General features: G+C 37.6%; 14 protein-coding genes and 1 long non-coding RNA gene across 33 annotated transcripts; 5 read left to right on the plus strand and 10 right to left on the minus strand.

Annotated features, from left to right (window-relative positions):
- Positions 1-3,913: 3,913 nt before the first annotated feature.
- On the plus strand, positions 3,914-72,706 carry LOC139133573 (short transient receptor potential channel 7-like). 6 transcript variants are annotated; one of them, XM_070700303.1, is made up of 12 exons: positions 3,927-4,075; positions 32,837-33,107; positions 54,662-54,792; positions 55,316-55,840; positions 56,703-57,096; positions 57,882-58,024; positions 58,838-59,472; positions 60,635-60,830; positions 61,688-61,849; positions 62,767-62,838; positions 67,345-67,386; positions 68,051-72,706. In XM_070700303.1, the coding sequence occupies exons 2-12, from the start codon at positions 32,933-32,935 to the stop codon at positions 68,636-68,638; spliced, it is 3,063 nt and encodes a 1,020-aa protein (XP_070556404.1). In that variant the 5' UTR covers positions 3,927-4,075; positions 32,837-32,932; the 3' UTR covers positions 68,639-72,706. The 6 variants fall into 6 exon arrangements, with proteins under 6 accessions (XP_070556408.1, XP_070556404.1, XP_070556405.1 ...); XM_070700304.1 differs by lacking the exon at positions 3,927-4,075 and adding an exon at positions 6,723-6,826; XM_070700305.1 differs by lacking the exon at positions 3,927-4,075 and adding an exon at positions 29,237-29,330.
- A 12,968-nt stretch (positions 72,707-85,674) lies between these two features.
- LOC139133592 (uncharacterized) lies at positions 85,675-101,717 on the minus strand. 2 transcript variants are annotated; one of them, XM_070700327.1, is made up of 9 exons: positions 101,376-101,717; positions 96,354-96,515; positions 95,542-95,653; positions 95,174-95,347; positions 92,815-92,898; positions 91,358-91,465; positions 90,742-90,878; positions 89,712-89,804; positions 85,675-88,729 (listed from the first exon to the last, which is right to left on the minus strand). In XM_070700327.1, exons 1-9 carry the CDS (start codon positions 101,463-101,465, stop codon positions 88,448-88,450), a joined length of 1,242 nt encoding a protein of 413 aa, XP_070556428.1. In that variant the 5' UTR covers positions 101,466-101,717; the 3' UTR covers positions 85,675-88,447. The 2 variants fall into 2 exon arrangements, with proteins under 2 accessions (XP_070556428.1, XP_070556427.1); XM_070700326.1 differs by having other exon boundaries at positions 85,841-88,729; positions 90,736-90,878; positions 101,376-101,650.
- A 168-nt stretch (positions 101,718-101,885) lies between these two features.
- Positions 101,886-130,664, plus strand: LOC139133591 (mediator of DNA damage checkpoint protein 1-like). 2 transcript variants are annotated; one of them, XM_070700324.1, is made up of 26 exons: positions 101,886-102,021; positions 104,453-104,630; positions 105,748-105,811; positions 106,112-106,164; positions 109,005-109,097; positions 109,519-109,617; positions 110,893-110,979; positions 111,097-111,301; positions 111,946-112,005; positions 112,553-112,729; positions 113,295-113,438; positions 114,153-114,274; positions 115,037-115,280; positions 116,315-116,478; positions 117,363-118,898; positions 119,552-119,710; positions 120,027-120,101; positions 120,840-121,211; positions 122,715-122,789; positions 123,374-123,871; positions 124,906-125,028; positions 125,526-125,594; positions 125,872-125,971; positions 126,885-127,066; positions 129,342-129,501; positions 130,415-130,664. In XM_070700324.1, the coding sequence occupies exons 2-26, from the start codon at positions 104,526-104,528 to the stop codon at positions 130,522-130,524; spliced, it is 5,076 nt and encodes a 1,691-aa protein (XP_070556425.1). In that variant the 5' UTR covers positions 101,886-102,021; positions 104,453-104,525; the 3' UTR covers positions 130,525-130,664. The 2 variants fall into 2 exon arrangements, with proteins under 2 accessions (XP_070556425.1, XP_070556426.1); XM_070700325.1 differs by lacking the exon at positions 120,840-121,211.
- A 6,467-nt stretch (positions 130,665-137,131) lies between these two features.
- LOC139133593 (zinc finger protein ZFP2-like) lies at positions 137,132-185,140 on the minus strand. Of its 4 annotated transcripts, none has more exons than XM_070700328.1 (6): positions 184,549-185,140; positions 172,465-172,522; positions 153,706-153,970; positions 149,169-149,359; positions 145,629-145,674; positions 137,132-144,771 (listed from the first exon to the last, which is right to left on the minus strand). In XM_070700328.1, exons 1-6 carry the CDS (start codon positions 185,118-185,120, stop codon positions 142,703-142,705), a joined length of 3,201 nt encoding a protein of 1,066 aa, XP_070556429.1. In that variant the 5' UTR covers positions 185,121-185,140; the 3' UTR covers positions 137,132-142,702. The 4 variants fall into 4 exon arrangements, with proteins under 4 accessions (XP_070556429.1, XP_070556432.1, XP_070556431.1 ...); XM_070700331.1 differs by lacking the exons at positions 172,465-172,522; positions 184,549-185,140 and adding exons at positions 155,278-155,317; positions 162,329-162,650; XM_070700330.1 differs by lacking the exons at positions 172,465-172,522; positions 184,549-185,140 and adding an exon at positions 162,329-162,650.
- On the minus strand, positions 166,630-169,979 carry LOC139133594 (uncharacterized). The gene is made up of 2 exons (XR_011552623.1): positions 169,673-169,979; positions 166,630-167,866 (listed from the first exon to the last, which is right to left on the minus strand). It is a non-coding gene; the product is annotated as an uncharacterized lncRNA (long non-coding RNA).
- Positions 185,141-203,930: 18,790 nt separating the features above from the next.
- On the minus strand, positions 203,931-245,692 carry LOC139133602 (nuclear receptor-binding protein-like). Its single transcript, XM_070700339.1, has 13 exons — positions 245,440-245,692; positions 236,472-236,594; positions 233,205-233,306; positions 231,842-231,972; positions 227,397-227,491; positions 218,811-218,894; positions 217,507-217,667; positions 216,656-216,788; positions 215,911-216,022; positions 213,427-213,477; positions 212,589-212,772; positions 211,161-211,283; positions 203,931-210,804 (listed from the first exon to the last, which is right to left on the minus strand). The coding sequence occupies exons 1-13, from the start codon at positions 245,551-245,553 to the stop codon at positions 210,721-210,723; spliced, it is 1,497 nt and encodes a 498-aa protein (XP_070556440.1). The 5' UTR covers positions 245,554-245,692; the 3' UTR covers positions 203,931-210,720.
- Positions 245,693-247,556: 1,864 nt separating this feature from the next.
- On the plus strand, positions 247,557-264,621 carry LOC139133605 (nuclear receptor coactivator 6-like). Its single transcript, XM_070700343.1, has 4 exons — positions 247,557-247,686; positions 253,186-253,340; positions 254,573-260,872; positions 261,772-264,621. The coding sequence occupies exons 2-4, from the start codon at positions 253,217-253,219 to the stop codon at positions 261,831-261,833; spliced, it is 6,486 nt and encodes a 2,161-aa protein (XP_070556444.1). The 5' UTR covers positions 247,557-247,686; positions 253,186-253,216; the 3' UTR covers positions 261,834-264,621.
- Positions 264,622-268,763: 4,142 nt separating this feature from the next.
- On the minus strand, positions 268,764-280,187 carry LOC139133608 (uncharacterized). Its single transcript, XM_070700347.1, has 4 exons — positions 280,049-280,187; positions 277,193-277,406; positions 274,680-274,765; positions 268,764-269,009 (listed from the first exon to the last, which is right to left on the minus strand). Exons 2-4 carry the CDS (start codon positions 277,357-277,359, stop codon positions 268,864-268,866), a joined length of 399 nt encoding a protein of 132 aa, XP_070556448.1. The 5' UTR covers positions 277,360-277,406; positions 280,049-280,187; the 3' UTR covers positions 268,764-268,863.
- A 396-nt stretch (positions 280,188-280,583) lies between these two features.
- LOC139133651 (malignant fibrous histiocytoma-amplified sequence 1-like) lies at positions 280,584-287,465 on the minus strand. The gene is made up of 4 exons (XM_070700400.1): positions 287,230-287,465; positions 282,270-283,754; positions 281,810-282,002; positions 280,584-280,986 (listed from the first exon to the last, which is right to left on the minus strand). The coding sequence occupies exons 2-4, from the start codon at positions 283,311-283,313 to the stop codon at positions 280,727-280,729; spliced, it is 1,497 nt and encodes a 498-aa protein (XP_070556501.1). The 5' UTR covers positions 283,314-283,754; positions 287,230-287,465; the 3' UTR covers positions 280,584-280,726.
- A 5,810-nt stretch (positions 287,466-293,275) lies between these two features.
- On the minus strand, positions 293,276-362,522 carry LOC139133612 (probable serine/threonine-protein kinase roco5). Of its 2 annotated transcripts, none has more exons than XM_070700353.1 (7): positions 362,393-362,522; positions 304,954-306,460; positions 303,496-303,703; positions 301,061-302,536; positions 299,498-299,684; positions 298,111-298,202; positions 293,276-296,470 (listed from the first exon to the last, which is right to left on the minus strand). In XM_070700353.1, the coding sequence occupies exons 2-7, from the start codon at positions 306,430-306,432 to the stop codon at positions 296,325-296,327; spliced, it is 3,588 nt and encodes a 1,195-aa protein (XP_070556454.1). In that variant the 5' UTR covers positions 306,433-306,460; positions 362,393-362,522; the 3' UTR covers positions 293,276-296,324. The 2 variants fall into 2 exon arrangements, with proteins under 2 accessions (XP_070556454.1, XP_070556453.1); XM_070700352.1 differs by lacking the exon at positions 362,393-362,522 and adding an exon at positions 307,750-308,292.
- On the plus strand, positions 308,398-420,551 carry LOC139133613 (high affinity 3',5'-cyclic-AMP phosphodiesterase 7A-like). Of its 7 annotated transcripts, XM_070700360.1 has the most exons (16): positions 362,690-362,960; positions 363,279-363,451; positions 375,321-375,381; positions 379,469-379,555; positions 385,269-385,414; positions 401,934-401,997; positions 402,995-403,090; positions 403,725-403,825; positions 404,543-404,674; positions 405,314-405,487; positions 406,323-406,385; positions 407,245-407,341; positions 408,359-408,439; positions 409,632-410,711; positions 412,921-412,997; positions 414,995-418,352. In XM_070700360.1, the coding sequence occupies exons 2-16, from the start codon at positions 363,398-363,400 to the stop codon at positions 415,007-415,009; spliced, it is 2,328 nt and encodes a 775-aa protein (XP_070556461.1). In that variant the 5' UTR covers positions 362,690-362,960; positions 363,279-363,397; the 3' UTR covers positions 415,010-418,352. The 7 variants fall into 7 exon arrangements, with proteins under 7 accessions (XP_070556455.1, XP_070556460.1, XP_070556462.1 ...); XM_070700359.1 differs by lacking the exons at positions 362,690-362,960; positions 363,279-363,451 and adding an exon at positions 308,569-308,878 and having other exon boundaries at positions 414,995-415,205; XM_070700361.1 differs by lacking the exons at positions 362,690-362,960; positions 363,279-363,451 and adding an exon at positions 348,630-348,840.
- Positions 420,552-423,262: 2,711 nt separating this feature from the next.
- Positions 423,263-431,027, minus strand: LOC139133615 (ethylmalonyl-CoA decarboxylase-like). Its single transcript, XM_070700363.1, has 3 exons — positions 430,871-431,027; positions 426,478-426,898; positions 423,263-424,999 (listed from the first exon to the last, which is right to left on the minus strand). The coding sequence occupies exons 2-3, from the start codon at positions 426,800-426,802 to the stop codon at positions 424,314-424,316; spliced, it is 1,011 nt and encodes a 336-aa protein (XP_070556464.1). The 5' UTR covers positions 426,803-426,898; positions 430,871-431,027; the 3' UTR covers positions 423,263-424,313.
- LOC139133616 (replication protein A 32 kDa subunit-like) lies at positions 430,995-439,476 on the plus strand. Of its 2 annotated transcripts, XR_011552624.1 has the most exons (9): positions 430,995-431,444; positions 433,484-433,584; positions 433,717-433,812; positions 434,575-434,688; positions 435,468-435,674; positions 436,572-436,679; positions 436,961-437,055; positions 437,866-438,322; positions 438,413-439,476. XR_011552624.1 is itself a non-coding variant. In XM_070700364.1 (8 exons), the coding sequence occupies exons 1-8, from the start codon at positions 431,426-431,428 to the stop codon at positions 437,945-437,947; spliced, it is 822 nt and encodes a 273-aa protein (XP_070556465.1). In that variant the 5' UTR covers positions 431,000-431,425; the 3' UTR covers positions 437,948-439,476. The 2 variants fall into 2 exon arrangements, 1 of the variants encoding a protein (XP_070556465.1); XM_070700364.1 differs by having other exon boundaries at positions 431,000-431,444; positions 437,866-439,476.
- A 3,031-nt stretch (positions 439,477-442,507) lies between these two features.
- On the minus strand, positions 442,508-447,002 carry LOC139133614 (uncharacterized). The gene is made up of 2 exons (XM_070700362.1): positions 446,852-447,002; positions 442,508-444,109 (listed from the first exon to the last, which is right to left on the minus strand). The coding sequence occupies exon 2, from the start codon at positions 444,074-444,076 to the stop codon at positions 442,667-442,669; it is 1,410 nt and encodes a 469-aa protein (XP_070556463.1). The 5' UTR covers positions 444,077-444,109; positions 446,852-447,002; the 3' UTR covers positions 442,508-442,666.
- A 17,908-nt stretch (positions 447,003-464,910) lies between these two features.
- On the minus strand, positions 464,911-470,867 carry LOC139133617 (uncharacterized). The gene is made up of 3 exons (XM_070700365.1): positions 470,741-470,867; positions 469,036-469,243; positions 464,911-466,599 (listed from the first exon to the last, which is right to left on the minus strand). The coding sequence occupies exon 3, from the start codon at positions 466,566-466,568 to the stop codon at positions 465,159-465,161; it is 1,410 nt and encodes a 469-aa protein (XP_070556466.1). The 5' UTR covers positions 466,569-466,599; positions 469,036-469,243; positions 470,741-470,867; the 3' UTR covers positions 464,911-465,158.
- Positions 470,868-501,622: the final 30,755 nt, after the last annotated feature.

A 501,622-nucleotide genomic window follows, 5' to 3' on the forward strand; every position in this document is an offset into this window, starting at 1 on the left:
TGCACCTGTGTGTGAGGGGGTTGGCCGAGTGAATTTGGGAGGGGGTCATTTTTAATTTTTTTTTAATTTTACAAATCTACCCCTTAGGGAGAGGGTCTCATTTTCCAAATTTAGCCTTTGGTTGGGAGGCACATTTCACGTATGCTAATTTTCTGATGAATGTAAATTCTCAATTTGTTTTGTACGGTATAAAGACACTTTCCACAACAATTCTATGACAATTGCAGTGGCTGTCTGGCAGTACATAAATTAAACGGACAAGGTCGCCTATATTTTCAAATTATTTCAATTATTTTTTATTTCACGTGAGAAGTTATATTTCTTTTTCTGCTTCAGCTGCTTCATGGAACATGGTGAATTATCCATCATCAGGACCTTACTCAAACCTTGCACTTACTCATACATATCTTAAAGCTCCACCAGCTGTAACTCTTGAAATATTGTTGACCTCGAAATAGCTTCCTATTCTCTCCTGGTTTTCTCTGAATTCTACCCTCTGAAGGGATATGGACTTTTACTGCATTAGGAAACCATTCCTTTGTGAAACATTTGACAAGTAAATTCAAATTTTGGCACTCATTTTGATTTCCCGCCATTTTCAAAAGTTGGTAATATTACAAAGGAAACAGAACACACAATGTCACAGTTAAACATTCACCTCTATGCATGACATTGGATTACTAAGTCCACTTTATGTGAAGATGTCAGTGCAGATATGCACAGTATCCACAGATTTTGCTTTTCTGCATGGGGCTGCGATTTCATGTTTGGGCAAATATTTAATCGCAGTGTAATCTTATGTTGTTCAAAATTGCATATACAGTCCCGGCTGGTAGTTAATAATAAGTTTATTTGTTATTTTTAATAAAATAACAGCGAAAAGCTGTTGTGTTATTGTTTGTCTAACCCTAACCCTAACCCTAACTTAAGCCTAACCCTAAGCCTAACCCTTACCCTAACTTAAGCCTAACCCTAACCCTAACCATCGGAAATACGTATCGACAAACAAACAAACAAAACAAACAAACAAATATATAAACAAACAAACAAACAAATAAACTTCTCTTTATTGACAAATATTAACAAAACAGCTTTTCGCTGTTATTTTATTAAAAAAACAAATAAATAAACACAAACACATACACACAAACAAACAGACACAAATAAACAACAAGTACGAGTCCCCTATGGTTTTACAAATTAGAAAAGTCGAAGGGTCACATTTTAGAAATGGAAATGGGGTGAGGGTAACTTCTTACATGATGGACCACCTCCGATTCCATCTGTTCACCCCCTCACAACTGAAATTCCCTGACTGCCACCTTGGCATTATAACTCTGTAAGCTGGAAACTCCATATCATTCTCTTTACTCTTGCAAAGTCTCGCGAGGGAAATTTCCTGGTTTTAAATTTCGAACTTCAAACGCAACTTTCAATGAGAAGGGCAGTTTAACGGCGAACGAAAAGTGCGAGTCATGGAGAGAGAGAGAGAGAGAGAGAGAGAGAGAGAGAGAGAGAGAGAGAGAGAGAGAGAGAGAGAGAGAGAGAGAGAGAGAGAGAGAGAGACAGACAGACAGACAGACAGACAGACAGTGAGACAGACAGACAGAGACAGAGACAGAGAGAGACAGAGAGACAGAGAGAGTAACCATTCAAGATTGAAAATTCTGACTCCGATGATTGGTTTTGCCTGTGTCACGGTCCCCCACGGTCTTGTGTCGCATATGTGGCAAGTCGACCATCTGTAACGAGTCAAAGAAGCCGATGAGAATATGTAATGTTACACCGTGAGTCAGAATTCCGAAAAATAAAGCGAATGCATAAATGACAAAACAGCTTGTTTTTATTGCACAATATTGTCATTTCCAAAATTAGACACCTAGATGGAAATTCAAATGGAATCTGAAAATGTGCCAAGTATTTACAATTTACGATAGGATTATGTAAAACAGTCAATTGTGCAAAACACGAGCAACAGCTGTAAGACATATGTCTAAATTTTACTACTTGTATCGAAAGATGACACTGTTTGACACAGCGTAAATTTATGGAACATATCTATAATGAGTGACAGTTATGAAAACTCATGAACCGTGAAGCGTCATCGTTTTTATCCTATTTCGCCATTCTTAAAATAATACTCGTTCTTAACACTTCTTTTATACATATCTGATTCGATTCTCTTCCGTTTTGATATTGAAGGATGTTTTAATTTACAACTTGTTGTTGCTGTTCAATTTATCATATATTCAAAACTAGAATCTGTACGTGAGCTGGCCAGTTTAGCAGATTATCCTGTCAAGTGATCAAAATTCGGTAATTCTCGGTCGGATAAAAAAGGGAAATATGAGGCGGGACAAAGCTTTTCCTTTTGAAAAACGGAGTTATTTTTATTTTATTCATGATTGCATGTGTGAGTAATATTTCGTTCAAAAACACGGACCTTACAATAAAAGTGCTAAGTTGAGAAACAGATGTAAAGTTACTATTATGACGTGGATGGCAGATGTTTTTGGTTATAATTTTATAATAAAAACTTGCGTGTTTCTTGTGAGAACCCTTCAGAAATGGGGTTGGTAGGTCCGAATGCATTTCTTCTGCATTTTTAAATATTTAACTCGGCCGGTAGAACTTCGCATTACAGTTACCATACGGTGAAAATATTATGAATATTGAAGTTCCATAAAAGTGAACTTTTAATTTTTCATATTTTTTTTATATTTTCCTACACTTTTTTTACCCTGCACCCCCCTTCAATTTTGATCATTGCGTTATGGAAGTAAAATAAGCCGTGTAGATGATGGAGGGGCTGCATAACTGAAAGGAAAATTGAAATATTTTCTTTTCACAGTTGCAATTGGATTAAAGAAATATTATGATATGTTTGAGCTAATAGCAGTCTATGTGATACCGTGAGTCGATTTTGAAATGATCAAAATTACACATTAAATTGCAGGGTAATCAAAACATCTTAAACGAACTCAAACCCCCATCCTCTCAATGAAATGAGTGACATTTACCGTGTTTTCATTGTTCCACAGAAAACACCTGCAAAGAAGCACACCATTTGACCCTGGCTTTTTATGCACTTGTTGACTTTGGTTCACATACTGACCATGGATGTGCCAAGGTCAGTATGGTGGTCCGTATGGTGTTAGCGTTTAACATGGCCGAGACCACATCCTCGTAAGGCTCCGCCCAACACAAATATCTGCAGGTAACCTGTGGTCCTATTGGAACAGCATATAGACGAACACATTTCCAGTAGCCGACATGATGCAATATTTGATATAAACCTTTTGTCTGTCTAGATTTCCCACCTAAAACGTCTCTACAAATGATTTATTAATCTCTTTCAATGTGCATACAGCTCTATTTCTGCTGGTATGTAACCTTGCCCCTATGTGAGTTATTAATTTTACGTATGGTAATATACTGGATCCAAATATAGCCGAAGGTTTAACGCCTCCCGTGTTCTCTGTTAACGTTAGACTACGAATTACATGACGAGTAAATTGTGTTTCCTTTTTCTGTTGCATTTCTATAATTGTATAAAACTAAAGCACAGACTTAACATTTGATGGAATTCGTTTGTTTCCGAACCTCAAAGTTTTACCCGTATGAACACTTTGATGCGGTTAAAACCCTGCAATGGGCGCATTTTAAAAACAGTCTTCATTTCACGAAAAATTTGATTCATGTTATGAAAAGCGAGACCCGCGTATGACGATATAAATTCATCCGGGGTTAACACACTGAACAAGAGTTTTTGATTTGTGTGTTTGATGTTGTAAATATGGTGTTGTCATTTTTTCGATGTCATATGGAAACCCAGTTTGCTCTGACCTTCAACTACAACTGATTAATCATATTCATGTGAAGTTTTATACTGAGGTTATGATGTAACACGGTCACTGGATTATAATTGATGGTGGAGTATCAGGTATTTACATACTATAGGCACACTCTCAACGTCGTAATTTCCTATACCGGGACGGTTGTCTTCTTTGCCGGCAGACGGAAAACCCACCCCGCCTCTGCTGGACAAACGGCGTCACGGTGGACTCTGCCGCAGGTAATACCACAATAATAAGTTTATTCGATTTATTGTTGAGTAGAAACAACAATTTGGATGAAGGCGAAAATCTCACTGTCGTCCATATGTAAAAGTCTTCAATTATGAATACTGTGACTGTGAAGTTTTGAAATTCATGGATCCTATGTGTTGTGCGAAAGATAGTATGGTGCTTCCTACACTGTTCACAGCCGATGATCGAAACAGTTGGTGAAGATACAGTCTTTGATAAAAACAAATATTAAAGCAATTTATAAGGTAGAACGCGCCTTGGGGACAGATATTCGGACTCTGAAACTTTAACAATTCTTTTTAGATATACCACTTGTGGAGGTCCATTTTAAAGCTTTTGGTTTAAGAAAACTTTTCATCGGCTTGGTTTTTCGAAAGATTTATTTTTCTCCATAGATTTAACATAGGAATGGCGGCCATTTTGAAATTAAAATGTCGCAAAATGTTGGGTAATTTGTTGGCGGCCATTTTGAATTTCAAATATCGGTAAATCTTGAGTTATTTGTTTGTCTACTACCAAAATTTGCACGGTGACCCCTGATTTTTATTCTTAATGTTGAAAAAAAATGGTAGATTCCTTAAGGAAAGTTTGAGCAAACGTTTAAGTTTTTCACTTACGAGGCGCATACTACCTTAGATGAATGTTTTCTCGTTGCAAACCAAATAGCGAAATAATTTTACTTGCACAATAACAAAGAGTATACAGCCGCTTACAAGAAGTGTAAATGCATAGATTTTAGAGAAAAAAAAACTAGGGTCTATGGTGAATGTCACTTCATTTTATACATTATCTACTCTGTTTTACAGGTATTGCATGGAATGTGTTTACTGTCTTCATCGATTTAGGATCTGTCGATAATTAACGCCAAATCGCATGTACACTTCGCAAACCATCGTCACTTGGCACCTTGAACATGACCTCCACTATGTCACTACCTGTAGGCTCCATAAAACTAAAATAACTTTAAACTGTTAGCCTATGGTCTCAAGGAAGAATGTTCCCCGCGGACAGATATTCGGACTCTCAAAAATTTACAATATTATTTGGCCTAACGCTTGTTGGAGCTTATTTTAAAGTTTAAGTATGAAATTAAGTTTTTACTGGTTTAGTTTTGTGAAAATTGGGAATTTTATCTTCCCTCCATGGAGATAAAATAGGGGTGACAGTCATTTTGAATTTCAAATATCGGTAACTATTTGGCGATTTGTTTCTTTACTATACCTAAATTTGCATATTGAATCCAGATCTTTGGTCTTGATCTTGAGAGAGAATAGTTGAAAGTTTACTCGAGAGAGTTTAAGAAAAAGTTTATGTCTTTCGTTTTCGACGTGCAAATTAGTATGTGCCTCGAAAATGAAAGACTTAAACTTTTGCCCCAACTTTTCTGAATGATACTTTCAACCATTCTCTTACCAAATCAATATAAAAAGCGGGCGTCACCATACAAAGTTTGGAACCAGCGAAACAAATTACCCAACATTTTGCGATATTTGAATTTCAAAAATTTCAAAATGGCCGCCATTCTGTGTTAACTCTATGAGGGGAATTAAATTTTTGATTTTCGAAAAACTAAGATGGTGAAATTTTTTCTTTCTCCAAGAGCTATATGACAAGCCCCAACAATTAGTGGTAGATCAGAAAATAATTGTAGAAATTGAGAGTCGGACTATCTGTCCACAAGGCGCGTTTTACCTTCATTGCATCTAACGGAGAAGAAAACCGTGGTCACCAGTTATTTGTTCCAATATTTGAGATAAACCTTTTGTACTTTGTATGTCTACATTTCTAACCAAACCGCCTTTTCGCACGATTTATTAATTACATTCAACGTTCAAGCAGCTCTTTCAGCTAATTCAGAAATACAGCGCTTAGAAAACACATCTAAATGGTCATGTGCACCGATGAAATAATGAAATTTGCCCATACTAGTATTTTCGAATTTCATTCTTTGAGTTCTGGGTGAAAAAATATAGTCGGCCGAATAATGTCACGGATTATTGTCATGGATTGTAACACCTTATGTGAATTACGCATGGAGCGTACGGACATGACCAAATTTAGACAAACGTTGGAGGCTTCCATATGTTCTGTACTAAAGTTAGAAAATATGAAGTCAACCTTTCTAATGGTAAACGATTGACAAGTAAATTTGTTTTATTTACTGTCTCAAACATTTTATTGTTCAGACAATAGTCCAGATGAAAGACACATTTATTTAGTGACCCACTTGTTCGCAGCATAAAAATTCCTGTCCGTATGAATTGAATATTTATGATTTAAGTAGGGTCGAAAACCTAGCAATGCGCACTTTTAAGAATCTGTCACTTTTAAATTAGTATCCTCATTTTATGAAAATCCAATTCTTGAACAGCGTCACTCAAATACTGGCGATGTAAATTCTTTCGAAAACAAGTAAAACAAAGTCATTTGTTTGTAGGATTGATTACATAAATGGGATATTGCATTTTTTTTCGGTGTCGTCGGGAAACTTCGCTTTTTCTATATCCTTCATCTACGACTGATTAATGATATTCACGTAAATGTTTTGGCTGTTGGTGCAATGCGATACGTTCGCACATTTCTCGCAGGATCTCGCGGGATCCTAATTGATGCTGTTGTGGCAGGCAGTTGCTCATGACATAGTTTTCTGCCAGGACGGTTCTGTGCTGTGCCCGCAGACGGAGGGTCCATCCCGCATGTACTCTGGCACAGCGCCGTTACAGTGGACTCTGTCACAGGTAATACAAAAATAATTACTTTTAAATCGAATTATTGCTGGGCAGAAAAATGACTTGGATGAAATCAAGACTCCAAGTGTTGTTTATATTTAAAATTCTTCATTTCTACCACGATTACTCTACCCAACGAATACTTTGATGCACTTGAATAACAAGGTAAACATGTTTGTTTAATTGTTTCTTTGTTTCTTTGTATGTTTAATCAACGACAACGTACCGTTGTAATATTTTTTTTGATGACACGGAGGAATTCTTATCAGTTTGTGCTATAGCCTTCAATTACGGTCGATCAACAATAATCGCATGAACGTTGATCCTAGGGCACCGCGTTCGCGCAGCTCTTATACCCTAGGGATAGCGTACATGTACGTCCCCCGGGGTGGGGGTTGGGGCGGGGTTAGGGTGTCTTGGTCGCGATACAGGTTTCTTGTTGCAATTGTTTTTTGTATTTTACTGTTACACACTAGACCATATTGCCAATAAAGATTTATACTGCCAATTAACCTTCGTCTTGTCTTAGCACTGGTTTTGTAAAGAGTAAATTCTGCAAACCGGGAAATGATTTTGACACATAAAATTACATTTGGTATCACCTTCATAAGTGCAATTGTCACGTCATTATAAAATTAATTCCCCGCGCTGCGACCTTCTCCTTTGATTTCTGTATATTGTGAAATACGTCGTACTAAAAGAATAAGTAGGGTGACCAGCTACGGATACAATACAACCTCGGACCTACACGTGTGTGGCGTATACTAACAGGGTCTGCCATCGACCTTGCGTTATTGACATGAACGTTAGGACACCGAAATGTACTGGCAGTAAGAGAATAATCCGTTTATGCTGATATGGTGGCACAACTTGGTCATGGTGAATTTCGAGATCAAGGTGAAAAACGGTAAAAGAATCAGTAATTTGACGTCATTTATATTCACAGCAGTATTACTAAATAGTCATTCATGTTCTTGCCAATTGAAGTTTCTTGGGTGCATCAGCCAATTGTTTAGCCATGGGTCCACAGCTGTGATCTTTTCAGACAGGATTCCTGCCTTTTACGGGCTGGTTTTGACTTTTACGGTTAAAAATCGTAAAAGTCAAAACCAGCCCGTAAAAGGCAGGAATCCCGTCTGAAAACACCACAGCTATGGACCCACAGCTACCAATTGTTGAATCCCACAGTACAGCAGGCCTAGGTAGGAAAATATGCAAATATTTCAACGACACAATTTGTACAGATAAAGAATAATAAATATGGATATTTTCGAAGTGGTCGGAAAATGAATTCTCATGTACGGCTTACAGTAGTATACACCTCAATCTGATTAAAATCAGATGTAGAGTACGGTAACGTCTATATACTTACGCGGTATTCTCTTGCTGTCGCCTCTCACTACAGCAAGAGAATACCGCGCAAGTATAGACGTCGCCGTACCCTGTAACCTCCACAAATGTAATAATCTCCACAAATGTAATATCAACCACAATTGTAATAAAATGCACCCATAAATGTAATATCGCCCATAAATGTAACAAAAATCAACCATAAATGTAATAAAAACACCAACCACAAATGTAATAAATGGTAACCATAAATGTAATAAAAAAATCACCCATAAATGTAATACTTGTCAACCATAAATGTAATAAATCTATTTTGTCGTTGCAATTGAGGAATTAGCCCTTAAATATTGATCTATGTAATAAGGAAAGCAACTCCACACATTATTCATTTCTTAATTGTTTGCGTTCAGTGTGTTTTGCATATTTGAAAGTGTGTTTTACGTTTCCCTGTTTCGTGTACAGAACTGACTGGCCATGGCTAGACACAGCTGTAATCTGCAGTCTCTACTCCAGAGTGGGGAAGACTGTGTAACACTACGATCCTTTAACGCCGTTTTTTCGAAAATTGCCTTACTTTCTTAATCAATCTCCTCAAATTCGTCTTCAGTGGATAAATTGTGTGGAATAATCGATAGATTGTCTGTATTCCTATGTTGTCCCACTTGAAGTTTGTTCCTTCACTAGGGATGCCAGGATGTCTAATTTTGTTCTACTGTGTTCAAGGTAGTGTTCGTATTGTTTTTTACTAGATTGAAATATATGTTCTCGTTCTCGTCAACATGTTTTGTGTCATAAGTTTCTGTTATAAGGTTTTATATTTCTCTGTTATTTGTTCTTAGTCATCTGTCAACAACTTTGTGTGGTATCACTGGTTGACGAGTTATTTTGACGCTTCCTTATTATGTAATTATCAGTGTCTAGAACTGCTGTTCCACTTTCATTATCTAACGGTTTGATCAGTACCTCGCCGTTTTCTGATAGCGTTCTCAAAGTATTCTATTCTGTGTTTCGGAAAGGAAACCTAGTTTCAGGAAAGTATGCAATAACATTACACTAGTCTTATTAAAGTTATTATTTACTCAGGGCATTGATAAACAAATGATCACATATGCAAGTTCAAGTTTATTACATTTATGGTTGAGTTTTATTACATTTATGGTTAATTTGTTTATTACATTGTGGTTGCGGGGTTGTTACATTAATGTTTGACTATTTTATTACATTTGTGGTTGATTTTATTACAATTGTGGTTGATATTACATTTGTGGAGATTATTACATTTGTGGAGGTTACGTACTCTACATCTGATTTTAATCAGATTGTATACACCTCGAAAGTGAAAGACTTCAACTTTTATTCAGACTTGTGACATTTACCAAATCCAGAACAATCAGGAGTCACCATGCAAATTTCGGGTTTAAAGATACCATTACCTAACATTTACCGATATTTAAATTTCTAAAATGGCCGCTATCCTTTTCCACGGGAAAATTAAAAATTTCACTGTTTAACAAACTAAGACGGTTAAAGCTTTCCTTACCCCAAGGGCCGTACAATAGTACCGAAGCCTGTAAACATTGTTAAACTTTGAGATTCCTCAAGTGCTTTCACGTCAAAGTTATAAAACGACTTAAATTCCGAAAGGCGTGTCACAGTCTCTCCACTTGAGAGAATGTGGCATGGAAATAATTACTTTGTGTATATGTTTTGCCTTAGGTTTCTGTGATTTGCACAGTTCTTTTGTGACAAACGTGAGTTGGACTCCATGGATGATTACAGCCCTTCTGGTATTTACCACATAGGTTTCTAAAAACGACCATCCTTTGACGTAAACAAATGCATGGAAGTCGAAGGGAAACGGAAGTAAGCAGCTTCTATAAGTCCATAATTTACGATTTCTGAAAGGATGTAAACGATACATTTCAAAACAGGAACGGGAAATCCACATTATTTGGGAAGGTTTATCCTGATAACTGGGAAATTCCGTTTTCTTGATGCGCCAGTAACCAGCAAAATACAGGACTACACAAGGAAATACGTTGAATACGTGACAATTAATGAGACTTCGTATCCATGCATAGTTTAGCGCTGATGAAGCCTGAGGAAGTACGGCACTTTGTATTTATAGCACAGTATAGAGATGATCCCTTAAAGTATGACATGAAGCGTGGGGAAGTACGACACTTTGTATTTATGCACAGTATAGAGATGATTCCTTAAAGTATGACATGAAGCCTGGGGAAGTACGACACTGTGTATCCATGCAGAGTATAGAGATGATCCCTTAAAGTGTGACGTGCTGTTCAATAAAAAAATCTCGTGCAATACCTAATTATCATCAAAGCTATTTTCTTAGAGACCGACATTGCGATTTTAAAGCCCCGTTTTATGGAAACAACAGTACATACATCAGCGATGGAATGGTTTTCTAATGAACGTGAGTTTCCTGATCAGCGGGCATCTGCGCATAATACCGGCCGGTGCTCAACAGGTTGTGCGTTTTCCAGGGCGGTGAAATTCATACGTTTTGTTTTGTAAGTGATATTGCAGCAGATGTTTATGACAATGCACATTTCAAAGCTCGGTGTGATAAAGCTGGTTGTGGATGGAGATTTTTTTTCTGAAACCAAACGGTATACTATTTGAGGTCAATATTACAGTCGGCTTTCAAATCAGCCGTTATCGTTTGTTGCTAAAATAGTAGCAAACACCACCAAGCGACAACAGGTAGTTCATAAAATTGTTGACCTGATGAAATATACCACATACATAAATATTCAAGAATATTACGAGATTTCGTATTTTCACTTGTTAATTCTACAAACAATAATCTTTTGGGGCAAATCTGTGAGATATATGAAATTCTTTAATCCTAGAGCAACGGACTTGTGAGGGAAAGAAAAAAAAAACATTGAGAATTAAATTATGTGGCAGATAAACTAAAATTCTCATAGATTCAGTCAAAGTGTTCTTGACACATTGTGTCACTGACTTTGGTTAAGAGTTTTTCGCAGGACTGAGTTGACCTCTAAAGGTCATTCCTGTCAAAAATATTCTTATATTTCCCAAATGCTCGAATCAGTAGAGTTAGCAGTGATCTCGGCAGGGGCACGAACCTCTTCCTATTTGCCATACTTTATGGTTCTGCAGCTGAGTGTTTGGAGACAACGATATGATATGTGAGAAAAAACAAAACAAAACAACGTTTATTATATATGTGTTTGTTTTTTTGTTTGTTTGATCGATTGCTTTCATGTTATTCGGAAATTAGAAATTCCATCGTTTTCAAAATTTTGCCACTTTAAAATATTTTTGAACATATATTACCTGTTCATGACCTGTGTTTGCGTCCGCAAGAAAGTACTGCCGAGGCCGAAAACGACACTAAACCTCTTCAGTTTGTAATTTCGTCGTTGTTTTGATCTGCGCTCTTCAGTTCTTAATTTCGTCCTTCTGTTTGACCTGCGTCGTTCTTTTTGACCTACGTCGTTCTGTTTGATTTGCGCTCTTCACATTGTAGTTTCCTCGTTCTGTCACTGGAACTCCGTTGTTCTGAATTGATAGTCTACATAAACTACTGCATGATAATACGAACTTTGATGTTGACATAACTTTGTAACTAAATTGAGAACTGAATGCCGTTCAGATTGAAATGTCAACGACAGAATGTATTGAAAAGCTACCTCACCAGATCTTAGTCGGACTGTGGCTACATGAACGTCACAATGCAAGTGGCCACATCGACAGCATTCTTTCATTACTAACACGGAACAACATTCACGTATGTACGTACCACACGACTTCAAAAAGTTTAGAGTCGGTAAAAAAAGTACATCATTCTCACGCCCAGTGGTGACTTTAATTAACCTGAGTGCGTTAAACCGATGATTCAGTACTGTTTGCTATCAACATTCTAATTTGCATCACAAAAAATGCCGGCTCCGGTAATTCATCACACAAATTTTTCCAATATTGTCGCTTGATGCGTGCTTCATTTTGTTCTTAACTTCGTGATCCGAGATCTAACAATATACTCTTCCAGCTACTTGATTTGACAATCATCACGACAGGCTGTCACGTGGTTTGAATTTAAATATATTTTATTCTAATTTGCATCTCAAGAACTGGCGCTGGTAATTCATCACACAATTTTTTTTCCTTCATCTCCAATATTGTCGCTTGATGCGTGTTTCATTTTGTCCTTTACTTCGTGATCAGAGATCTAAGAATACACTCTTCAAGATGCTTACGTTTACGATCATCACGACGGGCGTTCACGTGGTTTGGATTTAAATACATTCATAACTGAGACAATGGCAAGCATTTCGTTAGTTCTAAGTAGCGATATGTCTCCAAGAGTTTCAACACATCATATTACTACTTAAGGTAGTATTGAAAGACAAACTTTTTCTAAAACTTTCCTCAATGAAACTTTCGACCGTTCTCTCACCAAATTGAAAATAAAAACCGGGGGTCACGGTGCAAATTTTGGTACTAGAGAAACAAATTACAACAAACAATAGACATATACCGATATTGAAAATTCAAAATGGCCGCCATCACTGTGTTAACGCTATGAGGAAAAACAAATTTTCGAAAAACTGACAGAGTGAAAATGTCTCTTACACCAAGAGCTTTAAACTGCGTCCCCACAAGTGGTAGATCAGAAAAATTTGTGAATCAAAATATCTGTCCCCGAGGTGCATTCTACCTTAACCACTCTCGCTTTTACTCAATGAAATCTCATAGAAAAGTGAAGTACTTAAACTTTGCTTACTATTACCCCTCAAACGTCCGAAAAAGGTAGCCTATTTTTTTTTATTTCATATGAAACTCACTGACGATATAATGTACATTACATTATCACGCCCTGTCAGTCGCATTTTAATTGGTCGAGCTGAACCACGTGACTAACCCCAAATACACAGTTTTGTTAACATGCACGTTATTATTATTATTATTATTAAAATTGTTTAAAATGCACTACACATACGTCTCAGCACATTGTACATAGCTGTATAAAATAATTTAAAAATACAACCACACTAAAAAATTAAAACAGAAAATTACAAATAAAACTGAGTAAAAGGGTAGGTTTTCAAATTGCGCTTAAAACTATCTACACTTCTGGCGGTCTTAATTCAAATGGCAAATCATTCCATAGTAAGGTGAACATACTGAAAATGCTCTCTGTCCATATGTCTTGTTAAAGCTTGAATATGAATATGAACTTGAATATGAATAATATCACGGACATCGTAACTTTTACAGCTAAAACGTAAATTGTGTTTTGTACAAAGATCATAATCGATCATGAATTAAAATGGAGCACCTGAGGGAAAAGTTTAGACACTTTTTTCAAAGAAAACTCCAAGTTTGCATAATGTTTACAATGCTCGTGACAGTGCGTCGAGCTCACTGACAAGTTCAGGGGCCCCACTGTCTTTCGCGGGGGAAATTTGCGTAAATTTTGACTGTTTTCTTCGGTTCGTCGATAATATAATGGAAATAACAGACCCTGCCAGGTCCCTTAACGTCTATTTATGGGCGCGGGCTCGAGGAAAGCCAAAAAAGTGCGTATATCTGTCCCCGAGGTATGTTCTACCTTAATGGCAGGCAGATCTCTTTTTTGGTATATTTGATGGCCCTGAAAAGTGCCGTTTGGTTTTGTGAGTCATCAATATGATGATTCAGAATCAGAACTTGGAGCCTCTTCTAAGTGTTCCAGTTCGGTACGGGCAAACAAACGTTGCTGCATTTTCGAAGTAGGCTTATATTAATGCAGCAACAGTACCGTAAGCATATTCAAATATTTTCCTGAACTCCGTGTTTAACTGGAGGCGAAATAGCTGATTATGAAGCTTACTCGGAATTTTGGTGTTCCCATAGGGAATCAAGAAATCTGGTTGTTGTTGTTGTTGTTGTCATTTGTATTGTTGTTTATGTTGATATTAGGAATGTTGTTGTTGACCAATAAAATTCAACGAACAACACTATTGTGTTGTTGTTGTTCAAACTTATTGTACAAGGATGCTATCATTATTTGACCCAATGCAACTCTCTCACAACGTACTCTCTCTACCTATACTATAGGTAGAGAGTATGTTGGGAGAAGAATTTAAAATTTACTTATCACTAAGTCCTAATCAGAATTGAAAAGAAAGAAACAAAAATTATAATGAACATGAATATAATCATGATAGCCGTATAGAGGAAGACGCCAGATCAAAGTCATTGAAGTGTGATTTTTATAAACTTTGGCCAAAAATGTTGAACTCGAAATGTTTTTTTATTTGGTATCAGGCGCTTACTTTACATCACACACATAAACTATATCATTGTTATAGTTTAGTTTTCGCAAATGACCAGAACGTATATCGAGCGGATGCGTAGACATAATACTTGCTACATTCAGTGTTGTTGGCTACTTAAAGGGGGTGGTCGTCGGAACTCTGCTCAAAGATTGCCAGGGACCCCTACGACCGATGTAAATACAGTAGCTTGGGTATGTTGGCGATTGATGAAAGTTGAAACATGCTTGTTAATAATAAATATCGTAAAACTTCAATGTTGCAGCTATGTTGAAGTGATGCATATAGATATCATGTATGAAATACATTGTTTGTAAACAAGAAAGTCGCACACGCGCAGCTCCGACGACCACCCCCTTTAAATGCAAATAATATGCAAAATATGTAAATGTATGTAAATTACCCAAATCCAAGCTGAGCTAGGTTCTGCTGTCTTGGCAATTTGGTCAGGCTATGGCCATATTGAGAAAAGTTTTAGCAAAAGTTTAAGTGTTTCACTTTTGAGGCGCATACTGTCTTAAGTAGTAATAAGGTGTGATGAAACTCTTGATACATACAGCTACTCAGAACGAATGAAATTGCCATCGTCTCGGTTATGAATATATTTAAATTTAAACCATGAGACAGCCTGTAGTGATGATCGTAAACGCACGTATAGCATATCGTGTACAACTGTCAGTCTCTTTCTCTCTGTGGCTCAGCACTGATTTGTACTCCGAGTGTAAATCCAGAGACATTTATGCCATCATGATGCCATATGAAACTCACATGCAAACTGGATCTCTGTAGTACGCGATTTCAGTCATCGGCGTTTCTTCCGTGTGCGAAATGTCTCTGCCGTTTCACAAACAAGGAGACATTAAACGCTACATCTGATTAACTGAAATGGCTTCTCGTACCAAAGGTTCGGCAGAGATTGACCCTCCATTCTAACTGTCATCAATTTACTCTTCTGTATTTGCAATTTGGCTGGAAAACACCACTGTGCACAGTGAAACAAGTGTATTCAGTTTAATTATTTCTACTGACTGTCAGTCAACCATCATTCCTTGTTCCACCATAGGGAACCCAGAAGTCTGGTTGTTGTTGTTGTTGTTTGTATTGTTGTTTATGTGTTCATGTTGTTGTTGACCAATAAAATTTGACGAACATAACTGTTGTGTTGTTGTTAATGTTTCAAACGTAACGTAGATGTCATACGAAACGCTACAAGAACACTACCATTACTTGCCGATACAACTCTCTGCTAACGTACACTCGTTTAAGTGTATGAACGACCCAGATGTCGGGCCAAGTAATGGTAGTGTTCTTGTAGCGTTTCTTATGACATCTACGTTACGTTTGAAACATTAACAACAACACAACAGTTATGTTCGTCGAATTTTATTGGTCAACAACAACAACAACAACAACAACAACAACAACACGACTATAAACATGAATAACAATACAAACAACAACAACAACAACCAGATGTCGGGCCAAGTAATTACTTGCCCTTTAAAACTAAGTTCGCAAAATTTCTCTCAGGTTCATCTGAACACGCATGTAAGGCATGAGATTAAGTTGTAAAGGGTATAGGTGTCTGATAACTGTAGTCGTAGGAGCGATATACGAATGCACATCGCAATTACCCCGAGTTTGAACAATAACAATAGGTTGCAGTACGTCAGCAGTAAATTGAAACTTTGAGTTGTTAATTTTAGCTATGGGGCAGATCTGCCAGCAAAAAATCGAGTTATTTGCATATTGAGATTTTGCAAGCAAGTATAGCGGAGGCATAGCGGTAAAGCCAGACGAAATATGCAGATTGTTCCTCGGGATCGCTGCTTCAACTTTTGCTGATTTGAACTCTTCCGCGTTATTTTTATTGATTATTACAGATACATTTTATTGAGCCTCTTTCCCAGGATTCCATAGTGACACTGTTCTACAACAAGATTTGACCTGCACGGGTACAATGGAGATTAGTCGACTAAATACGGTGAAACAATTGTACCATTTAAAGAATGCTGTTTCTATTTTAGAGTGCAAGGGAACCTGGGCCCTTGATAATTACGATATCAAACTAGTCAGGTCATAGTACATCATATTGTCAGGCTAGTGTGTAAAGTGTGTCGGGACACAGGCCATGAGACCAAAATAAGGAGTCGAAGTAAAATGGAAAAAATAAATATTAGGAAGTTTAAAGGACAAAAAGCGTTTACTTAAACGTTAAAAGTACTGTCGTTCACCACGATACCAGGCCCGAAATAAAGTTCTGAAATATTAATATATAAAATTGCATCTAATTATCCTTCTTGATTAAACACGTCATCAGCAACTGTATTCTTTTGTCAACACAGAGTGAATAAATTGCAAACGGCACTTATCGTTTGCTGCTGTCCGTCGATATACATTTACTAAAATGAGGTACAGTCGTTGATCTTGACTTTGGAGGACGTTGTGGCTTCGGCGGCAGCACACTTCTTGGAATTTGACATGAGCTTTCAAAGTGAACAGTCTCCTTCATCAGATATGCATCAGTGGAATTGACAAAGAAGCGAAGTCACGCTGATATACTTTAGCGTGAATAAAAAGAAGCCAAAAGGATGTGTCGAAATTGAAACAAAAAGGCTAGAAATAGGTGTGAAATTGGCGGAAAGTGGATAAAGCACAAGCAAAGGACTGAAGACGTTTTTCTTTGACCCATTTTCTTCATGCCTTGTTTTTCCATCACCCATTTCTGGTCTCTCTTTTCAACTGTAATTTGACGCCATGTGGACATTGTGCTTCCGCTGGACAGGTGCATCTGTGGGGGGAGAATGTTGTCTTCCAAGACCCATGCTTTTGCCCATGCTCAAAGCTCCCAATAAGTTGATCCAAGTGTGCTGCCGAAACCACATGTATTTAATATGTGCATCTAGCATTCATTGTCAAAAATTATTCGAGAAAAAAATCGTTGTCGCCTCTGCTGCTTTGCCAGAAATATCCGAAAAACAATACTTTCTGTATGACATAACCGACGAATAGTCTGCCAGGAAGTGCTACCATCAGTAAATTCGCTAAAACGAACAAACGTACAACAAAGCGCGTCATAATTATGGTGTGGTAATCATATTGTCAAATTTCAGCCCGCATAAATATGAAGCTGTCGCGACTAATTGCAAATGTTCATCAAGACTTCAAAATAAATACCCGACATGTCAAATGTAAATGTGCTGGGTGATCCCAATGGACTATAAATAAGCTGACAAAGGCCTTCCATTGTGAACAAACTGTTCTACTAATGGATTATTGTATGATGCCTCAAGAGTTACTCAGAAAATCACGTGATCAAGCTTTGTCGAAGTGAAGTGTCTACTATGTCTATCAAAGTGCCCATGCTCAGAGAACATCAGCATTGAAATTTAAAGGTGCAATCGCAGTGGTAAAGAAACCTAAAAAAATTGCTTGTGTATAGGTCACTTATAGAGGCGAGATGACGTCATTCGACCCATTGCATTCTTACCTGCGCAGTTGAAAACAACCTGAAAACAAGCTCCATTGTGTCAATATTTGATCAGAAACATTATCCTAAAACAAGATATGTGGCATTAACGACACGGACCATACATCAATCTATTTAAAAGCCTTCCTTTATAAATTTATATTATGAACGGTATGCCATCTATTCCAGTGCATCGACCACTGCCTGCTCACAGATGTCAGGACAAACAGTGTAAACCGCAGAAAGGCTGTTGACAATGGGAAAAATGGATAAAAACAAAACTACATAAGAGAACACATTTATTACTTTGCCTATAGGTCTAGCCTCACCATCGGAGGCATCTGCTCAACCACAGCATACAGTTGAAGATATCCCGTATTTAAGTCCCATTTTGGTCTTCCTAAATATAAATACGACTTGCTTCACTGGGTGGCGGACTCCTTTATTCCTATCCATTTTAGACAGTTGTAAGAAAACTACGATGGCATAAAATACGTCTTCATCCAATCTACAAGTATAAAGGTTCGACTCAAACACAACACCGTGCTTATCAGAGGATCGATTAATGTCCTGGGTGTTGGGGGAAGCCCATTTTGGAAATATACACATTACAAACAAACTCCTAAGGGTAGATCCCGACTCAGATTAAGGTCACAACAGGATGCGATTAACCTTTCAAAACAATTGACATCAATTTTTGTTTTATTTACAGGCTGTCCATATATCTTTCTATCACGACTTTGACTAACTATGTCATATGTACCGGTACTTTATTTACAGTCTAAGCTGTGCTGTACCGTGTTTGTCCTAGACAACAAATGACTGATACGACTTTTGACCTATGATGAGTATGACCGCCATAAATTTAGAAATTAAAGCAAAATGGTAATTATCAATAGCTCTGTCGATTGAATTTAGTAACAGCCTTTTATGGTACAGACAGTGTCATGTGGTCCCAACGTTGTTTCTGAATATTTGAGAATGGAATTGTTTTGCAAGCTATAGTTTGGGAACCATTCTGTTCTTGTTCAGGACCGATAGCAAATTTGCACGTTTTGTGATATTTGCTATCAAACGAGAGTAACTCGTACATGTGGCAATGGAGGTATCTTCACTTTCTCTTGAAAAGGTAATCGTTTTAGCTCTTATCACGTAAGTTTGTAGATCTTAAAATAAAAGAGGAGAAAATGCGTTAAGATTCGTAAGCAAAATTGTAACACTTGAACTCGGTAAATGGCCCCAAATCTATGATCATAATGGCATTTAATCCTGGTCCAGGGCCATGCCTGGTGCTTTGATGTGAGAAAATTGTCACGATTTTCGAGATATCTTTTCGCTGGAAGAAAAAAAAATAGCAAATTTTGACCAAAGACTAGATGGAGAAGACGGACTCCGGAAAAACCAGCTTAAAGCGTGACCAAACTAACCCTCTACCACGTATAGTAAACCATAGACTTAGTAGGGAAATTTTGGGGTAATAAATAACTAATAAATAAATAAATAAATAAATAAATAAATTAATTAATTAATTAATAAAAATAATAAATAAATAAATAAATGGTTAATTTAATAATTAGCATTTTGCAAACACAGGTGTAGACTTTTTCATCCTCGTTTTAAAAATACCTCACTGTACTTTTGGCACTTTGCAATACTTGCACTGTCACTTTTTGTCGTCTGCTCAATGTGTACGTGTGTTGTCGACGTAATCCAAACGTTAAAAAATGCTCGCTCCCGGGCACTGAATTCCCTCTGTTCGATCTCTCGGTCGTTTCCTACATTTTTGGCTTAAAGTGACGAGAGAGCCCCAATAAAACGACAGTGACACTCAACAATAATCCCCTCCGCAGTCGGTTATCCACTCGATTTTAGTACAATTCGCTCTATATAGCACTCGTCTATAAACTCTCGTGTACATCCGCCTTTGGCGGGGGTTAATGCTGAAGTATAATATACTAATACGACGTATGTTCACTTCGGGCCATGAGAGTTGTCCGTAAGCACCTTCCCTGTACACTGAGAATATAGTTTAATATATGTCAAAACGTCACTCTTATTAAATGATTTTTGACTTTACAGGTAATGCTTAAAATGGACCCTCAAATTAAAATGTACTAAAATCTTGTTAGCTTCTGAGAAATTATGAAAAATTACCAAAAAAAACCCGAAAAATCTTAATTGCCATAAAACCATCATCTTAGCCCCCATCTTAAATTGTAACTTCCCTTAAAACTCGAACTCATGGTCACGGAAAATTGTATATGCTAATTCTGTGTTCGACCTCTTTACAAAAAGGGACGACAAATACTCATTGGATGACCCGATTTCCAATACATGTTGTTATAAATTCCACAAGTGCTTGATAGAGTGATAGAGCATCGTTTGGTATGGCAATTGAAACTATTTTTAGCTGTGTAAATTTGACAACAATAGCTTTGATTAAAAGACGTTAAATTTGCATATATAATTTGACCGGATAACTGAGCATTGACTTTCGCTATTTGCTGTGTGGAATTACGACCTCCTTTTTACAGAACTTTGTAATTTTAATTTTACACAGCTGCAGAAGGGGATGAACTCGTTACATTTACACAGAATAAGGTTGACCGCTGAAACTAGAACGTAGTTTTATGGCGATATTTATTGACTGTCAGTCAACAGATGGTCTTCGTAAAGCGAATCATGATTAGAGGATAATTTTCAAAGGCTTAGAGAGCCAATTGTCATCATTTTCAGCGTGGTCATAAGTGATTTTTTTGTAAATTTCGACTAGAAAAGAGTATCACGTTTTCCTTTCTGTAAATTCGATGAGTTATTTTCATGGAGAATTGACAAATTGAGCCAATTTATTCACATATGTGATATTTGATATTTGTCACTTTGTTTCTCTGATAACACGATTGGAACTAATTTGGGATAATTGAATCGTCGTATTTTTTCAAAAGTGTTAGGTGCCATATAGCTGAATATTGCAATATTACAAATTACTTATAAAATCAAGTTGTAACGTAAAAAGTAAAGCAGATGAGCTTACATTTGAGGGCTAAAACGACCTTACTTTACCATCAAATTATCCCAAATTACGGTTCCAATAGTGTTTGATGCAACTATTTGTACACGTTGCTATTTTCTTGGGCTTTGGATGCGAGATGCAAAAGTATCTCTTGCATCTTGATATGAGGATCAAAAGTCTAAGTAGACCCCCTTGAAGTACACTACTTCCTGACTTGACGAAACTTTTCTCAAAAGATGGTGATTAAACACCTTTGACCGCAAGACTTAGGCTTTAGCATTGATGGTATAGTGGTAGAAACAAGGGTCAAAGGTCAGGTTATGGCACGTCCCGTCACATTTAGATATAGTAATGAAGGGAACACAGGAAAATGTAGTACAACCCGACCTACCCTATTTCACAGCCATCGGCCTTGAATTTGACGCTTTTTTCAATTACAAGCAAATCCCGCGAGAATCACGAAAATTATCCAAATCCACGTGTGATTTCATTTCCATTATTGCAATCGGACTGACCTCTTTCCACTGAATGTTGTCACTTTCCCAAGCAACACTCTTTTAAATATCACAGCAAACGAAGTTACAAAGACTAATTTTTGAAATGTAACCCGCGATTAAGACAGAACAAAAAGATTGCATACGGAGCCAATTTGTAAAATGCTTATTGTTAGAACACTATTTATATGTTATCGTGGTCGTCTGCGTGACCTCATATGCCCTGAACTCAATTATAAGTAGTTAAGAATCATTTAACAGTAAAATCCGAGGAATGGCATTAAACATCATTGGAAATAATTAGTCCCTACTTTATCGTTTAATAAATTAGCAAGAAAAATGACATTATTTAACAGCTGCGAATGCGTTCACTTGTCTGAAAACACCATCATCTCGTTAAAAAGACACAGGTATGCGGGCGAATTCTTCGTGACATACCGGCTCCTAAACAGGAAGAACGTACTGAGATGCCGCTAACCCTGTACTGCGTTGAAACTCTAAAGCCCTACTCATACAACTCGTAAGAGTGTATACGGTATTTTTTCATACAAAGAGTTCAATTTTGTTAAAGGGAGACTTTGCCTCTTGGACAGATATTTGGACTCACGATAATTTAAAATACCGTCCTCGTCTATCGCGTGTCGGGGTTCATTTTAAAGCTGTTGGTGTAAGAAAAGTGGTTTTTCGAAAATCGAAAATTTTAATTTTCTCCATAGAGTTACGGTTCCATGACAAGAAATTGACCTTTTTAATCTAACAATTCTCTGGTGGTTAATAAACTCAAAACCCCCGTTAATTATATATATTTTTGAAGGCCTAGATATAGGGGAACATTTTGGTAACAACAGTGTCACCATTATGTACATAACTATCACGTGACAGGTAATTTGCATAACCTTTCAAAAATTGTTTTTTCCTATATTTGTCTCAATATTTCAAAATATCAAATCTTGCTGGAATGCAAGCTCTCACAACGCTCTTCCAAAGCATGTCTCAGATTTTTTATATCTTGCTTAGTTTTTTTGTAGCACAATTTTAAAGAAATTAACTAGGGTTAAATTCACCGCTCTAGAACTTTTTCTGGCATAAAAATTGTTTAAAAAGGTTTACAAAAAATCTGAGACACACTTTGGAAAATCCTTAGGACAGCTTGCACACAAATAAATTTCAGCCACATATCTCGAAGCATTGATACACAACATAGGGAAAACAGATGTTTGAAAGGTTTTGCAAATGACCTATCATGTGATAGTTATGTAAACAATGGTGACTCTGTGGTTACAAAAATGTTTCCCAATATCTAGGCTCTCCGAAAATATATAATTTACGGGGGTTCTGAGCTTATTAACTACTAGAGAATCATTAGATTAAAAAGGTCAATTTCTTATCTTGGAACATTAAGACAGGGATGGCGGCCATTTTGAATATCAAATATCGGTTAATGTCAGGCAATTTGTTTCTCTGGTTCCAAACTCAACCGTGAAACTTTGCACCGTGAAACCTGATTTTTATTCTTGATTAGGTAAGTGAATAGTTGAAAGTTGATCAAAGAAAGTTTGATCAAAAGTTTAAATCTTTCAGTTTGGAGGCGCACACTAAATTTACCAAATTCGTTTAAGTCACGGAGAAGAATAAAATTTTCCTGTTAGAGTGACAATCTGGGTTTACAATAACGCCATTTCAATTATTGACCAATACTCTCCGTGTCTGTCAAGCGCATTGCCAAAAGTTGGTGCTATATAATGTAATCGTGTAACATGACCCCGATGATGACATTGAAAACAACAAAAGCATTATCTTCGTCATTAGCATTGCCGTCCTCTTTCGTCATCATTATCATTATTGTCGTCACCACCACCACCGCCATTATCATCATCATCATCATCATCATCATCATCTGCATCGTCGTAGCACTTAGCATCCATCGGGAGGATTAACTAGCATTTCGAAAGGAATGAATGAATAAATGAAATTTTATTTAAAAAAACACTAAATCAGATTAAGGATAAACGAAAGCTTCAAGTGGAGACATCGTATGACTAATGATATGTTATCCTGTTTCGAAGACGAGAAACTGACCTCTGACCTACTCTGGTTCTATCTTAGTTTTGAATTGCTGCACTTCGAAACTATCATCTCGATTATGGTATTTTCATCGCCGAACCTGTCATATTAGATCTTTAAAAACCCAGAAAAGCAGTACACAGTACAGCGATACAGTGCTCGCACAGCAGTATCCCATTATACTTACCAATTGTAACGCATTGCCAAATCTCGAGTAACAGTCACAATAAATTAGATGCAAACATAGACCCTCGTTTTGTGCCCTAAAGGTTTTATATCGATTTCAGCTTAGGGTTTTGGTCTTGATCACTAAGAACTTGTTAAGTTCAAGAAACACAGCGAATATTCTTTCTCGCTAGGTAGATATCTATCCGGTTACTTAAAAGTTTATATTATTTCAGGTAGGATGATATCGTTTCACAAACAAACTGGTAACCTGACACGGTCATTTGATCAAACTAAATAGTAAAGCTGGTCCATTATGTATAGAGAATTACAGAAAGTTGATGATGAGAATATTTCAAACATTTGACAGTTGATCACATAATCAAACTATTACGTTGATTTAAATTTGCAAAAGCGAAATTGCCACCAGAAAGGCATCTAGTCTTCATAATTTATTTTTTTTCCACGGGAAATCCCCCCCCCCCCAAAGTCCCAAAATCTTTCAGTTATTATCGGGCACGATATTGGTGTATTCTTGGCCCAACAGCTTTTCAAGAAACCTAATTTCAATTGAGACCGACAGGATATTTTTGATTTAATAACCTTTCAACAAGATAGGAGTTCACTAGACATGTGCCGAGGACAAAAATTGTTTTCTACAACCTTATCCCATCTAATCTAGGTCAAAGCTAACACTCAACGACTCCAAGCGTCTTTTCTCTCAAGGTGGCAATCCCGCGAGATTACAGAAAACGTCACGCGTTATTTTAATGACGTCATGAAATCCAAAATGGCTACTGTTACTCACAGTTCGGCGTCGGCAAGCATGTTCCCGGTAAGGTGCGGGAAAAACAGTGTGGGTGCTCGCCATTATACCAGAATATCGAAATACTGTAGGCAAAGAGCAGGAAGAAAACTACCCAGGGTTCACGACTTGCATGGAACGTCAATTTTACATACAACGTCATATAACCACATGCATATATCCAACTCCCCCTACGACCTTTCTCTGTAAGCCTTATATAGCAGAGCAGTACTCACCTTCAAGTTTGATGCGAAAAGTTTTCACCGTTTTGTTTGTGTGGAAATCGTCAGTGTTAGGGAGCGTTCAGTTTTTACGGCCTGGGGGGGCGGCAAAATCTTGTCGCCGCTGTTCAAAAAAAATATGGACCCTCCTGCATTTTTTCGTGAAAAAAAGATGACCCCCCCCCTTTGTCAGAACGAAAAAAATTAATGACCCCCCCCCCCCCCGCCGCTGAAAAATAACCAATACCCATATGTCAAATTTACCCGCATGGTTTGGATTTGAACTTCTTTAGGCAGCGCACTTTACAGAGATGCCAGTGCACAAACTTCTCAGCCACATCCATTGAAACGTCTGTTAATTAGGACGACTGTAAGGCAATTTTAACTTCATTTCCATAGACAACTCATGTCCATGGACATTGTATAAAGTAAACTTTATTGGAGTGGTTCGCCAAAGGCAGCCCTCCGGTTAAGAGGGTCATGGGCCATTACGTAAAGTCAACTTTATTCTAGTGGGCCACCAAAGGTGGCCAGCCGGTAAAGAGGGTCGATCATGGCTATTGCATAAAGTAGACTTTACTGGACAGGGCCGCTGAAGGCGCGCGGCCATTAAGATTGCCGTGGGGTATTACATAAAGTCAATTTATTGTAGTGGGCCGCCGCAGGCGGCCCGCCGGTAAAGAGGGTCGATCATGGCCATTGCATGAAGTAAACCTAATTGGAGTGGGCCGCCAAAGGCGTCTGCCCGTTAAGAGGGTCATGAGTAATGCATAAAGTATATTTATTGTAGTGGGCCGCCGAAGGCGGCCCGCCGGTAAAGAGGGTCGATCATGGCCATGGCATAAAGTGAACTTTATTGTTGGTATTATGTTTTTGAAAATGTGGTGACCCCCCCTTTCCTACCAGTGAAAAAGCGATGACCCCCCTTTGCGGATTCCAAAATTACGATGACCCCCCCCCTGGATTTTGCCGCCCCCCGGCCGTAAAAACTGAACGGTCCCTTATTTCCCTCGTGAAATTAACACAGGGTATACAGCTGCCATTTTGAATTTATCATATTTGTTCTTGTGACCCCGAACTTTGCAGGCACTATGACTTCTAAATCATGAAAGCAAGCTGGGTTCAGTTTCTTTGAAAGAAGTTCGGGAAAAGTTTCGAGGATGTATCTTCTTCATCAGCATATCTTAGATAGATCGTGTAGATCAGGTTTACACATCATAGCCAAGATGTAGCTGTACGTAAATCGTGATAAACAAGTAAACGGCACATAATTCATGGTTTCATATCAGCATTTAATCTCTTAAGGTAGTATGCGTCTCGAAAATAAAAGACATACTTTTTGCTCAAACTTTCTTCGAGCAAACTTGCAACCATTCTCTATCAAATTATAGTATAATAATAAATATCGATGGTCCCCGCTCAAAGTTTGGTACTAGAGAAACTAATTACTCAATATTTACTGATGATAATGAAATTCAAAATGGCTGCTCCGCCATCCCTGTGTTATCTCACCGGGGGGGGGGGGTTAAATTTTGAACTTTCACAAAACTAAGCTGATGAAAACACAATTTACTCCAAAAGCTTCAAAATGAGCCCCCACAAGTGATAGGCCAAAAGAATATTTTAAATGTTCGAGAGTCCAAATATCTGTCCTCGGGCTCGATGCGTATTCAGTCATCGCTGTTTAATCTTTGCCACTGAGACGCTGACCCACAGTAACGGGCATATTCTGCTTCAAACAACTTTGTATGTTTCATATTCCCCAGTATGTCAAACATAACATGTTTATACTCTCTAGTAATTCTTCCTTCCAATTTTATTGCGCAGCTATTTTGGGAAGCTCAATTAAACTCGTATAGCTGTGGTATATTATAGTTGTTTTTCACTTTTTAACATGCCGTTTCTTGTCTTACTCCCAGTTGTCAACGCTTGTCGAAATGCCTGGTGTTTAACCCTTCTAGTGCTGTAATTTTTCCCACTAAAATTTTAGTGCAACATTTTGCCAGCTTTTATGATTTTTTTCTATGATTTTAAAAAATAATTTTGGACCAAATGAATATCACAATTTTTCATCAAAGTTTTGGCAAAAATCTGAAAAAAATTGACTGCGGTACATTTTAGAAAGACAACAAAAACTGACTTTGGCGCTCAGAGGGTTAATTAGTCAACACAGTCGGTGTTTTGTCCAATGTTAGCCTATTTTGATAACTGCATTTTAGTCCGTACAAGAATACATTTCTCAACATATACATTGCATCCTGGGTTCAATGCGTCGCGTTTTCACAACTAATACTCTGTATTTGAACAAAATTTTACGGAAAAGAAGGAGAATGTGTACTTGTTTTCCGGAACGAAAATAAATGATGTAAATTTTAACAAAATAACAGCCATTATCCCTTTTTTAAATTGTATTCCTACAGAGGTAATCTGACCTATGCGAATGTTAATGTATTATAATCGGCCACCACATGGGACATTAAATTCATTGTTGCGTATGACACTATCATTTAACTGTTTAACGTTGTTAAAGATAAATATATCAGTGACTACCCAGAACTTTAATATTTACAGCTATTTTAAGATTATATAGTACATATTGTGTCATTGAAACTCGGATGTCCCTGAGAAAGGGAATCCACTCTGGCACGTTACCGATCCAGCCTTGAACTCTGTGACATGACATAACAAATGAATTCCGCGAGGACTTTAAGTCAAATCGACTTTTGGGGCAAAATACAGTGGATGTATTTGTATCCGAAATGTTAGAACTCTTGCCACAAAGAGAGCATGTTTTTATCGTCAGTGTGAAAGCCAATGCTGGGGCATAAGGAACAAACTTTTCGGGAGACATTTTTGCACTGTTGTCGAGTACAGTGGTAAAATCTCTGGGCTGACCACTCCTCCGAGTCCAGCTTTGGTACATCCGGGTAACATGTACTCTGTGTTTGTCTATGCGTGGTGGAAAGACAATTTGCAGGTGACCTCTACATCCAAAATCTTTCAATTTATGGTCGTGTGGCGTGCGTAGTGTTAACGTCGGTACATGCAAAGAGTGTGGGAAGGGATCTGACCGTATAATCGTCCGCTTATCGAAATTAAATCTTTATAAAGTGGCACCTACTCGTGCGCACTGCCCAGAAAACGCTACCGAATTAGATAGTGGTGTTGCAGCATTGTACATGATAGGGGAGAAATTTCTCTGTTTGTCAGTGAGAAAGTGGATGAAGCGTGTGACCGTATTGACCTTCAGGTCTGTGAGTCGCCCCAAATAGTCTGTTTGACCCGGCCTATGACCCTGTGGTGAAACAGAGGGCGACTAATTTCTGACGAAACAAATGTATGCTGGTGGCCAGTTGCCGTCAGGGCAGGTCAATATCTGTGTAGTGTTAACGGCAAGGTTTCAGCTCCCAAGGAGAAGTGACGCGAAGAGCTCTCGAGAATGCTAATTTGAAAGACCCAATTGAAATACGCGACTCATATTTGAAAAAATGTCGTTGCGTGAAATTAAATAGGTTCATAAATAGTTCAACCATAGTGACAGCAGCCTAAATCAAGATAGAGAGAGACCAGTGTGACGTCATGAGGAAATGGACATGTAAATATCCTAAGACTCAATCTGTAGGATGAGAATGCATTGCAGTCCACCGGTCGGGTCTGTAGGACACTGGAGGAAACAATCTATAGTACAACTTACGCTTCGTCAGATGTGCCTTTGAGTGATCATTGTTTGATTGATGTTTTGCCTATTTGTCAGTTTGTTTGTTATCTGTTTTTGAATGTCCTATTGTCTGAGTTCCGAAGACGTTTGCACGACAAACTACAATGAATCCTGATTTGGATGGTGAAGTAATGTCTTTAAAATCAGCAAATGTAAACTCATCTGCTTTTCTTTTTACGTTACACGCTTGTTTTTATGAGTAATTTGTGATATTGAGACATTCAGCTATAGGGCACCTAAGAGTTTTGAGAAATTTGGAAAATATGAATATCCAATCATCCCAAATCAGTTTCAATCGTGTTCGCGGCAAAGCCCGCTCCCATGGCAACATTGAGGAAGACTCGGCTAACAAAGAGCAATTTGTAAAAATCAACGAAATCCTTGTGAATCAAGTTGCTTTAAAGCAAGGGAGGCCCCTATACACAATTGTTTTTGTTTTCGAAATGGAGGTTGGCCCCAGTTTCTTTACTTGCCCAAATGAAAACCTGAACATCTCAATATATTTCGTATATTTCAATCGCCATAAAATTTTAATGAAGTTTGATGTCTGTGTGAGTTTTAACACCCAGAAGTGGGTTAACTCCACTCTTAGAACTTTTAATCAGAATATTTGGTTTCTATTGAATAATTAAATGATCACTGAAGGGTTGACCAAATATAAAAAAACTAAGGACATTCCGGCGCTTTTCACGACGAAGATAATAAAGATCGTTATTTGTTGGCTCATTTGACTATAAATAGAATATTTGCTTTAAAAACCCACTAACTTCCTGGGAAATGTTACTTTAATGAGGAGAAACAAAATTAATATCGTTATTACTCGTTCAAAGCCTGGATGTTATATTTTGAATAATCGGTAGCTGTTCTTTAGATCCCGTTTGAACACTCTTGCATCGATTTAAGGTGAGTGTTTCTAATGTTTATTTTTATTAACGGAGCAATAGCAAGCTGATGGAGTATTAAACAGTCTTTTACGCGCTCAGTGCGTTAGGAATTACCGGCGAGAACAACTGTATATTTTTTAAGTGAACGTCGTTTAAGTCGCCTTTTGTGGTTATGTTCTGCCACACATAAGCTTAATAAGCAATAACTAGCCGGGTGCGTTTTTCAGGTAGATCGATGAAAACTGAAGGGTCATATGAAATACACAGTTGCCGAACAAAGTGACAAAGGGTGATGACACTTGAAGTTGGGACGATCGTATTGAGCGATGGTACCTGTCCGGGCGTGTGCGTTGGGTTTATTGTTTCGCTTGATATTTTTGACGTCACCCGCCCTCAACTAATTTAGTTTGTGGGAGAGTAATGTATTGTCCCGCGCCGTGACGCAGAAAACTAGCCTGCTTCAAACGGATGTCGTTTACCGTTTCGCCAGTACCGCTGAAGGCTGAATTGAACACAGGCTCCATTTCCAAAGTAAGTGACTGGCATCTTGCTCTACTTGCAAATTTCAAAACCTATTTTCAGTTTTGTGACTTCGCTATTCCGACGCAATGACCTCGTCTGCGCTGTACAGGACATCGGTTTAGTCTGAACACGACCTCGTGCGAATCGGTTCACATTGCCAACCTCTATATGGATCATTAGGCTTTCAAGCGAGTACAATCGAACATACTAACCCCAATCAAACAGCTTTCGAAACAGCAAATTTCCCGATTGTTGATTTAGTCTTACTAAACAACTATTTGCAGCGTTCCTTGCCAAAATAAAAACGGCTTAGGTGCTGAAAAATAGACGTCAATTTGACAATCAAACCATGGTACATTCACAGGAGAGACCGTGTTCATAAAGCTTTGTGGGCTTAATTTTGTATTTGTATCGTAAAATGTATCTCTGAAGTACCATTCTTAGCCTGCAATATGAATTTTCTTATCGTTCGTTATTATCAACATTATGGTCAGTTTTTTACAACGATAAATTTACAATTTTGGCATCGGGCTGGTCAAAAATATCATTACATCTTCTCTCGACGGGGACCACGATTATGAATTTAATTAATTTAATTTGAGTTCAGCTTTGCTATTAAATTAACCATTGTTAATTAGACAAGGGTTCTTTAATACTGTTCGCTGGCATTAGTTTTCACGTTTTAATTTCCTGGAAAGAATACGTTTTATGAGGAAATTCTCAAAAACTCACATCGGCCGAGGTGAGCCTTAAAATATATTTACCTTCAAAACTTTAAAATCATTCACTTGATTGGTGATAATTTGCATGAAATGTTAAGGCATTCACCTTGACCAGCTGTCACCCCTGGTGACGAGGGCGAATATCCTTCAAAGCGAACGCAGAGTCACGTGAGACCTGGTAGCCAATCTCCTCATGTCATATTATTATAACGTCCCAAAAGACAGCGACATATAATTGGTGTAAAGAGTGGGAGTTGAGTTTGCCAGTACGAATGCTGTTCATTGAAGATAATTATTGTCCTCTGTCCTGTCACGTCACTACAGTGATTAAAGCAGTGACTACCTTGCTGAGACAGTTTTAGCAGTGACTTTTCACCCTGCCCGAGACTTTCAGCCGACTTCTTCGTGTATATTACATGGCAATTGTCCACCTTCCGACTCCTGCATCAGAATAAAGTTATCGGATCGTGCGCATGTTCAGAAAGTACTGAACATATAAATTGATGCACGGTGTTTCCGAAGTTTGTTGTGAAGAGTCATGGCGGCCACCAGTTTAGGTCACCGACTATAATTGTCATAATTTCAAGTAAAACTTTCAGAAATTTCAAGTAAAAATGTAATATGTCCAACCGTCTGAACGGATGTGATAATTCTGCAATTAATCGTTGATTTCATACATACACAAATTGGTATAGGACACTGCTCTATATGTTTACTGCACTCGCACAAGGAGAGCCATTTTGAATACACCGTGAGTACATTTACGAGGTGAATGTTTAATGATGTTATTTCCATGTGGATTGACAATATCTCAATTTCAACGATCATTTAACGAAAGTTATCGACTTGGGTGAAGGTAAGCCAATTGAAACTCGATGTTTCTTCTCGCCTAAGACCCCGTCACCACGCTATGACGAACTCCATCGATGTTCAAGTTTAACTCAAGTTTTATACACAACCACAAAGTACCTCCCCGTATCGTATTCGACGAGAAAACAAAAGAACCTCCTTGAAGCAAATCGTGTTAAATGCGCCAGATGACGACAAACCTACAAAGGAGATATTGCAATAAAGATCGGCATCATTATCTACAGATTTCTGCATCAAACGGGTATAACTCGGTACATTTCAACTCATGTCAAAGACTCAAAATCATAAAAATGGCGCCAGATAAGAATCATGAATATGAACGTATGCACACATCGACCCTTTTATTATGTTGGGTGAGAGGAGCTTACCTACATTTTTCTTCGTAATTAAATACATACCTTTGATCTTAGGCGTTCAACATGAATTCAAGCACGTTGTCCGAGTTTAGAATCAAAATAGTCGCCAGCTTCGCAATGAAATTTGCAAAATTAGTGTGATTTTAGTAGAAAAATATGAAATTCTCAAAAATGTCAATTTGCATGAATTTTTGGTGATTTTAGCACCGTTTGGTGAAAATGTTTGCACGGGGACCCTATATTTTTTTCGTGCAAAGAGGGCACCTAGGCAAAACAAATGAAAAACATTTTATGAATATCCGAAAATTATTTTGAATGGCAGCGTACCTCCTTAATGATGTTTTTTTGTTTTCGTTTGCCGAGTTCAATTATCTTGATTAAGACAAGTCTCGGTGTCGACGACACGGTGGGTGAACACATGACAGGCAATACCGTCCGTTACACAGACATATATCACACTTTCCTACATATCTTTAATTCGCTAATACATGTACGATTCAATGCACCGACACTTAATCAGATATAATAGCATTGTTGTTTTGAACCGAGCAGTTCAGAAATTGTACCCTCGAGTTAGATATAGTTTTATGTTGATTTACAATTCTTCTTTTTCCATGATATTTTAAGGATTGCTCATTTTTAACGTTTTTTTTGGTTATTTTTCAATCTGCTGCTCTTAAAGTGTTATAATCTACTAGCGACTAGCAGAGTCTACGGATCTGAAACTGCCCTGTCCTTGGGCGTTCGGCTCAGTTCGTTTTGAATTCACTGCACCGGTGGAGCTCGGCTGTGCTCTCACTAGAGAACACCGTACAGTGTGAACGGTCAACACAACACTCCTCATCTTCATTACAGTTTGGATTTTAAAAATAGGAATGACTGCATATGTTGCACAGTTGAAAACACAAAAACGTTTCTTGTATTTCCACAATTTTAAGGCAGCGTCCATACACATTTGGTCATGTTCGTGATCGCGTAACGTCATCCGCTTTTAGCCGCTTGTTATGAATGTCAGTCACGTGACGGTTCTCAATTGTTCGTCATTGATCACACAGGTTGGAAGATCGGCCCCTATTGACACACCATCGCGGAATCCAGACGGACGCGCCGCGTTTCCCCAGTCCGTCATTGTCTGAAGGGAATCTACGAACATGGCACTTTATAAGGAATCGCTCCAGCTTGAGGAGATGTTTCTGGAAGCAGCGGAAACAGGTGACAAGAAGACGATTTTTGCAGCTTTAGAGAAGCACCACCTATTTAATGTGAATTGTGTGGATCCGGAGGGAAAATCGGCGTTGGTAATTGCCGTGGAAAATGCGCAAACAGGTAGGGTGCTATCTTCAAACTATTTTTTATTACTCTTCCATGCTGCCAGCTGTCCCTCCTTTCCTATTGTTGAATGACCGATACCACTTTTGGATCAAATAGGTCGGGCCAGCCCGAACTTGGGTACCGATTACCATCTTGTATTAAAAGATTGGGATTTCTTAGATCTTGTCAAAGTTATGCGTGTTGCGGCAATTCTATGCGGCTACACACACCGCACGGCATCGTCAATACCAGTGAATACACTACGGGTTAGCTGTAGTGTACAGATCATACCAGTAGACTAAGTGTAAAACCCTTTGATTCGATTTCGTTGCAATATTGATTAACTTTTACAAAAGTCTGGGGCGAATGGAGAGAATTTTTACATTTGGCTGAGTTGCGTTTCAACGTTTGTATGAAAAAATGCACAGCGTCCCCTACATGGAAAATAGTTTACGTTGGATGAACTTACCCCGTTTTAAAAGAACGAACCTTGCCGAAGCCAAGCGCCAAAGGGTATACAAGAAATGTATAAATTAAAAAAAGACATGTGTGAAAGGGAGAATGACCTGGAGTTCTACAGGGAATGGAAAAGATTGTGGAAAGACCTAGATATACGACGTAGATCTGAAGTGTTAATTTACCACCGACAGTTACTATGCTGCGGTATATTAATCCTCAGATATCTAAATAGCAGGTGTAATAAATATACATAGAGATCACGTCTTTACTTAACCGTTAGAGCCATATGGTATCTAAATAATATAAAGATGTTCTCTGCTTTATTTTTACGTCCTCATTGTTAATTCTTTCATCGGAAGGCATTTAGTTCTTTGACCAGAAAATGTAATGTCCATGCCGAGGCCTCGCTTTTATTCGGAACCGCTTTTGGGAGTGTTTTGTTGGCAATGGAGACATGCGACACAGTTGCATTTCCTATAAACAGAATACAATGGGTTTTTTAAATTCCAACTCTGTTTTATGTTCTTTTTTGCCAAACAAACCCGAAATATCCCATGATAAATGTGTAGGACAATTGAGACACCCGTTCACAATAATCCGTTTAACGAAAATAGACTTTGGAACCATCTCAACCGCTGTGTGTGTTTGCGTTTCTGGCGAAACCCTTGCAAAATGTTGGTAAAACCGCTAAGCAACTTATAACTTACTCATTAAAAGTGTTGTGTTGTCATTTTTTCGAATGCAGAAACTCTCTTTCCCATGGGTCTCGGCGGCAAAAATCAATTACTATAAAAACAATTCATGACGGGATGGTGGCACGGATATACCACACTTAACTGGTCGTCGGCCCGGAAACATTGGGGCAGGCTCTCCTTCTCGGCAATGGTGTTCATTCGAAAGATGCGTTCTCACCGCATACTGGAATGTCTCTGTTTACTCTATCTAAATTATGTACTACTAAACCTAGCATTTAATCATTGTTTCACGAATTCCAATGATTAATTCCCAGAAAACGGTCTTTTCATCGCTGATTAAATCAACTCCGTACAAGCCAAAAAGAATGATAACATAATTGGGTGAAAAAACACGATTATAGGTGTTTCAAGATCTTATTAATTACATCGCGCGATATCTGCGAACGGAACAGTGCACATATGCTAGATTTGACCATTTGTGTAAATAACAGGTTCTTTTGCGACGAAGGACAATCGTGAAGTCGGTGTTTTTTTCTAGACGTCATTCCGGAGGTCAAATTCCATTCTAAACGTCTGCTTGGATAATTAAAATAATGTATTCATAACACGATATTTTCATCTCATCATTTAGCGGAGAATTCGTATTTTTTTCCTATCTCTCGTCCGTATAACTGCTAAAAGTATCTGTACCATGCATTAAGGTAGAATGCGCCTCGGGGACAGATATTTGAACTCTAACACTTTGGCAAATCCTTTTCTGATCTATCACTTGCTGGGGGGTTTCATTTTAAAGATCTTGGTTTGAGACGTTTCATCGCCTTAGTTCTGCGAAAATCGAAAATTTTATTTTTCGTCATAGACTTAACACAACATGGCGGCCATTTTGAATATCAAATATCAGTAAATCTAGGGCAATTTGTTTCTCTTGTACCAAATTTTGCATGTTTACCCATGATTTTTATTTTTATTTGGTATGAGAATGGTCGAAAGCTTTTTTGTGGAAAGATTTAAGTTTTTCACTTTCGAGGCGCATACTACCTCAAGTCATAAACGCGGAAATGAGAGGTCTTCTCGTTGTTGTGGCATTAACGACCCAATTTCACGGATAATCTTGTATTCACAACTGATGAGATCATGGATTATGTATCCTACCTTATTTTAGATTTTGGACAAAGAAGCAACTCCAGCTTCTCTACATAAAACATGGATTGGTCGATAAATTTTCAAAACATTGCAGAGTTATCTATTTTTGTTATTAGACTGATGTAACACTTGTGGGTCACAACTACCCGCAGATTTGTATGGAGAAAAACTATCTATACGGACACAGATATTACATATCAGAGACGCAGGGAATTGGGGTAAAGCAAAAAACGACCAACAGACAAATGACGAGAACATTCTCCAGCCACAGTCTCCGCTTATGTCCTTTCATTGGTTGATTGAATTGGTTATGTAAAACTACCGTCAGGGCAAACAGAGGGCTTTTGTTTGTGATGAGCTATTCAAAGAATAAAAACGTAAAACGTAAAATTCTGCGATTATTAATAAGTAACTTTTCATTCATTGTTATGCAGATGATAATATCTGGACACGGCTGCACAACCGGGAATATAATTCTGTGGCTAACAGCTATAAGTACTTATAATGAGGGGCCACTGCATAGATTAGAGAACGACATGTTTTGTTTCAAGGATTCTTCCCTCAGTTAAAGGTTCTCAGTTTTATATATAGTAGTCGATCATCCTTTTCACTAAATGGTCACTTTTGATCATGTTTACGTTGAAGTACGTGTCTGCACAAGTATATAGTTTTCACACCAATAAGCATACAATAGGTCTTTAGGCAAGTATTGTGAATAACAAAAATAGGAAATTGTTTTCATTAAATTGTCACGCGAGAATCAAGAGAATGTCGAGATTTTTTGAAAAATATGTTTCATGGTTCAACTCTGTTTCGGTATTCGTTGGGGAGACCTAGTTTCTTGTCACAAACAGGGTGGCTTACCAAATGAAACTGTGTAGTCTGCGCCCCTTCATGTATGAATGAATGCATGTGTCCATACACGTGAAACTGTTTAAGAAACGTGAATTGAACAGGATATAGAACAGAAACCGGCCTTCACGCTTTTGTATCGGTCGGCTATCAATTCAAAGGCTTCTTTGGTAATCAGGTTATTGTGAGGCTGCGGGCCGGTGTGATGGAGGACGGATGTCATTTTTCACAAACCTGACCTCGGGAGACGGTCATATTTGCAAACTTAGCCAAGGACATTATATTTGGCAAATTGTATGATGAATACCGTTTCTCAACGAGATTTTTACAATGTTGAGAAACTTTTCACGGAAAATCATATGAGAATATAATAGATGTCCTACGGTACATAAATGACATCCCATATTCATAAATGTGTTCACTACATGAATTTCACACTGACAGACAACAGCAAACAAAGGACACGCCTACATGTATCTGATCTATTACAACCATATCAAAGACAGAATAAAATATATCTTTGTTGCGAGAGTCAGTTTCACATATACTGCATTTTACCATGGAGGTAGTAGCATGATTTTACAAAAACACTGTGCTCTATAGTGTGCCATAACCGTGTATACATATAAGGTAGATAGATAGATAGATAGATAGATAGATAGATAGATAGATAGATAGATAGATAGATAGATAGATAGATAGATAGATAGATAGATAGATAGATAGATAGATAGATAGATAGATAGATAGATAGATAGAAAGATAGATAGAAAGATAGATAGATAGATAGATAGATAGATAGATAGAGATAGATAGATAGATAGATAGATAGATAGATAGATAGATAGATAGATAGATAGATAGATAGATAGATAGATGTTGGCCATGATAACGGTTGTGATGATTTTAAATGAGCTGAGTGAAGGTGATTCTGACTGTACTAATGTACAAACAATAATGGTTGCGATAAAGACACTGATATCATAAGTATTTTTTGACTTTGATTTCCAAAGTGAGAGAGAGAGAGAGAGAGAGAGAGAGAGAGAGAGAGAGAGAGAGAGAGAGAGAGAGAGAGAGAGAAATGCATGATCTATGAAATAAATTAATGTTCAATTTTAAATCAGTCTGAATATCCGTACATATTTGTAACAAAGTCAACAGTTTTATCAAAGTTATACAGCATTTAAAACTTTCAAATTTGGGGCAGGGGACCACTTCTGATTTCCTCTGGCCACGCCCCCTCATATACTAACTGAACATTCCCTTACAATATTTTAGATTCAAGGTTCAGAATTTTAAATTAAGATTCCAGGGTATGTAATAGATGCCGACATGCGGTTCTATAAAAAATTCTTATTCTCCCAAGGTTGCTCGATTTCGAATTATTATCATTCCTTACATAAAAAGATTTAAGATCCATTGCAGCATACCTGGCTTGCTGAGTATTAATGCTCCCCAGGGCCCTCTACAATATTTTAGACGGTACAAATACATGAAAATCGGCTGTGGAAACATGGCAGCAAAGAAATGGTATACATGCATGGCGCAGTGTGTCGTTGTCGTCTTCGAATTCACGTGCAGGGTTTAGGATTCCACGTTTGCTTTAGGTGCCTTCATGCAATGACATGAATCATCGCCATGGCCACAGCTATGACAGGTTTGTGCAAGCTTATCGACAAAATTCATATATTCATATTCATACAGCAGCAGGGAGGAAGCATGCGCGGCAAAAATTGAGATTACCAAGTCAGACAATAGAATTCACAGGCACCAGACGCTGAAACACTTGTAAACATACGGCCGGATTTATTATTCAGTGAATAAATTTGAATCACAGGACGACATCTCTGTACAGAGACGACGCTGTATTTTGCTAGAGGCTTTCAAAGCAGATATTATTTTGACTTGAAGACAAAAACCTTAGGTCGTTTGAAAAAGAGATGGACTTCGTATTTGCCACTATCGATCTACAGGACCAGGTGTACAGCTGCAACAATTTTTGGCATACCATAGTTACTGCATGAGACGTAACACTGGAAATCTGAAATAGTGTACATTCCGATCCGATCGGAGGGGAAAATAAATTGTGTCGCAGTAATTGCGAAAAGCTCTGATGATTTCAATTTTATGTTGAAATAGATTTTTGTGATCCAGAGTGCGAATGCTATTAACAATAGGCTTCAGGATCCACGGTGTTAGTGATACGAACAAGTAATCATGAACTGTTGTTTGGCTCGCACTACTTTGTAGGCAAAACAATAGGATGTAGACAAACGAATGTCTCCTTGGGCAAGTAGGACTAAAGAACGTTAGGTTATATTTGTTTCTGGCACTCTTAAAACTTATGGCATTTGATGGCCCAGTCTGCCTACGATTTTCAAAAAACTAAGACGGTGAGAGTTTTTCTTACTCAACGGATTTCAAAATGAGACTCTGTAAGTGGTAGATCAGAAAATAATTCGAAAAAGTTTGCAGTGAGAGTCCAAACATCTGTCCTCGAGCCGCATTCTACCTTAAAGAGGATCCACATCTTGATGATTATGAACGTTACGAAATAGAGAACCTTACCAGCGGCGATGTAATGTTAGCACTATTAAATAAGCATCGACTGCCTATAGAGATTCACTGCCAGCTGAAAACGCACAATTTTTTTTTTCAAGCCCACCCCCGCAGGTGTGCCTGCTTATATAGGAATGTATCACAGCATTTGCAGCCGTCATTGTGTGCTAAAAGTACATTTATCTCAGTTTCCAGTTTCATTTTCTCTTTGGAAAACAACAGTAGACACTGAAATACAATTGTTGGAAACGGCCTCTCTGGACAGAATGGACCCTGTTCTGTAGAATGCTTTTATTTGTCCCAAAATGAAGATGAATATGTCAAAGGGGCAGAATTCAATTACTCATAGACTTTAGTTGGTTGCTGTATTGTTCAGACATATGCCATATATGCAATATGCCTAGCATCGAGCTGAGCGTATATGCGTGACACAGTACTATAACCAACCGTCCATCTGGCGTCTTTCCAGTGTTGGTAATCAGCCACTGTTTTGATCATTGCAATTCCATTGGGCATTCACAACAAGGACGGCAATGTATGTCATGTTAAGTTTTCACTGGGTCACCAATTTAGAAAAACATGTGTAATTGTATCGTTTGACTTTTCAACATTCAAGGTCTGAACCGACGATGAAAGTAGGCACTGTATGGCAACGCCTTATGAATTGGCCGCTGATACGTGACCGATGGTCAAATTGCTGACATCTGGCCGTGACGATCATAGCAGATCGTTAATGCCAGCACTCTTGTAACAGCATTGGGTAGATGGACAGCAAATCGGCGAGTGAAAAGGTTTGACAACGGTTAGAACAAACGACCTGAGAAATAAAATGAAAAGAAAGACAATTAAACGCACAAGTTAGTCCGGGTACTCTCTAACTTTGAAAAGTTACACCGTATGGATATTCATGCTGGCATCGCGGTCAAACTTAGCTATTTTGGTATAAATTGAAAAAAAAACCAATAGCTTTGTCTTTTTTCCATCCGGCAATAGTCAGTCAATGACCCCTTTAGTAAAACTAGATTGTTGTATTCATATTTAACATTCTTCATCGACTGAGCATGAATTTACGACGTCATCCGGGTCTTCTGTCGATTTTGAACAAAGAATGTTCTTAAGGAAGTGCAATTAGGCTGTAAATGAATTTTTTTAGTATGTTTTCAATCAGAAAGAGGAAATGATGGCACAGTACAGACACACATCAAGTTGAGTACTTGAGCGGTTGAGCTGATCAGCTGAGAGCCCTTTATTTCGTCATCAGAGAACGTATCTCCGATGTTTGATGAACTGGATACATCGATAGTTGTATCACTAACTGTATGTTCATGTATGTATGTCTGTAGGTAGGGCTGTAGGTAGGGCTGTAGGTAGGGCTGTAGGTAGGGTTGTAGGTAGGGCTGTAGGTAGGGTTGTAGGTAGGGTTGTAGGTAGGATTGTAGGTAGGGCTATAGGTAGAGCTGTAGGTAGGTAGATGGGTAGGAAGGATCGTTACTAATTATTTAATAAACTTATGGCCAATCAATTCCTTCATATGCGATCTGCGAACGAGCAATCTGTTGAACGTTAATATTTCATGATAATTATAAACTCCAAAAGCCATTTTCTTGGCCGTAAGAAAAGCAGTAAAATAAATTGCGAAATATCAAGATAATTTTTTCCGTTTGTTTGCGTTTTCATATTCCATCCATTATCGTCAATTGCAATCATGAAATTAGGTAAGGAAGAGATTAACACTCTCCAGTAATGATGTACAACGCGTGTGCAGGGCGATGTAGGTAGCGCGAAAGCGCAAAGATGAACATTTCCCGCCAAAAGTATATCAGGTAAATACCGATTGAATAAAATATTGTGCAGTCTGCAATCAAAATCTTGTGGCAAACAATGGCAAACGTTGTAAGTGATGTCCGTTGAAGGACTATTAATTGATTTCATTATTCTTTATCGGGATGTGCTTGAAAAATATGTCAACATGGCATGGGTTACAAATAAAACAGAGCGTCAGATGGTCAAAGGTCGCCCGTCAAATATTGAACAATAGCTAATATTTAATACAACACTGAACATTCATAAGGATCTTAAAGTAGTTTAATTTGGAACTACGACATGACATTTCGTAAGATACAACTATCCTTTTTGAGTATGATTTATTGCATGGTAGCAGTAAAGAAGGAATACAGTGCTTGTCACGAAGGAGTGATATATAGTACAGTTTTCAATTAACCTTTAGTCGTTTGAAGTATTTTAATCCATTTACAACAATGCTTGTGTAACTTGCCATGTTCCAGAGCAATTTTGTACTCTTTCATTCTTGAATTTAAGTAAATACAGAGCAAATTGTGTTTTCCTGTCCAAAAGAACATCACAAAGGTGAGATCTCTCGTAGGAATTAAAAACTCGTCCCGGAAGGTGTCAGGGTGTTCTGGTATATGGCGCTCGGGTCAGTTTTAGATGTGTATAGATTGCGCTAAAAAGTCCTCATTTCTGCAAAAGTCTCGCTGTATAATGACCTACAGTAAACTGATTGTTACTGCTAATACTTTTGTTAATATGTAATTCTCTGTTACGTTTGTTCTCCAGTCTTAGGAAGTACTCGGTTTTTTCCCGCTCTTTTTCATGCCATTTAAGGTAGAACGCACGTCGGGGACAGATATTCGCGCTCTAAAACTTTATCAATTCTTTTCTCATCTATCATTAAAGCTCTTGGTGTAAGAAAACTTTTCACCGTAGTTTTTCAAAATCGAAAATATTATTTTGCGCCGTAGAGTTAACACAGGGATGGCGGCCATGGTGAATAACGGCTGCGGTCTAGGATCCGTCCACTCAAGACGACATAGTCAAACAATCATGGTATGCTTCGACATAAAACAATGGACATGACATTTTAAGAGACGGGCGAGAGAATCGTGTTAACCTTTTCTAAGATATGGGTCAACACATTATTTGTTCGATCTCACTTACACAAGCTCTAGCCCTTTTTGTTCCCCATTTCAAGATTTATTCATATTGATTCACTCATTTGTAAATTAAAACAAAGACATTAGAATACCAATGTCTTCATAAAGTGCAACTTTAAATGTGGCAGATGTCTAAAGTACCACTGACTTTCAACAAAGGCATATTTACAAAACTATGTACTGGGTCAGGAATAATTAAAAACAAAGGACATAGGAAATTGTGTAAACGTGCTGGAAATACCAACTAGAGATTCAACGCAAGCATGTTTATACGTAAATATGTAAAGGGTTGAAAATATTTTCTGCAGAACAGAAGGGGGACGCCCGTTCCAGCCTCCCCAGTCCGCCAGTGGTCATTGCTTCAAAAGCTACCTGCTTAAATTAAATACGTTTAAGATATTTTCATGCTATGCCAATAAGTAATCAGTAATAAAATATTTATGATAACAACTAACAATAGTTTATTATTTTTTGAGTTTTAGAGTGATATAAAGAAAATCTGATAGAGTACGCGTAAAATTTGCAAGTTTACTGCAAAACTGATTTGCACAAACTATGAGGTTTGATAGCCCCTTTGATTGATACCTACCTACCTACTCAATATTTTATATATTCATCCCCCTGGCGGTAAAAAACGGCTGCAGTCTAGATGGCGTCCATCCACTCAGTGCGACATAGTCAAATAATCATGGTATGCTTCGACATAAAACAATGGACATGACATTTGAAGTGACGGGCAAAAGAATCGTTTAACCTTTTCTAAGATATGGGTCAACACATTATTTGTCCTATTTCACTTACACAAGCTCAAGCCCTTTTTGTTTCCCATTTCAAGATCTATTCATATTGATTCACTCATTTGTAAATTAAAACAAAGACATTAGAATATCAATGTCTTCATAAAGTGCAACTTTAAATGGGGCAGGATCTAAAATACCATATACTTTCAACAAAGGCATATTTACAAAACTATGTACTGGGTCAAGAACAAATAACAACAAAGAACAGGATATTGTGGTTTCAAGAGTCGGTACGTGTTCAGTAATTTGTCTCTTTAGTACCAAATTTTGGACTGTGATCACTGATTTGTATTCTTTGTTTCGCAAGGGAATAGTTTTAAGTCCCCTCGCTGAAAGTTTTAAGCAAAAGCTTAAGCTTTTCGATTCAGAGGCGCGCACTACCTTAAAAAAACAGATATTAAAATATCTTTTCATCGATAGGGAATCATAATGCAAACATGATCAAAGGTACCTCTGAGCCTAATATTTTGAACACAGCACGTTACAAAATTAATTATGAAGGGTTGGGATACTGCTTTTGATAGGAAAAGGTCAAGAACGTTCAGGATTCAGGCTTGTTCACTTTTGATATGTGGATGGCGAAAACATATGTTAGCAATATTCTGGAAAATACCAGACATGATAAGGCCTATAGATAGGCCCGATACTCTACATCCAATCGGTTCAGGATAATAGTGTGTATTACTGCGCGGAGTTCAAGAGATGAACTGCATCTTAAACAGTATCGTATTTCAAGAATGCTTGTAAATAAGCCATAGAAATCGTGCTGTATGAGTGAAAGCCAATATTTAATAAAAACTAACAATAGTCACTTTTGTTGATCTTTTCCCCGTCCACTGCCCTCTGAAATAAATTGCTGCAATAAATAGAATTTAATTATGAGTATGTCCTTGAAATATAAAAGATGTGAATGCTATAGTAAGTTACCGTTTACCCTTTAAAGGGGCAGTACTCAATCCCTTGTTCTCGCATTAGTGGTTGTTGACATTGACTGTTTATGTGACTTTAGTATTTTGTTCTCTTTTGAAAGTGGTGCACAGTCAGTCACTTTGCTTAGAGAAAAAGCTGATAATAAACCTGCCCCTTTAAGCATTGCCAATAGAAACTATTTACTATGTAATACAGCCCCTTAAAAGTCATTCAGTAAACATATAACAGCTTTATCCGGACTGCCCTGCAATCTTAAAGTAAATCCAAAAGAGCAACCGAAGCCCTTTTCCTGAAGATTTTTTTTTACGTTTGACTTTCCGGCTGAAACTTGTGTTCACAAATATTCGATTCTTTACCTTCAAAAATAAGCGAGTAAAGCTTTAGTGGCGGAAACTATGCTCCTGGGCATGATTCCGACGTATCGATCAAATGCATGTTGATCACATGAATGTCACAACAAAGGGTTAAAAATGATGAATAAACTTTAAAAGCGAAAACGAGATATCAATGTGTACAGTATATTTTATGTCAAATGCATTCAATCTATTTGTGACAGTTGTGACGGTGACACGCGTACGAAATTCGAATAAATACTTCTAATGAAGGTTTCCTACGTGACAGTAATCTTCGAAATTTAAAGGACATGTTTTTTATTCGCTTTTTCTGTGAAAAAAATTGACTGAACTCAACTTTCAAAGAAGAACAAAGGACTAACATCACGTGACCAGTCAATGTCAACTGCAGCACTATGCGACAACCGGGATTGAGGAGTCATATCTTACTACTATTAAGTGTGTGTTTCTATACTTCTGTCTCGCTGACATGCTGATAGAAAGATGACACAGCGGACTGCCGCTTTTACACATTATGTTACCATGATTTGAATTCAAAAGTTATCGTTTGTGAGACTTAGCATTAATTTACATACAATTTTAATGATTAAACGCTGAGTATGTCTGAAATTTACGGGAGTGGTCGAGCAATTTCTGGCCATTCGGGAATACCGTTGGCGCAGATTGTGTCTGGAATGAATTTTGAATATAGTTTTAGGAGGCGAAAATCGCATATTCGTATTCTTGAGTGTCTTGATACCGCAAGAAAAGCCACAAACAGACAAAATTGGTTCCTTTTAGTGCATGTAGATTCAACTTTTGTTATTATTTCTATTTTTATGTCTACGCTATGGTCCGCTACTTTAGCTGTGCAATAAAAAATCAATAGTTTGTAATTAAGTGAACTGCAAAAGGAAAACCTGACTTTAGAGACAATAGGAGTTTGAACTCGTGGACCACATATTAATAACTGTCAATACTCAACACAAAAGAACTGCGAGTATAACCAGTAGCAAGGCTAAACATGCATTATGTGCCTTAATGCATGGAATGGCGCTTTATTTACCCGTGTTTTTCTGTATGGCGTGTTTTATTATTTGCCGACATTAATTTCAGTGTGATAAGTCAGACATAATGGAGCGGATTCTTTTTTCAGAAAAGCCAGATTCAATGCTATTGTTCATTGAAACGACAGACATCAAAAGGGGAGTTGGTTGTTTGCGTTTGCATAAAGGTTCCATGCCAAAAAGGGTTATATAATTAATCTCTCGTACCATGAAGGTTTTACTCCTTCCAAGTTCTCCTTGCTCTTAATCAGTCACTGCTTCCGCCAATAATATCTCACCATGAAAACCCACCATCACGCATCGGGAGACGCTGATCTCCTGGAATGTCCATTAGATAAGCAACAGTCTGGCAAAACTACCATATTTACGTTTGGTTCTAAAACTTTGTCGAAGATAATGCAAGTGCATACGTTGATTTTCCATATTTCTGAAGAAATGAGGCATCGCCAAACACCAGACTTTGACAGAACCCCGAGGCAATATGCTCATGCAGGGACGGTCGCTGAATACACCGCATGCTCTCGTGCAGGGACGGTCGCTGAATACACCGCTTGCTCTCGTGCAGGGACGGTCGCTGAATACACCGCATGCTCTCGTGCAGGGACGGTCGCTGAATACACCGCAAGCTCTCGTGCAAATAGCACGAGTACGGTGTGCTGCTATTATATATGCTACAAGTGAAAAAATAACTGTCATAAAACATTTACTTGATCTGGAGTCTGCCATATTTTTGCTTTATTAGCATCTATAAGAAGATTCATAAGATATGGTGTCGCACTGAGAATATCTAATTTCTGGATGAATAATAATGCACATTAGTACCATTATGCAAGCTACATCCATCAAACACTATTCATCTCATGCCATTTCCAAATACAATCTATGTACCGAATTTAATTCTGATCTGATAAGTCGTTCTTGAGATATCGCGCCAACAGACAGGCAGACAGACCGACAGAATAGTATAGAACAGACAGCAGACAAACAGACAGAAATGCACACAAACAGATAGACATTGGTACAGCAATAGTTCACGTGTGTGAACACGTGAGCTAAAAAGGACTTTGTCGAAAATACGAAGGAACACACAATAACAGAGTGCGTGTTTCTTTAACAAAGGAGTGACCTTACTCTGTAATATGCCAACAACAGCTTGCACGTACGTAATGTGCATTGTTATTGTAACAGATGAATTTACTGTCTCTTTTACATTCAAAATGGAGGTTTAATGATAAAAGATGCGACCTCATGCTCCATGTCGAAACTGAAATAATGAATTTACTGCCTAGGCGTGTCCAAGCATACACTCTGGAAAGTTACAGATAACGGGATCAGAAACGGCTGCTGTAGGAATCCAGGCCATAAACATATGTTAACAATTATACTTTGCCTCCAACCTTACACCTTTAACACTGCAGAATGCTGTATATTCGCTAAACGAAATCGAATTCAACTATTGTAGCATGAAATTAAGGACTGCATGTGTCTGTAAGCGTAACTCAAGCTTGAACGATGGCCCTAAACAAGCGCGACCTAGAGGCCGATATAGCCCGCTCCCGCTGTCACTGTGATATTTAAAGGTATACTGTCATCTGTTCCAATTTTGCCACAGTTACCATGGAAAGAGAAAATCTAACCAATCACAGATTTTAAGCGGGTGGCCGCTTTTTAAAAACAGTGCCCTCACATTGGCATTTTGAATACCAAGGAACGCCCCTTTGACCATATATGGGCATATTTAGATTACAGGTGATTGTGTACCTTTAATGTAAGATAATAAGGATGGTTGGTTTGTCAATTAAGGAAATGTACTGATGAATTAACATGGGGCATATTTGAATATCTGAAGCAAATTTCTTAATACTAGTATGCTGTAGATTTTTTTTTTGTGGGAAAGTCCAACCTGTGACCATTTGCATACATCTGTGCCAGCTGTTACTGCTAGCGTACATTGCTGGAATACTAACATAACATAGCTCAACTGTCCGGAAAAACGTTTCCTTTAAACAAAAATTGGTTTTCTTTAACCAAAACCGGCAAGTTTCCCCAGAAATATAAGTATGCAAGTTTTATGATTTCAACAAATCTTAATTAGGTCCGATCATCCCTACAAACCCGCTTACAAAGAACAATAGGACACGGAGATTCTAAAATTCTAATGATGTTTTGAATTTTTTTGACCAGAAACAGCAAACATCGCCCAAAACCGAAAAACCCCAAGCCGCAAACACCGACCTTCACATTAAATTTCAAAGCAATCTTATCAGCGGTTTCAGAGAAGATTTTTACAAAAAAACCGGAAAACTGCCCAAAAACTACAAATATGCAAATTCAAGCATGATTACTAGAAAATTTGAACAAACCTTACTGAAGTCAATCCGAGGGTCCAGAATGCCCAGTTTCAATGCAATCGGATAAGTGGCTAGAGAGAAGAAGACTTTTTGACCAAAAAGACGAAAAATTACCCTACAAATACAAATATGCAAATTACCGCATGCTTTGAAGAAACCTGACTTACGTCCCCCTTTTCAACCTGCATATTAAATTTCAAACCAACCGGACAAGCGGTATAAGAAGAGATTTTTTTGACCCAAAAATACAAATATGCAAATTTCACTACAATTTGAATAAAACTGACTAAGATCACCCCTTGTAACAAGCATACCAAATTTCAAACCATTTTGACAAGTGGTTTCAGAGAAAAAGCTTGGAATGCAGAAAGTTGACGGGCGCTGGACGACAGACGCCGGGCGACAGACACCGGACGACAGACGACGACGGACAACCACTCGTCCAATTTGATGAGCTCCAGATAAATTTTAAAATTGTTGCAAAGAATGCTATTATATATTTCTGTTTAACTTTTGTTGTGACCGACGACTCTGCTTAACTTGTATAACAATAGTATACATCAATGAAAGGGAGGGGTCGTTGGAACTGCATGATGCGCTCTAAGGTAGTATGGGATCCATACGACCAATACGACCACTATAATGTTAACATTGTACACATTCGGCAATTGATGAAAGTTAAATCTTTTTGTCATAACGTTCATCGTAAAAGTTAAATGTTACAGTTATGTTGAGGTGAAGCACCAAGATATCGTGCACGAAATGCATTGTTTGTAAACAAGAAGGTCCCACAGGCGCAGTCCGACGATCCTATCCCTTTAAGGTATAGCTCCTTGACTCTGAAAAACTCTAACCTGTGACAAATCTTTCCTCAAGAAAACTTTCAACCGTTCCCTTCGAAATCAAGAATAAAAATCATTCGTCGCCGTTCAAAATTTGGTACCAGAGAAACGCGATATTTATCGCCATTTAACATTATATTGGCCACAATCTCTGTCTTACTCTATGGGGGAAAGTAGACACTTCGATTTTCTCAAAAATGGCCAGTGAAAATTTAATTTACTCATAAACTTTAAATTGAGCCCCCACAAGGGGTAGGCCTAAAAGGTACTGTAAAAGTTTGACAGTCCGAATATCTGTACCCGAGGCGCGTTTTATGCCAACGCCACCCTCGATCGAGGTGTACTCGACTTGCTACCATTCACTATCTTTCCAAAATTGATGATATTTAGATGACTGCAGAGGACAAATAACACCATATTTCTGCTTGCGTTGCGTTTATTATAGGTGAAAGTTTATTTTCTTGTTGGATCACTCGTTCCAAAATCACGCCATCAAGAAACAAGATTGGAATTTCAATATTTGTCTCGTAGCACAAGCCTCCATGTTCCGAATTAAACGTGCAAGGATACGTCTTTCGGCAGTCTGTTGTACACGCACAATCGTTACTGTTTATTAATATATCAGAAATAGAAGTAATACATGTATTTTGGTCAAACAAACCTGACAAATAGGATTCACGCAGGTCAGTCCGTTGTTGACTCGCCTCACGGGCGCCGTGTGGTTCATTCTGGGAAATGACAGCATGAGGCCATGCTATTCCTGTGACCTGCATAATTAACATCGAATGAACTATAAATATACTCTTTTAGGCCTTTTTATTTTCTATTTATCCCTGCCACGTCCGTCACGTTTGCAATCCGTCCTTGAGTCTGGGGGAAAGAAAATATCGGACAGACTTACTTCAAACTGGCAATGTATTTGTACAAGAATTAAGTACATACACAGGGCAGGGTGTTAAACGATTTGAAACATCGACACTTTCCCCATTGTATAAATTACAAAACTGTCGATTACATGTGACCATATGCTTGCCTAAAAGTGTATCAGCCTAGGAAAGACCAGCAACTTTAGTGTTTCGATCGTACAAATATACTTTCACAAAAAATATTTACCGAGATTAATATCGATTTGCAGATGATTTTTCATCTGAGTAATATTGCTCCAATTTTGTACACTTTACGCTCCGTTACGAAATAACATTATCGGATTAGTGATATTATATCGCTTGGGACCAACCGTTACAATATTGGCGACAGCTGCATGGCTTGTCCGTCTGACGGACGACCAGCAAGATTAATGAAGCCAAACTATTTGTATCTCATCTGTCCTGCACTATGCCTCACAAGTATGTATCGAACGTCGCGCGCCCCATATTAAACACCTATACCTAGTCATGAGGGCTATGTTACCAGAAACACATCGCTATTCCCGGAGGGCGCTCGGTCGGCGATGTGTTTCTGGTAGCGCATGGCCACGAGGGGTAATGAACAGGCGCTATTGCCAGAATAAAGACCAGGTTATAGGTTTTTTACAGCACGTGACATGCTCAGTATATGTTTTACGTTATAGTTTTAATGTGTTTTGATTTTATGCACTGCAAAATTCCGGTCCATTGTGACAAGTTCACTTGGCGATTTTCTTCACAGCGGTAACAATACATTTTTTCACAAAAATATCCTAAGCATACCTAGCAACTTCCTTGGTTGCACATGAATCTTTGTTGTCGATGAGCTATTCAAGTTCCTCCTCTGTTTGAACGGAAAATCTCGCTGTTTTAGCGAGAGAAGCAGCGCTCACCCGGGGCGATCATCATTTTCTAGTCATCCGCCATTTTTTCAAAGCTGCAGACGACACTGAACGCATGGTCACGTGACCGGACACTTTTCCAAATTTGGCAAAAAACTATTTCCCCGGGGAAGTAGTCTTTAAAGATACCCTCTGACGTCACTTTTGGCGATACAGTGGGGACTAGACATACATATTTTCTCGTCATTAAGCATATTATGAAGACATCTATAAGTAGGTCTATTTGACGGCAAATCTTTGCACCGTTGTCCAACCCTCATCACATTGCATTACAAAATGATGAGCTCAAAGTTTTTAGAAATTGAAAAAAAGTAGTTCTAGAAACTTTCAGTATTGGGGTAAGTGCGGAAACCACTTCAAGTACGCTAGTTTTGTTGACAAGTCATGATAAGTCTGGCGCAGGTTATGTGGGAGTATTCAAGATATTTTCAGGTTTAAGGATGGGAAACTGTAGTCGAGGTAAAACAAATGAATTATGAATTATGTTTCAAAATGTAACACTGGGTAGTTAAGTGAATTTTACTTCTTCAGAAATATATAGACATAATACATGTGTGAAAGAGAAGACAAAAGTAATTTCAGATATGATGAGGGTCACAGAAATAGTTCTTGGAACTAGTGGGGTCCATGTCCCTAACAAAAGACAGATACGTAACTGTGTTAGGCCTACATGTAGGCCTACATAGTGGAAACGTAAAATTCGCTGTGCAAGAGGGAAGCGCTGGAGTGAAATCCTAGGCTCCTTTACATGTTTACAATAACGGCATAAATAATAATAAGTTCAAGAAAATCGTCCATATATTGGTCAGTTATCCAGAAGGGTAGTTTTCAGCTTTTTTGGAATACATTTCTATTAGAAATACTTTTGATGTTGCGTGGGAGCGAATTCCAGTGGTAGATATAGCTGCGTGTTTCACGCCATGCAAAACAACAGCAAAGGCTTAAGTTAAAATATTAATCCCATAAGGGCATTAACGAAGTGAAATGCAGGGTGCACCGAAATAAATGATGTTTTGAAAAAAGGCGCCCCGACATTGAAAGATAGTATAAAAATTGCGCGCCTGAAGGGCACGTACATCGAAAATTAAAAGTGTGTATAAAATGGGACTCCGGGCAGCGCATAAAATGAAAAAACTGTCAGTGCATTTTGTTTATTTCATATCTGCTGGCATTTTTTTTGCCTTCCTTGACTGGATTTTTTTTCCAAAGGCAAACCTCTCGGAATCTTTTTTCCCCAAATCTTCCAAGCTCCCCCCCCCATATCGAATGTCTCCCCGCGATATCGAATGGTCCACCCTTCAGATGAAAACCGACTCGAAAAATTGGAATTTGAAAGAGGACAGGTTGTTCTGCGTCATTAAAGGAATGTCACACAACAACACAAATATCGCTCACAGTGCTTTTAGTGGTAGTAGAAATGAGTGTTGAATGGTAGGCGGTATGTTGTGAAAAGTAAGTAGGCCTCTATATGCCTAAACATAGAACAATTGTAGTGGAAAGTCTATTAGCGTTACAGTCGAGAAAGCGAGCGACCGACATTACAGCGCCCTGGATCTGATGTGCCGATTGCACGGGAAGAACATTAGCCGATAAGCTGTGTATACAGGGGGAGACACTTTAACTGGTAATGGTCAGCCCACATGATCGTCATGACTGATGGTATGGTCGAAATAGTAGCTCACAAAAACGTGCAAAAATATGGAGAAAATTTTTTTTCGATCTTCAAGGATAGGAAGAACACACAATGTCTACCTCCATCAGAACAGCACAAATAAACAGCTTTTTATTGGTCGAGTTCTGGAATGCACATATTGACCGGCCATGAGGGTAACAGCTTACGTTTATTGCCCGAGCGCCTCCCCAACACAGTCTGTTTCACAAGGACGTAGGGCGGCAGAAGCAGACTGCTTTGGGGCCCGAGGCCCGAGGGACAGCAAATAGATAATGTCACTCTAATATAGCCAGTCGATGTCGAGAAGTTCATTAGCTATCATCTCTCGCTTCGGTCGCAGACGACACCTGTAACTTCTTTGCGCACGTTGTACAATGTGCGCGTGCGAAGACGGCACTTTTCAAATTTCCCTCGTTAACAATTGTTCCGAACTGTTAACCAATTAACTGTTCGGACACTGTGATATGCTAATTTGCTCCTTGCTTGGATGTATCAGCGTCAATCTGAAACAAACCACGTGAGCGTAAAATCATGAGTCGCAACGCCAGATCGCTACAGAACGTTTGGACGAGATGAGTGACAACATAGGATGTAGGCGCTATTTTACAGTCAGAATGAAAAATTACCGCCTCGAGGACAAATATTCGGACTCCAAAATTTTTACAATTCTTTTCTGATATACCACTTGGGTGTCTTCATTTTACAGCGCACCGTCTTACTTATTCGACAATTGTATTTTTCTTCATAGAGTTAACATAGGGATGGCGGTCATTTGGAATTTCGAATATCGGTTAATGTCAGGTAATTTGTTTCTCAACCACCAAAATTTGCACGGTGACCCCAGATATTTTGTTCTTTATTTGGAAAAAGAATGGTTCGAAGATTCCTTGAGTAAAGTTTGAGCAAAAGTTCAAGTCTTTCACTTTCGAGGCGCATATTACCTTATCGACAATTCTCACAATGCTCACGACACCAACACTGAAGTCTGATTCATATCAAATTATTACCGAAGGCGGCGCTATTGAAATGATGACAGGCACTATACTAGGCTGTCACTGAAAAACGTCAGAAAACAAACGTCATAAAAGTCAACGCTTTGTTTCATCTGTATTTCTCTTGATAGAAGCAGCAGAAAATTATATTTTTTCCATAAACTAATTTGCAGCGTCAGATGTTGATACCAATAAGCAGGCGTCCTTCACTGTCTGCAGGAACATACGTCCATTGAGACTGCGTCGTTGTCGTCATAATGTACGCGTTGCTATTTTTCGACATAAATGCCCATACATTTGAAGATAAACGAAATCCATTGTTTTCTTGTTAAAAGAAACCAATTTTTAGCTACTATAGACTATAGTCTATAGAAGCTATTGGGATGGGTATCCGTCCGGCGTCCGTCGTCAGTCTGTATGTATGTATGTATGTATGTATGTATGTATGTATGTATGTATGTATGTATGTATGTATGTATGTATGTATGTATGTATGTATGTATGTCCGTTTGTGAGGCGTCCGTCCACTCAAATATCTTGAGAACCGCAGTACTTACTGATTTGATATTTGTTGTGTAGATGAAAAATATGATTTTGAGAAACTCTTTTTTTTAATTTTTTGATATTGTTGAAAATAGGCAAATTAATGCCAAAAAAGGTGTTTTTGGTAAAAATCTTCTTCTTCATAACCGCTGGTCAGATAGCTTTGTTATTTGGTATACAGGTCCCTAGGGGTAACCCAACTTAGATTTGTTCAAATTGTGATGAAATATGCAAATGTGTATTTTTAAGGAATTTTTTTGTCATTTTTGGTCATAATTTGACTTACATTGTATGTAATTCTTGTACTGTATAAACCCTATCAATTCACCCAGAAAAAAATAATTAATATGATTTTAAATAATTGAATTAATTAGGAAATCATCAAAGCCAAAATAATTTTAGTGTAGAATTATCAGAAAGCTCAACTTGTTTTGACAGTTCATAATGAAATGCTTACCATCTTGGAGGATTAAAACATGTAAAGGCAACTTTCCTGAATCCCAACTTTGACATATTCTGAACCGTCATTTATTGTGCCCTGTATGTTATCTAAAAGAAATTGCTCAAAATAGTCAATAGAGATAGAGATAGAGAAAGTTCTAATTTCCATTTATGGTTGACTTGGTAAGGATAAAATAAAATCACTTTTTGAGGAAAAAAAATAGAGTGGTCAATTAAAAGAGTGGTCAAAGTGATAGGGTTTTTATGGTAAAGCTGGGCTGTAAAATTCCTCATGTGCTATTTATAGCAATTATGCAATCTGTGTAAACAGTGCAATGAAAGTTACATGCTTTTGATGACCTTGAACTTCTTAAGTTTCAAACATTTGTCTCTTAGTGTGCTTTCTCTGAGTATGTACAGTCTCAACTTATTCAACAGAACTCACTTACAATGTTAATCAAAGATATCCACCTTCTTCATCAATACATGTGTCACAAAAGGTTATTCTCTACATAACACAGCAGAGCTCTGTCAACTGTTCTTTCAAAACCGCTGGTCAGACAGCTTTAATATTTGGTTTACAAGTCCCTAGGATGACCTTAGTGAGATAATTTCATACAGTCAGGAAATACTTAATTTTGTATCTATGTCTATAGTAGCTTCAGGGACTTTGGCCCTATGTTTTGTTTATGAGATTGTTTACTTGTCCTGTTTCCTGTTTTCTTTGGAAGCAGAAATTGCCAACATTTACAAGACAGTGTTGGAGTCCTTGCAGACGATTCACTGACCCCGCGAAATACCAGACGTGTCGTATTTACTTGTATACCCGAATAACGTATAAAATTATTCATGATGGGTTACCGTGACTTTTCAAAGTGGCAAAAGAAAAATATAACATGTTTATTTGACGAAGAAGATATGAAATGATTTCTAATATCTGTCCGGAATGACACAGGGGATTGTGGTGAGGAGTATGCAGGTCAAAGTGTATTCGAATTATTCATAATGGTCTCAGTTGAATTATTTCAATGGTCATCCGTCCCTTCACGATTTATGGCTGAGGTTAATGCAGAAGAAAAGGCGTTTGATTAGTGATGTATTTCGTTATGTCTTCTTCTCCTTTTCCTCAGACATCGTTGAAATCTTGGCTCTCAATGAAAATATAGAGCTTGGTGATGCGCTGCTTCGAGCTGTCAGTCACAACTTCATAATCGAGACCAGAGTGCTGTGTGAAAGCCTCGAATGCAAAAACCTGTTGCCTGTAAGTTGTATAACAGTCTTATTCCACCCCTGAAATTAAATAGAATGTTCTTTATTATGGCTACAGGGGAAAAATGAATAGTAAGTTAAATGACTTTAATTGCCTGTGGGAATAGTTCAGCCATTCTCATACCTTTCGAAGGCCATTCAACAACTGATGTTGTAATGTCAGTTTCTGTAGGGCGGAGCTCCAACGATGAGCGACCTTTCGCGCCATGTAAAGGTGATTTGAAATGACATTGAAGTAACGATTATCAATTTTCAGTTTCATGATGTGTGTACGGATAAATTTTTGAAGTTTAAAGAAGTCTTTGATTAGACCAATTTGATCATATACATCTTGCGAAACGAATAACCCAGTCTTGAAACTCTAATTATGTTGCATATTTATTGGTTAAAAGGTATCAATCATTAAATACATTATTGTTGTTGTTGTTGTTGTTGTTGTTGTTGTTGTTGTTGTTGTTGTTATTATTATTATTATTATTATTATTATTATTATTATTATTACTTTTATTTTACAGTTTGGTCTGTATTGCCGCGCAAGGAACAGCGATTTCCATCCCTACGTTACGCCTGTAGTTTTAGCCGCTCAGAACAATCAATATGACATTCTCAAACTCTTGGTGGTTGAATATGGAGCGAAGGTGGAGGACCCATCTGCTGTTCATGGAGAAGATGAGGACTCACTGGAGCACTCCGTTGGCGCCCTCAACTTATACCGCGCACTCACCAGTGAAGCGTACATTACTTTGACAGCAGACGACCCGATCGAGCGCGCATTCAAACTCAGCCGCAGAATGAGAGACTTTAGCATCAAGCATTTTGAATTCCGATTCGAGTTTGACGAACTTGCCACAAAATGTGAGGAGCTAGCGGCGGATCTTCTCGAACTTGTCCAATCGACGGAAGAGCAAACGATCACACTCACGCACAGGGCGCAGGAGAACGGCACCATCGCTGGAAAACATCAGCCAGAATGCGCACTGAGTGAAGAGCTGTTTGTACCTCATAAGATCAAGACTGCCATCGACTATGATCAAAAGAAAGTAAGTGTTACACCCGGATGTCAGACGTCATAGCAAACAAAAGAATAGATAGCCAATGTTTAAGAAACAATATAAACTTAAATTTCAAGCTAAAAGTAGGATGTTGCCAAAACTTTAAATACGTTTTCAGATTTTTAATTGCGCCAGATGAAGTTATGGGTGTTTTATAACACACAACATGCTCATGCTCTTTGATCTTGTTTTAGATGTACTTTGATGTAGGGCCTATTGGCACTGAAAAAATAATTTACTGGGCTACCCTAAGCAGCAGTAATGGCAGGGCCAATTTCACAAAAAGAAGTACAACATCTTAAGCATACCGTATAACGTCCTTGGTTGCACTTGAATTTTTGTTGTCAATGAGCTCTTCTAGTTCCCACGCTGTTGAAATAGAAAATCTGGATGTTGTAGTCAGAGGCTCGTCGCTCATTATAATCTAATTTTTTTTTCGATTTTCACAGAAATGAGAAGGTTAAAACTTTTGTCACATTTTCTTCTGCTTTCTCTCCTTCTTTGAAATATGACTGAAAGTGGCGGGGCGAGCAAAACGCTTTCGTACGAAGTGTTATAACGGTGGTGACGAATGAATTCTAGTCCGAACCTAACAATAATATCTAACATTTTATCGAATACATGTTGCCAAGATAAGCACTAGGCATTTCAAACGATTTTGGGATTGAAAGTTGCAAATAATTATATTTTAAAATACACGTGCACTCTTTGTGGCGATCATCCTACCCAACATTTGATTTGTTTATATATAACCGCAGTAGTCAATTTTTTTAAAGTCTAGGCATCTGTTGCAAGTTTGAACGTTCAAGGAACATTATTCCATAATTCATGACCAACTTCTGTCCTACAGTTCGTGGCCCATGCGCACTGTCAGCATCGGCTTGTAGAGATGTGGTACCGAGGACTTCCAAACTGGCGAAGACAGAGCAGCTTTAAGACACTCTCCAAGTCTCTACTCATGATGTTATCCTTCCCCATTCTCTCAATTTTTTACATCTTCGCGCCATACCAACGCCCAGGCAAGCTGCTGAAAATCCCCTATGTCAAGTTCCTTTGTAGCGTCGCTTCCATGTTGACATTTTTGGTACTGCTGTGTGCACAGAGCTTTGAACTGCAATACACCCTACACGAGCTCTATATGCATCTGTCCGGAGCCATTGTTATGCTTCCGGGACAGAAGTACAACGCCTTTGCCAAGTTGTCGTTTTCGACTGTCGAAGTCTTGATCGTCCTATGGGTAGCAGGTAAGGTTATCTTGGTTTGAAAAAAAGCACAATTTTAACTACTGAACGACTATAATGACGTTTGAGAAACTTATTGCCCCTGTTTGACCGACCGTATTCATATTTAGCGAGTATTTAGGCAATATCGCCTGTTCCTGTGTCGTATCAGCATGAGTTAACATCAATGCTGCGTCAGACACGAGACGAAGTATCTAGCGTCTGACGCATCACAGATGTTAGTGCGCAGGGGGCTGGCGATGCTGGGTAATAACCGATTTATCATATCCCGTTCCCACAATGTTTAAAATGATAGGAAATTTAGGAAAACCTTCAACTTTTATCCCGCCTTTCGCATAAGTATGGAAATATTTATGTAAACCAGCTTCAGGCTTCATTTAATTCATAAACTTGGCCTAAGATGTTTTCGCGCGCAACAATACTCAATGAACACCACAAGAAACGATACCGGGACTTAAAATCGTCGCACGAGAACTTTGTATGGTGCAATATTTTATTACCACAGTTACTTGTTGGCTGCAAGTCATCTTCGCTCGCCAAGGTCTCTTGTCCGGGCAGCCTGATGCTCCCTGAAATCAGGTGGACAGTGGGAGACTGTAGTCGAACAAACGACCCGTGCGAGCGGACGATGGCTGAAAGTCTGCTCTACGTCTATACGCGGCCCATAAACGTGTGTTGCTCTGCGCCGATATGCGGCCTATACACATGTTACATTCGCCTATGGGTCGCTGGATGGTGTATGCAAATTAAACATCTTTAATAAATGTATTTCTCACTTATATTGTCAGCTTTAACGTGGTCAAATGTCCGTGAGCTCTGGACGAAAGGTGTCAAAACGCTGTCGTATGAAATGCAAGGAAAGATGTATGATTACTTCAATCTCCTGCTCTTCTGGATCTGGGTTATACTCAGAATAAGTGTTATCTTTAAGGTAAGTAAATGTTCGTCACTTTTCAAAGCTCATTTTCCTTCACTTCCAACGTATTAGTTTGGTGAGTTTCGACCATCTAAATGCCAAAGACGCCATGTTTCACCACGTCTGTCAGAAATTTTTGGCTTCTTCGGCTGGCTTTATTCTCAGGTGCGAGGAAAACCCTATTATTGAAACAAGTCCTTCATGACCTTGAAGGCAGCAGATTTTACTGTTACTTCAATTAACTATAACACAATTGCGATGTTTATATTTATTTTGAATAGGTTATAACAAATTTCCCCTTTTTGGTTGCAGTAGATGAAGCAAAGAGTGACTTAAGGTAGAACGCGCCTCGGGGATCGATATTTGGACTCGCAAACTTTTACAATTCTTTTCTGATACACCACTTGTGCATGTGGGGGTTCATTTTTAAAGCTCTTGGTGTAAGAAAACTTTTCACCGGCTTAGTTTTTTGAAAATCGAAAATTTTATTTTTCTCGATAGACTTAACACAGTTATGGCGGCCATTTTGAATTTCAAATATCTGTAAATCTTGGGTTATTTATTTCTCTAGTACCAAAATTTGCACGGTGACCCCCATTTTTTATAAAGTTTCATTTAGGAAATTTTGAGGAAAAGTTTAAGTCTTTCACTTTTGAGGCGCATACTACCTTAATTCATTGGGTGAGACAAACATTAGGCATGACTTAAAACTTCGTCTTTCATTTAAGTATGTGAATTCTACATCCTAATTAAAATCCGACTCTAAATCAAAGTGTTAGTGTTACTGCTGTTAGATGTGTTTCAGTCAACTCGACCATCATCTTACAGTTTGCCAATGCGAATATGAATCCTGAACTCCAGAGCTCCGTAGGAAACAGCAGTTACGCCACTGAGAGCTACACTGATGAAGTTTGTCCAGCTGCATCATGGGAAAGCCAAGAATTGGATTGTCTGAATTCAAAGCTGGACTCACTGTTGAAGCACCAAGAGGACTTTCAAGTCAATATAACCTCTCTCATTAAACAACTTGAGGAGGTATTGAACCAAGCCAGAGATGCCCCAAAGACGAGGAAAAAACGCTCACCCTCACCACTGAAAATAGTTAATCGAGGACCAGGCAGTAACGAGCCAGAACCTACCTCTGAAGGTGCAGGTTTTGACGAGATGCATGGAGCTGAGATAATTCGGATTTCACTCTTTGCAGAAGGAGTTATCGCTCTGGCAAAGACGCTGAGTTTCCTGAGCCTCATCAAAATAACTGTGGTACATTTACTAATCGGGCCGATGCAAATCTCATTTGGTCGTATGGGAGAAGACATAATGAAGTTCATGGCTATTTTTATTCTGGTGTTAATTGCGTTTTCTGTTGGACTTCACCAGCTGTACCACTTCAGTACCTATTTGCTGAAGCTACAAGAATGCGCAGCCGCCGGGAGTGTAGCTTGTTCTGATTCACCAATGAGGTAACATCTTCTTTGATAATATCCAAAGCTGTGCATCATCCTCTAATTGATCTCCTGATCGGCAGAAATCATTGAGAGCAATCTCTTGAGCTTTGTGCAAAGTGCACAAAGAGATTAGAGATATATCTTGATTCAGGCAGGATTAAAGTTGACGAAACTTGCTATGTATACATGAGATACACTAATATAACAATCATAAAGTTGTTTTAGCAGTTTTAGATAAACATATTACTAATTTGCATATTTGACGAACTTTCCTCATTTGGGATATATATCTGGATTGACATGACCAAAGTTGACAATACTTGCTATTTGCATATTTAACGAATTTTCCCAATTAGGTATGTAAGACTGGAAGGACCCTGAAGAAAGTTTACGAAACTTGCTATGTATATTGATGAGATAATTATGTCATATAGGTGAAAGATAGTTTGCATTTTCGTATCAGCTAATTTGTAATTTGACATCTAATGACCTTCGCAATTTGGCATATACAGCTTGAAAAACTTGACCAACGGCAATACGCTTGCTAGAAATTTAGTATTTGTATTTCAGCTAATTACATAATGATCTTGGAATTAATCTGTGGTGAATATTGTTCACGATGTTGATCATAACACTTTCATCACGATGTTGACCATAACACTTTCAGTGAAGTTGAAAATATGTAGCAAAAGTTTAAATTCACAGACAACTGCAATATATACTGAAACACGTGAGCATTTTCAGTTCATACCTGATTATGAAGTGAATGCGTATGTTCAGTCAAGCAATGCATATATACGAAGTGAATTAAAGATGATGTGGAAAGAAACTGACGCGCAACATAGAAATTCCAGTTTTGCAGATGTACCATGTAAGCAATAGTCAATATATCACAAGTGGGCTTAAAGGTGCACGGTCACCGTAAATTTGCATATTCCATATATGGTAAAGGGGCGGGGCTTGGCGTTCTACCCCGTAACATCTGTAGGTGTCAGTCGCATATTTGATACGTCATGCAGATAACGCTACTAAATATGCCATGGCATGACAAATGCCGTGGGGCGCCCTTTTAAAAAGCGGCCACCCGCGTAAAATCTGATTGCCTATTAAAAAACAGGTGACCGAATATCTTTAAAGAGTTCCTTGAATATTGTATTTGGCTTCTTCTTTTTTACAGTTTATTCAAGGCGATAATGGCCCTATTTTGGACCTTGTTTGGCCTATCAGATATGAATGCGTTCAAAACAGACAACGACCATTGGTTCACAGATATGTTGGGATTCTCCTTGTATGCAGCGTACAACCTAGTTGCCATTGTCGTGCTCCTGAACATCTTAATTGCCATGATGAGCAACACGTACACAAGAATTGAGGTAATTGACCAATTCCAGATCAAGTCATTCAAAATCTGAATGTAGGTCATGACATTCGGAAGATCACTGTGACAAAGACCCCTGCAGTGGACACCAACACAATCATCCTGGTCACTGAAATTCATGTTTCTGTAGGAGTAGGGAAATAATTCCCGGTCTGGGATAGAAAACGGTCAAGTTGCATTCACATAATTTGCTATCCCAGACCGGTCATGTGACAGCAGTGTAATCGGCTATCCAAGTTCGTCTGACAGTCACGCGAGTGCCTATCCGAGACCTTTCTCAGACTTGAACATGACCGTCTATTTGTATGTCTTAGCGCCAGAAATCCACGGAAATTTCTGTCTTTTAAAGCGAGTCGTAAGGCCAAACCTGTTACAGGGTGAAAAGGTAACTCAATGGCATAATTTTAGATGAAACATGAACAGCACGTGGCATATAATCTAATAGTGTCATGTCATATTTTAGAAAAAATTCTTGATTCTTAACCATTTGATCTAATATATTTTTACGCTTGCGCACAAACTCTATATAGTGATACAGTGAAACCCTCAAAATGCCTCAGTTGTCACACTAAAAGGTATACAGTCACCTGTAATTTAAATATGCCCATATATGGTCAAAGGAGCATTCCTTTGTATTCAAAATGCTCTTGTGAGGGCGCTTTTTTAAAAATCTGTGATTGGTTAGATTTTCTTTTTCCATGGTAACTGTGGCAAAATTGGAACAGGTATCAGTATACCTTTAATTTATCCCAACGTGCACAACAAAAATTGAAATTTCCTTTTTTAATGTGTTACTTTTTGTTTTGATGTGACTAAGTTCAACAAACACTTTCGCTGTTTTTGTTTCAACAGGAGGACGCAGACACACATTGGAAATTCTCTCGTGCTAGACTCTGGATAAGTTTCTATGACACCAGTACGGCTCTGTCCGCTCCATTCAACCTCCTACCATCAATGAGTTCCTTGTCTAAGTTATGCAAGTGCCACGCCATGGACTGTCTGGAAGATCAAAAGGTAAGGTTCAAAGATAACTGTTCCCATTTTGATTTTCCTCCATGTTGACATGACTTTCGTATATACCCGATTTAAGTGATATTTGCTTTTTGCTTAATATCCCAAGAATGTCAATTTGCGTGCCTTTTTACAGCGATTTAACTCTTAAGATGTCTAAGTTGTGACATTTAACTTATCCCAAGGTGCACAAGAGAAATGAAAATTTAGTGTTTAATCATGATTATGTTATTTTCTTTGTTTTGATGTGGTTAATTTCATCAAATACTGGCGCTGTTTCCCACAACAAGTTTATAAAATAAAGATACCGGTTTGACAGCATGCGCGCGGTAAATATAATTCTTCTGGGCAGAATACGGGAAATAATAAGTCTTTTTACTTTTGCAAACATTGTGTCCAGTGAAACAATAAAATCTAACCTTTGTTTCCATTATTCAACGATGTTTCAGGAAAACAAACAAATGACAAGCTTGATACATTTTACTTTAGAAGGTATACCTTACTATGATGATGGTTCTATAATAGTGTTAACTGGCAATACCTTCTCCATATTTATCGCCGCATCTTTAATGATAAATCACCCAAAATTCACAAAGTAGCATTTTCTCGATTGGACTCTTACCCCACATACTGGTTGAGTATATCACTCCATTTTTTCATCATTTTGAAATCTGTCAAAGATGCTAGCAACATCTAAAACTGGAGATATGTAGTTGACTGTTTGACATAAGAAACAGTCTAAACGTCACACTTATCCATCAATATGCCTGAAAGTACATATATTCATACACATTTTTTGCGCCCCAAAACATTTAGACTCTGTCCATTTTCTAAAATGATTACCTTCCTACCCCTCGGATTGTTTCAAAACGATTAAAATAACACCTTCGACTGTCATTCTTCATGACATTGAATTCCAGCCAATCCCACTTCAGTTCAGGAGATCCAGTGCACCTAGTGCTAAACTTAGGGGCATATTGCGGAAATGGACAGTAAGTATACACTACTGGGCCGCTGCGTTCAGTAACAAGCTGATGATTGGCCGTAACCAAAGGGTGACAGGTTTAACCATGTGGTGATTGCACTGGGCGGATAAATAATTCACTTTGTGTCATGTCCACCAACTAAACCATGTTTTCGCGAATGCGAAGTCTGTCAAGTCGATATTTTTACTTTCACGCTGGTCGTTGGCACACTTATCACGATTGTCTCATCATTTGTTTGTGTTGTTTGTGTTGGAGTCATCTTACTAATCAACATCCCCACAGTCAATAATCCAATGCTTCTGTCTTAAAGCCCCAGTAATGCTAACTTTTGATGATAATTTCAACATTTTTATTTTGAATATGAACCATAATTCCTTGTTCTTCTCCCCAAAGAATGTTAATATACACAGCATCCAGCTTGTCAACCCAGCCCCTATGGTTGTAAACTGCATTGTTAATGTTGAAAACTGACTTCTGGTCCGGACGAGAATTCAAATGTAAACAATAACCATGCATTTTACACATATAGACGCCAAGTTGACAAGCTAAATAGTGGGTGTTTCAACATTCTTTGGGAAGTAGAATAAGAAGTTGCAATTGATTTATAAAATAAAAATGAAAAAGTCATCGAAAGTAAGCATCACTGGGGCTTAACTAACACATCACAGGGCACAAGTGGTGATGGTATAAAGGGCACAGCCGTACTGTTTGTATATGCTTGTTGCCAATGTGAGCGAGGATTGTCTTGAACCCTTGAGTAATGATAGACTTTTGAAAGTTAGAGTTGAAACCTTTCGGTAGTTTATGAAAATCACCATCTGATCTACATCAAGGAAATCGAAACGCATAAAAGGGCAGTAGGCGCTTTAATCACAGAATCATCGTCACACAAAGTCGTGGCAATACTTTGAGATAATTAAAAAGGAGTAACTTCATATTGGCATCCTTTGTGGTGTCGTTATTTAGCCTTTGTTGATTGACATAGTCATTTCTTACTGAGGAAAGTTGACAAACTTTACTTAGGTGTGATCACATCGTTTACTGTATCACCGATCTCAGTTCCGGAAGACCGTTTGTATATGCATAGTATATAATATCATACCAGTATAATTGGTGACGCAAATACTGTGATCTGTTTGTTGGAGACGTGGAAATAAACGTGCTATATTCGCAATATAGAACGGTTGAGCAGTCACGAGTTTTCAACTACAGAAAATTCCTTTCGAACGTTTCACGCCGAAATTAAAATTTAATTATGATATAATAGCGACAAACCACCTCACCAAGTGGTATACCATTCGATTTTGACCAGTTCATTCCATGTATGCAATCGCTATCGTTCGCGCACATGTGTCGTGAACTCTTCAAAATTTCGTGGCATAACAACGCTGGCTGTGGTTTATTGCTTAATATCACAACGATTTTACCATGATTTACGTTAGATTGAGTCTACCGACCTTGAAGTATTGAAAGTTTGAAATACTTGTCCAGCAATATTTCATCTGCTCCAGCTTATGGTGTATACAGTTCACAACCAAGACACTGTAGAGCTTGTATTTCATTTAACGACTTTCCAGTAAGACCATATATCATTGGCAATACTGTCAGTGAGGCAGGGCTTCTCGGAACGTAGGCTTGAAAGATCGTTTAAGAAGTTTTATGGTAGATATGGAGACATAGTTTCCAAATACGACACATTACACGAATGAGCCTTGACACCAATCCTAACTTTTTCTAATGACGTGATTCAGTAGCTTCGCTGGATTACTATCGTTTACTGTCGACTTCGACACTTTTAGACCATTCTTGACGGGGTGTAGCATGCTAGCAGGGTACGCTTACCCATTCCGGACGCCTTGTACCACCACTAATTACTTATATTCGTAGTTCATGATGGTCCTTCCTGAAATTGTAAATATTAGTGATTATGCCATCTGGTACTTTTATTACCTTGTATTATTTGGATTATTGGGTTTATTCTGACGTCATATTTCCTCCCTATTGCGATTTTAACATTTCAGGTTGTAAAAATTTCATGTTTGCACATCTTCTGAACTGGCTAGAAGGCTTCGGAAATGCATGCACATACAATATCCAACACTCTCTTCAGAACCCATGACAAAAAGAGTATACAAATGCCCTTGCAAACTTGTGGAAACATAGGTACGATAGATTTATGTAAGCCAAGAATTTGATTCAACTTGTAGATGAACACATCGCACGACCTCAAGACTACAAAAGATGACAGTTTACTGTTCAGTTGTTGGTAATTTGCAAGTGAAAAGTAATTTTCAATTTTGATATTGCAAGGCAAATCATCATACAAGAGCGTACACAGTATATTCAGAAATGTGTGCTCAACAAGATTTTTATAAGCGCTTGCAGTTTAAAATAACTTGTTTACATGGACTTCACTGATCTGCAAAAATACATACTAGCTATTTAAGAGTTCCATGAAACATTTTCTGAATAGTGAAAAGAGCACACAGATTTATGTCCTACAAGAGCTGTACAGCAGCTTGTAAGCTTGATTATTATTGGTTGGCTGAATCTTATCGATATGTATTGATCATTTCTAATCAGCCAATCAGCTGCACGATAGCTTTTGTTGACGCCCGCCATGAATAATTACTACGTACCAGTCAGCTGTAACATGGCCATCTGAGTCGCTGCTCATCTGTCCCAAGTTTGGCATGCAAGTGTAAATGCAGGAACAAGTTGCATATTTAAAAAATTCTAATTGGGCAAATAACCGTTGAAGAAGGTTTACAAGTAGTTTACTTATAGGTGCATATAACTGTCAACGTGAGAAGTGGGCAGGATGTATTTTCTGCAGCGTTTAAACGTGTAAATTACTCATTAAAGTTAATATGTACTAATTGTGATTATTAAACTAATATAGGTGGAAAACTGTAACAAATCACATACTAACTTGTCGGTAGCGTTGTTATTTTTCAGCGTTAGATTTACTTCAGTCTGCATTTGCAATGAAATCGGTCTGTAAATGGGGCACATAATGTGACACTCTCTGGAAATATCGGGTCAACTATCATATAGATCCCTATGTAAGAATCTTCTAAATAAGAGTTACACTTGATAAGGATTTAATCAAACTTACGCACTGAATTTTGCACAAACCTTGCATTCATACTAAATGAACTTTTCCATAAGAATACTGCTCCAAATGTCATTCAACTTGAGGTCGGTACTTCGGGCTTTAAGTTGTCAAGGTGGTATGCTTTGGTAAATGCATGTTGATAAGTCACTAATTCGCTTTATATGAAATTATTTTTCCGACTAGACATACCTTTTAAAACAATTCCTTTGCTAAAGAGTTGGTAAGCACTTAGATCTCTTCTCAAGGTTAGACAATACTTGTCAGTTTTATCTCTTCTCAAGGTTAGACAACGCTGGTCAGTTTTTTGTTAATGTGGCTTGCACAGGTGGGATCAATTTTCACGTTGACTAAATATTTCTGTTCAGTTAAATCTTAAATATGCACATGACATTTTGCTCACATAGCCACATGCGGGCTATATAAGCTTACAGTGACTCATAAGATAGCACTCATATACCTCGGAACTCCAGCATATAATGAAATGGCTGACAACGCAAAAGCAAAAATGCTGTCGTTCTCTTTATAATTGTATCTTTAGGTAACAATTAATCGATTAAGAGAGCGCCGATGAAATGAGTGTTTCCATCTAGTTATTGAGATATATCTCGCAGAATGTCGTACCGTTGAAAATTCCTTTTATCATATTGCTAAAATGATAACGTTCAGCATTCAAAATTGTACAGAGCTAATGAAGAATGAAGCACTACCATTTTCTTTCAATGTATATTTCTGAGCCATCATTTACAAATAACATTCAGATAGAGGATAAACTAAAAGAAGTGGGCTGTTGGTCAAACAATACTTATGCAGAATAACATATTTATTAAAAGCGCTAAGAATAACTGCTTACTAAAAATTTCTCATAAGTTCTTCTGCAAAAATACATTAAATTTTGCGTTGTTACACCATGTTTTGAATATGTTTTTCCCAATGGATTCTCATACCAAAAGCTTATGTGAAGGCTTCAAGACAATGACAATACTACCATATTTTCTGCATTTCAACGCGCAAGGCAATGGTATTGCCAAACACTGCACTATCCCCTGTTCACATATAATCGCGATAGAAATCGCATATGCTTCGAAATTTAAATTGCACCGATTAAGTTGGAAATGTGACGTCATAAATTGGTTGGACACTGTTACTGTACATTCAGTTTCATAATGAGAAACAATTCACTGCATTGACTACTAAAGGAAGGATGTTACTCAAAATAATGATATTCATCAAATCCATCGTGGTTTCGCCGGACCACAGTGTAAGTACTGCAACAGCGCACATTTCACATGTTATTCTGTGAAACACTAGAACAAGGGTTGTTAATCCCATAAACTATGGCACTTGTAACAGTTCAGACGATAAATATTAACAATATTCTTGTGTTCATTTTGCAGGGAAAGAAACCCACGGGCGAGAAGAAAGTACAATCTTATTATGTGAGTTTACATCAAAATTCGTCCAACCTCTCTGAACAGATGTTAAATTGTACCTCTGCAATATTTCCCATTCAAGTTTGGGTCTAGAGATGCAGAATGTGTGAAATTTTTCACCCCTGCACTGAATCGGTGACTATAAAACACAATTGAGTTTGAAATCTGCATGACTGTTGTTGTAAAGTAAGGCCTCATTTGATGATTTTTGATAACTAAAGAATATACGTAAAAACAGAGTGATGTTTTGTTGGATTCGAACTTGCAACAAGATGCTCTACAAACTTTCCTGGCACTGCAGTCAGCGTCAAGTCAATTATGCCATGATACCCATAACAGATGAGATTTTCTTCATGTTTTTAGAGATTATTCAAATTATCTGTCACATGATTGTTGTGTAAACAATGATTGCAAAATACAAATCACAGCGTTTACCAATACAAAGGTTTTCAAAAAATATATATTTTAACAATGATTGCAAAATACAAATCACAGCGTTTACCAATACAAAGGTTTTCAAAAAATATATATTTTAATAGGGTTGCGGCCTGCGTTTTTGCAGAAATTCGGAAAGGCCCAATGCTTGTCCCGAAACTCTGTTTAAATATCTTAAATGGTATAACCATTCATCGACCTAAATGAAAAATCTTCAACATACCAACATTTGCAGGAACTAATGAAGGAGATGGGTCAGCGTTACGCATTTGCTAAGTTGAAGAAAGATGAAGAGAAGAAAGACCCTCTGATCATGCAGCTCAAACGGGATTTGTCCGGTCTCAGATCCGAGACAAAGGAAACGCTAGACACAATGGGCAACACCATGAAAGAAATAGCCGGTGAAGAGGTTGTTGAAGAAGATAACGAGATAAACCGTGCACTTGATCATGTCGAGATGATTGCCAATCAAGGGCCCGTCGGTGTTGAGTCATTCCGCGATCCAGTTTACCGAACGATGAAAGAGGTAGACTTACCTTTCGCGGATGATATCTCACTCAAATCTGATGACGAACCAGTTCGTCGGTCTGAACTTATGAGGCCCAACAGCAAGTGGGCAGGACTTCGAAAGGCTGTATACGCGGGGAGAAGGCGTCGTTCACAGAATATTCTCCCATCGTTATTACCGTTTGCAGCGCAGAATAACCGACCGACGATTCCCCCTTCAGTCTCAAATCCACTTGATACAGAACTTGTACTCGGCAGCATGCGGTCTGAGGACAAAAATAACAGCACTGACAAGAAACATGTCTCCAGTGTGTAAGTTGAAAGCAGCAATTTTGTAGTTGAAAAACGAGATCTGGGGAGTGGAGATAGTTGTTGAAAATACAATTAATTTTCAAATCGTATGCAGCACCTGTGACTTAGACTTAGACTGCATTCACTTCGAAACCAAACTCTTACAATTTACAGACTCGCTTCCTTTTTTCCCGAGCAAGAGAAGGAGTTCTTCGTAAGGTTTGCCTCGATAGGATGCGGGAAAACAGGACCGAACATTGCCTGCTTCTAAACACCAGCCTTGGAGATTTCTCCGTCGTTTGATGAAGGTTTAGGAATTAAATATTACTACCTACTTTGTTTAGCAAATCTGGTACAAAAGGCAAATCGGAGGAGGAAGTGCACATATCCGTTCACTTTTTCTGTGGTACCTCTCCACAAGAAAGACAGCCTGTTAAAGCGTTTCCTCAACGTATTCATGGTTAAAGTTTGGTCAAATCTTGTGAAAGGGCAGGGTCAAAGTTTTTACAGTTTTGGTGTCCCATGATGCAAGTACTGCAGAGATGTTGTTGTTTTCTTGAATGGAATATCTTTGGGATAACAAAACTTTGTTTGTCTACATATGGATTATAGTTATCTCAGATGACAAAAAGCGAAAATAGACAGTAATTATAAAGTATTATGGATAAAGCAGCTGAACTGTGTAAAATCGCAAATATTTGGCCTTCAATGAACAAGAAAACGACGAATCAACACAAGGGGAAGGCGTATATCCAGTTCGTTATTGTAAAGATGGTTCGAGCAAAATGAATAGACAGGCATTGGCCGGAGCGGAGAGTGGTGTAGTGCCTAGTACAAATATCCTTAAACAATTACTGTTTAATATATATGAAAATTCTTTGCACATTTCAAAGTTTTTAAAATTTACTTGTCTATAAGGTTGGTAGTGATAAAGTAAATTATTTTTAATGTATGGTAATTTACGTTTATCATAGTCTGTTTTTGAAAAAGAGCTTGAGGCCTGAAGGTGGACATTTCGGCCAAGACATAAATTTTGGTTAATATATCACATTCTCCCCTTTATGCACAGTCGCAGTACACTTGATTGATTCAGTATATTTTTATGAGATGCATTTACGTTCATCAATGAATAATAGTAGAGCTTTCGGGTTGAGATATTTGCATGGATAAACGACAGTCTGCTTTAGATAGGTTACAGGGCTTGGGTACATAATTTGCATGCGATGGCACGTATTTTTTGATAGACTGTATATAAACATAGTAAACAAGGAGAGCAAATTTGTCACTCTTTTGTGTTTTTGTTTTCACTTAAATTGAACATAATTTCTAACTCAGTGGCACACTTTAAGATCGTCACAGTATAGATGATGAGAGTTGTTTATCATTCATTATCCCTCTCCTGAAATAAATGGATCAAGCCTCGATTATATCAGTCAAGGAATGCGACTTTAGAATCATTGTTTTTTAAGTAATAGAGGAAGTATCGGGCGTTTATGTATTTTTTTGTGATTCTGGGTGATCCCTTGTGTGCCTAAACCGCCTCCAAGTTATAAACTAAGACAACAGAACCTATAAAGTTCGATTCATGCTCTTTCAAAATTAAATTTGATAATTTCACTTGGCCCAAATCGGTAGCTAACTTTGGTGATTTTGGACGTCTCAAGTGGTATTTGAGGTGTGTGTGTATAAATATAAATATATATATATATATATATATATATATATATATATATATATATATATATATATATATATATATATATATATATAATGATAACCGCTAAGGGGCATTTAAACATACAAAACACTGTTTGTGCGAGCGATGTCGATGTTTACATTTACCAAAAGATATGCGATCGGTCGTCAGTAAAATAACCATTTCATACGGCAAGGAATAAATTTAAAGTTTGAGAAAGGGGTATTCTACATATTTTTCACTCGTGTACTTTACCTTAAATCGACAAAAATTAATAAAGGTCAACAAAAAAATTCGCGTGTCATGAACAAAGAAAGATAGAATCGAGTTATATTGTAAACACCTACAGTTGACGTCATGGGTACATCGTAGCAGATTTTCATTCCTCATGTGACATAAAATGTCGCTCCCCAGTAGCTTCGAAATGTTAGATTACACTGGCAAAAAACATTCCATCGACATTTTGAAATAAATATATTGTAAGGGACATTTTGTTGTGCGTAGATTGATAGTTGTTGACACTCCGGGGTTTCCACGGCGGCGCCTGGCGTCCATTCTAGCTCTGCAATCCGCTTCCTTGCATGCAACGACAGCGAGGCAAAGTTGCAATTGACAACAGTATTTTTTATCAAATTTCGTTTTGCAAACATTAAAAGTTTTTTAAAATTTTCCCTGATCATAATAGTACCACCGTGTTTATTAAGATTTTTCTGTTTCCATCATTTTTTGCGTTGCCATCATCTTTATGAAATACTTTTGTATATATTTTTAAACAAACATGTAAAATTTACTGCGTAATCATTGTACAAACTGTGTTTATCCTACATATCATCAGTAAATGTTAAACAAATTGAAGGAAAGCAATCAAGTTGATTTACATGAGAAATTTATTGTGGCTTTTACATTTCATGGAGTTTGAGAAACTGATAAATTATACCATCAAATAGAGCAAATACGTGCGACTAGTCAAACAATAAACAGCAATCTTGATGTTATATAAACGAATGGCACATAAGAAGTATGCTTCACTGTGAAAACTCAGAAAGAAATTCATTTTCTCGTTAGTTGTACGATTAAAATTTATAAAACCAGTAGTTTGGATTTTTTAGTATTGCATGTTTTTGATCGCATGTTACGAGAGGTACTTCTTATACCTCATGTGAAACTCTTTTGTTCACTAGCAGGAATTAAGAATTGTTACTATAAGGCCCATGTGCATGCGTAGCTCACACAATTGGTGTGAAATATAGGTCATGTGAGGAGCAAAATAAAAAATTATATTTCCAAAAGGGGTCTTCTTCCATAATTTGACAACAGAAAAAATCCCACAAATAGCCTTTTCTACCTGTTTTATCTGAAAAAAAATATTAAGATCTTTGTGATTATCACGGTTCCATACAATTTTTACTGAACACACTGCATCGGATAGTTACTTTGCATATTATATCATCGTATTTTACTGGTATTGTTATCTTGGTAAAGTCTCTGAGATAAACGTTATCATAAAAAGAATTTAATCAATTGTAAATACAAGAGCATCCATGCTTATGTCATGTATGTGCATAAATAATTCTTGGTTCCTTTTCCCCCTAGGTATATGTGTCACATATATTATATAAAGCAAACCGGAGACAAATTAAGACTGATTATTTTACTTATTTGTCCCCAAACTGTTATGACAAGGAACATAATATCAATTTTGTAATTTATATCTGTTCAAGTGTTGGACATTCTTTAACCATGTGTTGCAATGGCCAGTTATTAATGTTACGTCAAGGTATAGAATCTTACAAATAAAATAATTGAATGAAAAATGAACTCTACCAACTTTGCTTAATATCGGGCTGATTTATCTGCAAAATCTATTGCATGTCCAAAGTGAAGACAGAGAACAAACAGAAGTCAATAATAACTATACTAGAATGATTTGGATGTATTTTTGAAGAAATTTCATAAAATTTCAAAATCAGTTGTATAAATGGAACCCTTCGAAGAACTTTACACTTTATGATCTTGTCTTTATCTTCCAACAACTTTGAAATTATACCTGTAATGTATTGCGAATTTGAATGTCTGCTTTTTAATTGAAAAAAAATTATTTGAAAGTGCCTTTCAGATGTTTATGTTGTGAACTTCATTTTTACTTTTCTGTTATGCCAATACATATTTTCAAAATAGTGTCTCATTCGTGATTTATGAAATAAGTCAGCAAGGATTAAGAATATCACTGAAAAAGACACAAAATTTAGAATTACACTTCTTGCACAATATAGAAACCTTTCATTCATGTCATTTGCTTTCAGTATTAGTTTTGGAAGTATGGGCACATTATTAAGCTGATAATTGTCAATCATTTTTTTCCACAAATCTTTTTGTAATAAAGTATTTAATTTGTAATTGTTGGTGATGTTGACTTATTTAATGATTTATCTAAATGCTGACTTGATGTCAACACTCAATACATTTTAAGTCGGCATCACTCACAACCAAAATTTGCTCTCCTCCGCAAGCTCTTGTCTTGAGGGTGGCAATTAGTAGACATTAACCCCTTGAGCGCCAAAGTCAATTTTTGTAGCCTTTATAAAATATACCTCAGTCAATTTTTGTCAGATTTTTGCCAAAATTTTTATAGAAAACTGTGACGTAAAAGTATATGAAGAGAGTGTACGTTGGCAGAGAGGTAAAATAAGGATAGTGCCCTTGTAGCGTTTCTTATGATATCTACATTACGTTTGACCAACAGCAACACAACAGTCATTTTCGTTGAATTTTATTGGCCAACAATAACACCAACACGACTAGTAAACATAAACGACAATACAAACAACAACAAAGTTGGCATAGAACTGCATTGGTTTAAATAATGATAGTGTCCTTGTAGCGTTCCTTATGATATCCACATTACGTTTGAACCAACAACAACACAACAGTTATATTCGTTGAATTTTATTGGTCAACAAAAACATGACTAATAAGCATAAGCAACAATACAAACAACAACAATCAGATGTCTGGGTACCCTGTTCTATATATATCAGCAAAAAAGACAAGCAAGCGCAGAAACTCAGCCATCTCTACATTTCACGTTCATCAGATTCACACAAAACAGAGAAAATGCGTTAAACAGAGAAAATGGTTCACATATTTTACAAGATGGGAGCCCAAGTTGAACATGCGTGCAGTAACGATGTATCTTTCTGATTGAATTGAATTGAATTGAATTTTAAAAAGGCGAAACACAACAGTGAAGCCAAGTAGTTGCAGTGCAATTGGTTTGATGATTATTCACGGGTGCTATGTCCTAGGCCTTGTTGACTTAGGGGGTATGGTCATCCCTGACTCATCATGGGTTTTCATGTTTGCCGTTTTTTATTTCCTTTTTTGAGTTAGCAAGATACAATTGTAAATATTAAACCCATGAACAGGTACCCAGATATGTACAAATGAGAAGTCTATGAGACTGGAGAAGACTAGGCTGACACTACGCAAGTTAAAATAAAAAATGCAGGGGGGGGGGGTCTATATTTTTTTGAACATCGGCGACAAGATTTTGCTGGCCCCCCCAGGCCATAAAAACTGAACGCCCCCTTAGGTCGGCACGTTATACGATATGTCTCATGATTGCCATGATACAATTCTACTTATCTTGAACCCTAAAATGATGTACACTTTTGACGTTTATAGACACAATGTCTAACGGGTATGTCATTTTAGGTTCTCAACATGAGTCAAAATCTATCATGCCAATCGTTCAAACCTATCATGTATCGTGGAAACCTAACGTGTACGTGTACGGACCTAACGTGTCTAAAATGTCTAACGTGTATGTCATTTTAGGTTCTCAACATGAGTCAAAATCTATTATGCCAATTTAGTCTGGTGCCGAAACCCTGATTTTTGGTCGAACCCAAAAATTTCGGCCCCACAATGGTTCTTGGTGGTTTCTGTATCTTCAAAGCCTACTGAATCAGGATCTGCATGATGCCACCCTGGCATCCTTGGGCATTTTAATATATTCAAGATGGCCGCCAAGATGGCCGCCAAAGCATGTAAATGGTAATATCTCAGCTCTATGAAATGTTATCAAAGTGATTTTGGTGTCATTTGCCAGGTAAACAGGGTCAAGGAATTCATTTCTTTCATTGCCCAACATGTGTAACTCTTAATTTGCATAAAAATCCAAGATGGCTGCCAAAATCACCTCCAAAACAGGTAAAATGCCATATCTCAGCTCCATGAGAAGCTGTTGGAGTCATTGTGGCCTCCTTTGCCAGGTAAATGGGGTTAAGGAACTCATATCTTTCATTGCCATATATGTACAGCCCTTAATTTGCATAAAAAGCCAAGATGGCTGCCAAAACGACATCCAAAAACAGATAAAATATCATATCTCAGCTCAATGAGAAGCTGTTGGAGTCATTTTGGTCTACTTTGCTAGGTATATTCGGTCAAGCAATTCATATCTTTCATTGGCTGACATGTACAACCCTTAATTTGCATAAAAATTTGCATACAAAGCCAAATACCTGTTTCAGTGTGTAAGGAGTCATATCTCAATACACTATGCCACTGATTTGGGTGTCTTTCGGCATTTTTTACGGGTCTTTTGTTATATTTGCTATAAAATCAACCATAAGAATCTGAAATTGATGCTTACAACCCAAGATAGTTGCTAAGCTTGTTTCCACAACATATATCAAGGTATATCTTAGCTGAGATTGCATACTAGAGACTAATACATTAAGGGTACAAGGCTGAAGGATAAGTTTCTTTCGTTACATATTATATGTAAAGTATTTCATTGAAAGCCAAAATGACCACCCAATATCAACTATAGCCACACAAATGGATGCCATAAAAACATTGAGTCGTATCTTAATCCACCATGCATTCTTGAGATCTATTTTGTTGTGTTTGGTCAGGTTTTATTGGTCGCGGGGTTTTCATTGCTTGCATTTCTGAACTGGAAAAAATCTTACTTATCATGGAAGGATTTTATCCTACATTGCCGCTATATAATGGTTTCGTAAAACATTACACCGTATCTTAATTTATCCAGCATCTTTGACACAAAGTTGTGTGTGTTTTGGTCTGTTTGAGAGGTCATGGAATTCACATTTCCATCCACATAAATTGTCAAACCATCCATTTAAATTAAATGATAATGAACCGTATCTTTCCATATAACATTAATGGTCATTTTATCTTTTTCCAATCAACCAAAATAAATGAGCTTCAATTATTCAAGGCGAATTTTCCGATAATGCATTCGCACTTGCATAAATGTGACTTATTTGGTCATCTTTGAGCCAACCTGAGTCATCTGTCTTGTTTATCTTTGCACCAACTTAGTCACTCAGATGACCGCAAGTGGGTGTAGCAGAGGCCTTCTATGGATACCTTTATCATTGCAGGCATGGTTTTCTGATTTGACAATGAAGATACTTGTCTTTTGCCACTTTTGACAACCAGTTTTAATGTCATCCGTCAGACGTTGTACCTTAAGCTTCACAACCGTCTCTAGTTTCAAACAAGTCTCTAGTTTCAGCTATAATGTCATTCATAGGCAGCAGAAATACGAACTTCTTGAGTTTGACACTATTCAGAGCACTTTGAGCAGTTTAATTGCATTACAAACACCAATATTAGTAAGGTGTGAGTTGCATCTTCATCAATCAAGCATTCTTAAGACCTATTTTGATGTGTATGGTCATGTTTTATCCAGTTGCAGGATTTGAATCTCCAGTTATCTGACCTGAAAAAACTTCCAAGAACATTACAAAAGAGGGAGTTTATCTGATAATGCTAATAATGGTGTCAAAATATTACATCATGTCTCTATTTACTGAGTAGCTCATAAGACCAACTTTTGTGTCTTTTGATACATTTGAAGGGTCAATTGCATGTAAACTGTACAATCCAACATATATCAAAAGTGAAGTCAAAACATCATCGATGCCCTAAATAGAGTCGCACAACAGGCATGTAGCCTTAACATTATCATTGATCATCTTTTAGATTGATTCTTAATCTTTGGCCGCATTTTAGGTATCAAGGAACACACTTTTCCTATTACATGAACTGTTTACGTGCGATTTATCATTTGGTGGCACGTTTTATAATACTTATCTGTAACAATATACCAAAATACTCATTTACAAGTTTTCGACCCGAACTGTGAGATTCGGTAAGATTCTTGCACAACATCATCTTAATCGCTTTTGTTATTAGCAGGGCCATTTATATTGGCAGTTGCTTGCTATACTATACTGCCAGAAAACACAAATGTCACAGCCAGTTGAGTTAAAGAGCGCCTGTAACTTCCTGTGGAATATGGAGGGTCACCTGTACATCCATTAGGAATGAATGTATGCACATCTGAAGGAGCTGGTTAGCCTTGACTAAAAGTTAAAGTGAAAAGCGATTTGACTGATTCATTTTTCAGCCTACCAAAGTCACTAAAATCCGTTTGACACCTTGGATCTTTGTTCACTATACCGTTCCTTATATATATATATATATATATATATATAAAGTTAAGTGAAGTAAAGTAAGTCTTTATTTAAGTCGTATCCCAATTGGGATCTTGATCATAAAGTACAATATAAAGGTTTTGCAAAATCAAGAACAAACGAGTATTAAAAAAGATATATATATATATATGTATAAATCTGAATATCTATATGCGTATATTACATGTTCATCAATAGTTTACTTTTTTCATTTTTTCTTTTCTAAGTTATATATGTGTGTGTGCTAGTTGTTATGCTCGTTATTTTTAGAAGCTGTTTTAGTGTGTTGCGGCTCAAATGGCTAGCATTTAGCCCACTGCACCATAACAAGACAAAACATGAGCACCCAGCAGTTGTAGCTCTTTGTCTGCATACATTTTTGGTTGTTGGTATGTTTTTTTTCATGGTCCTATAAAAGCTTGCACAAATCAACAAAACAGTACAGGTTAGTCTGCAATGTACTTTTGGTTTCATTCCCAGACACAAGGAAAAATGCACATGCTCATCAGTATAGAACTTTTATGTCAGTTAGTGGATTTGAACTAGTGAAAAAGATTGCTTTTGGAGGAGCGAGGTGTATATATGATTAATTATAAAAACAACAACAATCCAATTAAATATTGGGTATACGTAATTGTACTGCAATTAAACTGTTCAATGTGCTTTGGATGGGTGTCAAGCGCAAACATTGGTATTCTTGATGCCCCTACGGATGACCGTATTGCAGAAACTATACATTTTTTTGCAGCATGACGGTTGCGAAGCTAAGGGTAGAACTTCAGAGGGATAACATGAAAGTATCTATACTGTCAAAAAAGAATAATATAATTAATATAAACGGATGGTTTGACAATTTATATGAGTGGAAATGTGAAATCCATGACCTCTCAGACGGACCCAAACACATACAACCTTGTGTCAAAGATGCTGGATATATTAAGATACGGTGAGATGTTTTAGGAAACCATTATAGCTACAATGCGGGATTAAATCCCTCCATTAGAAGTAAGACTTTTCAAGTGCAGAAAACAAGCAATGAAAACCCCGCGACCAATAAAACCTGACCAAACACAACAAAAAAGGTCTCAAGAATGCTTGGTGGGTTGAGATACGACTCAATATTTTTGTTACATCCATTTGTATGGCCATAGTTGAGATTAGGTGGTAATTTTGGCTTTCAATGAAATACTTTACATTTAATATAACGAAAGAAACTTATCCATCAGCCTTGAACCCTTAATGTATTAATCTCTAGGATGCAATTTCAGCTAAGATATACCTTGATATCTGTTGTGGAAACAAGCTTAGCAACTATATATCTTGGATTGTAAGCATCAATTTCAGATTCTTATGGTTGATTTTATGGCAAATATAACAAAAGACCCGTAAAAAATGCCGAAAGACACCAAAATCAGTGGCATAGTGTATTGAGATATGACTCCTTACACACTGAAACAGGTAAACACCAAAATCACTTTGATAACATTTCATAGAGCTGAGATATTACCATGCTTTGGCGGCCATCTTGGCGGCCATCTTGAATATATTAAAATGCCCAAGGATGCCAGGGTGGCATCATGCAGATCCTGATTCAGTAGGCTTTGAAGATACAGAAACCACCGAGAACCATTGTGGGGGCCGAAATTTTTGAGTTTTGTACGTGTTTCGGCACCAGACTAATTGTGCAAACCTATCGTGTATCGTGCAAACCTAACGTGTACGGACCTAACGTGTCTAAAATGTCTAACGTGTATCTCATTTTAGGTTCTCCACATCGGTCAAAACCTATCATGCCAATCGTGCAAACCTGTCGTGTATCGTGCACACCTAACGTGTACGTGTACGGACCTAACGTGTCTAAAATGTCTAACGTGTAGGGTGTCATTTAAGGTTCTCCACATGAGTCAAAATCTATCATGCCAATTCACAGGTGTACGGAACGTTTCGTAGATCGTCGTCGGATGGGAAGTGACTGACACTGTGAGGCCGAAGGCCGAACCTTGGTACTGTATTAAACACCTATTGCCTGGTCATGAGGGCTATAGCGCCCGTCTATTACCCCGAGGGGCCGTGTGTTACCAGAAACACATCGCTATTCCCCGAGGCCGTAGGCCGAGGGGTGTAGCGATGTGTTTCTGGTAACACACGGCCACGAGGGGTTATAGACGAGCGCTATAGCCCGAATAAAGACCAGGCGATAGGTGTTTTATAACACACCACATGCTCATGTTGTATTGTTATATAGTTTTTAATGTGTTTTGATATTTTGCACCACAACAATCCATTGTAACAAGTTTACTGGGCGATGTTTCCTCAGCGGTTTCAGTTGTACGTGGTAGTACCACTTTCTTTCAAAAAATATTCTAAGCATACCTAGCGACATCCTTAGTTGCACTTTAATCTTTTCCATCGATGAGCTGTTCAAGTTCCTACGCTGTTGGAATGTTGGAAAATGTTGGAAAATCTGTTTTAGAGAATGTGTCGTCATGTATCCCGCGGACGCACATCACGTTCCAGTCGCCCGCCATAGTTGCAAAGCTGCAGACGACACTATGGTCACGTGACCAGACACTTTTCCAAATTTGGTCAGGACTATTTCCCTAGGGAAATAGCTCTTCAAAAAATACCCTCTGACGTCACTTTTGTCGATCCGATGGGGACTAGACGTATCTATTTTCTCGTCACGTGACGTGTTCTAGCGAATCGCGACACGGAATGAGCATGTGGCGTGTTATAAAACGTTATACAGTACCGAGGTTCGGCCTTCGGCCTCACAGTGTCAGTCACTTCCCATCCGACGACGATCTACGAAACGTTCCGTACACCTGTGTGCCAATTGTGCAAACCTATCGTGTATCGTGCAAACCTAACGTGTACGGACCTAATGTGTCTAAAATGTCTAACGTGTATGTCATGGTAGGTTCTCAACGTGAGTCAAAATCTATCATGCCAATCGTGCAAACCTAACGTGTACGGACCTAACGTGTCTAAAATGTCTAATGTGTATGTCATTTTAGGTTCTCAACATGAGTCAAAATTTACGGACCTAACCACAGTCGTTTGGTGGGCTATTCAGCTCTGGGACTATTCCACCCATAGACGAGTGTACAGAAGCGAGAAACACCTCGTTTCTCGCTTCTGTACACTCGTCTATGGGGCGAATAGTCCCGGAGCTGAATAGCCCACGAGGGACTGTGATAGACGAGTGTACAGAAGCGAGGCGTTTCTCGCTTCTGTACACTCGTCTATGGGTGGAATAGTCCCAGAGCTGAATAGCCCACCAAACGACTGTGGTCAAAATCTACCATGCCAATCATGCTAACCTATCGTGTATCTAGCTCTGCATAGCAGGGCTGTGTGTTACCACAGGCGACCCAAGTATTACTGAGTTTTTCACACTGTTTTCTCTATCATTTTCTCTTCTTTCTTCATGCTCTGAATGATCGGAATAAATAAAATAAACGGTTATATAACCTAACCTAACCTAACCTGTGACTCTTTATTTATTTTACACTCCATTACAAGGACGTATATCTCTCATACACACATGCTGTAATTAATTAGTCAACACAACTAATTATGCTAATCCGTGGACTTATCAGGGATTTTACGGGTTTGTCAACATCGCGAAAGATAGGAATGGTTACTAAAACGGGAAGGTAAGAAGCTCTCCTGAAATGTGTTCAGAAATTACCAAATTGCGGCCAGTCATGACCTTTTATCCACAATCTACTGCAGCCAATGTATTTCGATGGCCGAGGAGAGTCAGCTACTCTAATTTCAAACGTTTAAATGGTCGCGAACAGTGCAAACCCTGCCAGTGCCTTGCCTGCAGTTCATGGCATGAGGACGTCCGTAAAGCAGGAAGTCGGAAGTTGAAACCTTTGACCTTTACGTTGTTTATATGTGGGCAAACTTGTAAACATATTTCCCAGGGACAAGTCTGATTTTGACTAGGGTCAAAGTTCGTGTGGTTTAGCGTGGTTCTCTCAATCGGGTGGTGTTGCTAAGGTTTTGTCTGCCCACCGTCCGTGGGTGGAGGAACGGCCATCTGCCTTTCAGTTTAGCTGTGCGTTCTCGATAATTTTGCTGTATTTTTTCTCACAAACATTGGAAATTCGTTTAACTTTTAAGAAACATTGATTTTTATATGAGGAATATTCTAGCTCGTATCCTCGAATTAAATCAACCGATACAGTTTTTTATATGGTTTGGAGAACTCTTTGGGGCGGCGTCAGATAACAAGTGGAATGAGACAACAACATTTCGTTCATGCATGGATGTAAAAAATAGACCCATGGTTCATGTAAGGAAATCATATAGCAAGTACTTCTTGCGCTGGTGCAAACTATACGAAATATTATGATATCAAAGATGTTTTCCGTGATAGTTTACAAGGTTTCTTGTCTAAATTCACAGAAATCATCAAGAATATCTAAAAAATACTACACGTAATTATGACTACATTTTGTATGTGTAGAGGTGTTGTTTGCCGTTCCGAACGTATGTTCTATACGTACGCGACATATGGTTATCACTGATCAGCTGATGATGGAACGTAATTTCGTGTAACTAAACTTCTCCATAACGATATGTTACCGGCAGACATGGAGATAATAGCGAGTGAATAGAAATGATGGTGACTGGTTTAAAGTGTTGGCAATTTTGGAGGAAAATTTTCGAAATATCGACAAACAAAGTTGCGACAAGCGTGCTGTCGGGCAGAACATGGACGTTCCCATGGCTGTGGTGGTGACGTTAAAGTCAAAACCATGATCCCAACACCACAGCTATGGACCAAAAGCTAGCCTAACAGTACAAACGAAGTTTTATAGCCCGTGCGCTGCTTCTTTCGGGAATTTTGTGCACTAACAGCATAAGGCACGATTGAAAATCGATCAGACTAGTAGCGACCATGGAGCTAGAAACTAGCTCCATGTAGCGACCAACTCTCTTTTATTATGCGAAAAAAGTAACCGGCGAGCTTAACTCTTTGACGCCGTACAGTCTTTCTAGTCATGAGCTTGGTTGCTACCGTATACCAGAAAACAACCGACTTTGAGGTCAAAGGCCTGTTGCTGGTACATACTTTGAGACAGAAAATAACGATTTGTTACCGGTAGACATGGAGTTAATAGCGAGTGCAGAGAAATGAAGGTGACTGGTTTAAAAAAATTCACAGTGCTGGCCAAAATTCTCCAGTGTGTGCTCCTGCTAATGTGTCACCATTGTGCCTTGAATCACGACACGGTTTGTAAATTATACTTGGTATATGCACTCCCAGAAAACGACGACGTGAAACATACATCTATATAATTTTGTTGAAAAACTCATGAAACGGCAACTCCGGCGATCTTTTTCTGCTTGGTCGGTCGATACTTTCTGAGTGGCATTTGTTACATGGAGCAGGACCATGTCTTCTTAGTTATGTTAGAATTCGGCACTTGGCAACGAAAAGCATGCGCGTTTCCAGCGTTCCTTTCGATCTAACTTCCCGTTTATTTTTGAATAATGAGCAGTGTTTGTTTGTGCATATCATGAATATATAAGCATCCACTAGGTTTACGGACGTCCTCGGGACATGTTTCCCAAGATCTTCATACCTTCTCCTTTTTCATGAACATCACTATCTTTTCGATGTTGACCAACTACTGATAAGTTCACGGATTAGCATAATTAGTTGTGTTGACTAATTAATTACAGCATGTGTGTATGAGAGATATACGTCCCTGTAATGGAGTGTAAAATAAATAAAGAGTCACAGGTTAGGTTAGGTTAGGTTAGGTTATATAAACCATTTATTTTATTTTTTTCCGATCATTCAGAGCATGAAGAAAGAAGAGAAAATGATAGAGAAAACAGTGTGAAAAACTCAGTAATACTTGGGTCGCCTGTGGTGTTACCGGCGTTATACGTCGACTTTAGAAGCTGTATATCGCGCGATGCTCTTTTGTTAGCAAGGCTGGTTTTCGCCCGAGTGCTCATGGGTTGAATGACAGTAACAATGGCGGCGGTTACGAATGCTTCCCTCGCATAGAGAGAGAAAATTAGGCTTTGCGTAAGTTTACAAGCGCGGCTGGGCACATCGTGTACCCAGGCGAGGTGGGTGTGCTCGATAACGAAGATCAATGCAAGTTTTGGATTCAAAATCGGCTGTTTTCGGCGGATAAACTGCCCGCCGTGTTTCTGCAGGTGGACCATCGGTTCTTTCTATATCAGTCTGCAGGGCTAGTGGTGGGAGGCCGTGTAACGCTGGTAACACACAGCCCTGCCATGCAGAGCTATCGTGTATCGTGCAAACCTAACGTGTACGGACCTAACGTGTCTAAATTGTCTAACGTGTATGTCATTTTAGGTTCTCAACATGAGTCAAAATCTATCATGCCAATCGTGCAAACCTATCGTGTATCGTGCAAACCTAACGTGTACGGACCTAACGTGTCTAAAATGTCTAATGTGTATGTCATTTTAGGTTCTCAACATGAGTCAATATCTATCATGCCAACTGTGCAAACCTATCGTGTATCGTACAGACTTAACGTGTACGGACCTAACCACAGTCGTTTAGTGGGCTATTCAGCTCTGGGACTATTCCACCCATAGACGAGTGTACAGAAGCGAGGTGTTTCTCGCTTCTGTACACTCGTCTATGGGTGGAATAGTCCCAGAGCTGAATAGCCCACCAAACGACTGTGGTCAAAATCTACCATGCCAATCATGCTAACCTATCGTGTATCGTGCAAACCTAACGTGTACTGACCTAACGTGTCTAAAATGTCGAACGTGAAGACTTTTACTGTCTTTAGTCATGCATGTTTGCCTTACACGTTTTGGTTCTGTACTGTACAATGGCATACAATTGCCCATAACACGTTAGCTTCAACAATGTGAAACATGCATTTTCACCAACTACTAGCCATAGCTCGTGGAGGAGGTCCATAAAAACCCAAATGGCTTCCATAAATATTGATTTCTTGCCAAATAAGGTCTGTTACTGGCATGTAACACAATGACCAATCCTATAGTTAGATATCCACACATAATTAAAGGTCTTATCCCGACTCTTATGCAAATAAGAAACGCCAAACTACACACATACTATGGGTGATGCGGTGCTTCCTTACTGACTGCAAGCTCCCGCGTTTATTGAAAAAAAACAGGACTTAAAAAAAGAAACAAGAAAACGGAAGACCAAACAAGGAAACCATGCAAATCGCTCAATAACAAACTACGATGTCGAAAAACCACTCTTGAACTACAAAAAAAGCATATAACCGTCCAGTAAAAACCAGAGATAAAACCCTAAATACAAAACAAAATTAGGAAAAACTCTGGAAACCTGTACCCGAATACTATGCTACATATGCTCGCAACAGATGTCGGGTCTCATCTTGAAAATAAGGACTAAGATCCTAATGGTAATATTGACATGACGGGAAAAAAAAATTTACAAAATGAGAAAATCCAATACTACAGTAGGAAAAAATTAAACCTTACAAAGTCAATGTCGTATATAACTACACTAAACATGCACGGAGAGAAGCACTGCTAGACTGAAATCACAAAGCTCTCAAAACTTTATAAATACACCACAACAACAATACAACACCTGTACTGAACCGCATTCCAATCACTTGATTGGCCCCGCACTGGCATGTGACAATAATTTCCCGCTTTACTGCGAATCGCGGGAAATTCCATGTATACAGTCACCTGTAATCTAAATATGGTCAAAGGGGGCGTTCCTTGGTATTCAAAATACCCATGTGAGGGCGCTGTTTTAAACAAGCGGCCACCCGCTTAAAATCTATGATTGGTTAGATTTCCTCTTTCCATGGTATCTATGGCAAATTGGCAAAATTGAAACAATTTGGAACAGGTGACAGTATACCTTTGATGCGATACCTGAACATGAAGAAACCTTTTTGGGAAAACGTAGTTGTCGTCATGAAGCAGCCTCAGTTTCACCATTCTTAGAGAGATATGTTGACAAATATTCTTTCATAATTTCTACTGATCTTACTGATGAGTTTGTGGGACCATGAAATACATATTATGAATTGGGGAGATGAGATCACAATTGCTTAGCATTAGAAAATCACATAATCATCATAAAATGAACAAATTTCAACTCTACCAAAGGTATCTAAGGTATTTTGACTTTTCATAATAGCTCATTTGCATTTTATTGAGATTCAGCATTCAACTCTACCACAGGTATCTGAGGTATTTTGACTTTTCGCAATATCTCATTTGCATATCATTGAGATTAAACGTTCATTTGGTAAAATCTCATCTATAGCCATGATATATGTTCACATCAAACACCCAGGTGATACATAGGGGTAGTTCTAAAGTTTTTGCTGTGGACAACCATCATCCACCTGATTAAAATCAGACATAGGGAGGTACATAACATTTCCGCATCTGAATATTGCTCTTTTACCAACATTGTTTGACCATTATTGTCAATGCTGATTGTAGACCAGTCTAGACAGAACTATGATGAACAGCTTAGTCAGAATGACAGACAAAGCTACACACAATAGCTTTTGTTCAAATTTGTATCTTAAATTCCTTTAATCTTCAGTCTTATGAAATAAAAATAAGCTATGCAGGATCTACATTGTCCCACACAAAAAAAAACATAAAACCTGTCTAGGCACAATCTGAACATGGTTCCATTGACTCAGACCGACTGTAAAGCAAAGGACTGGGAATGGAATGGGAAAGGGAAGGATTAAATGGGAAGGATTAAGACAGAATTGTACAGCAAAACATAACCATTAATGTTCTTCATATCTTGGAAAACAAGAGGGTTGCAAATTTACATAACAATGCATATTTTGCATATAGTTTTTCATTGTGAAATTTATTCTTTTGTATGGCTATTTACATATGAACAGATAATCACAGACTGGTGGCTCATCTCTAAAAAATTCCCATATGGAGAGCCTTTAAAATGAACAATAACAGAAATACGACCAGAATGGTATAACATTACAGACACAGACTGATCTTTTGAAATTCTAAAACTTTTCAAGTTTTATTGAATCTATGCACTAAAAACATATCTGTGTGTTTGAACTGCCCACCTAAAGAAACACTTGTGGGTTAAAAATGATATGTAACTGATGCTTTACAAGTTTTGTGAGTAATTTCACAAACACTATCGTCAAAAAATGCTAGCAGAATGGAAGTGAATATCAGTAATTATTTCTATTGCTTGATCAAAGTCAGAGTTAAAAATAAGCTAGTGTCAAAACTCTACTATCATAATGTGCAAATTTCAAAAACTGCACACAACTGTACTGCAACATCTTGTAAAATTTTAAGAGCTAAATCTAAAACATCTTTCAAATAAATGGAAATAAATCTGTGAATACTGAAAATGCAATCCCACTACATGATAATCAGTATTTGTTCTATATCATCTAGTTGTTATAGGATTGATACAGTGTGCAGTGTTTTAGGTGACAAATTAAACCGCAGGGATGTAGAAATGTAGCCAGCAAAACCAACTGGCTCTCAGCTAAAATTTGCGGGCAGTGAAAATTGAACATACACTACTTGTAACTGCCTGTACTATTACTTTTGCCAACTGTAACCAAAATTTTCTTCATCCCTGTAATTATAATCAGGATGGTAATGTCATTTTAAAAAATGAGCGGCAAAGAATGTGACAGTTTGCATGATGTTGATGGAGGGGTTTGAATTGAGAAAGTACTTGTCTAATTGTTTTTTTTTCATTTTTTCAAAAAGTCTGGGGCATGAAGCCTTATCATTATCTGCAAATGAACTTTTCAAATTGTAAGACAACCATAACTGTCCTGTATCAAACTTTCATGGTAATGTTGTCTCCATTATAGGGCCATTTCCAAATGACCTCAATGTTCTCTCATTCATATGCAAAAGTAAACATTTGACTGCAGAATAAGATGTTTTTTGAAATTACAAATGCAAGAATGACAAAAATGAATTGTTTTAAGTAACTGCTAATGCTACAATGAACACTAGAAAGACATTCAAGGCTCCGATTACAAGTTGCGACAAGAGTAACACATGCAACAACAACAAAATTGGTCTGAATTTCATGTAACAGTGTCCAATGTAACACATGTGCAGCTATATTTAGCAACAGACCTGTAACAATGTAACCATTGACTATGCATTTACACTCATGTTCTTAGATATTTTGTGGAAATCTTTTGTCAATACCCAGTAAGCTTGACCGAAAACATTAATATTTTTAGTTGTAGACACTGGCAAATTTTGGCCAATTGGATCCTTTTACATGTAGGTTGTCAAATGTTTAGGGTTTTCATATCAGTTTTTGAACACGCTGTAGTATTTTCCATGGCTTGGATAAACAGATGGCAGTCAATTTACATAACAATTCACAATAAGCAAAGCCTTTCCATGTTTTGATGATCAACACAACAAAAGACAGATATATGGTTACTGAAGGGACATAAGCTGTAACTTGTGGCAAGTTTTCAATATTCTGCTTCTGTATATCAACTACCGTGTCTGACCCTAATCCATTTGTCATCCTGAAATTTTGAGTATTCTTTTTGTCAACACAGGCTTGTTGTGTGTAGTGATCATTGTTTATTGTTTACAAAAGAATTTTAGTCCAGACTTGAATACAATTTGCAACAATGACAATGGAGATTATACTCATATAGGTTGTGTTGATATGCTAAATACTTGGCATTAAATTACAGTTTAGGGATTCAATGCAGAAAGTGTAGGGAAACCACAAAAAAAAAGTTCTGAAAAAATAGCCAAAACATACAGCTTATGGAGCTTTAACATATGACTAGATTACTTTAATTATAAACAGAGGGGTGTTCCACCACAAAAAATCCCCATGCGGAGAACCATATATTGCTTTTACTACTTAAATTACTTAAACACTTTGGCCATGATGCTTTGGTACATGCCAAATTATGAATTCAATGACATGGATACATGTCGACCTATGCACAGGAAAATGGCGATAAAAGAATCGACATACAGTTTTCTGGCACAGACTTCAACACAGATGACAGGTTACATTCAAAAGCTAAAAACTGTCACTTCTGTCTATGCGTGTTTTCATAGTATGATACTAACTTAACATTTCTCTAAAAAGATTTAAAATGCAACACTTCTGTACAATACACATGGCAAGTATTCTTGCATTGTGTTGAGACCATTCCCCTATGCCTGAAAGGAAAACCATGAAACTATTATTTGGTAAATTGCGGTGATTTTCTGTTTGGCATGTGATGATAGTTATAAAGTTTGACGTCTATTGTGAAAGTGGCTCTTAATATTTCAGGTCTCTCATAAAAAATAAAAAATAATTCTTTTGTTTTATGGCAGTATTTGAGAGCTGCTTTTGCAAACCTATAAACATCTGGGCATTTCAATGCAAAGCTAAAAGAGTATTTTAAAATTCAGAGCTGCAGCTGCTAGTTGGATGACACTGAATGACCTTTCGTAAGGTCATTACCAGACTCAAATTGTCTCGTTATCATCTTTTGTGGAAATATCATCCGTGACTTGATCTGGTTCTGTGGTAATTTCAAAACCTTGCTTCCTGTTTTAGTTTGATTGTTCCGAATCTTCCTCTGCTTCCTCATTGCAACGCTTTGGCATCGTTACTGGATATCTCTGATTTATCTGTTGCCTCTTTCACCTCTCCATCATCACCATGGTTACCGTTACACAAGTCATCATCTTTCACTGTGTCCCTCGTTCTCTCGGTACTACACAAAGTAGGCAAGCTGTCCTTGCTTGCTTCTTCATAACCACAGCAACTATTTTGCTCTGCTGCATCTCTTTCTTCCTTCACCTTGTTTCCATGGTAACTATCTTGGCTTGATTTACTTTCTTCCTCTTTATCACTGGTTCCTTTACTCTGTTGTATCAAAATGACAAATGACAAAGTCACAAAACCTTTTCCTCTATGTTCAATTACTTGACATGCTTCACATCTGAACCCCTATTTTCCTGTGAACAGATCCATGTTCGGCATTTAGGAAGAATGCGCCTCAGGGACAGATAGTTGGACTCTCAAATTTCTACAATATTTTTCCCGATCTACCACTTGTGGGGGCTCATTTTGAAGCTCTTGGAGGAAGAAAAACTTTCACTGTCTTAGTTTTTGGAAAATCAAACCTTTAATTTTACCCCCATAGAGTTAGCACAGGAATTGCAGCCATTTTGAATTTCAAATATCGCAAAATGTTCGAAAATTTGTTTTGCTAGTTCAAACTTTTGTAAAGTGACGCCTGATTTTTATTGATGATTTGGTAAGAGAATGGTTGAAAGTTTCATTAAGGAAAGTTTAAGCAAAAAATTAAGTCTTTCACTTTTGAGGCGCATACTACCTTAACCAGTTTAGGGCAGAAGTGTGCCTGTGCAAAGTCTAATCCTTTTTCAATGTAAAGATGATCAGGGTTTGCAGGTCACACTCACAAGAGAGAATTCAGAAGTCAGCCCAAAACTGAGAGCCCAAACTGTCCAGTTATAATCCCACTTTCTTTTGTCAATTCTTCAACCAAATACCAATCAGAAGCAGAACCACAAATTCACGCCATCTTGTTACAAAATTTTAGATTTATGGGCTATTGCACTGTTGAAACTGATTTTACCGTACTTGATTCTATATTGGTGTCCTGGTTATGGATAGATGTTCAGATACTAGTACTTCTTACTGATCTAGGAGAACGCTCCTTTCTAAAGAATTTCATGTTTCTGATCATTTTGCTTTTATTGTTCTCTTGTCAATCAATTATCTGAAAGTGACCATGATTTGTTGTACTGTGACCTACTTGGTGAAGTTCAATCAACCAATTATAGCTACAACAATAGGGATAATACAAAAATTCAGATCTTACCGTAACACTTTCTGTATCACTTTTGTCACCATGGCTACCACCATAGGCACTATCAGACTTGTAGTCTTCACTATCGCTCATTATCTCCTTGTCCTGAAACGTAAACAACAGAATCCAACAGTTGTCTTTTTTTCCCTGAGAAGTCAAAGGTCATGTCTCGTGTGTATATGTGATTCTGACAAAGAATGATATTGCACTTGTCAGACTGCTCAGGAAGGTTCCATGTTGTTAAATATTTAGTGCATCCAAATCCCATCCATAATCAGTATCAAGGTCCATTTTGGATTATCAATTGACCCTTTTCATAAGTCTAGCGCCCTCCTGTGGCCACTGTGAATTTGAAGTCAAAGCGAGGCCACTGGGGAAACCCTTGGCTCAGGGGCTGGAGGGTTTTCCCCAGTGGCCTCCCTTTGACTTCAAATTCACAGTGGCCACAGGAGGGCGCTAGACTTATGAAAAGGGTCCATGTAATCCTTTTGCGTCACAATTGTTCAAATTATCAACATCACTACAAGATTCACAAAATCGTTGTGATTTTTATCACAAGTCGAGTAGCTTGAACTTTTTGGATGATGCTCTAAAATATTTTGTATTTTATGTCAAAATTTAAATTCGTATCAGCTCCAGCCAGTGAAAAGTCAGTTTTCTTCTGTCAGTACTTAGGACCTTTGTATTGTGAAATTGGTCAAACATATTGTACAGGAAATACCAGCAAAGTCAGGTAGTAGTACCGGTAGTACAGGACAAGTTACTGCATAAACAGGTCCAAACTATCATTGATGACATTGACAATGGATTTGAAACCAAGGTAGCAAAAGGGCTGACTGTTGTTAACTTTTATACTTAACCTGGTAATGACAGATGAACTTGGCAGGAAGCTCTATGTTACGATGGCTGGATGGTTTTGACCTTGAATTTGTAAGGTTTTTGGAAATATCTTTAGCAAGGAATATTCTCAAGAAGATTGATTTAAAAAATTAAGTTTGTTAACGGAGTATTTTAGATAGAAATCATATACACGCACATGTACCTTAGTGATGCTCTTGTCAAGGTCTAAAATATCCCAGGGTGGTGGAGGCTGGTTGTCGAGACGAACCAGAGCGAATTTGTAGACCCCGAATCCCGACAAACCAATTGTGAACCAAAATTTCTCAACTTTATACAGTCCTGTGGGTGAAAAAATGAATGCACAGGAAGTGACATTGAAAGAAAAACGGATTGGAGCACTTGAACTCACATTATTTAGCAGTAATATACATGTAAGTGTAACTTCTTATTTTTATTACAGGGCCAGCTTTAACTTTTGATGCTGTTTTCACAGTTATATCAACTATAGTTTCTTGCTATTTTCCCAGAGCCATGTCGAAAGACACGGTTTTCAGCTTGTCACCTCAGCCTGTACATGTGTAAACTGCATTGCTATTGTTGACAAGGGAATTCTGGTCAAGGTTAGAATTCAACTGTATTCAATATCAATTCATTTTTCATGTAGGGACTCCATGTTGGCAAGCTAAATGATGGTTGTTTGTATACATACTTTGGGAGAAGAACAAAAACTTGCAATTGACATCAAATACGAAAAAAGACAAAAAAGATCAAACGTTTAAGGCTACTGGTAGCGTTTAATTCGACCATACCACACTCACCATCATATCGATAGCCTTCTTCCGGGGCGAAGGGACTATTTAATTTGTATCCTCTAATAACTCTTACAGGATTACCTGTAGCGACACTCCTGCTCAGAGCTAGATTACCTAAAAAGGGAAAAAGACTTCAAGTTAAAATCATCTTTCACAGAGCATTATTATAATATTCATAATGTTTTGGAAACTGCTGTTACAGAGTCACCTTCAAATCTTGTTTGTTGGCCAGAAAAGCTGAAAAATTAGAATGACCTACAACTTATGGGTATAAATCATGATTTTATAGAGTTTGGGCAGCTACATCCATTCAGCTGTTTGATCAGTTGATCATTACCCTGTCCCTTTCAAGTTGTATGGTAAAGTTGTAGTCTTAACCCTTTTCCTGCCAGACAGTATCAGTTCCCCATCAGCCAAGTCAGTAAAAAGCGGTATTGAGCCAAAACGTGACGTATTTTCACCCACATGGCTTGGTCTGTTATAGCATCTTTAGTCTGATAAAACAAATTTACAGTATTTATGTTTTCAACAGCCATCAAATGTACAGTATTATGTTAAAATACATCATATGGAATATGTTGTGTTTCATTAATTTTAACCATTTTGACCTGATTGTGAAATATGGACTTGGCAGGTTAAGGGTTAAGGTAGTTCGCGCCTCGAAAGTGTAAGACTTAAACTTTTGCCTAAACTTTCCTTGAGGAATCTTTCCATCATTCTTTTTCAAAATCAAGAATATAAGTTTGGGGGTCACCGTGCAAATTTTCTTACTAGGGAAACAAATAACTCAAGATAATACTGAAATTCAAAATGGCCGCCACCCCTGTGTTAACTCTATGGAGAAGAGTAAAATTTTCCAATTCCGAAAAACTAAGCCAGTGAAAAGTTTTCTTACATCAAGAGCTGTAAAATGAACCACCACAAGTGGTATATTAGAATAGAATTGTAAAAGTTTGAGAGGCCAAATTTGTGTCCCAAAGGCGCGTTCTACCTTAAGAATAGCTTTTTGATTCGTTTTTAAGGAAACAAAAAAAATGACCCCCTTGTCCATTTTTAAGTGCTCTTGTGAGATGTTTGGTGTATTTTTCTGGCTTTTTTGGTGATCTCCTCAAGTTGCTTGGTTATTTAATTTCTTCTGAGGTTGGAGTCCTAGCAATCTCTGTTTACGGAGCCTGCTGTGCAGAATCTGTCTCAATAAACTGTCAAAGTGCATCTGCTGCAGGTCAGTGTTGCATGACTAGTTGTACGATGTTTAAGCAGCAAATTTGTTGTGTTGTTGATTCGTTGGGGTGGAAATGATTTAAAATACAACCTTTATTGGCTTCTTCAAAGCATGAGAAATGCACAGGACCTTCTACGGTGGCAAGTGAGATGTAGAGAGTTTACCAACAGTTAATGAGAAATGCAAAAATACAAGGGTGCATGCCGATACACTTGGACAGACTATTTAGCCTTGAACTTACCTCTGGCTAAAACTTGATCTTTTGACTGAGCTGCTGTCCGTAAGTTTTTGGGATTGGCTTTTGTTCCTTTCAAGTCTCTGCCTCCTGAATTACATCAATGATAAAATATTTTACAAAAAGAATACACTACATCACTATTCACAACAGCTAAATTCCTTTCTTGGCTGCTCTGTTATCATTATATTAAGATAACCCAGTGTAAGGATGAATTGAATTCTACTTATTTCAGTTCACTGACTGTCTAGGAGCTGTGTTCGCGCTGCCCATTCGCCACGTTCGCAAATGCGAATTGAAATCAGCAGTGGCGAAGAAAAATCGATCCTAATTCGCCACAGTGGCGAAGATGATTTTTGTTGAAAAAATTCCGCAAAATAAGCAAAAACGTGGGGTTTTTTAGTCTTTTGTTGATCTGCGCTTCTCTTTCGGCGATTCGCGAAAAAACTATATCCACTTCCGTATTGTTCTCTCCGACGTACGCAATCGCAATCGAGCCAAGTCTCGCGAGAGATTTGACGTCAATTTGTATGGTGTACAGCATGCACATAAATGACAATCGCGAGAATTGAAAATGCAGGCAGATGCAATCGAGCCCTAGTCTCGCGATAAATTTGACGTCATTTTGTCTAGTGTACAGCAAGCAAAGCGAACACTCGCGAGAATTGAAACTTTTGCTACAGCAGACACACGCATTTTAATCGTGGTCACAAAGTTCGGTGTTGAAATTTATTTGCATCGTGGTCTAGACGTTCCGTGTTGCGCATTTTAATCGAGGTCTTATTTTAATGGTGGTCGATTTGCATCGCGGTCCTCATGGTCCCCTATTGATGTTAATTAAAATCACCATCCCAGCGACGCATTCCGTGTTGTTGTCGATTTGCATCGCGGTCTCGACGTTCCGTTCCGTTCCGTTCTCGACGTTCCGCGTATCCATGCTCAGTTGTGATTTTTTGGGTTGATTTTGCCGTATTGTTTTTTCAGAAACATACGAAATTCGTCTAAGTTTTAAGAAACAATTAATTTCTCTAGGCGAGGACTATTCAAGCTCATTGTATCCTCGCATTAAATTTACCGATTTTCTGTAATACAGTTATTTATGTGGTTTACGGAAATTTTTGTGACAGCTTCAGGTAAAAAGGTGAATTGGACAACATTTCATTTCTGTCAGGAAATCTTAGCGCGTACGTCTTGTACAGGTGAACTCTACGGAATTTTCTGATATCAAAGATGTTTGCTAATTTACAATGATACTCATACTAGTACTTAACGAGATTTCCTGTCTAAATTCCCGCAAATCACCATGAAAATCTAAAAATTACTACACGGAATTAAGACTACATGTGGAAGTGTCGTTTGATGACGTTCCGAACGTCTGTGCCACATTTAGGCCTACGCGACGTCTTGTATGACGTGACAAAGACGCTACGTGTACTGATGTGGTTCTACTCCGGAATAAAAAGGACGCGATGCGTACGCCGTTCTACATACTCAGTACGCCCAAATAATCACGTGATGCCGGTACAAACAAACCTACATGTGTACTGAACGCGTATGGAAATACACGTACATCTGTGCGCGTTTGCGCACATGGCTTTGTTTGTACCGCGGTCGATTCGAATTCCGGGTTTGGCCTATTACGTGTAACCAAACTTCTATTTTAATCGCAGTCCGAACGTTCAGTGTTGCTGTCATGCTGTTGATTTGCATCGCGGTCCCAACCTTCCGTGTTGCAGTTCATTTTAATCGTGGTCTCAACGTTGCGTGCTGCTTTCGATTTGCATCAGGGTCTAGCCCTGCCTACGATGCTGTGTGTTCCGCTACAGCTAATCGCCCCGCTCACGGGCGATTAGCTGTAACGGAACACACAGCATCGTACGCAGGGCTACATCGGGGTCCAGAATCAAGCAATTTCCAGTGTTAAAATGAAGACAATTGGATACAAGGTTGATGTGTTGATAGTTTATTCTTGTGCATGCAACCGACATTGGAGGTTATAGCATTATAGAAAGCTTTGTTTTCGTAAAAAATGTGTGGCTAATAAAATTTGTCTGTGGCTAATAAAATTTGAAACTATTCGCCACAGTGGCTAACAGCTTTCCAAACCCAGCGCTAACACAGAGGAGTATTACATATTGAACACTGGAATTATTCAAGTAAAATATCTCAAAGGCACAGTATCATGAAAATTCTGACAGCGCATATTGATAGGCTAGGTATGACAGGAGATTGGCAGCCTTAGTAAACAAAAGAAATTTCACTTTATACATTGATGGCACTGTTTCCGTAACAAGTGAACAGTGGCAAGTAAAAGCTCCAAGATGAGAGTACTACAATTCAATATCATCATCAAAATCTAAGTTACCTTCTCCGGTGTAAGTAAAGCTATCACCAAGATCAATGTCATCTTCATAACCGCCAGACAAAGCAATGGAATAGGCGCCGTTCTCTGCTCCATGTATTCCGGCAACAGTGGGACGATGAATTCCGGCATAAGAACATTCCATTCTTGTTTGCCAAATTGTCCCTACCTCAACTCCTTGACAAAGACAAAGAAACACACGTTTACTGTTTTTCGCTTCTTATTTCATGTGAGTACAAACTGCAAGTTGGTGGTCAAAAAGTGTCGTGAGAGATTCACCATTCAGACTACAGTGTTTACTTCAAAACCAAGAAATCTTGCTTAAGGAAGAAACTTTCTATATCATGTTTTATAAACATGTATTATATTACCTTCTATGATGCCATAAGAATTCGGTCTTTTCTCTTTTGTGCGTCTGTAGTCTGTATCTTCAGATTCACATTTACTTAGCTGGTCCTCCATGTCTTGAAGACTCGGTGCTTCCTGTGTGAACAGTACAGTGAAATGCTGAGGCGTCAACTTTTGATTAGTTACACTATAAAGAATTCAATATTGTACTTCAAAATATTCTTTTTGCCTACATTTTTATTACAAACCCTATCAATGCTGCATACCATACATAGCACCTAACTCTTCAGTGAGCATCTGACAGGCATTCATGCTTAAATTGAAATGAAACTTTTTGGGTTAGTTCTGAGGGAAAGTTTTAACTATAGGGTAAAAGTGCTCATGAAATTGGAGATGAGGTGCTATGCAAAGTGTTTTGTTTGTAAGGTGACCTCTTGCTGCTTAAAACTTAAAAACTTAAAACTATACAACTATACAACTGTAGCTTCATTTTTCAATTTGCTAAGAAGGCACCATAATTTGTCAATATTTGAATTTCACTGAAATGTCTAGGACTATTTAAAAATGTGTAATGCATTTTAACAAAGACTTGAATATTTTAAAGCCCTTCAAAGTATATATTAGGTACTGTAAACATAATTGTACTGACTTTTAATTTGCGATAACATACATGTACCATGCAAAGCAGGTGAGAATAAGGATAGGTTTTCACTCAATACCAACTTTTTCTGTGTTGATAGATTGGAGAGTGATACTGTCTGTCAGAATAAGGGTCAATGTAATTTTCCATGTACGTCTTTCGCATAAATGCCAATATAACGTCCAATATTATTACCTGTCCCTTGAGTCTGCTCGATCTTCTGATTCCATAGGCATAACTGCTTCCTTTGCCTTCTGCGCTGTCATCTTCCTTCACGATCACTTTCCGTGGATTTGGAGTACTGGGCGCCCTTTTGCGTTTTGGTGCTTTCTTGATAACCTTCAAACGTGTACTGAACTGGAAATGCAAAAATATTCGGCATAAACTCTTTTTGCAAAAATTTTACCATACCACAAATTACTATATGGGACTGACTTTTGGTGTCACTACTATGTAGTGACATTGTCTTGATTAGAAAAGTACGCATATTCTACTAGTGTTCTCTAGTGTCTATGGTTCTACAAAAATCAAACTAAAAATGTACATTTAGTTTGAGCAAAAGAGTTGGAGCTATGGCAGTGTTTTGCCCAGAGTGCGTTCTTGCGTCTTTTGACGCAAAATTAGCAACAATGTCCCGTAAAAATACCGGACATGGGTCACAGGGACGCACTAAAATCAGGGCTAGAATTGTAAGTCCAGCGTCCACAGAGAGACTACTTAGCTAATAGCTACCAAATTACATACTTGATAGCCCGTACAGTTATTGCTTCTCTATTGAGACAATGAAACATTTAAAATTTACTCTAATTTTTTCGTCACAATGTAAACACTATTGGAAAATCAGTTAGTTTGTTACAGTTTACGATTCAGGGTATGAGCAAGGCGATGTGCGTCCACTGAGCCCTGCAGGCTTGGGGACAGACTCAAATACCAGGCCACGTACGATCCCGATAACCAGGCAATGATTTCGGAAGCGGAAGGCTTGTAAAAAGAACAACAAACTTTTCACAAAGCAAATTTTATTGACCACCAACTTTGAATGAAACTTTAACTTGTAAATACATGTTTATGCTAGTACAGTGAAGTACGGAGAATCAAATTTTCAGTCACTATATACTAGCCCGGGCACATGGCATCAAACGGAATTGACTGTACGTGTATTTTGGTGTACTGGAAGCTCATGACTTCACCTAAAAATATCATCAACCCCACAATTTTGTTGAAAAACTATATCCCTGACTTTCAAAGTAGTAATTTGCCTTAAATTTCCCCAGAAGGAATCTCATACAACTCTCCGATCGTCTGCAGGCCAGAGAGATCGAGGTCACCATGCTGAATTCCTTATATAGTCAAGACCCCCTAGCTCGATTGTAGCTGATCTTAACAAGAACCACCTAGCTTGTCAAAACAGCTTTATGGCAATGTGCTATTGCTATCATGAGGATCAAGGAGTTCTATTTTGTTTTCAAACTTTATTTTTTGCAATTTTCAGGGAAAATTGTCAGTCATTGGAGCAATTATAAAAAAGAAGAGAACTTTATAGCAGTAATGATAAAAACCCAGGTTACAATGTGCATCAAACTATTGTCTTCAACCACTTCTAGTTCTGGAGTCATAAGCGTAATGAAACATCTTCTTTATTTCTGTTAAACACAACCAAGCATTTTTCTACAAAAACGGTTCACGCCGTTACAAATATGTGGTATTAGGGTATAATTCTACATATTTTGTTAAAAATACAACTAACGCTAAAGTGTTTTATACCGAGAAAGACATTATCAGTATGCTTGATTTCCTCATTGACAACATATTTGTTGAATTTGGAGGACACATTTTCCAACAGTGTATAGGAATTCCCATGGGCACTAACTGTGCTCCCTTACTTGCCGACTTATTTCTGTTCTCATACGAGGCAGAATTTATCCAGAACCTTATCAAGCAGAAAAAGGTCTCTGTAGCTCGTACTTTCAACCTTACATTTAGATACATAGACGATGTTATTTCATTGAATAACTCTGAATTCAGTAAATATCTCGCTATGATTTATCCTCCAGAATTGGAGATTAAAGAGACTACAGAAACGGCCTCTTCTGCTTCATATCTGGACATTTTACTTGAATTTGACTCTAATGGTCACCTTTCTACTAAGCTATATGACAAGAGAGATGATTTCAACTTTAGTATAATTAATTTTCCACACCTCATCAGTAATATTCCACTCTCACCTGCTTATGGGGTATACATTTCCCAGCTTATTCGATATGCAAGAGCATGCAGTTCATATGGTGATTTTGTAGAGAGACATGGCCATCTCTCTTTCAAACTGTTAAATCAAGGTTACACCAGAGCAAGACTTGTCTCTACATTCAAACGCTTTTTTGGCAGGTATCGCAAGCTGGTTGATAAATACGATATCTCTCTTCGACAAATGATCACTGATGGCATCGGTGACATGGGGCCTTAGTTAGTGACCACTACCTATCTGACTTACAGATTGATATATGGCGGGTGCCACATGTGGGGCAGGATGCGCTTACTATTTTTGAAACACCTGACATCACTTCTTGGTCTTCTGGCCAGAGGTCCATATATCTTTCTTTCATGAATATGACTTTGTTTGTGTACCGTCTATTTACTGTCTGTTCTGTGCTGTTTTGTGTCTATGTTTACAACTATTGTCTTACAAATTTTGACCTAGTGTTATTGGATTATGGATTGGTATGATTGCGATTATGTAATGCAGTCACTGGCAAGAATCACCAGAAAAGAAAAATGTGCATGAAATTGATTTTATCATGATGATGTTTTTTACAATTCGAAACTGTAAATACAACGACTTTAAAATGACTTTGCCACAAACCATTATAGGAGACGTCCAGCAATATTAATTTTAAAATGAATGTATACCTTTCTGCCTTGGTGACTTGACTTTGCTTTGCGTTCTTCGCTCACACATTGACCCCTATTGTAACTGAGTGTCCCCCTATTTTGACAATCATGGGACACAGTGTCCCACCTTTACAATTCCTGGGCAAAACACTGCTATGGTAAAGAGATCAAGAAATTGCCCAAGTAATTGTTTGATATGTTAAAATGACCAGGTGAGTCACTGACAACAAGTAGATGGTGTTTGTCTAGGTTTACACCAAATAGATGAGAAACTGCAGCAGCTTGACACTGGCCCGGGAACACTGGTAGGTCATTGTGTGAGGTGTGTGAGATTGGGAGCTAAGATTTGTGTAGTCATTACTACTGTATGCCACTGAGTGCCTCTTGTTGTGTGAGGTGAAGGCGTCTTAGGGTCACATGCTCCTGAGGCTGACAAGACTCTGAAACGACCAAACCTGAAGTGGAAGCCAGTTATCACAACGCTGAGAGCTGTTTCAAATTCAATCATCATTTTACATCTTTTTTAACCCTTTTTCTGCCATGTCCATATTTCACTCTCAGGTCAAGATGGTTAAAATTAGTGAAACACAACATATTCTATGTGGTGTATTTTTAACATAATATTGAACATTTGAAGGCTGTTTAAAACATAAATACTGTACAGTTGATTTTTTTGGACTGAACATGCTATAACAGCCCAAGCAAAGTGGGTGAATATACGTCATGTTATGGCTCAATACCGCTTTTTACTGACTTGGCTGATGGGGAAGTGATACTGTCTGACAGGAAAAGGGTTAATATGTACTTACTCAACTTTTATTTTGATCAGTAGAGCATACAGTACGTGTTACAGGTGACTCGATAAGTCAACATAAACACAGAGGCAGTAACCCGGGGGCAGTAAACACTTCTTGTATTGCAAAAATCATCAAGATGTACGGTAAGGTGAAAGTTAACAAGAAAAAGGAAAGTGTCATTAAATTACAAGCATTGTGGATCTTTTCAAGTGTCTTTGTCTAGATCACAGTGTAGGGACTATGGTTACGTCATACATTGACAAGCCTCAGTGACTGTCAGTCTGTGCATGATGGTCTGTGCATGTGCTGCAGAAGAACCAAATCTCTGAGCTGGCTTCTACAATGTACACTGACTGAGTTCAGGTGGGTCACAACCCAGTGACCCGTGTACTATTCAGCGCATACCACCGCGTAGCAGGGCTTTGTATTACTGGCTACGGCCAAGAAGGCGTAGCCAGTAACACACTAACTCCAACCACAACGTCTCTCAAGCAAAATGACAGGCGGTAGATGCATAGGAGCCCGTGGTGTTTCGTCGGCTCGCATGCGCTTATGAGTACATGTACATGTAAACTCCAAACAAACAACATGCAACAAGCCATGCAGATGGAGAGGTAACAGGTCAACTCGACCCCGCGTCAACTCGACCCCGGTCAACTCGACCCCGTACCCAAGACAACTCGACCCCGAACCCAAGACAACTCGACCCCGAACCAAAGTCAACTGGACCTGATATATAACTTGCCCTATCAGTTTAAGTATTTACCTGGCACTGGTCAGTTTCACTTGAAGTTGACGTTTTGGACGTGATGCCGGAACGTGATGTGAACGCGAATCAAAAACCAAAGCGTTCGTTGTACACACTTATGCAAATATATTTGTGTTCTATTGTTTTCATGCATATAAACTTCGTTGCGTCTGTGAATGGACGTACTTCTACCTCTATGGCCTGTCGGTAACCTGTCAATTCTGGCTGAAGTTCGTATCTTGACCCAAACCGCCCTTGAACTATTTACTTTCAGCGCACAGGCTAATAGACTGAAATGAACGTTAAATAGTGAAGCTTATGTCTGCCCGAAAATGTGCTCGAGGGAGCTGGCGTAAAGTGAATATTCATATAGAGGGCTTCAGCGTAAGAGACGCGGTACGCGGTGCGTTGTCGTAGTCAAATAGTTGTCGTACAAGCGTGGGATAGAGTACGTACGTTAATGAAGATTCGTACATGCAGAGAGACGGAATAACTCTCAAAATACGTGGAAAATAATCGCACATGATACGGAGTTAGTGTTGCTCAAGGTTCGGTTCGGGGTCGAGTTGACTTGGGTACGGGGTCGAGTTGACCGGGGACGAGTTGACTCGGGGTCGAGTTGACTGGGGTCGAGTCGGTTTGGGGTCGAGTTGTCCAGAAACCGATGGAGACACCCAGATCATGAACCTACCCCAAGGTGCAATGCAAACAACTATCAAAGCAAAGGATTTGCCTGCGAATCCTTATTCCTACTCCGGGACTATTGTTTAAGTGATAACTTACTGCATTCAAGATGCCCAACTTCGCCAAAATTTTCCGATTTTCTTCAATGTTTTTCAGACGCTGCTTTTCGTACTCTGACTGTTCGGGCATTTTGCTGACAGACGGCTACTTCTTCACAGCAAAGTAGAATCTTCGAAAAGTCGCTGGAACTGCGAAAAATATTTTTGTAGAAAATGCGAACGATCCGACCTTTTGCTTTTCACTGCCGCGAGAAAAAGATACTGATGCGAAGAGTCGATTGCGTCGCAAGCGTGCTATTTTTGTGAATGGCTTCTGTTTAAAGGGACGCGTTAAGAGATCAGCTGATTGAAATTGCGCGGGAAATGCCACCGGGAGAGCGCCGCCATCGGCCACCAAAATATGACAGTCTACCCGAAAGCAAGATCATTTCGAAAGAAATAGATACTGCACCGGATCACATCATCGTAATAGCTCTAAATAAGGCCATACAGGCTGAAAATAGTTGACATAGCTTTCAAAAGATTCAACGATACTCATGATACTGTGTAGAAAAGTTTTGGGTCATAGGTCATTGAGGTGAAAAGTCATCCTAACTACATTTCAGAACGAGGTTTTTGGGGTTGCAGATTCGCGGGAGGGCACGAACTTCGTAAATACAAACAGTGGATGTGAAAATCAAGGAGAGGTAAGGCCTAAGAAACCACACGTGCCTCACAATTATCATTTTGCGCATAGTATCGTATCTGTCAGCGACCGATTTGTTGTTGTTTATGTACACCGTAAGTTCTGTGTCCTCTCTGTTCGCGCGCGACAAGTGACATCGGGTGACTTGAGATTAGCTGCATTGTATGTGGGTCGGAGGGCCGAACTAGACGTCCGACCCACATACCCACGCAAAACCTCGAGCAGCAGCACTGCAGCTAGCGGGGGATGGGCAGGCATACGCTACCAATCGGACCTCACCACCGATAACTTAGCCAACAATCCCTCCATAGATGAACAAATCGATCGTCCAAGTACTTTGAGTTTGAAGTAGTTTCAGAAAGTCAATCCGGGGACGATGGATCCAGGGGTTGCTGCGGTATGTGGTAGCTCGATGTTACGCTCGAGGTTGTGGGTTAGACGGCAAAAACAACCTGCTTTTGTCGTCCCAAACCTTGACAAAACCTCGAGCTACTGTACTGCAGCACGGTCCCTCCACAAAACGGTCACGACACAGCTGAAGGGACGCTGCGTTTCAGTCACAATCACACGTGAATTTTTTTGATCAGCGCATCCATAGCCAGACAAGAAATGTTACATGTCCAGCGGTCGAAAAAGGTCACAGGCTTGGCACGCTTAAACTTCAGCTGTCATACTGTATAAGTATATATATGTATAGAGTATGGCAGTTGCAAAGTCGAACCATACCACTTGGTCGCATACTTTTTCGCACCAAAACAACCTGGTACCAAGGCCCCAAGTGTCACTTTGCCTCAAAACAACCCTACATAGCTTTGTCCCAAACTGTCGCCAACCAATAAAGCTGAAAATAAACCACCAATGCCCACAAAGATTTCACCATCTATCTAACCTGCAACCAAAGTCTTGAAAGTGAACACATTCGGAGAAACTGACATCACGCACCTAGACGCAGGGCACCAGTTGTAACCTCTACTAGCAGTAGGAAGACGGCGTTGTCATAGCCAGCTACTTTCACCACACTATCATTGGGATGTGATGTACATGTTCTTCAATATGTGAATGCAGTTTTGCCATCACGTTTGTCATCATTCTACCATAAAACACTGTTTGTGGTAGCCAATTGTGTCTTGACACTGTAAATGCGTCCAAGCATGTGATGGAGGGATCTTGCTCCAAGTTGCATGTAAAACAAATTGGTGGTTTTGAACCAAGCTGGTATTTAGGATGGAATGGCTTGGCTGTGACGTGTTACCAAGGGACAAAGTGGTTTTGTACGTGGTGGTTTGGGTTGAAAATGTGTCAGGGATGAAGTTGTGCAGGGTTGCCTTATTTTAGTGCAAAGTGTCTGGACACCAGAACAATTGCCAAACTACGGTGGCCCCTACACACCACGGAACTCTATTACTTTTGAATATAAACTCTAATTTTTGTTGATAATATCTTTAATATTTGTAAGAGATTTTATTTCTCCACCGCAAACTTTTAATTTTGTACGGGCAACTTTATCTTAACTTTATCTTCTCTAAAGTATTTTTGTTTTTGTTAAAAGTTTTTAAAAACAGTTTACCCCAAAAATAAAGTTTCCCCGTTCAGAAATAAAAGTTTGCTGTGGAGAAATTAAATTTCTTACAAATATTAAATATATTGCCCAGAAATATGAGTTTATGTTCAAAAGTAATAAATTTCCATGACGTGTAGGGGAGTCTGTTGTCTTGAAAAAAATTTACTTTTGTTTTACAAAATAGAAAATACTTTTGAGAAACATATTTTCTTTAGTGTTAAAATTAAAAATACTTTCGAGAAGTTAAAGTTAAGATAAAATTGAGTTTATTTTTTAAAAGTTAAAGTTTTTTGTTCAAAGTGTTTTAAAACATTTTATTCTAAAACTAAAGTTGCACGTACAAAAATAAAAGTTCGCGGTGGAGAAATAAAATCTCTTACAAATATTAAAGATATTGTCAAGAAAAATTAGAATTTATATTCAAAAGTAATAGAGTTCTGTGGCGTGTAGGGGCCACCGTACCAAACAACCCCTAGCGTACCTGTGAGTAAGACAATGTGTTGTGTCTGAGATTTCACACCACCCGCTAGCTCAACAGTAGTAGGGTGCCCATCTCATCAACCTCAGGACTCCCATATACATATAAAAATCTTTGGAAAAAAATAACTACCGTACCAGGAATCAAATCTGATCTTCTGATTATGAATATCAAAGTCTTAGAAGTGGATCCAAATACACAGATAGCTTTCATCTGCAATTCTTTAATTTTATTGAATGTCAATACCATATGACTTAGAAATAAGTAACTGGGTGCATACCAAGAAATATCCCATTATTTGGTAATAGTTCTGATGTGGAGATAGCACATATGCTACCTCCATGATTCTGACATATACTTCATGTATGTAACAATAGCAATGTGTTCTTTCAGGGTGCCACATTTCACCGTCATAAAGCACTGTTGGTCAAGTACCAAGCAGTAACTCCTACACCAATTTCCAGTGATGGATTTAGATGCAACACAAGCCATCCCTCTAGATGACTGGGAAGACGCCACACAGGCCATAGATCTAGATGATGACAGTGAAGATGAAATACAGAAGAAACCTGTGAGTGAACTGGAACATGTAGAGTATGAAGTAACAGTAACCATGCCTACAAAACTTCCGTCTGATCACCTGTCTTAAGTATTTTATTTCTTGACTTTTTTCAACATTATAAGGTCAAAGACTTCCCATTGATAGGGCAGTGTTAGCCTTTTCCATAGACTTGCACATACTTACGTAGAAATACAAGAAATCCCATTGTGATGTTTTCATTTTCTGAAACTTTCACAAAAGACTCAATACAAGACACCATTTTGAAAAAATTATTCAAAAAAAGTGGTGTCACCATGCTAGTTACTTCTTTCTGTACTAAAGAACTAGAGGAAATAATGCTGACTCAGTATTTTCTCTTTATGCCTTTGATCAACAAAATTTACATCTACATTGCTCGGCCAGAGACACTCTTGTTTCTCTATCTACCTGAAAGGAATTTGTTGAGGATTGTTTTAGATTTCTGACCTGAAATGAAATGGCAGTGTGTCAGTCTTAATTTATAGCTCCCTGCTTTTTGAAATTTGTCAATGAGAAATCAAGAGCTGCATAAATCAAAGGGCATTTTGTATTTCTGTGTGGTGTATTTCAAATGGTAATATCGAAATGCTAATTTCTCTCATTGTATTTGTTATTTACCGACTGTTAAGCTGTGAGTAAAAAAAATTGTGTTTCCTGGTAGCCTGACTTTAATACCCTATTAAAACCCTCCAGACTTTTTCTTTTGCATTTTCAAAACTCAAACATGATTTGCTCTTTTTTGATGGGTCACACAAAAAATAGAAATCAAAAAAGTTCCCATCTGAACCCACTCTATTTCCTGAGGGTTTGTTTATAACGGACACAATATTTTTTTCTTTCCTGCCCTTTACCTATAACTGTACACCTTATCCTAGGATGGAGAAATATTTATACTCTGTTACATTTATATTTTTGTTTCAGAAACAGGCTTTTAGTCTCGCTCACTTGTGGAAAGCATTTCCAGATATTGTGCAGTGCCAACTTTCCAAAATTTCATTCCAGTCCAAAAATTGTGAGGAAATATAGTAAAAAGCAATACCTTCATTAAGTGTGACAGATAATTCGCTATTTCTTCCTACTTGTCATGGTTTTGTTCTCTTTCTTCCAGGTTGCATATTTGAAATTGTTTACACAGAAGGGTGTCAGAGAGACTCTGTATCCAGTGTATGAAGGTAAGTAAGCCTTCAATTCCTTGTTCTAGCATATTAGTGAATGTTTACATCAACTATGTGTGTATTATAGTCTGTTGTTCCTTCCTTGAAAATGGGGCACAGCTAGTCAATGTGCGGAGACATAAAGCTGATACAAACCCTGCCCTTTTATAACACATATCAGAATATCCATGGCATACGTTTAAATTCATGTGAAACTAGAATATACATCTTGTAGGTTTCTACAAAATTACATACAAAAAATGACAGCAGATATATAAGATTGTTTGAACTTTACATGATATCAAATACTTTTTTCAGGCGATAACAAAATAGGAAGGCATGAAAATATTGACATCAGCATTCCAATAAAGGTAAGATTGTATTCAACTGTGTATTCCCAGTTGTTTGTGTTGTGTTTTAGTCCAAATATTTTCACCCCAGAGAAGGCAAGTCAAAGCAAATTCTTTCTATGAAATCAGGGTTTTCTACAAGATTTTTAGGGGAGAGCCACCTATTCATCTATTCATACCGGTATGTTAATAAGTGTACAAAAGAATACATTTTTCACGGCGAAGGAATATAAAAATTATGTATTGTTATGTAAATTGGCCACCCCTCTGTTTTCCCAAGCAGTGGAGAACACTGAAAATGATCTAGGTTGATAAGCATGATCATAACATATCAATATGAGACAGGGCATTCCTCATGTACAGCAATGTGATGTTTGTAGAAAATTATATTTACTGTACTTGAAATTCAAAGATTCATGAAACTTCTTTAAGTCATAGCATCAACAGACATTCCCTTTAAGGAAACTTTCTGCAGTAATTTACAAACAGCTTGAGCGGACGTATAGAAATTTGCATAATTCAATAGTCTGCAGAGCCTCGTTCTGAATGTAAACAAGCAATATGTCGGAATACACGTCGTTCGAGCGACTTGGTCGTGAAAATGGGCTCGAAAGCGCACAAATATGATTATTTAATGCGAAATTGAACATGCTATGAGGTAATGTACACTTTTGAGAGTAATTTCATCGTATCTATGCATGATAGAAATAAATACTAATGATAATTGACAACTGAATTCGTACGTTGCAATGATGGTTTATACCTCTCAGCTGTGTGCTATTTTTAGACTGTGACCCGAAACACACTGATACAGGTCTTGAACAAAACTAATACTTGTTGTGTCAAACCACTTGCTATTGAACAACGCTTGTGACAAGTTTCGTGAATTTCTGACAGTGCGCCTATATTTGCGGCATGATTTCATGATGCCATGTATGCGCTGTTAGTGTTACCGTACAAGGCCGATCGTACAGCCCAGTGTACGCGTGTACAGCGTACAACGCTATGGCACTGAAACTCGCCTTTATGCTATCGGACTTCAGTCAACATTGACGAGTTGAAACATGGTAACTGAACAGTGATATACTACCCATTACCAGTGAAAAGGAAAACTGTGACAAATCACGGTCACTCAAATCCACTCTTACAACGATATTATTATCTTGAAAGGCTGAGGGGTCAGTAAAATCAGGCGTGGGAATGTCCGACCACCACATCCTGCATCGACTCCAAACAGACAGACACTGACAGTTGACAATGACCGAATACAAGAGAAGTCGGCCAGTACAGTATGCACCCTATTAGAATATATGCTCCATATTAGTGTTTCTTTTTTTGAAGTCTCACTTAAGTTTATATACGAAAGCGATCTAAATGTCATTCATAAGATGAGCGTAATGTTTGCAAACTTCACAGATCACAGTTCAACGCACGTATGATATACACACATTGGGTAAAATTAAAGATGGCGGTGTATCGCGATCGTGGTAGCGAGTTTTGCAGTCTTAGTCATAGTTACACTTGAAGTTCGTTAAAAAGTCATAGGAGATGGCGAAGCAACTTAGTTGAGAGTCATCAAGCCATGAATTTTACTGAAGAAATGGCATAATGTTTGCCTGAACTTTAATACGGTACGCGCGCGATCTGCAGAAACACGGAGGCAGACCGTACATGTTTTGCAGGGTGGACGTGGGAGCTCTTCGACTTTGAGTTGTTTTCTGAATGTTCGTAGTACCCGGTAGTATTTAACCGACAAAATAACAAAAACTATGGTAGTAAAAAGTTAAAATTGTTTGGCATTTTCAACTGTGAAGAGAATGCGTATGCAATCATATTGCTTTGTTGCGAGTGGCAGACTTCTCCTGGCCGAGTCCCACTGCACTGGCCGAGTTGCTAGTTGGTCGGCACCATCGGCGCTGGCGATGGCCGAGTTCGCAACTGCCCGACTTCTCCGGTTACCCAATGGAATATTGGTAGCCAATGCCTACGAGGACTACCGCGAAATTGTAACCCAAGCATCAAATATAAATATAACATAAGTTGGATTGACAGCAGTAAAATATGTGATATTGTGCAATCTTTGGGCCTAAACAATTTGTAAACGTGAGCAAGGCGTCAGCGGAGTGCAACACGTTCCTCACTTTAAGCGGCCATCTTGTCTTCTGATGGCGGGACGGTGTACGACCTACGAGGCCAAAGCAGTGATTTGCAGGGCATGAACAAGAATAAAACTAAGTTAGGGGGCTTAAATAATGATTAGTAATAGACTGTCTAACTATGTAAAAATATTCACAAGAATCAGCTGTGCATGTAGTTGCGGCAGCCCAAAAGTAGGCCTATGTTTAGCGAGCCATAGATCGACAATACACACATAGCACCAAAAGTAAGCCGTAGAAGTTGATAAAAATTCATAGGCACAAACTTAACTGCTTTATATGACCATAGAAACGTCTCTGACATCGTTTGTTGGGAAAAAATGGGCTGAAATTGCCCCCCAAAAAACAGGAAAAATCACACTAACGGTCAAGTAGAACAGCGCCCTCATCACTTCCATTTGAACGAAATTCTAATATAAATATGCAAATAGGGGTATCTCCGCTCAAGCTGCAAAGGTATTGATGAAGCTGAATTGCATGTTGCTATCTCCATTTCCGCAATCAGCATTCAGTAGGTTACAAATGGACTTGATCTTTCTCATTTCTTATTTCATATTTTTCAGGAGTATTTTACTGAAAGTGACCCCAAAAATAGTGCAATATAACAAAGAAGTCAGACTTTTAGTTTCATAGCCTACAGCATTGAGTATGTTTTGTCCACATTTCCAGATTTGATATTACTGTAACTTCTTTTTCAACTCACAGGCTTTATCAAAGCAGCATGCATGCATTCAAGTCTCCAGTGATACACATCTCATATATGACATGGACAGTAGAAATAAAACAAAAAGGAATAAGGTAAAAATTGCTTGCGATAATAAGAACTTTAATCTTAAAACTTATGTCTGCAAAACAATATGGAGAAGGAGAAATGATCTCAACAGGGTTGTAAAAAGTATTGACAAAAATCATAAAATGTGATTAAATAATGTATTAATGTAGAATTCAACAAAAACGTGTCTTCAAATCTTTCTCCCAGTTTAGATGTCAAATGGTTATTGCACTTGCTAGGACTGGGTAGTAATTTTTTTCAATAGGGAATTGATCAAACATATACCCTATAAACTTCCAGAATGAGAAATGGTATTTTAAGACGATCTTATCAAAACTAAAAAGTAGTAAATTAGAATATTAAAAAAAAATGGATTTGAGAACCATTACTTTAGACCAAATAAATGTTGCCTCTTTAATATGACATGTGAAATCATTTGAATTGCAGATGTACTTAGCCCCAAGTGTCCGATACGAGCTGAGACATGAAGACAGGTTGTATTTTGCTGATGTCACATGCCAGTATCTTATATCAGCTGAAATGAAGGTAAGAATGATTATGAAATAACGTCTGTACGGTAACATTACATTGTAGCAATCCCCACAAAGATAGTCAACACCATTGAAAGGCACTTAAAAACTCAATTAGGTATTCCTGAAGGCTGTCCAACCTCTTTTAGAGCCAGTTCCAGCCCTCATATTTTTCAGACCCTCTGAAATGTACATCTACTATCATGTTGTATCAGTTCAAATATACCATAAAAATTGTCTCATAACATCATAGTAAATATTACAGAAACATTTCACCTATACAATGTTTTATTTTGTGATAACTTTTCAGTATTTTTTAAATCATTATGCATATACCATTGAGAACAATATAATTTTGCATGCGCTAAGAGAGCCATGCAGAGAATAGGCGTTCCATGACATTGACTGTTTCCAGGCACCCAAAGTACTACGCACACTTCTGTGTGCTTCTGTGCATTCGCTTTTGGATGGCTTCAAGGGTCTCCACTGGATGATTGCCAGAATATGTGTGGTTGCAGAGGCTATCAGAAGAAGCACGTCCAAGATAGCATTCCTTACTTGTGCAATGCACTGATAGAAATATTGTGATATCGCACAAGAATGGTCACTAATATAAATATTATAACAATAAGGTTATTATGAAAGTACTGCAAAGGGTGCACTTTGACATTAGCACCTCCCTTCCGCTTCACGTCATGTGATATGTTACAATAATGTCCTTGTGCATCCCTTGTTGTATGTTTGCAATACATAACTTCATATCAAAAACAGAGAAATTTATTTTTGTGTTGTATTGGACATTATGTCATGATAGATTGGACATGATTGTTACTTAGACAAATTTTCTTTAGAATTAAACTTTTTGAAAATACATCTCATCTCAGTTATAGTGGTTTAGCGTAGATAGTGGATTCAAAACTTAACTCTATAGACTTCTCTCATATCTGCACTGTAACAGTATACCAAAAAAAGTTTTGAGCAGCACATCAATGTTTTCTAGTAGGTTTGATGTCTTCGTATATGTCAATATGTTACCAGTTCATTAAAATAATCTGTTTATTTCCCCAGTGGTCAATAAGCTTGTATTCATTCCTTCTTTGATAATTTTCAAACCATTTCCCTGTTTACTGGTCCAACCACCCTTCAGAAAAGAATAGGGATATTCCATCATCCAATGATGAATGGTTAAATCAGGGTGTTCTGCACCTGATATGCTGAGGAACATCTGGATTTGACTTAGTAAATTCTCGTTTTATGACATTAATGATTTTTTTTCCCCTTTCACTCGCAGACAGATGATTTGAATGATGGTTCAGAGACAGGATCTGAGACAGGATCAGAGTCTATGTTCAATGCAGCTGAGGATAACAAAGATTACGTGAGTATTTTGAACAAGCCTTGATCTTGCATATGACATGCAGCAAATATTTTGTTTCTTTCTCAGCCATTAGTTTTATTTTTTTTCTGTTTTTGTTTTGGAATTTTTTGACTTCAGGAGAATAATCTTAAGAATGATGCCAATGAAGAGGCTTATGATGAGAATGGTGATGAAAACAGCAGTGATATCATAGCGCCAACGCAGAAATCTGAATTCCAAGGAGCAAAGATAGAGCTGAAAACACCAAAACATGTGGCAGCTGAGGCAACTCTATGTTATGCCGAAGACTCTGATGAAGACAAGGAGACAGGCAGTCCTATAGGTGAGCCACTGAATTCTATGGTTATGGTTATATGTAGTGCACCCTCTATGCTGAATAGATGTACTACGGGCTGTATGTGACGGCTCCTCATTGGCTGTGCACTAAAATTGTCTCCTGCCCTTAACTGTTTACGCTTAGTGAAATGATGTCAAAACAAACCCAATAATCCAAATGATACAAGGTAATAAAATTACCAGGTCGCATAAAAACATATTTACAATTTCAGGAATTTTCAGAAAGTACAGCTCTGTGAGAAATATAATCATTAAAAAATTTAACAGCCCGTGTTACCCCATATGATGCCTCAAGCCCTTACTTAGATCAGTTAACTACAGTTTCTTGTTCAATTCTTAAATCATGTTGAAACAAGGTTTACATGTATTTAGCTTGTCAACACAGCATCTGTTGGTGTATAGAAATGCACCGTTATTTACTTTTGAATTCTAGTCTGGTCTTGAATTCTCTTGTCAACAATAACAATGCAGTCTACAAATGTACAGGCCATCTTGACAAGCAGTATAACCTAATATGCTTTAGGGGAGACAACAAGAAACTACCGTCGACAGTACAAAATAGTGGAAAAAATGACCAAAGTTACAGCTACTGGCTCTGTAATAAATGTGATAAAATGATGTATTTTCCAGGTGATAAAGATAAAACTGCTCAGACAATCGTCAAGGAATCTCCGCAGGTGCAACATAAAGGTAATCAACAGGTTTTTTTTTTGGTTCTTTTTGCATCAAATTGTTGGTATTCATGGCTGGTATTTATTGAATGCATCACTAGGCATCTGAAGAGGGAAAAAATAGCGTAAAGTTGATAAATAGCCACAGTGTATTACAAATGCTTATTACCTTGAGGATATAATTTAGTTCTTGGAAGTCTTTGAAATTTGAATAGCCACCCATGATTTTTGAAAATCACAAAATTATGGCTTATATTATATAGTAAAAATGTGTAAAAAAGTCATATATGAAAATAATGTATTGTAAAAGTGGTACATGGAAAATGGTATTTTGGACTTAAAAAGTCCTGAAAATTGCTTGAAAAATCCTAAGGCCTTGAATTTTGAGTTACTTTGAGTGTGCATGATTGTATGAATCCTGATTATTTTCTGATAATCATAGACTTTAATGTCTTTGTGCTTTCTCATACAATCCCACTGTCATGTTATTGTATGATACTGAATCTACCAGTAATGTGATGTTGATTAGATCTGTACGTAAATGTTTATTTTTTCATTTTTCCCAGGAAATCCCACATTTATCCTGCAATCTGATTCTGATACCGACATAGATGACAGTGGTGGAGGAGGTAGGAAAAGCCCAGACTTGGCAAGTAACTCCAGTAAAGAAGTTGATGAGATGGACATCTCAGACTTTGCCAATGCTGCAACTCAGGCTGTTGATGTTGTTGAAGATTCTGAAGGTATAATCTTGTTTTCAAAAACTTGCATTCTGAGCAAATCCAGTGGCCTGGACGATGGGGATATTTTGCATTGACCAGTGTATTCACCATTCCCAAGGGTCCAGTAGACCACTTAATGCTACTGGAGGTGTGTGATAAAATGGCAGGACTGAAGATTAGTGGGACGCAGACGGCATTTCACATCAATCCCCTTCCTGCCAAGCCCATCACCCTCTGCCCGATACCTAGTCATTAAAAAGGACTAAGACACTAAAAATATTTTTAACCACCTTTCCATATTTCATAATACCAGAATACATGTATGACCTGGTTCTGTTCTTCTGAGCAGTTTGTACCTCCTAAAAACTTTGTGGACAGTTTGCTCCCTGAAAGCTCCCTGAGCATCCTGAAAGTCAATGTAATTTCCAAGGATTTTGCTGGAAAAGGAGTCATCACATGTAACCTGAGGAGTCATCAGGATTAGGATTTGGGATAGATTACATACAGGCCGTAATGAAAACCCTTTAAGTTTTATTCAAAGGTTTGTGCTAGCTACAGCAAAACAGTTTTCAAATTTTATTTACAGATGATGATGAAGAAGAAGAAGATAAATCTATTTTTTGTGCAGCAACACAAGCATATGGTGTCGCAGATGATGAGGAAGATGATGAAGATGAGTGTGATGAGGAGAATAATGATGATAAAAAAGATGACAAAGAGAATCAGTCTGGTAATAAAGGATTTTTCAATGAAATAACATGTATTTTCTCTCTGCTATCCAAAACTAAATCAACCAAAATTTGTCAGGAAAGAAATGTAAGTTCAGTTCGATCTTTGTTGCGAAATGATCCTCACAAATTTCTTCAACATTATATTCTGCATATCATTGCAATGAATATCATGGCTATTTCAGTGTGAGTAATATACTATATAGCCTTAGAGACTTGCTTTCATTCATGTATATGGATCATACAAACCTGTCATCTGAATTTTTGATGCTTAGTTGCATATCATGTGTAGAAGAATAGGTGCTCCTAATCACTAAGTGTTTCTGCAATAGACTATACGCTAATCACAAACTCTCACCAGACTTCGATAGTCACTGTCTGTCAATGTCAGTGGCTCCTACACATGTATTAAGTAAAGTGTGTATGAGAAAGTGAAGTGTATGTACGGTGTATTTGAAGTATCAGTGACTTTCATGCAGTTCTCATCTCTGTAGCTGTTGTGCTTTTTGCCTCGTGCTGCAAGACAGCATTCTGTTTTACACAATCACCTAGGATTCCAGAGGGACTAGCATGGAATGGAAAATGGTCCATTCACTACTTCAGACTCTTGTGGCATGTTGTTGTGGAAGGGGCAGTATAAGTGTCTAATTTCACCATTCTTTGAGGAGAGAGCACAAAACTCCAATACTGAATTTCAGAACATTTTCTCTCCAAAGATGGCACAGAAGACAAGACTGCAGATCATGGTGACCAATCAGTCAACATGGCTGAAGCAGCAACTTTAGCATATGGTGGACTGGATGATGATGATGAGGATGATGAAGATGATACAAAACAGGTATCCAGGGTTTTCAGTTGATTTTTGGAGCAATTGTTGTTGACAATTCTGTTAACCATCGCCCATAAGTGTTTAGCCCTTTGTTATTGTGATACTTTGTGAAGTCATTTCCCATGTCTTTGCTGTTCTCAAAAATGTTCTCCCAAAGTCCATCCGACCAAAATTCTGTGTCAGCTGTGCAATGTCGACGGCTGCCAGCTATTTCACTTTATTCTGACATCAGTCTAATTTTTGTTATTCATGTTTCGTTTCATAAGCCATTGTATTTCAAATTTGAACTTAGTAAATTTTTTGGGATTTGTATCTGCAATGGAAAACATTTGCATAATTATCCCTGATTTTTAACTGATGAAAAGAGAATAGTTTGAAGGAAATATTTACAGGTTATATCTTTGAAATGTGCCGTGTTTTCCACTGCTTGGAAAAATCGAGGGGTTGCTAATTTACATAACAATGCACAATTTGCATATTCTTTTTCTGTGAAAATGTATTCTTTTTTATGGTATTTAACATTTTCATAGATTGCTTGAAAAGCAGAGGGGTGGCCTACCCTTCCAAATCCCATTGTTGAGAGCCCAGATGTGTATGGCCCATATCCATCCTCACTTTCAGTATCTTTCTTTTCTTCAACATCATCAGTCTTTCTATTAACCTGCTTACCCCAATTTCCTATGAACAGGTCCACAATCACCACAGATAACAATAGGTTTGAGCTAAACCATGGTGGTGAAAGGGTTAATTAAAAAGCATTTTTCTATTCAGCCTGCAGAAGAAGAAGATGACTTGACTCTGGCGTATAATGACACAAAAGACGATGACAGTGATGCGACTGATGACAATGATGAGATCTATGCAGCAGCTACACAGGCATATGGCATTGAGGCTGACGTAGATGAAGACACTGAAGGGGAGGAGAAAGATCCTGATTTGGAACCAACGCAAGTCTGTGATGGAAACAACGAAGATTTGGAGTCTACACAGGCCATGGATGTCAATACTGCAAAAGGTAAAACTGTGTGAAATAGACAGCAAATAATTTTATGCAAAAAGTACTAAAATACAACGTTTAAAAGTTTTTTATCATGAGTGTCAATGAAATTCATTCCAAAGTGGCAAAACCAACATTTCAAAGTTCTTGAGGCTTGTCTACAAAATTCATTCTAAAATGTTGAAATCAACAGAGAGCCAATAAATCTTTTACACCAGTGCCAGGAGTCGAAACAAATCATAGGGTCACAGTTGAGTGTCAGAAATCATTGTTAATTCAGTACCCCGCACTTCATCAATTTTACAATGAATATGTTTTCTTGTAAGTTCTGCTTCAGAAGTTTAAACTGTTCACCTCATTCAGGAGATTTTAAATATGTATTTTTTGTAAAACACGTAATTCATCACGAGTGTAATCAACTTGACTTGAGAATAACATGAACCTTGCAGGAACAGGGTTCTCATGCAAATTCAGACTTTGCTGTATGCCATTATGAAAGACAGTGAAGGTAGTTTGTCCCCACCCTCAAAATTGAAATAATTCTGCTAAAATTTTCTCTGAGGAAACTGTAAAGTATCCATTCCCTTTTGTAACCTAAGCAAGAACAAAAATCAAGGGTCAATGTGCAAAATTTAGTAGTAGAGAAACAAACTACCCAATACATGTATTAACCAACTCTTCAAATTCAAAATGGCTGCCATCTTTGTGTTAACTCTATTGGGAAAAATTAAATTTTCAATTTTCACAAAATTAGGGGTGAGAACTTTAGTTCTTCCAAGAGCTTAAAAATGAGCCCCATAAGTGGTAGACCAAAAATGTATTGTAAAAGTTTAAAAGTCCAAATATCTGTCTCTGAGGCGTATTCTGCCTTAACTTCCTGTGGATCATAGTGTTTATTGCAGGTGATACTTGATAGCAAAAATTACAGTAAAGCCACTGGAAAATGTAACTAATGTTTGGTATTCTTGACACTAACAGACTTCCTCAGATACACATTTTCATCAAATTTTTCTGTACATGTATGAGAAATGGTATCATTTATTTATCAACAGGAGGAGACAGCAAGACAGCTGTAATGGATGAAGACCTGCAAGCTACCCAGGCAACGGATGGCAATGATGGAGAAACCGTTATGCTTGGAGATGATGACCTAGCAACCCAGGTTACAGCAGAGGATGAAGAGCTAAAAGGATGGGATGAAAACAAGAGACAAAAGGTACTCTGAAGCGGCAAATTCTTGATGTCAGTTTTCATATTTCATCCTGATCTTGCTTGACAGTTTGGTTAATCTACTCACACAGTGTACTCTAAGGTACAAGCACAAATTTGGAATTTTGAGAAAAGTGATAGACAGCTGAAGCCAATAGGTTTCATTCAACTGTTATTTTGCTCTGAACTGCAACTCATGTGAAAGTGACAAAGCAATTGAGTCTAACTTGTGTATCTTAGGGAGATAAAAGAAAGATTGTTTTGCAGTTTTTATTCATCAGAAACGGTTTGCATGTCAGGAAATTATTAAATATTATAAAATGTAGTAAATATCTTCATTTGCTAAATATGGCAAGTTTTTTAAAACAAGACTAAACAGCATATACTAATCTCGCCGTAATTTTGGTGACTACTTTGGTTAAAAAACACTAAATATGGATAAGACACCCACTCATCTTGAGTTCAGAGCATGAATAAACTGAACTGTAGGTATTAAAGAGAAACTACATGTATGAAATTGATTTTGTGATAGAAATCACCAGAAAATCAGATTTAGCGTGGCGGTTGTTCCACACTGACTGCCATATTGATAAGTGATAGTCACTTAGCAACAGCCAAGGTTGAGGTCACAGCAAAGGTGAGAGCCTCTTCTTGATAACTTGATAAAAAATTACCATATATATATATTATATATATATATATATATATATATATATATATATATATATATATATATATATATATATATATATATATATATATATATATATATATATATATATATATATATATTGTGAAGATCTATTCCTCCTTTGCATATTCTATAGTTCATCTTTGCTGTGAGGAAGTTCAGCCACACAGTCATTCATTCACATTTCTTTATGCCTGTAGGAAGGGCAAGACACGCTGATGGTTGGAGACGATGCACTTACACAAGTCATTGAGGATGTTGATGTGTCCAGCACACGCAGGAGTGCAGCAAAGAAAAACAAAGGTGAACAAAAAACAGAGACAGGTAGTAAAGGAGCAAAACATGGAAAGAAAGTCAGAGGACAGCATGGAAAATCTAAACAAGAAGCAATTGCTGATACAAAGGATGAAAGCATGGATGTTGATAGTGATTCTACAGATGTGAATATGGACGAGGCAGAGACACAAGTTGTGGATGAAGACAGGGAGGTACATAAAGAGGATGGAGGTGATGATGAGCCGACCCAAGCAATGGATGATGGGAATGAGTGTGAAAATGAGGAGGCGACGCAAGTGATAGAGGAGGGAAGCAAAGCGGGGCAAGTTTACAGAGATGATGGGGATGATGAGCCAACTCAAGCGATGGATGTTGAGATCCCACAAGATGACAATCAGATTGATACCAAAGGAGTTAAAGCAATTGATGTCGTGAGTCAAGACAAACAATCAAAACAAACCAAGCAAAGTGCAGCACAAAGTCAAAGAAGAAAATCCACACGAAGAATGCGAGAACAGGCAGACATGGCATCTACGAGCAAAGACAAAGCAGCAACACTTGACAAAAGTAAAGATGGGCAGGAAGCTGAAGATGTAAAACCTAGAACTTCTGGAAGAGGACGGAGAGCAAAGACAGGACAGGGAAAAAGTTCTGAATCTACAGTTAGGGATGTTGAAGAATCAAAACATGAAGATGAGAATCAGAGCAAAGCAAAATCTGAGGCTGAAGTGGAACACAAAACAACAAGGAGAGGACAGAGGGGTAAGAGAGGTTCAGTGAAAGATGCAGAATCTACGAGCAAGGATGAGAAACAAAATATTGAACCTGGCAAAGATGAAGGCAGGAAGGGAACTGAAACTGAATGTGAACCTAAGACTGCAGTCAAAGGGCCAAGGGGAAGAGGAAAGACGAAAGGTGAAAGGTCAGCTGGTATTTCAGGTGTTGGTGAAAGTGAATCAAAGAACCAGATTGAGGAGGGAAAAGATGTTTCAGGAAAAAAGGATGAAGGAGAAGAAACTCCTCATCAAAATGATGCAGAGGAGAGAACTGAAAGAGGAACTGTTACTGGAACAAGAAGGTCCGTGAGAGGACAAAAAGGGAAGCTCAAGAGCGGTGAGGATGGTGAAGATGTTCAACGGACAGATGAAAGCAGCAGTAAAGGAGGCAGGAGAAAGTCTACAAGAGGCAGAGGAAGAAAAGCTGAGACGGATACTACTGAGGAGCAAGAGGTAAGAGATGTTGCAGAACCTGGCACAAGTGGAGAGAAAGGTCAAGAAGACTTCATAGAGGAAGAGACCAGAAATAAAGACGATTTACCGAGTCCAGATGAGGATGATCTACTTGCCTGCACACAGGCATATGATGGTGATGATGTGTCCGAGTCAGCTCATGAATATGAACCACCAACATCAGAAGACTTGACAGTGGAAACTCAAGTCTATGGCGCTGACACTGATGAAGTGAGTCATTGCTTTCAACCCCCTTTCATTCATTAATGGTTCAGCCCTGCATGGGAAAACAATGGGCTTGCACCAAAGGAAAAGGTCCAACAGCAATTGTGTACAAGTGTATCAAGGTGTATTCTAAACAATTATTACCTCACTGCAACTACCTTAAACCAATGGTTTGGGTTTTTTGCCTTGGTTATTTTAAAGTTTTGATTGGTTTATTATTAACATGGTGTCCTCCAATGTACATGTAATTGGGCCACTTCTTCAGATAACTACATGTAAAGCTATGCAAGTGATGAGATATTTTTAAGTCGCTTTCAAGAGACACACTTCAAAAATCAGAACCTGTCCTTTTACAAAGGACATCTGACAACAAGATCGTTTTATTTTTAAACTAATCACAATCTACTTGTCAAGTACATTTCAAAGCAACCACAGATTTTAATAAATGGTAGCTTTAACTCTTTTACAGCCATTGTTTCATCTGGACGTACTTTTCCGTAATAGTGAGTGTGTAGCTATGTAAAGTAAGGTGATCAGGTTAAATTTTTACATTAGAAAATATAAAAATTTATAGAAGTTCCCAGAATGGAAAGGTGAGTTGACTAGCTTCTCAGAATTATTAGACATGTTCACATGATTTTGTATCTATGTGTTATCAGATAGTACCAGACAGTGAAGAAGATACCGAAGATGATCAAGACAGGGGACCTCTGAAGATTCCATCAATGTTAAAGAAGGTTCCTTTGAAGTCTGCCATAGCTTCTCCAAAGAAAGAAGGATCTCCAAAGAAAATACAGAAAGTAGCTTTCAATGTCAAGGTAAGATAGTAACCATAGTAGCATGTGTAGAATCTCGTTAAACCCAACCAGTATCAAGAATATATTCAATCCTGTTGTCTGAAAAAGTGACCAAACATTTGTATAATAAATCAGGGTTCTCAGCAAGGGGATTTTCAAGGATTGGCCACCCAGCTGTTCTCAGAGCAATTTATTTCACATGTTAAAAATGGTACAAAAGGAGAGATTTAGACAATGTGTATTTGAAAGTAATGTGAAGCATTCATGTGAAGGCATGGTAGTTTTGAAAAATTCCACAGACATGTATTAAAATTGAATTATTATTCATCTCTGTTAGAGAGACAGCCAGTCTTCAGAGGAATTACTGACAAATCAGACAGTGATGAGAGGAAAACGAAACCTGTCTGAAATGGTGAGTTATCAAATGGGTGACATCTCACTTCATATCTGCATAATTTCATGTTAAAAGCATGTCATTTCATACATCTATCTGCACATATCTCTGCATGAATGTTCATTAACAATGAACAAAAATTATCACATTGTGAGCTAAAAATTTCTTTGCATGAAAATTTTTTATGTGTGTCTCTGTCCTTTCAATGCATTGCCTCCTAAAAATCTGCACCTGTTGCATTTGTTATTGGGAAATTTGTCCTGTGTAAACATGTCGCCAAGCAACAGCTTGTAAGACTTCATGATTAATAAAACTAAACCCTATAGAAAGGAAGTAAAATGAAGGGCTATGTGAAGTCAGATATAGCTCTTAGAGTCAGATTTGTTTTCTTTTTGTGTATTAAGCTTGTCAAAAGCGTGTTTACATGCATTGAAGTTACTTCAATATGCTGCTGGCTGTAGAAACCCTCTGCAATGGACACTATTGGAATGTTGACAAAATGTTTGTTGCAACATATTTTTTTTGTATGACCAGAGACTGAAATAATAAACAACAACTGATTGTGATAACTAATAGGGACCAAATTCCATGAACTTTTTCAGTTACGTTTTGACAAACATGTACATTTACTGAATGACCATTGCCAGCACTGCGCAAGGAAAATGTACCATTGTGCTAAGTCCAAAATGAACAGAAAAGTAATCACTGTTTAGTTCAGCCATGGTGTTGAATTCTGTAATCTCGCCATTTGAATAGATGGATGAAACTGAAGAGGTACCCATGGCAACGCAGAAAAGAAGTAGTACGCGGACGAGAAGGTCTGTTGCCACGGAAAACAAAACTGATGAGGTCAAAGCTGGCGATGGGAATCGTAGAAAAAGCAGCAGAGTTGTGAGAACAAAACATGATAGTAAGGATGATGGTGTTGTGGCTGATAGGAAGGACAGTGTTGGGATGAAACAACAGACACAGGACAAGGTCAAAGACAGACCAGGGCCTTCAACTTCAAATGATGATGCTGAGAAAGATGCAGAGGAGCGTGGAAAAGTAAAGGCAACCAAACAAACTAACCGGAGAACGAGAGGGAGAGGACTGAACACAAATGATGAAAAAGACACGTTGCCCAAGGTGATAAAGAATAATATACCCAATGTGATTGATATGGCTTTGATCCACAAATTTTGTCACGTGCAGATGAAACTTGTCTGCAGCCAAATAACAGATTCCCAAATGTGTTTTGTACAAAGAGTTTAAAAAGGGGTTTTAGGGGTTAGCTTACTTAATCTAAAGTACCTCTGCAAATTAAATAGTAATAAAATGGATAGACAGCAAATTATTTTATTCCACCTATAATGCTTTGATATGCAGATTTGTAATCCATTGTTCCAAATGATAAATAGCGCATACACGATTTGCATGGCTTGTACTATCTGTATGCATTACTATTAAATGTGCTATGCCTGAACCACACATGATTTCCGTGAGAGATCAAATATCTAACAATTATTTTTGCATGCTGTTTTTTTACATTTTGTCCTCAAAGGGCCAGTAGCTGTAACTTTTGGTGATTTTTTCATAATTTTTGTTATACATGCTGTTAGCTTGTATAATCAGCCTTTACATGTGTAGACTGCATTGTCATTGTTGACAAGTAAATTGTAAACAATAACATTGCATTCTACATGAAAACATGCTGTGTTGACAAGCTAAATATAGTTGGTGTTTCAGCATGCCTTTGGGTTGTAGAACAAGAAATTGCAGTTGACATAGAAAACAAAAACAGTAAAAATTTACAGCTGCTAGCCCTTTAACGCAACAAGTAAAAATGAATTCATCAGCCATAATCATAAAATATAACATAAGATATGATTCACTGACCATAATATCAATCACTGTAACCGATATTTATGAAAACTTTGTTTTGGTTAGACATGAAATATTTTACATTCACACACATCATAGTTCGGGGATACTTTCAAGTTTCTTTTCTCAATATTTCACATGTTAATTATTCATTCATCACAATTGATTTCAACAATAAGTCAGTACATTTCAAACAAACATGTTAAATCACTCTCATGCCTTTCTTTACTGCATAAAAGCAAAATGGCAAATTGTAATACATATAAAATGGATTCAGAAGTAAAATATGTATAAATTATAGTAGACTCATTTATTCACTGAAATTTAAAATTACAAATTTCTTTAACAGGTTTTACATTTACAAGCAGTGTATTCCATAGCCTAATGCCTATACTCAAAAGTGTTTCTTTCTTTTTAGGGGCTGGTAACAGGCACCGTTAAATTATATTGATAGCGGATCTTATAAGATGAAGCAATTGATTTTTTGAAATCATTTGACAAATACAGAGGGACCAGATAATCTACATATTTCCAAATCATAACAGCTCACTGTAATGATGTTAGATGCTATTTAAAATGTTAAAAGGCCAAAAATGCCTGCAAAAAATTTCTCCCGCCAATTACTGACTTTAGTGCTTGCTATTCAGTGGTATAGTGAAATTGAGTTGTAAAATTTTTTTATTTAAATGTGAACAAGTTGCATGGTACAAAAGATCTGTAAAACTGAAACCTATTTCTTTTCTACTTTCAATCAAAAACACTGTTCAGGAAGACACTGAATCAAGGAACACCACCAAAGGAAGAAACACAAGAGGAAAAACACAGCCTGTCATCGAAGAGGAGGTGGGTTTATCGTAAACTTGTACATTTGCAATGAAAAGACAAAATTTCAATCCTGTATGCCCTTTTCATTTTGTTCTGAAATACTAAATTGGGAAAAATCCCATATAAAGTGTGAGAGATTAATTATTGATTGGAGCAAAATGTCCACTTTAATTAGTCTGTCCAATTTATATCTTTGCTTATTAGCCTGATTCATATAGTCAGACCAACACAGTCAGCAAAGCACATTGTCAATGCCACTGACACACTAGAGTGGATCTTGATAGTCTTCCAACTTATACACCAGCAGACTCCATGTAATAGAAGCAGTCTCAGCTGTTGGTTGGATGAAATTCACAGACTCCCCAATGAGAGGGATTCAACCCTGTTTCAACTGAGCTGTTTGTATGTATATTATGTTTGTGCGTGTAAAAGAGGATGATAATGTGGGAGTTTTGGCATGTGTATTTGAAAGTGCTTGCTTCTACTACCATGTAGTCAAACTGTAGAGTTAATGGCATAATGACACCACACAACACATCATGTACCATTATCCTACTATTAAATCTGTGTAAAGAAAATTTTTTCCACAACATTCATTGCAGAGCCTCACACCAACTCTTGAAGATTCTCTACAGAGCGAGGAACAAGAATTACCTCCCGTTGTTGCTCCTAAGAGAAGCAGCAGAGGAAGAAAATCCGTTGCCAGGGAAACAACTGAGAATGATGAAGTGAGCACTGTGAGCAAAAAGAAAACTGTCAAACGAGGCAGAGTGTCAACTAAAGGAGAGACAGCAGAAACTGTGCAAGACCAGTTTAAAAAACCCAGTGAGAAGATCACCAGTGGAAGGCTTTCTAAAGCAGTTAATGTGGAGGATAATGGCGAACCAAGTCAAAAAAAGACAGTCAGAAGGGGTAGTAAAAATGCAGTTGATGATTCAGTGAGGCCTTCAACTTCAAAGGATGAGCCTGGTGAAGAAGTTGGAGGAAGTGGGAAAGGCACAGAATCGTCAGAAGAGGGGACAGCTGACACGGGGAGGAAAACTGGAAGAGGCCGGAAAGCCAGCAGTCAGGAAGCAGCAGGGGCAGAGAAAGCTTCCAAGGTGAGGGAAATGTAAAATGTTTAGGGTTGGAGAACCTTTTCCTGGAAAGTTGGAATAATGGAATATGGGAAAGAGACGTTCTGAAATTCACCAGAATGTTCCAATATAGGAAGCAAATTTAATGACAAACACAGTTAATGGTGGTGTACAACAAAAACTTTGTCAGATGAATGAAAGTTGAGGTTTCATTATGATACAGTAAAAAGGCATGCAGAAAGTAGAATTAAAGGGAAGAATGTACTTCTGTATAGTGTTTAGAGATCATAGAAATGATAGTGTTATACATGCATCTCACCACTTGCAGATTCAGGTCTTTTTTGCATCTATAAACAGGCCCCGTATGGTTGTTGAGTCTTAAAAATTTTTAAAACCTCTTTGAAACTCCTGGAACAGAATTTTCAAAAATGACCAAATGATCAACCATGATATTGTAGATGTGATATACAAAAATGAGATACACTGGCATAAAACCAATATCTGGAAAATGGTATTTTTCACCTCAAAAAGACCTTGAAGATTGCTGAAAAAGTCCTTAGAGTAATTTTGAGTGTATGGACCCTGTGTTAAGGTCCAAGCTATTGTGGAAAATATTGTATTAGGGTAGAACGCACCTCGGGGACAGACATTCGGACTCTCAAACTTTTACAATTCTCTTCTGATATACCACATGTGGGGGTTCATTTTAAAGCTCTTGGTGAAAGAAAACTTTTCACCGGCTTAGTTTTTCGAAATTCGAAAATTTGTATTTTCCTCCATAGAGTTAACACAGGGATGGCGGCCATTTTGAATTTCTAATATCGCTAAATCTTGGGTAATTTGTTTCTCTAGTACCAAAATTTGCACGGTGACCCCCTATTTTTATTCTTGATTTTGAAAGAGAATGATTGAAAGATTCCTTGAGGAAAGTTAGAGCAAAAGTTTAAGTCTTTCACTTTCGAGGTGCATACCACCTTAAGCAGAAAACTTTTATACTGGGGTGATAAGTATATTATATTATACTATATTTGACAAGTTTGCCATGTGTAATGTCACAGGTTGTGTCGACTCCGACATCAAGACCAAGGAGGGATACAGCCAGTCCCACAATGCGAAGATTGTCAGGGAGCAATCCACCTAAAGTAATGTTCACTGGTGTTGTAGATAAGGCAGGAGAAAAGGTTAGTCAAATACATGGAATTATCTTCAACATCTGTCATCAATTTTTGATATGGAAATCTGTCTGTGCCAAAGTATACTCTGAACCAAATACATCACTTTTAAAATTTTTATAGCCATTGGTTGGAAGTTTATGAATTTAGCATTTGGGGTAGAAGTTTATAAAGTTAGCATTTTGGATTTGAAGTCAGATATTTTCAAACCTGTCACCCTGGCGTTCTTGTTCAGAAGTCCAACTATATCATTAAAACAATAGGATTGGATCAAACCATAGTGGCTGAGGGGTTAAAATATACTGAAGACAGAGGGTAAGCATTGATATGATAGATGTTTATCTGAGTCGTAGATCTATTCACTTGATAAACCATACAACTTCATAGGTTAGTCATGTAAAGACATAATGTATTCAGTTGCATCCATTTCAGAGTTGTGTATACGCTAAGTATCACGTGATGCCCACTTTTTGTTTTATTGTTGTTTTGTTTTGTTTTGTCAACAGACGGTGAAGAGTCTTGGTGGCAGTCTTGTTGACTCTGTCTACGAGTGTACACACCTTGTCACTGATAAGGTAAGAACTCATTCTGAGACTATGGTTTTGTGGAAGCGATTTATCACCAGTAAATGTCTTCTTTCTTCTTCCATCACATTGCTGAAGCTCTCAATGGTACCAAAGTATTAAACTATGCTTGATTTTTAAAAGAAATACAAGCAATTGGCAATTTTAACCTGTGTATCACTGTAGATTGATACAAGCACCAAAGTTTTGAGAAAGGTAAGTTTAATCAGTATCAGCAGAAGTGAGTTAATTGGTAAGATGTTGAAAATGTTCTTTTTTCCATGACCAGGTGAGAAGGACTGTGAAGTTTTTGTGTGGACTGTCACGTGGTATTCCAATACTGACGCCTGATTGGCTAGACCAGTGTAAACAAGCCAAACGTTTCCTTGGTAAGGGTCGGTCACACTCCTACACCTCTTTTCACAAGTAATTGCCACATGATGTAACAAATCAAGTTCAAATGAAATGTAGCAAATGTATTGTTACATATGTGTATAGTTGCAATATTGCAAATACATTATGACATCAAAGAGGAAATGCAACGTAGCTATTCATTCGTTACACATTGCATATAAGATAAAATGCAATGTACAAATAAATTGATACATGTCGCATATTATGCAAACTGTGACAATGGAGCAAATGTAACAAAGTAACAATTACATGTAACAGATAAATGCAGACAATCGTAATAAACATATACACAACAGATGTAACCACATAGCCTATTAATATGTAGTACATAAAATAGCCACAAAGAGCTGATATATTTCATCATCAAAGAGAGAACTTTCCACTGACTTGCTAATTTGCACTTATATATTCTTATTTCTGTTGCCATGTTTAATTGTATAGTATATCCTTGAGACTGACATAGACATCCATACACATGGAATACAGAATTTGCCATGAGAATTTTTCACCCTTATTCTGCCAAGTTTTCTTTCACAATCAGGTCAAGTTGGTTTAAACTGGTGAAGCATTACATCATATCCTTTATAGTGCATTAAAAAAAAAATTGAACATTTGAAGGCCCCTGAAAATATTTATACTGTACACACAAGTTTTACAGGCTAAAGCTGTTATAACAGACACAGACAAGTGGGTGAAAATACTTATGGTTTTGACCCAATACCACTCTTTACTGACTTGACAGATGGGGAAGTGATGCTGTCTGGCAGGAAAAGGATTGATTAATCATGTTCACTTGAAGGGCAGCAGATTACAACTACATTCAGTGCACAGATAATATTTTTTACCGTAAAACATCAGAAATAATAGCATATCTATTGTCTTTCTCAGATATTGATCAGTACTTACTAAAAGACAAGCAAGGCGAGGATCAGTATAGATTTGATCTAGCTGAATCCAGACAGAAAGCTTTACAAAACAGTGCCTTACAAGGTTATAAAGTACATGTGACAAAAAACGTGGTCCCTCCTGTCGCTGTCCTTAAAGATATAATACAGTGTGCCGGTGGACAGGTGAGTGTGCAAAGTTTCCATTTTCACCTCTGATCCCAGGGGAAAGAAACGGTTATTCAGTCAGACTGTCGTTTTATGAACCAAAATTTTTTCTTGAGCCAATGGTTTTACCTGGTAGATGAACCATCAACTGTTTTTGATAGTGTATGTAGCTCAGTGTGCACTTCTGAGAGAGGGGAATGAATGGTGCACAACCTATTTGTGAAAGTAGAGACAGTAACAAAAGTAGTACTGCTGTTTCAAGGTACGTTGAGGGCAGTGCTACTGTTTAAAAGTTGAAACTGTTAAATCTTAGAAAGATTTATTGGAACAGGATATCATGAATATTGTCTTCAAAACATTACTGGAAAACTTGCATATTGAACAATGTCTGCTCATTTTCATTCCCAACATCTGTATGAGCAAATAGTGCCAACGTACTTGCATATATAGTAAAAATTACCAAATTTGACCACGCAGTTCAACAAGTATTATTAAGCATACCACGGTCCCTCCACAAAACGGTCAAGAAACGCCACCAGTTTCTTTTGTTATAGTCCGGGTTTCGATTGGGCTTTCTGTTGATTTTACTGATGGGGATAATCCCGGATTATCACGCGCGCGGCAGGAGGTGTTAACAGTTACGTGCATAAAATTATCGTAAGCAGAAACTTAATTCTCCCAGAATGCATTCTAATTATTGTCTGCGCATGCGTCTAAAAGTCAAAGTTTGTTTACATCTGCCTGCCATATCTTCAAAGAGAGATCACCGTGGAGTCATGCAGCGTGAACTATGTACAAGTTCGGAGACGATTTCGTCAATTTTGACGACTCTCATGTTGATTGGGACTTCATTTTGGAAGATAAAAATCCTACGTCAACACGTACTGCTGCGAAACCCAAGCCTTGCGTGGTCTTCCAATGTCCACAGTGTAGCAACAGATACAATCAGTTTGTATATATATACCCATCGAGGGGCTGACCACGGTCTCTCGTGGGTAACATACGAAACCCATACACGACATGATTTGTATCTCACTTGATCCTCAATCAGGAAAATCCATGGCAGAGAGTTGGGCGCCCAGGCTTGGGGAGGTCATGTCACCAAAATGTCGCGACACTTGTAGGGTTTCTAGATTCTCTAAATTTGGCGGTCTGAGAATTCGAAAGGTCGACAAAATCAAAACATTGGGTTCGGCAGTAACTTGTGTCTATAAGAAAGAACAGATTCCATCATGAACCTGATTGCCTACTTTTGAGAAGACTGAACGATCGATAGGGACGTACTTGACACCTCTGAACGATCGGTAAAGGAGAAAAAAAGGGGGAAAAAAACGTTGCACTATTACCATAACGCCAACTCTCAATGGGTCGACGCACGGTCGACGGGAGCACCTTGCAAAAACAAGGTCATTGAATTTTGTTGAAAACGATTAAAAATTTCAAATCGAACTCTCAAAGTTTGGAACTGAGGAATTATCATGTTAAATCGATGCCAAAAGGGAGTTAAGGAAGACATTTTAGGATTTTCCCATGTAATGCAGATACGACTCGTCGATCCCAAGCGACGCCATTTTGTTTTCAGTTGAAAATATAAACGCGGCAAAAAAGACTAGTTTTCTTGTCGAATTAGGTTTCAAAATAACAACACAACACGATTCCCTATTTTTTCGAAGTCTTTGCCTTGTTAGGAGGTGCATGACTTACTTTTTAGATGAAAGGTGAAAAAACAAACGGGGGAGTAAAATTCACAGTGTTTCCGAAATGCATGGCGTCGGTCAAGATCACCCCATGGCTGAACTCAGCCATAAAATACCATCCAAGGTTTCTCGATAGTGACCTAGATCTTTAAGAAACTGTTTTACTCATTTTCTCACGTAGCCACAAAAGTCTTCAAATACATGTGAAATAGTGCAGAAAGATGAAAATAAAGTAGCTTGATTGACTGAAAATCGTAGAATACCGGAGCGGGACCGTGTCACAAGACGCCACTGAAAAAAGACGCTAACATGCCTATGACGTCATTCGCTTCCTGCGTCCACCGCAACGCGGACTGTTGCAACTGTGTAGGTGATTAGCACCTTTGAACAAAAGCGTTTCTTGACCGTTTGTGGAGGGACCGTGAGCATACCAATCTTATCAAAGTGGTTTGTAGAATGCCAGCATTGAAAGAGAGACAGTGCTCAATGGTGCGAAAATACAAAAACATCAAAGTAATCAAGCATGAAAGGCGTAGGCCTACTGGCATGATTAGTTTCCAGGGCAACAACTTACTGAACTATTAATTTTCTTTCAGCACATGAAACAAATGCCGAAGAAGTCGGATGAAAACACTTTTGTTGTGTCTTGTGACCAAGACAAAGCTGTCTGCCAGGCTGCAATCAAAGCATCAATACCGATAGTAAACCCAGAATGTCTACTGACCGGTTTACTACGGCAACAAATCGATTTAGATCCATATCCTTTCTATATGTCACTTCAAATAAATCGTTTTATATGATTTGATGGTTGTATGTTTATTCCAATTGTGTTTCAAATTACTATTGCTAGTAGGCAATTTCCTTGTCAGTTTCAAATTTGTTGTGTTGGTTTCTAAGGATGACTTAAATGTAATTTGATTAAACAATATATTGTGAAATGGGTAAAAAATAAATTTTTGTGGCCAACTTTTGTTTAACTTTTAAGTAGCAGACAGCTTTTAAATTCTGCTTGCAGCTGTCTGGGGATGACTTCATTCAGATCTACTTAATGGTGAAATTTGCATTTGTAAAACTTGGGGGGGGGGGGTGAGGCGCCAATTTTTTAAGTTTGGCTCAAAAAGCTTCTATGAAACTGTTTGTCCAAATTTGATACGTCAGACTTTACATAAATTCATATGAAATGAAAACACAATTTGTCTGTTTCATCTAAAAGTTATCTCTGAAGTTGAGACGTGTAATGTCAACCAACTATGATATTTGACAAATACAAACCTTGCTGCACAGAACACATTGGTAAGTTGTTAGAGTGAAAAGACAGTTCATTTGCATATATTTTTGGTACATCTGGTACACAATAACAGAAATTATACCACTATTTTCTTTATTTGTTCAGTATACAGTATGTCAGGAAGACTGATGGTATATTTTGTTGATCACTCCCTAACATGTTTTAGGGTTGTCATCAATATACCTGACGTCTCAAGAATTGCAAAATCAGCAACAATATGCACAAAGGTAGCATTTTTGTTAAACAGTTAGTACAGTATAGGTATGGATGGTCTCCTTCACACTGACAAAGGTTTGTAGTTACAGTAATAATGACTTACCTAGAATTCCAAGAACTTTGTGATCTTGAAGCAATCCATTACAGAGACCTTAACTATTCTTACCTATAGATTATTTACTGACAGCGGCGGGCAGGAAACTACATCCAGTGGTAAGAGAAAGGCATCAGAGACTTCCAGCAAAGGAACAACATCAAAGAGAAGAAAGAAATAAATACATGCTGCAGTCTACCGACAGATGGATTTTAATACAGGGTCATTTTTCATGTGTACAGGGGGTTGTCACGAAAGGGGGATGTGCAAGGCTCTCAGGAAGAGTTATTGTTGCCACACATTGTATTATAACTGAAAGAAAGTCATATTGCTTTTATCTTTTCATTTCATGTTTTGACTGCAATGAAAGCCACCGAGAATGGACGTGAACTTGTTGGGCCTGACCAAGATCTGTCTGAAGATGTTGATGCCCTGTAAGGCCCATGCATGCAATGATGTCGTAATCCATATATACCATGCCCATGAAAATGTTCTGATAACCATTGCTTGATACAATAATAGTAATTTTCAACCTGTTCACACATCGTATCATGTTTTTTACATTCTGTTCAGATGCCCTGTCATCTCAAGCAATGTAAGCATATATTCAGGGCAAAACCAAATGAAGCAGAACATTCAAATGTGCTGTGTTATAGCCTGTTTCTATTTTATTAGTTCAACCCTTTTAGAAAATTTTTAACTATTGTGTGTATGTTGTCATTTCACAGCTCTACTCCTAAAAATTCAGGTGTGTCTGTGATAGGTGTTGTATTTCTGCACAGGTATTCCAGATCTATAGAAACTCTCTTGTCATGATCAGGGGATTCCAAATGTCACATGACTTTCACATGACAGTCAGGTTAAAGTGTGCCAGAGATTTGTTGCCACTTAATCACATGTCAAGTGGCAACTGAGTATATATATTCAGATTTTCACGACAATTTTATTTGAATGCTCCATTTGAAAAATGTATCAAAATACCAATCTTCATCAACTTTGTCGAAAACTTAAATTTTGTGTCTTTATCTTGATGATATCCAGGGTTCATACACTCCCAAGTCTTTGAATTTTAAAGTCTTCAGGAAGTCGTGGAAAAGTCCTTGAAAACAAAATTGAGTCCTGGATAGTACTGAAAAATTGACACTTTTCAAAAAATGACAAACTTATCAGTCATGATATTGTCAAAATGATATATAAAATGATGTATAAAAATATATTTTACAAATGATATTTGGGAATGGTATTTTGGACCTAAAAATTCCTTGATATTGCAGAAGAATTCCTTGAAAATCCATGAATTTCACAGTAGTGCCTTTGAGTATATGGACCTTAGATATCTTTCTAAATGATAAAAATTTGAAGTGAAATCTCAACTGTGTTGTGATATCACTTGATATAAAGTATCCTCACAAAATTTATGATTTGACAATCTTAACTTCCAAGTGATAGAACTAAAAACACTGATACAAATTTTCATACCTTTTGACCATCGTCTTCTATAGTTGACAGCAAAATAAATTAATCCAGTTAAATCCACTTTTTTGGAGATCCTGTCTTCAACAATAAAAAGCACTGTACATTCCAGACTTTCGAAATATGATGTTTTTGGACGTAATGTTTTTCACTAGATTTTTAGCAAACTGTAGTTTACATTGACAAGGTCCACATTCTCTTGGAGTCTTTGAAACGTCCTTGAAAATGAAATTGAATCCTGGAAAGTAATAGAAAATCGATAGACCACCCCAAAATTTGCAAGAATGACAAATATTATCAGCCATGATATCGTCAAAATGATATGTAAGATAATAAGCTAAAATGACATCAGGAAAATGGTAGTTTTGACCTAAAAAGTCCTTGGAAGTCCTTGGATTTTAAGTCAATGTTGAGTTTATGGACCCTGCATTAGAATTAAACATAGGGAAATATCATCGAAGTCCCCTTGTTCTGTGCATTAGGCTATCATTTTAACCACAGCAAACTTCAGCTAGAAAAGATGGACACCATTTATGTGTAGCTTTTAATGTATGTTGTATTTTTGTTCTACTTGTAAAATAAAAACTTCTTTTTGTCCTTTTATCGAAATCAGGTGAAACATGTAATGTTCAGCTTGTGGACACACACACAGTGCATGTATTTAAGCAATAAAGCACACCCAGCAATGGTATACCACAAGATTTTGACCAGTTCATGACATTTATGCACGAGCGATAGCGAGTGCATATATGAAGTGAACTGGTCAAAATCGAATGGTATACCGTCGCTGGGTGTGATTTATTGCTATTATATCATAATTCTGTTGTGGAATGTCATAAACAGTTTTTTTATTCAAGCTTAGAGCTCGCGCGTATGCCAGCTGTAGTGTATTGCCAAAATACCACGGTTCTTTTCACGTCTTGACCAATCAGATCGCTGTATTTTCATCATCAATATAGTGGTATGATATAATAAGTATTATTGTTTAAGTCTACATTCCAGTCCAAGCTTTAACATTTATTTTTGGCACACATACTCAGTTTGGGTGTAGAGCACACACCAGGGAAGATTCATGGCTGCTCAAGTTGCAGAAGATACTAAAAGAGCCCTGTTCAATAAACAGGGTTCGTACGGTCCTGGAAAACCCTGGAAAACTCTTGAATTTTATTTTAGCCCGTGGAAAACCCTGGAAAAATATGATTTAGCCCTGGAAAACCCTGGAAAATGAAGATACTTGAGACTTATGTATTTGAACTTAACAAATCTGATAATAAATATTCCAAGAAAGCTGAATCTACAGGGAAATGTCTTTTGTCGCAAAGTTAAATAGTCTTAGGAGTGCAAATTCTAAGACTGCAAAAGAGAAAAACAAACTGAAATACAATCAGTAGTTATACAGTTAGAAGAAAAAGCTCAGGAATTAAAGCAGTAGATAGGTACGGTGTGTCGATAGAAGTCGAGTATAAATTTGTTTTCATGATCAAGAGCCCTGGAAAATTACTTGATTTTAGTTGAAATAGCCCTGGAAAACTGGTCAAAAAACCCTGGAAAGCCCTGGAATTTTATTTGTCCCAAGGTGCACGAACCCTGAATAAAATAGTCTGCAGATAAATGTGTAGAGAAAATATTACAGGTTGGGAAACACTCGTTCCAGATTGATTACTGTGTTGCAGCCAGGATTTTCAGTCCTGGGGACACTGTGTCCAACTACCGTTTACTTTGGGGGCACATTTTTGCACATTTTAGGAACAATATGCGTAAGTTGTCAATCAAATTTTGTATCATTTTTTTTAACAAATTTGTTTTAAAATACAAATTTCAAGCTACCAGGATCACGTTACTATGCTTGAATTTCAGTCATTGTAGCAGTATATCGTATCTGCCTCCAATCAGAGCTCAGTCAGACTACAGGCAAGTTATGATATCAAGTGCAGCATTCTAATTACTTTTAAACATAGCTCTGAAAGTACGTAAATATAAGCCTCCGAATAATCATGCAAAACAAAGGCCATTGTCAGTATCTGATGTTACTTGTACTACCGGTAAATCCAACACATTTGACTCGTGAGTGTGTCCGAGGTGCCAGACCCTGAGAACGTGAAAATGTGGGACAACGGGTTCCATTTAGGGGACATTGTCGCAAGGGCACGTGCTGGCTGCAGCACTTGATTATAGTTATTAACTGCTTCATTTTTAGCTCATATTTGGTTTTATATATAAATACCAAAAAGAGCTTATATGATGAGTCGGCGGCGTCTGTATGTCTGTATGTTTGTGGGTATGCTACATTAACCAATGTACTTAAAGGAAAACAAATACCTATAAATTTAGTTTTCCAAAGTCCTTCCTAAACATGTCATGGTGTTTCCATGATGGTCAGTACTTTCCGTAGTTGTTTTGAAGGCACAATGACCCAGTTTTGTATAAACATTGCCATTATGTTCTGCATCTCCCCTCAGAGTAGATATATAGGGACAAGAGGAAGGGACTGCATGTAAGAGATATTTCAAATAGTGTCAATAACACTCTGCATCAGGATTCAAATTTAGCAATAATGTACCCCTTCCTGGCCCATGATGGACAAAAGCAAACTGTGCACGATATAATGTACGAGGCAAGGCCAAGTACGTTTGCAAGTTTGCTTTCATCAATTATGGCTCAAGAGGGGGGTACACTATTGCTATTATTTTATAGTTTGGCAATGCCAGTGAATCTTGAAGTGTATCGTTTGAAAGCCCCTCTCAAGAAATCACATATTTAGACCTAATTATCTGCAAAGGTCGTTGGTACAATACAGAGAACATTCTTGACATCAAGACACACACAAAACCAACAGATACATTTCAGTTCCTACAGAGAAACTCATGCTATCCCGCAGCAACATTCAAAGGCTTGGTCAAAGGTGAAACATTACGATACATTAGAACATGCAACAACAAAGCAGATTTTACACAGAAAGTCACACAATTTAGTGAAAAATTACAAGACCGACAATATGAAAAAAATGTAATGGAACACATTATCAGAGAAACAGATCATAAAAGCAGAAAAAGACAACTCGAACAAAAAGAAAAAAATAACACTACCAACAATACTGTAGTCTTCATAACAACATATAGCCCGTACTTGGAAACGACAAAAATCAAGCAAGCCATAACAGAAAACTGGAGTGAACTTGAAGACTAAATACTAAAAAACTTCCAAAAACAACCAATAATCCCATACAGAAGGAACAGAAATATAGGCTATACACTTACAAGTGCCAAACTTTACTAAAGCTACAATAGCTCGAACTCAGATTCACATGAATCTACACAAACACAACAAGACCAACAGTTCTAGTTTCCCTACTTGAGCAACAAATGTAAGTGGAACAACATACTAACACATAAAAACAATCAAGTATTCAACACGTCTCACCAATCAAGAATGAATTTTAAGCGACTAATGAAGAAAAATCTGTTTTCGAAACGCTGCGCCAAAGGATCGCAGTGTCACACTAGTCTCTCCGCTCCAGTGCGGAGTAACATCAAGACACGTAGATTACGGGTACGTCTAGCCATGGCTAATTAACATTATACATAAAACAGCCAAACATGATATACACTTATATTCTACACAAAACGCAAACAACCCAAATACAAATGATGAGTGGAGTGGCTTTCCCTTTACTACTAAATTTCAAAGCTATCAGATGAGTAGTATTGGAGTAAGACATTTTTTGACCAAAAATGACAAAAATTGCCCCCAAAATACAAAATTGTAGATTTCATCATAATTTTGAGTATATCACATTTTGCTCATACCAATGAAAATTGAGAATGTGATTATTAAATATTCAATTTCATTCAGAAGAAATAATATATTGCCAAGGTATCACGTTTATGATATCTCATTTTTACCCATCATTTTTACGATATTATGAGACAAGCATTCTCTGCAGCTAAAAGTTGCTGCTCTTCTCAAAGCAGAAGAAAGCATTTTGTCGACAGTAGCATGCTCTAGTAGATGTTCACATCACCACATCACTTGCTGTAAATTGATTAGGCAATTGCTTGCAGTTTTAGCATACAAAACAGAAAAACACGCGATATATCAATGACAATTTATCACAGAAGTTGAGCAATGCTTGCCTTTTGAAAAGATTTTTGCATAGCAGAATTAAAGTTGCTGTATAAGATTATTTTCAACTCCCTGAAATACAGGACAAGGAAACAACACAAAGGTGTTCAAAAGTACTGACACCATTCACAGTGCTTTGTCCAGATCTCACACACACAGATTAATAGAATCTCACACCCCCAAGGACCTGGGATCAGATTTCTCACACGAGTTGGGGATATTTTGTCTCACATGTTTTGTCTCTCTCGCCGCAGGCGAGTGTGAGACAAAATATCCCCAACTCGTGTGAGAAATCTGATCCCAGGTCCTTTGTGTGTGAGATTCTTTTTCTCACATGACCATGAAATGCATTAAATTCACTTTGGAAACATTGAATGTTTAACTGTATCAGAGACTATCCTACTTTGCGGCCATCTACTATCTAGCACTCCATGTCACTAACGCGATCTCTGTTGTGAGATCCACTGCCGATACTTCAACTACTGCTAAGGACAAGATGTCCAACAGAAAAAAAAAGTACCAAGAGGCCTATGTTCACCAGTTATTTGGAAAATTCGGCCGTCTTTTGTGAGTCTGTCACCAACGACATACAACATTATCCAAAATCGTGGCAACGCTGTCGTCTGTCACCGTACTCTGACCTGCTTACTTTTTAGTTTCGGTCCGTGTGTTACTCATCGTGCCATTGGATAATATTTTGCACATGGAATGAAAGGCTTTTTATCATCCAATCAGAGCTCGTGTAATACATACTGCAGAGTGTGGGACGATTTTTCCCACACAGGTGATCCCACACTCCCAGTGGCCAGGAATGTGAGAATAAGGTAGGACGTGCCTCAGGGACAGATACTTGGTCTTTCAAATTTTATCAAGTCTGTTCTGATCCACCACTTGTGGGGGCTTATTTTCACGCTCTTGGTGTTGGGAAAGTTTACACCATCTTAGTTTTTTCCCATAGACTTCACACACAGGGGTGGTGGCCATTTTGAATTTCAAATATCGGGAAATCTTAGATAATTTGTCTCTCTAGTACCAAATTTTGCATGGTTAACCCTGATTTTTATTCTTGATTTGGTAAGAAAATGGTCAAAAGTTTTGTTGAGGAAAGTTTGAGTAAACGTTTAAGTCTTGCAGTTTTGAGACACTACCCTAAAACTACATTTTTAACAAAAATAGACCAATATACTCATGAATGCAGGAAAAAAAGGAAAAACCATATTTATTCAATATATTACTGTATTTAAATCTACCAAATAAATTGAAATTTCTTCCTCATTCAATTAACGTCATTTGAAAATTTTCATTTCAATTTACAATTTAGCATTTCACAATTTGTGATGCTTTGCAGTTCATAAATTACATTACTGAATAAATAAATATTTTACAATGGAGTCTAGGAATGAAGGAGTCAACCTGCTTACCATAGATTCCTCTCCATACTAAATCTACATTGTGGAGTAACAGAAAACACACCAATCAAAGAAAGCACAGAAAAAGTGGTAAAATTCGTGATATATACAGGAATGTACAAAACTCCTGTAAGATATTTCACAAAAACTAGGCATGGCAATTGAAAAAACTTCATTTTTCCAACTCACTTGGTGCGGCCACAGAGGGACTGTGGTGCGGCATACATCTGAAAAATTCCAGCTCACTTGAGAGAAAACATGGTTAATAGGAAAAGCACTGTTGAAGATATTGACATAATCAGATCCATGGTTTACAAATTTATTGAAATAATGCAAGCTGTACGGTACGATAGCAGCATTTATTTTATAATGCAGACAGATTACAATATCAAATACTATGCATATCAGAATGTAATTTTTTTTAATTTTTATACACTATAATCCTGATTGTATCATTTTAATGGGAAGAGGGGTAAATTTCCATTTTTGCATTACTTCCTATTGACATCTTGTCAAATTGAATGCAGAAAAGTACAAAACGGAGTTACTAAAGTAAACTAAAAGCAATGCAATGTCAAAGCTTTGCTTGGGCCTGGTCTGAAGTTCAAGGTGACTTTTCTCTGTCAACTAGGTGAAGGGTCCTCGGATTCAGAAGCTAATGGAAACCCATTATGCTGAATAAGATGAGAAATCATTGTTTGTTGGAGGAAAGGTTGCATAGAAGGATGAGAAATCTCAGACTGTAAAATGAAATTTGATAATCTGAAAATGTGCAAAATTTAATGCCGGTACTGGTAAACATTCAGTAGTAAACTTGATGTCAACAAACACAAGTAAACATTCTTCAGAGTTTGAATTTTTTTGGTCACACCAGAAAAGAACAGAAGGCCATGAGATATTTTCCATTTTTAGAGAAACAATACCAGTGCAACCTCAACCAACTTTTCTCTTCAAGTATTCACCTATCTGAAAAATTATGAGCTACATCATCACAAAGCAAGACTGTACATTCTGATTACTTTGTTGAAAGGGGGTAAACACAGGAGAGCAATTCTCAAATGATAGATTTCTTTCATCTATATATATCAGACTTTCATTAATTACAGGCACATCGTATGAGACTAAGTAAAGCAGCGATATAAGTAAGTCGCAAAATGACAAAATTTGTCTGAAATTCTTTCAGCAACAGCCAATGTTGTACATGTACTGCCGTTATCAAAACATACCTATCATTATAATCTGTGCTTGGGTAAGAGTCACTGAAATGGGTACATCTCAAATCTTGTCAGTGATTTTTTTGTAAGTGACTACAGTGGGTTATCATTGAAAAAATGTCATATATTCCATACAGAATCTAAATGTATGCATTCTTACAAAATAAATAAGTAGCTGTTAAAAATGCATTCAGAAAAATGTAGAAAAAGATAAAGTTGAAATTCAAAGATTTTCCATGTTACATCCTGTAAAGAATGTATGAATGAGACAATGTCATGATCATACTTCTATATTACAATTTCACTTGGCAAATTAATTTCCAAAAACTCAACCAAATTTTAAATTCGACTCTCTCAAATTCAGTCAACACAGAACACACAAATAGTACACTCCAGAATCTTCGATAGAGCTTTTAGCTTTTGCAGTCACAACAAAAACACACCTATGAATACTTACGGCTGAAAACAGAAATAAGTTATGAATAATTTATATCACTTCTTGGCTACACAAAACAAAAGGTTAAATATCTTATGAAAGGTCAAGGAACAGTCCACTACTTGTGAAGCTTTTCAAGGTTATTTTGTTTACACTACAATAACTGTATGTCTTATACTGATATATTTTCAAGCAAAGGTCATTCAGAGTTCATGACCTCTTGTTCATACAGCACAGTGATGCACACTGGGAAATTGGTTTGATCAATTTAGAATAATCCACCGTCATAAAAATTATTTCAGTATTAAAAGAATATGTCACTTCCATTGAGAAAGTATGATCTATCCAATGCAATTTCAAATGTTGGCAATTTCTATATTTTAGCCACTATCTGTACTAGGTACATACATGTATTGGGATTTTTGGTAAATAGATGTCATGTTTTTTCTTTGTACATCCATGTGTATGCATGTATGTACATATGTACGTACAATTGTACGTATGTATGTATGTATGTATGTATGTATGTATGTATGTACATATGTACGTACAGATGTACATATGTATGTATGTATGTATGTATGTATGTATGTATGTATGTATATATGTATGTATGTACATATGTACGTACAGATGTATGTATGTATGTAAGTATGTATGTATGTATGTAAGTGTGTTTATGTCTGTATGTATATATATACACGTGCATGTATGTATGTATGTATGTATGTATGTATGTATGTATGTATTGATACATGTGCCTGTGTATGTTTGTACAGATATCTCAATCTATCTATGGCTATATGAACATGTATTTATATCTAGGGTACACAGGATAAACTTCTAACGAAGATACAAAATTGGGAAATAAAAATATGAAGTAAACATAGACTAAAATCTGACAGCCCAAAGTCACTGCAATGCAACTTTAAAGTCTCTCCAAACAGGCTTTTTTATAGAATCTATGTAAACATTACTGTCTTTGTGATTTGCACATACATTCAATCATGTTCTCTGAGTTGATGTGAAGGACACAATTATATTATTTATGTACAGCAGCAGAGTGGACTATTGCATCATGGGAAGAATAAAACTGTGCCAAGCAGACAATTGGCAATTGAAGGAAATCAGTTATCTGCAAAGTACTGGGTATATAAAACATACAAAAAAACCAAAAAACAAACAACTGTGAAATGCAGCAAGTTGATGAGTACAAATTCTGATTAACCTTTCATAAATAAAAGTTAGGAATACTATTATAGTTGAATAGTATCTCTGGATAATATCATGAAGTCACCAGATCACAATTTGATTGACTACAATTTTTTTAAATACAAATATTGAAAATATCAGACAATTCAATATTTAGTGTACATTCTGACAAAATTGAGTGGTCAATTTATTTTTGACATCTGTACACTGTGAGTTGCCACTCTCTGGCAAAAAAAAGTCTGCAGTATTCACAATTTTCTACAAGAACACCAAAATTTCCTGTATAAATGTACAATTTATGAACATTCCTAACTGTATATGAATTGACTGTAAAAATGTGCATTCTCTGAGTTGCATGGTTCATGAAGGATGGAAGCATCATATGCAGGGAGTAAAAACTTGAAAAATTCATTTTCATTGCACGGAGAAAAATGACCAGCAGCAAAGATGAATTATTCCTTGGGTGAGAAGAAAGACAAAAAGAGTTTTCTATGCCAAGATTTAACCTCAACAAAATATCCTATAGGATTATCATAGACTATTGTCCTACAGGACTATCATCGGATTTCTTCAAGACGTATATGGGACAGAGTTCAAAATTACCAAAGAGATCCCACACACATCGAACGGTAGTCTTACTGGATTCCTGCAAGACTTTGTCCTTTACAATTCCTGTGGGTTATTTTCGTAAGAATGGAATTCAAGAACAGCTGCAAAATCATTAAAAGAAGAAATGTTGATGAGGTACTTTTACCTGACCAGCGCAGTAGATTCCCAATACACTGGTATTCCAGGTGGCAAGTTTCACATGTAAACATAATTATGTCAGTTGAGCTATCTACAGTAATGTATTACATAAAGCAACCCAGCTCTGCTGTTCTGCTCTCTACCAGCGTCAACAACCTGCCAAGCATTGGAATATTATCCACAGTACATATCTGTGAATTCTCTGATGATAAGAAAGTTGGTGCAATTTTATAAAACAGACCATACTTGGCTGGGGCACAACAACACAAGCCTGATGGTGATATGAACTGCTTTTACCCCTGCTTTCTTGTTGATGGTATGAGCCACATCAGTGCTAGCTATAGGCACTGGTAGAGAACAGGTCAGCTACACTTTTGATAGGTATGAGTACTGATAGAAATCATGTAAGTTACTCCATGTACATGTAAGTGATAGATGTGGGCACTGGTAGATATAGTTAAATTATACAATTGGTGGAAATCTGAGTCAAAAAGGTTATGACACACACCATTGCTATCTAGCATTCTCTGATCTGAAACTTTCCCATGAATTGGTAAATTCAAATATATTTATGAGTATATAACTGGTTCAGTTTGCTTGTATAAATGTTGTACAATGCACACTAATAGTACTAGAATATTCAAAAGAAGACTTGCAGTCAGAGAAAACGAACAAATGAAAACTGATTGCTTTGAAATTTGGCCAGAAAGGCCGTCAAGGATTAAATTATCACTGACACAAGGGTAAGTAAATTCTTTGCTTTGCCTCCACTCAGAATTCCGAAAATTAGGCAGGTAAGTGGTTCAAAACCACAAAAAAATATTCAACACACTCGACCTCCCATTATTTGACTGTTTTTTCGCAAAGCCTGCTTATTGCTGGAACTATATACTTCAAGAGAATATAATTTTACTTCACCACATTGTTCAACCGTTGTCATATGACTGCTTCAAGGAAGTATTTTGTTGCAGTGTATGAGTCACGGCTTTGCCTTACGTTTGAATATTGTTGACAGTGGAAAATTCTGTTATCAAAATTTGTGTATTTCTTACTGGACAATTCTGAAAACCAACACGTGTCTGCAGATGCACGACAAAGAATTCTCTTACTCTGGCCTCACAGAAAAATTTACACATCTGTCTCTCATATAAATAAGTCAAAAGTAAAGTCTGCAACATGCAAAACAATGTAAAAATGGAGAACAAATATTGATGCACTTAAAAGCTGTTTTCTGCATGCAAAAAAAAGATGAAACCAACTACGAGAAAAAATGAAACACAATGTAATAAACTGTATATATATTATCAATAACAATAACAGTAGCATCTTTACAATTTCGTAAATATTTTTTATTTGATCCGCACTTTTGGATATAGTTTCTGACATAAACAGAATGAGGGTATTGTTGTCAGCTTTTTGTTTGTAATTTTTTTTATCCAAATGTGACGGACTGCAGCAGGAAAAAGTACCTTTATAATGGTTGACTTTGCAATTTTCACTTATGTTTCCAAAAATGCACAAACACATTAATAATAATGGCACGCCTGAACTTTTTGAATAAATACAATATTTATTTGAATGTCTTCAAACTCTTTCAATTTTCCCTGGCATGGCACTACATTTATTTCTTTACCAGGTAAAAATGTATTCAGAACAGGAGACCATCATTCCTATTGCTTTACAAGTGCTAATGCATTCTGGGAAAAAAGAATTGCCATGACGGTGAACTTTGACCCCTTACTGGCACTAGGTCGGAACATCCATTGGATAGAGGCTTGGGACGTCTGCTTGTTCCCTGAGTAGGGAATCCCCAGTGCAACTGTGAGAGCGGTAATCTTCCTCATTGAGAAATATGGTCTTACAGTCTTTACAGTCAACAAACTCATGGCACTTTTTATGAAGATTAAGGCCAGTCTTATTCTGGAATACCATACCACATAACTGACACTGAAAATCCGGCAGACCTGTCACTGTTTCTAGTTCATCTTCCTGGTTGGGGGCTACTTTAGGTTTCCGTCCCTTTTTGCTGGGTGTGCCGAGCTCTCCGTTGGGATGCTGTCGCGACTTGTGCCTCTCCATGTGGTCTTTCCGTGTGAACTTGCGATGGCAGATTTCGCACTTATACGGTCTCTCACCAGTGTGTATGACTTCATGCCGAACCAGCCGGTATTTGTTGGTGAAAGACTTGCCACACACCAGACACACATGCTGTTTTGAAAGTCTTGGTGTCATCTGACCCATTAAAGCACTGATATAGCTGTCTTTCACATCATTATCAAAATTATTCTCCTTCTTCACCTCAATGTCCGTCAAGAAGTTCTGAGCTCCTTTTGCATTTCCGACCGAAACATCACCTTCATGGTTTGCTTCTTTGGAAGTTTCCAACTCGTGGTTTTTATCGACACTGCCCTTGTCATTTGAAACATCAGCTTTCATTTCCCTGTCTCGTATCAGATGCTGAACAAAGAAATGTCTGTCGAGGTTATCCTTGCGAGAGAACACCTTGTCACACTGGTCACATTTGAAAGGCTTCTCACCCGTGTGAATTTTCTCGTGTCGCATCAGTCGGTAACGTTCTGAAAACCCCCGGCCGCACACGCCACAAAAATGCACTCTTTCCTTCTCTCTTCCCTCTGTCTCTAGGGGTTCTGCGTCTCCAAGTGAACCTGGTTCCGTGTTGCTAGGGCTCATGGAGCCGACAGCCAAGATCTCCTGTGTATCTAAAACATCATAGTGCTGCGTTATCATGTGATGGTCTAGTGACTGCTTCCACATGAAAACCTCCGCACAGTATTTGCATTTCAGCGGTTCTTTGGAATGGAGCTTTGAGTGACTGATCAGTTTTATCTTTGTGTTGAAACTTTTTCCGCAATCGACACACAGGAACAATGTATGCTGCTCCATGCCTTCGTCAGCAGTTTCGGTTCTTTCTCTGAAAGCTTTCTTACCATCCCTAACAAAACTGTTGAAGGACCATGATAGTCTGTTGATATCATCGTCTATGTATGAGTTAGGTATTGCAACACTCCTCGATTTATTGCCGGCGGTGTCACCGCACTGGTTCTCCAGAGTCAGTGTCTTGCTGATGAGGAGTTTTCTCAGCTGTGTACTGTCAGAAACATCAGAAGAACCCGCCTCTGTACAATGATTACGCGGCACTTCTGTAGACGTTTTGCCTTCACTGACTGTGTGTTTTTCTGTCAGCCCATTCTGAATCTGACTGTTCTCAGTGTCCGCTGCTTCACCGCCGTTCAGAGAGCTGTTTAATGAACTCTGGGAACTGTTTCCTTCATTGCTATCATCTCCATCGTAGACTGCTGCAAGGGTACTTTGGTGTAATCCGTTTCTCCTCGTCCAGTCCTCTGACGCCTCCCCAAAATCGTAACCATTGCTCAACACGACCGGACGATGAGTGAGTTTGTGTTCTCTGTGCCATTTCAGGTATGAATAGCACTCATCCACAAGGGGAAGAATCTGGTAGTGAAATGCAATTTGCATAATGCTTTGAACATTGTTCATAGAGAGGTCTACCTGAGCAGTGTAAGCAAACTCGATCACCATTTCAAAAGCTTGTACAAAGTCCAGACTATATGAATCTTCAGGTGGCAAAATAGCACCCCCAGTGGCGAGTTGCTGGTGAAAGAGGGCGCTGCAGGCAGACAGAACAACTCTGTGTGCTCTGATAGCTCTGCCATTAATCTCCATGTGGACATCACAGAAGAGGCCTTGCTTTCTGAGTTGGTTCATCTTTTCCAGCCATTCAGACTGCAGCTGAAGTTTGTTCATCGTCAAATCACCAGCGACCTGTTGAACTCCTGTGAAAACAAGAATTTATTTCGTAAACATCAGGAGTTTGGCATGTTGAGGTTTACACGACACAAAAAAAGAAGTACAACCAAAAATTTACCAGTACCATATGACTGCACACATCCTTATGGACACCTCATACATAAATATATATATATATATGTGTATTTCGCTCACTGCTTTAATAGTAGTTAGAGCACTCTGAGACTGTTGGGCAGCCTCTTGCGTAATATAAGGGGCGTTCACTGTTGGCACTATGCTTCGCTCATGGTACGTATTGCCGTTAGAGCACTCTGGTGAGTCCATATTTTCAATCCTCAACAATGTGTTTTTGTGTGTATATATATATATATATATATATATATATATATATATATATATATATATATATATATATATATATATATAATATCATAAGCTTATATTCCCAACAGCCTGTTTTTCTCTAACTAGTTTTAAAGCATAAACAACTGTACATATAAAACAACAATTTCCTGAAATTCTTTCTCAACTGCCCTGACTGAGCACATATTAACATGATAATATTTCTTGTCTCAGAGCTATATTCCATTAATGGTGTTCGCCGCTGGTTGCACTAATACGCTGGTAAAACACAATGTTGTTTAACAGACTCTCTCATAATGGGAGATAGCTTGCACGGTCCCAAAGCAAGTGGCCATGACACTATCTTTGCATACGTAAATAGTTTTCAGGACCGAACACTGAAGTGAAAGTATCACTTCTGCCCACATTCCTGATTCAATGCATCTAAACTTTTCAGCAAAAGAACAGCACGGCTGAAACAAGTCGTCACCCATGAAAAACTGAATTTTTGAAGAATTCATAAAAATTTGAAAAGACTAACCTGATGAAGGAGGTGTCAGCTCTGCTTGTTCCTGCTTCTTATTACTCTAGAAAATGAGAGCAGAAAAAAAGTTGGAGTCGGATGTCACTTGAAAAAGGATGACAGTTACAGATAGTCTCTAGCGTTGTAAACATCCCTAAAACTGGTGGTGTGACTTCCAAATCTGGTGTTGTAATTTCAAAATATGATGTTGTAATTTCCTCAATAAAACAAAACACCAGCACCTCTTCAAATTTCCAATGTGAGAGTAGAACTGCCCCCATTTATGGCAGACATGTCTTGTAGGGAGGGGTTGATCACAGCCATAACAGATACTCTTACCATGGCTGTTGTAAAATGACACATTTGCTGACCGTAACAACCTAGGATGGCTCCTAATCGGTTGAGCTCTCAAAATATATACTTGATCCAAGTTCAAGATTCAAACTGTTTGTGTCACACTGAACAATGCAATTATTTATAAAACACTTTTGGAAGGAAAATGATTAGCATTACTTTGTAATATCAGAGGGAATTTGTGTGGATTTTCAAGCAACCTGCAACTTCAGGAACAGTAATACTCTCATTTCTCGAGACTGATTCTGACAAAGCTGTCACAAATATAGTAAGATGAGTAGTACCGGCACTATTGAACCGTAAACCACAAAAATTTTCCAAATTATAAATTTTCACAAATTTGACCAGGACTAAAGTTGTATCATGAATGCTACTTCAGCGTTTGGTCATTCTTTTGCACACATCATCACAACTGAACACCACATATACATGCAAGGGTGACAAGTTGACTATCAACCACTACACATCATGATTTGAGGAATCAAACAAGGAACTGTATTGTACTATCAGAACAAAAACACAGGAAAATATTCAACGGCTAAAATTTAATGGAGAATTCACAAGGTGTGCCATTCTTTTTGTCTTGATTTGTGAAGAAATCACAAAATTTGTGGTCAGAATGTCTACAATGAAATGAATGTCTACAATGAATGTCTACCTTGCCAGTTGGATAAACTGTAATTTTTGAAGCATTTTGATAGTGCGGCCAGACCTGATCATAATCTATAGTCACGGGGATCTTATATCATAATCAATAGAGATCAATTATACTTTAGAAATGTTACTATGTTAAAATATAATGATTTACTGACATAATTATAAATATGATGATGAACTGGAATGCCAAGCATTGTTGGAAAAAAACTGGAAAACAGAGAAATTAGTAACCAGGATAAATTCACGCCTGACAGGAATGCAAAAATTTTTAGCCATAAAAATCTTCCAGCTTACAGTTTGTCACGACAAAAACACAAAATGGGGTATGGGGTAGTTGCCACCTGTGGGCAATATATATAAACTTGAAGGCCTCAGGGGAACCTATCACACTGGTACTAACATGGAACTAAGCTAACATGGAACAGTATGTGGTCATACTTGGAAACACGCCTACCAGAGATCTTGGTGGGCCATAGGGGAACCTTTCACACCGTTACATGGAACTGAATAGAAACTGCAGCACCAGTATGCTGTTATATTTGGAAACACGCCTGCCCAAGATCTCGGTGGGCCTTAGGGGAACCTATCACACTGTTACATGGAACTAAATAGAATCTGCAGTACCAGTATGTGGTCATATTTAAAAACACACATACCAAAGATCTTAGTGGGCCATACGGGAACCTTTCACACCGTTACTTGGAACTAAACAGAATCTGCAGCACCAGTATGACTTTATATTTGGAAACACGCCTACCAAAGATCTCGGTGGGCCTTAGGGGAACCTATCTCACTATTACATGGAACTAAATAGAATCTGGAGCACTAGTATGTGGTCACACTTAGAAACACACCTACCAAAGATCTACATCTACATTGTTCTAATACCTGTGCTAACGGAACCCACACACAATGAGTCAGATAACGCATGATAAAGATAACAACTTTGAGTCATTGTAAATTATTAAATTAAGATTACGACAACTGCACTACCTACAATTTACTGATCCTACACCTAAATAATTGTCTACTACTTTGTGCAGTATTTCCCTTCTGTGGATCAATTTAAATCATTGGTTTTTAGAAGATCAATAAATAAATGATCCTTTCTTTTCTTTTGTGTTTGAACGGGAAATATTCGCTTCTTTGGACATCATTTTTGTAAATTTATAATATATATTAAGGAAGTACATTATTCCGTATCTTGAAACATGGGAAAGATTGGACAACAAAACCTAAATCCGTTCTTTCACAGACAGATCAGATAAAAAAGCATTGACATCAATTCTGCTACCAGTGTATGGGTACGCTGATGACTAAACAACAGATTGTTTTCAGACACTGTTTTCGGGGACTCAAATTTTTAGTGTTTTTCTGGTCTGCTATGTGTGTGTGTGGACTCATTCTGAAATGAAGATTTCACCATTTGAAAATTGAAAATAGTTTTCACCCGTAATGCAGGGTATATTGCCAATTTTGAGTGTACACTATCAGAAAATTTCAGGCAATTTGTTTCTCTAACCCAACAATTTCCACATTGATATTTATTCTTGATTATGAAACAGAATGGTTTAATGTTACCAAAGGAAAAGTTTGAGCAAAAATTTAAACATTTCTGTTTTGAGGGACCTAAACGTTCACCTGAGTGTACAATACACTGTTGTCAATGCTGTTGTCATTGTTGTGTTTAACCCCACTACAACCATGATTTGGCCCACACCTATTGATTTCAATGGTAAATATGGACCTCTATACATGGCGAGGGTAAAAGGGTTAGGAAACGGTTTCATTTTTCTCTAACATGAAATCAACCAAAGACAGAGAAGCTTTATCCGTTACTATAGCAACTCAGCATAAACTGTGCTATGACAACTTTGAGATGTATAGGCCTTTCATTTTTATGTACCAGGTCTTACAGCCATATCCAAAGGTGACTTTTTTCACAAAACTAACCAAATTTGATCACCACATGTAAATTTCTAAAGGAGTTACCATTGTCTGATGATAAAGTACATGTTTTCTTTACAATGAAGTACATTCTCACCTTGTGTAGAATCTCGATGACATTATAAATTTCACTATCAAATTACTTTAAGTTCATTACATTTCACAGACATGAGTTTTCATAAACAACTGACACAAGTCAGGACACAAAGTTATAGTACTGGTAATCAACCTTATGCGACTCAGAACAGTTCAAAAACTTTTATGAGAAGTTTACTCATCTGAATTATTCGTCCTGCAGTAAAATTTTACTTAGGTTTATTATCAAATTGGTCTAGTTTCTTTGAGGGGAGCCAGATTAGGTTGTGAGACTGTATACGTTACTTATGACATCACAGAGATTGGTTTGTGCGACACATATTGTGTGAAACTCACAATCCCTGCTTCCTGTCTCGTTTCTCATGGTGGGTCAAATTTGTGTAAAAAGTTAGGTCGACGTCAACCATTTCCAAATAAGTACATGTACAAGTAATTCACTGTGTTGTGCAAATGAGCTAAAAGAGTTGATGCAGAAGTATGAAAGGAAAGAGTAATATTACACACCAGTTGGGGTTGATGAGGCTCAACATAGAGGGCGCTGCTACGTTCTTTCTCTGCTGGTCTGCCTTTCTTTGGTGGAGATTCATCAGTGCTTTCTTCCAGTTCCTGATACTCTTGGTATCGTTGCGGTTTGGATAATTTTCTTCCTCGCCTTGTCGTCACGATGGGTTCGCTGGTTGCTTGCGGGAAAGCATCTGGAAATGGAGGAAAAGAAAATGATAAATGGTGAGAAAGAGGTCAGGCACATTCTCTATGTCAGTGTCACTGAAAGTATGACAGGATTAAAAGTATCACTGATTTGTTTACCTTTCAGTTGCTCTGAAAGAATAATATTAAATGAACATGATAAAAAATACCTTGTTCCACGTTATAACCTGTCATAACTGTTTAGGCGTTAAAATGGGTTGTTTGGAAATATTTCATCATTTTCCATATTGACATCCAGGCTGTGCACTGAAAAATGGTGGCACAGTCAAGTGCTACAGTAAATGTACATTCAATCCAGAATTCTTAATTCTCCAAAGCTGGTGAAAGTGACGCAAATCATAGGCTGAACAAAACTAATATCCTTTGGTAAGACAGCATTAGATCAGGGATTTCAAGGATACAGGTGGAGGTAGCAAAGTGGACAAATCTTGCTTAATCCGAAATAATATTTCTAAGCTATACCGTGAATCTCTTGAGATTTGCCAGGACCAAGACCCAAAACGTTGAGGACCAGATTATCCAGTGAGAAAACCTCAAATGAGGTAACCGCTTATCAGTATCCTATTCCTCCTTTCCTGTCTTCCGTGGAAATCAGGAAGTTGCCCCTGCTAGTGATTTACTGATGTGGGCACCCACGGATTTCTTGCTCTATAATACAGCCTTTGTAATTAAATAAATATATATTTATGACACTTTCAACTGATTCAACCTTTTAAACCACCAGGCTTTGGTAAAAACCCTACTGTCTGCTATGAGAAGGTTGAACCACCAGATAGGAAGATAGGGGCATACAGGCAAAACAATTAATCTTCAGTAGTCTGGTGAAACGTTAATTACATATGGATACGGATCAGTGGATACAGACCTATGAATACAACTACACAGCTATCCTGGGGGGCCTCTAGCTATATAGTCTGTCGCTACCCTTAATGACTCCCTAGCCTGCTAGTGATTGACACGAAATGCTGTTTTTCATTTATCCATTCTTACTCAGGTCACTTAAAAATCCCAGTTAAATGAGAAATATTCAGGGGAAGACATTTTGTCAAAGAGTATACATAATTGACCAGTCTGACATTTTTTGAAATGTTATATTCAAACAAAGAAATGTCCAAAGTGTTAAACTATTCAATAAGAGAAGGCTACGGGCATGAACTCTTACTATGGATAGAAAATAAAATCTGACCATTTTCAAATTAAAGCTTGGCAGGGTAAACAGTCCTTATTCTAACACTGGAAACAGAAATAAACCTCCCATGTTGCAGGGCGGAACAGATCTAAGAGTTCAGTTGTGTATTCACCATATATCAAACACATGGCAGGCAGCAACTGAATGATCTCATTGTGAGTTGGTCTGATAAAATTTACGTATTACGACGACACAACTCCATGAACAACCAGTTTGTTGTGCACAATGTCACATCCTCTGACGTCACCAGTGATTTCTTGACAAGATTTTAAAATAGCTGAATAATGATTCTCCAGCAAATGGTGATGAAACTACTGTGTAGGAAGTAGAAAAGAAAAGATGACAGCAATAAACAACTATGTCAACTTATTTCCTCTCAGCGGTAAATACATTCTGACTTTTCTTCTGCCATTTCATACCCATAAATCAGTCTTATAAGGTACTTTCTAAAAATACCACACCGGGCAGACATGTTGTTTAGTGGGCGGGCGCATTGTGTAAGTGGGTGCGGTGTCCTGACCTCAAGGGGTTTTGCCTTGACTTTGTTGTGAAAGAATCTGAAGATCTGAGGTCTGCAACCTCTTGACTGCTGCGTTCTCCTGAAACTTGAAAGCTGGTTTCGCTGGAATTATCCATGATTGTTGATATTACACAAAACATGCTGCTTGTGAGAAATTGTTTTACTCATTAAGGAACTATGACACAGAAACAAAAGGGTACATTAAACAGGTTGAACTCATACTGACATTACAAGTGACACAAAACTGAAATAGAGCTCCTTAACTCTGCAAACACTAGCAGGAGTTCCTGTCGAAAATCACTTTGGGGCAAATCTAATCTGCTATTTGTTTTCCAGCCATTACAAAGTTCATCTCACAGTATATGACGAAGCCTCATGGGTTTAAGCTTTTGACATTACTGAAACAGATCAATGTTGATACATCAAAACAAAATGTCATAACAACTCATGAAACTGATGCTCGCTGTCAATCTACACTCTTCCTTCAAATACCTAGTTTCCAAACCACACCTTGAATTACAAGTCAAATATAGAAATAGTCAATAGTGTACATGTACATATCGATGCCCAACTATGGAAATGTTAAGATTTGTTGTTTAACTAGACATATTTTAGCAGGTAGACATGTTTTAGCATCTATTAGCCTGCATTTTCCAGGTTTTTTGGAGAGGTTGTCAAGCTGTTACCTGGTTTTACTATACAGGGGACATACGTTCTGTTGTCCTGTTACTGAAATTCCGCTTGCTGTATCTGACTAATCCAACAGGGAACAACAGAAACAGTACCAGGTGTTTTTAACCCTTTGAGCACCAAAGTCAATTTTTGTCACCCATATGAAATGTACATCAGTCAATTTTCTTGTAGATTTTTGCCAAAATTTTGATAAGCAACAGTAGCCATTGAAATTTTATGTCCATTTGTTCCAAAATAATCAAACAATTACAGAAAAATTCCTAAAAATTTGTCAGATGTTGTACTCAAATTTTGGTGGGAAAAAGTTACAGCACTCAAAGGGTTAAACCTACATCTCCGTACAACAAGTCATCGTTGATGACACAGTCCCCACTTGTTAATGGGTATTTTGATTACAGGTCCTCAGAGAGGATAGAGTCCTCTTCATTAGGTCTGTGATAAAAATACTTTTGAATGAATTCGCTTGATACATGTCTGAGTTATGGTTCAAAATGGTCACACAGTGGCCATATTGGATTGCATCACAAAACAAATTGATGTGCATAGCTATGACATAGGTCAATGTCCTTGTACCAACTTTGAATAAAATCGGTTGAGATATGCCTGAGTTATGGCTCTGTACATGAAAAAATTGTAATAAAATGGCCGCACAGCGGCCATTTTGGATCGTATCACTAAACAAATTGCCGTGCACAGCTATGACATTTGTCAATAAGCTTGTACCAACTTTGAATAAAATCGGTTGAAACGTGCCTGAGTAATGGCTCTTTACATGAAAAAATCGTAAATAAAATGGCCGCCTGGCAGCCATATTGGATCGTATCACAAAACAAATTGACGTGCATATCTATGACATTGGTCAATGTCCTTGAAACAACTCTGAATAAAATCGGTCGAAACATGCCTGAGTAATGGCTCTGTACATGAAAAAATCGTAATAAAATGGCCGCCTGGCGGCCATATTGGATCGTATCACAAAACAAATTGACGTGCATAGCTATGACATTGGTCGATGTCCTTGTACCAACTTTGAATAAAACCGGTTGGAACATGCCTGAGTTATGGCTCTGTACATGAAAAAATCGTAATAAAATGGCCGCCTGGCGGCCATATTGGATCGTATCACAAAACAAATTGACGTGCATATCTATGACATTGGTCGATGTCCTTGTATCAACTTTGAATAAAATCGGTTGGAACATGCCTGAGTTATGGCTCTGTACATGAAAAAATCGTAATAAAATGGCCGCCTGGCGGCCATATTGGATCGTATCACAAAACAAATTGACGTGCATCTGTATGACATATGAAGTAATCCTTGTACCAAGTTTGAATGAAATCACTCCAGGCATCTCAGAGATATCTGAGTGAACGGACGGACGCACGCACGGACGGACGGACGGACGCACGCACGGACGCACGCACGGACATGACCAAACCTATAAGTCCCCCCGGACGGTGTCCGTGGGGACTAAAAACCACAGCAACAAAACTGATATGTACACAAGACGAGTTTGAAATCAATCAGAGAATATGACTCTTTTACTGACTGCTTGTAAGTTATGTGGGCAGCAGCTAGTCGATGATTCTTGGACAGACGCCCCCTGGTCATTTACATACCAGACACTTATCTGCCCCCTATCCATAACTGGTGGGTGGAAGATGACCACGTAGTGAGTTTCCGGTGGGGCAACTGTCCTGATACTGATTTAATAAAACTAGGTCTGAAAGATTTATGAAAAACAAGATAGAGTGATAGATAGATGCAAGTCTAATCAAATTATAAAATATTTAGAAAGAACGATGTGAAGTAAAATTTGATGCTTTTACTTTCAGTTCGATTTTTAGGTTGTTCTGTAGATTTGGGATTGATCAATTTTTGACAACCAAGGGACAGGGCCAAGACCTGACACCTCATAGGACATTCTCACCTTTTTTAAGACTGTATCTATTTGCTCCGTAAGGTGTTCTGCGGATGTCATCTTTCTTAAAGTGGAGTTCACAGAGGACAGAGTTTGCAGTTATTTCGTCTACTTTATCAGAGAGTTTGATCTTCTCACACCACAGAGTTCTCCTGGACTCATCTTGGGGAAAACGGAAAAAGTGAATTCCGGTGGTGTTGCCTTCCTTGTCCAGCTGCATATTGGAACATCCTGGAGCGCAACATTCTCTTCCTTGACTTATCCTTCGTTTAGTCTGCAAAAAAATTGGCCAAATGTCATTCATTACCAGTAACTTAGGGAGTATGCTCATCAATCCACAGGCAGCTAGGGGGAGGCTCATCAATTCGCATGAAGTCGCTGATAGATTAGTTAATTCACATGAAGTTAGGGGGTTGGCTCATCTGTTTATAGGGAGTTAGGGGCTAGTTTAGTTCAATCATAGAACATCAACAGTCCACTTGTCTATCTATAGCGTGTTAGAAGGTCCATTTTGACTTCACTAATAAATAGGAAATTTACATGTACCCCCGGTTAATTAATAAATTGGAGAGTTTACAGAACAACTGAAGATGCAGTATCAACTCAAATGGCTTAAACCAGAATTCGAATAGACTGCAGTACAAACAAACCCACATACACAAACGCTCATAGAAATGCTTGTATTTCCACATGCGTTTGTACATGTGTGTTTGTATGTACTTGCATAACATGATCTCTTGGGCATACTGACGTTGTAGATCGTTGCACGTCTTTTATTTCCAGAATAGAACCATTCAACAATCATTTGTGGAAATCATTGTTACCTGCTCTACTTTAAAAGTTCTTCACATTCCCCCAAGTAATAATATTCACATAAATCCCTTACAATTCCGTGACTTTCTACCTATCTACCGACAGAATCTAGAATGCTCCGGACGTGAAATCACTACATCAGCATGGAACTATGTAGTCAGCCAGTCAACTATACTGAAGATGGAAGTTCATGAAGTTCATCACACTTTATTTTCCCGATAAATGTGAGAATTGAAACCGATGAAAAATTGCTCAGATATACCATTATCAGCATATAAAGGACATCAGTATTCATCCAATACTGATCTGTCAATATGTCAGTACTGGTCCAATACTGATCTGTCAATACATCAGTACTGGTCCAATACTGATCTGTCAATACATCAGTACTGGTCCAATACTGATCTGTCAATACATCAGTACTGGTCCAATACTGATCTGTCAATACATCAGTACTGGTCCAATACTGATCTGTCAATACATCAGTACTGGTCCAATACTGATCTGTCAATACATCAGTACTGGTCCAATACTGATCTGTCAATACATCAGTACTGGTCCAATACTGATCTGTCAATACATCAGTACTGGTCCAATACTGATCTATCAATACAAGTACAAGCCGTAAGAAACACTGCATAATAACCCAAAACAAAATTCATTCTGAACATTAGACATGTGTCTAGACATAATGTTTGACTATGTACATGTCTTGCATATTCCTTCTTATCAAAATTGTGCTTAAATTAGAATCAATTTTAAATTCACCTTTCAGTTCACATGATTAGTCATTATGGCACCCTCCAACCTGACAAATATAACAAAATGTCACAATTATTTCATGATATCACCCCTTCATTAAAATCACACAAATGTAAGATCACATCTTTTAAAGAAAATTGATAATAACACACATATGTTTTTTAACATGATTTTTCAGTTTGAATGTAATTAAACTGTTATTTGATTTGCTTTCTTTGATTTACATATACATACTTGACAAGGCAGCCAACTTTCATTAAAAGCAGTACGAAAAACATTTCAGACGAAACAATTTCTATTTTGACATTGATAAAAATAATTTGCAGCATTACAAACTGAACATTTCATTGGATTAGAAAACCAGAATAATGGGCAGCATTGCAAATTTGTGACAATTGTTACATCATTTGTGACAATTGTTACATCATTTGTGACAATTGTTACATCATTTGTTTCATTCAGGAAGACACATAAGATATGAGTCATTGATAACAAAATGTAGGTCTTCATCAACCTTATCTGCATATGCATAATTTACAAATGAGGTAATTTGAAGCACCATAGACTGCCAGCATTCTGAAAAAAAAAGTCTGATTTTGTTTATTAGTGACCTTTTCATATGAAAAGTACATAGAGTTTTTTGTGCAATGCTTAATGATAATTTTCTACTCAGATAACAGATTGATGCTCTGATGATGTAATTTCCATCATAAATCTAGAATATCCAGAAATCAAAAATAACAACTACTGGTATATTCAATTTTTAGAGTATGTAAAGTGATACAATAATGTGCTACATCACACTATAGTGTGAAATTTGGCCTCACCCAAACCCCCCTCGCGTTTTTTCTTTATGACAGGGGTGAGCGATCGTATTCAAATCCACTGGCCCATGGGAGTAGTCAAATAAGATTACAAGCCCAGCCTAAATTTCCACTAGCCAACCGCAAACATTCTGGTTACCAGCCGAATAATTCGCAAGTCCAGTGGTCAGTACAATGAAAAAAGCCGTCTTCACAAAAATTGCTTGCCCATGAGTTTGGGTTTGTGGATTTTCTCACCCATGTAACTTTCCATCTTTGTGCCATAGACTGTAACTAGAATTTTCTGAGAGAAATCAGCAATAAGAAATACTCGACCTCAGATCATAAACATGGAAGTGATACAAATGAAACTGTCAATGTTTATTATAACTTCCCATGGACTACCCTTCTCATTGCATCACTATGGAAGTAGTGCCCGATATTGCGTGCACCTATTGACATATGGAAGCAGCTTTCAGTCGGGTGTCAGTGACCTCGCCCTTAGTTGCGATAAGGTTTGCTTTTTAGGGAAGTGTGAAATAGGGAAGTTTACAAAGTGTTAACATCAGTATTCAAACTATTTCTTCAATTTTACTCGTCAACTATTATATGTACATATCTTATTGAAAATATACACACTAGACTAGGGGCCAGTACAAAATGTTTGAAAGCCAGACAAAAGCTTACAAACTCTCTCATCAAGTTTGAAATATAATCTGCCTACTTCGTTCACTATTTCAATTAATTGTGTATAAGTATGTGGTTGTTGGGTAGGAATCGCTTTTTGGGTCCAAAGTCCCCACAGAAAGATTGCTATTCTTCATGAAGTCTTTGACACTGTGTCCTTAGGTCAGCTCAGGACCCTCGGGGACAATCTAGTAATATATTCGTTACAGAGACAATGGCTATCTTTTGATATATTCATTGTTTTATTTCTACAAAACCAGTTAAATTTTCATTCATCTCCAAAAGGTATATTGAAGTGCGAAATATTAACATCACTAACACAAACATTATATACACTATATGCTATGTCATTTTTATTATCACGAATGAATTCTCGTCTTGACCAAATTAGTTTTACATTCTGAAATAGAATTGGACAGGTTATTTGACAAGTTGAACATGAGGCATTTAAACAAAAAATCCTTAAAGTTAGATAAAAAGCTACAGCTAACAGAAGTTCAATGAAGTGTGAACAACTAACTACTGGAAAACAGGTTGCAAACTGAAGTTCCACAAATGATCTAGTAATTACCAACAAATAATCTGGTAATTATGAGATCTATAAAGTGAGATTTTGGAAAATAGTAAATAATATTCCAATTGTCCATACACTCAGCTATGTATTGTAACTTTGCTCGTCAACACCTCCCCCCCCCCCCAACAACCTCCCCCTCCCCAAATGGCATTTTGGACACACCACATATTTATTGAACACACTAAAGCTTGACCAAAGTCAACAGTGTAAAAGGTTAGCCTTATCATCCCTGTCAAGATATTGAGTTGATATGACAGCATGTATACATGTTATTTTATTATGAATGGAAATTATTTCTGCAATTAACATCAAATGTGATGTTTATCTTGGTTTTTACGACTCAAAAGACAGCTGTTGATATTTCAATTTCCTCGTCTGGACAAATTTCCGGATATTTTATTTACTTCATTATGAAACATCTGATGAAGTAATTAAACTCCCTCAGTAAGGTCACAAGTGATTTCCAGACCGTGACCTTTCAGTAGCATTGACACAAAATACTGTCTCATTCTCTTGTTTTAACTTTTCATCAAAAACTGAAATATTGGTATCACTGAAATTATTGTCTATTTTCTGGTTCTCTGGAGTAATAATAATTGACAAGATTACTGTTGATAAAGTGAGTATGAAACTCATTTGAAGACGTGCCAGAGATAATATCCTGTATACCATTGCATGACCTTTGACCCTTGCACTACAATTATAAAAGGAAAGTACACTTGTGAGGAAAGGTTATTGAAAGATAAAAAGATCTGTATACTTCTACCATGTAAGAATTTAGAATTTTCATTATACTATATTACAATTTCTACAACATGTATTTAAACCTGTCAGGAAAGCTAGCATTTTGCTGCAAACCTAGCCAACATTAGCACAATGATGAAAAGTTCCAAATTTTCACATATTTCATTTTCACAATCTCTTTTCTCAGTGACTTATCTTTTACTATGTTTTACAGCAACCCAAATTTACTTTTGATAATTTACCTTGATAGGAGATCTATTTTACATATTGTTTGATACTTCATGATTTTTGTATGATATTGGGGTAGATTGTATTGGAGTTACAGAAAATTTACCTTGACATTATTGGACTTGATTCTTCACACGTCACTCCATACTGGTAGCCAGGAATTCAATGACAAAATCAATTGAAATGTTGCCGATGAGGGTATCCAAACAAATTGGCTGGGGCATCTGTGAGGGCAACGGCAACCCCCTATAGGTACGATGACTTAATGAGGCTTTGTAAAATTCAATAGGCTAGTTTCATACTTCCAACTGGGTGTGCCTGAGCTAAACAAATAGCAAAGCCTCTCCCCTGCCATACTTCACCTTACAGAATCATCAATGAGGCTAACTCGCATGGCTTGTTCCACAGAATGCATTAACCCTTTGAGTGTTTTATTTTTCCCACCAAAATTTTAGCACAAAATTTTACCGTTTTTTATGAATTTTTCTGTATATTTTTTGATATTTTTGGACCAAATGAACATTGCATTTTATTGGCTATGATTTTTTATCAAAATTTTGGCAAAAATCTGAAAAATTTTACTGGGCTATTATTTTTAAAGGTGATAAAAATTGACTTTGGTGCTCAAAGGGTTAACCCTCAGTTTAGAGAGAAAATGCAAAATTACAGACGGTACTAGTCATGATCTTGTTAGAACTATTTCCACCACTCCAAGCAGTTTTGGAAATTGTATCACTGTTTCATAATGTGTTTTGAAAGTCATCATTATGTTTTCTCGAATTCCCAGTTACAGAATCTAATATACTTCAAGATGATTTTTCACTCTGCCAACCTAAGGCACATTTATTCATGAGTTTGTTAGTGTTTCGCTATTATAGTATTATTCTAATAAAATAACAATTATAAAATGAAAACTGAATGACTATTAGCGCATTTACATGAAATGGATCTAAATTCTGATGGATACTATTTGCTAAAAATGATCTAAATTTTTTGTCCCATACTACCGATAAAATTCCACATATATTAATATTTTATGTGTTCAAGGGCTATGTAAACGTCTCCTCTAAAATGTTGAATAAATTACCAAATATGATGAAATATAGAATATTTCATGTTTAATGTGTATGAATAGGTCTACAATAATTTTTTCCGTCAATGGATAATCATGGTGTATAATTAGATCTTCAATGTTAATGGGAGATGATCAACTTCTCTCATGAAACGATTTACTGTACAGTTTACTTTTATAAAACCACTCTCAGTTCACTTTTTTCAGAAAAGAACTCATACAACCAACGCTACCCTAAAGTATAGATGTTTAACCCTTTGAGTGCAGCTGTAATTTTTCCCACCGAAATTTTACTGCCGCATTTTACGGATTTTTATGAATTTTTCAGAAATTTTTTGACAATTTTGGACCAAATGGATATCACATTTCATTGCTACAGTTTTTTATCAAAATTTTAGCAAAAATCTGAAAAAATTGACTAAGATGTATACCGGTATTTTATAAAGCGACAAACATCCACTTTGATGCTAAAAGGGTTAACATATTTCAACTGAGCTCATCTTAAAAGATAAATACAATGTGAAATTGCAAGCTATAATTATATCAGTGAAATGAAACTGTACAGTATACCAGCATTTTGTATCGGAAAGAACTGAGATGAACAGGACTTCAGGGAATATCAGTAGGATGTGTGTGAGAAAGTGGGTGGGACCAACAAGCAGTGGTCTTACACAGTTTTTGCAAACATTCAGCATGTTGAAATTTCTTGTCTATCAGATGGGGAGGTAGAGAATATCAGTGGGCTGACAGGCTGGGTAGTGTAGGTTGGTGCTGTGGGTAGGGAAGTTGTTGGTGTAAGATATTCATGGTAAGATCAAGAAGAAAGCAAATTCTTTCAGTTGATTCCATCCTTTCACCACCATGGTTTGGCCTCAAACCATGGTTATGAATAGTGAGTGTGGACCTGGTACAGGACATCAAGGTGAACAGGTTAAAAGTCACCTGAACAAAAAAACATTCGCAAATCATGGACTGGATAACTTCTAAAGTAAAACTGTTCATAAAGCACATAAATGAATGTGCAAATTTGATCAGATATACATTTAGATGGTTATCAGAAACCATATGCAACTGGATTATTAGCCTAATAAACACTCTGTCATAATCAGCAAGAGGTAAGTTGTTGGGTAGCTTTGTTGGTTGGTAGGGAAGATCATTTAGATTAATAAACAGGCAAACAATACCTTGTACTACTTGGTAAGTTGTTAGTAATGTAATACATTGGCTAACAATACCTTGTAGTGCTCGGGAAGTTGGTAGAAATGTGAGTCAATACAAGAAAGACAAGATCAGTATACATGGGCTGCGAGTGTTTCATTCAGTTTTCAAGAATCTGTGGCTGCATGGTACTTTGTATATATTTTTGTAGATATTTTTCTCTCTACCATATTCTTATAAAGGGTCAAACAAAACAGAACTGATAGGTCTGTATCAAAACAATCTGTGTGAACAATATTATTGACAATTTAAACAAAGTCAACTGTTGAATAGCTATTTCAATTTTTGGTTCCACCTTACACTCCTTAAAAACTTACATCCTGAAAATACAGGATGATATGTAAAAATAGTGGTATGGAATTCAAAACTAATGTAGTCATCATTTGTACTCAAAATGTGATTCCTATAGAGGTCGAAAACTTGAGTACTGTTTTTCTGCATTCAGCTTTCCCAAAACCAAACATATGTCATTGTCCCATAAGTGTTGGATTAACCCTTTGAGTGCTGTTATTTTTCCCACCAAAATTTAAGTGCAACATTTTACCAATTTTTATGAATTTTTCTGTATTTATTTTCATAATATTTCATTAACTACAGTTTTTTAACAAAATTTTTGAAAAAATCTGAAAAAAGTTGACTGTGGTATATTTTCTAAAGGTGAAAAAAAATTAATTTGGGGCTCAAAGGTATATATAATATGAAAATGTATATAAAATATTATGGAATTTAATAAAAAGCAAATTTAAAATTTGTCTTCCTGACAATGGAAGAATTGAAGTGTTAAACAAATGCATTTTACCACTGCTTTTTAGTATTCTACTTAAATATTCAAATTACCAGCCTGTTGTAATACACTCTACTTATCATAAAATTAAAAAATTATTCTTCATGACAATCGGACTTCAATTTAACTTTAAACATAAATCAAGATTATATTGGTTTATTTTTTGAACACAAACCTATGAACATTCAAAAAATTGAACCAAACAAATGTTTTCACATGATCTGAAATTTAATATTTATGAATATGTTGAAACAGTTCATTGTATAACATAGTTGTCAATCAGTACTTAAAAGCTGAACGATTTTAAATTTCATTTCTGCCAAGCAGTTGGTTAGCTCCTTAAGAATTGTTAGAAAGAAACTGGTGCTGAGAGACCCTCTTCATTATTCAATTAATTACACGAGTCTCTACAATCTTGCATCCTGTCTTTTAAAACTGAGAAAATATACTTAACTCCTTTTAGGGGAAAAACTGGTAACTTTCAACAGAACGTTTATTTTTACAGCGGCTATTCCATTCAGCGTAGAAAAAAAACACCCCCTCCAAAAGCCACCACATTTTATGATACGAAACGTGCAGACAGGCACAGAACTAAATCCGACAACGATAATAATATTATCCGGAATTCTACTTAATACCTGCGGAACTTCAGTTTCTAGTCGAATAACTTTCTTACTTTAATTAAAATTCTCCCCTGACAACGGTTGAACTGTTGTGGAAATTTGTAAAAACGCGAAGAATTCGAAGGGCGGCCACGATATTGCAATTCCAATGTAGAGGTCAAGGCCGTATCGGCCCAATCATCCTTCCCAACTATAAATACCAACTCCACCGTCCCCGAATTATTATTATTTTATTTTAATTTGAGTAACCGCTTTACAGAAAGTTAGTGCTGGGGAAAAGTTGTGTTCAGAAGTAAAGCTAAAGCTGTATTGAGTTTTCGTTACCTGAAGCTGACCGCCACACCCTTCCCGATCCGTGACGTCGTCAGACTGCGTAGCTTCCATATCACCTCCCCAATATACGCAGTGCCTCTCGCTCGATCTCTCTCTCCACAGTCTTTGAACAAAGCGAATAGTACCTCCCTCTTCATAAAACAGTAGACTTATCAGAAATAATTCCTGTACGAAAGTTGTAAATGTCGAAGTTTTTCGTCCAGGGAGGGTTTCGAATTTAGGCAACCAGAAATTTGTGTTTTTTGTATAGACGGAACTGCTTTGCCCTTCCTGCCTCCTCCGCAGTCTAAGCCTCGCTCCCACGACCGAGGAGAGTTCAAAGGTTACAATAACATAAACGTAAGCGCCCTCAATGGGGAAATCGAGTAATTACAAGTTCTACCTCATTGCCGTCCCTCAAATGTTCGGTACGTATTCTACGAATTTAGTCGATCTTATATTTGCGGTCAAATGTGGAAAAAATGTACAATCTTTGATATTTTGGCACGTGATTCTCGTAAATGTCGCCAGAGACTGCAGTTTCACAGATTCTTTGATGGATATCAGTTCCTTCCGAGGCAGGTACCAGTGCCGAGAAACTATTTTGCTTTTGCCAATTTTGGTCCACTTTTTTTACTATTTATTTATTGGGGCTGTTTGAACTTACTTTTTAGCAATCATCGGTGAAATTGAACCCTATTTCGTACTTGAATGAACGCGCACACTAAAACCTAGTCTGTCTCCGATAAACTAGTGCTCAAGCCTCAAGGTGCGACAGAAGAGGAGGCGTGTACGCACTGAGCAATCAATACTATCGCTCCTGGTCGCGGATCGTTTGCGGCGCGGATCAGCCGATGGGGGCGGGGGGGGGGGGTTAAGACCCCTGTATTTTGTCAAGCTTCTACTCCAGTACCAGGTCAAATTTTAAGGTAATGCCTTCCCACATGGTAAAAAAATAAAATCTTGGCAGTCAACATAAATTATATTCTAAATATATACGCTATAGCAATATATAGGTCAAAGTTCATGTTCAGAACATTTTCGGCTTTGTAAGATAAAAAAGGGTAAATTAGTAACCACAATATATTGCAGTTGTTCTGGAAGGAGTGTATAGGGCGAGATCACCACCAAAATACGATATTTATTGTAAGTTTTGATTATTTATTTATTTTTAAATTAATTTCCACATAAATACCTATTATCAATTATATTATGGCCTTGTCAATACCAGTGAAATTTGCAACATAATCCCAAGACTATTGCTTATAATGTATCTAATTATCCAGAATTGAGGCCCAATATGTTTTCTACATCTACAAATTCCCTGGCATTGCCAAAACAAAAAAAACAATAGCAATAGTGTACCCCTCCCAGCCAATTATGGACTCAAGTAAACTTTACACTGCATAAGGCACAGTTTAACATTCAGAGCAATTCGGGGAGTAAGAAAGCTACTTCAAACTTCTGTAATTTTTTATTTTTGCATCCAGCGCACTATTAAGGTCTAGCTCATGAATGCAGCAAAATTTATAAAGTTAAAGTGAGATATATAATGTACATAATTTTGGACTCAAAGCGATTGACTGTTCTTGTTTGTGGATCACTCTGACAATTTTACCTGGAAAAGGTTACTATATATTTTTTTTGACAGCCATTACAATTGATGTTCAAAAAGCCCACCCAAGGAAAACGTAAACACTACAAAGCCTGACGATGAATAAACATTGGCTGAAAAACAAACCTGTATGGAATGGTTATGGTATGGTTACCTCCATGACCTACAGAAACACAGGAATTGTCTAAGCTTGCTAGTACATTATCCTGTTCACCCCCAATTCCCTGTAAATAGGTCCACAATCACCATTGATAACAAAGGGATTGGGCCAAACCATGGTGGTGAAAGGGTTAAACCACAAACAAAAACCACCACTGACAGTAAAATAATGTTTATGGCCTGACCAATAACAAGCTTGCAATTTCACACTAAAATCTTCTGCAAGCGTTTGTTTGGAAATGGTGAAAGACAGAGAGAAGAGAGAGATGTGTTAGGAGGTAATGGTACCACATCATGGGAAAATTTAATTGATAACATTTATCATTCAGCTGCTGGCATTACAAGATAATAGGCAATAGGATTAAATGGGAAAATATACCTCAAGGCCACATTTCAAATTCTAAAAATTATACATGGTTGTATGAACTCATTTTGCAACTTCGACAAACTTCGCTGGTTTGCTGTGTTGTTAACACTTTTAGAAATCGAAAATTAATGTTTCTCATAGCGTTTACACAGAATGTGCGATAAATATTTCTTAAGTCAACAAACATTTCTTAATTTGTGGCAAAATTGAGGTGGTTTGTTTTCTTGAAAGTTGACTGAATGCATTTTGGCTCATACATGTTCATTGTTATTAACAAAACTTCAAACCACTCTCTTTCAAGATCAAGAATTGAAGTCAGGTGTCACAGTCATGACATGTATTCATGGAGCTTATCAATATCAAATGAACTCTAAAGGTAATGGTGTCACTTTTTTCCGACCATTGCCAGATAAAATCAAGTAGAGAAGAATCCTTAAATTTCACTGTCTTCATGAAAGGGGCGAGTTCACACTCTCCATAAGTGTAGTAGTATCTCTACTACTACTTACAGCCTCTTATCATATCACAGATATTCATTATGTTAAACAGATAAAATGTTTCCTGTTACATAAGATTGTCTGGTGTACAATACACAACCTCACACACAGCTTGCTGCAGTTCACCATGGGAAGCAGTCACAAGGCCAATTTGACAATTTGAGGGCATCCTGTTTTCCTGTCATTGTGACAACAATGATCAGACAACAAAGACAACAGAATGTGTCAATTTTATTAACTCTGATTGTCATCACAGGAACAATGAGTTATTAGTACAGGGCATTTACAATGGTGAACAAAATTGAGAGACAATAAAGTGACAAAACTAATACACTTCTAATCTGATCGAAAATCTACTGGATTTTCTACCTTGGGTTGATAGCTCTGCTGGTGGACAGAATTGTCCTCAAGGCTGTCTTTCATATTGTTGCAGCCAGAATAATTGTAACAACTTAGCTTGGTTATTGAACCACTCTTTATTACGGTAGGTATTTGGCCGAGCAGTTTTGACTGTGATGTCTTCAGTAGATGACTGGATGCTGTACGTTGTGAGTTTGAATCTGATTGAAAATCTACTGAATTTTAAAGATAGGAGGGACAAAAATACAACCAACAAATGACTGTCACTACAATCAAATTCAATTCTGAAAATACAAAATCTGGGTTGTGCTGCAAAACCAGTCTGACGACTCTTTAGTTCAGTTCAGTCTTGGTGGGGGTGTTCAGTATGATGACATGCAAAATGTAAGTGTCCAAAATTTCACCTTTTCAACTGGGAAAAGAATGCATCCTTTTTTTGAAAAAAATTCACTTTATCGACTTTTTATTCAGTCTTTATAATGAAAGTAACTGGGTTGCAATTGTTAACATCTTTTTACTTTGAAGAAATTTCAATTTTGCCATGTCCTTCCAATATCTAATGACTGACCTAAGGGAGATCTTTCATCTGGTGATTGTAGTGGGCTTATAAAATGTCAAATTGACATCTATTAGAATTATAACGTACAAGTAAACTGGATTTATGACTTTCCATACAGGATGCACAAAATGGAGCAACAGAAATTTCTCACAAATAATTGCCTATGAGATTATGACTTACACTTTGACATTTTCTCACCTATTGTCACATTACTGAAAGATACAATGAATTATGGATGTTTGGCAATCCCTGTAATTACAGTGAACAAAGTCCCTGCAAGCATAGATGAGGAAGAGAATGCCTCCTAAATAGTCTGGGGTGAGCAAATCCATAGGTAAAGGACCTGCATCAGCGTCAAGTAATTGGGTGTACAACCAATTTTAATTATCCTACATCTACATTAAGGGGGGGTGTCCCTTCTTGTTCGTAATCATTGCACAGAATTAACTTCAGTAAAACGACGTGCCAGCTTATATTTTATGATTTTATTCTCTGTTTGTTGTTTTTTCTGATGATTTTTCAAGCCCAATTATTTACTGCATACTTTGTCTGACCAAACAAGTGATGTAGCAGCTGATATAGCTCCACTGTGATTTTGACATATAATACAGCACAAATATTTTTGATAAATGTGTATAATTTCAAAGTAGACTGAAAATACCACATTTTGAATCCCATCCAATCAGCTGTTCTTGAAATATTGCACAGACAGAAACTTAGACACACAAAGACATCAGTATGACAGTAGATAAGCTATGCATTTCTAAACAAAGGTACTTTATTTCAACAGTAATTGGATGGTTATCAATGAAAGTTAACATAGCCTAGAAAAAAATATGAGAACAATTTTAAAGAGACACTGGCAGTAACTTTTGCTATGTTTTACGGTATTCTGGTTCTGTGTGTCTACTAAAGTTTCTACTTGCTATAGCATTCTGAAATACCAGGTATTGTGTTTGTCAACACAGCCTATTATGTGTAATGACCATTATGATTGTTAACAAATGAATGTTAGTCCAGACTTGAATTTTCAAAAGCAAGATGCTAACTTATGAACATATAGGCTGTGTTGATCAGCTAACTACTGGGTATTTCATCAGGCCTCAGGGATTGGAAACAAATACTGCAGTTGATACACAGTACAAAAATATTAAAAAGATAGCATAAAGTTACATATACGGGAGCATTAATGAAAAAACAGCAGAAAACGAATAATGCAGACCATTTACCAGAATTGGAACATGGTCACTCTGGGTACATGTAGTTAAGTGTCTTGAAGAAGTATGTTTTGTCAAAATGACAAAAACCTTCCCAAAATACATAAATTTTGATGATTATTTCATATTTTAACAAGTCACTGTGATGAGACAGTCCCTGGTGGATACACTGCTTCAGGATAGATAAGTCAGAAAACCAGATGAAACGACAATTGAGAGACGATAGAAATCTTTTGTGCATATCAGTGTAATGTCAGAGTCATGTTACAAGGATTCTACATGAAAGAAAATTATCAAGTTTTTATCTTCCTCTCTCCACAGATATTCTTTGAATTCTACTCATTAAATCAAGTATACCCTTTGAAAAACTTGTAGGACAGTCTTTAGTGTTGGAAATTAACTGATATGACTTATAAATAACATTGAATTCTCAAAAAAATCCCTTCAAATCAGTCAACCAACAGTGAATAATTCTCAGACTATATGGAGTAGCCTGAACAGACTTTTCTGAAGTTGTTGATTTGATAAAGGGACATGGGATAATACTGGTGCAGCAAAATTTGGAAGATCCATCATTGATACCCTCGCATGTAAATGACTGAGGGTCTATTCTCCAGAAATGAAACATACTGAGATACATGATCCTCAACTCCATGGTAGTTTTGGAAAATCTGCTGCTGTATGCCGTTGATATACTCTTACTTCTTCTTCTTCAATAATACTGTGACTGCAGTGGATGAAACATTTTGGACATCTTTGAACATTTGCCATAGCATCTGCATTGAACGGTAGAATATAGGTAATTATTTCATATCTGGCATGTTGGTGACAAAGATTCAATTAAAGGTAGAATGCACCGTGGGGAAGACATTCAGACTCTCAAAATTTTACAATTCTCTTCTGATATACCACTTGTGGGGATTCATTTTAAAGGTCTTGGTGTGAGAAACTTTTCACGGACTTAGATTTTCAAAATTCGAAAATTTTTATTTTTCTCCATAGAGTTAACACAGGGAGGCAGCCATTCTGAATTTAAAATATCGGTAAATCTTGGGTAATTTGTTTCTCTAGTATCAAATTTGCACAGTGACTCCCGATTTTTATTCTTGATTTCAAAAGAGAATGGTTGAAATATTCCTTAAGGAAAGTTTGAACAAAAGTTTAAGTGTTTCACTTTCGAGGCGCATACAACCTTAAACACACACTCATTGATACATATTGGTAAATATTCCTTCTTCTATTCATGCTTTAAACTCCAACATGTAACTTTTGGTTGTATTGGCTCTATTGTTTCAGTACCTTGTATTTTTTTACCTTTGTCTCAAATACAGTTTCTTGTTTGAAACCTGTCTATACTGAACACCTGAGGAAGTCCTTTTTCACATCAGATAGTGTTTTGAACCTTTATATATCAGATATCTCTGGAAACCGAAGTTTTCCAAGTCCCTTTGGCGTCCAGTTTTGAAAGAGTTTACTGCAACTTTGCACAGATTTTAAATCTGATATTTTAGTCGCGCCAGCGGCTTACTGACTACGCATGCGCTTATTCATAATATACTATGCGAGTAACCGGAAGTGTACCCTTCTTTCATGGGCGCCGCCATGTTTTTTTTTTTGAGTACTCGTAAATAAACAAAAACGAAACAAATACCATTGTATAACATGCCTTTTATAAAATATACCTCTTTTATTAGCCAGTAAATGTTATTATGCACCTTGTCGCTGATACAAAATATCATTAATATAGATAAAGGGAGAAAACTGTCGTGCATATGAACGGGGGCATACGCAAAGAATGCTGGATTGAATTATAGAAGAGCGCCCCCTGTGTCAATAATTAGATTCAAAAATTGCCAGTCTTTAGACGGACCGCTATAGTTTTCAGCTTGCAAGTGGAAGGTGGGCAGTGCGGTTACCATTGCAATGATAATGATTGCATAATACGTCCCTTGTTTATCGCAATAGGCTGTTATCATTGTAAAAATTGCCAATTTTTGTCCAAAATTTTTACACGCTACAGAAAATCTATACCTGCCCTGCTGCAGGGTTTGACGTCGTGTACGTACGTGAACTGCTTTCATCAGAGGGAAACTGGGCATACCGGTAGTTGTCATATAAAAGTTTATGAAGTAACAATTACAGTTTATCATGAATCAATACAAAACATTGCCAATCTTTAATAACCTCTGGCGCGACACCAAGGGCTGAGCCCCATATAATATTATGAGAAAATGGACAAAAGTTTATGCAATTGTACATGTACCACGGTACATATATGGCGAGACATGTAGTAGAGCTAACATTGTATGAATTTATGCAAAGAAATCCACTTTAGCAATATAAACAAAACATGGACATGTGCAAAAATAAACTAACTGCAGTGACACTTCAGTGATCATATTGTACTAACACAAACATCTGAATGATAAAAATGATTCCACCAGGAAATCATCGTACTATGTATCAACTGACTAAGTGCCAATGCACAGTGTGAAAGTTTGGTTTAAAGAATAGGGTCCTATGCTATGCGTATATATTCCAATGGAAAACCTGGTCTTTTTCAGAACAATATCTGTATTTACCTTCATCCTTCTCTCGCTGCCATCACATTCATTTGCAGCATGGCCAAAACTGGTTATGTACTGCATTTGCCCGGCAGATCTTTACAATCTTTGGCAACCTGCATAAAGAATATTCAACACTGAGCTATCATAGAATACTTAAATTTACTTCTATCATGGCCGTGAAAGCGTTTTCCAGCATTTTTTGAACATGCATTTTTTACTTCTTTAAGGCGATACCAAATGATTCAAACTGCTTAGCAATGGTTGCTAAGGGTAATTTCCAAAATCAATCAAAATGAAAAGTTTTCATGGTTTTTTTGCATAATGAAGATTTACAAAACCATACAATTCCAAAAGACGCAGATTTGTGTGATTGGTCAGTGATGTCACACATACACAAATTTTCACAGCTCTACTTTAAAACGTTTCAGCTCCTATAAATTTGCACCAAATTTTCCAAAATTTCACAATGTAACATATGAGATACCTGTTTAGAGCCCCTAGCATGGATTAGGTTATCTGTTCAAGTCCAAATGGTTTTTGAACAGGAAAATATCTACTGTGTCATTTTGTGAAATTTTGAAGGATTTTACGGCGATATCTCATAAACTGTCCGCAATTTTTAGAAACACATGCTTATCTATATTCTCATGTTTGACTTCAATAATCCTACCAAAAGTCGACTAAATTGGTTTACAATTGAGAGAGTTGAAAGATTTTGAGCGTTTTCAAAATACCGGGTGTCGAAAATCCATAGAAAACGGAACGGAACGGTAAGATTTTGCACATGCAAATGTGCACGTTTGGAATGTTGCCAGCGATAGCAACCAATGTGTGCTTTGAATCCTTCGGTATCGCCTTAACCCTTTCACCCCCAGTTCCCTGTGTACAGGTCCAACTTTACCATAGAAAACAATGGATTTGGGACAAACCATGGTGGTGAAAGGGTTAAAGCTCCATTCAGTGAATAAGTGTTGGCTATTTACTCAGTATTTCTATTCTCTGTATCAACTGCAGTTTCTTGTTGGAATCCCTAAAGCAAGATGAAATACCCAGTATTTAGCTTATCAACGCAGCTTGTATTTGTTCCAGTGGCATTGCTTAGGCTGTTGAAAACTGAATGTCAGCCAAGACACGAATCCCTTTATTGAGAAAACAATCAGTGGTCACAGTCACTACACATGTACAGACTGTGACATGCACAATACTGGGCATTTTAGCACGCCATTTTGAGAAGTACAAGAAAATGTAGTTGATAAATTGAGCCAAAATACAGCATAACTGCCGTAGTTACAGCAAAATTCCCTTTACATTTAAGCTGAAAGACTATTCTTTGAATTGTTGTCATTGTCATGCATCAGTAAATGAAAATTGTCTATTCTTCAGGTCATGTTTTACTGTAATTAGCAAATATCACAAATGAATTATAATTGGAGCCATCTTTCACATTTACAGCAAAAATATTTTGATAATAAAACTTGACAGCATTTATATCTGATGAACAATGTTTAGTTGTCAAAATACAGCTAACAGAATGCTACAATACTTGCCGCTAAGATTTTTGCGTGTATATGTTTTCCCTCCATGCCAGATGTCCCATGTTTGATTTCTGCATTTGCTTTTCACAGTTTTCTGGAACAAATAAAAAAGATTGAAGCATGTAACACTAATTTTCACACGACAAGCAATTCAACAGATGAACAAATGTTCTTCTTACGTGTAGCATATGAACTATTCTAAAAGGCCAGTAACAATATGATTTGAAACAAAATTTGTCACAACTTACATATTTCCGCTGCAATTTGCATATGTGCATCAATTACCATTTCATCAATCTCAAGGGTCTTCGGCAACAGGTCCATGGATTGTTCAAACCCTACACGTTCCCTGTGGGGGCTTTTGCCATTAACTTCTCGTACATCAACGGTCTCTGAGCCGAGAATAGCTTGCCTAGTTGTGTTGTCAACATTGTATGAGAAATACTGAGCAAGGTGCATGTCCAAGATAGTCATTACGACCCTCTCTGAGGACAATCCTCTTACCATGACATAGTTACGTTAAATCTACCTGCATGGCTACCAGTGTTTTTGATTGGCAGGCGCTGCATAAAGTTTTTATACCCTGTAAGACATGCATGCCATGGCGGCAAACTTGAACCACAGTTCAATTTCCTTGAAGCTACTTATGGACAATGAGATACAGGGCGGCAGTTTGTAAGCTGGCACCAAGACTTTCCATAGAGACCATTGCTGGTGGTGTCACACACTGCAGCCCTTCCTGGCACTCCAGATTCTATAGCTGGCACAGTGGCAGGCATACTGATGTCGTTGTGGCTTCAGCGTGTATGGGTACTTGACTTCTCATTGCAGCTTGTGATGTCGTAGACTGGAACCCTTTTGCCTCTGCTGGTATTACTTCATGTACTTGAGATTTTGCTGTTTCAGCTGGTGATGGCATCGATTGGAGCCATTCTGCTCGAGTACGCACCGCTATCTGCAGTCTAGACACTGTTTTGTAGCTTTCAAGCCATTGCCAGACTCTGCAAAATAAACTCAGGTTGCGTCCCTTCGTTTATATGCAGCTGCTTTGGCTGTAGCTGCTGGTTTGGTATTGCCGCCAATTTAAACATTTTGGATACAGACAAAGGATGTGGAAATATGTTGTGCATAGCAGCAGACCCCCCATGGGTCTCATATGCACAGCTGCATACAGGACAACCCCCTCCCTTTAATCATTGCTATGATAAAAGTGACTTGTGTGTAAATGATACTGAATGAATTAAGGTTACCAAAATATAGTATTGCCCATACCTCACACTCTGTCCATATGGTTTTAGTTGAGGAGTTGAAGTTGCACGTGGAAGGAAACCTGAAATTTAAATACCATGGCTTTAATACATCATTCAATAAGTAATCTAATCCTATTATGTGCCTATCCGTAGTAATAATGCAATTCTATTTAACCCTTTGAGTGCCGTAATTTTTCCATCAAAATTTAAGTGCAATATTTTACTAATGTTTATGAATTTTTCTATAATTTTCTACAATTTTTTAATACTTGAGACCAAATATGCATAACTGTTCATCGATTACAGTTTTTATCAAAATTGTGGAGAAAATCTGAAAAAAATTTCAAGATCTGAAAAAAAATTCCGGCACTATATTCTATAGGCAACAAGTCATCGTTGATGACACAGTCCCCACTTGTTAATAGGTACTTTGATTACAGGCCCTCAGAGAGGATAGAGTCCTCTTCATTAGGTCTGTGATAAAAATACTTTTGAATAAATTCGCTTGATACATGTCTGAGTTGTAGTTCAGGACATGAAAAAATGGTAATAAAATGGCCACATGGTGGCCATATTGGATCGTATCACAAAACAAATCAATGTGCATATGTATGACTTAGGTCAATGTCCTTGTACCAACTTTGATTAAAATCGGTTGAGATATGCCTGAGTTATGGCTTTGTACATGAAAAAATCATAACAAAATGGCCGCACAGCAGCCATATTGAATCGTATCACAAAACAAATTAACGCGCATATGTATGACATTGGTCAATCTCCTTTTACCAACTTTGAATAAAATCGCTTGTTACATGTCTGAGTTATGGTTCTGGACATGAAAAAACGTAATAAAATGGCCACACGGCGGCCATATTGGATCGTATTACAAAACAAATCAATGTGCATGTGTATGACATAGGTCAATGTCCTTGTACCAACTTTGAATAAAATCGGTTGAGATATGCCTGAGTTATGGCTCTGTATATTAAAAAATCGTAACAAAATGGCCGCACAGCGGCCATATTGGATTGTATCACAAAACAAATTGATGTGCATGGCTATGACATTGATCAATGTCCTTGTACCAACTTTGAATAAAATCTGTTGAAACATGCCTGAGTATGGCTCTGTACATGAAAAAATCGTAATAAAATGGCCGCCTGGCGGCCATATTGGATCGTATCACAAAACAAATCTATGTGTATATGTATGACATAGGTCAATGTCCTTGTACCAACTTTGAATAAAATCAGTTGAGATATGCCTGAGTTATGGCTCTGTACATGAAAAAATCGTAACAAAATGGCCGCACGGCAGCCATATTGGATCGTATCACAAAAAAAATTAAAGTGCATATCTATGACATTGGTCAATGTCCTTGTATCAACTTTGAATAAAATCAGTTGAAACATGCCTGAGTTATTGCTCTGTACATGAAAAAATCGTAATAAAATGGCCGCCTGGCAGCCATATTGGATCGTATCAGGAAACAAATCGACGTGCATCTGTATGACATATGATGTAATCCTTGTACCAAGTTTGAATGAAATCGCTGCAGGCGTCTCTGAGATATCTGCGTGAACGGACGGACGCACGCACGGACGCACGCACGGACGCACGCACGCACGCACGGACATGACCAAACCTATAAGTCCCCTCGGACGATGTCCGTGGGGACTAACAAAAATTGGCTTTGGCACTCAAGGGTAATAATGGACTGATATTCAACTCATGACTTTTAAGTAAAAATTTAACTATTTTCAGAGGGACAGTAAGGCTAACTTTTAATAATTTTTGTCATTATTTTTATTTTGTATGTCAATTGCAAGTTCTTATTCTACATCCATCCCCTATTTAGCTTGTCAGCATAGTGTCTGTATGTGTAAAATGCACTTCAATTGCTGTGTACCTATGAACTGTAGTCTGGGCCAGAATTCACCTGCAAGAAACTGTAGCTGACATTCAAAGAAAACTAATGAAAAAATCATCAACAGTTAGCATTACTGGCCCTTTAATCATATATAACCATGCTCATAATTTGTACAACACTGTATAGTGATAAGTAAACAAAATGTATTGTTGTCATGTCCTAAATTTAAAATCTAAAATTTTAAACTAATTCAATACCTGATTCATTACATAATCTATCTTATCATAATCGTGTCCTATGATTGAAGTAATGCTATTCCATTTAATTAATTGACTGATAAACTGCTTATGCCTCTAAGGCAACAAATTTACATATTTTTAAGTACATAACAATAACTCTAATATATTGATAATTATTAATGTGAAAATAGGGGTACAGCAACATAGAGCGATGTGAAATGAAAAATGTGGTCTGCTTACACCAAATAAAAATATTGCGTAGTGACGATAATCTGACCTACCCAAATTTTTTACCCACTGACCCTAAACCTTTTAGAGTGAAATAAATGCAAATGCAAAAAAAAAGGGCCTTACATAAGAATTAGTCTGAAAGTAAAGTAATAAAATTATGCAAGATCTAGAGACTGACATGTATATCAATGACGGCTTCCTCTTATTTGGTGTTATAAAGGAACTGATCACAGCTATTTTAATATCTAGGATGTACAAACACACCTGAATGCATTTCAAATAATTTAAATGTTTTCCTGGCCTACCTAGCCTATTTTGGTAAAGCATGTTATCGGAACCACATTGGTCTTATCCTAACGTAATATCTAAATAATGTGAATAATAATACTAAAATACTTGTTTTATTGTAGTTTAAATGGGCTGGGTTTAAGGCTAGTAATGTAGGACAGACCTGAGACGAGACCACATTAAATAAAGTTAAACATAACTGGCTTCAACCTTCGAGCGTTCAAAAACACACATACAAATCGGATATATTGCACAATTATACATGCAAATTACTCATAAATCTATGAAGTCAGAAAACGTACAGGATTATCAGTCCCTGCTTGTGAAGGAACAAGTAGACCTGCGATTAAAACTAACTCAAGAACACAAGGGCACAATGTACATTGTGTACACTGAAAAATTAAACTCCTTGCTGAAATGGCAAGCACTAGATTTTCTGTTTACAGGAAACTTCATATATTTATGATTGCACTAAAATAATAAATTAATTATTCCTGTAAATATGTTTTAGTCAATAAAATTATGATTCTTTGAAAATAATCTATGAAGCAAAGCTAGAATAATGTATTCAAGGGCATCATATTAGTACCTAATGTCCCTACACTTTTTCTGAAACTGAAAATTTTCCTTTAACTAAAGATCTTTGCACATATTGATTATTCCAATATCAAAAACTTTCATATCAATAATGTCAGCAGCCAAATCTCTAAATGGAAGCATTTCTCTGACATTAGTGCCACACATTTGCAATTTTACTGAAATTGTTATGATTAAATCGCAAACAATATTCATCGTAGATTGAATTTAAAAATCACGAAGTACACAAAGTAATTAGAAATGAATATACTACATTTCCTTCACTACTGTCATCGTATCATCACTTTATGTAGCAAGTGTAATTGCCTTTGGTAAAGTCATTCATTGACAAACTTTCATATACCAAACTGTGACAGCTCAATATTGACCCTTTGAGTGCTGTAATTTTTCCCCCAATATTTCAGTGCAACATTTTACCAATTTTGATGAATTCTTCAGTAATTTTATTGATATTTTGGACCAAATGGACATCATATTTTATAGGTTCAAGTTTTTAATCAAAATTTAGGCAAAAAATCTGAAAAAATTTGACTGGGGTATATTTTATACATGGCGACAAAGATTGACTTTGGCTCTCAAATTAAGCAAATCATAAATTAGCTGATGTGAAAATGCAAAATGTCTAGCTCTCCTATCGTATAATTTTATCATCAAGATACTGTAACACTTTCATCAATTTTAGTCAAATCCCTCCAGTTATCACTATTTTGAAGAAAACTTCATACAAGACACATATTATGATGTAGTCATGGTGAATCTTCACCCCTTTTTGTCAAAGGCCTAATTTGGAATGTGCATTATTAAAATGCAAATTATTGATAATAGCTGACATAAAATGCAAAATGTCTTTCATTTCAAAACATTATCGTTTCCTAAATATCTGGAGTAAGTTTCAATCTTTAATGAACTTTGGCCGAGTCATTGTAGTCAAGTTTCACAAATTGGTAAATTACTGATTAACTGACATAAAAATGCTACACATCTTTCACTATAGATTATTATAATCAACATGGATTTAACAAATTTCGTCAACTTTAATACGGTATGCAGGCAATGCCTGGTGTACATAGCAATCACCACTCAATGGTGGCAGGGTGGAATGATCATGTGAAAGATCTTCATGCTATTGCTCGCGATACGTTTAAACTCTGGGTTAATTGTGGAAAACCTAAGTGTGGTCCACTTTTTGATTTAAAGCGCCGCTCTCATGCGAGGTTTAAATATGCTCTGCGTGCTTGCCAACGTCATGAAAATCAAATTAAAGCAGACAATGCAGCAAAAAACCTGTATTGTGGAAATCAACGTGATTTTGGCGGTCAGTCGGTAAGATTAATGCTAAAACACCACAAAGACCCAGCAGTGTTATGGTTGCAATGGCGATGCTAATGTGTTGAAATGTGGCGTCAACATTACAGTGGTTTGTTTAATGACGTCCATAACAATAATGATCAAAAGTTTGTTGAAGACATGATAAACAGTTGTAATGGTGTAAATGACTTCATTGTTTCACCCAGTGACATTCGATGTGCAATAAGAAAATTACAGATGGGCAAATCAGCTGGTTCAGATTTACTTTCAGCAGAGCATTATATCTATGCCGCTGACAAAGTGTTTGTACTGCTTAGTATGTGCTTTACTGCAATGTTAGTTCATGGAGTTTGTCCAAACAAAATCTCAGAAACTGTCCTTGTGCCAATTATCAAAGATAAGAATGGTGATATCAGTAATAAGAACAACTATCGTCCTATTGCACTGTCGACTATTGCTTCAAAAATTCTTGAATTTGTTCTTTTGAACAGTATGGAGTTGTATCTTGACACGTCTCACTACCAGTTTGGTTTTAAGAAGGGTCACTCTACTGACATGTGCCTGTTTGTTTTAAAGGAAATTGTCAATTATTACAGAAAAAATGGTAGTAACGTCATAATTACTTTTTTGGATGCTTCAAAAGCATTCGATTGCGTGAACCATTGGACATTGTTTAAGAAGTTGATTCTCGCAAGGTTCCAATTTATATTGTAAGATTTTTACTCATTTGGTATCGGACGCAATCTATTATTATTCGTTGGGGTGATTGCATTTCATCTGGATTTACTGTTACTAATGGTGTAAGACAGGGCGGTGTCCTATCCCCAAAACTTTTTAATGTATATAATGATAACTTGAGTGCTTTGCTTGTAAAATCTCAAGTAGGCTGTAATATCGGTGGAACGTTTATAAACCATTTAACCCTTTTCCTGCCGAGCGCCCCTGTCCGTTATCCTGCCAAGTCGGTCAAAACCGGCCCCCTTTTCCGTGTCTACAGAAGATAGGCTCTCCTGCACGCTTTCCTGCCAGGCATTTGGCGGGAAAATACCGCATTTTCGGGGTACGATTACCGACCATATACGTGTTAGACTTCAAAAATTTTTGCATGCCCGTATAGAGGGGCAACCGCTGATGAGGTTGTGTCCAGAAAATGACGAGGTCACGGGCGTTGTTTGCCCCGGGGGACGTGCACTTTTATGCCCTTTTCTAGCTTACTTTCGCGGAAGTAAAGCTCGTTCGCCGGCACGCACGGCCACACCGGGGAAACGTCACCTCTCTCGTGGGTTAGTAGAAGACCCAGGGGTTAGTGCTATGGGTGCGGGAGCACCCTCAAACCTGTCCTGTTTCCCCTGGGTTGTGTCACTTGGCCACGTACTTTGAACGACTTGGAAGAGTCGCACATTGCAGTCTGCTTTGACGTAGTGTCAACGACATAGTTCCGCCATTGAAGGAAGGCGTGTACGTAGTTTGGCCAGTTCAGTGAACACTTAGCTCGTTAGTGTTACCGTTTCCTAACACGTTAGTTGTGCAGTGTTACTAAGGTGCAGTTTTGTACCACCTTAGCTCTGGACAGTGCAACTGCTCTATGCACTAACCCCAACGACAGATGGTTGGTACAACGTCTATGTCGCACGAGCACAGCCTCCGTTGGGCTGTGCCCCTCCCACGTGATACAACGCACGTTCATCCATTACTATAGCGTCCTTACGGATCTGCCAAAAACGAAAGTGGGGGTAAAAACAAAACAAACGAAAATATGCGATCCATAGATAGTATTTTATTCGGGAATAATTTACATTATGCCGAACAATAAATCTCGGAGTCTGTCTCGACGTCCGAGTGCATGGTCCGTGTTTCAAAAATTACAATCGGGGTGGCAGATCCGTGTTTCAAAAATTATAATAGGGGGAATTGTACAAAATAATCCGTCTAAACAAAACAAAACAAAGCGAAAATATGCGATCCATAGATAGTATTTTATTCGGGAATAATTTACATTATGCCGAATAATAAATCTCAGAGTCTGTCTCGACGTCCAAGTGCATGGTCCGTGTTACAAAGATTACAATCGGGGGATTGTACAAAATAATCCGTGTTTCAATTTACAATCAGCGGGATCGTAAAGCACAAACAAACGGCACAACCGTGCTCAAAATGTGATCAGGTCCGTGTTCAGAATACAGTCAAGCCACTGTTAGGCGAAGCTGTCCCCTGTCCGTTATTTACGTCGGGTTCTCTTGCTGATGGGTGTCGTCGGGGCTGTGTGAGTAGAGGTCTGCACGCCAATGCTCCTCTTACCTCGTAGCATCATGCGATGATGAAAAGCCGCAAAACACTCGCCCTCGTGAAGATGAACCCCGCACAGACTACATCCTTTGGACGTCTCAGACAGTCGTCCGCTCGCAGTGGTCTTACCCTCTCTGCTACATACTTTACAGCATTTCTGCCGCCCCTCCAAACGGCTGACAACGGCTGATTTTGTGGATTGATGTACGAGGCAAGAGAAACAGTGGCCTCGACCTCTCTCACACTGGGCTGCGATCGCCCACAATAACCGCCAATGAGTTGTTTCCCGACACGCAGATGAAACATCTTATGGGTCAGCTTACTATCAGGGTGTACATGCTTGAAGCATATATATGCATTTACCAGGGCAACATCAATCAGGTAACATGCCAGATATGTCCACCATCTGTGGTTCTTGCGCCCAGTGTGAAAGTACTTGCGCTTCTGGTTGGCTCGGTCGACGCCTCCCATGTACCGGCGATAATTATACAGCGACAGAGGCACTTGTCGCCGCTCGTCTCCCTCCCCCACTGGCACGCACTCCAAGGGTGGATAGACCGTATTCAAGATCAGCACCTGAGCGTTACTATCCTGATAAGCAGTGATGTTAAGACGAGAGTCCGTTCTGGTCGTGGCTTTCATATCCCCAACAGACAGAGGAAGGCGCTTCCTCTTACCCGGCGGAATTAATTGAGGGGGCATGGTGCGACGATTACGGCGGTTAAAACTCCCGACCATGTAGATCCCGGTCTCCATCAGCTCTCTAGCAGTAACGACCGTGCTAAACAGGCTATCACAGAATAGGCTGTGATTATATCCACAGAATGGCTGGACCAGCTCCATCGTAATTCTTTTCACCACACCTCGCTCCTGCCGTCTCCCATCAGTCCGATCCCGATATTTCACACCTAGGTACGGTGCAAAGTTAGCTATGTATGCAGTGGTGGAGTCGCACAGCTGCCATATCTTGAAACCGTCTCGATCAGGCTTATGCGGTAATCTCTGCTTAAATTTAGAACGGCCCTTAAATCGCACCATGCCCTCGTCGATGGAGATCTCTCTACCCATCTTATAATTATTTACGCACGGTCAACTATGGGCTCCATCCATGGATTGATTTTATACAGGGGATCCTCCTGACACCGACGTCGGCGGCGTGCCTCATCAGGATCACGACGTGGATCGTTCTCTGGGTCTGCCAGATGAAAGTATCGCATAAGCTGCTGAAAGCGACTGCGGGTAATCACAGTAGAAATACCCTGGTTTCTCAGAAAGGGATCGCTAGACCAATAATCCTCCACTGATGATTTACGGTCGATACCCATACAGACTAAGACGCCAATGAACGCCTGCACCTCTCGGTAGTCAGCGTTACGCCAGTATTTATCTATTTTCCTAGCGATATGTCGCTGGTGGAATTTGGCGTATTTATTAGTCTCGTCCTTGGCCAATCTGATCAGTGTAGCTGGAATAAACTTAAAAAGTAATCGAGCTCACGGGCGTGGCTGGGCAAGGTGAAAGTCGGTCCTCTCTCATGGTCAAAATCGGTCTCCTCAAATATATTAGCATCGGTAGTCTCCGACATACGCCAGACAGGAGGTGTGTCGTCCTCCGCCAACACAGCAGCAGCGTCATCATCGTCGTCAGAGCTTGCCTCACCTACGTACTGCCTGTCATAAAAAGTCATCGTCCTCTGCCGCATCCTCGTCAACCTCCGAGTCGGACTCAGCGGTGATATCACCGTCGTCTGGGCGTCTGGGCCTGAACTCGCCCGTAGCGGCATCAAGGATCATATCTGGCTCAAAATCAGGTGGGCTATCCTGATAACGAACCCTCCGCACTATCTTTTTCGGCGGGGACATCGCAGCACACGAAACTATGGCAGGAGCGGGCTCGGCAGCCTCTGCTGATGACGAGGACTCAAGCTCTTTCGCACTGGGCACAGGAACCTCTCCTGACGCAGGATGAGGGCTCATAGTAGCAACAGGTGGTGTCTCTCCCGGAGCAGCCGGGGGAGAACCAATGGCATCAGCCGTCTCATTACTCACTGTCTCACTAGCAGCAGCAGACGTAGTCTGTGCAGGTGAAGTATCCACAAGAGCAGATGTAGTCTCTGCAGGTGAAGTAGTCTCTCCCGGAGCAGCCGGGTTAGAACCACTGGCAACCGGTGACCCGTCATCATCCTCATCGGCAGAACGATCGGTCTTACGTTTACGCTTACCACTGGGTTTTTCAGCCGGAGATGGCTTCGCCTTACGGGAGCGTTTCTTGCCCGACTTCTTAGAACGTTTACTAGGGACATCACAACGATCGCTACCACTACCGCCCGGAGACTCTGCATCTTTGAGCTTCAGTCGTCTGCTCGCCTTCAGAAAACTTTTGCGGTCCGTCAAGCTCATGTCTGGAACAGTGTCGACAGACTAGCAGGTCCCTCCCTTTTAAAGCCACAGGGAAACAAAGCCCTGGACATGATTGGACGCAGGGGTGTTAATATATGCATCCACCTGTTTATTATAATGGACCTACGGCAATCAGTCCACCAACCGGCGCTGACATTCCTACCCGTCATGTAAATTGCCTGTCCGCACCATTTGATATGCTAATAATACTCATTTGCGATGCAAATCAATCGAGCACTTAGCATAACATAGTCAATGTCATTAGCATCTCAACTTGACATTCCGTCCAGCTGGGTACGTGGCTGCGCACCTGCCACCCAAGGACGTTGCCCCAAGCCCATGTTTAGTACGGGTGGGAAACCCGTATCTTTAACCTCATGTCCCTTCTAAGTACGCCTGCGCAGGGCGTATTGTCATCCAAGTCGGTGACAAGCCAACCCGACAGATTGCCCATTAAGCAGTAATGGACTGGCCGTCTCGTTCTTGTACGGCAACGAACAGTGCTTCAGCGGCTTGTTTAGGTCATAACCGTCGCCTGCCGAGCGGCTTACCCAACTAAGGCGGTCAAAGATGAAGGATGCCAAAATTGTCAACGGCTGTCTCGGCCTCGTCCGTTGGGCAAACATGGCTCCTTCAAATAACGTGGCCAGCACGTCTACGTCATCAGCGGTGATGACGACCCGTCATTGACGCCCCGAGTGCGTAAAACTCGGAATATACCGACAGGTACCTCTACCTGAGTCGGTCATACTACGGTATAAACCAAACACAGGTCTGCCAACTCCCGTTAGACTCGGCCGTTAGCCGAACTTCACAGGGACAACATAGGCGTAACAAGTCGGTGAACAACGGTTCACGCACCTAACCGCAGCCGCCAAGTCGGTGAACAATGGTATCAAATTTTGAGGCCATGTTCCTGAATGGCAAGGCTGAGGCGGTGTGTTTCGTTGCACGGCTTGAACGTCTAGAGCCAAGTACAGCCGACAACGTCCGACATCTGAGTGGGTAGTCTTTTCGAGAAGGTAACAAGTCGGTTAAAAGCGGTGGTTACCCTTCACAAATGTCGCTCAAGTCCGTTCGGATCAGTTCCATGTCAGGGACTAATCAAGCCGAGTCCGTCAAATCCGTCCGCACTTCCCGTCAATCAGGACCAAGTCCGTGATTTTCGTCTCGCACCATTGGCAAAAAATTGCACCGCCAGCTGAGGCGGTCTTAGGCGGTTGCCTTCGAGAAAGCCGAGTCCGTCAAATCCGTCCGCACTTCCCGTCAATCAGGACCAAGTCCGTGATTTTCGTCTCGCACCATTGGCAAAAAATTGCACCGCCAGCTGAGGCGGTCTTAGGCGGTTGCCTTACAGATTAGCGTGCCGAGACGGTCAATTTCGGCCGCAATCTATGTAGTGCCTCAGAGCCAAGTTACCCCAAACTCCGCTAGAATACGTCAACGTGCTAACCTGCCAAGTACGCTACTCGTCCCCCCAAAAAAAACCAGTCCCCCACCGGGGTGGGGGACTGGCTGGGTAGCTTCCGCACCTTTCCTGTCGTTGGACTCTCTGTGAACCCATTTCGAGAGCAAACGCCGTTCCTCGCCCAAAACCTGTCCTCGAACGACCCCTAGCGCGAGCAAGGGTTTGCTACACGTAGTTCCGTCGACTAGGCAGGAAAGGGGGTACCAAAAAGTAGCCCGATTTCCACCGCCTTGGCAGGATAACGGCCGTGGCTGCTCAGATTCTAGCTACACCGAATTTCAAGCGGATTTTCACCGACTTGGCAGGAAAAGGGTTAATGTTGACGACGACATTTGCTTGATATGTCCTTCTGTCAAGGGACGCAGAAATTGATAGATATTTGTAGTTCTTATGGTACCACTCATGACATTGTTTTCAATACAAAGAAAACCGAATGCCTGTGTGTCATCTCTAACAATCTAGAGTTGTACATTTTCCTAAAGTTTACATAAATGGTATACAAATCGCATTTGTAGAAACTAAGAAGTATTTGGCTGTCTTCTAACGTCTCACTTTTAGACGATGCAGATATTGATCGTCAAAAGAGATCATTCTATGTTTCAGCTAATATGCTTCTTAGGAAATTTTCGCTATGTTCTTTAAGGGTAAAATGTATGATTTTTTAAGCCTATTGTTACCAATTGTACGGATCTCACCTTTGGTTTAGATATTCCCTTGGGGCTATGATGAAACTGAGAGTTGCTTATAATAATGCTGCCCGTATTTTTCTGGGATACAGAAAGTTCAGTAGTGCAAGTTCCATGTTTGTTTCAAACGATCTGTATAATTTTGACAGTTTACTCAGAAAACAAATGTATGGCTTTATGGTACGAATATCTATATGTGATAATGTAATTATTCAGCAAGTGAATCAGTGCTTGAATTTCTCATCTGAATTACGCAAGTGTTGGATTGATTCTCTTTTCTAGTGAGATAAGGTTGGCTGTCAGCACCCTCACCGGTGCTTTATTCCAAGTGTCTTTAAGTTTATTCTTTCATTTCTGTAATAGTGTTTCTATGGACAATTGATGTCCGATTTAAAGAGAAATAAATATAAATAAATAAAATAAATAAATAGGTAAAGTCCTTCCAGTTTTATATGTCTCTAATTGGGAAAGTTCGTTAAATATGCAAATTCATAATTAGCATATGAAAAAATATGTAACTTGTTTTAAAAGTTGTTAAATAAATAGTCACTCTACACTTCTGACAATAGCAAAGCGAAAGCCAGAAGAATGCATGTACATGTAATCATAACAGACATGATTGTGTGTGGCAAGCCAGATCGTGACACAAGCCAAGTCATCGCTACTTGCACCAAAGACCGCCGTCCCGGGGGCCCTTTCGCGCACGCACACAAACACCAGAGAGTTAAACTCACCTTTCAGTTGTGGGCATTTCTGTGTGTAATTCAGTTCCAGTTGCTGATGATATCGCGAGCTGCAGCCCCACTCCAGATTCTGTAGCTGACGGACATACCGATGTCGTCGTGGCTTCAGCGCGTCCTCGGGGTCTCACTGTTGCTGGCGATGTCGTAGACTGGAACCCCTCTGGTATTGCCTTATGTACTGTAGATTTCGCTGTTTCAGCTGGCGTTGCTGTCGATTGGAGCTCTTCTGCACAAGTGGGCACTGCTACCTGTGGTCTAGACGCTGTTGCTACTTCAATTTCTGGAAAGCACCCTTTACAAAATTGTCGATGAATGCTGAGAAGATGTGAAGCAAATTCAGCGTTTGTTGCCTGTTCATATTTCACCAGTTTTGTAGCTTTCCATTCGCTGCAAGACTTTGCCAGATAGACTTTGGTTGCGTCCCTCCGTTTATATGCAGCTGCTTCGGCCGCTGTCGCCAGTTTCCCTCCCGGTTTCGGGACAGCCGCCATGTTAAAATTTTTGATATGCACAAGGGATGTTGGGAAATGCTGTGCATAGCACACCCGTGCTATGGGTCCCATATATGCGCACAGCCGCAGACAGCCGTCGATCGCGATCCTTAGGCCCTCCCCTCCCTTTACAATGCGCATGCGCCTCGGGTAGAGATGTTCGCTCTCTGTAACTTCTGAAGCTCATGGAGTTAACTGTTCACCGATCCGGCTTATTTTTTGGAAAGTCGAACATTCAATTTTCTCTCATAATATTAACTCAGGGATGGTGGCCATTTTGAATTTCAATGTTGATAAGTTCTCCGGTTAGCGTACCAAATTTTGTAATGTGAGGTGACCCTTGATTTTTGCTCTCGATTTCGAAAACGGGATAATTTAAATTCTTCTCACAGAAAGTTTGAGAAAAAGTTTGTCTTCCGACTTCGAGGTACATACTACCTTAATGTTAAAGTAAACGTACAGATGTACGTAATTTTGAACTGTAAATTAACTTGAAGTGACTATGATAACCTTGTTTTATCATTCTCTGACAATTTTACATGGAAAAGTTTATGTATTTTTTGACGGCCATTACAGTCGATATTATTTAAAAAGGCCCATCCAAGAAAAACAGGAAACTCCATAGCTTGCTGATGAATAAGCTTAAACATTGGCTCAAAAACAAATCTGTATCAATGAGTAACCTCCATGACTTAAAAAAACACGGAAATAATCTCAGCTTGCTAGTAGGCCTACATTAAACCTTAAACCAAAAACACCATTGACAGTAAACGCGGACTCCCTCAAATGTTAATGGTTTGACAAATCTGTAAATTTGTAAAATCTTGTGCAATTGTTCATTTTTCCATTGTACATGATAAATCCTTATAATCCTTATAATATCATCGATGAATACCATATAGACGCTCCACTGTCTGCGCAAATACCAAAAGTTCACATACAGCAATAATGTGATCTCTTGTATATCTGAATAAGGGAAAACGGGAAAGATTGGTTTCATCGTAACTATGTATTCTGCTGACAGTAAAGCCGGAAGTGCGAAAATTATAAAAATATAAACATCTCCATTGTAATAACGGGAAAGTGGTTTCACACATTATCCATTTCGTCTTGTATGTGCTTTAATGTGTTGTTGTGTCTAAATTGTGTTTTGGCTGTTACTGTGAAAATTAACAAACGGGTTGTTAATTTTAAAATAAGCCACACTCCAGTCCATTAGTACAATTTTCAATGTGTAATAGATAGCTACAGTTATGATCATTTTAAAAATGTGGTGCTAAAAATTGGCTTTTTTGAAGCTTTTTTTAGAAGGAAAGGGAAACTGTCCCGTTAGACGGTAATAAAGGGGAAAAAATAAGTGATAACAGTTATTCTTTAGCTGCTAGCATTACAAAAAAGGCAATAAGATAAAAAAAAGAGACTGTACCAAAGGGCAACATTTCAAATCCTAAAATGATACATGGCTATATGTTAGGCCCTATATGGATTCATTTTGCAACTTGTGGACGAAATTCACTGGTTCGCCGTGCTGTGTTAATACGTTTAGAAAATTGAATATTCATGTTTCTCGTAGCGTTTAGACAGAGAGTAGGGTAAACACTCCTATATTAGAATTACTGTGAATTTCAGATGGATTGTTTCCTTTTCGAATACATTTCATAATTGTGACATCTGATTTCAATTCTTGATCTTTATAGTTTGAAGGCTCTTGGAATAACATAATTTCCAAAAAACGCACTGAGATCATATTCGAGCAGCTTATCGGTACAAATGAATCGTAAACGCAACGCCGTTCAGCTGTGCCCATCGTAGCCAGATACAATAAAGTTCAGAAGGTTGGGAGGAATCTTATAGCCAAGACGGAGTCAGCTTGGACTCTCTGTTGTGCCGCGCACAAAGTAAACGCATTCACTGACGTTTTTTCAGACAGAACACCCAAACTGAACGCCATCAAACAATCGCACAAATCAAACAAAAGATTCAATTTGTATCCTTTTTGTAACAAATAAATACGTGTGCAGAATTTCTCTACGGACGGATTAATTGGAAACACACTGAAAACATTTATCATTCCAGCGAGATACTGCAGACTGTAAAATGAAATGACAGAAAAACCGAAACCGTCTTTCTAGGGTTACCTGGTTCGTTCTCAGGAAAAGGACCTATTTCCTAGGAAAAACTACATGGTCAAATAGCCAACTTTGCGATAAAAGCCGAGGCAATCACCAGGCGTAATTTCCATTACTGCGCGAAGGACAGCAAATTGTTTATTGTCCTCAAACAAATGCCTGAATATCGGTCTTTTACATAGTGTGTCCGAAAACATACTCAGCTGCGTTGAAGTCAGGCGAGTAAGTTGGCGTGAAAATGTACTGTATTCCCATGTGATCTAAGAATTGTGCCAAAAGTTCACCTCCACGATTGTGATGAGTTGGGCAATTGTCAACAATGACGACGTCGCCAACCATGAGCGAAGGAGTACCATCGTCCATTCCCGAATTTGCTGCCTAGAAACGCATCAGTGTCAGACGCCCCATCCACTACGTTTGCATGACAAATGCCCGCATGGGCGCTGACAAGTAGATTCAGCGTTACATTTGGTTGTTTAGCGTACCGCTGTATTTCAACACAGCGAGTGCCGATAGCTGCATGTCCATACAGGCTATTACAAACTCCCGGATAACTAAATTCTGATTCGTCAAAAAAGAGAGAGTAAGAGATGGCATTCAATTATAGAGTCGATGGTGAAAAAATACGATGGGTTCGAGAATAAAACAAAAAATACGGTAAATCATGTACAGAAAGAGCTTGAACGGCGCGGTATCACGTTTCCTGCGCCCGAATCTACATAAACGCCCGATCGAGGAGGTGGTGTTAGCTTCAGCGAAAGGGGTAGCGTCAACCGAGCAATCCCCACAGCACGCAGCTCAATTTAGATTGCTGCCTTCGTATTGCCAGTACTACACACCTTATCCGTATTATGCGATGCCACCTTCATCACCGTACGTCTATTATCAACGTCCAGGTGAAATTCCGACAACAGCGAGCACACCATCAGCGACTGTGACTGTGACCGACTCCTCCACCCCTCTCCCGCTAAACACGTACATCAGCGACTAGTATCCGTACCGATGAATGGTTCCCACCCATTCCCAAAGAACCTCCACCATCGTATCCACAAACACCTTGAATGGCAAGGAACACGACTGGTATTGCCAGGCTTACGAACTTGTTGACATTTTCTTGCATGTTCTTGTTTTAAAATTTTAGTGTTTCCATAGACCCTATCCATGCTTAGGGTCAATTTTTCCCCAAAAACGGAAAGCCTTCGTTTCTGAGTTGGATAAAATCGTTGAAATATTGAAATTTAACTTTTTTCATTAGTTTTTGTTCTAGACATGGATATGTTTATCTAACATCCATGATGAAATCAACACAGTCTTGGTAACGCCAGCACGCCTTTTCAACAAAAAAGATTTCATGATATTTGCTACATTGTCTGTATGTTTTGTCTGTAATAAACGTCAGTGGCTACGTTTATTTTGTTGCGCGGCACGAGAGAGAGTCCACGCTGACTCCGTTTTGGCCGTATTTTCACTCTGTCAACGAAAGGGTGTTTGGTTCACTCTATCCGTTGACGCACTCGTATCTCTGCTACTAATACGTGCTGTATTAACTCGAAACGTGTTCCACAGTTGTCTTAAGATTTGTTTCGTTACAGAAAAAACAACACTTTGATATGCAGCTATAGGGTGCCTGTTACTTTAATTGTGCTGTCTGCATGATCACAGTCGTTTGGTGGGCTATTCAGCTCTGGGACTATTCGCCCCATAGAAGAGTGTACAGAAGCGAGAAACACGGTCGTTTGGCGGGCTATTAAGCTCTGGGACTATTCGCCCCATAGACGAGCGTACAGAAGCGAGCTTCTGTACACTCGTCTATGGGTCGAATAGTCCCAGAGCTGAATAGCCCACCAAGCGACTGTGGCATGATGTACTGGTACAATGCACGACGCCCACAGGCGTTCTGTGGAGGTGTGTGAAGTTGGTTCCTAGTTCCTAGTTCCTAGTTCTTATTCGACCCGATCTGAATAAGGAACTGCAACGTGAAGTTGGTTCCCGGTTCCTAGTTCCTTATTCGGCCCATTCTGAATAAGGAACTGCAATGTGAAGTTGGTTCCTAGTTCCTAGTTCCTTATTCAAAATTACATTTTTGACCAATTCTAATCGTATTAACGCCATTTGCACTAGTTCCTGATTCATTTCTTAGTTTCTATTTCAGTTCCCGATTCAAAATAACATTTTTGTCCCAGTTTACCCCTTTTCAACCAAATTTTACTGCAAATAGAAACCTAGTTCCTAGTTCCTTATTCGATGGTTCCCAGTTCCTTATTCGGCCAGTCTGAATAAGGAACTGCAATGTGAAGTTGGTTCCTAGTTCCTAGTTCCTTATTCAAAATTACATTTTTGACCAATTCTAATCGTATTAACGCCATTTGCACTAGTTCCTGATTCATTTCTTAGTTTCTAATTCAGTTCCCGATTCAAAATAACATTTTTGTCCCAGTTTACCCCTTTTCAACCAAATTTTACTGCAAATAGAAACCTAGTTCCTAGTTCCTTATTCGATGGTTCCCAGTTCCTTATTCGGCCCATTCTGAATAAGGAACTGCAATGTGAAGTTGGTTCCTAGTTCCTAGTTCCTTATTCAAAATTACATATTTGACCAATTCTAATCGTATTAACGCCATTTGCACTAGTTCCTGATTCATTTCTTAGTTTCTATTTCAGTTCCCGATTCAAAATAACATTTTTGTCCCAGTTTACCCCTTTTCAACCAAATTTTACTGCAAATAGAAACCTAGTTCCTAGTTCCTTATTCGATGGTTCCCAGTTCCTTATTCGGCCCAGTCTGAATAAGGAACTGCAATGTGAAGTTGGTTCCTAGTTCCTAGTTCCTTATTCAAAATTACATATTTGACCAATTCTAATCGTATTAACGCCATTTGCACTAGTTCCTGATTCATTTCTTAGTTTCTAATTCAGTTCCCGATTCAAAATAACATTTTTGTCCCAGTTTACCCCTTTTCAACCAAATTTTACTGCAAATAGAAACCTAGTTCCTAGTTCCTTATTCGATGGTTCCCAGTTCCTTATTCGGCCCATTCTGAATAAGGAACTGCAATGTGAAGTTGGTTCCTAGTTCCTAGTTCCTTATTCAAAATTACATATTTGACCAATTCTAATCGTATTAACGCCATTTGCACTAGTTCCTGATTCATTTCTTAGTTTCTATTTCAGTTCTCGATTCAAAATAACATTTTTGTCCCCGTTTACCCTTTTCAACCAAATTTTACTGCAAATAGAAACCTAGTTCCTAGTTCCTTATTCGATGGTTCCCAGTTCCTTATTCGGCCCATTCTGAATAAGGAACTGCAATGTAAAGTTGGTTCCTAGTTCCTTATTCAAAATTACATATTTGATCAATTCTAATCGTATTAACGCCATTTGCACTAGTTCCTGATTCATTTCTTAGTTTCTATTTCAGTTCCCGATTCAAAATAACATTTTTGTCCCAGTTTACCCCTTTTCAACCAAATTTTACTGCAAATAGAAACCTAGTTCCTAGTTCCTTATTCGATGGTTCCCAGTTCCTTATTCGGCCCAGTCTGAATAAGGAACTGCAATGTGAAGTTGGTTCCTAGTTCCTAGTTCCTTATTCAAAATTACATATTTGATCAATTCTAATCGTATTAACGCCATTTGCACTAGTTCCTGATTCATTTCTTAGTTTCTATTTCAGTTGAATCAGGAACTGCAGTGAAATTTGGTTGCAAACAGGTAAAATGAGACACAAGTATTATCGGGAACTGATACAGAAACTAAAAAATGAATCCGAAACTGAAGTGAAAATGACCTAAATAAAATTAGGTGAAATGTGTTATTTTGAATAAGGAACTAGGAACCAACTTCACGTTGCTGTTCCATACTCAGATTGAGTAGAATAAGGAACTAGGAACCATCGAATAAGGAACTAGGAACTAGGCTTCTCATTGCAGTGAAATTTGGTTGCAAACGGGAAAAATGGAACAAATGTATTATTTTGAATCATGAACTGATTTAGAAACTAAGAAATGAATTAGGAACTGAAATGAAAATGGCCTAAATACAATTAGAATTGGTCCAATGTGTTATTTTGAATAAGGCACTAGGAACCACTTCACATTGCAGTTCCTTATTCAGATTGGGCCGAATAAGACTGGGAACCATCGAATAAGGAACTAGGAACTAGGTTTCTATTTGCAGTAAAATTTGGTTGAAAAGGGGTAAACTGGGACAAAAATGTTATTTTGAATCGGGAACTGAAATAGAAACTAAGAAATGAATCAGGAACTAGTGCAAATGGCGTTAATACGATTAGAATTGGTCAAATATGTAATTTTGAATAAGGAACTAGGAACTAGGAACCAACTTCACATTGCAGTTCCTTATTCAGAATGGGCCGAATAAGGAACTGGGAACCATCGAATAAGGAACTAGGAACTAGGTTTCTATTTGCAGTAAATTTGGTTGAAAAGGGGTAAACTGGGACAAAAATGTATTTTGAATCGGGAACTGAAATAGAAACTAAGAAATGAATCAGGAACTAGTGCAAATGGCGTTAATACGATTAGAATTGGTCAAATATGTAATTTTGAATAAGGAACTAGGAACTAGGAACCAACTTCACATTGCAGTTCCTTATTCAGAATGGGCCGAATAAGGAACTGGGAACCATCGAATAAGGAACTAGGAACTAGTTTCTATTTGCAGTAAAATTTGGTTGAAAAGGGTAAACTGGACAAAAATGTTATTTTGAATCGGGAACTGAATTAGAAACTAAGAAATGAATCAGGAACTAGTGCAAATGGCGTTAATACGATTAGAATGGTCAAAAATGTAATTTTGAATAAGGAACTAGGAACTAGGAACCTACTTCACATTGCATTTCCTTATTCAGAATGGGCCGAATAAGGAACTGGGAACCATCAAATAAGGAACTAGGAACTAGGAACCAACTTCACATTGCAGTTCCTTATTCAGAATGGGCCGAATAAGGAACTGGGAACCATCGAATAAGGAACTAGGAACTAGGAACCAACTTCACATTGCAGTTCCTTATTCAGAATGGGCCGAATAAGGAACTAGGAACCGGGAACCAACTTCACATTGCAGTTCCTTATTCAGATCGGGTCGAATAGGAACTAGGAACTAGGAACTAGGAACCAACTTCACACACCTGTTCTGTGGACCGGTAGTTGGTACTAAGTGTAGTTAATGCTGTGTGTTTATGCTATGTTCCGACGTACTGATACGTAGCCTTACCGCCAAGGCTATCAGAACGTCGAAACGTAGCAAAAAATACATTTTTACAAACTACTCGGTCCACATAACGCCTGTGACGACGCGGGGGGGGGGGGCCTAGGGGGCACAACACCGCCGCAACGGATCATGGGAAGCAGTCGCAAGGCCGGTTAAACAGTCTGTGTGGGTGGCTTGTTTTCCTTTGATTGTGATGACAATGCAATGACTAAAAAAGACGACAGATTGCGTCGATTTCATTAACATTAATTGTCATCATAGTAACAATGATTTATTACAATAGGGCATAAAACAATAGTCCACGAAATCGTGTGATAAAACAAATACACGTCTTCTTGAAGTCATGAAGAACAAAAGTACAATCTAAAAGTTCTCACTGCAATCACACTCAACAGTGAAATTTGAAGTCAGACACAGAGGCGCTAACTTAGGGAAGGACCATTAGATCTTGGGAGGAGTTGGTCAAAAATAAAAAAAAAAATCAAAGCAAAAAGTTGGGGATAAATCTTCAGACTAGTTTGCGAAATAAAAAAATAAATAAAATCAAAACTAAAAAAAAACTGCAAATATCTGACAGTTTACCAAGAAAATAAAACGGAACATCATGACTCAAAAAAAAAAATATTTTTTCAATTGTGAAAAAAATCGCAATCTGATTGTTACCACCCTCACCTCCCAATATCTAATGGTCCGTCCCTTATACTTTAGGATTGGGCTGCATTTGAAAAACTATCTGAAGACTATATATGTCGTTCGGGTTACCAGAAAGGACCATTAGCTCTTGGCAGGGATGATCAGAATGATGAAATGGAAATTTAAGGTACTCAAATGCCTCACTTTTGAGGAAAAGTATGCATTCTTTTTTGAAAGAAATTCTCTTTTTCGACTTTCAGTTCAATCTTTTTAATGAAAGCATCTTCCAACATCTAAGGGTCGTACTCCGAGAGATCTTTCATCTGCCATGGTGATAGTAGTGATCCTTACAAAGTGTCTCACAAATTAACATACCGGTATTAGAATTATAACTTACATATAAATCGGACCCATGACTTTCTCGTCAGCATGCAAAAAAAAAAAAAGCTCGCGAATAATTGCACGTGAGATTGTGACTAAAAGTGAGAAATTCCCCGCAAAGTGTTGCATGACCGAAAAACAGCATGAAATTATTTCTGTTTGGCACACGGATCTGCAGAAACAAATTCAAACAGAACAGTTACCCTCAATAAGATAAATGACATCGCGTATTTCGTGGAACAAAAATAATTCTAAAATATCGTCCAACAACTTTAAGAAAAGACTGCTGTTGCAGCTTCTCACCATAGTTCTAGGTTTCTCACTTGTTGCATTGGTAGATTTAAGCACCAGTCATCTAAATCTCCAGTATAAAAAAAATAAATATGCACATAAAGTTCACATATATGCAGGAATGCTGACGCGCCATATGATGAGCAGCAACTAAACCCCACAATTACTTTCTGTAGAGACTCAGTTTCCCTGGGAACCCATTAGCCCCACATTTGTATTACCAAATATCACTTCGTCGATGTTGCTCATTTGTCACTGGTCTGCGAACTCAGTAGAGGATGTATTTTGTTAGCCACTTATTTCGACATGTTCCGAGAACTCAAGGCGTATAGCTGACTTCTATAGGACTACAAACTCACGAAAAGTCAGCGACTTTGTCAAAGGGAAACAGAAAGAGAATGGTTCGTTTTAATATAACAATGCATGCCCTGTAGGTGCCAAACAGAAACTTCTCACAGATTCACATAGCCTACGGTGATTGGATTTTCTTCACAAATTGCACCCCGGCAAACGAATGGAAACCCGAGACAAGCAGATGGATGGTTAAACGCTTGTCGTTCTCGCTTCTGGGTCGGGCTTATGACCTGCTCCCATTATACTAACTCTGCATAAATATAGAAACAGCAGTGATCGATTTTGAGCGTAGACAAATGCTGGAATTTGACCTACCGAATCTACTACAATGGGAATGCTTTTCTCACACTTTATCTGTGAACACAGACAGTGTCCATTCAACTGCAAGATGCGTTCATTATGGGACGGTAATGACCATTCTAACGTCATTTCGGTGCAAGCGCTGTGATGTTGTTGGCTGTCTTTGAAAATGCATGTTGGCTATCAGCTGCATGTTAGTGAAACCTCTTAATCTGGTAAAAAGTTTGGGTGGACAACTCTATCAAGACGAATTTCGTAAAACATTAATATTTCATGATTGCCCACGGGTTGACTTGTTGACAATATGCTATAGCAACAAATCCTGCGACAAGTTCACAGAACGACATATGTCAAATGGATAATTTTCACTGAAAAGTATCTTACCATCACGTGAACTACAGTCAGAGTATTACATCTTTGTTTTGCAAATACTGTAAGGTTGAAAAACACGCAAAATATTGCAATATAACACTTTTCCTGAGACAAGAAGACTACGGAATTTCTGATCTATTGGTCATTTCGAAATATTTTTTCTTCTGTCTTTCATAAATCCTTTTTGCATCTTTGTATAGTTTAATGTCCCAGTGGTTTCTTCTTTCAAGTTCTGAACGCTCGTATTCTGTTAGTTCGTGTTCATGGCTGTTTGAGTTCACGTGTACCTCTTCCTCTGGACAGGGAATTTTCAACATAAAACATAACATATCCTGCGATGTTTTGAAATCTTCCAAAAGGCCCACAAAGGCCATCTTGGTTTCCAGGTTACGCTTCGCAACAAGGTAGTGTTCCTCTGTAACTTCCGGTATAACGGTCAGACCATCGGTGTAGGCTCCGCAACAATCTTCAAAAGTTGTATCGATGACGGGGTAGTCTCCGAACTGCATCAACCTCACAGCGAAATTGTCAAACTCTTGGAAGAGATGGGCTTTCGACTTGTCCAGACATTCCGTCAAATTTTTAGAGTCGAGCACGTACTTGACATAAAGTTTGTGGCGCTTCGGTTCCATTTTCTTTATGTAGTAATACCCTGACACAATACGTGATACTGGGTGCCTGAACCATGTCAGGTACAGAAACGGCACGTCGGGATTCATAAAATTGTGAAGGCCGAAGGTGCGTTTTGATGTGAAAAGTGAGAACTCTTTGGAATCATGGAGGGTCGTCGCCGCTTTGAAGAACTGTGTGCAGTGGAGAATATGCATGTGTCTCCACTGACGTTCGATGAAGTCAGAAAGGACAGCTTCAACCGATGTACCACCGGCTTTGGGCAAATGCACAAAGCCGATACTGGAGTGACGATAAGTGTACCTGGTAGTGTTAGTTATTTCATCTAGCAGGTAGAAATTTGGGAGGGGCTCTCGGCCGAGGAATTTGCCCGCCAGGCATTCGTAGATTCGTGTGTAAACGGCCTCGCAGGGCATTTGCTTATCTAAGAAACATCTGCCGTGTTTGGCTCGGCGTCCGTAAGTGTTCTCTAAATACCTAGGGTTGTCGGGGAATATACCTGCCTTTCTGCCGGCATTGTCTTTTCCCCTTTGTACGGCATCATGGACAGCAGGGACCATTTCCTTCATGTTGTTTGTATCTAGAAGAGGCGCATTGTCTAATTTATCCCCATCAATAATCTCCAACCTATCAACATCGCCACCAATAACATCCCCTTCCAAACCCGCATCTTTGCCTTCGTCGTTAATTCCTGTCCCATCATGGACCCAGCCGTTTCCCCGACGCATTAGATGGGATATTTCCCCTGCTTTCCTCGTAGCAGCGTCTCTTCCTTTGAACAATCCTGGAAACATGTCGAATTCTAGGGATATGACTACGTACGTGATTATCAAAACAACAGCTGCAACAAATCTTTGCCTTGCCTTCATGATCATTCTCAGCGAAAGGTATCAAACGATGGATGTACGTGGTATTCCGTCTTACTGAGTAAGCATTTTAAGTTTATAGCACTGTATCCGAAAACTCGTTAATTATACATCCGAGAAAAAAAACTCTTTTTCACCGGTCGTTGGCTGTCGAACAACGGTACACTCTCACCTCCAAGATCCTATGTAAAGAACCGAGACGGACGTGGTATTCTCTCCAATCGCTCTGATATCACTATGGTAACAATTTTAACGATGGTGACGTACGTTCGAAAAATACAGTTTCATGGGGATTTGCCTCCTCATGTGAAATTATCCTAGAGTAGACCAGCGTGTCAGCGTCTTGACGGTACGACACACAATATGCTCTGGCTAAAATGAAAGGAAAGCAGTTGTACAATCATTGTAATGACAACAGAAAACGAGAGTCATTACGTAACACAGATTATGACGCAGAATCCCTTTCAAAATGGCGACTAAGGTGTTTCCATCTTTAGGTCATCCGTGTTACGCTCGACTGCCTCCGACTTACCCTAGACATTTCTTTCGTTTTATCATGTTCAGCAGAAGCTTCATTCTCCAACTTTCTAACTTCATTCTCCTGAAAACTTTGAAAATCATTCCAATTTTACCTGTTGTTTATTTAAGGGAACAAAGGAGTCAGTAAATCTTCAATTAATCCCCTTCGTTTCCTTTCTCCAAGCCTTTGTTGAATCAGTTAAAACGTTGGTAAACTCTACTTGTTTGTTATGATGCACACGTTTTATAACGCAGTGAATATATGTCGGTTGATTTACAATGTAATATGATTTTGGGGGCTTTCAGATAATTTTTGTAGCTTTCATTCTCGAAGCCTTTCGATAAACGATTTCGATAGTTATATCAAGCATATTGTGCATAGATGTCTTGGTGCAAGTCGAGCTTTCTGACTGTTGGTCCCGGGGGCAATCACCCGTAAACCGAGTCAATGTGTTCCGTGGACAGTTCAAACCGAAATATACAAACTCGACATCTTCCCCATTCTTGCAAAATGATAGGTAAAAAGTTTTTACTTTGGTGTCAAACGTGGTGCTAGAGTCAGAAACAGGGGTAAAAGGCCCACAATTCATCAGAGTTTATCAGTCAAAAGTTGCTACATGAGACGTAAGGGGGGTGTGAAGTGCGGTGAAATGCGTATACCTTGCCAACGGCAGTGCGACACCCCTCCGACACCCCGGGGCCTCTGCGAGTCAGCCGATTTCTCTGTACCACAGAGAAGTATCTGTCTCTCATACAATACATCAAGGTCCCACTGCGTTTACAGTCACCATGGGATTCACCTTCTGTTGTCATCGTCAAACAATGACGCCTCGTTCTGCATGTAACGACTGCAGAGAGACAAGGACACACAGACCCTTAAGAATGTGACATTACAGTGGCTTTTAGTTGCTATTGTCGAGTAGGGGGCGGACGCCCCATCCCCGTTGAACATGTTAGCTCTAAATACACACCCACAAATAATTGAACGATCAAACGTGTCAGATATGACGTACGATGGGTCGGACAAGCTCCCGCCACAAAATGCTTGTACGATCATCATCGGCTTTTCGTCTTCCTAACATGCTGACAATTCAAAACTTTCCAACTTGAAAAATCAGGCACTCCTCACTCCTTGCACACAGTTCTTTGTATAGCACATGGGGTTATATGCTCCTCGGGGATAGATAAACTAAATCATTTTTTACAATTATACCTTTCTGTTCTACCGCTCGTGTGTGGGTTGATTTTGAAACTCTTGGACTGAACAGTTTCCAGCGTCTTATTTTTGCGGAGATCGAAAATTTAATTTTCCCATTATCATTATTAACACAAAGTTGCGGCCATTTGTGATTTCAAATATCGTTAAATTTTTGAAACAATTCGTTTCTATTGTCGCGACCGTGACTTTGATTTTGATCCTTGATGGTTGAAAGACAATTCGAGTAAAGTTTGAGCAAAAGTTTTAGCCTTTCAATTTCGAAGCGCCTAACCGTTGAGAACATTTTAATTATTTGTTGTATAAAACAGGTACAATTTTCTCCTTCTTCATCTCAACCCGTTTTGAAATACAAAGTTTTAGCCATGGTCCCTCTATCACTGGTCCGGTGATAAAGGGACCCGTGTTTTAGCCTTGTCAAACACAAAGTACATTGTGATAAGTTCTATGCTAGCTCGGACGAAAATTCCAGGCATTAGTCACATCTCGGGCCTATCACATGACAAATTGTACACTGGACATGTCATGGTTTTGAGAGTAGAACAAGACAGTATTTTACAAAAAGGAAAATACAGTGGGACGTATATAACGCCTTCTTCCCCTTGTTATTTTATCACGACTTTTTTGTTGACGGAAGGGTGGATCGTTTGTGACGTCCAATGCAAATCTGTGCACTCTCCTACGCAAACCTCCTGACTTGCCGCTTTCGTTTTATCATGTTCATTTGACGCTTCAATCCTTCATTCTCTAACTACAATGATCTTGAAAACTTTAAAAATCATTCCGATTTTTACCTGTTGTTTATTTAATGGAACAAAGGAGCCAGTAAATCTTCAAATTAATCCCCTTCCTTTCCTTTCTCCCTCTAATCATGACCCAAGCCTTTGTTGAATGGGTTAAAACGTTGGTAAACTCTACGTGTTTGTTACGATGCACACAGCGTTTTTCCGTCAACGCAGTGAATATATGTCGGTTGTAATTGATATGATTTTTGGGGCTTTTGAATAATTTTTGTGAAGCTATTATGATTCTCGAAGCCTTTCGATAAACGATTTTGATAGTTATATCAAGCATATTGTTAGATGTCGTGATGCAAGTCAAATTTTCGACTAAATATTCAGACTGTTGGTCCCGGGGCACTCACCCTGAATCGGGCCACAGTGTACTCTTGCTAGTTCAAACAGCAATATACAAACTCAACATCTTCTCGATTCTTACAAAATGATAAGTCACAACTTTTTACTTTGGTGTCAACCGCGGTATTAGAGTCCAAAAAGGGTAAAAAAATACAGCTTATGAAAGTTTACTTGGCAAAAGTCTCTACATGAGACGAAACGCGGGTTTGAATACTCTGCCTATTGGAGTGCGCCTCCCCCGGAGCCTCTGCGGGTTAGCCGATTTTTCCGTACCACATTGAGGCCCCTGTCTCACATACAATACATCAAGGTCCCATTGTGTTTGCAGTCACCATGAGATTCACCTTCTGTTGTCACCGAATGACTGCTGTGAGACAAGGACACATGGAACTTTATAGAATGCATCGTTTCAAGCTCTTGATGACACATTTTATTACGATAGCTTTCAGTTTCTATCGTCAGGTAGGGGACGGACGCCCGCCCCAACTGAACATGTTACCTCTTGTACCATTAGATTTGGAGGGCTTTGATCTACCCTTAAATACTCACTCCGAGTCCCTTCCTTTTGTATGTTTTTTCCCCTCCAGAATAATTGAATGATCAAATACCGAAGGGTCGGAGAAGGCTTTCTCCTTCAATTGTTTATGTATAAATCACCACTGACTTGTGGTCTCCCTCACATGTTAATCGAAAGTTCAAAACTTTCTAACTTGAAAAATCCATCACTCCTTGCAAACAGTTCCATGTATGAAGCAGTAAATTTCGATCCATAAGGCCGAGAATGAAACCAAGGGAAAGATATATCAACTCTCGAACTTTTACAACACTTTTTCTGGTCTTCTAACAAAAGTTATAACAGTTGAAAATATTTTCATAATTTTGTTGTATAAAACAGGTAAAGTTTTCTCTTTCTTCATATCTATCAGTGTTGAAATACAAATTAGCCTTGGAAAAACACAAACGTTGTGATAAGTTCAATGCTAGCTCGGACGAAAATTCTGTTGTGAACATCACCGGGCACCGCTCACATCCGGCCTGTCATCATGACAAATTGTACACTGGGCATGTCATGGTTTTGAGAATAGAACAAGACAGTACTTTAAACAGGAAAATACAGTGGGACGTATATAACGCCTTCTTCCCCTCGTTATTTTATCACGACCGTTAGCTGACATAAGGGCGCCTTCTTTGTGACATCGAATGCAAATCTGTCTCACTATTCTACAATTACTAACCGTCATGAAATGCCTTGGAACCTCAGATAAGCACAGTACCTGTGGAGGAACTGTAAGATAACTTCATCGGCTAAGGGAGAGCCATGATCTCTGTGGAGGAGTGGTAACCCAGAATGATCAAAAATCTGCAAAAGAAACATTTCGTAAATGTATTTCAACCTAATGCTCTTTTTGAATCATTATCATGCTTCACTTGAAACCGAAGAAGCCTTTTAGGGGAGTTCTCATGGAAAAAGTAATATACAGTCAATCTTATACACACAGTAAACTCTATTCTGGTTCCACGAGGCTAAAAATAACTTTATAAAGTTGATCAAGGGCCGCATTGTGAAATTTCGAAAACGGGAATCTTTTTCAATGGGACTGAAGAACAACTTTCTGACAAAGCAACTTACTGGCCTCCAAACGAAGGAAAGTGACCTGGCGATTGGAGGGCTAAAACCTATCCTCCTCTCGTTTGTATTATGCCGAAGATTTTCTGCCTCTCCACAAATTTTGAACGGAAAGCAACGAAACTTTTTGAATAATATCTTAAACTCTTGAAATGACGTGCTGCGGGTCATCCCGTCATTTTAAGTCTCTGATACACCTCTTTATAACATATAACGAGTATTTATGACCTATATTTCATTATCATGAGTCTAGGATTTTCATCTATGATTTCACGTCAGATAAAACCGCCTTTCGAATTATACGACCGCTGAATTCTCTTTTCCATCCCACATTTATTCTAGTTGGTTGAGCTACAGAATTTATCCCATGGAAAAGTAAAAACTCCCGCTCAAGCCAAATTCCTATGACATAGCTCGCCCGTCAGAAAAAAAAAACCGGAATGAATTACCTTCAAAACCAGGGACATCGCCAATGGGAGTTCATGGAATTTTTTTATTTCAAATTCTCTATAATCATTGATTTTTATCGTCTGTCCTCTTTCAATCATTACATGGTAACTAAAAGGAAGTACCCAAATGATCTACAATTTCATTACAAGACGACAAGATGACAGGGTATTACCTAATCTATATCGGATTCCTAAGATCCATAAGAATCCCTATAAACAACGTTTCATAGCTGGTTCCAGTAAGTGTACAACAAAACGCTTGTCACAACTTTTAACCATCATTTTATCAACCATTAAATCTGGTTTGGTACGGTATTGTGACAAAGTTTATGAAACTAGTGGGGGTCAATCAAATGTGGATATTAAAGAACTCCAAAGAATTGTCACATATTTTACAAAATAACAAAAACATGTACAATTCAATCCAACATATTTGATTGTTCAACGTTGTACACAACCATCCCACATAACAAACTTAAAGACAGGCTATCATCTCTCGTGAAGAAAGCATTCTTTTACAAAATGGTAGTCGTAGGTATGAATACATTGCCATCAAGCGCAACTTTGGCTATTTCACCAACAACAGCGATGCCAAACTCAAATACAGTGATGTTGAAGTGATTCAAATGCTATATTCCTAATTGACAACATATTTATCAAGTTTACTGGTATGACATTCAGACAAACCATAGGCATTCCCATGGGCACAAACTGCGCCCCACTTCTTGCAGATTATTTTTGTATTCGTATGAAGCAGAGTTCATGCAATCACGTCAGAAATCTGGGTTTGAAAGGATCGCCAAGAGATTTAACAACACCCACAGATACATTGATGATCTCATCAGTTTAAACAATCCTGGTATATCCAATTATCTACACCACATCTACCCAGATGATTTAGAAATAAAAGAAACAACTGAAAGTGTGGACTCGGCTTCATACCTGTAGACGTATGTTTTGAAATTAGACAAAATACACTATATACTAAGCTGTATGACAAAAGAGATGATTTCAATTTTGAAATCATAAACTTTCCCTTTTTGTCGAACAATATACTGTCATCTCCAGCTTATGGTGTGTATATTCACAACTCCTTAGATACAGTAGAGCATGCAATTCATATGAAGACTTTCGAGTTAGACACAGCCTATTAGCTCAAAAGTTAGTGAGGCAAGGACTGAGAAAGTAGAAGTTCTACGGTAGATACGGAGATGTTGTATCAAATTATGACCTGTCTGTTTCTCGAATGATGAGTGACAGCATATCAAATTTTGACTCACAAAAGTAATTTGGTGATATCACCAAATAACAAGGATTTGTCTCTTTGGGTCAATCTTACGGGTGCGGCTAGCTGGCAGGGTACGCTTACCCATTTCAGACACCTGGTACCACCACTATTTCGTGGTTTAAGATGACCCCGTTGCTTTTGTCATTCTCGATACATTCCTTGGACCTGGTAAATTTCATAGTTACCTTGAAGGATAAGCGATTATTGGACCTGATTTGATGTTTATTACACTGTCATTACTATTTCAAGCTCTTCGTTCAACTCACCACTTTACGTCGTGATATTACTACATAATTGATGAAACAAGATCCATCCACTGGTCCAATTATTGATATATCTGTTGACTTATATCCATTTGCGCGTTTTCCATGCATTTGTTGTCTAATAATTATCTAATCCTCAATGCATGTTTTCCAATTGTAGTATGGGTTTTTTATTCAGCTATCATATGTTGGCGGTCATACATACAGTGATTAAGTAATATTACGATAATTGTGACGTTATTCTCTAAGTTAGGCGTCAGTAATAAGTAAAATAATTCAGATAATTACAAACTATACAGATAATAATCGATGTACCTTCTTCACGAGGTAGCGTACTCAATGCACCATACTGGGTTACCCCGTAATGACAGGAACACGAGGTATTGGAGTACGTACCCCCAATGATGGGAATGAGCTCTGTTGAATGCTCATGGACATAAGGGACGGACCATTAGATCTTGGAAAATGGGGTGGTCACTATCACATTGTGAATATTTGTTTTACAATTGTAAATTTTTGAAAATTTTTCAAGTGAGTAATGATGTGCCAATTATTTTTCAAAGTAACCTGCCAGATTTATCAATTTTTTGCGTTCTGATTTTATTTTGCAAACTAGTCTGAAGATTTTTTCCCGAAGTTTTTGCTTTGAAAATTTTTCTGATTTTCACCACCCCTTCCCAAGATGTAATGGTTCATCCCTAAGTTTGTTGGGCCATGTTTTTCATGATTTACCACAGGGAATTGAGTAATCTTGTTGTTGTTGTTGTTATTGTTGTTGTTGATGATGATGATGATGATGATGATGACGATAATAAAAAATATTAAAAAACAATGTGTCATTCCTTGCTGTTGTTTGTCGATGTTGTAGATTATTGTACAAGAAAACTGTAATCGTGACAAAAAAACGACGTAGGTCGCCCAACGTCACTCCCGTCCTATTACTTTGTTTTTTAATATTTTTTATTATCATCATCATCATCATCATCACCATCAACAACAACAGATTACTCAATTCCCTGTGGATTTACAACAACCAGGCACTTGCAGCCACAGTTCTTTTTGAAGCCATGCACCTGCAGCAGTGCTGTACCTGTACCTGTGCTTGTAGCAATAGAAACTATTTCATCAGAACCAGATCAGAGACTCACCCTGGGTGAGAGCACAACATCCTGTACATACATGACACAAACACAGTATTTCTCTTTACTTACTTTTTTTTTAATCATTTTTATCCTAAAACTGCACAGTTGCTTTCAATATTTTCTATTGTCGCCATATTTGTTCAGGAGATAACACAACATTTATTAATGCTTTGTAACACAATATAAATGGCAGTTAGGTCAGTGCCATGCTCACACAGCAAGTTTCAATGCCAGTGCCTGCAATATTAATCTGAAAACTATTACATTTTTCTGTGCTTGTGTGACTGCAATGAATGAAAGCAGGTTGAAATTTCAACACTGAAAAGGACTCCTTCCTGTAGCATGTGGAAGGTCTAAATTTAGTCAACCAATGAGCCGCTATATCAAAGCTGCCATCAGCGGGCCAACTTCTAACAACAGTCAATTACTAGCACCGATAAAATACTAAATTGCATTTTCATGTTGTTGAAATTTCAGACACAGAATTGTGGAATGATTTAAAAATATTTTTTAAAACTAGTACATGAGACAAAAAAAATATGAGAGATTTACAGAGAAAGGTGTGAACATTGAACACTTTCAAATCTGTACAAGTAGCAAATAAACAGTGTCGACAAAGTCTACAACAACTGACCTTATTTACAACAATACTGTCCTGCAAATAAATTTTTATTACAAAAAATTTCCAAGCGAAAAACTTTGTTGCCACATTTGTGATGCGTCGCTGTACTTCAGCTGGTTTAAGCTTACTAGATCATTTGTTAAGTTCATTTGAAGTTCATTGATCAGAATTTTTGTCAGTAATACAAACTTTGATCACATATTTACAGAGGCCTGGGGTTCAAATGTAAACAGAAATGCTTCAAGAAAATAATGGAAGATTTGTGAGAGTGAGTTGTCTTTTATGGTTTCTCTCCTCTGACTTCAAATGTCAAAATTCACAAAAGCTTTGATAACAGAATGAAAAATGGTCGGCGTTATAGATGAAAACTTCAAACTGGCAACAGTAAATTACGCAGTAAATCCTTCAGTAACACTCTTTGCATACAACTGGAAACAAATAACAGACAACAAAAAATAAGCTGAATTTCAACAGCATTGTATGTACAACCGAAAGCTGTCAGGCAGCAACACAGAGATCTGACCGTCATCTGGTACACAGATATGTTCTGACATAGCAGCACACTGTGATGCCTGAAGACATACCCATTCCTCCTTTTTCATAAATTTAAAACTTCCCACTTGAAATGAAGTCAAATGATTGTTTCCAAGAAATTGAATGAACTTATACTGTGGGTACCACTGGAACCAACGATTCAACAAGAAACACATCCATTGACTGTTACAATTTGTGCAAATGGAGTGGTTCCACTGGCAATGGCATTTACAAACGGACCATTACATCGTGGGAAGAATGGCCAACTGGCAATGGAGATTTAGGGTCAGACCATTACATCTTGAGGGGGTGGTCAGGATTAGAGCATGCAAATTCTTTTCACACCCCATTTGAAATTTCCTTTTGGACTTTTACAGAGCCTGCATACTTTTTCCTTAACCAGGAATTTGAAACTTTCCAGGCTTGAAGTCATGCAAATGTGTTGGTTGCAAAAGACATACAGCTGGTTCTGTTGATTTTATTTTTCAATCTTTGACCATTCCTTCTCAAGATCTAATGAATGGTTAATTAACTTAATGCTTGATCAATAGATTACTGATAATTGGTAAATAGCAGTTTTTATGATCCCTCTATCATGTGATAGAGGGACCGTGGTTTGGCCCTTCCCAAGATCTAATGGTTGTTTTCATTATGTGCTTCTGATCCCTGACCATGGATTATTTGGTTTCAGTTGATATCACAATTTTGAAGACCCGTCTTTTTACAATGAATGAAGTATGTTTACGCTGAATATTTGGCAAAAGAGCCAAGATTATGAAAACCGAAGTATGCTGCATCCAGGATGTACAACAGACTAAATACAAGCTGACACGCAAAACTTACGTGTACAGAACATTGCAGGAAATTTTTTTGTGTAAATTCAAAAAAAGAAGAGACTGCGAATCACTTGAAAAAAAAATACAATAATCTGCAGACATATCTGGTTATTTTCTACAGTATTAGCTAAATCGTGTCAGTTACACATTAATGCTCTTCACCTTATATCAGGTAAATATGGAAGTGCGTGATAAAATATTGTGCAAAGTTGTAATATTTTTTTTGAAGACAATGGGACTTGATAACATTGGACTTGAATACAATGGCCAATTCTTGGGGGTTTTAGTTGGTGTAATGAAATATAATCCTCAAAGTTAGTTCAGCTATTGTTCATGGATGAAATTGTTCAATAAGTATTTCTAATATGTTTGGGATTTATAATCAAAATGTGACCATGAACTTTGCTTTGTCTGGCAACCCTGGAGACACATCTGTTTTGCACAGTTTCATCTTCCCACCCCATTTACCTGTATGTAGTTCCATCCATGCAACTTACACATACTGGAAGTACACTAGGATGTGAAAGGGTTGGCTTGCACAAAGTGCAATGGTTTTTATGATCTATCTGTGAACAAACATCACATTAAGATTCCAGTGACTGTAATTTTGACGATTTTTTTCAGGTTTTTGTTGCAAGTGATAGCAACAGTTTCTAGGTGTATTTCCCACAGCGTTTTGAAATACCCAGTAGTCAGCTGGTCTACATTGACCTCAAATGAGTGTCCTGCATTGTCAATGTTGATAATCAGATTTAGGTCTGGCCTTGAACTTTCAGCAACAACAAGGCATGTCCAACACTAACACACCAAATCCTGGGTATTTCAAAAATGCTATGGAAAGAAGAGCAGGAGACTGTTGGTGATACATGGAACAAAAATATTGAAAAAAAATTGTCAAAATATAACAATTACTGTAGCATGAATGGTAGAAGAGCATTTGTGTTTCTTGTGAACTCTTTACCCCAAAACTACAATGAGAAAACACTGTGACACTGACACGCCAGATAATGCTACAAAAAATTCAACAATCATTTGGGGCAAGACAGAATTTACTAGTGAAGTAATCAATTGTCATTGCCAACCACAAATACATCGGAAGACACTCTACTGCTGCACCAAAAATTTGCCAATAACTTTCTATTGACCTTTGTACATGCATAAACAAAATAAATTCTGACATTAATACTCATAAAAATAGCTGCTTTTCACTTTTTTTGTACACATTTCTTTCTTTCTTATCTGCATTTTTGCACAGAAGGCAAAGACACAAAATCCTAATGCAAATTTTAAAATTTGTTCTGTTTCTATCGGTTAACAACTACATAGAGATGCCGATGGGTTACTGTGAATATATATACATTAACATAGTAAGCTATTGCACGCTATCTATACATGCATGCCTTATTTCAGCCTAAAGCCCTCTCAAAATGGAAAAAATAAGCCTTTTTTTGACACAATGACTTAATTTCTTTCCAGCAAAATTTAGAGTAGCGTATGCCTTCAGAGATGTACAGAAATTGGCATGTCCTCTGCTCATCCAGGTACAAGGCAACAACGCTTGAGGGGAGTCATTTTTCAAATGTATGAAGAAAATATGCCCATTTTCCCACCTTTTTCATGACATATCAAATATCAAATAATTGTAGATTTTATGTAAACCTTATTCTAAATTTTAGTGCAACATTTTACAAATTTGTAGGAATTTTTCTATAATTTTGGACCTCTTTGCTATTACTTTTCACGGGTTACAGTTTTCAACATTTTAGGAAAAATCTAAAACGAATTGTCTGCATTGACAATTGACTCTGGCATTGATATGGTTATAGGCCTGTTTGCCTTGTAATACTTGGCAAAGTCTGCATTAAAGCCCTAAGCACAGATAAAAACAGAAGGATATTGACAGTGTTGAGTTCAGGTTGATTGAAAATGCACGTTTTCTTTAAAATGATATAGGTACAGAAAGCGATTTTGAATTTTTAAATTTGGTTCTGGCAAAACAGTCTTCTTATTTCATAGAATTCATGCAGTCATTTTCTAATTTAAATCATTGAAGATCTAAAATTACTCTGTTTTCTCAACTGAACTTCCTCAAGGTGCTCACTTCATGTAGACTTTCATTGAAAACGAGATTCACAATTTCATTTATACAATCCGAAAAATGTTGTTTCTTTTGTGCGTATGGTGAACTGTTGAATGACAAATAACAGTGTAACTTCAAAAAAAGGCTGGTGTATAGGATGGAGGAAATATAACTCAATGTAAAGATACACATTTCATAATTGTGATTAATAATACTTAGGAAAACTTCACAACAATGTAATGACAAAAGTTTGTTAATTTTCTTTCTTGTGTATTAATCTCAAAATATTTTTAATTTTTGGCCGTCACTTATCAGACATTCTGGGCATATTGAAAAAAATTACATTTATCAACAATAAATATGATACTTAGGTACTAATTATCAGCAGAATTTCGTACAGTCTATCAGTAGTTTTAATGTGTGTATTTACTTCTCACAAGGTAATGCCCTTATTTTTGTGAGAAAAATCCCTGTTGAAAAGATGAACAATAATTTGGAGTATTCTCATGCCGAAGAACAATGTGAAATGTTGCTTTCTTGGACAGCTTGCGATTTATACAGCCCAATGTTTCAAAAACCAAGTACATGACAATACAAGCACTGTAACAGAAACACCACCAATAACATGTCATTTAGTATATTAATGAGGTAAAGCCATTTGTACTTTCACTGTCAAACTTATTTATCAAAACTTTCAGCACAACTGAAGAAAACTGGAACACCACTGCACAATATTAAAAATCAGCATATTCCTAGGGGGCCTCATTATTTCAAAAAAGCTATGTAAGGTCCCTTAAGAAACCGGATTGTTTCCATAATGCAGACAGGGCCCAGTTATCTTCAGGTGTGTCAAACTAATATAAACAAAAAAGTTGTATTGTTTATGAACATGACATACTTTCAAACATGTCCTCCTATTTCATTCCTCTCAGCCATGTCAAATTTTATCGGTAAATGTCATGGTAGAATTTCCTTCACAGTTAGTATACAATCTATCATTGCATTGACAGGCACCAGGTTCCTAGATTTGATGATGAAACGAAAAACACATCATTTGGGCTTGGACCTGGAATAAGTGAATTCTGAACATTGTATTGTGATCATCCTAGTGTTGAAAGCAAGTGAGGATACGTGTTGGTTAAAGTATTCAGGCTTCAAAATTATAATCTTTCATTTATTCCGGCAAACAATCCTTGTAATTAAAAGCAGAGAGTATACTCCAACGACAAAAAACAATTTCAGTTAGCAGAGTTAATCAAATTATATCAGTCGATATTTCTATTTCACAAATCTTCAAAATCAGTGATATAATGTATGGTAATTTCCTGTGCAGTTACGGAAAAAACTGGATCTGTGCAGTTTTTGAATTTCAATGTTGCTTTGACAACTACATCATATAATGTACAGATCTAAAGTTGGGTGAGTCTTGCAGTCCTGAGGTGTTCCACATTTTATGAACATCCAACATTCAGTTTTACACAAGCTGACTCTGACACACATACTGGTTGAGTTAACCTTTTCACCCCCATATCCTAGTAAGTAGGTCCGCCCATCCCATTGAAAATAATGGGGTGGTACTAAAAGCTCCAGGTGTAAAGGTTAACATGTGAGACAATACAAACACTGCAACAAAGAGAATGTACTATATTGCTAAACCTTTCTTGTGAGAAAGAGGGTTTGTTTACTCTGTAACTTTCATAGGTATGGTAGCTTTCACCATTTTGTTACTTGTCTGTATTTTTGTTGGCATCTGTAATCAATTGTTGTTGTTCTACTTGCTAGTACTTTGTGCAATACACACAGTGTGAGCACACAAATGTGAATACACCATGATTGTAATGAACTTTTTTGAAGGCAGAATGCACCTTACGGACAATTTTTCAAACTCTCAAATTATGTACAATACTTTTCTGGACTGCCGCTTCTGTGGAGCAATTTTGATGCCTTTTTTGTAAAAAAAATCCCCCCCATAGAGTGAACTCAGAGTAAATCAGCCATTTTGAATTTAAAACACTGCTAAATTCAAGCTAGTTGGTTTCTATAGTCCCAAACTTTGCACTGTGACCCTTAATTTTTATTCTTAAATTTACATGAAAAAGAACTATTTGAAGTTTCCTAGAGGTGTGTTTTGCCACAAGCGACTTTTTTTGGAATTTCAAGATCAAAATTTACTTGTCAGATTTTAACGACACATTTCATTCTCTTGTGCTTATGTGAGTCATACCAGAACATAGAATTAGATTTTTCACTCAATTTCCAAGAAGAGTAATCAAACTGTCCTTGTCTTTAAAAAGAATGGGCTTCAGAAACTGGACAGCGGTGAAACTACTAATTTTAAATATCACCTTTCAGCAGTGGAACCACAAAAGATGACTACCACAAGCAACAAAGTACAGACAAAAATTCAGAGTTTCAGTAACCCTCCCTCTGAGAAGTTTCAAGGTTTAATGTTAGTGTGAAGGTAAATTACATCAGTCTACGTATGTGTCTGTGACAGTGTTAGTGATACTAAAATGGTAGTTCTAGGTAATTCTACTGACAGGAAATGCTCTGAAAATTCTCTTTGTTTTGGCATGAAGTCTTTGAGAAGCAGCCATTTCATACAGTCTCTGCACAAATACTGAGAAGGCAGATTATTAATAGCCACAGTTTAAAACACTGTGTGAATAAAGCACCATTGAGTATCTGGGATTACAACACAATACAATAATTTTTTTTTTACACATTGCATCACATTGGTAGGGATTTTTCTTGTTCTCTTGTGACCTATTGCTATGACTTGACGACTGATGAATGAGGAGACGATGTTTTCTGCATATGTTCGTTGATTTGATTGGCTACTTTCTCAACATCTTTCTGTAAAAGATAAAAAAAGCAAAAACACATGAAATACTGATTGTTTGCACAATACTGTTGGGAAGATAAAGTCATAACTAACTTTGGTCCAAATCATGGTGAAAGGGTTAAGGTATATTCAGTTATCTGTTGTCACTGGGATAAGATGACTGGACACAAAAATGACTCCTTTAACCCTTCACCCCCAGTTCCCTGTGTAGAGGTCCAATTTTACCATAGAAAACATGGATTTTGGGACAAACCATGGTGGTGAAAGGTTTAAAGAGCAAGCACTGAAAAGATATCTTATTGACTCTGTGCGGGATAGTTTGTGAAGCATGACCTTTTGCGTTCAAGTGATGAAGACAGACTCTTACCTCATTGATGAAACCATAGTGTACTAATTCTTGGGCTAATTTTTGACCGTTTTCTTCCGCCGTGAAATCACAGGTCAGATGACGGTTCATTTTGTCATCCATTCGTAGGAATAATGTCAGTCTCTGTTGAGAAAGAGTGATGAAATCTTTGATCAAGGTCCTCAGAGAGGGAGCAGTCTGTGCATATGACTGAAACCGCAGTTCATTGTTACAGGTCCCTTTGCTGAGAGAAGTAATCACCACTTTCTCATGTAAATGTCCATGTTTTGTGAAGGGAGTTATTGATTTTTAATACCTGAGGTAACAGTGTTCTCATCATATATAAGTAATAAACAAACATGCTTAAACAAACAAACAAACAGGAGCCAGAGTCCCCCCCGTGATGTTTTAGCTATCAACCTTCCAGGGTGTGTGGGAGAAATACCTGATATAAAAAAGCAGCAGAACTGTCAACTTGAGATTTGCATTGATAGTGTAAATCTCACAGGAAGTTGTTGGCTTACAGGGAGAGTAACTGCACATGGTATGTCTGCATTATGGAGTACAGCTTGTCTGACTAAGGTAAAGACAACTGAAAACACTGAATCTCTATTAGCTGTAACATTTGACGTTTTTCAATCATTTTTGTTCCATTTGTAAAATACAGTTTCTTGTTGTCTTCCAGAATCATGTCAAAATGCCATTGCTTAATTTGTCAACACGGCTTTTATGTTTGTTCTGGCCAGTGTTATTGCCAACAACTCAACTTTCTTGGACAATAATTCATTTGTCAACACTTACACTTTACATTATACACAGTGAGTTGTGTTTGTAAGACCTACACTTTTTACTTCAACATACTACAAGGTAAATAGAAGTACCGTAAATATGTACTTGTTTCAGGTAGAATGCACATTGGGGAGAGATATTTGGACTCTCAAACTTTTACAATTCGTCTCTGATCTTCCCACTTGTGGGGGCTCTTTTTAAAGCTCTTGGTGTAAGAAAAATTTTCACCATCTTAGTTTTCTTGAATTTGAAAATTTCCCTTTTCTCTGTAAAGTTAACAAGGGATGGCAGCCATTTTGAATTTAAAATATTGATAAATCTTGGGTAGTTTGTTTCTCTAGTACTAAAATTTGCATGGTCGACACTCAATTTTTATTCTTGTTTTGAAGAGAATGGTTGACAGATTCCTTGAGGAAAGTTTAAGCAAAACTTGAAGTCTCTCACGTTAAAGGAATCACTACCTTAATAGAGCAAACAACAATGAAAATATCAAAACTTACAGCTATTGACTATTGATACACTATCTTATTCTTTCATGGAAAGCTACAAATTTTATGTTCAGGGCTTTAAGCATGGCTGTTGAATGCCAGCCAAAAAACAAATTCGTGATAATGTGCTACCTCATGTGCGCTATGTGAAGTTCAAATAGGAATCACTTACATTAAGTTGGGTTTGTTGACTGTCTTCAATATTACACTGTATTTGAAGGATTTGTCTTTGTTCTATGTCTACAGGTTCAGGTGATGCACTCTTCACAGACTCCGGCACCTCGGGGGTTGGCGGACGAGGCCGGACAGGTTGTGGTGCTGGCAATGCAAATGCTGTAAGGGGATAAATACCATTCCTGCAATGACAGAAATGATGATATCAGTGTTAGTGTTATAGTTAACCCTTTCACAACCATGGTTTGGTCCAAACCCATTGTTATCAATAGAGATTGTAGACTGGTTTACTGGCAAATAGGGACGAATATGTTACAGTGACTGTGTAGGTGTGAGCAGATCCATTCAGTATTAGAGGATCCCTGACACAATATCAAAGTAAGTACAGTGATCCTTCAAGCTACCATGGTAGTCCCTTATGTACTGTTTGTCACAAATTTCTACTTCTTTTGACTGGTGTTGTGGATCAATGACATGATATCATCACCATGCTTGGTAAAAAAGCACTGGTGGTGTCAAAACCATGGCCTTGGACTTGGACCTTTATGTTCACTCATAAGTTTGCACTCTTACTAGTCTTCAACATCATGATCAAAAAAAGATTACTGTAGATGGGACATTTTCAACTCCGACTCTGCTTTCAGGTCTGGCCATATCTCATAAAATGGAACTGACAACTTTCTTCCAAGCAGAAATTGTTCGTGTCTATCTTCCAGACTGTGCTCTGTGGAATACCCATGTATGATACAAGCAGGAGAAATGTAAAACGTAGCACAACATGTCTCTGTATTCTTGGTGCAAGCAAAAAGCTCAGGCTGTAAAGGATGGACACTTACTTCACATCTTCTAGGAACTTCTCTAACTGTAAAGTAGGTATCTGGGAATATCTGTGTAATAAAAATAATTGTATGTATAAGTGTGTGGCGTCTCTGATCAATTACAGTATATAAGTTTCTCTCAACAAAAATCTGGAGACAATGAAAGTAATGAAAGGCAATGAAAGCACAGAGTAGCATGTGTAGAATTTTTAAAGGTCGGTGAAATGGTCCCGTTCGTGTGACTGAATATCTTCCAGGGGGTCAATACTATTACACTCGCAACAGAATTGCAACCTAAAAGTACGCGCAAGTGTTAATTTTTTTGATATTTCTATGCGCGGCTTTCATGGGGTCATTTTGCGACACTCAGGTCACGCCCATAGCGGGGTACATGGTTGGCCGTCTGTGACGTCACAGGTGTGTTCATTTACATCGAATAGCGGTCCAACGCCGCCTTATCTCTGCCCGGTATCCGCTAACAAAACATGTTCGCGCTGCCCATTTGCCACGTTCGCCAATGCGAATCGAAATCCGAAGTGGCCAAAAAAAATCGATCCTAATTCGCCACAGCGGCGAAACTGAATTTTGTTTAAAAAATATGGTAAAATAAAGAAAAAACGTGGGTTTTTTAGTCTTTTGTTTAATCTGCGCTTCTCTCTCGGCGATTCGCAAAAACTGTGTCTACTTCCGTATTATTGCGTTTTTTTTCCGTCGTACGTATTTGCAATCGTGCCAAGTCTCGCGAGAGATTTGACGTCATTTAGTCTAGTGTACAGCATGCATAAATGGCTCTCGCGAGAATTGAAACTTAGACACACGCAATCGAGCCCTCGCGATAAATTTGACGTCATTTTGTCTAGTGTACAGCGGGCATAGGAACGCTCGCTCGCGAGAATTGAAACTTTTGCTATACATAGCAGACATACGCATTTTAATCGAGGCAACAAGGTTCGGTGTTGCAGTTGATTTACATTGCGGTCTAGATGTTCTGTGTTGTGGATTTTCATCACGGTCTTCAACATTCCATGTTGCGGTCGATTTGCATCGCGGTCCTCGTGGTCCGGTATTCCCCGTTGTTCTTCAATTTAATTGCCGTCCCAACGACGCGTTCCATGTTGCTGTCGATTTGTATCAAGGAGGACTCTACCTCCATGATTTGTATCGCGATCTCTACGTTCCGTGTTGTTGTTCGTTTTAATGGTAGTCTCAACATTCAGTGTTGCTGTTCATGCAGCTAATTTGCACGTGGTTCAACCTTCCGTGTGTGGTTGTAGTTGTAGTGCATTTTAATCACGGTCCCATTTACGTTTTAAGTTACTGTCGATTTGCATTGCGGTCACGACGTTCCGTGTTGTAGACAGTGCATTTTAATGGCAGTCACAACGTTCAGTGTTGGTGTTCATGCTGTTGATTTGCATTGCGGTCCCAACCTTCTGTGTAGCGAGTAGCGAGGCAGGCTCAGCCGAGGGACCGTGGCCGATCGTACGAACCAGCAGAGACAAGCACATTATGGTTCAAACACTCAACACTTGACGGGAACTTGAAAAAGTTTACAGTTGAGCCGTTCATGTTCTTGCCGCTGTCACAGCCACCAAAAGAACAACGTTCTCCCATAGTGAAGGAGGACACTATCCTGATCATGTAAGCGGAAACCCTAGAAGTTACCCCCCGTAGGGAGCTTACGGAGGTGTGAAATACTTACTTCCCGTTATGAGATACGGCGTCGGGCAAACTTCGGAAAGCCGAAAAAAGTCGACTGGAGAGGCTCGGGGGACACGCCCACATTGCATTTTTCTTTTGCCATATTTCATAATCACGCGCGCTAAACGAAAAAAGAAATGAATGTAACTGTTTTATAGACCATCAACTGTATTTCTGTGATTTTGCAACATGGGCATTTCACCAGACTTTAAGTATATAGCATTGGAACTTGGATTGAGACACATTCGCACCTGGTTGTCTTTTGTCTTTGAATATAGTAATTTTTTTTTAAGTGCACTGATGCTCATTGTCACTGAGAGTCTTTTTATACACCCACTTGGAGAGTTTAATGCCAGTTTCACAGTGGGCTAGGGAGCATGCTTTATTGGGGTAATATTCACTTTCATGCACATCTATTGACCTTGTGATTATGTTCTATGCATTCACTTGGGGAGTCTAAAAGTAGCTCATAGTGAGCTAGGGTGCATACTTGTCATGGCAAAGTACTTCCTTCTGTTGCACACCTTCCAAACCAAAAGTATGCCTGAAAAGTACAATTTCTATCGGCCTTGCAGCTATTTTCTGTACGTTCACTTGGGGAGTCCAATACCAGCTCATGTTGAACTAGGGAGCACACTTTCCTGATGATTACTTACTGCCACTGCACACCTTCCCAACCCATCAGTATGCCTGATAACTACAATTTCATGCCTGATAACTACAATTTCTGTACATTCACTTGGGGAGTCTAATGCTAGCCAATGGTAAGCTAGGGAACACACTTTCACAAGGACTACTTACTTCCATTGCACACCTTCCCGACCATCAGTATGCCTGATATCAGCGATGACTTTGTCTTCGGCTTCATTTTTCTTATCTACGGCTTCATCTGATAGGTTATCTGGCAGTAAGCCTGACATGTAACAAGTAACCATGAACACATGATTTATTTGGATGTATATGCAAACTACATCTACGGAGTTCCAATAATTCTTTCAAATGAATCTGACAAAGTATGTTAATAACATGCTTTCAAAATAAAGATGACCTACTTAGTGTTTCAGTTTTTTAGACCTTTGATATGATACCAATAACATGTCATATAAGTGTTATTGCTGTCAATTTTTCCATATTACTGACAGGAAGCCAATGAAGGGGAGGCACGAGTTCAAAGAAGATACATTACCATTTATGATTGTGAAAAAAAAACATTTATCAGGAAAAAAGCTGCCAAAAATTGGGAACAAACTGTCATTTTGTCCTATGTCTGACTGAACACACTGGTACATCCAATGAATATCACTCTTGATTATGTAATTCAGCCTAAAGAAATTGTATCATTGCAAGAAAAAGGACTTTCAATGTTCAGCACAAAGCTGGAACAGTTCACAAAAGTTTGAGTTTAACTTTCATTAAGTCTGTTCTGAAGTGCAGTGTACACACATACAAAAACCTGCCAACTTTATGAAAACCAGTTTTGCACATCCTTGTGTTTTAATCCAAGGGAGAGAATTATTTTCCTGATACACGCAAAAAGTCTACTTACGTTCATTGTTCACAAAATTATGAGCAGCTAGGAGTTTAAGTGAGTGAACTTCAAACAATATTTGATGGAACAGCAGGATTCTTGCCGTTGGTCTCTTTGTAATGTCTTTAGTCAGGCAAGTCCGGATGAAGTCCTGTTGGTGAAGAAAAAGACTCTGATTTGAAGGTACAGAAGTATTTCATAGTTCATGATATTTCACTTTTAACAATTGATTTTGTGAATGGTATTATTTCAAGTGTTTAAGTCCTTTATGACACATCATCTTTCAGTTTTTCCTGAAGTGTTTTTTGACTTCACATGAAGCAACTTGCATAGGCAATGTGGCAGGGCAGACACTATCACATGGCAATCTTATTGGACAGGGTATGGCTGTTACAAAAATATCCAAATATACCTTTTCTTTATATGAGAATAAAAATGATAAGAGTACATGTAAAGGTGCCAGTAAAATCCATTATTGTACGTGAAGAAACTAAATTTGTAGGATTGAAACATCATATGGGTTCTGTATCTCTGAAAATCACACAGTTGGTTGAAAGGTCAATTACATTGGAAAACAGCCCAGACTCAGTCAGTATGGTACCCCAGTGAGTTCAACAAATCTTCTTGCATATCATATTCTGTTTCTTGGAATTCATTGTTCTGGTGTTTGGTTGATACAAATTTCTGGACAAATGAATTTTAGCTCTGACTATAGTTTAGTTGTCAACGACAACAAAACCATTATACACACACAGGCTGTGTTGATAAGTTTAATACTGGGTATTTAAACATGATTTACAGAGTAGAACAGATGTTGTATTTTACAAACAGAACAAAAACACATCAACAGTTGAAGCTGACCCACTTACCGCTTGCATCCTATTTTCAATTTTATTTAACGATGCTTCAATTGTCTCAGAGGGAATGAATGAGCTGTCTCCGTTGCCTTGAAGTCCGAGAACGGCCATCTCTAAAGCACATATGCCAAACGCATAAATATCCACGGCTGTGGTCACCTCGCCTGTCATTCCTGTCATACAGTCACATGGAATAGACAGATTATTTTACAGAGTGCAGAAAAATCATCATTCTTTCACACCTTTATAAATTTGTGTTCTTTTTATTTGCATATCATGAGGGTCAATTTCTCTTGGTGATTGTTATTTGCTTGGTTGGGGGTGCCTTTCTTGATGAACAGAAACATACCCCCTAGTATAGTGTTGAATTATAATATGGCTTTGCATGATCCTAGTAATGAACAGTGTCACTGTTGTATATCACACTGGCATTACTTATTTCTGTACAGTTTAACACCCTGAACTACAGATTGTGTTGGAAAGGGTTCTTTTGATGGTAAGCAGAGATAATGCGACTTGGAAGTATCGTGACCAGTGTATGTGATGATAGTTAACAAATCAATAGAAGACTGACAGACAAGTAAAGTATCAGGCTAACTGTGGCTGAATTCATTTGGTTCACTCAAGTTTCGTCTGATTTCCTTAAGAAAACGGTTAGAATAAGAGGAAACTTTCTCCTGCTCTTTGACTCTGGACGCAAAATATACCCGCTTTCAAGATTTTGCATGTTAGCCAAAGTATTGTGCTACCGTTCACTAGCAAACAGATAAACTACATTTGATTGTATCAAAACAAACAACTAATACACATTTGATTCCACATATCCTTGATGCTGTAATGGAATAAAATTGGCTAACAACATGTAAACAAAAGATTGTTTTCCTGACTAATGAAAAATACAACATGATTAGTGAAAGTTCATTTGGTAGCCGCATAAAATTTGAAGTTCAAAACAACATGTAACTGCTTGGCCCTAAAACATGTATAAAAAAATGTTGGTGACAATGATGGCAGCATATTTGTTACACATATTCATTTGTGTATACATGTTCCAGGGCCAAGCAGTCTTACGTGAATCTATCTACTAATTGCTAATGGTGGAATGCCATACAGTACTGCTATTCTGATAGGCAAGATTTGTTCGTTGATTTACATGTATATGTAAGCCAACCTGTGTCCCCTACATTCTAGTTTACAGGTGCATGGGTGCCATTCTAAAGAATGAAGGGCAAACCAAAGGTTGGGTGTGAAAGGGGTTGGGTTGCAGCATGATAATAGGTATTGTGTCTCCTTTGAGAAAATGCCTTTTGACTTACCGCCATACTCCGGGGCAATGTAATGCATGTTTTTCTGTTCTTCACGGAAGGTTTTAACATGGTTATGGATGGTGTCAGGCGCAACTATAAACAAAAAAATAATAAAATGCTAAAATTGAAAGTCTCTTTGGAGCATAAAGAAAATTACAAAAATATGAAACAAACTTGCAAACATGGAAAAGCCAGGGATGTGACAATTAAAATGAAGAAAAAAGTGCAGTGAGATTTTTGGGATGGCATAGATATTGTCTGCCATTTCATGTTCCAATGTCTTTGTCTAGAGATACTTTTTAAAAATGTAAACTTCTCTACAGATTGACTTCCTTTCCAATTACTGATTGAGTATTTCAAAAATGTTAAAAGTTTGTATGTGAATAATCAAAAGTGAATTTGTTGGTGAAACTCATAAAATCAAATAGAATTCACTGATTGTTTTGTTGTATATAGGAATTATTAGAAAGTAACTCTGACTTATACTTTGAATTTTCTTTCTCATGCACACGGGAGCTGCAATGTACACGCACACGGGAGCCACAAATGGACATGTTCAATATCTATGTGTAAATGTAAAGGACAATGTGTAAGGATTTCTAGATGTTGCCAGTACCTTGCTTTTATCGGTACAGTATTCTGATGTATCATCATTTGTAACAAATTGCTTCAACTTTTTTAGGCTTTCATTATAAAGTTGATTGCATAATTTTCTCATGCTTTCATATTCTTAAAGTTTAGAATGATTATTTTATTATTAAGAATATCCCGATGTGATATTAAAATTAAAATCACCTGAAAACCTAAGATTTCAACTTTCCTCCCACAAATTTGGAAAGGATCTAGACAAAGTCATTAGAACAGAGAAATAAATTATTCGTCACAGCAAATTTGTGTGTTAGCATAATATATTGACTTTGTTTCAGAGTAAGCTGCCCAAGGCAGATACAAAAGTTATCCCTTTGGACAAGCGAGCAGCATTTTTTTCACAACCAGTGAAAAATCTTGTTTGTCTTTCACTTGAACTTGTTAGGATTGGGAAAGCATATTTAGGGTTGAGTCTATCAAATCAAATCAAATTAAATTAAAATTGTCACAACGTCAGGAGATATGACAGTGGATCACACAGACAAACAGTTACATTGCTATAATGTTGAAAAAAAAAAGTGAAAGGAAATGATAAATTGTTACATAAATACAACATAATGTATACTGCATGTAATGAGATTTAAAATAAACTATTTTCCTTTTAATAATGATTTCCCTGTTGAAGAAAGCAATGTAATGAAGCATATCTGATACCCACACACGGTGATATCTGGTGTTATTAATTTCCATATTTGGATCAACATTCTGATTTTGTACAAGCCACATTGCTTTTTGCCATAAATCGTGGCCGCATCCCCTCTATAGGGGATAGAATGACACACCTGCGTATAACCCCCCTCCACCTTTCCAAAAACATAAACACACGGTGAGATGCTCACCCGTTATAAGCTTCCTCTCGAAGTAACCAACTATCAATCCAAATAAAAATATTAAATAAAAACATAAAAAAAGGGAAAAAGTGAAGATACAGAAGGAAAAAGGATGTTAGATGCCTATTTAGGTATCATGGATAATCTTATTATACCGATAATGTATAAGTAAACTTACAGGGTTAATACAGGTTAACCTTAAGCGAGTATGTGAATGTTACTGTAATATTGGAGAGACAGGAAAGAGTGTGCAATACAGAAGATAACTAGTGAGGGAACTTCTTTGCTATTGAGTGGGAAGTAGATAGTTGATATCTCAAGTAGAGATAGGCTGTATGAGGTTTCCACAGAAAGTCTGTACATAAGCCCTACTTAAACCTAGCCTACCACCATCACAAATTTTCCAAAGTCAGCAAGGTATCTTTGGCCTTTTGACTATTAGCTTTGAATATATTCACTTGAACGTGATTCATGTCCATTTTACAAGATTACAGTGGTGAGAAAATTTACTGATGGTGATTGTGGACGAATAAGTTGGAAAAAATAGATAAGAAAGAATAGCAAATAGTGCTTTAAGGATATAAAACAACTTCTACATGGTAGCATTCACTAAACATACATGTAGATATCTACATTTGCTACAACAGACGGGTTTCATTCTGACATGCAAGTCAAGCCATCATAAACAAAAGTTTTCAACATTAGTGCACCTGAGGGCACTCTGTACCATCAGACTTGATTGTGTTGAACTTCTCGCATGAATAGAAATCATCAACACTTTCAATAATTAAGGTAGTACGCGCCTTGAAACTAAATAACTTGAAAAGTTTTGCAAAAACTTTTTTATGGAATATTTAAACTGTTCCCTTTCAAAATAAAGAATGAAAATAAGGGGTCACCGTACAAAATTTGGTAACAGTAGAGACAAAATTACCCAACATTTAACGTGACTTAAAATTCAAAATGGCCACCATCCCTGTGTTAACTCTATGGGGAAAATTGAATTTCGATTTTCACAAAAATAAGCCAGTGAAATCTTTATCTATTCCATAAACTTCAAAATGAATCCCAACAAGTGGTAGATCAAAACAGTATTGTAAACATTTCAGAGCCTGAATTCTACCTTAAAAGCAAATGATTCATTGTATATGAATATGTAAAATGTCTTTGAAACACAGCTACTGAACTGAAGGAACAAAAGTTGTCAAAATCTGAATCTCAACTTCACCCTAGCACTCAACACTCTACATTTGACTTGTTGAACACGATAAGGCCAAAGTAATTAAATTCTTTGTTTTGCGTCCACTCTAAATGGAAAAGGTACGCGGCTAAGCGGCTGAAACACACACAAGAAAATTAGCACATCTAATTTATTGCAGCAAATAAAAAATTGTAACAAAATTTTAGTACAGAAAAGCTAAGCGGTCATGTCCTAAAATGTCCTATTCTAATACACTGTGTGTGTTTTTCATGAAAATTTAAAAACCTAAGCGGATAGGGACGCAAAACAAAGATTTAATTACTTTGGCCTAAGCAGCTTTCCAGGTATATGACAGGTTAATTATTAGCATTGCTGATATTGTCAATATTAGCAATGATAGTTGTTATTCATTAACTGTGTGGACAAGATTATCTTTAGCTATAAGGTTATCAGAATAAAGTTTTTCTTTATTTTCCAATGGTGTGGATTTCCAATGTTTTACCTTCTCTGTTGGTGTGTGAGTGATTTAAATAATCAAAACCTGGCATACACGACATTACATGAACAGTTTATTTGGGAAATGTGCATTTTAAAACTTATCACTATAATTGGATTTTCTGTTGATGTGTTTGAGGCTTAATAAAGATCTAGTAGTTGTAACTTTTAATGATTTTTTTTCTCATTATTTTTGTTTTTTATGTCAACCACTCTTTCTTGCTCTACTATGTATTTGGCTTATCAGCTTGGCCTGTACATGGAGTTGGCATAGCAAACAAAACTTGTGAAAAAAAATTATCAAAATTTATAGCTTCTGGCCATTTAACTTGCCTATATGTTGAAAATGAAATGTGTGCTTCAAAACAGGATGTTTAAACTTCTGCTGATACTTTCATACAGGAAACTTTCCACCATCTATTAAATCATCCTCTCTCTCATAAAAAGAATAAAATCAGGGGTCACAGGGCAAAGTTTGAGATTGAAGACACAAATTTCCTAAAATTTACCGATATTTGAAATTCAAAATGATTGCCATACCCTGTGTTAGCTATATGCCAAAACAATTCAAATTTTTGGTTTACACAGCAAATGACAGTCAAAACTCACTCTGCAGGCTTTAAACATTAGTCCATAAAAGCAGCCAATAAGAAAAGTATTCTAAAAATAACTGAGTGTCTGAAAAATTGTTCTAAGAAAAACATTCTAACTAAAGTTCACAATGCTTTGCCAGAACTGTTGTGAGTTGTTGGTAAACATAAAAACCGATAGGGATGACATATATCTGTATTAGGCCAATGAACATTAACCCTTTTCCTGCCAGAGTCCATTGTCACCATCAGGTCAAGATGGTTAAAATTAATGAAACACAACATATTCCATATGGTGTATTTAACATAAATACTGTACATTGAAGGCTGTTGAAAACATAAATACTGTAAACTTGATTTTTTTGGACTAAGATGCTATAACAGACCAAACCAAGTGGGGTGAAAATACGTCATGTTTTGGCTCAATACCGCTTTTTACTGACTTGGCTGATGGGGAAGTGATACTGTCTGGCAGGAAAAGGGTTAATATAGCTATGAAGTAAAAATGATTTGTGAGGTGAGATTAAAATAGATTGTATTGAATTGTTTTTGTTTCACCATCATTTTTCATTTCTTTACAAAACCATGGATCATTAAACGTCAACTGAAAGTAAACATGACTTTATTACACAGAGACCTGTCAAGGCTGCAGGTTGGTAAAATCCAGCTATAAACCATTAAATGAGTGTTCTCTACATGCCGTAACATTGAGGTAAAAGGGGTTGTAATAATACAGATGGATGCTCCCCTACCGTAAAATGGAATAGCCAATCTTTTGCCGACTTTTACCCTAGCTAATGTATATATAGTGAACTTCAGAAAATATAAGACCCATGTGTATGTTGTTATTTCGTTAAAGAATTCTATAACATTCTGTCTGCTACAGTATACACATGTAGATATTTTACCAAACAATGTGAAAATGAAAGAAACAGGCTAGAAGCATATAGTCATGCTTGTGACCACAAACACTACAACAACACACACTACTTGCACAAATTTTAGAACACAACCGAGGTCAGATATGTGCTACGAAATGATTAGCATACTTCGACATGCTTTTCTACATGTACTAGATTTCTGTGTTAAATATTTGTGGGTCATTTGACAGCAAAGCCTAGATAGTGTGACAGAACAGCACCCTGATTCTGTGTTTAACTCTGTTGTGTTAAGGTCACACATGCAGTAGGATGTAAAGTATGTCCTTCTGGCCAATTTAGCCGTATCATAACATGGAGATATCCATGTGTGTGCTGATACATGTGTACTGTGCTCTACACATGTTTGGAACGTGATTAGAAAGCTGGGCTCCTCACGTGAGGGGACAAGGTATAGAATGGCTGAGAAAGGTCATGTGACAAAAGAATTGCTGTTCATTTTTGAACTCCCTCAAGGCTAGCACCCAAAAAAATCCTACTAGATGCCCTAGGGTGATTTGAGAAACTTCTTGGCACATCTTGTTCAATTCCCTAAAGCATATACATTTTCAGAACATTTATGTATGATTGTCAGAGAATTCTGAAATTTTAAACTAGGTCTCAATGTCCAGTTGCTGTCATTGGTCTGTGCTGAGGTGTACCATTAATTATGGGGTTACCGGTACACAGTATTTCAAAAGGTTTTGTTGGCTGGCTTGACTTTTTGTAACAATGCGGAGGAAATAGGGTGGAAAGGATAAATATGACTGGCCTGTCAGTTAGTGAAGCATTTCCTCTGTGAGTTTTGTCACTACATTGACATACTTTTCACAGATCACATTCACTTCATTTTTTGAAGCAAAACTGAAGAACAGCAGAGCTGGCTCAGTCTTGGTAACACCAATATTTTGATTCTTGAATAGGGCCAGTAGCTTTACTTTTCGATGAATTTTTTCACCAGTTTTGCTTTCAATGTCAACTACAGTTTCTTGTTCTACTTCCCAAAGCATATTGAGATACACAGTATTCAGCTTGTCAACTCAGCATGCACATGTGTAAACTGCATTGTATTTGTTGATAAGGGAATTCTGATCCGACTGGAAGTCAAACGTAGACAATATTATAAACAGTGCATTTTACAAATATAGACACTGTGTTCAGAAACTACAAGTGGGTGTTTAAACATACTTTGTGGAGTTGAACAAAAACTTGCAATTGATATGCCAGACAAAAAAGTGACAAAAATCATCAAAAGTTACAGCAACACTGTTGTAGGGCTTGCTTCCCTTTCAGCGCCAAAGTCAATTTTTGTCCAATATATCAAAATATACACCAGTCAACTTTTTCTAAATTTTTGCTAAAATTTAGATAAACATCTGAAGCTAATAAAATGTGATGTTCATTTGGTCCAAAATTGTCAAAAAAATTACAGAAAAATTCGCAAAATTGGTAAAATGTTGCACACTATAATTTTAATGGGAAAATTTGCAGCGCTCAAAGGGTTAACTCAGCTAAATGTGACCTTTGGAACTCATCTGTGGTTTCACAGTGTATTTCCGCTCCTGGGAGGGTGAAGTTGGATCATTACATTCAGTACCAAGGGGTGACTGGGGTTAATTAATTCCCTCTGTCAGGAGTGGCCCAGTCATGATTACTACTTTGCACCTCTTCAGAATGCTCTGAAACCACATACATAACAGTGTTTCTATTGATCAAATTCCTATTATCATAGCTAAAGTGTTAATCCTTTGAGTGCTGTAATTTTTCCCATCAAAATTTTATTGCAACATTTTACCAATTTTTATGAATTTTTCTGTAATTTATTTGGTAATTTGAACCAAATGGACATTGCATTTCATCGGCTACAGGTTTTTATCAAAATTTTGGCAAAAATTTAGAAAAAATTGACTGAGGATATTTTTAAAGGCGACAAAAATTGACTTTGGCGCCCAAAGGGTTAATCTAAATCCACTTCAAGTACGTACAAGTTTCTCCCATTATTCTTTGAAATCATATTATATGGAACTACTAGGTGTTACTAAAACAGGGCTGACCATGCATTTAGAAGTGGGTTGGCATGTACGCAATGGCAAAATGCATGTCAAGAATGATGTTTCCTGCATTAAGCTCTTCTCTGGGTAATTCCTTTGTCTAGATCTAATCTTTCAGATAATTTCCTTTGATAATAATCTGTGATACGATAGTTCCCCTTGAGTGACTCTTTTCTTTTTGTATAATCACCTCAGTACTTCATTTCTTCTTCAGATAAAGCCTTTAGGTGGGGCTAGATTCTTTTGGACAATACCACTGTATGGATCAGTGCTACAGGTGACTTTCTCTGTGTGTGACAACTGGCCAGACTTGCAGAAACTACCCATGATGCATTGCAAGCAAAAGATGGCTGTATGCTATCTAGTATATTTCATGTATATCATCAATCACTACAAACAAACTTTCTAAGTTTGACTGGGTGATATTGTCACTAATAGGCTTAAAAAAGATTAAACACTTTCTTTGTGATATGAATATGTCTACAAATTCCTAGATGTGTGATTGTTTAAAGTTTTAAAATAGATACAAGAAAAACTCTAACATGAAATTAATACTAGTTTGTCATAATTGAAACTATTTTGTGTGTATGCTGGGAAATAACATCAGTGTAAAATGTCAGTGGCCAAGTCAAGTGCTTCTCTTAACCCTTTGAGCCTATAATTTTCTCCCGCCAAAATTTTAGTGCAAAATTTTACCAATTTGTATGAATTTTTCTGTAATTTTTTGATAATTTTGGACCAAATGGACGTCACATTTCATTGGCTACAGTTTGTTATCAAAATTTTGACAAAAATCTGAAAAAGATTGACTGGAGTATATTTTCTAAAGGTGACAAAAATCGACTTTGGCCCTCAAAGGGTTAAATCAAATTTTGAGAAATTCAAGCACAGTAGGAAAGTTATCACAGCAGATTGGCTTGAATCGGTATCCAATAGCAGGAGCAACCAATTATCAACATAAAATGACTTCCAAGATATTGTCAGTATTACTGAAAGCCTTGAGGAGCTGCACTCATCCCTAATAAGGCCACTGAACACTGTCTGCCTGGCAACCAGACGAAATTGACTTGTTGCTAAGTTACACTTCGTTACCGTGATGAAGTTAGTGACTCCCTGTATGGGCACACTTACAGTGGATGCTTCTATGCAAATATTAGAATAACAAGGTGAGGGCTTATATATGATCAGAACTTCAAATTGTTAAGTCTAAAATTTGGGTCATCCTTATAAAAATCATATGCAAGGTTTACTGTGAAAAAAAAAAAAAACGAAAAATTTAACAAACATTTTGTAAAATGACTGTAACTCGTTTGGAAGATTAAAATTTTATATTTGGTTTTCCCCAAAGGAAAAATAAACCTTATTTCTACATAATCTTGAAAAAAAATGTGCTAGATTATGAAGTGGCAACTGATTAGGTATTGGGGTGCTATTGTATGGGGGCATTTGTACACAAACTATACACAGCTGCTCTGTTGTTAGTACAGGTCTATGCTGCCAGTTGAAGACCATGGGATTTTGCTAAAGCTTGGCACATATGGGGAAAAAATCCTTTGTTAAGATCGCTAGTAACTAAGCCTGTTAAATAATCCGTAAAACCTCCACAAACTACCACAAAGTACAATTTTCTACAAACACAAAGGAACCATTGAGAGCAATTTGTTACATATGCCTAGGCTTGAAATACCATATAGAAGATAAGATAAAGAACTATAGTTCTACGAAAAGGGATTCTTAAAGAGGTTCTGATTGCCAAACACAATTACATACAGTAAAAGTTAATGCAGCTATCTATACACAAGAAACTTTACTGTTCAAGATGCATTGTGCAAAAGAAATGTAGCAGAGAGATGTCATTCTCACCTGATCCAATTTTTATAAGTCCATTGTGCTGAATAAAAATGGTATCACAGGTTAGGTTTCCATGGATGATTGGTGGCTGACAGGAATGTAAATAACTGGAAGAGGTGAGGAAATAAACAGCAAACAATCAGTGAAATTCAAACAAGGCATAGGGAAGTGATGTGACAAGAGAAGTGTATCACCCTGAAAAGCTGATATATGCTATTAAATTTTTTCTGGCAAAGTGGATTTGTTTGGGTAGATCAAAAGATTTTCATTTATTTTTATCATTAATGATCAGCTGTTTTTTGTATTTAAATTGTTTATTGGTAATCTTCACTTTGTGATTCAAATCAATAACAAAATACTATGGACCACCTGTTTTTTGATCCAAAATAGGTTGAAGAGATTTTCATGATAATTTCTTAGAATTAAAGTTCTCTTCACAAGTTTTATGCAACCCTTTGATAATGTTTATCTTTGAGAGAGTCACAAAATAAATGGAAATGATAGAGCCAATAAATCCTGGTATTCACTGATTTCTCATTGGATTGAAACCCGCAACATACGGCACCTGGTAACCTATCAGAGACATCACAGTCAAAATCACTTGGCTAAATCCCACACTTAAATAAAGAGTGGTTCAATAGCCCAGCTACTATGTAAGTTGTTGCAATTTTTCTGACCACGATCCCTCCACACACTGTAAAGTTCATGAAATACTTGCCCATACATACTATCTATCTTACATCACACAGAAAACTTAATCAAAGCATGGAACACATCACTTAACTAGGCTTCAGAAAGCTTGGGACATCGATTCTGTCCACCTTCAGAACTATCCACCCATGGTAGAAAATTCAGTAAATTCTCTTTTTTTGAGATATGATGAGTATCACATATACAAATGTACACCAACTGTAGCTATAAACTGAGGCTATATGACAACAGTGAAACCTGTTTTTACAAATACCTCTCTGATCAGTACACCTCTGTATTGCAGACAGATTCTTCCAGCAAAAAAGCGACCTAGCGGCCGATATAGCTCCGCTGTGTTTATGTAGAGAATAACTATTTTTGACACATGTTGATGAAGAAGGTGGAAATCTTTGATAGCTCAATGCAGTGGCCAGAAAAAAGTGGCTAAAATAGCTGCAAAAATACACAATCGAAGATTTCATCATACTTTGAATATATCACATTGGATCATTCCTAGAACATGTCAACCAAAGCTATCTGATGAGTAGTTTTTTGGAGAATAAATTTTCTGACCAAAAATGGCAACAATTGCCCCCAAAAATAAAATTTGCAGATTTCATCATAATTTCAAAAGATCAAATTTAGTTCATCTATAGAATCTGTATACCAATTTCAAAGCTGTTAGACCAGTACTTTTTGAGAAACATATTTCAACCAAAAATGGAAAAAATTGACCCAAAAATTCAACATTACAGATTTCATCATGATTTCAATAAATATTATTTAGTTCATCTATAGAAACCTATATACCAAATTTCAAAGCTATCAGATGAGTAGTTTTGGAAATACACATTTTTTGACCAAAAATGGCAAAAATTGCCCCAAAAATACAAAATTACAGATTTCATCAGAAATTCAATATATTACTTAGCTCATCTGTAGAAACCTGTATACCAAATTTCAAAGCTATCAGACCAGTACTTTTTTAGAAACACATTTTTTGACCAAAAATGGCAAAAATTGCCCCAAAATTACAAAATTGCAGATTTCATCATAATTTCAATAAATATCATTAAGGTGATCTGTAGGAACCTGTATACCAAATTGCAAAGCTATCAGATGAGTAGTTTTGGAAATACACATTTTTTGACCAAAAATGGCAAAAATTGCCCCAAAAATACAAAATTGCAGATTTCATCATAAATTCAATATATATTACGAAGTTCATCTGTAGGAACCTGTATACTACATTTCAAAGCTATCAGATGAGTTAGTTTTGGAAATACACATTTTTTGACCAAAATGGCAAAAATTGCCCCAAAAATACAAAATTACAGATTTCATCAGAAATTCAATATATATTACTTAGTTCATCTATAGAAACCTGTATACCAAATTTCAAAACTATCAGACCAGTACTTTTTGAGAAATACATTTTTTGACCAAAAATGGCAAAAATTGCCTTAAAAATGCAATTTGCATATTTCTGCACAATTTGAACAAATCTGAAATAGATCATCCCTAGGGACATATGTACCAAATATCAAAGCTATCTGACTGGTAGTTTTGAAGAAGAAGATTTTTAAAGATTTTTTTACCAAAAATGACAAAATTGCCTTAAAATACAAATATGCAAATTTCACCACGATTTGAACAAATCTGACTGAAGTCATCCTAAGTAAACTGCATATCAAATTTCAAAGCAATCAGACAAGCGGTTTCAGAGAAGAAGATTTTTTTACCAAAAACACCAAAAAATGCCCCAAAAATAGCAATATGCAAATTTCACCACGATTTGAACAAACTCAAGTGAGGTCACCCAAAGTGAACTGCATATAAAATTTCAAAGCAATTGGACTTGCGGTTTCAGAGGAGAAGGCAATTGTTGACGGACGACGACGGACGACGACACGGACGACGGACGACGGACGACGACGGACGACGACGGAAAATCAACCTATTTTGATAAGCTCCGCGTCGCTGACAGCGGAGCTAAGGAGCTAAACAGTTGAGTTGAATAGAACTTTATGTGTCAATCAAAGGCACCTTTCAATTGTACTTTTATTACCATTTCAAAGGTATTACAGGTCCACAGGTTTTACTAGTGTACTTAAAATTTGATTTATTGATGTGCATTCAAGATGCTAAAATTTAATCGACACGGTAATGTTGTCATTTGAAATTATAGGACATTTATTTCTGGACATAAAATTCACAATTTTTAATGTTTGTTCCTTTCAGAAAATCAGGGGCTATTCCGAGACAGTGATAAAATTGTTGGAATTATGAACTCAAAAAGTACCACACCAAACATCAACAGATAAAGAGAATTCATCAGATAAGAATGAGACTCTATGTCGCTGAGATGAGAATTGATAATACTTTTGGGTGGATACTGCCAACTTTTGACGTCAGTTTTTGATGATTTATTTATTCATTTGATTTTGAAAACACTGATATAACTCCAAGTGAATACACTTTTAGCCCTGAAGGGCCTGAAAAGGTATGACCAAAGGTATGGGTCTGAATAATACATTTTCAATATTGTTTCCAAGATCATGTAGATAGATAGCTTTGGTATTGATAAGCAACCCATTCATGGGTTCACAAAACTTTATCTCGTAATCCTCAATTTACTAGTATATCACAAGGATTGCATTTGAAATCAGAACTGATTTCAAATACTTAATAATAAATCTGAAATTTGTGCATTCATTTGATCTGATATAAAATACTCATGTGGGTCACGTAGGCGGTAATAGTCACGACAGAATAATTTTATACATTGATAAAAATAATTCTCTGTGCAGTTGATATTACTTTATTAGCCCTGGGAAATATCACCAGAAGGTTCTCCCAGAGTCTGTAATTTTTATGAGTTTTGGTGGTTGAGAGAAACCTAATTTGGACATATTTGCATTTAAATGTATAATTCATTGTAATCAACTGTTGTTAAAAACAACAGTGTACTGCCTGTACAAGTAAAAATTTGTCAATACTGTATTCCATGAGAAAAGAGCTTGATGCCTACTGTTTTGACGTTAAATACCACAGTCAAGAGTTTTGAGCATTGATTGTTTCACTTGTTACCTCATTTTGATGGGCTTCGTTATTAAGAAACATTTACCATTTGAAATAAAGATGGCATTTTGGAGAACATACCAGTATTGTGTACACCAATCTATGACATTCCTACACACACACGCATATGTTGTTATTTTTGATACTCTATTGAAGTACTAACTATAGTAATGCTTGTTCATCATGAAAGGTGGCTACACGTTTCATTGCAAGCAAGACAGCTTTTCAACCCTTTCACCACCATGGTTTGGTCTAAAGCTTTTGTTATCAATGGTGATAGCGGACCTGTTTATAGGGAATTGGGGTGAACAGGTTAACATGAGCAACTAGTTTGGTGACCTTTGAATATCATGGAATGGTCACCTTTAAATGTTGCTATGCTAGGCACAGTGACTAGCAGTGTTTACCATATTGAGCAGATCAGCAGACAACTGATCAACTTTTCCACAAATTTTGGCTGGCTGTTTTCCCATTAAAAGAGTTCTCATCTCTATACAAGGATCAACCTTCTGAGAACAGCCTAACATTTGCATCACCCTGCTTGTATGGAAAACATTGTTCTGAACATAAACCTATAGGACTGTCCATAATACAAATCACTATTTGAATATCCTTGGATAATATACATGTATTTCATGTTAATTATGTAGACTACGTTCAGTTAAGTAATGTAGCTCTGAACATACCTTAAAGCAGACAAAATCTGTGTGCACCATCTCTTCCATGATTTCTCGTTGATAGTTTTTTTGTTTTTCTTGGTTCTCTTGAGAAATTGTTTGAGGGAGCCCGATGACATATATTCTGTTATGAAAATAACCTGCAGGCAGGACAGATCATATACCACTAAGTCAAAAATACAAATTATTGATGTAATCTACAACTTTTTAATTAAAAATCTGATTTTATTCTTTCACAGGCCTTCAGAATCATGTAGAACAATGTTATCAAACCAACAAATGGATGTGTATTTTGACCTGGTATCTTCTGGTCAAAATCGATATCTGAACCAACATTAGGAAGACAACACTTGGATTAATCTATTTGTTATCTGAGGGAAAATATCAAACTAACAAATGAAACTAAAACGAAAAAATAGTAAATGCAGTTTTAGAAAACTGGGGAAGGGACACTGAATTAAAAAGGATATGAAACCAGTGATAAAATTTAAGCAAATTCAATATTACAAGATTGTGTTCTAATTTCGATCTTTCTGTTCTATACTTTTATACTTTGAGTGTGCTGATTTGCCATTTTTAAATTATACCATATTTTCCGATTGCATTGGAGTGGACGGCTACATAATTTATGAGAATAAGCCTACAGCATCACTCAAACCATATGGATCTGCTTGGTATCTTTATATGGAGGCAATACGCATCAACATCAGAGCATACAGATTATGATTAGAATCAGCACTGCTATCTGAACTTTCTTATCAGCTTGAAGATAAAAGATGAAATCTAGCATTCTGATTAGTTAACCACATCCGCTGTCCTGTCCCCACAGAGTTCATCATGACCTCTGACCTTCCCCTGAGGTCAAAGGTCATTCAGGATAATTCAGGATATATGGGCATTGCTGATTGGCTATTAACACGATAAAAATAATTCTCTTGTATCTTTGAAATTTTTGGTGTTTCCTAAATATTGTAATTTCAGGTCGTTTTTGTCATTGGCATGAGATTGCATCATTCAAAATCGTCACTTACTGTTCTTTGTTTTTATTCTGAATTTAATTCAAATTTAATACTGCATTTCCTTGTAAAAGTGAAGTCAGTATTTAACATTACTAGTGTACACTGATGTAGGGTTTCTGTTTATTTTGTATCTTACATAGATTCCTTTAATTGACTGCCTGGATCATATGTATGCAGCCAACATCAGAACTACACTCTCACTCCAATTACATGGAAATGTATACTTTGGTGATGTAATATATGGTGTGTCACAGAAATTACATAAATATTACAGTAGGTTGTTATGGCAGGACTTTGGTAGAAATTTCATGACTGAATAACCATGATATTCAGTTGGCTTTACAAATACTTACCCTAGGCTTTTCTGACTTAACGTCAGTCCAGTATTTGTGAAACTTTACAATATTTACATGCTCAAGTTGTATTAGATTATCAAAAACCAGCTTTATTTTATCCTGCAAAAGATGAAACGAAAAAGTTACTGTCTGGCGTCTAGCAATTGGAAATGCTTATTGCTATTTAATGTGACAACCGATGCATTATCATTCTACCCACGTTGGATTGCAAAATGACATTCATGGCTAATTTATATGCAGTGTCCAAAATAGGTCAGCTTCATTCTCACTGTCTGCCTGTCACAGGTGTAGTGAGTGACTCACAGAGATGAAACTCATTCATATAGACAGCCAGCCAGATGTATTTCCTGTGTGAAACATATTTGTGATAGCTTGTGAAGAATACTGTGTATTTTACAGCTGTGGAACAATTACTTTCACAAAGGAAAATCTAAACTTGGTAACCCAGTACAAATTCTTCAGAAATGACAGTGTGTACTTGCAAACAACCCTCCAAGCAGTAATGTATACCAAATGTTTCTGTATATCAGTATTTATTGAATGTCATTGCAATGGCATTGAGATTTCTCAAATAAGAGTGTTATAAATAACCATCTGTGTGGTGATCAACATTCTACCAAATTACAACACAGACTAAATATAGACAGACTCAGTACAGCTGGGTACAATTGTATGTACAGGAATAGTCTGTGACAGAATACAAAATTATCATTAATAAATGATGTCACCTACTGAAAAGCAGAAGTGGTTTCTGCTCAAGACATCTGGGTTCACAGAGCTCTACATTAGGGGCAGACAATCACAGTATCAGTTAATTTTGAGAAATTCTATCCACGGGTTTTTTTTTACATGTGAAGACACTAGTTTTCCCTCCCACCTAAAGTTCCCCCCCCCCTTCCCAATCCCTGTTAGGAAATCTCCATGTTTCCCCGCTTCAATTTACAAAAGTTCCCATCTTTCTGCCAGATGCTTTTCCCAAGCTTATCAGCAAATTCCCTAAAACAACCAAATCACACTCCCCACCCAGCCAATTGAACCTTTTTCAAATAGCCCTTTGAGCATGAGATTGAAATTTCCCTGCCCACTGATAAAGAAAAACTGCACACTCATTCCCCACCTGCTGATATGGGACGAAAAACTCGCCGCCTGCCAAGAAACTGCTTTTAATTAACCCTTTCACCACCATGGTTTGTCCCAAATCCATTGTTTTCTATGGTAAAGTTGGACCTGTACACAGGGAACTCGGGGTGAAAGGGTTAATTAGCTTCTGGATGGATAGCTTTGTTGCCCACCCCTGCCTACATTAACCACCTAGGCTAGTCACAGCATTTCTAGTAAAGTATCTCTCAATGCCTGCATCATCAGGCTTTGGTATATCTCTATTGTGTTCAATAATCTGAAAAAGTGTGGGTGGCCACGTAGAGGGAAATGGGATAAAAGCAATCTGGATTAAGTTTCTATTACTGACACTGAAAGAAGACTGTGAGTGGTTTTCTCAAATAACAGGAAATTTAAAGACGTTTTGCAAGACATTTTCAGAACATAATGGCAAAGATACATGTCACCAGAAATTAACGGCAGAAAACAATTGTAAATTGTTCAGCTCTGAAAGCTTGGCATATTATTGAATTGCTAACATCAAAATCAATTAATTAAGTGCTTGTAGCTAATCAGCCAATCAATGAAGATAACAGTCTGGATATTATGGTGATACTTTCAAAATCTTTTAATGGTCGAGCGGAATGGGACATTTGTCTATGCAAAGACATCTGCACAAGTATCAGAAAGTCAGGATGAAGATAATTCAAAACTGGGAACTTAAGAACTGTTCTTTTGAATCAATGATTTTGAATTTTTTAAATGAGGTGAAATCAATTTCAAATTCTTCAAAAGTGCAATTTTCCCTGGTGCTTATTTAGTGTTTGTGTTCTGGTTGTTTCATTCAATTACACCAGTATTTGTTGGCGAAAATACTTCCTACAATGAATGCACTTGCATTTTCTTAGATATTCAACTGTCACTATTATGATTGAGAAATTGTACGAGTCACAAAAAACTTAAAAATATCTTGCTGCCTAAGGTAAGCCTTGAAAAATTCACAGAAATTTTTTTTCACAGGGCAAGTGTAGATATTTCATGAGAAGACAATGACAATGTGACTTTTGATGCATTAAATTAATCGAGACTTACGCAGAGTAAAGAGTTGGATGAACTGTAACTTTATTAGATATCAGATCTGCTTTTCATCTAAGTTTAACTCAGCAGCTGTGAACTGTGTTCCCTTGGGATAAAGATAATTAAATGATTTCTTATCATTTCTTTTTATTTATTGATAAATGTCTTCATATTGGTTTGCAAAGTCCTATACAGGGGAAAGCTATCAGAGGCAAGGGCTTAGTGTGATATATGCTACACACATGTACATCATTGTGGCTGCACTGATGTTCTGATAAAATGTTGTACCAGCAGGGCTGCGTTTTTTCTTCAACTAGGATATGTTTACACGTACTGATACGAGCACATTTTGCATGAGCAATTATTGACGCTGTGATGACCTAATTGAACTGCCATATCTCAACCATATTCAATCCACACAAGTACATGATATCAAGATACACAAGTACATGATATCAAGATTAACAATCAAATCCTATCTGGGGGTTTTCAGACACTTCCATGATCAATCTCTGATTCAAGACATTTCCATGGCAAACTTTGATAATCTTTGCATTGACAATTAGTACTTATACAGTGTTTGATATTGTATTTGAAAATCAAACAAGCAAAATGTCCAAACATTACCAGAAAAATCCCTTGGCTTATTTGCTGCCTTCCGACTAGGCCTATTGAGAATATTAGAGTAACATCGACTTGGAAAAATCAAATTAGCAATGGCAGTGCACTATTGATTTCCCTAGTACATACTGTCTTTCACAGCATGAGACAGCTGTCCATACAACTGTATGAATGGAAAGCTACATTATCAGCACTGCAGTGTCTTAAAGAATAATTACTGAGAGGAATCTACGACTATTCCAAAGAAACATTGTCAATTTCAAGAGAACATAAATCACAAACAAGCACGTGATCTTTTTAAGAGGGCATAAATCACAAACAAATAGCTGAATGTCAATTTCAAGAGGTCATAAATTACAAACAAATGACAATTGTCAAATACCAAATACAATCAACCATAAAAAGGTGCTGGTTTCCAGTGATGTATTCTCTTTGAATACTCAAATATTTTAAGAAGCGAATACTTACTTCTTGAGCTTTGAAATTACGTCTCTCTGAAAACTGTACTTCATTCCACACGACTTCCACCCCTTCCTCTGTATCCATGGCCAGATAGGCCACATCGATACCAGGGACATCTCGTTGTGTTACCTGTTTCAAAATAAGGCAAAGGGGAAGTCATATTTAGCAAGAGTGTCATAATAAACTGACTTTTTTATGGATTTCAGCACTATCGACCTAATTAAAGAACAATTTCAACATTTTGAGAGATGAGTCCACACTATCTATCAAACGATTCAATGTTCCTTCATCCTTTCACAATAATTGTTTGGTCCTATCATGTTTTTTTCTGTAGCAAAGTTGGACCCCAAATCTGGCAAGAGGGGTGAAAAGATTGATTATGATAGATGGCAGGTAATGCACTCCCATTTGTCCAAACATTGTCTAAACATTTATTTCGTTTATTAAGAATTATGTGTATTTCTTTCACAAGTTCTGTAAATTACAGAATATTTAACTTCTAATTTGAAAAGCATCATCAGCTAAAAAATTAAGGGGAAAGTGATTTTTTAAAAAAAATTTTACATGCTGGTTTTAAGAAAATTATACGCAGCAACATGTCTTTGTGTCTCAAAATCTTGTTCTGCAACAAGTAATACTGAGTTACAGATTCTCAATAACTGCTCTGCTGATGTGCAGCATGTCACTATTCACAGCAGTTTTGGGAGTCTATTTGTATTATTCAATTATAACGGCCAGATTCTGCCAACCAATTAGATAATAGCTTCCGAGACGCTGCACATCAGCCTTATTGTCAGTAATGCCCCTATGGTGGTATATATGTACATTAAAGTGGTACTTCAATATGGCAGTGTAGGCTTGTACCTTAATTTTATGTACTAATCTAATTCACATGCAGTTTGTAACCAAATTGTCAAATGTCATATGAGATCAAAACATTTGAATGTATCTTACTATTTGAGATATTTTTTCCAGAATTCAACTTTCAATTTAGTGAGGAATTATATCTACTCAATCCACCCCTATAAATTACTTATTTTTTTAAAGAATTGAAAGAGATCGCCATTAACATTGATGGGGAAGCACACAGTCTACTCTGATGTGAGGTAAAAACAGCTGCAAGTACGGCAGTTGAAGATTCAGGTCTCCTTGACCTTACAAGTTAATCTGTGAAATCTTGTAAAATCTGACAAGTTTAACTGGTTGACATTTCCACAAGCACAGTCTCACCCTCTCCCACCCTGTGATAAAATCTCACGTGGGGTGAAGTTTATCAGTTATCAAACGTGCTAAATATGAAATTTTGATACTGTACTATGGTTTCCTATTGTAAAATTTGGACACCTGAAAAGGGAAGTTCAGATGAAAGGATTGCTACTTCCAGATATACTGTTTCAGAGATGTCAGTTATGGGTAAATGTAACTTGAATTAGTTACATGATTTGGCTTACAAAATATTATAGAGAAGAATTTGAAAGTATGAATTGTGATATTGACAGAATTAACAGCTGATTTTCAAATTCCTCCTCCGTATACATGTATATTAATCCAGAGGTAAATTTACAACAATTTAACACAATTGCACAAAATCTTTGCCATTGTTTTTGTTGTGATTTATTGTAAATTTACCACTGGAATAACTGTACATGTAGAAACATAAGTTGTCTCCAGATTTTAGGCATTGAGCCATGCATCTTGTGTCATACATCACGGGAATGGTTTACATAAATTAACTACTACCAGTTCTCATATACTCAACACTTTGAGTTTCTCTTCCACAAACACTGTCACGAGTTTTTCAAGGACTAAACAAGTACATGTATTGTGGAAGCAAATTATGTATACAAATCTGTATGTTAGCTGTTTCATACAGGTCCAGGTACTACGAGCAATAAATCATTCAGTTATAGATCTTTCCATGCAATAATCACAATTTACCCAATAACCCTACAGGGGATGGTTGTTGATGTTTCCATTCCAATGGTCAGCAGTACTGGTCAGTACCCTATCACGTGACCACTCTAATCATGAGGTCGTCTCTCATAAAAACCTCAGTTATTGATACCAACAGTAATAACATTACAGGAAATTACCTGCTAAATTCTTCTGTTGTATGGGAAGGCAACGTAAGTACAAATAGCAATACACAGACCCTACACAATGACAGTCCATAGGAATTCCAGGGTGACCGCCTTTTCATTGTGCACTCTGTGAAATCTGGTGCTCCACTGATAACACTGAATTGTGTATGCTGGCTGAGTGTACACACAGATAATGTGAAATTCCAATGTTGAATGATGTTAGCTGTCCTGTAAATCTTCATCGGAAACGGATGTACAGTGAATTCATGAACTGACTCTGAGGACTGACATGTACAAGTACTCAATAGGAATTCAAAAACCCTGACTACAGGTGACATACAAATGTGTGTAAATAAATGAAAATGCTGAAAAACCACATCAACACTGTTGGCTGTGATATGCTTTCCATATATCCAGAGAGTCAGGGCACCCTGAATCAATTCAAATGTAAGGAAAGAATCTACATGTACTCTGTCCATAGAGAGTGGATTTTGGAGAATGCAAGGACAATCCATGAGCAATAGACCTTCCTATGTATCCTACCTGCATGAGCTGGGTAGTGGGCCAGAATGGCTTCTTCACGTGAAATATTACACATGCAAACACTTTATTTAAGAATTCTGACAGAAACTTCATGAATTTCTGTTTCTTGATAGCAATGTTGAGCAAGGGGCTAAGGTTCCTGCAGTTTGTATTGATACAAATTAGGTTGGTGTCAAATTTTGATGGATGTGTATAGACAGCTGTATTGCTTGCAAGTGGGATTTTCCTTATTACGTAAACAGAACCCCAGTGACACTTTGCCAAGGATAACAGAATCTCAATCATTAAACTGAAAAGATGGCTGCTTTTAGTGTAACTTGAACTATTCTCAACACGCTTACGCAAATACCAAATAACAATGACAAATTTTATGTAATGCTTTCATAAGCCGTCTTTTTTTTCCAACTCTATTGTGCGGAAAATACTGTGCAGTCCGCGCAGTCTTATCATTGCATACCGATTGTTTTCATCACATTTGTGCATTGACAGGGTTTCGGTTTAGGGGTGGTGAGCCAGTACATGTTACCATGGTTCCACTCTCATATCATCGGAAATTCCTACAACAATCCCCTGTAATCATATAAAGGGGCACTAGAAATTTTAGCTCCAAAGTCATTAACCCATTTTGACAATCTCTGCAATGAACAAACACTGATGTTATAAAATATAATGAGTTTGTAAACATGCACCGAGGCATTCACAGATATTTTCTACTTTACAAGAACATGTGTTGTTTAATTCTTTAATTCAGATCAAATCATTTTCAACAATTCAAAACTACATGCATCAGCCGAGAGGAAATATTCAAATATTGTTGACTTTCTAGCCAGCTAATCTTAGCTTGATGAAAAATAATATGAAAACAAACAACATTGTTTGGACAGTCTAATGCAATCAATACTGGTAATTGGCCTCACTTTGTGTCTATATAAAACATTAAGGCATTGCATAATTTTTGTATAAAAACTATTTATGCTGTACTGCATGCAGTTTATTTCAGTCCCTGGAAGAAACTAACGCCCGTCCAGTGGTTGTACACAAATTCACCATGAAATCTGTTATCTCATAGACCTTAAAAAGTTTTAAGGTCTATGGTTATCTCACATGGCATTTTTGTTCCGGCCTTGTGGATATTGCACAATCACTGCGCTCATGTGGAAAACCTAATCAATGCTATGAAGATAGCATAACTGTGTTTAAGATTCTCCCTCCAATTTACTCACTTCCGTATACATTCCCTTATCAAACAAATATAACTAGACCCAGCATGGTGCTCCCTTTATGGCTAAGAGGTGTTGCTGAAGTGTGAACACAGAGTCCAATGCACACATTTTGTCCTTTGTGTTTAATCAATGATAATATCATTGGACACTCCATTTTCACTAACCCTGGATAATTGGATATGCTGATAACAGCAGTACTAAAGCTAATTTACCGGAAAAAGAAAAGAAAGGCTTTCTTTGCACAACCAAAACACATTATTGCTTGAAATATAACTCTAATTACTAACGTCCCATGTGTTCTTTCCATTTTGAGGCCATTTAATGTGCATGTGTAGTAGTTGAGTATTTCTATGATCAAGAGAAAAACTACACCAAATTCCTTACTAACATGCTTGAAGTGAAAAAAAAACTTCAAAATTAACCAATTAGCCAACTAAATCCAGACATTGTGATGAATATACAAATGTGTTATCTAATCTTGCATCACTTTGCAAACAGTTAGCCTGATCCTCTTGCTTGTACACAGTTTCAGAACAATGAATGATCAGCAATCTTATCTTATTAAAGTAAATGAGAGTGACAAGTTTGTTTTCTACATCACCTTTTAAATTAATTGATGTTCCTGGGCAGCTAGTAGAACAAATTTTCTCACAAACAAATACTTAACTAATTTTTGCGGCAGTGTATGTTTGTTTGTGTATATGTATTGGATATGTCTGACTTTTATCATCTCATAATGCAAATACACTAAGGAAACTTACATATATGATGTAGTAGGTTTATTTTTTATGCCACGAAACTCAGAGATGACACTATTAACAATTAAGATAACATTTTTATCCATTGGCTTTGCTGTCCTCTGTACATTCTAGTGACCAGTCTATAATTTATGTTTACTGATTTGTACATTTTTGACGGAGGCCATCAGTACTAAAATAAACTTTTATCTATCTAGGTCTGACAACATTCGTGCACACCTTCAGGATGACGACCCCCTGTCCTTACTACAGTGTGTATATGAACTTACATCTGAAATGTCAAGAAAATTTTCTTCAATTTATCAACCATAGTTGTATCAAAATATCAATAAAGCACAAACACTGATAACAGGAACATTTTCCCCTCATATTTTCACATTATTTTATATTTTGTTTGTGTTTATGGAAACACAGCCAATTAGTATGGACAGACGGCAGATTGGACACACGGCAATACCTCTGCACACAATCATTATCTCCTGCATCTAGGATTGATTAACTTGACATCAACTAAGATGCGTGACATGCATTTAATTTAACACAATGTATTCCTCATATGATGATGGATTTATACCGCATGATTGCTAGATATGTCACAAATGTATCCAGGGACATGACCCGCAATCAATTTGTGATGTTTATCCAGAACCTGTTTCCAAGAGATGCAAATGAGCCCTTTTGGGTTAAATGTAACGATATGGCTGGAAATTACTCCTGCCCTACACTCAACAGTATGCAAATTCACCAGAGTAGTCAATATTCAAACACTTTCATACCATTCCCTATCTTATAGGGTAATTCTGCTTTTAACTGCTTACATTTAGCAGGTTTATGTAGTATGTATATCAACACTACTACCGGTAACAGTCATCGTGTATTCTAGGAGAACATTATACAGCTCTTCAAACACCACAACATATTCATATAAAATCAAGGAGAAAAGTAGAGTACAAGAACAACCATTCTATTTTTCTTTCTTTATTCAATTTAAGTGAAAGACACATTGCTCATAGACTTGTGGAAAAGATACTGACACAGGTAAGTGTCTTGGTTTAGTCACATACTGTATCTGATGCAAACCACAGGATGGACTGTGTGTAAACTGTGTGCATGGAATTGTGAAACACATGACATGTTCTTATCAAACAATATGCACCGGATGGTTCTTGTCAGGGATTACGTCAAACAATATTCACTGGATGGTAAAGTCACTGCCTGCATTATAAATTGATTCATAATAAATTCTCCGGTTCAAACTGAGTAATAGGAATATATTCTCTGGTTGCCCAAATTAGGAAATGGCGGTTGCCATGGTGGTGCACAGCTACAAACAAGATTCTGGTACAGCAAGCCTTATCTAGGTTTGCACAAGCAATTGACAGGTTTAGGATTTTTTAATTTATTGCTTTTTTATCTTACAGGATTCAATTTTAAACTTTGCAACCAGTGTTTTGGCAAAATACTTCCCCTTAAAATCTAGTCTCATGATATCCTTCTGGAGACGTTGCCTAAAAAGGACTATGTAGGCCCCACTCCTGCACAGTAATCTCACAGGAATGTTATTATTTCACTAATTGTGTGCATTCTTCGTGTTTTGTGCCTAAATCAAAAGGTGTGAATGTAGGGTCTTGTGTAACACTGAATGTTCAGGAAAACAATTCGCTGGCTGTCATTCCGCAAGTTACCTGGACTGAATTAATTCCTGTATCCTGCTTACCTAGAATAGTGGTACTACTATAATGTCAACAACAATAAGCAACTTTTTTGTTTCAACAAAAGTAGACAAAGCTTCTTACATCATTCAAACAGAGACAGTAGAGAGGGGAACTCTCTCGTGTCTATGATTCAAATAACTTCTTTTCATGTGTTCTGGGAAAAAAAGTGTATCAGGCAATCCTACAAGCGTGTTGATACACCAATTATTAAACCTTGCCTTGACAGACCTGTAATATTGTGTGATTGTCTTCCAGAACTTAAAAAAAATGGAAGAAATTTCACAGCATGGAGTAAAAATGCATGGTTAAGTTACTATCCATCATGTATATTTGACACTGAAGGCAGATGTCTATCAGAAATAGAGCAATGTAATGTTGCAAAACATGCTTGTAATCAGATTGATGTCTACCAAATTGTGTGAGATTCGTGAAAAGCTGAACAAGTATGATATACAGCTGAAGTGAAAGGAAATTTTTCCACTATACAAGTGACGTCACAAGAAAATTTAAACATGAAACAGTGACAGTGCATAAAAATGAATATATTACAGCAGTTTTTGCCTTTATTCTCAATTATTTCAATGATCATAAAAAAATATAAACCTGTTCATCCTGACCAACGTTATAGTGAAGAGATGATCTTTTATTGATAGACAATAACAGTTTCCTAACTTACTGATGTCCCCAACCTTGGCAAAAACACTAATACAGCGGATATAGTGACTATGTTCAGAGTTTGTTTCAGAGTCTTGCTCAGCTGTGAGAGCACAAGAGCTGATTTTTCGGTCTTACATTATAAAAGGTACAAAGCTCACATGATCTGCACTAAAAATATGATTTTTCTATGGTGTGTAATCGAATATTTTTAAACCAAAATATTTTTTAATACCAAAACTGAGCAATGTCAGTCTTGTTGTTCTTCCTATGGTGCGGATCTACTATCACAACAGGTGGTCAAAAAAGTTGAGAAAATAAAAAAAAGCCTGATGATAAAAAGATTGGTGATTGAAGGACTATGTGACTTCAGGAAGTTAATCATACAATCGACCATACAAAGTTGTCTCTCATAATTGCTAACATTTCTGATCAACTTTCAGAGCTGGCGCTTTGCCAACATGTCTACCATAATATACAAATGTAAATGTTGTAAGTGCCTTGACCATTTCGTGAACTTTGACCACATTCATTTTCAAACATTTAGTGACAGTAATATGAGATTATACTTTCTTAATTTTACCAACAAACCACAAGTATAGTACGATTTAGCTGACAAGATTTGTAACAGTAACATATATACTGTAATAATTGATACACTTTTCAGCGTTCATATTTTGTTTGAAAGGGGACAAATAATGACTGGCTCGTCCTATTAAACTTTCCCTTATTCACGATGGGAGAGACAACTTCTTTGAACTCCTTCACTTCCGTAGCCTGCTACATGTATACACTGACAGGACATTTTACCACCAATTTGAAAAAAAAAATGAACACCTAAGGCCCTAACCCTTGTGGAATTTAATAAATTGCTTTTTTCTAAAACTTGCTATATTTCAACATTCAGTAAACAATGTTGACAGTTGTCTGACTGATACACTTATGGAGCAAAATTCCTACAGTAAAAAAGTGAAAACTGAACTATCCCTCTAGACATAATAAGTTAGATACATTATTTGAGAAAATCACCAGAGAACAAGCTGCACTTAAAGTTTGTCCAATGAGCAAATAGGGAAATCATAAAATTTCCACTCTTACCACATTCTTGTGATATGTCACCATGGAGTACTAACTACTACATTTTTTGTTTTCCTCCCATGCGTTTTAGTTTGAAAAGACAGTTTGCCAAAAAGTGTCATTTTTCATATAAACATTTACAAAAAATTTCAACTCAGGTGCTTTGTTCCTGACGCGCACGAACGGGAATTGGACATAAAGAAATGTCTAATAATAACAAAAGAGCCATTCATTCTAAAACACGGCATGTGGGGGGAACGACATTCACAAACTGCCATTCGTGTTGACATTCTTATGTAGGTGTTGCAATCAAAATGGCGGGGTGTCGCACGGAAAAATGGGCTGAATTCGTCCATTCTCTGCAATTATTGATGTCTCGCTTGGTTATTGAGAGTGATTTAATCAGAACGACTGACTCATTCCTTGGTGTTAGTCTGCAAGATACCCTTACAGTAGCTTAATTGTGTATGAAAGGGGACTTGCCGTGATAGCGTGAAGCCGGCCAGGTGTTCAAAGTGATGAAGTCAAACTAGCGATGTGTCCGACCGTTTCGATTTTTGGGACTATAATGTCATAAGCACAGAGAAACTAAAGATACAGAATCGTTGAGTGGGGAAAAACTGAAGAAAATTCGGCAAAATTTTCCGAATAAAGTCAAAACATCCCGCATGTACTATTGGTCTGACTCCGTGGCCGTGTGACAATATGTTCACGAGCGATAGACACCCACACAGATCTCGCCACATTTTCTGCAGTGGGTGAATGTCTCGTGAAACTGATTGAAATCTGGGACACTGAAGTACACAAATCTTGTGCTTAATTAGCCACTCAAGATTATTTGTCATGGTCTGACAAAGAAAAACGTGTCATGGGGAGGGGCCAGACAGGAACATGAACGTCCGAATTTTATTGTTATACTATACCTCTTCCCGTCGCTTTTGCCAGCGCCCACACGGACTTTCTTCGAGAACTTCGCTCTCATCTTCACTTTCATCACCACTATCCTTTGCTATCTTATCTTCTGGTTCACTGGACATACTGAAGGGCCTGGCTTTCCCTGTGATATTCCAGCAGTGAGTCTGGAATCACGTATGCGCCACGCACTCAATTTATACTTTTTTGAACACAGCTGACACAGTGCTATCGTGTTGTGCCTTTGCGCCGAATGCAACGGTACTCACAGGACGACCTCCGGTCGGCAAAGTTCGGGTGTATTCAAATTCAGATTCGTATTCAGATTGGAAATCGGCTTGACGCGATCCGTGGGGACTCGAAAGCCTGGCTCGAAAGCAGGTTTAAGCATAGACAGTGGAGGGGGGTTTTCAAAGCTATGTTCTGTCATCCATATGGATTAACAACCATCGTTTCCCTGAGTGATTAAAAGGTATACAAGTGAATAAAAAATAAAGGACAATTGCAATTCAAAAGACATACAAAAAGTATGAGAAGAAAAATTATAAAAAATTAATTTCAATTGTGGTTTGCTTATTAAAACCAAATGTCATTGAATAAAGAGATTGTAATTTTCATTAGATTTTCATTTTTGCTACTTGCTTAAAGAGTTACGCAGAATATGAACTTCTCAGCTTTCACTGGAAACGTGTCATTCACAGACTGCCAAATTGTGTGAAACATTTTCACTATAAGGAACGATTTATTCTCTGTTGTGTGAACATTGCCAAGTCCATGATATTTACAGACACATTGTTTGCAAATGTATAATTGTAAAAAATATGTTTGTTATCATTCATAAAACTAGGTAATTTGTTACAAATGCTGGTTGAGTTAGATTTGCTGATGTGATCAGAGAATTTTATTTTGTATCACAGGAAACTTGAAATAGTTGTAGGTTTGTCATTGTCATACATAAATACCATAGCTATAATCTTGAAAAAGGTTTCCCGTATGTAATAGTTGTAAAAATTGAGTTGTATCAAAGAGCTCAAGCTCAGGTATTTGATCGAAAATTAGTATTTTCAGTCTCAAAGAGGCACAACTTTTAATTTTTTGGCCACCTGAAAATATTCTCAGCTTTCACCTTATAAAAGTTGAATTTGCATTTGTGTTGTCATATTTCATATGAACTGTTTCAGTTTATCTTTGAATGCTGAATTTCAAATTTCATTTGACATATTTCTCCAGTGAAAGATGTATACATTGTGTATACTATATTGTATTTGCATGAGTTTGTATCAAGTCACTGTCAGTATAGGGTCCAATTTCAAAGGAAGAGTTCAAAGGATGAAGGGTGGCTATTGGTTTGTGCTTTGTTTATTTTGTTTTTGTTTCTAGTAGATATGGAATTGTTATGATCATACTACAAAGTTAAACAATAACCATACAACCTACCATGCAGTGACCAGTTTATCTGACTACATTCATACATACATACATACATAGACTCATAGACACCTATATATGTAGATACACACATAAACATGTACATACATAGACACATAGATACATACATACAACATGTAGATAGATGGTGACTGATGGTTATGCGGTTTGTGAAGTCTTTTTTAATGTTATAAACATAAAGAAGGGCACTTATAGCTGTTAAACAGTTTGTTTATTGTACAACTTGGATACTTTGCCGTCCTTCTGAAACTGTTCAGTTTTGTACTTTGTCCAATTTTGGAATGTGCAATGCCACACTCTCTGCTAGTGCGGGTTGGTTATAATAAACACTGATTGATTGATTGATTGATTGATTGATTGATTGATTCATAAAATACACACAGACAAGTCTAAAGATGTTTGACAACATTTAAATTTGTACCCTTTTGCCTTCAAAAGGGAGGTATATGGATATCAAAAGAATGATAACCCGATTATTATGCAAAATGAGATGTACTTTCAGATATGATTAGCCTTTTGAGAAAGAAAAAGAAAATCTAGATGTAATATCATCAAATCTAGGGATTGTAGTTTGTACCAAATTTTTCAGAACGAACAGCCAGACGTAAACTTTATTGAATTTCGTCTGTGTCTGAACCTCAAGCGATGTCGCCTGAGCCGCCAATTTTCTGGAGTGCGCATGTGCAGACCAACTTTTGCAAATGGCGGACGCGTCGGAAAAATTGAAAAGGTAGACCGATCAGCAATGTATTGTCCCACCGCTGCTCGTCGTTAGATGTGACGCCTTTACAGGTTTTTAAAAGAAAGAGGTAACTGATATGTGTTCTTAGTTCTTGCAAGATATTTGCACCCTCCCTAAAATGAAGAGATACGCAATTTCCGCGTACCCAATAACAAATATGATGATCCGTATGCAACATGCCAGGGTTGCCATATGTCCTGTGTGAATCGTGGCCTGCATTTACTCGTGAGTCTCATTCATTTGAATCAGATCGATTCCAGGGAACTTATTGCAGATAACATATGTAGAGAGTAGGTGATGTATCGTAGAATGCTTGACATTCTGGCTTTTCGGGGTTGATCTGGGGACATACTGGGTCACCTACCTTTTGTTTTGCTTTTGCGCATGTAAGCCAACATATTCACAATAGATATGTGAGAACTTGCACAAAGGGAGGGCCTTTATTAGTATATTACAGTCCCTGTGGCTGTCACTTGTTTCATCATTATGTTTTGAACTACTCATTATCGTCGAACACATTTTAAGAATTCTCTATGAATTATTATGCACTGTAAAATTTGTTTTCTGTTTGTCAAGAGATGAGTTTCAATTTTATACCACTGTACCAGAGAAGTATATTCTTTTATGATAAATCCATTTCTAAACAACCGTCATAGTGAACCATCATCGTGATGTAGATTTGTCAACAATCCGGCCAAAAAGGAAAAAAAAATATCATGTCCTTTCCTAAATACACTGTTTGATAAAATTTCATACTATCATAGTGATGGGAAGGCTTTTTAGTCCCCGCGGACGAAGTCCGGCGGGGACTTATAGATTGGGTCCCGTCTGTGCGTCCGTCCGTCCGTCCGTCCGTCCGTCCGTCCGTCCGTCATCAACAGTTTCTCAGACACTGCTGAACCAATTTCGTTCAAACTTGGCACAAAGGCATAGCACTATGACCTACAGATGCACGTCGATTTATTTTGTGATACGATCGAATTTGGCCGCGAGGCGGCCATTTTGTTGCAATTTTTCATGTCTTTGGACCATAACTCAGACATCCTTGAACAGATTATGTTCAAACTTGGCACAAAGGCATAACACTATGGCTTTCATATCCATGTCAAATAATTTAGCGATATAATCCAATATGGGCGCGAGGCGGCCATTTTGTTGCGATTTTTCATGTCTTTGGACCATAACTCAGACATCCTTGAACAGATTCTGTTCAAACTTGGCACAAAGGCATAACACTATGGCCTACATGTGCATGTCAAATAGTTTGCGATACGATCCAATATGGCCGCGAGGCGGCCATTTTGTTTGCGATTTTTCGTGTCTTTGAACCATAACTCAAACATCCTCGAACTGATTCTGTTCAAACTTGGCACAAAGGCATACACTATGGCCTACACATGCATGTCAAATTATATTGCGATACGATCCAATATGGGCATGAGGCGGCCATTTTGTTGCGATTTTTCATGTCTATGGACCATAACTCAGACATTCTTGAACCGATTCTGTTCAAATTTGGCACAAAAGCAAAACAGTATGCCCTTCATATGAACAACCAATTTATTTTGTGAAATGATCCAATATGGCTGACAGGTGGCCATTTTTTTGTGATTTTTTCATGTCTTTGAACCGTAACTCAAACATCCTTGAACCGATTTTGTTCAACTTGGCACAAAGGCAAAGCACGTACTATGGCATGCATATGCATGTATCAATTAACCTTGCGATAGGATCCAATATGCTGCAGAACTGCCATTTTGTTGGAATTTTGCATGTCTTTGAAGCATAATTCAAAGGTCATTACACCCATTTTGTCCAAACTTGGCACAAAGATCAAGCACTATGGCATACATGTAAATTTACTTCGTGACATGTTCCAATATGGCTGCCAGATTGTAAATTTTTTTCCAATATCTCTGCCCAATGGTCTTTTTTGGATTTTTTCATGTCTTTGAGGCTTAATCATATGCAAATATTCCTTAACCAATGTTGTTGAGACTTGGTACAAATAGATAAAGTACTATGGCATACATATGCATGTCTACTAATTTTGTGCTATGATCCATATGGTCAATAGACAGCCATTTGATTTCAATTTTGGTGTGATTTTTTTATGTCTTTGAAACATAAACATAGGTCACTGTCCCTCGATGGACTGATTTTGTTCAAACGTGATACGAAGATAAAATACTATGGCTGCATTCTTGTGCACATTAAATTGTTTCATTATATGATCAGAAATGGCTGATGGCTGATTACAACAACATACCCAATCCCATAGCATTTCGAAATTCCACCAAACCATGTGTATAGTATGTGCCGTCATGACACTAGAGGCAGTGAGGGCATCGTTATGTGTGATGTAATCAAAAGTTCCTTCAGTGGTCATTACCGGCAGAGATGAGTCATTTATTGAACGTTCCTCAGATTACTTATTATGCAAGTCACAGGCCTGATGCACCCGTTGCATCAATGTCATTCCACAGCGACCTAGACCACAGCTACCTAGACACCAAAGATTATAACAAATGGACAAGCGGGGACTGTGTCATCAACGATGACTTTTGTTTCAAAAATTGTAGTTTTCATCACTCTTGCATTGCCCACTAGAGCTGATTGCCAATGATTCATGTTTTGACTTTTATGGCCATACCTGGCTGCCTGTCTCAATACTTCATCAAGGGCGACATGTTACCAGCATTTTTACACTGCCTCCAGAGAGGCTAGGTGAAGCTATAAACAGGCAGGTCTCTGTACACAGCTAATGTGCTTTTCAATATATGCCAAGAATAGCCACAAAATATTTCAAATTCATGTACAAAGCAGTCCTATTCCCAATGTTTAATTGTTGAAGTATTGAAATTAAACTGACATAGTTAAGTATCGACATGAATGCAATGCACTGACATATGAAACCATACTTGCGTGTAAAATGTGACTTGTAAATTCATCAAAGTGTATATTCTTTTGATGTTTGTTAGGTGTAATTGTTCCTCCTTGGAAGAAAGAACAGGAAAGGCCTAACCTTTTCTCTGCCATAGTTTGGCCATAACAAATTTTGTACTGTGTTTGGTAGGCAAAAAAAATCATAAGATATAGACTAGTCATCTTAATGTTTACACATTCTAGGGTTCAAGAAAATATACTGTTTGAGTTCAAAAATCTTCAGTTTTTTATTTTGAACCACCAAATAAAAAATGGACCCTATGGACCACTGCTCTTTACCGTGGGCTTTTGAAACTATCACAGAAATCCAAGATCAATATTTTGTTGTAGTTTCATTGTTTCAACAATGAAATTGGCTTGCAAGGTGAATATTGAAAGCAGAGATCTTTTTTAATTTTTTAACTGAAAAGGAATAATACAGGCCAATGCATCGTATAAGAAAATGTGGAGCCAACAGTTAGAACCATCTTGTGTAAAGAAGCAGGCCAGAAGACAAAATCAGGCATTTGTATTACAAATAGCCATGCTTATGTACACCTACTGACCGATAACATTTGGTGTAAATGACACTGTATGGTTTCGTATTCACAGTATGGTGTACAGTAGAGAACAGAGGTTTAGTGTGTTGGTGTATAGTAATGTTAGGGCATTTTATCTAGAAGATAGTTCTGTGCAATGGGGATGTTTACCCAGTGATGATATTGACATGTAGCTTTAGATGGGGCCAAAGTTTTCATTCAAGTCTGTGATTTGTGAATGTTTGAGTGGAGTGAACGCAATGATTTGTATTTTGCTCTCATGTGAAACGCGCGCGTGAGTGGACGCGATGAGTAGGGTGAACGCGATGAGTGGAGTGAACGCTATACAGCGGAGTTTCACCCGGCAGAAACTAACTCACTACTGCGCAGACTCAACGTGACGCATTCAATCGCTGGGAAAACCTGGCGTGAGCTGCCAAATTCCGGATAGGTTTGTACGAAATAGGAGAGACACAAGAGAAACTATTATAAATGATTTTATTTTTTTTAAAATTCACCGACTTGAACCAAGTCTAATGGGGCCAAAGTTTTCATTCCCTATGTCTTTGCCAGGGGGTTTCAAAGACAAAGTTTTCCCAGGTACTCATTGGGCCAAACAAGGATGTTGTGGTGTTTCCTCTTCCTACTTGTACTTTTGAATCCTAGAATATGTTTTTCCATTATCAAGATTTTTTTCCAAGTCTCGAATGAATTAGTAAGTTAGCATGTACTTTTGAAAAGATGATTTGTCTCAAACCTGCAAGATTCGCTGAATCTATACTGAGCATGTCATGCTCCTAACACAGTGACAATAGAAGTATTTAAAAATCAAATCAGTTAAATGGTATTGAATGTACTGCACATCCACAAGTTTGGTTGGCTTTATTTCATTCAATGTACAGACTGCAAAAGAGAGTAAGTTTATAGGAGACATGTAAATTTGACCAACAAGATTCTCTGGGCAATGTACCCTACTGGACGGATATGTTGATGTTTCTCCCATTAGAAGTGTTCAGTATGATAGAAATGGTGAAAAAACAGGGCATCTGAGTAGATTTAACCATGGATGTAAAAAATACATCCATGATTTAACTTCATTGACCAGGGATGTAGAACATTTTGGTTACAGGTGGCAAAAATAAAAGTGCAGGTGGTTACAAGTAGTGTACGTGCACATCAAGTTTCTGCAAAATGTCCTGATTTTTAACTTAAACTAAATCTCACAGCCGGCAAATTTTAGCTGACAGCTGTTTTTTTTTTCGCTGGCTGCCGGCCATTGTCTACAACCCTGTTGACTGAATGTGGTGTAACATCAAAATTTCAGTTTGTTTTTAGACTCAACCATGGCATAATGGAAGGTTTCACAGCATTGTCAAATTTGTTTCTGGTATCACGCTACACATATATTAATAGCTTATATTGCATTTCCTGTTTACACCTGGTGGTTTCATAACATGTTTTACTGTACTATCAAACACATTTAAATTCCTGTCGTCGGTCACCTAGATCTAAATATGGTATCATCAGGAAACAGTACCCAAATTTAGTTCCTGCTAATCATGTATTTTTCAGGTGCCTTGTTGAAGTTGTTCTGTAAGTTGGCTTTTTTACAAATATTGGAGATCTTTTAGTGTTTGGGTCATTGAACCAACATAACCTAAGAAAATTTAATTCATTTTCAATCTTCTAGAAGAATTAACAATATTCTGACCAGGAAAGTTGTAACTAAGTTCCTCCTTTCTACTGACATGGTACAACTGGGGGGATTATTTTTTTAAGGTCGTTGATACTACTGAACTTTTGTCCTTGCGATGTACAAGCATTAAAGGAATGCTGCCAGGACATCGCTACCTGTCATCCTTGAATCAATGCCTATCATGATGAAGCAATGCTGAAGTGGTAGTTGTTGTTCCTAGAGATTGACCAAAATGAAAAAAAAACATTTGTTTTCCAGTAAGGTATCCGATCTTACAAGTTCAGACAACCGGTGAATCTGCTCATCACAAGGTTTTTTGTAATTGTTAGTTAGTACTGCTACTGGCATTTTGAGCATTTCTGTGATAAAGAATGTAGTACTTACTAGAATTTTTTTTTTTTTTCAGTTTTATAGAAGTTTTTATCCCAAAGAGCAAGATGGCACAATCAGTCGACTCAAGTATGGAGTTGGTAATGACTTGTAAGGGTGATATTGATGATCCAAACTTATCAATTCATCTTCTGACCATTAAAGCTGAATTGAGCCATCTATTGGACCAAGGTAAGAAACAATATATAGTTCAATTCCATCAATGCTGTGGTCAAATTTTCATGTTGTGTATGTGATGGAGAGCAAACCCACTTAATAATCAACAGGCCACCATATACCAATTCCAGTTGGCTAGGTCCTGCATTCTATATATCCTACAAGTGTTTAAAGGTATACTGTCACCTGTTCCAATTTTGCCACAGTTGCCATGGAAAGAGAAAATCTAACCAATCACAGATTTTAAGCGGATGGCAGCTTTTTAAAAACAGCGCCCTCATATGGGCATTTTGAATACCAAGGAACGCCCCTTTGACCATATATGGGCATATTTAGATTACAGGTGACTGTATACCTTTAAAGATTCAGTAGCTGCAATATTTGGTGATATTTTTCACCATTTTCATTTTTTGTATCAATTGCAAGTTCTTGTTTAACCCCCAAAAGAATGCGAAACACCCGCTATTTAGCCTATCAACAGTGTCTACATGATTGTAAAGTGCACCGTTATTGTTTACACTTGAATTCTTGTCCGGACAAAGAATTTACTTGTCAACAATAACAATGCAGTTCACAAATGTACAGGGTGAGCTGGCAAGCTAAATTCTATGCATCTTAACATGTTCCAGGGAGTAGAATAAGGAGCTGTAGTTGACATTAAAAACAAAATAGCGAAGAAAAAAAATTTTAAAGTGTAGCAACCTTTTGAAAGATTAATGGTAATATCAAAAACATAAAAGTTAAAAAATAATGAATTTTGCATGTTTAGGGCGTGTATTTCAATTCAAGTGTCTCACTATACACTGATGTTCCTTCACCATTGCTGCATTCACTGACAAGAGAAACAACAAAAATATATTTTTCAGATTCATTTCCAACAGTGGCATTGAATGCATGAACAGTCAACAAAAGCCATGTCTCTGGAGGGACAATTATTATTTGAATTATAAAACACCCAGGAGAGGTTCTGCTTTTTGTTCCATTGACGCGTACCAAAATGTTATATATAGTATTTTATCATAGTGACCACTGAAAAATCTAGGTTTACTGAAGCTCTGTTGATGAACTGACACCTTTGAACTCTGAATATACAGTGATGATAGTACCATTTACAAATGTACACCCTGTTGTACTGAACACGTACATACCCCCTTCAGTTTTATCATGCAATTGACATCACTGTGTGAATTTTGAGGTATGGCAATTGTTGATCATAACATCCTTGTACATGTATTCTTTTCTCACAGACAAAAAAGAATTGTGCATCAAGAAAATAGAACCATGGAACAGCATCAGAGTCACTTTCAACGTGCCTAAAGAGGCTGCCCATCGCCTCCAAGAACTGGCAAGGAGTGGACATCAGTCTTTGAGAGAATTAGGAATATTGTCAGTACAGATAGAGGGCAACGATGTCATCCACCTCACTGTGTCCAAAGACAATAGGACGCATGAGATTACATTTCGCACAGCGCCACCACTGCCACCAATGAGCCAGCCTGGACCGTTCAGTGGGCCTCCTGCTATGCCCCAGCTAGGTCCCCAACATCCAACTCAGCTCCCACCACAGCCTGAAAAACCACCCAAGAAGAAAAGAGTCAGGCGAAAGAAAGCCGCAGCGACGGCAGTTGAAGCTGCAGCCCCTAGTACAGGAAAGCCTGGAACGTTACCCCAAGACATGCCAAGATTTGTGCAAGAGCCAGCCCACGGGATGATGCCAGATCAGCTAATGTCAAACAACATACCAGAGAGAAACAGACCGCCCAATTTGAACCTTGCTGGACTTTCTCTTGAGAACATTGGTATGGCATCAGGGAATCGATTCCCATTCATAGATCCAATGAACAAACCCAACAATAATGCTGCAAATAACAACAGTAACTTAAAAAGACATGATGTGACACTAACAAGTCCCCTGCTTGTCAATCTTCTGCAAAGTGACATCTCAGCTACTCAGTTTCCGTTTTCTACTCTCACTGGGAAGACCACGCCGCCCATGACAAAATCTGACGATGGAGACATTGGTGTTACCCATGCCCAACTTCAAGAGCATTTCATACAACTCCATCAGCATCAACAGAGACAGCAACAGCAGCAGCAGCAGCAGCAACAACAGAATCAACAGGATCATCAACATCCGCAGGAACCACCACCGTTTGGGATGCCTCCGTTTCAAAACCAAGACCAGCAGCATATACAGCTGATGCAGCAACTGCAGATGATGCATAATATCCAAAAACAACAGCAACAACAACAGCAGCAGCAAGCCCAAGAGCAGCAGCAACAACAACAACAGCAACATCAACAGCAACCACCACCACCACCACCACTACCACAGCCACAGAGGCAGTCTCAGCAACTGCAGCAGGCATTCCAACAACAGCTAATGCAGCAGCAGGGAAACATCCATGCCCAGCAGCAACATTCCCAACTGCAGCAACATTTGCAGCAACAGCAGCAGATGCATGAGGCTCAGATGCACCAGCATGGACTTCAACAACAACAACAACAGCAGCAGCAGCAGCATGCTCTGCAGCAGCAACATTTTGGTCATTTGCAGCACCCTCAGCAGCAACCGTTTCCTCCATTTGGACAGCAACTGCCAAAAGAACAACTGCCGCAAATGAGACAGCCGACAAAGGAACAGCAAGTGCACTCTATCGCACAGCAGCTTTCCAAGGAGCATCCTTTCACGTCTTTCAGACCTCCAATGTCAGAGGAACAACCTTTGAACCTGATGGCACAACAGCTGCTTCGCGAACACACCCCCACAGCTGAACTCAACAAGAACTCTCCCAGAGACCAGGATATGTCGGAACTGGGACAGCAATTGCCAAAAGAACAGATGAAAGCAACTGCTCAACCCAGTGAAACACCTCAGGTACAGCAGAGCGGCCAGCAACATGACAATAAGCCCATGCAACAACAACAACAACAACAGCAACAACAACAACAACAACAACATGAACAACTCAATCCATTGACTCAGCAGCAGCAGGACCAACAACTCAGTCAGCGACCACAAAAGCAGCCTGACAAGAGAAAAAAGTCTGCTCCACAGAACCAGGGACAAAAGCCAGATCAGGAGGAGCAGGCCAAACAGCAGATGCAGGTTCTGAAGAAGCAAAATGTTCCACAGCCTCAGAAGACCGAGGCACCAGCCCAAGAAGAGTCTCTCAAGAAAGAAGCGGCATTGTCGAAGCAATCGCAGAATCAACAACCACAGCCAGCAGCACAGAAAGAAGAACAGCCGAAGCTGCCAGAGCAGCAAGTGAAGGAAGCAATGCAACAGCTACTTTTGCCACCGCACAAACCTCAACCGCAGCAACAGAAACAGCATCAACAGAAGCAGCCAAAATATCAACAAAAACAACTCCAGCAAAAGTCGCCAGCACAGGGACCTGGTACCAGACTGCCTCCCAATCCATGGTTCACCGGCAAACAAGGATCAGCTGGGAATCTAGACAATCTCTCGGGAATGTTCTCAATGCCAACAGATCAACTCAATCTATCACAGTTTGTCCGACAACTTGCAGAAGGGGTACAGCAACAGATGCCCCAGATGCCTTCCAAGTTTTCAGAGGCTGACTTTGAGAAGCAGAGAGAAAAGATACTTTCATCCAGGGCATTTGGCAACAGAGACTCACTTTTGCAGACTCCACAGAGTAAACTTAAGACTGAGCTTCAGTCGGATCAATTAGGAATGTCTCAGCGACATCAGAATGAACAAATGCACCTGTTGTCAGCCCATCCCGGGAAAGCTTCACACATGCCACAGACAGGAAAACCTCATCTCCTGTCCCATTTTGGAAAGTCTCCCCTGTTGCCACAAGTTGGAAAGTCCCCTCCATCCAGTAAAGCTGGGAGATCCCCTCCAATGTCCTTCACAGGAAGGTCACCTCCATTGTACCAAGCACGGAAGTCACCTCCGCTATCTCATGCCAGAAAGTCACCTCTTCTCAATCCGGTAAGAAAGTCGCCATCATTTTCTCAGTCAAGGGAATCTCCGCCATTGAGTGGACAGCCGCCTTTGACACCAAGTGAAGGACAGCCATTCCCGCAGCTTGCCGGTCATCCTCCTCTGATACCTCTCATTGGCCAATCTTCCCCAGCACAGCAGACAGCAAAGCCAATACCATTGTCGCATAAGGGACAGCCATCCAAGTCACCAATTACCCAGCGCAGTCCCCTGCTGCCATCAGCAGACCAGTTTACTCCACAGCCCGCTGGAAGGCCACGATCTCCACTTCGACACACAGGACAGTCTCCTCCATCGCCACAGTCAGGACAGACATCTCCTCAGCGTCATGTGAAGAAGTCACCCGTGTTACCCATTCCAGGCCAGACATCCCCTCCTTTACCCCAAGCGGGACAGTCCCCTACAATGCCTAATGCAGGACCGTCTCCCACATTACCCCAGATTCAATTTCCTCCCTTTTCTCAGACAGGGCAGTCACCGCCAACTACCCAAATGGGTCAGTCTCCTCCATTGCCCCAAGTGGGACAGTCTCCCCCTCTGCCAAATGTTGGACATTCCCCTGGCGTGCCAGACATGCAAACATCTCCCACGTTACCATTCAGCCTTAGTGAACCTGAGAGGACCCAGGTTCTACAACCAAAAGTGCCAACAGAAAATGCAGATAGTACTGATATATCGACAGGAAAAGATACACAGCAGCAAAAGGTGGACCAAAACCAAGAACAGACATCAGAGCAAATGGGGGCAGAAACGCATCAACCTAAGAAGGACACTCCACCCAGCAATGAGAACATTGTCAGTGACCAGCCCATTGCCAAGGTCGACAAGTCTGAGGAGCCCACACAGGGGAATAAAGAAGATAAAGAAACAAATGCTTCAGACAGCTGCTCTCCTGACAAAGAGACTGAAATGAAACAGAGTACTGAATATCCAAAGGAGGATGAGTCGCCAACAGGCATCAAAGATGATGTAAAGAGTTTAGAGAACATTGCCGAGAGTAAACCATCAAATTCAGAGGATGTTTGCAGCGACTCTGACAAGAATGTGAGGGAGAGTGTGTCAGTAAAGCAAAGTCTTGCTGCAGACTCAAGTCAGAATCTGAAAGCAAAAGACCCTGCAGAGAGTGATTTTGAAAACGCTGAAAAAAGCACAGCTGAAATGATCATGCCACAGACAGCACCCAGCACTGATAAGGATGCAGGGGAGAAAACGGAGGACTCTGAGAATAAAAATCAAAGTGTGGAGACGGCTACCCCTGCAGAATTAAGTGTTAAAGATAATGAAACTTCTCAAAAACAAGAGGATGTATCAGTCAGGAAAGAAGCTGTAGGTGATGAAGCCAAAGATGAGGCGGAAAAAGTTCAGGCTGATCTCAAAGACAGTGAAAAGGAGCAGGCCATAGACTTGAGCAGTGGTGATCGAACTCGTGCAGAATCCTTGAAAGATCACGAGTCTGAAAAGCCGAAGTCAGCATCAACCAGTGCTGCAAGTGTGCCACTTGAAATTGCAGAGGAAAAGGAATGTTCCACAGGTAACACTGACAGTATGGCAGCTGATAGAGAGGATAAGGATGCAAAGGAAGTCAAAGAAAAGGACGATCTCTCCAGTTTAACAGCTGAAGGGAATGAGGAGGAAAAGCCGTCAACGTCGGAATCTGACAAAGGAAGGGAGAGTGCAGATAAGATGTTGGATACACAGACAGGTGAGGACAATTCTACAGCTGAGGCCAGTGTAATTGACTTGAGTAAGAAAACAGACTTGCCAACTGTCAGTGAAGATTTGCAGAAAACAGTTCCGGTTCAGCCGGAGAGTCCGGCAAAAGCAGAAAATGTGCAATCAAAGTGCAGCGACCTCTTGGTGCAGATGATCAAGGAAGTTGAGGATGAAAAGAGAAACGCTGGACCTCAACTACCTGTTCCGAGGATTTCACCTCCAGCTGATACAAACGTGAAGGAAACTTTTCCCAAACCTGAGCCTGCAAAAACTGACGATAAAAGTGAATTGATGCCAGAACTGAAGGCAATCATAAGGACTGTTGAAACTGCCCATATACAGTTCAATATGCTAGATCGGGAACAATTCCCTGACAAACCCCAGAAAAGTGGGATTATCAGAGACACAGAAAGTACTGCTGGTAATTCAGCGTCAAGTTCAAATGTCACCGCTCAAAGGGACAGCCAACAAGGAGAAGGCATGAAGACAGATGTAACCGACACAGCGGAAGCAGATTCTTCCGGACAGGAAGTTACTCAGACTCAGGAAGAGAAGGCTGAAAGCGTTGCTCAGGAACAGTCTGATGTTTCGTCTCATGATCAGGCTGAATCTGACAACAGTGAGGGTAAAAGTGATGATAAAGTTGATCAAACTGAAAAAGACAATATCGATGCCACTCCATGCAAGGAGAAGGGTGTGGAATCATCAGATACCAAGTCTACAACTTCCAGATCTGAGGACGCTTCACCTAATGCAAATGTTGATACTGCTGTTGATGCAGTGACTGAGGGTGTAACCACAAAAGAGAATGACAAAGCCACGGAGGACACGCCTGACAGTACGCCGACATTGGAGAGTAAGAAAAGTAAAGAACAACAGCAGGAAGACATCAGTGACAAAGCAGAAAGTTCTGAAGATTCAAAAGAAACGGAACTCAAGGCTGATAAAGAAGGGAGTTCTGGCAAAGATGAAGGAACATTAGCTGCAGTAACAAGTGCCGCATCATCTTGTAAAGATGATGGCAAGACGGTTGTTGCTGATAGTAAAAGTATGGCTGAAACTCAAGGACAAGATGTGATTACTAAGGGCAGTACTTCAGAAAGTATTTCAACAGACAGTGAAACTGTAGCAGCTGCAAAATCAGACAGTCCTGATCCAAGTAGTGCAGAAACTGAACAGAAAGTGCAAGAACAGAACTCAAATGCTCCAGTGGAAGTTCAAAATCAGTCAGGCAGTGCCAAGCGAAAACGTGAGGAGGATCACGTAGAGGGGCCGGCAGCGAAAGCGTTGGGCTTGGAAAATGCCGGTGTATCTGAAAGCGAGGCACAACCTGTTGTGAATGACACTGTGAAAACTGTGCCTGAAGAGTCTGTGGTGTCGGAGACCACTACAGCAGTTACAAATACCAGTACTAAAGCAGACACCACTGTGTGTGAGTCGGGAGAGAGTAAACAGAAATCAGACACACGCAATGTCCAAGCTGGCCAACCTAAGGAAACAGAGAATGTGACGACAGATGATAAAAAGAATGACAGTTGTGACACTGTCAAGGAACAAGATGACAGCACCACCAAAGGCGGTAGAGAGAAGAAAGACAGTGAAAGTCATGAAGACGCTGACAGCAAGAAGACAGAAAGCACGGATAATGAGGAAGAGAAAGAAAAAGTTGAAAGCACGGAGGATTTCCCATTGAAATTTGACACCCCGGTGCGTAGAGGGGTGGGACGTGGAAGGAGAGGAGGAAGGCGATCTCCCAGTGAGGGTGGGAGGGGGTCTCCTGCGCGGAGAGGGCGTGGTCAGAGAGATGCATCTCCTTCGTCACCTCCAAGGAAACGAACAACAAGATCAAGTGGAGGAGGTAAGATATTTGTACTCTGAGATTTTTACCGAATGATAATCAAAGGGCATTCTGTCTCAATTTTCTTTTGATATATTTTCATGGCATGCGTACTGAAACTTGCAGGTAGACTAATGTGGGAAAAATCTTTGTGCCAACTCTTAACCATGCAAAATTTTCCCACCCTCTAACTCATGCCAATTCCTGCATTTTCTAAACAAACTTTGCTTAAGGCTGAAACTATTTGTACACATGACTAAATAGGGAACTATTGAATGTCTTGTACACTCGGCAAGTATGGAAGACAACTGCTATCCCCATCCTATAGGTAAGCATAGCTGAATTCAGCGATGTCAGTTTAGCAGCATGGCTGAAAGTCAGTGAAGTCACAAAGACAAAAGTAACCTCCAGTACATTAAGGTACTATAACTTTTGTTCTAGAAAACAAGCACATTTTGTTTCCACCTTGTAAGTACATTGCCATACAAAGCACTTGTACTTTATAAATATAACACATGTGGGGATATGCAGTGTCGTTGTTGACAAATGAATTTTAGTCTGGACTGGAATTCATTCATCAATAGTACGTCTCATTAGAAATTGCAAACAAGACAGGCTGTGTCGACAAGCTATATGACAGCATTTCAATGTGTTTTTGAGTAGTACAAGAAGTTGCATTACACAAACTAAGCAATAATTGCAGAAAATATAGCAAAAATTCACAGTTAGGAAACCTGTAATATCAGTAATAAGCATGTTTGTAAGGTCAGTATTTGTACAGTAGTGTACATTATGCTGGCATTTGTTTTTGATTAACCAGAACTTTCAAGTAATTTTTTTTCTAATCTCCATGAATTTTTTTTCTCATTTTCATGATTAGGCCAGCTGATGACAAAATACCTCTTTTTCTCTCTATGTAGATATTTGTGATCCGCTCCCACCACCCCAGAAGAGAAGACGCTCAAAGGAAACCAAACCGTGATATCACTCTTAGCTCATCTGCCAGTTTACATAGTGGGATGGACATATCTTTCGTACAGACCTTCAGCTCATGTAAATTACCAAAACCAAACATATGTGATATTCACAAAGTTTGGATATTTGACTGAATATATCATCGTCAGAGAATTGTTGACTTTTGTATATGTGTATTTTCTACAGCATACGTAATTTCTCTGTTTGTAATGCATTCAGGCAGGGAGTCATTGATGCGACATGATGCTTCTACATCTCAGCGTTAGTCAGTTTTCAATTTCTTATCCTCTTCAAACGGCAAGAATATATTATTATCAGATTGGTGAGACACACACACGAGTACTCCTCATGTGGCTTGCAGCTTCTCAAGATAACAGGATGTGATGTCAGTAGTAGAAAACTCGATCTAAGTACCTATTACATCAAAGAAATTGAAATATAACAGTTCACAGGACTTTTCCTGTATCATATGGGGTTTTAAAAAAAAATGTTTGACTCGTCAGATTGTCATAATACAGGGTTATATCTGCAGACTCATTTTGATACTCATAGTGCACCAACTCACTGACTACAAAATTGTTAGTTTTACTTTGAAGTACAGACTGAGATCAGATATCCATATATGTCTCTGTGATCACATAGGTTTTTGTACAAGAATAGAAGGCACATGATATACATCGACAGAGACTGTACATAAAACTGTTTTAGTTTCTTTAAGTTGGAGAAGAGATTGAGAAAGGGTTACCTTTTGTATACATAACATGAAAATTTGCTGTCATATGCTTTTTTTAACAAAAGCTCCTCAAATAAGTTTGTTTTATTTGCTGTTTCCGTAGACAGTCTAGCTTCTATTATCGATGTTATTTCAGAGGTAGTGTTCAAGTCAACTGAAAGCCAGCAAAGAATTGTAGCATTTCATTCACGTATGGTCAGGGCTAACACAGCTTGGTGTAGAAATCTTTGTAATTTCTGATTAGAGCGCCCTCTATCATATTGGTCCGCAAAATTTCTGAACTCTGAATCAATAAGAAACTCATTCGCTGTTGCTATGCCAATTGATGGCTCATGTAAATTCTTGGTATTCAAAGAGAACAAGTGAGTTAGAGTCCTATGATGATGGCTAGCAGTCCTCCGTTAAAGTTCATAGCACACTGGCTATGTGTGTAGGCGGCAAGTAGGTACTAGGAAGTAAATTCAGCCTGGGTACAGTACCTGATCTCAAAATGTAAACAATTTTGAGAAGTTAAAATTTTTGGAAAATGTCACTCAGAGGAAGTGTCATGTTAGGCCTGATCCCCTGTATACAAAATAGTCTCTGGTGTAGACTGAAGTGTGTTCTGTCTGTGTTATACACGTTCCCCAGTTTGCCATATAACCTGTGCATGTGAAATTTTGTTCACCAGAATACCTATCCCGACAATATAATGTTGTTGTTTACGTAACAGACTTGCAATACATACATGTACGAGTAACAGATGCGAAATTGCAATGGAAGTGAAATTGACAAGTATCTCATATTTTTACTCATGGGACAGTGTAATTGACACATATATCACCATATTTGTACTCCTTGGGCTAATATAATTTTCACCAATGTGGTGAAAACACACAACATGTAAATTGACATGTTCACCCCTATTTCCTGTAAACAGACCCGCAATGACCATTGATGACAATAGGTTTGGGTTGAACCATTGTGGTGAAAGGGTATAACATGAAGTATAGACTATAAATGAAACCATATATGTGAGTCTTTTAATGGAAAAAAGTGCTGCATTTTCACAAATATCATGTATGTTATGGTTAATTATTTGTTGCAACCCAAAATCTATGTTTGGTGTGTTTTATTGAATTCTTTGTGATCAATGATTTGTATTCCAAAAGAACAACTGACCTCACGTGCTGGCAACAGAGTGCACATCCAATGATGTTCTTTCTTCATCAGAAATTAATATTTTTTTGAAAAAAAAATGTGAGGCTTGATAGCAAGCAGAGTTGTTTGTAACATGAATTCTGCATAGACAAGAGACGAGTAAAAACATGACACAACTTGTTATCGATAGGATTGTAGACCCTGAACAGGGAAATCGGAACATTATTGTCTCTGACTGCAGTGTGTAACTGATACTTCACGTTTTATGTTTGGAAGTTATCAAAGGCGTAACAACTGCAGATGTTTTATGGCATAAGGAATTTGTTTTGGAGGGCAAAGTTTCATCTGTTTAACTCAAAATAATGTTTCAAATACAAACACAGACCTGAATTTGAAAAAATTTCATGATAATAATGTTATTAAAAAATTTATATGTGGTATTGAAAAATCAGAGACTCACTGTGTTGCCACTCGTAGTTCAGTTGTGTTAGGAAACTGATCAACATACTGTACCTTTTTCGTTTTGTCATCCCCGTTTTGAACACATGGACATATGTGTATACAACAGTATAAGCCAACGTCACTAACATATCTTCTTCCTGCCATGCGAGGAAGAAAAATCAATATTGATAGAAGAGAAAGGTCAGAAAAATAATTGAAAACAAAAAAAAAAAAATATCCAGACAGTGTTCTGGGCAGTCTTTGTGCATGTTATTAAAAAATGTAGAATAAAAAAAATGTCTGAGAATTTAATTTGTACTTAGTCATGCAAAATCTCGTTTAGACACTTTAAAAAGAGAGATATATTAGAGTGAGTTTTTAATTTGGTACTGTGTATGAATAAAACAGCCTGTTGTATACTTGAAATTCTATTGTTTTAAACGCAGAGAGAACACGATTAAACAGTATCTACTGTAGAAAAGTTGTGTGTGTTTGTCATTATTTACATAATAATCCTGTGTAATACTACTGGTATAAGATTTACATGAATGCTCATTGCTGATGCCCAATTTTTGCTGTCATAAAAGAGGAAGTTTTCTTCACAGGTGTAAGTAGTTAAGAGGATTTCTACTGTCAATGTTGACTTCTCATTGCCAAATTCTCACCTGTTCACCCTCCAATTTCCTGTAAACAGGTCCACAATCATCATTTGACAACGATGGGTTTGGATCATACCATGGTAGTGAAGGGGGATGTGAACCAACCTGTTGGATGGGTTTCCAATGCCACATGGAATATTTGCCAAGTAAATGCAATGAATGGGCACATATTGTCACTGTCTATGTATGCATGTACAATAATGAAAAATTTGACTTTTTTGCAGTAAAAATTAATTTATTGAATTAATGCTGGTTTTTTGACCAGATGCTTTCATAAAGTCTGGTGGAAACATACCGTAATTCAAATATTTACTGGATTCAATAAAGTTCATCTTATCAATATCAAATCATCAAATCACATACTGATAAAACACAAAGTAAATTTTCCAAACAAGCTTTTCACTTGAAATAAAAGAAGCAACTTTACAGGAACCAAGTCCCAACAAGTTTGAATATAGTTTGGATTATTTTTCACACCATGAAATGCTCACTGCCTCTGCATGCTACAGTGATGATCTCTTGAAACTCTCTCTCATTCTACTAACATTTAATAAGATAATGATGATGAAATTTCTGGTTTGACCATAAATGTATAACTTAAATTTCAAATTTAAATTAATTATTTACATTTGATATATATATAAGGAATCACATCATCACGCAGAGGTTTAAAAGTTAGTGTAACCCTTTGCATGCTGAGTCCCCGTAGAATTAAAACGCTTATTTACACATGCAACAGCATTCAGATGTTAAAACCCAAGAAATGTGGCATAGAAGACACAACAGTCCTCGTAATACCATTAATTCTTGTACTATTTTAACAAAAACAATCAATCAAATTGAGTATTTGCTTGGTTACAAAATTACCAGTTCCAAGTTATAAAAAGGAAATATAAATGAAGGGAAGGACAATCTCACATCATTTTGTCACAATTAAGTACAGCACAGAAATAACAACATAACAGGATTTATAATATGCCTCATAATACAACTTTATGGCATAACAAAACACTTTTGATGTCTGGTAAAGTAGATACCAGCATATTAACCTTTTCAGCACCAAAGTCAATTTTTGTTGCCTTCGATAAATATATCCCAGTAATTGTTTTCACATTTTTGTCAGTTTTGATGAAAAACTTAAGCCAATGAAATGTGAGGTCCATTTGGTAAAATGTTACACTAAAATTTTGGTGTGAAAAATTACAGCACTCAAAGGTTAACCAATACACACTATATCAGCAGTAACTGCAGTACAACAGTCAACCCCCGGTGGGGGAAAATACAACAATGTTTGACAATATAATCTGTGTTCTGAGTTTCCATATTTTTAAGTATCTGCTTGAAACACTGTCAAAAACATACATAGCACCAGGCTCGAAATAATACCTGTCTGCCTGTCCCGGACAAGTAAAATTTGGCCTGGGACAAGTAGTTTTGAAAAGTACTTGTCCAAGTTGACAGGTAGATTTTTTCAGCCTGCAACCAGTATTTCAACCTATTGACTACAGCAAATATTCATAAGTTTAAATTTATGTACCTTTTAAAATTTTGAAAATCATTATTTGGATATTTACCTGTCAGAAAAAAGTAAAAGAAAGTTCGATAATATCTAATCACTGTTTACAGGAGTCAGCCATGTTGATTTATCTAAGGTCACGTCTCAAATCTCTTAGATTGGGAGATTCTCAGAGCCATCTCGACACCGATGGCGTTGTTACGCCATTTTGCATACAATACAGACGTGAGTTTGTTGAATTTTCCCAGATTCACTCATTGGTTCTGTCAAAAACTTCCTATCAAACTAATTAAAAATGACATTCAATTTCTCTGGACATTGTCTCAGGTGAGTTGAAATTAGTATAGTTTCTTAGAATAAATTATGCCATTTTGGACAGGTACTTTTCTCACTGGGACAGGCACTTTTTATTTTGACTTGTCCAGTGGACAAGTGGTTGAAAAAAAGTATTTCGAGCCCTGTAGCACAATGATAGACTTTGGCTACCAACAAAAATCTTTTGAAAATTTCAAAGAAAACTAAAAAACTTGGTACACCTTGAGCATAAAATTGCAAAAACACTATCAAAAGCACACCAGACACAATGATAGACTGGCTGACAATAAAATCTCTTAAAAATTTTCAAAACTTGCTAAATCTTGAGTTGAAATTGCACAGCTTAGTTTTTGCACCTTGAAAAGCTCCCCTGTATCTGAGAAAGACATAGAAAGGTATAATTCATAATCATGACACTTCATATCACAATGTTACCTGTCATAAACAAAATATGCATAAAGACTTTCAAGAAATACAAATATACGGGAAGGAAGACTGTGCTCAAATGGTTTGTCAAGGTTGATTTTTCATGTACATTTTCATCCCTAGAGTTCACCAAAGCTGATTGAATACATGCTGTGCTAAAACAACAGAGATTATTGAACTATTCTTGCAAGGGACATAATTTACATGAGTATGTACTGTTTTATATCTATGAAGTTCAATTTTTTGCAAGTCCACTTTCTGCCAATGACTCTTCCAAAAAATTACATGTACAAACTGATCTGGATGGAACTCAAATTTGTAAGATATTGACAATGAGAGGCAAAAAAGTGAAAAACGATGTAATTTGTGACTTTCACAAGTGAAGACTTTAATACTGATATTGCACTATGAGCTTCCCTTTGCTGTTTTTCATTTCCTTAAATTACCTATATGTAAATAAAGAGATTTGAAATATGTAAAAACTTGCTTTTAACCCACAAAATATTAGTTATATGGCCTTCTTCCACTAGGCCATCAAAATGTAAAACAACAAATATTTTTGATATTTTATCCATATTCTGAGTACTCCAGGGCACTGAAATTATGATATGACAAATTAGTTACCACTTGTGGGGGATAGTTTAGGGTTCCATTTCCTCAGGGGTTGGACCGTCAGCTGTGAACTGCAACGCCTTGGGATGAAGATAAATATCAAGATGTGGAAAGAAATCTCAGTCCAGTTTGATCTACAAAATGATAGTAAAGCTTAGTAACACAATCTTTATCACCACATAAGCAATGTCATTCTGTTTATTAAATATTTTTGAATTAACTTCAAAAGTCGCATGTGGAAAACTTTGCTTGGTCAAAAGATAGAAAAACAAATCATGAGGCCACCTCTTGCCCTGTTCTATGATTGTCTTCATAACTGAGATGACAAAAATGTTCTTCTACCATTTTTCATGTGTATTGTTAATACAGTAACAAGCCATAGAGAAAGTATGACAAAGGGCAGAACCATTTGATTTCTGGGGGTGGAGGTTTTTAGGGGAAAAAATTGTTATTAGGTGAAGGCAAAGAAAATAACTGAATACTGTAATGGCTTAGGGGAAAAGGGGCCGACAATTGAAATAAAATTGCTTTTGCCGCAGCAAGGGAAAAAATATTTGCTGTAATACTCATTTCATCATATTCATTCCCACCCGCGGGAAATCACAGAGTTCCTCCTTAAGTATATAAATCTTGTTATATCTCTGCACTAGACGTGATTAAATTGACGCATTAGTTTGGGTGTGTCAGAATTAATATGGAAAGAAAGAGCAACGTCAAATCTTGGTCACTTTGCAAACTGCATGCTAAATGAAAAACCATTTCTCAAATATATCTATTTGCAATAAGCGTAAACCACTATTTTATTTTTATCTAGTGAACCACTATTTTATTTTTATCTACTGAAGGGAAGCATTTAACATAAAATTTAAGATAAATGTGGTGTAAATATTATTTATTCTTCCCCTTTCTCTGCTTTAGAAAATTCATTCAGTGACAATGAGGTCAAAATTAACGATGCAAAAGTTCATTTGATTTCAAGTTTTGATCTGAAAAATTTATCTCAACTTGAAGGGATTATTCAACATTTGTCACTATGACCTTCTGTAGAGAATGTGACCTAAAATTACACTTTCTTGTTGGTACGATAGAAATCAACAGAGTAAAGTTGAAACGATTCTATAAAAAATGTAATTCTCCAAACTTTGGCGGCTGGTAAGAGCACAAAACCAAAGGATAGACAATTGTCTGCCTTCTTCTACTGATCACTGTCTGTGTCCGACTCTCCCTGCCATTGTGGGCTGTCAAGAATTTTGTTTCTGTCACCAATCTGGACATTTTCACAGTTTGAAATGTTATAGACATTTTGGGTTATAGGACTGCTTTCTGAGTGGTAACTTTGCTCTGAAAAACAAAACAACAAAACTCATAAGAAATCATTTACAAACTACAAGTACATCAAACAAAACAGCTTGAATCCTCTTTTCAGCTCATGTGATATTGTCATTTTTAAATATTCATACGAAGAAATAATAATTTGAGTGTCAACATCTTACAGTTTTAGTTTTTAGCCCATGTGTTCACACATGTGGGCTTATGTCGCAGTGATGTCTGTCTGTCTGTCTGTCTGTCTGTCTGTCTGTATGCTCAATATCTCAAAAACGGCTTATTAGATCAGAATCAAATCTGGTACATAGATTCAGTTAGCAAATGGCAAGAACTGATTAGTTTTTGGTGGGTGTGGCTTGCATACTTTTTGCTCATTTGCATAATAATGAAATAGAAAAATGGATATACATTGAGAACGACAACACACAATTTGATGAGATTTGCTACAAATGTTGATCACATCAACATATATCAGCTGTGAAAGGTATTAAGGGATGACATTAAATATAATTCCTAATTTGCATATTTAATGAACTTTCCTAATTAGGGATATTTATGTGAATTGACTTGACCACAGTTGATGAAATTTGCTATCGGGTCAGTCACATCAGGGTGCGCTAGAGTGTGTCACTTAGGTCAAAATTTCAAGTTCATGATAACTGTCCATTTAAATAATATGTTGAAAGGTTATGGTATGGGGCATATCTTCCTAAAATTTGGTGAAGCAAACGTCATTAGTTTTACCACAGTGCACATTGTTTTATATGGTAGACGCAGTGTCACGGACGCTACAGAAATGTTGTACATGAAACACAAATGTCATAATAAAATTTTAAACAATGATTTGTTAATGCTTTCTTATGTTATTACAATATGAAAGATACATATTGGCATTAAAATAAGCTATACTTGGTATGATTTACTTAATTTTTCCATGAATAAACACAACCTCAAGTTTAGTGAGAAATGCAACAATATTGATCATATTCTTTAATAGGACTTTCAACTTCTCTATGTCCTTCCGCTGGTATGCTGTACTTAAAAGTTTTACTGTCATGAATTAACCATGCTATAGCAACAATATTAATACCATTCAGTGTAATCAAATGAACTTCTTTCTAAAATATTTTCTGTTTAGTATGACATGCAATTTTGTCACCGACGCTACCAAAATCAAACTTGAAAGTTAGGTCAATTTGAAATATAAAAAGCAATCAACAATCTGGTTTTTTCTTTCTCTTTTCTCCAAAACCTTCCTCTATCAAACATTTAAATTGTGAAAATTGTGTCAAAACATTGACAATTTCTTTAAATTGAACACGAAAGCTATAGCAACTACTGCAAAAATCAGGTGGAGTATGTGAAAAATGTCTATACCAGTAATAAACTTTCAATACATCAAAAAACACAGAAGTTAACATTGCTTGTGCCTTACTTAAAGTGTAAAACCAAGATAAAACTAGACACCTAGATCAGGCTAGAGGGACAGGTTGTTAAACTTTGACCTGTGGTCCCACAATAAAATTTGCTACAATGTATCTGACACACCACCCATATCCAAATGGCTTTCAGCTGTTCTAACACCTGTCAGGATGGGGCGCACACACACCTAGGTGAGGCTGGAGATCAGAGACGTAGTCTGCCAACCTTTGACCTCTGTTCTATAATATATCTGTACTCTCTGACGAGCGTAAAGTTGGCGTCATACTCATCCTCATCCTCAGCCTCAGAGGTCACGTGAAAATGAGGATGAGGATGATGCTACAGCGTCAGCTCAACTGGCGTCAGATCTGATTATTCCCGAATGCGTCTGATGGAATGATAAGTGTAAAAACGACTGTAAAAATGTGCTCCAAGTTACATATCACTGTAAATGTTAATTAAAACACAGTTGGGTATGTATTTCATAATATTTAGTTACCTCCCCTCTCAATATCCGTTTCTCACGTTGTAGTTATAACGCAACATTCTTAGCCAGTAATTTCCTTAAAGTTCAAAGGTTGTATGGTTAATACGTTGACTTTTCAGGCCTCAAGTCATAGTTATACAAGTTAATTGTTTTATATGTCCTTTGAATAATTAGGGCTTTCATATCACCTCTCATGGTAGCGATTTTTACACATTTCAGACCATGTATACCTTTTTTGCAGAAATTTTTGAAAAATCTTAATGCAAGAGTTACGAGGATACCAACAAACACATCCGCGGATCCATGGACTGAAAATTACGAACATTTCCAAAAAACTAGTCCATATGAGATATTCTAACGATAAAATATTACCTGCGAACCAGTTTTATTATTCAAAAGAAAGTTGAGAAAGAATGGAGTTGTTATTTTCTTAAGTTATGGGCGAATTGAATCATTTATCCATCATCGGGTAGCGTAACCTCCGCAATCTTTGGATACGACGCTGAAGCTGATGCTGAGTAGCGTCATTTTAGCGTCAGCTAGAAAGGTCACCTGAGGATGAGGATGAGGATGACGCCAACTTTACGTTCGTACTCTCTGCCTTCATAATATGTGAAAGTGGTGGAGACAGAGTTAACACAAATGTCATTTCTTACCCCCTTGATTTTTTAAAATTCAAAATGTGATAACAAAACAATAATGTGATGGTTATTTCACATTTAGATTGGCTTAACCTGAAAAACAATGTTTGCATTTTATTGTAGCATCCGTGACATAATGAATTGAAATGGAATACACAATAATAAACGCATATACAGCACAGAATTCATTGTTCTTTTCACTAGAATTCTAATAACCTATTCAATATAATTACTGCATTCTTAAAAAACACCAATCTAAGTGTTACAGTTGAGGCTCTACATAACTTTTTGAGTGTTTTATTACTTTTTAAAAAATCAATTTTGTGCAAATTTACAATTTTATGCCTTGAAAACATTTTGTAACCCAACTCCATGTATGTACACACAATACACACTAGTATTTATATTTTCAGTGGATTAACTGCTTTAAAATGTTTTAAATAGTTATTAATTATTACTATGTAGTAAACACCGTCACGGACGCTACACCGTCACGGATGCTACATTTCCATATTTTAGGAATATTAATAGTGAATGCAAGGGACAGTAATTATATGATTTGTTTATTTAAGGTAGGCACCTATTGACACTTAGGCCTGTGACATCAGATCTTTTATAACTCCTGTTGTCCTTAAGATAAGAGTGTGTCACGGACGCTACAAGAAATTCCGACCACAACGATCTCCATTTTTATTTATTCACAAAACAATACAATATGCAATTTTATTTAATTTTGGTGTATAAAATGCTTGCCATGGATGTTGAGGTTGGAATTAAATTCAATATTACAATATTTTACCCATTTTCCTACATATAAACTAAAGGTATATGTACTTATGGTCATAAAACACAAAAAACATAACGATGTTACAGTTTTGGTAAAAATACCACAGTTTCTGTTCCGATGCACATAATCACATGAAATAACTTGTGAAAGAAAGATTAGGTATTTTGCAATAACATATGTAAGCTAAAAATTCCACAATTTTAACACTGTGTTCCAAAAAACATTTTGAAATTAAGTACATTTTGAAGTGAAACAGCATAACGCTACTTTTTACAGTTTTTAAAGGCATTTTTGTGGATGTACAACCAAACGTGCACAATATATGCAATATTTCTTTATGTGACCAAGTTAGATACAACTATTACTATTTATTAGAACAAATAAGCAATATAATATCAGTCTGAATAGCAGATATATGTCCATAACAAATGAAAATCATCTAGCGCACCCTGATTGTGACTGACCCGTATGTATATTGAAGATACTATGGTATAACATTATTAAAAGTTATTAAGGTAGAATGCGGGTAACAGTGACGTTAATCAGGATTTTTCTGAAACTTTCAGGAGATGTCTAGGATGAGATGAAATGTTAAAAAATGAGAAAAAAAGATGGGGTCCCCATGCAAATTTTGGAGATATGGCGCCCTCTATGTTGTCCCGCGAAAACATTTAGCTGAAATTGGTTAAAATGTTGTATTATTCGATTATCTAGTGTTATTGAATAATAAAACTGAAATATAGTAAAAACAATTTAACAGATTTTATACAACACATGTCCCCGTATTGTATTGTATTAGTTTTGTGATCTGCTTTTGAAAATATTTGAAAATATAGCAACGTTTCCATGAATAGTGCTTTTATTAAAAGAGCAAAGTTTGGCCAAATTTTAATATTTTCATTACAAATGTCATGATCTGAAATCTACGTTTCTTTAAACTCTCGTAAATTAAGCCCAACAATATATAGATTTCGAATCAAACGAAAAAAATGGGGGTCACCGCACAATTTTTTAAGATATGGGCATTTTTAATACAAAAAATGCTATACTGAAGCGCCCTCTAGCGACAGATCCCTGTTTAATTTGATATTCAAAACTTTTTTTAATAGGTATTAAATAAAGTTTAGTTCACTTAAATACTGCAAATAATCCCACATTTGTCACACTTAAAACGGGCCTGTTACACAAGTTTGCTATCTTGGTGTGAACTGTTTTGACAAACTAGATTTGAAAGTCACACCTCAAAGTAATTGTATGCTATATCGTGACAAAAAGACCACTTCCGGAAAGAACGCTTGCAGAAAGAACGTTCGTACGTGTGCGCAGATACGATGCGCAGTACGAAAATTCGCATTACCCGCAATCTACCTTAAGCAGTTTCACTTCAGGCAATTCCTAATTTGCATTTTTTAATGAACTTTCTGAATTAGGGATATTTATCTGAATTTACTTGACCAAAGTTGACAAAACTTGTTATGTACATTGGTGATACCAAATAAAACAATATTGAAAGTCATTTCGCATTTCCATGTCAGGTAATTTAGAATTTGCATATCTGATCATGATGCAGTGAACATTGTTCATGATGTTGATCATGAACACTTGAGCATTTTCAATTCATATCTGGCCATAGTTGTGACATTATTTGTATGAATGTGTGTGATATCCTGGGAGCTATGTTAAATTAAAATTAAGGTGGAGCTGCATGTGGGAAACTCCCTCATGAATACATATATTTTCAAAAGCAGAGTCTCTAAAGCTTAGTATGGTAGCAATAGTTTACTCCAAGGATGAAGGGGGTGTATATTTGGGGTATAAAACCCAATGGCATGGGTGAAAGACTGACACTCTAAAAAGTGATTAAAATATGATTAGCAAAATTAAAATGCCTCTTATTCAAAATGTAAGAATTTTATTGCCAGACAAAATAGTTGTTTTGTTACAAAGAATTTGAATTACACAATGGTTAAAATTTCAAAAAATTTGACCCTTCCAGAGTTGAGTTAAATTCTTTGGAAATCTTGAAATAGGGAGAAAAGAGAAGCCAGGAATTGGGTGATTTGCATACATTTGCATAAATTAACACTTCTTAATCACACATCATGTGACTGCTTAAAAAAATTAAAAGTGAATCCCACCAATATTTTATTCTTGGGTTAAATGATTAATTAAAATTGAATAAATATTTTGCAAAAAAATGATTTTTAGCAAAATACACTGTGTTGGGTGAAGTGCTCCCTTAAAAGTGATTATAGACATCAACAAAAATTTCTCTGTTTCAAACATGACAGCCATTATTTGACTTCAGATAGATGATAACATTGATGACACATCTTTCTATTACTGACCTTGACGAACTGGATAAACCTGGCCATAGTCAATCGGCTCTCCGCAATGTTCACCACCAATACATTTCACCTGGCCTTGATGTTCCCTAAAATAAAAAAAAACCCAAAAGCTGGGTTGTTAAGAATTCTGTCATGGACACAAATCTCATATGATGAATAAAACTCCTACACAGTGAAAGTGATTGGTGGGAATGGAAATGATGGTAAGATGTTTCCATGTTGGAAAGACAAGCACTAATAACAGTACCAGTAAACCTTTATTGAAGTTGCATCCCCATTGAGACTTTGAGCATAAACTAAAAGAAAGATTCTGATAAAAGAAAAGCTACCAAAGTAAATAGTAATGAATGTTTTTTAATTCCTTTTTTGCATTTGTTTTTCAAGCACATGGACATTTTACTATGATACCAAACACATATTTATCTGCTGTTGGTAATACTTTTGTATGATGAAGTGCTACTTGTCAGGCTATTGAAAACAAAAAACACTCATGATCACTGGTGTTATGGAGCGTTTCCAGTGTATTCTCCCTGTATTCTCCTGCAACAATGTTGAGATGGACAAGATCGCCATCAAAACCACAATACCATACATCTAACGACTATGTATCACATTATATCGTGACCAATGAAGATATCCAGTATGAACCATGGCCTGCAGTAGATTTCACAGAAAACATACCACAAACACAGAGAACAAACAACTTAGATTAAAACTCTCTCCCGGCAGGGGAGCGGATCTCCACACAAGACAGGTGAAGAACTCACCAATCAAAAGCAAGGATTTTCAGCAAACAACCACCAATTCCTTGCAGAATACATAAAACTTACTGCCTGTCAACGTTTACCTAGAATAGCGCCTGAAGTAAGTATATGATGGTAATCCTCTTTGCTTTTTAATATGGTGGCTATTATTTGTATTGGAGTGATGGTACAAAATGACTGTTTACCAACAAATAAAATACCGCAATTATACGGTGTCGCTCAAATTTGATCAGAATTGGTATATACCAATGTGGGTACCAAAGATCAACAATAAATGTTGTTTCTATCTGTTCAGTGCAGGAAAATTCTACGTTGATGTTATGACAATGATTTCTGCACAGTACAACCAGAAAAACAACAAGAAATATTTAAACCAGAAAAACAAGAATGACAAAAGTAATTAAGGTCCGAAACTTTAGGTACTGGAGGTCAACTTTAGCAACATGCATAGCAGAAAGGCAGCTAGCCCCCCTTAGTTGGCAGATCGTCCATGTAGCCAACACGAACACGAAGTGTCTGTTACCGGCTACCAAAAACTATGAAAAATAGTAAAGAATGAGCTACAAAATCACTATCATTCTTAAGTTGAAGGCAGAATAAGTCTGTGCCTTTGTATAAAATACTAAAAAAAATAGTAGAAAGTGAGCAACCAGCTGAAAGTCAGTTGAGGAGACCTTAACCGCATATCATTTGCATCTCATTGTCGGCTACATGGACTGTGTGCCCCTTAGTTTGACCATAGACGGTCTTCCTCCCCTCTACTGACGGTCTTCCTCCCCTCTACTGTCTATGGTTTGAGCAGGTCTGTTAATATGTAACAGTTCATAAACAATGACAGGAAATGACTCAAGTCAGTGGAGTAAGCCTGTTTCAAGCCTGTTTCAGAATTTCGCTTTTTCTTACCTCATTTGCACATTTTTGACACTGACGTGTTCATTTGAACAAATTCACATCTCAACCTCTACATCTACCTGTACACCAAATACTGAGACGGTAGCTTTGGCGCTATGGGAGCCTTTGCGTGTGACGGACATACATCCGCACATACCCACAAATATACAGACACAGACGCCACTCAGACTCATCATATAAGCTCTTTTTGGTATTTATATATAAAACCAAATATGAGCTAAAAACTCATTTAGTGAGCAGATACACAAATGGAGAACCAAAAACATTTAGCGGCAAATTTTGTCTGCAACACAAAATACAAAATGTCAAAATAGCATTACTCAGAGGTATGGAAAGGACTAGAAGAATAATTCCGTAGTCCAGCTGTTGTTACTACAGCCATCAAACATGTTTGGCCTATGATTAAATGGGTGATGCTCATAAACTAGCCAGAGAAAGTGTGCCATTATATGGCATAATGAATAAGGACCGACTTGTTGCTAAAACTTTCAACCTGATCAGAAATCTGTCAGTCTCGGACCATTGGACTGACATTGATTTAGCACACTGATTGGAATAAGAATCACTAACACTTTTATAGTTCATCTGCGACTGAAACTGATGCTGCTAGCATCAGTTCTAGCATCAGTTCCAAACAGTTTGAAGATATTTGAAAATCAGTATGATCAACAAGACCTGTACTTTTCATCAAAAGGCTGAGAAAATGAACTTGTTGATGTCATTTTGCCATTGAAAATGACTTAGTACCAGCAACATTAATTATGCCCTCTATCACAGCTCCTATTATTCATTTGTTTTTTAGCTTTTCACATGCAGTAAACAAATTGACTGACTTACTCAGCGTCATCTTCAATTTCCAATGGCAGGTTCAGCTCAAATGCATATGGCTCTTTACCAGTACTTATGCATCTAGGACATAATGTGTACAGTTCAGTGCGGACACCAGGCCATTGATGCAGCAGCTTGTGTATTAGATCATGTATCCTGTGTATGACCTGCCACATTTTAATTTGATGTTGTCTTGCTGGTATGTTTCTTTCACCATCAGTTGCTGTCAAATTTTATTGAAAAGAGAGAAGTTAATGATTATTAGACAGGCAATATATATATGCTCTCAGGCATACTGTTCCTGCTGACCTAATCTACCCACAGGTGCCATGCTTGCATCGTTCCTTGGACAGTTGATCGAAGGCCCAGGATCGCAGTGTGTGGCCAAAGGCCAACCTTGGTGGTGTAAAGAATAGAAGTTATGACACAACAAATCAGTGAGATGTCCAAAACCAACACTGTCCATCTGCCCTAAAAAGTAACTTCAGATTGTTGAAAATATCTTCAAAAGTTTAAATCTTTACTCTGGTAACTAAATTTGACTGTTACATGCCAAATTCAGATGAAAATTCACTGTTGGGTAATTCTCCAGATTCACATTGTCAGTCTGCCATTCAGATATGTACTTTCACTCCCATAATTCTTTGTAATTGAATGATCCTGAATTGAGTGCAATGGTAGACTGGCACTGTGGATGCAGAGAATTACCTGAAAGTGCCTGAATTTGGCATGTATCAGTATGTATCAGTCATATGCAGTTACAAGTCGTAAGATTTGAACTTTTGAAGGTATATTCCACCGTCTGATGTTACTTTTTTGAGCGTAGATGTTTCATTGTGTTGATTTTTGGAAGAGCTCGCCAATTTGTCATGTCATACCTTCTATTCTTTACACACTACCGAGGCTAGGCCTTCGGCCTCACACTTCGATCCTGGGCCTTTCATCAACTATCCAATAGCAATACTGCAAGCACCTATGCTTCTACTCCAGTTAAACTCACTAATTTAGCAGCCCAACTGTTTTACTTTGGGTGTGATTATGCAAAATTTTCAATTTAACTTGCAAGGAGTCATTGAAAGATAAAAACAGTGGGACATTTCCAAGTTAACAGCTTACTATGTCCCAGAATAACTGAAGAGAAATGTTTTTCCCATGTTGCCTTTTCAGTAACACAAATATATATAGTCTAGTTCCCTGACCCATTTCCCCGTAGAGGGCGTGGGGAAATATAAGGTAAGGTACCGGCTAATGTAAACATGGACGCTATTGGGTTAAAATAAAACAACCTGTGATTGGGTGAAAGTAACACTTGTAACTTTTTCTCATCTTTCTTGGGTTTCTCACTTTCAGGCTCACTTGACACCAACTTCTTGTTTGTACCACAAAGCCGTGGAGGTAGAAAGAAAGACTTTCTACCTCCATGATTTAGCCACTGTGATTTAGCACACCTCTTAATACTTTTAGAACATCGACATGATGCCTGGCATTTTTCACGAAATTTGGACACCATTCTATCCATCGAAATCAATCGTCGTTCACAGTTCAAACAAAGTTTGCTTTCAATTAGCTGTGATATCGCAGCAGTACATGTGGCGTGTATCGAACGTGCTCGGGTCATTGGGGTCACGCCACAGTCGGCGATGACCTCAATGACCCTAGCGCGTTCGATACACACAACAAGTACTGCTGCGATATCACAGCCAGCCTTCAATCACCTCTATTTCTCCGTACTTCTGGATTAATCCTTTCAGTTTATGATTCCCGTCTCGTGTGCCAATGTTTTTGGTTCGGATACCAGTGTTCAAACATAATTCTGATCCAGTCGAATTTTGACCGGCGTTTTCATGGTAGCAGCCATATTTGCATGTTATGTCAGGTGACTAACCTCCGCCATCTTGAACAAAATTCTGTTCAAGATGGCTACCCGGTACCTGACCCTATATTTCCCCCACGCCCTCTACCGGGAAATGGGTCAGGGAACCAGACTAAAATATATATTAATGACATATACCGGTACTAAAGGTATAACAGCAGTTTGTGTTGAACCGTTGGCAGTACAGCAACTAAACATAATGTCTCAATTGAGCTGCTGAGCTGCTGACGAGGTATTTGGTCAGGACGATAAGGCCCCCCCCCCCCTCCCCCCACATTTATTGATCATATTCATAACTTCTACACTAATATTGCTTGCCACGCCCTGTGGTCAAAACACCACACACATCCCACTCAAAACGCATCACTTCCTAGCGTTGTTTGTGCAGATCCAGTGCCGGGTGGCAGTGTTATTTTGACTACCAGTATGTATCACTCCTTCCAGGTCTTAACTTTTGCAGAGTTGATTTCTTTGTGATTCACTGATATTACCACTAGATGGCAGATATACCTGACAGTGTTGGCAACTCCTCACTTTAGACAGTATGTCTAGTTCCTGTATTGCCAACGATTTATGTTGAGAATGAGGACAAATATTTATGCATATTAATGAGAGATTGTGATCAGCAATATTGCATTTGTCTCTTGGAAGATACAAGGTACTAGTACCTCAAATATTTTCATCTTTTTATCATATCAAATGGTTTACCGTCTGATAGATTCTGTCCTGCTTTACACCAACTAAAAGAAGCTTTTAGTACTGTGACCTCTTTCTCTGTTCTTTTATTAGCCAAAACCTGTCACTCCAAAATTTAAGGCTACAATTAGCGAACACATAATCCTGACTTCTTGTACAACCTTATCTGGTAAATTTATGAAGAAACAATTCATTAACAGCTAGGTGTACCTCTTAACAGCACAGGAAGACAAACCAAAATTTTATTACAGAATCAGGAAATACATTTTCATAGAATCATAAAGTGTATTATTTACCTTTAATTTTTATTTCCACAGCCGTTGACTCTCATCATTCTTTTTTTCAATCAAGGCCGTTACTCCATTCCATGCTGTCACATTGATGGCATCTCTAAAGACACTGTCAACTGTGAATTTCATTTTATCCCTATGACACAGCACTAGAAGTCTCTCAAAGAAGCCATAGGGTATGACTGGGAAGAGTTCAAACTTGTTGGAAATTCCACGGTATGGTGAATCAACTGTTGTTGACTCTTGCTCAGGAATGGTACCTTTATAAGTTGCTGTCAGGTGACACGGGAAGAGGCAATACACTTTCTCTGGTTTTCTGTGGCGCTGTTTTCTGTCAGGGGTTACCTCTGTTAAGTTTGCATTACCATCACTTTCAGCAGCAGCTGTCACAGATCCAAAGATTCCTTCCTGGATGTCTCTGTGGCTGTCCCATCTTGACTTTTTTCTGACATTGCTCCAGTTTCAGGCCTTTCTGGATTGCCTTTTCTCTTCAGTTGTTTACCATTTTGTCCTGTTTCCACAACATTCCCAGTGTAGCATAAATCAAACTGTTCAAGTGCCTTCACCAGACGTTCAACTTCGGTCACTTTAATGGACATTCATCCCAAAGCATGTGCAACAGTTGCTGGCTCAGCATGGCATATTTCTTGAACTCTTTTACTTCATTTTCAAATTTTGTTTTTGTTAAATTGTAATCGCGTGCAGCTCTCCAATTTCTGGCTTCACAACCTTGTCTACTTTGTCACTGATGACCATCTTGAAGATGTCACTCAAGACAGGAGGGTTGATGAAGACATGGTCCCTAAGATCTTCAATTTCATCAAACCAAATCACTTCTCCAAGGCTGTGGAGATATTTCAACACTGGGTAAACCTGTTCTGGTTTTTCCATCCCTGGTACTTTTTGTATCACTAATTTCACCAAGTCTGCCACATTTCGCATGCCTGTCAATGAAGTCACACAAAAGTCAATAAAAACATTCCAGTTTAAATGCTACATATGAAACTCTTCTGCCATTTCTATACCCACTATACCCATGTAGACAGACAAATCAAAGACCTTTTGATATATTTTTATATTATTCTGATAGAACAGTATGCGATTTTTGAGGCAGTCCTTTTGCATAAAACACTTTAGACTTTAAATTTTGGTCAAAAACTTACAAATTATAAGAGTTTTTAAAACTGTAACAGGGGGCTGATCAGTCAAATATTATGATAAGCTGAAGCAGCATACAAACAAAATACTGTGTCTAGCAATGGTATTGCTATGTTCTGTCAAGTTTAAATATACCGATAAATGGAAAACTACTTTGGCAAAAGTTTTGTGATTAGGTTTTTCTTATCCAATGTGTACTGGAAACAAAATAAATTGATCTCCCTTGTTATTTCATTACACTCCCTTGTTATTTCATTACAAGTCAATGTGATCAAGAGTTGGAGATTTCCCCATGAAAATGTTCCATTAAATATGCAAGATATTACAAGATTTGCTGAGATTATCCCAAAGGAGGAGTTCAATAGGTACGGCTTGGGCTTTTGTTAAAATCTGAACATATGCATGGTCACCCATTCATTCATTATCTTTCAACATGTCCAACATATAAGTAGCATCTTGTATCAAACTAAATTCATGAAAATGGCCGACTTTGTCCCTTTAATTAATGGCAAGGTATGCAAGAAATATAGATGTATTGAGCATGAAGGTTTCAGTCCATCATATGTGTTAATTTAATTAACTGTGGTATACCCAGCATCAATACCTGTTATGCTCTCCTTTGTATTTGTGCGTGCTTCTTTGATGACGCTTTCTGTGTCTTTCCAGGAGCTAGGTCTCTTCTGTGCTCGGTCAGGGAAAAGCCTTTCATTCCGAGCCAGTTAACTATAGCATCTTTGAATTTAGGAAGACCTTCTGTTTTGGGTTCCTTGGAACACACCAGAATGGGTGTTTCATATTGAACCTGGAAATTTGAAAATATTTTTTACAATTATATACAACCAGTTCACTTCCAAAATTAGTGCCCGTTATTGATATTTACTATTTTAATCAAAATTGTAGGTATTGTAATAGATATTTGCATCATATTTGCATGGAAATTATAAATAAAATAATTATTAAAATATTGAATCTTTTTAAGTTTAATCTGCTTGCTTTTAACATTCTCACACCAGAATGTTTACTTATACCGGTACTCTTAAACATAGAATGCAAGATATGTGAAACTCACCTGCAGCTTGTGCTCTGCCTTGCTTTTTAAATTCTCAATATGTTTTCTTCTGCCATTTACGTCATCATCAATTGCTCCACAAAGGTTTTCAATTCTGCGCTGTAGTTTTTTACTCTCTCCATCAAGCTGATTTTTGATTCTCTTCATGATGTCTTCCATCAGATTCTTTGAACCTTCAACGTTGTCTATGTGAGTACCAACAACCAGAATGACAGCATTTGGTACACGCGTAGCTATGTTGTCAATCCAAAAGCCAACTAGGTCATCATAGCTGCTGTTCGTTGCTTCATCACTGCCACTGTTGTCATGGTGACTCCCATACTCCTCCAGATTGATGATCAAGATGACGAGGGCACCAGATGTGATGAACACATGGTGTGTGTTGTAGTACAGCAGCTGTCCAGCAAAGTCCCACAGGGTCATCTTGACATCCCGGAGCTCGTACGGATGCTGTTCAATTCCAATCGTGCGTTCTGGATCTTCATGTGTATGTCCCTGAATTAAGGCATTACAGAGGGTTGTCTTGCCAGCTCCACTAGCTCCAAGAAACAGCACTCTCAACCTATCATCTCGTATATCACCTTTCTTGAAAGCCTGGCAGTACTCTCGAATGTTAGCAAGACCTTTGTTTACAACCTCTATGGGTGGCTGTTGGAGAGGATTTCCCTCTGCATGAAAGATCTGTAACTTTTCATTCTCAAACAACTCAAGGGGCAGCACTCTTATCTTATTTGCTGAGATCAGTAACTGCTCTAAACCTTTGAGTTTCAAGATCACAGTTGGAAATTCAAGTAGACGATTACTTGCTAACTTCAAGTACTTGAGGCTTTGACATTCACCAAAGTCTGCTGGTAGATTTCTCAGTCTGTTACATCCTATGCGAAGATTCTCAAGATACTTCAACTCTGCAAAGCCTGTTGGCAACTCTTCAATTTCATTGACTGAAAGTCGCAAAACCTTCAATGATTTTAACATGAAGATCTCTCTAGGAACGGTCTTGAATTGGTTGTTACCGATATCCAAATTTTCTATTGATGTTAGCATTCCAAATTCATTCTTCAAGACTTCAACTTATTTCGATCCAAGCTACAATTTCGCACCTGAACGAATGCATTCATTCCATCAGGAATCTCCTTAATTCTATTCACTGCCAGGAAAAGTTGTGTTACCCTGGCTGATCGTCTGTCTCTCCGGATAAAATCGGGAATAGAGTGAAGAGTTTTGCATTTGATAGTCAAGGAATATGTCTTATCGGTCAATAGTTTAAAGACAATAGTGCCATCCAAGAAAATGAAATTCACGGTCTTTAACCATCTTTCATCATTGATATACTCATCTGGGAGTTGATATTGTTGATCTGGTTCTGGAAACAGTTTTTGCCCTGGTTCAAACTCGTAATACTCTTCATCCAGATGTTTGAAAGGGTCTGTTGGGGTGTCTTGTGTTCCTGCCATTTCTGTATGTCAACTGATAAGTACAATCAATCTATCAAAGTGAAAGGAAACATTACTGCGTGTCATTGCCTTTGATCAGATTTGATGCAATTTTTCAAAGCATATATTGCAATCAGCACATGTAACAAGTAAGGATGACTTCAATGAGTCTCTTTTTCTTGTCATGAAATATTATAACCTTCATGATGTACATTTTGAAGGACAAAACTGCTCCAGTTATTTATACTTATATTTGCTATTATTCATACTTATAGCAAAACTACATATTTACTCTGTGAAAATTAATAGTAGGAAACCAACGTTTGCTACGTATTTGCTACATGTTAAACACAACTATCATCTAGTCTGAGTAAGAAACTGCTCTGGAAAAAGACAAGTTAGGAGGCACATTGTTGTTGTCAATGGATTAAAATACTTCTAACAATAAATGATAATTTAGAACCAGTACACTTTTCTGACAAGCACCATAACCCTTATTTATTGCAAGAAATAAAGCATCTTTAAAAAAGCGACCTTACCACTGATGTAGCTCTAATGCAATTTTCAAAAGAAAATGATTGGTGTTCAATAACAATCAAGGACAACCCTTGAAAAGTCTGTGTTGACATCACAATGTCATTGGTGTTAGGAATTGCAATAAAGCTCCAAATCATCCTGACTTGCCAAACTATTAAGCCACAATGAAAGCTGACAAGAACAAAGTAACAATGTTTTCCTGTGGTTTTACGACTTATCGGACACCAAACTTGCTAATTACCCAGCAACTTCGCTGATGATATTGAGACTTTGATCGGTAATTACCAAAGCACTTTGGTAATTCACCTCAAACTTGATACTTGATCTGGCTGCATGAGTGCTCCATGGGGTACACAATGTGTATACAAAGTCACTGATAAGTATCATACCACAGGGAACTTAGTAACTTGTTGTTGTTGTTGTTGTTGTTGTTGTTGTTGTTGTTGATGGTGGTGGTGATGATGATGATGACGATAATAAAAATATTAAAAACAATGTCTCATTCCTTGCTGTTGTTTGTCGATGTTGTAGATAATTGTAAAAGAAAACTGTAATCGTGATCAAAAAACGACGTAGGTCGCCCAACGTCACTCCCGTCCTATTATACAACCAAGGTGGAATCGAGATGCCCCTGATCAAGGCTCATCAGCCACCTTCAAGGCCAGAAAAAACACCCCATTCACGAGCGATCGATTGAAATGTGCTATCATAGGCACTGAAATTTATCTCACTGACCTAATTTGGGCTTCACTTGAACTACCGACCTGCAAACGAGTGGAAAAACGGCGATTTCCAAGTCGTACCCGGTCAAAATCGATCACATTTGAACTTCCCGTCGATGGTGATGGGCTGTCATCACTGGACATTTAAATTGACCAATTGGGGGCCCTGTAAAGGCTGCTTCGGCCAGCCGATTGTTTATGTTTCAATGCTCCCTCCCCAGCAGTTTTAAGTTGTAGGTAGAATAAGTCTGTGCCTCTGTATAAACTACTATAAAAATAGTAGAAAGTGAGCAGCCAGCTGAAAGTTAGTCGAGGAGACCTTTACCGCATATCATTTGCATCTCATTGTCGGCTACATGGACTGTGTGCCCATAAATGTGATCGAGGAATGCCAGTTCATGGAGATAGAAAAGATAGATTGAAAATCTTTTCTGTATTCTAGCTTCCTTTACAATTTCTGCAGGTGTAAATCGATTTAGGAAGTGATTGAAAGTTTGAGTGGTGTTCAATAATTGTGCCTAAAGCAGCACGAATTGAGCGGAAAAAGTATTTAAGTAGGACTGTTCAATCAGATATGATGTCCATTGAAGTGTTATAGTCGTATCTCGCCAGTCTGGGGAGTGTACTCACTGTTGAGAGGAACTTCGAGATCTTTGACAGAGTAGAGACTCACAGTTGTTGGATATCAATGATGGTGGTTTATTACTGAGGTGTAAAGTTTACACATCTGATGCCCAGCTATCTCCAACTGAAAATAGTGGGTGATCTTAACATTTTAAAGAGTGGGTAATCTTAACATCCTAATTAGATCAAATTAGTTAATCCTCCAATCACTAATCAACTAATATTTCCTGATTGGCTACAATAATTAATATATTCTTCCCTTCAAGAAATACATTACTAAACTTTCTCTGATAGGATATTGATCATATAAAATCTTACATGATCTGCATAGGCGACATCATCATTATACAACATTTCCCTTATGTAATCGTCCCAGGGTCCTGTCAGGAATTTAGATATTGACTAAGAATTCACTTTACTGCCTTGACACTAGATGTCACTAATAAAAGTGTCTATCTTTATCCTTGATACTTAGGTGTCAATGACGTAAGTACATTAAATGTCCCTAACAACGGAGTTTGAACCAAGATGTGTGAAAATTCATAACGATCATTAACCCTTACACAGACTTGAAAAGTTCAGCCCTCTCGTTCACGACCTTTGTACAGATTCCGAAATTACAAAACAATATCAATAAGCCAAAGAAAATTTAGTCTGTAAAAGAAGCATGGAGGTACCATGATTGAATTAAGTTACAGAAATATTTTGGTGCAGTGGGCAGGTTTACTGCATTGCAAGTTGTATTAGTCCTGTGCCATTTTCATCACTTTGTTCAGCAATTTTTTGTATGGGTACACTGTTGAATACTTCGAGTGCAAACTCATGTCTCAAATTGGTTTATGCTGTCACTGATGCACTGTGGCTGTCAGCGTCTGTGTTTACACTTTGCCACCCAAGGAGTTACTGCAGCCAGATCAAGTATGAAGTTTGAGATGAATTACCAAAGTGCTTTGGTAATTACTGATCAAAGTCTCCATATCATCAGCGAAGTTGCTGGGTAATTAGCAAGTTTGGTGTCCGGATAAGTCGTAAAACCACAGTACAAATTATAGAGGACCAAAGCTTTAGGAACTTGCGGTTTTTCACGTCATTTTTGCGTCACACTGCCGTGAGAACAAAATATTGAAGTGTGGATTTTTCAACCTTTACACCAGTATTCAAAGTTTCAACATTATGTCAATGATAAACACTAAGTTCTGTCCTTTGTCACATAATTTCTGCATTGTTCACTGTCCTGTATAGTCAAATCCCTCACTCGCGTGCGTGAGGTGAAATTGATGTCACTTTGCGGTCAAGAATAGTGCCGGTGTCTATTCTTCGCGCTGTACTCTATCTTCATGGCACCTCAAAGCCTTGGTGCAGCCCTATAATTATGATTTTCTTTTCCAGTTATTTAGAAGGTTAACAGTAGAAATACGCCAACAAAAAGAAAATACTTGTGTTCCTCAACAATATTACACGACAACGAAAACAACAACTTTGTGCCCTGTGCCGTGTGTTTTACAGTGGAACTACCAACCAACGACCATGTATATCTAAAAATAACCCCGCTTTGTGCTAAGCAACGTAAAATCTTGGTTTCATATCAAGTTATAAAACCATAGAAACAGCAGAAGGAAGAAATAACACGGTTGACTTACCTACCTAAAACTTGTGATGCAATGTTTTGATGCGAGGCTGACCAGAAGCGAAAGCGGAAATACCCGTTCTAAATATAACGCTGCGGCGCGCGCGGCAATGTAATCGTTAGGCACTTAGGATCTTCATCTAACCCCGGCTGTGGAATGACTAGAATAGCTAATGGTCTTCCAATATACTATTGTTGATCTACTCAGGGAGGTTCTTCCTCCATTGATGCTCTGTAGAGTCGTGGAGAGGTTACCTGAGGTCGCACATTATTGATCGACGGTTCAGGTTCGGATTCCGTTTCAGATTCAGTTTCTCTTTCGGTTTTGGATTGCAGTAAATTACTGAACCACACACGTATTTTTGATCTGACTTCTGAAAATGATGTCGAGGAGTATACTTCCATGAAAAATTTGTCAAGAAATTCGAGCAACTAGTCAAAAACTGCAAAAGGACAACATAGTGATATCAGTAGTAAACAGTAGTAAATGTAAATTAGTGGACCTTGTTCCATTTCAACTGCAGTTTCACTACAACTGTTTTATCAAGTGTTTGAATTTATTCCATTTTTACATTCTCCAAGCAAATTTTCTTTCATTTTTTTTCTCGTTATATTTCTGTACATATTTCTTGGAACTAGTTCTCTAAATGACACCAAGGGGCACAAAAACCCCTATGGTGTTTGTGGCTTTAAAATTTAAGAAAATAGCATATCATAATTTTACCATAAATGAAGAATCAATTCTCAGTTCTCTCCATGGATTATCAAATTGCCATCGATCACAGTTTGTTCTTGTGAGCAGTATAAATCCTGACTGTCAGAGTGTTGGCTCTGGAAATGACAGCTATTATGACTATTATTTGGAGGGGGGGAGGACTACTATAGGGAGACAGAAAACTGACTTTGAAAAAACAAAGACATTCTGACCGAAAAGGGGGCGGGGCTCTAACAATATTGGCTGATCTTGAAAAGGGGTGGAGATTCTGAAAAAGACCATCCAATATTGACGGATCTTTTTTTCTTCAGTTTGCTTGTTTCCTTACTTCAAGTAAGCTTATTAATTGTCTCTTTAAACTTGGGCGCCAAATTTTTAAGGTTTACAACTTTTCATCATGCATAATCATACCTTTGATATTTTTTCTAAAGTAAATAGTTTATATTAACAACTTTTGTTTCTAGTATGATATGAAAACTATTGATTGGTTTAATAGTGATAAAATTAAAGAGAAAGAAAGAAGTGAGCAAAATATCAACTAAGTATTTTATGAAATGAATCAATTCTGTTCTTCAATAATTTTATGACATTGAGTACCAAGCTTAAGTCCCTGCAATTGAGAGAAAACAATTATAATCTTTCCAACAAATGTATTCATATAAAGTAATAAAAAAAGTAGCTGACAAAGGCTTAGTGCAAAGACAAACGTAAAGAGGAAGTAACTGTGGCTGATTTTAATGCACGCAGAGTGCAAAATGATGACAGATATTCGGAATCTTAAACTTTTGCAAATGCTATTTTAGTCTATCACTTGTTAGGGTTCATTTTAAAGCTCATGGAGTACTAGAGAGTTTTCACTAGTTTATTTTTTCAAAATAGAAACTTTGATTTCACCCATGGAATTAACACAGGAATGGTGGCCATTTTGAATTTCAAGTGTCGGTAAATATTCAGCAATTTATTTCTGAGTTCCAAATTTTGTGCTGTGATCCCTTATTTTGATTCTTAATTTCAAAAGGTAATGGTTAACCTTACCTTATGGAAAGTTTGATAAAAAATTTGATTCTTTCAATTTCAAGGCATTCACTACCTTAATTTTAGCTGTCAAAGCTTACAAACACTTAACATTTTCAGAATAGAAATACTTCAAATATGTAATGAAAGAGAAACTAGTGTCTTTTAGCAAGATTAATGCAGTTCGATGTAAGTAATGATTCACAGTTTCACTTGTAGAATTTTATCTACCATCAGTTCTCAGAAAAAGTGCGCCCTCTTGTGGTATGTGGCAAATTTTCGGAATGTCTTTAGCTCAGTCTCAGATGTTTTCCAGAGAATTTAATCAAGTTGTTAGCATATTTAATCATTCGCTTTTTATTTAAAAATCTTCTTTGAGATCACTTCCAAAAGTTTAAAAAATTCGGCCAGAAATGTATAGAATTTAGTCATTTACCAGAATCCGAAATCGAATCTTAAACAGAGTCTGGTCGAAACAGTTCTTTCACTTCAGAGATTTTCAGAAGACCCATGACAGCTTCAGCTCAGGGAGCTTTCATTTATCGGAGTGGGGGTGGATTTGACGTAGAATCCTATTCTGAACACCTGTACTGGGGAGGGCCAAATTATCAAATTTTATATTTTAAAAATGAACAGAAATTCTCAATATTCTAATTCTCATCAGTGAAAAAAGGACAGAAACAAAGAGAGACAAAAAATAGCTGAAGGAAATTTTGATTTATCTCAGAACTTGATTTTCACTTGATGTTGTCACCACTTTGTCTTAATAGTTAAGAACTACATTGCTACATGATAAAGTTGAGTGGAAAATGGTAATTTTCAACTCACAGCTTTTGCGATTTCATACTACAGCCCACAAAACAGGGTTGGTCAACGATCAAATAAATATACCTCATGATAGCCCTGCGTGGCAGGACTGTGTGTTACCGGCTACCCCTCCCCCAACAGGTGATGAAAAATTGCAGTCTAACTAAATTCCCTCTCCTGTATTTATAGACCCAACTGAGATGCAACCATTTCAGTCCATCTATAATCATATAAAACAACAACACAGTTTAATTGTTAAAAAAAAATGTAAGGAATTTCCTGAATATATTTTATAAAGAAAACAGGATATGGTAGGACCATCAACAACTTTATTGAGATCATATTTGCAAAAACCTTGCCAAATACAGTACACAGGCATCAAATGTTCAAAACAAACCCCTTTCTCCATAGTACCTGATTTACATTCCATCATGTTCCATAGATCATGTCACATCACCTCCCCATTGAAATTGAAATTATATCTGCTAAATTAAAGTTAAGCCGAACGAGATATTATGCTTCACATCTGTCACCACAAATTCCTCTGCCACTGTTAATATATATATATATATATATATATATATATATATATATATATATATATATATATATATATATCTGTATATATCACATTAATTTGTATAGACAAGTTTCACATAGATCAAATCTAGAAATCACAAAAGTTTTGTTAATATAATAGTTACAGTACAAGACTTTAAGAAGTATTGTTATGCAGTTTTTCCCTCTTGATTTTTAATATGCAAAAGACTGACAGAGAAAGTTGAGAGTACCAAGCCTTGATGATCAGTGTTGAAGAAGAGTTGTGTTCAACTTACCATTATCTTTCTGGCTTAAATGTTAGATTGTTAAGAAGGATGTTAAAATGGTAAATTTGGGATGTACATGTATCTATGGTAAAATTGTAAGATGTAGATGATATTGCACGTCATGTCACTGTTCCATTTGTATACACTGATTCAAGGTCAGATTGGGGTAGTTAATGTACGTGCCTCGGGAACAGCTATTTGCACTCTCAACTTGTTACAATTCTTTCCTAATCTATCACTTAAAGGGGGGGGGGGTCATATTAAAGCTCTTTGAATAAGAATTTTTCACCATCAGAGTTTTTTGAAAACCCATAATTTTATTTTCCCTCATAGAGTTAACACAAGGATGGTGGCCATTTTGAATTTGAAATATCGCTGAATGTTAGGTAAGTTGTTTCTCTTGTATTAAACTTTGCATAGTGACCCTGATTTTATATTCTTGACTGGGTAAGAGAAATTGGTGGAAAGTTTTATTGAGGAAAGTTTGAGCAAAATTTTTGAAGGCTTTTACATTCGAGGTGCATATTACCTTAACAACATCTCTATATTAAAAGTTACAACTGTGGACTGGAAAAAATATACATATTTTATTGATGAAGTTGAAGCTATCCCTAATATTTTTTCTTATTCAATAACACTGTAGGATTGTAGATTTGTTAATGTATATTTGGGTTTGTTTATAGAGGATGGCTTGGAATACATCTGCTGCATGCTGACAGAAATTTGGTCAAGTTTTGTCAGTTTTGGGCTTCTGTACATCCCTGCTTAGCTGGTGGTTGGATTCCTATAGGATTGGGATAGTCTTTATGATGACATGGTGGTGAGGACTGGGATATATTTTATGATGACATGGTGGTGAAAAAGTTATATTTTTGTCATTCTTGTGTGCATAATTTCTGTAAATAATTACAGACAAGTACTTATTTTTGCATATTAATGATGGAGCAGTAATGTCATTTGTAAATACCCTATAAGTGATGGATTTTGTTTCCTGCAGATTTGTTGCCACGATTTCTGCAGGACAGAAGATCTCTGTAGCCTTAAGTTTTTATTGTAGCCACAGCCTGTGAATGCACGTATGAAACAAGAATTACACAACAGTAACTATTTCATCCCTTACGCTCCCATAATTTGGTACATTCCCTTTGTTTTAAATGAGATGGGTGGACCCAAATAGGGGGTTGAGGGGTGAAAGAGTTAAACCATAGTTTTCAGTCACTCCTGTTCTGTTATTTAAAATGTTCCTTTTGAGAGATGCAATTTTTTCTAAAATTATGACTTCGCATAAGTACATGCAGTAGTCGCCAACAGTGTGTCTATTGCTCTGTCATAATCCAACTTGAGGCTAAATATACCCTGGTTTAAACACTTTAAATATTGATATATCCTCTCTTTTTAAATTAAAACAGCTCTGTCAACTTAAAGAAATGTTTGGACGGTGTTAGAAATATTTTCAAATAGTTGGCAAATTGCGATTCATTGATGGCCTGGATCTGGAAAGATGATGAATTTGTAGATTGTATCTCTCTCAAAGATGGTGATAATTTTTATCGGAAAATAGCAGGACAACATTGTGAAAAGGTTGAAACTCATGCACAGAGAAAAGTGATTTCTTCTCCATGTACAATATACACATATGGAGGGCTATGAATGTAACAGCATTATGTTTATTTCCCTAAAGGACCTAAATAAGTCTGTTTTAAGCCAAAGGCTGATAACAGACTGTTGTGGGGGATTCTCAGGCTGGGGGGGGGGGGGAAATAATTGTATGCTGCATCCTGACTATGGCTGATCAATGCTTTTTTAAAACACCTCATCCAATTTTATCACTGAATTATTGAGAAATTTCTTTGCTATAACTCGTCTTGGTCACAGATGAAACTGATATTTTCTTAACTTGTTCTAGGGTGTGAACATGCAGAGAAGAATAGGCTTTGAAACTTATCAAGACTTGTTAACAGATGTGTGAATTGTTAACCTGGTGTAAACAGTTTTAAAAACTGTTAACTAGCGACTTGTATCAAAACAACGCATATCACATGACCGTAAATTGACGAATCACAACAGAGAGTTTGGATGAGGTGTGCTACAAAAAGTACATATTTAGAGTTGGCCTCCTCACCAATTGAACCAATACTTTCACATTCTAACTACAAGTTGCAAAACTTGCACATTTTTCTTGTAAGTGTCCCACTTGGAAAAATTGTCCAAGATGTAAAAATGTCGAAGTTGATAATTTGTAAGACAATAATGTCTTTGTAGTCATCACTTTAAAGGGCCAGTAAAGCTAACTTTTCATGATTATTTTCATTATTTTTTTTTTGTATATCAATTGCAACTTCTTATTCTACTCCCAAAAGAATGTTGAAACACCAACTATTTAGCTTGTCAACTTAACGTCTATATGTGTAAAATGCATTGTTTTTGTTTACATTTGAATTCTAGTCCAGACCAGAAGTCACTTTACAACAATAACAATGCAGTTTACACATGTACGGGCTGAGTTGACAAGCTGAACACTGTGTAAATCAATATACTTTGGGGAATAAAACAAGGAGTCATGGTTAACATTCAAAACAAAAATGGTGAAAAATTTATCAAAAGTTAGCATTACTAGCCCTTCAAAAGAGTACAATTATATCGTACTGTCTTGTTGCCTACAGAACAGGCAATAAATATGTGACTTTCATGGTAACAAAGTTGTCGTCAGCCAACCAAACAAAACCATGATTATTCAGATTCATGTATATGTCAGAATAAAATGCAACATGATCAACATTTGCACTTATTCTTCAAAGTAACATTTTGTATCTTATGCATATACTGTTTATCTTTAAAATATAGAGAAATCTGCATGTTTCTGGTAAAAAGAATAATGGTATAGATTTATAAATATCCACTTGTGCAGCAACTAAATTTTGAAAAAAATGAGTCTTGTTGAACGATTTAGTCGAAATCACCTGCATGGATGTTTTTCATCTCTAGTTCGGAATCCCTGATGGTTCACATCACAATATATGATGGTGAGTAAGAAAATTCAAGTACATTTGATGAAGATCCAATGATCTTGTGACTTGTTACACCACTGGGAGATTCATACTTGAGTGCCTTCTCAAAGGGCAGATCAGTGTCAGACAGCGCCCTCAAACTACAAATTTGTTAGTCGACTTTCCCGACCATTTTGTGGAGGGACCGTGGTCTACTTTAACCAGCATGGTGGTGCTTCATTTTTTTTGTTGTAAGAATTATCAGCTTATAATTATGAATGCAAAAACTATATCTTCCAAGAAAGTGTAAGTACAGAAATGAAAATCATCTCATCACCATAATTACCTATTATTCTATTAAAGACAAACGTAGACGTATAATCTTAAACAAACAGTATAAAGGAAAAACAAACAAACAAACAAATGCACCAAAATACTGTCAACAGAAGATTTTGCACATCAAAACAAGAAGATTACATGACAGCAACTGAACTGAGTGATTTTATTACAATGGCCATCATTTTCAATAACACTCTGATTTCTTTGGTGGCCATGTTCCAGTTTCACTATGGAAAATAAAAGATTCTACTCACAAATTTAGATGGTGTACAGATATTACACCATGTTAAATGAACCAATAAATCTAAATATTAAGGACGATGTTTTCACACCTCAAATACACATGCATTGCCAGCATATGATTTTTGTTAGCATTCTTCATACTTGTGAGAAATCACGAGGGCACTAAAGACTAAAACATTCTGAACAATTTTTATCTGCATGTAGTATGTGTTCCAATCACCAAAAAATGTGTAGTACTGAAAACTATCCAGAACATACTATAGAGCACAATCATGGACAGAAAAAAAAAATCCTTAAACAGTCTATGATAAAAATTTTTTAAGACAAAATAGGTTTCAAAAATCTCCAAGCCACTAGGCCGTCTATCCTAGCATTCAATCTTTTTGACCTAGTATAATTTGTTTACAATGCCAGATAAAAGGATACACTAACATTTATCTGTATTGAAATATCCAATACATAAATTTTTGTTGTCTCATTAATGATATATTTAATATACTAACAAGTAAAAACTTATTTTTTCAAACATAGGGGGCCTTTACAGTAGACCCTACAGTTTGCCATGGGCAAACCCTATAGTTCTTAATTGATTCACATAGTGTGAACGCATCGTAATGGGCAAGCATAGTTTATTCAAGTATCATACTGAAAGAGGGTGGGTTTAGGCTTGTGTCATCAGTTATAAAGTAAATGTCTGTTGATAATGGCGTATATTGCCATGATTAAGTTGGTTATGGTACAAATAGGACAACTGTTTATTGTGTATATATATGTCTTGTCATTTTTTTTCATTAATTATTAATTGACATTTACTTTCCAAGTTCGCCTTGGCATAATTTGTTCGCAAAAATAGTTTTGAGAATCAAAGATTTTACTGTGTTTGTATACTTTCTAGTTTTCACAATAGTCCAGATGTGTAGGAATATGAAAGGAAAATGGGCATATGTTGTTATTATTATTATACTGAAACTTTTTCTGTGAGGCAATGCATGTCTTCAGATCTGAAGTGTATGCTTACTACTTGCCTTATATTGAACGTCATTCCCCCCATAGAATTCAAATTTGAAATCTAATTAATGATGAAATTTGAAACTTCAATAACATTGTTGATAATGTCGCAGGCTGCATTGTCATCATTTGACTGAAAGTGACCCAGAACTATTTTAAAACTTGACAAGTTCGGGATTTAAAAATAATCAAATTACATGTTTTTAATAGAAAATCTGTTTTTTAGTAAATTATGCATAAAAATATCTATAAACATCTATATAAATATCTATAAACAGTGCTCAAAATATATCATAGCACTGTTCGAGGATGAAAATTGCTCTATTTTTTTAAGAGATTTTCGTCTATCATAGAAATAAAGCACAGGATTGTCATTTGCCAATAAACCTCAACACTTAGAGTGAAAACTATGTAAGATAGGGATGTAATACAAACATTATAGCCAAAGCAAGGGACTATGTACCTTCGAGGCAGGAGACCATTTGCCGGCCCTCAAGACACAGGGTAATTGTCAACTGGCCTTGGGCACATAGTCCCTGTTTGGGCTACAATATATTTTACTTTGGGTGTCTTTGGTTTTTCTGATGTGCTGAGAGTGGGCATGAACACAGTGTTGTGCTTGTAAAGCACTAATAACGGACCTGGTAACAATCCATTGGGCTATCCATTGCTCACACAACACTCAGTAACAACAAAGGCTTGATGGATGGCCTTTTCGCTTTCATAGGATTTCGATATCCTTACTCATTCTAATTTGCTGACATGGCAATGATCTTTATGAACCAGATACACTTTTTGTAGACTAAACTCATGCAGTTGAAGGGCTGACCTGGGATGATATGAGCCATAGACCAAATGTCTACAAAACTATACCTTGTCCACAAATTTTTTATCAAATAATCACATATCTTAGATTACATTATATCACATGAGAAGTTGAAATTTTATCACCATTTGAGTTGAAAAATCCCAAATGGCTGAAGCTATCACCTTGAAGATTGCTGATAAAGTTTCTACACATCATAGGCCTTTTCACAAATACAGATAGCGATATAATTATTTGTCACAAAAACGTGAATTTTGTTCAAGTAATTCTTCATCGTTTCTTTTGTTTCAGATTTCCCCCAAAGGTGGCAGACCCATTGCTGAAACAAAGGATCACCATTTTTCTTCTACTGCACCCTGTCTGTGTCTGAATCTGACTTCTCTGGTGAAGAACTGTACCGCATCTTGTTTCTGTCTCCAACCTGGACACCTGAACAGTTGTTGATGTTCAAGTACTGATGAATCTGAATTATTCCTGTATTGCCAGACTTCACTGTAGGGAGAATCAATAACAATGATAAAAATACCATTGATGACACTGTAGCTCCCATATAGGATGACTTGCTTTGCAGTCTAAATGGTGCAAATGCTTCCAATCTAATATTCTACTTTATTTACTTCAAAGCTGACAACTGATATGTACATGTGGTAGATAAACTGATATCCATGGTCACACTTTGGGATATGGCTAGCATTATTTTCGTTGATTTGATTTGCCAGTTCTGCTTGTAATAAAGACACTGTTGCCCTGTACAATTAAGATTTGGTTCTTTTTATAATCAATCAAAGTATTGATAGAACAAGCCAGTGGATGGCATAATCTTCACTGGATTAACTGTTTTAGGGGAGCTGTTGATCCTAGTTGCTCATGAATTGGTTGAAATCTTTATTACTCCCATGCAGGTACTTGGAAAATGCATAGTGATCTGGAGACTGTACGGCTATAAGGCTGCACTATGACATAGATGTATGTCATAGTACAGTGATCCCATCACAACAAAAACTGACATACATATGTACATCATTGTACACTGTCACTTAATACCAGTAATACGCCAACATTGATTGAAATCGGTCTGCCCAGACATGACTGTCAAACAGCTTCAAACACATCCCAAAAAACGAAATGGCCATCCATTGGTCATATGAGGTTATTATGAAAATACCACAAAGGATGCACGAGGACATTTGCACAGTGAATCGCCTGATGCGAAGTTGAGGGTGATGCACGGTGCCAATGTCCGAGTGCATCCTTTGTGGTATTTTTGTAATAACCTTATTATATATACATCTTACGTTCCTGACTGGGGCATCAAATTGTGAGAGTTTTGACCGTTTTTGTGCAGTGTCAACAATTTTTCTTTTGATTTGTAGCGCGTGTGGAACACTATCTTGGACGCGCTACTGCAAGTTTTGGATAGTGTGTGCACTCGTGTGTATCACAAACTATACTGATATACAATGGGATCTAAGAGTACACTGTTATTGTACATGAAATCAGTTCTGGCATATCTGAGTAATAGCTGCAGACATGACAAACACAGGGACAAATGGAACCTAATTTATTCATAGTCCCACTGGACTTCACCCACAGGGATTAAACAGGTCTGGTGGTACATTCCTCAAGATCACTCTTAAATCTCATTGGCACTGCAGTGCCATTTTGAAGAGTAACTGTAAATTGCATGAACAAATTACGTGACATTGATTAATAATGCTTACAGACAATCACTAACAGCATGATGGTGCTATCATCAAGCAACAATTTATCGGCCGTTCCACCAAGGGTTGTTTTGAGGGAAGGTCAATGCCTGAATAAACAACCTTGGCTTGTGAAGTTGCCATTTCTTTTATGACAAAACAACTCCAACAATATGAAATGCAAAAAGAAATCATACAATACATTGTATGATATTTAGCTACAGAAACTATTGAGCTCTTTGAACTAAACACACAAAATAACGTTAAATTTGCTCACGTATTTCTAATACACCAAGTAGACACGTGTAACTTTGGTTTGAAACTGAAGCGAATTAAGAGGTGGAGTCACTGAGGCTTAAATTTAGTAAACATGATTAGAATCCAGACTTAAATTATGACATTAGCCAAAAGTCCATGACGTATTACCCTTACCTTGACCAATGGGATAAACAAGGCCATAGTCATTCTTTCTTCCACAGTAATTGCCGCCAGGACATGGTATCCAAACTGGATCATTGCTGAATCTGTAGTAGCAAATTAGAAGGCAAAAGACCACTACTTAATTTCCCATAGCCACTACAGTAGTGTCGAGCTCAATTTTCCTATTTTAAAACATTCAGTGGCACGAATCCTCTTGACAGGTGTTGGGTCAATGTCAGCTTGACTTCTAATGAATTTTTCATGCGGGCAAGTCCACAGAAATTTGAGTTAGCGATGAAAATAGTGCCCTCAGTGGTGTTTCTGACAAAATTCAGACCTATTGTTATGATTTCTACAGGCCTTCATAACTCCTCATATTACTACAGAATACTTCAGCCATCATTCACAAGAATCTGCATTTTCATTCAGGCAGAAAAATATCTTTACAAAAATACCGTCAAGGACAGTGTGCTCACATTTGGTTTGAATTGGTCCATTCAAGAAATATTTAAACCAGAAAAACAAGAATGACAAAAGTAAATAAGGTCTGAAACTTTAGGTACTGGAGGTCAACTTTAGGAACACGCATAGCAGAGAATGTTTCAACACAGTCCCTCTTAGTTTGAGCAGGTCTGCCAATATGTAACAGTTCATGAACAATGACAGGAAATGACTCATTGTGTAGGCTGTTTCAGTTACTGCCACCACTCCCACACATAGAAGGTACACTGCATACAAATGAGGTCATGCCTCATAGAACCTCTCACTTAGATGTAGGCTGTTTCAGTTAATACACCACTCCCACACATTTGCAGGATTTTCCCTTTTTCTTACCTCATTTGCATATTTTTGACACTGACATGTTCATTTGAACAAATTCACATCTCAACCCCTGAGTCGACCTGTACATCAAATACTAAGATGGTAGGTGGGCGGGTTTGGAGCTTTTGAGTTGGATGGACATACATCTGCGCATACTAACATACATACATACAGACAGACATACAGATGCCACTAACTCATCATATAAACTCTTTTTGGTATTTATACATATACAAAATATGAGTTAAAAATACTTCAAACAAGCATCGATGCAGGTATAAAAACTTCAAGGTCTGCACTATTTTTCTTCCGAACTACTTCGTGGGTAACAATTCCGGAAGTAACATGTGTCAGAAAAAACAGGTAAAGTGCCCCACCTTCAAATCAATTGTATGTCAAATTTTAAAGTATGAGCTCATGTTTGGAGTGTTGCAGATAGTTCTGGTGGTTTCTGTGACAAATTACATGGATATAATACCAGGGTAAATGGGCAATTGTTCTACAGTGCGCCCTCTAACACAGCAGCTTACATTTCTTCTGTTTGTTTGGGTGAGGTTGGGAATGTTGGCCAACTTACAGTAGTTTGTCTTCCTTTTCAAATGGTAGGCTTAACTCAAATGGATATGGCACTTTGCCAGTACTTCTACATCCGGGACATAATGTGTATATCTCTGCGCGTACACCGGGCCACTGTTGTAGCAGCTTGTTCATCAGACCATTGATTTTGAGGATTACATACCACATGTTGCTTTGGATAACTGATGCTGAGGAAAACAAGTGTAAACAAGGAAAGCAGAAAAGTTAACCAGGTGTCTTTCAGTCTGCAAAAAAGTGACTAATCCTTGATTTTTAGGTCATAGTTAATCAAAAGGGAACAATCACTATGCATAGGTTACAGCCCAAGTGGAACCATTTTTATGTGAATTTTCCTTCCATAGATATCAGTCAATTTTCATTTCTGCCTCTACATTACATCTTTTTAGCTCTGCACAGTGTGTCAATGATTATAATTCCTTCATGACAATTCCACCTATCAATGTAAATTGCATCATATATACTTATAAACAAACCCTCGGTGCTATTTTAACAGTGCCCTCAGTCTTGCACACTAGAACTAACAAATTGTTATTAGAAAATGGCTTCCTGAAATATATCGATTAATAACATTTTTATTCAGTGATATTTGGCCATTTGATAAATAGTACAGGGTTGGTTTATCAAATTAATTTTGCATATTTTCACATGGTATGAATACGATGTCCAAATCTATACACTGAGCAGCTGTACTGGGGTGCTTGACATATTATTCCCACTTTGAAACCAGCTTGTAATTTATTCTGTACGTGTGTAGCAACACACAAGCAGACACACACCTATTAGAGAGAGAACAATAACATGATATACATTTAGTTTGAAACAAGAATCATGGAAATTCTGAGAAAGAATGCTGCCAAAACGGGACAAAGTTGCCAGTACATGCAGATGGCAAAATGTGAAATGCTGCTGAACAAATAATTGACACAGAATGTATAGATAAAAGGATATTCACCTTGTGTGAAAAAACAATCCTAAAAGATCAGTCTTTGCATGTTTGAGAAACAGTTTCAGGTGATGCACAAAGACATAATCAGATCCAATATGTAGACCCTTTGAAGATTTCCCTCAGTGTCACCTCAGGACTGATATTGAAAAGTGTAGAGCTACAGATATGTGTGTTCTGTTCAACAGACCTAACATCACTTAACAGTACATACGTAATATGTTTGGTGTCACCCATTCCTTTGAGAACATCTTGCAGTTTGTTGCATATGTCTACGAGTGGCAACTTTATATTGTATAGGCGTCTTTTTACTTCTTGTGTTCAACATTTATACTGGTTTGTTTCTACTCTTCTAAGTTTTGGGTCAGGGTCACCGTGGCTGATAGCCAAGTCTCTAATTCATGATCAGGATTTATATTGTGTACGCTTTGGGTAGTTTATCTTCTTTAACCCTTTCACCACAATGGTTTGGCCCAAACCTATTGTTGTCCATGATGAAATAATGGTAACAATGGGTTTAGATAACTTATGCATCACTGAATTGAACTGACTACAACTTGTCTCTCGTCAACTCAACACCAGATTGCAAATAAACCTTACCTTGTATGTCATCACTTTTTTTACTTTTCGTTTCCATGTTCAGCACATTCTTGTCTTGCTTAGTGATCTTGCTGTTGACACCTCTCTCAGTCACGTTTATACCATTTTTCCAGATCTCTATAACTCTGAATTCCATCTCTTCCCTGTGACAGTGAACTAGAAATCTCTCAAAGAAGCCGAATGGTATGATTGGGAAGAGTTCAAACTTGTTGAAAATTTCATAGTAGGACGCATCCTTGGTTGTTGTGGTATCTTGCTCTGGTGTGTCATTTTTAAGATGACATGGGAAGAGGCAATATACCTTATCAGATTTGGATTTCTTCTTCACTTGTTTCTTTCCTGGTTTGATGTCTGGTGGTGTAGCAGAGACTGCATCTCTGTCTTGTTCAGGAGAAGCTTTGAAATCTGGTGATGCTTCAAGATTTATGGCTCTACTTCCTTGCAATATCTGGTCTTCCATCACTGGCAGGGGCATGAGGGGGCTTCTGGGATGGACAAGGTCTTGGCCATGACTCTGCATTGCTATTGGAGAAAGATTTCCGATCAAGCCGTGGTGTTGTGGATGCTGAAGTTGAAAGTGGTGTTGACTTTGAAGTTGTTGTTGAAATATCTGATGTGCCGGAGTTGAAAATGGATTCATTGATGATAGTGCTTGTGGTGATGTCGGTTGACTATAATTATCACTTTGTGATGCTTCATAAGAACCATAGGTATAGTGATGAAAGTGCGGCATCGGTATATTTATACTTGGAGGCGAAGGAGACAATCCCACTGGTTGCATCATTGTATGATAAAATGGAATTTGAAAAGGGTGACCAGATGCCGTATTTTCCATTTGACTTTGCTGGTTCGAATGGGGAGTGTTTGGACTTTCTGGAGACCTTGCTAGCATTGTTGGAACACGATATTCATATTTGTCTGCAAATCTTACATTCTGTGCACTCAAATGTATATCTCTGTCAGATGGGCTTGGGGAAAGCTTGTCACTGGGAGTATAACCCATAGGTACAAAATCTTTGGATGCAGGATTTAATGGTTTTGTTGCAGTTTCAATATCTTCTGAGTAACACAAGTCAAACTGTTCAAGGACCTTTACAAGGTGTTCAACCTCTGATTCTTTTGCTGGTAATTTTCTCCATAACATGTACAACAGTTTGTGGTTAATCATGGCTTGTGTCTTAAACTTATCCAATTCTATCTGGAATTTAGTTTTGGTGATGTTGCAGTCACGTAGTTCTCTCCAACTTTTGGACTCTAGCACCTTGTCTACTTTGTCACTAATGACCATCTTGAAGATGTTGATCAAGACTGGAGGGTTGATGAAGACAAGTTCCCGAAGATCTTCAATTTCATCAAACCAAATCACTTCTCCAAGGCTGTGGAGATATTTCAACACTGGGTAAACCTGTTTATGTTTTTCCATGCCTGATACTTTTTGTATCACTAATTTCACCAAGTCTTCTGTATTTCTCATGCCTGCAAATAAAAATGTACGACAGAAGGTTTTAGGAGAGTAGTCTTGACCAATTTCAGTATACCACAGCAAGATGGGTATATTTTCTGTACATAGAGGGTTGAGAAAATATAGTAATTTAGGTAGTATGTGCCTCAAAATTAAACGACTTATATAAACTCTTACTGAAATCTTCCTCACAGAAACTTATGCCATTCTGTAAACCCAATTAAGAACAAAGTGCGGGGTCACCATGCAAAGTTTGGAACAAGAGAAACAATTACCTAACCTACACTGATATTTGAAATTCAAAATGGCCACCATCCCACTGTTAACTTTATTGGGAAAAACAAAAGTTTTGATTTTCAAAAAACTAAAGACAGTGAAATTTTTCTCACTCCAAAGGCTTTAAAATGAGCCCCCACAAGCGGAAGAAAGTTTTGGAAAAATTACAGTCTGAATATCTGTCCCTGAGGCACATTCTGCCTGAATTTAAGATGTTACTATCATATAGGTCCTGAAGAACAAAAATATCAACAGTGGAGATACATTAAAAATAATTTGCTTTTCAACATCTGTGTTACATGGAAGTGGGCATACGAGAACACAAACATTCTGTGTCATGAGATCATCAAAAGTTCACAATACGATAAAAACTAACTCAACTTCAGGTTCAAGCTTTCACATCTCTTTTACAAGATAACAAGTCAATATTACTTGCGGATTTATTCCTTAGGTGTTTGAAATTTAAAGTATTTCAGTCACACTGAATTTTTTCTGAATCCACAGGAGATGTTTTCCATCCAACAAAACTATTTTTATTTGTTTAGACTAAAATAATTAACATTCAGTATTATTAACTTCAGTGATGTCCCTTAATGTGCAAAAAGTGACTGTTCTCCAACAAAACCTACATCATCCAACAGAACACTAGTATTTACTTTATTGTAACCTGATATACTAGTATTACCTAGTATATTACCTGTTTTGCTTTCCTTTGCATCTGAAGAAAGTTTGCGTTCTTCTGTGATGAGTCTTTCTGTGTCTTTCCAGGAACTTGGCCTCGTTTGACCTCTTTCTTTGAAGAGATTTTCATTGAGTGCCAAGCTGACTACAGCATCTTTGAACTTTTGAAGGCCAGCTGTGCCTGGTTCCTTTGAGCACACAAGTACGGGAATTTCAAATTGGACCTAATATTTGAAAAAAAATCACTATATGACAGAGTTTTATTACAAATCGACACTGCAGTCTCTTTTTTTGTTGGATAATTCAATCAAGACTTAGTGGACACCATGTGCTGAAATGAATGTATCAGAAATATGGTGTAGAAACAACCACAACCATGAAGTTACAAGTTGAGTTTGGGAATACACCTGCACCATAGCAGATATGTCGAGTAAAGAACGAGGCAGTTCAGCTGGTCTCCAATCTTCAGTAAATTTCATTTAAATAATACCAACATTACTCTTTCCCGCCAATTCATTTCCATCCCATTTCCATTCCATATATTTTCTGGATATCCTGTAATTTTTAACATATTTCCTCTTTTCTGTACCATCAAGTCTTTTTCTGCATTTTCTTGTTTTGTAATCTTTTATGCACATTTTCCTTGATTTGCCTTGAGCATTTTCCTTACAACATCTGTGTATATTTGACTGTTTTGGTATTTACCTTTTTATTAATCAATTAAAGCCTTATTTTCATTTATTAAGTACTTTTTATGACTGTAAATGTAAATTTTATTCATTTATCAGTGTTTACCCTGAAGAAGGCGTCTTGTATGTCGGCAACATGTTGGTGTTATTTGAATAAAATTTACTTAAGATTGGAGACTGGCTGAACCACCTCGTTTTTTACTATGTATAAGTTTAATCAATGTTCCATAGCAGTCCCATCAAATTAAGTACATTCACTTTTGACATTAGGCCTAATTACAGAATTTAATCAAGGTAAAATGCCCTTCGTGGACAGATATTCGGTACTCTCAAACTTTTACAATTGTTTACTGATCTACTTCTTGAGGGGGCTCATTTTAAAGCTCTTGAAATAAGAAATATCGTCAGTTTTAGTTTTTCGAAAATCAAGAACTGTATTTTCCCCATAGTTAACACAGGGATGGTGGTCATGCTATGTATCAAATTGCATGACACACTTACAGTTGGTTTTTAAGTAACGAATGGAACAAAATCATTTGGCCGATGGACCGAGGGACAGACGGACACACTCATAGATTCATTTGGACATTGTAGCAACATCTGACTCTGCTCAGGCCTCTGACCGATGGTTCCCAATCAACAACTTACAATTTGAAATCTCCAAAATATGCCACCCTAAATAAGCTTCTGAAACTTGATAATTCATTTTGAATCATGTTCTCTAAATCCATATTCACTGATGTTTGCATACATGTATATCAACAGATATACCTGTGCATATTTACCTGTAGATTGCATTCTTGTTTGCATCTAAGACTTTCAATTTGTCTTTGAGTTCTTTCACGTTCTTCACTATCCCTCTCCTTCTCAACTCTATCCAGTCTCTCCTTCAAAGTATCAATTCGTTGCTGCAAATTTTTGTTTTCATCCTCTAACTGATCTCTGATTCTTGTCATGATATCTTTCATCAGATTATGTGAATCTTCAACCTTATCTATGTGAGTACCAATTACAAGAATCACTGCATTTGGTACACGCATGGCAATGTTATCAATCCAAAAGCCAACTGAGTCATCGTATCGCCTCTTCTGTGCTTCATCACTGCCGCTGTTGTCATGGCAATATTGATACTTCTCCAGATTGATGACCAAGATGACGAGGGCACCAGATGTGATGAACACATGGTGTGTGTTGTAATACAGAGACTGTCCAGCAAAGTCCCACAGGGTCATCTTGACATCTCGGAGTTCATACGGATACTGCTCTATTCCCACTGTGCTTTCTGGATCTTCAAAAGTAGATCCTTTGATGATAGCATTACAGAGGGTTGTCTTTCCCGCTCCAGTAGCACCAAGAAACAGGACTCTCAACCTATCATCTCGTATATCACCTTTCTTGAAAGCCTGGCAATACTCTCGAATGTTAGCAAGACCTTTGTTTACGACCTCTATGGGTGGCTGTTGGAGAGGATTTCCCTCTGCATGAAAGATCTGTAACTTCTCATTCTCAAACAACTCAAGGGGCAGCACTCTTATCTTATTTGCCGAGATCATTAACTGCTCTAAACCTTTGAGTTTCAAGATCACAGTTGGAAATTCAAGTAGACGATTACTTGCTAACTTCAAGTACTTGAGGCTTTGACATTCACCAAAGTCTGCTGGTAAATTTCTTAGTCTGTTTGATCCTATACGAAGATTCTCAAGATACTTCAACTCTGCAAAGCCTGTTGGCAACTCTTCAATTTCATTGACTGAAAGTCGCAAAACCTTCAATGATTTTAACATGAAGATCTCTCTAGGAATCGTCTTGAATTGGTTGTTACCGATATCCAAATTTTCTATTGATGTTAGCATTCCAAATTCATTCTTCAATGACTTCAACTTATTTCGATCCAAGCTACAATTTCGCAGCTGAACAAATGCATTCATTCCATCAGGAATCTCCTTAATTCTATTCACTGCCAGGAAAAGTTGTGTTACCCTGGCTGATCGTCTGTCTCTCCGGATAAAATCGGGAATAGAGTGAAGAGTTTTGCATTTGATAGTCAAGGAATATGTCTTATCGGTCAATAGTTTAAAGACAATAGTGCCATCCAAGAAAATGAAATTCACGGTCTTTAACCATCTTTCATCATTGATATACTCATCTGGGAGTTGATATTGTTGATCTGGTTCTGGAAACAGTTTTTGCCCTGGTTCAAACTCATAATACTCTTTATCCAGATGTTTGAAAGGGTCTGTTGGGGTGTCTTGTGTTCCTGCCATCTTCTTCAGTTCAACAAGTAAAGCCAACCTGGACAAAAAAGGTATTGTGTTACTTACTAGTTTCATGTGGGCATGTCAACAGCTGTAGTTACACATATGGGATATTGTCATCCATTTCATAATAAGAGATGTGATAAAATGTCACAAAAATGCTTCTATCAGGCAACAGGGATATCAACCAGTACGTGGGGCACTCTGGTTAATTGACTCACGGTGCTTTTCTGATTGACAAGTTCTCAGTATTTCAAATGAATGGGTGTGTATTTAACATTCTCCATTGAAAGTTTAAAAAGTTTAGGTCATCATTCCATTGAGCATGTACAAGATAATGTTGTGTGCAACCATATGCATATGCATGGGCAAATTAATAGCAATGTGAAATGTGAAAAAGTTGGTACCACGTAATCAAGAGGTGTTTCTGTGTATGTTCACAATGGAAAAGAGTTTGTTCAAAGTTTGATTAATCACACTATGACACACAGATTTCAGTTTAGGTATAAATGACACTAACACAATTCAGAGCAATTAAGACAACAGACCTGGAACCTGGCACAAAACTGTCCAACTATTGCTAACTGTGAGTGCATGCCCTGCAAGTGGTGCGCTAGTGTGTTGATCACACTCGGGTCAGGGGTCATCACCATGGTTCTGTGGTGATGACACCTGACCTGCGTGGGATTGATATGCCACAACAATATACTTTATGTAATGTAGTATATGCAATCAATCTACCTGAATTGTCTGATATTTATCACCTGACAATTAAGGATGGGAAGCTATGGTCAAACCTACCTTTGTAGAGACCACTGATAGTGTCAGTGCTGTAGCTCGAGGTTTTGTCTGGGTATGTGGGTTAGACGACAACACAAGACAGGCCCATATACCCAGGCAAAACCTCCAGCTACAGCACTGCAGCTATGATCATCATGCCATGCTCTTGTGTTCAACCCGTTTTTTGATTTGGGTTAAGGGGGGGGGGGGTATGCACAACCGTCAACTAACTCCCGTTTATCGAGGCAACTCTCTGTGTGCAACTTTCATATTATACAGGGAGCATTTCGCTTTCAGAGTCGAACTTTTTTACAGAGATATTATTTCCAAATCAAAAACAAACGCCAACGTAAAAATTAGGAAATACGTGATCGCAGATTGTGCAACCTCTAAGATGATTTATAGTTATCTTCAGGCACATCAAGCCTTGTACTGTACACAGGCTAGGCATTCAAACAACATGTACATGTACACGTGGTTTCAGACGAACGCAAAGAGCCCCTTTCCTAAAATTAAAAAATGAAAAGAAGAAATCTGCGAACCTACCACGAAATTTTCTTTCTTCGTAATGGGTCGGGCAGTCTGTGGAAATACCCGTTCTAAAAATAGCAACATGGTAATGCATGCCTCTTGTGTTCTTCCAAAAGAGGGGACTCCCCGACCGAGAGTCGTGTATACTATTGGCACCACGATAAAGCATGATGCGATGTAAGTCTGAAGTCATTGATGTAAAAAATGTACATCCATGGTCTGAAGTTATTGACATACTCTATGAATCGTAACAATTCAAAGATTTAGAAATTGAAAGCCGACGTGTTTCCTCTCCAAGGACAGCAAATGTCCATCGCATACAAAATATGTCCTTGAGCCTTGGACCCTTTTGAATGAGAAAGTACCCCGATGCATGAGGCACATCATAGATACGCACTATGCACAATGCCTTTCCTTGCGAAGTGCAGACGTCGGTGTTGTACGCTTTAAGTTTCATTGCTGCTGCTGTTTGATTGTATTAGCAGGGCCGAAATCAGTTTCTGATTTCATGCAGGACTCAAGTTCAACGATATTATCACCTAAGAAGTACTGAGTTCTGGACTGGTCTTGGCTTTCTGCACTCCGAATATAGAATCCGGGGATTCCCCTTTTGATATTCACTAGTCGTCACTTCCTGTTTTGCGAACTGCATGATGGGTATGTACCCGCTTCCTGTAAATGAGCTGTAAGGTGCTTGCCCGATCAATGCCTTTGTGTTTTGAGAGAACAAATGCAGCGAACAGTCTAAAATATGTCAGATTATACAGAAATTGGTGGTAGCTGAAGAGTCTGCGTAATTTTCGAAGCCGACTTATAAGACTATTGGGACAAGTTGCGGTTCGTACGAGCGGATACTGTATCAGTTTTTTTTTGAGTCGCGCACATAGTGTGGACAGTCGCGAGTCGGAAATCTGCGGGGCGTTCGTTCTACAACGCAACGTCAGCCTGTGTCGAGTTCATACTGTCAAAAATAAAACCGAATACTGTTTAAATGTTGCCAGTCTTGCACCTTGCAATGGAAGTATGCCACCAGTTACCAGTATTACCGCTAGATAGAGCCATTCCACACCATGTTCTGCAGCGCAGAGGTGCCATATCTTTCAGCTCCAGTACTTCGCTTTTTAAAAGCCTTCCCCGTCTGCACGTAAGTAACAAATTTCATATTATAATTTTTGTATCACTGTATCATATATTCACCCGTGCTCTTAGATATATATCATTACTGACATGATATAAGTCGCCGTCGGATTTTAAAAGTGTTTCGTGAAGACATTTTACCAAGAAATAACGTTCCAAACGTTGACAGGTGGCATTGCTGGATACACGTAACACGGTCTGTGGAACAACGTGAAGGCGCTCCCAACTGAACCCATAGCCTGCAGCAATGCCGGAGGTAAAAAAAATTGGACATATGTATATCTTTTCAATCAAGTTTTGACAGAATATCACTGCGGTCGAAAGTTAACAATCCCACAGCCACCCAGCTGATTTTTAAAAATCTTCACATTGACAAATAAAGGCCATATAAGTTCACTAAACGTCACTGAAACTCGAGGAGGCGACTCACTTGTGTACTCCTTTGTTCGCATAGTCATTCACTTGCGAAGGCGCCGACAGTTATGTGACCTGTCAAATCCCCTCAAATGCAAACTCATCCGCGGTTCATGCCCGAGTCCTCCGAGACCCCTATAATTCACCGATTTCAAGACATGGATTCCTCGGCGTTGTGCTGTAGTCTTTCAGTGTTTTGTAAGAGCGTGCGTAATAATTTCATATGTATACACCGTGAATTATTGGGAATCTCAGTTCATATGTAACAGCCATGTACCTGTGTACCATATAGAAATATTGTGGGACACTGGATTCTTCCCGTGCCCGGCCCTCGCTCCTTCGTCCCCAGGGACATGTCCAATTAGAGAGCCAGAGGGGAATAATGAGGATACATTATGCATTATGCAATAGGTCCCCCAACGGAAAGTGCAAAAAAGGTTAATGCACTTTCGCAGACTTGTTGGTGCCAGGACAAGAATGGTATTTGTATTGGTGTAGAGGTTGGATGGCTGGTGCCAACTACAGCAAAAGGAAGAAGTTGTGTACAGCTAACATGTAATTTAGGGTTAAAGTTTTGCATAGAGAATTATGACAAAAACACATGCACACATGTTCAAAACGAATGACCACACTCTTTGAACTTTGTTCATATTGATTGACCTACTTATTATTCTTTGACTGTTACAACAATGACGACAACACAGAACAAGTGAAAGGGAGTGTCATGATGCCCCTGTTTTATCAAGACATGTATGTATCAAGTATCTGGACACTTTATTGCAACGATGCGTGCACACAATTGTACAACACATGATTTTTCAGGTTCAACTCAGAACATTGTTTTTGTGTTCAATTCGGAATAGGTAGACTGGTAGACATGCATACGTGAGTGTAGTTCGTGGGATGGTCAGTAGGTGCTGGTACATGACCAATATAAATATAGCTCAATGTTTTTAATAGGTAGCTGGCTTATTTCACCAAATCTTTCTGTACAATTTTTCTTAATCTCAGTGTTATATTAGGTGTTAAGAGCGTGTGTGAGCATTACCTTCTTGTGGTTGAATAATATTTTACACCATTTTTTTTCTATTTGTATTGTTGGAATTTCAATGGGCCCTCACTCTTTGGTCTTTTGAGTTAAAGTGCTCCTTTGTACTGTAGGATGAGTTATTCAATATTCTGTCTCCTGCTCCGAAACTTTTATATTTACAGTGTTTTTGCATTTCACTATCTTCCATTCTTGTTACCATTGTCTATCTGATGAGTGACACTAAACATGAGTACACCATCAACTCAATTCGGGGTAAATCATTGAAAATCAGCATAAAAATAAACGTTCTTTGAAATGAATTATGATATACAATATTGTGACGCACACTTTTGCTATCAGGCCAAACCAGTTAAAAAGTAGACTCTGGAATATGATGAAAATAACAACATGTTTATGTACATGTAAGTCATAGTAGGACAAAGTGTAAGTGAATATCATATCTCTAACATATGTTTTTATAGGTCTTCTAATAGTCTAGTTAAAATAGTCTTCCAATAGCCTGTTAAAATATGTTATATAGTACTCCGATATCCGTTACTGATGTTAACCAACTTGAACTAATAGTCTAACAAATTAAAGCACAAAGAAAGGATTACCATAAAATCAGGATCATCACATTTTTGTACAATGTATTTGCTAGAAATTCTGAAAGTGAATGCGTATCAGAATTTGCAACACACTGGTGGCAACAGCTGTGACATCGTGTAATTTCAAGAATTATTTTCGTGTGTAGTAAATGGCATTGACAGTTTCCTTCCATAATTACATCATTTCAAAAAGCCCACTCTTGCAGTTACGTATTCTTTAGAGTGACAGAGTGTACACTAATATGAAGGAAACTGCAGAGGACATGAATCCTGTATTCAGGTCTGCAAAGTTCAGATTTCAGAAACATAAAAGATAGAGACTGTTTGTCAGATATTCTGAGAACAACTCCCACATGAAAAAAATCGCTCATACATAAATACAAAGTGAGAATTTCTTATTATGAGTAAACTTCATGTAGGAATATTAAGTCATGAAAATCTTTGGCTGAGATGACAGTAAATTGTGTCTGATCAGAATGTGACCGTTTTCTAGTTTTTGGTATTAGGACCATCTGTTAATCTTTTATAAAATTAATATACAGAATGTTGAGTGGTTTCATTATATGACACCTGTGTGTGGTCTGCTTCAGAATAATTAAGCCTCATTGAATGTTGAAGTGATACTTGTAATTCCTGTACAGAAACCTAAAATATGGTCCAAGTGTGTTTGAACTTCCTGTTTTTGTTTTGGCTTAGGCCTGCAGTGGACCTACATGATATGGCTAATCATTTTGATTGTTCTCCATTTTCATTGATATTCCATTTACATGCCAGACGCTTACATGTAAAGGGAGATGTCATCCGAGCTGCGCCTGTGTAACTTTCTTGTTTACAAACAATGTATTATGCATGATATCTGAATGCAGCATATCAGCATAGCTGCAGCATATAAATTTTACGATGTACATTATGACAAACATGTTTTAACTTTCATCAATCACCAATGTACCTTGGATACAGCGTTTAAATCAGTTGTATTGGTCCCATACACATTTGGGTATAGTTCCAATGACTCCCATCCCTTAAGAATATTATATTTGACTGAATGGTTAATTTAGCATTTTTTACAAAAATGCAAAAATCCTTAGTTTCCAATTACCCAACCTGTCCTGTGTGTACCGGTATTTGTGTTGACACATAGTTACATATATTTTATTTCCTCCAAATCACAGTGAATCTAGATTAAAATGCACCACAGACTTATGTGTGGAGGGACTGTAAACCAACCAACCAATTGCCTCCATGTGTGACCATACCAATATCTTAGTTCGTATTTATATATTTTTCTAAACACTATACATGCAATAAATTCCACATACAATTTTTTCACCTAGAACCCCAGTGAGTGAATTTTTTTTTCGTCCAGAACAACTGATATTTGGCATGTCAATTACCGGTATACTTCTTGGTGACAGTGGTATATACATGTACAGTAGAGCATATTTGATCACTCAGTATTCAACTGAAGACTATGACTTAACTGTGTTTGTGTTGTGTCTAAGATCTGTCTTATGCATTGTCTTGTCCCACTCCCAAATCATGTTGACATGCATGTACTTGAAGTATCCAACTTGTCATTTTCAACAAAGCCTGTGTATCTACATACGTATGTAATATCAAATGTTATTGTTGACAGAAGTTAAGTGCCTCCTAGTGTTCGTTTGTCGGCAACAACACTGCACATTGTACACAGTGTGTTGTGTTTGCAAGGTTGAAAATCTGTATTTTAACGTATTCCAGGAAAAAGAACAAGAACATGCAGTTGTAAACAACCTATCTTCAGACTAACTGATTCAAATATACTCTTCGAGTCAACTGTCTATAAATATCACCTGTATTTCATATATATTCACCTAGCTGTTCAGCATGGCAAATTATATTTTCAGGTCAAATTTATCATTTACCTCAAATTAATACATATGTACATGTTTTTGTGTGATTTTCTTCAGTATGGTCAAAAATATAGTAGGTTTCTAAGGATAATATGTTTGAGGTTTGTTCATTATGACCATAAAAAAACAAAAAAAATGGGTTCAATAAGTTCATGTTTTATTTTTGAAAGAGCGTATTCCATGCCAAGTGTCTAAGGTGTGAATTAGGATAAGTGGGGTAACAGGAAAAGATTTTTTCAGGGTTTTTTCAAAGGGATAATGATTGCAGACTTCTATGAATTGTTTTCTTCTCCTATGTTTACCATTCTTCATTGAAGCATAGCATTATTTTGTAATATGATGAAACTTTGTTCAACCATATGTAAGGTATCTGCAAGCGAATTAATCATATCTTTTGATGTGATGAATCTTGTCAAAGGAACCGTTTCTTATCATTGGACAGGCACAGCATATGTTTACATTACACGTCTTTCAACTTGCCTGTTTGTCCCAGCCCATTGATTGTCATGTACATGCAACAACATTGAAAAAGTTGCATGAGTTAAAATTTGCATGTTTTGTCAAAGGTTCAGAGTAAATTATACTGGACTAATTATTGTGGAATGATACTGGTAGTATATATGAGTACAGTAAACAGCTTTCTCAGAGAGACAGTCTGGTTGACAAAATTAGATTTGCCAAGAGCACAGATGATTCTCCCACAATACCTTGTATGTAGGACAATTTTCCTATAACTGGCCATTGTTATTGTTGATTCCAGTTCTGTAACGGGTGTTCAAAATTTTCATTCTTTCCTAAAATTTTATTTTTGTGCCATACTGTTGATTGTTGCAAAACTGGAGAAATTTCAATCCAAAAGCATGTACATATCGATATATCTCACATGTGACATATATTCTTAATTCAATGAGAAGTGCTTGTCTATTGATCTGAAATGCAGTGTCCCATTTACTGTGGAAAATTGAATTACAAATTGTAATGAAACTGAATTTTTTATGTCCCAGGTTGTTTTGTTGTTGGAATGATTACTTTTATCAGGTTATTCATTCCTTTTCAATGCAAAGTCCCTCCATTCACGGATCATGCAATCAGCATCACAGCACAGCAGTTGTAACGTTATCATTCTAGGAATAATTTTGACATTATGGTGTGAAATTATTTTACCAAAATTGAAATGTATGAATATTTCTATTAGTTTTGTACCTTCGTGATAATAATAATTACCAGTGGCGCTAGGGACACTGTACCAGAAATGCAGACTGACACATTGTCACTTTAACTCACTAGAGCTGTTAACCCCTTTCACCATTTTGGTTTGGCCCAAACCTATTGTTATCAATGGTGATTGTGGGGCATTGGGGAATGAGCAGGTTTTTACCACATTGCAGTTTTTCTGTCAGTGTGAATGGCAGCTACCAAGCAACCAAGCATTGCTTACAGCCTTGTGCTTTGGCAGTGTATCAAAATTGAAATTTTGCACTCTCAAGTACTGTAGACAAGAAATGGTGATGGTCATTCATGATCTCAATTGTTTGTTCAGTAACCACTGTGTTTGAATAGTGATGACCTGAAGTTTGCCATCAAATTTATATCAATAAACATGATGGTTTGAGCAATATTAACAGTGCACCTGGAGGAAACTTGTTCTAATCTCAATCAATCGTTGAAACCATTGTTCTTTCAAAGGTCACAATTTACACAACAATGCATAATTTGTATATCCTTTTGTTGTGAAAATAAAATCTTTTTTATGCATATTAACATATGAAGAGATTGCTGGCCAACCCCTCAAATTCCCTATATTGAGAACCTTGAAAACAATGGCGCTTCTTCCAGAAGTATTCCTGTATCCTTTTTGAAACAACTGGACCCCTTAGGACTATGTTGATTTGCAAAATATAGTTCAGCCTTGGGTAGTTTTCTTCAGGCTCATCACATGGCGTCTGTGGATAGCAATGTCAATATTGTCTTTTTGAAGTCAAATCTATTGATGTAGCTCCTACATATAAACAAATACAACTGTACCTTGGCATTCAACATGGACTTACATGGATGTCATCATTACTTGTTGTATAGCAAAGTATCATTTTTGTCACTATTGAGACACGCAAAATTTATATTTGCACATGAATGTTAGAACTGTGACATCAACCATAAATATTATAATGAATGGAATTCACTCAAAACTGAAAATTAAATTTTTCACTTTCTGTATCACATCCAATGCAGGCTATTGATTGGCCCTTTTCTTGATAGTGAGTTTGTTATTGTTGTGTATTATTTGAATGCACAGCTTCCTTCATTCCTATGAAAACCTGCATTTTATACAATATCAATTTTAGCATACATGTATTTTGTGCATTTCATACGTGTAATTATAAATATTCACACATATCAGACATCTGGGCAAGTAACTTTAATTAACAAGATACCTGGTTTAACACTTTCAACCCCATTTCTCTCGCTAGAGGTCCAACTTTATCATAGAAGACAATGGGATTGGTTCAAACCACGGTGGTGAAAGAGTTAACAAAATTGTACCCTGTGCTGATAATTCTGTCTCACATATATCATTTTTAATCCATATATATATACCTTGCTTCATCTCAGCAAACCAAATGTCAAGGATATTTCCACTTGCCCATAACACAGATAACTGTAAAATTTCACCTGCCCTGCAAATAATTGACGTGTGCCATACGGGCAAGCACACAGTCATGTGTACTTTCTACTCTGACACTAAAACTGTACTAAACAATGGAAGCTATTTTTGTCGGCACATGCTGGTCTGACACCTATTTCCAAAGTACAAAGCATATCCAGCAGTGAAATCCTGTTTTATTCTGTCAGTTGTACTTTTTTCAAACAGTGTCTTAATGTCTTCTGATACTTGATTGCGTTATTCTGAAGGGAAAGGTGCCTTTGGGAAACAACTGATGATATCTAGGCATCACTCTCAGAGCGTCACATGTCGTTACAACCTTTCCGATTTTGGGCCGATGCACTCAAATTTGTTTTCGTGTTGATTACCGCTCTACTAGGTGGTCTGATATATTAAGCACAGAATCCAGCATGCACAGTGACACTGTATCTTCAATAGCGTTTGGACACATTTGAGCTCCCCTAGTTTAGTATGCAAGAGTTCCAGGGATGAATATTTCTTGTTTACAACTTGAACTTAAGAAGTGCTTTCACTGAAAGATGTCTAATATTTTTCCTTCCATTTGGCATGATCCATGTATCGTTTAAAGGTCAAATGTTGACACAGAATTTGGTATAAAAGGTTCAACCCTCTGAGCACCAAAGTCAATATTTGTCGCTCTTATAAAATATTCCAAAGTCACATTTTTTCAGAATTTTGCCAAAATTTTGATAAAGAACTGCAGGAAATAAAATTTGATGTCCATTTGGTCAAAAATTATCAAAAAAATTTCAAAAGAATTCCTGAGAATTTGTAATATGTAGCACTAAAATTTTGGTGGTAAAAATTACAGCTCTCAAAGGGTTATAAGAAACTCTTAATTTTGCTGTATATTATAAGCTCAGTCCAAACTTTGTTGTATACATGTACTTCACCATTTGCATAGTCAAGTTCAAGTTCAAAGTGAGTACCACTATCATTGTAACAAGTGTAATTTTTGTATTTACAGTAACATCCATATCGGGGGGGGGGGGAGTGGGGGGGGGTTAGTGAATTGAATTGAACTGGTGGAGGTGGCTCATAAATCAAATCAAATATGACTTGTGGAAGATAGTATGATTTGCAAGTTTGTCAAAAATATTCCCTACTCTTGACAATTAAAATTAAGTGTCACCATTGTGAATGTATTAAATTAAATGTTACCCTTAGGAGAAAAAGGATCATTTTAAATTAATTTTCATCTCTTATTATATTGACGTAAATATGGTGATAGTAAATACTTTAATATGATAATCATTCATACAAAATCTAAGAAGTCAATAAGGAGTATTGTAACCATAGGAAGTCAGTGGACAACCAGCAGTGGCTGCCATAAAAAAAATAACAAAGTTAAGGTAGGCTCATGATCTTGTCATGTATGGAAGTGTTTATGACAGTGTTTTACCTGTATATCTGGTCACAGAGAACACTAAAGAAGTGACAACCGGGACAAGTTTTCTGTTGCCAAGATTAATGAATGGATGACCATTATCAACTGTGGTTTTGTAGTAAAGTCATTTCTACTGTATATTGGTGTGTTCCTTTGAGAGGTAAAAAGTATAAACTACTGGCAATCCCATTGATGGGTCTAATGCTTTGTTTTCAAAATTATAACCCAATCGCAAACATCATACCATACACAAAATTTGAATGTGTCATCTTTCATATCATATTTTTTTTACACGTTTCTCAAGAGAAGGCAGAGTTAAATTTTGAGAGTTAAATTTTCATAATGTTCAACACTTCTATTCTGTTATCAATCAATTTATTCATTTACTACTTCATCACCTGGACAAAGTACCGGTACATGCCAAGATGTATGCCAAGATAAGAATGACACACTTGTCCAAATCAAAATCCTGGTTCATTTCCTAATGCTACAGTGTGTGTTTTTTTCTGAGCAGATATCAGCTTTTCAGATTGATTGAGTTATATGTTACCGGTCATTCATTGAACTGTATCCACAATCCAGTGCTGAAAAAATATGTGGTGACTGGCAAAGAAAATTTATGAGCGTGAATGGAAAACAACCAATTAGATTGTAAAATTGAAATGAAGATTAAACAGGATGAACGATTGCCCCTATTGTCTTCTTGTTACTGTTGTCAAAAGCTTTTATATGTATGATAAAATGGACATGAGAATGCTTTTGGAAAGAAGTGACCTTAACATTGAACTTTGGTTATGTTATTCCAAAACAGTATAACAGTTCCTTGTTATTCTGACTATTTTGTTGGGGTCATTGTTATTATTCCCCTGCTGTAACCATATTGACATGAGAATGTTTTTGGAAAGAAGATTGACCTTCAGGCTTCACATTGAACTTGGTTGTGTGATTCCAAAACAGTATAGTTCCTTGCTATTTTGCAATTTTTTTTTTTTTTTTGGGGGGGGGGGGGGGGTTCATTGTTATTATTCCCCCGCCATAAAGTTTGATAGCATTCTTCAGCACCCTAGCCAGCCATTCAGACACCCAGCTTCTGCATTCCTATACCGCGTCCCAGTTACAGATGACTACCTCATATTCTCGGTGCATTGCTGTGACAATCTCACAATTTTTTATTTCAGGAAAATCTGCAAAGCTTGTTTCAGTTCTTGAAAATTTAATATCCTAAATGAAACGTGGCAAGTGTGATATTTCCTGCCTCATGTCATGAGATCGCTGCCACTTAATATCTTTGACAGAATCATGAGATATGATGGGGAACCAGATAAAAAGTTGATAAGTATAATTCTCAGAAGTCAGATATTTATGATGGTTTGAATCCCCAAATTTCTTGCTGGTTGAATGTTTTGGAGTGTTTATCAGATATTCCAGTTTCTGTTTGAATTCCTTGCAAAAAGTCGAGTACTTCCACATGCATGTTTTTGCAATGTCCATGGTAGCCACCTCATGTCGGAATTAAAGGGAAGTATGCGTTTTGTTCCATTTGCTCTGTTGGTAGAGTACTTTCATATGTCAAGAGGGATAATTCTGAAATGCACCCTCTTTGTTGATTCAACGTGTGCATGACATTGTCAGCGTACAACAATCATCCATTTTGAAGTGATGCTTTTCTCCACAGACTATCTCCGCCTCAATGACATTTATCAGTTGGTGATGACATCACATTGTGAAATGTCACCTTGCCCAAAGTCCAGTTCCTGTGACGTCATCAGCTTGTTGTGATAATGTGACACGTATCAGGTAGTTGCAGCAGTTACCTGATCTGAACTAGTTCTTCTATGACCTATCTTTCTGTTCACAAGTCTGCTGCTCTGTATTGCCAAGCTTCAGTTACAGTGTTTCAGTCTCAGTTTTCAACAGTCTTCTTTTGCTTTTCCAACTACTCCTTGTCTTTGTCTTTCTGTGAAATATCTATTTCTGGTCCTTAAGAACAAGAATGAATAGAAATCATTTAAATATGACAACATTTTTGAAAAAGTTATACAGTTGTCCTGGCACATTTACAAGTTTTCGTGTGACTATTGGTATTGGAGTTCTTTTTAGCTCCCATAGCCATATGTATATATGGCAATGGAAGCTATTCTTATAGGCTAGGGAAATGTCTGTATGTATGTATGTATGTATGTATGTCTGTATGTCTGTAGTCTGTATGTCTGTATGTCTGTATGTCTGTATGTCTGTCCGTCAACATCAAAAACTCCAAAACGCTGTACATTTCATCTTGATATTTGGTGTGTACATGGATGATGGGCTGTAGATGAGATTTTGTTCAAATGAAGTTGTCATTGCCAAAAATATGCAAATTAAGTGAAAAAATGTAAAAACAGTCAAAATTGAAAAAACTCAATAACCACTGAGCAGATTACATGAAAAATTAGCATGTAAGTACTTTGGGCTGACATGAAATGATTGTGCACATCTTGGGTCAGTATCTTGGACTTGCTATTTTTCATGAATTTTTTTGTAATTTTCTCCCATTTTGGTCAAAAAATCTCCTGCTCTGAAACCACAAGTCGATTGATTTGAAACTTGGTATGGAAGTGCTTAGGAGTGACCTTTCCCAAATTTGGGCAAATCGTGGTGAAATTTACATATTTTAGTTTACACGTCCATAGACTCCCATGTATAAGGCAGATCTCCATAGACTCCCATGTATAAGGCCACGAAAAATAAAAATTTAGTTTCTCATTGTATTCATATTGCAAAAAGGATGCATTGACACAATTTTTAGTCCCCACGGATGAAGTCCAGTGAGCTTATAGATTGGGTCATGTCCGTCTGTTCGTCCATCCGTAAGTCCATCCGTTCACGCATATATCTCGGATATTTTGACAAAATGTCATGTGACCTTGATGACCTTTGATCTCAAATATACATATTTGTCCATAACTCAGTAACCACAAGTGCTACAGCCTTCATGTATGGTATGATGGGACACCTTATGACGCAACATATTGTACCTCATTAATTATGTGCATATCTTATTTTGAGCGAGCCAATAGAGCTAGAGGTCTGATTTTGGTATATAGGGATAACTTAGCAAAACAATTTTTTTGACAAAATGTCACGTGACCTCGGTGACCTTTGACCTCAAATATACATATTTGTCCATAACTCAGTAACCACAAGTGCTACAGCCTTCATGTATGGTATAATGGGACACCTTATGACGCCACATATTGTACCTCATTAATTAAGGCACATATCTAATTTTGAGTGAGCCAATAGAGCTAGAGGTCTGATTTTGGTATATAGGGATAACTTAGCAAAACAATTTTTTGACAAAATGTCACGTGACCTCGGTGACCTTTGACCTCAAATATACATATTTGTCCATAACTCAGTAACCACAAGTGCTACAGCCTTCATGTATGGTATGATGGGACACCTTATGACGCCACATATTGTACCTCATTAATTATGTGCATATCTAATTTTGAGCGAGCCAATAGAGCTAGAGGTCTGATTTTTGGTATATAGGGATAACTTAGCAATACAATTTTTTTGACCAAATGTCACGTGACCTGGATGACCTTTGACCTCAAATATACATATTTGTCCATAACTCAGTAACCACAAGTGCTACACCCTTCATGTATGGTATGATGGGACACCTTATGACGCAACATATTGTACCTCATTAATTATGCACATATCTAATTTTGAGCGAGCCAATAGAGCTAGAGGTCTGATTTTTGGTATGTAGGGATAACTTAGCAAAACAATTTTTTTGACAAAATGTCACGTGACCTCGGTGACCTTTGACCTCAAATATACATATTTTTCCATAACTCGGTAACCACAAGTGCTACACCCTTCATGTTTGGTATGATTGGACACCTTATGACGCCACATACTGTACCTTAATAATTATGCGCATATCTCATTCTGAGCGAGCCAATAGAGCTGGATGTCTGATTTTTGGTATATAGGGATAACTATAGGAGAGAAATTATTTGACCAATGTCATGTGACCTCGATGCTCGATGACCTTTACCTAAAATATATGTTTATGTCAATAAATAAGTGTTATGTCCTTTGTATTTAGTAGGATGGGAGACCTTATGACAACACACGCTTTACCTCATTAATTATGTACACATCTAATTCTGGGCAAGCGAATAGAGCTAGAGATCTGATTTTTTGGCATATAGGATTAATTAGCAATATAATTTTTTTTTCAAATGTCATGTGACCTCGATGACCTTTGACCTTGATTATACATATATATGCATATTTCAGTAACCACAAGTTCTATACCCTCCAATTTTGATAGGATATTAGACCTTAAGATGTCACATCTTGTACCTCATTTATAATGCGCATATGTATTTCTTGGCTGGCCAATACTGCTAGAGGTCTGATCTTTTTTCCGATTTAGAACCATAACTTAGACATGCCTCATGTGTTTCAAATTGGGAACAACGACATAGACCTATGTGTCCATAGATCTCAACATATACACTCCAGTGATACTTCTTAATGACCATATTTTCCTGCCCCATCAAGACTAATACTCCTATTATAAGTGGGGACTATGTCATTGTAAATGACTTGTTGAGTTAATGGTTGTATCACAGTATTCGATAATCTCATTCTGTATTTTTCCATTTTTATTCTGAATAATTACATTAAACATATTTCACTGTCTCCAGTACATTTCATTTAAGTATTTCACTTCATGCACTTTATCCCTTTACACATGTTCAAATATCTGACCAGAGAACAAAACACTAAATAGTCCAGGATGGGAGCTACAGTGTCATTGACGCTATTTTTTAAATATTGTAGTGTAAACTACATGTTCCGTCAGTGTCAGACAATGAAACTAATTGTAAACTAATACTAGGCCCACCCTCAATGATGTCATTGTTTTCAGTGATGGGCATATATATGCATATTTAACCTTTTCAGTACACGACTTTAATACATGTGTATGGCCGGTGTTTTCAATAGAGTGGGTAGAACTTTACACAGGGTTATGCACTGAAGGATGAAAATGGGTTGGGTCTACATGTATAATGTGGACATTCTGTGAAGAAACACATTGTCAATGTATAACCCGAGAGGAACAAAGTCGCTATCTTTTCAAAGTATTGTGTTACTCTTGTTACATTTGAGCAGTTATTTAAAATGCCCTGCCTACTGAAAGGAATTAAATTATCAACATCAGAGCTCTACATATGAAACAAAATATACTTATGATATAATTTCTGGTATGTATGCAAATTATGACTCAGAGCATTTATTATATCTTAAAGCGGGTGAGTGGGGGCTGTTGGAGATGTGACAACTGACAATTTAGCATGTTTCAGTCAGCTGAACAGCCTGAATAGTTGCTCAGAAACAATGGAAATAACTTGCAATGAGCTGCTCAGTCCCTTTGAAGTGGAAAGCAAAATATGAAGAGTTCACCAGATTCACAATATTGTCCCAGGGTACCACGTAGGAATACCTGTCTTTGGGTGACACATGTGTTCTGCTGTCTATTTTTGCCACTTGCCAATATCAATACACTCTGAAAATATAGGTGCACATATCCTCAGTGCACACAAAAAACATATGGTGCTTTGCTTCACCATTTGTTGGTCCTAGAATTTGAGCTCCTTACCACAGGAGTTTTGATCAGCACCCACGGTTATCAGTTTCAGACATACTAAAGACATCACCAAGGCATATGAGGCATATTAAATATTAATCTAATAATTGAACTGTGATAGTAATATTCATTTTGAAAAGTATATTAGAGAATGCTATTTATATGCAAATCCAATTACAGTGACTCATTATCAAGAGTGAACACTCATAAACTACTTATTGTACACTCTCAATAATTTTCTGCACTTCTCAAAATAGCACTTCTTATTGATATACAGTAAGCGTATTATAAATATTTTTTGATTTATTGATTGATGAATTGACGTTGTTGTCATCAGACTTGCTGGGTTATGTTTTGGTGTTTGACTATCAGAAAAAAGAGACATTGCCTGAACGTCAAGGTCATCATTTTGTGTATTTTCACCAAAGGAAAAGAAATATGTTTTTCATAACTTTGTTTATTTGCTGCTAGAGATTCAACAAGCTAATGTACCTTACTTTCCAATGCACTGCTTTGAGATGTGTTTTGAAATTATTTAGAGTTTCCTAAGGATGGTTTTCCAATAAATCGCCTTCTGATATATTTATAAACTTCAGTGTCCCAGGGATATATGCATGTATTGACAGTGGTTATAATAAATATATATGAAATTGAAAGTCAATAAGAAAATTGTGCAGAGATGTTGGTGTGCAGTGCAAACAAAGAAATTACATGTAATATGTAACAGTGTAGACATATACAGTATCACTGACAAATCTTGCAAATATGTGAATGTGAAAATGTGTTTAAAATTTAAATGGTGCATGCGTAGACGGCTGTTGTAAGTGTAGCGTGTCGTGAGTCGTTACTTTCAAGAACACATACATTCTCAGGAATTTTACTGCACATTTTGTGCCTTTGTGGAGTATTTGCCCAGCAACTTGGACCTTCAAATGCTCTTGTATGGCTGCCATATTGCAATTAATTAAAACTTAATTCCATTGTTATCAAATCATTTCATTCAAAATATTTGTTGATGATCTGTAAACAAACACTCCAGTGTAGTTTTGAAATTTTGTAGCTACATTGGTACATTCTTGTTCTAATTAATATTTTAGGGGTCAAGTTCTTGCCCATATTTACACATGTATGCATATATTAACACACACACACACACACACACACAAACTAGTGAGTCTATCTTTCACACACATGGCCACACAAACACATACAGACTGTAGGATGCATGTTAAACCTTGTTAAATCACCCTAGGGTGCCAAAAGAACCAAGCTGTCCCAGGGGGTTATGCAAATTGACAATGCACCAGTTGATACAATAAAATTACTTGATCAGTATTTTACTGGTACCTAGTCATCTATGCATTTTGACAGCCATTTATATCCCCTGCAGTTATACACGTACACACAGGTATGCAGTTCACAAAGAGCCAAAGTAATCTAGCGTCTAGTTGCTTTGTCTATCGCACATCTAATTTTATGTGATAATTAAAATGCCACTTCTCAGCTGTGTTCAGTAATTATCAGAGTGTTAGCTTTTACACATTACACACTAATTACTGAAGATTGCCATCCCCAGTCTGCTATACATAAATCATCATGACGTACAATAGTATATATGTAATTTCATTTGTATTAATTACAGTGTGGTTGTTACTGTCCAAGAGCCATTTATAGAAAATTTTAGGTCTGTTTTTATTTTTTGTATATTGTAAAATTTATTTTATCATAGCTGTTGGCAACATTTGATGAACATTTTGTGTGCCAATCTTATTATGTAAATTATGTAATTTATAGCAATATGTATTATGCACAATACAGCCGGGACCAGAATGTTTAATGAAGGGATTATTTTTGCACATATAATCCCACAGCTGCCCTTGAATATGTCAACAAATTTTAAATAGGGATTAAATAATTTACATTCAAGTATCATGTCGTGAGTCAGCTTTTTTTCTAAAATACACAGTTTTCTGCACTCAGCATGCATTTTAATAGTGTGAGTGCTTTGGAAAATTTCACTGGTACGTTGTATTGGTACCGTATATGCTGTACGTTGTACTGCCCTCAGTGGCAATATTCACTTCTGACTCATGTCAGGCCAGTGAATATGACCAGGGTCCGCCTGTCATTTTACCAGGGTTCTGTTAAATGTCTAGTGATGGAGACACAGAATATTTTTGACTGGCAGAAATTTGATGATGTTTCCAAATCATTTACTTTTTGTTTCTCAGCCTTCACAAAAGAAGGTATGTTATTTACATGAAGGCACATCCATTGTGTGAAAAACTTCTGTAAATATTTATATTATTATCATATTGTTGTCCGGAGGCCTCTGTTTTTAGGTGTTATAGTAACATTTTTAAGAATAGGACTGCTTCAGTGACATGTCATACAGTCATTGGATAAGAATAATAGAATCTCACACCCTATTTGGGTGTATGGTCTGCATTGATACAAGGTTTTGGAATTTCTATGCGGCTCATGTAAGACAGTAATTTTATGCCCACAAATATTCTCCATTGATGGTGACCCATTATTGGTTGAATGGCGTATTCAAATAATGTTCATTGGCACACCTTGCATAAATTAATTTTAGTAAATCAAGCATGAGATCAAATTATCTGCTGTGTATGTACATGTACTTGTAATCATGTGAGTACTCATGTGTAACATGAAGAAATATTAAGCCCTGGGTGGGACAATGGCAACACCGTAAAGTTTGTTGGATTAAAAAAATTGTAATGAATGATAGTATAATTAGAAAGATATTTGTGTAAAGGAGGTGATACTGGTGACTGATCAGGTAGTCATGAAAATGTCATCAGTTGGGGAAAGACGTTTTGGTAGAATGGGTCTTGAAAGTGAGAGACTGAAACTTTTGCTCAAACTTTCTTCAATGAAACTTTTAACCAATCTTGCCAAATGAAGAGTAAAAATTAGGTTTTGCCTAATAAGGTGTCGCTGTGCATAGTTTGGTACTTGGAGAAAGAAATTATCCAACCTTTACGGATACTGAAATTAAAAATGGCTTCCCTCGCTGTGTTATCTCTGAATGGAAAACTTAGTTTTTTGAATTTTTGAAAAACTAAGATGGTGAAAATTTTTTCTTACTCCAAAAGGTTTATAATGAGCCTCAACAAGTTGTAGATCAAAACAGAACTGTAAAAATATGAGAGTTGGATTATTTGTCCTGAGGTGCATTTGACATGTACAGTTTGCAACCAAGATGACTGTACCCAATTTTGTTTTTGGCAGGGAATTACTGACACTGAACTATGAACAGCAAATAAACTTGGAGATGTATCATCAAGCATAGAACTGATGTACATGTAAAAGTAATTAACCGAACAAAGAACTTTTGATGCTTGCACCTGTGAACAAGGATTCTGATGGGAAATTATCAAATATGCCTGATCAGAGGACAGTTAAAATTAATCCGTAGTCTGTAGTAGTTACATATAAGAAAAATGTGAAAAGAAAGAGCTAATGTATCATTAGCAAAAAATAAATCTCTTTGTATAGGAAAGCAGATGCATGCATTAGGATATTGTCATTCCTGAAATCCATATGATCAGCTTTGTGGATTTATGGGTCATTCTGATGATCAGAAATGATTAGTCAAGTTTTAACATTCATCAAGTTCAAGAATTTCAGTTAGTTTGAGTATGGCAGTTAAATTTTCAAGTGGCTGTTTTCATCACACAAATACATGTATGACCTTACAAAATGTGTCCCATAAGTTAATGCTCATGAATATGAACCCATCATTTCTATTAGATGCTCTGTACTCAGGCTGGTCTAGTCTACTACCTTATGAGCTGCTAACAAGGTATTTGGTCAGGGCGACCACTTTAGAGATGTGTCTCATCTACTTCGTTCACATTTGCAATCCAATCCAACAGTTTACATGTACTCAGAGGAGGAGGTGCCTACTGAGTTTGGTGGATTCCTTATCAGTCTTCAAACAATAAAACATTCTTGTTTAGCTAAACACCAGGTCAAATAGCGAAGTACTCAGCCAAGTTGCTGGCCAGCTGTAAAGGATGTGGATTAAAAGCCCATTAATTTTTATTTTGATGTGTTAAACAAGGACAATTTGCATAATATGCAAGGTGACCTACATCACAGGTTACTTTAGCACATCACCGTGTATTTCTGGAAACTTTTCATCGAGTCTAAAAGTTGAAGCAAATTCTTTGCGTCAGCCCAATATCTTTGAATTTTAAGAAAAATTTTGCTTGTGCCATAGGCAATTTGTCTGTGTCATCTCACGTCATATTGACTTCCAGGGCACACTGCTGTGGTAGTAGTTTTATATCAGTTATTTAGTGATTTATTACAGAAGTGCAGAATTAATAACCAAACCAATATTATGTGTATATCAACCAAGTTAGAGCCTAACCACCAACATAAAAACAACAGAACAGGAATATTTGTGAGCAGTTGTACACTGAACACTGAGCAACTGGTGCATATGCAATCTACATATAACAGACACTCTAACAGTATTTCAATTAAGTGCATCTGCCTTGCAATTAGGTGTCATGGCTTAGCTGACATGTAAATTTATATCCTTGAGAAACATAAATAAGTTTTTGACAGTCAATAGATTTGGTCAAACAATAAGTGTCAAATAATTGAATATATCAGTAGCATGACTATATATGGACATTGTCAGAACTCGTCAGTGTATTGGTCTCAATGCAGTCTGATCAGAAAAAAAGGCAGCAAAATGGCCGCTTCTAAACTGGCAACACCTGAAGAAATTTTAGATGAGATTGGTGAGGATTTTTTGTCTTGTCCAGTGTGTCTGGATCAGTGCAAGAATCCCAAAATTCTGCCATGTCATCACACCTTCTGTCAACTGTGTCTGGAAAAACTGGTGGAAAAAATTGGACAGTTGAACTGCCCAACTTGTCAGAGGTCAGTACAACTTCCTGCTAGCAGGGTGGCAGGGCTTGATAACAACTTTTTCATGAATTCACTGTTAGAAGTTGTGAAGAAGAGAACAGATGAGGCCGGCAATCAGAGTAAAAGAAAGTGTGAGTTTTGTGAAGAAGTTGAAGCTTCAGTGTTTTGTGTGGATTGTGAGCAGTATTACTGTGATACGTGTGGTGGAAGACTCCATAGGAAAATGAAACTAGCAACTTCACATGAAGTGTTGACTGTAGAAGAATACAAGACAGGAATTAAGAAGAGAGCATCCTCTGTGAGGGCATGTGAAAACTGTAAAGTTCATCCAAAAAATGAGTTGAACTACTACTGTGACACTTGTAGGATTCCTATCTGTATTGAATGCACTGTAATCGACCATCGCATTCCTGATCATAGTCTTCGACATCTTCAAGAAGTGGCTGATGAATGCAACAAGGAGTTGTCAGTGCTGGTTGAGAAGTTGAAAGTGAAAGTAAGAGAAGTGGACCAAAGCAGAGCAGAAGTCAAGGATGCATGTAAGAAAGTGACAGAACAGTGTATAATGAACAAACAGAAAGTAAGGAAACAGAAAGACGCCCTCATTGACAGGATAGAGAAAGAAGAAAGAAAGCTGATAGAAAAGTTAGACATCAACTGTAGTTTGCAGGTCAAAGGTCTTGAAAGTGATGTGGGTGATCTTGAGTTGAAATATGAAAACCTTATCAGTACTTGCAGTTTTACTGAAGCACTGATGTATCATGGCAGTACAGCTCAGCTTGTCTCCACAAGTCAAAGTGTAAGGGCCAGACTTGAAGAGTTAGTTTCTATTGATACCAACTCTAGTATGGAACATGATAAAGTGATGGAGGTGATGAAGTTCTTACCTCCTGATGACATCAAAACAGATGGAATCCTGGGATTGCTGAGGTCTGATGTCTATATATCACATCATACAGTTGACAACATGCCAACATGTCTGCACAAAGATGTATCCATGAATCTACAGATCACAACCAAGGATAGAACTGGAAAAGCAGTGATTCCAAGGCAAGCAGTGGAAGTGACATTGACAAAACCAGATGGATCAAATACAGACCTTGATGTGACAGACAACAGAGATGGCACACACACTGTGACTGCTAACACTGACATGGATGGTAAATATCAAGTCGCCATGACAACAGGAGATCAGGAAGTACCAGGATCACCATTTGAAATTCCTGTCATCAAAGGATTGGTGAAAACAATTGGTAAGAAAGGAACCAGGAAGGGAGAGTTTAATTCTCCAACTGGTTTGGCAATCAACAGAAATGGAGATCTGGTTGTAGCTGATGGTGATAACAACAGAATACAAATTATTGACATTGATGGAAATTGGAAGAAAACTTTCAAATTTACAAAGTTTGATGACGACTTTAGTCCATTTGATGTAGCAGTATCATCTGATGACAAATACTTCATGACATATACTTTCAACAAAAAGGTGGTTGTAAGTGATGAAAGTGGGGGAGTAATCACATGCTTCGGCCAAAATGAACTGATTTTGCCAACATGTATCAGCATCAGCCCTCTAGATGGCAGTGTTTATGTGTCTGATGGTGTCTATGTCCTGTTGAATGAAGGTGCCAAGCAAAACACACAACAGACAGATGAGGAAGAGCATACAGATGAGGAAGAACATCAAAAGAAGAAAGGACACTGCATCAGGAAGTACACACAGGATGGCCAGTACATCAAATCATTTGGTCAATATGGTGAAGAGAATGGTGAATTTAACAGTCCAAGCTGGCTTGTTCATGACGACAAGGGAAGGTTATTTGTATCAGATACTGGAAACAACTGTATTCAGGTATTCAGTGTAGATGATCAATTTCTGTACAAGTTTGGAACTGTAGGGGAGAAAGATGGTGAGCTGCTTGGACCAATGGGTCTGTGCCTTGACTCAGAAAGATGCTTATATGTAAGTGATTGCAGTGGTCGTATCCAGAAATTTGATAGCAGTGGAAGATTTATATGTCGTGTTGACAGAGAGGAAGATGGATTGAAACCCCTATTTGGCTTGGTGGTGACTGATGGTGTTCCAATGAAAATGGTCGTTGCAGACATAGACAACAACTGTTTGAAAGTGTATGAACTGTGAAAACCCAACCATCTTTGAGTTGTGATGAAAACAGGGAACTATAGATGAAAAGTCATTTCAGAAACATCCCTCTCGTGTAAGTGCATGTGAATTTGCAGCTGTTTATTAGTCCCCGCGGATGCAGTCCGGCGGGGACTTATGGATTGGGTCCCCGTCTGTCCATCCGTCCATCCGTCATTCAGCAGCCGTTTCTCTGTCACCCCTGAGCCGATTTTTTTCAAACTGTTTGCAAGGATAAAGTACTGTGGCATATATATGCATGTCAATTTATTTCATGATATTATCCGATATGGCCACCGGTGGCCATTTTGTTGCGATTTTTAGCTCACAATTGGTATACCAATGTGAGGTTATCGTATAAGCTGAAGTCGATGGCGTCTGTATGTACGGTATGTGTGTATGTATGTATGTATGTATGTACATGTATGTATGTATGTATGTATGTACGTACAGTATGTACGTCAACATCAAAAACACGCAAACCACTGCACGTTTCAGCTTGGTATTTGGTGTGTGGATGCATTCTGGGCTATAGATGGGATTTTGTTCAAATGAAGCCTGCATTGTCAAAATTATGCAAATGAGCTTACAACATGTGAAAATGGTCAAGAATTAATAACTCAAGAACAGCTGTTTTGATTGCTTTGAAAATTTATGTGCAAGGACCTTAGGTGAACCTTATACAGTTTTATAAATATTGTGAAGATATCCGTAATTTTGTATTTTTGCTGAATTGTTTGGTGATTTTTCTCATTGTCAGTAAAAATTCTTCTTCTCTGAAACTGCCAGCCCAACCGCTCTCGAACTTGGGTTGGATGTTTGTGAGGGTGTTACTCTTCTAATTTGTCGAAATTATGACAAAATTGGGAAAATTACTATTTTGGAGCAATTTTGTCATTTTGGTCAAAAAATCTTAAACAGTATTTTCTTTTTAAAGCCCCTGGGCAGACAGCTTTTATATTTGGTACACAGATGACAATAGTTAGATATGTGGAAATTGTCCTGAAATATACAAATTTGTATTTTTTTAAAGACAATATTGTCATTTTTGGTCTTATTACTTGTTTGATAGCTTTGTAGTTTCGTATAAAGTCCCGAGGGATGATATTGGATAAATTTTCTGCTCAAAGTGTGGGAAACCCCAAAATTTGTATATTTTAGGTAATTTTCTCAGTTTGTGACCTTAAATGACCTACACCAACCAGGATATGTTGTGAGACAGTTTCAAAGGCTGTGAACATAATTTTGTCATATTTGGTATCAATTTGTAGGAAAATTTGATCCAGAAAACAAAGCTGAGGTGAATTTTTCATTGCGGACCAATTTTTGCAACTTTTCTATGTAAGACACACAAGAACTGATGAGAAATTTGGATCCAGGATAATTCCAGATGTTGTAATCACCCCCACAGTGGAAGGCATTTCACTATCTGTAACTAACTTAAGTGCTGTTTACATTAGAATGATAGCACTCATAGCATTAATTAAAAAATCCCCAAGGTTGTAAATACATTTCCTGCCATCTGGCCTTGTGCTAATACCAAGGAGTGGAACATTTGGTATTCAGGAAGGGGTAGGGTCCAGAAGATTGATGAGGTATTATTACTTTTTTACCAGATCCCTTGTACACTTTTTTGCCCACTCTCCACCTTTTCTTTTTATCAAGCCTTCTCTGTCTATTTTTTGTTGTTGACATTTGCTTATGTATTTAGGATCTCCTTGTCCCATTGCTATAGAAGTTGATATGCATGTTCCTAAAGATGACCTCCAGTACCTAAGTTGGAGACCTTATTTGCTTTTGTCATTCTTGTTTTTCTGGTTTAAATATTTCTTGAATGGACCAATTCAAACCGCATGTGAGCACATAGTGTCCTTGAGGGTATTTTTTTCCTTGGACCTGATGATTTACTTGCCTTGAATGATAACGATTGCTGGAATTGATTTGATGTCATATTGATTCACTTTTGATGTTGTATTGTTATTGACAACTTGTAGTTTGTTTATTTTAGGGTCTGTGGTTTTTGTTATAGATTGGTTCTTTTTAGCTTTGTACAGAACTTCCATAATTTACCAGTATGTAGTCATGATGAGCACCTTGACAATACTACCGGTAGTTGTCATGACGAGTACCATGGCAACATCAGTTGTGATGATGATGATGAGTACCACAACAATATGTGTACATCGTGTAAGACAGCATACTCAATCGACTAGAGCATCACTGCATTGTCATTTATCTCACCCTATAGAACAGAATGCCAAAAATCACTGTTCAGTTTTGTATTACTCTTGTACTCTATAGCTAAGGTGGAAATGGCAGAGATATGCTACATGAATAATGGTAGTGTTCATGTAAACCCTAGTGAGAGACATCAATAATTCTTTTATATTGATAAATACATGTATTACTCTATGAAAACTTATTAAAAATTATGTAAACAACCAATCATACATAGCCTCTGAAAGTTAGGTACTGCTTTTGTGTTTTAATGTACACTATTGGCAAAATTATGGTCAGTGACATTTTAGTTTTCATGGTAATCATTTATGAACATCATCTCAGCCAGTGCATCCTTCAATACCCCTTTATTTCTGAATTCTTTAAATCAATGTCAGATAATTGAAGATTTATTCGCATCAACTGAATACTAGTATATGTAATGTGTGAAATTTCCTTGTGTCAAGAGTTAATTTAGTCAGTTTTGCATCAAGTAGCTTATGGGGCACCCTAGCCTGACAATATGTAGCTCTATGTATATATGTACATGTGTATGCTGAGTGTTCGCCTGTTGGATATGCAGCCTCACCTGCATAAACAACAGCCAAACAATGCTGACAAATAGCCAGTGCTAGACCATATGATATTATGTGTGTATATGCCTATGAACCATAGTCAAATGTTAACTTGCGCTGTTACTTGCATGTCTGACCACACAGACTAAGTGAAATAAAGTTTTTGATGACAAAAGCAGTGTAAGCCAGGAAGGTGTCACTATTGCTTGCTGTGTTTAGTTTGTATGTGGACAAGTCACAGGTTAAATGTCTGAATATGTTGAAGCCCCCAAAATTAAAAGTTTGTCTTTCAGTGTAGATCTTTTACAAAAATATGCAGCAGTGCAGTATGTTTTAGGATTGTTATGTTTATTACACATCATAAGACACTACAACCTTTACTGGAACATGAAAATTCACTTTGGACACTGTACAGCTTGCGCATATGGAAACTAACAGACACTTCATTTCATTCAAGTGCATGCCTTCTGCCTTGCAATTACAGTAGGTGTATTGCAAAATTGTAATTATAGTTATAAAAACACGTTATACACGTAGATAGGCTGACATGTAAATTTGTAGCAGTTAGAGTCACAAACAGGTTTTTCACAGTCAATGGATAGGGTAAAAGTGCAAGTGTCACAAATTTGAATATATCAGTAGCATTACTACCATATATGGACATTGCTGAAACACGTCAGTTCATTGGTCTCAATGCAGTCTGATGAGAAAAAAGCAGTAAAATGGCTGCCTCTAAACTGGCAATGCCTGAAGAAATTTAGATGAGATTGGTGAGGATTTTTTGTCTTGTCCAGTGTGTCTGGATCAGTGCAAGAATCCCAAAATTCTGCCATGTCATCACACCTTCTGTCAACTGTGTCTGGAAAAACTGGTGGAAAAAATTGGACAGTTGAACTGCCCAACTTGTCAGAGGTCAGTACAACTTCCTGGTGACAAGGTTGCAGGGCTTGATAACAACTTTTTCATGAATTCACTGTTAGAAGTTGTGAAGAAGAGAACGGATGAGGCTGGCAATCAAGGTAAAAGAAAGTGTGAGTTTTGTGAAGAAGTTGAAGCTTCAGTGTTTTGTGTGGATTGTGAGCAGTATTACTGTGATACGTGTGGTGGAAGACTCCATAGGAAAATGAAACTAGCAACTTCACATGAAGTGTTGACAGTAGAAGAATACAAGACTGGAACTAGGAAGAAATCTGCTGTGAGGGCATATGAAAACTGCAACGTTCATCCTAAAAATGAGTTGAAATACTACTGTGACACATGTAAGATTCCTATTTGTAGTGAGTGCACAATCATTGACCATCGTATTCCTGACCATAGCCATCGATATCTTCAAGAAGTGGCAGATGAATGCAACAAGGAGTTGTCAGTGCTGGTTGAGAAGTTGAAAGTGAAAGCAAGAGAAGTGGACCAAAGCAGAGCAGAGGTCAAGGATGCATGTAAGAAAGTGACAGAACAGTGTATGGTGAACAAACAGAAAGTCAGGAAACAGAAAGACGCCCTCATTGACAAGATAGAGAAAGAAGAAAGAAAACTAATAGAAAAGTTAGACATCAACTGTAGTCTGCAGGTCAAAGGTCTTGAAAGTGACATCAGTGACCTTGAGTTGAAATATGAAAATCTTATCAGTACTTGTAGTTATACTGAAGCACTGATGCATCATGGGAATCCAGCTCAGCTTGTGTTCAAAAGTCAAAGTGTAAGGGCCAGACTAGAAGAGTTGTGTGCCATAGATACCAAACAAAGTACAGAACATGAAGTGGTAGAGTTCTTCCCTTCTGATGACATCACAACAGATGGAATCCTGGGATTGGTGAGATCGGATGTCTGCATCTCACAGTGTACAGTTGACAACATTCCAAAGTGTCTGCGCAAAGGTGAATCCATTGATCTACATATCACAACAAAGGGCATATCTGGAAAACTAGTGATCCCAAGAAAATCAGTGAAGTTGATATTAACAAAACCAGATGGATCAAAGACAAACCTTGATGTGACAGACAACAGAGATGGCACACACACTGTGACTGCTAACACTGACATGGATGGTAAATATCAAGTTGCCATGACAATAGGAGATCAGGAAGTACCAGGATCACCTTTTGAATTTCTGTCATCAAGGATTGGTGAAAACAATTGGAAAGAAAGGAACCAATAATGGAGAGTTTGGTACTCCAATTGGTTTGGCAATCAACAATAATGGAGATGTGGTTGTAGCTGATCATTATAACAAGAGAATACAAATCATTGACATAGATGGAAATTGGAAGAAAACTTTCAAACCGACAAAGTTTGATGAGAACTTTGCTCCATTTGATGTAGCAGTATCAGCGAATGACAAATACTTCATGACAGATATTGAAAACAAAAAAGTGGTTGCAAGTGATGAAAATGGCAAAGTGATCACAAATTTGGCCAAAATGAACTGATTTGCCCAACATGTATTAGTATCAGCCCTCTAGATGGCAATGTTATGTGTCTGATGGTTTGTATGCCATATTGAATACCAAGCAAAGGAAACAACAGACTGATGAGGAAGAAGAGACAGATGAGGAAAAACATCAAAGAAGGAAGGACACTGTATCAGGAAGTACACACAGGATGGCCAGTACATCAAATCATTTGGTAAATATGGTAAAGAGGATGGTAAATTTTACGGTCCAAGTTGTCTTGTTCATGATGACAGTGGAAGGTTATTTGTATCAGACACTGGAAACCATCGTATCCAGGTATTCAGTGCCAGTGATCAGTTCCTGTACAAGTTTGGAACTAAACGGGAAGAGGATGGTCAGCTGCTTGCACCATTTGGTCTGTGCCTTGACTCAGAGACATCTTTATATGTAAGTGAATTCAGTGGTCGTATTCAGAAATTTGATAGCAGGGGAAGATTTATATGTCGTGTTGACAGAGAGGAAGATGGATTGAAACCCCCATTTGGCTTAGTGGTGACTGATGGTGTTCCAATGAAAATGGTCGCTGCAGATGCGGATAATCACTGTCTAAAAGTGTATGAACTGTGAAAGCCCAAAAATCTCAGAGTCGTGATGAAAACAGGGAACTTCCCTGATCAAATAAGTCATTTGAGAAATCTCCCTCTCGCGCAAATTCATGTAAATTTGCAGCTGTATACTCAACACAAAGCTTGCGGTATGGTTGCATAGAGGAATGTTTTCACAGAAATATTTGATAAGGTTGTCCATTTTGTAACTTTTCAAACCTCCAATTTGGCTGGCTGAGTATATGCTATTGATAAATATAACAGTTGAACTTGAAATGGTTTTGTCATCTGCTGACATTGCTACAGTAGATGATATATTAAAATGTGAATTTGTAATTTGCCTCTTGCATAGTTTTGTTTTAAAAGTGTATCTGCAGTAATTGTGCTACTTATACCAGTGACATTCTTGAAGAACTAAACTAAGATGTGAAGAAAGCAAATAAAGTTTCTCAATATTTAATATTTTGCAGAGTAGGGTATATTTTGAGAAAGAAATGCAAGAAATTTGTGATATACAGTTGTCTCCACACAACCAGTGTACGTGTGTTGTTCACTGTTTTCTTGATAGATGAGTTTCTCTCCAAGTATGCAGTAGGTTGTTAACAATAAGAAGGCCTGTCACAAGCTTGGTTGACACAACAAATGGTAATTGTTGAAAGTTGACTACAAGTCTTTTGTAGATACATTTAATAGTTGGGTGTGTGGCTAACTGACTTAATGACTACGCATGAGCCTGTTCCATATACTATCTGAGTAACCAGAAGTTTACCTGGCTAAATTCATGGGTGCCGCCATGTTTTTTGAGAGCTTGTAAACAAACAAGCACAAAACATACAAAGTGTTTTTTTTAACATGCCATTGATAAAATATATCACTGCCACAAGTCAGTAAGTATTCTTCTTTGAAGAGAGAGAAAATGTCGTTCATTTGAACAGGACACACACCAAGAATGCTTGGATCAAATTTAGAAGAGCGCCCTCTGTGCCAATAACTGGATGAAAAAATTGCCAGTTGTTAGATGGAGCGCTGGTTTTTGGCTTGCATTTAGAAGTTTGGCAGAACTTTGCTCTTGCAATGCTAATGATGGCACGCTACGTCCCTTATTGAACACAATGGGTTGTTATCATTGTAAAGTTGTCAACTTTTACTTATGTCCAACTTTTTGACAGATTGAACAGAATATCTGTACCTGCCTGGGTGTGACAAAGCATGTGTTAACCATTATCATCAGACAGTAAACTGGGCGTTTGAATTTGTTGTTTAAGCAATGTTTAAACAAGTAACAATTAATTCTATTTTCATCTTTCTTATTACTTATCAAGAATCAATACCACCATGGTCCATATAGGCATCGACTGTGCATCTTCAGACGGAAATAAGATTTCTAATCTTAACCTCTGGGGTGACACCAAAGGCTGAGCCCTATATATAATATTATATGGACTGCAATTTTCCATACTTTGCTGGTGTAAAATGTAGAGGAAAAATTGCCTGATTTTCATTTATTTGACTAAGTCACAATTGACCTTTGACCTTGTTGTAAATCAACATGTTTTACAACTACTAATCATACACCCTAAAAATCCTTTTTAGGGTCTATGTACCACATGGCAGTGAGAGAGTTGAATACATGTATGTATATGTTTTTATGCGTTTCATATTGCCTGATTTTGTGGCCACAAATCCATATATTGTGCTTTCCAAATTGTGAGTTTTCAAAATATCCACAAATTGTGATTCTAGAGACTTTCTCAAATTTCTGGTCACTGTGTTAAACCTCTTTCAACAGGCTTCAAATTATTGTAGAAGTGCAACCTACAGATTCTCACTTGGAAACATTTATTGAAATCACAAGTATCTAAAGAACATGTGCTATACAGCCTAAAAAACACTCAACTCCTGCGATACCTATCAAACACAGTTTTTTCTTCTGAATTATTCAAATTATTTATTGCAATACCAAATGCAAGAAATTGGTAGTATAGCCTAAGAACCACTTTACAACCTGTAATACCTATCAAGTGCAGTTTTTTGCTGCCAATTTTTCAAATATGTTGTTTCAAAACCAAATGTAAGGAACTGGTAGTACCTGGTACCTGATTTAAAGCCTAATTAACACAGCCAGTGTATGTATGATTTACTCTGTTGTTGTTCGCTAATGATTATTTTCACTTGTGAAATCACTTATCAACAATGGCACAGCAGTTTAATATATTCAACACGGTGCATGTACGTGTAATGCAGGCTGTACTGTGCTATATGTTGTGAGTTTGAATCTGATCAAGAATTTACTGAATTACCATGGAAAAGCTGGAGATCTGTATTTCATATATAAGAAGCCTTTCATCACTGAAAATTAGTATAAAGCAATTTGTAGCAAAGTTTTTGCAATTTTTGGACAGAATGTTAGTGCACTGACTCTGACTGACATCATTGTGTAATAGTTTCTTTTGATGTTACAAATTCTGTATCAAATAAGTGGATTTTATAACTTTCAAGAAGTTCAGTAATTGATTGACTAATTGAATGAAGTTCTTTCTGTTGCATGTGAGGTTTAACACCAAAATGGTGTTAACCCTATTTAAAATTTGTCATGATTAAATATTTTAATCACTTTTCATGTATAACTAATATCGGAGAAGTATAGTTGTGCAGAATGATTACCCTTAATCAACAAAAAATATGTTTCTCACAGAAAAAACTAAAATGTTTATATATGGTATCACTTTTGATGTTGTATTATTATTGACAACTTGTACTTTGTTTAGGGTTTATGGTTTTGTCATAGATATGTTCTTTTTTAATGCTGTACTGAAGCATCCAGCTGCCCGGACAAGAGACCTTGGCAAGCTAAGATGCCATAACAACACTGGTTGTCATAATGAGCATCGTGGCAACACTGGTTGTCATGATGAGCACCATGGCAACAGCAGTTGTAATGATAAATACCACAACAACACTTGTAAATTGTGTAAAACCACATTCCCAAAGGACTAGGAATTTCTGCGCTGTAATCTGCCTTACCCTGTAGCACAGAATGCCAAAAATCACTGTTCAGCCTTGTATTACGTTTTATATTTGTATTCCATAGCTAAGGTGGAAAATGTAGTAATATACCACATGAATAATGGTCGTTTTCATGTAGATAAACCTAGAGAGAAAAATCCATAATTCTCTTTATATGGATAAGTAAATGTATTACTCTATGAAAACTTTTTAAAAATTATAATAACAACCAATCATACATAGGCACTGGAAGTTAAGTATTGCTTTTGTGTTTTAACTTATACTATTGACCAAAATTATGGTCAGTGATATGGTAATCATTTTATTAACATCATCCCAGCTAGTGCATCCTTCAATTCCTCCTTTATTTCTGAATTCTTTAAATCAATGTCAGAATAATTGAAGATTTCTTTGCATGAATTCTATACTAGTATATGTAATATGTAAACTTTTCCATAAGTAGCCCTGTGTGTACATGTATGTGAGGAGTGTTAGGCTGTTGGTCATTCAGCCTCTCTTGCGTAGTCAACAGCCAAATACTCTTGACATACAGGGCTAGACCATGTGTGTATGTACCTGTTAGATAGAACCATACGCAAATGTACAGTTTTACTGTTACTTGCATATATCTGGCCCGTACATTAAATGGAATAAAGTTTTTAATGACGAAGGCATCGTTAATGGTAGGCAGGAAGATGTCACGATTTGCTTGCTGTGTTTTGTTTGTGCGTAGGCGTATGTTGCCAGCGAGAACCCTCGTCGATCCTCTCTGTATCTTTGTTTGTGTGGGAGTGTGTAACTGGGGACAAATTTTAATGAGTAGCAATACGATCAGTGGGGACTTTTTCTTGAAAGGCACCAATTAACTGCAAGTAGGTGAATGTCGACCAACTGTCAACTTGTTAATTTCTGTAGGTGGAAAGTTGCCCCCTTGGACAGGAAGACTCATTCCAGGTAGCTAGCGTCTCCCCATCGGTCAGATGATGTTCGTGTGGTTGACAGTGTCCACGCTTGTTTCATGGTTGAGTTGCGTAAAATGATGACCTTGATTTAAAAATTGTGTGAATCTCTTTGGCAGAGATCCACATTTTCATTGTCAGAGAAATTTGAGATGGCAAAGCCTGTCCAAATTGACGATAGCAATGGACTTTCGACCATTCTGTAACATTCTTTGCCATAAGGACCTGCTACCGGTATGTGCCATGCCAAATGTTTGTTTCCACCACTGAGGGCAGTATGCATTTTGAAGTAGTTTCCCAGTTTGGGAAATTGGGGTTTTTATGTAACAATGTCACCTTGTACTCGTGTCAAAGCTCAGTATTTTGGTACCATGAATTGGTTAAGACTTGTATTGATCCATAGTTTTTTCCTATGTTTATTTTGCAATCTGCATAATTAAATGTCTGCGTATGACTAGATTGTTTTGTAAGCTTGTAAGCCTAGACATGGTGATAAGTAAGGAGACAAGCATAGGGGATCCTCTCCAAAGTTTATGAAGGTCACTTAGGACATGAGTCAGGTCGGCAAAACTTGTCAAAGACAGGTGCAGGTTTCTGCTTCACCTGTTCAGGACCACATAATGTGTTTCTAAAATTAGTAGTCAATTACTGAGAATGGCGACACTAATTGCCAACCTCCAAACAAATTCTACAACCCCTTTGTAGCATGATGTCATAAAAACTAAAGTGAACAGTTTTGCTATTGTAACAATGTTGTCTCATAAAAATCATTACCTTGGCCAGATATAGAAATAATCAATATTATTTGGTGTGTAATAGCCTTTGAAATCTTAACAAGATGTTTTAAGATAATGAGTATTGGTGTGGAGAACCTTTTTCTGAACTCATTGGCACAAAGGTAGAATTAAGGCAGTACATGCCTTGAAATTAAAGACTTAATTAACAATTTGCTCAAACTTTCTGTATGGAAATTTTAAACCATCCCCTTTTGAAATCAAGAATCGGAATCATGTGTCACCATGCAAATTTTGTACAAGAAAAACAACTTACCCAATATTTACCAATATTTGAAATTCAAAATGGCCACCATCCCTGTGTTAACTCGTAAATTTTCAGTTTTAACAAAAATAATCCCATGTACTGTAAGCTTTTTCCCATGAGCTTCAAAATGAACCTCCTCAAGTGGTAGACCAAAAAGTATTGAAAAAGTTTGTGAATCCAAACATCTGTGTGTGAGGTTTGTTCTACCATAAAGGGATATGGTGGCACTTTGTGGACACAATTTTGTCACCTCTGTATTAATGCAGGAGTCTGTGGTTTAATTTTTTTTTTGCATCTTCAAACATGTTGAAACATTGATTGATAAAATGTTTCTTGTGGATTGAACACACAAAGGAGTGAAAATGGGTAAGTTCTGTGGAAGCAAGAATAAATTTAGAAACATACTTTGCTTGCTTGTCTGTGTGTCCAGGCAGGTAAACCTTTTGCCAGCTGACCAGGTGAAATTTTTATAGTAACATGTGCTTGCTGGATGAACATGTAGAAATAATTTCTGATTTTGGGTTTTTTTGAGAGTAGATGCTAGGAATACTTTGAGTACAGCATGTGAGACATAATTTTCAGGACTAGTTGTGGATTGCTTTAGTGGGCAAAGTTTCAAAGTTAGCTGCCAGAATGTCTGGTTATTATGCCATTCTATCAGACTGGTGAGCTTTCTGCTCCATGGTGAATAATTTGATAGTCCTTCACATTAGATCAGGGGATTTGATCACGGCTGATAAAATTCAACATACATGTGTATTTATGTTAATATAAACTGTAATATTTCTTGAACATATTTTATTGTTATCGTTATTTTATTTCCATGAAGACCAATAAGAGAAAGTTCCATTTACAGCTATGATAATATAAATATAATGATACAAAAAAGTATATTTTAATAAAAGCCGAAACCATATTGGGAAATAAATAAATACATACAGAGAGATTTACAAAATGTAATAGAAATTACAATATTTTTCAATTTTAACCCAAATCCTGCGAGGGAGTATCACTTTGCCACGCACAAAGTCAGTAAAAAGTTGCATTGAGCAACACCTATGTATATTTTCACCTATTTCCCATAATATGCTGTGTGAGGTTTTGTTGGCAAAAGTCATATTAACAATGTCTTTAGGTATTCATTGGCCTTCAAATATTCAAGATTTGTTAAAATGCAATAATATATCATATGGGCCTGTTGTGTCTCATTGGTTGTAACCAACTTGACCTTATGGTGACATATAAACTTGACAGGATACATGTACTGGTGAAATAGGATCACGTGTTGTCTGTGACTGGTGATTCTAGAAGGTTAGCCTAGAATCCTATTCGTCAGCTTGCCTCGGTACCTCTGGGAGTGGGTCGGAGGTACGGAGGCAAGCGGACGAATAGGATTCTAGGCTAATAGAAGGTTGCTTGTAATTTGGTCCTCCTTTCAAACTGCTTGTCTCTATGCTGATAGTCCATAAAGACCGGCTCCATAAAGACAGGCTCCCAAGCTTGATTTGACTGAATGATATGAAAAGATGTTGGTTTTTCATCGGTGAAACGTGGAAGCCTAATTAAATACAGTGCAAACATAACCACATGCACAAACATATACAGACATACGTGTATTCCTGTGCAATGCATTCATCCATATGTGTTTGTTTGTACCACTGTAAACATGACATCTTTACTTCAGCAGCATCCATTTTCCATAGAACACTGGCAGTATTCAGAGAGTGATTTTAAATTGGAGCTGGCCTATCAAGTTAATATTTTCTTTGGAAGGATTTAGGTTCGTAATCATAAAAAATACCATCAAATTTCTTTAGAAGGATTTGGATTGTTATCGCTAAGTAACCACTGTTAAATTTCTCTTGAAGGATTTAGACTCGTTATCACTAAATGACCACCATTTACTCTGTGGAGCATATTTTATTACTCGTACCTTGCACACATCAAACAACAAAAAACAATAATGACGGCAATAGAAACAATAACTTTGTTGTAAGTCAGAAGTTAAATATTAAATCATCTATCCTCGAGGTGTCTTCCTTTTTGTTGATGTTAAAAGCAGAAAATGGTAAAATTGATACATGTTTGTGTCATCATATGTAACCCTTTTCCTGCCAAGTCGGTGAAAATCCACTTGAAATTCGGTGTAGCTAGAATCTGAGCAGCCACGGCCGTTATCCTGCCAAGGCGGTGGAAATCGGGCTACTTTTTGGTACCCCCTTTCCTGCCTAGTCGACGGAACTACGTGTAGCAAACCCTTGCTCGCGCTAGGGGTCGTTCGAGGACAGGTTTTGGGCGAGGAACGGCGTTTGCTCTCGAAATGGGTTCACAGAGAGTCCAACGACAGGGAAAGGTGCGGAAGCTACCCAGCCAGTCCCCCACCCCGGTGGGGGACTGGTTTTTTTTGGGGGGACGAGTAGCGTACTTGCAGGTTAGCACGGTGACGTATTCTAGCGGAGTTTGGGCTAACTTGGCTCTGAGGCACTACATAGATTGCGGCCGAAATTGACCGTCTCGGCAACGCTAATCTGTAAGGCAACCGCCTAAGACCGCCTCAGCTGGCGGTGCAATTTTTTGCCAATGGTGCGAGACGAAAATCACGGACTTAGTCCTGATTGACGGGAAGTGCGGACGGATTTGACGGACTCGGCTTGATTAGTCCCTGACATGGAACTGATCCGAACGGACTTGAGCGACATTTGTGAAGGGTAACCACCGCTTTTAACCGACTTGTTACCTTCTCGAAAAGACTACCCACTCAGATGTCGGACGTTGTCGGCTGCACTTGGCTCTAGACGTTCAAGCCGTGCAACGAAACACACCGCCTCAGCCTTGCCATTCACGAACATGGTCTCAAAATTTGATACCATTGTTCACCGACTTGGCGGCTGCGGTTAGGTGCGTGAACCGTTGTTCACCGACTTGTTACGCCTATGTTGTCCCTGTGAAGTTCGGCTAACGGCCGAGTCTAACGGGAGTTGGCAGACCTGTGTTTGGTTTATACCGTAGTATGACCGACTCAGGTAGAGGTACCTGTCGGTATATTCCGAGTTTTACGCACTCGGGCGTCAATGACGGGTCGTCATCACCGCTGATGACGTAGACGTGCTGGCCACGTTATTTGAAGGAGCCATGTTTGCCCAACGGACGAGGCCGAGACAGCTGTTGACAATTTTGGCATCCTTCATCTTTGACCGCCTTAGTTGGGTAAGCCGCTCGGCAGGCGACGGTTATGACCTAAACAAGCCGCTGAAGCACTGTTCGTTGCCGTACAAGAACGAGACGGCCAGTCCATTACTGCTTAATGGGCGATCTGTCGGGTTGGCTTGTCACCGACTTGGATGACAATACGCCTGCGCAGGCGTACTTAGAAGGGACATGAGGTTAAAGATACGGGTTTCCCACCCGTACTAAACATGGGCTTGGGCCAACGTCCTTGGGTGGCAGGTGCGCATGCCACGTACCCAGCTGGACGGAATGTCAAGTTGAGATGCTAATGACATTGACTATGTTATGCTAAGTGCTCGAGGGATTTGCATCGCAAATGAGTATTATTAGCATATCAAATGGTGCGGACAGGCAATTTACATGACGGGTAGGAATGTCAGCGCCGGTTGGTGGACTGATTGCCGTAGGTCCATTATAATAACAGGTGGATGCATATATTAACACCCCTGCGTCCAATCATGTCCAGGGCTTTGTTTCCCTGTGGCTTTAAAAGGGTGGGACCTGCTAGTCTGTCGACACTGTTCCAGACATGAGCTTGACGGACCGCAAAAGTTTTCTGAAGGCGAGCAGACGACTGAAGCTCAAAGATGCAGAGTCTCCGGGCGGTAGTGGTAGCGATCGTTGTGATGTCCCTAGTAACGTTCTAGAAGTCGGGCAAGAAACGCTCCCGTAAGCGAAGCTATCTCCGGCTGAAAAACCCAGTGGTAAGCGTAAACGTAAGACTGATCGTTCTGCCGATGAGGATGATGACGGGTCACCGGTTGCCAGTGGTTCTCACCCGGCTGCTCCGGGAGAGACTACTTCACCTGCAGAGACTACATCTGCTCTTGTGGGAGATACTTCACCTGCACAGACTACGTCTGCTGCTGCTAGTGAGACAGTGAGTAACGAGAGGCTGATGCCATTGGTTCTCCCCCGGCTGCTCCGGGAGAGACACCACCTGTTGCGTGCACCATGAGCCCTCATCCTGCGTCAGGAGAGGTTCCTGTGCCCAGTGCGAAAGAGCTTGAGTCCTCGTCATCAGCAGAGGCTGCCCAGCCCGCTCCTGCCATAGTTTCGTGTGCTGCGATGTCCCCGCCGAAAAAGATAGTGCGGAGGGTTCGTTATCAGGATAGCCCACCTGATTTTGAGCCAGATATGATCCTTGATGCCGCTACGGGCGAGTTCAGGCCCAGACGCCCAGACGACGGTGATATCACCGCTGAGTCCGACTCGAGGTTGACGAGGATGCGGCAGAGGACGATGACTTTTATGACAGGCAGTATGTAGGTGAGGCAAGCTCTGACGACGATGATGACGTTGCTGCTGTGTTGGCGGAGGACGACACCCCTCCTGTCTGGCGTATGTCGGAAACTACCGATGCTAATATATTTGAGGAGACCGATTTTGACCATGAGAGAGGACCGACTTTCACCTTGCCCAGCCACTCCCGTGAGATCGATTACTTTTTTAAGTTTATTCCAGCTACACTGATCAGATTGGCCAAGGACGAGACTAATAAATACGCCAAATTCCACCAGCGATATATCGCTAGGAAAATAGATAAATACTGGCGTAACGCTGACTACCGAGAGGTGCAGGCGTTCATTGGCGTCTTAGTCTGTATGGGTATCGACCGTAAATCATCAGTGGAGGATTATTGGTCTAGCGATCCTTTCTGAGAAACCAGGGTATTTCTACTGTGATTACCCGCAGTCGCTTTCAGCAGCTTATGCGATACTTTCATCTGGCAGACCCAGAGAACGATCCACGTCGTGATCCTGATGAGGCACGCCGCCGACGTCGGTGTCAGGAGGATCCCCTTTATAAAATCAATCCATGGATGGAGCCCATAGTTGACAGGTGCGTAAATAATTATAAGATGGGTAGAGAGATCTCCATCGACGAGGGCATGGTGCGATTTAAGGGCCGTTCTAAATTTAAGCAGAGATTACCGCATAAGCCTGATCGAGACGGTTTCAAGATATGGCAGCTGTGCGACTCCACACTGCATACATCGCTAACTTTGCACCGTACCTAGGTGTGAAATTTCGGGATCGGACTGATGGGAGACGGCAGGAGCGAGGTGTGGTGAAAAGAATTACGATGGAGCTGGTCCAGCCATTCTGTGGATATAATCACAGCCTATTTTGTGATAGCCTGTTTAGCACGGTCGTTACTGCTAGAGAGCTGATGGAGACCGGGATCTACATGGTCGGGAGTTTTAACCGCCGTAATCGTCGCACCATGCCCCCTCAATTAATTCCGCCGGGTAAGAGGAAGCGCCTTCCTCTGTCTGTTGGGGATATGAAAGCCACGACCAGAACGGACTCTCGTTTACATCTTAACATCACTGCTTATCAGGATAGTAACGCTCAGGTGCTGATCTTGAATACGGTCTATCCACCCTTGGAGTGCGTGCCAGTGGGGGAGGGAGACGAGCAGCGACAAGTGCCTCTGTCGCTGTATAATTATCGCCGGTACATGGGAGGCGTCGACCGAGCCAACCAGAAGCGCAAGTACTTTCACACTGGGCGCAAGAACCACAGATGGTGGACATATCTGGCATGTTACCTGATTGATGTTGCCCTGGTAAATGCATATATATGCTTCAAGCATGTACACCCTGATAGTAAGCTGACCCATAAGATGTTTCATCTGCGTGTCGGGAAACAACTCATTGGCGGTTATTGTGGGCGATCGCAGCCCAGTGTGAGAGAGGTCGAGGCCACCGTTTCTCTTGCCTCGTACATAAATCCACAAAATCAGCCGATGCACGTTGTCAGCCGTTTGGAGGGGCGGCAGAAATGCTGTAAAGTATGCAGCAGAGAGGGTAAGACCACTGCGAGCGGACGACTGTCTGAGACGTCCAAAGGATGTAGTCTGTGCGGGGTTCATCTTCACGAGGGCGAGTGTTTTGCGGCTTTTCATCATCGCATGATGCTACGAGGTAAGAGGAGCGTTGGCGTGCAGACCTCTACTCACACAGCCCCGACGACACCCATCAGCAAGAGAACCCGACGTAAATAACGGACAGGGGACAGCTTCGCCTAACAGTGGCTTGACTGTATTCTTAACACGGACCATGATCACATTTTGAGCACGGTTGTGCCGTTTGTTTGTGCTTTACGATCCCGCTGATTGTAAATTGAAACACGGATTATTTTGTACAATCCCCCGATTGTAATCTTTGTAACACGGACCATGCACTCGGACGTCGAGACAGACTCTGAGATTTATTATTCGGCATAATGTAAATTATTCCCGAATAAAATACTATCTATGGATCGCATATTTTCGTTTGTTTTGTTTAGACGGATTATTTTGTACAATTCCCCCTATTATAATTTTTGAAACACGGATCTGCCACCCCGATTGTAATTTTTGAAACACGGACCATGCACTCGGACGTCGAGACAGACTCCGAGATTTATTGTTCGGCATAATGTAAATTATTCCCGAATAAAATACTATCTATGATCGCATATTTTCGTTTGTTTGTTTTTACCCCACTTTCGTTTTTGGCAGATCCGTAAGGACGCTATAGTAATGGATGAACGTGCGTTGTATCACGTGGGAGGGGCACAGCCCAACGGAGGCTGTGCTCGTGCGACGTAGACGTTGTACCAACCATCTGTCGTTGGGGTTAGTGCATAGAGCAGTTGCACTGTCCAGAGCTAAGGTGGTACAAAACTGCACCTTAGTAACAACTGCACAACTAACCTGTTAGGAAACGGTAACACTAACGAGCTAAGTGTGCACTGAACTGGCCAAACTACGTACACGCCTTCCTTCAATGGCGAAGCTATGTCGTTGACACTACGTCAAAGCAGACTGCACTGTGCGACTCTTCCAAGTCGTTCAAAGTACGTGGCCAAGTGACACAACCCAGAGGAACAGGACAGGTTTGAGGGTGCTGCCGCACCCATAGCACTAACCCCTGGGTCTTCTACTAACCCACGAGCGAGGTGATGTTTCCCCCGGTGTGGCCGTGCGTGCCGGCGAACGAGCTTTACTTCCGCAAAAGTAAGCTAGAAAAGGGCATAAAAGTGCACGTCCCCCGGGGCAAACAACGCCCAAGACCTCGTCATTTTCTCGACACAACCTCATCAGCGGTTGCCCCTCTATACGGGCATGCAAAAATTTTTGAAGTCTAACACGTATATGGTCGGTAATCGTACCCCGAAAATGCGGTATTTTCCCGCCAAATGCCTGGCAGGAAAGCGTGCAGGAGAGCCTATCTTCTGTAGACACGGAAAAGGGGGCCAGTTTTGACCCGACTTGGCAGGATAACGACAGGGGCGCTCGGCAGGAAAAGGGGTAAAGTAGTTTTGTATTGTGGATCTGTCTGATAAAAATAAAGATGTTAGTATTGTAGACATCTGTGACATGGTTTTGATTGTTAGCTGTAATAATAATACAGAGTTATTGCGTTCATAACACACTTCAGAGTGTGGTAAAGCAATCAAAATCAAGCAATACACACAATATCAGTGGGAACTACTGCTGGGGATCTTCACAATAATTTGCAATAGTGCAATAGTTTCAAAACTTTATGATGTTATGAAAATCGTCAACCAAGTAGGGGCAACATTTGCAAAACTTTCCATCAGGAATCATTCATTCAGTAATGTTTCATTATAAAGTGTAACTTTGGAATAGCACTGTGATGAAGGGTCACCTATAAATTCTTCAAGCTCCTACATCACTTTAATAGTTTCATTAATTTAAAGTTTGTCGTTGACATTTTGACACCGTTTGTACCATGCATCTTTTTCATTTACATATTTATCTTTTCACAAGGTGAATAATGTGCAACTTCAATATCAAAGGAATCATTAAATATCACATATAATCTACTTTTCTGATATAGACAAATAAATTTCACATATATGGTGACAGAGTTTTAGATTCAGTGAGTGATGTACATGTTTTTGAGATGATCCCTTAAATGATGTTATGTTGGTGGAGGCAGACCTCACAGCTTGTAGCTGCCATTGACGTCACAAGAGGCTTTATAATATGATGGGCATTGAATTGCTATTTTACTAGGGTTTGGTATTAGTGCAACTGCATGTTCAGAGCAACGCACAGTTTAAAAATCAATGCTGCAAGCAGAGTTAGGCAGTGTATCCGTGACCTGACACTCAAGTTGAAGGCTAGCCGGCTGGTAACAGAGGAAGATCGCCGTATTGCTACGCCTGGGGTTCAACTTCAGGACCATTTACTGGTTCAAATCTGATAGGTGGGTGCCGCAACGGATGTATCGTCCATTTCGTAACGAAAAGAACATACCATGCAGACATCTCGAGAAAAGAAACAATGTCATGTTTCAATCTCTGTTAGCGACCGAAAATTCTTGAATTTTCTTTATCGCTGCAATCTGCACACTAATCATTTGTAATATTTTGTGAATGCCCTGAATCACGTTTGATAGATTGAAACAATTTGTCTTGAAATCTTGTTCTTGAACGTCTTTACTGGAAAAGGTCTTCATGTCTTCAACACATTGACAAATAGTTTATATCTTTATCAGAGGTTTCCTGATCCCCTCAATTATGAAATGCACATCTTGGTGTGACCTTAAAACTAATTGCATTCTTTTTTGTATCCCATAGACTGTTTTGTTGTGACTTCTTTATGTACGTCAAATGAAAAAGCTGGGATAGGGTAAAACCATGGAATTGCATATAATTAGTCCCCCTCCAAATATTGATCCTTGTCAGCCATGCATGAAAATAATCATAAGCCTGTAAAAGCCTACCTTTCATCAGAGGACATCAGACGACTTTTAATAATCTCAATTGACGTTATATAGTCTGGTTGAGTTTTCAAATTTTCTGATGAAGCATCTTGATTTCTTAATTTGACAGCGTGCAATCTGGTTAATTTGATGACGTGCAATTACAAAAAGCTGATGAGATATGCCGTGACATATGGCTTCGGTTCCTGCGTGGAACCCCTATCAGTTTTGTCGTCAACTTTTCCAGGGAAAGCAAAAAAAAAATCTCCGGTGGGCGGTGTGAACCGCTTGCAGGTTGATGATGACTGGCAGCACACGGCTGGAGATGCATTCCATTATTTCTGGTGTTTTAACTGTCTCCAGCAATCTTGAATTGTGGTCATATACAATTTATCAACCATGTGCATAAATTTCTGACACAGATCTTTTGAGTAATGATAGCTGATTGTTCAAATGAAAGCTGTATCTTTCCAGGTGGTATTGCAAAACAGTAACTTGTGTGAAATTGTTTGCTCTTCATTATTTGAAGTTGTTGAGAAACTAGGAAATATTTTAAGTGCTTGATGAGATTCCAAAACTACATCAAATATTGTTATTCAAACAAAGTAAAGGATATCTCCTCTGATTTATTTTTAAGTCGTGACACTGTTTAAATGATTAATTGTTGGGTGGCATTAATGAAAATGAAAAACTGTATTAACATATTTTTCTGTCGAAGCAACTTCATTATGGAGTACGTTTTGCCATCTTCATTAAAGAGAACAGTTGCTCTGGTCAATTATACCGGTAAAACAACAGCGGATGCACTTTGTTAATAACTTTGAATTTAAATGTCACATGTTATCAAAGAAATAAGAAACAGACTGTTGTACTCACAAAAAATATCAATGCATTGTATCAGATAATATCTGGAGAAATTTCTGAAATCGATAAATACAAATGAAATTGTTTCATGCCTTGACATTTCCCAAAGCACAGAATATCCCCTCAGATTTAAATTTTTTGGTATGTGATTATCTTGCTGAAAGCAAATTTGGGTTGAGAAAAAGCAGTGTTAGATTCCTTGTTTGAGTGATGTGGTGCCTGACAGTAGTCTTCAAAAGGCCTAAAACATTCCTTGAACCTCAGATAATTGAGAGACTTCAGAAATATCAAGGTCATATGTCGATCTCACATCTTGTGAACTCTCCCTCAATCAGAAATTATGCTAATTTACATATTCATTGAATGTACACTGATGTTCATTTTTATGTCTGTATTGAATTGGTCGGGGCGCGTTTCAAAAGTGGAGCAAAATCTGTGAGAAAAAAATGGCAGCCAGCTCGTTTTATAGAGGCAAATGGGACAAGACTGCTCATCAAAGTCAGGCAGAAAAAAGAATTTCTTGTGACTGGATTAATGTCTGAGTAGCATCAGTGCTCTGCCTTGGACTACTGTCTGGCTGTAATAGCTCCCAAAGCTTTGTTGATTTCTCTGTAAAATGTTGGCAATTGTCACTGGTAATGTATGTCAGGTAAAAAGCTCTCTTAAACAGAAAAGTAGAAAATTACCAATTAATAGTAAATGTCATTTTCTTTGCAAATAATGGAGAAAGTTACTACGTGAATTAAAATATTAATTAATTAGTTATAAACCAAACTAAATTTCTGAACCTTTAATGAGAATAACTAAATTGGTCACGTGTCTAGGCGGAATGTGTTGTGTAAATGTATTTTTTATGTACCTTGTTGTTTCATGATTTTCATCCCTGTGTCGGTCAGAATAATTTTTTGTGCCAATAAAAAGAAAAGAATAAACAGATGTATGCATTTCCAAACATGCAGCGACAGGTATCTTGGTCTGATATTCATGGAATATTTACTAAACTTGATTTCCATTTTGTTCATTATTGCTGTTTGAGGATGAGTAAACCACAATTGGTTACCAAATCTACACTGCAAATTGGCTTTAGTTCGGAATACCACCAGAAATTGATGCTAATCTCGCCTGACTGATGATGACAATGAAGTTGTTATGGGACGCAGTTTGCGGGTTTTGTATTTTTCAGTAGTGCCTAGATAACAATAGCGACATAGACAGTCAGTGAAACAGACTTGATTAGGAAAACAAAGTTGGTACGGAGAGTCTAAGTGAATGTATTGCAGTGGTCAAAATCAGCAGTATAAAATTCAATGAAGATGGCTAGATGGTACATAGTGTTGAATCAGCCTGATGGATTCCTACCAACTAAATCTAAAGCCATGTAAGGTTGTGAAAGTAGCCAATTGGCGTTATCTCTAACAGCATCACAATTTCTGCATTAACATGCAAAAATAAATATCTATCTGAATTTTTCTATGATACTTTTAGTATACTCCCAAGAACTAACTACAAAATGGCTATTTTCTTACCACGAGTGCTGTGATTGAATACTGAAAATATTACATATTTGAAGATCAGACGGCAAGCTGAAGCCTCGACACAAGTACTAACTCGAAAAACAAAATTTGACTGAATTTGACATGCACAATGCAATATTTAGTGACAGCTCATGATCAGTGCCATTGTGAACAGAAAATTTAGTCATAAAGACATGCCAGCGGCAGCAGGATGACATTTTTGTAATATGCATAATAGCTCAGCCAGTTTGCTTCTTTCCAACTGTGTATCAAGTCAGCTTGATAGACAAAGTCATCACTTTCCCGTTCAACAAGTGTCCCTATTGTGTTACTTTTTTTTTCAACTCATAAATTTCAGAAAGAGTCATTCTTTATCTCGTAAATGAATCTTAAACCTGAATCCTATACTGATCAGCTGTCTGACAATATTGAAATGCCACCGCATATTGCAAGTATATGATATCCTTCTAAGGACACTTTTGTTAGAGTTACATAAAGGATGCGGGATATATTTCCATTTGAGTTTTATGCAGTGCTAGGATGTTTTCAGATCAAACATCATTCTGTACCAAAAACTGCAGCCTTTAAATTTTCACAAACACATGTACCTTGTCACATGTCACAAACACATTTATGTGTTGGAAATATCAACATGATATCTTGCTAAACATCTCAAACATACCGATAGGAATAACTGCTGGAAATATAAATTTTACACATGTGGTGCCAGCATTTGCGAAAGCTTGGAAAGACTTACTTCAGCACACAGTGTCCACTGCGAAACAAAATTATTTCATTTGCCAAGGAAAAAAAACCCATACACATATAGAGATACATACACTCATCATATGTTACACAGACACAGACACACAGACAACCACCCACACACACATGTACCAAACTAAATTAGTTTGAGATCATTTGTCAAGAGAAAAATCACACACATAGAGATACACACATTTTACATATCACACACATGTGCAGACATCCACACATACACATTCAAATGCACAAACAGACGAGCGTTCACCACACACACACACACACACACACACACACACACACACACACACACACACACACACACACACACACGCATTACCAAACTAAATTAGTTCATTTGAGATGATTTGTCAAAGGAAAAATCCCACACACATAGAAATATATACCAATCACATCACACACATGGGCACACATACACACACACACTCACACACACAGACAGACACACCCTCTAATACTACTTTGAGGAAACCTCCTTGGTTCTAAGGGGCTTCACAATACCGCAGTGTGTAAGATTTCCTCCTGTGAGTGTCCACCGAGCCACAAATAACCATTATCCGTACACAAGGCCTGACACTGTGCATTCATCACTTTGATCATAGTTCATTTTGCTGGGTAATGTTTTCCGCTTTCATGAAGCTATACACTGACTGATTATGCTCATTATGCTGCTCAAACTGAAGAGAAATCGAATTGATTATTCGTAACGAGCATTCTCAGTTGGGTTGGACAATCAGCAAGAAGCACTGAAAGGCAGTCGCTGCCTTATTTGAATAATAATGATAATAATGCAGGTAGATTAGAGAGATAATTCATAATTGTTGACCTAAGACTTTTATTTTTTCAATACGGTATGATTCAGGGTGACGTATGCTCATGTTAGAGAAAAAGACATCTGGTTTTTAATGGGAGAAAAAAGGCAAAATTCATTGACAAAATATGGATAGCTATGATGGTAATTTTTTGTTTGACATCAGTAAACGAGGATGGATAAAAACTGTAAACCATGCTGAAGAAGTGAAATGTTTCTAATTCATACCTGGCAAATGACGATAAAATCTGAATTATTATTGCGTTGTTGAAGAGAAATTTGCTTCTAAACTTGCTTCTCGTAAAGTACGAATTCGGCGTCCTTCAGTTTAATTGCGTTTGGGTAGATTGTAATGTGGTTTGATTCGGCGGTGTTCTGTTGGTTTGATGGAAGCGGGGGAGTAAAATCAATGAGTCTAGAGACATCATCGATGATGTGAGCTGGCCAGGTCAGTACTGGATGGTAAAACTGAAATAGGACAATAAATTCTGCATTTTATGGATGCCTGAATCCAACATTTAGTGGAAAAGCTCTGAAAATTTTTTTATCTGGTTTCTTGCTTGAATAAGTGTTCATGATTTGCCCTCATTTCTTCAATTTTTTTCTTCGACAAATGACAAATTTCGTTATTTGGATTGTTGTCCTCACCAGAGCTGTTGATTCGGCACTATATGTGAGCTCAGCTCTCACCTGAGGCAGTGCTCCACTTATTTCTCTAACGTCATTATTTTTTTAACGCACAGAATATGACATCTGAAGTGGTATTTATGTGTAATGCCTCCACCCAGCTCCAAGGCATGACATGTCAATAACATAGTAATAGAATTTTCTACGTAATATATGAATAAATTTTTCCTGGGGGAGAATAAGGGGAGGGGTTGTTTTCAGTCACAAGCGGATTAACTGCTATTGTCAGTTGCCGGGTAAAATTTTCATCCTGTTTTTACTTTCAAAATTTAATTCCATATGCTTCTAGCTCTATAAATATTTGTGGTGTTTTTCATTTTGTTTTACAATTTACTTTGATAACAAAAATTAACAAAAGTAATATTAATAACAATAATAGCCATCATGACAAAATATGATAATAATCATTTTTATGATCATCATAAATTCTCATCATATAGTTCAATATGAGTCATTAGCCTCAGGCAAATTAGGATTAAAATATTGTCTCCTAGAATTACTGCTCCCCCTCTTAGAATTACTGCTCCCCTATTTGCTGATTTTTAATTTTTTCAGTCCTCTATACTTCAGCATTGTCACTTTTTTTCAGTGGCAAATCAGTGATCATGTCCATGTTGTATCACTACAAAATTGAACACATTTGTTCTGAAAGCAATATTTGTTGTTTGTTTTTTTTAATCTATTCCACAGCTAACAAATTTTTCAAGTGGGTGACTTGGTATGACATTATAAACCACGACGCTGCAGGCTTTGTTATCTAACATACATCTAACATCTAACATACATGTACTGTATGAGATGTAAGGTATTTTTATTCAGGCAGAGCTCAGCTGTTAGTTCAGAACACAGTGAATAATCATGACAACAGTCAGACAATGAATTAAGTCTTCTAGTATATGTTTTGAAATAATAGACCGGTCTTAAATATTTGACAAGAAAAAACCAATATGGCAGTTTGCCCAGCTACACTTGTCATCAGTGTTCAGCAATCTTTAGCAGCAAAAGTGGTGAATCATGCTAATAATTCGATTCCACGCTCAATAATACATGGAGCTGTCAGTTGGGTCATATCCTTTTCAGTTTAGAGAAGAAACTGGTGAATTGTTGGAGGCAGTGCCAGTACTTTCTCTGTGATGCAGTATGTGTACCTGTACGGAGCCATTCAGGTACCCCCAGGGTTGATAATGGTCCACATCAGTTGTGCCTGTCTGTGCATACATATGGTAGTATATACTATTGACTGGAGAACATTTTGTTTCACCTGCAGTAAATTGGATATTTTACGCATTATTGCCTACAAGTAACTGTCAGTTACGAATGTATAATCAGTCCAAAATCCTTGTTGCCATAGTGACAACTGCACAATAACAAATAAGAAACATCCAGTAGAAAAGCAATCTTTAGAATGACATTTAAAAATTACCTGGATTGAGTATATCATGTGGCATAATCTGTGAATTGATTTTATATATGTTGAAAACAGCTAAACCTATTCAACATGATGCACCTGAGACAGTGAGGGTTTAATCTTTTAATAGAAGTTTACAGTCTATCAACAAAAGGCACTGACACATTCTCAGATTATGTACCAGCGAAACTTCAACAAATTTTGGTTTTGATGTCAAAATTGTATTTACTGTTTGGTTACTTGTGTCCAGAATTAGGAAGGAAAGACATGTTTTGTTTTTCTGTGAGACATCTTGAAAAAGGGGCCGTCACCCATATCATTTGGACAGTAGACCAAGATCTGTGCAAACTAATAGACCAAAGATGTTAGTCTAGTGGTGTTCAAGTGAGATGTGTGTTGCCTCCTTTAAAGATGTAAACCGCAGCAAAATGTAACACCTATTTCACACCATATCATTGCATCATTTAAGTGCCCAGCCTCCGAAGCAAGGCAAATCTCAAGTACTCTGATATGACACAGCTCATCATGCATTCCAGCGAGACAGAGAAACACAAATGACCTTCTGCTTGGAATCTCAGCCATCTTTAAAGGGACAGTAGATGTCTTTTGATCATATTTCTCAAGAAGTTGTACTAGTTGTTTTTTCCTTACAACGCCGCCATCAGAATCTTGAAACAGAAATCGTTTGTGCTAGTAGTTTAGCCTTAAAGGTGATTTGACACTTTCATGAAAATCTTAGCACAATTTCGATAACACATTCTTATAAGTCACTCACACATTACATGTACCTGCAACATTTTCATGTTTTGTCAAGTAAAACTAGCAAACCCCCACCCTTAAACCTTTTGGCTCTATCTTTAAAATACTATACCGAAGAAATTATGCAATGACTGCTATTTGGTTTAAATCATGTCAATATACTGTATACTGTAACTTTTGCATATTGAATTTTCAAAACTTATCTGAACAGGAAAGTCAGAGTGTTTTATTGGCAAGAAGAACATTTAAATTATTGGATAGCCAATTGGTGACCCCTCTCAAAAGTGATCCAGATATTTTCATGTGATTTGTATTAATTTAAGTGTTGTGCAGAAAAAAAGGTGGTGTCGTATGCGTGGATCCAGACTACCAAGCTATGTTGTAGTTTTTGTTTTTCACGTTCGCTTGGAAAAACTTAGATTTGAAAAATAGAGTGCTGTACATGGCAGAAAATATACAAGTCTCAAACCTTAAAGGTATGCAGTCACCTGTATTCTAAATATGCCCATATATGGTCAAAGGGGCGTTCCTTGGTATTCAAAGTGCCGATGTGAGGGTGCTGTTTTTAAAAAGCGGCCACTGGCTTAAAATCTGTTATTGGTTAGATTTTGTCTTTCCATGGTAACTGTGGCAAAATTGGAATGGGTGACAGTGTACCTTTAAGGTAGAATGAGCCTTGGAGACATATTCGGGGCTTCAAATTTTTATCAATTCTATTCTGATCTACTGATTGTGGGGGTTCGTTTTAAAGCTCTTGGGTTAAGAAAAGTTTCCACTGTGTTAGTTTATCGAAAATCAGAAATTTTATTTTACCCACATAGAGTTAACACAGGGATGGCGGCCATTTTGAATTTCAAATCTTAGGTAACCTATCTCTCTAGTACAAGTGTTGCATGGTAACCCATGATTTTTCTTCTTTATTTGGTAAGAGAATGGTCAAAAGTTTCACTGAGGAAAGTTCGAGCAAAAGTTTAGGTCTTTCACTTTCCAGGTTCGCAATACCTCAACCCTTTTCCTGCCAGACAGTAGTAACTGTATCACTTGCCCATCAGCCAAGTCAGTAAAAAGCGGTATTGAGCCAAAAAATGACGTATTTTCACTCACTTGGCTTGGTATGTTATAGCATCTTTTATCCAAAAAAAATCAACTTTATAGTATTATGTTTTCAACAGCCTTCAAATGTACAGTATTATGTTAAAATACATCATATGGAATACGTTGTGTTGCATTAGTTTTGACTATCTTGACCTGATGGTGAAATATGGACTTGACAGGAAAAGGGTTAAGGAGCACATGTACCGGGTACACAATGTAGAGTTCTGCACAGTGAACCTATTGTTGTCATCTGTCTGCAGCTTCATCAAATTTATACACCTTCGCTACAGAAATTTAATATGAAAGTATCTCAAACTAAAAATATTTACAAGGAAATCTTCCTAGTAAAAGCCATCCTTTTCAATCTACCTTTGGGAAACACAGCTCGTCGATACAGCAATTGATAAATCAATGTACCCATACTATTTTCAAAATAGTGTAATCTTGTGAATATGGTTGTATTTTCCACAGTGTAAATACACAGTGTTTTGTCTGTTAAGGTCTAGGATTCTTTTGCAGGTCCCAATGCACCCTCCTTCACCAAAATAAATGTTCCATAGAAAGCTGGATGTTGAGTAAAAATCAAAGTGAAACACTCTTGACTTGATTTTTATGAAGAAATGAATTAAGTGTCCGGGAAAAAAACATGTACTGTTTGCTCAAATTGTTAGCATACATGCATACTGATGAGCAGTAAAAGTATTTTCTGTCAAGTTAATCTAGAATCTCTGTGCTGTTTGGTACTGAAAACAGAGGAGAGATTGTAGACTACTATGAAATGAGCAGAACACTGCAGTCAAAGCCCCCATCACGCATCCCTACAACGTATGAAATCATACAAGAATTCCAGGTCCTTGGTGATATAAAATGAAACACCAAAAATGACTGTTGAAATTGAAAAAAGTGTCCAGGAATATACATGTGGCAGATTAAGGAATCCCAACACAATGTTGAGAGAAGTGGAGAAATACTTTATATCTCAGTGTGAGGTTAAATTAATAACTTGTGTATGTGTTCATGTGTGTAGTGATGCAGTGAATAGCCTAGGGCAGAAATAATAAACAACAGCAAAGTAAATTTGCTATTGCAATCAAACGCGTGAATGATCAACAAACGCATGAATGATGAATTTTTTCTTTTCCAAACAAAGACAATTAACTAAAATGGTCGAAATCCAAAGCCACAATTCAGTGTAAATCTTCAAATCTCTTTACGTTGTCCGCATTACTATGAATATTACATAGTGTTCATAGAATTTTTTTCAGTTTCAATGATGAAGTTTAAGCTATGTATGTAGAATAAAAAAGGTTAACAGGGTTGTGGAAAAGCTGCAACAATTTTTGTGGCTGTTGTCTCAATGTACAAAGTAATCTTGATTAGCAAATTTGTTTTAGAATCATCATTTTACAAAATGAAAAATTCTTTCCTTGTTACTTTGTAGAACAGATAATTTAAAATTCCTGAAAATTTGTATACCTTTTTATGTGTATCAACCAAATTTGGTATTGTTTTATCAAAGCTCAGCTAGCCAAGAAGAATGTATTTTTTATTACTATTTTGAAATTTGTTTAAAATACATATAAGTACATACAGAATCCCAGTTACAAGTTGTGAAAAATGGAAAAAGACTGGTATGTGTATGCATTCTTGAAATTACAAGGTAGCTTGACCAGTTTCCAATCTTTATACAATCTTTCATGAAAGACTACATGAAGATTTGAGGCTGGTTGACCATTTTCCTAAAATGGCCATTATTGTTTTGGCCGATTCCTCCACTCTTAATATAATTTCCATATTTTTAGTTCTAGTTGGACTTCCTTTCCCAGATAATTCCTCAAATTTTTCTTATTGATTTTGTTTGTTGGTTTCTCCAGTGTAAGTGTTATTTGGTAATGAAATTATTTGTTTTCAAAATACAAAATGGCAAAAATTTCACCTTAATGTTATCATGATGACATTCTTAGTATCTTGGTTTTGTAATGCTTTATCAGTATGAGTCAGATTATTTCTCTCCTTAGATTCTAGCTTTGAACAATATTACCAATTGGTAATGATCAAAATATGCACCGTCCTATAACTGTGCCGAGGGGAGTTTCCAAGTCATTTTGTTTGCGTTGATAATGAAATCAGGTGCACAACATTGTCAATAATGTGTGTCACTTGACTCGGGGCAGCTGTCGACTAAGGCATGTATGTATCGAGTTGACGTCACTGCGAAATAAATAATACAACTATAACGTACATGGCCTGGAAAGTAAGGCAGTACCAAAAAACAAGAAACTTACTAGACAAAACATTGGAAGGTACAAAGCTGCTGGTGTTGGTTTCTGAATTGGCGTGGTCGTGACCAATAGAAAAATAAGCAATAATCACATCTGTCAGTTTGCCATATTTTTTGTTCTTTTGAAGTTTGCAACTTTTTTCTATCAACTAAAACGCTGTTGCTTTTCTGGTTGAAAGGTTTTGTTCTGTACGTTCATAGACACGTAATGTACACTACAGGTGCAGTCCAGGTATGTTACCAGAAAAATGCTGGAAGCACACCTATCAAAGCTAAGCAAGCACCCCTTATTCCCAGTGTTAAGGCCCAACAGTACCATAGAATATAGTCAATGGGGTTATACCATTCAGTCATGGGGGTTAAACTGCAAAATATGCACACAATTTCTCTGGTCATGAGGTATAAGTTACTACATTTAAATGAGATATAGTCCACAGATGAGGTAGAGGGATCATACAGACAGACTACACCTTTACAGGGATCTCAGATTGTCTGATGAGGAATGTGTGTCGTTCTTGATTCTTTCACCGGGCAGCTTCATTATATAATTGCTACATTCCTGTTTGAAAAAAAACTCTTGTTGCTTATTCAATGTCTTGTCTGAGATCATTAATTCACAATCTGTTTGTTGCCTTTCCAAATTGTGTTTAAGAAACAAATATTTTCAGTACTGGATAGGATAATTTCCAGTTTATTATCATATCTAATGATAATTATGATATCATCACTTAAATTGCTGTTTTTTAATCATGTTTTCTTTGAAAACTGATAATATCAACGATTCGTTGTGTTTTTGATGATTAATAAAGGTGGACCAAAATGTTGAAACCTATACTGACAGTGAAACACGTATATTATTGATAATTGTTTTTGTCTCATTTATCCGGCCACTTGGCATTTTTGTCCTTGGTGTATGTGTAGGTCGTTTTGTTGTCTATTGTTGGATATCAAACAAAACCGATGAGCACATGTCAGTTGTGGTTTTAACTCGGCCAACAAGTTTTTGGTGTTGGTGCAATGAATGGTGTATCCATTACATATACATGTTCTGTGTGACATCACTATTAATATGTATGTTTAGTACTTTCCAAAAATGCAACCCTTTTAGCACTCTCCAAATTTATAGCATTAAACTGTAATTTTGAATGTTGTTATGTTGGACCTTCGTTTGATTGGTAAATACAAAAGAACTACCACTCCAATGCTGAGAGAAAAATTTAACCCTTTGAGTGCGGTACTTTTTCCTGCCAAAATTTCAGTTCAAAATTTTAACCAATAATTTGAAGTTTTTGGTAACTTTTTTGCTCTGAATGTATATCACTTTTGATTAGCTACAGTTTTTGATCAAAATTTTTAAAAAAGATCAGAAAAAAAATTGTCTTTACAATTTATGATGATGACAAAAACTGACTGTGGCTCTAGGCCGTAAAAACTGAACGGTCCCTTAAAGGGTTAATTAAAAGCATGAAATTTTCTTTTTTGTCATGTTTTGTGGGACGTCTGTAAACATGAAATGCAAACAGTTGAAGTGAATTGAATTGAGTTCTTTATTCCCGGCAATACAATAAAAATGAGAACATTTACAAATTAGTTTGTACAATGGGAAAAGGGGGGTCAAAAATAGCTGCAAGGCAACTAGTCTAGTCCCACCCTTTGAATCCATTCGACATATTATGAAATAAAGTACATTAACTAGGCATGAAATTTTTAGGGAAAATGTTACCATATAACTACCAAATCAAATTTCTGTAGCATTGGCCGAGCTCTTGTAAATAATAGTGCTTGATAATAGAGACTATTTTGACAATAAAACTTTTGTAAAGAATGAACAAATTTTCATAGATTAAAAATGTATTATTTAAATTGAACTGGCTGTATCCTTGCATTTACTGGTTGGCATTGTTGTCTTATGTAATCTAATTTATACTGAAACAACTCATATTTGGATGTAGACAAAAACTCATTGGGAGACCTGTCTCAAGGTCACAGGATATTCAGTTTCCAGTATTCAGATGATATTCTTGCTTTTTTTTGCATCCGTCTTGTTTCAGATATTTTTCTGTGAAAAAAATATCTATATTGAATTTACCATCTGTGGGCCTGTGTTTAGGGCATAGCATTTGCTGAACAGCTGTGCTGTTGAAAGAAATTCATAGAAGGGTTTGGGTTTAAAAAATTGCTGATTAATATTTTTGTTTTGTTTTATAAAAGATGTCTTCATTTCACATTTTAATCACAGAACTCTCATGTCAGTTCAGAGAAGTTTAATATGTGAAGGTTTGAAACATTGGTTTTGGAATGTGTTTAATTACTTTTAGTGCTATTAAGATACAAAGTTTTGAATCCATAACCAATCCAGTCATGGGGTGTGTGTGCAGAACAAACAGAACTTTACAAACCTTGTCCAAATATTTTAACAAACAAGTTACTATTGGTGCTTGAAGGAAAGTCAAACTTTGGATGTCAGGTGTTTATGTAGGCACATAGCTTGCTAAGTTTCAGCCTCAGCTGTATATTTTGTGTATATTTCTTGTGTAACACCAATGGTGAATCTGATGTGCACTGAAGTATGCCAGAATCTTGCCAAGTACTTGTGATTGCCTTCCAGTGGTGAACAGTTATTTTTATCAGTTTTTTCAAAGGATGTAACTGTAAACAGCTGTGTATGCAACAGACCCATGTATGTGTTTTTATGTCACCAATGAACGTGTCAAAACAGTGGTATTGGCCAGTTGTAGGGATCAGTAATGATCAAACAGTCCAGATATACGGTACGAGTTTGTCCTGGGTTGGGATGTTTTGCATCAAGGGTGATGTATGTTCTGAAAGGATGGTATTGAGTTGTGGCATACCTTAGGCAAATTAAGTCCCAATGACGTGTAATGTTGTCACTTTCAACAGTTGCTGACGTCTACAGGGAGTTGAGATCTTGTGTGTTGCAAATGGCCTTGTTGTCATGCAAATGAGGAAGGGGGATTGAGTTATGACATCATGAGAGAAATGCAACGTGAGATATTGATCATTTCCCAGGCCACCGCACTGCTTAGTTGCTTATCAGATGTTTGTCTTCTTTGAGCCGTCTTGGATCTTGCAAGTCAGAAAGGAATCCGTTGTCAGTGTGTGAGCAGTAACAGCACCGTGGCTGACTTATTCACGACATGTTGTGACTCTCTGAGCTGGTGAAATCAGACAAGCATACAAATCCATTTCATTTGCGTCACTTCCGACACCAAGCAGACCGGGTCACGCATACGTACACTCACTCGCTCACACCATACACACATACATACACACATACCGCCTTGTTACTGATTCATCGAGCAAGTCGGTCAACTCTTTTGCCGTAGCAGAGATAAGACAAGAGAAGTCTCTGAAGGGCTGCCACACAGGCCCTAGAACAAAACTTAGCTTCAAGCTTCGGTAAGTTGGTCAGCATTTCTGAACAGTTTATGAATGTATTGATTCATTTGAAGTCTTCTTCACCTGTGGCTGAGTAATCTGCAACAGTTTTTGAGACATGATGGCATTGTAACTCCTAACTGTGGGTCAATATTTGTTTGGTAATCAATGTTTAAGTACCACAAAGAGTCACATATTTAGTGCCACATTTCAGTGGACAACCGGACAAGGTTTGATCTACGTGTGTTGTTTTCAATTTTGAAACTTTTTCCCCTGCCGCCCCTACAAATGACAAAGCCAGAGCCCCCAAACTCAGAAGTGGTCGGTGATATTTTCTAGATTTCTTTACCTTGTGTGTGTGGATGACAGCCGAGGCCATGGAGAGAAGTTGACTTTTGAGCAGTCAAGCTTTAAGATGGCTGTTCGGTGGAATCTGACGTTGGTGTAGGTTCTTTCACATGGCATACCTCTCCAGCACTGATGGTTTGGATTTAGATACAGCAGAAAATAAGGTAATTTTCCATTGTTTCTGTGGCAGCAATATTTTCTTAATACAGTCAGATGTAAATTATTCACTCACAACCCTGCAAGTCAGAGCATTCTGGTACTTATGCTGATTTTTTTTTTGTGTAATTCATGTAGTGCAGGAAAGTTTTGTTGTAAACCATGCATATAATAAATCGATAACTATCAGCGAAAAAAAAACTATGCCTTAGATGATCATCTGTACAGGAAAGACTGTGCAGTAGCCGGGCTGACTTGGAATTAAACGGACTTTGTATGGCTTCCATTCTACAGTGGCCATGATTTAAATCATATTCTATGTGTAGACACGTATCAGTATGCAGTACATTTGCTGCCAGGCCAACACTACAGAAAAGGGGGGAAAAAAAAATCAAATTAAAATTGAATGATGTCGTTGATCTGTGGACTATCCATGGTAACAAGTCGTTGGCGTGTAATCTTTTCTTTTTTGGTGTGTTGTGAGAATTTCAAGTTTTATGTCTTCTTTGGTAGTAATTCTAGGACAAGATTGATGAGGGGAACATTTGACATTGCCAAGGTCAGCGGGCAGATTCACAAAATAGTGTGGATCTCTCTTGTCTTCAATCTTGGCACACTTCTATAAATGTGTTAATCTGCGCAACAAATGCCCACTAATTAATCAGCATGATTAAGATCGTCCTTCTGCCGGCTTTTATTGATTACTTAATGAAAAGCAATTGGAAAGCAACTATAAGCTGGCATGTGTGGTGTGTGGTGAGTAACGTTTATGCTAGTCTACGTGTTTTAAAGAGCTATGAAGAAGGAATGTCCCGAAGAGGAAGAGGCTGTTGAACTCTCAAAGATATGTTTGTCTGGTTCCCCATAGCTCCTTGCTTGACCTACTTAACAGTCAGCGTACTCCAATTTAGTCCATTTTGAAAATTTTGGGTTTTTTCTGTTAAAAAAAAAAACATTTCAAAAGTTTTTTAGTATCTTCAGAAGTGGCTGAGCTGTATGTCGTAGATTTGCCATCTCCAAGTTGTCAAGGGGATGCTATTACGATTCCCTTCAGTGGTGCTGCCATGACGCTGCTTGATATTGGCAGTGTTGCATGCTTATTTTGACGTGCAATCAGACACACCAAAAAAGAAAAAGAAGAAGAAAAAAAACACTCCTGAAAGATAAAACTTGATTTGTGAGAAGTTGGGCAGTACCTGTGGGCATGTACAAATGGTGAACAATAAAATCTAATGGAGTTCACAATGTACTGCTTTTAAGACGACAAATTTGATGGCTGAAGTGTTCTGCAGCATTGTTAGTTACTCGGTACCACTTTCAACGAAGCCGTATGCAAATATCAGCTGGAGTCTATTTTGTTTGAAGCAGAGTAACAGCTAGCTTTGCATTGTCCAATATTTTCCAGCCTCTTACAGCAGTAACCCTAGAAAAGTTTCCACAGCCTGGTAAATAGTTTCATATTGTCTACTTTTGTTTAACTTTTCTTCTTGAATTCATGTGTTGAATAGCTCACAGTGGGGAAGATCCACTGGGCATTGTTCTCTATGGCTGCTGTGGCTTTCACTGAGTTTGTCCTTCAGCCGTTAACACAATCAATATCCAAGGATAAGTTCTTGTTTTCAAGACAATTTTTGTAATTAGTTTAACTCGTTTAAAACACCCCCCTTTCCATGTGTGCAGGTCCAGCTGCCCATTGTAAACAATTGGATTGGACCAAATTTTGGTGTCGGCAAGACTGTAGCAGGGTGCCAGAATGTGTGCTAAATAGATCAAGATATACTTACATTCTAATGAACTGGCAGTATCTTGATTGACAGTTGTTCTGAAAGTGTGTAACAGTAGAATGCTATATTTCCTTGACCAATTGACAGTGGGCATATCATCATCATTTGTCAAGGCAATCCTGAGTCTGCGACATATTTAATGTTCTCCATTTTGGAAATCATCAACAAGTGGTTGCATATCTTATTAATCCTTTTTAACTCGGTTGTATTTTTTTAAACACTTTTTTCTTGAGCTCATTACATGTCCAAAAATTATGAGAAACAACTTTCAAAGTATGTAGAAAGGACTCATCATTATCATTATCTCACTTGTGAAAGACAGTTTGATCTGCAACTTTGTGAAAAATTTGGCATAATTTTGAGAAATTCAGCTCGGTAATAGAAACCATTGTGAGTCAGCAGATCAAAACCTGTGATGAAGACTAAAAAACCCAAATTGATGCAAATAGTATAACTTTTTACATGTATTAAGTTACATTGTGTGTTGCCGTAATTTTCTATTTTATCAAATTTGGTTCAGTCCTGATATGAAAGATTGCACTCCCTAGGTGCAGCAGAGCTCTGTGACAGAGAACCAGCAAAGCTACCTTTCTTCAAGGTGCAGCATGGTTTTTATATTTTTGTGTGATATCAACAGGTCCACATGAGTTGATTGATTATTTACTGAGTCAGATTGATTCCTGGACTGTTGTAATCTCCACAACAACATGGTTTCTGTGTGCCTGGATTGCTGCCCATGCCCCGGTACACTTTATACACTGTGATACATATGTAGTACATGTTGTTTTAGCCAGCTGTCATAGTTTACGTTGTTGCCAAGCTGTGAATACTGCGCACTAGTCATTCATCCATGAGTACGTGTTAAATGCGTGGATGTCAGGTGAAGTTAATGTGTGAAAACTGTAGAGGCAGCATCAAAGGGAAGTGCCCCCCTAGGTTGGTAAGTCATTCCTTCTCCTTGTGTTTGTGGTTCAATGCTCTTGTTCCTCCAAGGTGTGACCTTACTGATTTTACAGGAAATTCATAGTGCAGTAACAGAAATACCTGACATTCTGTGCTTTCCTGTTGTTGGTATTGTGTGTATTGGAAGAGACGTGTCCAGGTATGTCGAAAGATTCAATCACTCAAATTGCAGAAGCTTAGTTGATTGAGATCTGTGTTAATACATTTTGTATTTCACCCAGAGAAAATTATGAACACTTTCCAAATATTACTTTAACGAAAGAAAAGTGTAAACCTAATTTTTTTCCCCAAGCAATAAATACCCTTAGGATTTGCTTAAAGCAGATATAAGAAAGCTTGTAACATTTATGTTATCATCATAAAAAATCCTTCACCTTAAAAATGTTGTGTGTGTGTCGTTCTGGTTTTAATGCTGCAGTTTTCAATGGACGTTCCAGAGTTTTATTGTTGGAAGCAAAAGTGCTGATTATACCAGCTAAAATAAAACAGGCAGCTGAACTGCAACTTTTTCTGACCCCATCATGGTCGTGTTCTAGGTTAATTTTAAACTCAGGGTATATTGTACCCTTGAAGGTGAAATATTTAGAGATATCCTACCCTTGCAAGTGCCCTCTGTCACGCCGGTCTATGAGTTAATGTCAAAAACAGTTCACTCTGACAGTACTGATTTTTCAACACGTACATATCAAGTGATACGACACGAGTACATGTGTCGGTCATGTAGTTTGTTAGCCCTGGACATGCATCAGTGGAGATGGGAAAGTAGCCTTAAACGTCTATACCAATGTTTGGTTACAGTCTATGCTTTCAGGCTCATTTACAATTCAACTTGAGGCTCATGGTTGTTCTGAAGTTTATAAATCAATTTTCTAAACTTTTTAAAAGAGGCAGGATTCATTAGCCTTTCTGTGTAGCCATATTCGTGGCTCCTTTCTGACAGCTGGTAGTGCTATGTGGCAGATCTGTGTATAGTGTAATGTGGATGACAGGAAGGGCATCCTATTTCCCAGTACTGAGGTCCAACTTCACCATTTACCCTTTCTCTACCATGGTTTGGCCCAAACCTATTGTTATCAATTGTGAGTGTGGACTGGTTCACAAGGAATTAGGGATGAGCAAGTTGAAACTGTAGTGTTGCACCCAAATTAGTTTCCAAAAGGACTTACATATGCCAATAGCACAAAATACCAAAATGTAAATTTCTCTCAGTTTGAGGAAAGGATTTGAATCAGTGTTACCACTGCAGCATATACTGTACAGTACATGGCGGAGCGAATGGTCTTCGTATTCATTTCACGTTTTGACAAATTGAATCAATTTCACACTTGCCATTCACAAAGCCAATGACGGATTGTTGCCTAAGCAACAGTGTGACAAATGATTTGTGCACACACACAAAAAAGTGCATCATTTTTAATCACAAGAAGAAGTCCCAGCGTTTCCCATAGATCAGCTTCAGAATTTAACTCATGATTTTTGACTTTGTGTCTTTCATGTCATGAAGGGAGGTTTGAGATTTGAGGAGGAATTTTCATGTGTGGTCTGTGCATGATTTTACATGTAATTATTATGGAGCCCTGCGTGATCTGTAGCATTGAATGAAATCTATCATAGACCCTGAGTAAACTGTATTACGGAGTGAAATATATCATTAAAATTAGTTGCTTTTACTGAATGTTCGACCGTGTGCTATCACTCATTACTTGGATGTTCAGAGAAATTTATTAGCTTATTATACGAGATTTCTGTGAACTGGTTCATTACTAAGCGTGAAAAGCAGACTCTACAGAGCCACGCATACTTTTTTTTCCGGCGACCTTTATGTATAGTGTTAACAGTGATCATTTTTCATAAATTGTAGCAGTAGGAGACATGTCGATTTGACACTTTCGTGACATTTTTCACTCCGGGATGAAGTGACTCAGATGTCCTGTTTTCTTCTTACCTTTTCAACCCCGTTTTGATACACTTGGTTTGAATTCACGTCATTAAAATCTCTCAGTGGTACCGAGAGAAGAAGCTGAAAGGTGTGAACTTCTGCTGAGATCATATCGGTTGTTCAAACTCGGTACTTGGCAAAAGTAAAATTTGAAATCTCAACATAACGGCAAAATTTAGGAATTTATAAATTCCTTCATGAATAATATTTGATGGTACAGATACGCTGTTTGGTTTTAATCTTTTTTATCATTGCTAAACATTCTTTGTGCAAGTGCATTGTATTGTTTGTGCTGTTATTAGGTTAAAATGAAGTGAAAATTCACGAATTTATAAATCCCCTTATAATTGATGTTTGGTTGATCATACAAAGTACAGTTTAGCCTTGCCTGTCAATGCTCAGTACACACTATATACATCATGCTGTGTCTGCTATTAAATTATCAATATTTTTTAAAATGTGTTTTTGTGGACGAGAAGAAAGTTATAGACAAGGTACGGTATTCACAAAACCTGACAAGTCAGAATTCACAAATTTTGGCAAAGTGAAACAAATCTTGAAATATCTTCTTGCTACTGTAACAGCATTGGCATCAACCTTTTTATGCGAATGAAAAGTATCGGCATTTTTGGATGATATAATTCAGCAATAGAGATCATATGATATATTGCTCGTCTTGAACAGATCATAATTTATTTTTTATGACTGAGGTAAAAACATTACACAAGCACGCTGGTATGTCAAAAAACTGCACAGCCAGATCAGAACGTCGATGTTTTTTTGAATTTCTTCATGCATTCTTTGAATATTGAAACAGATGTGTTGAATTTGTCATATTCATTGTCCCATGTGTTAGGATGTCAAAGGAAACTATGTCTGCAGGATGTACTAGGGGACAGAAAAGAATTTATCACTTACTTTTCACATGTCTGGCATTCTGGATTGCATACTCACAGTCTCTTACTGTCAAAGTTTTTCCGAGTCATAATGTGAGTTTTTCTCGTGTGGTCACTGTCGCATGTTAATAACAGATTCAGATTTTCAATAGGGACAATCATCTCTTGCCGCAATGTTATTTAAATCATGACTGGAACAGACAGAGCTGCGTGCACTTTTCAATTCACAGTACTTTGTCTCACACATAGCTATACATCCCTTCAATGCCATCAGTTTTAGTTTGAGCCGTAGTATCCTATGGTTACCTCAGACCACTACACTGGATGCCAGGGATGAAGGGATGAAAATCAGATTGGTCTCGGCAGCTAAACATGACTTGGCTTTACCCAGCAAGCAAAATGAAATGCAAATAATTCAGTGTATTTCTCTGCCAAGAGTAATTACAGAATCTCTGAGACTGCAGCATTATCACTTCTATCCGTGTTCAGTACATTTTTTTCACAAGTAGTGCAACAATCATAACACTGACAGACTGATTAACCTAACATCAATACCCCATAAATGGCTCCATGCTCTCTATGGATAACAATTTATTTGCACCAGACCATGGTAATGAAAGCATTATTTAACGTCTTTGTACAAAGTTTTATTTTTTTGTTGAACATCTGTGTTCTGTCCATGACATTTCTGAAAATTCAAGACAGTTAACACTAACAGCTTCGCATTTTAAACACAGATATCCATTCATTTTCAGGGTGTTGATGGACATTCAGTGATGTATCAAATGAAAGGGAGTTTTAATAGATGCTTTGGCCCACAAGTTCACAAAAAAAATTTGACATAGTTTACACTGAATGTACCATGGCCATTGTGAACTGTAGCCCTTGGGAGAAAAACAATTAAAATGGCCTGCCATGCTCCAGTAAGATCTTTGTCCCCAGTTGTACTCAGCATAATGACTTACGGCAGAATGGAAGCATTCACCCTAGGAAATGTACCTTATCTGTGGGGTTGATTGTAATAGTTGATCAATTTGGAGATACGTCAGACTTGTGGGCCCAGATGTCCCCAGCTGACGTTTGTACATACCACATGATAGTCACACCCGATTGCACACAACACCTACAGTACTCCGGGTACCGACCAGCAACATCCAGGGTCACACGGTACCTAAGTGTAACAGCCGATGGGTGTCATGCCAACCGACTGCCATCCCTTCCATGTGCAGTGCCAACTGACTTCCATCCCTACTGAATGTGTTGCCCACCAAATGCCCTCCACTGCCCAGCCAGTATCATTCTGTCTGCTGTGCTTGGTGATACACCGGTATAGGACAAGATGCCCACAACTTCATCAACGTACTGTTCTCTACAGATATACTTCAGCTTTCTCTGAATCATATTGATCTGCTATTCTACGGTCTTTCTTCATCACATGCTCTTTTGCAAAATACTGTAATCATATCTCAGTGAATACATGCTAGATATTTCATGTAAATATGGCGTACATCATTTTGTCTTCAAACTTATAGGTATAATACGATTTCATATCTGCTATCTGTATCAAGCACCTTGGTCCCTGCCCCCTTTCATTGGCTGTCACTTTTGCTGGATTTTAATTTTTTTTTGTGCAGTACCAGATCTGTAATCATATCTCAGTGAATATAATATATGCTAGATATTTCTTGTAAATATGACATTAGGTAGAATGTGCATCGGGGACGTATATTCAGACTCTCAAATTTTTATGATTCTTCGGCTCATGTACCACTCGTAAAGGCTCGTTTTAAAGCTCCTGAAGTAAGATACATTTTAAAATTGAAATTTTAATTTTTCCAAGTAGAGTTAACCCAGCTTAGGGATGGTGGCCTTTTTGAATTTCAAATATCAGTAAATGTCAGGTAATTTGTTTCTGTTGTACCAAACTTTGCACTTTGACCCTTGATTTTTATTCTTGACTTGGTATGGGAATGGTTGACAGTTATGTTAAGGAAAGTGAGAGCCGAAGTTTGAGAGCCGAAGTTTAAGTCTTTCACTGTTTAGGCACGTACTACCTTAATTTGTCTTCCAGCCAGTAGGTAATGCAGTTTCATATCTACTATCAGTATCTTTATTGTTGATTTGATAAGAGAATGGTTGAAAGTTCATTTAGGAAAGTTTGAGCAAAAGTTTAAGTCTTTCACTTTCGAGGAACATTCTACCTTAATTCGCCTTCCGACCAGTAGATAACACAATTTCATATCTGCTAACTGTATCAAGTACCTGTAACGTGGTCCCTGCGCCCTTCCATCAGCTGTCACTTGTGCCAGATTTTCATTAGTTTTGTTCTGTTTGTACAGCTCAGGTTCTTCTCCCAAATCATGGCAAGCATTTCCTGTGTTCAACACGACAACATATCCATCGTGTGTCCAGTGTTATGGTTGACAACTAACTCTGAGTCTGGACTAGAATTAATTTGCCAACAATAATATTGCAATACCATATTGTTTGCAATGCATTGTTTTCACAAGGTATCACTTTGTATATCAAAGTGCCTTTCTTGAGGAGAATTAATTTGCCAACAATAATAATTGCAAAAGCAGATTGTTTGCAACGCATTATTTTCACAAGATATTAACTTTGTATATCAAAGAACCTCAAGTCTGTACTGGAATTAATTTGCCAACAGTATTCATAATATTGTAATAGCATATTGTACGCTTTATTTTTACAAGGTATTAATTTTTGTCTATCAAAATACCTTTCGGAAAAGAACAAAATACACTTGTTTTATAGATCAACAACATAAAGAAAATTATATATTATCAAAAGTTAGCGCAAATGCACTGTCCACGGCCTATGGTTCCATGCATAGTGTGAAGAGAATTGTCAGCAACACTAACATCCTTAGTTTTGAATTGATATAACAGTTCTGGTACTGTAGACAACACCATGCTGAGATCCACACACAGTAGAATACCATTGAATGTGACAAGACATTGAGCTTTGCCTGCAGGTTATCAAAATCAGCTGATAGCAAAAAAGCAGTTTTAATTTATACTCTCTTTCCCTGATGGCAAAACTTTCTATATTTTTTTTTTCCAATATAGCCAGTCTAGCATCTTGACATCATCATACAGCCTTCGTCCATACTCCATTACAGTCGCGAGATCCACTTTTTACGCCGCAGAATGCAAAACTGTTTGTTTAAATGTGAATAAGTTCCAGCAAAAACCACTAGTGCAAGATACGGGGCAGATTAGTATTGATTTATGCAAATTATATTAATGAGAATGGTTTCGATATTGAAATTTTATGCTAATGATTCTTTGTCAATGTGGAATATTCACCTGCCCTGAATTGTGCATTATACAAGAAACCATGATATCACTGGCGTCCCTTTGAAAGTCAATCAGTCAAAATGGTCCTCTCATGTGACTTGTTCGGGGCAGAGCTACATTGTAAATATAATTAACATTTCCAACATCATAACCTTTTTCTGCCTTAAACAATGGCTGCAGAACAGGCGACGCAAACTATCACAGAAGTGATAAATGATGTACTACAAACGATACCAGGAATATCATCATTCAAAAAACAGCAAGGGGAGACTTGTTGAGCAGGATCACTAAATTGTTTAGCTGATGCGATTTTGTTGACATGTACGAAATTACCGCAACGAAAAACTAGCTAGAGAGCATGTGCCATATTTGGGCATAATGAATATTAATGAGCAACACCAATTTAACATAGGCCAATCATGAGAGGACCATTTTGACTACTCGGCTTTCAAAGGGATGCCAGTGACTTTTAAATGAACAGTTTTGCATTCTGCGGCGTTAAAAGAGGAACTCGCGACTAGACGAAGTATGGACGAAGGCCGAAAGACGATGTCGAGATGCTAGACTACTATGTAGCAGGTAGGAGTTAAACCGAATTGTTCACACGTCAGTGACAGGACTTTATCAAATTGCAAAATCAGTTATCCCAACACTCTGTGGACTTGACATCAGAAATTTTCCCAATAGTGTCTGGAAAATAATGACGAGTTCATGACAAGTATTCCCACAAGCGACTGGCTTTTATCACACAAATGTTCCGTATCACTTCTGCAATTTATTTCTGCAGTGGGAGTTTTAGCCATCACACTAAAGAAATTTACAACATCAAAGTTGCCTTGAGATTTAGCTTTTGCCCTTGCTCGGTCATGTCACCTGTGACTTCAGCCTTCTCGGGAATGGAGTGAAATCCTTCCTGCTTTTCCAAATGTGAAAGAAATTTCATTTGCATTTGTGGAGCTGTTACACTCCTGCCCCTCAACCCTGGACTTCATGGCTAGTCTAAATGTTATTGCACAGTCAGAGACCTATGTTGTCCTGGGATTTCTCAGTGCTTTGATCTCTCACCTTGTTGTCGTCGGCGCAAGACGCAGACCGTGGTAGAGATAATGGGCTGGTGTCACTGGGTTAACTGGAACTAATCTGTAAAACAGATGACATAGAAATGCCATGCTTCAAGTGTTTTGACACACTTCTCCCTGGCCTGTGCTCTGATTTGAAACATTTCTATTTGAACAATGACTAAATCAAAGTGAAAAATTGTGTCTGAACAGAAAGCCTCAGCTATCAGTTGAGTTCACACTTTGCCATTTGGTGAAGGGAATACAACGTCATTCATTTCTTGGTGATGCCTGCATGCAAGCTCATCAGTGTCTTGGCGAAAGTTCGGCCATTTCACCACCATGGTTTGGCCCAAGCCTATTGTTATCGATAGTGAGTGTGGACCTGTTCACTGGGAATTGGGGTGAACAGGTTACAACAGAGATAAACTATCTCGGAACCACAATAACACTGTACTGTCCCTTGTGTGATTTGTGTGGCTTACCAACGGAAATTAAAGTCCTGAATCCGTGTTTAACTTTACATGGTACCGTGCACTATATTATCTGAACAGTGTCCATATTGTATCGTCTTTACTATACAATATCATGTACCAGGTGCAAAACCTCAAGGTGAAATAATTATCAATAGCATGTATATTTTTGGCAAGATTTTTACCCCAAATCATTAAACATATCATACTCTGTTATATTTTTCCTCAGTTTCATAAGCTATATGATATGACAATAGATGGTTTGCCTTGATGCCCTGTTAATAGACTTTTTATCCAGCTGACAGGAAAGCAAGACATGCTGTGTTTGTAAGCCAGTAAATATAAGCCTCTGTCAGTTTCATATCAAAGTGATATTTTTATGAATCTTATTCTCCAAATCCATAGCAAAAAAAATTGAGTGTATTCATACAGTAAATCACAAATTCTAAATCACAAGAGGCCAGAAAACTGTGTCATGTACGACAGAAACCTTGCACTTATACCTCTGACATGGAACTATCGTGGCTTATTACACGCAACCAGTTGTGTCTGCTCCCATTTGCATACCGTACATTTTTCAGTTGTCAGTGAGCGAGTCCACAGAGTACATTGCTGCCTGATTTTCTCTTCACCAGGTCACTTGACATACCTAATACCACAAAATGCTGATTCACTGGTTTTTTTCAACCTCAATGGAATAACTTCCTTTTTCTTGTCGTGCATTTCTATTGCTTATATGGTTGAGTACTTGTCAGAAGATATGGTAATATATCGATACTCCTCATAATTTTATAGAGATAGCACAGTATGTTAAAAGCAAGTTTTTAGTGGAGATTTCAAAACAAACGGGAAAATTGTTTTTAAGAATTAAACCAAAATTTAATTTCTGAATAAATAAGAACAATCATATAAAAATTAATCCTACAAATTTGAAGTGCAGAAAGTTTCATGTGGTAACTTTTCAAGCGATTTATGAAAAACAATTTTCATGTGGTTGTGCTTAAATTGACACTGTCCACCGTTCATGTGAACTACTTTCATGCCTACTTCAAGGACAGATGACGCAGATAAGCGATGACATTGTAAATTTTGTAACACTGTATGACTGACATGACCTGCACACTGATTAAGTCCAGTGTACTGATACTTTTAGCCGGAGAAGAAAAAATTTCACAATTTTTGTTTGAAATATCGGAAAAATATGACAGAGTTGAGTGACCTTTCACTTTGCATAACTCTAAGACTAGACTAAACTACAACTGCCAAGGAGGACATTTTTATCATTTTTAGTGTCAGAAGACGCAGACTTTTTCACATGATATAGAAACAAAAATCAGTCAGAAACTGAGTCCGTCCTTACATATAGGGTAAGCTTTCAACATACAACACTTCTACAATGTTGGTATGTTGTCTAAATTTGTCCAATTCTTTTTATCTTTTTCAGAGGAGGGGCGGAATCTCTTTTGACAGAACTGACAAAAATGCAATATATGTTCGGATGTTAGGTAAGTATTTACCCCATTGCATTTTAGAGCCTTGTTCATCAACTTCATCAACTTCTGGGATTTGAATCCTATCCCCTATGCTGAATCTGAAGCCGCTGTCCCATAAACATGTGTACAATTACATGAATGGTATGCTATATTTTATTGCCTCATATCTCAAAGGTACTGGTGTCAAAAAGTAGACGTAAAAATATGATAAATATGTACAAAGTGTATCGTACTTTGCTATGGGTAACGTCTGTTAAGATGCAATATGTTTGTGTAGAGATTTTCAACCTTGTAGTTCAACTTCAATTTACCTTGCAGAAGTGTGTTTCTGTACACCTTTGAGTCAGCAAACATTCCATTGGTGCAAAGTACTTCCATGTTGAAGTTGAACCATATTATTACGTGGCATTTAACATGCTGAAATGCTGAAATGATTGACAGTTGTTCATAACCCCACTTCCCATCTTTCCACTGGAACTGTCAAACCCATTCTGTTTACTCTTCAAATGTAAATGACAGTAGAGAAGTGACCATAAAGTGTTGTCAGAATTAATTTTGTGATAAAATTTCAAAACTGATTTCAGACATCATGTTAGAGATTTAACAATTGAATGTGTTAAGGTAGAATGCACTTCAGGGACTGATATTCAGACACTCAAACTTTTTACAATATTTTTGGTCCACTGCTTATGGGGATTCATTTTGAAACTTCTGGAGTAACTGAAGTTTTCACCAGATTATTTTTTTGACAATCGAATATTTAACTTTTCCCCATAGAGTTAATAGAGGGATGGTGGCCATTTTCAATTCAATATTTGGAAATTTGTTTCTCTAATACCAGAATATGCACAGTGATCCTTGCTTTTTTCTGTATTTCGAAAGGAAAAGGGTTAAAGTTTTCTTACAAAAAGTTTTAGCTGAAGTTTAATCTTTCAGTTTTGTGTTACAAAGTACCTTAAAAACAAACATTGGACTGCAATATTCAGGGCAAGTTGAGTTTTTTATACAGGAAGGAGAAGCTACCGTGTCAGAGATCTTGGAAGTAGGATATTAACAAACCTTTTTAACCCTTTCAGGCATCAGTCTGTTTGATTATCATTTGTACCATTCTTTTATGCAACAGGTCCTTCTTTCTGTATATTTTGCATGTTCTGTAAAATTCATAAACATCAAGATCCCGGTATGGAATGTGTTACAGAATTTACAAACAAAATTCCAAAATAAAATTTGAAATTGGTTTCCTGATTGTACAGAGCCCAAAATATAACCAAAAAACCTGTTTTCCACATCGATACAGTTATTTAACAAATTTTTAGTGTTCAATTTTGAAGGGATGGTTAAAAACCGTTCGTATCTTTCTTCTCACTGGCATCTAATCTTGGAACATTCCCTCTTCCTGAATGCCAATGCCCTGTTCCTGAACATTATTCTCTATTCCCCCTTTCATGTACCCCTTAGCTTCCCGTAGTGATAACATTCCCCATGTCCCTTTCCTCAGTCTAATCAGAGTCCCTTGGTGGGCTATTCAGCTCTGGGACTATTCGCCCCATAGACGAGTGTACAGAAGCGAGAAACACCTCAAGTCTGGAAACAGAATGGCTATAAAAACCACGACATGTCACATTCCGTTTCCGATTTCATTGTGAAAATTAGCAAGTTCATCTATCATGCAACCGTCGATCGTTCCCTATCATTCTAAAATTTCATACCTGATACTTTATCTGATTCAAAAACGCTCGTTTCGTGTGATTTTCGGCCGAATTCGATGGACACCTTGCCAAAACCTGGGGTGAGCAACATTCCGGTCACCTCGCGCTGAATGCTGGGCACCCCTACTTTATTGACGGTGGCGCCGCCTGTCCATGTGGGGTGACTTGAATGTTGCTCACGCTTATGTTTTGGCGAGGTGTCTCTCGAACTCGGCCGAAAATCACAGGAAATGAGCATTTTGTAAGCAGATGAAGTATCAGGTATGAATTTTCGTGTGATTTTCGGCCGAGTTCAGAAGACACGTTGCCAAAACATAAGGCGTGAACAACCTTCCAGTCACCCCTCATGGGTATGCGGCGCTAACGTCAGTAAAGTGGAGGTGCCCAACGTCCACTGTGAGGTGACCGGAATGTTGCTCACGCTTATGTTTTGACGATGTGTCCGTCGGATTCAGCCGAAAATCACACGAAACGAGCGTTTTGAAGCAAATTAAGTACCAGGTATGAATTTTGAGAATGATAGGGAACGGTCGACGGTTACATGATAGATGAACTTGCTACTTTTCACGGTAAAATCGAACGTCGAAGATGACATGGTGGCACAATCCCTATACGAAATAGCCATTTCATTTCCTGACTTAGGTTGTTTCTGGCTTCTGTACACTCGTCTATGGGGCGAATAGTCCCAGAGCTGAATAGCCCACCAAGGGACTGTGGTCTAATTTACCCTTCTCTGTGACAGTATCCCTTTGGATGCACCTGAACAACAATGGGCCCGATGTCACTTGTGAAAACAATCATGTTTACGGTACTTAGAGGGTCTTCCAATCAATATTTAAAATATAACCCCTTAAGATTACGGTTATTATAAAACTGTTCTGTGTGGGTCCATTGTTCATCAATCCTGCAGGATTGATGAACAATGGAAAACAATATTCCTGCAAGGTCAGGTATCCAAATTATTTCAAGATGGTTCTTCCTGAAATTGTAAATATTTGTGTTTATGAAACATGGTAATTTTATTACCTTGCATTGTTTGGATTATTTGGTTTGTTTTGACATATTCCCTCATCATTCAACCCAAGGAGCACAGGCCACTTTCTCTTTTTTTGTAGGACCACTTTTGATTTTTTTTCAATATTTTTGTTTTTTATTATCAACATCAGTATTCTATTCTACACCCCAAAACATGTTGATCACCGTAGTATTTAGCTTCTCAACTCTGCCTGTACATGTGTAAACTGTATTGGTATTATTGACAAGTGAATTCTGGTCTGGGCTAGAATTCAAATGTAACCAATAACAGTGTAAGGTGTACACACGCTGTGTTGGACAGCTAAATAGTTGTTATGTCAACATTCTTTGGGTAGTTGACAAGAACTTGCAATTGACATACACAGCAAAAATAGTGAAAAAATCACCAAAGTTACAGCTACTTGGCCTATAAACCATAAAGTTGTTGTTTTCCTGTACCCAAAACACTGCAGATGCTTGCATAATGTTAGTTTATATAATGTCAGACGGTTGCTCCCCAGCTGAAAAATCACATTCCAAATGCTTTTTGTGCAAACATCATGTCAGCTACACTTCAGGCAGGAATTCAGATTCTTTATAATGATAATTAGCAAACATATCGTACATCATCATCATTCATGAATTTAAGAAGTCTTTTCCTGACAGGTTTGTTGGCAGGACATGTATAAATACTTCAATATTATATAACTTTGTATCTATACCAGAAATTATATCATTGAACTTTGAAATATTGATCGTGATGTTTACTTCTGGTGGAACCTTTGACCGATGACTCAACAAGTTTCGTTCAGCAGAGTATAACGTCATTAATTAACTTCTAACATTAAGCTATGATAACCAAAACAATATTTAAAGATAACATCGGTTTTCTCATTAGGCCAGGGGCATGCATCAATTCTGAGCAAAGTCCACCCCAGAATTGAAGATCTTGAGGTTTTGCTTAGACTCTGTCAAGGAATCTTCGTGCTATTTTCTGTGAATTTCAAGAAAAGAATTAAGGCTAATATGATGGTGATTTTTCATTACAAAACAAAATCTGGTAAATTTGACAGAATTTTTAAATTCAAAATTACTACCCTGTCTCATCTAAAGATATGTTCTAAAACATGCATGTATTTTGTTGCCTTTGTTGTACTGAGACAGTAAACACTGTGTTTTCTTTGTATTTTGAGAGATGTCTCCATTTAAGTTTAAGATAGCAAAATGAAAAGATTCAGGGGTGGTTATTTTGCGAGGAAGTCTTTCCCTGAAATATTATCGAACCATCGGCTGTAGACAGGCTTTGACTGTCCTTTGATGAAACAGGACCAAATTGTATGCATTTATTCCATGCAATGTGTTTTGCATAATTTCAGGGGATGTCCGGGTTAGGACCAAACCAGGCCTTGGTAAGGAACGCAGGAGAAGATCTATTCCTGAAACAGATCACAAGATCATCGAACGTAAGCATATTATTTTCTTTCCCTCTCACTCACTGGATACACAACATGTGCAATCTTGCTCAAAAACACCATGAAACCAGTCAAAACAAACCCTGCTGTAACTAGGCCACTGTCTGCAAAAATAAAACTTTGTGTTTTGTAACTAGCGTTCTGCTGAATTTTTCTTTCCCAATTCTCTGAATTAAACAATATGAGAGGCAATTTTGCATCAGAAAATTTTGCCAACAAAATGTATTCTTCGTTGTCAGGCTCTAAAAGTATACCATTGCATACTTGTAGTGTTTGTTGTTTCTGCGTTGAAACATCGATAACAACTTGACCGTGTGATTAGCTGTTTCACATCCATGTTTGAGATTCAATAAAAGTTTTTATCTTGACCCAAATTTAATGTTCGAAACTCTAATCTTCTGAACTCTGAACAACATTTCTCTGAAGGAAGATTACTTCTGCATTTTATACATGAAATGATAAATCACTCTACGTATCCCTCATTTATGATTGTCCTGGTCTATTATGCTGGTCAGACATTCAGACCTTCATTCAGTGTTTGATTGGCCATTGCATTTCCTATATGTAAAGCAGTTTGACAACACACACAATTATCTCACATCCAAATTTCCACACAGTGCAGGTAAAGAGGATGATCACAGTATTTTTGTAGTTAACCAGCAATATGTTTGTGCTTCGGCAAACTGAAAATCTCAAAAATTCCACAAGCCTTTAATGCCTTTTCAATTATTTGTTGTTCTGTTTATAGAATAAAGTTACTTATTCCACTCCCTCTGTTTACAGAAAACAAAGATTATCGAAAGTTACAGCTATTGTCTATTTCATGTACATAACAGTGTAGTTTGAACTTGATTTTCATCAAGTCTTAAATTAATATTTTTTCAATTCATATTTCATTTCATTGGAAAAAAATACTGAAATAAAATTTGTATTCTTTGAGGGTGTATGATGCCCTGTACTAACTGATTAGTTGGAAAACCTAGATGAAAGGTCCATAAACTGATATTTACATTTTATAAAGATAAAAAAATGTCATTTTTAGTAACTGACTCATCATTAGTGTTCTGTTACAATGTAACATTACTTTTCCTCTAACTTACCAGACTTTTTCTGCAACAAGTTTTTAACCCCATCTCCCAACCCCCACCCCCATCTCCTATGCAATAGAGCCAACCACTCCACATTTAACAGGGTTAAAATAACATTGAATTGTACAAAAAAGTAAAAACCAATCGATTACCTCTGAGATACAGTATTTACATCCCCAGAAAATGACTCTGCAGTAGCTGCTTACTGAAGCATATGAATAAAGGATTGTAAGGTGATTTAACTGTCTTGTTATGAGAAGGCATGTCTTGAAGACAGAACTTTGGTAATTTTGCCATTTATTTGAAACATTTCAGGTTGATCGGTACAAAGCGTATGGTCTCCTTCTGCGATCTTTAGTGGAAATCGCTGCAGGAAGCTTGCAAGCAATTTTCAAATCATTAGATCCATGTTCTGATGGAGGCAATTCAACATTCCTCGATGATTGCAATGTGACAAAAAAATTTTTTTTGTTTCTCTCCAGACTGTCTCACGAAAATCATGTAATGACATAGTATTTTTTAGCTTACGAGATGCAACTACTGACATGTATGGTAAATAACAAAAGGGAAATTAACATACAGTGGTTATTAGTCCCCACGGACACCGTCCGGGGGGACTTATAGGTTTGGTCGTGTCCGTGCGTGTGTGCGTGCGTGCGTGCGTGCGTGCGTGCGTCCGTCCGTCCGTTCACGCAGATATCTCAGAGATGCCCGAAGCGATTTCATTCAAACTTGGTACAAGGATTACTTCATATGTCATACAGATGCACGTCGATTTGTTTTGTGATACGATCCAATATGGCTGCCAGGCGGCCATTTTATTACGATTTTTTCATGTACAGAGCCATAATTCAGGCATGTTTCAAACAATTTTATTCAAAGTTGGTACAAGGACATTGACCGATGTCATAGATATGCACGTCAATTTTTTGTGATACGATCCAATATGGCCGCGTTGCGGCCATTTTGTCATGATTTTTTAATGTACAGAGCCATAACTCAGGCATATCTCAACCGATTATATTCAAACTTGGTACAAGGACATTGACCTATGTCATACATATGCACATCAATTTGTTTTGTGATACGATCCAATATGGCCGCCAGGCGGCCATTTTATTACGAATTTTACATGTACAGAGCCATAACTCAGGCATGTTTCTACAGATTTTATTCAAAGTTGGTACAAGGACATTGACCAATGTCATTGCTATGCACGTCAATTCTTTTTGTGATACGATCCAATATGGCCGCCGTGCGGCCATTTTGTTAAGATTTTTTCATGTACAGAGCCATAACTCAGGCATATCTCAACCGATTATATTCAAACTTGGTACAAGGACATTGACCTATGTCATACATATGCACATCAATTTGTTTTGTGATACGATCCAATATGGCCGCCAGGCGGCCATTTTATTACGAATTTTTCATGTACAGAGCCATAACTCAGGCATGTTTCTACAGATTTTATTCAAAGTTGGTACAAGGACATTGACCAATGTCATTGCTATGCACATCAATTTTTTTTGTGATACGATCCAATATGGCCGCCGTGCGGCCATTTTGTTACGATTTTTTTCATGTACAGAGCCATAACTCAGGCATATCTCAACCAATTTTATTCAAAGTTGGTACAAGGACATCAACCTATGTCATACACATGCCATGCACATGACTTGTTTTGTGATACGATCCAATATGGCCGCCGTGTGGCCATTTTATTACGTTTTTCATGTCCAGAACCATAACTCAGACATGTATCAAGCAAATTTATTCAAAGTTTGTACAAGGAGATTGACCAATGTCATACATATGCATGTTAATTTGTTTTGTGATACGATCCAATATGGCTGCTGTGCGGCCATTTTGTTATGATTTTTTCATGTACAAAGCCATAACTCAGGCATATTTCAAACAATTTTAATCAAAGTTGGTACAAGGACATTAACCTACCGTATTGTGATTCGATCCATTATGGCCACCATGTGGCCATTTGTTACGATTTTTTCATGTCCTGAGCTACAACTCAGACATGTATCAAGCGAATTTATTCAAAAGTATTTTTATCACAGACCTAATGAAGAGGACTCTATCCTCTCTGAGGACCTGTAATCAAAGCACCCATTAACAAGTGGGGACTGTGTCATCAACGATGACTTGTTTTGATTTTTCTCACAAACCAAGATGACATACAAGTTGTACATGTCCAGGGCTGGAAATTAATGGCAGTCCCAGGTCCCAGGACAACCAAACTTTGCCTTGGGACAATTAATTTCAGGGAATGGCTGTCCCAGGGGTTCACAAGTGTCTCCGAATGAAACTGCAGTTCACAGCTGAATGGGTTGTGGTGCTCCAAGCAGACTTGCAGATTTTCAAACCATAGTCAGTGGTTGTGTCTAAACCAGGTGAAATCTGAACAATAATGACCAATTTATCATAAAGTATAATTTAATTATGTTCATGCTAAATCTTCTTTGGCCATTCAGGATGATCAAAACAAGAGGATATTGATGTTGTGCACCATTTTGTCTTAGTTTTATTTGTTTGCTTCTGTTTGATTAGCCTATACAAAAAGAAAATTGAGTATTTCGTGGTATTGCTTTATAAACATTCCAGCTTGAAGGTGCTTCCATACACTGTCACTGTGCTGCCTGGCAAATTGCTTGAAAATTAAACCACATGAGACATCATGTTAGGTTATGATATTCATTTGTTTGAAATAGTAATCATATAATTTTTAAATTAGCCACAGGTCTGTGGTAAAAGTGGACTACCAGATGTCTTCTTGGGACTACAAATTTTAGGAAATGATGTTCACTCGGACTACCATGTTAGAAAGTTAATTTTGAGCCCTGATGTCTGTATGAGACACTACAGGGTTAAAATATTCTACAGTACATCATTATTAAAAATTGTCTTTTGTCAAGCTGACTTAAAAAAATGATTGATGTGGTCAGACCACATCAAAAAATGCAATGATGAAAAACAAAACTAGATCACCTTTTGGCCTCAGAAAAAAATTTCCAAACTGTTGACTTTATTATATTGAATTGCTGCAACTGTACATCAGTGTAGTTCTAACTTCTAACTCCTCCATACTCAAATAATTCAGATTTACACAGCTGTATAAGGAAGGTGTATTCCTGTAGACGATAACCTCAAACCCTTGTACCCCTATTTCCATCCTTCCTAGTATAGTGGTCCAACTTTTCCATACAAAAAAATTAAATTAGGACAAACCATGTTCAAGCATACGTGTGTTTTGTGGCAATTTTTCTCCAATAACCATTTTGAATAAAGCAATAGGAATTCTCTGTTTCACCAACGAGTTATTACATTCTTTTCACATAAAAAAAACGATAAGACAAACAAGCTTGCTCATGTATTAAAGTATGCTTAATTCACAAAAATATGTGCAAGGAATAAACAAATGAAGATTTGTTTAGTTGTGCATTTTACCAAGTATATTGGTTCACAGGCCTACCACAGGTGCCTGAAAGTCATGACATACTATCAGTTCACTTCTGATTAGTTTGTTTTCAGTTTGTAGTCATAGGGTAAAGCATTAGAATCTTTATACATGTTCAAGAACAACTGATCTGTCCCTCCTCCTCCATCCAACCTCCCCTCCAATTCCTTGAAAACAGGTCCTAACTCACCCTTGAAAACGATGGTCTTGGGCAAAACCAAGATGGTGAAAGTGTTTATTCCACTGAAGTTACCAGTAATTTTTGTTAACTCTGATAATATTCAACATACTAATGATCGATAATCAGGGTTTGTTGTACCCTTCATTAGTTTGTTCAGGCTATGCTGTATTCTTAAACAGGAACTTCCCCTATAAAAGCGGGTTATCGTAAATCTATGCAAATGTAAAAAGCCACGCTACTGATCGGACGTGCTGTGTTTGGTCCCAGAATCCCATAATTTTGCATGTTTCAGGCGTTCATTGTCACTGAATATTGCATATGTCTGTGAATATATAGCGACTAAACTTGAGTCAAAAATAAACTGAAACAATGTACCGTTTTTTGTCGGAGAATGCATATGTTTCAAAATGTCTTCCCTGTACTAACATTTGACCCCTCTTTGCATATGTCACGTACGTGCCGACCATGATTATTCAAATTTCTCAGAAGGTCAAAGCGATGCTTTGAGAATTCAAAAACTCCCGCCTAGTGTATGCAAATGACTGCGTCATCAGTAATTCCCCTGTTGTGCGCCCATGGTCCTGTAACTTCCCGTTTAAGATCCAGAAAATGTCCCAAATGTAAAGTTAACTCTCTGGAAGAGAAAATTATCAAAAGTATCTTGCACGTACAGCATTTGTTCTGGTAGGTTATCAAGTTATTAAAAATAATTGACGTCACTCTTTGTCCTGTGAGAGTAAAAATTGTCTTAAAGTTCAGGTGTGAAGGTAAACTCGTTGTTAGGGTAAACATGAAAAGGACAAATACAGCTTGATGCCCCTCGGTTTCTACCATTGCTATGATCTTCTTAAGCTCCATGAAAGAGGCTTTTCTAAGTCTCTTTCCATCTTGAACTTAACAGCGTACATGCATGCAATTGATTTTTGCTGAAACTCCAAAAAATGTATTTTGTTCATTCCACAGCCTTGGCAAATAATGACGTCACACACCGGAACAACTACTGTAAGTTCCTAAGCTTACACCGGTCGTCGCATCGGAGACCGAAAATCCCGTGTCAGTCGTACGAGGGTGCATCGCTTCTCGATATTGACTATTCAGGACAGGCGCAGGTGAGTCCGACCTTGCATCATTTCCCACCCCAATTCCCTATGAACAGGTCCACAATCACCATTGGTAACAATGGGTTTGGGTCAAACCATGGTAGTAAAAGGGTTGTTAGCTACCCAGTGAAGGGGAGTAACATAAGGCTATTACCATGGTATCGTGGCTCGTAAACTGCAGATAGTTCTTTCCTTTTGAAGGTCATATTCACCTCAAAACAGAATGTTTTATACTCCTACTCAAACTTTCCTCAAGGAAACTTACATGTAACATCATCTCTGTTTGGATAAATTACATTTTGATTTTCACAAAAGCACATTTCAGTTAACTCCACAGGCTTCTCAAGACCACATAAGTGGCAGATCACAAAAAACATTGGAAAAACTTGATAGTCTGAAAAACCATCTGGGAAGTGCATTCTCCCCTGAAACAATAATTTTCAACCATGCCAGATTCTTACAGCCATTACCAGCATTCCCGCCTGTATGCAAAATTTCTTTCCATCAGAGTTCTTGACGTATTCAGTGACTTCCCACTCTGAGCTCATATCAGATTCCTCCAACCCTCTTTTTGCCTTCTTGAAATTATTCTGTAGCTGTAATTACTAGAAAGCTTGGCAGCTGCACATAGATTGCCCTGAAGAGAAGTAGATTGGAACACTATATTTTTCCGACAAGATTCTTCTTCAGTGCAGCACGAGATACCCACTGCACAAGTAATGAAGTGCATTGTCCTAAAATGTCATCCGTTCGTAGCGCTCCCAGGAAAGTGATTTAATCCAATTGACTGGTACAAGTGAAGTGGGTGCCATCCGGATAGTATTCGGTCTGGAAGGATTTGTCACGGAAAGTTAAGCACTCCCAGTGTTGGCAAGATTTAATTAAATTCTCCGGATTGCTCTCCCTCAATGGCTGTTCCTGAAAGAGTATATGATGGGAAAAGTTATTAAACTACCCCTCTTGTGGCTTGTCTGTGATAAATATACAGTAATGAACAGGGAATTTTAACAGAAAGGGAGTCATTTTGACGTTAATTTCACAAAAAAATATGGCCGGTGTGTCAGTTTCCACAAAACTTGGAACATGTATTTGCGAAAATCTTTGGAGCACAAATGTAGATTTTGAGTACATGTACTAATAATATACATCAAAAAGTGTATTGTGGTTGTAGTTGTAGTTTATTGAAGTCAAGAGGCATAAAAATTACCATGTCATACTGCGTTTGCTGACAAATGCTTCTATCGTTCAGTGTGCAGGATGTGGAAAATAGTTACTGGTATATCTTTGATCATGACAAGAAATTGTTGATGAATGAAAAATATTAGGAAATCTGAAAAAAGAAAAGCAAGCTGCCTGGATTTGCAACAGCATAAACAAACATGTAACATAGTATAGTAGGCAAGGTGGTTTGTAAGATGCAAATGAACCTTTGCAAAGTTGTACCTTTGTTTGGTACATGTAGCTTGTTCGTTTCACTCAGTACTACCGGTATTTCCAAATATTAGCTAACACAGAGTTGAGTTGTTGAGGGCCACTGAACTCTAATATTGAACTTGATGGTTCAAGGAAAGAAGCCAAGTTGTTGGATAACGTATATGTTTAAGCGTGAGCTGCATGCCGGTATTAACCCTTTGAGCGCAAAAGTCAATTTTTGTTGCCTTTCCAGTAAAATTTTTTCAGATTTTTGCCAAAATTTTGATGAAAACTGTAACCAATGAAATGTGATGTCCATTTGGTCCAAAATTATCAGAAAAATTACAGAAAAATTCACAAAAATTGGTAAAATGTTGCACTGAAATTTTGGCGGGAAAAATTACAGCACTCAAAGGGTTAAAAGCACATGTAGGAAGTATTTTAGGGAATGCAGTTTATCTGTAAGTGTAGTGATTGCATTGAAATTCAGAGAGAACTGCAGCCATTATAACATCTTGATTAAAACATTTTACTGGTTTATTTCCCCCAAATTGACTAAATTTGAACATTTTGAAAAACTGTTTTCCAAGGCGGGGCGAGTGGAATTGCAGTGTGTTAGTCATTCATTAAAATTGGCAGAAAAGGAGATTTTTTTCTTTCAATCAGGCATATGCCACTTCATGTCGTGTAGTTTGATTTATTCAATGGCCAACTCTGACTCAGCAATTACCTTTTGACAATATTTTCTTCGGACTACATGTTTTTTTAAAGCTTGTTATTTGGGCTTTCTATTGGAAATCTATATGATAATATGTGTGCTCTCAAACACAGTGTGTGCAGTACAATGGATCGAGACATTGTGTGCTCCTGATTTCGCAATATTTGCAAAGAGCTGAGGAAGAGTTGCTTAGCAACAACTGATAACAAGAAATGATTACATCAATGAAAAATACATGACTGCCATTGTCTGTTGGCTGTAATGCAAATGTAATTTTTTAGGTCATCCAGGGTTGGACCACCTGGGATAGATTTACATATACTGTACTGAGCTGTACACTGTGCTGAGATATCTTAGACTGATGACATCACAGATATGCAAATGTACAGTCTCTTTCGGGTGATATCACCAAGATATGCAAATTATAGTATATTGCCTCGGATATCACAGTTTTATGATGAGCAGAAATGCATTCGTTTTGTTCAAAATTCATGTTAACTTGGCGAGAGTTTGTCCTCAAATAGCTTTGTAGATGATCTGTGCAAATAATTGCCACCAGTGTCTGTCTTGTAAAAAAGATTTGAACATTTTCTGACATTTTCTACGTGATTAAAACTGGTACAAATACAAGCACCTGAGATGGCTGTATGTCGTTGTAGTGTAGTGAACTACAGAAAGGCAGGCAGGCAATTCTTGTGCCTACCAATATCTATCAACCTTAATTTGCCTATTAAATATTTTATTTTTAACAATACAGCCTTCTTCAAGCCTCCTCTGGCAAAAATAAATAGAATTATATCCAGCCGTTTCAATGTAGAATCAGTCACCACAAAATCAAACAATGACAAATTTCTGATTTTTTCATGAAGTGTCAATTTGTCAATGTTCATTTGAAGGTAACGTCTGAGCATTCCTGGCATATCTTTACAGTAGACTCGTAAGTACACACATCTGGTGACATTTAAAATCTCAGCTCTGTGCAATCACATGAACAGATAAGGAAATGAGAATTTTTCAGTGAGTCATAAATTATATTTTTCATCAAATGGTTTTATTGGTTCAATGACATTGTAAGGTATTGAGAAGATGGCTTCATTTTAGGTGGCTGTAACGTTTACTTGACGATCAATACGGATTTTGTGTTCCGTCCCATAAACTGCTTTCTGTTCCGTCGTAAAAACAATCTTGAAATTTTATATGCAATTTCTGTTTTCATATCCTCCAAAAGCAGGTGGAGATGAACTTGTGTCAGTGAATTGGTGATATGTGTGTTCCCATGCTCTGTTCTGACAGATTTATTATGACCATTCTAAAATTTGCCCTTTCCCCTACATTTCAGCTGAAAATTTCTCCATACTTTTGCTGTCATCCAGCAAAGAACGCAACCAAGTAATTATCAAAATTTTTTTGAGAAGTTTTGGGCCACAAATTTTTCATGAATTTTTTGCACATGTAAGAAAGGCCACAGATTTTTCATGTGCAAAATTTTTCGCACATGAAAGAAAGCTGACACGTGGTAGGCATTTAGAATTGGGCCAGAATTTCTGAGAAAAAAATTGGAATATGGATTTTTGTTTCAGTCATTCAACCCACTGCTCCCAATTTCATTATTTCAATCCAGTATTCCATTGTATTCATCCATATTGCTACAGTCAGCATAGAGTAGCGAGGATGATACTGATAATTGCTGAAATTTTTGTCAGTGTCGAAATTGATAGGCACTTTCCCATGAATGGTCAAAATGAAATATTTTTCACGATGTATTATATTGACATGAGTCTGTATTGTTATAGATTTATCAAAAGAATTTGAGCCATCTTGTTTTTTCTGACGGATCAAAAGTAAATGGTTTTCGAACCATTGTAATTTTGTATGCTGTCATCAAATCATATTGCTTTGTTGTGCCATTATTGAAATATGGCAAGTAGAGATGTGTATATAAACAACGCAATTATGAAATTATACAAAGCAAGGAAAAGGGTTTGTTTCTCATGATCAAATCCCTAGCATCATCAATCTGGTCTTCTCTCAGTCCATTCTTTTGTGTGTTCACTTCAAAAAATCATTTGTAAGAAATTGGCAGGACGTTGTGCAAGGCAGAAAATTATGATGTCTCATGGAATTGCACATTGTACACTGTAGAGTCGGGAACAGTGAACTTTAATCATCGTCATCTTGCAGCTTGTCAGATCTACTGTGACATTCAGGGAACCCCTGTCTGCTGTCTTCGTGTCCGTAGTTTGAACTTGTGAGAGAATAAAAAAGCCAGCAAAAATAAAAATTTTGTTTCTGCGGAGTTTTTGTTAGAGATTTAAGATGACAAACAAACATCTAATTATTTTTTGGCATAGAGTATTTATCTATTCCCCATTGCTTATAGGAAGTTCCTGATTTTCATTCCAGTCCGCTCATATCTGGAATACAACCATAGTTGTGACACATTTTAGAGCAAAGTGTTTCAATAGCAGTCCAAGAGAGGAGATTAGAGTTTTGGTATATAAATTTTGTTTGCATGCTTCAAAAGATACATGATAAAACCTGTCAGTCAAAGGATTTGTATGTCAAGGACGAGCAATGAACAGAGCTATTTTAATAATGTGGACCCTTGAAACTTTCAGGGATGTGGTCACTGGCAAAGCTGGTGAGTTAAGCCGATCGAGGCATGATTGTTGAATGTCAACAAAGAACAAAATTGTGGACAATAAGCGAAATGAAACAAAAGAATATTGCCCTGATGTTTCTTAGTTGAATCTTTTGATACAAGAAAAACTGATACATTTGTCAGGTATTCTAGTGTTGCATTACCTTATGAACAGACATCTTGACCTTGAGTTTTTGTAAGACAATCCAATATGGCTGACTCACTATGTCTATCAATGATTTCTGAGTTTTTACCTATTATCTGTTTCCTAACATGATCATTGTGTGATACTTGATAGTTCAGTTTGCTGACAGATCTTCATTCCCTGGCATTCTGCTGTGTGACACAGTTTCCTGTGTTTGGTTTTATTTGTGGATAATATCAAGGTAACAAAATTCAACCGGATCTGCATCTGTATAATGTAACCCAGTTGCTATACTCTTTCAAGTGGTACCATAAGTAAAATATTCATAATAGCAAAACTTGTTATCGTTACAAAATAGTCAATATACATATAGCTGCAGGTGGATAAAATACTATTACAGAAATAGGTTGATTAGATTACATAAAATTAAGGTTTGCACAATTATGTTTTGAGTTTTTAATTTCAAACATGAAGCAATAAGTTTCTTATTCAATTCTTAACCCTTTGAGCGCTGTAACTATTCCCACCAAAATTTTAGTGCAACATTTTTACCAATTTTTATGAATTTTTCTGTAATGTCTTTGTAATTTTTGACCAAATGGACATCACATTTTATTGGCTACAGTTCATTATAAAAAATTTTGACAAAAATCTGAAAAAGATTGACTGGAGTATAATTTCTAAAGGTGACAAAAATTGACTTTGGCGCTCAAAGGGTTAAGAAAGAGAACATTTAAATGCTTATTTGATCACCAGCTTTTAAATGCGACCATAAATGACCATAAATGAGACCATAAATCAAGCAATTTACATTTAGTGAAATTATGTGTACCCTGGTACATATTAAAATTAGCATATTAACCCTGCGGGTGCCAAAGTCAAAATTTGTTGTCTTTATAAAATATGACGACAGCCAATGTTTTAAGATCTAGACAATTTTTTTCAGGTTTTCCCAAAATTTTGATCAAAAACTGCAGTTAATGAAAAGTTATGTCTATTTGATCCAATAGTATCAAAACAAATACAGAAAAATTCATTGAAATTGGTAAAATGTTGCACTGAAATTTGGTTTTGAAAAATTATAGCACTCAAAGGATTAGTCTGAGAAAGCCGTGAATATTACTTGTTCTGAAAAGTATATTACCAGCTTTGCAAAGTGCGAAATTACTCCAACCAAGGTCACACGTAGGCAGAAAGCAATATGAAAACCGATTTTCCCAGTGTAACTCAATTATGTATGAGAGCCTGTCAAGTGTTGCATCTTTGGCCCTACGTTCAAACACATTAATGTTGTCAATTTAAGAAATATGTAATTCAAATTAGCCTGGCTGATTAGTCAAGTAGTAATTATCACTGGCAATGATATTCGGGCTCTCCACTAATGGGAGATTACACAGACACCCTGTAGATCTTTGTGTCGTGGACAGCGCTGTCACCAGGAATCAGGTGATTGTGTACCTGTTAAACTAATGCAGAACACTGCCAGCAATTAAATTCAAACCTTCAATCGAGCAAATTAAACACTGCCACTGATCGCCCGTGGTTTTAATATTAATGAATGTAAAGCTCAAGAATTGAGCAAAATATACTCTGATGATAGTGTGGTATGAAGATTGCCAGCAAGACTTGGAACAGGTGTGGTTGTATCAGAGGGGAAAGTGACTTAACAGCTCTTGACACCCGAAGATCTCAAGTTTTTCAAAAAGTAGCATGATGATCAGCTCTTTATTATAGCAGCTCATGTCAGACTTGACAAATTTTTGGATTCATAATAACGGTGTTACAGTTAAAGAGACATGTTGACCATATATAACCTTAAATTAGAGGACAATTAACCAGTTTTCATAAACAATTATGAAGAAAATGTAATAACTTGTTTGCTACTATGCTAGTATGATAATATAAATTTGATTAATTCACAAGACGGTATTGTGTGAAATAACAGGGAACAGTTATGTCTCCCAAGGTCACAATAAGAATCAGAATTTGAGAAATTTGAAGTCATTTTTTCACAAAATTATTTCTCATGCACTGCTAGCATGATGACAGGGTGGATGGGTCAGCCTATCATATGTGACATTCAAATGTCAGTAATGACCCAAAAATCAATCATCAAACTGTAAACAAACTGAAAATGATTCTGAACCAGAAAATTTACTTTTTCCCGCTGGGCTATCAGAGAAATGTTCTGTATTATACCATCACACCACAATATGTATACTCTACAGTCATTGTGTACTTTAATTTGTCTAATTCAATGCTTTCATCTCCATTTCCGCATGTAAAGGTTCGTTTTAGCCCGCAACGCAATAGGGTTGCACCAAACTGGTGATGGTGAAAGGGTTAAATTTCTGGACAAGTCCAGTCTTTTTCATCCCTGGTTCTCCCAGAGCGGCATCTAGCTTCATGCATCAATGTATATGTGTTATTGACACCTGTGAGACATAAAAACACATGTAAGATTCATGATTTGAGAACTGACATCCCAATATCACGCATTGTGTAAACACTTCTAAGTGATGTCATAGATTTTAGGCAAAAACGAAATGAATTTAGGAAAAACAGAAACAAAATATTTTTAGAAATAATCCAATGTTTTGTGAATTATTTTCTGTATTGCTGATAAAAATAGTAAAGTTACAAGAAAATGTATGATGGAGATTGTTTATAGCATGCTCAATCCCGGCTGAGAAAATCTACACGTTGTTCAAACTTGCAATCCCCAGATTTATTGATCAGAGATTTCAAAACTAGGCCAGTCTATATGCCATAATAGTCAGTGCCGTTCAACAAATATACAATTGTACTACGTGCACAGAAAACAACCGTCTTCTATAAATACGTTGAGTAAACTACTTCAGACTTCACAAATACAATCATAAGGAAAACATGGCAACAAAAAATGTGCCAGAAATAGAATTGGATATTGAGTTTGCAAGTCTAAAAATTGCAATCCATCAATAGTAGATCAGGTAACATCAAGGGAGCGTGAAAAATATTTTCGCCAGAGTTTGCACAGCTTTTGTTGACGTTATTTACAGACTGGCGCTGTGTATGTTTGATAACAAACCATTTGTGTTTTAATTCAGAAAGATTTGGGGTTTTTCGGGTTCATGCTTTAGAAACTGCAAGTTTGTCTCAGGCTATGTGTGTCAACCTGAATTGAACTTAATCTATGAGGACACAATGTCTTGGAAGTGCAGGTGGTACTATAGATATGGACGGTGACGTACGCCTTTGTTGATTGCATTCCAGACCTGCCCAGCCCCCCCCCCCTTTACGGTAGACAAATGAGAGTCTCTAACTAGTCCTCAAGAAATGTCAAAGGGAGCCTTTTCCATCACAAAGCCGAGATCATCAAGAGCCGATGGGAAAATGAGCCCGGAATCCAAGCTAGCTATTTACAGGCAGTTTAATACCCGACCATCTTACAAAAAAAATGCCTGGAGTACGAGTATAGATGTAAGCACTGCATTGCAATGTGTAGATATAAAACATGAATTTGTCAACTCATGCTGTGCAATGTTCACCACATTTCCAGCAATATAGAAGGTTAATATGACTTGATAATAACAGGGTTGTTCTTAAATTTGGTTACAAAAGGTTTGAATGAGAAATGCAAGCATGGTGCTACTGAGAAAATAGGACTATATTTCACCAGTGACTACTTGTGTTGGTTTTCAGAAGTGCATGCATATCCACATGCATAATTAATCGTTTTGCTGTCGCTGTTAAGTACACAGCCAAGTCACCATCAACGTTGTAGCTGATGTACTTTACAGGGATTGTGTCATTACATTGAACATGTAACAGAAGGGTATAGTGTCATGTGCAATGGAGACTGAGGAAATTCTGTGAAAGTTATGGAAGAATTGCTTTGAAATGAAAATTTCAAATGCAGACTGCAAATAAAGTATGGCTGTTATGTGATCATATACTCATTTCAGCTCTCACAGTGAAATATTTCAAAAGCAGCTCAGTCATGCAAACAATTAATTTGACCTAGTAAATTTTCCACAACTAGGATCGATTTTCACACCATGGTTTCACCGCTGGAAAAAAACTTTAATCATGGCAATGAGATTGCAGATTTGATCATGTATATCCAAAGTCAGTTTACATTGTAATGTAAGAACATTTAGCCTTATAATCTATGCCCTAATTTTGTTAGAAATATTCATCAAGTGACTTAATAACCCAGAGTCAGGTTACACTGACTTGATTGTGTTTAACCAATTTCTTTTTGTGATACTCGTGTTGGTTTTAGGGGCGATTGGTTAAAACTACTAATGCCCATTAAACTGAGTGTAATTCTATGCAAGGTGCACATCTCTTGGTAATTTTGTAACGGTGTACAGGGAGTTAGTACTAATGGGTACAAACCCTACACAGTAATTGCCCCAGGACAGAGACATGTTATGTGTTTAAGCAAGCTCCTGAAATTTCGTAGCTTTCTCATTTTTTATGCAAGTAATGTAGCAAGAGCTGCTGATATGCCCTTACATTGCTGTCAGTTTAAGCTTGTCCCTGTATGTATACAGAGGAAGGACAAAATATTCCCTGATTCAAATAGATTTGCAATTTGCATATGTAGGTCATTTGTTATCATCAGGTACAAGTGACATCCCTGTATAGTGGTACCCACCCCTATGATATGATGATGGACATGAACTTCTCACTCTGTGCAAAGAAAATTATAGGCTGACTCCAAAAATGTTCTGAAATTCACAAAAATCTCAAAGGAGTTCAAGAAATTGTAGATGCTATTAAAAGGACTTACTGACCTCTGCATGGAATTAATATTGACCTGAAGACTGTGAAACAGCCCCTTTGCCGATGATAAAAACCCTTTATTATGGTATCTCTGTCTATCGGTAGATGGCAGGCACTATCTTGTACTGAAAGATATGCTGCATTATGATTTGAAGATATGACAGACAGGTAAAGCATGCCGTCAACTGATAAAAGCGCCTAGAATATCTAGATTATCTGTACATTCCCATTTTGAAAATGACTATAGTCATATGATAGCCAAATTTAAGTGAGGTATAGTATATATGGTGACATCAACCATGAGTGACCTAGATTTCCTGCCATGATGAGTGCAGGTTGTTTTGGCGGAATGCAAGATGGTGATACCCCAACGAAAGTGATAGATTATCCTGCAAAGACCTTGAGTGTGTATGTTGAGGTAAAATACACTTCAGGGACAGATATTTGATCTCAAGTTTTCGTAATGCTTTGGACTATTTTAATTTCACTTGATTTTTACTCCAGCTGAAAGCAGATTTTCAATGTTTCACTGTGATCTTATTTTTACTTCGTCTAGTCTGACTACATGCAAAGTACAGAAAATTAAAATTTTCACTTGGATTTTATTCTAGCGGAAAAAAGGTTCAGCAAAAATAGCAAAAATAAATTCCAAGTGAAAATAAAGTATTCCACAGTACTTTGCTAGTATATGCTGCTTATGTGGAAGTATGTGGAGTAGAAGAAATTTTCACTGTGTTTTTCATTTTTTTAAAAAAGAAAATTTAATTTTTGACATAGAGGTAACATGGAAATTGCAGCCATATTGAATTTCAAAAATTGGTATATTTTAGTCATGTTTTCATAGTACCAAAATTGCACCGTGACTCATACTTTTAGTCTGGATTATGAAGGAATGGTCTGGAGTTTTCCTAAGGAAAGTTTGAGCAAAAGCATACACCTTTCAGTTCCAAGGTGTGCTCTACCTCAATGCAAATGCCAATTGATATGAAAGAGGGCTTTATCTACACATCACTCCCAGTTTGACCAGGGTACTGTGTGTGGCATACATACATGCTACACATATACCGGGTAGTTTATCTAATCTATAAATTTGTAATAGCTAGTCAATTTTGTCTCATCGGATGATGTTTTAATAGCTTGTCATTGATAAAGGTGAAGGATGTACCGTATCTAGTCCAGTGTTTAAAGGGTTTCTGAAAGATGTTCCTCACAGCGTCCATGTTGGAATGTACTACCATGTCAAAGTTTACGTGTGGGAGGGTTACCTTCTACGGGAAGATATTCAAATGTGATTATTATGGTCCATTTCTCACCATGGGGATATGATAAGAGGCAATATCTTTGTCATACCCAGGGTAGTGTTCAACCCACCATTAGCAGGGTGATTTCTTGCCCGTCTGTGTTTTTGAGGATAATAACATCCCAGGGCAGATATCCCTGGAGGTGAATAAGTATCAAGTCAGGATGGATTTGCAGGTAATGTGTATAGCTGGAAGGCATGGGAGAGGTACATCTGCCAGCATGCATGTAGGAAGGAGAAAGTGATTTCTAAATTCTGATCCACATTTATAGAGGCACTTGATCTTCACCTTGGATCAGATACAAATATTTTGTTTGAAAAAATGGGATGTGCCATGGGCCTGGCAAGGGAGATGTATTCTAGCAATGCACCAAATGATCTGCAGCTATCATGTACAGTGGGTTGTAATGGTAGTTATGTTGTATGATTATATCAGTTGTGACAGATGACATTGATTGTGTGTGTCTGCTGAAGTGAAACGACTGAACTAATCTTGAAACTACCACCGGTATATGACTACGTGGCAGTGTCTGCTGAGGTGAAACCTTGAAAGTGGTCTTGAAACAAGTATCGGTTATGTCTTTGTAACAAACATGGTATCAGTGGGTGTGAGACATCCACAGGTACAGCAAGTCCTGCCCCGTTTTCTAGAAAACAGCGGAAAATAAAGGAACCAATCTGTTACTTCAATTGATAAAAACTACAACACCCCTAAATTCAAAATAATCAGGCATTGAAAAGCTTTCAGTCTTCAAGGAGTCTCTGTATAGATAGGATTTGAAAATGAAGACACGTTTTCCGTGCTAGCCTTGGACAAAGTAGCTAAATGAATCATGCCGCTGAGAAACATTTCCTCATACAAGGAAATATCTCATGGTATGCAAACTCTAATGCACAGTCTTAGCAACACACATGGAGAAATGCATATTATCCAACAGTGCCGGAATTATGTAGTTTATTTTTCTCCATGCAAGGAAAATGACAAGGCTTTTGAATGGAATGTAATCTCTGGAAGGTGTCTGTAAATTATGAAACTCTCTCCAACAGAGAAGATTTATTAATATACATACAGCTTTGCAAACATGAGTAGCAAATACTGTATCCTCAATCAAAATCAATGCCACGTCAATTTGCAATTTACTCCCGACATTTATATATTATTCTTCATTTGGAAGCTTTTCTTCATGAATTTTAAGTGGTTTTTGAAGAAATAAAGGCTCAAATTGAAGCTAGCATCACAAATCCAAGTTTTCAGTACTTAGGGAATATTTATATTTGTAAAGAATGGTAGATTGAAAAGTTGTATATTGAATAATCTTCTTTTCCTGATATTAACATTTCAAGTTTCTTTATTGATGTAGTTCAAGACTGAAAGTTTGATATAGCTCTTGTTGATTCATATACGTAAGTAGTCTAACTTTTGTATAAAAAAATGAAGAAATTCTATACAATACAAGAAACAATCAAGCCAAGCATATTTTACTAGATATTTGTCAATAGTAGAAATCAAATATAAAATAACCAAGACAGAGTACTGAAATAAATTGCAGATGTGATGCCATTAGCAGGTCTAAGTAAATCAAATTTTAAAAATTTCCTGCCATATGTTTGTTTTGCTTCAACTACGACGTCTTTTTGTACCCTGGTGAAATATGTTTTAAATATCAACATTTAGCTCGTCACTACAGCCTGTGCGTGCAGTGCTAACATGTAACTGTGTGGACATAAATTAATCATGGACAATAATAATTCATTTGACACGTGTTGTCAGTTTGTGATATCAAGCCTATACTGGATATTGTCATATACTTTAATTTTCAGAGAAACAACAAAACCCTTCAACTCAAAGACAGATCGTAAATGCTGAAGATATTGCTGATTACTGACCCATATAATTAGAAAATTAATTGAATTCAAAACTTTAATGATAAATTAAGACTATATAAAGTAAATATTTAAAGCAAGAACTTCAGGACAAACTTTTATGAACTCATGACTTTTCTGAGAAAGATTTTTACACATGTAAAAGTGAGTGGTGCAGTTTGATTGCTTTTGCTGACGTCAGTCTAGCTTCGCTATGAAATTTGACATTCCTAGCCACTTATTAAACTGTGCTGAAAGTCGTGTGTCAGTTATTTCAAACTGAATTTACGAGAGACAATGGCAGGTTTTCTAACTGTGATAAAATTTCACCCTCGAATTTCAACCCCCCTCCCCCCCAAGTCCCCATACATGCATTTGGAATGATCTCTTCAAATTCGGGTTATGGTTCTTAAAGGCTTTTTACACTTCTGTTGCATTCCATCCACATATTACAAACCCATCTTAACACATGTTGACAATTTCACGCAGGCAATAACTATATTTGTGCGTGCCTTGCATACGTTGTCACAAAGGTGACAACATCACGCTGGCAATAATCCATGTATTCCACAACGGGTGCATATAAATCAAAGCATCTCCTAATGGAAAATGACAACGTTATACCAACGACAAAATATTTTTAATACCTGGCTTATACATTTAGCCACTAGTCTCCCAACAGACTCTTTTGTGAGAGCTGTATTGATTGCAGCCCTCAATGCGCATATGAGACAAAAATCCCTCTCTGAATTATGTTGCAGGATTGACAATATTTATGAAGTGAACAAAATAGTTCTCTCAACTGCAATAGACCACTTGAACAAAGATCTACAGGAAATTTTATAATTAATATGCTTCTATTCATACTAAAACATTTCCTGTGTTTATTTGCACTTTGAATGACGACATCCTTATGGAAATGTGTATGAAACGTATCACGTATTTGAAACCTGTGGGAGTAAATTAGCACCATATTGTCTCTGCAAAATTGTTTCCGTCGTTTGAAAAGACCATCGGGTTTTGTCGCTAAATTACCCTACCTTTCAAGGTTCAGCCATTGTTGGGCAATATGAGCCGGTCCCCCCGTCAAAGTGTTGTTGCCATGGTGATTAAGTCAAAATTGATATGTCTGATGTTGACGCTCAGATTTTCAGATTATCAGTGGCTGTTGGCTGAACCAGGTGTCTACACGCATGTCGGTTGGCAAGCCATTTCTTAAAAACATAAGAATGTGGCAATGGGTAAGAAATTGCTCACAACAGTTGCAAGGATGGAAAATTTTTTAATACAAATATTGTTCACTTTGTCTCTTCAGGCTGTAACAAATTTTTATGGCAGTTCTTGATTTTTTCCTATCACTGACGGTAAATTGTATTTTCACAAAAAATGTTAATATGTACTCTCATAAGTAGTAAACATTAATTTTCTGGTACGAAATGAGTCATACATTTTCAGTTTCTGTATGGAGTTTTCAAATAAAATTAAAACTGTCTTTAATTTTTTGCAAAATCACAATACAAAAATGATATTATGTCACAATTTTTCTCTGAAGTCTGCAATAGTGAGCTAGCAGTAAATTTATCTACAATTTTTTGAAGTATCCCGTGTAACTATATCATGTGTGGGTTTTTTATGCCGGTTTAGTGTGAGTAACAGATGTTTTTAGGAACCCATCGTGTGCAGAATTATGCTGACTGTTGAAGTATTTAACTCACTGATTTAGACTATATTAAACAATAGAGTCGCCCCTTGCAGATTTTTCTCATGTAGAGACATCAAATCAATGTGAAAGGGTGTGTTCTGGGTAATTTTTTTCAAAAAATATGTACCTTGGATGATACCATATTTAAAGTAGTGTTTATTTTACAGCAATACGATGAATAAAATTATGTCGTACATAAAAAAATGAAATGAAAAAGTAAAACATGTCGGAAGAATAGATAAGGAAGAAAGTCCAGATTGATAAGGATTAGATTTTGAAGTCTTTTTATCCACTTGGCCAATTTATTACGGTGTGCTTACAGTAAAGTTTTAATATGAATTAACAGCTGAGGTGACCTCTTTTTAAGAGGCTGGACCATACGTCAGAACGTCAGCCGTACGTCAGACCAGATAACTCTCATTGGGGTTGGCAATTACAGCAAACCTTCCCATTGGAAGCATTATAACATTTTAAATCCACTACATGAATGCGTGTCATAAATGAAAAGCCGAGTAATAGAAGACTGTAATAAATAGGCTTTGCCTGATATATGCTGAGCTGAAGAGTGTCCCAGATTTGCATTTCTTTCTAGGCTTTTGGTGCATTTGGGTGTTGTTTCTGGTTGTTCTGGCAAATAAATCCTGCAGGTGCTGCTTGTATTTCGCGTTAATTTGTGTCAACATGATAATGTGTCTAGTGATTTCATATGCAGCCGGCATACCCTACCCCTACACTTGTGTATTCCATATTTGTGGATTGAATTATTTGAAAATTGAAGACATCCCTGGGACCCACAGTGACGTCAATGCACCGGGAGTTCCTCTCCTGAGCATTAACCCTGGCAACTTCACATCTAGGGTTCATAAACTTTTTTTTTTGACTAAGATTAAGAAAAAGGGGTTCGCTGGGGAAAGGAGGGAGGCAGGAAGAAGGAAGGGACGTTTAGATGGATGACCACTCGTCTCAAGAGTCTCCCCGAGGCTGTGAAGCCTTTGACATTTGCCAGTGACGTCATTTCAGGGTAACTGGTGATTACTGCCAGATGATTGTGGCACGGTGTAATTCCTCATGTGAAACAACACCCAGATTGCTTGTCCTTGAATTCACTGACACTGATGCGGCCTGATCAAGATTATAAAAAAATACAAACTTGAATTAAGCCACAGTGTACATTACTGTCGCTGCAATCTTGAATCAGAAGGAACAAACTTATGATAGGTTGTAGCAATACCTAATGCAGGAAAATTGTTGTCAGTCACCAAAAATGTTGAAAATAGAAACTTACTTTGTAATTTGTTAGTCTGTAATACGTAATACATTAAAACTCTGTTTATTTTTTAAATTTTGGCTCATTTCTCAAGTGCATATGCTGAACAATTTTTGGCCTCAATACAGGCATTTGAACATTTTCAAACCTAGATTTACATGTACATGTACATGTCAGTAGATCCAAGTGCATAACCCCTGAAAATAGGTCATCTCAACATTTTGGTGTCAAAATGATGACTTTGAACTTGTGTCTCTGCTTTATTTTACCACTCTGATTAATATTCCGGAATCCTTTCTACAAAATCCTGTCTCATGTTGACTTCAAATGATGGAATAATTGTGCATTATATTTGTGCCATTTCATAAATCTTAATCTCAAAGTTCACTTGTAGACAAACAAATCTAGATTCATTGTGAAGATAATCAGTATAATTTACAACACCATTCTTGTGTGTTGGACTGAGTGAATTTGATGTAATCTCAAAAAGTGTCATAATAATTAAGATCATAAGCTCACAACAGCAGCAATATTTTAGATATTTCTGAAACAAAGTGATACTTTGCCACTGTTCAAGATTTAAAAATATATTGTCAAGATTTGTAAATATATTCAGAAAATCGAACAGTAACCATTAGAAGATGAATATTTTGCAATCATTCCTACAGTGCGTGATTTTTTTTTCTGTGTTCTTTTTTTATTGCAGTGTGTGCTATCACATATAGGCAACTGGGATTTGGACATTTTCTATTTAAACCAACTAACAAATGGTAAGCGTACTGTTTCTTAGGAATTCGTGATATTTTGATGACCTTATGTAAAGGTCATTACAAGCATCCTTGACCTTACCTTCAGGATCTCGGAATTAACATCGTTCCGACTTTTATGTTGAAATGTGATATCGACCATAAAGATGGCCCAAGTGTCTAGCATGGCCCCAGATTACTGACCGTGATATTGCGATATATCTCAAAATAGACTCTGTCAGAGGCATAAATAATTCACAAAATCACTCATTTTCACAATTACAGTTTAATTCATAAAATTTTACAGTTAAATTCATAAAATTTAAAATACTAGGAACTGATTGGAGTGACCGTAGATTGGTTACAGTACAAAATGACCTTACTATTCAAATTCAACCATATTCTCGAAAGCTGGAGGATTGAGGACAAGCCCGCTCATCACCGTTGTTACTTGAAGGGCGCCCTCTATGGATATAAAGAGAAATAAATCATGCGTTCCACAGTGCACGTGTCCTCAGTTTCTTGTGACATTTTTTATTGCATGAGTGATGTATTGTAATTAATTGGCATCTACCTCCAGCTGTCTACATGTACTTAAGTCTTCAGATGATGGCATAGCCTATCTGTCCTTGTCTAGTTTCATCTGACACACAATGTCGTAAATTTCATGTGCATTGATGTGGGCTTTCATAATGGTAAAACTCTGCTTGCAAAGTAGTAAACACAGAAGGTTAATGGAAAGAAAGAAAAATTCACCTTCGTAGCAAAGAAAGCAGTATGTTTTGTTAGATAAAAGGTTATTGATACTGATGTACCAATTCCAAAATTTATCATTATTTTCAAAATGAACGAGCAGTTTGTCTGTTTTAAACTTTGTTATCATCAAGTTGTAATATAACGTTATCAATAATAGCATAAAGCATGGATGTGTGTGCCCTTCAAAGTACGATTAAACAGTGTTTTAGGAAATAAGGACTTGAAAGACTAAGTCAGTTCTAATTTTCTGTTTCTTTTGTTGCAGGACGTTCCTTATTTTACATGTCTATATATCTGTTCCATGAGTACAATTTGATAGAATACTTCCAACTCGATATGATGAAATTGCTCAAGTGTTTTGGTAAGTTTCCTCTACATTCCAACATTCTCCACAGTGGTCACATATAAGGAGGCAAATCTCTCTCCAGGAATTTACTCTAAAACTCCCATAAACTTAACGCATGCCCTATTTTCTAACACTGACAAGAGAAGGTCAAACACGATCTATGGTGATTGACTTTCAAGTTTGGATGTGAACGACATTTTAATTCATTTTAATTGGTCTAGCTTTCTGCAAGGATTTTGTAATTAAATTAAACGTATCATTGTAGTTGTGTCACACAATGATAATTATACCAGCTTCTTCTTCACTGATATCACGCATAAGATAATCATTGTATGACATCCCACCTTTCTACCTCACCTTATTTACCTTATTCAGTGCTGTAATTTTTTCCTGCCAAAAATTTAGTGCAACATTTTAGCAATTTCTATTAATTTTTCTGTAGTTGTTCTGACAATTTTGAACCAAATGGACATCTCTTTTCATTGACTAGAGTTTTTTATCAAAAATTTGGAAAAAAAATTGTCTCGTATAATAGGTAACAAAAATTGACTTTTGGCACTCAAAGGGTTAACACATTCATAATTGACTCATATGTCATCACCTTGTCTTCATAACCACATGGATATTTTCGAAATGTTTTTTCCTGCAGCATTAATAGAAGAAGGCTACCACAGCCAAAATCCTTACCACAATGCAATCCATGCAGCTGATGTCACACAGGCTATGCACTGCTATCTTCAAGAAAACCAAGTAAGTCCCCTTTTATTGTATAACCGGTCGCCTTCCCTGAACTTCATTGCTGTGCTGTTCGGTTACCTGACACTGCCCTTTTGACCTTAGAAGAAATCTTGGTTTGTTCTGCATGCAGCAAATGTATGTTCATGCCCTATCACCTGAATACATTACTTTCTTGTTTTGAATTTTTGTCTTCTTCTTGAATTATTTCAAATTTTAGTTTTACCAAACCATCATTTCGCTAGTGGGGGATTGTTTTAATTAGTGAAGCAGCTGTATTTGTATCAGACATACCGTATGTCAGTAAGGCTGAGAAATTGTTTCTGTGCTTCACTGTCTTTTAAGCAATGGCTATTTGTCAGTATACTTCTATTGTAATCATGTACCTAATTTTTATGAGATAACATGAACAGTCAGTCAAACCTTGCAAATGTATTCTTTGTGCCTTGTGACGTAAACAGGTTTTTGAAAGCCATTGAAAATTCAAAGTTGTGCTCAATAAACTTGCATAAATTAGTCATGTGAGGCACAAAACATGAGGTTGATGATTACAAGACCCCCTTAAAATAACACCTGCCAAAACCGGGTACTTTATTTGGACAAATACTATAAACTTTGCAAAAAACTTTGACTGTCATCTGTTCACAAGAAGGTGCATAAAAATGAAAGTATTTTGATGTTGAGTAATTGGGGGCAGTATTTAACACTATGATTTCTATCATTTTGTTTCAGCTATCAGGTATAATCACTCCACTAGAGACGCTGGCAGCATTACTGGCTGCTATCACGCATGACTTGGATCACCCGGGTGTCAATCAAGCTTTCCTCATTGCAAATTCTCACCATCTAGCATCTCTATATCATGTGAGTACCTCTCTGATTGCTGAAGAGCAGAGGTCAATGAAGGTCACAGTTGACCTCTATTGGAGCATGGGTCAAAGTTGAATTTTTTCAGACAGGAACTGCGTATAAAGTCAGTATAGAACTGAAAAATCTGTATGTATCTGTTTTCCGCTTGGGATTTGGATGACACTGTTTTTAAGAATTTGATAAGAAACTCTTCTGATATGTGCCTTAAAGAAATTGTAATGAGGCAGTTCTAGGTCAGACAAATAGTTTTATGCTTTTCAGTTTGTTATCTTTGAATTCCTGCATTTCCCACATACCCAACAATCTCTATCACAGCTGACAAGAATAGAAAGTTGACCACCAGATTATGATAATGGGTCTGCGATTGGATGGTAATCAGAAAATACCATATTCCAAATACGTTCTCTTTCAGGTCATCGGAAAGCAACATGCAGACTAAATATTCTGAATCACAACTCTAACATAAATACATTGATATTTTAGATACATTAGCTGTAATATTCAGTGGTTCACAGTGAATTTTCTTTCATGTTATGTTTTAATCAAATATTGATTCCAAATCACCTGCTACCTATCATTTGAGCTGGCCACTTGTGAAAGCCATCATCTCTCATTTACATTGTCTCTCTGTAGAATACATCTGTTCTTGAAAACCACCACTGGCGGTCAGCTGTTGCTGTTTTAAACGAGACGGGTCTGGTTGAACATTTCAAACCAGAAGACAAAGCAGAACTTGAATGGCAAATTAAATCACTCATCTTAGCAACAGATATCACTAGGCAACAAGAATTTCTTACCAGATTTCAGGTACAATACTCTACATGTACTTCAATCTTCACAATTTTTCATTGGTGTAATTTTCGTTCTACTTCAACCCCATGTAGTGGATACAGTTGAAGTAATGGCCAGCCATTGTTTCAACCAAAATCTTATAGTCAAAGGGTTCAAGGAAGAATTGCTGTTATGTATGCCACATCAATATTTCCCAACAATTTTGATTTGCTTGACTAACTTAGAGTTCCTGGCTTCACTCTTTAGTGCACATTGTTAGGCCAAGTCTACATTATGGTGACAGGGTCGTTATGTTAAGGACTGTTGAGATGATGTAGTTTGTTGAGATTTCACGTTGCCATAACAATACATCAGGAGTGATTAAATGAGAGAGAGAGAGAGAGAGAGAGAGAGAGAGAGAGAGAGAGAGAGAGAGAGAGAGAGAGAGTGAGAGAGAGTGAGTTAGTGTACAAGTGCAAAGTGGGGCTTTTAATGAAGATTCAGAAAGGATATAGAGCACCAACATTACAATATCAACTTAAGAAAATCCTAACTGTGCATGGCCAAAGTGACAAGAATTTGCTGAGCAGCTTGCTCCATCTCCTGTCAGAACAAAAAGGCAATTTAACTTATTTTCATGCTACTCAAACTAACCTGGATTTATCTTAGCCGTTGCATCGCAATGGTTGCACTGGACCTAGCATTGGCCTTGCACTGGAATAGCCTCATCATTGTCGTCAAAAATTGTCCCGATATGACATGAGTTGACCTCTATTATCTGGACTGTAGGCCAGCAATGACTGCATTTGCCCTGACATTGGACTTACATTTGAAGTAATAGTTTGTTCAATGTTGATATGTTTTATTGTAGAGACACCTTGATGCCAATGACTTGGATTTCACAAACCATGAACACAGACATTTCATACTCCAGGTAAGTGTCTCAATGTTTGTCTAGAGTTTAAGGCCCTAGTATCTGCATCTTTTTGCATTTTTCTTTTCCAAAGATTATCCCCCAATTTTACTCTCACTGTCAATTACATCTATTTAGCAGTAATAGCTGTGTCAGTGTTGTCCACACTATGCTTGTATTTCATTTACAGTCCATAATATAAATAGATACTGTACACTAGTGTGAAGTTGAAACATCAACTTTTTAGATACAGTGCGTTTCACCTAGGTACCGCAACTCAGGGTATGAGACGCACAAATTTCACGTACAAATCAAACGTTTAGCTTGGATATCATGACGCATTTCAAAGCCACCGACTCATTGATTAATTACAGTAAACCAGCATGGGGCAGCCACTCTGTCTAGACTGAGAGATACACTTTATCTACAATGGGTGGCTTTTTTATTTACTTTCTGTTGAGAAAACCTTTAACCCTTCAACTCTTAGCTGAGATTGTAAAAACATTTACATTGTAGATTAAATATTTTGAACTTTTATCTCTCAGTCCAAACAGAGAGGCTGCCCCATGCTGGTTTACTGTAATCAATAAATGATTCGGTGGCTTTGAAATGCGTTGTGATACCCAAGCTAAACGTTTTGTACGTGAAATATGTCTGTCTCATACGCTGAGTTGTGGTACCTTGGTGAAACGCACTGTAGTTTGGTGTGATAGTAGACTTTGTATCTATAATAAGCAGCGATGTCTGTTGGTGGGGATTTTGTATGCAATGTTGAAGTATTAAAATCATAATAGTGAAAATTAATTATTTTATTTTGAAATCCATATTTTATTCTATGATCTGGTCAATACACAATTTCTCAATAATTTCTTTCTTCTAGATTGCTCTGAAATGTGCTGATATATGCAATCCGTGTAGAAGATGGCCGACAAGCCAGAAATGGAGTCAAAGGGTTTGTGATGAGTTCTTTCAACAAGGTAAGCTTTTGTAGCTGTGACTGTGTAGTGGACCTTCTCTCTTGTCCAACCATCCTGTAATAGCAGAGAGGAAAGTCTGCTTTTCAACTGAATACAGCCTAGAACAACTGTTCTTGGTGGTGTTTGTGACCCCCTTTATGTGTCAGTATGTATTCAGAGGTTTTTAAATTGGTATTATTTTATAACTGATTGCAATGGCAGACAAAGAAATGCAAATGAATGTGTGACATCTTGGGGTAGTATGCACCTTGAAACATGGAATATATTGTGAACTTTTGCTCGAACTTGTCTTAAGAAAACTTCCAACCACGCTCTTATCAAATCAAGAATGAAAATCAGGGGGCAACATGCAAAGTGTTGGTACTAGAGAAACAAATTACTGATATTTGAAATTCTAAATGGCCACTGTTCCTGTGTTAACTCTATTAGGAAAAATAAGATATTTTTCACAGAGGTAAGATGGTAAAAACGTACTTACACCTTGAGCTTCAAAATGAGCGCACACAAGCTGTAGACCAAAAAAGGATTTGAAAATTTTGGGTCTCTGAATATCTGACCTCACGGCACATTCTACCTTAACTGTGCAACAAATAAGTGATACCTTCACTTACTATCATTTACAACATTGACAAAAAAACGTCAGGGAGACAGTTGGCCTTGTCTTTCACTTGCCTGTTGTATGTTTGTCTAAGGGTGCCCTTTGAAGTAAATACAACATGTATATGGAGACACACCCTCTAGGATAATGTTGAATAGTAATATGGCTCACAGTATTCTATAGTGTTGTGTACAACTTTTGAAAGCATTTCATCAAGAAAACTGGGACGCTGTACAATCCTTATTTGCAAAGGAAAAGTTAATTTGTTATTTTCCCAGCTGTCAAACTCCACATATCAATTGTCAGTTTGAACAGCGCCCTCAAAGGGCAGAACAGATCAGATAATTAACAACATAAGTCAAATGGGCACTTGTACAAGCAATTTAAAGTTGATAGGTGAATTTTCTTGTTCTTCTCAGGTGACTTTGAACGTCGTTTACAACTTCCTATCACTCCAAACTGTGACAAATACAAAGTTACAGTAGCTGATATACAAGCAGGTAAGCTGGTAGCTGTGTAATTTTAATTCAGGTCTGGCTGTTTCCAAAGACACAATAATCTCACATACCAAGGGTTTGAGATAGAATAATCTCACACATCAAGGGTCTGAGATGAAATATCTCACACTCATCTGGGAATTTCTGTCTAAAACAAACAGGGACGAATTCCCAAACTCATGCGAGTCTCTCCCAATTAGGGTGTTGAATGCTGATATTCCAATTTTTATGGCTGTAAAACAGAGAAGATAACTTTGCATTCTTCGTGAAATGATAGTACTGTTTAGTGAGACCTGTGGCTTGTGGTGATCTTTGGTGAATATGGCTGATTGGTCATTATTTCAGAGTTCCATTATTTGTACACAAAAATGAATCCACTATTTGTACACAAAAATGAACATTTGTCTCAAAATTTGGACAAAACTTTGACCAAACTATTACTTATACAGTAATGGTGATATCACAGATGTTCTCAATGAAGCTATTCAAATCAGATATCAAAGGTCACAAGCACAAGCTGCAGTGACAAAAACAGGTGCACCAATACAATTTGTCCAAATTCATGAGGGCAGCAGCAAATATCGCGCATATGTTGCTATATTTAGTAACAAGTCTACAGTCTTGATCAGTGGTATTCAAAATGATGTCAATAACAAACTTTCAACACGAGAACTCAAAGGGAATTTATATGAATTTCTGTTGCTAGAATTAGACAATGAGAAACAACTGCTTATAGTGTGCTTGATCTCTGTTATCAAGAGTTTCCCATTTAAGGCAGTGCAGGCCTCAAAATTGAAAGACTTCAACTTTTGCTCAAACTTTCCTCAAGGAAACTTTAAGCCATTTTCTTTCAAAATCAAGAAAACAGTCTTGGGTCACCTTGTAAATTTTGGCACTAGAGAAACAGATTATCAAAAATTTACCAATATTTGAAATTCAAAATGGCTGCTATCCCTGTGGTAAGTACTTGTAACTCTATGGGGAAAAAATTAAATTATTTATTTCATAAGAAAGCAAGACTCTGGAAACTTCATTTACTATACAAACTCCAAAATGAGTGCACAGAAAGCGGTAGACCAGAGAAGTATCGTAAAAATTTGAAGTTATGGATATCTACCCAGAGGTGTATGCTATTGTCAAGATACCTGTACTGTAAGACATATTCACTCTTGACCTGTTGTTGATTTTATCACAGGATTCATTGCCTATGTGGTGGAACCGCTATTTCGGGAATGGGAACGACTTATACCATCTCCGCTTAGCCTGTTAATGCGCAATAACCTCTGTGTGAATAAAAACAGCTGGCAAGAAATACTCAGGGAAAAAAAACAACCACCACGGAACAGCCGGAATGAAGCAGAGAAACCAGCGGTTAATGAGTCTGCCACGGATGCTGGATCGTCGACTCGTCCGGGACAATCTAGTTTAGAACAAATACCAACGTCATCTACCTCTAAGACCAAACTCCCCCCTGTGGGGGATCGGGTTTCCATGGTCAGCATGCCAAAAACCTCAGAGAACGTCGGGAAAGGAGGGGACTTACGGACAGAGGCTGCGCAGTTGGAAGTTGGCAGCAGGAAACTTCAAGCAAACGGATCATCCAAGAAAGACTCCTCATATGTCATGCCCACTGGACGGTCTCTTCATACTAGTACAAAAGGGAAAAGTGATTCAAAACTTAGTGTGAAGCCAAAGGATAGAACATCAAGGACAAATCAGGAATTGAAAGTGAAATCGGAAAGGACTATCAACGTAATACCCTCAAGATCAAAGCAAAATAGGTCTGATTTTGGTGAATCCAGTAAAACAGTAGAGTCTAGGCTTACGGTTCAACAAAGCGAGCATAAAAGTTGGGCAGAGAATCAAATGGAGGTGGACCAAAACACCATAGAATCACGTCTAACTGTAGAACCCATAGAAAAGTCCGAGAGAATGATTGAAATGAGGCTTACTGTGGAGCCGTCGTGGGAGACTCTCGGTGACAATCAACCAGCCCAAGCTAGTGCAGATGAAAGACCTAGGGAGAGAACTGAAAAAGTGATACACTCTAAAGTTACCTATGACAAACAGAAACACGAAAAGAAAAGCGTAGAGATGAAATTGACTTTAGATCCTGAGGATACGGACAGAGCGGAAGGAACTGTGGAATCGCGGGTTACAATTGAACCGATAGAGAGATCGGAACGAGCGGAGATGTCCATATCAATGTCACCATCTATACAGCGAAAGAGTCGTCAGACTACCACTACTACAACGACCAGACACGCATACTCAGGTAGGGGATCAGTATACACATATTGACTGGCCATGAGGGCAACAGCATACGTCTGTACCCCGAGGGACTGTGAGTCACCCCCAAAAACAGTCTGTTTTTGGGGGTGACTCACAGGCCCGAGGGGTTAAAGACGTATGCTGTTGCCCTCATGGCCAGTCAATATGTGTTTTGTAACACACCTCATCCGTAGTCATACATAAGAACGTACCATACACAAAAGTTGTCGCATGTAAGCCAATATGTTGGGGTGGTTCAGCAAGAAAAAGTTTTTGCCGACAGGGTCGCAATACTTCTGCAAAACGTTCAATGCACCTTTGATTATCGTCTTCGTTCGTTTCGAGTCCTTGTTTGAAACCAGAGCATTCAGTTCTTCTTCAGAAAGTAGGATAAACCGAGAAATTTCTCGACTATCGTTTCGCTCGTCCGCAGACGGCATCTTTGTTTACATTCCAGTTCGCGCATGCGCCAATGTTTTTTTGACGTCAGCGGGCATCATTTTTCGGAACTGATGCCTGGCAGGCAACAGTTCCGACAAATGATGCCTGATGACGTCGTTTACGTGGATCAGCACAAAAAGAACGCATCCCACGTGACTGTCAATTGGCGAATTAGAACACAGACTGCGGATGAGGTGTGTTACAATAACTGTTGAATCATGACACTGCTGCCATGTAAAAACAAAGGTAAACTTTTGTCACTGAAGGCGCACTTGTAGGCTGGCACAAGCTTCTTTATATGACACACTTGCTGTGTGAAACAAAGGTAAACTTTTATCATTTAGGTAGACACAAGCATCTGAATGATGCTGGTCAACAAAGAAGCTCATTGTGATAGTTGTTTATTAACCCTTTGAGCGCCAAAGTTAAATTTTGTCACCTATATCAAAATATACACCGGTCAATTTTTTTTGAATTTTTGCGTAAATTTTGATAAAGCTCTGAAGCCAATAAAATGTGATGTTCATTTGGTCCAAAATTGTCAAAAAATTTACAGAAAAATTCACAAAATTGGTAAAATGCTGCACACTCTAATTTTGGTGGGAAAAATTGCAGCACTCAAAGGGTTAATAAATCATCTTGAAATGCTCAATTTAGCTTTGCCTTTTGCAACAAAGTGAGCCCTCAAAGTTGCACGGAAATGAACCTTGTGTTTTAACCTGTATCGTGGACTGAGAAATGCAAGTCAAAATGTGTATTAATATTGTTCTAAGAGTTATACGCCATACTATACTTACATGATTGTGCTGTGTTTGCTTTTAATACACGAATTGATTTTGTCAAAAGCACACTTTATAACCTTTTTTGCAACTTACAAGAATGCAGGAAACCAAATTTTATAATACTATTTTTTTTGTGAGAGTGACCTTTTAAAGGAACTGTTTCACCAGCATTCATAGTAACTTACCATTATTTACGTTTAGTGGCCACCCTGAAAGGTGCCCTACCAATAGATAATAGCTTGACAAGTATATGTTGCCATATATGGATATATGCAAGTTTTGGTGACCTAGCATTGACCATCATCAAATCTACAGCAAAGGACAGAGTGATAGCTAGATTGTAGAACATAGTGTACCTGGACAATACTAAGCTGCATACGTACTCACAGCCCCTTGTTTACCATAGTGCTCTGTATCTCTGTTACTACAGTCCCTCCAGTATGGAGGGACCATGGCAAGGCCTACAGAGCAAGCTAAGCTCTGCAGCCTTGCTGGGCTATGCTAGCTCAATGAGTTTCATAAACCACACATATAATTGTATTTGATATAGAAGCTAAAGGAAATGGCTACTGTACATGTCTTTGCCTATGAGGAACTGAGAGAAAGTTTACCTGGCCCAGTCCTCAGTGTCTTAGGGTGTCCTTCATACAAATTTAAAAAGACAGCTACACCCTAGGACCGTCTTAAATAGTAATATGGCTTTCCATGACCTAGTTTTGCCTAGAATGAACACTGCTAGCATGGTGTCAGTGTTGTTTGCTATTGCTGTCTAACAGATGTGATACCTTGCTTTAACAATTAACCATGACCTTCGCATGAAGTGTGGGAAAAATACCACAAAATCTAAATAAATAGGCAATTTAAAATGAGTTACTAGAGCTTGAGGTGGAAAAACAAACTAATCCACTAACTTCTTGAAAGAGTTTTGTGTGAGCGCTTTGGTCAAACTAAAAACACAACCAATTCTATAAAGACTGTTCTCTTCTGCAGTTCATCGAGTCAGCAAATACAAAGTTAAGGGTGCTCATCTACAACAAAGTCAACCTTCACAGCCCAGAGACCAGGAGGTAGTTTCTTTACTCTATTCAAATTTCTGTGGCTAAGTAGGCTCCCTAGCTTTGCAATGATAAAGAAAGTACACCTCGGGAGATTCGTAGAAGTGCAATAAATCTAGGTCGCTCAACAAAAGTGGGGCTCCCTAGCTTTGCAATGATAAAGAAAGTACACCTCGGGAGATTCGTAGAAGTGCAATAAATCTAGGTCGCTCAACAAAAGTGGAGGGAGCGTGTGTAAATGTAAATAACAAAATACTGGAATTAGAGTAGCTGAAATATTTCTTCTGACTTCCAAAACAGTTTAATACACGGTGATTCCTCCACTTTAATCTTTTCTGGTTTGAGAAATTTCCGTATCAAATTATTCACACTTTTTGGCACACACAAAATTTACATTGATTGTGGCATTGAGTCTTCATCTTTCAATCTGTTCACCCCTAATTCCCTATAAACAGGTCCATGATCACCATTGATAACAATGGGTTTAGGCAAAACCATGGTGGTGAAAGGGTTAAAGGGTTTCGTTAGACGAGAAGAAGTTGAATATTATGCTCAGTGTTTCAATGCATAAGCTACAAATCTGCAGAAATCATGAAACATGGGTAGAGTTTGATGGTTTATTTTGTAGTGTGTCCCATAAAGCTTGTTTGACACATCTTGACCCAATGGTGTTTAGTCGTACCCAGAAAAGTTAACATGTATCGGCATAGGGATAACTCAGGCAATGTCAAGAAATTCAATAACCTGTTCACCCCCAATCCCCTGTGAACAGGTCCACAATCACCATTGATAACAATGGGTTTGGGCCAAACCATGCTGGTGATGGGGTTCAATTCTTTAGAAAGCACACTGATGTTTTGATACTTCTTTGATTCCAATTGTTGGCAGTCAAGAATGTTATCATCTGTAACAATATCTTTTCATTTCCAACATCAGTCATTTTAAAAATTAAAATGAGTTATTCTTGATGCTTCTGTGAATGCTAATGAGCCTTAGTATAAGTATTTAACAGTGTCAACATCACAATGTCAGCTTTTGTTTTGTTTGTTTTTTCCACATCTGAATCATTAAAGGGACAATAACAGCAAAGTTTGGTAATTTGTTCACTACTTTTGTTCTGTAAAATATGTTTTCTTTTTCCTCTCCCTGAGGCATATTGTCAATACAAAGTGTCAGCCTTGCCGACACAATTCACTGTGTTATGCAATATTGTTGTTGACAAACAAAGTTTCCTCTTGACACAAATTCACATAGCACATTACATCCTAAAGATAACCCCAGGCATTTCGACCTAATTTTTGAAGTGAAACAAAATATTTTCATTTCATTTAGATGGAACAAAATTACCAGAAAATACACCCAATATTGCAGCTAATGGATTGGAAATGGAACACTTGTTGTTGCAGTCAATTCTTAACCCTTTGAGTGCTGTAAATTTTTCCCACCAAAATTTTTATTGCAACATTTTACCAATTATCATGAATTTTTCTGTATTGTTTTTGATAATTTTGGACCAAATGGACATCAAGTTTTCTTGGCTACAGTTTTTTATCAAAATTTTGGCAAAAATGTGAAAAAATTGACTGGAGTATATTTTATAAAGGCGACAATAAATTGACTTAGGCGCTCAAAGGGTCAAGCATATTTTGTACATAATTCCATAGATTTAGTACAAGTCTTTGAATAAATTAGTGAATGCGATGTAGTAGAACACTGGTAGCTGCAACCATTTTTCTGACTGCAATATAGTAGAGTTACTGGAAGATTTTTTCAGCTGAAACTTACTGCAAATTGCATTCACCCACATATGCACAAATGCTCTACCCAGAGTTTTCACCCCACACCTGTGCAGACGTCTTGCTCTATTACAACTCTGTGAAGACACCGTGTGATTGTATTTTGGTTGTCTCAGTCAAAGCCACTCACACAGAAAAGTAAAGCTAATGCGTTGTAACCTGCTGACTTGAAGCAAGTCTAATATTTCCACGCTTGTTATGTTTTCTGAACAGGGGGTTCCAAGGTAAGGTCACCATCACGGTACCTGGCAAGCAAGAGTTCCAGAGGAGACTCGGAATCGGCAAGCAGCTCCCCAGAATCACCACACAACACTAGGCCCTCAGCCAGGAAACAATACGAGAGTAGGTCATCATCATTTACACCGAGGGGTGCCACATCGCCGGCTACTCAGAGTAAATTCTCACGCAGTTCCGCCACTCCATCGAAAGTAGCGAGCTCACTAGCTATGCAATATGCGAATCCCAGAGAGCAGGGCAAAGCCACTGCAGCCGGGAGAGGTGTGGTTGCCATGGAAAGCAGAACGTCGCGGGGAGGACCCAGATCACCCGGAATGCAATTGCCAAAATCAAAGGATCATAAGTGATGAAAAAAAGTTAAAATGATTTGTAACACATTGCAGGGACTATCATGGACTATCATTTTTATACTTCGAAACATTCCAACATTTTGAATTGTTTTGGGGGTGCGAGTAATCTTTGTTAATTTTCTTTCTTTTTTTTTCCACTGATCTATCACCTTCGTAGTTTGAAAGTACTTCATTTTTTGTTTTTGTTTCTGAACATTCCTTAAATTACGATAAATGTTGAAAAAATGCTTTAGTTTGAATGTCGTCCATTGTCAAATTGTGTGGGGAAAGGCCCAAGTGCTAGTTCAAATTGGTGACAGTTTTGAGTTCCTGTATAAGATATGACATGGTTGACAAGTCACAAACTGCACTATACGTTCAATGATCCATTCTAGGCTGAATATCTTTACTTAAATCACCGAGAGTGTTCATCCCAGAGTGGATAGACCCAGACTTCTGACATCACATTGTAAGAATCATATGTTTAATCTTTGCCCTGAAACAACAGAATTGAATGGTAAATGGACAGTGCGGTGATTGTATCTTTTGACAATTTTTTCCTGATAGTTTCTCATATTCAGCAACATTGCCTTGAAAATGTACAAGCTAGGCACGATTAAGTACCAAGTTTATTGAAAGTTGTACGAGTTGTGTAGCGAACAAAATTGATTTCAGTTCGACAAATCGATTTCAGCTCAGACGCAAATATTGTCATTGCACTCTGACTGTACAAGTCAAGTAAAAGTGTACACTTGTAGACTGTCTTATCGACCAGCTTACCGGTAACACTGGTTTGGTAAGCATGATTCAGACAAAGTGGACATCAATTCCTGATTGGATATTGTTCTAAAATGGTAAGAAAACAGAAACTTGTAAAAGCAAAGCCGCTGTCCATCAGTTGTGAGCGCAAAGATTATACAGAAGTAAACAGACATGGCATATCCATCAAAAGATTTGAAAGTTTAGAAAATCTGATTGTGACTTATATCATTGTGAAATATTGTCATTTATTTGTACAAGCTAGGAATGTTTCACACGTCTTGAATATTAACTCTGTTATGGCAAATCAGGTTCTTGTTTCTTTTATGCGAACCTTTCTTCCCCTCTCTCTGTGTAAATAGACCCAACTTTTCTGTTCAGAACAATGGGACTACACCACTCAGTACAGCAGTTGAAGGGGTAATGGTTAACCAGTTGTTTTTTTTAAATACACAATGGCTATCACAGATTTCAAATAAGTTTTCAAATTTGTTTGCTTTTGTTATATTTTGGTAAAAGTGAAAGATTCACCAAGATAATTATCATATTTGAGGAAGACATTGAAAAGATAGTTCAACAAAATTTTCTTTTATCACTCTATAGTCACAACTCTTCCAGTTTAAAATCAACCTTCCAGCTGCAGTTTTGCAAACAGACATGATAACGGGGGCAGCCATATTGATGTATGCAAACTCAACATGACATCGTCAGTGGCAGCTAACCTGTTGGTGGCGCTGTGCAAGCACATTGACAACAACACTACTGCAGAGAGAGAGAGAAAAAGTTAGAGAGGAAATTTTGTTCAGGCTCCTTTGGAAAATGAAAAAATCTCTCAGAGATGGAGGCAAACAATTGGTGAATCTTTACTCTTACAACAGTAGTTTTTGTGTATCCCTGGAGACCAAAACTACTGAAAGCTGTCTTGTTAGATTTACAGATTTTCAAACCTTTTGTACTCATCAAGTAATTATGCCCCTATCGGTCAGAAGATATATTTATTTATTTCACATATGTTTTCCTTTCAACTGTTCAGTGTTTTCAACATTTTAACATTGCATTGTATTATAGGAACTCAGTCACATAAATCACAAATCTTAATGTTGGATTTACTTCAGGGCTAATTGTAGACCAAAACAAGCTTATCATTTCAACATACTTGTTTCCACCTACTACCCCCTCCCCAATCCCCCACACCCCCCCCCCAAGTTAGTTGTATTACATCAAAAGTTGTCTAACAGTTGTTGACACATTGTACCAACATTAGGACAACCTGTTCACCCCCAGTTCTCTGTAAATAAATCCACAATCACAATTGAAAACAATGGGTCTGGGTCGAACCATGGTGGTGTAAGGGGCCAAGAAAAGTCCCTGACAATATCGTCAAAGAAATTTCCACATGTGGATGAAATGTTTTCCTTGTGTTCCTAATAACCACTCCATTTCTTTCCCACTCTTTCCCCCCCCCAAAAAACAAATTATTTATAAACAGCCTCATATTTATTTTATAGACCTCATGATGAAAACATCACTGTTTCATTTAGTTTGTACCATTTTTCAGTGTTTCACCTTTTCAAAATCTCAATAACAAAATATTTTCCCAGTGTGCTCTAATATACAAAACCGGCAGGTATTTCAAAATCAAAATAGACTGCATATCAGAGAAGATGAAATTGTACCAAAGGAAAGTGGCTAAAAAGTGTGCATTTTGCTGTTGTTACAATGAGGATAAGAGTCTTTGTTCTGCGTTTTGTATTTAACATTGCCTAACCTTGACTGAAAGATCCGTTGCTTGAGGCGCTCTCTACACTCCCGTCATGTGCGACGGATCTTTCAATCTATTCCTAACCCTGCCCTTGTGACACCGAGAACATTCACTCTACAAATTTACAAAAGTCAGCTGGGTAAATCGCCAAGGAGGAGGTGAGAATCAGGATAATTAAGGACTTTACAGGGACGTGCTACAAGTTAAGCGGAATTGTACATTTACTTACCTCTGTCAAAAAATTTGCATATGCAAAGTACATCACCTGAACTTTGAACTCTGATTAGCATATGCAGATTGAATGACCTGACTTCAAGACGGGGAATTGTTTGAGGATCCTCTGATTCAAGAACTGGTCATTGTTTCATTTTCAGTTGCAATATTCAGGATGAAGATATTTGACTCATGTTTTGGCAAATTCACAGGATATTATCTCGGCTTCTGTGCAAATTAACAAATATTACCCCTCTCTATGAAAAACAAACTCTGTTGTGTGTGAGTTGTCTGTATTGTGGACTCGTACAACCCACAGTATTTCTTTGATGTGCAGTATTAGATGGTGATGTCACATATTGAAAATCTTTTCTGTAGTTTTTTGGGGGGCATGTCATTCTTTGACCATATATGGTGTAGTTTGTTTCTTTTTTATATGTGCCAAAATCTGATCACCATGAAAAAAAAAAGACAACCTTTTTTGTACAGAGACCTTAAAATGATTTTTTTTGTCAAGTTGTCTATACATATGGAAAGGCTAATATTTCGCTGCAATTTTCCCCGAAAGTTAAAATTGTTTAAAATATTAGGAAAGTTGCAGATAATACTATTTATTACAGTGAGATTTTAATGTAGTTTACGTACAGGAGTATTAAAGAGTTCAACTTATTCTTCTTTAAACTATGCCATAGCACTAAGCTAGAGTAGGACAGATACTTTAAATCTAACATTCCACATCTTATATCTCTCTCACTCACTGGATTCAAAAATAAAGAAAATCATACTTAGGTTAGGACATTTATTTTGCCTTTAAGAAGAGTACGAGAAAATGAAAGTAACTGCTGACCGCCAAAAATATTGAGATAACTCTTTGCCTGCAATATATACAGTTCTGTGAATAGATTACAAGATGGACACAAAATATGACACTTGTCGATGATGTCTTTCAACCCAGACTTTTTTCTCATAATTCTGATTTTTTCTTTTCTCTACATAGATGTACAGTTATCATCTACGAGGAAGTGTTTTGTACTTCCCCCAAAATGCATCACATTGCCCGATGCATGTACATTTCAAATTTTAAAAAAAAGACAAAAAATGTTTAATACTTTAACGTCATGAACTTTAAAAGTCATTTATAACTGAGAGGGCGACACACCACATGTTGATCTGTCAGCTCTTCAGATTCAACACTATGTCTCATCACTTTATGTATACCTTCAACGGCAATTGTAAGAGCAATCACACCAGGTGTACAGACATTTTATATTCTAATGAGTTGCAGCACAAAGAAATACAAACAAAAGAAACAACATTCTCAGAGTAAGGTGTATACATGTGTTACTTGATCAAACAAAATGTCTTTTCATTTTCTTCACTCAGTTTGTATCAATACTCTTGTGGACTGATTTGGGTCACCCCAATTGGAACCATTTGAGATCTGGTTTTGGATTTCTGACTAGGTCTGTACTGGATCTGTGTCAACTGGTACAAGATCAAGTTGACCAAATTATTAAATTTGGCACATCTCTAACTAAATGTGACGATGAAAGAGTCTTAGATGCTCTTCTCTGTATATTGATGTTGGTGTTCTGAGTAAGACATGTGCCAAACGGGAGCTGTTTATTGAGTCAAAAATTGCCAACCGTCTACAGAGACAAGCATTCTCACCAGTCAAGGTCAAATGTGGATAGTCTGAGGATCCTGCACTTAGTTTCATTCATGTGCATCGACTCCAGGCTAACACATGCCAAATCTGACTGCAAGTAACTTGTGCGCTGTAAAGAGTTCATATTTAAAATAATTTTGAACAAACGTCCGCTACTAAGTCCCCTCCCTAAGGCAAATTTCATTCTTGATCAGGTTTCCAAACTTAAAGAAAAAAATGCAAAAAAAATACAGGGAGTTTACTTTTCCAGAATGCCAACTTGTTAGATTACCGACAGTCATGTTTTGAGCAGAGCCCTCCTGTGATACTGTGATTAAGATGAAACTAATGATGCTTTTATATGAAACTTTGACATTAATAAGATATTTCCTGATTAACTTATTCATTGATAAAAAGATTTTTTGTGATTATCTCTATCTAATCTTCCAAAACTTGTCACTGTTATGGATTGTGGCAGTATTCAAAACTGACTGACGGTAATTTATTTCTAAGGTATATCTGGAAAGATTTCAACCGCAAAAAAATTTATAAAACTTTTCTAAAAGAAAGCAAAGAAATTTACTAACATTCTTTATATCAGTGTACATTAAAAGAATTCTACACACAGACACAGTGGAGGGGACCAGGACATGAAATGGTAATTATGTCAAACAGGAAAGATATACAAGAATACATCGAGGAATACAGTGAGAATTATCAGGCTGCCTGTGCATTGCATTTCTTCCTACCATTTTCACCCTCATATTTGTCATCTGTGATCAAAATTAGTAATTAAAAGTAATAAAATCTTCATTGATTCTATTCGTGTCTGAGTTGTTCATGTCTTGTCCCAGAATAGAAGTTTGTTGAGAAATGCGGTGGTGTTGACTAGTGTGTGTGTGTGTTCCTTTTATTTTCATAGCAGGATTCTCAACAATGCACTTTTTACAAGGTGTGCCACCCCCCTCTCTGTTTGGAACATTCTATTTATATGTTAATAACCATACAAATGAGTACATTCTCACAGTAAATGAATATTAAAACTGAGCATCTTCATTAAAATTGGCCACCATTCTGGTTTTCTACACTGGAAAACATTTCATATTGCCCCATTATTCTGGACAGATTATCTGTCAGCGTACAAAATTTCATTTTTTCAAGATTCTAAATTTTGGACGGTTGTATCAACTTTCTGCTGGTTGAATTTAATCAAAACAGTCAACTTTTAGCCGTTTTAACCACAAAAAAGCCATTTTCGGTGCAGTGCCAGAGGTTCCAAGCTCTTGCCTTATGTACATCACTTGCCATGTTTTTGCGAATTCAGACTATTAAAAAGTGAAATTTTCAGCTAATAAAAAGCAGATACCTCTCTTTCATACAAATTTGTCACAATTTCACACAATTAGTAAGTCACTGGTACAGTGAATACCTAAGTCTCATGAGATCTATGATCTGTAGCAGGATGTATCTTCAAAACATGGCACAAAGCAGACCCAAACATGTTCCCTAAGCTAGTGCTATAATATAACCAGAGTGAATGACATCACATACAGGACAACCTGCAATACCTGTCAGTCCCCATTCCACGTTTTGCTTTGAATTGTGCTGAACCACGCCCTCAACATGACATGGTATATATATCTTTTGTTTACAATCGGCGGTACTTTTGTTTACAATCGGCGGTACTTTTTCCATGGACAAGAGCTGCAGAGGTGAACGTCTGGTATTTTTATGTTTTTAGGTGTTCCATCATGCATGCTACACACGATCAATGAGTTCTCAAATAACACAAAACAAATTTGATGCCCAAAGGCAGTGATACTGAATTTTAATCAAGTTTGTCAACAGACTTTACTAAAACTTCTGACTTCAAATAAACACACAACTGTAAGACACAGTTTCACCACGGACCTTCCAGAAAATGTGAGTTCTCGAGGGTCCATGATTACACAAAATATAGCCATGTTCATAGATATGAGCAAAACACAAAACCTTTCACCCATCAAATTAAAGTTCAAGAAATGTGAATAACCACCCTTTGAACAATTTTTATTTAGTGAAATATAATTTTTGTCCTTGAATTCAAAAATTAAAATTCAAAAATTAACATATCTTTATGTTCAGCTACTCTTTCAAGAGTTTCAGTAAAATATTTTGAAACGTTAACATAATACTAAACTAAAACACACAAACTCAAAGTATAACGGATATGTGAAAAGTCTGTACACACTGACTGAAACATGGATGCAATCTTCAACACCAGATAATTTGGATAATGTCTGTTCCGTGGACATTAAATAGAGAATATACAATACCTACAAATAAATATAATACATCTAAATGTAAATGCTACGTCATCAGTAAATATAGAGTATTAGACATAAGACTATTAAGGTAGTATGCGCCTTGAAAGGGAAAGATTTAGACTTGCTTAAACATTCCTTTATGAAACTTTCAACCATTCTCTGACCAAATCAATAATAAAAATCAAAGGGTCCCCATGTGAAGATTATTGCTTTAGGAACAAATTACCGAACGTTTACCAATATCTGAAATTCAAGATGGCCGCCATCCCTGTGTTAACTTGATGGGGAAAAACAGAAGTTTTGATTTTCGAAAAAGTATTGGAAAATTTTGAGAGTCTGAACATCTGTCCTGATGCGCATTCTACCTTAACCTGACAATTGTGTGGCATCTTCAATATCATTAACAGAGAATTAGAAATCATTGGTGCAGGCTTTTAATACACAAGTACGTAATAAATATTTTGCTAAAAACACTCTACACACAAGTCTGTGGAATTGAATGTCCATGCCTTTATCTTTTGTCCAGTAATTTTATATTTTGTAAATATTGCATTAAAAATTCACATTCATGTTGTTCTTATCAACCTAAAAGATCCGTATTCATTGTTCATTTTAAACCCCTAAAATTTGTGTACACAAGTCTAACTCATATCCCTAAAAACACCTCGAAGGTCCAAGGAAAGCAGTAAAGTTGAGTATTCAGGTTTACTCATGATGTAAAATATTTTGCTCATCTTAACACCAAGGGATTGTGATGTTAAATTCTCACATTCCTGGCCGCTGGGAGTGCGGGATCGACAGTGTGGGATAAATCGATCCCACACTCTCAGAAACCGTCCCACACTCTGCAGTAAATATTACACGAGCTCTGATTGGATGATAAACAGTCTGTTTTGTTCCACGCGCAAAATGTTATCCAATGGCACGACGAGTAACAGACGGACCAGAACTACAAAGTAAGCAGGTCAAAGTACAGTGCCAGACGACAGAGTTGTCACGAGTTTTGATAATATTGTACGTGTCCAATATGAATTTAACGCATTTTGTGGTCATGTGAGAAAAAGAATCTCACACACCAAGGACCTGGGATCAGATTTCTCACACTCGTTGGGGATATTTTGTCTCACACTCACCTGCGGCTCGTGTGAGACAAAATATCCCCAACTCGTGTGAGAAATCTGATCCCAGGTCCTTGGGGTGTGAGATTCTATTAATTCTTGGTGACACAGAGCAGGGTAACACTTTGTCCTTTTACCTGATGGACTCTTTGAAGAGCTTTTGAACACAGCTTGTGAATAAACTGGGTATTGAATTCACTTGCCCATCATTAGCAATTCAAATCGTGAGTTGAGAGTCAGTTTGGACTATTTGACCATATCACGGGTTTAAAACTAATGGGTAGAATGAGTAACTATCATTTATACACTGATAATAAATAGTAAAAGAAGTTTAGTACTGAAAAAATCTATCTTCCATTAGGCAAATTGCTTTAGTATTAAACATAAACATTATTTCTGCAAAGCTTGTCTGGTTGGGAAGCACTTTGTAACTACCTACAATATCAACTGTTGAATTTCATCGGTTGACAAAAATTCATAAGATCAATGAGGTAAGGAAGACCAATATGTAGTTTAACCCTTTCACACCACCATGGTTTAACCCAAACCCATTGTTATCAATGGTGATTGTGGACCTGTTTACAGGGAATTGGGGGTGAAAAGGTTAACATGCTTATCCCCTAAAATCAAATCAAAATCAACTGATCACAGTATTTGACATGACAAACAACAAAACACTTAACAAACCAAAGTAATTCAGAGCAACATATTAAACAACCTTGGGAGAGATATGGCTAATTTCATGACATATTTGATGATATATGGACACGAATATTGCAAGATGCAGAGAACTCGTCCACAGATATCATGTTAATACTTGCCTGAACAAAATGAAAACAGAACGACAAAAATAACTCCAACAATAAGCATCATGTATATGGCTCACCAAAGGACTTACAAAAACGGCAGTCATGTTTCATAATGCTTAAAAATAGCCAGCAAATTCACAAATACACAACTTAATCTCCAATTAACGATTAAGTTTTATCTCTAAATGGCTTCTGTAGTTATAGTTTATCCTACATATTGCTCTGATCCACTCCGGTGAAATCTTATTGCTTTAAAAAGTGAGATGAAGAGTCTATTTACAGACGACTTTGAGCTGATGGGGGATCTCCACAAGCTAGAAGAGGTTTAGTCTGTACACTCACTGAATTCATTCAGTCTTTTTTTGGTTTTGATGCTCTGTCCAATGCTTGTAAATGTGCTGGTCCACCCCAAACTGTAGCTAGGAGATTCTTTTCTCTCCTCATGGCAGAGTCTAGAGGCAGTTCAGTTCCAGCAAGGACGACACACTTATTAGCTTGGACCACTTCTGTAGCACCACTGGTGTAATCTTTTAACCAGTCATAGGCAGAGCCTACAATGTCTGTCTTATCAATAAGTCCATCGGCCAGATCCAGCCTCAATGCATCTTGGGAAGATACAGGCTTACCCGAGCACAGCAGCTTCAAGGCTGTCTTTGGTCCGACGATACGAACCAGTCGACTTCCCCCGCCCCATCCTGGGGTGATACCCATTCGAACTTGCAGGAACTGCACCACCGCATCATGCGTCATGAGTCTGAAATCACATGCTGTGGCGATTTCCGCGCCACCTCCTAGTGCTTTCCCATGAATGGCGGCGACACTCACCAGAGGCAACCGCATCAGTCTGTTCAAAGTGTTTTGCATGAAGAGGGTCATCTGACATCCTTGGTCGGGTGCAAGGAAGGTTTTCACCAACGCGAGGTCGGCTCCCGCACAGAACACACGGCACTCTGGTGAGCCATGCAAGATGATAGCTTTACCATTGCTCCAGACTTCCAGCTCAGACACAATGTCAGACAGGGCCGCCATCATACTTCCTACAGAATCATGAAAGTACATAAAACAGTCATTACATTACCATGCCCTGTCCGTCACATTTTAATTGGTCCAGCTGAACCATATGACCGATCACAAATACACATTGACAATAATGGTTTGTTTATGTGCTTGTGAATATGAATAATATAGTAAACATCGTAACTTTCCAGCTAAAACGTAAATTTTAATTTTTACAATGATCATAATCAATCACAAAATAAAATGGATCACTTGTGGGCCAAGTATAGACCCTTTTTTGGCAAAAATCTGGATTTGCAAAATTTTTACAGCGTGCACAATAGTCACTGACAAGTTCTGGGCCCTGTTGTCATTCGCATGGGGAATTTTCATAAATTTTAATGATTTTGGGGGATCATTGATAATATAGTGGAAATAACAGACTCCACACTGACCATCGACGTTTAATTATGGGCGAGGGCTCGAGGAAAGCCAAAATTAACGGGCTCTGCAAGCCTCGCCCGTTAATTTTTGGTTTTCCTCTCGCCCTTGCCCATAATGAATCCTTTTTCTGTCACTGTAGGTTCATCTGTTGCCATCTGGTTTTAGTCTTTTAGATGCAAATTTCAAAGTTAAAACTGCATGGTTGGGGTTCAAAAGAGAATAAATCCTAGGACCTAACTAAGGTCAACGTAAGACTAACCAAGGTCAAGTTGGTTAAAACTAGTCTAGTTTTACAGACTTACTATTTGAGGAACAAAAGAAACACACATAAGTTTAATTTCCACCCACTTGTTTTGCAACGACAAGTATGCTGATTACATGCTAAAATTACAGTGAGTGTGTCACTGACGTTGTACCTTGATGATTATGCTTATCATCAATGACTTAGCTTGAACTTGGTGAGTAGAAAAAAAATTCCCAACCTCTGAGAATTTTGGTTAATCATATCATTCTGTCCTACTCTTTACTTTTTCAGCCGGCAAATAGAATGGTTGCTACCGATAAAATGGCTAAAAATCCACGCAAAAATATCCCGCATCATTACTACTGATACGTCATAAATTTAAAGTTCCTTTTATATGCTCGCATAGCCCATATATCTACATCACTTGTAAATCAGCAATTTTCGTCTTTAGGTGTCTTTATAACCTGCTGTAAGTGCTGCCCAGGTTTGTAATGTGATGCTGTGAGAGTATGCTACACATTGCGTAGTGAAGTCACTTCTCTGGCTGTGTATGGATGCTAAGCTAGACAGTAGAGGGGGTCTTCCCCCTTTTCTGTCTATAGTTTATATATTGAGGATGCATACAAGCAGAAGAACAGGGCCACACTGTGAAGCGAAAAGGGGGCTGGGGAAAGTCTATTGTCTCCTAAGATGACTTATTCTTGCTAAATATAAATACACATTATCAATAAATTATTGGAGTGTACCTTTGACAGATATAGTAGTATCAAAATCGGTCACTTATTGTTGTTTTTTTAGTCTTATCTAAAATCAACAGTGAGACAACTTTACCTGTAATGGCATTGCCCTTTTTAGGATTGTTGATGGTCACCGTGGCGATGCCTGTTCCGTCATCCTTTTTCAGATCCACTGATCCGCCATTCAGTCTTTTCAAGTTCACTCTGGAAGCATTTTCATTGAAAGTGTTCTGCTCCGGATGATAGCTGGGTGCAATTTCCTTGGAATGTTCAATCCGTGCTCCGGTCACCATCTCATTTAGATTTAGTGTCGGAATCTGAATCTTCTCATAATATGGATCTCCGTTTCCGTTTCCATTGCTGCTGAGACATCGGAATGGAATTCTAATATTGGAAGACAATACAAGTCGCCTCAACATCTTGGATTACCTATGACCTTCAATATGGATGAACTTCGACCTGTGACTGATGCCCTGTTGTATTCTTATATATATTTCCACCACTTGCTCACATACCTGGAAGAAATTAATAATTACAACATATCACTGCAAATACTCCTTCAGCAAAGCTTCTTATTTTATCAGTTTATGCTCAGACAAAATTCAGGGACAAGATCAGATCATCCATGTTGGTTGCAAAAATGAGGAGATGCAAATATATTTTTTGTCCTTCCCTAAATTTGTCTGATTGTTGTCCTGTATGGGTGATCCAAGCAAACTATTTTTTCCCAGGATTCCATAGTTTTTTTCATTCTCAAGCCTTGTGAATATTTTTTCCCCAAAGTTTATAGCCTGAAACATTTTTTTCACAATTTTTATTCGACAGTTTTTTTTAAATCACTCCCTCCTAAAATCTGGTGGTATGCCCCATGATGTCAATGATTCACACCTCAGCGTGCAAGAATGATAGTTTGATAAAACAAGTGCTTGCTGTCCTCAAGTTGGCCATTTTCATTTCAAACGTCTTGACTATGCTTTGAATGATCACACGCGCATTTTACAATTGTGAATCTGGAATGCAACAGAAACCACTGGCTATACTAACACTACGGGATTATAAACCATTAGCTTTTAACATGTTCACCCCCAATTTCGTGTGAACAGGTCCACAATCACCAGTGCTAACAATGGGTTTGGGCCAAACAATGATGGTGAATGGGTTAAATGTGGGAATCAAACAACTTTTTGCAACCTCGCTCCTTTTTTCTGTACATGAAGGTTGGCTAAAAAGTGTGGAAATTTAGGGAAAGAGAGAGTGCATATAATGCAAAATCCAAACAAAATATCATAAACTTTTGGAATAGATGTGAAAAAATTTGCATACTGATCCTTAATATCTAAAAAATTATCTTCCCCATTATTGCCATGAAGTTTCTCCAATCTTTGTGTTTACAGTATTAATTGTCATCTGTTTTGTTGGAAAATGTCACAGAGGGATTTCACAACTGTTCTGTTGATAAGGGCAACTAGCATAACATTATCATATTTCCATTATCAGTCACACACAGGTGTGTTTTGCAGAAAATTCACACAAAAAAATAACATTTGTTAATCCCTTTATTCAAATTCCACAATGGCAGCATAGCTATAATCAGATAACAGCTGTAGTTTGGAAGATACCAATACAAAGGAACTACATTTGAAAACGTAATAGGCATTGTTCAGTATGAATTCAAAACTAACATATTTTCAAAAATGTAAAAAATACTGTCACTGATATTTCCAAACAACTTATTAAATATGACCTGATATTTATTAGCATTTGCAAAGGAAAACGGAAACTGGTTTCAGAATATATACATTGGTACACAAAAAGTCATTATTCAAGATAATTCACATTCATTTTAGAGATGAGATTACAAATATTAACATAAGGCCAGAGAAAAAAAAAATCTTGTTCATCGGATTTTTGGACCAAGTTCCAGGAGCGGCGAGCGAAATTTTTTTTTATTATTTTTTTTAGGCCGAAGGTAAACGTGGTTCTCTGGCATTTTTGCACAGATGCAGACAAGGCAAGATAATTGTTTCCCTTTTTACCAGAAATATCACAGACAAGAAACACTGATACTGGTAACTTAATTCAATACTATATTTTCCAACAATAACATAGCCCATTACATTCACAGTTAGTGTTTGTTAGTGGAGAGTATTTCAACATTCTCACAGAATAAAACTGAAATGTACAGCAAATCACTGAAATCCAACAATTCAGTATTGTCCTTTAATATTGTCCTGGTGGGACCTAGCATCTGAGTTTTTTCATTTTACTTTGGCCCCATGTTTTGACCTCTTTACCACTGTCTCTACACAGTTTACACAATGGTCTAACAACACTGTACTGTGATCGGAGTGAAGTTATATAGTCATCATTCAGATCGTACTTTAACATCGACGCAACCATGTGTTTTGTCATTGCCGTAATTTTTTATACTTTCGATGCAATTTTCATTCAATCGGATGCACCGTCCATCTGCTGTCACGATCTTGTTGAACAAATCGCCGAACGTAATATCAGGACAAACACTGAATGGCATCTTTAGAACTAACTGTTGGCCATCACGTCGAATGTTGGCGATCAAATTATACTCATGATGTGACATGTACTAACCTAACCAAATCGACCCACTTTGCGTCGTGATTCGCCAAATTCAGACGTCACAACAACGTGTTGGCGGTCAACTAAGTCCGTACAAACACGTAGGAATTAAGTCTCATTAAAAATCCCGTGCCCGCGAAAACCCGACAAAGTGTAGGGCGCCACCAGCGGCAGTACCAAACATATTTGTAATGCGGAAGTAAGAATTTGCCGCGATCAAAAAAAAAAAAAAATTTCCAAATATGCCAAAGTAGAAGCGGCGATTCCGATGAACAATTTATTTTTTCTTCCTGGCCTAAACCATTTATGTTGCATAAAAGTTTGAGTAATTTAACTTTTAAATTGCAAAAATGATACTTTCATATTTATTGCGACCATTTATCATGCTTTTTTTTTGGTTTAAAGGGAGGCTGTGAGTGGTCGGAACTCTGCTCAAAGGTTGCTGCATCTAGGGTATGTTGGTGATTGATGAAAGTTAAAACATATTTGTTAACAATAAATATAGTCAAACTTCAATGTTGTAGCTATGTTGAAGTGATCCAACCAGACATTCATGAAATACACTGTTTGTAAACAAGAAAGTCGCGCATGTGTAGTTCCGACAAGACCCTCCTGAAATTCTGAAAGATCTGACTGTCAGTATGAATGCTAGAGTAACTGGCGATTCCATACATCCTACAATATTTCCTTTCATATAAATCATTTCTTTCTCTTCTGTTGGGTAACAGAAAAACTTATATGAAAGAGGCATAATAAAAAAATAAACCGTTCCAGTTTTCAAAGAATTATATCTACATGACAGTGAAACTGCCATTCAAATTTTTTTCCACATACGGGGAAAACAGAAGGGCTCCCTGGGCACATGACATGACAAGGCTTTCGTGCAATATTTTGGTGCGTTGGTATGCAAGCAGTTCAAAGGTTGAATTGCGTCATATTGTCATGTCGAGCTCCGGATGATGTGCGTGCGCGCCTCATGGCTGGGGCAACAGTGAAAGGCGTCAGTTTGGTAACCAAGGACGGACGGCGGGTGCAAGCTGGCCACTACTTGGGTACATGATAGAAGTGTTCTGGTCGTACCATAGACAGTATGTCTATGGTTGTACTTCAGTCCGACGACTGACCATGTTATGTACACTCGGCCCGCGGTCCCTCCACAAACCAATGAATGGCAAAAGTGACATGTCACCGAGTTCACGCTTAGTTCACGCTCAGCCTGCATGACCACCCCCGTTGCACCTAGTGTCTGTGACATGTACTGTTATATTCAAATGTGATTCACTACTTTTGCGGGGACTGTTGCGTCAACCTTAACTCTTGAGCTGAACAGAGACTCGATGTCTATGTATTAAATTCATGCAATCAAAAGAGATTAAAAAGTGAACATTTCTTGTATATGTAATAACACCAGCCCAGGGATTTTACTGAACGTTTTGTCTTGGGTCGTATTATTTTGCCGTCTTTTATATGCAACGATAGTGACGTATATTAACATTTTTTGCGACATGGATATCGTAAATTTTGGCATGGGTCGCTCTGTTTCCCCATCCTTTCCTCGTTCGAATCAACTCTGATCTTAATTTTCGCATTTGTCTATGTTCCACGTCAAACTTTCCAACTACAACCACACCTCGAATGGCCTTCACCTGAACAATCATTATATTGAAATGCACTCTTCACTGATGGTGAAATGCAACTTGAAAAGAGACAATGCAACGTTCGTGACCGCAAGTTAACCCCGCTGTTTTCGTTGGATGTTTTGACATGCATAAAGACCCTTGAGAAAACGCATTCGCTGTAGCACTAGCAGTACAAGGGAAAAAAGGCATGCTAGTTGCTACCTCCCTTTCCAATATTAGAAGAAATAAAATACTGAATTCCAGTGAACTTACCAGAACATACCAGTGAAATTGCCACTCGGAACAAACGGATCCCGATACTGATGCGGATGATGTCTTGTTGTGAAGTCCTACTGATTACCATACAATGATCATGATGATCAGCTGGCGCGAGCGTACCGCCCACTTATCCAGGCTACGACAATAAGGACGATGGTAATTGGTCGATGTGGAAACCCACAAAACTGGGCTCCTATTTTGTGTTCGGACATCTCTAAAATGATACAAGGCGTTATCAATATATCCTCCAATCTACAGTCTAGTCGATAGCTGAAGAAATAGCAGACACAGAGAGTTATTGCTGATAATTTTGATCATCATGAGGATTTATGTAACATGAAAGCTGATTGGCTATGTATATCAAATGACCCATGAACCCTAGTACTTCAGGCCTGCTAGTACTTCTAATTATTTCCCGCCATCTTCTTTGTGTTGCTTGGTGGACGCACGGAGCAGATCAGCAGAAGTCAGCAAAACCCGCTAACGGCGAAATTTGTAAATTCTTTGCTATCTACACTTCCAGCTTTTTTGTTAACTTCTCGAGCGAAGATGTGGAATCAAGGAGGAGGTAGGTTATTGGGTGTTTTTGAGGTCTCAAACTGAGTTGCGTCACATGCCATGCCAGGGTCATAGCCCTGCGTACCAAACTGTGTAATTCCCGGCGTTATACGGCCTCAACACACAGCACAGTACGCAGGGCTAGACAGGGTCAGTGCAGTGTTGTGTGGTGTGAATGGTCACGGTACTCAGTGACGGGCCAGGCCAAGGGACTCAAGTTTCGAATTTTCAGATGGTTTCATAGTTCCTAAAACAGTGACCAGCCTTCAAACACAGCGATCATCATTCGTTGGAGCTTTTCTCAAAGTAGTATTCGGAGCAGGGACTATGATGGAGGTAGTAGAGAGAAAAACTTCTTGAGGTGCAGCTAACTTTACACGTTGACATGTACACATTGTAGTGTACAGAATTTTGACGTGCTTGCTCCCTACAGGAGAATGCTGTGCATTTCCGATTAGTACCACAACTCTGTGTGTGCATAGACAGTCAGTCTTCCCCCTCCACTGTCTATGGTGAGACAGACAGCTGCATTGCAGTACCACGAGGTTTGGAAAGAGTTCCGAGTCCCCCTTTTTTTTCCCTAGGTAGGATAACACCCCCCCCCCCGGCTAACCCTAATATTACACCCATCCAAAAGTTGTATTTGATGTGCTTCTTTCAAGGAAAGTCTGCAATTGAAGTGATTTCCAGTCATGAGGGGACTGAATGGAACTCTTCCCCAAGGTTTGCCTTGGTATAATGGTCAGACACATCTGGTTTTGCCATTGGAATCACATACCAAGGCAAAACTACCTACTACAGCACTGCCGCTAATAGACTTGTTGCATGTAAAATACACCCTGGCGGAACTCCCATAGAAAGGTTTATGGATATGTGCCGCCAAGATGGGTCACTTATTCACAAAATAATTGCTAAACATCTAAACATGGGTCTTTTTTCATTTGAAAAAACCCAAAGCATGGGTTGATAACAAAGCATATGTCCCATGCTTTAGGAAAACCTTCAAATGCAACAGCATAAAGGTGGAAATTCCCCAAATTTATCAAACAAGTCCCTAATGATGGGTTATATTCAATATTTTGAATATGCATGGGTTGATGTTTTCTACTTGGGTGACACACCCATGGAAATATGAAAAATCAAAGAGTACCCCACCCCTAGCAATACACAGGATTGGTTTGGGTAACAACACTTCGAAGTTGCCCACTCATTCATTGATTTTAGTAAATCAGCTCCATTTCATGGAAAATATCAAACAAACCAGCTCTTGCAACTGTAAAGAAGTTTGTGTCCAAAACCAGAGCCAAGATCCACATTATTTTTAGGCTGTTGCAAAGGTCATAGGGTGAATGTGTTAGCCCCCAGGCCAGCCAGTAACTGCTGGAGGGTCCAGAAAACCAGGTCAACCCCGCACAATTTCTTCCCAAAACCATTTTGTACCAAAAACCATCTCATCCCAAGTACTACCTCATCCCACACCACCTTGCCCTAAGTACAACCTCATACTAAAACCACTTCACACCATAGATATTTTGCGTAAGTATAGTACCATTATACTACCAAACCATCCTTAAACAATGATTCCACAATGTATCACAACATTGTTTTTACCTGCAACTTGGAAGCATAACTGTGACAGGACATTTTGGCTACCATGAACCATTTATTCTTGCATAAAACGATAAACAGTAAAATTGGAAACAAGAAAAAAGCAATCTACAAAATACTACAACTCGTGTTATTGAAATGTACACTTTCAAGACTTAAGTCTTGGGATGATAGATAGGTGATAAAAACTTCAATGCCAGTGGGTAAGTTTAGTTTTCGCTTTACCGGTTGGTGATAGTTTGTGGCGAAGTGGCGTTGTTTTAGGGCAACATGACTTCTGGTGTGAAGAGGTTATGGTACGAAATGGTACGGGACAAGATGGTATGGTGGGAAGTTGTTTTGGCATGAAGTGTCTGGAAACCACTGCTGCAGAGGAAAGGCAAACCAGTCTAGTGAAGTTTTGAATTATCATTCTTACCTGTCTCTCATTTGTCAATGAAGGTTTCGGTGGTGGTGGTTATGGTGATGAAGGAGGTACTGGTTTCATCAACTCTCCAGGAGGCTTTGGTTCACCGATGCCAGCGTCACAGGACAAGGCCAAGGTAAGGCCACACAGTGAAAACACATCACTTTTCAGAGAATTCAGAGCGTGTATAATCAACCATCATGTGAGTCGTTTGCAAAAGTGTGAACAGTGCTTTATATGTGAGTAAATGTTTATTTTTTTGTTTCAGGGAAGAAGGCCTCAAAACTTAATGCCAGCAACAGTAGCTGAGCTGTTGAAATCAACAGATGAAGATTATAAAGTTGGCGATGTTGAAGTCAATATGGTATAGTAATGATAACATGGCATGGTATAAAGCTAGGGGAAAGAGGGAGACATATCTATGATCACATGCCCTGGTAGAGATGTAGTTTGTGGTCTGTTCAAATGCTGTGTTAAATTATTGATAATTGGAAGAGGGAGACCCAGAACATTCAAAATTATTCCATATTCTATAATCGATGGTAAAACTTATTGAATGGCAGCTAGGGAAGGGTAGGAGTTGAAAGTTCAGGAGAGGGGAAGAGTTCAAAGTTAGAGGAAGGAAAAGAATTCAAAGATGTTTCCCCATTTGTGGATGAGGGAAACTTTCTTGGAATTGGGAAAAGTACCTGGTCAAGATTAAGTGAAGAGTCGTCTATCTGTGCAGCATCTGACCAAAAGTGGATGTACCAAACCTGTCATTGGATGTATATGCCATCGTAATGCCTCACAGCAAACTAGTTGTTCATAATCATAGCTTTATAAACAATGTTACTTGGTAGTTCAATAGGCCTACACTTGTTGACAAGTTTGTAAGTACATGTACTTGGCCTTGGTTTGTCAAGTCTCATTTGACCCTATGACACTTCAAGATTTATGAGAAATTTATCTTGAAAAATGCCCCTAAAAACTTGAGTACGATTGATTTTTACAAAAATAGACATCTGTATTTAGACTGTTAATGGGCATTGAACTTCGTGATAACGGACACTATGTCAGTCGCAAATTTATTTTGTCCAGACTGAAGTTCTTTTTCCCTGTTGGTTAAATCTGTCAAAAATCACAGGTGACAGTGGTGGGGCTGGTGAGGGAAGTACAAGAAGCCCCAACCAATATTCTCTACAAAGTTGATGATATGACAGGTCCACCAATAGATGTCCGGCAGTGGATTGATACTGACGTAAGTAATTCACTATATGCCTTAAAGAATGTCCCATCTTGGAATGCTGCTCACCCCATCAATAATGGTATATACTGCTTTCCACCTTGACTTCATCTGGTTGTCTGTTATCCACTCTCATCATCCTAAGCATATACTTGGGCAAATTTGAATTTTAAAATAATTAGAAATTATGATCACTTGCACAAATTTAGCAAATTTTCCATGTACACATGTACATGTATGGCATCATAGTTTTCATCGAGCATACTGTATAAAAAAAGTGAATTTATTTCATGTTGATGCTTTCATACGCAAATAGGTTAGCTGCCTCTCATTTCTGATATACATGTATTTTGTCATAAAAAATCTTTAGCTCACAAAATTTTCTCAGCAAAATTTTTGTGGCTCCTCATCAGCTTAGCCAGTTGCTATTTAAAAAAACCATTATCACTTTCCTGTTCGTTTGTCTCTTTCATAGGTGACAATTTTCTTACAATACTAACAGAGAGAAACCAAAGTGACAAAGATTTCAACGTTACCTGTCTAACCATATCAAATCCTTTGGTTGCAATTGTTATAATTGCAGTGCATACAATGCGGCTGTGCCTTTAGACCAATGAATACTCTCCATTGATAAGAGTCCCGACACATTTTCAATCATACTGTTTACATAAATGACTGCTTCTATTTGGGAAAAAGAATATAAAATGTTTCAGTATTTCTCCGAGTCAGTAAATTTCCCACCCAGTCCTAAAGCTTTCATTTGTAATGCTTTCCTCGCTGCACTGTCTTTGTAGGATGCCGGAGACTCAGAGAAGAGCAGACCCATTCCGGAAAATACTTACGTCCGTGTGATCGGACAGCTCCGAACATTTGGTGGCAAGCGAAACATCAGTGCCTTCAAAGTACAGCCACTCACAGACTTGAATGAACTGACCATGCATATGATGGAAGTGTTACATTCACACATGTACGTTGACAAAGCACAGAAAACAGCTGCCATGGTGAGTGCGTGACAAAAGTGTACTATTATTTCAGCAACTTTAGCTAAATCCTGCAGCACACAAGATAAATTAGCTGAGGAAAGTGTCATTCAAGGCGTTTTGCTCGGCCATTTTACTTCTGTGTGCTGGCAATTTTTTGTGCCTTTGTGCCGTTGAGCAAAATGTTCATCGTGTTTGATATATTTTCTTCACAATAAAAATTTCTTACTGTGTGCGAGAGAGAAGGTGACTGAAAGTGAGTAAAATTACTGAGCTAAAAGAGTTTGAATGAAATATTGCTCAGCTAATTTCTCCTGTGCTGCAGACTTAAGATAGCGTGTGCCTAAAATTGAAACATTTACACTTTTGCTGAAACTGTCCTCAACAAAACTGTAAACCATTCTCTTGCAAAATCAAAAATAACAAATTGAGGGTCACCATGCAAGTTTGGTACCGTGGAAACAAATTACCGTAAAGTTTACTGGTAGTTGAAATTCAAAATGGCCACAACCTCCATGTTAACTCAACGGGGAAAATTTACATTTTCGATAAGCTGGTGACAACATCATTTACTCCACGAGTTTCAAAATGAGCCCCTACAAGTGGTAGACCAAAATTGTATATAAAAGTTTTTGAGTACGAATATCTCAGTGCCTTCCCCCCACCACACCGCCCATCCCCCGACATTCTACCTCAACTGTAACAACCTAAATTCCTTGCAGCAACAGTTCCAATGACCCCATTGTAGTTTTAACAGACAGAGGGGTATGGAAGGTATAGAAGAGAGGCAGTGTTTCCATATCGTGGCAAGGTTGGTGAGGAGAGGTGAAAATTTTCAAAGGGTGTCTCAAAATTTATGCAAGAGAGGCAACTAGTAGGAAAACTGATGAAAGTGACCATCACATCTTTTATTCACAGGGCATGAATGGTGCAAGTCACACAAACATGCAACAGATGAACACAGGTGATCAGGGTGGTTACAGCGGGGCACAGCCAGCTTTAGGATTAAGTAACGTGCAGAGACAGGTAAGAGTCAACAAAAAAACAAAGTTGTGTTTCTGGCTCCTTTGGCCAAATTTATTTTATTTTGGTGTTTGTTAACACAGAACTTCGTGGATTTTGAGCCAAAACTGTCAATCATAGTGAAATTCCAACTTGCTTTTGACATTGAACTGCATTCATGGAGCTCAGTCATATTTTTCAGACTACTTGTCAAGTAGCATATTCAACAAAGTTTGCGTTGACTATAACAGCAAGTAGCATTTTCTGCAGACTCACAAAATTATTGTTGTATTTTTACCCTGCAGGTACAGCAAATAATTCAGGCATGCAGCGATGAAACAGGCGTAAGTGTTGATAACATATCACGACAGCTACGAAACCTTTCAAAAGATGCTATCAGGTACGTAAATCTCTGCAGGCCCTGTGGATGCCTGGCACAGAGGGCGCTGTTTCAAATAAGAAGTTATCAGAAATTTAAATTTCTAAAAAAAAGAAATTTAAATTTGAGCTGTGTTTAAATCTCTGTACGCTATGAAAGCTTGGCACAGAGGGCAGCACAGGGGCGGTGTTTCAACAAAGAATTTGTCAGAGATTTAAATTTGAGCTGTGTTTAAATTTCCGTACGTGCTATGAAAGCTGGCACAGAAGGTGCTTTTTCAACTAAGAAGTTCTCAGAGATTTAAATTTGATCTGTGTTCATCCCAAGAATTTTTATTGGACCATTTGAAGTATGAAAACTTTGCCTTGCATGTTGGCACATGTTTTGCACTTTCTTAACGTTCGTTTGCTCTACAACGCATCTGTCAATACTAAACTACTAAAATGCATTCGTATTCAAATACATCATTCACTTTATTTTTCTTTTGAAAAAGATCAGTGCTTATGTATTTGATTGTTGGAAAGAGGAATGATATTCCATCATAATTTGTGCATATATTTTGTTTAAAAAGATAACTGGTGTTTTAGTATTTTGAAATGACATATCATCTAAATGCTGCATGAATGGATTTTGGCTTAAGTAAACAAGTTTGGTTTCTTTTCACAGGAATGCTATTGAATTTCTAAGCAATGAAGGGCTTTCCCATCACAATTTGTGCATATATTTTGTTTAAAAAGATATCTGCCATTATAGTATTTTAAATGACATACTATCCAAATGCTGCATGAACGGATTTTGACTGAAGTAAACAATTTTGGTTTCTCTTTACAGAAATGCTATTGAATTTCTCAGCAACGAAGGACACATCTATTCCACTATTGATGATGACCATTTCAAATCCACTGACAGTTAACAAGTGAATACTGAAAGTTTTGATTTGAGAGAAACAAACCAAACTTTTGTCTTCCTTAAGATATGTTTACTCTTGGAAAGTACTTGAATTTCAGCGCTCCCAAGAAAGTCCTTGGAAAGTCCTCAACCCTTATCCTGCCAAGTTCATGTCACCACCAGGTCTAGTTGGTTGAAATTAGTGGAGCATTACACGTCCCATGTTGAATAGTAACAAAGACTTGAACATTTGAAGGCTTCTGAAAACAAAGATACTGTAAACGTAATTTTCACGGACTGATACTGCCATAACATTTCAAGCCAAATAGGTGGTTTTGGCTCAACACTGTCTTTACTGATTTGCCAGAAGGGGATGTGATACTGTCTGGTAAAAAACAGGGTTAACCCTCTCACCACCATGTATTTGGTCCAAACCAATTGTTATCAATGGTGATCATGGACCTGTTTACAGGGAATAGGAGGTGAACAGGTTAAATGAAATTGAGTCATGAGTCACCAATGATTTACAAAAATCAGAAAATTAGATTGGTTATGATATCATGAAAATGATATGTAAAACGAAGTATAAAATATTTTATACAAGTGATATCTTGACTAGGTGGTTCAGACCTCTAAGAGATCTTGAAAATTGCTGGAGAAGACTGGAAAGACCTTGAATTTTAAGCGACTTTGAGTGTATTGACCACCTTCAACACGATTTGAACTAATTTAGGATAATTGGATAGTGAACTAATGTCGATTTAATCTGCAAATATAAGCTCATCTGCTTTTCTCTTTAAGCAATGCACTTGTTTTTGTGAGTAATTTGTAATATTGGAACATTCATCTACCATATGGCACCCAACAATTTTGAGAAATTTGAAGAATATAAAGATCGAATTCTCCCAAAGTAGTTCCAATCGTGTTCTTCTACCTTCATGTAATAAATTATTCTCAATGTGTTACCTACATTTATCAGTAGTTTTTGACCCTTTCACGACCTTACTTCGTAGCATTTACTGTTTGTTGTATTTGAACAGTATTTTCAAAGAATATGTAGATTTTCATGTGGAAATCAGTTGCCCTGGCATGTCAAGATCTGATAAGTTTAACAATGGGCATGTTTTTCAGTCGGTGTTTACAGTATTTAGAATCAACTAGTCTTTTTGTTCCTGAGTACCACACAATAGCACTGGAGGCTCTCTGAGGTAATTACTGCCATTTTTCATTGTATTTATGTACAAGTGTCAATCATGTCAAAGGGACATGTTGTTTGACTCTGTACAACTACTGTTTTGTTTGTACTTATCCAGTATAGATTTCTGAACCTTTTGTTTTCTTTTTGATTTTAATTTTCCATATGTTTAAACTTCTATTGAATTTGATAGGAATATACTTGTTTGATCACTTTATTATATAACATCAACAAAAGTTTGTTTTACAGTTTTTGTGTCGCTGACGCTATGTTTAGAAAAAAATCTCTAACATTTAGTGCAAGGGGATATTGGAAGTTTATTCATCTTGTGATACAAATAAAGACATTTTTTGATTTCATTCTTAGTTTTTCACTGTGAAGCAGCGTATTTTATGTCAACGTGAGTGTTGGTGAACACTAGATAATTGTATAATCTACTGCTGAGCAGAAACATTAAAACCAATTCTCTTTCAGGGGTCCCCGTACAAGGAGGGACCACTGAAACTAAACACCGAATATCTACTGATGTTTGAAATTCAAAATGGCTACTTTACCCAGTTCTCTATAGAGAAAAATTGAATATGTGACTTTCGCAAAAAAACAAGAACTCAAAATTTTGTTTCTTCACAAACTTCAAAAAGAAGTCCCGTCAGCAAAACTTGATAATTTCAGTCTGAATAGGTTTTCCTAAAGTGAATTGTAACACCTTATAAAGAGTAAATATTTTGCCACTCTGCAACTAGCTTCAAATGTAGAGATTTGAACGAAGGTCAGATATAAAGATGTTTTGGTCTGTTTTAGTTGCCATGGACAAAATACAGGGGGACTAACAGGTTTGGTCATGTCCGTCTGTCTGTCCGTCCATTCACACAAAATATCTCAGAGATGCTAAGAGTGATTTCATTCAAACTACTCCCCAAGTCCTCCATATTGCACGTTGCTTTGTTTTGTGATAGGATCAAATATGTCGGTGTGTTGGCCATTTTGTTTCTTGCATTTGATGTCAATGGGTCCGTTCATGCAAATTTCTCTTAGATATCTTGAGCAATTTCCGTCAAACTTGATACAAGGATTACTCCCTATGTCATACATATGCACATTGATTTGTTTTGTGATCTGATCCAATATGGCCGCATGATGGCCTTATTGTTTTTGTGTACTTGATGTCCATCCACAGGGGCATGAGAATGGCCAATTAAAAGATAAAGAATCATGCTATTAAATCTAGTTTTTGTGTACATGCCGTTTTAGTCCCAACTGACAACATCAAGGAGGGACTTTTAGATTTGGTCATGTCCAGTTGTGCGTCCATGCATCTGTCCGTGGTTCATGCAGATATCTCAGACATGCCTGAGCCAGCTCTTTTCAAACTTGGTACAAGGAAAATACATTATTGTATACATATGCATGTCCAATTATCTTTGTGTGGCTTGCATAATTAGTGCTAATTTGCATAATTAGTGATTTTTGAGAAACTGCTGTTTCTGGTGCGACTGCCAACTTTGTACAGATGTTGGTCACAGAGCTCTAATAGCACACAATGACGTATCAGTATTGTGTCAGTTGATTGCTTATTTGCATATTTCATGAATTTTTGTTATTAGGGTGATGTCTAGAAATACTGCAACAGATGTAATGAAACATGGTACTAATCTTTAGCACATTTTCCCATAATAGTGTAGAAAGACACTTAGCAGTATAATCTTAAGTAATTTCTAATTTGCATATTTAATGAACTTTCCTAATTTGTGTGCTGTCCAGAAATACTGCATTAAATTTGATGAAAGATGGTACAGATGTTGATCCTCAGTACAGTAATACTGTGTGCAGACATTTAGAAGTATCATGTCAATTAATTGCTCATTTGCATATTTGATGAACTTTCATAATTAGTGTGATATGTCTAGAAGCACTGCATCAAATTAGATGAAACGTGGTACAGATGTTGATTTTCCAGTGGTTTAATGGCTTGCAAAGATACAGTGCAGTATCATTTCAATTAATTGCTAATTTGAATAATTAATGAAGTTTTGTAATTGGGCTGATATGTTAAGAAGTGGTTCATCAAATTTCATGAAACTTGGTACAGACTTTGAGCTCACATTGCTTTAACAGTGAATAGAGATATTTATGAGTGCCATGGTAATACATTGTAATTTGCATATTAAATGAACTTTCCTTATTAAAGTGAAATGTCCAGAAATACTGCATCAAAATTTGATGAAACTTGGTGCAGATGTTCTTTTCACAGTGCTGTAATACAATTCAACGACATTTAGCATATCATTTAAATTAATCGCTGATTTGCTTACATGATGAAGTTTTGTTTTTATAGTGAATGTCCAGAAGCACTGCATCAAATTTTGTGAAATGTGGTACAGTAACCGTGATTTTGAACACATATGCACTTACTGCCTTGTGTTTGTAATGTTAAAACTTTGAAGTTCAGTCAGAAAGTACAAAATTTTACTTGTTTTACGAAAAAATGATCAACGACCAGTCTCCTTTTAAAAGGAGGCTGAGTGTCTGAACTGCGCGTGTGTGACTTTCTTGTTTAAAAACAATGTATTTCATGCATGGTATCTAGATGCATCACGTAACTTAGTTGCAACATTTAATTTTTACGATATTCATTGTTAACAAACATGTTGTAACTTTCATCAATCATTAGGTACAGTGTTTACACCGGCCGTAGGGTTCCTGGCAAACTTCAAGCATAGTTCAGACGACAACTCCCTTTAAAGGTATACAGTCACCTGTAATCTAAATATGCCAATATATGGTCAAAGGGGCTTTCCTTGGTATTCCAAATGCCTATGTGAGGGCGCTGTTTTAAAAAGCGGCCACCCTCTTTAAATCTGTGATTGGTTAGATTTTCTCTCTCCATGGTAACGGTGGCAAAATTGGAACAGGTGACAGTACACTTTTAAGATTTGAATGGCACAGTAAGAAGAGGGCCTGGCTGAATGCATAGAAGTGAGTGTATTATTTTACTTGCTGTTACTTTATTTCTAAGATACCAGTCTTTCTTAACACAATTTTAAATTGTGGTTTTTATGGGGTTAATGTCTACATAATAATTTCAAAAGGAAAAAATAAGATACATTGTATTCAATTTTTTACATCAACTTGTCGAAATATACTTCGTAATGCAAAACAAACACCATTTCCCAATTTGCATCAAACTAATAATTTCATCAAAAGTTTATAGAAATACATAACTTTCTTTTTTCACAATGTTGATCATTAAAGAAAAAGATCGTGCACACTCCGAACTGGAAAGTCGCAAATATGGCAGACTATATCATATGATTTAACGATCGTTCACCTCTGATAATTTTAATCACTAAAACGTATAAAATTACAGTTCATACAACTGCAGGGCTAGAGGGCATTTTGTATGTGAGTTTTTGTGTATATCTATCCAAAAGTTACATTTCTAAATTGCTACCTATTCAATATATGCAAGCTAATCTAAATCAATTGTTGGCATTAATTGTGGGATATACTCTCCGACATTTTCTGATGAGCGTGAAATTCATCATTTCCTTACGAGATATTTTCCAGCATTCTTATTATCTCGTTCTTTAATGCCTCAGCTTTATCGCTCTTTACAATTTCAGCTTCATATTCGATAGTAATGTATAGTTTACCACCAAATCCTAAAATGGAGATTTCAAAATCTTCCAGGGCTCCTGCGAGCATTGAGTAAATGCCATTAAAAGAAACATGGCCGTGTTTATGACGTTCAAGGAAATCAAGATACCCATAATTGGATACAGCAAACATAGTACTATTAGCTAAATACTCCGCTCTATTTTTTAACTTGTCCGTAACTTGCTTCACAAGGAGGTCAGAGCCAACTTTACAGTTGGATGGCAATGGCGTTTTGTTGTTTAATTCCTTGTGAATATCTTCTTTGACTTTATGAGCTATTTCCCAGAACCCTTCAACCTCAAACGAATTCTTATCAATGTTGGTCTCAACCACAAGATATGACTCGTAAACACCAAGATTATTGGCTTCGCTTTTCTCGAAATACCTACGAAGGCTAACAGCCAAGGGTAATGGAAAAGCCTCGTAATCAATAGGTTTCCCATCAGTTGCAACCTTCAAGAAAGATAGACAAAACACTACCATCAAAGTGCTATTTAAGTTTGCGCCATGTTCTTTCGACAACCTGTCAACATTTGACTTTACATATTCAGGTACGTCAAACAGAAGATATTTGGAATTTGACGTGTCTACAGAATCGGCTACATCGACTTGACGAAAACATGATTTGAGATCTATGCTGCGTTCATGCTCATGTCCTGCTGACGGATCCTGCGTTGATTCTACTGCAGTTTGCCCGCCAAGTAAATCTTCGACTGGCCTGGGGAATGAAGTTTTATCAACTGTGCATGTCTTCGCTGACAGTGTCTCGTTCAAAATGTGATTTATGTTTTCAATCAGCAAGTCAGCATATCGGACCAAACTAAATCCATCTGCTGCGCTATGACGTATGGAGAATATTATGCCAGTATGATATTCTTCAGCGACGCCATTACTTGATTTGACCCAGTGCCCCCGTAGAAGTGTGCACCGCCATAAATGACCGCCTGGGTTCCTAAGGGATATTTTCCTCTCTAGAGACAACGCTGCTTGCATTTCCGAGTCTGTAAAATCTGAAGTGTGCAGATTGATGCCGCCACCATTTTCCATCTCCACGTAGTAACGTCCTTTCTCCTTCCCGTCTTGATCACTCACAGTTTTAATAGTTGCTCTGAGTATAGGATGCTGTTTCACCAGGCACTGCAGTGCTTCGTGTAGGATGTCCTTTGTAAGTTCCACCTTGCATTTAAGCAGTAAGGCAGACATTATACAAAGGATTCCGTCGTCATTGATCCTGTCATACGTGAGTTCACGAAGGTTTAACCTTCGAAACATCCTCGGCGATAGACGTGAAGAAGAGGCCATTATCAAATGAAGTGCTGTCTTTTTTTGCGCCCTCTACAGATGAAATAACAGGATATTATGTCAAGTCGCTGTGGAAGCTTTGGTGAAACACTCAAGTGAAGACAACATAAACAACATAACAAACAAACGAACGATAAAGCACGGGGAACCCAGAAATCTGGTTGTTATTGTTGTTGTTGTTTGTATTGTTGTTTATGTTTATTAGTCGTGTTGTTGTTGTTGACCAATAGGGCTACATTTCAACGAACTTAACTGTTGTGTTGTTGTTGTTGTTTCAAACGTAATGTAGGTGTCATAATAAAAGCTACAAGGACACTATCATTATTTGACCCGACACAACTCTCTGCTAACGTGCACTCTCTTCATACACTGAATTTCAGTGTATTTCAATCTCAATATTTTTCCATACTGTATTCTACATTGGAGAGAGCACTATTTGTTGGGGACTTTCTCTATTCATATTCCAACATTTTCCCATCAATCAAGATGGGTGGAATTGACAGTAACGGTGTACTTAGACAGTACATTTATGTGTACACGATAGAATTGTCAGAAATCGCCGAAGAATTTCTAATGTTAACACGTCACAAAGGATCAAGTGATATTATTTTCAATATTTCTTTTAAAGGTAGAATATCAAAAGTTGACAGAAATATGGACTTGCCCACAGGCGCACACGGTGTCCAATGTGATGAGCGCAGAAATTACATTCGTGCACGCTGAACACACCACGCACCTGTGGACATAGGGACCTGCACGAAAATCAAGATATTCATAATCTGTGATATTTCCAAAAGAGAACTATTTTTATCAATGGTCTCTTGTCTCTTTTCTTAATACTTTAATTGGAACATTTGACCGTCTCTAAATATTGCCTGATGAGCTACCGTGTTTAACTTTCAGGGGATTAATTCAGTCGGTCAACACATCGTTCAAAGTTTGTGAGGTTGATTTTCACGTCTCTTCTATGGAGGAAGAAAACTTTGATAAGAATTCACCGCTAAGTTTATCGAATAGGACCACAGGCGACCCAATAGGTTCTGAGTTTTTCACACTGTTTTCTCTATCATTTTCTCTTCTTTCTTCATGCTCTGAATGATCGGAATAAATAAAATAAATGGTTTATATAACCTAACCTAGCCTCTGTGACTCTTTATTTATTTTACACTCCATTACAAGGACGTATATCTCTCATACACACATGCTGTAATTAATTAGTCAACACAACTAATTATGTTAATCCGTGGACTTATCAGGGATTTTACGGGTTGGTCAACATCGCGAAAGATAGGAATGGTTCATTAACATCACTATCTTTCCGATGTTGACCAACCTCTGATAAGTCCACGGATTAGCATAATTAGTTGTGTTGACTAATTAATTACAGCATGTGTGTATGAGAGATATACGCCCTTGTAATGGAGTGTAAAATAAATAAAGAGTCACAGAGGCTAGGTTAGGTTAGGTTATATAAACCATTTATTTTATTTATTCCGATCATTCAGAGCATGAAGAAAGAAGAGAAAATGATAGAGAAAACAGTGTGAAAAACTCAGAACCTATTGGGTCGCCTGTGATAGGACATGCTCAAAAACTTCAGCGATTGCATTTCAAATCGGTAGTTTAATTCAAAAACTCATAAGTTCACTTTGAATGTTAGTTTGGCGACGATTTTTCCTTGTTCTGTTTTTTTTAATCAAGTCTGTCTGTATTTTGGATTGATGATGTTTTTTCGTGATAAAATAAGTTAAAGAACAGACGTTCAGTAATAAAAGAATTACTCGCTGATTTCGTAAACATCATAAGCTGGTCGTAGGAATCTCGGCATTGATTGTCGGCTGTCAAAGTTTTAAGGAAATACGAACCTCTTGAAAATTGAAAGATTTTAACCTTTTGTCGAAACTTTCCTCAACAAGGAAACTTTAGACGACTGTCCATGGTCGACAATAAGAAACCAATGTGTAAAAGTTTGGTACGATAGAAATAGACAACCCAAAATTTACTGCTTTTTCAAAAATTAAAAAAAATGCTCCAGGACCTTTAAATTGTGTTGACTCAGAAAACAAGAGGTTAAAAAGTACTTTAACTCCGCGGGCTATCTTCACAAAATTTTATGGAACCACAATAACACCTAGATCATGTGACTGTATGAGATCATGGCGTCGAAGCCAATCACGGTTTTAAGCCATGATGTCGCATTGAAATCTATACTGTCGTTATACAAGGTGTCAGTATTCACTGGCTTTTATATTAAGATTGATTAAGAACTACGGCTCAAACAGATTTTTTGTCGAGTCGATGTATAATTCCGAAAAATGACTTTTCAAAGTTTTCGTCACAATTCCGGATCATTGATGCTCAGAACTGGAGCGCTTGAAGACTGCCATAGGTTAATTGGCAAAAATCGTATTCTATGGTTAGACCTCAGAAAATGACTATTTCTACACTGAATACTATTTAGTAGAGTAAAATGCTAAACATATAATTTTATACTTGCCCTCTCTTTCTATTTATCATGTCCGACTACTGAAAGAAGTTCAGTCGCGCCCTTTTTACCGAAACGAAACTCCAATTCTAAAGACGAATGGAAAAACAACGACAGAAATGTAAAATCGGACAAGTTTTCAGTGTGTTCACAGAGATGTGAGCCCCAATCTCCTTAAACAGAAACATTAAATTTTGACAATTTAGTTTATCGATGATCAAAAATATGTTTGTAGCGAGGAGGTAGATTCGAGGTCAATTGAAATTTGTTAATTATAGGTGGCCACTGACCTTCTCTGGAAAGAACTCCTTCTATGATTGCTGGCCTCTTTCGTTCCAACAGTCAATAGTAATAGTAAGTGAAGATGAAGGTGAGCGTTTTTGTCTACACACAACTGTACTTCAACCGTCGGAGTTGGATTGTGCGAGATGGTTGGCACTGGTTTCGATATAAGACAGGGTTCGTTTTTCTATTTTCATACAAATATTCTTCACATTCCTAACAGGACACAAAAATTAACATAATTGGCAGACGGAGGTGTAGTGTATAACAAAAGCACAATGACTTTGTTGGATGTAATTATGTAAGAGTCACGTTTCTTAACGGGTTTTAACATGTGGTAGTTAGGTTTACATGTTAACAAATATGAAAATAAGCTTCTACAATGGGAATTTACAGTACTATTGTCAATTAAAGGCATGCCTCCGCTGAATGATTCCATTCTGTTTTCTTAATGATATTCATTCACCAGCAAAGACAAACGCTGTCGATTACTTCACAAAAGCATTATCAATGTAAAAGGTTAGTTCGTGCATTGAACCGCCAATGCAGAGGTTAGGGTGAATTCTTGACGTAGAATCAAATATATCTTTAAAGACCACTTCTTTATCAACTAATTCTAGTTTTGTCGCCACTAAACTAAATGTTGTTTTTGAAGGATGATATTGATCACCTTCTCTGTCAACGTTCTTAACTGACATGTAACTGTTTTAATTAAATTATATCGCCCTCGACACGTAACGCTGTTGGTTGTGACAGACGATTTTCTACGAAAGTAAAGATAAAATAATACATCCAATAACAAACATCGATATCAGTACAGCTCTTGGTCTTCAAGTAGGTGTTACAAATCCATCACGTGAAATTTTCATGTTCCTTCATTAACTGTTAACTACTTTCATTATTGTAATATCATTCACACATATGTCGCGTCAAAACTTCAAAAACATTCTCGTAAACGGTTATTTGGATGCAAATCGACCAATTATTAACGGGACAGGTCCTCTATCCTCTCAAAGGACTATAATAACATAAACAGTCAATGTCAACAATCACTAATGCAAGAACCGGGGATTGTGAACTGCCCCTTTAAGATCTTGATGTTTTAATGAAAAACAGTTACTGTACTAGCGTCTATTGCCGCTAGGAGTATTAACCATTATGTGAGATAAAGTAACTCGTAACATTATCTTCGCTGACATATAATTTCCTGTGTCAACGTTAATGCACTTTTGTTATTTCTGCCACAGAGTAATATCATAGACAGAGTGGCAACACTTGCATGCCTTTTGTTCCATGGTCGTCTCGGTAGACTATTGGCTTTTCATATTAAAATGAGCTTCAAAGGTGTTAAACTTTTTGGAGGCTTGGTTTGTGGTTGATAATTACACGAGATTATGCGAAACATGCGACGAGATGGCATCGTACTGCCAGTCGCGTAGCAACCATAGTTACTTTGTGAGCTCTCAGGCCAGAAACACTGCCTCACGCCAATCAAAACATAACACGCCAGCAGTTTCATAAACATGTCCTTTCTTGGCGCACGTGTAAAAGACGGTATGACTGACCGTAAACCATTGAGTAAAACCAGACAGTATCGATAAAAGACTGTCAAATTTGGTTCAAACACACTCATTATATATTCATAAAAATATGAGAGGAATTTTTAAAACGGTAAAACCCACTTTCCTGAAGCTCAAAACACTCCCGTTTTCGCCAGCACATCAATTCCGATCAGCACCACACGACAACAACAACACAAGCTTTGTCGAACATACTTTCGCTTAACAATTGGTGAAAATCCGAAAATTACCGAAGGGTGCATGGTCGGCACTCTTCGGAAAAGAGAGCCAAGAGCATCGTGAGGCGAGGCAAACATGGATTGCTTACGTAACCGCTTCACGCCTTAAACAATAGCTGTTGCCACTCTGTCTATGATATTACTCTGTGTTTCTGCTCAAACGGTTGGTTTATAAATTATGTATGATGGACTACAGGTTGTAGATTTTCATAAACTAGTATGACTAATTAATTCGCTGCATCTTCTTTTCAGATCCAAACTCTGTTTGCATTAAAAATATCCTTCCATCATTATCATGATAAACAACATCAGTGCCTAAACTATTGTTTCTAATAATAATCATCATCATTCCTCTATTATTTGTACCGAGTGAAAACCAACACGTTTTCCTTGGAAATGACAAAAAAACAAAACAAAAAACGATTCATCCGCTTCAATACAATGAGTTTCCTGTTTCATTTATATTTTCATTCAGCCAATTCGTAATTTTCTGTCCTTTTAAAAATCCCTAAACCTCCCTGACATTAAATGTCAGAACAGAAAGTGGTGGCGTAAATTCAAGGGGAAAAGCAAAGCGAACAATTGTCATGAAAAAAAACCCACAGAGTTAACATCCGATTATGAATGAAGAAGCTGAACAAAAGGAGGAAAACGAAACGACGTGAGAAAAAACGAAAACAAAAAAACAAATGACCCGAAGACCCCAATCTACGGCTAGTGACGGCTACCACCTTTCAAATAACATCAATATCCTGAGAACACTTAAAAAGATTCATACAAAGAAAAAAAAACAACTGTAAGAATGTGAATGAACCATGAGGAACCAATACGCAAAATAGCTCTAAAGCAAACTCTGGAAAGTTTACATGTCGGTACGCATGAATTTTTCAAATACATCTTTGCGATAAAAGGATTGATTCAAGCGACAATCTTTTCACAGTAATTGACTTCATATTGCCAACATGGTCTTCACACACATTGCAGGCACCTTCCACGCTATATAACACTTCTGAGTTGGGTGATCGATGAGGAATTTCTTCTGGAATGCTAACAGCCATTTCTTTCAACAGCTACGCGTTTAGTTACATCATTGGTAACAAAGATGTTTTGTTTTGTTTTGTTTTGTTTTGTTTTGTATTTTTCAGAGTTTTGGGAACTGCGAATAGAACCGTACGTGCGACGCTAGCGTCTACAAAAACTGCTTTGGCGCCAGCTTCCCTGAACGCAGTGGCTCGCTTGGTACTCTGTGTGCCAGCTGTATAGCGACTCCATTTTCAGCCCCTTTTACTTTCACGTGAGTTGCAATAAAATGTCGGATGAAAGCCGTACATGTTTCTTTTTCTACATTAACACTACCTTTGGGAATATTCAAGCAATTTAATTTTGTTCTTTTACTTCTATTTTATAAATCTTCGTTTTTATTTACGACTACTGTTACTTTAGACTGGAGTGTTTTTATCTTACTTTTTTAGTTCATCCATTTCCTTTTTGACAGACTTTCTCGAGTACGTTAAGGCGAGGCTCGAGAAATTTCTTATGAATATGCAAATTTGCACTAATAAATATTCATGTTTCCCTGAGCGCGCGCGCTCAGCTTGATCACCGGGACCGGGCGCGGACGTGTATGGTGTGCGAATACTCGCGAGTGTACCCTTCGAGGCTTCAGCTCATGTGGGCAAAAGACCCAAACGGGAGATTTGGAACGGCTATTTATGTCAGCCAACTGCACCGTTTCGGTCTTTGGCATATCAAGAGCATATCGAAATGAACGCAGTTTGACGAAGGATATTGTGGCTACGCCATCATGGTTGCCGCCCGGGGTTGCCGCCATCAGCACATGTTGATCGCTGATGTGGCCCCTGTGGCCCACCACTTGTTTTCGCCATCATTCATCAAGGACAGACAGGAGTGTTTTGCAACTACTGGTTGTCACTACTCACGATATGTACAAAAAAACGTCAGAAACAAAAGCGAGGTTGAGTATTTTATCGATCTCCAGAACTGCTCTCGCACCGACGCGATCGCTGAATGCGTACGGTGCTGAAATGGACGCGACCGCCTCGTTACTAGGATACAGTCAGCTGTCTCTACCCATAAAGCATTGTATGTGGTCCCTGGATGGGCTTCCCCAGGGGCCTGCATAGGGATTCCCCGGGCCGGCTAGAGTCCCAAATTACGACAAGAAAATTGCCAAAATCCAGCCGCTAAACTTGTTATTTTTTTTAAATCGCTGATTTGAAATTATATTCACATGTTTGTCATTATCATGCTGGCAATTCTTTATCCCAGAAAGCAAGTGCAGGCACAGTTTGACCCCAATTACGCTCGTACTGGAGGTCGTCCGTCAAGGGTCAGCTGATATTTTGTGGCGAGTCATTAATACGGGGGCGAAATTTCTTACAGTATAGGTCGCACTAGTGATGGAAAGTGAGGTCAACGCGGACAGTGTGGTTATTTACAGGATATGGGGGAGTCTACCGGCTGGATTCTGTGCTCGAACAGACCATACCATTTTCGAACCAAAAATACCGTTATTTAGTGAAATAAATTATTATTTCCGGGATTTTATCAACATAATACTATTTTGCGGAGTCGTTTTTATAAAATACATATACAAAGTTTGACTAATACGAAAGGATGTGCCGATTTAGCCAGTAAAACCGAAACGCACTCGTCGATAGAGGGCGCCCTTGCGGGAGCCGTGCCTTAACAGACTTTGATCAAATCAAGGACCATGATCAAATCTAAGTGGAGAATAAATTGAGTGTGAAGATAAAGTCAACAGAACAATTTGAGCTTGAAACACCTTTCAATCTTCCCTAAATGACGGAATTTCACATTTTCAACTTTGAGACAGTCACAGATTGTCCCTCAGTTTCAATTGAGCGAAAGAAAGAAAAAAAAAAGAGAATCCAAACTTACAAAGATGTCAATGTTTTGTCTTAACCAAATCAAAGCTTTTTGTTGCAATTGTTAGAATTGCAGTGTATAATATGCGGCCGTGATTTAGACCAGTGAATACTCTTATGCATTTCTTAGACATCAATCATACTGTCTACATAATTATGTACATGACCGCTTCTATTTGGGAAAGTGAATATAAAATGTCTCTGTATTTCTCTTGGTTAATAAATTTAAAAAAATTAAAATAATAAATATGTTATAGCAGAGATATTCGACTTTGCAAAAAATGTCACTTTTTAAAGATCGCACTGTGTTAAGTATGTTAATTGTACTCGCAAACTTACCTTAAAGTCGACATTTCCTCCAGTAGGTTTTAAAAAGCATAAAGAATCACTTCGACATTGCTTTGAAGTTTCAACTTTTGGTCTCTAATATATTATAGCACAGATATTGGACTTTGCAAAATATGTCGCTTTTGAAAGATCAGGCTATTGTAAGTAAGTTTGTTGATTTCCCAAACTTACCTGAAAGACGATAATTCGTCCCATAGGTTTACACGACATAGAGAATCACTTCGACATTGCTTTGTTTGGAAAACCCTCGTTTTTCATTTTTTGACAAATTTAACTTTGTTTTCCCAATATGATATAGCAGAGACGTTAGAGTTTGTAAAATGTGTCCTTTTTGAAATTATCAGACTGTTGCAAGTATGTCACTTGTAGTCGCAAACTTACAGCAAAAACCGAACATTTCCTCCCATACATAGGTTAACACAAAATGAAAACGAAAGAATCACTTTGATAATGCTTTGTTAGTGCCATTCTCGTTTTTTTATTTGTAAAGGTTTCACTTTGATTATTTGTCTTTGCAAAAATGTCACTTCTCAAGCATCAGACTAAGGTAACTTTGTTTTTTGTACTTGCAAACTTGAAAACCCAACATTTTGCTGCTTAATCCTAATCGCGTACCAATGTCTGGTCGACTACTCTTGGTTGTTTCTAACGTAACCCTTGACCTTTTCGCGCCGACGTTTATAAAATTTTAAAAATTATCATCTTGATTATATATTAGGATAGTAAGCTGGTTCCCTTTTGTTTGAAAGACATAGAAATTTGCTTGTAACCAATGCTATGACTGGTTAAAGTAAAACAAAACCAAGATTTTTTTTGAAAATATTGGATTTTAACTGAATTAAACGACAGTAATGACTTAAAATATGACTAACATTATAAGTGGATAATAGTTTTAGATTCTGAATTACGTTTTTATTGGTATATAAAATGCTCACAATTTTTTACCTCCCACTCTCAAGTGTATTGTCTATAGTTTGACTCCAGGACACGTCGGTCGAAAAATTGAAACTTACAGAAATGAGCATGAAAGCATAATCTTAATAACTGATAGGAAAAAGCAAATATCATAGCAGCTCAAACACATTAAATAAATCAAATAAGTAGGCTTGACGTAAAAATGAATTTTTTTAAAAATGCCCCAATAGCCATTCGGCAGCCATTTTGTGACATAATGCCCACACACAATTTTGTTATAGCGTAACATATACTGGACATTGAGATACACACTTAAGTTCGTAGGGTCACAGGAGTGATAAGATAGCATGTGCCTAATTTGGAAACATTTACACATTTGCTGAAACTGTCCTCAACAAAACTGTAAACCATTCTCTTCAAAATCAAGAATAAAAATATGAGGGTCACCATGCAAGTTTGGTACCATGGAAACAAATTACCATAAAGTTTACTGATAGTTGAAATTGAAAATGGCCACGACCTCCATGTAAACTAAACGGGCAAAATTTAAATTTTCGATAAGCAGGTGACAACGTTATTTACTCCACGAGTTTCAAAATGAGCCCCCACAAGTGGTAGACCAAAAATGTATATGAAAGTTTTTGAGTACGAATATCTCAGTGCCCCCCCCCACACGCCACCCCCCTCGGCATTCTACCTCAACTGTATCAACCGAAATTCTTTGCAGCAACAGTTCCAATGACCCCATTGTAGTTGTAACAGAGAGGGGTATGGAAGGTATAGAAGAGAGGCAGTGCTTCCAAGTGTTTCCATATCGTGGAAAGGTTGGTGAGGAGAGGTGAAAATTTTCAATACAGGGTGTCTTGAAATTTATGTAAGAGAGGCAACTAGTAGGAAAACTGATAAGTGACTATCACTACATCTTTTATTCACAGGGCATGAATGGTGCAAGTCACACAAACATGCAACAGATGGACACTAGAGATCAAGGTGGTTACAGTGGGGCACAGCCAGCCTTGCAGAGACTGCAGGTAAGAATTAACCAAAAATATAAAAGCCCAAAGGTGTGTTCCTGGTTCCACTGGCTGAATTTATTTTATTTTGGTGATTGTTTACACGGAACTTGGTAGATTTGAGTCAGAAAACTGCAAATCATTGTGAAATTCCAACTTTCTTTTGACATTGAACTACACGCTTGGAGCTCAGTCATATTTTTCAGACTACTTGTCAAGCAGCATATTCAACAAAGTTTGCGTTGATGATAACACTACAAATAAGCATTTTCTGCAGACTCGAAAAATCACTGTTGTATTTTTACCCTGCAGGCACAGCAAATAATTCAGGCATGCAGGGATGAAACAGGTGTAAGTGTCGATAACATATCACGACAGCTACGAAACCTTTCAAAAGATGGTATTAGGTAAGTAAATCCCTTTTAAAACCTAACACAGAAGGCGCTGTTTCAACTAAGAAGTTATCAGAGATTGAAATTTGAGCTGTGTTTATCCCAAGAATTTTTATCAGGCCAGTTGAACTATTAAAACTCGGCCTGGCACGTTAGCACATGTTTTGGCACTTTCTTCATTTATGTTAGCTCTACAACGCAACTGCCAATACTAAACTGCCATAACATTTCAAACCAAATTGGTGGTTTTGGCTCAACACTGTCTTTACTGATTTGCCAGAAGGGGATGTGATACTATACTGTCTGGTAAAAAAGGGTTTAAATGAAATTTGAATCATGAGCCACCAATGATTTACAAAAAATCACGAAATGAGATTGGTTATGATATCATAAAAATGATATGTAAAACGAAGTATAAAATATTTCATACAAGTGATATCTTAACTGGGTGGTTTGGACCTCAAAAAGACCTTTAAAATTTCTGAAAAAGTCCTGGAAAGATTTTGAATTTTAAGTGACTTTGAGAGTATGAACCACATTCAACACGATTGGAACTAATTTTGGATAATTAGATAGTGAAGTAATGTCGGTTTAATCTGCAAATATAAGCTCATCTGCTTTTCTTTTTAAGCAATGCACTTGTTTTTTGTGAGTAATTTGTAATATTGCAACATTCATCTACCATATGGCACCCAACAATTTTGAGAAATTTGAAGAGCTCTAAAATGGGGCTTTTATGACCCTTTCACGACCTTACATCCTGGCATTTATGCTATGTAGTATTTGAACAGTATTTTCAAAGGAAATGTAGATTTTCATGTGGAAATCAGTTGCCACGGCAAACTAAGATCTGATGTTTAACAATCGGCATGTTTTTCAGTCGCTGTTAACAGTATGTAGAATCAACTAGCGCTTTTGTTCCTGTTCACCACACACATTTACAGCACTTGGGTCTCCTTTAGGCAGTTACTGCCATTTTTCATTGTATTTATGTACAAGTTTCAATCATGTCAAAGGGGCATGTTGTTTGACTCTGTACAACTACTGGTTTGTGTGTACTTATGAAGTGAACATTTTTGAATTTTTTGTTTTTTGGTTGATTTTAATTTACGAAAAAAAATGATCAACTGCCAGTCCCCTTCAAAACGGGGGCTGTTGTAGGAACTGCGCGAGTGTGACTTTCTTGTTTAAAAAGAATGTATTTCACGCATGGTATCTAGATGCATCACGTGACTCAGTTGCAACATTTAATTGTTACGATATTCATTGTTAACAAACATGTTGTAATTTTCATCAAAGATGGATTTACAAGTGATTTTGTCTATTGGAATAAATTGACTATCTGTGTATAAACCATACTGCAAATTCTCTCCTATAAGTGACTTGTAAAAAATGTGATATTTCTTACACCACCTTTGCGTTACATTTCGTTTTGCAACGACATTATCACTTGCTATGTACCAGTCATTTAAAACTCTGACATAAAAATTAGGTACTAATGACGATACATTTCTTGGTAAAGAATTCCAACATCGGTTTTGTTGTAATAAATCACATGACTCATCGATAGTAAAGTAATGCCATTGTATAGCAGCCCAAATGCTGCCTTTACTTGAAACCAATCTTTTACCCAAATGGCATTGATAGCACGAAGCTGTTTATCAACATTGATACTCTTGACACTACCCTTGTGGTAGTCTTTTTCCAGTGTCGTTTGTTTAATTGGACGTTTTCTTTTGATAAAAACATCAACAAGTTTTTGCACTTTAGCTTTCACTTCATCGGGTATACCGATTACTGAAGCTAAAAACAGAATTTGCGAAATACCTAATACTTTCACAATAACAACTCTCCCATAAAGTGTTAAATTTCTTCTGCCCCAAGTATTTAAAATATTTTCCAGCTTTTTTATTTTATTTGACCAATTTAAATCTTTGCATTTTTCATCATCATACCCAAAATAAGCTCCAAGGGTTTTCACAGGTTCATTTGTCCATTCAATCCCATCCACCTTATCAGTACAGTTTCTATTTTTACCCACCCACATTGCTTTCGACTTTCGACTACTCATTTTTAATCCACAGCACTTATGGAAGTCCCCCATAACATTTAAAACAATCTTAATAGAACCCTTATCTTTCACAAAAATTGTCGTATCATCAGCTAGTAAAGAGATTTTCGCAGAGTTGTTATTTGGAATAGAAATACCAGAAATTTGCTTGTGTTGTCTAACTTTACATGCAAGGACTTCTATGACAAGTAAAAACAGTAATGCAGAGAGAGGACAACCCTGACGTACTCCTCTCTGAAGCGAAAAGAAATCGGAATTCCAACCTTTATACGAAATGCTGCTAGAAATGTTGGTGTATAATACTTTCACCCATTGAATAAAATTGTGACCAAAATTAAACCGTTTCAATACGTTAAACATGAAGTTCCAGTTCACACTGTCGAAAGCCTTTTCATAATCAATAAACAAAATTGCCCCCTCTAAGTTGTTCTTTTTTGTATAGTGCAGGATATCAGTGATGAGACGTATATTTTCGCCAATATAACGTCCTTTCATGTAACCAGTTTGATCACGATCAATGACAAAAGGTAAAACACATTTCAGCCTATTTGATAAAACCTTGGTAGCAATCTTGTAATCAATATTCAACAATGACACAGGCCTCCAATTATTTAAATCACTTTCCATGCCCTTTTGAATAATAGAGATATCATACCTCGCTTTTGTAATGTTGAAAGTTCGCCAAAAATCAAAGCGTCATTCAAAGAAGAAATAACTAAATATTTAATATCTTGCCAGAAGAAACGATAAAATTCTACTGACAATCCGTCGCAACCCGGAGACTTGTTTCCTTGCATGGTCTTTAACGCGTGGAGGCATTCCTCTTCTGTGAGAAGACCTTCGCATAGCTCCTGCTGTGAATCAGATAGCTGTGGTAAAACCGTGTCCGATAGAAAACTGTCCAACGTCATTCCACTTTCTCTGTGCTTATACAGCTCGCTGTAGAAGTTTCGCTGTTCTCGGAGAATTCCATCTGTGTCTGTCACCTGTTTTCCATCACTTGTCACAAGCTCTTTCATTTCCTTTTTTGCAGCGTTATGTTTTTCCATGCTTAAAAGTACTTGGTGCTTCTTTCCCCTTTTCAATCCATGTGACACGAGATCGTATTTGTGCCCCTTCTGATAATATCGTGTATAGCTCTTCAAGCCGCTTCTTAGTTTCACCGTATCTTTGTATATTCTCATCCGATGGATTTGTGATCATTAATCTTTCATATTCTTGTAGCTTCTTTTCAAGGTTCGGTATTTTTTGTTGTAGTTCTTTGTCGCGTTCCGCGTAAATTCTATAGCATATTCTCTAACTTCTCCTTTTAAAAGATCCCACTTCACTGGTTGTTATCAAAGCTTTTACGTTGACAGTTCTGTATAAGTTCTTTTACATTTGTAACGAATTCTTCCTTATCCAAAAGTTTATTGTTGAATTTCCACGTTCCTGGTCCCCTCTTGTCGACGCTTAACTGAATCTCCAGGGATACAGCCATATGGTCTGACAGTATGGCAGGTCTGATGTCTGTCTTCTTGACTTGACGAAGAAGATGCTTAGCAAGAAAAATGTAGTCCAGGCGGCTGTGAACTGGCGATGGTGTGAGTCTGCGCCATGTGAACTGACGTTTTCCTGGGTGCAATTTTCGCCAAACGTCACATAGACTGAAACGCTGAATGAAATTCCGTAAAACGGCTGTAGAGCTGTCATTTGTACGGCGTGAATTTGCATTGGATACTCTGTCCATATTTTTGTCCAGTGCGCAGTTGAAATCACCTACCACTATTGTGTTCTCGTACAAACAATTTTCGTTGACGTAATCGTTGCATTTTTCGAAGAACTCTTTTCTTTGTTTCATACCATTTGGGGCGTAAATACCACAGACTGACATTTTCAAACCATTGTGACTCCCATTTATTATGATAATTCGGCCATCATTGTCTTTCCACACAGTGTCAACGTCAAAGTGAAAATTTTGACGGACCAATATAGCTGTACCTCTGCTATAATTGTCACCTTTCGAATAGAAAATTCTGCCACACCATTCTTTTTCCCACAGATCAGTGTCTCTTCCGTCTCCGTGAAGTTCTTGTAAAATTGCCACATCTGTCTTTTGAAATTTAAGCCATCGAAAGATATGTTGTCGCTTGGTTTTCTCGTTGAAACCCCTGACGTTCAGGGTAATAAATCTGATATTGTTCATCATTAGGATCGCAACTTCCGTCTTCTTTTACGATTCTTCTTGGTGTCTGTTTTCTTCACAGTTGTTGACGTTAATAATGGCGGTGATTCTGCAGATAACTCCGAGACGTCCTCTCGAGACGTATTATATCTCTCATCGTCACCGCTAACGTCAGTTACATTTTCATCGTCCACATCTGTCACGTTTTTATCATCTTGTAGACTCTCTGACGTTACAGCTATTTTCGACTTGTTTCCTTTACTTTCCCGTAAAAAAGCAATGATAGAACTTTGCTCTTTTCCGTCGGATGTGGTAGTCGCTTTACCCTTCTGAATGACAGTTGCAGTCTTTGGAGTACTTTCTCTTTGTATCGGTACTTCACGTTGTTTTGATGGAGGATCGTTGACAGTGTCTTTTCTGGTTGTTTTACAGTCTCTTGCCATGTGTCCATCTCCTGAACATTTCCTGCACTTTACCGGCTTTGCGCAAACGGAACTTGAATGTCCTTCCTCAAGACATTTACCACAGCGTTGTTGGAAATTTGCCATGGGTTGTTTGCAAATGATCTTAGCCGAAAATGTTCCGATTTTAATGAAGTCTGGTAACGGTGCTTTCGGCTGTTCAATATACACAGACCGATCTCCATTGAAGATGTTGGTCAGCTTGCCTCCGAACCTCCACTTTAGACGAGTTATGTCTGTTTTTAGCTGCAGGCCCATGTTATTAAGAGTGGTCAAAATCGCACTATCATCAAGCGATAGAGGCAAGTCCTTTATGGTTACTCTTAGCCAGTTTTCATGCAGTTCTCTTCTAAAGGGGTTTCGTCCCCATAGTGGAACAGACTTACCCCGTAATGCTAGCCCGTGCTGAAGTAAAATTGTTCTGTCAGCTTCATCACTTAGATAAATTCGCCACAATCCCCTTACTCGTTGTAATCCTTCAAGACTATCGATTGTAACGACTTCTGCTATTGCTGCTAAACCTCCTCACCTCTTAGCCAGTGGCTGCTATCTCTTGGTTCCACGTCTGACTGTTTGAGAAAGAGCGGTAGAACTTGAGCGCTGTCTTGGCTGGCTGTAGCATTCCGGTTGTCGGCAACCACCTGTGCGTACAGTGCTTTGTCTTGACTCGCCGTGGCCATATTGGCTTGTTCGGTACCAAAACTAACAAAATCCTTCTTACACGAACAAAATGTTCACTTTGTTACCTTAACACTGCTCACAAACAGTTTAAGTAACAGATGACTGAGACTTAGATGCAAAACACCACTGATTTCGCTAGAAATATACGATGTTTTTAGAGCGTTTCGAAAACCTGCTTCCGTAGATTATTCTCCTAAAGCAACAATGTTCTAGCACTGACAAACTTGCAATCGATAAATGGTATTCGTCACTAGGAGTAAATAACTTAAAAACACTTGTTCACAGTCAGATGATTTGGAAGAATATTTATTTATGTACAAGAGAAATTAAATTAAGAGAATTTCAATGGAAATTGCTACATAGGTTATTACCATGTAATAAGTATTTGTATTATTGGAAAAAACGATTCTGTGAATTGTAATGTATGTCAGGTTCCCGATTCTTTGGAACATAAATTTTTGGAATGCCGATTGGCAAAACGTCTTTGGGTAAAAATTTCATTATCATTTGTAATTTTTTGAGTAGAAATGTAGTTTTGACGAATGTTGACATTATTTTCAATTGTAATGCAGAAAAATGGCTTTGCACCAAATTCAATGGAGAAGTGATCAAACTGTTTATTTTGCTAGGAAAATGGTCTATTCATAAATATTGGCTCGGGGATGGGAAAGTACCCATAGATGTACTTTTCAGACAGGAGTGTGTTTTAAGATATAAGGTTGAGAAAGAATTACGACATGATAGCAAATTTGTAGAAGCTTTTGAAAAAATAATGAAATCTTGCTAATTATTGTAGTTTGCTTTGTACTTTTCAAGTATATTACATTTGCCGTAAGGCATGTTCGATGTGAAACTCCTGGCGAATTTTAAATAAAAGATAAAAAAAAAAAAAAAAAAAAAAAAAAACATGTTGTAATTTTCATCAATCATTAGGTACAGTGCCATTTACACCGGCCGTAGGGTTCCTGGCAAAGTTTGAGCAGAGTTCAGACGACAGCTCACTTTAAAGGTATATAGTCACCTGTAATCCAAATATGCCCAATATGGTCAAATGGGCGTTCCTTGGTATTCAAAATGCCCATGTGAGGGCGCTGTTTTTAAAAAGCGGCCACCCGCTTTAAATCTGTGATTGGTTAGATTTCTCTTTCATGGAAACTGTGGCAAAATTGGAACAGATGACAGTATGCCTTTAAGATTTCCATGGCACAGTAGGAAGAGGGCTGAATGCGTAGAAGCGAGTTTATTATTTAACTTGCGGTTACTTTATTTCTTAGGTAGCAGTCTTTCTTTACACTAATTCATAATTGTGGTTTTTATGGGGTTAATATCTATATAATAATTGCAAAAGGAAAATAAGATACATTTTGTATTCAATTTGTTTGCATCAACTTATTGAAATATACTTCGTAGTGCAAAACAAACACCGTTTTCCAATTTGCATCAAACTAATAATTTCGTCAAAAGTTTAAAGAAATACATAACCTTTGTTACAGAGATATTTTATCTCAGACAAAGGTTAATGAACCTAGCTTGTTTCTTCAGAAGTTCAACAAAAAGGAACTGAGAAACGGATAAATGAGAATTTATTATAATTATGCCCCCTGAAGGGAGCCACACGAGGTAAAAAGGACGGAAATATTTAAGCCGTCAATCTCTGAGACTAATATGAGAAATCGGCGATTATCCCACTCTACCTTATATACTGACGAATATGCGCAATTAAGTTGTAAGAAAATATTTACGTTGAATATAAGGAATCAATGATATTGTAATAATTTGAAGACGATGTGATGATGACGAAGTTCAAGGAAAATGAAACAAATGTTTACGTTTTCTTCAGAGTTGCGAGGATGGCCATGTATATGCCATTTAAAACTCGATGTAAACAAGGAATTACCTTTGATATGGAAGTTTTCGTTTCTTAAGACTTTACGAATTGTTGTAAATGTACGACTGTTTGCTTTCTTTACACTTTAAAAATTTAAATAGTTTATGGATAACAATGCGGGACGCATTGCTTGAAAGACGGAGAGTGTTACAGAGATATTTTATCTCAGACAAAGGTTAATGAACCTAGCGGTCATCGACACCAGTAAAATGGTGAAACCATATTTTTAGACAAACGCACAATAACGCTAATTCCGTTTTACGAGGGTGTTTACGGATGAACAGGACGAAAACAAGAACATGTGTAACAGTGACGTTTGAATATTAGGGACGATTCAGAATTTACTTCCAGGGGGAGGGTGGAGGATTTTCTATTTTCTCGGTGATTTTTTTCCATGGCCCCCCCTAGTAAATTATAGAAAAAATCTATGGCCCCCCCTCATCTTTCCTGTTTTTTTTCCATGTCCCCCCCTAATATATACATGCATGCTTATACGGTACATTATAGACATATCTAGTCTAACAAGTTGCAGGAACTGTAGGGCCTAGTGGACATTAATCGATGATATAACAAATCATTTCAGGGTTATGTGACTATAAAAAGAATGATTTGCAGGGACTGCAAGTGGCACACTTTTGGAAAGGGTAGCAATAAACATATCTGGTTGTAAATTTCTGAAGAAAAGTTAATTACTAAATATGAATGCCTTTTTACGTTATGTCTCACTGATACATATGATGCACACAAAGACAAGCAAAGATGTCAGTTAGAAATGGTGAACAGAAAATCAGAGGAGCAGATAATTGGCAAAGTGATATATATCTTGAAGTTTAATGGTACATCTCATTTGCAGATATCCAGATATTTCTGGAAAGTGAGATGTACATGTACATGCACACGTTCAGCATACATTTTCATTTGATGATGCTGAATATTTGCAGACTCACGGTGAAAGTTTTAAACATTAGGAATTGAAATTGGTGAAAGCCAACTTGTTTTTAATTTTCTCTTTTTTCACGGTCATAAAACCAATTTGCTGCCACTGAAAGCAACAATGCTGAGGAATATTTTAGAACATTTCTTGAACAAAACACCTTATCCAAAACATGAATTCACATGTTATTCTGCTCATTCCATTCACAATCCAATGTTCATATTAAAATGCAGATAACCCTGTGTAAGTCAAAATTCACATTTTGTCAGCAGTATTTTTCAAATCGACAGAGCATTCATATTTCAAATTTTTTTAACAAACTTTAATTTTAGAATAGTCATGATGCGCATGTTTTCAGATGACACGAAACAATACATGTTAATTTGTTTTTTGCCTTTTCTGCCAGCCGCCACTGTGAAATCTTTGATTATACATATCAGAATGAATGGGACACAAAAGTATTAGCATCAATACACAATGTGTAAGCCTATCCACATTTCTCCTAGCCTCATACACACTGAGATCACTTCTTGGACTACAGCAAATTTCTTGTGTACATATTATTTCAACAATCCGACACCATAGCATTGGTGCAGTGCACATGATCTTCTGGATGCACATACAGGATTATTGGAAAATCAACCTTTTTGTAAATTTTTCACCATATATTTTTGACAGTAATACATAATATTTTTATTTTCAACATTAAAACCTATTCGTTGAAAAGCACCTTGAAGATGAGACGGCCATAAATTTATTTCAAAAAAGTTTATAGTAGATGTAAGCACTGTAAAAAGTTATGTAGAACATTTAAAAAATTTAGAAAGGGTAAAATTGATGAGAATGAAACATAGAAAAAAGGAGCAGAAAAGAAGAGGAGCAGTAGCAGTAGTTTACTCAAAGGATGAAGTGGGTGTATATTTGGGGTAAAAAACCTCAATTTTTGTATTAATGATAAAAATTAATTTAAGTCGAAAACTAGACAGTATTTTCTGAAATGTAATATTTCACTTGAAAGGATAGTATTCATGTAGAAAAAAACAACTATTTTACTTGGCATTATCCATCTTCATTTTAAAATTGTAGGGGTTTAAAGACTGACACTCTAATAATGATTAAAATCATGATCAGCAAAATTAAAATGCCTCTTATTCAAAATGCCTCTTATTAAAAATGTAAGAGCTTTATTGCAAAACAAAACCAATTGATAGTTGTTGTGTTATATAGCATTTAAAAAAACATAATGTGAAATTTCAGAAAATTTGACCCAGCCGGAGTGGAGTTAAATTCGTTGGAAATTTTGAAATTGGGAGGCAAAAGAAGCCAAGAAATCGGGTGATTTGCATACATTTGCATAAATTAACACTTCTTTATCATGCAACTTTCAACTGCTTTACAAGCTACAAGGTAAACCCAACCTTAATAAGACATTTGCTGTAATTTTTAGCATTTGTTCAATGTTCATCTCTGTGTATCAGCATTTGTTTGTTATTCTATCACTACATAGAACACCCAATGCTGTATTTAGCAACATACCAGTGTGAACATAAATGACCATTGTTATTGTTGATAAACGAATTCTAGTCTGGACTTGATCTGAGATCTCTTTCAACAAAACAACCCTGACTGTTCACTGTATGGTTTGTATTGACACGCTAAATACTGGACATTTCATAACGCTTCAGGGAGGAGAACAAGATACTGCAGTAGATGCATAAAACAAACCACTATGAACATTACCGAATTTGGCAGCTAAAGGAGTTTAACTAAACATGTTGAGTTTATCTGTCACCCAGGTAGCGTCTACGGTGCTCTTTTGTAGAGATCAGAAATTCTGGGCAAATATTGAATTGATGTTTTTTTTCCTTGGCCCCCCTAAAAGATTGTGGTTTTTTGTCTGGCCCCCCCCTAAATTTTCTTGGGAAAAATGGGTGGCCCCCCCTGAAAATCCTCCACCCCCCCTGGAAGTAAATTCTGAATCGTCCCTTAATTGTGACACTGACGTTTATGATTGGATGTATCATTTTATCTTTAATTCATGTCTATCGTATGATCAAAGCCACGCCTTAAAGATAACGTTTAAAATCCCATTCTAAAACAATACAAGTAAGATTAGATTGGAATAGAGAGAGAGGAACACAGTGGACCCAAGACATTTAGACTATGGGAGAAGCGTATCTTGGGCGATGGCAACTGTCAAGCTTGTCTACAGAGAAATAAAGTCTATGTAGTACCAACGAACTCTAAACGTCTCGTGTAGTCAATACACTGAAGATCCCCAGGTTACCTCTCAGCAGCCAAGGCGAGTTCAACATATAAACTCCCCATGAAAGAACGAATAGTAAAAGGGTGAACGGAACGTTACTACTGCCATGAAGAAGAAAAACGACTAGTAACACGATTAGTAACACCTTCTTTTTTCAAAGTGTTGATCATTACAGAAGAAGTTCGTGCACAGTCCTAACTGAAAAGTCGAAGATATGGCAGACTATATCATATGATTTAACGATCGTTCACCTCTGATAATTTTAATCACCAAAACGTATAAAATTACAGTTCATACAACTGCAGGGCTAGAGGGCATTTTGTATGTGAGTTTTTGTGTATATCTTTCCAAAAGTTACATTTCTAAATTGCTACCTATTCAATATATGCAAGCTAATCTAAATCGATTGTTGGCATTAATTGTGAGATATACTCTCCGACATTTCTGATGAGCGTGAAATTCATTATTTATTTTATTACGAGATATTTTCCAGCATTCTCATTATCTCGTTCTTAAATGCCTCAGCTTTATCGCTCTTTACAATTTCAGCTTCATACACGATAGTAATGTATAGTTTACCACCCAATCCTAAAATAAATAGTTGAAAATCTGACATGGCTCCTGCGAGCATTGAGTAAATACCATTAAAAGAAACATGGCCGTGTTTATGACGTTCAAGAAAATCAAGGCACCCATAATTGGATACAGCAAACATAGCACTATTGGCTAAATACTCAGCTCTATTTTTGAACTTGTCCGTAACTTGCTTCAAAAGTAGATTTGAGCCAACTTTACAGTTGGATGGCAATGGCGTTTTGTTGTTTAATTCCTTGTGAATATCTTCTTTGACTTTATGAGCTATTTCCCAGAACCCTTCAACCTCAAACGCACTCTTATCAATGTTGGTCTCAACCACAAGAAATGAGTCGTAAACACCAAGGTTATTGGCTTCGCTTTTCTCGAAATACCTACGAAGGCTAACAGCCAAGGGTAATGGAAAAGCCTCGTAATCGATAGGTTTCCCATCAGTTGCAACCTTCAAGTAAGATAGACAAAACACTACCATCAAAGTACTATTCAAGTTTGCGCCATGTTCTTTCGATAACCTGTCAACGTTTGACTTTACATATTCAGGTACTTCAAACAGAAGATATTTGGAATTTGACGTGTCTACAGAATCGGCTACATCGACTTGACGAAAACATGATTTGAGATCTATGCTGCATTCATGCTTATGTTCTGCTGACGGATCCCGCGTTGATTGTACAGCAGTTTGCCCGCCAAGTAAATCTTCGACTGGCCTGGGAAATGAAGTTTTATCAACTGTGCATGTCTTCGCTGATAGTGTCTCGCTTAAAATGTGATTTATGCTTTCAATCAGCAAGTCAGCATATCGGACCGCAGTAAGTCCATCCGCTGCGCTATGACGTATGGAGAATATTATGGCAGTATGATATTCTTCAGCGGTGCCATTACTAGATTTGACCCAGTGCCCCCGTAGAAGTGTGCACCGCCATAAATGACCGCCTTGGCTCCTAAGGGATTTTTTCCTCTCTAGAGACAACGCTGCTTGCATATCCGAGTCTTTAAAATCTGAAGTGTGCAGATTGATGGCGCCACCATTTTCCATCTCCACGTAGTAACGTCCTGTCTCCTTCCCGTCTTGATCACTCACAGTTTTAATAGTTGCTCTGAGTACAGGATGCTGTTTCACCAGGCACTGCAGTGCTTCGTGTAGGATGTCCTTTGTAAGTTCCACCTTGCATTTAAGCAGTAAGGCAGACATTATACAAAGGAGGTTGTAGTCATTGCTCCTGTCATATGCAGTTTCACGAAGGTTTAACCTTCGAAACATCCTCGGCGATAGACGTGAAGAAGAGGCCATTATCAAATGAAGTGCTGTCTGTTTTTGCGCCCTGTACAGATGAAATAACAGGATATTTATGTCAAATCGCTGTGGAAGCTTTGGCGAAACACTCAAGTAAAGACAACATAAACAACATAACAATCAAACGCACGATAAAGCACGGGGAACCCAGAAATCTGGTTGTTATTGTTGTTGTTGATTGTATTGTTGTTTATGTTTATTAGTCGTGTTGTTGTTGTTGACCAATAAATTTCCACGAACATAACTGTTTTGTTGTTGTTGTTGTTGTTTCAAACGTAATGTAGGTGTCATAAGAAAAGCTACAAGGACACTATCATTATTTGACCCGATACAACTCTCTGCTAAAGTACACTCTCTTCATACAATGAATTTCAGTGTATTTCAATCTCAATATTTTTCCATACTGTATTCTACATTGGAGAGAGCACTATTTGTTGGGGACTTTCTCTATTCATATTCCAACATTTTCCCATCAATCGAGATGGGTGGAATTGACAGTAACGGTGTACTTAGAAGTACATTTATGTGTACACGATAGAATTGTCAGAAATCGCCGAAGAATTTCTAATGTTAACACGTCACAAAGGATCAAGTGATATTATTTTCAATTTAGTTATGTACTTAATATTTCTTTTAAAGGTAGAAAATCAAAAGTTGACAGACATATGGACTTGCCCACAGGCGCACACGGTGTCCATTGTGACGAGCGCAGAAATTACATTCGTGCACACTGAACACTCCACGCACCTGTGGACATATGGACCTGCACGAAAATCAAGATATTCATATATCTGTGATATTTCCAGAAGAGAACTATTTTTATCAATGGTCTCTGGTCTCTTTTCTGAATACTTTAATTGGAACCTTTGACCACACATTGCCGATAGTCTGTAAATATTGCCTGATGAGCTACCGTGTTTAACTTATCAGGGGATTAATTCAGTCAGTCAACACATCGCTAATGTTCTCAAAAGGGTGGTTTTGAAAAAGTGAAGAAATCTGATATGCATACGGTTATCTGAAAGCAAATATGCCATTCCACTGTGCTTGCACACGACATCTGAAAGCTTTTTCGACAGTTACCAGTTCCAGCTAAAATAAAAGGCGTTGTATCAATAAGTCTTGATGTTCTTCTATTACAGGTAAAACTCAAGCCAAAGCGCCGGGGTAATTACCGAAGTTCTTTTTACTGAAAATATGCCAATAAGTTTGAATTCGCCCATTCCGCACAGGATAGTTCTTGTTCAAAGTTGGTGAGGTTGATTTTTCACGTCTCTCTTATGGAGGAAGAAAACTTTGATAAGTATTCACCGCTAAGTTTATCGAATACGACATGCGCAAAAAAATTCTGCGATTGTATTTAAAATCGGTAGTTTAATTCAAAAACTCATAAGTTCACTTTCCTTTTTCCATTTTTTTTTAATCAAATCTGTCTGTATTTTGGATTGATGATGTTTTTTTCGTGATAAAATAAGTTAAAGAACAGACGTTCAGTAATAAAAGAATTACTCGCTGATTTCGTAAACATCATAGGCTGGTCGTAGGAATCTCGGCATTGATTGTCGGCTGTCACAGTTTTAAGGAAATACGAACCTCTTGAAAATTGAAAGATTTAAACTTTTGTCGAAACTTTCCTGAACAAGGGAACTTTAGACGACTTTATTTTCATGGTCGACAATTAGAAACCAATGTGCAAAAGTTTGTTACGATAGAAATAGACGACCCAAAATTTACTGCTTTTTCAAAAATTAAAAAAATGCTCCTTTAAATTGTGTTGACTCACAAAACAAGAGGTTAAAAAGTGCTTTAACTCCGTGGGCTATCATCACAAAATCTTATGGCACAACAATAAGGCCCAGATCATGTGACTGTAAGAGATAATGGCGTCGAAGCCAAGCACGGTTTTAAGCCATGATGTCGCATTGAAATCTCTACTGTCGCTTCACGAGGTGTCAGTATTCACTACGGCTCAAACAGATTTTTTTGTCGAGTCGATGTATAATTCCTAAAAATGACTTTTCAAAGTTTTCGTCACAATTCCGGATCATGATGCTCAGAACTGGAGCGCTTGAAGACTCCCATAGGTTATTTGGCAAAAATCGTATTCTATGGTTAGACCTCAGAAAATGATTATTTCTACACCGTATACTATTTAGTTGAGTAAAAATGCTAAACATATAATTTTGTACTTGCTCTTTCTTCCTATTTATCATGTCCGACTATTGAAAGACGTTCAGTCGCGCCCTTTTTACCGAAACGACACTCCAATTCTAAAGACGAATGGAAAAAACAACTACAGAAATGTAAAAATCGGACAAGTTTTCAGTGAATTCACAGAGATGTGAGCCCCAATCTCCTTAATCAGAAACATTTGACCAAGTTTATCGATGATCAAAAATATGTTTGTAGCGAGGAGGTAGATTCGAGGTCAATTGAAATTCGTTAATTATAGGTGGCCACTGACCTTCTCTGGAAACAACTCCTTCTGTTATTGCTGGCCTCTTTCGATTCAACAGTCAATGGTAATAGTAAGTGAAGATGTAGGTGGGCGTTTTTGTCTACAGACAACTGTACTTCAACCGTCGGAGTTGGATTGTGCGAGATGGTTGGCACTGGTTTCGATATAAGACAGGGTTCGTTTTTCTATTTTCATACAAATATTCTTCACATTCCTAACAGGACACAAAAATTAACATAATTGGCAGACGGAGGTGTAGTGTATAACAAAAGCACAATGACTTTGTTGGATGTAATTATGTAAGAGTCACGTTTCTTAACGGGTTTTAACATGTGGTAGTTAGGTTTACATGTTAACAAATATGAAAATAAGCTTCTACAATGGGAATTTACAGTAGCCATTGTCAATTAAAGGCATGCCTCCGCTGAATGATTCCATTCTGTTTTCTTAATGATATTCATTCACCAGCAAAGACAAACGCTGTCGATTACTTCACAAAAGCATTATCAATGTAAAAGGTTACGGTAGTTCGTGCATTGAACCGCCAATGCAGAGGTTAGGGTGAATTCTTGACGTAGAATCAAATATATCTTTAAAGACCACTTCTTTATCAACTAATTCTAGTTTTGTCGCCACTAAAATAAATGTTGTTTTTGAAGGATGATATTGATCACCTTCTCTGTCAACGTTCTTAACTGACATGTAACTGTTTTAATTATATCGCCCTCGACACGTAACGCTGTTGGTTGTGACAGACGATTTTCTACGAAAGTAAAGATAAAATAACACATCCAATAACAAACATCAATATCAGTACAGCTCTTGGTCTTCAATTAGGTGTTACAAATCCATCACGTGAAATTTTCATGTTCCTTCATTGACTGTTAACTACTTTCATTATTGTAATATCATTCAAACATATGTCGCGTCCAAACTTCAAAAACATTCTCGTTAACGGTTATTATCCCTTTTTGTGAATTTACCGCCAATGTGGCGTGTGTCCAGTTTGGAGGCAAGTCGACCCATTATTAACGGGACAGGTTCTTTTTCAGCTTTTTCTCTTATCAAACTGACTAATTACGCACAGCTTTCAAAGGAGAACAAAGGACTATAATAACATAAACAGTCAGTGTCAACAATCACTAATGCAAGAACCGGGGATTGAGAACTGCCCCTTTTAAGATCTTGATGTTTTAATGAAAAACAGTTACTGTACTATCGTCTATTGCCGCTAGGAGTATTAACCATTATGTGAGATAAAGTAACTCGTAACATTATCTTCGATGACATATAATATCATGTGTCAACGTTAATGCACTTTTGTTATTTCTGCTCAATGGAAACTGAGGGACCGTCTGTGGTTGTTTCAAAAGTTGAAAATGTTAAATTCTGTCATTTAGGGAAGCTTGAAAGAAGGTGTTTCAAGCTGAAATTAATTGTTCTGTTGATTTTATCTTCTCGCTCAATTTATTCTCCACTTAGATTTGGTTACGTTCCATGGTTTATTCAAAGTCTGTCAAAAAGGAAATGGATAAACTAAAAAAAGTAAGATAAAAACACTCCAGTCTAAAGTAACAGTAGTCGTAAATAAAAACGAGATTTATAAAATAGAAGTAAAAGAACAAAATTAAATTGCTTGAATATTCCCAAAGGTAGTGTTAATGTAAAGAAAACATGTACGGCTTTCGTCCGACATTTTATTGCAACTCACATGAAAGTAAAAGGGGCTGAAAATGGAGTCGCTATACAGCTGGCACACAGAGTACCAACCGAGCCACAGCGTTCAGGAAAGCTGACGCCAATTAAAGTAGTTTTTAGACGGTAGCGTCGCAGGTACGATACTATTTGCAGCCCCAAACCCTGAAATACAAAAAACAAATCAAAAAAATCAAAAAACCAAACAAAAAGCAAAAAAACAAAACAAACAAAATCTTTGTCACTAATGATGTAACCAAACGCATAGCTTTTGAAAGAAACTGGCAATAAGGCCAAAGTAATTAAATTCTTTGTTTTGCGTCCCCATCCGCTTAGGTTTATAAGGTTTTCAAGAAAAACACACACAGTGTATTTGAATAGGAAGTTTTAGGACATAACCGCTTGGCTTTTCTGAAATAAAATATTTTTACAATTTTTTATTTGCTGCAATCAAATTACATTATGTTAATTTTCTTGAGTATGTTTTTCAGCCGCTTAGACGCGTACCTTTTCCCATTTTTAGTGGACGCAAAACAAAGAATTTAAGTACTTTGGCCTAAGCATTCCGGAAGAAAAATCTCATGATCTGATCATCGTCCAACCAAGAAGTGTTATATAACGTGGAACCTGAAACGTAACCTGTGTATCGTAAGCCACACGCTCTGGTGTTTCCTGTATAGTGGATAGAGTTCAACATGCAACTGACTTCTATTTCCTATTGATTGTTTTGACATGCAACTTGCATTCCCGATACGCCTTTTTATAGCCGAAATCATAGCTGGACATTCCATCACTGTCAATTTTTTACAAATAATCCAAAGTTGATATTTTTACTTCTAGTGGTGCGGCATGGCAAATCCATTGTGCATTTTTTGATAAAAGCACCAAATTTGGCTCAGATGTGTCTTATTATGAGTTGAACAAATTCAGATACCGAGCCACTGAAAATCTGTTGAAGCGTTGCCATGGCAGCCATTTTTCAAAATGGCCGCCAGACAAGGTATTTCTCACCTAGTAAATGTCAAATGCACAACGCGTTGAGTAATTTTGGGTCGAATATTTTCAATCAGAAATTATGGGAAGAGTAATTTACAATTTTTTTTCAACTTTTCTTAATCGTCTGACTTGTTAAACGGGTAAATACAGACAAAAACACAATTCATATGCATAAAATGTACAATATTAGATACTATCAAAAGACGACACTATGTCAGCAGTCAAGAAATATTAGGCCATGGGCTAGAGGGGTACATGCACCTCTAGGATATCAAACTGTATTTATAGAAGCCTTAGGATCTGTAGAATACGAAATAAAATTTTAACAGATAAAAGGGATGCAATAACTTTCATGGTTTTGTTTTGAAGAGTACCGCAAAATCACTATTTGCGCATACCCACGTGCATTTGTCTTGTTGTACTACTACATGTCAGTCATCTGCTAAGCTTTTTTTAACATAACCTGACTTTTTGGGTATCATTAGAATGGAAATTTATTCGTCTTTAAAAATGACATATGTAATATGCAATATGTACCATAGATTTTTTTATGAAGTAGAACCAAAACTTACCTGATACCCCGAAGTTTGCCATGCAAATTATAGCTAATGTCAAATTATACCAATGTTTTACCTCGGCATAATACAAAAAGGCAATGCTTTGTATGATATATGTTTTATTTGCTGCAGGGACATGTTTATCATGTGAAATAGACTTTTGACAGAAAAAAAGATTGGGATGTTATTCTTATCCGATTTTTTGTGATAATAAAATGTTTGTTTCGCTTCGGATATATGTTTGGAAGCTTGGATTAGTGTGTATGGTAATGTTTTGTTTGTGTACAGAAAGATTATGGCGAGCCGCAGCCGGACCTCTGGTGTTTCAAAGTTGATTGAGTGGCCCTTTGATGCTTGCGTTTCGAAACCCGTATGGTTTCTCAACATTCGCAGTGTAGATTCTTTTCTTAGTTTGCTATTTGTTCTGTGTCGTCACTGTCTACATAGTTGTGTATAAAGCTGAGTGAAATGCCTTTCGTATTCGTGTACGTAATATTTGTAATCTTTTAATGACAATGCCCCGACCTAAAGTGTCTGGGTTTTATGGTAATGTGTCTATTGCTTACAAGCTTGTTTATCGATTCTTTGGGTACGAGAAATGTTTTTGTTTCCTTGTTTGAAAGGATATCTCTAGAAGTGCAAGTTAAGTAGCTTCCAGTTAACCTTCAAGTTTTGTGTTCTCTGTTATTCAGGGAGTCTAGTTTTATTTTTCTTTGAATGGGTGTTGTTGCGATTGTTTGTGTCTCATGATGTAGCGTAGTCTCATTTTACGACTATATTACTGAGATCCTGTCGGAATGAATTTTAGGCCTTTGCCTACTGCTATTATTTCGGTGTTTGTTAGTTTGAGCGATGATAGGTTCTTGATGAATTTCATGTTGTTTGTGGCTGAGACTTTGTTACTGGCAAAAGGAAGTTTAACACCTCAAAAGTACAAGGGCCATACAAAATTATTGGAAGAGCCCTTCAGACCAACCGGGTACAAGTTTCCCGAAAAGTGCCAAGTACATCAGACTAACCCAATATTTGAGGAAAAACATTGGGAACAATAAAACTAGTCCATGGGCCATAATCCCAAACCTGTCAATTTTTGTGTGGGCGCGGTGCTGGAATGATCATATTTCATACATCGTGTATTCTGCTCCTAAACTTGATAGTACACAACTTTTTATTCACATGCAAAAACATGGTACCATAGTCATTAAATTGTATTACTCAATTTTCTTTCATTTTAACAAACATGAAAGGTAGGGAAAGCAAAGCTTAAACACAATCCTGCACTTTTGTCAGTGATGTCCGTGCTTGGCATTCCCCGGACCTGTGCTTGCTTTTGCATGGCTCGTCAACCGGCGAATATTTTATTCCTCTCCATGGTGTTTACATAGGCTGAGACAACAAGTTTAAACGACAATCCTAGACTATTGCCAATCATATTTTGGTTATCCACTTGACACGTACACCCAAGACCTAAGGAAGGTAGTGTTGGGTGGCCAATTATCTGATCAAATGTGATGTATTCCTTCTTATACAAATAGTGACACTGTAGTCAAGATTGAACATAAACCTCAGAGATTTGGCTCAGCAGAAGATTGGTTTAACAAGAGTCTCAAAATCATGATTTTACAATACCCTTCAAAACATGACTATAACAGCTATTGCTTCTAATATGTTTTCTGTTAAAAGTCTATTTCATATTTATGACGCGTCCCGGTAGTAAATAAAAGAGATTTCATACAAGGCAGTGCCTATTATTATATGTCTAGGTAAAAGGGTTGTAGAATTTGAGATAAGCAGTGACATTAATTTTCAATAAAGTTTGGAGTATGGCTAATTTTTGGTCATATTTATAAAAACATTGGAAGATATTGCATATTACAATTTGTCATCTGACGAAGAATAAAATTACTTTCCAATGTTACCCCATAAACCATGTAATTTAAAATATAAGCTAAGCAGATGACTTACAAGGAGACACGCTTAACAAATATTCGCAATACTTTGACTTTAAGGTACCCTTTAAACATGACTGTAACAGCCATTGCATCCCAATAGTTTTGCTGTTAAAAGTCTTTCATATTTTGACGTATGCCTGTAGCAAATAAAACATATTTCATGCAAAGCATTGCCCTTTGTAATATGTCTAGGTACAAATTGGTAGAATTTGAGATAAGCAGTGCCAGTAATTTGCAATGTAAAGTTTGGGTATGGGGTAAGTTTTGGACATATTTTATAAAAACTGTGGAAGATATTGCAAATTACAACATGTCATCTGAAAGAAGAATACAATTACTTTCCAATGTTACCCTATTAGCCATGTTATGTTACAAATCGAGCTCAGCAGATGACCTACAAGAAGACAGGTTTAACGAAAACGCATTAGAGTTGCAATACTATGATTTTGCGGTACTCTTCAAAATATGACCAGTAGAGCTATGTAGGAACACATATCCGAAACGAATCTAAGACAAACTCGACACAAATTAAACATTTTGGAAAGTAAGGTGAGGAGCCTCTTTCACATTTTTAACATACGACAGTGGCGCTGTTGGTAAATTCTAGTCGGGTGGAAACCGCATAATTGGAACAGCCGTTCGTTTGCGAAGACGACCAAAAGGTGCCAAGCGTACCTTCCTTTAAAGAAGAAAGGTAAACTATGCATAACTAATAGACGGGTGCAGAACGTCGTTTCAGGCGAGATCGACGGTTTCCACCCCGTCAAGTTCTGTGTGGGCGCAGGGCTGTCATGATGGGCATGAATCTATATTCGTGCAATAGACCATTGACGTGACGTTTAAATAACTCTTAAACTAATTTATAAATCATGAAATTTATATCAAATTATACAAGATCGGTCTCTTAAATGAATTATGAAAAGCAATGTATAAAATGTCAATGTATAAAACGTAATATATATATAGCCAAAATAACATAAAATATGATCGTGTTCTCCACGTGGTCAAATTCTAAATGGCGCCACTAATTGTAGTTTACATGATAAATCTCTAAGAGGACAATTATAGTGACATATAAGAGATTTTCCCCCATTGCTTTCAGCGTTCAAACTTAAAAACATGTTATACAGTAAATATTATTATGTTTTTGTATGTAGACCTATGTATGAATGTAGATGAACAAGAGTGAAGGATTGGGTTAAATTCCCCGCACAATTTTCCATGTTAGGCCTTTTGAGCAAGAACGCCCTGCAAAACTCGTCAATGGCTAATTATAAAGTTTAGAAACGATAATTAGAGTGTCAAAATATTGCTCATATTCAACGTTTCTACTCAAGAACCCCCATCCATTGGCAGAACATGGGACACGCTGTTCTTACACTCAAACTCTTCATACCCGTGGGCCGATCTAGGCCAATAGTTTGCAAAATCTGGTGAGTGTGCCGTACGTGTAATGCACACACAACAGCTACAACCCTAAAAAATGGTTGAAACATGTGCATCAACGATTACAAATAAAAATAAAATAAAAACTCTTAACGGTACCTTCTGAAAGTCTACTTACAAAGGACAGCTAACAGCTGCTCATCGTAAAAAAACATTAAATTTGGCAATTTTGAATCTTCCACTTTGGCCTTGTGGCAGCCATATTGTCAATAATTTTATTAAGAGAACTCGCTTTTCATAGAAAATGAAATAATCAAACATTAAACAATGCAAATGGTAATCTTAATATGCATTTATTACGACAATACTTCCACTCTTCACCACAGAATCATCCGTAGAACAGCACCTATGGGATTTTACAGTAATTGAAGATTGCTATGTTTCAAAATGGCCGCTACACCAGAACAAGTCTCTATACTTATAAAAATATGCAAATAGTAATCTTAATGGGCACTTATGATGGAAATACATCCACTACTCCCCACAGAATCATACGTAGAGCAGCAAGTAGGGGATTTTATAGTGACTGATGGTCGCCATATTTAAAAATGGCCGCCACACCAGAACGAGGCTTAATCTGTGGTGGCTCGGTATCCAAATTGATTGATATTATGATAATCTACATTCACACCAAATTTCATGCTTTTTATCATAAATGCACAATTGTTATGTAAATTTTGCTTATGCCGCGCCACTATTCCCAATCAGCCATGAAAGGTATTTCAGATTCGGTTAAACTGAACCTTCTGCAACTAATTTTTGAACTTCATTATATTTAAAATGTCGCTGGCACTGATAAAAAATGAAGTTCGCGATCGAAAAGGGTGGTTAATAATCCGTGGCACAATTCGGCCAACCAATAAACCAATTTGCATTTTCAAAAAAGAAAATCGAAATGGAGCTAATTTTCAATTTTCAAATGGTTTTATCATCTTAATTATTAACTTTTAGGCCTATTTCTAAATTTAAAATCTTTGGGCTGAGATTGAAATATAGGAAACAGGTGTATACTGCTGTGAGGATGGCACTTTACGGCCATTCAAATTTCCCTCTGACAAACTCTATTTCCCACAATTCGTATTTCCGTTTTTTCAATATCCAATATACCAAATGTCCGATTTTCCCATTTCATTTGGGGCGTGGCAGCTGATAGTATCTATCTTTGGCCTAGGAATGCATCAAATTGTGACAGTTATTTGCGCGGGCAACTCGTTCAATGGATCGAGTAACGAACATACAAAGAACAATAGTGTTGCGGCCGCCGGAAAGGAAAGTCCGATATAATCAGTTTGACCTGACATGCTGAAGTTTTGCGCGCTTCCCGTCAACGTCGCAAACTGGAACATTGTGTAAATTGTGACAGTCATCAGCCTAATCAGAGCGCGGCATCCACATTTAATTTTATCTGATCAGTTTATTCAGCTGTCAATCTTTGTAGGCAATGATGTTCTCCTCATAACCAATTACAGTTTTAATCCGTATGCCGGCTCACTTTATAAATTGCACCTGTTCCAACCCGATCAAAATCTTGACCTTAAGTGTTTGATATATCATGTTTGAGACATCATAGTCTAACAGTTCGTTCAGAGATACCACTTGCCCTGGGCAAAACATTTTGGAGATGAACACCTATTTCGAGGTGACTTCTTTCTTTATCACCCATTTCTTGAATTTCTTGCGGCTGAACGCACCAACTTAAATTCATTGCCTGAAGTGCACGCGCACTCTACCAACCAAAGAACAGTTTTTTTCTTGTCTTCCAGTATGATGTGATACGATGTTAGGGACTGACCAGTTTGTTCAGCCTCGCGCGCTCTGTACGTACGTGTGTAGTACTAGTACACACACTCCAGAGCTTGCAGAAGCCGTCTGAGATAGCGTTCTACATTTGCACAATAAATCGGAAGAAAAAATGTTGATATTGCACTAAAACGGTCACTACTCTGACAATTTGTAGCTGTGGAAACGCAGCTATTGTTGGCGCATGGCGGGGTAGCGTGCGCCGCTATGCGGGTCATCAAAAGGCGGGCTCGACCTTTTGATGACCTGCATAGCCATGCACCATACCCCGCCAACAGATAGCTGACCCCGCCAACAGATAGCTGCACAGCTAGACAATTTGATGTCCCAGTGAAGAATGTAAGATTTAATAAGATTATCACGAAAATACCGAAAAAGGATGCACTATGACATCTGCGCCGTGCATCACCCTCCGCTTGGCGTCGAGCGATACGCTGCGCCATTGTCCTCGTGCATCCTTTGCGGTATTTTCGTAAACCTCATATTAGGAAAGTTACGCGCCCGAGGGGCGCGCCGAAAAATGAAACTGAATGATGAAATTCATGGCTAGCACGATGCATTTAGGCAAGTATGAGCCCGTGTCGAAATTTAAAAACACACTGACCCCCTAATTGGGCATTTCAAAATAGGTGACCCCATCACCAAAGTGAAAAACAGGGTGACCCCCATGAATCCACCGGCCTCCAAGGCCGAAGAAACTGACCAGTCCCTCATTCCCGCTAATTTTTAAAAGTATCTTGTGCTAAGTATCGTAACCAAGCCCGGCCCCAGTACATTTGGTCACACTGAGATAAATGTTACACCTTAATTCGATACAATTATTTCCGCCATAGTATGAAAAGATACTGGGCCACGCCCTAAATGAAATGGGAAAATCGGACATTTGGTATTTTGGATATTGAAAAAACGGAAATACGAATTGTGGGAAATATAGTTTTTCAGAGGGAAATTTGAATGGCCGTAAAGTGCCATCCTCACAGCAGTATACACCTGTTTCCTATATTTCAATCTCAGCCCAAAGATTTTTAAATTTAGAAATAGGCCTAAAAGCTAATAATCAAGATGATAAAACCATTTGAAAATTGAAACTTATCTCCATTTCGATTTTCTTTTTTGAAAATGCAACTTGGTTTATTGGTTGGCCGAATTGTGCCACGGATTGTTAATTTTAGTAACGGTGCTTCAAATATTATATCCCGTCATTGTGTGTCCACTTGTTGACAAATATATCTCCAATTGATGTGGTGTTCATTATTGAAGTTCGCGTTTTACTTCCTTCTGTCTTTCCTTCTTCAAATGTTCAGGGAGAATTCAATCATTGTGACAGGCTATAGACCTGCAAGATATGAAGCAGATCATCTTTACAGTAGAATTTGCGAAGTTGTCGATTTCTGTACCTTTCACCATGATTAGAATATATGTGTAATGTAAAACATTCAAACAAATCAACTTTAGAGAAATTATGTGAATTCTGCATAAGTTGAGCTTCCGATTAGTAAAAGATATAAAAATCGTCCAATAGAATGAAATTTGCTTAAATGCCTAAGTGCACAGTTGATATAGGGAAGTCCGTGAGAAATGCAGAGTTGAGCATGCACAATACATTACATTATAGTAGACTGACTATGACTTAAAGTTTCACCGAGTATGCATAATTGTTCAAGCATAGACCGTCGAGAAAAACTTCTCGAGGGTCTATGGTTCAAGCTATCATAACAATCGTCCATTCTTTTACGTCAAGACTATAATTTAGTTTTGAAAAGACAAAATGTAAATGTACTTTGTCATATACCTGGCAAGTGTTTATACTAATCTAAAAGTTGCTATTTGACTCGACACTACATCAATGAGATCCAACTACAGTACACTCTCCTTGACGCTTACCAAATCCATATTGAAGTATGTACTATACTGTGGCAAACTTTGTATCATTAAAAAGACGGGGGACGCGCCGCGCTGAATGAAGGCTTTCTTTGAACATTGACACAATAATAAAAGCATTGATTTGAGTTTGTACGCCCACAGAGCCTCATAAGTGGCTATTTAAGTCAATATTACAGCGTTTTTCTTTCTTTTTCAATGTTACAAATAAACTAGCTGAAGAGCACAACACTTGTGTAGCTGTCTTTTGTGTAGCTTGTATTGGCATGTATAGTGCGCCCCCAACGGGGAATATGATCATATGTAAATGCGACCTTTAGTTCCGTCGCTGTGTTTACTGACGTCGCTGTGTTTACTGTACTACAGTAAGCATAGCGAGGACAGGTCACTTCTTGGTCTTCTGGCCAGAGGTCCATATATCTTTCTTTCATAATTATGACTTTGTTTGTGTACCGTCTATTTACTGTCTATTCTGTGCTGTTTTGTGTCTATGTTTACAACTATTGTCTTGCGAATTCTGACCTACTGTCGTTGGATTATGGATTGGTATGATTGCGATTATTTTACATATGATCACACTCCCTATTGAGGGCGCACTATACATGCCAATATAAGCTACACAAAAGACAGCTACACAAGTGTTGTGCTCTTCAGGCTCAGCTAGTTTATTTGTAACATTGAAAAAGAAAGAAAAACGCTGTAATATTGACTTAAATGGCCACTTATGAGCCCCTGTGGTACGCCCGAAAACGACGAATGACTTATAAATTAAACAAACTGAACAATTAAACGTGATAAAACACACGATCGCAAAAAAACCTTTGACTTTACCCTATTATCAAATAGTAAGGATTGTAAGGAAGTGTTCTGCTGTTCAGAATCAGGATTAAGGGGAACTTCAGACCACAGTGCGCGTAGATCAGGCGACACAGGAATGAAGGTTACACTCGAAACTTGATTTCCCCAGGTCAGCCTGATGGCTGCCTGGGGCAACTCTTAGTTCCGAGAGCCTGGAGATATGCTCACTCCAAGGCCCCTAAAGTCTGCTTTTCCTAAATTTACAATACTTTGTCGACAAGAAAACTTGCCAACGCTAGTTTCACAATGATTAATAAGTAGTATGTATGAGACATGTCACAACATCATTGTTTTAAATCCAAGCTGTGAAAATGTGAAAAGCGATACTTAACATCTACAGTTCTGATAAAAGTTCGACTACATTGTCTTTCTATTGTCCAACCTTGCGTGAGACATTTCATGCATAATCATAGGAATTCACGAGACATGCGGGTGCCTGGAATGGCGCTGCCATTGAATTTAAACAGAAGAGACTTGAAAATGTGATCAAAAGTTTCTCCCAGTGAGATCCGTATCTAGAACAATTTCGATTACCATATTGACGATGTTCAAATTTAAAAACTAACTATTCAACTCTCCACCCCCCCCCAACCCTTCGTATCGGAGACGTCTTACGCGTAGCACTGCAGCGTCGGTAATTCTCGTAGCTCTATAATTATCTTCACTTAATAAAAAACACTCCCAACCCCCAAACCAACCCGCGTAGATGAGGCTTCGTATAAAATAAAGACAAACGAGTATAAATAATTAGATTTCTATGTTGAACAATACCAATATTTGGAATTAAAGCGAGTCTACTATACTAACTATTTGACCACAAAAACCCCTCGAACAATTGTCAAATTCAGTTCGCAGACAAAACACGCAGTTCCAACGATCATACACAGTTCTCTTGTTCAACTTCGACAAATCTCGAATCTGCTCACCCTTCAAAATGTTAATACTGTTATCTTCTCATGGTTGACCTACCTTGACGTGTTCTTCGCTAGCTTCCTTGAGTTGAATGATTCAGCTTGCCTCTGTAAATATCACCTTCTCCTGTAATTTTTTTTGGTCTGAATTCTGCATTCTCCATCCTTTATGTCATCCGCGGAATTTCACTAAGGTGTCCGGGAGCGACTCGCTTCTCGCAGTTCTATCGGGAAATTCCATTCAGCTTTGCTGTGAGAGGCTTCCTTTTCTTCGTTTTCGGGGAATCATGCAGCAGCTCGAGGCTCGACCAAACACCACTTGTGGTCGATATTGCAACCGGGTTTTAGTTCTCCACCATATCAAATAGTAAAGAAATTGTAATGAAGTGTTCCGCTGTTCAGAATCAGGATTAAGGGGAACTTCAAACCACAGTGCGCGTAGATCAGGCGACACAGGAATGAAGGTTACACTCGAAACTTTATTTCCCCAGGTCAGCCTGATGGCTGCCTGGGGCAACTCGAATTTTTTCAGTCTTTCTTTTACTCTTTTTAAACACTTTTTTGAATAATTTAGCTGATAGTTGAGAAATGTCTTGAATTCCGATCATAGGCTACTGGGTGTGTGAACGTGTAATACCCGGCTATCAAATCTTCATACTGGTATCTTTGTGCCGCATATGTGTCGACAGTTCTTTTGTTCTATTATTTTGAGGTAAAGGAGGGGAATGTGAGGAATTTTTCTCACGTTCACGGTTGCGGGCATTGGAAATGAGGGAAACATGAGAATGGCTTCATATCAGCATAAGGAAATGATAGAGATATGACACTATCATGCACATTACGTGTGTAGCACGTTTGTGGTCCAATCAGCAATTGTTTATCAGTTTATTCGACGTGAAAAAATTAGTTGGTTTTCCGACTTGTTCGTAAATCAGCATTGTTGTAACAAAAAGAGTTATGTAACTTCCCTAACATGTTCCATGGAGGTAGTAAGAATTACCTCCATGGTACTTCGGACTTCTACCAGACTAAGACTCGAAAAGTGACTGAAGTGATGGGTATTTCCCTTTAACCCCGTAATCGTACAATAACTACCATTTATGTAGACAGTAGACTGGCATACTAGTCCCTCGTTCTGAGTCAGCCTTTCATGTTGGTATTTTTTTATGTGCTTTGAGCTGCGAAGAGACAAAAAGTCGTATCCATGATAGATCAACACATGTTTTATACTGCGTAGACCAATTTACTGCACCACCATACTCGTTCACCGTTGTGTTGCCAGATCGTGCATGGCTAGAGGCGTGACACATTGCTCCAAACTCGACTTCTCGACCGTATCAACACAGGCGCTTATTTATGTCAGTTATGTAAGAACATGCCCACCTAAACATCTTAACATAAATAAATGCAATTAAGTTTTCTAAATCGACGTCAATGTATAATGAACAGACAATTTTGCGTGAAATTTCAGCATCATACTTTTCCACTTATTCACTTCTAACCACTCTACTCTAGTCAAATACATTCATACAAATAATCACGTACGCATAACTCCACAGATATACACAGTTAAGTTTTCAAACATATATACATTACTTTTGCCCGTAGACGGTATAGTGAACTGACCTTGTTTTTTGACGAAATTCAAATATCACTTTTGTTAAACAGAAATACTCTTTTAACCATCCTGCTCTAGTCAAGTACATTTATATAAATTCTCAAAAGTATATACATGCATAGATTTAGTCAGTGTTCTGTGGGGGAATTGAACATTTTTGTATGAAAATTCGCAAAAGTCTTTGCATAGAGATGCACTCATCCTTTATTTGCGATAAGTATGTTGACCCATACCATATGTCTGTATATAGCCTTTATTTAGAGCAGTGGACGCATGATCTCAGGATGGCGAGCTCGAGCCCCGGCATATGCTAAGGCGTTATGTCCTCGAGTAAGGCGCTTTATTCCTCATTGCTTCTCCCAACCCAGGAGTGATGGGTACCTGATAGGACAGTGGTTGTAATGTGTGCGTTTAGTTCTGCTGCGCTAGTTGGCCGCACATGTGAGCCGATTTAAATTTGTTCCCCAGTGAGTTGAGTGGTATCAAATAAGGTTCAGTGACGGCGTTAATGATGAATTAAAGCGACAACTTGCGGATATGTGCGCCATATAGGAACCCATTAATATTAGTATCAGTGCTAACACGCGATGCGTATGATATATATATATATATATATATATATATATATATATATATATATATATATATATATATATATATATATATATATATATATATACGAAGTATGCGGTTCGACTTGTCCGATACAAAGTGCTCAATACAAAAATAGAGCGAGATATATAAGGGTTGCTGGAGAATTGATTTTACAATTTCATCTCTACAACGTTGTTTCGTGAGTCGCGAGACTCACTCATCAGGAGACTTGAGTGAATCTACATGGGCTAAACATCGCTGGTTCCGCAGGTGGTGGAATTTTGGTTGAGATTGACAGTTGTTGCATAACAATATATTACTGTTGCTATGAATATTCATGTTTACGGAGAGGACTGATTTACTTCGTTGGATGTATTTGGGAGTTACTAGTTGTTGCATAACAATGTCTTTCTTCTGTGACGGCATGATGACACAAGTTCATTTCTTTTATTGAGCGTGGAAAATTCTGGATGGCGGATGATAATAATTTTTCCTGTTAAACAAAGGTGGCACCGCTTGTTAGTACTTTCATGAAGACAACCCTGTACGGCTCGGGCATCATCAGTATTTCGATCATGATCACCAGCCGGGGGGCAGGCAAAAAATCGTGATATTGCCCAAGCTCTCATGTGTTATTATTTTTATTACACCAAACAAGCAAACATGCAAAGAAACAAAACCACAAAGACTTCCAAATTTGTTGCTAGCATAGTCGCTGAACACAGAAATTGCATTCCTTGTTGCCATTTTTGTTCGTTTGCTGTTTACCTGCATCAAAATATCGTCTAACTGTGCCAGTGACAGCTCTGCATGACGTTTCGCAGCCATAAGTTGCCAACTGCAAAGTACAACAAGCGAACAACAATTTGTTTTGCGCAGAAAGGATGCGCAGTAAGTTAAATGACGTCATCTATCTAATATCAAATGCAGAGGGCATCATCAAGTTCGCAGAGGGCATCATCACATTCGCAGAGGGCATCATCACGTTCTTTTACATGTCACGTGAGTCGTGTTTAACCAATGGCAGTGCACGCTGAATGAGTGAGGTGTAATAATGCTCACTCACGTATTGAATTCTAGGTTTCTGGTGTTAAAGTGTATGAAAATCGTTTCACTTAAAGGCACTAGTTATTTATCAACTTTATCTCAGAACAAAGTGATTAACTTGATAAAGCTTTCAGTGGAGAGTATTCGACTAATAGTAATTTAAAGGGACAAAATCGGCCAATTTTCATGAATTTTATTTGATACAAGATCCTACTAACTTATAAGCTTATTGTTTGACATGTTGAAAGATACTGAATGAATGGGTGACCATGCATATATTCGACCCCGGTTTTAGACAAATTAAATGAAACCATCGCGAAAATGAATTAATGGTCATGACCATTAATTCATCTTCGCGGTGGTTTCATGTATCGTATTTAAAACCGGGGTCGAATATATGCATGGTCACCCATTCATTCATTATCCTTAAACATGTCAAACAATATAAATAGTATCTCGTATCAAACAAAATTCATGAAAAATAGCCGACTTTATCCCTTTATCGCCTTTACGCAATGTTATCAGACGCTACAACAACAACAACAACAACAACAACAACAACAACAACAACAACAACAACAACAACAACAACAACAATAATAATAATAATAATAATAATAATTTGTTATTGCGCCTCACTTCCAAGTGGAGCTCTAGACATAGAACACGTTTTAGCGAAAATAGAGAACATAACGTAATTAGAGAACTGGGGATTGACCTCGGTGTGAACAAGCTCATCTCGTTGTCGGTCATAGACAAAAATAAACATGTGGTTTTGTATTTCGTTGAATGTTCATCATAATTTTTTTACATCAATATTTTTGGTCGACTTTAGTCTTTTCGATAAAGACGATGAATAATAAATTGGACATTAGAATCATAGCCGCGCATGTAAGTGTATATCAAATCGACACAGAAGCATATGATCAGTGCCCAACAACATGAACGTTAACGTTAAATGTCGTCTTGACGACATTATGCACGCTTTTCGAACACCTATCTATTGACTTTGAAGGGACAACTGGATGGCTTACATGGGGGCAATGGTCTTCCTGTGACGTCACATGTGGTGGAGGAAGTCGCGTACGTTCCCGTACCTGCTATTCAGCAGACAGATCATACATGTGTTCAGGAGTTTCCACGCAAACGCGGCAGTGTAGTGACTGGAATTGTCCGGGTTTGTTTTTTCCCGAATCGTATTTCATCCACTTTGGATTATGGTGCATTTTCATCGCGCCCAACACTGAGGTGTTGTGTACTCTTTTACCCTTTTACAATTCAAACCAAATAATCCTTTGAATTACTGTAATGCGTCATCTTCTCATCAAAAGAGACTGTCTCTCGACTAAAGTTCTTTGTAGCTACACAAAAGCGAATATTTACTCTCTTGAACTTGATGTCATGGCTTGAATCATATTCCCCTAAAATTATCACAAAGATCTTATGCTGAGAAGACAGAAACCTCATCGAAAGAGTTAAGAATGTTGCTCAATGACTGTAATGCACATTCGATAATCAAGTGTCTATTTTTTATTAATCAACAGATATAGATGTACGTATATTAACTGGTGCATTGCTATTTTCTCACCAGACTGCTCCAAGACTTGCGGATCCGGGACACTAGACTCTCAGTGTGTACTCTGTGTTTGTCAAGGTGACGTTATAGCCGGAATAGTCTAAGATGTCGCCGGGAAGCCTATATCAGGTGTATCTGTGTACAATGCCGATCTACCGATATCTCCCTCACTATCACAGACCAGGACGGTTATTTCGAGCTGCTCGGCTACTGCACTGATGATCTTTCGCTGCTCTTCAGGAAAGACAAATTTGTCGATGCTGAATGGACAAGTGACACTACAACGAGAAGGAGAAGAGATGTGGACGGACAGAAGTTTAATATCACGCTGCAACGTTTGGGTAGGAATTTTAGATTAGTAACATAGAATACCGTAGTCTGATGAAAATCAGGTGTTGAGCAGGATACGGTGTGTCTTTACCTTTACTTTCCTCATTCTGTGGCTGCTGAATCAGCACCAGCACAAGACACAGTATAGGTAAAGACAAGGCTCTTCGTAAAACTGTTTACATATCACGTGTCTCGAAATTGAAAGATTAAACTTTTCCTCAAACCTTTCGTAGGGAAACTTTTAATCATTGCCTTCAAAAATCAAGAGTCACAATTATAGGTTACCGTGCAAATTTGTTATTAGGGAAACAGATTACCCTATATTTACCGACTCTACACGAGGAAAAATGAAATAATCGATTTTTTTTTCAATAATTTTACACTAAGCCGATGACAAATTTAGTGACGCCATTGGCTTCAATATGAGCCCCACTAGTGGTAGACAAAAAACGAATCGTACAAGTTTGAGAGCATTATATCTTTCCCTGACCTTTCGCAGGACGCAGAACTTCGTTTTAAGATTTCACGCGAAAGTACGGCAACTTTCTCGGCTTCTGGATATGATAGGATATCCGCCGCTCAATTAATTTCTTGAAATTTAGAATAGATTTTACTCAAATTTTGTAAAAATGACTTCTTTTAAAAAGAGTTGTGAAATTTCAATGACTATTTGCCATAACCGAACATTTTCACGTGATGTTCACCGATCTCAAAAATACAAACCGAATTTCAGGCAATTGGACGCTGTTCGAGATAACTTTAATGTAAACATTAATGATAACATTAATGATAACATTAATGTAACATTAATGTAACATTAATGTAAACACTTCAGAACCCACTGTTCAGGTTCAGCAAATTTATTGTACTTCAATTCATTTTTTAAAGGAATATTTTTCATCTAAGATGACAAGGAAACCCCTTATACTATATTTTCAAAAAGCCGAGGCTCTAAATTTTGGTATGGTAGCAATCGTTTACTAGAAGGATGAAGGGGTGTATATTTTGGGGTAAAAAACCTTATTTTGTATTATGATAGAAATTAATTTAAGTCAAAAACATTACACTATTTTCTAAAATGTAATATTCCACTTGAAAGAAGAGTATATGTAGAAAAAAAATACTTATTAGCTCCGCTGTCAGCGACGCGGAGCTTATCAAATAGGTTGATTTTCATTCATTCGTCGTCGTCTGTTGTCGTCCGTCAACGTCGTCTGTCGTCATCGTCCGTCAACAATAGCCTTCTCCTCTGTCGGCAACGTGCAGCTCCACCTTAAAGTACAATACCAAAGCAATGTCAACGAATGCGACTTAAGACTTTGGTTAAAGCAAATACACACCCAATGAATATCATAAATCTGATACATTAATGGCAGGTTAATATTCTTTTCTTCATCATGATATATCTGATCAGATGGCATACACATAACATTGACATTCACCAGTTGTTTTTTTCTAGTAAAATTTAAGACAAAATGTTCAACTTTGATAGACATACATCTACAGGTATCAATAAAGTGTTACTGCTTCATCATGAGCTTTATTTGTTTATTGATTTCAATCTCTTTTGCGGACTTGACAAACATTCTTATGTTTATTCTAACACTGGCAGAATTGCATTTATAACACAGTGCAGTCGGGAAGTGAAGCAGCAGAATACAAAGTACAAATTCATGTATGGTCACTCTGTATGCACGGCCACTCCACACAGACTGACCGTGATTCATGCTACTGAGAAGAGGTTTCTGTTTCTATAGATGCCAATTCAAAAAAAGTACTAAGTACTACGGTACTGTCAATGCCAATCTTGAATGATGGGAAAATGTTTGAATAGGAATGGAGAAAGGCCTTATGGGAAGTCCCCCATCAAAAATAGTTCTCTCACCAATGTAGGTTGCAGTATGCAAAAGTAATGAATCTAGTTTCACCTGTTTTGCCAAAGAAAGGATATTAATTTCCGTCAATGGGTATGGCAAAGGACATTAACATGTTAGCTTGACTTCCAATACTATGACCACTCCCTTTGGTCATAACCTGTTTCCAAAGTATACAATTTGATGTATCGAGATACAATGCGATGTTAAAACAACGTACCACAGAAATGCCATGCCTTTAGGAGAGATTATATCTTCTACTAGCGAGGTGATCGTTTTGTAGGGGAGGGATCACTGTTTGAGGAATAAAAAGAATTTTCCGGCTACCCCGGGCCGCAATAGCTTTACTTTTAAGCACTTTATGATGCGTTTGTTTACTGTGTTGTTTATGTTGTCTTTACTTGATTGTTTCACCAAAACTCTCACAATGATTTAACATAATATCATGTTATTTCCGTCTGTAGAGGGCGCACAGACAGACAGGACTTCGTTTGATAATGGCCTCTTCTTCACGTCTCTCGCCGAGGATGTTAAATATTCGTGAACTTACGTATGACAGGATCAATGACTGCGGCATCCTTATCATAATGTCTGCCTTACTGCTTAAATGCAAGGTAGAACTTACAAAGGACATCCTACACGAAGCACTGCAGTGCCTGGTGAAACAGCATCCTATACTCAGAGCAACTATTAAAACTGTGAGTGATCAAGACGGGAAGGAGACAGGACGTTACTACGTGGAGATGGAAAGTGGTGACGCCATCAATCTACACACTTCAGATTTAAAAGACGCGGAAATTCAAGCGGCGTTGTCTCTGGAGAGGAAAAAAACCCTTAGGAGCCCAGGCGGTCATTTATGGCGGTGCACACTTCTACGGGGGCACTGGCGTCGCTGAAGACTATCATACTGGCATAATATTCTCCATACGTCATAGCGCAGCGGATGGACTTACTGTGGTCCGATATCCTGACTTGTTGATTGAAAACATAAATCACATTTTAAACGAGACACTGTCAGCGAAGACATGCACAGTTGATAAAACTTCATTCCCCAGGCCAATCGAAGATTTACTTGGCGGGCAAACTGCTGTACAATCAACGCGGGATCCGTCAGCAGGACATAAGCATGAACGCAGCATAGATCTGAAATCATGTTTTCGTCAAGTCGATGTAGCCGATTCTGTAGACACGTCAAATTCCAAATATCTTCTGTTTGAAGTACCTGAATATGTAAAGTCAAATGTTGACAGGTTGTCGAAAGAACATGGCGCAAACTTGAATAACACTTTGATGGTAGTGATTTGTCTATCTTACTTGAAGGTTGCAACTGATGGGAAACCTATCGATTACGAGGCTTTTCCGTTACCATTGTCCGTTAGCCTTCAAAGGTATTTCGAGAAAAGCGAAGCCAATAATCTTGGTGTTTACGACTCATTTCTGGTGGTTGAAACCAACATTATTAAGAATTCGTTTGAGGTTGAAGGGTTCTGGGAAATAGCCCATAAAGTCAAAAAGACATTCACAAGGAACTGGACAACAAACGCCATTGTCATACCTTGGACGGATAATTCTGAAGTATTTTTGAAGCTCGTTACCGACAAGTTCGAAAATAGAACTGAATATTTAGCAAATAATTTCATGTTTGGTGTATCAAATTTTGGGTGTCTTGATTTCCTTGAACGTCATAAACACGGCCATGTTTCTTTTAACGGTATTTACTCAACGATCGCAGGAGCCGTGGCAGATTTTGAAATCTCCATTTTAGTATTGGGTGGTAAATTATGCATAACTATCGCGTATGAAGCTGAAATTGTAAAGAGCGAGAAAGCTGACGCATTTAAGAACGAGATAATGAGAATGATGGAAAATATCTTGTAAACAAATAATGAATTTCACACTGATCACAAAGTTTCAAAAAATATGCAAAAATTGTTATTGATGCCTACAATTGATTCAGATTTACATGTGGCATAGATTGAATAGGTAGAAATTGAGAAATGTAAGTTTTGACCGGATATACATGTACACAAAAACAGTCATACAAAATGTCCTCTTACCCTGCTGTTGGAAAATTCGTACTTGTCCGTAAACTTATCAGAGTGAAAGATTGTTAAAGTCAATAGTCTGCCATATTTCTTATTCTCAGTAAGGAGTGTGAACATTATTCGGCCATCAAACTGTGTGACAAAAAGGTACGTCTTTTTATAAACTTTTGTCGAATTAATTAGTTTGATGAACATGTGGGAAATAGTTTGGTTTGCATTACGAAGAATGTTCCAAAATGTATGTTACTTTGTCCTTTTGCAATTTTTGCAACTATTATTTAGTCTTAGCCGCACAATTGACGTCATAAAACTACAATAACGACTTTGTTCTTTCTAATAAATTCTACTTGAGAAAACAGAGAAGAATCAGGTCATGCTTTTTATATGTACTGCAGATTTCATAATGATTAGTGCACTTTGCAAAAGAGGCTGTCAATTTGCAAACATCCCGATATCTCTGATGTGTATCTCTGATATATTAAAGTTATGCGCTCGAAGGGCACGTCGAAAACTGTGACTGAATGATGCAATTTTTGGCTGGTATGATGCTTTGCAAAACAAACTTCCAATATGCAAACATCCAGATATCTCTGATGTATATATGTCTGATATATTAAAGTTACGCGCCCAAAGGGCGCGCCGAAAAATGCAACTGAATGATGAAATTCGTGGCTGGTACGATGTATTTTAGGCAAGTACCACTCCGTGTTTTCATTAAAAAACACACTGACCTCATTTCATTAAAAAACACACTGACCCCATTGAGCATTTAAAAAACATGGTGACCCCCATCACAAAAGTCAAAAACTGGGTGACTCCCATGAATCGACCGCCCCTAGACCGAAGAAACTGACTAGTCCCTTCATAGCTATGTGAGACTCATTTATGACATTTTTAATTTCCGCTTTCTGAATGGCAAATTGATTTCGAGAAGGCCTTCGATACGGTCAACTGGTTTTACCTATTTTCAGGTTTTAGATAAATTTAATTTCGGTCCTTGTTTCAAACATTGCGTATTGAATGTTGTGTCAAGAACAATGGTTTCAGTACAGGCTATTTTAAGTTAGGTAGAGGTGTTCGCCAAGGCGATCAATTGTCACCAATGATTTTGTTATGTCGCTGGAAACTTCACTTCAAGTTACTAGGTCAAATGCAAATATCTCTTGTATCTCTATAAAGAACATAGAGATAAAAAGTCTGCATTTGCAGATGACATGACATGTTTTCTTTCATCAAATACCGAGTCTGCTGACGAACTTTACCGGTAATTGTCTTAAATAGTGTTAAGAATTGCTCAGGCTTAAAAGTTAATTTTGACAAATCCGAAGCCAAATGGCTCGGAAAGTGGAAGGACAAAAAAGATTATCTGTTCAGGGTGAAATGGTCCACATCTTCAATAAAAATCGTAGGAATGTACATCTCTTGCGACAAGGAAGAAGCTAAGAGAAGGAATTTTGGTAAACCTGTTGCAAATATGAATAAAAATGCCAAACCTTTGGAAAAGTAGGAAATTATAGTTGTTTTGCAAAGTTCAAATCATCAAAACACTGGGTATTTCAGTTAATTTATTTTCTCAATAACTCCACTATGCCTATGAACATCATCCGAGACGTTCATAGAATGCTATATGAATTCCATTGGGAAGGGAAAGATAAAGTTGCGAGGAAAACCATGACAGGAGATATGGGCCAAGGCGGTTAAACATGCCTGATTACATATCATGAAAATCCCCAGAGAATCTTGTGGGTTAAACGTTTGTTAAATTCGGAATTTTCACATCCATGGAAAGTCTTTCTAGAATATGATCTCGAGTCTATTGGAGGTAACATCATTTTCAATTAAAATTCCTCATTTTTTCTTGTTCAGTTTACAGATTTTGTCACAGAATGTTTTCATACTTAGTCTGAGGAAACAAGAAAGGCCATATTGACCAAATTATATAGAACAATGAAAATGTACTAATGATGGAAAACCAGTGTATTATTGTGAAGACTTTGCAGATAGTAGCATCATGAATATTTCAGACTTATTTGATGATAATGGAGTGATTGCCTGGACAACAATTGCTCAGGAAAAGTTTTCGCCAATTCATCATTTGAAATGGCTTGGCATTATGTCGGCCATCCCCAGAGTTAAAGAATATTAAAGTGGCACTCCCACTTGGTAACATTATTAAAACACATTTTTTACGCCAACGGTCGATATTTGACATGGCGACAGCGCGCGGATCAAAGCATTACGTTTGTTTTATTTCACCAGGGGAAAGGTTACAAGACATATCGTACAGTGAAAGAATAGAAATAAATAATGGTAATAGCAACTTACAACAGTGTTTGTCATCAAAATGTTTTAACATCCCTGGTGAGGACCATGGAAATAGTTCTTACAAACTAGTCAAGTCCATGGCCCAGATATACTAATAATAAGGAATAATACAACATGACTTTAGACTGACGAAGCATTTAAGATAAATAAATGAAACAAGCACACAACAGAAATACATCGAGTGGGAGGGAGAAAAATTGCATGAAAATAAATGTCAAAGTAAAGGGAGTACTGAGTCGAAAATAAATGAGACTATGTATTGTCATTTATGTCTAGTAGATATTTCTTGAGTTGCGTCTTGAACGAATGCCGATTTGTTAAGTTTTTGATGGTATGTGGAAGGGAATTCCAATGTTTGACTGCAGCATACTTGATATTATGTTGACTAATGGTAAGCTTCACTTTGGGTATAGGGAGATTTTCCTTCAAAGTGGCACTCCCACTTGGTAACATTTTTATTACAAGTTTAGGGGCTATAAGTATTATATAGAAATCTAATAACAGTTCATTGAAGCTGTGGGAATTCTGAAAAAGACGTGTTGTTTATTTTAATTTTGTCAACAGGGGTGACTTCTAATTGTCGTACGTATATTCTGTCCGCCTAGTTAGGTGTTCCTTTTGACATCACTACCGATATGAATATTCATATACTTGCAAAAACTGACAGTCGCTGTGTCTGACAGCGCGTGCTCACAGCTGCTGAGCTGCACAGCGTAGCTTTCAAATGCAGGCCCATCGTGGCAGCCGTAGGCGTGCACAAAACAAGGCACAGCGACTGTGGAGAGTCTATGCCAGTGTAATTGGCCTTGTAAACGTATCTTCAGCGTGGCATTTGTAGTTGTGGCGAAAACCATAAACCCTCTCCCTATGCTGACATTGTTGGTTTTATTTTGTTCATGTGCATTAAATGTAAGCAATCAAGGAAGTTTTCGGATGGAAGTAGAGCAAAGGCATGAGTTTCCGCGAGATCTGTGCTCCAAATATAACTTTACGCATGCGCACTCTTGCCAGTGTAGTCTGCCAATATGAGCAGGCGCAATTGAGTGAACAAGCGCGTGAATGTGTAGTCTGTACACTACGTCTCGTGCTATAATCATGTCGTTGAGCTTTGCATGTTGACAGAAATTGGAATTACTGCAGAGAATACTTTTCAGGACATCACATGTGAGTCTCTAAGGTAACAAGTAGGACGTTTAGGAAATCCTTTCAGAAAGTTCACACCGCCTGGGGCCATTTTGTTGAGTATAAGCTTACAGTTATACGTACCTGGAGCGTATACAGTATTTCTACTGTACAGTGTACATATTGCCGGATAATATGCGATGGAATTTTGCGTTTCACGTTGTTTAATCATTCAGATGGAAATGCCGCCCTTCTCCAAACTTTGAAAGATTTGGAATGCTAACTCTTGTATATCAAGAATGACGTAATTTAATGAGAAGACATTTGTATTCGAGCACGGCTACAGTTTTTGATTCGAGAACTCTCATCATGGACCGTGGTTGTATTCAACAATCGAGAGGGCTAGGGTGAGTCGAACTTTTTCCTATGTCCATGTAGCACTCGTGCAAAAATAAGCGAATCCACAGGCCTTTGGCGAATCAATAAATGCGTTTTTCACCAAGCTGAAAGGTTGAAAGATCCGTCCGTCACTTTGGGACGAGCTAGATAACTGGGCACATAATGTGACTTTGTTCTGGAAATTACGAAGACGACCGGCCGTGCGGTGGAACTTTGCAACAAAGTTTCAACATCTGAACTGACGTACTTGAATGACAGGCACAGGAAACGATGGCCAATAAAAACGCATTCTTGTTGCATTTTGATAATAATGTATCAATCACAATGACACAGAAATTATGCCTCCTCCCGGCAGAAGGGCCATGGCCAAGTTTTAGCCCTGTTACAGTATGTCTCAGTGCTGAAAAGGCCATGTTGTTGTCAGGTTGTCATGGCGACTTTTAAAGTTTGCATACAACTCTGAGAGTGAAACGGGTTGTTAATAGGTCACAAAACTTTTGAGTCCCTATGTCGTCCATTATACCTGTTTCCTTGGGTATTAAAGGTGTGCAAGTATACACATCAAAAGACTAGAAAATTCACTTCATGGGCAGAATTTCGTAAAATAGCCTTTTCTTGTCTGGTTAAAGAAAAAAGATACCCTGATCTAAAAATGCATGGTTTTAAATAAAAAAAACTGTGGTTACCTAAACGGTTACCATGGCCAACTTGAAACAAAATGAACATGGACTTCATGCTGTGATAAATACAGTTAGGAGAGCATTTGCGTAGTAACTGTGATTACTTTTAATGGAATTTGAAAAAATTTGAAATGTTAAAATGCAAATAGGTTACTATGGAAACACAGGGCAGTAAAAATGGATATCATATTTTGTCTTTCTAAACCCAAAATAACCCTTTGGTATAATATTTCTGTTGATTACTGGATTTTTACTCTGGATATTTGGTCTTTCTAACCCAAAATATCCCTTTGATATAACATATTCTGTTGGTTACTGGATTTTAGGTGGAATCTTTGAAAAACTGGTAATTTTTACTCCTGAATGGTTACCATGGAAACATCTCACATTAAAATGAGTGTGATTTTTTTTGGTGTGCTAACAAGAAAAACCCTTATTATCAATTTTTTTACATCAATCAATAGTTCTTTAACAGGAATTAGGGAAAAAGTAACATTTTCAATCCCAAAATAGTTACCATGGCAACTCGAAACATTAAGATAAGTCTGGTTTTTGTGTTCTTTGACCCGAATTCCCCCACTAGGTAATTTTCTTATCAATCAAAGTAACTTTTCATGGGATATTAGAAAAACTGAAATTTTCAACCCCTAAAATGGTTACCATGGAAACATGGGGCAGTAAAATCGATATCATATTTGGTCTTTTCGACCAAAAATACTCTTATGGTGAAATTTTCACGGAAATCGAACCTATTATTATTCACGTTATTATTTCTATATAATACTTATATTAATTATTATTATTATTATTACAAGTTTAGGGGCTATAAGTATTATATAGAAATCTAATAACAGTTCATTGAAGCTGTGTAGGAATTCTGAAAAAGAAGTGTTGTATATTTTAATTTTGTCAATAGGGGTGACTTCCAATTGTTTTACGTGCAGCGCAGAATTATGCATTATACTGTACGGAGAGAGGGGGATATCATTAAGCCAAGGGGTAATTAAATGCTTGTCGGAAAAGTGACACTAAGCAGTTTACGCGATACCAGCAGGCCTAGACTTTTAACTTTTGTGCGAACTTTACGGATACACGTTCAATCGGTTCAATTTAATTTTGTTTTTAGTTTTCTTCCATCAAAAGTCACGACTATGAAAAAGATTTCCGATATAAATTAACAATCTCTCTCTCTCTCTCTCTCTCTCTCTCTCTCTCTCTCTCTCTCTCTCTGCAGTGCTATGCTGCGACCACCGAACGAATATTCCCCACCCCCACCCCAACTCTAACATAACGTATCCTGTACTAATTCTTTCATAAACGTATCAATGTACCAATGTACAATGGATTCATTCTGTTGTATAATTTAAAACTTATCCAGACTTACTTCGTAAGCGTCATATTGGCATTGCAGAATAAACATTTTTCTGCATTTCGCATGTTTCGCCCTGGCAGTGTAATCTGGCAGAGACCCTGCGATTCGCGTTCTTCTCTGTCGGAACACGCGCGCGCCCTTCAGAGACGCGACGCGAATCCCAGAGCATGCGCTATTGGGAGTGCGTGGCGTGACATTAGAACGTCTCCGATCTCGCGCTATCGTGTCGTTGGAATGTTGACAGAAACTGGAATTACTGCAGAGAATACTTTTCAGGATATCACATGTGAGTGTCTAAGGTACCAAGAAGGACGTTTAGGAAATCCTTTCAGAAAGTTCACGCCGCCTGTAGCCATTTTGTGGAGTATAAGCTTATAAGCTTACGTAACTCAGCACTGCAGCGTATACAGTATTTCTACTGACGGTACTGTACATATTGCCGGAAGATATGCGATAGAATTTTGCGTTTCACGTCGTTCAATCATTCAGATGGAAATGCCGCCCTTCTCCAAACTTTGAAAAAAACAGGGTGAAAGACTTTGGAATGCTACACTACAGTTTTCGAGAACTCATGGACCGTGGTTTTATTCAACAATCGAGAGGGCTAGGGTGAGTCGAACTTTTTCCTATGTCCATGTAGCACTTGTGCAAAAATATGCGAATCCACAGGCCTTTGGCGAATCAATAAATGCGTTTTTCACCAAGCTGAAAGGTTGAAGATGCGTCCGTCACTTTGGGACGAGCTAGATAAATGCAGTCAAACCAGGCTGGGCACAAAAATTTGCCATAATATGACTTTGTTCTGGAAATTACGAAGACAACCGGCCGTGCGGTGGAACTTTGCAACAAAGTTTCAATATCTGAACTGGCATACTTGAATGACAGACACAGGAAACGATGGCCAATAAAAACGCATTCTCGTAGCATTTTGATAATAATGTATCAATCACAATGACACAGAAATTATGCCTCCTCCTGACAGAAGGGCCATGGCCTATTTGTAGCCCTGCTACACTATGTCTTAGTGCTGAAAAGGCCATGTTGTTGTCAGGTTGTCATGGCGACTTTAAAATTTGCATACAACTCTGAGGGTTGAACGGGTTGTTAATGGGTCACAAAACTTTGGAGTCCCACTGTCGTCCATTATACCTGTTTCCTTGGGTATCAAAGGTGTGCAAGTATACACATCAAAAGACTAAAAAATTCACTTCATAGGCAGAATCTTGAAAAATAGCCTTTTTTTTGTCTGGTTAACGAAAAAATACCCCTGATCTAAAATATGCATGGGCTACAATCCACTGTCACTGGGCTACCAACAGGGAAAAAAGTTAATTTCGAGCCCTGGGCAGTATTAAACATGAAACATTTAACTTGTAATATTTCCCCTTGTCTTGGCCTGCTGGGTTTAAAAAAATGTTTAAAGGTATACAGGCACCATGTTCAAATTTAGCCGTTGCTACCATGGAAAGGGGAGATCTAGCTAATCATAAAGTTTATGGCCAGGCCAGGTCACACAAAAAATAATGCACCACTACATGGTCATAATTTTACTTTACTTAAACAATCAGAAATAATTTGTCTTCATTATTCTTCCTGGAATGAGGCAAAGAAATCAAATAATTATTATAACATGAATATTAATACGTTGTTCATTATAATATATAAAATAAATAAGCACCAGTGAATTATGTTTTAAATAAAAAAACTGTGCGCTACTGTAACTGCCTGTGATAAATAATGGTACACTGGGTGATAAGGGGAATTGGGTTCATAAAATTAATTGAGATACTAGTAGAATTAATTTTAAAGCACAAAAAATTAATTTGAAGGCATAAACATAATTCGATGCATAATGAGTTAGTACTGTACTATATAACACTTAGCCTATTTGGGATGACTGCATTAAACAAAATAAAAAATACTTCAAAAATTATTTCTGGTCTATATAAAATTAATTCTAACACACTAAAATTAACGGAAAATATAATTTTGACCAGAATGGCCCCAATATACATTATGTTTACTATTCATCCTAGAATGAAGGCAAAGAAATTACAATTATTATTATTATAGAACAAATTTCTTAGTTGTTACTTAGAAATCCATTAAATAAATAAAAAACAGTGAATTATGTTTTAGCATAGATCCTCTCGAGGGTCTATGGTTTAAAAAAACAAAACTGTGGTTCCAAAGTGGTTACCAAGGCAACATAAAACAAAAATGAACATGGAGTTCATGCTGTGATAAATACACTAAGGAGAGCATTTGCATATTAACTGGGATTACTTGAAATTTTAAAATGCAAATAGGTTACTATGGAAACACAGGGCAGTAAAAATTGATATCATATTTTGTCTTTCTAACCCAAAATAACCCTTTGGTATAATATTTCTGTTGATTACTGGATTTTTACACTGGATATTTGGTCTTTCTAACCCAAAATATCACTTTGATATTACACATTCTGTTGATTACTGGATTTTAGGTGAAATCTTTAAAAACTGGTAATTTTTACTCCTGAATGGTTGCCATGGAAACATCTCACATTAAAATGAGTGTGATATTTTTTGGTGTGCAAACCAGAAAAACCCTTATGATCAAATTTTTACATCAATCAATCGTTCTTTAATAGGAATTAGGGAAAAAGTAACATTTTCAATCCCAAAATAGTTACCATGGCAACTCGAAACATTAAAATAATTCTGGTTTTTGTGTTCTCTGACCCGAACTCCCCCACTAGATAATTTTCATATAAAATCAAAGTAACTTTTCATGGGATATTAGAAAAACTGAAATTTTCAACCCCTAAAATGGTTACCATGGAAACATGGGGCAGTGAAATTGATATCATATTTGGTCTTTTCGACCCAAAATACCCTTATAGTGAAAATTTCACGGAAATTGAACCTATTATTATTCGCGTTATTATTTCTATATAATACTTATATTAATTATTATTAGCTTTATTTCAGGATAAAAAACATCATCCCATATCAGTTAAAAACAAGAAAAAAAACCACGGACAAAAAAGATTATAAAAGACCGGACAGAGATTACACACATCACCAAAAAAGATAATGCTCAATTGAAAAAAGACTATGAAATATAAAGTAGATCTCTGTACAGTTTAAAAGCAGGCGAGTGAAATACGCATCTGAGTTAAGTACTGCTAAAATAAGACCATTGCAACTTGTTTTCAAGCGTTCAAAAGTTATACATGAACTTTCGCCTGAGCTCCCCAAAGGATGGAATGCTGTTAAGAACGAACATGTGACTTGCACTACAATCTCGTGAGTAACCCATAAGAATACGGAAGGAGTTGTTGTACGCAACTCTAAGATTGTTCAAACACTTTTAGTGAAACAACTCCATAACTGGGAACAGTACATATTCACACAGTAAGTTCTGAACAAAGTTGCTTTGACATCAATAGAGCACTGTGAAAATTTCCGCAGTAGAGTGTTTGCTTGACCATAAAAACTCTTTGTCTGACGTCTGATAGCACTATCGTCACATAAGGAATCAGAGAAAATGTAGCCCAAATATAAATGTTCGTGAACGATACTTAGAGATCTCTCACGGTCGATATTTGACGTGGCGACTGCGCGCGGATCACGAGATATCGATAAACACATGTCCTCAAAAAAGTAAAAGTTTAAATTCCGGTGGCCCACCTAAATTCAGCTTCCGAACATCGAACGTTCGGCACTGGGGCCATTGCCAACTAAGCTATGGAGTATGAGTCTACGCTGAAGCTGCTGTACGCAACAGTACCACTCGCGTCGGTGATCGGTCATGCGCCCTTGGGGAAAGACGAGTCTTACTGACTCCGAGAAAAAACGGAAAACAAAGTGGTATGCATAGACACATGCCACGCGCACGGCGTACTGTGTTGCAGACGACAAAATGTAGTCATCGGAGGCGGCTAATATTTGACACGTAAAAACTGATGTTTATGTGGTATTGAATAAAAATATAGTACAACTGATTTAGAATAATGAAAACGACAAAAACTAAGGAAAGTTTTACAAAACCTAGATGAGATAATGGCATAATTGTGTATATAAAGTCTTTGCGGTGGGAAGTAAATTAATTGCGTCGTTCGAACTTATTGTAGACTCCCTAGAATATCGTCCATCAGCACAACAATCGGGGGATTTCGGGTCAAAATCAGAAACGATCGTAAAACTTCGGGATGTGAAAAATACGCTCGGGAAATGACATGTTTTTATTCGATATCTCGCGATACGCGCGCAGTCGCCACGTCGAATATCGACCGTTGGCATTAAAAAATGTGTTTTAAAAATGTTACAAGTGGGAGTGCCTCTTTAATGAAATACAATTTATGAAGTTAGTTTTCCTCTTTCTGGTTGTCCAACACCGTTACATTTAATTTCTAAGTCTGAAATAAAACACGAGTTTATGGAGAGGATTTTTACTATACCTGTGAGTCAAAGAAAACTTGAAGAAGGTCCTCAACGTCATCACTGTAGTCACTGTGGGACAATTTTACCAGTAGATTTGTAAAACGTCCGTTGAGTGTAAACTAAGAGATTCAGTTCAAAATGCTTCACCACATTTTGTTTACCAATGAAAAACTTCACAAACCGAATCCTCAGAAAGTTCCATCTGAGCTGTGAACCTTTTATGATGTCGCTCCAGAAAGTCTCTAATACATTTTTCATCAGTGTTACTATACTGTAGCTTTATAGAGAGACTAGATAAAATTTGTATGGGGACAGCCATTGAAACTTACTCGTAGGCCAAGTAGACTATGTCAAATTTTATCAGATCTAAATGAAACCTTATTAGTCATATTTATTGCTTTACTTTTCAGAACACATATTTATTATTGTAAAATGCAAGGAAGCAAATCGAACTGCAGAGGTAATCTATCCTTTGTGAAGAGAATCTATTATATTTAATATTTTATTGCAAAAGAAAAATTGCAAATTGTATTTATATTTGAAAAAGTGGCAACCCCTATTACACTGTTTATATTAACTTGCAAAATGTCGCTTATATGTCAACTTTAAACCTTATTTATACTTCTATTTATTTACTCTATGGAAAAAAATTGATGAGATGTAAATAATTATTGTACACCCAATAAAAACATCGCAAAACACAATAATAGTCTGTCCGCAAATAAATCAAAACAGCGTAAAAGTTAAAGAAATGAACTTCAGCAAACTGTAACATTGATGGCGATGTGATCGCGAATTTGAAGTGATAATGTGTACTTTGGGAGACTATCACATAAAGCTTGAGTTAAGGCGATGGCCAAGACCATTTACTGTAGCTTAGCCAACCAGGAACTACTGTGTACGCCCGAGGGACCAATTATGGACTAGTATGCTAGTCTACTGTCTACATAAATGGTAGTTACTGTACGGATACGGGGTTAAAGTGGTGGGTCGAGTCTGGTAGAAGTCCGAAATACCAAATGCCGAGGATTTTACCTGACTGAAACCCCAAACGTCGCCATCGTTTCCCTACACTCTCTAAGTATTCG

The sequence above is a fragment of the Ptychodera flava genome, chromosome 5, assembly GCF_041260155.1.
Source record: "Ptychodera flava strain L36383 chromosome 5, AS_Pfla_20210202, whole genome shotgun sequence".
In the NCBI taxonomy this organism is placed as follows: domain Eukaryota; kingdom Metazoa; phylum Hemichordata; class Enteropneusta; family Ptychoderidae; genus Ptychodera; species Ptychodera flava.

What these genes read in the sequence shown, in the direction of transcription:
- LOC139133614 (XM_070700362.1), bottom strand. Translation starts at nt 444,076, where the DNA reads ATGGCCTCTTCTTCACGTCTATCGCCGAGGATGTTTCGAAGGTTAAAC.
- LOC139133593 (XM_070700328.1), bottom strand. Translation starts at nt 185,120, where the DNA reads ATGGGACCCATAGCACGGGTGTGCTATGCACAGCATTTCCCAACATCC. An exon ending in GAAATGCCCACAACTGAAAG is followed by an intron (nt 172,523 to 184,548) that starts GTGAGTTTAACT and finishes TTTAAATTTCAG; the next exon opens with GTTTCCTTCCACGTGCAACT. An exon ending in CCATATGGACAGAGTGTGAG is followed by an intron (nt 153,971 to 172,464) that starts GTATGGGCAATA and finishes ATTTTTTTGCAG; the next exon opens with ACTAAACGAAGGATAAGTCA.
- LOC139133617 (XM_070700365.1), bottom strand. Translation starts at nt 466,568, where the DNA reads ATGGCCTCTTCTTCACGTCTATCGCCGAGGATGTTTCGAAGGTTAAAC.
- LOC139133573 (XM_070700303.1), top strand. Translation starts at nt 32,933, where the DNA reads ATGGCACTTTATAAGGAATCGCTCCAGCTTGAGGAGATGTTTCTGGAA. An exon ending in GATCGTCCTATGGGTAGCAG is followed by an intron (nt 57,097 to 57,881) that starts GTAAGGTTATCT and finishes TTATATTGTCAG; the next exon opens with CTTTAACGTGGTCAAATGTC. An exon ending in ACACGTACACAAGAATTGAG is followed by an intron (nt 60,831 to 61,687) that starts GTAATTGACCAA and finishes TTGTTTCAACAG; the next exon opens with GAGGACGCAGACACACATTG.
- LOC139133608 (XM_070700347.1), bottom strand. Translation starts at nt 277,359, where the DNA reads ATGTGGCAGGTCATACACAGGATACATGATCTAATACACAAGCTGCTG. An exon ending in GAAATTGAAGATGACGCTGA is followed by an intron (nt 274,766 to 277,192) that starts GTAAGTCAGTCA and finishes TTTTTATTTTAG; the next exon opens with GGAACATCAAGGCCAGGTGA. An exon ending in GGTTTATCCAGTTCGTCAAG is followed by an intron (nt 269,010 to 274,679) that starts GTCAGTAATAGA and finishes TTTGTTTTTCAG; the next exon opens with AGCAAAGTTACCACTCAGAA.
- LOC139133605 (XM_070700343.1), top strand. Translation starts at nt 253,217, where the DNA reads ATGGCACAATCAGTCGACTCAAGTATGGAGTTGGTAATGACTTGTAAG. An exon ending in GAGCCATCTATTGGACCAAG is followed by an intron (nt 253,341 to 254,572) that starts GTAAGAAACAAT and finishes CTTTTCTCACAG; the next exon opens with ACAAAAAAGAATTGTGCATC. An exon ending in AACAAGATCAAGTGGAGGAG is followed by an intron (nt 260,873 to 261,771) that starts GTAAGATATTTG and finishes CTCTCTATGTAG; the next exon opens with ATATTTGTGATCCGCTCCCA.
- LOC139133602 (XM_070700339.1), bottom strand. Translation starts at nt 245,553, where the DNA reads ATGTCCAGTGAACCAGAAGATAAGATAGCAAAGGATAGTGGTGATGAA. An exon ending in CGGGAAGGTGTGCAATGGAA is followed by an intron (nt 213,478 to 215,910) that starts GTAAGTAGTCCT and finishes TTTATTACACAG; the next exon opens with ATATTCCCAGATACCTACTT. An exon ending in ACTATGGTTTCATCAATGAG is followed by an intron (nt 210,805 to 211,160) that starts GTAAGAGTCTGT and finishes TATCTTTTACAG; the next exon opens with AAAGATGTTGAGAAAGTAGC.
- LOC139133591 (XM_070700324.1), top strand. Translation starts at nt 104,526, where the DNA reads ATGGATTTAGATGCAACACAAGCCATCCCTCTAGATGACTGGGAAGAC. An exon ending in ATAAAACAAAAAGGAATAAG is followed by an intron (nt 109,098 to 109,518) that starts GTAAAAATTGCT and finishes TTTGAATTGCAG; the next exon opens with ATGTACTTAGCCCCAAGTGT. An exon ending in TACAGTGTGCCGGTGGACAG is followed by an intron (nt 127,067 to 129,341) that starts GTGAGTGTGCAA and finishes ATTTTCTTTCAG; the next exon opens with CACATGAAACAAATGCCGAA.
- LOC139133612 (XM_070700353.1), bottom strand. Translation starts at nt 306,432, where the DNA reads ATGGCAGGAACACAAGACACCCCAACAGACCCTTTCAAACATCTGGAT. An exon ending in AACAAGAATGCAATCTACAG is followed by an intron (nt 303,704 to 304,953) that starts GTAAATATGCAC and finishes TTCAAATATTAG; the next exon opens with GTCCAATTTGAAATTCCCGT. An exon ending in TGCAAAGGAAAGCAAAACAG is followed by an intron (nt 302,537 to 303,495) that starts GTAATATACTAG and finishes TTTTATTTGCAG; the next exon opens with GCATGAGAAATACAGAAGAC.
- LOC139133613 (XM_070700354.1), top strand. Translation starts at nt 308,726, where the DNA reads ATGTTGCCAGTCTTGCACCTTGCAATGGAAGTATGCCACCAGTTACCA. An exon ending in TTTAAACCAACTAACAAATG is followed by an intron (nt 401,998 to 402,994) that starts GTAAGCGTACTG and finishes CTTTTGTTGCAG; the next exon opens with GACGTTCCTTATTTTACATG. An exon ending in ACAGACATTTCATACTCCAG is followed by an intron (nt 406,386 to 407,244) that starts GTAAGTGTCTCA and finishes TCTTTCTTCTAG; the next exon opens with ATTGCTCTGAAATGTGCTGA.
- LOC139133592 (XM_070700326.1), bottom strand. Translation starts at nt 101,465, where the DNA reads ATGCCCGAACAGTCAGAGTACGAAAAGCAGCGTCTGAAAAACATTGAA. An exon ending in TTCTTATGGCATCATAGAAG is followed by an intron (nt 95,348 to 95,541) that starts GTAATATAATAC and finishes GTCTTTGTCAAG; the next exon opens with GAGTTGAGGTAGGGACAATT. An exon ending in CTTTACTTACACCGGAGAAG is followed by an intron (nt 92,899 to 95,173) that starts GTAACTTAGATT and finishes GATGTAATTCAG; the next exon opens with GAGGCAGAGACTTGAAAGGA.
- LOC139133616 (XM_070700364.1), top strand. An exon ending in GGCAGTGGATTGATACTGAC is followed by an intron (nt 434,689 to 435,467) that starts GTAAGTAATTCA and finishes CTGTCTTTGTAG; the next exon opens with GATGCCGGAGACTCAGAGAA. An exon ending in CACAGAAAACAGCTGCCATG is followed by an intron (nt 435,675 to 436,571) that starts GTGAGTGCGTGA and finishes TTTTATTCACAG; the next exon opens with GGCATGAATGGTGCAAGTCA.
- LOC139133615 (XM_070700363.1), bottom strand. Translation starts at nt 426,802, where the DNA reads ATGTTGAGGCGACTTGTATTGTCTTCCAATATTAGAATTCCATTCCGA. An exon ending in AAAGGGCAATGCCATTACAG is followed by an intron (nt 425,000 to 426,477) that starts GTAAAGTTGTCT and finishes ATGATTCTGTAG; the next exon opens with GAAGTATGATGGCGGCCCTG.
- LOC139133651 (XM_070700400.1), bottom strand. Translation starts at nt 283,313, where the DNA reads ATGCTAACATCAATAGAAAATTTGGATATCGGTAACAACCAATTCAAG. An exon ending in AGGCAGAGCACAAGCTGCAG is followed by an intron (nt 282,003 to 282,269) that starts GTGAGTTTCACA and finishes TCAAATTTCCAG; the next exon opens with GTTCAATATGAAACACCCAT. An exon ending in ACAAATACAAAGGAGAGCAT is followed by an intron (nt 280,987 to 281,809) that starts AACAGGTATTGA and finishes CTTCATTGACAG; the next exon opens with GCATGCGAAATGTGGCAGAC.